The following is a 487,587-nucleotide window of genomic DNA, read 5'->3' as shown; positions in this document are numbered from 1 at the left end:
TAAATGCTATAGTTAAAAAAGATAATGAATGCTCTTGGGATGAAACTAAAGCGATACATAGTGCAGGAGGATAAATTAGTGCATGTTTTCTGCAGAGGAATATAATAGTTTGTTGGCAAAGATGTTACACACAGGTACACATGCATACATATATTATACATATACACATGCCATATATATATATATATATATATATACACACACACACACACACACACACACATTCACACAAGAAATAAAATATCTGAAGGGCTTATTTCAAAGTTGGCAGTGCCCGTGTGGTCTGGTTCTGCCTACCTCTGCAGTCCCATATCTCACCCTCTCCTTTCTGTTCGGTGAGGCTGCTCACAATGGCTTCTCTCAGTTCTTCAACACACTCAGTGCTTCCGCCTTGCCAAGCAGCTTTGTGTAGGGTACTGTTATTCATTCTGCCTAGCTGGCTCGCCATTCCTCTTTTGACTAGTTAATTGCTCAGATCTCAGTTTAAGAATTATCTTCCCAGGAGGACTTCTCAGGCCACTGTGCCTCCTGACGCCCCTCCCCGCCGCCTGGCCAGCTTCCTGCTCTTACAGACCGTACTGTTTCCCTGTGGTACTTAACCTAGGGCGTGATGATCTGCTCCCAAAGGATCACAATACTCACCTGGGTCTTTTTCCTTAAAGTGCAAGTTCAAAGCCAGCAGGTAGGTGCTGACTTTTCCATCTCCTGTGCCCAGTACAGGGACTGGTATTTAGAAGACAGCCAAAAAATACTGATTAAATAAATAGAAGGTGGAATTATCATATACTTTTTCTTTGTGCTTTCTTATATTTTTCAAGTTATAATGGTCATGTGATACTTTCCTAATAAAATTCATTCAAAAATACGTTTCCTTTCTGTTGGAAAGCTGTCCTCTGCAGCGCCTGCTGCTTTGGCTCTGACTGCTCTGACTGCTGCTGTTCTGGGTTCATTTGTGCCCTGGACCACGATGCTGCCGCACTGTCTGGAATTCTGACCCAGGTGGAGATGTTCCTCCCAGGCCATCGCAAAGCAGGTAACTTGGAAACCTGCCGCAGTCTGTCTCTTCTAGGAGGGGTGAAGCCTGGTGGCTTTTGTGACTCACAGCTGCCCTTTGACAAAGGGACACGACAAGCCTTTTGCCAACTAAGGACAAGCCAGTAGGATTTTACTGAATGCAAATTCTGCTGTCCTGTCCGAGGCTGTAACTTTTGGCATGAATCTCTTATACTTCATTCCACTCCACTCCCCTGCATTGGAAAGAACCATAACCACTATCACTGGGGCATCAAACTAAGTTTTTTCAGGAAATTAATATGTTTGATTCCCTGGTTCCAGCTTGAGATTCAGGTTCTTACTTTTTTTTTCTTTTTATACATAATGAAAGCATAAATGCAATTATGTTAGAGTTAAGTGAGAGTAATTTCTCCATATGGTACTTCAGGTGGCATTTAAGATATTTTTAAGATTTCGGTGGGCAAGTTAAAAAAAATCTTGTCAGTCTGCAAACATTTTGCCAGCCTCCACAATATTCACCTACACACTACAGTGTTATAAGGATAATTTGCCATTTTAAATGCTCTTCAGAATAAGTTGAGAATAAATAAACATGAATGATGTATCAAAAGAAAGAGTTCCTTCAGTGCAGAGAGGTATTATTCGGATGAGTCAAGGAATTATTTTCAATTTTTACTTAAATTCTGATTTTCCCATGGCCCATTTACCTTTTGTTATGCAGTGAACCCATATAAAGTGATTCCTGCAGCACAAAGCACAGTTTTTTTGTGTCTAAGATCTTTAGATGTGTTTCAGAGATCAGCATTTTGATTCAATTTTCAGAGAATTTGGGAAATGATGAGTAGCTATTGATCCATAAAAAGCATCTACATTGGGATGAAGCAGCAGTAAACAAGTTGCATTTATCTGGTGTTGAGAAGAAAAGCTGATTATCCAGCTGAGGGCAAATGAGGCGGGCATATCTTGGAGATTAGGTTTGTTCCCAGTGTCCTACATTTCGCAGAGATGTGATCATTGGTTTCATGTTTAATGTTTCCTATAGATAGTGTTTCCCTCCCTTCAACAGCTTGTGTTTGGATTAACATAAATGTAAAATCTATTCTGGAGAATGTTGCATGTGTAAATTTAACTTGGAACAACAATAACAAAAATGTGACTGAAATGTGACTGTTAGAGGTGCCCTGTGTGGCAGGTACTTTGGGATGATCTCGTCATTCTTAATCATTGAGAAATGAGGAAACAAGTCTACATTGGTCAAGGTAATTTGTCCATATAACTAGTTAGTGGAATGGAATGTCGGGCCTTTTCTAAAAGGTTTTGTTATAAGAAGTCATCTTCTCAGGGCTGGAGACTTAGCTCAGCGGCATAAGCGCTTGCCTTGCAAGCCTGCTGTCATGAGTTCGATCCCTGGTACCAATTAAAAAAGAAGTGTCATCTTCTCTAAGAAAGATCAAGTCCACTGTATTAGACAAGGAAGGAAAGGTTTATTTAGTTCACAGTTTGTAGAGGTTTTGGCCCCTAATTAGCTGGTTCCACGGCAGGATGGCATGGCAGAGGGCCAACAGTTCATGACTTTGGAAAACAGCAAAAGTAACAAAAGCCAAAAGGGGGAGGAGCAAGCCTCTTATCCTCCCTTATACTGCATGCAGGCTATCTGCCCTAGGGCAGATGTAGCAGTCACATCCCTATTCTAGCACTGGACAATGAACCAATCACAAAATCTAGACTTATCTACCTCTGACAGCCTCACCTCACATGACCATATGAGGCTTGGGGGAGATATCTAGAAACAAAACATCTTTATAGTGTCCCTCCCTTCATACCTCCCAATAGTCAGCATCAGTGCTTAGTCACCCTGACTGGTCTCTGACATTCATGCACCAATTCCAGAGTCCCCTTCTCTGACGTGAGTTATTGGTAGAATAAAACCTTGCTCCTAACTTGTTACATAATGGAAAGATGGGACTCTGAGGCCACAGAGTACATCCCTGTCACTTTTTTCCCTTTCTTCCCCTCCTGAATTTGCAGTCCTTTCAAATAGAGCCACCAGAATGTTTGTATTCTGTTCTTTTGCTTCCATGCTTCTCTTCTGATTTTCTAGGTTGCACCTTCATACGACCCATCTTTATTAGAGAAGGACAGTGATTTCACTATGTCTAATATCCGAGGTATCATGAGAGATGAAGTTAAACCTTTGGGGAGAAGATAAATGGCAGATAATCCCTTTTCTGGAGTTGCGTTGAATGTGCAGGAGGAAGCAAATACGCCTGCAGTCCTCAGAGAAGGACGGTGATGTAAGAGACAGATGAGCACAGATTGGAAATCAATTTAGACAGGAAAGGTTTCATGGAAGACGTGGCATTTGAGCTGGAACTTAATGGTGGGAGGACTTACTTGTTCTTTAGAAGAAAGTATTTTGTGGTTGAACTGTAACATCCGTGGCTTTCATTTAGTGTAGAAGGTCACTAGTAGGACTTGGAAGCTTCAGCTAAATTATAAGCTACATCTGAGTCCAAAGTCTGGCCTTAAGTACCTTTTTCTCTTTGTAGGAATGGGGCGGTTTAATCTTTTGGGGGAAGTTAAAGCATTAGTGATCTGTAGGTAGCAGTGTTGCTTACAGATGGAAGTAATGATATAGTATAAATGTATTTGTGCATCACAGATGTTCTCCTGCTTTCCATTCCTTTCCTCTTTCTTCTTAAATGTGCAATCTCAAGTGGGTTTTTGTCCTATATAATATCAGTTTCTTCATCTGTGAGTTGGGATAATACTCTGCTGGTTGGTTGTGAAAACTAGTAATTATGTTGGTAAAGCAACCTCTTCAAGGGTAGCCTAGACTGACTGTCTTCCATAGCTTCATTGAAGCCAGGAAATGAGTTTTATTGAAGTGGGTACATTAGGCACTTAAAAATTTTTTATTGAATGGGGAGCACATAAGACTTGTTATTTAGTACATACCTTTATATCAATGTACAGCCTTTGAACTTGTTTATATTTTGTCTTTATTGATCAGCTCTTAGAAAAAATATTTTCTTCCATTTAAACTCCTTTCTCCTTTTCCTTTTATGGATATCAAACACCCTTCAATGGCCCATAAGTGGGTTTGGTCACTAGTTTGTGGCACCTGTAGGAGGTGGAGCCTAGTGAAAGGAAGTTAGGTCGTGGAGATGTGCTTTCCAAGGAGTATAATGGGAATCTGGTCCCTTCCTGTCTCTTCACCCCAGCCACCATGAGATGAGCAGCTGTCTTCACCACACATTCCCACTATCATGAGCAGATTTACCACAGGCCCAGAGCAATGGGACTAAGGAATCATAGATGGGAAGATCTAAAATCATGAGCCAAAATAGGCCTTTACTCCCTTTAAGGTGATTTTCTCAGGCATTTTGTTACAGTACCAGAAATCTGAGCAAAGTAGCACCTATCACCCCCTCTCTCCACCAATTTAGGATGAGTTCAGTATTTCTGAGTTTGACTAAAAGAATGAGTTTTAGAAATTTCTTAAGAAAGCTGTTGGAACAATGCTGAAATAAGGTTTTTAGTTATGATGACTCTTTTCCTTTCTAGGGCTAAACTTTCATGATCATGATATACTGCATTTTGTGGGCATACTTCAAGAGATTTCTACATGAATTAAAATGTAGTTATGTTCAAACCCTGGAAAAATTTTCTTCCTCTCAATTAATATTAAATCATGTAGGAATGGGGCGGTTTAATCTTTTGGGGGAAGTTAAAGCATTAGTGCTTTAACTTCAAAACAGCTTTGTGATTGCTCCTAACACTTTTCTGAGGTGACGCTTCAGTCTTGAAAGTGCTTCTGAAGCTATAGTTTTAAAGTCAGTAATGTGGGAACTCGGTCTCTCTAGGACAGTTTTTTTTTTTTTTCCTGTGAAAAGAGAAAGCACCAATGAAAATGTTAAGACTATTTTTTTCTTCAAAAAAATCTTTTTTCATTACCAGTAGGAATAATTTATTGAGAGGAAGAAAGCTTTTGTCTGACAAAGGGAGCCTGGAAAGTGAGCTGCTCCCTTTTCTTCTAATTTATGATGGTGAGCTTTGAGCAGAAGTATAGATCTAAGAAGAGTTATATGATCCAGGGAGACCTCTGGGAACCTTGTGTACAACTGGAGTTTTCATAAATGGCGATGAGGATTGAAGGAGATAATGTATATAAAGTCCTATCAACATTCAGTGGCAGGTAAGACTAGAGCAGGTCAGAATCATCACAGTCATTTCTAGAAAATGTTGTAAGGAAAAAAATTACTTTAAAATAACTCCATTTAAAGTATCATTTGAAACAGAATCTATGCAGAACAAACTTCCGATTCTAAGCACCAGATAGGTCATAGATTTTGTATTTATGAGGGAGAAGATTAAAGGCAATGCCCTTTCTTGCCTACCTCGCTGGAAAAAATTCCCAAATCACATACCAAATCTCGATGTCATTAAGCCCTCAAATCCTCTTCTGAAAAAGGTTAATGATTACAACTGTAATCATTAGTGGTTAGACCCTTATTTGGGGCAAAACTGTGTATCTGTGTATCAAATCAAGGCCATTCTGATTCACCAGTGCAGAAACTGTGGAAACAAGATCCTGAATTCTGTGGTTTTCAGACAAGCTGGTGAGCTCCCTTGTGAGGCACCTTAACATCCGGGATCAGTCCTGCTTTCCCACATCACCAAAGTCTTTGCTCATTTTTCTCTGTAAACCGATTTAGCTTTTAACTAAAAACAGCCAAACTAGTTTACTCGTCAACCCGCGGTCCTGATTTAAGAATTGTTCGGTAGGGGCCTGAAAAGTGAGCGGGAAATTGGGGGTGAAGGCGTCACAGAGGGCTTCACGCGTGGATCGCATTTCTTGAGCTTTCCTCCTCTGTAGCCTGTTTCCTGCACCGAGGGGAACAGCCGGGGGAGGAGGCCCTGGGAATCAGGGAGTCTCGGCTCCGCATCCTTCCTCCTCGCTTCGAACCCGTGCAGCGCGTGCGCCCGAGAGGCGCTCACAGGCGGGTGCAGGTTGCAGCCCTGGGCGTCCAGTTTAGACCTAGCCCGGGCCCCACCACCTGCACCTCCGCAGACAGACACACGCCGCGCCCAGTGACCACTCAGCGTCCGGGAGCCCCCGCTCCCGCCCCGCCTTCCCCGGGAGCCGCTGCAGCTACCCATTGGTCCGGATCTCTGCCAATCCGCTCCCTGCTCTCCTCCCCCAAACAGCCCGCCCGGGCGGCGCGTGCTGGGGGGGCGGGGCCTCGGCGGAGCACTGCGCAGCGGCAGTTTTGGGCTTGGGCTAAGGCTCCTGCTGGAGCGCAGCATCCTCGCCACAGCCGCCTGGGTGTTTCACCTGGTCAGGTAAAGAGAGCCTCGTATTCCTCCTGGCTGTCTGCCCCACCTCTTCCACACCCAAGGCCGCCTGCTCCGTCTCCCCCGCTTCAGAGTTCTGGTCAAATCTCTTAATCCCTGCCTCTGCCTTATCTTCCCCCCTCCTACCCTGGGGGCTCCAGCTCCACCACTAAGGTGCTCCCAAGTAAGCTGCTCCGAACTGGCCCCCTGGGACACCCCAGCGCTCCCCACTGTGGACCTCCTGTGGTTAACCCTCAGGCCCTATCCCTCATGACCTGCCAGTGCAGTCTCATCCCAGCCTGGCACAGGGAAGGTGGAAGGGACGGGGGAGGGAGGGAAGGATGCCGCGCTCTGTTGTGAAGCTGGAAGCCTTAGCCAGGACGGGAGCACTGCAGTGGGGTTGAACAGGGATGAAAGCAACCTCAAGAGGAGGACAGTCAGAGACTAGAAGGGTATCGGTTGCTGCTTTGCACTTGTGTTATAGGTGACATTCACCAACACCTGCTTTTCTATCACCATTATCTTCATCACCACGACTGCCACCATCAACAGCATCTCTCTTCTTCCATCTGAGCTCTTCAAGTTTTGTAAAGGCAGACTGTGTTCAGGCATGTAAGTGTCACCTCTCCCATCAAATAGCAAGTAATGCCATTGCTTCCTGAGACCACAGCCTAGCCAGAGGGGGAGGGAAGTCGTAAGGTGGTGATGGTAGCGGGATGGCCCAGAATCCTCTTTTGTAGATGAGCTTGCCAAAGAAATTCTTTGTTTTAATTATCCATATTCCCTGACTTCTGGAGAGTTTGACATTGGCACTCATTCTCGCAATGGGCTGAATGTCTCAGTAACAGAGAGGTAAAATGTCTAGACCCAATTCTTTATGAGAACCCTAATGACTGCAGTTATACCTAAGCCTGTTCACTCTCCTTTTTTGCATATATGATGTGTGTCATCGTGAGTGGTGCCACCTTGGGGGATCCTAGCTCTTGCAAGAGGGAATTCTATTCTTATCTACCTCAGGTAGCATCATATAGGTACGCCACTGAGATTCAACATCATTGCTTGGCTGTTTCCAGGGAGTACTGCAAGAACTCCTGGTTCTCAGACTTATTACCCCTCCTTCAGGGGAAAAAATAAAGCTGAAAATTATGTGCCAGATTAACTGTCATTGTGAAAGTGCTGCTTTATACGTAATTCTGTAAGTCACAGGTCTCTTTGATCAGAGACTAAACATCAATTTCCTCTCTTAATGGTGTTATAGATCTGCAGCAGTATCAACAAATACAACATTTGTAGAACTAGGAAGCAGTGGCTTCAATGGAGGGAAACAATGAGTAATAGTTGAGAGGCAATATATCATAGTGGTTAAACTCAGACACAAGTTCAAGTCCTGCACTAGCCACTTACTTCCTGAGTGATTTTGGCAAATCACTTCATCTTTAGTATTTGGCCTATAAAACAAGCATATTACCTGCCTCCTAAGAAAAGATGAAGATTAAAGGGAATAATACATGTAAAATGCTTAGTAATTCCTGGCAAATAATAGAGAATTAATGTCAACTGCCATTTATAATACTAGTCGGTAAATATAATAAAGTCTTTAAAAAGTGTGCATTATTTCCTACTGATATTCTCTGTCCTTTTTATATCTCAGAACTGATGCTAATCGGGGCTGGTAATTCTCAGGTTCCTCGTGGGATTACATATTAGAAGGCTGTCACCGATGGTAGCCTTCTGTATTTGGGCTGACATTTCTCTCAGCAGCCTGTGGAAATCCCTAACAAGCTGTTGGTTAAGATGCAGTGAAGACAGGAGAGGGTTCTGGGCCTCTGGGTCTGGTTTAGGCTGTCCCTTCCTCACTGACTATTCTCTGCACTGACTTGATGAACTGTACTTCTTTTTTTTTTTTTTTTTTTGTCTTTTTCATTTTTATCGGTACCGGGGATTGAACTCATGACCACCTGCTTGCAAGGCAGTTGCTTATGCCGCTGAGCTAAACCCCCAGCCCCGATGAACTGTACTTCTTACAGAATCATTAGTAAATGCATTGGCTTCTGCTCAAGAGAAGCTAAAGTGCTTCTCTTCAGTTGTGCATGGGAACTGAAGGAACTCTAACTTGCCAGCATGGAATAACTTGTGTTTTACAGTGTTTTTCTTCTCTAAGAATATTTCCTCATATTGAAAACAGAAAGCAACACAGAATCACTATGTGGTTCAATTCTCTTTTAGCAGTTCTGCCTGATTTGGAGTGCATACTTTGTAATTTAGACTGTCTTCTCATTGTATTAGTTGGAATCCCTTCCATTATACAGAAATCCAGCAGAAAAAAAATCTTAAACAAAATGGATATTATTAACAAATCTGAGTATGTCTTGCTGAAGATGATGGTCTACTCCCAGGTGGATCCTAATGTTGTAATGTTCAGAAACTTTCAAGGCTATAGCTGTTCTCTGATTATTTGTCTCTGATTATTTTGTGGGCATCTTTCAGTTCCGCTCGATTTTCTCAGGTTTTTTCCCATACTGAGGATTGAACCCAAGGCTTTCATACTGAGCTACATCTCCACTCCTTTCTTTATTTTTTATTCTGAGACAAGGTCTCACTAACTTGCTAAATTGCGTAGATTGGACTCAAAATTGTGGTCCTTCTGCCTCAGCCTCCCCAAGTGCTGTGATTACAATTGCTCACCACCTCACTCTGCTGGTCCTTTCTTTTCTGTTACAAACTGTCCTCTCAGTGCCTATATAACCTCTAAATTCACATCTTTCTAGCTCTGTAACCCAAAGGGAGCTCTATTCTTCCACTCAGAAATGAAAATTCCCAGAGAAGATTGTGATTGGTGAGGCCTTGGTCATGGGTGTAATCTGTGTAGACTGAATGCTGTGGGCACGGAATGGCCTTCTGCAGGTCCTATGATTATCTAAGAAGAGGTTTCCTTCAATAGCAAAGAATATCTTGCTATTCCTTTCTGTGCAGGTACAAAGTTGGTGGAGCCATCCCCCAGTAGGGAAATGGAAGCAGGCTGTAATTTGATGTGATGATGATAAACAACCTTGACAGCAGATTGAAAAACACTTATACCTCATATTGCATGCCTCAGTGTGGCTTTTATATTAAATCTCTGGATATCATCTCCGACTATGGTGGTTTAGATGATCTTACCTTTAATTTTTTTAATTAAAACTTTATATGAGTGTGAAAATTTATGAGGGATCTTTAATAACATGACCTGATTCCATTGTTGGTAATTTGATCATCTTTGAGGGTTACTTATAATCTCTTGTTGGTTTTTACAGCATCTATTATTTTTAGATGTGAATAGTCACTATCTTAAGAATCAGCTTAATTCTCAGCAGGTCCTGGCCTGTGTGTTGACTGTGTTGCTGCCATTAATCTGACTTGCTTGATCTCCCAGAAATGTTAAACTATGGGAATTGTATTCCTGTGCAGCAATGTGAGCTTACACCAAGAAGCTACGTTTGTAAAGGAATTAGAACATCACTGTGTTTAGTGTCTGTGCTGATGTCCTCACAGAGCAGTCATCTGTGTGCCCTGCAAAATAGTAATTATTGTAGCGGGAGACGTAATGAAGGCTACAAACATCCTTACCTTGTCAACGTGTAAAACAAAAGCTGGGCGCTGGATCATTCCCTACTACTCAGGCTTCTCAGGTTCTCTGGCTATAAAGAAAAAGTGTATCACAGTAATCTGGATTTCACTTCTCTAGGCATTGAACATATATTGCCTTAGTAATGCGTAGAGGTAGGAGGAAAAAGAGAGTTGTTTCTTCTTTGGGTCTCTTTGCCCTAACACTTTCTTGAAATGATCAAGACCTTTGAAATTCTGTTTTGCAAGAAACTAGCTTCTGATTTTTGATTATTTTTTCAGCCAGTGCATCTTGTATTTCCCTATGTTAATCAAAACTGACTTACTTTGTTTTCTGATCATTAGGACATGATTATTTTCTGTTTTTGAAAGTATCACAAATTAACGACTTTCAAATTTAACAGTTTTTTGCTTTCACCTTCCAACTGATAAGGTGTTAAGGAAATGCTTTGCGGTAGACAGGACTTTCTAGCATTCATATTGGCCATCAGTATCTAGACATTAATTGAGAAATAGCAGACACAAGCCGATGGCTGATTGGAGAAAAGAGAGAAAAGCAGGACAGGAAACACAATTACATTGCTACTTTGAGGGTCCTGATACTCATATTCCTGCTTTAGGATTTATATCTAAATGAGTGCTTTCCTCTGTGTTTTTGTGAAAGAAACTTAGAGAGCATGAATGGCTGATGTTTTAGTGCTCACTTTGGCCACAGATATTCTAAAATTGAAACCAAAGGTTGGTATTTTAGAACTCCATCAAACAGAGCAGCACTGTTGTTAAACACTGTTTGCCATGTTTGTGTAACTTTTACCCACGTAAGTATATATCCCTGCTCATTCAATTTTGGATGCTTTCTGTAGTGATGTCCTTTGTGAGAAATAGAAAGAAAAATACAGATGTTCCAGAGAGGAGAACCTTATTTTTTATTAGGAGAAGTCTTCTCGGGTGCTCATTCACTATAGCAATTTGGAAAAACTCTTAAGATTTCCCAAATCTCAATGTTTGCATGGATGAAGTTCACATGAATTTCTCTGAATGAGTGCCATTATCTGTGGGTGAGCGGGACCCTCCTGTGCAGTGCACAGGCAATCCTGATACTGTCTCGTACCCCAAGAACAACTTTTTGAGTTCTCAGAACTCCTACAAGGGTCTCAGTTCCTCTAAGTCCTCAAGAGCAGAGTTTCTGTTCTTTGATGCTATAAAGATTGCTGAGTTAGGATGGGGAAAATATTTTGATAAGTGATGTTGTAGTGTTTAACGATATTCTCTGTGAGAATTACAGTTTGGCAAATATCAGGTTAAAATGTATTGGGTACTCAAGAGGCAGTAAACAGAATTCTTGTCACTGTCAAAGGGTGCATTGCTACTTAGATCTGAAAGTCCATGTGTGTGGTTTTAGCCCAGTGAATACTAATAAGCTGATTTTTTACCACTGCTCCAGAGAATCCACTTAATTTATTGATATTCTGTTGTGAGAAAAATGTCTTTAAAGTCTTATTCTAAAGGCAGCCAGTGAGAAGGAATTGTATGTTCTCTTTGCATCCATCTTGAGCTTATTACAGCAGTTGGCAAATGGCACTATACTTTTTTGCTAGATGAGGAAATCAGGATTCAGAGAGGTTGATGTGTTTGCTTAAGGGTATATCTCTAAGTAAAAATTGAATAGTATTTATTTTGAATAGTATTTATTGCTTGCTAGGTTTACAATTTACTTTCTGTGTCCTAGTAAGCCAAAGAGAACATTCCTGGCTTAAAAAGTTTTAAACAGTTAAAGCAGGATAAACCATAAATGTAGTACAGTACTCTGGGTATGTATCTAGTGAGAAATGAGAGGTGCTTTTTTAGGCATTAAAATGGTCACCATGTCTCTTTTCAGAGGAAGACAGGCACTTTAGAAAATTCTCTGGGCCTAGCTCATATTTGGAAAGCTTTGCAAATAATTTTCTAAGCCTGAAAATCTGCAGAAAACAGATTTCATTTACAAAATTGGCATCATTTTTTCCCTCATTTGCCAATGTCCTTGTCTCCTTTTATTTCTGTTTCTTTTGTAGCATCCTCCACCTCCCACCTACAGGAACTTTTGAATCCTCTCTTTCCCACCCATTCAACTCTCCAATATGTTCAAAACATATGACACAAAATATTACAAAGGGAACTGTCCTTGTGTTAAGGACACTTGCTGATGTGCTTTAAGCTGGTCCTAATTTTAAACCCTGAAAACATACATTAATTCTTCCCTTTATGATTATTTGAAGAACTGACTCTTCATAAAGCCAGAGCATGTTAAAGAAAGCCATGGCACTTTGATAAATAAATAAATGGTGTTATCTTAAGCAGTTCTGTTTTACCTCTTAGCCTGTAATTCTTACCCAAATTATTCTCTAGGTTGGAAACAAGGTATTTTTCTCATGGTGTAGTAGAGAAAATTGAAATGAGGAAGCTTGCCCAAGGTCACTCATGGTCAGTGGCACAGCCAGGAATAAATCCAGGTCACTCAACTCCCTGGGTTTTGTTCCTTACATCAATCAACTTCTCTTCAGGAAATAATAATCTGCTGACTACAAAAGTGAAGAGGGCAGTCAACTCTCAGATTCAACTTTGGAAGCTTGGCTTCTCTTTTTCTTTTTTGATTGCAAGGTATCTGTGGCCACCAAATTAAAGCATTATTTGACAAATTTAAGAGCTCAACCACCACAGAAGTGATCAAGAAAAACAAAATTTCGAAACTTAGATTCATGAATCAAGCAAATGACAAAGCAAAATGGAGACCCCTGAGGGCTCCAGTGTGGCTGCGTGGGTGGTTTCTGCCCAGATCATGTGCAAGAGTGAGGGAACATTCGTATAGGGGAAAGAGTCACACAGTCTGCAATTGTGTTATATTGGGGGATACGGAGCCCTGAAGAATAGCATCAGCAATAAAGGTCATAAATAAAAAGCAGGTTTAAAAATGCTACTCCAATTTTTAAAAAGAGGGCCTTTACTATAACAGCTATGGCACGATGCATGTATACTATTGCTGGAAAAAATGAGGTCAGATTCACAGTGAGAAGAATCAAAACTACTCAATTCTCATTTTGCTGTCTTTTCTATTCAAGAATAATAGGTGAGAATCTCCATCCACAATGATAGGTATGAAGAAGAATCACACCTCAATTTTTTTTGGCCAGTTATATTCATTTCTGTGGCCATTTCTCTCTGCAAAGGTAAAAAACTTTACCTTCATCCTTTTTAGGGTCACATCACTCCCCAGTTAGACCCAGGATTCAAGGGACTAATAACATACTGCAGCGCTGTGGGAGGAACCCGCTGGTCTCTGAAGCATCAGGCTACAAAGGTTAACACAGTATCCAGTGTTTCCATTGACATGACTGCCTGAGTGGCTGTGTTTGGGTCTAGGTTGTGCTTTGTCCACAGGGACTTTTTGATGACACTTCCTATGGTTTCTGCTTCCTGGATTCACCACACATAGTTATGTGGTCTGTGTCCTCCTTGGGGTCACCGACCTCCATTTTTCCAAGCAAGCAGGACTAGGTGCTCCCTCCTGCATCCCCAAGTGTTTCTGTCTCCTTTCCTGATAGCCCGGAGAGATAATCCTCTTCTCCTACTTCTTCCTATCTGTAAATCCCTTCATATCCACAAACTTCACTCCTATTTATATCTGTTAAGAAATTCCCCATGTCCTTATAAGAGTTTATGATTTTAGAAAGCCAAATCTAAAAATGTTCACTGGCACTTTCTGTTTTTCTTATCACAGCTCTCCTGATGCAATGGCTACCAATTCTGATGCCTGCCTTAATGGGGGTCAAGTAAAAAAAAGAAAAGTATAAAGGAAATAAAATAACAAATTAACACTTCAGAACATTACTTTCTGAGCAAAGCACAGTGCTTTTGGATATCTGTCTTGTTCACATCCCTTTTCTTTCTCTGTGAATGACCACAATCTGTAGGGATACGGTCGGTCCCCATACACACAACCCTGTCCCTGGCTTGGACTAATTAAACCACAGATAGAATTAGGATCCAAATTGGACCATGTCACTTCTCTTCCCCAAATCAGAGTTCTGAATGCAAAAGAGCGCAGTAACTAGGAGTTACTGGAGTTAAAGCAGAGAAGCTGAAGTGCTCTGTGGTGTTCCTGCGAAGCCACCGCAGAGGCCCTCCTGCCCGTTGATGCTCTTTGCTTTTCTTCTGTTTCTTCAATTTTATGAAAGTCATAGACAATTTTATGAAACCAAATATACTTCTCTTTTTGCTTAAGGTACCCCAAATCACTTTCGGATTCTTGCAAACAAAAGTATGTTAAGAGTGATCTACAAAATTGCAAAGGCAGAAAAATAGAGTGAAGAGAAAATTGAAACTCAAGGTAGGTGAAGATATAATACAGTAGAATCTAGCTGTTTAACATATGTTCATGTAATCGTCTAATGTGACAGTTCCTTGAGTTGTATTTGTAATCCTGGAAGAAATTTTGGCTTTCTTTTAAGGACTTGTTTTTAGCTGTGCACACTGTCTTATAGTAAGACCACTGATGATTAGAGAACAGGCAAATGATATGCAGTCTTCAAGATTGAAACCTCTTCATGCAGGTGGAAAGAAATTAATAGAGATAGATTTTGGTTCAAAATAAGAGAAAAAGTTTTACATATAGAATGTCTGGAATGCCATTCCTTTTGAGGTTGAGAAGTCTTTGCAGTAAAAGAGTTCAAGGAAGGATTGGATGGCTCTTTAGGAGTTGCGGTGAAGGAGAGAGTCCAGTATTGGGAGGGACATGCATAGGATAGATAATGTCCAAGTTTTCCGTAAAACAAAGATTCCATTCCCCTATGAATATAATTAACTCTTAGAGTTATAATGGCTCACATTTTGACAATGCAGGAGGAGTTAAAGCATTTCACAAATAGAGTTTTATGAAAAATTTCTCCCTTTATTTAAAAAAATGCATAAGCCACAAACCTTCATTGAGAGTGATGTTTCCCTAAAGTAGAAGAAGCAAAGATTTATTTTCTGTTCTCTTAATTGAAATAAGCAATGATTTAATATTTATATCGCTAGTGGTTTACTGTAATTGGAAAAAACACTTTCTGTAGTATTGATATAATGCAAAATTGTGGGACACTGGATTTTCATATAAAACTGAGTACTTGAACTATTCCTTGAAATAAATCAGCATGCCAATGTCTCTCCCACACTTTTCTCAAATACATGAAACAAAAATTGCTCTGATAACCAAATCTCTGGTAGCTCAGTATTTATTTACCACTCCAAAACATCCAGCAGAAGCTAGTCCCTTTAATACTTGTGTCACCATTGTGCATTTCAGATGATTATTCTTAACTAGAGAGCATAAGTTGCATCATTACAGTTTGTCACTTAGCAAGCAAACGTTGACATTCAGTAGTCATGAAGGACAGGCACTTAGTTTCAAAATCCTAGTCTTAAAGACATAGTCTGACATTATGAAACTTTTTATTATATCTCAGTCTTTATATATACAAACCTTAAAAAATAAGCATACATATAGCCGTTTTAATTGTTTAAGTAGGTTGTATTAGTATAGAACATTCAAAGTAAACTAGTCAGCTGGATTCTCAAAGTAATTTAAAAGACCATATTCACAATGTAAGTGAAAAACATACTTTACCTTTTCTAATATCTAAGCTAAAATGAGAGAAATATAATCATGAATGCAGGGGCTGGAGATTTAGCTCAGCAGCATAAGCACCTGCCTTGCAAGAGGCAGTCGTGAGGTGGATCCCCGGTACTGATAAAAAGGAAAAAGACAAAAAAAAAAAAAATCATGAATGCAGAAAAGAGCTGAAAAGTTTTCCTGAAAAATCTTTTAGAATTAAAAAAGAAAAAGTATATGAAGAATAAAATAGGGGCTGGGGATTTAGCTCAGCGGCATAAGCACCTGCCTTGCAAGGAGGCAGTTGTGAGTTCGATCCCTGGTACCGAAAAAGACCAAAAAAAAAAAAAAAAAAAAAAAAAAAAAGAATAACAGTGGTCTGTATTTATACTAGGAAGAATTAACTACATCTTGGAAGAATTAACTACATGTTTGTTTTTTCTCATTGTAAGGAAATACATTTTAAAAATGAATTATCAAGAATTCAAATAATTAGAAAATTGCAAAAGTGATTTTTTGGGGGGTCTTTTTCGTTTTTTTTATTGGTACCAGGGATCGAACTCACGACTGCCTGTTTGCAAGGCAGGCGCTTATGCCTCTGAGCTCAATCCCCAGCCCCTCAAAAGTGATTTTTAAAAAATTTCATATACTGCAATTCAAATTGTTATCCTCAAGTTAGCATCTTTTCAGACATTCATCTATCTGTCTGCAAGTTTAGACAGAAATGTTTTCATAAAAGTGAACAGAGAGGTTAAGCATTAACAAAAATAATACATAAACATTTTTCTTGAATTTCAAGCAGTTAAACAAAATGAATTGAAACTAAAAGAATGGTTAAATCTCAAATGTGTTTACCTTGTTTCCAGATACATTGTTTCTTCAAGAAAATTTCGGCTGAAAATAAATTTTCATGAAGTTGTTTAGAAGTAAATTATCTTTGTCATTATAATAGTATTTTTATAAATGACTTTCTTCTTCAGATAGTATCATTTGACTACCTGTTTTAAAAAGATTAATATTTTTGAAACTTCTCACCTCTTCCCACCTCCTAGTGTTTTATTTATTTTTACTTCTATATCATTCGGGTTATACCATAGTATTCTGTTCTGTAAATATAATGTTGGGTTAGTGGTAGCTCTGTGTTTCAATGGCTTGCATGCATATAACCTCTGGGCATTGCATCTTTGTGCTTCATTTGATAAATGTTAACCTGCTACGTTAATCCAATTATTCATAATCCCCAGAAATTTCAGTTTCTGAAATTATGTGAACCATTCTTACTCTCTAAAATCTTAATTGGTTCTAAGTATTTCTGAACTATAAAAATTAAATACCCAAAGCTGGGCATGGTGGCTCATGCCTATCATCCTAGCACTCAGGAGGCTGAGGCAAGCGGATCATTGTGAATTCACGACCAGCCTGGGCTACAAAGTGAGCTCAAAGCCAGCCTGAACTGCATAGTGAGACTCTTGTCTCAAAAAGACAAAAAAAAAATTAAATACTCAGTAACAAAAGCTTCTATACTTAAGAAGACAGAGCAACCAACATACGCTGAACTCCTAATGTGTTAACTCCCTGAGAGCTATTTTATTATTTCTTTTCTTTTCATAGGATGTTGCATTCTGTAGGCCCACATGAGTAATCAAACAAGTCTTCCTTTATGTGTCACTTGCTGTAGTGAGTGGATTAAGTTATATCTAATTCTGTCTTGACAACAAATCTATTAGGTAGGCATTGACAATTTCCATTTTATAGATGAGGAAGCTGAGTTTCAGGAAGTAACATTCTGTCTTAGTTACTTTCTTGTTGCTCAGACAAAATACCTGACACCTGCAACTTAAAAGATGAAAGGATTATTTAGCTCACTGTTTATAGAGGTTTCAGTCCACGATCAGCTGGCTCCAAGTCAGGCTAGCTTAGCAGAGAGGCGTGGCAGAGGAGAAACAGTTTATGGCATGGCAGGAAGCAAAGTAGAGGTCAAAGGAGGAAGGGGAACATTTGTCCATCCAGGCCGTGTACACAGTGACCCACCTCCTCCCACCAGCATTTACTCCCAGCATCACATGCAGCTGCAAATCCATCAGTGGACTAATCCAGTGATGAGGGTCACACACTGATGTCCAGTCACCTCCCTAAAGCTCTACCTATGACTGCATGAGGCTTTCAGGGCATCTAGGTATATACCATAACATATCCTGATAGTACACAAAAGGATTTGGTTGTGAGGCCCATTTTCATTTCAAGAAACACGTGATGTAAAATCCAGCAATACTATTATTCTTTGTTCAGAGCGATTTTAGCCTGCTTTGGTTTGTTTAATCTTATCATACATGAAGATAACTGCATATATTTTTAAGTGTATAGGATTGTTAACCATATTACTAAGTTTTTGTGGGATAGTTGAACAGAACTGTTTGCAGTCTTGCTGTTTGAGTGTCCACTTTGTATGCTTCACTTTTGTAACTTGAACAACTATTTGTAAGAGGACAGTATGTAATTATCAACTAGTGATTTCTTACTGTTTATTTTTTCTTTGAAATTATATATTATTTCTACCCTTTGTTTTGTTTATTCTTTCTTTAAATAAAAGTCATTTCATAACACAGAATGTGGATCATTCATGTTGGATTTAATGTAGGAAAGGGACACATGAGCTGCTGGCTATCATCTGTAGACTGATAGCACAGCTGTGTGTAGGCAGTCTAGAGACTCTAAGGCTGCTTGGTAGTGATTCTCCATCTCACCCTTTGTTGGCTCTCTGACATTGAGTAATCTCTTTCACTTGTCTAAGCCACAGTTTTTAATCTATGAAATGGGCTTCACAGTGAGAGGATTACATGAAACATTTTATATTAAACACCACAGTACTTTTCACAACTGCTCCAGAAATAATAGCTACTCATATTACTAAGTGTTCAGAATGCACAAAAGAACCAATAGTATGTGCAGAGCCCTGGATTCCAGGGAAGGAGACAGTTTAGTTTGGCCTCTGCTGAAAGCACAGGCATTTATTAGGTGAGAGGTAGATGGGGTCTGATCAGAAGAGGAGAAACGTGGGAGGAGAGATCCTGCTGAGATGCACTATGTGTGCATTACCCTGTGTAATTCCTACGACTTCCTTCCTTCACTTGTATTCTAGAGAGCCCACAAACTGGAGCATCTGTGTTCAGAGAGGCTGACTTGCAAATAGACTGTCATATCTTACTGGACCATCTACCCATTGAGAAGGTGAATGAGTTTGTCTGTACAGCTCCAAGGAAACGTGAGGTGACAGGGAAGTTTTAGGGCTATTGGTCTAAGAGGTCAGGGGCCATCCCAGGCCAGTCTAGAAGCTGTCGATGGCCCTAAGAAGGAACCTGCAGCCCATCAAAATATTCTAGTGCAGTGTTTCTGAACATTTTCCTGTTGTTCCCTTCTTTTAAGCATTATTTCTTTAATTTCCTCTTCCTCACGAAATTTGATGCCACATATAAACTGCATATCAGTTTATGTACCATTCACTTATCCCTGCATCATAACTAAGAAAAGTAAGGTTTTAACACCCTTCTGATAACCGTCTGAGTGCACAAGACTTCAGTTAAGCAACATTTTGCAGCTGACTCCAAATGTGAAGGCTCTTGCTGTTGTGCTACTAAAAGCCGTTTTTTAAATTATGATTTCAGCTGCACTGCCAATGATTCCTTCTAGGAAAATCATCTTGACACTAACCTAACTGATTTCTGTGTGCCTTCAAACCTGTCTTTTTATAGCCTGTTTTCCATGTAGCAGGAGTTTGAGTGACCTTTAAAAAATGTAATCAGATTGTTACCAAGTTTTAAACTCCCCAGTACCTTCCCACTGGACTTAGACAAAATTTAGAAGCTGTGTGTTCAGGACCTAACGTTTGCCGATCACTCCAGTCTCATTCACCTCTAGCCCATGTGCAGATGAAGTGATCATATAGAAGAAAAAGCCACTGGACATAGAACCAGAAGTGTTTACAGCAAGTGATTTATTTTAGCATGAGAGGATTGTAGGTGGCACCAACAGCAATAGTGTACTTTGAAAGGGCACAGAGTAGGGGAGTTGTCTGCTCTGGCATGTCAGTAGAGACATTGCTGAGACAGTAGCCGTGGTAGAGATAGTCATAAAATGTGCTAAAATATATGGAAAATGTTTAGAAGTAAAATAGTGTGAAGGATGGATAGGAATTATATTCTGCACAGAAGAAATAGTATGTTCAGAGCTCCCATGGCAGGAGGGAGTGGTCTACACCTGAGCCACCAAAAAGTAATTATACCTGGTACAAAATGGAACTGAAACAATAGGTAAAGGTTCAACCACACTGGGTCTTTCAGGGCAAGTTAAGGACCAAAAAGAGTTTTAAGAGCAGTGGGGCAAGCAAAAGGAGCTGAATACATGTAACTAACTTGTGCTGGTTGCAGTATAAACAACAAATAGGGGTACGTAGACAGACTTGAAAGTCCTGCAGTGGTAGTGTGGTCACTGGTAATGGTTTAACTGGGAGTTTGCTGGTTTTATCACTTGGTACCTACACTGTGTAATGTGCAGGTGAGAGAAAGTGATTATCTCATGGAAAATGCACGATCCTTTGTTCCCTAGACAGCATAGCAATTGCTTTCTTCTGAAAGCCCCTTTAAATTGGTCTCCCAATATATAGAAGCAGCACAGCAATCCAGCAACCTCATGCCCAAGCCTACAATGTGAAGTTACTTCAGGTAAGCCTTGATTGTTACTTGCGTTCAGGCCTGGTGGCATTATGGTTTTGATATGTCAGTGCCTGGAGTCTGCCCAAATGGGGGCTGAGCTACGTAAGAAGGTAGACTGAGTCCTTGCAGGTACCTTCTGCTTATGTTGAGCTATACTCTGGACCTATGGTTCCAAGCATCGTCTTTGTCTTCAATTTCCTTGTTCCTGTTTTGTTCTCCTTCCCATATTTTTATGTCCTCTAGTCCAAAAAACAAGTTTGTTTTTTGACCAATGTGTCCTATAAGGCACATTCACAGTTCCTAATTGCCCCCTAACTATAATGTTCCCACTCCTAGATGTCAAAGCTGCATCTACACACAGCCTACTCTTTCTGCTTTTTTTCTAGTCAACTCAGGCCCTTCAGAAAGAATTAAGGGAGGAAAGTTTCTGCTCTAATTCTTAATACCATTGGGCTCATGTGCTAGGCATGATTTTAAACCTGCTGTCTATATATTTATTAACATTTGTGTTAGTAAATGAGGCCTTTATTGGATAAAACTTTATCAAGCACCCTTGATTTTCTAGCTAACCTCTAACACAGACACAGTAGGGAACATAGTTCCTCTTTCCATGATGGTTAAATTCTTCAGTGTAGAAAGAGAGAATAGCTTATAGTGACAAGTTCTGAGGCACAGATGCTACAGGGTAAAGGTCTTACAAGTGCTGGTGGCTGTAAATGCTATTTCATATCAGGTGACCAAGGAAGTCTTTCTGTTGAGGTTTTGTTTAAGCAGATACTTGAAAGCAGCCAGATTCTGAGTCTGGGGCCATTCAGGTAAAAGGGACTAAAAAAATGTGTTTCCAGTTTATTTTGGAATTTTGAAATCATGACTTTCATTTTTCTCTCAAGAAAAGTCTGTTTTCCCTTCTTGTTTAGTAGCTGTAAACAAACAAACAAAAAAAATGTCTTTTGTCTTCACTTTTCATACTCCCTACAGGCATTTAATTTGATTTTTAGTGGAAATCTGGATATCAATCAAGTGTTTAATTCTCTAACCTGAATGTTTGTGTTTTTAATATTTTTTCTTTTTAATCTGTGTTCTAATGGTAGAAAGCCAAGTTTATTTCTTATAATGATTTTGCCTATTCTAATTGTTGTGTTTTTGGAAATTGAAGCTCAAGCCTTCATTATCATGACTATTAATCATTAATGTTGGCCGTAAATAATGATATGTTTGAATTTTTAGGTAGAGACATAAGTAGGTTTCATATCTTTGCATAATATTTTACTGCATATCTGCTATTTATAAAGTGTAGGAATATAAAGATGGTGATGATGACCATTCCTGTTTTTAGATACCCTTTGACCCAGTAGGAAAAGTTCCTTGTGAGAGGTTCATTGACAGTAGCAGGATGAGTTTATTGAGAATGCATATATGGATTGGGGCTCGTTGTAGTAACCATTAGTTACAGATGCCCTAGATGCCCATAGAACCACTAGTTATCTTTAATGGTATTACAGGAATGAGAATTGAGTATGTAGCTAAACAGAAGTGTTGAGCTTTGAATCTAGCAGTTCAGGACCTAAGCCTGTGGTAGGGGGTAAGAGAAAGGATACTGTTCAGTCTTACAACTGTCTTCACATGAGATAGTTTCCACTGAGCGCAGACAGAAGAAAAAGCAGTGCATTCCAAGTCAGAAGCCTTGGACTCAAGTCCAGCTCTGTTAATTACTAAGAGTACTCCTTCAAGCCACAGTCTTAAGACTATGTGGCATGGATCTCAAGGATATCTGAATGTCTGAGTTCATGATACAATTATAATTAAGTCACACATTGGAGCAGAGGTGCTTATACAGGTTGGAGTCCCAGAACAAGATGTGAACAAAGCAAAGACTGGTTTAGACTTGTAGGTTAAAGCCCTGGAAGACCACCAATTGAAGATTTTGCCTTTATACACAGAACAGAAAGGAGTGATTACAAGTGCCTCTTTAGATGGTGCATGTTAAGTGCCAAATAAGGTATTTGGACCAAAGCAAGGAAGAGATCATATGTAACAATTATTATCTTAACTACTTAAAATGTAGAGTGTTTTATCTTTCACTTAAGAACCAAAGCTTAAACTGGACATGTCTGTAACCTCGGAACGCTTAGAGATTGAGATAAAAGGACTCCAAATTGAAGCCCAGCTTGGGCAGCTTAGTGACTTAGCAAGATCCTGTCTCAAAAAACAAAATAAAATGAAATAAAACCCCAAATCATAAAAACTCTTGGAATCCCTCAGTAGCATCTCAGCTTCTGGCAGCAGTGCTCGAACTTTGTTGGCACTGAGATGACCCGGGCCTCTTCGATTTCAGAGAAGCTGCAGTTCCTTTCAATAACTGGCTTTGTAGCCCATCATTCCCCGTTGACAGAGTGACTGTGAAAATGAAAATCCTGTGTTGACAGCAAATACTGATAATTACAAGTTAAATGAACTATATTTTGAGGGTGAATTCTTTTCTAGAGAGGACAGAGAAAGCATTGCAGCTAAGGGGAAAAGGCTTATAGAGAGGCTGCTTAGAGATGCTTAAAGACAAATAAATGATCAGTCTGCACAGTGAGAAGAAAATAGCTGACTTGATACTTTGCATTGCTGGGACAAAAGACAAAATGCCTAATACCTGGAACTTGAAGGAGGAGGTTTCTATTTGGCTCAGTTTCCAGTGTGCTCAGTGCAAGCTGGCTGGATCCAGAACAGACATGCATGGTAGAAAGCTGCTTATCTCAAGGCAGCTAGAAAGAGAGAGAGAAGGAGTCAAGGACGAGGATGCACCCTCCCAGATCAGGTGCCCACTGACCCACCTCCTGCCAGGTCTCCAGCTCCTAAAAGCACAGTCAGCTACTTGTCAGTGGACCAGTACACTGACTAGCACAGGACCCCTGTGATCCAGTGACCTTTCATACACATGAGAGTATTGGGAGACATTTTAGTTCCAAACCATAATAAGTGATTTCAGTTTTTTTTTAAGTCTTATTACACTTCATTAGTTCATGGTAATATTATATGATGCTAGGGTTTATTTTGGGAAGTTGATGACCATGAATTATTTTATAAAAGGAAATATACAGTTTATATCAGGGACCCTCTAAACACCTACTTGTGCAAGCCTCCCCTAGGACAGTTTTGAGTGCCATGCAGTTTTACGTGTTGATCTTGTTAACAATTTTGAGACAGATTGCTTATATGTAAATAAGGAAATGTGTGCGAGATTCCTTCAAAAAGTATAAGACATTTTGAGGCATGGTAGCCAACAGTCAATGTTTAGTTGGACTCTTGGCAAAATAAATATTTCAGCTTGTTTGAGGGAATATTATGGGTGAAAATTTGTTGCATTACTTTGACATCCATGTAAAAAATTCTGCTGTGTGTATATGGAGGGAGAGTAGGGAATTTTTAGGTCTTCTCTGCTTAGATTGTATACTAAATATTTGCCTCAATGAGGCCGTACATGGTGATTGCCAGTCCAGAAGATAGACATCCAGCATTGAGTAGCATGTTCTGTGCTTGTTTTTAAAAGACATGCTTGTTTATTTAAATACAAAGTTGTGGGAGACAATTTGAGTGACTCCCCTGGATTGTGGAACAATTGCTGCAATTTTGATTATATTGAGACTTATTTTTTATACTGATATATATTGAACTGACTGTGGTACTTGTTTCTCTTTAGTTGGCTCTAAGCATTGCAAATAAGGCAAGCAGAGGTACTGATATATAATCTCTAAAGCCATCAGACAGTCTGCTGTTTCCTCTCATAGTGCTGTCTATAAAATATATGAGCACAGCAGGGTGGAAGAGCCAGTCAGTTCCAAGAATGTCACTGAGGGTGAGCCCTGAGATAAAGAGGCTATTAGTTCCCAGGGTACAAAGGTTTACATATCAAAAACTAAAGCAACATCCTCCAAAAACAGTTTAGTGCTACCTTAATTAAATTATGCAGGTTGATCCTTCTACATGTGGTTAGCCCTGCATTTTACAAGATGCTTTTTTTTTTTTTTAACTATCCCCCTAACTAGCTCTAGTTACTCATGTAGTTCCTGCCATCCTCACTGTCACCCCTCCTCCAGCCATCCCCTTCTTCACAGGATGATAAATTCTGGGAGAGACCTAGGATCTGGGCCTCTGCCCTCACATCCTTACAAAAATTAGACTTAAGACCCGTTGGCTGCCCTTGACTTTGAACATGTCTTGGTATCTTTATTCTCTCCATGAGTTACATTGGTGGTAGTAGATTGGAATTAACTTGCTGAGATTCCAATAATGTCTCAATTGGATTACAAGTTTTTAGATTATAAAAACAACTAAAAAGAAATTGTAATACTTAGATTACAATACTGCTTAGAATACTCAATATTTGGGATTATAGTAAAAAGTAAAGGGGAGAAATGTAAAGCACGAAATTTCTTGTAAAGTAAAAGTAGTGAAAGAGGCAAGTAGATAGTAAAATAGAAAATTGAAGAAATTTTCTAGAATGTTAATTCCTTTCCTGTCATTGAGATCCTAACTTTTAAAGAATAGTTCCTTCTTCTGGAAGGAATCTAGTTTTATGAATTAAAACAGACATAGTAAACAGAAATTCTGAGATAACTGAACGATAGCCCTTTGTTTTTGGAAACGTAGAGTACAGAATTTGGAAAGATTCCTAATTCCCCAGCTATTGTGTACATCAAAATATCAGTCAGTCATTCACACAGAGTGATCTTGTCATTAGTAACATTCATAGAATATGGGAGTGAGAACATGAAAGTGACATTATATTTGAATTTGGTCCTGTGCTCTTAAGAATCTAGTGGCTAATATTTGACTTTATTGATCTTTTAAGTATTAATGGGTCACATTTTATGTATTAAGGAATTAAATGGGCTAATTGACTGAATCAAGAAAATGTAATGATTATTGGGACTTGTTTTTGGTTTGAAATGTAAACTCTATGATTTGAAACATTTTGGACTATGACTTAAGAAAGCAAAGATGATTTGCCTTTCCAAGTCAGCTGTGTACCAAAACATATACAGAAAATACTAGACCAGCTTGGCGGTGGTCCTACAAGCTAACTCATCTCGCAATTCAGATCTTCATGAAGATTACTTGGAAAGGATCAGGTGCCAAATTGAGATCTGAGAACAGGGAATTATCAAGGAAGCTGTAGAGGCCTATGGAACTGGACAGGCAATAATTCAATTTCCTTAGGATTTCTATCAAATAGAATCAATGGGCATTTAAGGTGTCCCAAAATAGCAAGCCTTCCCAAAAGTCCCATTCTGTTTATACGTACTTGATTTCCTTTCTTTGAGATGGGAGCCATATTTATCACTGAGTTTCTTCTGTTTCGTTTGCTTTTCTGTGTCACTTGCTATGTCTTCCTCTTATGTAAAGTTAAACCAGCTGTCTCTCATGACTTCCAGCCAGACCATATTAATAGTAATAATAGTATGCTATCATGTTGAACTTTCATTAGTTCCTGTTTGTGTAGGACTTCTCTCACCTGTTAAATCCTCCCTCAGTTCCTAGAGTCTTACAATGCTTAGCAGTGAGATCATCCTGTACTCCCACAGGCTGCTCCTCACCACACAGCTCCCAGTTTCTCGCATCCTCCATTAAAACCATGCCCTGTGCTGGGGATGTGGCTCAGTGGTAGAGCGATTGGCCAGCATGTGAGAAGCCTGATGCCATTCCAAGCACCACTGAAGAAGAATATACAAAAAAAAATCAAGTAAACACAACACAACAACAACAATAATAACAAAATCTCCAGTGCTCTGCTGGGTACAGTAAGCTCCTGTAATGGCCTCTTTGAGTGCTTAGGGTACTGAGAGATGGAGCCTGGGGAAGAATAGCCCCTTTTCCACTGCTGAGCAGACCTTCTCACCAGGCCCGGGAGCAGTGCTGTTTGATTTTATAGTCTCATAAAGTCATTTGTGAACGGAGAGACCTCTGTGTGAGTCAGATGCTATACCTTTCTCTCCGTGGTCTTCATGTTTCTCTCTTCCTCATTCTTTTTACCCACAACCTTCCCTCTTCTTCCAGACTTCTATTACAAAATATGTCCTCTTTTTTCATGGAGGAATTTTGTCTATCAGTTTCTCAAAGAGCCTTGGTCCCTGCCGTACACGGTAGCCTCATGCTCCCTTATGGTCTTGTGGATGCGATGGTTTTTGTTTTGTAATCTGCAAACCTCTGGGAGGACCATCTTCATACCGACTGTTTATTTCTGTGATATGGCTGCCTGCCCTTCCCTGTGCTGTTCTCTTCCTCCTTCAAATTATACCCTAAATTCCCCAGGCTTTTATTTTCTTCACCTTTACTGAGATAATCTTCCTCTTTTCCCTTTTTTCCATTCTAAAATTCTTTCTGATAAGCTACAGTATAGGCAGACAGCAGCACACAAGCCTGACCCAGTCCAAGCTGCGGGACTGAGAGGGCTGTGGACTTTGGTGCTGGACTGAGCTTCTGTTGAAGTCTGTCCTTGCTACTTCCTGCTTGCGAATCTCATGTATTATAACATGTAAATTAAAAGTAACAACCTTATGGAGCAGAAGATAACTTCTGGTGTTTAATGAAGTAACTGTGTAGAATTCTGACTCATTCTGTCAAACATAGGCAGTGTGTCAAAGCCATGAAACTGCTCTCAGTGTCCTCCTCTTCTGTTTTCCATCCCATTCGTCAGAGACTAACTTGTCTGAGCACCTTCTGAGGCGCATCACTGAGTGAGGAGGTACGTAACACTCCCGCAGCATGTTATGCCTTTCTGCATCTTGATATTTTTTCTTCCAAATAGCTGAGTAGTCCACTGGCCACAGTTTTCAACTCCATCACTGAATCTTAAGGGAGAGTAAGAGTTGATCATTTACTCATAAATCTTCATATTTACCTCTATGCACCAAATGTTCATTAATCCCATAAAATTTATGAGTAAATTAGATGTAAACTACATTTCTATTAAATTTATTGGTACAATTTAAATACACATAATATTCTCAGTTGTCATAGGATCTCGTTATCTCTACGTGATTTATCTTAGTTCTTCCATTTTTTCCATTCCTGTTAACCCCCTTCCCCTCCTTATTTACAAAGCTTTGTTTCCATTTTATCTTTTTTTTTCAGTTTTTTCTTTTCTCTTCCTTCCTCACTCCTTCGCCCAGGTCTCTTCCCTTGTGAAGAGTTTTTTCCTGTTTCACATCATCTATTATGTATCTTGGTTGTTAGTTACACTTTCAGTTTCTCACACCAGAGAGACAATATGCTATTTACCTGTGTGTCCAACTTACTTCACTTAAGAGTATGGTCTCTTCTCAGCTGAAGAAATACAAATGGGAAATACATATATGAAAAAAAGTTAAACATCATTGGTCATTCAAGAGATGTAAATTAAAACAACACTGAGATCCCATCTTACTCCAGAAAGAATGGCCAGGATCAAGAAATCAACAAATAACAAATGCTGGAGGGGCTGCAGGGAGAAAGGAACCCTTCTCCACTGTTGGTGGGAGTGTAGACTGGTGTAACCACTGTGGAAATCAGTGTGGAGTTTCCTCAAAAAGCTAGGATTAGAGGTCCTATTTGACCCAGTTCTCCTGCTTCTGGACATATTCCCAGAAGAACTGAAAACATCATACCACAGTGATATATGTGCACAAATGTTTATAGCAGCACAATTGGTAATAGCCAGATCTTGGAAACAACCCAAATGCTCATCAACTGAGGAATGGATAAATGGATGTGACTTGAAACCACGCTCATAAGTGAAATAAATCAGACTCACATTGTGAATACCGGATTATCTCTCTAGTGTAAGAAAGTGAAAGAGTGAATAAGATCCAAAATCTTCAATAAATATTGTGAGGGGGTAAGGAACTGCTCAAACGGGAAAATAACTCAGCACAAAGGAGAAAAGAAGGAAGGGAAAATAAAAAAAGATATGAATTTGTATATATATACATAAAATAGCTAAGGTGACTGTACTACTAATTCTATTAAGGTAATACTCATGATTCAATGAATTTTACATGTCTACATCTGGGAATCTGAGTCACTCTTTTGAAGATAACTGCAAAATAACAACCATTATTAAGATTCTATTATCTTGTTTTGAAAGCCTGCATTGTTATTATTTTGGGTTGTTGTTTGTTTGTCTCTTTTGTTTCTTGTCTGTTTTTATTTTGTTTTTCCCCCTCTCTTTAAAATAAAATAAAATGGACCTCAAAGTCCATTCAGTTAGCTATAAATGTCTCAGGTTCATCATTCTTTATGGCTGAGTAGTTCTCCATTGTATTAAAAACCTATTTTTAAAAATCTATTTATCGGATATAAGCATTTGGTATTTTCCCTTGCTATTTTTAAGATATATTTCTTTTTGTGGTCACTAACTGCAGTCCTGTCTTCTAGAACTGATACTTTATCATCACTTTCTTTCATTTGTTTTTCAATGTAATTTTTAATTTCCTGGATATCTTTTTGTTATCTATTTCATGTAGTGCACTTCTTTCCTGTGTTGGGCTCTCATGCTTTCCATTATTTTTCTGTGCTCCTCTATTTTTTAATCAATGTCTACTCTAGATTTGCTGAATAAATTCTTCATTAAGGTTGTCATATCTTTTATGATCTGTGAAATTATTTCTCTTCTTATTTTCTCTATAGCCTCATATATATACTTTTCCCCCTGCTGCTGTCATTCCAGAAAATTCAGGTGGATAGCTACTGATTTCCTCTATCTCATTGTCCCCTCAGTTTGTCCAGGGTGGGCTGGATTTTGCTCCTGCAAGGTGGGATTGCATTTTGCTTCTGCATCTTGTCATTTTACATGTTTTTAAATTTTAATTTGTTTTCTGTGTGTTTCTTATGTTAGATAGCTTCATCATGGTATCAAGGCTTACCTAGGAAATATCTGTTTCTTGAAGGTGTTTTTTAAGTGTAACAAGCTGTTGGTCTTTGATTCTGTCCCAAGATCCTATCTTGTCACTTTATTAGGGACTAGCAGTGTCACTTTGCTTCAGCACCTACTCCTTTGACACTAGATTAAGGGGATGGTCATGACCCTTGTTGTCATAGGAGGGTGAACAACTAATTACAACAAGAATGGCATCCTGGCTAAAGTCATGTAACTAGCAATAACAGTATTGTCAAGCATAGGACCCAAGCATAGGGGTGTTCTGCTGCCTGAGTTTGAGCACTGAGCCCTTTGAAATAAAATAGTTATCCTGCCTTCCTGCTGCTGCAGTACAGAATTATGTGCTGGGCCGCTCTAGTTCGCTCACCAACTGCTGACCAGGTCGGGGGCTGGTTGGGCAACCATGTCGCACGTGTTCACTCCTGTCTCTGACCATATAAGACTCTGTTGGTCCAGTTGTTCTAGCTGCAACATATGGTCTCAGGTCTGTGGCAGTGAGCTATTTCTTCTGTAGCAATGAATCCTATTTTATTCTCCACTGTCAGGTCCCTTAGGTTCCTGTGTGCCTTACACTCCCTTGGGATTCTTTGCCCGCTGTTATATTCCAGACTCTTGGCACTTTGTTCCAGAGAAGCTGAGTAGCTGACACTTAGCACTCTACCATTTTCTGAAAGCTAGATGTAAAATACATTTTCCCGTTTGAATCATGTTATCTAAGCACTGTGCATTATAATAGCAGTTGATAGTATTAACATTAGTACTGTCACACAAACCATCACATTTCTAACTGCATTCCTGAATTTTGTTTTATATATATATATATTTTGAAATATCTTAGAATGAAGAAGCATTAAAACTAGTTATAGTTATCTTAGTGATGTTTGGGTCTGGGAAGGGAATTAAAATAAAAAGAAAAGAATAGGAAAACATTATATCATATCTTTCAAAATCAAGGTTTAAGAAAACTCCATAGTTCATTTATTTTACCTTCATCAATTAAATTCTATGAACCATTAGTGGAATTTAATTTGCACACACACAGTTTACTTATAAATGGAATTTCACTGAAACTTTTAATGTTTTAAAACATGGCTACAAAAAGAAATCTTGAATGCTCTAAATTCATTTGGTTCAGATAAATCCACAAAGCAGCCAAGTGGCTGTTACTTTATGCAGTCAAGCCCTTTGAGAAGAATTTTGTTGATAAATCCTCATCTCCTAACTTTAAAACTGGAGAACCGATTTGTCATGGAGATCTGTGTCCGCTTTAGAGAACATTATTTACTTAATCTATTGTCAAAATAGGATTTAGTAGATGTTTACTGTTAGGTTTTCCAGCACAATAGAGAGGCAAAAATAAAAAAGAGAGGCCTTTATTGAAGCCTTGGAGAAGAGTGCATGACTCGCGGGGTTGGGGCTCCTCTTTTGACTGGAGAGGAACGGGAGGAAGGATATAGGACCTGTGTCCGGAGGTGGAGTAAGAGGTGGAGGTTGATGACTCATGAAGAACTGATTGGAATTTTCTTTGTGCACAAGAAAGGAAAGAAGAAACCATAATCAAGACTGAGGGGAGAAGAAGGAGGCGGCAGTGGTCATCAGGGAAATAAGCTGTTGTTTTAGTTTGGCCTTCTGCCTGCAGTGTTAGACCACCACCATAATATTTAGTAGGTTATGGTGGGCAGAGACCTTTCACTTACTCGTGGTCTCATCAGGTTTGCGGATTTATTTTGCAATTTGGGAAACAAAAAGTTGTACCAATTACATTTATGTTAAAGACTGTGACAGCAGCAACAACAACCCCCCCCAATGCTTTTTAAAAAGCATTTTTAAATGCTTTAGCTTTTAAATGCTTTTAAATGCTTTAGCATTTAATGCTCCCTGTGTCATTAGTGCTAGTTTCCTTCTTGTTCTACATTTTTGCTACGACAGACCTATTTTTTATGCGTACATATTTGCTTGCATTTTGAATTGACTTTGAAACTTGCCATAAACAAAGTAGATCTTTCTGTGCTCAGAGTCCCTCAGTTCCCAGGGTTTTCTCAGCACACTGGAGAGAGAGAGAGACCCACCACCTTGCCCTGGGAATCAAAACAACAGCCATGTGTCTCTTCAGTTTATTACATATATTTATTTCTTCAATTAAATTAGAAATTGTAGGACAGCATGGAGCATGGCTCTGCCTTCTGCCTGACTCACACATGGTTTTTGGGAAGTACAAGTGTGGGGTAACAGTGCCTTGTGACCTTTCTTCAAAGCCTGCACCTCCCTAGATCTATTTGCATTGCTTAAAGCCAATTGAAGAGATAAAGAAAAGTCCCATCCAGCTCTGTACATACCAATACATGGAAATAGGGTCAGGTTTAGCCACAATGTGGGTAAGTGCTCTTCTTTCCAGGAGAGTCATCCAGGTGGTCCTCCACAAGCAATAATACATTAATAATGCTTCCTGAGTGGAGCAAAATAATCTTTATAAAGCGATGTTAGATGTCCCCTAAGGCCTCCTGTAACAGTTTAGTTATCCCTAAAGTTTCAAGAAATGCAATATCTTATAACTTCTACATGTAGAAACTTTTAAGGTAGCAGGATTCACATTTCCAGTTCTGTGATTTAAATGTTTGTGAGTTTGACCCAGTTACTTAGCTTCCCAAAGTTTATATAGTCTCATTGGTAAAATGAGAGGATTACTAATACTCGCCTCTTAGGGCTGTGAGAGCTAAATGACTGAGGGATGGGGCACCCTTCCTCTTGACCCTGGACCTCGTAGTCACCCTTCTTGTATCTTTTTCCTTCCCCTTAACCAGGTGTGAATCTAGCTATTTTATTTAATTTATGTCTGTCTTAGTTATTTTTCTATCATTGCTGAGACAAAATACCTGACACTCAAAATGAAGGAAGAAAAGGTTTTTTAGCTCACAGTGTGTGAAGGTTTCTGTCCATAATCATCTGGCTCCGAGGCAGGGTGAGATGGCACAGGGGCAACAGGGGCAACAGTTCAAGGTGGCGGAAGACAGCAAAAGCAATAGAAGTAAAATGGGGGGAACAAACCTCTTCTCCCGCTTCTGCCTTCTCTAGGGCAGGTGTAGCATGCTACCTCTGTGCCCTCCTCTTGCTCAGGTCAAGGATGTTTACACAGTGTGCATCTTTAATTTTTACTGCTTGCCCCCAAATGGTATCTGAGTAAAATGAGGTTGGCAGACAGCAATAGGGATTGCTTGCTATCCATGCTGGACCAGCCTGCAGGGCCTTGAAGTAAGAACCAGTGCTTTTCCTGCTGGGTTTTCCTGTCCCTCTCTATCCAGAGCAATCCTGCTATGTAAGCAGTCTATGTGGACAGACAGGATGTTTTGCAAAGTGTATCTCTTGCAGTGGATTTGATAAAATGATACTAGGTGGGGATTGAATAAGGGCCTTCTTTGGTACTGATACTAAGTATACAATTTTGTGCAACTCCAATGCCTTTTGGTCTCCCTGTGTGTTAGTCAGCTTTCTCATGTCTGAGGCACCATCTCTGAAACCCACAGGTAAAAGAAGAAAGGTTGAATTTAGCTCATGGTTTCTGAAAATTCAGTATGTGACAGAATGGCTCCAAAGTAGAAACCTCATGCTAGAGCAGAACTGCTTACTTCATGGTGGTTGAGAAATGGTGTCAAGGAGGAAGGGACCAGGGACCAGGTACAGCACCCAAGGACGCGTCTCCATGACCCACCTTGCATACCCTAGAGTGTGCTTTGCTAATCTATTAAAAGATGACATATCAGATTATCAGTAACACCCTGAATACCAACAGACAAAAGAGAAGCCGTCACACCTATGAAACTGTTGCCTGTGAGTTACAGTCTTTTGTACAACACTCGGTATATAATCAGATAGACAATGCTAAAAAAATCTACTCCAAGGTTTGATAAAAGGCTATTTAAATGGGAAACTTTTATCAGGGAATGCCTTTGACCCCACTCGCTTCTTTCTATGTAATATTTCATTATATTTGAAGTCATATCCAACAATAAATGTTAATTTTTTTAAAAAATTGTGTTTTGTGAGACGGGCATGATGACACGTGCCTATAATCCTAGGAGGCCGAGGCAGGAAGATTGCAAATTTGAGGGCATCCTGAGCAACATAGACCTTGTCTTAAAATAAAAAGAAAGATTAGGCTGAGGATTCAACTCAGCAGGCATACGTGCCTGTGTGCCAAGTGCAACGTTGTGAGTTTGATCCCCAACACAAAAAAAAAAAAGAAAAAGTAAAATTTAGAGGCTATTTTGTTTCTTTGATCTTCATTTATTAAAAAAAAAGAAGTGATTGCAGTAGTGGGGTAAACTAAGTGCACCATAGCAGGAAACCTGGATTTGAGTTGCACTTCTGTTGTTCACAATTGGTGTTACCAGGGCCAGGTCACTTTAAGTTTCTGGTGTCATTGACCTTCTTGTGTGCAGTGACAAAGATGCCATCTGCTGTGTTTGCCTCGTGGATTGTGTGGGTTCAATTGAAGTCCAAGATGAACACTTTCTTCTATGAATTCTACACAGATACCGTATTACTAGGTCTATAAAAATATTTGTAGCATTTAGAAAAACAAAACCACACATGATAAATCTGTTTTTTTTTCCCAACCAGGGCAGTTAGGTCCCCATTTTTCTTTTCTCTGAGGTCTGTGCTCTACAAGCAAATCTTCAGCTTTGAGAATCTCCTCCAAAGCTCACTGCTTGCATCCTTGATGCTCTATAAAATGGGGCTGAAAATGTCTGCTGAGCAAAAATGCCTATTTTAAACTTTCCCATTCTAATTTGAGAGTCATTACTCAAGAGCAAGTTCCTTAATCTGGAAAAAAGCAACTTTCACTTGACATATGCAGTGACTGTTTCTGATTTAAAGTTCCCATCAAAAACAAACTCCACAGAATGGATCCACATCTTAAAAGCTGCTTCTGGTTGTTGAAAAGGAAGCTAGCTCCATCTTAGCCTCTTACCAACTATAAAGTAGTAGGTACTCAGTCCATCTTGGGACTCACAGTGTAGTCAACTACCCTTAGTAAAACCTTAGTAAAGGAGAATCGCAGGTGTGTATCTTTTTTAAATAATGAGAAGCAGGTTTGTTCCTTGAGCTTGTGTAATTTTTCTTGCACAGATGATAATATAAATTAGACAGTGACATGAATCCAGAATTGTGTTGAGGATTTCCAATTCTGATACTCATTTTTCTTTACACTGTGCAGCTTTGAAGAGGTAAGGGAAATGTGAAGATAGAATTCCTTGAAGTCTTTGGGAGGATCATCAGGTTTATACTTTGTAACATACCTGGATAACTGAGCTGATTAATTCCTGGATCAAAAAAAATGAAGAATAATACAAAAAAATATACATTGAGACTCTTTTCTTCCCTTTGGATAATTCACTATGACTTTGGCTAAATATTTATTGGGTAAAATAATTCTATTGGCCAAAATTGGGGCTCTATTATATTATATTTTATTTTTCTGCAAAGATCTGCTGCTATTGTAAAACCTTGCTCAGAGTGTTGGTTATTTCATAGTGAAATCTGAGTTTCAGAAGCATAAACTTCACTTCTGCAGTATAGATAGGTTTAGGGCATTCCTTCTTATAACATTGTAACAATGCCAAGGAAATCATAAAATTGCAGTCTTTGTGAAGAAAACAAAAAACATTGGGAGAATATATAAGCTCTCTCAATTTCAGCGCTTCCTATCCTGTGCTCATCTGTCCTTGCTTATTTCTAGCCTTTAAGCATGAAACGGACCTCTGTGTTGTGAGGGCTGGTCACTTCCCAGGGTTTTCAACCCAGTGCCTGGTCCTTCCCCTGGTGCCTACTGTGTCTCATGGTTTTTCCCACCTTTCATCAATATTTCCCTTTTTACTACTTTCGTTTCAACTTAAAAACATTCTTCATTCTCCCACATCTTAAAAGAATAAACAAAATAACAGCAAAGACAAAGTCTTCATGCCTGTACAAGTTATTATTCATATTTCCTTCTCTTAACCATTAGTATTCTCTCTAGTTCTTTGCAATGTCATTTGGTATTATGCTGCTCTACTACAATAATCACCTAAAACTCTGTAAACTACTTTTTTTTGTACTGGGTACTCATGATCTTGTGTTTTCCAGGCAGGAGGTGCTAACACCACTGAGCTAAATCCCTGACCTTCTTTTACTTTCTTTCTCAATCTTGTTGTAGAATTTAATGTCCCTACTTTTTATTCTTGATTCCTTGTCCAATCTTTCTATTCCATCTGTTCTGACATTACTGCCAAGTTAATCTTCCTTAACTGTAGTCCTGAACATGCCGCTGTTTCTCTGACCAGAAACTCAGTGACTTTACAGATGTCTATGAAGTTGAAATTAAACTCCAACCAACCTAGATTAAAACCTTTCGACAATGTGGTATGACTTTTGCAATTATTTGACTACGTCCCCTAACGTTCAGGGGCAGAAACTCAGCCCTCAGTGCAACCACGTTTGGCAGTGGGTGGACTGTGAGTATTCTGCCCTCAGGAACAGATTAGTGTTGCTGTCACAGAAGGAGGTCTGTCATGGTCTGTCTGTCAGAAAAGCAAGTTACATGCCCTCTTACCTCTACACTCTCTTGCTTTTCCAACTTCTGCCTTGCAGTGACTCTACTGAGGTCCTCGCTAGATATTAATGCCATCCCAACCACTGATTTGAAATTATCATACAGACTTATTGGACTTCTCAACCTCTAGAGCCGTGCATCAGTACACTTCTGTTTTTTATAAATTTCTCAGTCTCAGTTATTCTGTTGTGATTGTACAGATGGACTAAGACAAGGCTGTCTCTTGACTAATTCCTCTTGACACATATCTATAAAGCAAAGAGAGAGATTTTTCCCTTTGTACATATTAACTGACATTCCCATCTTATATAATGCTCTTGGGATTCCATATTATTAATCTCTGTTAAGTAATACCTTTTAGTGAGGAGCTATTTAAAATATTTCCTGAATAATTATTTTGGTTAATCTTTCTGTTTTTTGAACTCTTCTGGTTTTTCCATAATTAGGTCTCTTTCTGTCTTCTATTGTAGTGATTTTGTTGATTTTCATATTCCCAGACATACAATGTTCAAGTTATTTTTTGTTATATCTTTTACTTTTATTATTAATTTTATTGGTACTATTTAGATATACGTAATGATCGTATTCATCATAGGAACCTTTTATCTGTGCATGATATATCTTAGTTCCTCTTTTTTATTTTTGCATTTCCCTCCCTCCCTTCAACTTTTTTTCCCTTCTTTATTTACAAAGATTCATTTTAATTTTGTACCCTTTTCTCTTATTTTTCTTTTTCTTTCTCCCCCTACTCCTTTTTATCACATCTTTTTTATCCATTCACCAGTACTATGAAAAGGAGATTAAAAAGGATATCAGAAAATGGAAAGATATCCCTTGCTCTTGGGTAGGAAAAACCAAAATAGCTCCCTTTTCCTTAAGAACAGTTTTTTCCTATTTCACAATATATGCCATATATTTTGGTTTCTAGTTACACTTTCAGTTTCTCATATCAGAGAGACAATATGATATCCACACATGTGGGTCAAATTTATTTCACTTAAGAGTATGGTCTCAATGTCTATCTATTTAGCTATAAATGTCTCAGATTATCCTTTTTCAAGGCAGAGTAGTAATCTCATGAACTAAAAAACTCGCATCTTTTTTAAATCAAAGAAGAAGGAGATTGAAGAGGATATCAGAAAATGGAAAGATATCCCTTGCTCTTGAGTAGGAAGAATACTAAAAATGGCCATACTCCCAAAATTTTTATATATATTTAATGCAATCTCAATCAAAATACCTTTAGCATACCTCATAGCTAGAGAAAACCATCTGAACACTTTGGAACTGGAAGAGACCTAGAAGAGCCAAAACAGTTCTAAGCAACAAAGGCAAAGCAGAGGCATCCCAATCCCTGATTTGAAATTATGATACAAAGCTACAGTGATAGACATGGGGTGGGGGAAAGATCTGAGGCTCAAGGGAACAGATTAGAAGATGCAGAAACAACTTTAAAGACACTCAGTCACCTTATCTTTGACAAAGTGACCAAACAAGTTCACTGGAAGAAAGCCTCTTTAACAAATGGAAAAACTGACTTTCCACATGCCAAAAACTAAAACTAGACCCATGTTCAAATTCTTTGAAGACAAAAATTCTTCAAGGAGGAAAAGATTCAGAAAGCTATTATACACCTTCCTTTGTTTTTAATGTCTCTTATTTGGAAAACATCATCACTGTACTTCATCCCAGGGGATAGATGGAAAGGAGATAGGCAAGCACTAACTTGTCCTAATCACAAGAGACAAAATTCAAAGCTATCCAGGTTTGTGTACGTGAGGGGAATGACTAGTATCAAGTACCCAGAGAAAGTAGCTGCAGCTAGAAGGGATACCCAAGAAAATCTGAGATGGTCATTAGAGGCCACACCTTCAGCAAACCAGAGTCCATGAGGGAGGGAGCCAGGAAATAGAGATCCTGACCCCTCTGCTATTCTGCTCTGCAATCTGCTACTATTGTCTCACAACGTTAAAACCCAATAGATGCCAGATTGCAGAGAACACGTTGACTGAGTCTATAAAAGTCAGTCTCTTGCTGCTTAGAATATGTCAGAGGATAAAGCATGAATATGAATGGACAGATAGAAAACTTGCAGTTCAATAACATGAGTCACAGATAATCTGTCTCAGCACCATGGAGCATGATGAAGTCATAGGGCATGACTGTGCCAAGCAGAGAGAGCTTTGCATTGGCCATTCAGGACCAGAGTCAATTAGGAAATCTACAGCCGGCAGATAAAACAACTGTACCTAATTATGAGACCTTATTTTAGGCATTTATGAAATATGTCATGAACATTAGATAACAGCTACTAAAAGGCAATCATTTTCCATTAACATGAGGCACAACAGAGATTTCCATTTTGGTCATTTCCATTTTGGTTAATCTTCTTGCTTTGTGGAAAAGGAATCGGGGGGTAGGTCACCCCAGCAGTGTCCCTGTGGAGAGAATGTCAGCCTGGAGTTTGTGAGAGGAAATTGAAGACATGAAGACTCCCAGGAAACAAAGTGCTTTTACATTGAGCATAAGCAGAGAGGAACATTTCACAGATGAAGCTAAGACATATAATTTGATGTGTGGGTCCTGCAGAGCTGATGCACTGGAGCCAAAGCAGATTGAGGAAATACTGCTTGGAATAGCCCCGTGAACTCAGCGTGGAATGCTAGTGCCGCTGGGTCTAATCCCACTGTACGTTGCTTTCCTGGTTTCTTTGCTTTTTTTCTTCCAAGACTTTCACATCCTTTCCCTCTGGTTTTTAAATGGAAATGTGTGGTGACTCAGCACTGCAGCAGAGAACTCATCCTGCCCTAAAGCTTTCTTCTCACAGGGCTCTTTACATGCTTGAGGTTGAGATTCATTTGCTTTTGAAATTCATTTGTTTTTCTTCTCCCAAGAGGAGAATTTAAAAAAAAAAATTAATCAATTTAGTGCATAACATTAAATAATATTTGCAGCTAATAAGTTGGAAACAGATTACCATTTCTCATTCCACAAAGATCAGGAATTTAGAAGAGGGAGTGTCTGAGGTACATATGTCCTGATGTAGACTTGGGCAGAGAGGTCAGGAGTTTTAGGATGATAGCTGAATCCTGACCGTCTTTCCTTTGGAGGAGAGAGAGGAATTTAGTTATTCCATGCTCCAGAGGCAGCTCTGTAAATATGCACTGATGATGATGAAGCCTGTGTGTTACCATTTTGATAAAAATAATTTCTATTATAGAAAAGAATGGCAATATAAAAGAACTTGAAAGTATTTATTTATATGTATGTCACTCCTATTATTATCAGGAACAGGAGAAAGAAGGCCTTGCTTATGTCATGTTAATGTTCAACTGACTCCCAAGATGTTGGTTCTGATCTCAGCTGGCTAAAGACTGAAACATTTTGGAGCTCGAGTTAAGAGACATAATAAAGAACATAATAAGTTGGACTAGTGAACTGAGTTTCCCCCGTGGCTTCAGGCATAGGCACTACGAGTATGGTAAGAGAATTCTAAATTGCAGTTTCTGGGTGTCCAAGCCAATACTCTGAAGTGTTTTTTTTTTTTTTTTTTTTTTTTTTTTTTTTTTTTTTAATAATAGTAGCTTTATATCTGCATTATGGATTTGCTGCTATAAAATACAATCTCAGAATTTCTTAAACCTTGGCTCGAGTTTCCCAACTGTGACTGATATACAGAGTATGATGCCTTTTTCTCCATTAATAAAACTGAGACAATTAAAAAAAATAGTTTAACTCTATGTAAAGGGCCACATGTCTGCAACCTCACAAAGACTCTGAACTTTATGGGAGGCCTCTTTCCTTTAATTTCTAACTCAGAATCTTTATTGGCCTCTACTTGACAGTTATTGTATTTATAACCAGACCCAGGGAATTTTAGTACCATTTCCTAAGCCTTATTGTTTAAGGGGTAAACTTAGGGAGCAATACTAATCTAATCAGACATTCAGACACTATCCAATGAATATTATAAGTAGCAAGATGCAAGACACTGGGATAAATTATGTAATACCAGATTAACAAAATAAAGGAACTCTTCTGTTTAAATTGCCCGGAAAATCAGTGCATCAATAGAAAGCAAGAGATGAGATAAGGAGTGACATCACCTTTGGAGCAAAGGAGTAAGACAGATCCAACTTTCAGACTTGTGTTTTCTGAGCTCTATCATTTTAGACACGTTCCTAGATACCTCTTAATTTCAGTTTTCTCATCTTTAAAATAGCACTGTGTGGACTAAATGAGATAATAAAGTTAACATGTATATGCATATATACTTCATATATGAGAATATCCTCTTAGAGAACAGGCTTTTAGAACAGTTGTTTCCTGTTTGAAATCATAGCGTATGCTTTATTATTGCTGCTTCAAACAGATGCTGAAAATTTTTTATTCTGCTTTTCTTCCCCACACCATACACTTCCCTGAGCCAGGGAAATTAGAAGGTTAAAGGAGCTGGAGGAAAATGATGCTCAAGAATAGAGGAGGGCATTCTGTCTTGCCACAATTCAGAATAGCACATCTGTTGCTTCCATTCAGCTTTTCTGAGAATTCATAAGCTGAACTCTTGATCCTGTATGCTCAGGATCACACACGGTAGATGTTGACAGCTCTGCTAATACCTTTATACCTGATTTCTGTAAATCACATAATGAAAGACCACCTTTCAAGTGAGTTCTTGGATATATCCAAAGAGTTTGTACCAATGATTATCAAGAATCTACACAAGGATACCTACACGAGCTTGTGTCAGTAATAAGCATCTTGGAGAGGATTTAAAATCATGACAAGCAGATTGAGAATAGTTTCTTACACATATGTAGGAAAATGAATGCCTGTGCTTTTCTGTGTGTCTCCTCTTCATGTTCTATTTCTCTAAATAAATGTGATAACAAGCTGAGTGTGATGGTGCCATCCTATAATCCCATCCAAATGGGAGGCCAAAGCAGCATTGTTGCCTGTCTTGGGCAACATACTAAGATATTATCTCAAAACAATTAAACAAATAAGCAAAATTTAAAAATGAAGTGAGAAAACAAAATGGAAGTGTATGTGAATATAAATTCAGTATTTAAGAATTTTCTCTCTTAGCAAGGAGGCTTTTAGAAAAAAGACAATATTATTTCTATTTGAAACTATATAAACTCTGAACCCTCCTGGCATCTCTGGTTAACCAAATGTTGACTTGTTTTTTTAACTGTCACTTTGTCATTATTAGTTTTATCTGTATCCCTTAAGGAATTCTTAATTCAAAAATTTTCTCCATTCAAAATGTACTTTTATTTAACTTTCCTTACAACTAGTTAGAAAAAAAATCTGAGAATAATTCACTAAAGATAACAGTGGTTAATATACGATTATTCTGTTATCATTTCCAGAGAGATTTAAGTGAGAAAGACTTGAAGATGGGGAAATATGTTAATTAAATAAAGTATTGTAATGCAGAATCTTAAGTCTCATGTTTATGTGTATCGACTTAAGCCATTTCTGAGACCTCTTTGAATCACATGGCCAAGCAGCTTCCTTCACTATGTATGGAGTCTTTCAACTACCTCTGTGAGGAACTCAAAAAATCCACGCAGTGCTTGGAGCATTTTTTCTCTGTCATTCCACTTGGCTGAAAATAGGCAATCAAGTAGAAAAAAGAAAACAATACAGAAATCAAACAAAAACCAAGCCTAACAGCTTGGTTAAACATCCTCCTGAGTTACCTATTTAAATTTCAAACTTGAAAATTTAAATTTTTACTTTTTTTTTGGTGCTGGAGGCATAAAAATACAGACATGATATCTTGTGTAAACAGTATTAGCACAAGAAAAAGATTTATTTATACACAAAGTAAATAGTTATGCAGCTAGTTTCTCTTAGTTCATTAAATTTTCACTTTAACTTTATGGTTGTGGTGTAAAACCTTCTTTCACTCTGTGCTTTAAGTTGAAAGGCTATTGAATCTCAAATCTTAGAAGGTACTTTGTGGAGGGCAGGAAGGTGTGGCTCATCTTTGCAAAGTAATATTCCAAGCATGAGTTTTTGAACAGTTATACTTTCTGAGAGTCTCCCAGTCTACTTCCTCAGGATTTCTGAGAAGTTTGATAGCTGTTTTAGAGAAGATTGTACAGAGACCTGACCCAGGCTGCAGGGCAGTCCCCATATGTGGCGAGGGTCACACCTCCACCTCTCAGTTGCAGGAAGACTCCACCTAGCCAAGGTGAGGTTGGGGTAGGGAGGAGGGTGGATCTGGCTGTTGGCTGATGCCTGAAGTTGGTTGTAGTCAGCTACAGAGGAAGGACAAGCTGTGGTTTATTGGATTTATATTGGTGTATGGTTTATGCACTCTGTTAGAACAGCTGATTTCTTCCCCTGTTCCTCTAACAGGCAGGCTCATTGCTGGAGATGACTGTCAGCTGCCTCCTCAGCGTAGTCACCGTCACATGCCTCGCCACTGGAGCCTGGGAAGTCTGACCACAGACCGGCGTCTCAGGACATGAATAATTAGGTAGGCATAATGGAAGGCTCTCACTGCACCCTTCAATTGCGTAAGCCCATTACTGAACTCTGCTACATCAGCTTCTATCTTCCAAGGGGGGAAGTCAGAGGATTTTCATACAAGGGCACTGTAATTTTAGACAGATCCAATAAAGGTTTTCATAATTGCTACCAAGTGAGGGAGGGATCGAACACCTTCAGCCTCAGCCAGCAGCTGAACGAGCTTCCAGGTGACATATTTTTCAAGCCATCTCCCACGAAAGACATTCTAACTGAGCTGTACAAACTCACAGCGGAGAGGGAGAGACTGCTGGCCAATCTGCGGAGCTCAGACCACATCCTAGGCATTTCCATGGGGAACCAGGAGGGGAAGCTGCTGGAGTTGTCTGTGAGTGTGGCCCCTGAGGACGGCTGTTCCCAGAGTGCTGTTGATTGGTGGAGGGAGCCCGCTGTGAGCCCGCTCAATAAGAGGAGCACGCAGGGGAATAAAAAGCCCCGGAGGTTTGGTGGAAGGAGAGAGAGCTTTGAAGTGCAGAAGAGAATAAGAAGGAAAGGGCGCGGAGGCCAGGAATCTACTCCTCAGATGGGGAAGGACCAGATCCCTTCCAGCAGTTGCATTCCTCCTTTTGGCGCTCAGCTTAATCTTCGGCTGCTAGAGGAAAAAGGAAACTTGGTTCCCAATGGGGTGCTCACATCTTCCCTGCAGAGGAGAGAAAGCTGCCCTGCAGATATCCCCAGCGTACCCCATGCAGACCTTGGCTTTGCGAACTCTGGGACGGCCTCTGAGGATGCTGGGCTTGGAAGAGGAGCACTGCCCACTCGCAGCAGCTCCACAGAGGCCGGAGATAAAGGTGTTCGAGATCTGCCCAAGAGGCCTCACAGACTGGAGCAGCAGCAGACAGACTTGCCTGAAAGTCAGGAGGGTGCTAAGAAGCATCCAGAAGCACAGAGAGGTGGCCTGGGGAAGTTGACCGAGCGAACCTGCAGGAAGAAACCTATTTCCAAAGTGGTGGCCAAGGTCCAGGATCTGTCCACTCAAGTGCAAAGAGTAGTGAATGTGCCTCCTGAAGGTGAGGAAAAGATTGTTGTTCACCCAGCGGTCAAAACTGAGTTTATCTCCACAGTGGACTTACTTACCCTCCCAGGACCTGAGGCTGGGGCTTCTGGTTCCAGGTGGCAGAGGAAAGAGCAGCAAGGGACCAGGTCACTGCAGTTGCCAGCCAGAGAAAGCGCCTCTGTTTCTAGCTTACCAGCCAGCGCTGAAGGGGCAGTGAACAAGGTCCTTCTGAAGGTGATTGAGAGTGAGAAGTTAGATGAAGCCACCAAGGGGAAGAGGCTGGATGTCCCCATCAATGCAAGGGCTACCCATGGCCCCCCAGAAACCAGAAGCAAGAGGAGGGCTGGGGTGCCCCAGAGGGGCCACAAATCCTTGTTCCTGGACCTGCCCTACACTACAGGTCCTGGCTCCTCACAATGCAGAGGTGATGAGAGGAGGCCATCGCCCCCAGTGCCAGCAGCTCCCTGCTCGGGATTTAATAATTCATCCCAGCAGCCGCCACACCAGCAGCCACCACCTGCTCCTTCGCCCATCTGTCCAAGGTGTCCCAGTCCTCAAGAGCACCACAGGATCCTCCTGCTCCCTCCACTGCCCGGTGAGAGGGAAGCCGCTCTTAATGCCGCTCCTGGTAGACAGAGCAGTATCCTCTCTGAGTCCTCATCTCCTGACACATTGGAGCCACCATCTTCTGCAAAGGTCACGGAGACCAAAGGGGCTAGCCCGGCCTCCCTCAGAGCAGGCCAACCTCAGCTGGTACCTGGGGGAACTGTGGAAAGGAGCTTGGGGCCAAAGAAGACCACAGCTCCGTCTCAGCCGCTGTCATCTCCAGGTCAGTCCTTGTTTAAGATGTTTTGTTCTATCCTTGAGTGACTCAAGAACTATCAGGCTGCCTGTGCTGTTCAGAGACCGGGTGATTGACAGTGGGATGAAATTCCTAGACCTGTTAGTTAACCTGGTAGCAAGAAAAATAGGAGTTGTGCAGGGCATTATGGAGATGGTAAAGACGGTGTTGACTTAAGAGCGAACTAAGAGAGTTATTTCCAAAAGCATACGTTATTACTATTTTCTAGTTTGTTTGTTTACTTTGTATCATTCTACAGTTGCCACTATGGTTGCTTAACACAGGGACTGGAAGAAACAGGAACTGGCAGGAAGAAGTCACAACCTGTCCCTGCCTTTGATCCTTTCTCTGACGCCTTTACCTCAACTGTACCGTTCATGCTGCTGGAATCACTGTAGAGATTCTCCAGGCAGAAATGCAAGAGTTGATTGTGTTTTTACTCTTCTGTCTGCAGTCATGGGTTCTTGTTTGTTTTAATCCCCTGTCTAAGGGCCATTATTTTATAACAAAAAATATTTTTACCAGAAGGAAGAATTCAGTCTAATTTGAGGAAACTTGGGTCAGATTTTCTTTTTTCACTGTTTTCTATTTAGTCTCCCCAAACAAGCGTGAAGTAACTATCTGTTCTAAAGTTAGATTTTGCTTACAGGTTTAGTACTGTGACTGGGGTGACATTATTTCTTGTGGAGAAAGTGTTAAATAGCCCATCTGACTCATATGCTTAATGGAGTTTAAAATTTTACATGCAAGTAATTTTGCAAGTTCAACAAGAAGTGCCATTCCTAAACTCACTGTATTTTCCAAGCCAATTTGGCCAGGTGCATAGGGTTTTGTATGCCACTGTGTAGATACTGTTCTTCGTCAGTAATCTTTAACAGCAGATGGTCAATGTCTGTCTAGGGAATACCTCGTAATATGATATGTGTTCTGTCTGTCTGTCTGTCTATCTTTGTTATCAGGAATCAATTTGGGCTTGTTAGGGAGGTACTCTACCCCCTGAGTTATATATGATACATGGTCTTTTACAAGTTAGAGAAGATTCATATGCAATTTTTGAGATAAAAATTATCTATATAGGCAACAATGGTTTTAAAAGCTTTTTATTCATTCAGAGTAAGTTTCTCTAAATCTCTGGTCCAAAGAGTAGTTCTTTTAAAACGTGGTAAATAGTTTTCATCTTATTTTTTATAATCCATCAGTCTTAGTTTAGTAAGACACTGTTTTCATAATATAACCTACTTACCTCCCTAGGAAACTCCTAAAGTTATAGATTTTATGGCATGAATCACACATCAGTAGTGATGAAATTACTTCCTCACTATGGGTTCTGGAAGATTGGAAAAACTTAGTGAAAGAGTTCTGCAGAGTTAAGCCCCAACCCTTTTTACTTATTTTAGTTTGAGACAGGCTCTATGTGGATCACTAAGTTGCCCAGGCTGAACTCAGACTTGGGCTTCTCCTGCCACAGCCACTCAGACTGCCAGGATTGTAGGCATACAATATCATACAGTTCCAAGAGTTCTTTTTAGAAATCATACCAAATTCAAGGATTGTGTATACCCCTCATCCTGAAACTGTGCATTAAATGCATTAATGTAAAATATTTTTCTCCCTTGACTTACAGTTGTTTCATTGTTCTTTGCTATATAATATAAAAGCTCCATCTTATGCTCAGTTATTTTGGGCATATAGAACATACTCAGTTTCTGTTGGTGAATAGCCATGAACCCTGTGAAGTACAGGTGGAGGAAAGTGTAAGCTTTCCTTTCGTCCCTCTATACAGTTTATTCATTGTTATTCCCTTTACTTTTGGGCCCCAGCCTTCATTGGAATCTTTGGGAGCATTTTCAGGAGCCAGTCTTAAAAAAAATCATAGGGATTCCCTGCTAGACAGGCTTCCTGTGCTCCTGTGTTTACAAAAAGAAGGGATTGGGAAAGGAGAGGAGGTGGCAGTGGGGGAGGCCTTTCGGGCTCTGGTCTTACGCTGGGTCCTTTCTCCAGGATCATACACTATCTCTTTTTAGCCTTTTTCTAAAAGACACTGAGGAAAGAGGAAGCTTCCCAGATGGGATCTCTGATCTGTGGCATATGTTCTCGTTTCCTTTTCTCTCTTTACTCTTGTAGCCACGAGTGCTTTTCATGTTAGATCCTTCAGTCCCTTTGTACATCTGGGGAGATCAGACAGAGAGAATCACCTGCTTCTAGCCGCCCTTGTGCGTCCTTCAGTGCTCTTCCCACTCAGTGCCGGCAGACCCGTGGACCAGTGATGGCAAGCCTGAGTTCCAAAAATGCAACCCCAAACCCACTTATTTATCAGAGTCCTAGCACTGCAACTAAACCTGAATACTGAGGGCTTAATTTAGGAAAAAAAAAAACTCATACATTAACATCTTTTATTTTAAAAGAAAACCACAATAACAGAGCTTTCAGTGATACAAACAGATTTTTGTGGAAAGGTAAAAGTTTGCATTTGATGTGCTCGGGCAGTTTGACTCTGGTGCTGACCGGGAGGGTCCTGTGTGCCTGCTGTGGCACGTGTGCCGTAGCTTCACCACCATTGCTTTCGACAGCCACCAGCATCCCCCAGGAGAGTGTAGCTCTTTTACAATCCCTGCAAAGTGGCCTTTTATCTGAATCCACCTCCCACCTTTCTCCCATGTTAGCTATTAAACAGATTGAGTTTATGGTCTGTGACACTTATTTCCTGTGGAAATAACACCTAGGTATTTTATTGAAGTGATACGAGTAGGATTGTTGAAAGCCTCATTAATTGTTCAAGTAAGAGATTAACTCTGGCAAAAGTAAGCATTCATTTCCAGTTAGAACTTCTAGTGTTACAGACAAGTAGTAATTCCAGGAAAAGAGTGAAGTCTACCTTTCCTTCTCAGAAGATTAGACAGTTAACACAGACATCATTACCATCCATGTGAGAAATAGCAGAAAGGTATCATAAAAGCTATTAATCTGTATTTTATTTGCTTTGTAAATTTTTTACCTCCTTATTCCATGAAACACATGGAGAAATTTTTGTCTGGTGGTAGAATGATCAAACAGAGATTCTACTATCAGATGATGACCAAATTTTTGTTCCCATGATTCTTCCCACTGCCAACCACAAAACTGGTTATATAATATTTTGGTCACAAGAATGGCTGTAGAATGTTCCCAAGCCCTTGTGAAATATGACATGCCACTCGAAATTTAAGTTAGTCTAATTATGCTAACCTATTCAGTAGTGTCCTTGGGGTGGGGTGCGAGGATTGCTTTTGGGTTTGCTTGTTTTTGTTTACCTTTGATCTAAAATAAACTCCTTTCATGCCATAAGATTCACATGAAAGTTGGCTCACCATACTCAGGAAATGCCCAGCGATCTTATGATCTTTTTCCTTTGAAGGAAGTCATTGAAGTGATGACTAAAGCATATGCTTCAGACATTGTTCTTAAATCAAGGATCATTTGACTGATTCTTGTGCCCATCAAAAAATTTAATTAATGCCAGCTGATTAAGTGCTGAGACACATGCATGTGATGGATTTTATGGTATCTTGGGCTTCTGTCAAAGCTTTGATTTCTACCTGTGCACATAGATATAAATTCTTCCCTTGTAAATATTGACAGACTCGATACTCATGAAATGTAATATTATTGGTGGTGAATTTTGCAATATTAATGGATATATGCAACCATTTGTGTTACTTCATAAAGTATATACTACATTGAAGAATGTCTAATTGTTAAGTGGGGAAAAAGGATTCAAAAATTGCATGTATAATATATGCAGTATATAAAATGAAATATAGAAATTATATTGACAGGAACTATCAGTGGGTCATAATTGAAACTATATAAAATTACGACTTAGTGATCCCACTTTTAGGAATTTGGCTTACGTGAATCTGTGTAGCAGTAAGACTACTTGCATATGGACATTTCCTGCAGTATTCTTTGGGAATGCTGAGAAAAAGTTGAAAAATGGTTAAATAACTTATAGTGCATTTATGCCCTGCAGTACTGTCAGGCTGAGTTATTGATCAAGACTTAAGTGCATCTTTGTAAAGCAATGTATAGATTTCTTTCCGTTTTGATGAAGCAAGTGCCACTTCCCCCAAATATAAATGTGTATGTTTGATGTGGGTTTGCATATCAGGGAGACAGATGTGGAAAAAGACTGGCTTGGCTGTTAGCCATCTTTACTGAAGGGAAAAGTGGGAAATGAAGTGGAAGGAAAGAATGCAGAAGCGTGGGCGAGAGCATTCCCTTTCTTCTGTCACCTGGTTTGACCTTGTTTCTCTCGATGTGAGAAATATGTCACTTCTATGATTTTAGAGTGGTTACACATAGATATGTTCAGGGTAGGGGTAGAATTGTAACTAAACCGCACTTTTCTGTATGTTCTCTGTGATTTTTAATGAGGCAGGGAACTGGCCATTGTGAATGTGGATGTGAATTGGCACAAAGGGAAAAATGTAGGCTGCTAGATAGCTATAAAAGCAGCTCCCAAAAAGGAATTCTTCGGTAATAGGCCTAGATAAAGAATAGGCCAAGAGAAGAAGGCAATTCAGAATGGCTCCTGGATTCAACGGAGTCCTGACAAATACCCCAAGGCCTGGAGGAGCAGGGAAGAAGTGTAATGGCACCCAGAGAGGGCACAAGAATGCAGAAGCCTCTTAGGCAGGAGTAGAAGATCAGTGCAGTACCACGGCAACTGGGGGTACAGATGTCCGGGCCAGCCTCTCCCGTGATGTTCTTCCTGTCTGCTCTAACTGACCCAAGTGAAAGGCTGAGGGTTAGGGAGTCAGCCAGCTGGCTATGGTCTGTGAGATCAGCCTTCCAGGACCAGCAGCAGGTGGAAGAGAGTAGAGAGCAGATCTGGGGGGCAGCTGGAGGACAAGGTAATGTAGATGATCTGGGCCTTCCTCTCATTTTCTTTGAGGGAGCTCTTGCAATAGAATGGTCTGTGTGAGTGAATCTTGAGAGACTGAACACAATTAAGTGATGAAGCAGTGGAACTAGTGGGTATGCACCCCAGCTCCCAAATTTATGGGTAGTTAAATATGGAAAGACACGATGGTACTTTTGATGAGCAACGGAATAAAAAAGAATGTGTTTGTATAGCATATGTTTTGTTACAGAACATATGTTTGTCTTGATACTAAATGAATACTGTAGTACTTCACTTGTTTTTCATGTGAGTTTCTTCCCCCAGATCTAATTAGATTGACTGTCACTTGTATTTTTAAAAGTTCACACTTAGAGAAAGTAAAGGAATTAGAAGACCTTGTGATTCACTTTTCAGTCCATGGATTCAGAAAAAAATTATGTGCTTTAAAAAAAACCAAAAAGATCTAATGTTTAATAATTATTTGTGTAACACTGAGTCTGCTTATTTTTTTTAATGCAGTGTTAAACATATCTACGCAAGTTATCTGAAATTAAGAATAATTAGCATATGGAACATGAAATAAACTTCACCAATGAGTAATGTGTATTTAAGGCCAGTTTCCATAAAAAAAAATGATTATTTCTCTTATTTTTTTCAAAGGAAAATGCCTTTCAAAGGCCAGGGCTGTGGCTAACATCTGTTATTTCCAATTCGGGCCTATGTGGGCAAATTTTTTTTCCCCAGCTTTGAGGATATCACTTTCCACAGAACTGTTTTTAATTTGTTTCTTTCCATTCTTGCTTCATAGGACAAGATTTTAAATGAAAGTGGCAGATTGTCGGGCCGTGCACAGCCATCTAAAGTAATTCCAAACATGGAAGGAAGTGGCAGGATTAACACCATGATAAAAAGAGAAAATTTTACTATTTTGTAAAAATACTAAAATATGAAGAAAGTTTTGTTGGATATATTTATTTACATAACTCAATCATTCTGGCTCACAGCATTCTGACCCATAGCAATTTCTGAGACTATAATTGGATTACAAACATTTCACTCAATACACAAAGCAAAAGTACTGAATATTGAAATTGTATGTTTCCTCTTATTCTTCCCGGCTCCTCTGACAGTGCTTTTGAGATCAGTAGCCTCCACTCTGGGCTTTCCCTTGTACTCTTGGGCTCACCCTCTTCCTTGTGGTAACAGTTATCAGGGAATGACTTTTCCCATCATCTTACATTATTTACTTTCTGCTCACTTCCATGAATAGTAACTTGCATTAGATAATTCTTAAATGGAAATCAGCCCATATGTAATCCATATTTGTGGCTCCTCGGCTGTGAGGTGAGGCCACACTATCTGCTTAGAGTTATTTTACATATCCTGGTAGCTCAGTCTTTTGTTATGGCAGATTCCAGAGTTTCTTCACTCTCATTGAAAGTTCTAGAAGTTTTTCTCGTAGTCATGAATTTTTCCAGTGTGTTGAACCTGATGCTCCATATGGGGGCTAGAGCAGTGGTGGTGAACATATGTTGATACTTATGTGACATTACAACATATGTGATATTTATGTTTATTTTAAGACAATGTTACTGTATGAGTTGTTTTTTTCTTAAACTTTAGTATTCAGATTTAATTGCAGTATTGGCATTTTGTGATAAAGAAGTAGATTTTGGGGTTGCAGTTGGGCACTCAGCTCTAAAAAGTTCACCAGCACTGGTTTAGAGGATTTTAGGGAAGAACTCAAAACTATATAAAAATTAGAGGACAGTTAGGTATCCAATGCAGATGAATTTGTAGAATCCCAAAAGAGTATTGGACAATAGGGAAAACAATGAATACCTGAAGGATAAGTGCCATGAGAGAATAAGCATGAGCCAAAATATGTGTGCAAATGTACCCTTATTCTCTTAGGGGTAATTCTTACTGTAGAGAACAGGGGGTTACCCTAAAGGAAAGTAAGAAACTTATTATCAGAAGCTCAGCAGTCTGCAGTGTGGAAAAGCAGTTTAGGGACAGCAGAACCTTCCCTTATGGACAGAAGGAAAGAAAAGTCTCAGGCTCTGTCTGTAAGAGGTTGTTCCCAACCCAAGGACTGCAGAGTGAACATCAGAGTATAGGGTTACCAAGAGATGCAAGCCCCTAAACAGAGGGATCTTGTGGAACCCCTAGAAGGCATCACTAGGGAAAAGGAGACTAAGAAAGACACACCTTTATACTAGCATGTGGATGAGGATTTCAAACATTGCAGTTTTCATTTTTGTAATTTATGTGAGTTTTATTCACTATAAGGTGGCAAAGTTGGATCATACAGGCTTGGTTACCAGCTGGGTTCTGAGCAGTCCCCCAAAGAGATGGTAACTTTACCTCAGACTGTTGAGTAGTATCTTAGTTACTTTTCTCATTGCTGAGACCAAATACCCAAAACCTGCAAGTTAAGAGAGGAAAGGTTTATTTAACTCACAGTTTGTAGAGGTTTCATTTCCTAACTGGCTAACTCCAAGGCAGGGTGGCTTGGCAGAGGGGCATTGCAGAGGAGAACCAGTACACAGTGAGCAGAAGACAAGAAAAGCAACCAAGCAAGCAAGCAATCAACAGAAAAGACAAGCCTATTTCTGTCCCTTATATTGTATCCAGACTAACCAGGATTAGGGCACTGCCAAACCAATCACTGTACTGATTTAGTAATCACTCACCTTTAATCTCAGCATTACACACTTCTGAAAGAGCCCCACTTTATGACCGCATGAGGGTTTGGAGGACATCTAGACCCAAACGATAAACAAGTATGTTCTTGATTCATGTTACAGAAAAAGAATTTTAGGATGTTTCGGTATGAGACATAGGCAGATATTTAAAGAAGAATCAAAGCATTTCACAGTGAGGGTGGGTGCTTATGGGTGAGACTGGGTTTGGGGTATTTGTGGGTTTTGGGTTATCAAGACAAATGGCCTGGAATGCTAATTTCTTTGAATTATTAATTGCTTACCTAATATTTGTTTTCTTAAATCAGTTTCATCACTGGTAAGCTAACCCAAAACTTGCTTTATCATTAGATTAAAATGTAAACTGCTTGCATGTGTTTGAAGTTTGTAGAGATGATACCCAGTTAGCAGTACTGTTTCTTTGAGGAAGTCTTTTTAACTTATGGATCTATCGTGATGGAGAAAAGGATGGACCAAACTTACATTTATGTGTCTTTGAGACTCTTAAGAATTTAGAGATGAGGAATCTGGAAGAAAAATAGACTCAGTGGAAAGGGCATAGTAACCTTGTATAACTTTGATTGGATCCTCAAGTTGGAGTTTTCTTAAAAGTACAGTTTTTAAATTATAATATTCCATGTCTCTTTTCTATCTAGCTTTATTTTTTATATTCTGTCTCACTTCCACGTGTTTTTCCTAAAATATGATTTTTTTTTTGTTTTACATCTAAGTTAAAGTTTTGAGTTTGAGTTTTATATTTAGAGAAAGAGCTCAAAAATCACCCTGTGACTGATTGACACTGTTGATTTCCAGGTTAGCCTAGAGGAATTGTGCAGAGTAAATAATATGTGTAGCCTGAACCTCAGCTGTGTTCTCCCAGGATTCAGAGCTGTCTGGGCATGTCTGGATAATTAGATGGCTGGACCTGTCAAGAGTCTTTCACTTGAGTGGTCAGGGGATCATGACAGGGTAAAGCCCTCCTAAAGAAGGCTGGGAATTGAGGTGCATCAGAGGGTACCAGCTTTAATGTGGAGGGACTACTCTAAAAATAGCATCATGCATGTCCCTCAGATCTTCCCCTGACTCAGCTCTGTAGGCTTATGCCTGCACTCTAGGGAGAGAGAACTGGAAAACAAGAAAACAAACCAAACAGAACAACAAGCACAGAAACTAGTGTCAAAATTTAAAAAGTAACATTGACTAAAATTTCTCTAAGACTTTAAAGGCAAAGTGTGCATAATACAATGTACAAACTAGGGATCCTATTCTAGGTGCTCTTAGAACAGTCTGACCGGTGTGTCACACGGTAGGATGAACTAGATCCTTCCTCTTCCTGAGGAGAAGTCAGAGGCAGGCACGTGGGCCTTTAGCAGTGGACCTGGCACCTTTGACAGGAACAGCTCTGGTGCCAGTTTTGGCAGCATAGAGAAGCAGCCGGACAAGAGAGTGGTGATGAGAGGATAAAATTGTATTCATGTGCACACATGGTTCTAAGACGATTCAGGAAAAATTGATATGGGGAAAACAGCAACAAATTTGGTAGAGCCAACAAAATAATGATTTTGCACTTATCACCTTCCTGACCATCATTGCTAGAAAGAATAATACAGGACTCATAGGGTTCTTTTGAGAATTAAATGAAATAATGTCAGTGAAAATACTTCATAAAGCACTAGAAAATATTAGCTTTATTATAATTATAGATCAGTGTTGGCCCATAGAGGCAAAGAGATTTTTAATAACTCACTTTTTTGGACTGTTTTCCAATGATGAGATGTTGGCATGAATAATAGTTTACACTGAGTTAGTCTATGTAGTTTTCTCTGTATAAAAGCTGCTACATTTGCTTCTGTTTTTTTTTTAAAGACACTTGTTTATATAGCAACTTATTTGTCTCATTATTTTGTATAGCTAAGTTTTGGATTCTCAAAACGTTCATGGAAAACTTGAAAGAAAGAGATCATTAATGGAAGCTCTAAAACTCTCCAGAATTTACTTTAATGTGTTTCACTTAGTAGTCTTTGAATGTAATTAGGATTTTAAAATTTTAAATTGAATTAAATTACAAAAAACAAATTCCGTATGTAATTACTAATGTCATTTCAATATGAAATCACGATCAACTCAAAAACAAAATTTTCTTTCATTTTTTTTTCTGGTACAGAAGATTAAACCTAGGCATTCTTGCTGAGCTATATTCCTTGTGTTTTAAAAAATTTTTATATTGAAATAGGGTCCATTAGTCCCTAATTTGCCAAGGTTGACAACTTGTGACCCTCCTGCTTAAGATTCCCAGAATACTGAGGTTATAGCCTTTCCGCCCTATGTCCTGCTAAATTTTTCTTCCTTTGCTATCAGTTACATTTTTGAAACACATTTTGCTCTACAAAGGCTTCTCAAATCAGGAGCAAGATTAATATTAGTTACTACTATTATTAATCTTGCTCCTGATTTCATATCTCTTTTTTCTTTCCCTTATTTTTTTCTTGGTCAAGAGGATTAGTTTTGGACCTCAGTTATATGCATCTTATATTAGCATATAATTTTTTTAACATTCTTTTTGCTTTGTTAATCTTGTCTTCCCATTCCCATCAAGCTTGTCTTTTTAAATTATTTTTATTTTTATTAGTACATGTGTGCAGTACATAATGATTACATTCACTGTGGGGAGATGGTGTGTGTATGTAACCCATCTTATTTCTTGTTTCATTCCCTTCTTCTGTCTCTCTCCTTTTCTTCCCCTCCCTCTTTCTCTTGATCATTTTCCTTTTTGCAAAGGAAAGGGGAATCTGTCTCCCATTTTCTTGTATCTTTTACTGTGTTCTTTAATTCTTTGTATTTTGGGTTTTTTATATATGAGAAACCATGTGATACTTAAGCTTGTTTGTCTGATTTATTTCACTTAACATTATGGTCACAAGATGCATCCGGTTTTCCTACAACTGATACAGTTTACCTTTCTTAAAGCAGAGTACCACTCCATTGCTTATCAGTACCACATTTTCTTCATCCATTCGTTTGTTGGTGAACATTTGCTACTTCCAAGATTTAGCTATCATGTGCTGCTATAAACAGAAGTATGCATGTATCACTGTAATATGAAGACTTTAACTCTTTTGAGATCATGTCTAGAAAGAGGATAGCTGGATCAAATGGAATTTCTAGTTTTAATCTTTTAAGGGATCTCCATATTGATTTCCACGGTAGTTTTAATGGTTTATATTCTCACCAAGAATGTAGAAGAGTTTTTTTTCCCCCACTGCCTCACAAACATTTATTGTTGTTTGATTTCTTGGACATCCTTTCTGTTGTATGATAGAATCCGAGTGTTTTAATTTGCATTCCTTCCATGACCAGGAATGCTGAGCGTTTTTTTCATGTACTTGTTGGTGACTTGCACTTCCTTTGAGGGAGTTATCTGTTCATTTCAACTGCACATTTTTTGCTCAGAACTTTTACTTTGAAGTGTTCTCATTTTTTGAGTTCTTTATGTATTTTAGGTATTAGTCTTCTGGTCAAGGAATAGCTACAAACATTTTTCTCATTCTGTATTTTGTCTTTTCAGTCTATTGGTGGTTTTCTTTGCTGTACAGAAGCTTTTAATTTGGTGTGATTATACTGGTTGCTTCTTGGTATTATTCTAGTGCAATTGGGGTTCTGTTCAGAAAATCCTTGCCTGTGTCTATATTTTCAAGTTTTACCTCTCTTGCCTTCTAGCAAGTTGAGTTTCTTTTTTCTTATTTAGGTCTTTGTTCTTTTTCTTTTGATATTTTTGACCCAGTTTGATTTTAGTTTAGTATATGGCCAAACATATGGGCTTATCTTCATTCTTCTGCATTTGAATACCCTCTTTTTCCAGGGCCATTTGTTTAAGAGGCTGTTTTTTCCTCCAACATAAATTTTTAGTACCTGATCAAAGATCAGATAGCTGAATGCACCTGTAGTTGGTTCTGTACCTGTATTTTATTTTATTAATACACGTCTTTGGTTGTTTTTATCACTGTAGCTTTGCAATGTAACTTGAAACCCAGGGTTATGGTACCTCCTGCTTTGCTTTTGTTGCCCGGGATTGATTTTGCTGTTCTGGGTCTTTTTCTGGTTGCATATGAATTTTAGGATTATTTTCTTTACCTTTGTGAAGAATACTATTGATATTTTGATTGGCATTGCATTAAATTTGTATAACCTTTCTGATAGTATGGCTATTTTGACAGTATTGGTTCTGTCTATTCAGGAACAGGGAATGTCTTCCCTATTTCTGATGTGTTCTTCAATCACTTTTTCAGACTACTATAGTATTTGCTGTAGAGTCTTTCACTTCTTTGGTTAGGTTAACTCTAAGTATTTAGCTGTTCCGGATGCTTTGTGAATGGTTTTCCTTTTCCAATTCCTTTCTCAGTGAGTTCATTGTTGGTGTATAGGAACGCTATCAATTTTTGTCTGTTGATTTTGTATCCTGCTGCATTATTGAATTTGGTTGTTAATTGTTGAAGTCTTTGGTGGAATTTCCTGGTGCCTGTATGTAGAGGATCATGTCATTTGAGAATAATGATACTTGGGCTTTTTCATGTCCTGTACATAGCTCTTTTATTTCTCTTTCTTGTCTAACTACTGTAGCTGATATTTCAAGTATGATACTGAACAGGAGTCATGACACTCCTGTTATGCTTGTCTCTTTCCTGATTTTAGAGGGAAAGTTTTCAGATATTCACCATTTAATATGATGTTAAAGTTCAGTTTCTCATAAATGGCTTTTATTAGATTAAGATAAGGTTGTTCTACTTATTTCTTTAGGATTTTAAAAAATCATAAATGGATTTTGGCTTTTGTCAAAGGCTTTTTCAGTATCTAGTGAGACGATCATGTCATTTTTGTCCTAGTTTCTGTTTATATATTGTGTTAAATTTAATGATTTGCATATTTTGAACCACTCTTGCATCCCTGAGATGAAACCTACTTGTTTTTGATGATTCATTGCATTCTGTTTGCCAGTAGTTTGTTGAGGATTTTTGTGACTATATTCATTACACAGATGGGTCTATTGTTTTTTAGTTGAGTCCTTTTGGGATCAGGGTAATTTCGCCACCTTTCACGAATGAGTTCAGGAATAAATACTCTTTTCCTTTAGCTTTTATTAAAGAATTTAATGAGTATTGACATTAGGTCATCACTGAAGTTCTTGTAGAATTTAGCAGTGAATTCATTGGATCCTGAACTTTTTCTGGTTTGTAGATTTTTATGACTGCTTAATTTTCACTGGTTTTCATTGGATTATTCAGGATTTTTATATTTTCTTGGTTCGGTTTGGTCATTGATATATTTATCTAGGAATCTATTTCTTTTGGATTCTCAATTCTGTAATTTTTTTATTAAAAATTTTCAAAGTAGTTACTAATATTCTGAATTTTGTTGTTGAACATTGTGATTCACCTTTTTCACTTTGAATTGCATTGATTTGGGTCTTTTCTTTTTGGGAGGGGGAAGATTGGCTAAAGTTTTGTTTGTTTTATTTTTTTAAAGAACCAACTCTTATTTACTGATTCTTTGTATTGTTTTTAACTCTCGATTTCAATGATTTCTGTTCTGATCTTTATAATTTACTTCCTTGTCGTGCTGGAATTGGATTGTTCTTGTTTTTCCAGGAACTTTAGGCGAATCATTAAGCTATTTAAATAGCCTCATTCTGTTTTTCTAATGTGGATGTTCACAGCTATAAGCTTTTCTCTTGGAATGGCTTTCTCGGTGCATAGGGTTTGAGATGTTACACTGGCAATATCATTTGATTTTTTCCTGTGACTCCCTGATTACTTGAGTGTATTGTTTAACTTCCATGTGTTTGTATACTTTCTGTAGTTTCTTTTGCCTTGATTTCTAGTTTCATTACACTATCACCTGATTACTATACATTGGATAACTTGGGCTCTTTTGTGTTTACTTAAGCATATTTCATGGCCTACTGTACAGTCTACTTTGGAGAGAGTTCTATATGCTTCTGAGAAATATATGTGTTCTGTTGTTATGTAGAACAGTCTGTAAATATCTATTGAGCACATTTGGTCAAAGATTTGGTTCAACTCTGATACTTCTTTGTTAATTTTTTTTTGTCTGACTGATCTACCTGTTTGTAATAGTGGGGTATAATTGTTTTGATGTTTGTCTGATAATTCATATCCAGTAGTATTTGTTTTATGAAGATGGGGTATGCCAGTGTTCAGTGCATATATGTTTATAATTGTTATTTCTTCCTACTGAATTGTTCCCTTAAGCAATGTATTGTGGCCTTCTTTGCTTCTTTTGATCAGTTATGAACTGAAATTCACTTTTTTCTGTTTGCTTTTGAGTTCCTGTTTTGTGGAATATTACTGTTTTTCATCCTTTAACTTTTTAATCTATGAATTTCTGTTTGTAAGTAATATGTTTCTTGTATACAACATATCATTGAGCTTTGTTTTTTGATCCAACCTGCCAACCTGTGTCTTTTGATTGAAGAATTAAGATCATTCACATTGAGAGTTATTACTAAAACTGTGAAGTATTCCCATTGTTGGATTTCCTCCCATTGATCTTTTTTTGTCACCTCTTCTAGTTAACTGCTTTCTCTGCCTGGTGTATTTATCCTATTAGACTTTTTGGCATTGCTGGCTTCATTGTCTCTTTCTAGGATATCCTTGAGGATTTTTTGGAGTGCTGGATTGACTGTGAATTTCTTATGCTGCACTTTGACATGGAAAAAAGTTATTTCTCCATTAGTTTTGAAACATAATTTTGCAGGTTATATCAGTCTTAGTTGGAAGTTATTTTCTTTCAGAGCTCAAAACTTCAGTCCTAGCTCTCCTGGTCTTTAATGTTTGTGTTGAGAAGTCTGTTTTAATTCTAATTTATTTACCTTTATAATGATTAGTTGATTCCCTCTAACAACTTTTAAGAGTCTGTCCTTGTGCTAGACTTTTGGAATTTTGACTATAATGTGAAATGAAGAAATTCTTTTTTGATTGTGACTAGTGGTCTATCTGCCTCACTTGTATATATATGTTAAATTCACTCACAACATTTTAATTTTTGTTATTTCAGTAAAAAAGATTATTTAAGACATTTGTGCTCTTTCCTTATAGATCACTAATTCCCCTTACTTTCAGATTAGTCTTCTTTTATCTAGCAACTGAGCATTTTTCATGTTCTCTTGCTGTTATTAGGGTGTCACTGAGTGTATGGTCCCCTGTATGAGCTCTGTCTTTTAATTCTGACACTGTCCTCATACTGGTTACTTCTACTGCCCATACTTCCAGTAGAATTGTTAATCTCCTGGAGTTCTGTTTTTTACCTTTTCATGAACTTTTGTTGTTTTTGTACAGAACATTCTTGTTTTACATTGCTTTGTTTCTCTCAGCTAGCTTTTTATTAGTGTCTTCTGTAAACTCATTATTTTGTTTATTAAGTTTGTTATCTGTTTAGTTATGTTTTCTGTGAGCTCTCTGAGCACCTTCTTGAACTGTTTTTTGATCTCCTTTTTTGTAATTTCAAATAATTCTGCTCTGTGGCATTTGAATTGCTCCCATTGATGTTCCATGGGTCAGTTTTGAGGATTAGAAGATCGGGGTGGTGCTTTGTTTTCTCTTCTCATGCTTTTATCTTTTGTTTGTGTGTGTATGTGTGTGTGTGCATGCACGCATGCCCACTGAGATTGTGGGTCGATTACATTGGAAAGGCTTTTTTTGCTAGTAGCGAGAGCTCTTTCAATAGTGTTTTTTTTCTGGGATGTACTTGGACTTGACTACCTGCAGCCCTTTGCCTCTGTCCAGGATCCAACCACCTTTGTTAATTAGGAGAAAAGGTACAGTATAATGGGCCCAGCATTCAGTTCTCTAGGAATGGGCTGCAGTATTTTTAATGACAGTGCAGATATTGGCATACAGAAAAAATCAATTAATAGCAACAACTCTGCCATCCAGGCAGTAATGACAGTGGTTGGTTTCTTTCCAGTCTTGGAATTGAGGAGATACAGAGGTGGTAGTGAATCGCTACTAAGACCTATTTTGCTTCTCCACCGAAATTAATGTGTGTGAATGCTGAATCTACCCCATCTTTTCCACTGGGCTTAGTCAATCAGTGTTGTCCACCTTGTAGCTGTAGTCATTTCTGTAAGTCATTTCTCAACTCCTAGTTTCTATGTCCCTTGGTGTGCCCAGTCACAGTTTTCTCTGCCTGGCTTTACAGTATGTGCAGTTTTGAGGTGTCCCCCTGTTCTAGAAGCCCCTCTGTCTGTGTATACCAGGCTATGGCAATTGTTGTGCCAAGCCACATGGTAGATGAGGAAAGCAAACAGACCTTTGTTGGAGGAGTGGGAATCAAACAGTCTGCTGCCCTAGGGCCAGTAGTTTCAAATCCAGCCCACTCTGGAGAAATTCACATCTGTTTGGTTTCTCACTGCGGAGAATGGGGTCTTCATGTCCTTCTCGGCCTGAGCTTAACTTCTCAGTGGGTCTACGTCTAGTATATGCCCTCTCCAAAACTGTCTGTTGTAGCCATCTTTTACCCAGTCATTGTGGGAGGGTGACACCAGAATCTCTGGAGTGTTCTTCTGTCGCTCAGTCTCAATCCCTTCCCAAAATGGCCCGTGATTAAACTGTCAGATATGGTTGATAATACACTGGATTTCTCTGATTACCCTCCTTGTGGCAGAAGTCACTTTCAGAGTAAAATGCCATGCTGTTTTTGAAGTTTGACATAGCTGGGGGCTTTTCTTGGGCTTAGTGCCACTGGCTGGTGGTTGTGTGTCATGGTGCTGCTATGCTGCCCTGGGCTTACCTTCTGTTAGTGGAGACTCATCCTGTTCCCTTGAAGCTGGAATGGACTTGCCAGACTGCTTCATACTTTTCTTCGTGTTGTACTCCATTTTTCTACCTTCTCTTTTTTCTAGGTTTTCTGTTATCTCTCTCCTAATTCCTGGAAATCTACTTCTTTTTTCTCTTCACGAAGTTGTTTTTTAGACATCTTTATTCCAGGTCCCAGAGAGGATATATTGTACTGCTCTACCATTTTGGCCTAAGTTTGTACTTTGAATGAATGACCTGCAGCTTCTTGAATAGTAGTTTGAATGCACTGATTTGGAAAAAAAATTGTGGTTTTTTAATTTAATTAAAAACACACTTCTGTTTTGTAGTGACGTGATGGGGCAGTGACTATAAGTGGCATAATGTCTTCAGAATATTCAGATGGAGTGATTAGGAATGCCTTTGACCAAAGGTCTTGCCCTGTCATCCCTGGATGTCTGTTCTGCTGGTGACAGAACACATCAGAATTAAAACACCACTTTATTTTTTAAAAAAGTGCTGCTCAAAGACTGAATTGGTATTGCATATACCTGGATCAGTTTTAGTAACTGACATTTAACATGTACTCAGTAAACATCTCACCTGGTGAGTAATTCAATGGCAGGATGAGTCGATGGGCAAAAGATGACAGAATTTATCTGTAAACTGTAGCAGAGGCAAAGTTTTCTCATTAATCCTATGTTAAACATAATGGAACCAATTTATGCCATATTATGTGGTTGCTGTCAGTGTTAGATACTGCTATAAATCTTGATCTGTTATACAATGATCTTTATTTTTGTAACTAGTCTTAAAACTTGTCATCCATGCAGGGGTTAGGAGTCTGAATGTGCCAAGTAGGTGATAGTGAAATAAAATGAAATGTGGGTACTCAAAGCTACATCTTTTTGTGAACAGTGAAACTATTATTTGTTTTCAATACAATTAGCTTAACCAGAAGGATCTTCTTAAATTTTAAAATGAGACCACCTCATTGTTAGAGGTAGTCACTGAGGGGTAGCCAAATCAGCAAACTTTTAATGAAAACCATTTCTTGTATTTCACTGCTTACAAATTAATTATGTTGCATTATGCATGATTAAAGACCAACACATTCACATTGATATACACTTTCTGTTGGTGGACTGGAAGGTGGGACAGGTACCTGATCTGTTCCAGACTGTGATTCAGTGTAGGAGGCTTGTGAGTCTCAATTGCTGGATACCTAACTCCTACTTTTGAAATTTATCTTCAAAAGTATTGTACAAGAAAACAGTTCATGATATAGCATTTTATACATGATCTTTAACAAAATAACATCATAATTATTTGATAACATATATCTTTAGAATTTGAACTCTGTGGAAGCAGAGACTATACTATGTATTTGTAATGTGTATAGTATTAATTAACAACTATAATGTAGCTACTGCTTTAATAATTATTGAATGAATATTTTTGTTTATTGTATACAAGATAAAGGGGAGGCAATTGTAGAATATTCTAACTTGTGAGAGTGTCAGCCTGGTGGAGGATGGCAGCTTTCAAAATGGGGTCCCTAGACAATGGTTCCATTACCTATGACTTGGAACTTGTTAAAATACTGTTTTGGGGGGCTCAACCAACTGAAGCAGAAATTTAGAGGGTGAAGGTGGAGTAGTCCATGTTTAACCACTTTATTGGAGACAAGATTAAGGCATAAATGATTATACTTACACATAGTAATGTTAAATGAATTCAAGATCTTTTAAGCTGAAATATTTTTATTAAAAGTAAATTATGAGAAACCAAAAGCATAAATAACTTAAAAAACATAATAAAAGGTAGCTAATAGGAGACTGGGAGATAGATATTTTGCAAATGGGAAGAGGCCCAAGAGATGGAGAGAGTGGAAGAGGGGAAGGGGGCACAAAAAGAATTAAGATGTGTCATGTACATGTACAGACTCCCCACAATGAACATGATGGTGTCCTGCAAACATGCACTCATAAAAAAAGGTAAGTCATACTGAGTTGTCCTTGGCAAGAACATGAACTCTCCCCTATCCTTTTTGGTAATCATTTTGAATAATTTTTATAGAATTTAGAAGATTTAAAGACCCATAATCTTGAAAATATAAATAACTTTTTTGCTTTTTAAAATTAGCTTACTGACAGTCAAATTTTATGTATGATTTTTATACAGAAAAATGATATTCTTGAACATCTTCCTAGCATTTGTTGCTGCAATTATAGTGTTTTTTTAAACAGTTGATCATAATAATACCTGTTCTGGCCTCAATGTAGATGTCTTTGAATAAAATGTGGATGCCAGCGGTTGTGTGCAGGGTAAGAAGCTGCTTCTCCATGTTGACCTTAGAACGTGCATTTCTGTCTTCTACTGTACAGTTTTCTTACCCAGCTAGATATTATAACCACTTATCTACAACTTTACTCTAAACAACATTGCTACTATGTCACTGCCATTTTCCTAGTTCCTTGAAGAGCAAATACCTTGAAAAATTGTACAGTAATATATGACTAATCTCACAAAAAGTCAAGAAAGTATGTTCTTCAGCATCTTTGCTGAAGAGCCTGTTAAATCTTAGCCTCTGTATTGCTGGAGAAAAAAATCACTTCCTTAAACTCTTTGCTCAGTTTTTCCTTTGAGAGGTGGGTACAGGGATGTCCTTTGTGAACTCCTCTGCCTTTTGATAGCTATTTCCTTGGCATGCTAAACAGACCACAGTTTGCAGAACTGTTTAGTTTATCTGGTTGAGGGTAAGCCCTATTTTGAAATTAGAAAAATCCATGTTAAAAATCCTACCTCCATCACTTACTGGTATAGCTCATTGAGCTACATATGACCTCTCTAATGCTCATGCTTAACAAAGGGTTAATAGCATCACTCTTTTCAGAGTTGTGAGAATCTAGTGAAATAGTGTGAAGAATTATTATGATCACAAATTATAGCTCCAAAATGAGTGATCCCGTTTCAGTTGTTCTTAGGGAGCCCAATAGATAGTCTCTATGTCAAAGGTAGATGAACTTACAGTCTGCAAGTGACAGTTTTGAAAGCTAACTAGTTTTTTTTTTTTTTTTTTTTTTTTTACTGCCAGTGTCATCCTTTCCTGGTAGGGAGCCAATAAAGGTTAATAGTTTTATTGTTTTGTATATCAAGGCAAATCATTCTGCCAATAATGAAAATGAGAAAAAATGAAAATGAGTAAGAATTAAGAGTCTGTGTTTCGGTGTTACTGTTCTTGAAGAATTGATTCTGAAATTCTGTAAACTCAAGTGGATAAATTTAATTGAATCTGCTCCTAAGGGAGAAAACCAAGTCAAGGACTGTTCCCTGAGTGACTGAAAAAAAATTACTGTATTAAACTGCTGGATCTGCAGCCAAATGAACACTAGACTCTGATTAATGGATCTGTGTCAAAATGTCCTCAGGCGTCATTAGCACGCTACAAGACTCCTCACCCTTCCCTATCATGCTCAGATCTATTCCTTTCAGCATCTTGTTGGCATCTTTGATCAAATTTAGATAAAAGCTAAGATAATGACAGGATCATAGCTTGTTAAATTCTGCCTCAGCTAACTGGAACAAGATGAAAATCAAGAGGATAGTGGAGATTAAAGTATTTCCTTACAAGTGGAGGAAGGATATAGGAGATCTTGGTTTTGGTTTTAGTTGACAACATACTGATTTTGAGCCAGTTAGGTAATGTCACCATTAGAAAAAAATTACATTAATAATAGATATGTATATCAAGAGAGAAAATGTGGCACTGTACCTGAAAATGTCTGGTGAGTCTGGAGTATTTGATGTAGTTATAGGTATGTATTTTAAGGGCACTATTAATGAGTTAGATTATATGAAGGGGACCAAGATGACCATATACTTGGGAATTATTTCTTGGAAAAAATAATCCAGGGCTGGAACTTTAGCTCAGCAGCAGAAGTGCCTGCCTGGCAAGTGCAAGGTCATAAGTTTTATCCCAAGTTAAAAAAAAATGTACAATAGTGAACCTAAAACTCAGAAAGGGAATAGACACATGACAGAAGCTGTGTACTGGGTGTTCTATGTGGCACTGAGATCCTCCTTTCAAGGCCAAGGCCCTTTTCCCTCAGCTGCTGACAGTGGTCCTGGTTGATGGCTTATTCCTGAAATCAATCCTAGGTGCTACCCTCTGAAAAAGAAAGCTACTTCTTCTTTGTTAATTTATATGAATTCCTTAACTATCTTGGATGCTAATTCAAAGGGTGCCTTGGTTACACCCCTTTCTAGTGAATGTCTCTGTCCAAGGACTGATCTGTATGTGAGGCTACAGAAGCCCAGCATCACTGCTTCATGTTAGACAACTCTGAAGGGTTATCCCAGCTTCAGAGTTCTCTGCTCCATCAGCTGAGGCCTCTGCTGCAGCTCCTCCTCTGTCTGACCAGCCTCACTCTGTACCCAGCAGTGCTTCCTACCCTGCCTTCTGCATGGGCATCTCAGAGTCTTCCTCTCTAAGAATCTCGCCTGCTGCAGCAGACATCACATTATACCACTTGCAATTATTTGTAGTGGGAAAATATAAATAATTCAATGAATAGTAGTGAAACAATTGGTTATCTATTTGGAAAACATGATAAATTTACTTTAGACTTTGAACTAAAGTCTGAAAACTTCACAGCAGTTAGAGAAGGATTAGGAAAAGGTTTCTTAAAGACACAAACCATAAAGAAGATTGTAGGTGAATTTGTCTGTTTTAAAGTAGTATTAAAATTATGTGACTACAACGAATTATATTTTCAGAATTACTAAGAAAATGAGAGATGTTTGTGGTACTATGACTAACCAGGACTTAGCATCTGAAGTATTTAAGGGATTCATGTAAATTAACAAAGAAAAAGTAAAGTAACTAGGAGGAAAAAATGAGCAAAGAAGATAGTCAACTTACTTATGAGAAAGTCTGTGAAAATATGCTTAGCCCCACAAGCAATTAGAGAAAGGACAATATAAGCCCCTATTTTATGCCCATCAGTTTTAGGATATGTGCTGACGAAGTGAGCACTTTATGCCCACCAAATCGGTAAACACTTTTAAATGAATTTTATTCTACCTTTGCAATTCCGCCCCTCCTTGCTCTGCTTCCGTGTCTTTGCATATGCTGTTTCCACGAGGAACTTCTATTCATGCATGAAGACCTGCTATATATGTCACTGGTTCTGCGAAATTCTTCAGCCTCTCTGGGTAGAAGGAAGTGTGTCTTTTTCTGTATTCCAGATGGTGCTTTGTGATTCTTCTTTTTAAAATACTGTGTTGAAATTATTTGTTTCCCTGTCTGTGAGTCTGTGGCAGTCTCACCAGTCTGTGGGTAGCAGGAGTCATGTAGTGCTTTATCAGTTTGCCTCTGAGTTTTATCACAGAACCTGGTGTTCGATCAGCAGATCAGTATTAGATGGGTGTCCCAGTTCCTTGCCTTGGTGACTTCTCTGTAGATCAGACCCTTCAAAATTTAATACTTTTATAATGTTACTTGGTTGGTTTGCTTGTTGATGTACCCACGAATACTATGGCAAGATCAGTGTTATTTTTGCAGAGTACTTAATCGTAACCCACAGTGAACCATGTGGTGAAATGGGATCCCCACCCTCAATGTAAAGTAGACAAACAGATACCTTTTGTTTTAAAAAAAATCATAGGCTGAAATTTCCATAGGGACAAAGTAAGTTCTGATTATCTTTGGTGTTCACTGGTTTTCTTTCACATGTGTTGCTGCATAGTAGTGCCATTAGAATTTATTTTAATCCTGAAAAAAAAAAAAGAAATAAGTATACTTTGCCTATAGAGATAAAATACATTGACATATTTAAAAAAAATATGTCCCAGAAAATATAAGTTTTTGGAAACTTACACTCTTAGGACATTTGAACAAGTTCCAATTTCTGTTTCACAAGGCAGTGACAGTTTTACAGACTACACATAGGACTGTATCACTTAGTTGATATTTGTCATGTTGTAACTAGCACAGTAACATGAAATTTTAAAGGTTAGAAATTTTTTATATCTGCATTTAATTGTTTTTTAAAATGTTATTTAAAGACAAAAAAGCAAATCAGAAAAAAAGGGTAGAAATAATATAGAATTTCACTACTTAATAAATTACATATTGTCATCTTAGAAATAGTTGTTCAAGTTATAAAATTACAACATAAAAAGTGGACCCTCAGACAATGAGAGTGCAAATAGTACTGTTCAATGATCCAATAAAAATTAGTAATATGGTTATCTGTCTTATCTACGGCCATAACCACCCTGAACACATGTGATCTCCTCTGATCTCGGAAGGTTAGAAATTTTTAGTTTTTCTCGCCTCTAGACATAAGTGACTTCTCCAAACTTCCTCAGGGCTAGGGCATAAACGGCTACTCTTACCTCTCCAGCCAAGATGAATGGATAGAATAGACTGATATTGGCATCAGGAGGTGAAAGTCCAGTTTCATTTCCATAGACGAGGGTGGGCGAGATCCAGTCCAGCCTGGACTGTCTATTCTCCCATTGCATTCCCTCTCTGCACTGCTCCTTACCCTAAAGGAGCCTAACCTATGTGATGACATGGTAATTTGGGCGGTGAGGCCCTTCTTTTCCATGGAGCTAACTTTTCATCAAAATAATTGGTTCCTTTTGGGTCAGCAATGAGCAAATGAACCTAAGTGCTGGTAACAGTGACTTACAGTGATTAGGAAATTAAAAATTGGGATGCCTATTTAGAATATCAATCCTTGCTGATCATCCCCGGGGGAAGTATATGGATGTAGCTGTCCCTGCTCATTCTGAGGCCTGACCTTCAACAAATGTATCTCCACCCACAGCTCACAGCTGTCTTTTGCACCAACCTCTGGAGGACCCAGCCCTGTGTGATTGTCTATAATACATCTAAGTAACTTAGCTTTCTATGGTAAAGTAATGGATGATTTCTTATTTTTTAAAAAATGATACATGATTAATGCGGGACATGCTAATTTTGTCATAAAGCTGCATTAATGAACGTGTGTAATACTAATGTTTATTCTTTAGAACATTCCTGTTGATCTTATGAGTTTATTATATTAAACAATGACTACTTAACAGGAAAAAATTTTAAAAACACAGTATTAGATTTTTGTTATTTTCTAATGTTTATTAAAAAAAACTATCAAAATTTTCAACTACAACTATTTTTGTGTACGAAGTCTAAAATATAACAACAAAAATTAATTCCTACATGAACTACAATGAAAATACCAATAGAACCTTACAAAAAAATAATCTTTGCTTCAGTTATCACACCTAAGACACATGATAGCAAGCATGATCCATATACACACCTTGCTTGCACTGACAGCATATGTTTTGTCTTCCTGGCCTTTTTGTAGGACATACTTGATATCTCAGTGGTCTTGCTGTTTTGTCAGGATGTTCTTATTATATTATACAATATGTAGTTAACAGAAACATAAAATATCAATAAAATAATGTATTAAATTCTTAATTTGTATTGTGTGCTTAGGAATAAACATCAGCATTTTCACATCAGCTGTGTACTTGCTTACAAAACCTAAAAGATCACATCAGAAATATATTCCTCTGAATTACAATGAAAGTACCAATGAAAGTACAATGAAAGTACCTACAACAAAAATAGTCCTTCCCTCCGACCCAAGGCACTCTGCATATATGACAAGTTAACTGCATGTTTCATGCACATGTCTTACACTGACAGGACAGATACCTAGCTTTCCTTTCTTGTGTGGCAGCCACTCTTGTCACCTCTTTTCTCTTTCTCTTTTGTCAGGAGCTTCCAACTATGTTGTGCAATGTGTGCTTAGCAGGAAAATAAGATATCATTAATATAAAATATCAAATATATAATGAGTCCTTAGAATAAACATTATTTTCCCATCAGCTGTTTACTTGCTTATAAAACCTAAAAGATAACATCAGAAATAAAAACTTATGTGAGCTACAATGTCTACCACAGAAATACTTTAATTCAACTGCCACGCCCAAGGCAGTCTTCACACATGACAACTGCATGTTCCAAGCACGGATGTTTTCCTTTCATGTCCTATTCTGTAGGGCACGCTTGACATCTTTTTGGTTTTCCTGTTGTGATAGGTCTTAGTGATGTTGCACCTGTTTACCTGTGCACACCGCTCACCGCCGTGCTCCACAATATTTTTTGCATAGTTCTCTGGGTAGAAATAGTTGGTTTTCCCTCTAATGTAAGTGATCTTTTATGAACTTCAGTCCCAATCTTCTAAGAAAATTTCTCTGTGGTATTTTGCACTTGTTATTTTCTTTGTAAACTACCACACTGCTTATGCCACATGTGTTTAGGATCGAGTAAAACACAACCATTGGCCAATGTCTTGTGTTTCAAGTGACATCATAATACCTGTATAACTCATGGTTTTGTTGTGAAAAGTTACCATCTCAGGCTTCAGTTTTGTTGAGGTTTCAGTACAGTTAGAAACAAAGGTGCTGAATCCTCCTTTCCTTTTCATTTTGTGCCATTTTGACTTGTCAGATATATACTCACATTGCTGTTTTCTTCATCGTCTCAATCAGGAAGGTCTTCATCTCCTGTGTCTGTATCAGTGAATTCTTGTTCCACTTCAGTGCCACAGGAACTTCGGCTCACACAGTCAACATCATCATTCATGTGAAAGTCACCTGATGGATGATTCACTCTCACCCTCCCTCAAAACTTACTAATCAGGTTCTTCATGTGCCGTGGTGCTGAATTGGCTACTTCTTCCAGAAAAATCAAAAGAAACCTTTTTTGAAAACAAATCCTAGGTGCATTTATCTGTGGCTGCCTTGGAGCTCCTGTATATACCTTGCCATTCATCTGCTAAATAGGTAAAGGCATAGGTGGGTTCCTGCTGGCCTCACACCCAGCTACTGTGAGCCACACCCACGTTCCATTATGGTAAAATACCTGTTTACTTAACAGAAGAATGGTGTAGGTGTATTTTACTTCCCATAATGCTTAGGTAAACATATGCAAAATCTGTAAGAGGAGCGGGTGAAAATCTCAGTTTGACACTTTTGCACAGATGTGCATACCTTGCCCTCCTATGAACATCAAGATTTCTTCCTGTGTCCCCCAGGTGCAGCCACTGAGACACACAGAAGCTACTATTATGGAAAAGTGCAAATTAATGGTAGAAAAGGATGTCCTTTGGGTAATAATACTATATTGACTGAGAGGTTGTCAGGAATCTCATTTACTAACCCCATATGTATATGTATGTATTTTCTGCATTTAATATACTTTGATAAAACTGTGATTTATTAAAATTAGATAAACTATAGTTTCTCCAACTATGTGATTTTTCTATACTGAGTGTTAGGAAAAGAAGCAGTGGTATGAGCTCAACAGGACAAATTTAATTCAGAACCAACCTAAGAGGGACTGCTCTGGCACTAGAGATCAGACCAGCTAACTGTCACACAGAGTGTGAGGTCTTTATAGGGTCGTGAGAATAAAAAGGGAGAAGGAAGGACTACAGAAGGGAAAAATCACAATGAGACTTTTTGGGAGAAAATTCAGTACAAAAGAGTTGTCGCTGTTCACCTGGTAACAGGTTTGAGAATGTACAATGTTTTGCATGTTGTTTGTCAAAAGCAGGGTTGAACAATGATTGGGAATTAGCTGTGCTTACAGGACCTTAGCAGCCAGCCCATCATGATACATGTGCAGCAGGTTTAAAAGCATAGCAGCAGGAAGGGATTTAAAGTGGTCTTCGATTAGACCAGGATGACACTGATTTGATGGGTGTAAAGTTTGATGGAGGCATCATAGAATAAAATGAATTTGAATTCTCTTGCTGTAAGCTAACACAAGTTATATAATCTCTCTTAGTTTCAGTTTTCTGTACAATAGGATTAACAAAATGCATTTCACAAAATTCATAAAAGAGTAAATAATACACCAAGAATGTGTCAGGCACAATTTGCAGTCATGCCATTAGGCTGTTCCAAATAAAACAACTACTGGCAAAATTTCTATTTTTAGTGCTGATTCTGTATTTTTCCTATTGATTTTATTGAAGCATTAAGTACTTTACCATTACTTTCCTAGGATGTGAATTGTCAAAGAGCTTATTCTTTAATCTTGTATGCAAAACAATTGGTCAAAATTGGAAGTGCCAGTAAAGACAAGAGTTACGTTTCTGATTACTGTAGCAATTCCTTTGATTTCCTTATTGCACACTCCTCTAAAGGGATAGTACAGAAAAAGCTTTTTGTTTGTGATCAGAATAAACAGTGGGTGAGCTCTGTGAAAACTAGAGTCAATGTAATTGTGAATTTCTTCAGTTACGGGGTTTTGTCTTCATGTCCGCATTTCCAACACCTTGCCATTCTGAACAAGGAAGAGTTTGCAGAGCATGAAAGAAAGCAGGCTTCCTTCCAAGTTATAATAGTAAAAGTCTAGTACTTAAATGACAAAGTTAATCAATTTCATATGCAGAAACTGATAATTTATCCCGTATTACTACTATTTCTGATATAAAGGAACAACTGAGACCAGAAAAGTTTTGGCATATAACCATAAACAAACATGATCACAATACCTGCGCAGCAAATGAAGGAAATTTCGTATTAGACTTGACCTCACCTGAGGCTGTTCTGGCAGACACAGCAAGGGTTTTTCACAAAGAGACTATGGAGAAGCTTCAGTCAAAATCCTCTGCATCATGTATCATTTATAGTTTGTTGCATATATTGTTAAGTTAATGTGCACTAAATCATGTGTAGTTCTTTGTTGTCATTTTGAAGATATAAATTAAAGAATAACGTCTACCCCAGATATTGTTATACCAGATTAAGAGCCCTTATCTACTTATTGTAAACATGATTTTGATGCTCCACACCGGCATCAAATTAGATTAAGCAGTAGCATAGTCTTACATAGTAGCTGCCAAACGAAAGAACAGTGACAGCAGGTAAAGCATGGATAGGCTGGTTGGAGCTGGCATTTTTGATCTCTAGTTTTCAAAGCTGAGTCTTTTCTGACTAGGTCTTATTTTTTCTGAAAGGGGATAGTGTTAATTAAAAAAAACTAGTGTAAGAATATTAAAATATACTCATGAAATAATTTTTCTCTAGAAGCCCTGCTTGATGCAGTATAGGTGTGGGACTATACTGGGTTTCTCCAACAAGTTAAAGACATTTAAACTAGAGATAGGCTGGGGAAGCAAAGGAAACTAATACATCTGGAAAATATATGAAAGAAACTCAAAAGGTGTAGGAACTTAATGTAGCGTGCAGCCTTTGTCTGAAGTATGACTCACTTGTAAAAAGACATTTTTGAACCACAGGAGGAGTTGAGTAAAGACTACATGTTAGTATAGATGACACCAATGACTTACTGTAGTATTTGTTTCTGCCATTTGCTAATGGCTTTGTAATTACAGCAGATAACGGTTTTCCAAGCGTGTACTGTTCCACAACTTTGACAGCATCACTTGGGAACATATTAGCAATAAAATTCTTAAAGCCACCCAACTCTTTTGAATAAGACTTTATGATCATGGTCCAGAAAAATTGTGAAAATCAATGATGTAAGAAACTATGCATATTTTTAAATTCAGACATTCTATGGTTAAGTAAAGGTAAAATAACATAATACCTTATACAGGGGAATAGCTTAAAACATGGAATGGTTTAAAAGTATTTAAGTTCAAATGAAGGAAAGTATTTGTTGAAGAAATTATGCCAAAATCTTGATAATTGTTGAACTGGGATATTTGTTGTGTGTGGCTATATTATATGGTTCTCTATTTCTGTTTATATTTGAAAATAGGCATTAGAAAAATATTGCATATGATGCTTTATGGCCCCATATACTCAAGTTAGGAGGGACATTAGTGCAATGGGGTGAACTCTGATTTTAAGCAGCCCTCATTTACAGCTCTTAAACTTAGAGAACCCTGTAGCTTAGAATAATCAAAGCTTGATTTCAAAGCTGCATGCTTTGTTTAATGAAGAAAATGATCATTCCTGACTTCAAACTAAGGTTATGTAATAAACTGTGAAAATGTGCAGTGGCTAGGCTGATTGAACCTCTGTGTCCACGTTAAGGACTGAGACGAGAGAAAGATGTGTCTTGCTAGAAAAGGCCCTGGGGACAGGCAGGCCATGCTGGGGAGGGACGACAGGGCAGAAAAGAATCACACTGTGAGGACACCTGCCCTGGCCACGTTACCCTGGCAGGAGGGAAGAGAATGAAGCAGTAAGAAGCTGTCCTCCTGTAGGACAAGCACAGCAGCTTCAGAGTCCAGAGACCATGGCACAGATGCATTTCAGCTTCCTCCTTACAGGAGTGTAATTCCGATAAGCGGACCATCAATGTCAGAGCACCCACTCACCAAACCTTTCCTGGAGGCCTTTCTCAGTGCTAGCACTTGCGTATATCTCTTCTTATCTTCCTTCATTCCTTTCATTTTTCTACATGGACTTTGGCGATGCCTACCACAGGAAACAGGCTCTGCCCATGGGCATCGGCTCAGAAACAGTGGTGAGAGCAGCAAGAGTCATTTATTAACCAGCACTTCTCAGGGACAGATACTGAACTGGGTGCTTGATAAATATAACGTGTAATTCAAAACACGATCTTTACAGCAGTTGTTATCTCCATTTTACAGAGGAAGAAGGAAGTGAAGTAAGTTGCACAGGTCACCCAGATAGCAAGTGGGAGGACTCAGGGCCCCACATACGACTCACCAACTGCAGCTGCAGTCCCTTGTCCCTTTGTCTCGCGATTGTTCCTGTGTTCAGGGGTGAGAGAGACACAGTGAAAGCCTGAGGCTGATATGCTGAACGTTCCACATTGTGGAGAGCTCTCTAAAGAACCTGTGGTTCCCTCAGTTTCCCTCAGGTCTGTAATCATGTGCAAAAACCATTCCCTTGTAAAAAGGCATGTGCACATGTGTGAGCATTCCACACAGTCTGTTAGAGGACATACAGTATTGTCTGCTTTTTTGCAGGAAAAATAATTTTTTTTTTCTGATGGTGGTAAGGATTGAACTCAGGGTGCTGTGTCACTAAGACATATCCCAAGATACTTTTTATTTTTTATTCTGAGACAAGGTCTTACTAAGATGTCTAGTCTTAGTTTAAACTTGGTGGCCCCCCCGTGTAAGTCTCCCTAGCAGTTAAGATTACAAGCGTGGGCTGCGGCCCCTCCAAGGGGAGAATCACCAGTGACTCCTGAGATCCACACCATGTTGGAGCTTAGGGTGCTGGGAAACCAAGCACCAGCCTGCCTCCCAGCTAAGCAATAGTGAGCCTACTGGTGCACAGGCTGAGTCAAACATCCCACTTCCCCTGTCCCACTTTAGCAAATGGGAACCAGAGATCTGAGCATCTCTTGGGAGGTTGTCCATATGCAATATAGCAAATAAGGGAGATTTCCTTTTACCACCTCTTTGAAGGCAAATATTTTTACTATTGTTTTGCTTTATTCTGAATAATGGTACTGCTCTATTCAATATTCTGTTTTGATAAGTTCTATAATGTTCTGTATTTCATTTTATTTTGCTATACATGATTGAAAGAACAACTATTGTGAAGATAATGAGATATACTGTGATATCTATTATTGTTATCTAGGTAACCTGCTGTGAAGTTCTGTACCAATTTCACTACACTGTCTCATCTGGCTTTGTTCTGTCTTGTTCTGTTGTATTTTACTACCTTAAAAAAAAAAAAAAAGATTGGGGCTGGGGATTTAGCTCAGCGGCATAAGCACCTGCCTTGTAGGCAGGCAGTCGTGAGTTCGATCGCCGTTACTGATAAAAAGAAAAAAGAAAAAAAAAGTGTAAAAAAAAAAAAAAGATTACAAGTGTATGTCACCATCACCAGGGAAAAGTAATTTCTTGATGAATTTAACAAAAATTAATGAATCAAAAACCTGTCCTTGGAAGAAATTCAGTGACCAGGACACTGCCTTGGTGAAATCATTAAACGTCTTTTGTACCCACAAAATGTACAGTTTAGATATAAATTTCCCCTCCAGATCTCATGTATTTGGAGATTGACCTCATCAGAAGAGGTGGCTCACTTGGGAGCATGACCTGGCAGGACACAGTCTTTTCCTTGCCTACTGCCTTCTCTCTGTGCTTCTTGGGTGTCATGGAGTGAGCAGCTTTGTTCTGCCATGCCCTGCTACCATGCTGTGTCTGCCTTGGAGCCAACTAACTATGGACGCCTCTGCAACTGTGAGCTAAATAAATCTCTCCTCTTTTTAGTTATAAGAGTCAGGTATTTCATCCTAACAATTAAAAAGTTAACTAATATAGCCCTGTAATACTTGTTATGGACCATATTAATTTGGAGATACAACAGAGTTGTTCAGTTTTCTTCTTTTCCTTAGAAATGTACAGCAATTCTTTTTACTTAAGGCTGGCAGAGGGAACTCAAAATGTGGGTAAAACTCTAACTCCTGCAACTGTAAGTAGAATAGGCAAGTATGGAAGAGATACTCAGTTGCAGGGTGATGACAGTGGTGGAGGTCCCACTGCAACGGGGCATGGAGAAGTCAAGGGTGACACTAGCTAGGATGGCTGTGGACAGAGGTCACCAGCTTCAGGGCATCTGTAGGTGCTCATTTTATTGCTTACCTCATCATACAGCTCTCTGTAAGGTGGGTAGGCATATTTCTGTCTGCTTTTTAGGATTATTTGCTTTATTCCCTTCTTTGTTCCAGAAAGGAGTTAAAGGATTTACATTCAATATAGCAGATAAAATACACTTAAACTATTGTAAAAATTAGAGATGAAAGTGTTGTTTTACAGAGTAATATTGGCCAGGACAAGTTTATCTTGAACAATGATGTATTTCACAGTCAAATTCCTTGGAACCCTCACTGTGTTCATTACTTGTGCTTTTAGGAACAAATATTTATAACACTACGCACTAACAAAAGCCTTTGTAAGATATATTTATCCAGAGATGTTAAAAAATTGAGAAGCAGAAGTTTCAGATATTTCTTAGATCTGGGAGGTAAATAGAGAGCCGATAAAAATGTATTGTATATTTAAATTTTAGAAACATTCATTACACTAAAAGACAAGTTGCAGTTAATACCTTTCAGAATATTTCCTGTCACTGTGAACACATTTATCCTATCCTTCTTGCAACTTTCTGAAGCAGCTCGGGAAGTCCTCTTTAGTGAGTGTCTTTATTAGGGGTGATTAAAACGATGGTGAATGTCACTGCCAAATGTCATCCAACAGAAAGGTTTATAAAAGCATTGTGATGTTTATTCATCCAAGTTAATCACTAGATCTAGGACCATGTGACTTCTGCCCCTTCCCGAAAATCAGTATAACTGTGAAAGGAAAACATTTTATATCAATTCAGGACATTAAGGCAGCCACGACAGTGCAATTGAAGATACTAAAGAAGAGGTCTTGAACTATTTCAAGTGGCAAGCATGGTTGGATAAGTGTGTTCAAAGAGAAGGGAAAGGGGCTGGGGATGTAGCTCAGCGGCATAAGCGCCTGCCTTGTGAGCAGGCAGTTGTGAGTTTGATCCCTGGTACCGATAAAAACAAAAAAGACAAAGAGAAGGGAAATATTTTGAGGGGTTACTAATGGCAGTGTGTCTTTTACAGTAATCACATTTAAAATTTTCAAAATCCGTTGTGTGATTTGATCACACCTTATACTTTTGTTTCTATTCTATTTGGAATGGAAATGCTCCTGTCTCTGTTTTTTCTTTTGTGTCTGTCTTTATCTTTGTTGGTAGGTTGTATGTATGCACAAAAGTGTCTATTTTTCTTATTCTCTGAAGATATTTAAGCCTCTTCATGTATCTTTTGTAAGATTCTTATCAACTCTAATTTTGGGACAAATAAACTCTCCTCTGTTTGAATGAGGTTGGAACTAAAACAGAGTGGGGCTTGCCAAGCAAACAGCAGACTGCGGTATTAATCCCCTCTCCTCCCTTGGTACCACCTTTTGATGTCCTCTGTGGCATGAAACTATCTGCCTTGAGCTTGAGCAGCAAATAATCTCTTATCATTGTGGTCGTTTGTGTTTGTACCTGTGAAGTATTCCAGCACCATTCATTCATCTTTTCATCATTCATTATTGAATACCATTCAAGGATTTTATGATATTATAGGCATAGTGGATACAGTTGTATATACAGCAGATGGAAACAAAGTTAATCCAAGTCCCACAGAGCTCCTGTTTGTTTTAGAGGATTAAAGACCAAAATATATAAACTGATCAGCAAGTTATATACTATGCCACCTACTAGGGTATAAATGTGATAGAAAATTCCACGGCCTTCTGGTTTATAGAATTGAGTAGCTGAATATTGGCATACAAACAAGATAATAACTCTGTCCAGTTTTAGACCATCTATTTAAGAACATCACATGACCTTGGAGAAGTAATGTGGCTGATCCAGGTACTTCTCAGTGGCAAGTGTCACAGCTTGCCATGGGCCTGGCCAGCGGAGCAGATGGTTCCCCCTGCTCCCCTCATCCTTGATAAGAGGACTCCTTCTTCCAGAGGGAACACTTTTCTCGTGTTTCATAAGGACAGTGCAGCTGTGTCAAGCGTGAGGTCTTTCCTACATGATGCCAGTGAGAAGCAGCACCTGGCAGGCAGCTCCAGTGACATTCTTCTCTCTAACTGGGCTCTTCGTGCTGGAAAGTGTCAGCTTTCGAGACTTTCCTGCTGTTGCTCAGTTCGCAGCAACATTTAAAATCGCTAGTTTCCATGTTTTCAGTGATTCACTTCTACAAAGGAGGACTTGAGGGAAGGACGAGGCTCTAAAGTTTTCCAAAATTTTCTCCGGGTGTTTTGAAAAGATTGTTTGCAGTAAACCTGTGGGACACGTTTTTGAAATATTTGTCTATTCGACATCCAGACGGCTTATTTGTTTCAGTGTTTGCAAATCAAACAGTACTTCATTAGAATTTTAGCATTTAGAAAGCATTCCTTGGGGGAACCAATGATAAAAGAACATTGGGTGCGTGTGAGCTGCAAAGCATCATGACTCAGCCGCATTTCTAAGTTTTTCAAAGGAGGAGAGACGGGTGAATATGAGAGAGAAGTCAAGTCAATCTTTTAGGGTTATGGCTTTCTCATTTCTTCTCCTTTCTGTGTCCTTTCTCTTGACCTTGTGTCCCAGTGAATAGCTTTTTCTCCTTGTCACAGGTCCAGAGCGTTTGTATAGCTGTGGCCGCCAATGTGGAGGCTTGATGCAGCTAGGTGGAAACATACTTCGAAACTGCACTTATTTGGCAAAGCACAATCTTATTTAGAGCATTGTTCATTGTTAATTTGGGATGGAGTGGTGTACCCTTGTCCACTGCCTCCCTTTCTTTTTCTTTTTTCTTTTCTTTTCTTTCTTTCTTTTTCTAGATAGGATCTCATTATGTAGTTCAGGCTGGCCCTGAACTATGTAGACCATCCTGGCTTCAATTTATGGTGACCCTCCTGCTTCAGCCTCCTGAGTACTGGGATTATAGGTATGAAGCACCATGCCTGGGACCCACTGCCTCTTGAACTACCTTTGGGCCATTCAGTGGCCCCTTGCTATATTTTGTGTCTTTTAAATTTCATATTAGTGGGGCTGGGGATTTAGCTCAGTGGCATAAGTGCCTGCCTTGCAAGCAGACAGTCGTGAGTTCGATCCCCGGTACCGATAAAAATGAAAAAGACAAAAAAAAAAAATTTCATATTAGTTCTTACAGTCCCATTTAATATTAGTGAAATTAATGATCTAATTTGATAACTTAGTAGGTGGATTTCTCATTCTCTAGAAAAAAATGAGCTGTTTCTGGCTATTTTATGGCACAAAAAAAAACCAAAACTGTGGTTTGACGATAATGCTCTGAACTACTGTCTGATGCACTGCATGGGTTGGAAGTAAGCACAATTGTGCTTTTCTGAACTCGGAAAATACTTTGTTGTATGTATTGTTAATTAATTTGTTGATAGACAAGTGGAGTCATGCTCCCTATGTTATCTCCAAGGTGCACCAACGTGCCCTTGGCTCTTTGGCCCAAGCACTTGCAGAGAGTCATAGCCCTCACAGATTACTGTTCCAAAGTCAGTCAATAACGTGGTCTACTTCCATTGCCTCTTAGAGAGAAAAAGGACCTAGCCTTGCCTGGACTCTCTGGGACTGTGGGTACAGGGCCTGGGACTAAGACCAGCCCGACTGCACCCCACAGTTGCGTCACGCAACACTGCATGTAGTCCCATGGATGACGCACTTGGTGTGAGATGTTGAGAGACACAATGCTGTGCCTCCACCTCCCTTGGTGACTCAGTGACTCTGACTTGTGGTACAACAGCAGGACTCAGCTTTTTTGAGTGCTGAACCAGAGAAGTGAGTTAGATAGATGTCTCTTCTGTTCTCAGATGCCATGGTCTTCTCCCACATGTGCATGTGTCTTTGTGCTTTGTCCAGTAGAGGGGAGTGTGTGTCCACAGACCTACAGCCCCTCTGGGCTCCTCCCATTGCTGCTTCTGCAAATGACTTAAAGGTGTGGTTTGGAGACATGTAAGGACAGCCAGCAGGATACAAAAAGGGGGATCTGGAGACAGTGATGGAAGAGTTTCAGTGGCTGTGCTCTGGGATTTAGCACAGGAAATTGGAGCCATACTAAGGAATAAGTCACAAGGGCCCTCAACATTATTCTTAGGTTAATGCCCCCCAAGAAGCAGGACAGCTGAGAGTCCAGGTGTTCCTGTTGCAGTGTTGTCACTGTGTTGTAGATGTGGTGAGTGTACTGGGTGTAATATGTGCATTTAATAGGAATGTGGAAAATGGCTGGGCTGATTTGTGGTTCACAGAGTTCCACCTCACATCACTCCAGTACCCGGATGAGGTCCTTTTTCCAAATAACAAACAGGGACACATTAAGATGAAGTATAAAGTCTCTTTCTGGTACATAATTACATGCAAGTGGCGTCTTCCTGCCAGAAGCCTACATGTTGAGTGTGGGAACCACAAGCTGATTCTTTCTTCTTTTAGTTGAGGAACAGGCCGCAGAGGATCAAGACAGATCTGTTTAGGAAAAGATTCTGTTGGAGAGAATCTGTTGCTTTAGAGTAGTTTAGGAAAGCGCTATTTTATTGCAAGCATTCCACTGCTACTTTTTTGTGCTATCTGAATTGAGACAAGCACTTACAGTCAGAAAAGTAGGACAGGGAGAAGGATAAAGGAAAGGTTTAGAAGATAGGAAGTTAATGGTACAAGTAAAGAAGGGAAGAGAAAGAAAATTCTTGCCCTTGTTCTGATCCAGTTATGGGGAATATTTATTTCAAGCCTTTTGTCTGATTGGTCTGAAAGATTGTGCTGGGTGGGAAGGAAGGCACTTCCTAGGCCCTGGCTGTCCAGATCTGTGTCCAGATTTGTGTCCTTCCTTTCTTGCAAAGGGGGGCACAGTGAACGTGGAAAAGTGACAACATATGCTTTTTCTATAGGACTCTTAAAGTGCATCAGCAGCATCTATTTAAAGTATGTAATATGTAGTAGAAGTGTTTCTGCCCCTTGAGTTGGGGTATCCCAGAAGGCATTACATGCCAGGTGTTGACCACAGTTTTCCAGCCCTTTCCCAGCACTCTGACCCACCATCCACATTAGTTTCCCAACAGCTTGTCCTCATAGCCGCTTAGGCTGATGGCTTTAAGGATGTGACCTACAGCGATGGAATCATCTGTCTGTATGAAACTCCTGAGTGGGTGATTGTGCTTGTGGAAGCTGTTTCTTGAAGGAGGTGGTTGGCATTGCATACTGTGTTCACAGTTTATGACAAACATGGGGCACACATGGGAATGTTATCCCTGCCCCATAACAGCACACCCCAAAGCAGCCTGAGCCACAGTGACACAATACACAAATGCATAGATGGACGTTATAATCAGAAAGCTTTTTCAACATTTGCTTGTTCGGAGAGTGTACCACTGAAGTCAATGCAGAAAAATAGTAATCATTCTCATCTCCATTTAAATACAGCTCACAGGATAAGTTCCCAGACAGTTGTTTTATTTGATTTTTCATTATGCTGGCCAGCACAAGTATTACTGTTTGCTTTACATCTGAAGAAACTGAAGCCCAGATTTGAAGTAACCCCCACTTAAAAACAAAACAAAACAAAACAAAACAAGACAAAAAAACATCTAGAAGCTGGGCATGGTGGTGCACACTTGTAATCCCACTACCCTGCAAGGCATAAAACCAAATAAAATAAAACAGATTAAAGTCAATCAAAACAAAACTGTGAAAGTAATTCAGGACTTCAAAACAGGATAATAGGATATCAACAATGGCTACTATAATGCCTCTTATATCTTCAAAATTGCTGTCTATACTATCTGACGTAATAAAATCAAACAAAGCAGAATCAAGTAAAACAAAACAATAAAATGTAACAAAACAATGAGAATGATAATGTTTTAAAATAGGATAGGATAGAATGGATATTTGGTTCTGAAAGTTGAAGAGCTGTAGTATGATTTTATATACATATCAGAGTCTCAGAAATTATTTTTAAAGACTACTATATAAAACTACTCCAAACTCTACAATCTGACTTTATCACCTAATAATTTGAGCTTTAAAAATACCTATATTAAAGCAGGACATGGTGGTGCATGCCTGCACTCCCACCACTCAGGAGGCTGAGGCAGGAAGACAGTGCAAGTTCAAGGCCAGCCTAGATTGTGTAGTGATTCAAGGCCAGCCTGAACTATGTAGTGAAAATCTGTCTCAAAAACTAACAGCTAACTAAACTAACGGATGCCTATATTATCAGAATTGCTTTTCATCATAGGCATAGCATTTTCTTATCATCAAAATTGTACATATTCCACTGTTTGAATTCATCATTTTTAGGCCTTTTTGCTGCACTCTTAAGCTGTGTTGACCTTTGTTGTCATAGATAGTTACTCAGCTCACAGCACTTCATATGCGTCTTTGTTGACATTTCCAAGTAATTTCACAAAAGCGATTCCTACGCATTTGAAACAAGTTGGTCTGTTAGGTATTTGATGTGTGTTCACACACGTATCCACGTGTAGAGCCGTATTTTGGATTGCAGACAGGTTTCTGAGCATCATGAGTTTCTCTTTAATGACATAAATAGAATAAATAACATGCAGAAACAAAATGATAGCAAAGCAGTCTTAGGTGACTAACACAGAAGAAGGTTTTCTGAATTTGGGGGATCTTTCATCAAGAAGAGAGGGATAATTGGTCAGTGGAAACTGGAGGCTCTTCCTGGGTATAGGGGACAAGTGTCTTTCGATTATGGCTTAGGTATCATTTCTCTTAAAGTTCTTCCAGATGCGCCTTGTCATACACATACCAAATATCAGATTACACGGTCCTGGCCCTCCGTGGGGCCCAGAGCATCCTACACTTCACCTTTGTAGAGCTTAACGTGCTGCAGTCCAATTACCTGTTTGCTTTTGAGTGTCTCCTATGAGACTGCAATCTTAAAAGCAGGGACTCAGTCTCACTTACCTTGACACCCAAAGCACTGAGCACCACGCCTGATACACTGCAGGTGCTTGTGTTGTTTTACTAGAGCTGCTGTGACAACATTCCAGACAGGGAAGCTTAAACAATAGAAATGGACTTTCTCACAGTTCTACAGACTAGAAGGCCAAGATCAAGGTACCAGTGAGTTGGTTTTCTGAGACCCCTTTCCTGGGCTCGGGCACAGCTTCGCTCCTCCTGCATTTTTACTTGTTTTCACCTTTGTGTGTCAGGTGACTCGAGACTGTGTCCCAGTCTCCTTTCTTGTGAGGAGAGACTGGATTCAGGCCAACCCTGACAATCTCATTATAACTTAATTACCTCTTAAAAGCTCTGTCTCCAAATACAGTCACACTCTGAGGTTCTGGGGATTAGAGCTTCCATAGAAAAATTGGGGAAATATAATTTAGCTCATAACAGTGTTCCACGTGTATTTTTGCTGTGAAGCTTTTGACATGATCGTACATGAATAAGAGATCTTATATAGATTCTAATCTTCTGCCTTCCGGATAATAATCAAATGAGATCAGTGGAAGAAGTCTGATACTCTAACAAATTGTGCCAGACTTGGGCTCAGAGGCCGGGGTCCATATCCTGGCTCTTCCAGTTACCACCTGTGTGAACCAGTTCCAATTTGTGTCTCCTCACCTTTTGGAATAGGGATAATAACACCTACCTACCAGACAGTGTGAGGCTAACTGAGGTCATACATATGGGGGTGTCTGGCTTAGTGCTTGCCATGGAATTAGCCGTCAGAAAATGCCAGGTTAACCTGTCAGGTGAAGGGCATGTTGGAAATAGGAGTTTCAGTTTCCCAGCGTGGGAAGGTGCAGGTGCTGACCAAGCTCTAAAAGATACCCCAGCAAGGTGCAAGTAATTTCGCTATGGCTATTCATGTACATTGGTATTTCATTCATGTACATTGGCATTTATTTCAGCTCAGCTAAGTTTGACAGTTCACTTCCCTTGGAAAAAATGACATGTTGAATTATTCACATTTAAAACACTAGTTCAGAGCCTACTGTTTGTAGGTTTCACTCAGTGATTTTAATTCTTATCCCCAAAGTCTAGTAGGTGATCACATGCTAGTGTTGTCTAGTTCCTGTTTTCAACAAGAGTTCTGTTAACTGGGCTTTAAAATATGTCTTTACAGAAAACATCATGATGTGTCATCCTCATTGATGACTATTACAACTTCCATGAAGGATTTTACAAGTAGACTTTGAAGTGTAGTATAAATATAAATTCTCCTTTTAGGAAGTAGGAAGTGTCAAGGGCTCGGGGTTTAGCTCAGCGGCATAAGCGCCTGCCTTGCAGGGGTGTGGTCGTGAGTTCGATCCCCAGTACCAATAAAAAAGAAAAAAAAACAACAAAAAAAAAGGAAGTAGGAAGTGTTTTTGGTGATGAACAAATGGCAGATGACTGGAAGCTGGTGAATCACTGGGACTCTTTAAGAATCAGCAGGTTGGAATCAGAGTCTTGATTGCTAGTCTTGCCTCACTTTATAGCCATGGCCAAAATTTTAACTGATCAGCTCTTCACTGCTTCTCTCTGAGGGTTTTATTTCCAGAGTAAGCTGTTTACTTGCTTCTTTCACACTTTGCTCTTCTTTTTCCTGCCTTATTCTTGGCTTTCCCTTAACACTGTTGCTCTTTCTGTCTATTGCTGCTGCTATGATATTCTTTCATCTCTGTCTCTGTCTTTCATATCTCTGTGTCTCCTTCTCCCTTCATCTCCTCTCTGTGTCTTTATTTCTTCTTTCTCTCTTCCTTTCATTCCCTTCCTTTCTCTTTCCCTTCCTCTCTCCTGTCCCCTTGTTACACCTTCTTTTCTTTCCATATCCTCCTGTAAAGTAAGCAGAGGTATGAGATTCCCCAGAAACACAGCCACTGTCTCATCCTGTTACCTTGCCTTCTACTGATGGGGTTCTTCAGGGTAATATGTCACATCTAATTCTCCACAGACTGCAAGTGAATGTGGCTTTGGTGTCTTCAGAACAATCATGGCAATAAAATCTGCCTGGAACCTGAGTCTCCAAAATTCAGTGCAGCCTACCCCCAGAGAGGGAATTTTATTGTTCCAAATAGGAACTTCAGCTGCAGTGAAGCTATGTTTGATTTTAAAATATTTGTATTTTAATTTTATCCTGATTGGTAGCTTTAGGACACTTGGTGATTTGGTTAATATTTCAAAATATTTAGCAGGATGTAAAAATCTTTATTCAGTTTTGAAGGCAGAATGCTTGGGCTTCATGGAGTAATAAGTGATCTATTTTTATTGATTCATTTTCAGTTAAATCTGGATTCTTTAACTAAGTCAACTTCTTACTTGTTCTGGGCTATTTCTTGAGACTGTTGTCAAGTGGGCATCTCTGTAGACTTACACAGAATCCAGTTTGTTAGAGGATATTAAGGTCCCATTTGAACCTGGAAAGATATGGCATGACTTATTTGAGTGGTTCTTCTTCTAAAAATTAATGAAGAAGAATATTTGTGGTTGGATAATGGTGATCTAGCCAACTATTGGATTCTGTCTGAGACTATTTCCATGAAGAGAATAGGGCTGGCTTGACCTTCTCTCTCTCAGATGGCGCATACCATGTGAAATCTTCTCTTTGCCTCTTATCAACAGGCCCCTGTATCATTCAATGCTCCCCCACCCAGCTACTAATACTTTATTTGGAAAACAGCAGAAGCTCATCGGTATCTTTTAGCTACATGCATCTTACAATTTCTCGAACTCCCACTGTATCCATCACAGCATGTTGCAATGCTTCACAGATCCAGCCAGCCACAGCTCTTTCTGTGTCAGGAGCCACTTTGTCTTTAATCAACACAGCGTTTGTCCCACCTCGCAGTTACACAGCCATGGTTATTTATGGGGCTCAGTTTTCCTGACCAAAGTTTCAGAGCCAGAGGATTCAACAAGAACGCAAATCCAGCAGCGGTCAGGTTTCATGGCCCTGCAAACTGGCTGCGACAGCAATTTGTCTTTCTCCCTTCCGCTAGTTTCCGCTCCTGCCTGCAGACTGTATTGCTCTTTCACTGGCTCCTGCATGCTGAGCTGGTTCCATCCTGGGTGCCTGGTCACAATTTGCAACACTACTTTTAGTCCATTTTCCCCTTTCTTTCTATGCTCTATTCTAGAATAAGCACAAGTTTTGAGAACCTTTAGCTAAATCTATAGAACTTCTTCAGTGAGTTTGGAAAGTATTCACGTAATAATGGGAGCAGATGTAAAGGTGATCTGTCTTAAAATTTTTTGGATATGATATTACAGGTTCTGTACCATCTATTTGTTCACACCTTCCTTTCTAGCTCTCTCATGCTGCTTCGCTGCACAAACTCTGCACCTCAGGCTCCTCACTCTTCCTCCACACTGCGTGCTGCTCTGCTGAACTCCATCTGTGGTGTCCTTCTTCTTCCTTCCTGTTCAGATGTTGCCCATCCACAAGGGCTCTCACACTCTGCCCTGTTCTTCCTCCTCTGAAGTCTAAGAGAACTCTGCATCTCTTTCCATGGTGCTTAATAATACACTATGTCCTTAGTGAGATGTGTGATCCTTACAACCAACGAGGACTTCTGTAGCCAGCTAGGTCACCTGCAGGGGCAGTCACAACTGAGCCTAACGTTCACTTTGTGTGATATTTTATCATTTACAAAGCGCTTTCATCTCTGTTATCGCATCTGGGCCTCACAATTGCACTCTGAGTTTGGTAGTATTATTATGATGTTATATGCAGATTATTATTATAGATCACAACTTAGTGACTTATTGCAAAGAAACACTTTTAACCAAGAAAATAGGTTATTAATATTTTGAAAATTAATATTAATAACCCCCTTTTTCTCATCTTCTATTAAATTGATTCTATGCAAACTATATAAAGAATGCTGTTGCATCTAGTGCCTGATTTATGGATTCTATCTTTCCTCCATTCACATTTTGTTCATTGGTTTCTGAATGTAAACAACCTCCTCGGATTCCTTTTCCAGAAGAACAAATATTAGTGGATCATTAGGTTGACAAAATAGATACTATAATACTAAAGCAATACTTTACGTATAAAGATATTTTTTACTGGAGTGATGCTGAATAGTTTAGTAGCCTGATGGTTACATAGGTTAGTATCACCAAGCATTCACTCAAGGAGACTCTGAAGCTACCTTTTCCTGCTGAGCAAAGGGATGTGGGAAGCATTATTGATGATCAGAAAGCGGGGATAAAATACACACAGGTGCCTCTCCAGTGGTCAGCAGCTCTGAGAACCACAGAGAGGTCATACAGTTTCCCAGGAAGCTGAGCGCTGCCATCTCATTTTTATTTATCAAAAACATTCAAAAGAAGAAGCAAGAGATGTCATGTACAGGTACACATTCCCTATGATGAATGTCATCACTATGTGTATATAAAATGTTCCCATGAAATTAAAAAATGCCCTCTCAACAGCTGTTCTTATTACTGGATAAAAATATTCTACAGTGAAGAGCTACTCTTTCTGATACTGCTTTGTCTCATAAATTACCCTCCTTTCCTCAAGGAACTGCATCTCACCATTTTCTCTCTGTGTGGTTAGAATGAAACTAGCTGGTTTCCTAAAGCTAGAGGTGATCATGTGGCCCAGGACGGATCAATGAAATTCATATCACTTGATCACTATAACAGATTAGAGAAGGGCATATTTTCTATGTAGTACTATGGAGAGTGACTTCCTAGTTTTTTGCTGGAATTGTTGGAATACTCTTTTAGTAACTACACTGACTGAACAAAAGGCTAGCTAGCTAGGTAGATAGATACAGATATCTCCAGTTCCTTTTCCTTTCATATTATGATTCAAGATAATAGCAACAATATGAACAAAAACCCCAATTCTTAGCTCTGTGGAGATGCAAAGTAGGAGTAAAATAGCCCAGAACGACTTTGACAAAGACACTGAGATTTCTTGTCTCTGGAGGCCGCTGAATGTGAACGTTGCAGCTTTATCCAGTGCAACTGTTTAGAAGATGATGTCAGTGTATTGGCCTGGCTGTTTATTCTGGTAGAGTTTATAGACTTGAGATATCTAAATGTGTGCATGAAACTTATTCTGTGCTAAGCACTTAAATGGTGAGCCTTTGTATTTGACCACAACCTATACTAATACTATAAAAATTATCCTGAACTTCCGTCCTTTCCCACTATGGCATGTCCTTTTAGGAAAAAATTATTAATAAATAGCTGGATTTTACAAAGTTCTTTATTCTTGTAAAGCACAATTGCATGATTACTTGTGGTTAGAGAACGCAGTATTAGTTTAAGAAGGAAGGAAGTGGAATTGGAATATGACAGGGGTAAGGCTTATTATAGGTCAATTTTCAACTCTTAGGCTTTGGCTGACTGAGAAGCTGGCCCTCATTCTGCTGGCAGGATAGATTTTGCTCCAGTGTTTGGCTGACTGTTGAGAATTCCCTGGAGCCCTCTGCTGTGCTTGGCACTGCTATTCTTTATTTGCCTGTTTCTTGTTGTGTTGTCCTGCCTGTACTGCCAGCTCCTTGAAAGCAGGAATGTGTCTTATTCACACTGTTTTCTCTAAGTATATATTTAGTAACCAAATAAATGAATTAATTAATAGGAAAAACAATAATGGTGATTTAGTTAAATTCCACATTTTTTTCCTGTGGCTTTAAGTTTATTGCTTCCTTTTGCTTCTTAAATTATTAAAGTTAGAAAAGTACTACTTGCCACGTAAGTAACTACTGGGAAGTAAGGTGATGAGCCCTGAATTTCTACATTTATATTCCGTGAAAAATAAATGTACCACTATAGCAAAGCCACTAGAAATGAGAGAATAAGGTATACCCTTGGGACTTCAACTTATATACATCCTTGATGCAAAGAATTGGGGTGAATAACACCTTTAAGTCATCAAGTGGACTGTGGAAAGAGAGGCACAAAGTCATCAGTCATCATGATATTCAAATTCCGGATGGACATATATCTAGGTTTTATTTGCAAAACACTTTGTGTTCTAAATCATGAGTCCCGCCATTCTATTTGCAAAAGACAAACACTTAACTTTTTAGTGTTGATCTAAGCCCTTGGAGAAAGTGGACTATAAATCATGGATGCATGGTTATGTATAATGTTCCTATAACACCATCTAGTCATCCTCCCCCATGTCCCCTGTGGAATGCTCTGCAGTTCACACTTTTGGATGGAATAGGGTGGTGTAGTATTTTATGAAGCAAGCTAAACTTCTGTGAAATGGAGAAAAAAGAGGTGATATGATATTCCATCTCAAGCTATTGGCCTGCACTGTTACAAGCAGCGCTGTATGTACAGCAACGGAGATATTTTCAGAATCAAGAGTTCTAGGCGATCATGTAAAAACTGAGAAATAGCTTTAAAATAAATACTTTTAAAAACTCAAGTTTAACTAGGCAAGGATATTCATTGCAGTTCATGGAAGAGAAAAATACCCAAATGCCTGCTAAAATGGGGGTAGGTAAAATATTAATACATTTTTGTACATATACCTATGAAATGTAAAAATAGTCTCTTAGAAGTGTAGCTATGCATGAACTAACAAAGAACAATGACCAAGAAATATTAGAAAATGTAAAGATAGCCAGTGGAACTGCAGAACAGTATATCATGACATATTTTCACTTTTGCTTCATCTGATTATACATTTGTGGAATGTTCCCCAGTGAGCACGCACAGGATGACCAACCTTGCAATCCTCTTTCTTTCTGCGGTGGGGGGAAGCACACTCTGTGTACAATGGGACAGTCTGTGGCCTGATTCATCACAAGGAAGGTCCTGGTAGCCCTTGAAAAGGGTAAGAAGAAAAGTAAAGCTTAGCACATGTGTGCCTTAATTTGCAAACAACATATTCTTATTTGCCTCTCTTTTATGTTCTTTAAAGCCTTAGATGAAAAGACAAAATACTTTTTGAGAACTGAAAAACACTTCCCATTTCAACATCAATCTCTCTTGCTGGTCAGTTGCATATGTCCTTAAAATTAGAGATCACAGTGCTGAACCAAACTATGCCTTGAGTTAGCGCTGTGACCTTAAATTGAGTCATTTAATTGCTAATCTCTCAGTTTCCCCACCTGTTAAAATTGCTAATAATAATCCTTGCTATTGCATTCCTGAGAGGGGTGTTCTGTAGCTTAATAAGGTCATGTTAGCAAAATGCTTTGAGCACTTTAGATAAAAGACACAATATAAATACAAGTCTTATTATGGTAATTACAGTATACAGTGATTTTTCATAGTTTAGGTTTACATCTGAGGCTAAATGTAGTGATCAAGATCATTCCATGGGAACAGGGAAGGAGAGTGGCTTTCAAAATCTGAAAATAAAAAGAGTTTCTAACACATTCAGAAGACAGATATAGTAGAAACATTCATTTTAGGATAGAATAATTTAGTTTTGAGCAATGAGTCCAAAAAACGAAAGTTAAAAAAAATTGTAACTTCTGTATTTAAGTGAAAACACTTTTTGTCAAGCAAAGTGATCTCTTCCTTCTCTCAAAAGAGGAAGAAAACGAAAGGGGAGCTTTTGAAGGGCATTGTTATTTATTTATTTTTTTTCTTTTATAAAGAGTTGTAACTTTCGTAGGACCACGAAGTGGTGAAACCTGTCTGACCTACCGTGCACACAGAGAGTTGACTCATTACCACTTGGCAGCGTCTCCTCACAGGAGCTTTGTACCAGTAGCTCCTGTGATGGAGCAGGGAAGACTCATCTTCCGCACTTTGCTTCTTCTCTGGCTGCCCTGAGAAGCCAGCATGTTCACAGCGGGCTCCCCACCCTTTGGCACCATGGCTGCATGCTACCACTATAATCCAAGATATGGACAGTCGATTTCAGCTCCCAAGATTTGGAAGTGCCGACACAGGAGGTCAGTAGTCCCAGAGGAAGGTAAGCGTGAAAACAGAACCCCTATTCTTGACTATAAGTGGGCAAAGAAGGATTCCCTATCTTAAATAAAAGTAAGTCTTTTTAGTTTATCAGCATGGAAATCCTCTTGGCTAGTTTTCATGGACAGAACCATGAAAGAATTGGCGAAAGGTCACTGGTGTATAAGAACTTGATTCAGTGTCCTTGACTTGTAATTTTCAGGGCTGCTGATCTCAAAATATAAGAATTATATCATCTGAATAGTTTCCTTTGATGATGTTTAACAAAACTAATGATTAGAGTGTTTGTAAATAAAGTGTAAATGATTTTTCTCTGGAGAGATTATTTTTATCACGAGGCCTTCGGAGTATGTATGTAACTATTTTTGTTTTAGAATTATGAGGTACCATTCTTTAAAGACAGGTTTATGCTATAAAATGCTATATCAACATCAAATGTTTAATCTAATTTATTATGTCAAACTAGGTAAAAACATTTTGTATGTAGTATGAACATTGACTACTGTTCTCTGTATTTTATAGTTAATATGGACATTATTAGAATATGAGAAATTTTCTGATTACTTTTTTCCTATAGAAACAATATTCCATTACTGTCAGTTTTTATTTTATTAAAAGTTTAACTTTATATTTAAATTAGAGAAACTACCTAGGAAGAATAAATTATGTAAAATGTATTAATTTTGTACTTAAGAAATTGACATTTGCCCATGCTTATTTGAAACCATAATCTCTGTTTTTTTAGTTATAATATCTTAGCTGGACTTCTTAATATGCCCTTGAGAGTTTCTGTGTTTGGAAAATGTAGATATTAAACTATGAGGAATTTATTAAGAAGAGAAATGAGAAAATTCCTTAAGCTGTAGTTGGTTAATGGGGCTAGTAATTAAAACAGAAAAAGCAAAACTTTTCCATGGAGGATATTAAGCAATTAGTCAAACAATCTTAAGAATGCATGTTACATTTTGTGGTCTTTTAGCATTCCTTAGAGGTACATGCACAGATATTTATATTTGTTCAGACTTCATATGATTTCATCTGATGAAAAAAATCAAATAAAAACAAAGAAAAAGTCTGTGCAAATTCACAACATATTATGTCATTAATTTCGATTTGAGGAAACAAAAATTTTGTTTCTAGATGCAAACTATGTTCACCTTCCCTACTATAATTCCATCACTAATAACCTACAATAGATGAAGAATAGACATTTGAATTTGGGGTAAATGTGAATTTTTTCCTGATTTTCTTTTTGGCCCTGAGTATGTTTTATAACCATTGTTTGCTTTGGTGGTTGTGCCTTAAAGGAGATGCTTACCATTGTGTCCTTTCTCTGTCCTGGAGATAACACAACTGTGCTGTTTGCTAAATGATGATTACTATTCTTAATAGATGTGGGTGAATCACAACCAGAAATTAGTATTTACATTTTGGAATCACTGGAAAATACTTCTCATTTCAAATATCTATAAGTTTTTATCTCTGGAGCAGATGCTATAAGTTTATTGAGGCACAAGGAGCAAACATTTAGTTGAATCCATACTTGAGATGTTCAGTAGCAATTATTAAGGTTAAATCATCTGGCAGAAAAAGGGTTGAAGACCATAATCTAACAAACATGAGTATTCCATGAAATGAGTGGAATCTTGTAAATCTCATAGCCCCTAAATTTTTCATAATGCTACTAATAAAGATGAAACGTGTGGTTTCCATCCTCTCCAGATTTTAAATGTCTTCTAAGTAGATGCAGGATTTCTATAGCAGGCAATTACAAATGCTTTTGTTGTTACTGCTAGTATCTGAGGGTGTATAGCTTCCAGCAGTGGCAACTCCCTTTGTTTTCTTTCTGTCTCTTTCTCAGAATGGGGGCTTATGAATGATGATAGAGAGGTGTGATTTCTTCATTAATACCGAATAGCTAAGACATTTTTTCCAACATTAATCACCAAGAAACTCTTTTATGGATGGAACTGACCCAAGACTAGGACTTCTGTTTTTTCCTCCACTGTTCTTAAACTCTCAATACAGTATATGAGTGATATACTTGAATCTGAGACTAACTTTAATTTCAGTTCATCCATACCTCAAATTAAACTTGGGTCATTGACTTCAGAGCTGTGCTTAATTAGCGGTGGTAGTAAAAAGCAGTGTAGGGTAATATAATAACAGACATTTATTGAGTGCTGTATAAAGTGCTTTAAGTATTTTATGTCTTTTAATCCTTACGAAATTTTTGGAATAGCTCTTTTCTTTCCATTTGATATGTGAGCAGTCTGCCCAGTGTCAAATGGACATTAAATCTAAGACCAATACTTTTTCACTATTCTGTATTTTTCTGAAGAAAAAAAATTATGTATTATTTGTCTTTGCAGCTTATAGTTATGTTTGAACTCAGTTGAGTATCCTATTTGCACTTGCTTTATCCTAGAAGATTTGCTGGGAGAGGTTTGAATAGGGAACCTAATAATGAGCAGAAGTAATTCAGTCCTTCAAGACAGAACGTACATGGAAATTTTTCTAGCCTTTGTTCTTGGTTGAAGGAAAAACTAAGCAAAGTCAACAGTACTTTAAAAGAGTTTTTTTACATAGATGTTAAGGAATATAAAGTATTAGGCTTCTTGGTCTATAGGTTAGTTCCAGTGTAAAAGTTAATCTGAATCTCTATATTTTTCTTTTGTAAAATCAAAATTCAAGTAACTACTGTTAAAGCAAAGAAACTCATATTACTTAGCAAATACCAAGTACAAAGATAAAATTTGAGACTTTTCCCTTCTTTTTTCCAATAATGGGGATTGAACCCCACCAGTGAGCTACATCTTCAGCTCTCTTTATTGTAATCTGAGACAAGATCCTTCTAAACTGCCCAGACTGACCTTAAATTTGTGATCCCCCTGACTCAGCCTTCACTGTGGCTGGGATTACTGGTATGTGCCACAGCACCCATCTCAGCCCTTTTTGTTCTAGTTAGATCTCTAGTTTTCTTGTGTATCCTTTAAGATGAGAGACTTCAGTCTCCATGAACCTCCAGAGAACCTTTTTTTTTTTCCTCAGAGCTATCTGAGAATCTTTATTGTTGTTGTTACTGCAATCAGGTATGTGACAGAGTCTATTCAAATGAGTAAAGATGCAAATAGTTTGCTGCCAGAAGTTAAGATGCTGGGGAACGTTGTCACCTGAAAGTTTAAGTTCAATAAAATCACTTGACTGTAAATAGTTAAGGAGTTCAGCAGTAACACAGAAGGAGAACCAGTAAGTGGCCTAGAGGAGCAATGTGGGAACTGAGAGCAGACTTAAGGAATATGAAAAGCAGGAAGAACAAGGAAGAGCAGCAGATCCAGAAGAAATAGATAAGCAGTTCTAGAGAATTAATTGATGCAGGTGCTGTTCACAGCTAGGTTTCAGGTGCTGTGTGCCTTGTGGCAGTGGCCTGTGGGAGTACCACCTGCTTTCCGGAGGCGGAGATGAGAGAGGTGCGGGGTGGCTGTGAGAGAGGCTGGCAAGCCATCAAGTTTCTCTCCAGTCAGGCCCTTTTTGACTCGAGGATAGAATCTAGTCTCCTCATCAAGGCTGCAGACGAGGCCCGTAAGGACCCGAGCCATGCCTACCTCTTATGCAAGCAGTTCATGTGTCAGTCTTGGAAACCGACCTTGTGAACTCACATACTTTTTGTTCTGTACCTGTCTGGCCCAGTTAAATTTTTTTAAATTATTCATATGTTGAGATTTAGTTTCCACGAGATGCATCCCATCCCCTGCCCCGAGCTTCCCACTCTCCCCTTAAATGGCTCTGAGCTCTGTTTCCTTAGGACCCTTCATTAACATGGAATTTAAGAATTTGTTTAGTTATGTGCTTTCCCCATGTGAGGCTGGACTTCGTGAAGTCAGAGACTTGATCCTATCTTTGGGTCATATAAATCAATATCTGGCATAGTAAGCACTTTATCAGCACTTTGATGGAATAGGCAAATTAATTTTGGTGAGCATGCAGACATGACTTATAAAATTGATAGGTGATTATCTATTGTGTTGAAGATGAGCAGTAACTGGTTGAATAGGAACTATGGAGATGTTTGCAACTTTTCAAACTTAGGAGCCATAAGGAAGAAATCCACTTCCAAAAGCCAAAGATCTTATGAGCTAAAGTAGGATCATTTTCATTGTCTTACAGTTTTTATGGGCATTTTAGTTATGCCTTGAGTCAGGTGATGAGAAGTAAAGACTCTGAGGTTTACTGAGACAGTACAACCACCGTGACTCTGCGTTTACTTTCTGGTGCTCTCGTGTAAAGGCACATTGTTGATCATACAGCAGGGGAAGCAAATCTTAAGTGCTTTCGTCACGAGGCAGAGAAAGACTCGTTTGCCTGGTGTTCTTGTGGTATACACAGACAAGCAACTTGGATGATTCAAATGGTTGAACCAACAATGACATGATCCAGAAGATGAGCAGATGTGACAGAGACACGTTTTCTGGGAATTCACCAGCCACACAGTCCACATTCAACTCTTTCTTGAGAATATTTCATGGAATTTTTGGGAGGGAGGACATTTCATGATTTCTGAATATTTACGTTTCGGTTTAAATATTCAGAAAGCATTATGTCGGTTATTTCTTCTTATGTCATGTTCTGAATTTAGGCTCTGAAGGTACTTGGCCTGAGTCCTGGGCTGCTTGATGGCCCCTCCATGGATGAACAGGAGGAGCACCCTGTGGGCCTGGGTTGGGCGGTTTGGAGTGCCTGCTTTCTGTGCATGCAGAGCACAGAGATGAAGGAAAGCTACCTGCAGGAGTTCCCTATGGGACCTTCCTTCCTGAGCAGGCACCGAGGGAAACTAGGCTGATGCTCTGCACAGAAAAGAGCCTAGGTATGAATGCAGCTTGGGAGATCAGGGGGAGTTCAAGTGGGGAGGCTAGAGTCAACCAACCCTCGGGAAATTCCGGGGCTGGGAAGCTGGCAGATGGCTATTTATCAGGTCTCCCACACTTGGGAGTAAAAACACCATAATAATTAAAGGGAGTAGAAATAGTTTTTGGCCAAGATTTTATTGTTAAAGAAGACTCTCGTTTGGAGTATGGTGATACGTCATGGGACTTAAAGCTACAGGGAGATGGTCTAGGAAAAATCAGGGTTTAGGGAATTGATCTGACATACAGCTAATTCTGAAGGGGGCCCTAAAAGTCTAATACATAGTGTTTAAAGTAATGAGGTAAATCTGTGCTCTGTATGGCTAGTCTTATTTCCCTGAGGAGCTCCCACCTAGAAGGAAAACAGTAATACGAGGAGAACAGGTGACAGTACTGTTTAACTTAGGGTCTGGAGTGGGCTGTGGAGGAAGGGACCCTGAGCACCTGGTGCTGTTTGCATTTCTGTGAGTCCAGGTGTTGACTGAAGGTGAGGGAGCAAGGTCAGACTTCATGGAGAAGCAAACTGTCATTGGAAAAAGGCAGCTTCATAATTGTGGATCCAGTACCATATGTTCACAGCTATGTTTCATGAAGAAATAACACATCTGTATTTTCATTTAAGCAACAAATATCTTAGTAATAAGCAAATAACTGACGGATTTAAAAAGCATGTTAGGAGGGCTCTTTGAGCAAATTTCACCAGCTTCACAGTTTTACTTAATTTTGATTGACTGCTAATTGAAAGGATAATAGGTTTAGCTCAAAACAATAGATAATTCAAAGGTCAAGCTTTGAGAAAGAGGCATCCAAATTATGCCAATAAAGGCAGACATTTGGAGCAGTGTTTTTGGGAGTGGCTGTGCCTTGGGAGGTGTTACAGTTTGATTGTGGCTTACTTGTATTTATCCCCTTGCGTCACACTGGGATCTTGTGAACAAGAGAGAGAGGAATACTCTGTTAATGTCTGTAACAACAAAGGCTCTCTTAGACTCTCCCTGCCTTCTCCTCAGTGCACACCAGCACTGCAGGGGGTGGTGTAACCTTGGGGCTCTTCCTTTTAAGCAATGGAAACCCAGTATCTCTAGGACCCAGATTTGCATAAATCTTCTCTGAATGCCCTTCCTTTTTCCTGTGTGCAGTAATTACTTTCTAGGAAGTCTATGCCCAGTCTGCATGACTTACAGTGCTATTCCTTAGCATTGAAGTACATGCTCTTGGAGGATGGAAACCTTATCTTAAACTTCTATGTGTAAACTTTTGTGTCTTGACTGTGTAGAAATGACTGCTACTGTATGCTTAATGAAAAATGTTAGATATATAAGTAGAAAAGATTCTACTCACTTAATGAGCTGTGAGCTAGAGTTTTGTAACCGTCTTGCCTCTAATATCAGTGGAATGTTTTGCAGTAGTTTAAGTTAAGCACTGAAGTCTGAAGTTCTTTCCTATGTGTATCCAATGCCCTATCATTAGGATCTTTAGGGAAGAGTTTACTTTTACTGGATTATTGTGCTTATTATTGGTATAATGGTACAATAATACTTTCATATTTTTTCGTATTTATCATGTAGATGAACCACAGCACTAAATCCATTACTAGACATTTAAATTATTTCCAGTGTGAAACTAATAGAAAATACCATGGTCATATGACTTTCCTTTTCATTGAATTATTATTTCTTTAAGGTAAATTTATAGACATATAAGTAGTAAGGTAGTATATTTCGTTAGTGCTGTTTTCCCTGAAGGACTATCCCCATGTGTAATGTTACCAATTCACTGAAAATGGAAACTCATGGTGTTTATTTTAAATAACTTTAAGAAAGATGAAATACACATGCCATACAATCAACGCTTTTAAAGTGTATGCACTGCTGATTTCTAGTGTATTCACTGATGTGGGCAAGCATCCTCATGATCGCTTTTAGAACATTTTCATACTCTTCCACATGAGCCCCCAGGAACATAGTACTTACTCTGTTGCTACCATTTCCTCTGGGCCTAGAAAATCACTGTTTATCTAGATTTGCCTATTCAAGATGCTTCACATAACAGAGTAATTCAATATATGGCCTTTTACAACTGGCCTCTTGTGCTAAGAATAATGTTTTCAAGATCTATTATGTTCATTGACAGGTAATATCCCATTGTGTGAAGGTAGAACATTTTGTTTATATATTCATACTTAGATGAACATTTGGATTGTTTTCACCTTTCAGCTGTCATGAAAATGTTGTTATGAACATTTGTGTACAAGTTTTTGTGTGGCTATATATTTTCCTTTCCTTTGGCTATAGGCAGTAGAATTGCCAGGTCATATTATAATTCTATTTTTAACCTTTTGAGGAAATGCCAGATTGTTTTCAAGAGCTGGTGTACCACTTTATCTTCCCACCAACAATGTAGAAATGTTTCACTTTCTTCACAGCCATTCTAACACTGCTATCTTTCATTACTTGTTAATTGCCTTTTTTATGATCGCCATCCTAATAATTATATAGTGGTATCATCTACAGGTTTTGCTATGCATTTCATAGGATCTTTTCAGTTTGTTTTTCATATTTTAAATTATATATGAGGGCCAAAAGCATTATATAGCATATACTTTAAAATCCATATAATTTGCAGAAGGCATGTATCTAGCATAAGGAAAACAACAGAAATGAATCAGCTGATAGAATGTAAGGGAAATATGCCATCCAAAATAAAGTTAGAAATAGCATATCACTAAAATTTAAAATAAACACTTGGATACCAATTTATAATTATATAGCACCTAGATATAGTAAATTATCTTAAGTGCTATCCAAAGACAAATTTAAGAAATCTAAGGGAATCATGTTTAGATCCTCATTAAGGTTAATCATACTGCTTGCTGAGACATTAAAAATGACTTTCATGTGGGAAAATTTTAGTGGACTAAAGCTACTGACAAGTCTCTATTACCATTTTAACAGCAAGGAGAAGATGGCTAGCAGGATAGCACATAAATTTGAATTGAGATTTAACACATGAGCAAAATACCTTTTTGATTTTCACATGTAGACATTCATTTTATATTCATACATTAAAAAATAAAAGAGAAGACAAAACCAGCCCCAATGCAAGTAGCTGTCCTATTGATGTCACTCGAGGTGTGTGGTGGGACAGCTTTCCTTAGAGAGGAGTTTATTTCATTAGTACAGAATGTAACCTTTTGTTGCTGTTGTTTTCATATTGATAAGAACACTAATGGCCACTATGGAAACATTTGAAAAGAGTCATAAGAGTAGAAAAAAGAAAATCTTTGGTCATTATTACCCATAGAAAATGACTATTAAAATTTTTGAACAATCTTTTCATAATGCTTAAAAATATTTCTTACTTGATATATCAGTTTTAGCTCAGTGTGTTTTGAATATTATCTCATATTTTTAGAACTTTTATACATCCAATTTCAATTTTTTGTAATTTTTTTGTACAGAAGATGAGTCACCAATTTCCTTTATTTTGGACATTTAGCTTATATGTAATTTTTCAGTGCTTTAATTGTTACGAACATTTTTGCAGTAGATATTTGGTTTTAGAAAATGTGTATGGTAGATTCCTGGGAGAAGTGTTACATTATCAAAAGTGTGATACTTACCTGCCTTTCTAACATTTATCGAACTGTCATACTGTCCCTCTAGATTTTATTTGGTATACTGCCACATGGAGTATTTATGCACGTACTCATTTATTTATCCAACAAAAGCATAACTGGAATTTACTGTGTCCACGTAGGTAAAGTCTAGGGCTGGCTGAAACATGATGAGTCCTTCTGTCCCACTTCTTAGAAGAGTGCTTGTGCCACTGCTCTATAACCAAACTGCGTGTCCTTGGAGCTTTAGCCTTTGTGATATGATAAGGGAATATTGCATTTTTATTGTTCTTTTAACATTTCTTTTGTTGCTTGTGATACTGAACATTTCCCATACACATAGACCATTTACCCTTACTGTCTTTGCTCATTTACTTATTGTATGTTAACAAAAATATGGAAACTGATGGATTTGTATGTTGTCCTTGCCAGGAACCTCGCAAATCTTATTTGCCTGTTAGAAGCTAGACCTTCGTTGATTTAATCAAATATTTTCATTTGTCACTAAACAAAGTACCTATTTTCATGTTGGTTAGTCTTGAGCCATTCTCCAGATCAAATATCAGATCATTGTTCCTGGCTTTTGGGAAGGAAGAAATGAAATGTAAATGGTAAAGTTATGGCAACTTTGTTATTCTTCTTGGGCTAATTGTGGACACTGAGCCATTTCCACTATTAGAGAACTCCCTGATCTGAAAACTGATTAATCATCTGAAGGACTCACATAGGGAGGCCAAATAGTAATCAGTATTGTAGACTGAGGTCATTGACAGGGGCCAAAGGCAATAACGTGTGAAATTTAGGATGAATTGCTTTCTGGGTTTCTCCAGGATTTACTAAGACAGGGGAGTTGTTTGGGCAAATGCTGCCTTTTTTAGAGTCTCTTTGAAGTGGCAGTCTAATGAATCAGGGAAAAGGCAGTTAAACCCCTCTGGGTGAGAACATCAAAAGAGGAATAGGGTATAGTTACATGTCAGGAGCCAAAGGCTATCAGTTGACCTTTCTTAAGGGTGGGGAGAAGAATTTGGATGATTGGGGAGTTTTTAAGATATAGTGACCTTCTTTTTAAATCCTTTCACTTCTTTCTTTTTTCTCCCTATCTTTAATTTCCCCAGAGTCGTCTTTGCTTAAGTATTCCATCACAGAATTAGAGGATTAAAAAATAAAAGTAATGTCTCATTAAAGCCCAACACTCTTCAAATGTCTCCTCCACATTATGCTGTCAGAATTTCATAATATAGTCTATTTTTCTTAAGTGTATAGGAAGCAAGATAATCCCATTTTAAAATTAAATTTTTCTCACATTCCATTACCTTCTGTCTGTACTACCAGAGTGAGAAATGAAGAGTCACACACCCATCAAATATTTCAATGTGTATTTTACCTTTATGTAGCCCCCCCATCTTTTTTTTTACCAAAGTAGCTATTTAGTTACTGATTTTCATAACTCAATTGACTTTTTATTACACTCACAAGGACATCTATGAAAAAGAACTGCCAAAAAGCAAGCAGCCAAAAAAAGAGATGTAAGGCTTAGTCAAAGGATGGCCAAAGTATGGCCACATACTTCTCTCCTGTGTGAAGAAAGGCATTTCAGGACTCTTGCACTGCACCTAAATATGACCTCAGAATTCTCAACACTGTATTCTAAACTCTGATTCCCAGTTACATGGTATTTAACCTGGAACATATATTCTTTTTAAAAATTTTTTTGTTTGCATTTTAAAGAGAATAAAACCAAGCAAAATAAAATAGAATAGAGCCAATCAAAATAAACTAGTGTAAATGATACAGAACTTCAAAACAGTAGGAAATCAACAATGGTTTTCACAATGCCTTTGTTGTCTTCAAAATAGCTTCTGATAATTTCAGACACTGTAAAAATCAAACAAAACAGAACAGAATAGAACCAATAAAAACAAAACAATAAATGCAATATAAGACTTCAAAACAAGATAATAGTAAATGCAAAATGGCCACCATAATACATCTTATTGTTGAAATAACTGCCCATGCCATCAGATATTATAAAATTAAACAAAACAAAGGTGAATAAAACCCAATCGAACAAAACAATGAAAATGTTACAGGACTTCAAAACAAGATAATAGGGACTTAACAGTGACCACCACCTTCAGAAGAAGATCCCCCCATAGATGCTACATTGCAAATTATTGTCCTCTGAATAGATGATCAGACCTCTGGCTTTAGACCTGCAAAGTCAGTGAAGCACTAAACACTACAAGCATTAAGTTGTATTTTATCTCAATAGCTATCGTTGCTGCCTGTGTTTCTCTAGATTGGCCAGTCACTTACAGCAGGGATGGGGGTGGTGGTGGTGGGGGTTCTTCTTGTTTCCCAGCCCTGGCACCAGAAGGAGCTGGATCTGGCTGTCCCTGCAGTGGTCCGAGCATGGCACCAATTCACAGGGAGAGCTAGCTTCTTGGTGACTTCTTGTTCTCTTCCCCTGCAGTCCATGAGTAGCACTGACTCATGGGAAAAGCCTGGCATCTGGATGTTCCCCCAGTGGGCCGCTCATGGTGCTGATTCGCATGGAGGGCTTGCTTCTTGGTGATTTCTTGTTCTCTTTCCCCTGAAATGTATATTCTTTTCTTGATAGATCTACAACACATTTAATGGGGCTTTAATAGTTATATTGATGGGATGTCTCCATGGAATATTTGAAATCTGCTAGCATTTCTCTTTTCTTTCTCCTAAAAGAAGGACTACCATAAGACCATGTTTAACAGAAGGAAATAGCTCTAATATCATGTGTTACTACAGATAATTTTGTTTCATGTAATCAATGACACAAATCAAATATGAATCAAATCAAAATCATGTAATCAATGATACGAATCAAGAAAATGTTGACAGACAGGAATTTATGAGAAAAACATTCTGCTGGAAGGATATTTGAACAAAGAAATCAGCTATTTGGTGGTGTGGGGAATGGGATTTCAGCAGAGGAAACACTAAGTGTAAATGCTAGAGATGAGAGAGAGGTTGGTGTGCTCACAGAATATCAAGGAGGCAAGGAAGAATGGGTCAGAGAAGCGGGAAGGAAGAGGAGGCAGGAGTTGATCTGACCTGGGAGTTCCTCCAGGCCGGAGATTTGGATTGAAATAACTTTGATGAGAAGGCATTGGAGGACTTTGATGGGATGATGATATGAAATTTTAAAAAGATCCTTTGTGTGCTTGGTGGAGATTATTAGGGGGTGGGGGACCAGAATATAAATGTTCATCATTCATCCTTCTGATTCTGCTTCCCCGTACCCAGGCGTGATTGAGAGAGAGAGAGAGAGAGAGAGAGAGAGAGAGAGAGAGAGAGAGAGAGAGAGCGCCATTTATTTGTTGGTCACCGTGGCAGAGTATGTACTTCATGTTAGCAGACACTTTGCAGCCCCGAAAGTACTGCAGCCCAGGATTTCCCTGTCATCCCTGAGATCCTTTGAAGAGGGTTATTTTGTCTTGTGTGTACCGCAGAAACCACAAATGAGATTTCAACATTTTCATCTGATGGTACAAATATTAAGGCTCAATTACTATTGTTTTAAAAATAGAGACAACTTTTAAAAAGTTTCCATAAAGTGTCAAGTCCCTTTATCAGAGTAACATCTTGACTGATTTTCATCCAGTTATCCAATTTTACCTTTCCCGTTTTCTCTTTCAATTAATTAACATTGTCCTTGATTATGTGAGACAAATTAAGTAACTATTTTAGAACGAAATTACCTTAAAGATACTGCTGCAGGAATGGGTGTATGTTGCTAGTTCCCCTTATAAAGGTGGTTTTATTTCCTTAGCTAATTTAATTTTCAGTGGCTCAAGCCTTCTTGAGTATGCTGAATCCTCTGATAGCTCCTTTCCCCTAAATTGATATGAGGGTAGATGTGGCTTTTCAAGGAATTTTCTGATTTCCATCATTATGTATGCTATTGTCATTCAAACAATGGAAAAGAAAACAAATTATTTGGTTCTCTTCATCCAGTAGCAACAGGTAAGTAGTGTGACCTGTACTCTTATTTTAAATGGTAAAATGAGAAGGAAATCCACTTTCATATACACAAAATGTAAGCCCACAGGGAAAAAACCCGACTTCTGAAATCGGATGGGCACAGTACAATTCAGTTTAATCCTCTTTGCTGTTCTGAAGTCATTATTGACAATCTTGTGCTTATATATAATTTCTCAATAACAATAGGCTCAAAAGCTCTTAGTCTGCTATTTGGTTGAGTTTTTCCAGCTTGACATGAACTTGAGTATATTGATAAGTCCTTCTCGGTGGAAGGATATGTGATGAATTTGGTTCTGCCTTTAATACAGATTTATCTCACTTTATGGATTAGTTTTTTCCTTAAAAATTTCTTTACAATGTTAATTTTCGGTTATTAAATTGATTTTTCTACTGACATGCATTTTAAAATTGGAGCTGTGTTGTCTGCTAAGATAATAGTCCTAAGACATAGAAAAATCATTGGTGATTCTATCAATCCCTCGAGGGAAGAAATTGTAAGATAGTGATATAAGACTTTAAAAAGTACTAAATTGAACATGATTAGGGTTAATTTTCAGTTTAATCAAATTGATTCAAGGTGTAAGGGAGAAAGAAACTATGATAACTCATCTGAATAAAACATCTCAATAAAACTGATTACTATGATTTTTTTCTATGAAAGTATGAAACTTATTTTCTGCCTTAGTAGAGTGTTTTTCCTTTGGCATAGTATACTTTGATACCTGAGTGAGAAACAACAAAAAGTATTTCAAAGAGAGTAAAATAAAGTTTGAGAATACGCTTGTTGAGCCATGTATTTGAATTTGAATATGAACTTTTTGGAGAAATGCAGTTCCATCCCATTTTACCTTTCAACTTCCAAAATGCCTTAATTCTTCAGCACTGAGCCACAAGTGATGATTCTAAAAGCAAGAATCTGTGTAGGGTACTCTAAGCACATTGTATAGAGTAACTCTTTTATCTTTTATTAGTAACTGCAGAAGATAGGAACAATTATTTCCTCTTTTTACCCAGGAAACATGTATACAGAGGTTAAGTAAATTGCCCAAAGTCCCTCAGCTATTATGAATTTGGAACTGAGGTTTAAACCTGTATTGTTGTACTCAAAGATCAACACTAAATTAAAGAGTAGGTGCTAATTGGAACTGCTGAAAAGAGTAGAGCTTGTGTTCTGTGCATACACTGTTCATGTAATGTATAGATATTTCATTCAAAAAACGGTGTTATATACCTCCTAAAAGCAGGCACTGTGTTAGATGCTGGAGAGTGTGATAAATAAGGTTTTGCCATAAAACTTGTCTCCGGATCTCAGAAAAAAATAGTATATAAATAAACACATACTGGGAAGGAAAAATAGATGGCTGTGAAAGTAAAAAGTGAGATCAGAAAAGATCTAAATAAGCTCCTGTTTTAAAAATGGGTAAAAATAGATTTCCTCATAGTGAATATCCATGTGAGGAAGTATGAATTTAATCTATTTGAAATGAAATAAAACTAAACTTAGACAATATTTCAATCCTCTTTTTAAATTTTATTTTAAAAAGAATAAAACCAAACAAAACAGAATGAAGCCAATCAAAACTGTGAAAGTGATGTAGGACTTCAAAACAGTACAAATAGGAAATCAACAGTGGCTGTCTAATGCCTCCTGTTATCTTCAGAATTGCTGCCCATACCATTAGACATCATAAAATCAAACAAAACAGAAAAGAATAAAGCCAATAAAAATAGAACATTAAATAAAGCAAAGCAATAAAATGGAACAAAACAGTGAGAATAATATTGAATTTCAAAAACAAGACAGAAGGAAATGCCCCATAGTTGTGATATTGCATATTCTTATCCTCTTAATAGATGGTCAGACTACTAGCTTTAGGCCTGCAAAATCAATCAAATTATATGAGCATTAGTGTGTTTTTGTGCCTCAGTTACTATGAACTCAGCTTGTGTTCTTCCAAACCAGCTGGTTCCGTACAGGGGGTGGGAGGTGTAACTGGGGGCATGGGTTCTTGTCTCCCAGCCTGTGCAACCAGGTGGCTCACAGAAAGTATGGATTGGCTTCTTGTTTCTCCTCCTGGGCCCCACATGGTTTCTCCCAGCTCATCAGAAGGTCTTCAACTTTAGGAGGCAGTCAAGGGATAGAAAGCAGACCGACATTGTTTTGTTTGGTTTTGCTCACGTGACATGTCTGCCAAGGCCAACTTCCTTGGCTTGTCCTACACCAGTGACCTCAGTAATAGCCACTCACATATAAATTTCATCCCAGAATCTTCCTTTTGTTAAAAAAGAGAGAAGAAAAAAAGGAAAAGGAAAGAAAAAAGAAAGAAGGAAGGGTCAAAAAAAAAGAAATTCTGTAATTTAGAACTGAGCTCATTTTCCTTTTTATGATGCCAGGATCCAATTACTTATATTGGAGTTTTATGACAATAATTCATCTATGAAGTCTGAAAGGTAATTTTTTTCTTCCTGACTTTTAAAATTTTATTCCTTTAGTTAACCTATTTTAGCACATCCCTGCTTCTACAGGTAGCCTTCCCTGGAAATTAAGGAGGGAACCGTGTGTCTGATGGTGTGTATTAATGCTTCTGAAACTTGTTTTTGTACCTTATGAAGACACATGGCCTGATACATAGGAGCAGTGGGAAAGGCTCTGAAATCTCACAGCCTTTGGGAAAGGGCTACACATGAAATAAATTAACACGAGACAGTGCAGCATGATAGAGTTATAATACATGTACAGAGTACCCCAAAATTATAGGAAAGTGGAGACTGGTGTGGTCTGGAAAGAGAAGTAAACTTGGTAGAAAAGTTGAGATTTAAGGAGGACCCTGCAGGGCAGACAGCACTTTGGCCCTCACATCAGGTAGGTGATGGATCCCTTTCATAGAGGGATGAGAAACTGTGATACATCTTTTCTCAGCTTTTTTCTTTTCCCTTCCTTTCTTTCTCCTTCCCCCTTCCTAGTTTCCCTTTCCTTTTGAATAATTTCTTCCTACTTTATAATTATCTGTTATAAATGTGCCTTGGCTCTTATTTACACTTCCAGTTTCTCACACCAGAGAGACAATGCGACAAAGCTTTGTAAATGAAGTAAAAAGGAGTTGAATGGGAGAAGATGAGGAAACAAAGGGGGAATTATTAAGATGTATCATGTGCAGATACATATTCCCTAGGATGGAAGCGATCATTGTATAACTAAACTGTATCAATAAAATTAATAAAATAAATAAATAAAATTAAGAAGTTAAAAAAATTACACAAAGAATATATGGCAACTTGGTGCAGTTGGACCTGACGTGTGTGGTATTAGGGAAATTTTAAAAGACCTGGCATAAGGTATCTTCCTATCCACTCAGGAAATTTGAATTCTATTCTACATGCAGTAGAAGTCATTGAAGGTCTATAAAGAAGGGGAATGTTATAATCATAAGACCAAGAGGATGGGACTTAAAAAGTAACAGCAAAAATCTCTCAATTGTTCTCCTGTCCCCGCAAGAATGTCAGATAAAGTTATGTTTAATATATAATTTTTTTGTGCTTTAGATGTGGATATGAAGTATAGGGCAGAAGCTGCTGTGAAGTAGTAAGGATTATGTAGATGAGTCCTCTTATAGTTTTAGAATATACTTACTAACAAACTGGTAGTCTTTGGCACTATGATAATTTGAAGATCTTGAAAAAATTACATCACCAATAGGTAGTCAGGGTTTGGACTGACCTACCAGAATTGGCTCATGATACAATATTCATTTCCTAAGTATTTTTTGATGAGCTGTCACCCTTTGATGATTCAAGTTTATTCAAATCTGTTTCTTAGATTTTTATTTAATTTTTACTGATTTCAAAAGTAATACTGGATAAAATTTAGAAATTCCATTGAAAAATGTAGAAATGACAGAAAAATGTAAAGGAAGTGGACCTTGCTAACATTTGAAATATTTCATATGTTAAAATGAAGGTAAAAATTGTATGTTGTATCACATTGTAAATATTTTAATGTATTAAATATTCTTTGAAAATGTCATTTCAACTAGTTTGTAAATAGCACATAAAATTGGCTGCCTCATAATATATGAGATTTAACCTCTTCCCATTTTTTTTCCTATCATGACCCCTATCCTTATCAGAGATGATGATTCTTGCAGTACAGAGTCACACTAATGGGTCTTTACTGCATAAAGCATAAGAATATGCTGTAAATATTTTAGGATGGAGTTGAAAAACTTTTTCTGTAGAATCAAGTAGTGTTTTTGACATTGTGATCTCTAAGGTCTCTCTTGGTGTCACTGTTTTTTCTCTCTCTCCTTCCTCCTCTCCCTCATTTAAAAATGTAAACAAGCCAAGGAGTGTGGGCTGTACTTGTCCTTTACACCATAGCTGTCAGCCTGTTTTAGATGCATATGGTCAAATAGCTTCCCAGGGTTTTATACTTATTTATATTGTACTAGGAATTTTTTAGACCATCCAGTTCACAAGCTTCCTTGTGTTATCTTACTATGAGTATGAAGGTATCCATTCATTTACAACTCTACCATTGTTCAAAATGTGGAGTTTTACTAATCTTTCTTTCTTTCTTTTTTTTACCCTTCAAGTATAATACTGTAGGTTGAATTAAAAATATTCTACTGTGACACTGTTAGGTACTGAAACACCTAAGTACACTCTAATATATAAAATGGCTAGGTAGTGGAACCGTGGATATGCTCCTTCCTGGAAGCACTCTTTCTCTTGGCAGGAAGTCTTTAAAACCCATGAAGCCCAAGTCTGTAAGTACTGTAAAGTTTCTGCAAGTGATTTATTAGGTTTGAAGTGAGAAGGGCTGCTCTCACTTCTATTTTTTGGTTCTCAGATCTGTGTATTCTGGGGAAAATGGCTCCATATTTTCTTGCTACTTGAAGGTATGTACTAATCCCTAGAGAAATGGCACAGATTTGTGCCAATGTCAGAGATTAGAAAGCTGCAGAGGGGGTTATTCATACCATATTCATGCTAAATTCCTTTGAATTTTAGAAGGAAAGCCATTTTAGAGAATGGCTGGATGACTGTCACCTTCATTACATGCAGATGCCAATTGTAGGGACCATTTCAATTGTAGTACCCCAACACATATATCAACACACCTCCTGGGATCTAGTGGTCCTTCATGTATTTAAAAGTGCTTCATTTTCTTACCAATCAATTTATCTTCATATAGAAGGAACAGCAGCACACCATCACTGGCTTGCTTTAGCTTCTGGCAAATTTTCTGTTCTCTGTCATGATATAATTGAAGAGTTTGATCTTTTTGATAGCTCAGCATGGACTGGTGACATGGTTGGTGTTACTCTAATTGAGCGCTGTGAGCATCGAGTAGCAGTCCCCTAATGCTTTAGTAAATACAGACATGCTGGAGGCAGGAAATCAGCACCATTCCTGAGGCCAATTAATGTTTTGTCAGAGTCTTGACAGAAAATAAATGGCACATTCAAAGGCTTTAAACTGAAAATAAGTAACTGCGTCCGGAACAAATGACAGCATTAAGAGAACAAGCAAGAGTTTATGAATTTCATAAAGGTTCCCCAGAACTAGTAGTCACAAGAAGCCCTGACTTGAAGGGAAAAGCAAGAAAACCCGGTTCTTGAACCAGAAACATGGAAGACGCCAGGCGGTAAGAGCTTAGATTGTAAAAGAAAGTAGCAACCTCCGGGATGTTGGCCCAGCAGGTGCAGGGGCTGTGATGTCTTTCTCCTTTTGCTCTCAAGCTTCGTCTTTTATCTTCGTGCTAAAAGTTATCTTCAGCTGTTTTGTAATCATTGGGTAAGGGAACTGTGGAATGCCCAAGTGAGATATTGGATTTGACCTTCACTTGTAAGGTGATCTGGGCTGATTGTTTTGAGGAACCTCCCATAACAATTTCTCCAAGTTTCTTTCTCTCTCTCTCTCTCTCTCTCTCTCTCTCTCTCTCTCTCTCTCTCTCTCTCTCTGTCTGTTTGCAGTATGTAATGATTATATTTAATGCAAGGATTTGTGCATGTACATATCATCTCTTAATTCAGTTTTGTTCCCTCCCTCCCTGCTCCCTTTAAGTGTTCTTTCTCTTCCCCATTTGCAAAAGCTCTATTTCCATTTTTTCTTGTCTTTGTTTAAAATCCTTTTTCTCTTCCTTCCCTTCTCTTTCCCTCCATCTCTTATTCCCCTTTCAATTTGAAAAAGATCTTCCTACTTCTTAATATCTTCCTTTTATTTTGCGCCTTATTTACACTTTGGGTTTTTCATTCAAGAGAAAAAAATGGAACACTTAAACTTGGGTTTCTGATTTATGTCACTTAACATTATGATCTCAAGGTGCATCCATTTACCTAAACATACCTCATATTATGCTTTATGGCAGAGTAGTACTTCACTGTATATACATACCACAATTTCATTCTGTTGCCAAGATTTAGGTATTACAAATTCTGCTGCTATAAACATGAGTAGGCACATAGCACTGTCGTACGATAATTTTAATTCTTTCAAGAAGATACCCTACAAGAGAAATAGCTGAATCAAGTGGAATTTCTAGTTTTAGTTTTTTGGGGATTCTCTATATTAATTTTCATATTTGCTGTACCAGTTTACATTCCTACCACTATGAAGAAGGATTTCTTTCTCCCCAACCCCTCACCAGCAGTTGTTATTGGTTGGTTTCTTGATTATTACCATTTTTTCTGGAGTGAGACAGAATCTCAGTGTTATTTTAATTTACGTTTGTTGAATGACTAGTGATGCTGAATCTTTTTTCAAACATTGAGTAAGTGCTGGTAGTTCTTGATCTGAGAAATATCTGTTTATCTTAGATGCCCATTTTTGAATTGAGAACTTAAATTTGGGGAGTGTCTACTATTTTTGAGCTCTTTATATATTCTAGATATTAATCTTCTGTCTGAGGAACAGCTGTAAAAAACGTTTTTACATTCTCTAGGTAGTCTCTTTGCTCTATTGTGGTTTCCTTTGCCCTACAGATGCTTTCTAATTTGATGTGATCCCATTAGTTGATTCTTTGTGTTATTTCTTATGCAACTAGGGTTTTGTTTCTAAGTCTTTTTCTACCCCTTCGTCTTCAAAAGTTGTATATATTTTCTGGAAGATTAAATTTTTCTGTTTTAATATTTAGATATTTGATTCATTTTGATTTTAGTTTAGTGCATGGTGAGAGATACGGGTTTACCTGCGGTGTCTGGCTTGCAGATAGCCAATTTTCCAGCATCATTTGATAAGAGGTTGTTTATCCTCCGGACAAAGTATTTGGCCCTTTCATCAAAGATAGGTAGTTGACTGTGTCTGGAGTTGTTTCTGTATCCTCCGTTTGGTTCCATTGATCTATAGGTCTTTTATTATTATTATTATTCTTTTGCCAATACCATCCTGTTTTTATCATGGTAACTTTGTAGTATAACTTGAAATCTGGGATTGTGAAGTTCTTGTTGACCAGTTATTGCTTTGCTATTCTAGCTCTCTTCTGGTTCCATATGAATTTTAGGATTGTTTTCTCTAATTCTGTGGGGGAATGTTATTGATATTTTGATTAATATTGCAGTAAATCTATGTAACAGCTTTAGAGATATTGCCATTTCCTCTATAGTACTACAGTGCTATGTGCCTACTCATGTTTAGAGCAGCAGAATTTGTTTTTTTTTTTTTTTTTTTTTTGGTCTTTTTCATTTTTATCGATACCAGGGATCGAACTCACGACTGCCTGCTTGCAAGGCAGGCGCTTATGCCACTGAGCTAAATCCCCAGCCCCTGCAGCAGAATTTGTAATAGCTAAATCTTGGCAACAGAAAGAGTCTACCTATCCAGCAATAGGGGATATCTTTTCATTTCTGATAGCTTCTTTGGGCTCCTTCATCAGAGTACTATATTTTTTATTGTAGAGATCTTTTACTTCCTTAATTAGGTTAATTCCTAAATATTTCATTTTTCTTGATACTATTATAAAAGGTACATTTCCCTAATTTTCTTGTTATCATGTTTAGGAACACTATTGATTTTGAGAGTTGACTTTGTATCTTGCTGTGCTACTGAATTTGGTTATTCTAAGAGTCTTTTGGTGAGGTTTTTTTTTGGGTCTTCTATATAGAGGTTCATGTCATCAGCAAATAATGATAATTTCATTTCTTCCTTTCCTACTCTTTTTCCTTTCTTTTTCTTGTGTAATTGCTCTGGCCGATGTTTACAGAACTACACTGAACAGGAATGGTGATATTGAACATCCTTGTCTTTCTGATTTTAGAGGGAATGCTTTCAACTTCTCTCCATTTAGTATGAGGGTGGGCATTGGTTTATTATAGGAACTTTTATCAGATCAGGACTTCCATTCCTATTTTCTTCAGGGTTTTTGTCATAATGTATTTTGGGTTTTATGAGATGCTTTTTCTACATCTAGTAAGATGACATGCTTTTTTGTTCTTGCTTCTGTTTATGTGGTGTATTACATTTATTGATTTGAGTGTGTGGGACCTATCCCTGCATGCATGGGGTGAATCCTACTTGGTCATGGTGTATGATCTTTTTGATGATTTGCTGCATCCTGTTTGCCAGTACCTTGTTACAGATTTTTTTAAAAAAATCTATGTTCCTTAAAGAGATTGGCCTGTAGTTCTCATTTTTGATTGGGTCCTTTTCTAGTTTTGGAATCAGAGTAATGTTTGCTTCCAGGAATGGCTGTGGAAGTACTTCTGCCCTTTTAATATCATTGAAGAGTTTAAGGCTTATTGGCATTAGATCTTCACTGAAGTTCTTACTGAATTTGACAGTGAATGTGTTGGGATGTTCCCCAGGTTTTTTTTTTTTTTTCTCTTGAGCTGCTCATATTTTTCTTTCAGAATAATGTTTCAGGACCTGCCCAACCCCAGAGACTAAAAGTGATCTGGGGGCCTAGGAAAGATAAAAAGCTAAGGACTTAATTGCATTCAAGAAGCATATTAAGATTTCTGATTCCTCTGTTTTCTGTAGTTTAATCATTAATCGATTATGCCTGATACCCCCTTACCCAGAGAATAAATTTCTCAAGCAGAGTGGGCTAGGAACAATGACTAGATGTTAAGTAGGGTTATAAATCCCCCCTTATGTATTATCTGTGTTGTAAGTGCTTTATTGTTTCCCTTGTGATTCTTCTTTGAATAATAAGTTATTTTTAAGCATGTGGTGTAATTTCTAAATATTTAGAAATAAATTCCATGTGCCCTGGAATGGAATGTATCTTGCTATTGTTAAATTGACTATCTTATAAAAGTTAATTAGATAAAATTTATAGTTAGGGACTGGTGATACAGCTCAGCAGCCCAATTACCTGCCTGGAAAGTATAAGGTTCTGAGTTTAAATCCCAGTAACCCCCCAAAATTTATAGTTAATATTGTTTAATTTTGCTACATCTCTTTTGATTTTGTTACCTTTGTATTAATTACTAAGAGAAAAATATTTGAGTCTCCAAATGTAATATATATTTTGAATTTATATATTTTGTTCTTCAGCTTTGATAGTTTTACTTCAAGTGTTTTGAAGTTCTGTGTTAGGTACTGTTGTTAATAATATAAATTTAGGCCCACACCTGCATGGTGACACACACCTATAATCCCAGTACTCTGGAAGCTGAGGCAGGAGAATCATAGTGAGTTTGAGCCCAGCCTGGGCTACATGGTGAGTTCAAGGCCAGCCTGAGCTACATAGACCCTGTCTCAAAAAAAAAAAAAAAAAAAAATATATATATATATATATATATGTATGTATGTATATATGACTATTTTATGTTTTTGTTGATTGACTCTTTTATCAATATGGGGTTTCTCAATTTATGACACCTTTCTTTTTCTAGAATGATGTCAGTGTCTTCTGGGATTTAGGAAGTTTATAATAATAATTTCTTTCTGACTTTCTTTCTTTTTTTTATTTAAAGAAAAGGAAACCAAAAAAATACATGGAGATAAAAAGGGGTAGAAATAATACAAAATTACAGAAAAACCATAAGAAATCGCTGGTTGATAAGTTACATATTGTCATCTTAGAAATAGCTGTTCAGGTTACAAAATTAAAGTATTTAGAATGACATTCAAAAAGTGACACTACAAACAGCTCTGCTCAATGATTGAACAGAAACTCAGTAATATGGTTTCAGTCCTACACACTTGTTTTACATCTCAAAAGGGTAAGATTAAACATATCAAAACAGTTAAAAAAAACAATTTAAAGAAATACAGATTTCAAAGCAAGTCCACTGGAGATCTTCACTGTCTATCTAACTGTCTCTAGTTTCTTACAAATAGTTGTCCCCATCTTCACCCACTTTATATAGTTACTGCATATTATAGAACTAATCAAATCATTACAGGATGATGAAGGCTTTTTAGGTCTTCAAGATCCAACATTAGGGAAGACAATAGTAACTACCATCGCATCTCTCGTTCTCTTTGTGATAGCTGTCCCCATCTCTACATATGCTGAAATTGAACTCAAGAGACTAGACCAATGTCATTCTAATCAGTGAACAATAGTACTGCTAGAATTTATATCATAATGCTACAAAATTAGCATTGGGTTTCTTAGCGTCTCTTCTTCAGAGTATCTGTTCATTACATCTTGCATTATATAATCTGTTCCCATAAATAATTAAAAAAAAAACTCATGTGTGAATTTCTACATATATATCTATCCTCTCTGTATTATAGGGAAAACCAAGTCGTAACAAGACAGCAAACAAATTCCTAGAAAAACATGCAATGGATAAGACATATAAGACTACAATATAGGTGATCTTCTGTAGTTACTATGTTTTCTCTTGTTATTTTCAATAGATTTGTCCACAACACTGGCTTAATATAGTTAAACATAGTATTACCTATTTTTATAAAAACACAACTTTGAAAGCATTGTAGGATTTGAGAGCTGTTAATAGTTAATACCAGTATGGATATCCTTTACATCTTATCATCTTCAGAGTAGTTGCCTCTACTTTTAGGGTTGATACTAACAAGCATACCAAATTCACATAAAGTCAGCCAAGGCCATCCAATGGTCTTATGATTCAGATTCAATTACTATCAGTCATAGTAAGACAATGTAAGTAATACAGGATTTCAGTTTAAGTTAATAGGAAAATAAGGATAGTTACCATAGTATAACCTGCTATTTTTGGGTCAAATGTTTGTGCACTCAAATCTGACATGAGTGGACAGACCAGAACAAATTAAATTCAAACTAAATACAGCAATAAGACTACTGTGTCTTTTAAATCCTGATACACTATTAACAATGACCGCTGCCTTTTTTTATAGTGTTTCAGAGCTGTCTATACTAAAGACTATAGCTTACCGTCTCTGCCTCATGTCTGCTACTCCACTTTTCTGCTATAATTTGTCCACCTTATTCCCTCATTCCACTGTCTGCCCCATTCATTGAGGCCTCTCTGCCACTGTTGCTGGAATCATGGTATCCCTTCCTCTCTTTCTCTGGAATGTCCGTCAGCACTCTCTGTAGGGTTGGATTGGTGGCCATGAACTCCCACAGTTCCTCCTTGTCTTGGAAGCATCTTATTTCTCCATTAATTTTGAGAGAGAGTTTTGACGAGTATATGAGCCTTGGTTGCATATTATTTTCTTTCAGGACTTGGAATATTTCTCCCCATTCCCTTCTTGACTTAAGAGTTTGTGTTGATAAGTCTGTTGTTATTTTGATAATTTTCCCGTTGTAGGTAATCTGCTTCTTTTCTCTGGCTGCTTTTAATATTCTGTTCTTTTGATTTCTGGAATCTTGATTATTATATGTCTAGGCGTAGATGTGTTTTGGTTGTAGGTAGCTGGTGTTCTGTATGCCTCTTTTATCTGGATATCATTTCTTTTTGCTATACATGGGAAATTTTGCTTTAATACATCTGTGAATATTCTTTGTATTTCATTTTTGGTTGCTCCTGCTTCCTCACTCACATTCTTTATTCTTACGTTATGTATCTTTTTGTCATCTTCTAGCCTTTGAATTGTTTCTTTCTGGTTCCTTGTTATTTTTAAGAGGCTTTTTCTTTCACAATCATATACCATAAATCTCTCTTCAAGTTTCAGAAGGCTGTCTTTAGTTTCTGACAGGGCATTTTGCCAGTGTTCAATGGAGTTTTTAGTTTCCTGGTAATCTCTTTGGATCTGTTTCATGTATTCTAAGTTATGTTTAAATTCTTCTTCAGAAGTTTCTCTCTCTTTTCTGATTTCCTCAGTTCTTCCATCTGTGTTCTCTTGGCAGGGCTTGTCATTTCTTTAATTAATCTCTTTATTTCTTGCCTCACTTGGATCAGGAGTACAGCTTTGAATTCATCTATGAGGTCATGGAGGTATTTTTTAATTTCAGCTGATGCTGTGTCCAGTATTGGATGGTTACTGTGCTTGTTCTCTTCAGTGTTTACTTCTCCTGGACTTATTTTCTCATGTTGGGCAGCTGGAGATTTTTTTTTATTTTTATCTCTTGTCATGTTTCTGGTTTCTTTCAGACTGGAGTGTCCTGGGGTCTCTGGCCCTCTCCCATATTGCTTAGGGCCTTTCAGAAGCATGCTGACTTGAGTTGTTGCTGTCCTCCCCAATTTGCTGTTATCTGGGGTAGGCTGGGATGCAGGGCCAGTACAGGCTAGCCTCCAGCCTCTGTGCCAGTCAATCTGTAAATTAGGCTGTACTTTCAGGATGTCACAGAGTTGTGATTATTTTGTATCTGCTTATTGGGCCCCAAGCAGAGGCTTGGTTCAGCCCCAGCAGATTCTGCCAGTTCTCTCTGTGCCGAAGCAGCTGACTAATGTCACCTTGGCACAGGGTTCTGCCCAAATCCCAGCTGTTCTCTTCCAGACCTCTCTGTGACAGGAGCACCAGGACAGCAGGTCTGCCCAATTCCAAGATGTCTTCCACTAGTTCTCTGTATGACGCTGAAGCCAACATGGCGTCAGGCTCTGCCCAATTTCAAGATGTCCTCCACCAGACCTCCCTACAGGGCGACTCGGTGATGTCACTGAGCCATAGGTTCTGCCCAACTCTAAGATGTCTTCCACCAGACTCTCTGTGTTATTGATGTCCCTGTGGTGGCGGGCTCTGCCCAGTTCCAAGATGTTCTCTGGCCAACCCCAGTACTCACCAGGGTTTGGTGCAGGTCCTCCTCTTGGGTCTACTGCACACCACACCGCTCGCCCTCACTGCGCTCTTGGCACAGCATGGAATGGTCAGAAAACTGCACAGCGTTTGGGTTCGGAGCTCCAGAGCCTTTCACAGTCTCCTCTGGTGCAGCAGGGCAGTCCTGGCTGCTTCTTGGGGTCCCGGGTCTCAATTTCCAGCAGTCACCAAAAGCCAACACAGCTTTTCCTGTTGGGTCCATGGGTCAGTTTGGTGCATTAAAGGCACGGGATTTGCAGCCTTCCATTATCAGCCTTCACAGTCTCAGCACGACTTTAAATCCTCCAGCTGCACTGTCTTGGTTAATAAGAATCGTTATCCATTCATCTGGCCCTCTCCATGTTGTCATATTCTAGCATCTAATATGATTTCTCCAGAGAGACTGTCTGCTCAATCCCCTAGCAAGCCGCCATTTTAGGGTCCTCTCTCTCTTTCTTTCTTTCTTTCTTTCTTTCTTTCTTTCTTTCTTTCTTTCTTTCTTCCTTCCTTCCTTTCTGTCTGTCTGTCTGTCTGTCTGTCTGTCTTTCTTTCTTTCTGTAACAGGAATCAAACTCAGGACCTCATGCTTGCCAGACAGATGCTGTGCTTCTGAGCTACACCCCTGGCAATAACTCTTTTCTTTAGTTAGGCAATCCTCTTTTCTTTTATTGCTTTTGTTGTATTTCTTTTATTACTGGTTGCCAGAAATTATATTTGTATGGGTTTTTGTGCTTATCATGCATGAAGTTAATTGAGTTACACTACTTTTAATTTGTGGGTTTATAATTGTCATCAAATCCAATCCAGAAATCATCTCTCTTCAGAAAATCCAGGCACTTAAATGGTTCACCTCATTTGTTTTTCTTTTTTAGGGATTACATTATTGCACTACTACATGTTTACTATTGGATATCTAAATATAGTTGTCTCCTACATTTTGTTTAGTTTTAGTTGTTTATGATAGTGGTTCATTCTGAGTTTGGAACTAGTTAGTTCTACCACTTCCTGTTTTTTTTAAGAGAAAAATAAGAAAAACTGATACAAAATTTCAAAACAGTAGGTTAATGATTGTGTATTATTATTTTCACGGTAGTTACTCAAATGACAAGCTGTATCAATATAAACACAAACCTTTCTTTTTAGTGAACTAATAGACATTAGTAGTATAACTATTGAACTATTTCCTTTTTCCTTCTTTCTTTTTGCATTTCCAGCATCCCACATTCTCTTTTCTTTTGAACAGTTTCTTCCCATTTCACAATATCTATTGTACATTTTGAATCTTATTTACTCCTTCAACTTCTTACCCTAGGGAGACAATATGATGTTCACACTTGTGAGTCTGATGAGCGTGGTCTCAAGTTGCATCCATTTACCTATAAAAGCCTTGAGTTTATTCTTCTTTATAGCTGAGTAGTACTCCATCATATAAAAAATACCACACCCTTTTTATTTTTATTTATTTATTTTTTACCACATCTTTTTTATTCATTCCTCAGTTGGTGAGCATTCAGGTTGTTTCCAAGATTTACCTATTTCAAATTGTGCTGTTGTAAGCAGGAATGCTCATATATTGCTATGATAATGATTTTTTAAATTATTCTGAGAAAACACCAAAAAGGGAAGAGTTGGATCAAATGGGACCTCTAGTGCTAGGCTTTTCAGGAATCTCCACACTGATTTCCCTAGTGGTAGTACCATTCTACACTCCTACCAACAGTGGAAAAGGGTTCCTTTTCCCTCACAGCTCTGCCAGCATTTGTTATTGGTTGACTTCTTGATGATAGCCATACTTTCTGGGTTTAGATAGAATCTCAGTGTTACTTTAATTTGTATCTCTCGAATGACTGATGATGTTGAACATTTTTTCATATATTTATTTGCTGTTTGTATTTCTTCATCTGAGGAGTGTGTATTCATCTCAGATGCATATTTTCAATTAGGTCTTTGAATTTTATGGGCCTGATTTTTTTCAGTTCTTTATATGTTCTAGATAGAAATCCTTTGTCTGAGGGAAAGTTGGATAAAATTTTTTCCCAGTGAGGTTTTGTTTTACTCTGTTGGTGATTTCTTTTAAAGTGCAAAATCTTTTTAATAAAATGTGACCCCAGCTGTTGATTTTTTTTTGAAGTACTTGCCATGCAGTTTGGTTTTTGTTCATGAACTCTCTATACACTTATGTTTTCAACATTTCTAGCTACTTTCTTTTCCAGTAGATTTAGTGTTTCTATATATTTAGGTCTTTGAGCCATTTTGACTTCAATTTAGAGCATGATGATAGACATGGGTCTTGTTTTAGTCTTTGGCATGTGAAAAGCCAGTTTTTCTTGAACTGTTTATTAAAAAGGCTTTCCTCCTTCCAGTAAACATATTTGACACCTTTGTCACAGATTTTGTTTGTAGTTGTGTTTTCATCTTTTAATCTGCTCCACTGATCCTTAGGTCCTTTTTTTTTTTTTTTTTTTTTTTTTGCTAGTACCTTGCTGATTTTATTGTAGTACTACAAAACTAGTAGTATTATTTCAGGTAAGAAATTGTGATGCCTCCTTCCTTGTCTTTGTTGCCCAGGATTGCTTTTGTTATTCTAGTCTCTTTTGGTTCCAAAAAAAATTTCAATTCTTTTTCTCTAGTTCTGTAAGGAATGCTAATGGTCTTTTGCTCAAAATTGTGTTCTATCTGTGTAAGAATTTTGGGAGTGTGGCCATTTTCACAGTGTTGGTTCTTCCTATCTATTAGCAAGGGATGTCTTTCCATTTTCTGATATCCTCTTCTAGCTCCTTTTACAGAGTACTGTAATTTTTGATGTATAGATCTTTTACTTCTTTTGTTAGATTGATTCTTGAGTGTTTTTTTTTTTTTGGATGCCATTGTGAAGATTGTGGTTTCCCTAATGTGTCTCTCAGTGAGTTTGTTGTTTGAAAGTAGAAAGTTAACTTTCTACTTCATTGTTTTTCCATTTAATACCAGGATACTGTATCATTTATTAAGCAGAATTATTGGGAAGATTCTCAGTAATGGGTAACACATGTAAATTGTGAGATATTTAGTACCTGTCCCATGTGTCAGACATTATTCACCCTTAAAAATGGATTTGTTAGGAGGTGAAGTGGTAAGTAAGACCTCAGATAAAAGCATCGGGCGAGAGTATAGGAAGCACCTTCATTACTAAGGCCTTGTGGACGGAAGGAGATAGAAAAACACAGGTGCCTGAGACACATTAGTAAAAGCAGCAATTTGGATGTTCTGTAGAGCCCTCCACTTGGTAGATCTCCTGAAGAATTCATCACATGATCTCCTAATCTGTAAGTGGTACATGTAATAGTCACACTTTTTTTGTTAGAAGGGCAAATGTTGATAGACAGCCATCTCTAATGTTGGTCACAAGAGTGTAGTTGATCAAAACACTGGAATAGAGCTATGGTTAAGATAGCAATCAGGTTATACAGCTCTTCTCTCAGGATTTCCAGTTAGAAAAGTCTACTAGATTCAAACAGCCAGTTTTTCTTCTTCCTGAATGACAGAAGTGAAGTGACAGCGTGTACTTATCGGGTCCTGACCTAGATCCCCGATCTACCAAACAAGTGTATGCCAGAGGTTAAATAAAAAGAGACAAATTGTGTGACTTTTAGGGCTCAAGAGGGTCAAAACCCTTTAGTTGAGCTCATGACTAGGAGGGCTATGACAAAGCGTTCTCTGGATTAGCCCACTTTTATTAGAACTAAGACAAAAAGTGGGGAAACTGAGGAAAGCACAGGAAAGCACAGGACCTTGGGTGGGCAGGGTCACTTCAAAGACTTCCCCCGAAAGTAGTAGGTTAAGCCAATTTAGGAGAACCATCTTATCTCCAAGATAACATTTATGGTAGGATTGAGACTGCAGGAGTGAGATGCCTGCAGCTGCAGTCTCTACTTAATTCCTGTTGGAGCCAAGGTGTCTTCAGCTGTGACCTTATCTTGCCCTTTGAAGTATCTCTGGCCTCACAGGCTACTTACTATAGGCTTCAGCTAGGACCAGTGATTCACAGAGGTTCACTTACTATGAATCGCTTCCATCACCAGGCATGGGGACAAGGCCTAGGACAGACTCACAGATAAACAGAGAAAGCCATAGTAAAATTTAAACCCTGCTCAGAACTACTGGGTAGTGGTCCCCAAAATGTACTTTGATCCATAATTTTTTTGCAAAAATGCTCAAAAACCATATTGTATTTTTATATATTAAATGTTTACCACCAATATTAGTAAGTATGTGTTATTTTCCCTATTCATTTTGATATGTAGATATTTGTTATTTTGTGATTCTCTTCATATATTTCATTTTGGAAAGGAGTATTTTTAAAACCATGAGATATTTTATAATCAAAGGCTTGGTGTTTTGAAGTTTTATCTGTACTATACCTCTTTAACTTTAAAGCTGGTCTTCCCACTGGTACAGCTGTCCACATAATAACTGAAATTGCCTTATTTCATTTTTGCATTTGCTTTAGTAATATTTTAATGAGTATAATATATTCCTTATAACTAGACATAGAAATTTTTTGATAAATTTTAAGTGTCACCATCCTCTTTGATAGAACTGTGGGGGACCGGTAGTGGCTGAAAAGATGAAATATAAATGACCTTTATTTTGAGAATGCCAGGAGAGACACCTCCAATCCCCTGGGGCATGGCATCTCCTCCCGGGGTCGGCGATCTCTCTGTGGAACACATGAAGTGGAGGCATATAAGTAGCCTTGGTCTGGGTGGAACCTAAGGGGGCATTAGGGATGCACAAGTAGCCCATTGGTCTTTGTTTGGTGCCATAGGTAAATTCCCAGGGGTGGGGAAGATGGAGTCACAGGTAAATTCTTAGGGGTGGGGGAGATAGGAGCTCCTTGGTTCTGCCTCTAAGGCTTCACCAGCTACAGTGTCCTATCTGGGCCAAAATTCTTTCATATCTCATCTTATGATTATTATTATGAAAAGGGGCGAAGATTTCTTTCTTTAACTGCTTCCTGCTGTAAACAGGCACTGTACTGGGGTCTAGGGAAGTCGATGGGATGATGGTTGGTGCCCAGGTAGAAGCTAGTGCCAGGTGTTTTAGCCAGGACAACATCACTGGTTGAATGCATGTATGTTAGACTGAAAAACAAAGAGACAAGATGTTATGAGGAGGCATGGTACTGTCATATTTAAGGACCCAGGTGAGGTAAAAGAAGATGTGCTTTTTGATTTAGATATTTCATTATATCAGGACCACATTGAGGTAGAAACATTTCCATGGTAAGGCAGAATTCTGAAAATTAAACATGGGGTTAGGAGGAGTGAAGTTTTGAGAGGTGATTACTCCCCCATCTGAAAGGGTAAAAGTTAAGACGGTAGGTAGGTAAGGCTTGTCTCTTGTCCAGGAGTTGAAGTGGCAAAAATAGGGGGAGCAGGGAAGGTGGTGGCTGTACCAGTATAGGGAAGGTAAGGGCCTAGGCTTTCAGGGATGTCACGTGTAACCAAACAGCTGAGGGTAGAAAGAACTGCAGTTGTCACTTAGAACATTATGAAGATGATCTTACGCATGATGTGGGAGTCTTTAGGAAAGACTGTCAAGAGTCCTGCTATAAAAATGATCATTAATAGAATGTAAGAAATTAGGAACCAAAGTGAATCTGGCAGTGCTGGCATTTCCTGTGAGGGCTAGAAGTTAGGATGGCTTACCCACTCTCTGGTGGGTAGGACAGTCCAGTAGCCCTGGGGTAAGGTCCCAAAGGAACACCAGGATAGGGCACTCTCTTGCCCATGGTCTTCTGCTGCATTTGAGGCATGGTCCATAGGGAGGGGGGCCCAGGCAGCTCCACCTTGGGTTGGTTTACCTGTCTCAGAACTCCAAGTGTTAGCTCTGTTGTTGAAAATATGAAAAGCCATATTAAGGTCTCTATGAGGTTTGAAGGTCAAGTTTTACCTTTTTGTTTGGGATCTAGATTACAGTAGAAGGTATCTGTAGAATTAAGTAAGTATGCAGGAGTCAAATATAATCAACAGGGTATTTATAATTTTAGTAATGACTTCCCAAAAGGAGGACAGGTCCAGAGAATTTTAGGAACTGACATGTTATTTATGTCACATATATAAGTATGTCTTTATGTTGTTAAAATGTCTAATGCCATCTGATTTTTAGAGGATGGCCTTTTTATTAATTTTTATCTTTTTATTTAGGAGAGAAATCAGCTACGGTGTTATTTAATATCAGTTGAATATAGTTAATTATGGAGGGCTGAGCCATGGCAGGCAGATAGGCTGGGAAAAGGTTTAGTTTGGCTTCTGCTGCAGTGCCGGCCCTGCTGCCCTGCACATATCACACAGCCCCTGTCCCGGAAAAGAGCCAGTGGTTCCCAACAAAAGGAATCCATAATCATCCCTAACCTTAGTTGTTAAACAGGAGATCGGCGATAACACAGTATAACATAGGCAGTAGGCCCAACATAGAACACCACCAGCAGTCCACAGCAAAAGGAATTGACAAACACCTCCCAATTTTAGTTCTTAGACAGAAGATTACTGAAGGCTTTGATTGATAAACAAGGCTGGTAAAATTACCAGGTGGCCACGGTCCCATTCATCAGCCAAAGTCTTATCTATTGCCAGCTTATTTAACCTTGATTAAATGGTTTGAGAATTGTAAAAAAAAAATAGCATCTCTGAGCCGAGTGGCCAAGCTACTGTCTGTCTGTGCCTGTGTTTAAAGTGGTGCTTGTGTTTGGGAGACGCTCAGCGCCTAAGGCAGGATGGAACTCTGAGGCTGGGCGGGGCAAGGTAGGGGCATTTGTCATGGCTGGAACACAAAAAAGGCAGCAGAAATGATCTGAACTTTATATCTGAAAACGCAAATACAGCATCAGATCAGTAAGATGAACTGTCTGTTGTGACTTGCTGTGTTTGTCTCTGTGCTGGCAGCCAGAGCCATGCTTGAGCTTGGAGGCGGGGACTGGTTCGGAGCACGGTTAGAGCACGCCCAGCGTGGGGGCAGGGCATGCAGAGTGAAGGTGGGGTGAGCGCCAGGATGTAGCAAGCTGGGTGGGGCTGGGACTGCTCCTGGAAACATACTCAGGGCAGTGAGGGCTGTGGGCTCGCAGTGCATGGGGGGTGGAGCTGGGAGGCGGAGTTGGGACACAGTGAAGCTGGGACCTTACACGCTGGCAGACCCACTGACCGACGGAGCTGAAATTGCTCGTGGGGTGCGCGGATTAGGGCACCGCGTTAGAGCTGAACCCCATGTGGGTCCACTGCATGAGAGCTGAGATACCGCGCAGAGTGGGGGATGGCATGAAAGCCCAAAGCAGCTGTATCTCCCAACACTGTTTTGGCTGGAGCACGCTTGAGAGGTTAAAGCAGCTTCGCATCTCTCAACACTGTTTGGGCTCATTTTCCATCTAGGTGGGAATGGGTCTTCACCCATGGCAGGGGGCAGGGGAAGGAAGCAGGGAGGAAAGGAGAGGCTGAGAAAGCTCTGAAAGGCTGCAAGGAAGGACGCTATTATCTCTTTAAGTGTGGGGAGGGGGAGGGATCATGGAAGAGCGGGAAAGGCCACACATTCCCAAAACAAAGGCTTAAAGATAGAGTTTTGTAAATTTGTCATCAGTGTGGTAAGCCATAGATAGGTATGGTTTTGGGGGGGGGGACAGGAAGTGGTCCCCAAGAAAAAATCTGGTGTGGGGTCTAGCCCACGGAGTTATAGCCAGATGAGGCAACGGACCATGGTCTGCTAAGTTTAAAGTCGTCTTTTTACTCTAGACCGATCGGTCATTATATGGTTCCAAAACTCATAATAATTGGCCGTCACCAATATATGAGTGGATTTCTCATGGGTTTAGTAACAACTCTGCCTGTGAGAACTTAAAAAGCTCTGAAGGACATGAGAATCGTTCAGTGTGGACATAGGCTGGCCCAGGAAGATTCTGCTTTGGGCTATCCGAACCCAAAGGACATGAGAGTCTCCTAGTGTGGACACAGATTGGCCCAGAAAGACCCTGCATTGGGCTACCTGAGGACGTGAGAGCATCATGGGAACCCACGGAAAGGGGGAGAAAACCCTCCTGGGGCCTGGCCCAGCGACAATCTCTGGGGGGTTGCTTACCTGTGGTAAATTGGGGGGGTGTTGTTTTCGAACTGGCAGCAACAAGTTTACAGCTCTTGAGTGTAAAAGTGAGGAATTAATGCAGGACGCAGTCCAGTCCTGGTCCTGAACGGCAGGGGACTCAAACTGAGAAAGCTCCAGGAGTCTCTTGCCTGCCGTTCCCAGTCAGGGAACCATATGATAGAACTGTGGGGGACCAGCGGCAGCTGAAAGGATAAGAAGTATGAAATATAAATGACCTTTATTTTGAGAATTCAGGGAGAGATACCCCCCGATCCCCTGGGGCGCGGCATCTCCCCCCGGGGTCGGCGATCTCTCCATGGAACACATGGAGTGGAGGCATATAAGGAGCCTCAGTTTGAGGTGGAACCTAAGGGGGCATTAGGGATGCACAGGTAGCCCATTGGTCTTTGTTTGGCACCATAGGTAAATTCCTAGGGGTGGGGGAGATGGAGTTTCTTGGTTCCGCCTGAGGCTTTACCAGTTACAGTGTCCACCCTGGGCCAAAACTCTTTCACTCTTTATCACTTATCTTTTTATTAATTTTTGTTTATTAGTTCATACACAATGGAGTACTATGCTAATCTATACTGGAAAGAAAAATAAACTAGAATTATTGTAAGAAAATGGATGTACCTTGTAACCATGTTAAGTGAAATAAATCAGAGATACAAGCTTAAATACTGTATGATTTCTTCTACATGAGAAATCCCAAATATAAATAAAGAACAATATAAAAGGTAGATAATAGGAGATATGGAGAAAAATCATTTTCAAATGGGAAGGGGATCAAGAGATGGAGGAAGGATGAGGAAAGGAAGAGAAAGGAATGAAAATATGAAGACCTGTCGTGTACCTGTGCCAACTCCCCATAGGGAATTTAAACATTATGTCCTGGAGCATTTACTATCTGAAAATAGATAGAGGCTCTTAGTTTCTCTGTGAAATTTACAGCTTCCTAAATTTGATCTTTCTTGATCTTTTCAACACCAGCTGCTACCTGGATGTATCTGCCTCTATTTTCTGTCCATTCTCAGCATCATTTGTGCCACTCTTGGTAAATACATGCCTTTGTTTTTCAGGTGTTAAAACATTCAGCATAAGTCAAGCCACAGATGAGTTTCCTGCCTTGATTCCTATCTGTCCCTCATTTTATGTCTGTCTGTTTTTTACAGGGAAAGACCATGGAAGAAGTTTACCGTAGCAATCATAATAATATACATTGATACACCACTTTAAACTGCTGTTTTATTTAAAGCTCTGCCTATAAATAATTTCATTCATGACCCGAGGCTCATGTGTTTGACCTTTAGGGAAGAAATGTCTCAGGTATCTATAAAGAAGCTTGAGGAGCTGTTGTTTTTGGAGAGGATCAGCTACTTACTTGGAGCCGTTGCATTTGATGACGTGAATTGTATATTTAGAGCCTGAACAGATTTGGGGTCTGCTGCACTGCCGTGCTTTATGAATTCTTATGAGCTTACTTATTTTCTTTATCTTCTTTGACGAAAAATACTTCTTCACCAAGCATATGTGCTGTTCAATATGCTCTTATTGTGTATAGCTTTCTTCATTTAAAGCAGAGCCTTTGCATTTGCTATCTAAGAATCTGTTCAATCTCATCCCAGAAAAAGTATCCTTAAGGAAAACAGTTTTGAGCCTGGCTCAGTATCAGGCATATTCTCATTATCATCATTTTATTGTTGAGGAAATAAAGGCTCAGGATGACTGGCAGCTTCATCAAGGTCAAACAGTTCGCAGCTAGGAATTGCAAGCACCTGGCAAAACCGTGCCCTTAATTAACCCTTCACTTCCCATCTCCTTCATAATTCCAGTCTGTGGAGTGGCAATAATGTCCTTCTCCAAGTAGCATAAAAATTCCCCTAGAACCTTGATATTCATCCTATCTTTGGCACTAACTGGGTATATTGGAAATACTGCAACTTTGCTGGCTTTTAATTCTCTCAACTGTAAAATGAACAGGTAGGGTGGGGAAACAAGCAAGATCCTTTCCAACACTGAATTGTTTTGTTTCCTTTGAATGTAAATGTGATTTCAGACATTCAAACAGCACTCAGGCTGTTTCATGCCTGTGGTTTTCCTCATCTAGTCTCAGACTGCTATAGCCTGTGCTTCAGTGCTCAGCTCTTTACCCTGGCCACACCCTCCCCCAACATTTCTCTCCCCTATTACTTCAAGTGAGGAGATTTAGAGGATGTGATGGGCAGATAAAAAACTTGTCAGAATTCAACCTACCTAGCTACTTTCATTGCATGGTATCATTTTAACACTGCTGGGAATGAAAATTGGGGAGGTGGCAGTGGGAAGTAGTGATTTCTATTTGACAGAAACTAGCCATGCGACTACACCTTGGCCAGACCTCTGAACATGCACATGAATAATTATGCACACAGGCACACACCCTTGCTTCAAACACTTAACGGTGCCATTCTCCATTAGTTGCACATCTAGGTTTCTCTCTGGCTTGTACGAACATGTTTGAATAACGTGATGGAAGACAACCTGTCTACCTTTACATGTCAGTTAAGGTAATCATAGCCCAGAAAACTTTACCTTTTTGGATTTATTTTAAGTCAAGTATGATGGATGGCCTCAGGAACTACAGCACAGGAGCTAAAGCACACGAGAGTTTCAGGCTGAGGGTTTTCTTTTTTTCTTTTTCCCCCCCACTTCTTTTTTTTTGAAGACATAAGCACTTTATCATTACTGTCAAGTGTTGGTCTGGCATGAAGAAAAAATTAAAGGAAAAATATCTGAAAAGCACTGTAATTTTGTTCCTTAGAGATTTGTGTCCAGAACTGCTGATTTTATACTATATTTACAAACCTCTTTGGAAACAAGTATCTGTCCATCTGTTTGTCTAATGACTGAAGGCAATTTGTGGTAAACAAGATTAATTTGTAAATGAAGCACAGGTTGTGCCTGGATCTTGGTATGCATGGAAACGAAGTGCTGCAAAGTTTTCAAAATTTATTAATTGACTGTTTTCAGTATAAAATTATGAAATAAAAATACTGTAGTCATCCAGTCTTCATTTTAAAAAGTCAAAATTTTTATTAGTTACAGTTCTTTGCCCCAAATCTCAGTGGCTTATAGCAAGTGTGTGCTGTTGTCACTCACAGCTTGACAGTTGACTGAGGCTCGCTTGGTCTTCTGTGTGTACAGCCTACAGCTCGGCTCTAGACTGCAGGGCTGTGTTTGCAGGGCTCTTCTGTGTGTCTAATTCCAGGCTCTCACAGCGTCCCTAGCTTATGTTAATAGCAGAAGTAAAGAGCCTGGGGTAAAAACACACAATGCCTCTTGAGGACTAGGTTCAGAATTGGTGCACTGTCCATTGCCCACATTCATTTGGCCAAAACAAGTCACACAGTCAGATTCAACATCTGTGGAGCAGGGAAAATATATAATGTTGAATCCAGTGGTGGGGCTCCAGAGGTAACTAGGAAAGGTATTGCGTCCATGGTATTGTTTGGAATGTTCCCAGAAGACCTCTGTGTTCAGAGGTGGGCTTTTGGAAAATGGTTGGATCATGGTGGTGCTGTGTTCGTCACTGGATTGATGTGTGTGGGAGTTTGTGGACGAGTGTGTTGTCAGAAGTGAAGGCCTGGTCAAAGGAGGGGGTCACTGAGAGCTTGATCTGGAAGGATGTATCTCCCTCTCTAACTCCTCGCTGCTGTCTCTGCTTCCTGGCTGCTGTGAAGTGAGCATCTTCCCTTGGGGTCAGGCTCTTCCACCACGCCATTTGAACCTGCCGACCGTGGAATGAAGTCCCTGAAACAGCTCAAGGAAACTTCTAAGTTGTGTGTGTGTGTGTGTGTGTGTGTGTGTGTGTGTGTTTTGTCACCACAACAAGAAAGTGACTGAGACAGTCTGTAATGGTAATGGGGGGAAAAATAGTCAAGTGGAGCAGTAACTCAATATCCATAAGTGGAGAGACTAATTTAGGCGTGGAATGATGGGTTGGAGATGCTTCCTCCATTTTAAATGGCCTATCACCATTTCTCTCTGTCTGCTTCCATTGTTTGAATAATTGACAGCCAAACCTCAGACTGATGTTTTAGGTTAGCATCAAGAAGTCCAGCTCATCATTTGAATGGTTGGGAAAAACAGACTTTTGAAATGGTCCCAAGGTAAGTCATCCTGCCTGTGTGTATCCGTGCTGTATGTTGTATTAACTGTGATCAGCAACAGAATTAACCCACGTATGTGTGTATGTGTGTGATGGATTAAGCTGCTGACATGCCTTGGAGAAACAAAGCAACTAATACATATTGAGTAAAAAAAAAAAATTATAATGTGCACATTAAAAACAAAGACATGATTAAATTGATAGGATTCAACTTTCATAAAATATTGTATGACATTCGTTTGTATCATGAATTAAGAGGCAGCTGACTTTTTAAATGTATTTACCTAATTTCAGGTAATTGTCTCTTTTTATTATGTTTGCTTATCTGAAGAAAGTAGGATGAGAACTAACAATTTTACTAAATACAGATGAATACATTAGCTTTTACTAAAGCACTTATGTTTGTTTTCTTAAAACACTCCATTCAAAAAATAGCTTTATAAATTTATGGTGGTTTGGGGGCTGGGGATTTAGCTCAGCGGCATAAGCACCTGCCTTGCAAGCAGGCGGTCGTGAGTTCGATCCCTAATACCGATAAAAAGTTTAAAAAAAAAAAAAAGAAAAAAAAATTTATGGTGGTTTGTAGAAAGGCAAGTTTGTGCTATAGCCTAACTTACTTTGTCACACTTCTGAAAATAACAATTTTATGTTACTTATTTCTGCCTTTGTTCCGTCCTTGTCTTAATGATAGTTATCAAAATTATGCATCGTGATTTTACCTTGCATGTTTCCTTCATGGAGGTATTGTCTGGTTAAATACTATGCATTAGAAGTTGGGTCTTTAAACAAAAACCGTTTCCAGCAGGATGTTAATTTTCACTGTTTCTCCATTGTCTTTTTCTGCAGTTAATTGGGTGGCATGCCTTACCTCAGTACTTTCCCTGAGTGTGGTGTAGGGTAGCCCTAATATGTGTGAATTTTTTTGCACGTATGTGCACATTTATATGCATGCATATGTATTATGCATGTGTGTTTTATCTAAGGACCCCTGTGATTATGGGAAGTTACCAGTCCTTCATACATGAATATTGCATACCTTGAATTCACCAGACAAAGTGCCTCTGATGCTATGTCTTAGTCTTACATTCAGTGTTGTATATTGTATTCTGAGGTGTGTATATTATGTTTTGTTTTATTTTATTAATTCTGTTTAAACTTAACTCAAAGCCAGTAGTTACTCTAAAATGAAAGTGAAAAGGAGAAAGATTTAAAATGAGGACTCAGATTAGTAATTATACATTTCGGAAGTGAGATAGTATGGCAAAAGTTTTAAAATTTACTTGCCCCTTTCTTGTCAAACATGAACAGAATGGTCCTAGCAGAGGAGTGAACCATATCCGTGGAAAGCACAGGAATCTGAGTTTTAGTTTCTTCATCCATTAAAACATATCCAGGACTAGCTTCCCATCAGGGTTACCATGAGGAAAAAATGAAGGTGCTTAGCAAGGTGCCTCCTTCCTGAAGATTGTTTAGGCATTAATCTTTTCCTGCAACATTGGAGCAGAATCGGGACACTCCACGCACATAATTCCTTAAATGAAAGACCCAGAGACAGTCCTTTTGAAGGCCATGGGTAGCAAGAGGCATGAAAGGTATTCATTCTGAGGCATCAGGCCCACGTGAAGGAAGGCCTGGGTTCTTACCTTCCAGGCACCCTGTGGCTTCAGAGGTGAAAGCAGACTGAGGAGGTCACAGACTCTCATACTTCTCAATGACTAAAAGACAGAGTTTTGTAGATATCTTTCCAGCAACAGCTGTAAAATATTGTGTCCTAAATCTCCTTCAGCTGAGAACCAGTGATTCAAAGAATCAAACAAACAGAATAAAAAGAAAAACCTTAGTTTTCCTCAAATTTTCTATTTTCGAAAATGCTCCTCTAACCTAAAGGACAAACCTGTTATCTCATAGGCCCTTTGTGCATGGATTTATTCTTAACTCATGTTACTTTAAGTCAGGTATTCAGCCTGGAGCAAGCTGCTGGCTGGGCTTGGGTCACTGCCAAAGTGGCTTACAGAGATTATGTGTAATAAACACTCTATCATATAACTGACAGTGATCCCTCTTGCACAAGCCTAAACCTTTAACTTCCTCCTAGTTCCTTAATACGTTGCCAAGGTAGCTTACCAGGAATTTAAAAAGGTCTAGGAATTGGAGTGCTATGTGAGATTTTAGAGGCAAACTAATCTAGTATTTTCTGAACTCTCTTCCAATGGAACACTAATAACCTGCAACATGTGTAACAGATGTCTCTTTAAATGGACCTTGTGGTCAGGGACATCTAGAAAACCATGCCATGCAGTTAGTAAGCTTTCTTTACTGAAGGACCTTCAAGGTCTTTAGTTTGCTAACAAGAATGGGGCATGGCCTGCAGCTTTCCTGACCTCAGAGTCCTTTTGTTGTCATCTCAAGAATGTCAGGCAGAAGCCCTATAGAGTAGAGCAAGGCCTCCAGTGATTAATCGCCTAGGTGCAAATCCTATCTTTACCACTTACTGGTTTTATGTTCTTGAGCAAATTGTTTAACCTCTTTTTGCTTCAGTTTCCCCATATAAAATGAGAACACTAATGATACCTAATTATAAGTCATTTTAGAAATTGAAGACAAGAGTAAAAAGAGTGTCTAGCACTATTATTAGCCAAACGTAATGTAGGCAAAGATGAGCTAGCCTAATACGCAATTCTAGAGATGACAAAAGTGAATTACTCATGCAGCACTCCCTCCTTCAACAGACTGACTTGAGTTCCAACATGCACTGTGTGTAAAGTTCTGGCCCTAGAAATGAAGATGAACAAGACACAGTTCCTGCCTTGGGTGAACAGACACACTAATGACTTGGCTGGCACCACACCATTTAGTGTTAAAGCTAATGGCCTGAGCCTCCTGGCTGCTATCTGCTGCTCCTCCCCTGAGGTCCTCATGAATGATCACAAACCGTGCATCATGGATTGGGAAGCAGGAATGTGAGGCACAGAGTACAGCTAATAGGTTTACCTTGTCAAGATAAGGATATTAGTATGATCCAGCAAAAAATATTGGGATAACAACAAACTCTAAAAATATAATTTAGTGATGTAAGAAATGTTAAGGTGAATCCCTCATAGACATTCCCCAAATGTGACTGGCTCGGTTGTGTTTCAACTGCTGTGTTACTGATGGTCTTCTCTGTGCTTGTTTAGGTGTCTCCTCTGAGGGCTTTCCTGGGGACCGCTTCAGTGAACAGACAGCTAAAGATTTCCCCAGGGATACAGGTGCTTGGGTCCTGGGCTACAGATCAGGCCCACCCTGCCCCTTTCTGCTCCCTGAGGACAGAGAGAAGTCAAACAGAAGTAAATTGTACTTGGATCTCAATGTAAGTGAAAACCTTCATGTCTCTGCTGTGGTTCTTTTTGATGAACAGAGGTTCATTTAATATGCCGTTAATGTAAATTGTGTACATAAAGCTGTTCAAACTGTATCTTGTGCATGGATTGTTGCTTTAAAAAAATTAATGGGCTGCAAAAACCGAGATGCATCTTGGTAATCTGAAGTTTGTACAATAGAAACTGACCATTTATATTTTATCCAAGTGTTTTCAGAGCACTGTGTTCATATTAGCTTTTCTGTCTATTCTCATTGTGGCAAAAACCATTCGGTGCTAGTCCCTTAATATCATTTTCCTAAAAATTTATAAATAACATATGTCAGTCAACTGATAGGCTCTGTGTTCCCCAGTGAAATCCAAGTAGCCTGTCTTATTTGCACATCTATAAACCATTCTTTCTTTCCAGCTGCTCAAATAACAGGTGAACAGGTTGGCAGGAAATCTGCCAAATACAGGATGACCTATTTAAAAACCATAGCCTTTTTCTTAGTCATTCATCCATGCATTCATTGACACAGAAGCACTGACTCCTTGATACAGAGCCTGGGGCTGGGGTTAGGCTACATCCACTTTTAGATGGTCCAGTCAAATTAAGTAGACTATCACAGGTCTCATTACCTGTTTACCCAGGTTCCTGTTGCAGATAGATTATATGTGGGAATCCAGTAAACGTTTTGCTTTTTTCTTTTTTCACATTAACTTTAATGCGCATTGACAATCTTATGTTCTCCAGTTCAATAATCCCAGCTAGATATATCTATGCAATGAGCATGGGTTAATCATCTAGGTGACAATGCAAGTTTCATAAGGGCAGGTTAGGTCTGCCATGTTCTCATAGGTGGGAACCAAATGAGTAGAAAAACCTTGTACTTTTCATAGCCATAAAATAGCCACTGTATGTCACTCTAGAAAAGCATTTGGCATTTATTCTTACAAAAGGTTTGGAGTGAAGCTGAAGAAGGACAAATTAACAGTCATTCCAGAGGTGATATGAGGATTTGTACAAGTTTTGATTTTTTTTCCTACCTAAAAAGTCAAGTTTGAGAAATGTGCTAAAAGTATGAACTGAAACAGTGAAATCTATTGGTGAGTTACTGGGTTGATCTGGGCAGCAAATAGCAGGCAGTCCTGGAGGATAAAAGGACTCAAATGGATTTTGAAGGGCTACCTCTTCTCCTGGCACCCCTCCTCCTCCTTGAAATAGACTAAATTTTTCTGGGGATTTCCTTTATCCTCATAAATTAAATTATTTCTTAACTTTATTATAATTATAAATATCATGGATGATCCTTCGAGAAAAGTTGATACATATAGGTACATTGGAAAAACAAGAAATAACTGATAGCTTCAGCAGCAAAGATCACAACTGAAAATTTGATTACATTTTTTGTAGTATTCACTGTGTATCATTTATTTTCAGTGAAGGATTTTAAGAATATACAGGTAAGCATGTAGATTTTATAATCTTTCTTCTACTTGTTAAAATCAATTATTCCTATACTGCTTATCTGTTTTGTTATAGAATCTTTATAAATAGATGTTTTCAGTGATTGAATAATATTCTACTAAGTGATATGGCAAAATGCATTTCTTATCACATGAAGTCATTTCTAATAGTGAAATAGCACTAGTATTTCAAAATCGATGGCATGAACACATATATATTTTTCATGTAACCTTATAGCATTTAGAAATATTCTATATAAAATTTTGAAGGAAAATGATTTTATATAAACATCTAGGCCTTTGTTATATACTACAATATAAATATATAGGCCTTTGATATATACTACAGTATATATAGGCCTTTGATATATACTACAATATAAAAGGTCTATTTCCTGAATCAGAGTTGTATGACTATGTCTGAAAATATAACATATATCCATATGAAATATATGTAATATATTCATATATTATCTGTATACATACACAATTAAAGCAAGTACATGAATTTATATATTTCTTAGTTTTCTATTGGGTATAACTTTTAAAAACTAGAGTAATTTCCTGAAATTAGCATCTAGATCAGTGGTTTTTATACTTTGGGCTCTGGTTCCCTTCTCACCTCTAAGCTGAACACTGCCCCCTTCAGACAATATAAAGTTTGACTCATATGTTTAAATATTGCCATTTTAACTAAGGTTTCTACCTGAAAGGATTTCGATGATTTAGAAAGCATACGCATTCTGGTAATGACTGTCATACCAGCCCAGGGGCAGAGAGGCTATGAACACTGTTTGCAGGAGTATATTGCTGTGGAGTAGTTTGATCATCCTTGGCCATTATACTGACACTACTTTACTTTCAATTTTAAATATAATTTTCAGTGTCATCATCAGGATGTTATTTTCCTAAGTCTTTCTCTGTAGTTATACTGATTCCCCATAGGATTCAGGGATAGCAATCACACATGTAATGATGGTGAGCAAATCAGAATGGACACTGGCATCAGGGCTGAGGCTCTACTGAGAGCCCTCTTTCAGCTGGGCATTCATGTTTTAATTACTAAAATTATGAGACTCAAGGTAGCATCTATTTGGCAACTTAAATAAACAACAACAAAAAAAAACCCTCCCAAACTCCTTTTCTCTTTTCATACAACACTTCCAACATCAAATTTGTGAGTTTTCCAAGCTAAGCAATTCTACAGTTCTCTGTGAACACCATTTGGGAGTCCTACAATTCCATTCTACACTATCTACCTGGAATTTCCATTTGATCCCACAGATTATCCAGAGTTGGCCCACTCAGAAGCCACTGACAAGTGCATAGTAACTTCTGTCTGACTTAGATACAGACCATAAGTTCCTCCTCTGTTTAGTTGCTTTCTGGAACAGCTCACATGATCCAGGGAAACAGTTCACTTGTAGTATTACTGATTTATTATGTTGATATTTTCAAAGTATACAAATGATTAGCCAGATGCATAGAGTTAGGTCCTGAAGGGTCCTGAGCACGGGAGCTTCTGTGGCTGTGAAGACAAGCTCCTTTTGTTGGGTTTTAAAGAGGCTTTTGTTATATAGACAGGACTAATCAAATCATTAGCCATGGGTGATTTACCCAGCTCCATCCCCTTTAGAAGTCAGGGAGTGGGATGATCATTTTCAGTCCTCTAGTCACATGGTTGGTCTCCATGGCATCCACGGGAGCTTTCCAAAAGTCACCAGATTAACACAAGCCCAAGTACAGTTGAAAGTAGCCTGTTGTGAATAACACCTCTATTGCCCTTGAGCTGTTTCAGGAACTGGAAACAAACCCAAATATGACAAAAGATGTCCTTATAATTTTTGTTATTTATAAGAATTCTGGGAGTTCTGGTCATACACTTAAATGAAGAACAATTATATCCTTCTTTTCATATGACAGCAGATAAGATACCAATGTGTGCATCAGTGTGTAAGCAGCCAGCAGGGCATTCTTGCAGCCACACAGCTGTACACAGAAGGTCTGTGTTGATAACTGTACTCTAGTCCTGCTTGAACAAATTGGGAAAGTCTATCCTGAGCAAACAACAAAGCTCTTGAAGACTGAACCTCACATCCTAGCATTTCCATTTTTGAGTCGTTGGGTGGCCAGGTATTATGTGGAATATACCTTAAAAGTTATTTTTTGTCTGAAATTGAAATTTAACTGAGTGTCCTGTATTTCTTGATTAAACCTGGCAATAGGAGGTATCACTTTCCATGTAACATCCATGTATGAGTTGCCCTAAGGTAGCATATACATGTATATGATAAAACCTCAGCCACTACAAAGTGCCTACTTAAAGCATAAATATTAAAAAGTTAACCTGTAAAGGAAAGATGTTATGTGCCACCAAATAGGAATTACCATTAATTCTGTACCCTAGTTTGTGACAGATTTGGTAAAGACACCACATAAGAGACCAGAGAGTTTCTAGGATCTAACTCCTTATGACAAGTGTAGTGTCATGAGGATCCCATTTGCAGGGAATACTCACCATGTGGAGGTGGTTTGTTAAATGTCTGTAAACAAGGGACATAGTTTGGTAAAAGTGTTTACTACTAGAGGTACGGTTTGGGATTGAAAATTAAGACATGAAAAGCAGGAAAGATAATCAATCATTTGGATTACACGCTGGTCTGAAAGTAAGACTACATTCCAGTTTGTAAAATGCACACTTTAACTTTTCTTGGTGATTTGAGTTTTGAGGGATAATCCATCTCCTTACTGTGAGACTCTACATATTGTTTACTGAATCGGCTGGGGTAAACATAGAGTCAGGTTCCAAGTAATTGCATTTTATGAACTAAAGGTTATAATCAGCAAGTCCACACCCAACTTGAGTGTCTAAATTAATGAGGAGAAGTTCCACATATAGGTCACTTCCTGAATGCCAGTGTCATCCTTTGAGATATGGTATTATTATGTCTACTGTACAAACAGGAGAGAGGTTCAGCTAGAGCAGGGGTGGGGATTGAACCCAGGGTTGGAACCTAGACCCAAGTGCTTAAATGTGAAGCCTCTCGACCTTTCAACCTCTTTACTGCTTTGGTTTGTTTTGGGGGGTTTTGTCTTGTAAACAAATTTAAAAACAAAGATATTCACTTAATGGTATGATCTAACTGCCATATTCAGTGAGAAGAATTAAGAACTAGGCTTTAAAGGTAGTTAGAATTGCAACCTAGATTCATCCAGGGAGGCTGCTGCAGCTGCAGGCCCAAGCATGAGACATTTCCTTGGCCAGGCCCTGGTCCTCTGGGTCTTCAGCAAGTGAAATGTGCTGGGATCATGAGTTCAGACCTGCATCGTTCTTCTTTCCTCAGTGGCAAGCCAAACAGCATAAGCTAGATTAGACCTCAGTGAAAACACAGATCTCTCTGCATTATGTGGAAACAGCGTGTCTTTGTATTGTTTTTGTGGAAGTCAGTGACAGCTATCTTCAAGCCAGAGCCCCAGGATTGCTGAAGTCATTAGGATATTCATGGCAATGGGGTTTATGCTGCTTGTGAACTCACAATTACCAAGGGCTTATTTTCAGAAGGTGTGCTTTACATCCCGTGTATGTATGAGTACGTATGAGAGTGTGTGTGTGCACGAGTGCACATGGGTGAAAGAAAGTGAAAAAGAGACACAGAGACCATGTGTCTTTTGACAGATGGTAAATGAAATCAAGAAATTACCAAGGTGAAAAGAACAACTAGAATTAATGAATTATTGATGGATTTGGAAAAAGGTCACTTTTTAAAATTAACTCATCCTTTTAAATCATGACAAAATAGTTGAAAAATGATCAATGTTATCTGACTTCTAATCCACATGAAGTTTCATGCACTCTCTCTTGTGAGGTTGGTGTCATGAATTGTTATCACATTTAAATAAAAATCATTTCTACCAACCACAAAGTTCAGTTTTCTTGCCATTTTTCACTCTTCTTTGGCATCTGCCTGTTTTCCCTGCAAACTATAAGGTAATGACAAATCTGGTAACATCTCAGATTTCTTTATAATACAAAAATAAAAATAAACTTGTTGAATCACTGAACCACCTTACTGGTTAATGGAATTATGGAATTCACTTTTCTTTGCTCTCAATAACACTTACTGTACTTACTTCATTGTCTGTTCTATAATGAGACAAATGGATAGTCATATAAAATTTGAATTCTTTTTTTTTTTTTCTTTTTCCTTTTTACCGGTACCAGGGATTGAACTCACGACTGCCTGCTTGCAAGGCAGGCACTTATTCCACTGAGCTAAATCCCCAGCCCCTAAAATTTGAATTCATAAGTGTATTCTTTCAAAGCATGACTGAACATAGAATACAACTGAGTTTCATTTTTTAAAAAGGGAGAAATTTGTCTGGGAACTATACTTCAGTGAGTTTGACTATTGCTACTGAAATAGTAAATCGTTTCTCTAAAGTTCACATGGTTGCTTTTTGATCTTTTTGAAGGAGTTCCATTTCTCCTTGAGCATCCCATTTGTATCTCATGAATAGTAGCTCTATTTGCATTCATTGGAATTAAAGTGCTATGCCTCCCACATAGCTTCTTTTCAACCTTGATCTTTTTCTGTATGTATCATTTAGGTTGCATGTCTGTCTTTCAGAAAGGAATTCTCCTTTCTCTCCTACAGAATGAAGATGGGAACTTGTGATAAAAATTAAGTCTGATATTACCCATTTAGAATATGAAATGCAGTCGCCTTTGCATAGAGGCTGTTGGAGAATACGCCTGAATTTACATGAAATTTCATTTTTTATGGCAGAGTTATTTTTCAGTTGCCTTTTGGTTATTACAGATTTTAATTAAGTCATTCTGGTTTATTAGTATCATTATTTATAAATTTTATTAAGGACCGCAGCTACTATATAAATGTCTTTTTTCTGAACATCATAAACTCCCCTCTGCAGCTATAGAAAGTATGTGACCTTGTAGGAAATGTTACAGTATTCATTGAGAATATTTTATGATACTTTTAAAGTGTTGAAGTGACAGTAGTGATATAAATATATATTCTTATTTCATTAAACTTCTGTTTAAAGTGATGTGCCAAGTGGAGGCAAGAGTGAATGCATCTCTAAACTGAAATTGTGATTCCTACCCACCACCCATCTATTCCTGTAACCATCATGCTGCATAATAAGAGGGCCACACTGAGCCCAACTAAGGCTGCATTAAAGATAGTACCATATTTAATTTTTGAACAGTTTTTGTGGTAGCTGTATTTCCAGTTTATACATGTAGACATTAGCTCAAAGAAGTTAAGGTCCTTGGGTAAAGCAACGCAGCTAATGTAACATTAGTAATACCTCACATTGCCCCCAAATGCAACCCACTTCAAAGTCATACCTCTTTCCTACTTTTCTGCTTGTTCAATGCTGTCTTTAACTCTAAAAATATCATCACTGGCATTTCTTTCTACATTTTTTTCCTCTTAATATGGCCAAGAGTGTAGGCATTAAATTCAAGGAATTGTACTGATTCAGGAGTCATAATCTTTGTGACCATTCTAGTTTTTGGAGATTTGTTCTAACTTGAATAAGCATTTGTTTCTGGTAACCAGGCCACTTATTTTGCCTCCCTTCCTATGTTCCAATAGAAAAGAATTGTTACAAAATACTGTAATTTCTGTTGTTTTATTGTGATGTTAATAACAAATATTTAGAAACAGATGGATCCAGTATAAATCCTGGTTTTGGCACTCCTTGGTTATATAATCTTAGGATTTACTTTAATTTCTTTAAACCTCAGTATTAACATTTTTAATAGTGCCCACTACAGCGGCTACTATCCACAGTTGGCTATATAAATTAATCAAAATAAGCCAAATTAGAAACACAGTTCCTTAGTCACACTGGCCACAATTGTTAGCACTTGGAGGCCACTTGTGGCTAGACTTGCACCGAAATAGAATATTTCCACTATTGCAGAAACTTGCCCTGGGCAGAACTGATCTGTAAAATGTAGTTAATCATACTTTTCTTGAAGAGTTAATAGGGGATCATTAAGTTACAAAAAAACTTGCATGAATAACATGTTGGTGCACAATTATAATGCAGGAACACATTTATGAGCTGACATACTTATATATATTTCATAATCAATTAGAAGTCTCTGACCAAGTTACTATTCTGCTGTTTCTGCTAAGTTCAGTTGACATTAAATCTAGTACCAGCTGCATACCTCTGATGAGCCCTGAGTCAGAGTAATTGCCTATATCTTAAGGCAACCTGGGCTAATTCAAAGGCCCCTCCCCAGAATATTCCTATATGATGTCCTATATAATGTGTTCCTATATAATTCCTTAACTGTGCTCATTCTGAAAGGGCCCTCTCCCCTTGTTCTTGGTGTATTCATATGTTATGCTAAACAATTTCTCTATTTCAAGACCAGCCTGCCTGTCAATATATGACTCAACCAATTATGTAATATTTAGTCTCTTGCTTTGTGCCTCCTACTTCTAAATTCTGTGTAAACTAAACTCTTCCTAAATTCAGCGCTGTTGCTTTTGAGGAATTATCCCCGCAATAGTCGTGGTGTAAAGATTAAATGTTGCCTTCTTACCTCCTCAGTGTGACAGGGGCTTCCTTTCGGTTTGCCTTGTTTGGGTTTGGCATGGGAATTTTCCAGCAACAAGCATAGCGCAGTGCCTGTTTGGGACAACAGTGATATCCTTAAAAACTTCTGGTTCTTTTTCCTTTACCCTCATGCACACTCCCCTTCCACCTTCCTTTTATTTTAGGTGAGTCTCCACCTTTGCTGAATTCTTCAGTGGATCCCTTTAAAAATAATACTTTAAAATGATACCTGGATCTTTGGAGGTTGAATTAATTGTCAAAATAACTTTTATTTAAAAATAAAATTAAGGAAGGGAAAGCAAATGACAGCTAGTTACATCAGTAGCCAAGACCTGTCTGGTTTTGCTATTTAGGAAGAAGGGGATTATTGGCAGGGGATTATTTAGGAAGAAGAGGATTATTGGCAGATATTGTGAAACAAGAAGAAATGGTTCAAAAAAAGTGGAACTAGGGAAGGGAAGAGGGAAGATGAAAGGAAGGAAGAGAAAAGAAAAAAATGATAAAAGAAGGATAATATAGGAACAAAGCTTTGTAATAAGGAAAAGGGGTTGAAAGGAGTGGAGGGAATTGGGAAAGAGAAGAGGATTCAGGATATATTGTGTACAGGTACAGATTTCTTGTGATGAATATGGTCATTGTGTACATCTAAATTTTACCAGAAAACTTAATAAGAAAAAAATATTTAGTAGATTCTTCACCTGTAACTGCAATCAGGAGCTACTCAGCCACAGTGGAAGGCTTTTCCCACAGACTCCATACTTACTGTTGTCATTATCCGCATGAGACAGCAATATATTCTTTTCACTTCAAAAAGCTCACACGTCCCAGGAAAATTCTGTATCGTAGCATCTGCTCCTCACCTAGCCCTGTGACCAGCTTCACAGGTGTCATGGCCTTTCTTTTGCACCTTTTGCATTAATATTTTATTTTGTTCTCAACATTGGACCCATGTCCAGGAAACCTTTGGCACGAGTTGGTGGCAGGCAGATTTAGAGATATTTGACAGTGAAACCCTGACCAATAATACAAATCTATCTTAAGTATGATTTTCATATTTAAGAGTAAGGGCATGTTAAATGAAGTTGCACCTTTGAGGTCTACTGAGATGACCTAAAAACCTGCCAGACACACACACAAAACAAAAAGCAAAAAACAAACAAACAACAAACAAACAAAAAAAAGGAAAGGAAATGATATGTGTTCTGCTTTGGAGGGTCTGTGCTGTGTCTCAGGAGAGGCTTTGTCTGGGAGCAGTCCTTCCCCAAAGTGGGGAAAGTGGGTGGGAAAATCACAGTTGAAAGGGATTACGCTTAAATTATTATCAACGTAGTTCAGTAAATAGTGGAGAAAAAATGGAAATAAATTTCAAATGTATGAATTACTTTTATCCTTGAAATGAATGAGTTTATTTAAAACACTGTTTTGGAGCTCAGTGCACATAATAAAAATAGGACGAACTTTATAACCATTTGCAGTGACAACCTGAGAAAACTTTAAACTAATTTCTTTCTTCAGTTGAAATACATGGAAAACAAAACAAAAACCAAAAAACAAAACAAACAAACAAAAATCAATGCAGAAAGCACTGGCCCTGAAAAAGTAAAGGGATCCCTGGAAAGAGTTTTCTTTCATGGCACACATGGCACTATGGTGTGGGTAAGCATTATACTTGGACCATTTGTCTGCATGTGCAGCGATGGAGAGAGTCGAGAGGAAGACTTTCTGTGTGGGCTGTCAGGTCATCAATAAAAGCTTGTTTCATACTGACAAGGTTAAAAAATTATGTTAGATAACATAAGAGAGTTTCCTATGAAGTCATATTATACTCATATAGTCGTATGTGCTAGATATTGATGAGTGTCAAACACTCTGTTCATCTAGGTAACCCTCATGACAACCATGAAGTAGGTACTGTTCTTATTTGGTTCCCATTTGATGAAGTCTAGGGACCCCACATCACTTGCACAGCATTAAGCCTCTTGTAGAACTGAGGATCATGTGAGCCTAAGACCCAGAGCCGTACCTCTAACTCTGAGCATTGCCCTTATTCCTTGAATGTCAAAAGATCATATACAGTTTCCTTTCTTCCAGCTTTACAACATGACCAGCTTTCTCTTCTTTTTTTTGTTATTGTCTTTCAACCTATTTCCATGAAATTTTTAGAAGCTAGTCTTAGAAGTATTTTCCATTGACTGCTCAACAGAAAAAGACCCCACTCTCTGGAGCTGCTCCTCACAGTAGGCAGGAGTGGCCTGTTTTCTTTTTAATCAGTTACTACAAGGAGTTGCTGACTTTTGATAGGCTGCCCAAAGGGGCTGTGGATTGATTGGCAGAGGAGTCACCACACTGATAGGGGAAGTATTGCAGAACTAGAAGATCAAGGAGGTCTCTGGCTTGCTGTAAGGTTTGACCTCATGATATTCCTGTGTATTGAATAAAAACATTTCAAAATGTCAAACAAAGAGCACAATTCAAGTAAGGTGGATGACCTCTCAGTATAGCACTGTGATGTGGGGTGCGCAGAAGGAAGGGCACCGCACTGCATGTCTGGGTACTGCACTGGAGCAGTATGGCCTTGTACTGGTTAGCTTCTCTGGACCTCATTGTCTTTGTCTTTGAAATAACATGGGGCTAGGTGATTCCTAGTGCTTACAAGGTCCTGTCCAGGCTCCCCAAACCTCAATTCTATGCAACTTCTTCCATGATTTTACACTCCTTTAATAAAAAGCCATAGTCAATCAAGAGGTTTTCTGAAGACTTTTTATTTCTCCAGCTCTCTCCTTTTGTACCATATTTCATTTGGTGAGTTAAAATACCTTTTTCTGAACAGCAACAACAGAAAGCTCCTCTTCTCCCCAGGCCTTATCCATATTTTTGAGCATATTTTCTGACTTTTCTATTCTAAGTCTTATTCTCCCATGGAAATAGTTTCTACATTCTTTCTTACTTGTACTCTTTAATTCCAATTCCACTTTCAACTCGTGTCAAGCAATCATCAGAAGAAGCTATATGAAAGATTGGGAAATTGAAATGTATCATTAAAATTAGCTCAGGAACTTAAAATATATGAGAGAAGGGGAAGCCTAATATAGGGAAATACAATTTCGTTCGCTGTATTTTAGCTTGCCTTTCTGTCATTTTATGAGGATGTTAGAGAGAAGTATCTAATGTAAATGGTATGTGATAGGACCACAAAAGTCCATGTAAGGTCATGTCCAACTTTGACAAAATTATTTCTAAAATAACTTTTAATGCTGATTTCTTTAATATAATGAAAGTTGTGGACTTAAGCTGTCTGCCTCTAGGTGGTGATGTGCCTTTGGCTGTAAGTTGTTCTTTTACACTGATCTGACAGATATATGCTTGTGGGACTGATGTCATTATTACCCTGACAGGTACAGCTGAGAGGGTGGTTAAATGGAAGAAATATGGAGAATTCATTGGTAGTAAATTCTCCACATAAATAGTGCCAATATGTTCAGACTAAGTGGGTACTAATTATTTTAACAAATAGTTAATGAAGAACACAATGTGAATCAAAAGCTGTGGAATGTTTTTATCATGGGTTTTACATATTTGCCTAAGGTGGACCATTTTTATTTGACCTTTTACACACATCTGGCTGTTAGAGAGTTTACAGATCTTGAGATTAGAATGAAAGAGAATCAGCTGGATTGTAGTAGGCAGTAAAGAACCAATATTTTAGAGCCAGATGTGGTGGTGCCTGCCTGTAATCTCAACACTTGGGAGGCTGATGCAGGTGGGTCATTGTAAGTTTGAGCCCCCACTGGGGCTATAAAAGCAAGTTCAAGGCCAACCTGGGCTACATGGCGAGACCCGACCCGGTGTCAAAAAACAAAAACAAAACAAACAAACAAACCCAGATATCTTGGCTTCCACTGGTTTTATATAGCATGATCACTGGATAAGACACTGAAATAAATACTATTCAAGAGAAGTGATTATCACCACTACACAAAATGTTAAAGCTTTAAATAGGATGGTTTTTTCAAGGCCAATCAACTTAGATTAAAACTGCGGGTTGCTTATATGAACATTTATAATTAGAAACACTTTTTGATACCTGGCTTGATCAGAAGTTTTTGCTGTGGTTGTGAGAACCACTGACCCAAGTCAGTGCCCCAAATGGTCTCTGATTATCAGGCTACTCTTCCTTACTCCCTTTCACTTAGTCACTGTTTGCTTTCATTTAACAGCTACTTATATTCAGGCTGTCTGGGGTTTAAAGTACTTGGCTCCAGTCTATGAACAAAGAGTGACTTCTTTCTTGGTGGATTTCTTCTACATACTTCATGAAGGTGAAGGATTGGAGTGTTGTGATGTTTTTCTCCTCTAAACTTCAAACATAATTACTGTGCATTTATCTTACTGGAGAAATGAGTTTTTGTAATAGAAGTTGCTCTTCATAAATGAAGGTACATAGCAAAAGTAAGCTGGAAAACTTCTTAATGTACTGGAGTTCGGAGGATTGTGTCATACTTCTATGACCAGTAGATAAGCCAGTTGTTATTAAGAGTTTTGCTGGATCTCCCCCCAACTCCACTAAACACCTTTTCATGAAGTTAGTTATAGCAGGGGAAAAGACTGGGCTCTCTCAGTATAGTTTTTTTCTGAAAAATCTGTGTTGAACTGAAGGAGAAAGTGCATCTCACATCTCAGTGTTGATCAACAAGGGATTGAAACCCACTGTACTTTGAGTCAGCTGTGTGGGTTATGTCCTATGACAGCAGGCAGACTAGTCTTTCAGAGGAGTGGTTAAGAGTATGGATTATGGAGCCTGATGGCCTGGTTCTAATCAAGTTTGGGTATTCATTGGCTCTGCAAACACAAGGAAATGGTTTAATCTTCTTGGGGCCCAGGTTCCTAACAAGAAAGAGAAAAAATATTCTCAGCCAGGTGCTATTGGGATCATATAAATTAATTTATGTAGATACCTAAAACAAAGCTTGACACATAGTCAACACTCCAATGTTAGGTATTGCTAAATATTGTTCCTCACTGACTATCTTTTTTAACTTTGGTCAGTTACTTTCTTTTCGTGTCTTAGCTTTTTAAAATGAGCCTGATAAACATCATAGCCACCTAGAACTGAGGTGATAAAATTATATAATTTTCTGGGAACAAAGACTGTCGCACTTTCATGAAATTGTGTTGGCACTTGTGGATATTGAGAGGATGTTTGTAATTCTGCTCCAGGCATGGTATAAAAAGGCCAACAACCCCTTCTAGCTTATGTCTTAATTTTGCCCAAGTCTGTTGTGGGTCCTGGAAATTTGTTTGGGGAATCAGTCAATAGATATATTGGAAAAAATGAAGAGTTCTTACTTGAAAAAGAAAAACATTGAGTATGTACTGTATCTACCCCCACAGTCCTGTACTATTAGATGGTTTGGGTGCTTTTAGGAAGACTGATTTTATGATGTGATGTGATGAGTCCTTCTTTCCACAGCCTTGAAGAAACGGAAGTCTGTTTTTTATCAGTGGACATTTCCTGTAAAAGACACCACTGAATTTTTCTGTGTTAGTGGTTCTTTTTCTCCCATTCAGGCTTTCACACTGAATCCACAGCCCTTTTTATTTTTTTATTTTGAGACAGTGTCTCAGTAAGTCATTAAGTTGCCCAGGCTGGATTCTTGCCATCTGCCCAACAATTAATCCTCCTACTTTAGACTCTTAGAGTGCTGGGATTACCGGCGTGTGCCTCCATGCCTGGCTTCTAATGGCTTTTTGATTTAGTTTACCTCAGTTCATAATCCTCAAATATACTAGTATCACGGTGAAACAGGATAGTATTTGTTTAAGTAGAAGATCAATTCAGAGTTTAGAAGGTGCTCTCTTACTTTTCCCACAGAGGATATAATGATATGTACCTTTTGTGTAAGAGAGAGTTCCATTGGAATACATTGCTAAAAAATGTATTATTTCAATCAGAATTGCTACATATTAATATTTGTGAGCACTGAATACTGGAATACATGGCTTGTCAGTGTATGACCTATAGCCATTCCCAACTGCAAATACAGCAGGACTGTCATTGTGCTGGTAGCTGTGACTTTTATTTTGCAGAAGAAATTGCTATTTGTGTTTAACACTTCATTACAGTCTTACTGGAACTCTGCTCAAAGATAGTCATAACTATTAAGCCAGTTTGACTTCTCAGTTCAGCATAGTACCCTTTTTATCAAAAGATGCCTGCTCAATGGACTGGATTTTAAAAACACTGAGATCTTTGGGTGTGACAAGAAGCCATCCCCAAAGGTAGCTTGGCAGCCAGGAAGCGGGGGTGTAATTTTTCCCCTATCCTTAATTTTCCAGGCTCCCAGCATATAATCAGAGTGGTAGAAATTATATACTGATCTAATGTTTGGAGTTCTTTTAATAGTTCCATTTTTATTTTAGGCAAAATGGGTCTGTGATAGAGACCTGGCTGATAGACATCTTTCAGGTACTTTGTGCTTTAGGGGAATACGGATCCTTTAGGATCTTTGATGAATTACTTTACCTGGTCCTGTGTTGCATCTTGTCATGCCAGGGTTCACTTGGTTGGGAAACAAGAGAGGAACAGTGCCCTCCTGTCACTAGGATTCCTAAGGAATTCAGGAAGTCATAACTGTTGAACAGGGAGAAGCCTGACATTGGCACAGGAATGCAGAGGGTAATCACTTCCGCAGGCAGGGCCTGTTTATTCTACCACCTTATGGCTGGTGGACACTGGGCGTGGTGGGCACGCTTGCCTAAGTACCTGTTGCTGAATACTGCAACTGCCAGAGCCAAGCTAAAAAGGCAGTAACCTGAAACCAGTCCTGTTGGTTTTCCTTCTGTTGCCTGAAGCTAAAATCTGCATTCTAAATGAAACCTGCAGGGAAACAGAAGAAAGCATTAAAAAAAAAAAAAAGTTTAAGAGCAGTAAATTAACGGCTTTGAAAGTTGTGGGCATTTTGAGATGATCTCTTTTCTTTTCATTTTAATTTTGTTTCTTAGCGTAGAGCTTTGTAAGTGGCTATTGAAGTGGGCCACTGCCAGTTCTTTGGCTTGTCTGATCACAGTCCAGGAGAACTCACAGAAGGCAGTATTCAGTCATTTTTTGCTGATTCACTTCTGAATCCCTTGGGCTGGACTGAGGGTGGTTGAGGGCTGTCAGTGCCGGCTCAGCACTTCCAGTAACCTTAACTTGCTCACCAATGAGGAAGTTGAATGCAACCAGGAGAAGCGCAAGCTCTGGGGCGGAGCTCCTCCTGAAGTCCCGGGCTGGGATTACTTACTGGCCAACGACAAAAAGCCTTTTGTCCTGGGAAATAAATACGGAAGTCCCAGAAGAGCAGCCTCCCCTGCTGTGTGTAGTAAGGTGCGCAGCTTGTGCTGCCTCTGGGCACAGAGCTCCACAGGCGGTTCATAGTTGCCCTAGACACCCTGCCTGTCGTCGGGCAAACCGGAAGGGAGGGCACAGTGACCTGAAAGAGACCAAGTGTGTTCAGAGCTGCTGAGAGACTGGCTCCCTCCCTCCTCCTGTTGTTCCCTGTCCTGTAAGTTAAGAGCAGATGGAGTGGATAAACTGAGAGCGTGGGGAAAGTAACTCAAGTCAGAACTTCCACCAAGGGCACTGCAGAGGCATGGAGGAGGCTGGTAGCTCTCTAAATGGCAGTGATGTGTTGGAGCCAGAAAAACCAGAAGCTGGACTTGAAGTGGCTCAGTCGATCCTGAGTAAGTTCTCTATGAAATCCCTGTTTGGATTTACAAGTAAATTGGAATCTGTGAAGCCTGAAGAGGATGATGCTGTGCTGAAAGCTTTCCACAGTTTAGATGTCACACAGCAAGATGAACTCAGCAATGGTTTGGATCTTCAGGAGGAGGAGAGTCCAGTTCCACCTGAGTTTAAAAATGATGGGGATACTGCCAGGAGGGAGACAGAATTGGGGGAAAATCACCAGGAAGCAGAAGCCGGGACTTCCCTCCATGGTCAAGAGCATCTTGCACTTACTGCTTTGAGCATGGGCAAAGAGGATGTCTTTTGGGTCCGTGGGACCCTTGTGCACACGACCAGCGACACTGACTCTGATGATGGTGACCAGGAGCTGGAAGAAGGAGGCCACACCAGTGACCCTAAGTCTTCCAATGTTGTTTTGACTGAGTCATCTCAACAGCCCAAAGAAAAATTAGGAGACTCTAGGGAAATCATTGCTACTGGGGAAATGGATGGTTCAGAGCTGTGTGCAGAAGGTCCTGAAAGGACTCCAACTGGGATTAGTGCCCTAGAACCTGGAGATGGTAGCCTTCAGATGGAGCACAGCTTCATCCCAGGCCATGCAGGCGAAGGGTCCCAAGACCCACCTACAGCAACACACCAGAATTTGAGTACTGGTGCCACTGAGCCCATGTCTTCTAGAAGAGAAGTTCTTGGAGAGAAGTCATTCCAGCTTCCAGCTTTTTTCAGTGGGCTTCGTGTGCTGAAGAAGGGGGCAGTGGAGGTGAAGGAAACCACCATCACTGAAATTAAACCAAAGGATGGAGACCTGGCTTTGCTCAAGTTGACCCAGCCTGTTCAGAAGTCTCTGGTGCAGGCAGAGCCACGGGCAGTGAAAAGCAGTGAGAGAACAACTGACCCGAAGGCCACTCCCACTCTCCTGGAGCAGCTCTCTCAGCTGCTCAGCATTGACATGCCCAAAGCTGAATCCAAGGCAGCAGACCCCGAGTCACCCAGGGGCGGAGAGATAGGCTGCAGTGCTGACCAGGAGGGCCAGTATGGCTCTGGAGATGCTCAAAGCCAGAGTGGTGAGGTCAAACCCAAGCCCCCAGAGACTGCGCTGGAGGCCTTTAAAGCCTTATTCATCCGTCCCCCCAAAAAGGGGACCACAGCTGACACTTCTGAACTGGAAGCTCTCAAGCGCAAGATGAGACATGAGAAGGAGTCACTAAGAGCTGTGTTTGAACGGTCCAAGTCAAGGCCAGCAGATGGTCCCTCCGACTCCAAAACCGTATGTAGTACTGGGTTTTGCATTTTGTCGTACAATGAGATGCTAAGATTTTCCAGATTTCCAGTTAAAATGAATCTCAGTGGCCTGGAATTAGTATTCTCTTTCAGGTGAAAAATGAGTAAAATAAAATTAAATGTCCTTAGAAGGAATACTGCCTCGGACAGAAATGCTTTTCTTCCTCATACTTTTCTAGCATATAATGAAGGACGTACGTAAAGCTATGTGGGTAGGAAGAGGAAATGTTCACTGAGGCTCAACATCAGTAATAACTGTACTTATAAAATCTTAGCACGGTAATGCAATGTGGAATTTGGAAGTGATGTAATGTGGAAGTTTAGTCCAGATTTACAGGAATTCTGCACTGTCTGATTATACCTCTTTGAAAACTATGATTTCTTTGAAAGTTTGCCACTTTGCAAAATACATGTTTGTGATGTGATTGAAATGTTCGATGTTGGTTGTAAGACTTCCTGACGGAGTACAGAGAGGTAGGTTTTAATTCTGACTCTGTCATTTACTGGCTGGGTGACCTTGATAATCTGAAATCCTCAGTCTTCTCATGTGCAAAATGAAGAAAATGCCCTTTACTTTTATGGTTATTATGAGGATGAAATTAAGTTAGTGTATGAGAAGCATCTAATTAAAAAAAGTTATTAAAGAATATTGAAGTAGGAAATTTGTGAAGCACCTGTCCAATAGATATTAAAAGTTTATAAAAACAATGAATATAATTTCTTGCTTAATACAGTTCACTGTATGTTTATCATTCCCTTTAACTGAAGGGAATGATAATGTTTTAACATTATCATGTTAAAACATTAAAAAATAAAGTCTTAAGAAAAGTTATCTCAGGTTATAGTTAGAAACTAAGCACAATATAGGATTCTCCTTCGGAAAATCATCTCCTATAAAAATTTTGCATATGAAAGTAATTGAATAATTTTTTAATAAGAAAGAAAACATTGAAATTAACAGCATGGGATGCTTAGAGAAATATGTCTTGGCTTATCATTAATGTCCATAGAAAATTCAAAATAAGTTCTTATTACTATAAATAATCCTGGAGCTCTTTGGAATATATTAGTAAGCATTCTGGTAAGTGTATGTGAGTATAGTAAATTTGTGTCTATATCTGCAGCTTAAAGTTTAGTTTTGCTGTAAAAAATATTTTATAATAAAAGTAACCTAATATATTGTATAGCATTTATCCTTGAATTTTTTGGTTTTAACTTTTTTTATGTTCTGGTAAAGGATGACAGCATAGTCAGATGTGTCAGTTGCACTGAATGTTAACAATGTGCAACTGGCCATTAAAATTAAAATTAATATTAAATTAATGTAGGTATGTTTGTTTTTATTTATTAATGGGTACTGGCCATTTTGTTTTAACTTACTCTCTGCCCACTTTTCAACAGCCTGACCAGAGCCCCACAGAGCCAGACGACAGGACTCCTGGCAGACTCCAAGCTGTCTGGCCACCCCCAAAGACAAAAGATGCAGAAGAGAAAGTGGGACTGAAGTACACTGAAGCAGGTAATGGGAAAGGAAGCTGAGAACCCAAGAATGAATTTCTTCTTGCAATAGCTTTTAGTCTTAGTTTAGAAGACTCTCAGAATTTGGTGTTTTGTTTCCTTTTAAAATGTAATGGTGAAGGCGTCTTCTCTTGCTTGATTTTGCTTTAAGTGAACCTCTTTGCACATTTACTGCTAATGCATCTTTTAGAGATGAAAGGTGAATGCAGTGGAATGAATGCAAGGGGGCATAGGAGTCAAGTTGGGCAGCCTTTTGGGAATGAACTGAGCAGGTAAATTACAAATTCCTCAGGAAGCAGGTGGTTGGTACTCATATAATGTTTTTGTGAGCTGGCAGAATTACTAAAACAGGGAGAGTATGATTCTCTGGAGCTGTAAACTGATTTGTTGTTTGTCTCTGGGTAATGCTTTTGAGATAAAGGAACCTTTTGCAGAGTGAATGTACAGATACCATATCAGTTACTTGTTCACTTTTGCTAGACAAAGCTTTATTTAATGCATGGCCAATTTTAAAGCAATCTAACTCTCTGGAAAACTTCCCAGGAACTTTACTTGAATCTATTTAAAAGGAATAGGAATCTAGGTATTTTAGAAAGGATCATGTGAAATTAAAGTGTAGAATTAGAGATGGATATAATTTAATTCTCTGTCTCTGTGTGTATGTGTGTGCATGGGTGTATGTGTGTGTAACATACACCTTTTTACTATACCTTTTATACACCTTTTTCTATACCTTTTTACTTTCAAAAGATACAGATATTTTGATATTTGGTGGTTGGTTACCTATTGAAAAAGTCCAGACACCTTTGGTATGGTATGCTTTCATTTTGTTATAAATTAAAGGAACTCAAAATCAGTAAGAGTTATTACAGGCTATACTATATGCCTTCTTGTCTGTGTGGCTGATGCCTTCTGGCTTTACATTGAGTTTTAATTTTCTTGAATATATTTGGTTTAAGACCGTATAAGGACAATATACACGGTAAAAGACATAGAATGATTAAGAAGTCAGCAAAAATAAAGGTATTTTGTTTTTTGGTCTCTAAAAAAAATTGAAAACTCAGTGTAAAGCCAGAAGGCATCAGCCATACAGACAAGAAGGTACAGGTACAGCCTGTAATACCAAACTGTCTAGACACTGGACCTGCCTGGGACCTAGTCCGCTGAGCCTAGAGAACAAAGGAGTGTAAATGATTCTTTTTTTAACAGGAGAATTTTTTAAACTGATTGGGACCAGAATAGTGGGCAATGGTATTTAATAAAGTGTCTAGGTGTGATGACAAAGTTCAGCCTATCTTCACGCATATTAAGGATGTTTTCTAGTTGTGCATGGATGCTGGCAACTTAGTAAAGTTTGACAATTGTTTTAATGTGTAAAGTTAAGCTTAGGTTTATAAAAGCTGGTAAACTGGATCTTTGTCATTTGCTTTTAAAAGAAAAAGAAAATAAATGTGAACATGTTTGGTGCATTCTTTCCCGAGTGGGATCTGCAGTCTTCCTGTCTGTGCATTTTGTGCCTGAGCTTCTTGTGTCCCTTCATCGGTGCTTCATTTTATCACTAAGGCGGGTGCTGAATGTAAGCTATATCCAGACTATATAAAGCCCGCTTATTTATAAATGATTTAGCAATTGTTTTGAACATTTCTGTTGGGGAGGGAAGAAGTTTGGGTGGTGCAGGAGATTTCTTTGCAGTATCACTGAATTACTTCAGTGGTTTAGAACATATTGCCAGGTGAATCTCAAGACTGTTTCTAGCCTCCATGTATGCATAAGCTACAAACTTGTGACTTCCCCAAGAGATTAACTCCTTTATACAATTTTATTTTCTCCAGTATTTGATTTACAGGATATAATTATTATATACTTAATTAAAATATATACAGGTATCTTAGTCTTCTTAGCCACCTTTGATTTTCCAAAACTGAAGCATGCTAAACCTTTCCAAGTTATTTTTCTCATCATCTGACAAAGCGTGAGTGATCTAATTATACTCAAGTTTGCTTTAAAAAAATAATCTACAAGTTCTTACTGCTAGTCTACTTTGGTGATCTTAGTCTGTGTCAACCAGTGTGTTAAGGAAATCTCCCTGAACAATAGGCATTTGCTGACTAGAGAAGGAATAAATGTCACAGTTGCCTTTTAAATCCACCAGAATATTTTAGGGCTATTGTCTTTCTAGAGATATTCCTTAGTCTTTGCTATCCATCTTATTCCATTTCCAGAAGTTCAGAGGAAAATTTCCCAGTAGTGGGTTTCCCAGTCTTCGTTGACTGATATATTCTCAGAGCTGTTTATGGTCTTAGATGAGACAGGAAAAAGAGAGGAAAGAAGGCACTAATAATTAGTCTGACTCTGCGAGGCCATTGCACAGTGAGACAGAGAAGACCAGCCTTGGTCTGGAGAAGGTGTCTGGCTCCCCGGCCAGCCGCTGGGGATGGCGGATCTATGACAGACTCACTGGGCCTCCTGGTTTGGTGCTCAGTAATCTGCTGATATACTTAGGGTAGGAGGATTTCCAGAGAAGGAGAATACATTCCACACTTACAGGAAACTTGATTTTCACCCATTACTGGGTATCCGCATGTGGTTGCCATGTCATTTATTGCTAATTTAAGAAGGTTAACATTTTTCCTGTAATTTTCTGAAAATCTGTTGCTTAATAAACTATAGTATATTGGGACTTTGGTTTACAATTGAACACATTTTGTGATATGTTCACTGGCTTCCTTTACCTTGGGAAAACATAAAATTCTCTAAGGAGCACAGAGACAGAAATTAGTTCCAAAATAAGATGTTAAAGTATTTTTACCAATTCAGTATTCTTTTTTACTTTTAATTTTTATTAGCACATGTTTAGAGTCCATAATGGCTACATCATCGTGGGGAGTTGGTACAGTATGTAACACGTCTTAGTTCTTTTTCATCCCTCCCCTTCTCCTCCTTCCCACTTTCTGCACTTCTTGCTTTCCTTCCCAGCATTCTTTGTTTTTTCCTCGACTGTATCATTCATTAATTTAGTGAAATGAGAGATTAAGACTGTAGCATTCCTGTTGCACATGCTCTGCTGCCATTCTCTGCTGTTGGCATCCGTGCTCAGTCTTGGCAGAGGTGTGAAAGAGAGGGTGTTTCTTATCACATGCTTGCTCCTGTCTTTGTGCTGCCCTTGGCCACCCTGGACTGGGTATTACTTTGATTTCCCTCATTTCAAAACTTTTCACTCAGTGCTTTTTTTCAAGAGTCTTATGAGATCACCTATTACTGTAAATCCACTTTTCAGGAGAAGAAGGAAGAGAACCAATGATAAGAGATGGTGTCTCTTTAAACTGTGGCTTCTAGAATCGTCTTAACTATGTGAGGGTGGCTGACCACTGCCCAGGTTGGTGTCCTCTGCTGAGGTTGCTCTCCCCTGCTGCTCCCTACATCAGCAGCATTCTCTGAAGCTGCAGGCAGTGTGACCACCTCTCTCGGCAGCTAGAGCCTTTGTTTCTTGCTAGAGGTTCCCATGACATTCTTATGATACTATGCTCACCATCAAGGCTACTGCTCCCACCTGCGTGGGAGTTCTTGAAGCCTTGGTGATGTGTCAGTTGAGAGAAGCCCCAGCACCCTCTAGATGCTAGTCACTTAAAGGACTATGACGGATATTGGAGTTAACCTTCACTTGTGAGAGTAGCTCAGAGACTCTGTGCTCATACTGTGTCTGACGTGCGCTATTCAAATGGAACAGAATTGTTTTTTCTACCCACCCCAACTGATCTCTTGAGCTGTTTTTTTCCATTATTACCCATGTCTTTTAACTAGTGTTTAGAGTGCTGCACAGCTGTTTTGAATGAAAGAAGCCCAATTTTTTCTTAGATTGGAGCTGGAATAGTGCAAATGGCAAACCCATATTCTTCTGAGGCTTTACTTTCCTTTTCTCAGTATGACACATTGTTATTGAAATAAGCTTGTGGAATGGGATGATCTTACTTATTTAGGTGGACTCTTTGCTTTTGTGTGTGTGTTCTCAAATCCTTAAATAGTTAATTACCTCATGGTTAGTTCTGCTACCTTTTCTATTCTCTATACCAGACAAATCTGGATCCAGTAAGCAATGAGGTTTGGAATAACGTAAAAACCCAACTTGACCAAAGTGAAAAGATGTTTTGAGATATGATGCAAGGAGAAAAGGGTCTGCCTTTAAATCTAACACAAAAAAAAGCAATTGCATACGACCAGTTTGTTCCATTCTACAATGAAGTACACAGTCCTATTATATATGGTAAGATTCCATAACAGTTGGTAACTTGCCCAAAATCTTTTTAAAACATTGACTAGAAAACATAAAAATATTCTCAGCCACTAAAGTGTAAAGTTAGTATAAGGCCAAGCTTCTGTTCTTCCTAACTTGAATGAAAAAATTTCCAAACTGTTATTTTCTCTTACTAATGTTTATTACTATGTTAATCAGGGTACTGTCAAGAAGTAGGTGACACTCACATTCGATGATTTGAGAGTTTGCTAGAGGCAGTGTGCAAAAGTATCTGCATTGCTTAGGAAAAGTGCTAAGAGATGAGCAGTCCCCTGGGACTAGTAACATTTAGACACTAATGTCACTGCTCCATTCTAAGGGCAACAGTATGAGTGGTTATTATGAAACTAATATCTTCAAGGAGGGCTGAATGGTCCAGGGCAGGCTGCCAGACAAGGTCTGTGCCCTTCAGTAGAGCAAGGTAGCAATCTATGGTGATGTACTAGGGGGAAGAAATAGCCTGACCCTCTTCTATTCCTTGGTTTCCTGTCATAATCCCCATTGGCCAAACCAAAAGAGAAGCCAGGGCCCTGGGAACCACTTGAAGGCACCCTGTAGGAAAGCCAACAGGGGCCAGAATATGATGCAGAAGTCTGGATAGTGGAGCTAGAGACACAAATCAGTCTGCACAGTTACACTGCCAGCCATCAGTGGCCAGCTGGCCCCAAGAGACAGAAGTGTCTGAATTTTGCATATAGAGTCTGCACGCGTTTACCCACCTCACTGTACCTCACAGCGCTGGTTTCTAGCATAAGGGCACAGAAGTCCATTCTGGTTTTTCTCAGGGAGCAGAAGGTTTATGTTTATAGAAAATATAACCACTATTGTTATTGGTCTTACTCTATAGACACCTACTTCCTCTTAGTATAAAAGATTTCTTTACTGATCTCCCAGTTTTGCATAAGTTTTAAAAACTGTATATTAAAAAATAAAAATTAGAAATATCCAGAAAAATTAGAAGGCAAAAGAAACTTTCTGTGATTCTGTTCACAGAAACCATGATCAAAATTCTGAAATATGATTGGCATTTATGAATTTCACACTAAGAAATTTAAAAATTTGGGTAATATGAACTTCTTTTCTTTTTTGAACACTTTAAATAACTTTTATTAGTATTATCAATGTTATTTATAGAACTATTTTAAATTACTAGTAATATGAATAGTAATATAAATGTCTTTGTTCATTAACATTTTTATCTTTAATACTTTAGGTAAACTCTATACAATTATGTGACACAAAAATGTACACTTTTTAAAGAGTTTTGCTTCACATTAAAAAACTGCCACAATTGATTTTCTTTACTAAAATCTTTAAATGAAACTTAGTACTTCTTAATTGTTACATAGTATTCCATTATAATTTATTTTTAACCTCACTTACTGTGTTTTCTGGTGTGTAAAAATATTAAATATTTCTACAGTCCTATAGAGTCCAGTGTTGTAAGCATGATGGCTTCTTACAGAGTTTTCTTTCAAGGCCAAGTCTTTTCTGAGTGAGGGACACACTGACACGTTTAGACTGACTGGTTGTAATTTTACTGTGCTTAGTGATCCTTAATGTTTTAAGATGCATTTAAAAATCAAGTGATGATAGTAAGCGAGAGAAGAAATCACTGAAGTTAATGTAGCGTGAGTTTTAGACTGTCTCATTCACCTCATGGCCATCTATGGATACTCTGGATTCAGCCAAGGGACAGGAGTTCCAGAAGTGCAGTCCAAATTAGGCTTCCTCTTCCATCCATCTCCTGTTTTATACTATGAAGAATTTCATGTCTTGGGGTGCGTGTGTGTGTGTGTGTGTGTGTGTGTGTGTGTATGTGTGTGTATGTGTGTGCGCATGTGTGTGTATGTGTGTGTGTTACATGTCTCAGAATCTTGAGAAAATGAGATTAGTGCTTGAGGAATTAAAATACGCTATTTGGGGAACTGTCAGTGACTTAATTATTCATAGAAGAAGGAAGGAAGAAGAAGGATGCTCATGTTTCCTGACACGAAGCAAGCACTTTGGTTTTTCTTCCAGTGTAAACTTGGAAATGGTTTCTGCTTACTGGTGGCAACTCAGGGCTGGGCTGGGCTGGGCGTTGGCAGACATACTACGCTGCCGAATGAGAGGGCCTTGGCTTCTGAGGGATGTAGCATTGGGCATTGTTTTCTATTGTGAGGAAGCTGTCAGCGCCAGTGGCATCTTCTTGAACTTCCATTACTTGGAATCTTGGAGCAGCTCAAAAAAAATGTTCCAATTTAGAGTATTTTAGAACAGACCATCTTGAAACTAAGTAATACTATGCCCACTTGCTGGTGTGTGCCCAATTTGAATTTGCTTTGCTGTAAAGTGGTGGAGCTGTTTGTCACCATTCCTGATGAGTCATGCATCCTTGCTTCATCAGCCAGGAAGAACTATAAATATCTGGGAATATTTTATTAGACTTCTGTGGTTTGAATTTTAATTCTTTCCATTCATAGCTAATAGACTATGCTAGACATGAATGATACTCCTTTAAAGTCATGTATCCAAACAAATTATCTTAAGTGTTTTTTTTACCATCTGGGTATATTTTATTTTTCTTTTTGTACTACATTCCGTAGACTTTTGTGCTCCATTGCATCTTAGAGATTATTTAATTCATCCCTATTCATTTTACTGATAATAGCCAGTGATGTGATACACATAACTAATAAATGAGCTAAAATTATAATTTGGAGAGAATGACATTCCCAAGTTGGTGAGACAGTGATTTTTTTTTCCTGCCAATATATTGGTATTTAAAGGTCCAGTGAAGAAGACACACAGAGACAAAAGAATTTAGGGATTTTACTTGTTAGAAAAAAATTTATAGGACTTGAAGCAAGTCAAGTAATAAAGAAGAGCATGAGAATCCATGCTAGACACATCTGCAGAAATTGATGTGAAATTCTTATGTTGCTCTTAGCCTCAAAGAAAGGAGGCTCATTATTACTTTTTAAACAATTTGAAGCAAGTATAAATTCTTCCAATCTATAGATTCTTTTAAAGTTCAGCTGAGCCTTATTCATTGAATATTTGTTGAGCCATAGTTTATGTGATAAAATATATAGTGTACATGTACTTCATTTTAGAAGATACATTAATTGCTATTTTTTATTTTGTTTTTGAGAGAGGGTCTCACTATGTAGTGCAGGATGGTATTGAACTAGTTTATGAAGTCTGGGTTGGCCTCAAACTCGGCCTCCCGAGTGCTGGGATTGCAGATGTGCACCACCCACTTGAATCACTGTTTTGATTTTAATAGTTTTATTATGTCTCAAAGAAAAAAATATCAGCGCCTTGAATCTACTTCGAAGGCTCTTTTGGAAAGATGAGAATGAGGCTGATATGCCATGTCCTGCACCACATCTTGATAAACATCTTTCAAAGGTCATCTTTTTCCTATAACATTTTTTCCAGGGGTCCTATTTTTATTCTTTCCTGCCAATTGCATCTGTTGCTGTTCACCAAGGGTTGATTCCCTGGATCCTCCACCAAGCAGCCTCTCCATGTTCAGTTTTCAGCTTCTCCCACCACCACCAGCCCCTACCATACCTTTTCATTCGTAATTTAATTATTTCCTCTAGACCTCCTTTCATCTGCACCTAGATATCAACTAGCCCAGCAAAGGACAAATTGACAACTGGGAAACTGTAAATAGTATTTTTTCTTCTTCTTCTTTTGAAGGAGCCAATTAGTCTATTTTTCAGAAGTATCCAAACTGAAGTTTTCAATTGTTAACTTCCAAGCATTTTCTCCCAATGGATGAAAGGATGAGAACATGAGATGAAAGAGGTAGTGTCGTGGTTTATGTCGGTGGCCCCCAGGCCTCATGCATTTACATTATGTGTCTGTGATTGGCTCATTGTATAGTGCTTGGATTGATGGTGTCAGTGCTACACCCACATAAGGGTGGAGCCAAGATGTGATGTAATGGCAGGAAAAATGCTGTCTTGCTCTCTCTGGCTGGTTTCTGCCTTGCTATTTGCAGCTGCCATGAACTGAGGCCCCGCCATGCCACCCTGCCTTGGAGCCAAGTGAGTAAGGACTGAAACCTCCAAAAACTGTAAGAAATAAACCTCTCCTTTCCCAACTTGGTGCATCAGGTATTTTGTCTCAGCGATGAGTAAAAAGTAACTAAGACAGGTAGAAACCTATTTTATCTCAGAGAACAAAGGACATTCTGTGGACATCATTTGGCATTACCTTTACTGCAGGCTTTGTGGATTTGAGCATCAGCTGGACTTGAGTTTGAAGCTCAGCTCTATCCCTGTACTAGTATGACCTGGAAAACATGTAACTCTTCTACATCTGTGTCTTCATTTATAAAAAGAGTTCTTCTGGTGAAGTATTGGGAACCCCACATTGTAGCTAATTTGGACACAATGTGGTGGGTAACCTGAAGATGTGGTACTCTACTTCCAGCCTCTGAAGCGGGGACATCTTGTGGGATGGAGCTCTGAAGCCTATGGAGTCTGAGGCTAACTGTAACCTAATGGTAATTTTGAGACACCAAACTGACATCAGAGAATCAGTGCTAATATTAGAGAATTTCTTGGTGTCAGAAAATGTCAGGTGGGTGAAGGAGCTGTTATCTTTTTTATGTATTTGTTGTAGTTCTTGGTTCCAGCCCTGTGTATTCAAGGGTGTTCATGGCCATACAAGGTTGACATTTCTGGCTCGTTCCTTGTGTTCACTTTTCTTGTCCTTTCTATAGTCTTTCTTCACAATAACCATTTTATGGTTAAATGCTGAGGATAAAGCTTATAAACTGTTTTAAACCAAGTATTTGAAGGAAATTTTTACTGGGAAACTTGAGTCTTCAGGCAGGTGCTCAGCCTAATTGTCCCTAGTATCTGTGTTGTCTTTGAAGTGGGAGGAAGTTAGAGAACTCTGATTTAACTCTCTCCTTGTTCAAATGAAGAAATGGACTAGAAAGACCATTGTCTCACCTACTGATTAGTGGCAGAACTGGGACTGGATATTAGGTCTTCTGAGTTGCAATCTAGGGTTTGGTTTTTCATTTTCAATGTAGCTCCATTTTCTATTATTAGCTCAGTTCTAAATCATCTTTGCCTTAGATTGTTTTATTCATCCTGCTTTAATAAGATATAGCTGATTTTCATAATTTGAGGAAAAAGCTGTCTAAAGTGAAATGACCATAATCCAGATAATATTTGTCTGTCAAGGAGAAGGCAAAATTCATTTTTTCTCCATGTCTCCTGGCCCTCCTTCCTAGAAGGGTTCCTGTGAAATTATATATATAAATATAGTATGTATATGTCTATATATATATTTATATATAGTGTATATACATATAAATATATATAAATATATATAAATATATATAAATATATATACACTATATAGTATATATGTTTAGAAACTGTTATATGCTTTGTACATTCATGCAAAGTGAATGACATCAAATTATTTCCACATAAATGGGTCCTGTTGTACCAACTTCTGAGATTATCTCTTTTCTATCACATATTAGAGATTTTTCATGTTTGTTCTCACAGACTATTCTCATTTTTGGTTTCTTAAAGGTTCATAGAATTCAATGAAGTAGTAAATAAATTACAGAGCCACTCATTACTGTACTTTTTAATTGCTAGAATATTTACTGTTGCCCACAATGCTGTAATAAAATTCTTGCTCATCTGTTTTGGGTGTACCTGTAAGCCCTTTGATAGGGTAGAAGCAGAATTACTATGTTAAAGCTGTAAGTCGTGGCTCACTAACCACTAACAGATGCTGTACACTTTTATCTCTCTTAATATGAAACCTGTTAATACTAAACCAAAACAAACATGTCCCTCACTCATCTTCACCAGTGTTTAACTTGTTATACTAATATGTGAGATGTATGGATTTTGACTCAGTTTTCTTCAGCTTGTGAATGTCTAAATTCTCCAGCACCACTTATTAGAGTGGCTCTTTTTCCTCTAGTATGTGTTTTTGGTTCCTTTGTCAAAATGAAATAGCTGTATGTACCTGTGGTGGTTGCTACTTCTTCTATTCTGTTTCATTAACCCACATGCCTGTTTTGGTGCTAATATCGTGCAGTTTTAATCACTATAGCTTTGTAATGTAACTTCAGAAATGGAATTGTGACACCACCTGTTTTATTTTTATCACCCAGGATTGCTTTTGCTATTCTGGGTCTCTTCTGATCCCATATAAATTTTAGGATGATTTTCTGTAGTGCTGTGCGAAATGATGTTGGTACTTTGATTAGGATTGCATTAAACATCAGTATATTGGTTTTGGAAGTATAAGTTATATTGGGTTTTGGTCTTTTTGAGACAGGATTTCACTATGCAGTTCAGGCTGCATAGTGAATTAAGGCTGGACTTGAACTCACTTTGTAGCCCAAGCTGGCCTGAATTTGCAATGGTCCTCCTGCCCCAGCTTCCCAAATGTGCCACCATGCCCAGCTTCTGGAAGTATATCTATTTTGTTTATATTGATTCTGCCTAACCACAAACAGAGGATATTTTTCCATTTTCTGAGGTCCTCCTTGATTTCCTTCTTTCAATCTGGTATAGTTTTCATTGTGGAGGTTTTTACTTCCTTAGTTAGGTTAATACCTCAATACTTAATTTTTTTGATGCTATTATGAATGGTATTGTTTTAATAATTTTTCTTTCAGAGAGCTGATTTTTAGTGTATAGTGTATAGTAATGCTATACTGCTGAATTTGGTCAGTCATGATTTTAGAAATCTTTTGATGGGGTGTTTCTGGGTCTTGTATCTAAAGGCTCATGTCACCTGCAAATAATGATATTTTGACTTCATCCTTTCCTATGCATATCTTTTTTATTTCTTTCTTTTGCCTGATTGTTCTGGCTAATGTTTTAAGGATTATGTTGAACAGGAGTAGTGATAATGGACTCTGTCTTATTGCTGATTTTAGAGAGGAAAGCTTTCAGCTTTTTTCTATATAATGGAATATTGGTAGTATGTTGGTCATAAATGGCTTTTAGCATGTTGAAAGACCTTATATATCTATTTTCTTCAGGGTTTTTTGTGTCATGAATGAATATTGGATTTTGTCAAAGTCTTTCTCTGCATCTATTGAAATGATCATGTGGCTTTTGCTTTGCTTCTGTTTATATGATGAGTTACATTTATGGATTCAAACCATCCTTGTACCCCTGGGATGAAGCTAACCTGGTAATGGTGGATGACATTTTGATACTCTTTTGCATTTTGTTTGCAAGTGTCTTGTTAAGGATTTTGACGTCTATCTTCATTAGAGGAATTGGCATGTATTCCCTTTTTTGGTTGGATCCTTGTCTGGTTTGGGAATCAAAGATTAGATTTTGAGAATAACTTTGGAAGTATGCCTTCTCTCTCAATGTCATTTGTTTGATGAATATTGGTATTAGATCTTCCCTGAAGTTCTGACAGAATTCAGCTGTCTGGGCTTTCTTTTTAGTTATGGTTTTGATTTCATTGCCTGTTACTGCATTGTTCAAGATTTTTAAGTCTTGGTTCAGTTTTAGCAGTTCATGTGTACCTAGGAACCTCTCCATTTCCTCTGAGTTCTCTAATTGTTTGATATATAGGTTTGTGAAATAGTCGCTAATAATTTTCTGGACTTCAGCATGTCCACCATGATTTCACCTTTTTTATTTCTAATTACATTAATCTGTGTCTTTTTATTCTTTTGAAAGGAAGTAGAATTGACTAAGCATTTGTCTATTTATTCTTTTAAAGATTGGGTTTTTTCTCCATTTCATTAATTTTTATTCTGAACTTTATAATTTCTTTCTTTGTATAAGCTCTGGGTTTGAAATTTTTTTAAGACCTTGAGATGTATCATTAGGTTATTTACTTAGTCTTACTTTGTTTTTCCGATGTGTGCATTGTCCATTATAAACTTCTGTCACAGGGCTGCTCCTATTGTGTCCCATAAGTTCTAGTATGTTGTGCTGGAATAATCATTTACATAATTTAAGAGCTGTCATTTCTTCCTTAATTTCTAGTGTGACCTATTGATTATTCAACAATGTGTTGTTTAATTTCCATATGTTTACATAGTGTCTGTGGCTTTGCTATTGATTTCTAGTTTCATTGCCCTGTGACCTGATAATATGTGTGGTAAAATTTCAGTTCTTTTGCACTTACTTAGGCATGCTTTATTAACTATTATATGGTCTATTTTAGAGAAAGTACTATGTGCAAGCCAAAAAGAATGTGTATCTTGTTATCTTGGGGTTATTAAGTCCATTTTTAAAAAGGTTTGGCTCAACTGATATTTCATTGTTGACTTTTTTGTCTAGTTGATCTGTCTATTTGAGATAGTGGCTGTCAAGACTCCCCACTATAGTTGTATTGATGTTTATCTGATCTTTTATGTCCTTCTAAGTTTGTTTTATGAAGCTGGGTGAACCATAGTTTGGCACATATATATTTCTAATTGTTGTATCTTGCTGTGAAATAGCTCTTCTAACCAATAAACAGTGTTCTTTTACTTCTTTTGACCAGCTTTGGCTTGAAATCCAAAAATAGAAATATAGAAAATAGCTATGCCTCCTTGATTTATGTTTTGAGGCATGGAGTGTTTTCTTCCTGATTATGGGCTTTTGAGATTTTACGTGCTTCACTTATCTGAATGTTAAGCTCTTGTCTGTGTCTGGAAAATTTTCTGCTATCACTTGTATAAGTGGTTTTTCATTTTATTTTTTTATGCTCTTTGTGCTGTCTTCTGATTTTTTGCTAATTCTGGTTATTCTTATGTGAAATATTCTTGAGTTATAAAGGCTCTGTTGAACCTCCTGTTGTTTTTAAGATGTCTGTCATCAACTGACCATTGACCACAGCTGTGTCCTCTAAGTCTGAGATTAGGTCTTTGCATTGGTCGTCTCTGGCACCCATATATTCCATCATGTTTTCCGTGTCTTGGATTCTATTTGGGACTTTCTTTTGCACTCTTGTTCTTTTTTATGCTGAGAATTTATGTTTTGCATCTCTCTTTTTCTTAGCTGTACTGTTTATTAGTGTCTTCTTTAGACTCTGATCATTTCTTTATGTTATTGGTTATATGTTCTTTAAATTTGCCAAACACCTTATTAAACTGTTTTACTTCTATTGATACCCTTTCAGATCTATTTGCTGTGTAGCTTATGATATCCTCCCTGTCGTAGCCCTCTACTGATTTGGGGGTGGTTGTGAGTTTTTGGAGGCATTTTATTACCTTGCCTTTTCATGTTTCTGTTTTTCTTTGTTTGTTTGTGCTGGAATTTGCAAATTCTTTGGCCCAGGGGTCCATTTTAGGGGAGCAAGCCACAGTGTTATTTATGATTGTCTAGGCAATACAGATCTTGGTACAGGGAGAAAACCAATTGCCAGACATTACTATGTTACCTCTATAGAGAAGTAAATTCAGCAATAGCAGTGACACCAAGTACCACCTGGACATTGGCAAACTCTAGGAGCCACTCATGAACAGCCCTTCACCAAAAAGAACTCTGGGTTTCAATGAAGACAATTAGGGCCTCCTTATACTGACCTGTGGTAATTTAGGGCACTGCTTTCTGCTGGATGTTGGCAGTAATATCAGAACTCAAACATACCAGTAGGTTAAAAGTCTTCCGGACCAACCCCACTGATCATTATTCCAACCAAACCCAGCCTCCCACAACAGAATATAGCCCCATGATCTTCCTGTTCTGAGGCTGGCCTCCCGGGGGATCCCAGGAGATTCCCTTTTTGGCTTTCACCCTCTTTAAGCCTATCTCCTATGGTTACATCTCATCCAGTCTCTGTGCAGAAGTATCACTTCTGTCCCGGAGCAGAGTAGTCTCCTGAGTGTTGGTCTCTTCCTCTGTCAGGTTGCTTTACTAATTGTCAGTTCTGTTGCCTATTCTGGGGAAAGCAGGGTTCTCAGTTCCTGAGTCCTCTGGGCTCTGGTGTGGTTCCCTGGAGGACCACAGCATTTACAGGGGGCTGGGTGAGTGCTTCCCTGGTCTTCCAGGCTCCAAAGAGGATCCTTGTGGGCTATAGTGTCAGCTGGGGGTGGGCAGGCACCTATTGTTTTTAAAATTGTTTTTGTTTGCTCATTTTAAAATTGGCTTGTTAAACACATACTAATCTATTTCCCCCAACTTCTTTTGCTGGCTAAGACATCCAAAGCAATGCTGAAAATATTTCAAATTTTTACTGATTTTAAAGGTTTCCTTTTAATAGTTCCCACTTAAGGATTATATTAGTTTGAGATTTTTGGCCAACAATCTTTATTTTAGAACTGTGTGTCTCAGTGCATTAGACTATGCACTATGTGTCTTAATGCATTAGAGAGAGAACCATGCAATTCATGTGATTTTTAAAAATCTAGTGATTTACAGGTTAGATTTGTTAATGCAGAACTGTCTCTACCTTGATGTGTTGAAATATTGGGTTTACTTTGCCAACTTGAGGGTCATTTTAAATAAGGAAACCTCTTTACTCAAAGTAATCAACCTGTGACTTCAAAGTAAAGAAAACCGAGGGAAACTATGAAGCTGTTTTGTTTTTTTAAGTAGCAAAGTATAGGATGTCTGCAGTAGGGCACTAGCTTTGTAAAAATAGAAACAGCTAAATGGTTTTCAGATTGATCTGTGCTATTCTCTGATGTTATTTTTTTCTAACTATTAGGACTTCTTCAATGGAGCCCTATTCAAGATAAGTGGAAGAGAATTTTGATAAAAAGCTGCTATTGTGTGTTGAGTGCTAGGATGACTCCTAGGGGATTTCCCTTGACTTTGCTAGAACACATTTTCTAACTCATGGTGTAATCTTAGACACTGCAGGTAAGTGCTGTGACATCAGTGTCACTGATGCTTCTAGATCATATCTCTTACTTAGTAACACCTAGCATATTATTATTGCCTTATTCATTGGTGCTGCTATTAAACTATTACAGATAATAATGCGTTAGTTCATTTGGCAAATATTTACTGAGCATCTGCTATTTCCTAGTAAATATAATAGATGTTTGGAATACAAAGATGCGTAGGATAAGATCTTTGCCTCCACCCTGATCTCCTACCTTTGTTGTATGAAACCAATAGACCTAAAACTTAATGTTCTCAATAAACTATTTGATTTTTAACAAAAAATAATCATATTTACAACACAGACAAAATAACTTTCTAGAGGCTCTTTGATTATCTACATCCTTTCTAAGGGCATAAACTGCCCCATCCTAGCCAACAACATTATTATCTCATACCTTTTGGACTAGGTAACTTGTTTGTCTGTATCATTATCTGCCCTTTATCTTTCATATGCTACCTACCTTCCCCTCACTTCCAGTGTTGCTTCCTTTGACTGTCTTACCCTTCCACTGCTCTTTCTGAATCCCTTGGCCATGAGATAATGCTTATGATAGCTCTTGTGTTGTTTAGTTTTTTTATTTAAATTTTTTATTCGTTGGCATTCTCTCTCTTGTGTGTGTGTGTGTGTGTGTGTACGCATGCAATTGTGTGAGTGAGAAGTAATCTGGAGAACCTATTATTATTCAGCTATCTAAAATGGGTTCTACAAATCTGTCCTTTTAGCAAAATGTCCAGAGCATTTTGGAAGTAATGGGAAGTCTTCATTCAGTCTGAGGGAACACAGACCAACATTCCAAGAGGTACCATGCAGCCAATGATAATGCTGAGCCAATTGTCTCCAGATGCTCAGCTCGCATTAGTAGTAATCTTAATGTAATGAACCTTTTAGCAGGACATGAGTCATGGCTCATTATCTCCGGTATCATCAGGTTGTGCATCCTGATAATCTCATTGCTCCCAGAGGCTGAGACAAGAGGATCTCAAGTTTGAGCCTACCAGAGCAATTTAATAATACAGTGTTCCAAAATAAAAAAAAAAAAAATGTGGAGAAAGCTCGGTGGGAGAGCGCCCCTGCCTTCAATTCCCCAATAATGTAATCTTCATTTGATTTTCAAGAAAAGAGATAAAAGTCAGCCATTTCAAATCTTCCTAAAATGACTGGCTAAATGACTGGTGTAAAAACAACCTCAGCTCATGGTGTCAAAATAGGGAAAGTTCTAGATAGTGCTATATATGATGCCTTATGTATTTTAATATCTAAAAATCCATCCTGTCCATTCCAGGAAAAGATGTATTTTTAATAAAATTCTAATTTTATACTTAATAATTATTCAATTTTAGTGTGTTTTTGTAATTAGGTACTAATAAGTATAAAACTCAATCTAGAAGTTAATATTTAAAATTTTTATGATAACAGGAAATTTTAAATTCAAATTATCTTTACGTTTGTGTCCCCACGCATATAATGAAAAGGAGGCTAATACAGGACATTCGAGCATAAAACTTACTTTTTGGTTAAATTCCATGAGAAAATAAAATGAAAATATTCTAAGGGACAAAAAGGAAATGTAAACTTTCTGAATGTTAAGGCAGAATTTGTTTCCACCCTTTTAAAACAGATGCTGGGTGGTAAGTCGTGGTGTTCATTAGATTCCATTGGCTGAACTGAAGAGTGATGTAGAAGTTGTAACATATCAGTATTCTACAATGGAATCAAAACTGGTTATGTGTAAAGAGAAGAATGACTCTGCATCCCTATTTCTCAAATTAAAATGGATCAAAGACTTCAATATAGAAACAGAAACATTGACTCTGCTGGAAGACAAAATAGGTAAAACTCCGTAAAACATAGACATAGGAAAGAACTTTCCAAACTAACAAAAAATGACAGTGACAGTCAATGATGAGGCTGTATCAGATTAAAGAACTTCTGTATGGCAGAGGAAATAATCCACAGAGTGATGAAACAACCTATAGAATAAGAAAAGTGTTTACCACCTATTCTCTGGAAAGAGGACTAGTAGCTAGACTTTATGAAGAACTCCAAAAAAAATCCCCTTTCAAAATAAAAGGCCCAATAAAAAAATGAGCAATTAAAATGAATGGACACCTCCCAAATGGCCAATAAGTAAATAAAAAAATGTCCAACATCAGAGGTGCAGCACTAGGTTATCTGTGTTCTGTTTTCCTGGTATGAGACTTCATTGCTATGTATTTCCCTTTTAGGAGTTGCTTTCATTGTGTCCCACCGGTTCCAGTGTCTGCATTTTCATTTAATTGTAGACATTGTTTGACTTCTTCTTTAATTTCGTCTGTGATCCATTGACTGTTCAGGAGGTTGTTATTTAATTTCAATATGTTTATGTAGATTTTGTAGTTTTTTGCCATTAATTTTCAATTTCAGTGTGCTATGGTTGGATAACGTGCATGGGATTATTTCAGTTCCTTTGCATTTACTCAAGCATGTTCTATGGGCTAGGGTCTGGTCTACTTTAGAGAACATCCCATATTCGGCTGAGAAGAATGTGCATTCTGATGTTGTTGGATGGAACAACAGCATCTGTAAACATCTATTAATTCCATTTGTTCACAGATTTGATTCAGTTCTTTCTTTGCTGATGTTTTGTCTAGTTGATCTGTCTCTTTATGACAATGGGGCATTAAGTTCCCCTGTTACAATTGTGTTATAGCTTATTTGATTTTTGATGTCTATTAATATTTGTCTTATATAGTTGGGTGTTCTTGTATTTTTTCTTGAATTTTTCCCCTAACAAATATGCAGTGACTTTCTTTATCTCTTTTGATCATTTTTGGTTTGAAGTTCACGTTGTCTGCAAACAGAGTAATTACCCCTGCTTTGTGTTACATGGAATATTCTTTTTCAGACTCTGACTTTTAGTTTGTGAGTTTCTTCTTGAGTTAAATGTGTTTCTTGTATGCAACATAATGTTGAATCTTGTTTCTGGGTATTTTCCCAGAAGAATTGAAAACATCATACCACACTGATACATACACACTCATGTTTATAGCAGCACAATTTGTAACAGCTAAATCTTGGAGACAACCCAAATGCCCATCAACCAAGGAATAGACAGGAAAAAAGTGTGGTATTTTTATACAATGGAGTATTCTTCAGGTATAAAGAAGGACAAACTTGAGGCTTTTATAGGTAGATGCATGCAATTTGAGACCATACTTGTAAGTGAAATAACTCAGACTTACATGTATAAATATTGTATTGCCTCCCTAGTGTAAAAAACTGAAAGAGTAAATAAGATCCAAAACATGAAAGTGAAATGGAAAGAAACTGCTTAAAAGAGAAGAACAACTAGGATAGAGCAAAGGAGAAAATAAAGAAAGGAAAAGATTATATATATACATATGTAAAAATTACATATATATATACATATATATATATTTCATCAAAAAGAACACTTTGTGCTTTCATTGTTCGATTGTTTGATCATTTTTCATGCCTATATCTTTTAATCTGAACAACTCATTTGAAGATAACAGTACACACTATATTAACCAGTATTTATCTCCTATTATTTTATTTTGAAATTCTGTATCGTTTTTATTATTTTTTGTTTTAAATTTAAAACAATAGAGAAATGCAAATCAAAACAATGCTAAAACTCCATCTTAATCCAGAAAGAATGGCTGTCATCAAGAACTTGTAAAACAAATGTTGATGAGACTGTAGGTGGAAAAGAACCCTTCTCTTTTATTGTTGGAAATGTGAACTAGTGCAACCATCATGGAAATTAGTATGAACTTCCTCAGAAAACTAAAAATAGAGATTCCATTTCAACCATCTAGACTTCTACTGGGCATCTCCCGAGTTAAAGACATCACAGTACAGTGGTACGTGCAGACTCATTTTCATAGCAGTACAACTCATAAGTGGATCTTGGAAGCAGCCTATATGCCAATCAGCAGATAAGTGGATAAAGAAAATGTGGTGTATATATACACATGATGGTGTACTACTGTGCAATAAAGAAGAATAAAGTGGAGTCATTTGTAGGACAATGGATGCAACTTGAGAACATAATGCTAAGTGAAAACAATCAGAAGAGGTTAAATAGCACAGTTTCTCTTACATGAGAAACTCAAAGGGTAAATCATTTAAAGAGCAAAATAAAAGATAAATGATAGGAAACAAGGATATAAGCTATGGGGATGGGAGAAATGAGAGGGAGTGGAAGGGAAAGTTAAAAGGATCAGGGTGTTTTTATGTATATCATATATTGCATCTCACATATTATATAACTGCAATGTATTACGTATATATAATACATATTATATAAAAAGAGAATGAAAAAGTTTTGGTCATCAATTTACATGTGTGAGGAATGTTATTTTAGAACAACTATATTAGATATATGAATCAACTGAAGGGTGTGAAGAGACTTATTCTAAATTGCATTTGGAAAAATATTGCGCCGAGATCACCTGTGATCATGTTAAAAATATAGATTACTGTGTCTCATCCAGGAATGGGACTATGCACGATGACAGCTGACCTTTACTGAATTAGTTCTATATGCCTAAGCAGGTGAAAATAGAAGTTCATTTCCATGAATGTGTCAATACTGTTAATCTTTCCTGAGGGCTTGGCAGGTTTCCTTTCACCATGGCCTGCTGCCTGGTTTTTAATGATTATAACTTGTGCAGTGCCAAAGGTTGCCAAGGACCTAGTCAGAGGACTTCTGTTGCTTACCATGCCAGCCGTACACCTGTGAAGTCAGCTTCAGGCTCTTAGATAAGATTCTGTGTTATCTTACCTCTTCCTCAGAATTCTCCCAACCCTTGGGCCAGCAAACTCAGACCAGTTGTGTGTTATTTGAAAGGACAAGGCTAGGAAGACCAGTGGAAACGAAAGTACAGTATCACTATGAGGTACAAAGAGGTGCTGTCCTGCTGTGATGTGCAAAGAACCACCCAGCTTCCAGAGCTCAGACTGGCCTTGGGGAAGCAGTATTTTTTTTCATCTTGTTTGTCTTATTTGTCAAGTATTAATAAGCACCATAAATTATGAAAGTTAGTGACTGAAGAATGTAAGACTATTTAAAAAAAATCAGATGTGAATCCCTGAGATATATAGGACAAAAGAATAGAAGAAAACAGCGAAATGATTATCCTACAGGAGTGGATTTTCTTTTGTTTTCTATTTTTGATACAGAATGGTTGTATTGCTTTCTTAATTTAAAAAATAATTTCTAAATTAAGTTGAATGAAAACATATTAACTACTTATAAATCGTGCAAATGGGTGCCCTATCTCTTGTTCTACAGAAGACCAGGTCCGTGTCTCATGAAGTAAGAGTAATAAAGATGGTGAATATTGTGGTTTACATCTGCCAAGCCCTTGGAAATGAGCTAAAACACTTACATGGATTAAACAATTACATTTTAATCCTTATTATAATGCTCTGTGTTAGGTAATTATATTTCCCTGATGAAGGAGAAGTTTTATATTTCCCTGGGGCTACAAAGCTAGTACAGAGAAAAATTAATATTGGAAAAATAGTAGTTAGCTCCATTAAACTGACAAGACCTGGGAGCTCACATGGGAGGCCGTGCTAAATCCTTTGGGAATAAATATGGGACTGTTCCTAAGAACTTAAATGTAGATTCACTTGAAATGGGTGGAAACAAATAAGTCTTGGATACACAGTGATAAATAGATAAAGTTTTCTATGAAATTATAAATGGGGCACATACTAGGCACTTAGCAAGTGATTTTCTTTGAGATGCATACATTGATTTAAGACATCTTTTCTGAGCACGTCCTACATGCCAGGTTCTAGTCTAGGCATTTGCATTAACTCAGTAGATCAAAGCAGAAAAATGCTCCTTCCCTCAAGGAGGCAATAAAGAAATGTAAACATATTGCTTAGTGTGTTCGATGAAGACAAGCAGTGTGGGAAAGCAAAGGGGATCGTGACCGTGGCAACAGTGCTGGGTACTGTTTTAAGGGGGCGTATTTAGGTAGGACTCATGGAGAAGCTGGTCAGTGACAAAGAAATTTAGAAAAAGAAGGAAAAAAAAAAAAACAGAACAGGCACCAGTGTGGGAGCCGTGTGTCTGCATCTCTGGAGCAGTGAAGCAAGCAGGCGGTAATGGAACTTCTGGAAGAAAAATGAAGCCAGAGGGGTTTTATGTGGTGTCTAAGAAACTCTAAGGGGTCTAAGGATAGAACTAAAGGATTTGTCCATTTAAAAAAAATAATTTTTACTTTTAATAACATCTAAGTGAAATTTAGCATTTCCTTTCATCGTGAATGTTGTCTGTATTCATGATGGCAATGTAATAGAACCATCCTGACAGTGATGCTAATTTGGCACCTATGACCTTAGTAATGGAAGTCATAGATGCTATCCTGTGTTATGATTATTGTAATTATTGTAAAATATATATTCATTATCACTTAAAATTTAAATTGGTTATACAACCTGGCATTAGATCTTTCTAATAAAAGACTACATGTTAATAAAAGTATGTGCTAATAAAATCATACATATATTATATCAGTTAAAATAATTTGCAAATGAAATCATTTTATTACTGTGCTTTATTTTATAAACTTAAAAACATTCTAAGAGAGGATTCATGGCCCCAAAACTTAAGGAACTCTTGATGTAGAGCATTGTAGAATAATATAGGGTACCTTGGTCACTATTCTCATTGGGACAAAACACTCAACACCTGCAGTGTAAGGGAGGAACAGTTTATCATGGCTCACAGTTGCAGTCCATAGTTGGCTCACCCCAAGGCAGGGTTGCATGGCAGAAGAAAAATTGCTTACCTCATGGTAGACACAGGAAGCAGAAAGAGTGAAGGGAGGGTGCAGGACAGGAGATAGATCCTTTTAGGTCGTTTCCCCAGTGACCCACTTCTTGTGATCAGACCCAGTCTCCTAAGACCAAGTCAACTATAGCAACTTTTCAATCACCTTTCAAAAGCTCCACTATGAGAACGGAAGGCTCTTGGGTAATATTAGGCATAAACTATAATGCAGGGTTTGTTGGCTGCTGTGCCACTGAAAGGGAGAACTTTTAAAGATATTTGAGCAGAGATGTAGCATGATCTTTCTTGTGTTTGGAAGGGCTCTCTGTGTGACTACTGTGTTCAGGTAGAGATTATGGTGAGGGGTTTTGGTAGACAGGTGGACCCAGGGTGACAAGGAAACTATTTGGGGGACTGTTATGCGAATTAAAGCGTGATATTGTATTTGCACATGATATTGTATTTGCACAGGAAATGGTGGCTTGGACTATTGTTGTAGTAATAGAGGCTGTAAAAAGTAATTGGATTCTAGAGTTGTTTGGGAAGTAGAATCATCAGAATTTCCTGATAGATTGAATGTGAAAGGGAAGCCTCAGCACCAACGTCAGCGTTTTTGATGTGAGCAATGAAACTAGAAATACTTCAGACTGTAGAAGACGGTTGTGGGTACAGGCACTGTCAGGGGGAGATTGGCTATTTGTTTCTGATGTGTTAAACTTGAGATGTTGATTTGACATGCATGAAGAAATGTGGAGCAGGGTTTCCAATGAAAGGGTTGGGGAAGAAGGCTTCTGAGCTGAAGATGCAGGTTGGGGAGTCATCTACACATGTGAAAATTGGTATTTAAAACAACAGGGTGGGTGAGATGGTGTGTGTAAGGCGAAGAGAACCAGGACTGACCCAGGACCTCCAACAGGAAGAGACTTAGATGAAGACAAGAAAGAGCCTCCAGTGAGGCATGAGGAAAACCAAGGGACTTGACTCCTGAATGCTAGGTGAAGAAGCACAACAAGGAAGAAGGCAGTGTGCCAGGTGATAAAGCAGGCCAGTAAGGACTGGAAATTAATCATGGAATTTCCAAGCATGGAGGATGTGGTGGTCTTCATATTGAAGGATACTGGTGAAGGTGTCAGGCTGAAGGTCTAATTTAGAGAGGTTTAAGAGAATGGTGGCTGGAGAGTATGAAGACAAACTTTTTAGAGGTTTCCCTGCAGAAGGAATAACAGCAACAACAACAAAAAAACAAAAGCTGGTGTGGAAATTGGGGTAGAAAAATTTCATTTCATGCTAGTTAATATGGGGAGAACACAGCATTTATGTATGCCTGGGAGAAGATTCCAGTAGAGACAGACAGTTTGATGTAGTATGAGTGAAGACTTCCTGCACTTATGTTCTTCAGATGGTAGGAGGGTTCGTGATGTTATGTATTAGGAACAGTGAAAACCACCCTAGTGAGAGGGCCAGGCATAGTGAGTGGGTGTCCATCCTGATAGGTGAGGGACGTGAAAGTTCTGTGGGCTGCTGCAGGTTTGTCAGTGAAGTGTGAAGCAAAATTATCAGTTTAGAGCATCAGACTCCAACCTTTTTGGCACCAGGGACTGGTTTCATGGAAGGCAGTTTTTCCATGACTAGGAGTGGGATGAGGTGGGGTTGGTATAATTTCAGGATGCTCCAGAGAAGCTGGAACCTAGATTCCTTGCATGTACAGTCCACAGTAGGGTTCCTGCTTTGGGGCAGAATCTAACAGTGCCATTGATCTGACAGTAGGTAGAGCCAGGTGGTAATGGCAGGAATTGGAAGGAGGCTGTAAATATAGATGAAGCACTGCTGACTTGCTACTCTCATCTGTCGTGTGGCTCAGTTCCCAACAGGGTAAAGACTGGTGAGGGCTGGTATCTCGGGACCCCTGGATTAGAATGAAGATGTAACAGCAGTATCAGTAATAATAGCAGCTAGTGATACAGAATATGTGTCGAGGTGCTGGGCATTGCTCTGAGATTGTAAAAAATATTAAGTCTAAGCTCAGCTGCCTGTAGGTGGAGAGCTGAGATTTGAACCAGGCCTTCTTGGTCCAGTTCTCATGGTAGAACCATAGAAGCAGTGATTTGCCTGTTGACTGTGACTCTTCAACCCTAGATTAAAGCTTTAGCTGCAAAAACTTTGAGTCAGTTCTTTTAAATGTACAAGTGACACAGTTTGTTGTAGAAAAATAGAAAACACGCATACACAGAAGAAAACGAAAATCCTTTATCAACTAGTTTAATAGCTACGGGATATTACAGCGTTGAAGGAAAAGAGTTCATAGCATTGAATTAATTTTTTATTTTTTCCATTACAATAACATTGTGATGAAAAGTGACACCTAAATCTTTGATTGTAATCTAGATTTTCTTTTGAGGGAGGAGAGTTTTCAAAGAGGGAATTGTTGCAACCATGGTGTGCCTATTTAGCCAAATCGGCCTCTCAAAAGTCACCTACTTCTTTTTTCAACCTGTGACCCTGAGTGTCCTACAAAATGAAGTTTATGGTACAGTATCTTCCTCTATGGATTAGAGAAAGTCACAAAATGCTCCATATAATGCCAGGTTCATACAGCACAGTCAACAAATGTTAATATTAACCATGGTTCTAGCAGCAGAAATTGTTATTTTTGTTGTTGACAATGAGAACAACACTTAATGATTATATTCATTGATTTTTTTGACATTGAGTTTTGTGATGTTTTTCTAAAGAGAGAGATAGTAATGGTGCCCTTTAATTAATGTTTCTTTGATTACTGGCAAGGTCAAATATTCTTTCAAATGTCAGTAGGAAATGTAAATGGTGACTGCAACTTGCAGTTCCTATAACATCTGTTCCCCCAGTAACTAAGGCAGTGACTCATAAAGGAAATAGTAGATTGGCCGGGCCTGGCTGCCAGCTCGCTGGGTATGAAAGCCAGGGGAGGGAGCTGCCTGAGGCTGTGTCATCTGATGGCTGTGTGCATCTGGGTGCTCACTCAGCTGTGGCTTCTGCGTTAGGGGCAGCTGTGAATGTGGCTCCAGGAGTCACCCTCATGAAGTGAAACAGATGTTGAAGGGAAGATTACAGATTGCTAAATGGATAGAGTCATGGCCAAGGGGAAAAAGTGCGGGGATTGGTAGGGATGACTTAGTGCTCACGAGGGGTGGCAGGAGGGCTGTCTTTCAGGGAAGCACTAATCATGGTGGGTCCTTTGGAGAGAACCAGAGCTGAGCTGGGAATGCAAGGCCTCTCTGAGGCTGCCCACATGCTTGGGTGCATCAGCAGTGGACTCTGCTGTGCTGTGTCTTCCTTCTGGTACACTTTATAGGCTTGTGCATTGCAGTGTTTCTTTATTGGTCTGGAATAGTACCCTGTGGCTGTTAAGAGGTTAAGTTTTGGAAATAGGTTGGTTTCCTGGCTTCAGATCCTTGCTGTGTTGCGTATTACCTGTGTGAACTTGGGCAACTATTTAAGCTCTCTGTATCTTGGTTTCTTTACCTAAGTAGGGAGATAGTCATCATAATATCTCCCACATAAAGCTTTTATGAAGATTAAATGAGCTAATATATTTTAATATGGTATATGTGTACATTTTCCACATCTGAAATTAGAATGTGCTTTACAATTGGCATTTTACAGATGGACATGGTGGTGCATGCCTGTAATCCCCACACTTGGGAGGCTGAGGAAAGAGGGTGACTGTGAGTTTGAGACCAGTGTGGATTACATAGTGAGTTTATGGCCACCTCAAACTACAATGAACCTGCCTCAAAACACAAACAAAAATTTGGCATTTTGTACTTTTATGATAAATAAGCATTGACACATCTGGTGTCTTGTATTTGAGGAAATACAGTGTTCGTAAAGCATTAAAGCAATATAAAATACTACAGAAGTGCTAGTTATCATTCATTGGCTTTATAATGACAAGGACCCCACCAAACCATTAAGGCTATATTTACTGCTGGCCCCTTACCCTTGAACTGTGAGAGTTCTTAAAAGCAAATAAAACTCAACAACGAATCAGAGCATCCCTCCATATTCAATGATCTTTGGGTTCTCCAAGCTTTCAGGGATGTATGTGTAACTCTCAAGGCCACCTTTTCTCTTGACCGCCCAGGTCACTGGTTTGTACTTTGCTTTCATGGCCACAGGGATCACTCATTTCTAGTCGTGCCTCTCTTTGTTTCTGATGACATTTTATGCCACTTCAGGTGCCTACTACTCTTTCTCTACCTTTTGGACCTTATGCTTACTTGAGATGGCTTTATTTCTGTACTGATAAATTCTGTCTTTCCCGTTTCTGCTGCCGTCTTGTACCATTACAGCGTTTCCCTCAGGTCTCTAAAAATAAAGATCTCTTCTCTTTCTCAAGAACTTGACTCTACCTCTTCTCCATGCCTAGCAGCTCTTCCTGTCCTCACTTCCTTCTCTGGGTATCTTTGATGTCACATTCTCAGGGACATTCTTGATTTCTTTTCCCGAGTACCCTCTCTAGCAGACCTCTGGAAAACCTCAACCCTCGAGGGATCCAGGCCCTTATCTTGTTCTGTTTTTTTCCTGACTGGCAGAACTTAGAAGAAATCATGTGACTGTCAAGCTTTGGCCACTGTGAGTAAATAGTTGCACTACAAATGGGCTCCCCATGCTGCCCACCTACTGTTATATAGATTTCCAGTCTGTGTTTCTTTCTCAGCACCTGCCATTTCAAATGTTTCCCATCTCTCTCAAAATATTTAGTTCTCTCCTACTCCATTTACTCTGAGCATTTGACTTCATTTAAAAGAAATAGAGTGTATTAAACAGGTAGTTAGGAAATCTGCACTCTGAGGAAAGCCACGGAATTTTTAATTTGTGCAGTTATAAAATGTGACCCCACCTGCATGTGGAACTCAGGTTCTCTGTACTGTACATCACATGAGTCAGTGTTTCTGAATATTAAGTTTTTTTCATTTATATTTTAAGGAAAGTGGGACCCTTGACATTCTGTATGTAACAGTCTATGATTATACGATTTTATTTAAGTTTTATCTGTTTCTTCAAACTAGTGTTTTTGTTGCAGTTGTTTTTACTGTTACCAGGAATTTGATCAAGAACTTTAGTTTTCAAATAAAGATTATTCTAACAGCGTCATTTCTTAAATAGGACAAGAAATTTTTCACGTGCTACAGAAACCAAGAAATCATGTTATCCTTTTATGATGCCAAATATTTCCTTTCTCTAACGTATTATTTTCAGATTAATGAAAATGACATATTTGACTTTTCCTTTTTTACATTTTTTATTTTTGTTAATACATATTTGCAATACATAATGATTACATTCTTGTGAGGGATTGGAGTATGAAAATGACTTCTGATGGCTTGGTTTGTCATGTTAACAGGAATCAGGAGGTATTGGGAGGAAATTAAGAAGTGCCTGGTTCTGTATCTGTGTTAGTCAAGACTTTGCCTTGAATCTACAGCTAGTGCTGCTGAGGAGAAGATGTTCCTTGACTAGCATCTGCACTGAAGTATGAGTAGGATATGCTGGCCTGCCACACCTTGACCTTTGATGGGGGTCTAAACTGAATGCTGCTATGAAATAAGCTGGTGTCTTCTGCATTATGCCTACTGCGTGCATTTTAAAGATGAAAAATTGGCAGGTTTAGTTGGATTTGCCAGTAAACTAGAATTGCCTGAAAGGTCTTACCTAAACCTTTTCCCTTTCTAACCCTGCTCTTTTCCAAACCTTCATAATATTTGAGCACTATTTATAGGAGATAGAATTTCAGGGGAACTTGGAATTGGGCAAGGAAGAACCCAGTTCTTTTTCGTTTGGCAGAAAATAGGGGGAAGGTAAACCTTTAACAATTATTAATATGTTTGTTTTTACTTAACTATTGCCTTTATTTGGGGGATTGGTACATATATATTTTGTGTTGATATTTTAACCCCTTCCCTCCACATACCCTTCTACCTATTTCTCCAGATTCTCTTGCCCATTTCCCAAAAATCTACTTTCTGGCTTCCTTCTATCTCTCCTTTATTTTGATCTTTAAATGATTTCTATCTTGTTTTTCATATCTTTTATAATTTAGCTCTTAATTGTACCTCCCCAGATATCATTGTTTGGGGATGATTGAAAAATACAGTTCTTCTCTACTTAAGAAATTCAAGTTCATCTCTGTGGCCGAGATCCAAGCTTAAGTGATTTTTTAAATCTACTCTTGTGATTCTAATATGTACAGAACCTGGAAAACCACTGGTGTAACTACTGGTTTGATGAAAGTATTGAACACGTTGACTGATGGATAAATTTTGGCTTTCACAAGAGAGCTGGTTGAATCTCTAATTTATTTTAATTCTGAGGTTAGGAACACTATAGCAGAGTTGCAAGTGGTGAGCTATGCATGACTGATAACATATAATAAGTCTTATTAAACCATTGAACAACATTATTTTTCACTGTAGTCTCAGTAGAACCAGGGCATTCTTCTTCTCTTCATGAGCTTTTACCTTGGGTGTTTCTATCTTTGTACTAGGAGGGAATGTAGGTGCTGTATTGTCTGCATTTCTTGTAGGGTCTTATTATTCAGTTTGTTTATTTAGAAAACTAGAAATTTCTCACCAAATCAATTTAAAGAAATTGATTATCTGAAAACATCAAGTTAAGGAAAAATAAAACTAACACAGATATCATAAGCAACAACAAAATCTAAAAGATTTTTTTAAAGGCATGGTGAATTGCAGTGTCTAGAACCCACTGCTATTGAAAAGATTCTGGTTGGCTTTTTCTACCTGTGTACAAATGTAGTGCACCATTTCTATAAATTTTTGGCCTGCCTATTGTATTCAGTCCCCATTAAGAATCCTTAGCAAACCTAGAATATTGGATAAATGGAGAATATGTAGTTCAACTTAAACTTTATAGATAAGCAATGAATATAAATACAACTTAAATGATGCATGGGCTGTGTTTATAACTAAAAAAATTACTGGTTGTTTATCTAAAGTTCACTTTTTACATACAACTGAGCAGCTTATATTTTTAATTTATAAATGTGGCAACCCTGTGGCTGCAATAACTGGACAAGAGAACCAGAGCTCTGTCCATTTGGAGTTTAAGTCCTTATAGTGGGTCCTTATAGCCTGCCTGTCCCTGTATTCCTGCAGAGAAGCTGCTATCTGGCTCTGTACCCTAAACTGTCACTTGTGCTGGATTTTTCCCCTGTATGTATGTCTTAAGGGTTTCTGATTTTTGTTAGGAATAAGAGGTGCAGATTTGAAAATAGTGCAAGTGCACACTGATGTACCTGCATATGTACACACACACACAAGTTAAATTCTGAATGGTAGAAGTAGCTCCAGCTGAATCTTCTTCTAGGTGGGAAGACCAGCGGCAGACACAATGCATTATTTTGGAGTACTTTTCCACCTTGTGGGAGATACAAGTGTTTTGTCTCCCTTAGAAACCAGTCAGGTGGCCAGGCCTCCTGAGTACTTGTATGGCCTGGTTTAAGAGAAAATTCCACTCTCATGCCAGTTAAATCTGGCTGACTTTCACGTGCTCCTCCAGAGACTGACCTTAAGCTCCCTCCTTCAGTTCATTTTGTCAACGTTACACACAGGGTTCTGTCAGTGGTTGGGTCAAAGCACAGAGAAAAGGGCAAGGAGATCGTCCTAAAGTATTCGGTCTGCTCGACTAGTACTACTTACATGTGGCATATGCCACATGAAGGATGTTATTTTATTCTTCTTTTCGTATCTGTATATTGATTCTAATTGAGGTAGTGGGGTTCTTTTTGTCCTCACTGACTTAATCTAGTCTTAATGTATAAAGAAGTATATATATGAAACACTGGACATCTCCCTGATTGTTTAAGAAGAAAATACTGAATAATTACAAAATGATGAAAAAAGAGATAATGAGTAGTTTTAATAATTACACAAAAACAACTCACCATGGTTTCTTTAACTTGTTAAAGCCAGTGTTGAAACCTCTGTTGTTAGGGACACATTTCTCTGCTTCTTTCCCCAGAGGTAGTTGGCTCTCCCACCATTCCCATGTGACACCTCCTTGGTGCCACTCACAGTCTCCCTACCCGCGTGTCCCTGGACAGTGGAGAGCAGGGTCTTCTAAACTCTACCCTAATGCTCCCTGAGTATGTGTTTTAACAATGATTGAAACCATCAGCTTGGTCTCTTCCTGTCCAATCCTTGCATCTCCTTACTTTGCGTATGTATTACCTCAGCATGTTTGTGCGGCTTAGGAAATGTGGGTGGTGATGGGCTTTCTTAATTTCACTTCTTTAAGTTTCAGTATTATGTTTGAAATTTTCTCAAAGTTGTTGATAAACACCCCAAGTCAGGTTCCCTTCTATTCTAACTTAGCTAAGAGGATTCTTCTTTTTTTTTTTTTTATGCTTAAAATCAAGAATGTTAAGCTTCTTCAGTACATTTTTCTGTATCATCCCATGTCAGATTTTAAAATGCACTGTTATGTCCCATTAGTATATTAATGTGGTAGGCATCTCTGTAACTGTTCAAAGGGCATTTATTTTTCACATTCTTAGAATAAATTGGGGCCAGGTGTGGTACCACATGCCTGTGATCCCAGGACGTGGAAGGCTGAGGCAGGAGGATCATTGTGAGTCCAAGGCCAGCTAGGGCTACATAAGCAAGTACTAGCCTGCGTACACAGACCATGTTTCAAAAATGAAAAAATTTGGAATAGTTGTGTAGTATGTTTTAACAAATTAATGAATTAGATTTGCTGGTTTTAGGGTTTAAAAATTGATTTAATTTAGTCTCCTGTTGATTTTAGTTCAATTGCATTTTACAAAGAGATCATGATCAGTGTGATTGAATTTTTTCAAGAGGCTTATGCAGATATATGACTTGTGCCTAAAAAGCATATTTTGTTAACCTGTTGATTGCAAAATACATATAATTAAGGTTGTTAATTATGATCATTGTTTTTATTTGCTTGGCTTATTAATTTCTGATTTAAGTTTGTTAATTAGCTGTTAGAATTTTAATTACTTATGTTGTTATAGTTCCATCAGCTTTTTTGTTTTAAGTCTGTGATATTAGTTGTGTCCAACTTCTTGATTATACCCAGTGCTTCAGAAATAAATGATTACAAATATGTTGAAGTCCTCCATATCCCCTCCATTGCCCCTTAGGTGAAATTGTTATATTGCATGAATTTCTGTGTGCCTACTGTGTAAAAATCCCCAGTATGCTTTTTATGTGTTTTGGAGGTCTGTTGTTTTAATCTGCATTTTCCTCTAGAGAGTGAAATCTTCTTCCTATATGTTTATTAACCAGTTAAAGATTCTTTCCCATGCTTTTACTGTCATTTTGCTCCTTTTTTTCTATTGGTTGCTTTTCTTATTTATTTTTCGGATGTGTTTATTCTGAATGCTGATTTCTTGTTGGTCAGGTGCTTCAGATACTTTCCATGTCTTCTCTATGTGTGGGGTTTACTACTTTTTAGCGATATCTTTAAGCATACGTACTTTTGATTATTTTAATGTAACTGAATTTTTAAAATGATTTGTCTTTTTAAAAAAGTTTTGGTTAAGAAACCTTTCTGTATGCCAGTATTATAAAAGTACTCTGAATATTGTTCCAAGAGTTTTTCTGTTGTTTGTCACTAAATGATTTTTAATCTTCTGGAAATGATTCTTATATTTACATGGTTTGAAAGCTAAATATTTTCTTAAATTCAAATTTTTTAAATCATTTTATCCTTTCCCTACAAATTTCAGTGAAACCTCAGATCACATGTTTGTTTTCATATGCCCATTCTATTTGTATACTATTTTTCCCGCTCTTATGGTCTGTTCTGCTATCTGCATATCAATGCCAGAATTTAAGTGTGACTCTTTCCTCATCTTTTTCTTGTACCATGCGGTAGTTTTAGTTCATTATTCAATATTTTTTACCTAAAAATTCCTTCCTTGACTGTGCCTGTTTAGGGAATTCTTGAGTTTTTCATCTCAATCATTTTTCTAACATTTCAAAAATTTATGATCACCTACTATTGTGTTTTTTCTTGTTTTTTCCATTTTTGGTATAATGTTGTTGCCATTAGGTTTATAATGGTTGTTATTCTTTCATTTATCTTGGGAAAGACTCTGAACATTACTAAAGTATTTCCAGTGTATGTTAACTATGTAAAATTTGTATTGGATAATTTCATATTTTGATTTTTTTTTTTTGCCTGTCTTGACAGGAAGATTTCTTCATGTCTTTAAAGTTTGTTTTGAAGGTTCGTAGGATGACTTAAGAGAAGGCTTCTCTCTTCTTGCCTGTGTTGATTTTATGGTTATCTCACCTGTTCCTTCTATGACCTCCAGAATAGAAATTGGTCTTAGCATGGTGCTTTGGGGTCCCTGGTCCATGATGATGTGGAAATACAGCCATGGGATTTTGAGCTTGAAGTTTGTTCCGTACTCTCCTACAGAGGCTTCTGGGGCTGAGGCGTGCGGCTTTAGCACGCCTGCCTCTTTTTCTAAGCAGTAAGCAGGCCCTGGTGTCCTGCCCTCCAGGAGCATTTGCAGAGCCTGCTGCCCTGTCTGTAACCTAACTCCTGCTGTCCTGCCTGCCCTGCCTTCCCCTGGAACTGGGGCATGGCGGCCAGAGGCCAGAGCACCGCTTTGGGGTTTTGTCCCATTTCTTTCTCCAAAATGTCAGTATGTTTTGCTACTCACCTGTGACTTTTAATTTTCTTGCTTTGTATGTTAGATTCCTTGCTAGGTAGGCTTGCAGGGGAGCTGAAAAATGTGAACCTGTACAACCAGAAGCCTACTGAGGCACTTTGAACTTTGTTGTAATTGGAAATACTGTTCCAATACTGAACAATACGGTACTTGTTCGAATTTTTCTCAGCTAGTTATCGTGTCCGTACTACTCCACCTTTCAAACTGAAGAAAAATGCTTGTCTCACAGCTTTGACCCCCTTCCCCTGCCCCACATCTTTCAGGTGTTGTGGTGGTGCTTGTAGCAGTTTAAATATGAAGCATTGTGATTGCCACCTAGCGACCAGGATTGGGTACTTCATTTATTGCCCTGTGTTCCTCCCAGTAAGCATGTGCCTTTGTAGAAGCATTGTTTCTTGGTCATTGTTCTAAGCCGTATTCTTAAAACTGCACAGGTAGAAAAATCATTATGTGTGTGTGTGTGTGTGTGTGTGTGTGTGTTACTAAGAATTGAACCCAGGAAGCAGCAAGCTAACTCCCCTTGTTTAATTTTTTTTTTTTTTTTTTTTTTTTTTTTTTTGAGACAGTCTTGCTAACTGGTCTTAAATTTGCAATCCTCCTTCTTCAACCTCTTAAATATCTGGGATTACACATATGTGCTACCCTTGGCTGAGACTATGTTTTTTGGGCCTTATATGCCTGAAATTCTAGAAATCTTGGCATCTTTAAGCTAACAACAGAAAATAAGGGTATGAGGACAAAGTAAAAAGGCAAATTCTCCGGAGAGTATCAGCCAGAATTTGATTTGGTGACTACGTGCCCTGTGGCATCCTGTCTATCAGATGGTCCCAGGCCCTCGACGCTTGCCTTTGATATTTAGGTAGAAGTCAAGGACATGGCCAGCCGTGAATTACTGACATTTATACCTATTTTGTCTCCTCATCCCAGAGCATGTAGATCTGATTGCTGTTCTGAATTCATGGTTTTAGTATTAAACACATAATTATGTACATTTACGCACTTTAGCCTCTTCCCTTCAGCCCATTTGTGTCTAGGTGGTTTGATGAGACTCTGGCCCTCTTATTTAATGTCTTTAAAATTCTGAGTCTCTCAACAGTAAACTGGGCTGGAAAGTTACCATATATACCGTTAGCCATTACTGCAGAAATCTGCATCACACTTTATTCTAAAATTCAGCAGCCTTCAATAACAAGCATGTATTTTGCATGGGTGTAAAGATCACCTGTGGTTCAGGTGAACTGATCTGGGTTCTCTCAAGGGAACCTGAGTGCCCACTCTGATCATGGTTGAGATCTGCACGGCTCTTTCCTAGGAACCCAGGCTGAGTACCTAGCAGCTGCCTAGGATGTGCGCTTCCTTTGTGACATGGCAGGAGTTCAGGTGGCAGGCCAAACGCTAGGGTCAACCTCTACTTCTTCATGCCAGCAGATACTCCACTAGCCAAAGCAAGCTGTGTGTCCAGGCCAAAGGCATGGGCAGCATTTACATCCTAAAGGAAAGAAGAGGTAGAATTTGATCTATATTTGTTCAACAGTTCTCATCTTTCATGTCTATCAGTGAGACAATTGGATGAGATCAAATGAAGTAAAGATTGTATGATATGGGCGCACATATATATGTGTGCGTGTGTGCATGTGTGTGTGTGTGTATATATATATATATATATATATATATATATATATTACACATACAGGGTAGATAACTGTACTACTAACCTCTGTAAGTTCATCAAGAACAGCTGGTGTTCTCATTGTTTGATTGTTTGATCATTTTTCATGCCTAAATCGTGTGTCCTGAACCACTACTTCTAAGATAACCATATGCAATATATTTGCTAGTGTTAATTTCCTACTATTTTAAAAATTCCGTATCATTTCTATCTTTTGTTTTTTAAAATTAAAAAAAGAACAACAAATATCTAATGAGTTAATACTTTTGTATGAACTAGAGGATTAATGAGTAATACTCTAGTGTAAATGCTAAAAGCATCTTAGATATTTCAAAGATGAATGCCCCAAGAAATCATACTTAATCCCTTAGTTCCATGCTTGACTATATGAAAGGGGCTACCAAATAGAGTGATATCTTTGTCTGTTCAGGCTGTGACAGTGAAATACTACAAACTCAGGAACTTATGAACAACAGCAATGTATTGCTCACAGTTATGGAGGTTAGCAAGCCCAGGGTGCCTGCAGACCCTATCTGGGGAGGGCTCTTGCATCCTCATGTGGAGGAATGAATGAGCCAGCTTTTTAGAGTCTCTGTTTTAAGCACACTAATCCATTCATTGCAGCTTTGCCCTTAGGACCTAATCATCTCCTAAAGACCCTACCTCCTAATACCATCATCTTGGGGGTTCAACATATGAATTGGGTGAGAGGCTATAAACATCATATAGCACAAAACCAGTGAACTTGGAGAGTTCTTTTCAATAATGGAAAGTTTATATTTCTGCTGAAAGAAATCCTAAACATACTTGAACAAGGACACATGTTAAGAGTTATAGCTCCTTAATTTATGGAATTTCTCTGAGTTCTTGTCCGATATTATATTTTTCCGATATGGAAATGGAATAGAATTATGTAATAGATTAATTCATTAATTATTTACTTAATCTCTACATGACCTACATGGCTTTTTCCTTTTCTGAGAGACAGGATGGACCTTCTACCCAAAATCTGACTCAGATGTCAAGACTGATGTCCAGGAACACACATACAAATGCACACATACAGTAGGGTGTGGAGAGATTTATTGCTCACGCGATGAGACTTCTGGGGAGAGCAGGGCAGGCACCCAAAGCTACTCTGAAAATGACTTGAGAGAGCACGAGTGGGAGATTGGCCTGGGGTCAGTCAAGGCTGAGGGCTCCCACCTGTGGGCAGTGGCTTGCGTGGTCTCGCTCCACTGCATTTTTAATGGCTTTATCAGGTTGCTTATCTGTGGGGATCAGGGGTAGAGGGGAGTGTAAAAGCTGTCAGTAGCCAAATATTAAAAAATGAACTTAGACCCCATACCGTATGATTGTTGAAAGGCCACTGATAAAAAGGTGGTGTGTCCACAGTTCAGGTGATCGCCTGTCACCGGCACCTGCTGCTAGCTGGAGGCACTGGATTCAAATGTCCTCTGGTGTCTTGTCTTGTCTTTTTTCTTTCTGACTTCACTGTCTTTGAGTCTTTCTCCACTGTTTTTGACAGTACAAGGTAGCTACCTTTTCCCAACTACTAGTTACTGTGGACTGCATGGTACCCCAAGATATAGCCCTACACTTCTCCTAAGCTTATTAAATACACAAGTTCAGTTTTTATTTTATTGTTAGGTTTTGCAGCAAATGGCTTGGGAGTTTGCCTTTCATGACTCTCATCATTTTTATCAATGTTAGAGACAATTGGAAAAAGTTCCTGCATTTGCTCATGGATGAGTTTGTTTGAATTTTTAATCTATTAGTAAGTAGTATATTTTCCTTTTTCATGTGCCAGTTTACTTTTGGGCATGTATTTGCTAGAGTTTTAGTGTTTCTTAATTTTTTCTTCAGAATTGTTTTCTGTTTGTATAAAAGAGCCTTATATAAAGCAATAGGTCTCAATTTTATTGTGTATTATTATTATTTAGGGGTGTCTGTTAACATCCTTAATAAATGCAGCATGCAGCAAAGACTTGCATTTTTCTAAGTCACTCCAGGTGACGGTGATGTTGGTGATTCACCGATGAGACCAATCAACACTGCCCATGAGATCATGAATTTTATGTGCTAACTTTAAGTTTTTCCTTATTGCACATTTTCAAGTGACAAAATAAGGTCCATAGATCTCACAAAAAATGATTTTTCTGGCATTAGCTTTGAAAGCTCTGATTAAGTGTTCCTCAAGTAGAATTTAGAGGAATTCTTTCCCATTAAGACTAAGTATGAGGAGCCAGGATTTAGCTCAGCAGAGTAAACACCTGCCTGGAGAGCGCGAGGTCATGAGTTCGATCGTCGGTACAAACAAAAAAAGACTGAAGTATGAACTTGAACATAACGACATGGGGCAGTATAACGGCAGTGAGAAAACAGGCAGTAGAAATTGGAACCCATGGGCAAGAATACAACTGTGGCTCTCATTTAGTTGGGAATTTTTTCTAATTTTCCTATCATGTGTACAATCCAGTTTGCCAATGTAATAAGCATATATGTGTGTAACGGGGGAGTGGATAGGATTCATGTGTAAGAGAAAATGAGTAAAACCCAATAACCATAATCTGGTAGCTATGGGCTTGGAAGTGTCTACAGAGAAGATGAAGAAATCGTGAACACGTCACTTGATGGCACTCTATATCATAACTCGTGCTGCTCACTTTGGTCCAAGGCCCTCAAAAACCTTTCTAGGATTAAAAATATGTAGCACCTTCTTTAAAGACTTACGTAAAAATTTCTTGAATGTAAACGTTATTCTAGCATTTGGATGCAGCTGGCAACTGCTGAGGTCCTAGGGATTTTGAGTTTTGTGTCTTTCTGATTGTTACCCAGTCCCAAAGAGAAAATAAACAAAGATAAGGAAACAAAAGTCTGCAGAGTAAATGCAGAGGTTCTTCAGGCATGAGTGTCGTCTCTGGGACTTACTGCATGTTATACGGGGAAAGTTATTCAATATGAGTGTCTCAGTTTCTTCATCTCTCAAATGGACTTTGACATGTTTTTTAAATTTGTAAGACACCATGAGGTAGTGTGCATTTGGTGCTTAAAACTATTCCTGAGAAACAGCATGCAATATTATCTGTAGTCATATTTAACCAAAATAAACTCAGGTAATCATTGATGAATTTTACCAATGGTTAATCTATGCTTTCTCTGTTCCCGAAATTATTTTTAATTCTGCTCTTGGCAAACTAGAGGACATAAACCAGACACCTGGCAGAAAAGTTGTTTTGCTATTGTGAACTGATCAAAAAGAATTTCTATCATGAAGAAGAGAGAAGGAATCAATTCATGTAAACATTTGGATAGAAAGAGCTTTATTTTTATGGAGGGAAGTTCTTTCCTATTTTCCCCAAAGTGTTGAATTCTGCCAGTGAGAGCCTTTTTTGTTTTATTTGATATATTCTTTTCTAAAAGACATACATCAGGCTTTTTGTGGACTGCATTACCTTAGTGCATTTCTTAACTTCCACTCGAGCCAAAGAATCTTCTTCCCTTTTCAGTCAGTCTCTTGGGTTCAAAATTTCTGTGCCTTTTTTCACCCATTTAGACAATTCCTGAGCCACTGAATGCCAGTTAAAGTTCTATTTTTAACAAACACAAACATTCTTTGTTTTGAATTAAACCTCTGCTCACCATCTTCACAACCAAAATTTGTCATGCTTTATTTTAAGGCATTTGTGAACCTAGAAAAATAAAGAGTACAGCCACTAACAGTATGCATTTGGAAGTCCATTAGTTTACCCTTTTTATGATGTGGCATTACTCTGTGACCTTCCTGTCCTGTTACATTGTCTTGGGAGCCCAAAATGAATGTTCCAGTAGCAAAGCCATTAAGTCTTTCCTCCTGTGAGGCCCTGGAGGTTCTGTTTTATCGCTCTTGGGATGAGGGTGTATAGGCCACCTATAACAGTGATACTGTTGGCAACAATATTTGTTAAGAGGGAGCCAAATCATGCTTTGCTGAGTGTTGACTTTACAGTGATCTCCGTCAATGTGTTAATGAATTAGTCATAACTATGTAAGTCACACCCTTGTAGGTACACTTTATACAGATGAATAATTTTCCAGCATAAAGTCTGCATGATTTCTGTTCAGGAGGCAGTGTTATTCCCAAGGAGCATTGGTTTTGTAAGAAGGTTGGTTTAACTGCCTTTCTTTTGGCTACTTTGTAGAAATGTGAAATTGATTTGGGTTTATATATTTATCATCACAAGCGTTAGGATGCATCATTATTGGGCTTACATTTTTTTGAGGTTTTCTCTATGCTTGACTGGCCCTATTGTTATGGGCTGTGGCAGCACAGCACACAGTATGGGAAGAGTGTGGCAGGGAGGACCCACTCAACCATGGCTGAGACATGAAAATAGACAGAGGCTGGTTCCCAGATACCCACAATCCTCTCTGGGGACCCACCACTGCACAGTGACCTAAGATTTCCCATCAACAACGGTGACCAAAGCCTCCCTACCACCCAGTACTACCAGCTTGGGTATGAAGCCTTTACACACAGGCCTTTGGGGGAACCCAAGATCCAAGCTGCACCCATGAAAACTGCTGGTTAGCGACATACACGTACGTGTCTTCAACCTTATTAGAAATGCCAAGCGTTTTCCACAGTGACTGTATCAGTTTCCATTCCTGCCATTCACATATAACAGTTCTCATTATTCAGCATCTTCTGCAGCACTCAGTTTTGTCAGACTTCATACTTAGTTGACTTCCATGTCCACAGGTTTCGTTTCCTCAAATCAAACTTAAATTGCAAATCCTTAAACACTTAGATCTCTACTGGACTTATGCGTACATTTTTCTTGATATCATACCTTAAACAATATAATGTCACATCTATTTACATAGCATTTGCATTGTATTTTTAAGTGTGAGTTTCATGGGTTCTGTTTTCAGTAGTTTTGCAGGATTTATTTAAATGCTTAAACTAGATATCATTTGATTATATTTGTTTGCAGTATGTTCTACTCCATGTGTTGTTTTTTCTCTGTATTTTCTGAGAAAAAAGTTATTTTTATATAGTCAAACTTAACAAGTCTCTTCTTTTCATATAGGGTTTTTGTGTCTTTGGAAATCCTATCCTGTTCCAAAATTATAAAAATATTATGCTATATTGTCATGTAAAATATTCAGTTTTTCTTTTATAGTGTTGCTCCTAATGTACTTGGAATAGATTGTTATATGGTATAGAGTTGGGATCCAACTTTTTTGATAGGGTATTAGATATTGAAAAGACCCTTCATTATGTAAGCAAGATCTTTAATGCTACTTCTTTCTCACATTAAATGATCATAAATCATGGTATGTTTTTAGTCTTATTTCATATCTCCATGTCATTATCATTCTACCTTAGTTACATTGTAATAGTTAAAAATAATTCTTGCTAGGTTGTAAATTAATCTTAATTTATATTTTTAGAAGTTTCTTGGCTCCTTTTTGGCATGTTGTGCCTCTGTACATTTTAGAATCAGTTTCTTGGATTAAAGCCTTCAGCAACTTTTAAAGGATTGTTATTGAATTAATATATCAATTTGAGATTATCAGCACCTTACACTGATGAGTCTTATAAATCATAGCTTGCTTACTGTCTTTGTGTATCTTTCTTGATGAAACATTTGAATAAAGTGTTATTATATCCTCATATATGGCCTTTAAATATTTTTCTTAGATACTGTATTTTGTATTTTCAGAGATACTTTAAATATTTTTTAAGTTGTCTTTTTAAAATTATTGCTAGTTCAATTTTTTTAATATTTCTGTACATATCTAGCAATTTTGCTGAACATACATATCCTGATATTTTTATCTGTCAAATCTTTTAGGTTTTCTTAAGTACATGTACTGAATAGTACCTTGATTTTTTCCCCTAATAATCTGCAAATATTTTACTCTTTTGTGCTACGCTGTATCAGCTGTAGCTTCCAGACAACAAATATATAAAGTAGTAGCAGATATCTTTTTGGTTTGTTGACTCTTCTAGGAAAACATTTAGAAGTATGAATTTGATGCATATCTTTAAAAATAAACTTATTATATAATTTTTTCTTTAAATTTTACATACACTCAGTGCTTTGAGTTTTAACACGCACACAGACTCATGTAGCTACTACCATAATCAAAATAGAATATATCATTCCTCAAAATTTGTCTGTATGCTGCAGTTCTGTGGTCAAATCCTCCTCTCATTTCTAATCTCCGGCAGCTACCACTGTGATCTGTTCTTCATCCCTCTATTTTCGTCTTTCCCAGTTGTCAGATAAGCATGATTAAACTCTAATTGGTTTTCTGAGACTGATTTCTTCTGGTGTAGACAGAGACTTTGAGATTCACCCATGATGGTGCTTGCATTCCTTTTTATGCTGAGTTGTATTCCATTCCACGGGTACACTATGGTTTGTTTGTGTATTCATCCACTGAACTGAGCATATTTTTTTGCTCTGCATATTATTCTACTTCCTTGGATTAGCTTTTTAACCTATTGTGCTTCAATTTCTTTATTAATGGTAATAATAATGCTACCTCAATCATAGAGTTATTTTAGGGCTGAAGTGAATTAACATATGAAGTACATTTGGGCTTTCGTATCTGAGGATTCCTTATCCACTGATTTAATCAGCCACAGATCAAAATGGTTGATAAGAAAAACATTGTGGGGCTGGGGGTTTAGCTCAGGGGCATAGCAGTCGTGAGTTCGATGCCCGGTACCAATAAAAAGGAAAAAGACAAAAAAAAAAAAAAAAGAAGAAAGAAAGAAAGAAAAACATTGCATCTGTAGTGAGTATACATTTTTTCCTTGCCAACAAATTTAGTACAATGCCTATTTTCATAGCTTTTACATTTTATTAGTTATTGCAAGCAATCTGAGATGATTAAAATACATGGTAGGATGTGCATATGATTTGTGCATGTAATGTAATACATGTACTTGAGCATCTGTATGTCCTATAATCAGTGCATACTGTGGGATAACTGTACTTAGAATAATACTTTGTTATATAGTATCTGGTTAGTTTTGCACCAATGTTAACAAAGACTTTGAAGTGAAACAGAATTTGGTAGGTTCAGGAAACAGCTGGAGGCGACATGCCTGGGCAGCAATGTCTAGAAAGAGGGTTAGTATGAGATGACAGAGAAGTACGTAGAGAGCCGTATGGATTTCATCAGGAGATTTTGTTTTTGTTCCAAGTACAGTGGGAAGCCAGGGGTGAGACAGGATCTGGTTCATGTCTTCAGAAGATTACTCAGGGTGATGGGAGATGTACGTATTGGTAAGAGTGACAGCCAGGCACTCTTCCAGAAGGTACCGTAGCCATCTAAGAGAGAGATATGGTGGCTTGGGTCACAGTGATAGTGTTGGGGAGACAGTCACAAGTGGCTTGGATGTAGAACCCACAGAACTTGCTGATGGGTTAACAAACAGCTCAGTGAAACGTGTTCCCACCTTAGCACATAATGGCCAACTCTCCCCTCCCTGCAGAAGTTTACCCTCCTCCACTATTGAGCTGAAACTTTGTCTTTCATACCTGATTTGTGAAATCTACTGGGTGAAATAGCTTGTCTTTTACTATTTTAAATGAGGTCTGATTTCTTCCCTATGCATGGTCACAACCCTGAACACATTTATAAAACTAGCTTATCCCAGGAAAGATGTGCAATTGTAGCATTTTACCTTGTAGTCTGAGCAGCAGGTGTGGTTCTGGGACACCATGTGGGTAGCTTTTCTGTAGTCATCTTGGCTGCTCCATGCTTATGCAGCCAGCTGTGAGTTTCAGGGGTTGGCGGGAGTCCTTTTGTACACTGAGGACTTACTGTTGAAGTAAATGTCATTGTTCTCAGGTGAAAATTGGGCCAGAAATTTATTTTTGTCATTTCAGCCTCAAGTCACTGTACAGTGTCTCATTCAAATGAGAAATAGTCTTAACTTTCTAAGGTTATCTGAACACTAAATTGGCCAAGGGTGGTTATTCAATCTTGCTTTCAAATGGAAATTTTTTTAAAACAGGATTAAAAATAGACTTTTCTGATCTTAGATAATGTTCTTTCCTGCTCTTAACACATCTATGTTTGTTCTCTGTGGGGCCTGCACTTCAACTCCTCCTTAAAAACAAATGCTGACCCCTGTCTTCATCTGAAACACCCTAATCATGTTTTGCTTTTAACCCTGTGGAATCTCTCCTCAAGTCAGTGTGCATTTATGGCATCTATTTACTCAGCCTATTTGTAGAAGACCTCTGAGATCTAGGAGATGCTCATTTGAATTTTATACCTCATTTTGTGCTTCTTTGTAACTAGCTGCTTTTGTGATCTTACAGAACACCAAGCTGCTATTTTACACTTGAAGAGAGAACACAAAGAAGAAATTGAAACCCTTCAGGTATGCCTTACCTCTTTGATTCCACTGAGCTAGCTATTTGATACTGAGTTTCTCAGACGTTGAAGTCAGTATTCTTCTTGTGCCGAACTGTTTCACTAGATGCCGGCAGCATCTTGGGCCTGCTGGGGGCACTGACTGTATTGTGGGATTAAGGTCTCTGACGCTGTGTTTATAGATTTCAGTTTCTCAGTCTGAAAAAATGTCATCAATGTCTTGGGGTAGAAGACTGGGAGTTTTGCTTTTTAAACAGGGAAGAAGATAGAGTATTTAGACTTGGACTGTTTCTATGAAATAATTTAAAGGGCATCTTTCCTTTGCTCAACTCAGTAAGTTATTTTTCTTCTTCCTGCTCACATTCCCGGGTTCATATATCTGTGTGTCTCTGAGCAAATCTTCCTGCAATATGATGTCCTGCAGATTAAGGCGCTTAAAGGAGAAACGTCATGGCAGGAAGTTGTGCTGAGCCATTCTGTGTCCACAGGGAGGACTGGAAGGTTGCCAACTTGCTCCTCCTTTGTGGGTTTTGTGGGCAGTAACTGAAGTGCCTTTTTCCTTGTCCTGCCACCGAATGGTCCTTTCTTTCTAGCATTTGTTTGCAGTGCTTAGGGCAGGAAGCTCAGAATCTTAACTTCCAATAACTAGATACACACTCAGTCTGGGTCTAGTTTAGGGTGAACCATGCATTGGGCAAGAATAGTACCAAAGTTTAAATAAAACTTCTTGCTCATCTAATGCTAACTCATTATTTACTAATTTAATGAATTTGTGGATGAAATAGTCTTTTTTAAAATTTATTTTTACTGGTAACTGGAAAATTTAATAATAAATAAATTTATGGTTTATAACTTGTTTTGAAATGTGTATTTATTGTATAATGAGGAAATGAGGTTCATGAACATTTGAATTACTAAAGGGATTTATTTATTTGTGGTGAGGAAACTTAGACGTTACTCTCAGCAATTTCCAAGTAGATAATACATTGTTATTAACTATTGTCACCGTAATAGATCTCTTGAACTCATGCCTTATGTCAAACTGAAGTTTTGTATCTTCTGACCAACCTCCCTAATTCTTTCCCTTTCTGTGTATCCCCAGGGCCAGGTAGTCACTATTCTGCTCTGTTTCTGAGTTCAACTTTCTCAGATTCTACATGTGAGGTTGTAAAGTGTTTGTCTTATTATGCCTGGATTATTGCACTTCACCTTAATATTCCCAGGTTCATTCATGTTGCAAATCACAGTGTTTACCTCTGTTAGAATGAATAGCATTCCGTGGTGTATATATACCACATTTGCTTTATCCAGTCATCCACTGATGGACACATAGCTTAATTCTATATGTTGGGTTTTGTGAATGCTACACTGAGCACAAATATGTAGAGATCTCTTCAATATACTGATTTTGTTTCCTTTGGGTATGTACCCAGAAGTGGGATGGCTGGATACGATGGCAACAATTCTCTTTTTAATAATGATTATAGGAATTTATATTTTCATCAACAGTGTGAAGGGTATCCTTGCTTCCACATCCTTGCCAGAACGTACTGTCTTTTTGTTTTATTTTGTTTTGTTTTTAGTAATAGGTGTGAAGTGATATCTCCCTGGGGATTTAATTTGTGGTTTCTGATCATTAGTGGTGACAAACATATTTTCATATGCCTGCTGGCCATTTTTATGTATTCTTTTGAGAAATGGCTATTTCATTGCTCATTTTTAAATCAGCTTATTTGGTTTTTGTTATCAACCCATCTGAACTCCTGATACATTTTGTATATTAATTATCTTTTTTTAAAAAAAGTAGGAAAACTTACTAGGGAATAGGTATAGTTCTTGAGAGATAGGAGGGGTCCCAAGTGTGTGGCCAGTGAGCTCACTTCTCTGAGAAAGTTTTATAGAGTGAAATCATTAGAAGTCGATACAATATGGGTCAATTTACAATCAACCAGTAGTATTGCAAATAGAGCCCCTGAGCTAGCATTGATCCAGTAGTAGCAAAGGCATCTGTATATCATTAACCTTGATTGATAATCTGTAGTCTTAATTTTATCTTTAGTCTTAGTCTTGTTAGTCTTGGTCGTAGTAGTGTTAGTTTTAATCTTAGTGGGTGGGAGAGGATGGCCTGCCTCTAATGAGATAATGGTTTATTTATATGAAAAATCTAAAATGTTAGCATCTATAATGTCAGACTTCCTTAGGGAAATGTGTAGGTCTGGCTATTGTGACTTTAATCTTCTCCAGATGTGCCTCCAGCCCAGTGCATTCTTGTCTTCTGCCCTAACTCTCTTGTGGACCCAGCCTTGTCCAACTGTGAATAGTATCTCTACCTAACCCAGACGTCCACGATATTCACCTCTCTGATGAGATATCCCTAACTATGTTAGCAGAGAATTTCTATCTAGCTGTTTTGAGTTGAGAAGGACCAGAGTTGGGGAGACTGCAATCAGGAGCCTTTTTCAGAGAGCTAATCCAATGGGCCTTGAATAGAAGTCATATTGTAGTTTAGCAGTTATAAACTCTTTTTGCAAGGTTGATCTAGTGGTTCAGCTAAGAAGTTTGGCATATTTGTTATTGGTTCTATTGGCATGATCAATGAGCAAGATTAACAAATTTTCTAAGAAATTAAAGCATGTGTAATCAAAGCATGAACATTAAGATGGAAAAGGCAGGTTGGGGAAAGAGCCACATCCAGGTGCTGGTCCTAAAGGAGTGGAACAGTAGTTATATCAGTTGACTGTGTGCCCCTCTACTGGTGGAAGTTATCTGTAAGCTTGATATTTCTTGTTATAAATTCCATTCATTTTAGCTGTCAGAGAGTTTGATGGTTTTAAAGGACAATTTAAGGAATTTAAAGACTCTTATTGAACTTTTATAGCTTTCACCATAGTTTTTTTGTTTTATTTATTTATTTATTTATTTATTTTTGCCTCATTGAACTATAATGGTGGGCATGTATTGGTGTAACTAGGAACTGCTAAAAAGGGCCAGTGATTGGAACCCCTTTTTATAATTATCTTTTATTGCTGTAGTGTTATTTTCATATATTTTTGATTATATTTTTTTGTTGGATGTTTAAGAACAAGTTAAAGTGAGACCTGTGTAAATGGAAATTAACCCTTGCTGTCTATCAAGATCACTTAAGCCTTCCTAGACACTAATTTTGGACCCAAGTGCAGAGCCTCTCAGCTCCTTGTCAGCCACCAGGATGGGTCACAGTCTTGCTTGACCAGGTTGTTTTCTGTGAAAGCATGGGAGGCTTTCCCCTCGTTGATGCCCCTCTCTTTTGGTGCACTGTACATTCCCTGATTCCTGTCCTTTGGAATCCAGCAGTCTCCCTCCTCAGGAGGTTGGGTGACTCACCTAAATTTTAGGTACCTGTAGGAAAGGTTCCTTCGTGTCCTGGGTCCTCACTGAGCTTGGAGTCAGGGCCAAACTGCTGGTGTCCTCTTAGCCCATTTATCTTTCTAGTTCTTTCTCCAAACTTCAGTTATTGAACACTCAGAAGAAAAAAATCAATCATATTAGTATTGTAATGTGAGCAGTGAACTTATGTACTAAATCTCATCTGGATATCAAGCACTTTGAAATATAAAGTTTAGCTAGAGAACTGTCATTTCTTAACAATCATGGTTGTTTTGGAAGTTGGATCCCTGTAGACAGCAGTTATAAAGTTTTACTGAAAAAATTTGAGATCAAGAGCTACACATAGTATTTTGGCATGACAATCATTATCTTTGAAACACATTTTAATGTCTCCCTTGGTATAAAATAACTTTTTAGTCAGTTATTTAATTACAAGATATTAAATGACATAAAGAAACTTTACCTGAATTTGTTATCTTTTAACCATTTTTAGTGATATCTAAAGTAGATATCTTTATATCTACTTTAGAGTGATATCTAAAGTAGCATTTACTTCTTTATAGATTTTCCTTAAAGATAATGTCTAAATTTTAATCATTACAGCCACATTATGTAGACTGTACACTTTAGGTACCTTTGCCTGTTACAACACGATTCCGTAACAGTGACACACGCACAAGCTGGTGAAAGTGTCTGCATCATTTGGGTGTCTCTCCAGTGCTGAATTGGCACATACATTCATCACAAATAGCTGGACACAAGTAAGGGAGTGCCAGATGTTTGAGCCTAAAAAGTTTACAATTATAAACAAGTAGAATGTTTTTACCAGTAGAGTGTTTTTAGTTTTTTTAAGTTTAACCAAGAGCATGTTAAGAAAACTTTATTATTCTAGACATAGAAAGCTTACCATTTTAATTATGTTAAATATATCTTAACAGTAGTTTTAGATGACTCATAGGAACCAAACCATAATATCTAAACACTTAAGCTTATGCATACTGTCTTTATCCTAGGAAAAGTTTTTAAATTATTATAGAAAACAGCAATAAGACACTGGATTTATAAAATCAATCTTTGATGTTACCTCAGCTAGCTAACAATGGATGGAAATGTGGTGCAAACTTTAAAGGAATCTTTATTTTTATCATGCTAACTCACTGTTAACCCTGTGAACAAAAATAGTTTGGCTATTTCCTGATTGTCTGCTTATCTGTATACTAACAAAAATAGAACATACACCTGAAAAAATGACACACAGAAGCATATGTAGCAGCTCAACTATATATACCCTTTATGCTATCTAACTTTTATTTTTAAGTCTTACCTTGAGGCTCTCAGTCTTCATTTGTTAATGTTTAAATAAGTTTGAGCGCCCTAAAAACAAATATAAATCTCAAAAAAGAGCCAAAAACAGAGAAAAAAATGTGCAAAAAAAAAAAACAAAAAAATCCACTGTTTTTTAAAATGAAGCAGCTGCAGGTGTTTTAACTGGTTTAATGTTTAACAGACAGACAGACAGAAGATGATTACATTTAAATTACAGTGCACTCTCAGATGTTTATGGCCAAGTTAAATTACAATAAACCTCTGGCAGTTTTTAGGCTTGTAACTGTAAATAGACTAGGCAGAACTTTTTATAGGTCAATTAACATAGATCTCATGTAATAAGAATCAAAATGAATAAAAATATTTTACATCTGTGAAAGCAAAGACAGCTTTTAAGATGTGACCTGTGCTGATGATTTATAGGTTTCTTTTCAGTAATTGATAATATGCTTTAATAGAACCAAAATAGTATATTGGATTACATATGAAGTCATTGAAAGTAAAAAAAAATATTTCATAAGTGTCATAATATGACATAATATGAAAAATATTTCATAAGGGTCTATGAATTCATGCCATACATTATCAGGATGGATTTAAGGAGTTCAGAAGAGGAAACGAGTCCATTTGACATAGAAACAAAAATGGAAAAGTACCTCTGCCTCCTAGGGGAGGCTCTTATCACCTCTGCTGAAAAATGCCCACAGTCACTTCTCTTTCTTTATCTTTTTTCTGGTGTCCAAAAATTCTCAGCTGTCTCAGAGGAGTTGAAACTGATGATGGATAATTGAAGGAACAGATTTGCATAGAGGGTAGATACAGCAGTGATTCTGTATGCAAAAGGTTTAACAGCCAAGTTGTAATGGCTAACACTTGCATTTTGCCAAGTTGAAGAGCAGCCCTGCGGAGGTTGGGGCAGGTAAATTATTACAGTAACAGCAGTTGCTTGTAGTTTCTGAGCTCTTGCTCTGTGGTAGGCCTTGTTTTAAGCACATTGCATATATTATTTCTGTCATCTGTGTAAAATCTTGTGATCTTAAATTTAAAATGAAGAAAAGTGTGCTGTGCTAATTAACTATTACCTTAACAAATATCTGAGATAATAAATAAAAGGGAAGGAGCCGAATATGGTGACGCATATCTGTAATCCTGGTGTTCTGGGAGGCTGAGGGAGAAGAGTTGCATGTTTAAGTTGCCCAGTATGGGCAACTTAGTGACTCGGTGACCCTCTGGACTAGAGACTTAGCTCAGTGTAAAGTCCCCTACTACCGGCACCAGCACCACACAAATTACACATATGGACACACACACACGCACATACATGGGAAAAATTCATTTTGGCCTGTGGTTTCAGAAATTTCAGTCCATGATTGCCCTGCTGCTTTGAGCTTCTGGCAGCACAGGATACCATAGTGGAGCATGGGGTGGAGGAGGCCTGATTATCTCATGGAGCCTGTGAAGTAGCGAGAGAAAAGGAAAGAAAGTGCCACCACCCCTTCCAGGGCACCCCACAGGGACTTAACTTCCTTCCATTACACCCTGCTTCCCAATAGTAGGGGCCAAACCCTCAACACATGGGCCTTTGGGTGATACTCAAGATCGAAACTTACAGCAGTTAAAGATAAAAAAGGGAAAATAGAAAAAAAAAAAATATATATATAGTGATCATGATCTCTATTTAAAATGTTAGACTAAAATATGATTAGCAGCAGTAAGAGCATTATTAATGTTTCTGATGATACTTTAGATTTTTTGGTGAATTTCTGAAAGCATTATCTGTTCTTTTTATCGTATTTGTAAATTAAAAACATTTTCCAATTCACAATTATATTATTTTAATTAATTAATCAGTTAATTTTGGTTTTCTGAGACAGGTTCTTGCTATATAGTTAGTTCAGGCTGGCATTGAACTCACTGTGTAGGCCAGTCTGGCCTTGAACTGCTTCTGCCTCAGCCTTCTGCGTTCTCGGATTATAGGCATGAGCCACCATTGTAATTTACACTTTATTACCGAAACCCTGGGGCCACGGCACACGACTGCATGTAGAGCAGTAAACTCAATTTATACCCTCAACTCTAGTTCGAAACTATTCTAGCAGTCATAGGCAACTCTCAGTAGGAAACAGGCCACCCTTATCTTGGATTTGACCTGGAGAAGCATTTTGTTTGGCAAACAATGTATTTTAAAAATTGAACTTGTAATAACCACTTTTCAATGGTAGAGGTAAAAACCTGAAATTCTAGCAGTTTCCTTTTTTTGAATTGGAGAATCTGGCAGCGGTGTTCTTCTGTATGACATCAACCTGCTGGTGGCGTAGCAGTGTGCACTTCAACTAGGACTCATGCTCTCCAGTTGGCCACCGTGCGCTCTGGGCCGTTCACCTCTCTGTCTGCTCTGTGCTTTAACTCACGTCCCTGTCCTCTGTTGTTACTGCAAATAAAACAACTGGTGTGGCAGCCACACCAACCAGTCAGAACAGATGCCAAGCATAAAACACACAGACAAAACCTAGTGTCGCTGTACCTGTGTTTACTCATTGAATACCACCCCAATATCTGTTTCATTCTACAAAGAAGCAAAGTCCCTTCTCTTGTCACAGGATTAGTGGAAAACAAAAGGTAGGTGAATTGCTGTTTTGATGTTTATTTCTTTATTTGTGATGTCTCTTAGAGCTTTAATGATTGTTAGAATTCTCTCCATTTGCAGGTTGTGGAGTTTCTATGTGCATTTCAGAATGTGAGCAGGCCTCTCTAGAATAGGAAGAATTTTATGCTTAAAATGCACAGGCAAAGCAACTTGCTTGTCACCCAATATAACAACTGATGTGTATTAGATTTAGTTGTTTTGGGAATGTCTTCATAGAATTTAAAGAAAAAATCTCATTCAATAAACAGGGCATCTAAATTCAGCTATTTTGTTTTTAACCATAGTCACTTAATGGCTAATTTCTGCCACCAGCAAAAACCTGACCACCTAAAATGTTTTGATTGGATGGCTGACTTTTTAGCTCATAGTCCAAAGCCTAGAAAGTACGAGAGCCTGGAGTTTTCATTCTCATGCAGTCTCTGCAGCAACCATTTGTTGAGTGCTAAACTATACAAAGCACCCAAATCCTGGTTCTGAAACTGACTTTTCAAAATGTGTAGCAGTTTATGTGCTTATTTACTATACAGTCCAAAAGCAAAGATTTATTAATAACTTGAATGAATCACTTCCTACAGTGATGGCTTGGTTGTCAAAATGAATTTATTCCAAATTCATGTTTCAACACCAAAAGATCAAGAACTAAGCATATTTTTCTCAAAATAAATAATGGAAAACCCAATAATTGGTTCTGAAGCCCCAAACTATACTTATGAATTCTTTTTCTAGGACTTTAACAAATTTGGCAACGTTTCTTTCTTTGTCATGGTTCTCACAGTTTACCTTTTTGCTTTATTTCTCACTTTGCTAAGTTTCTTTGGAGCCCTAGTTGTGATATTTTACACAAATCACCAAAAAACCAAAAATGAAACAAAACCAAACCCCACAGAGGTGCATGTTTTAGCACAGTGACATGAGCACTAGATGTTGTCTGAGCAAGAGCTGTGCTCAGACTACAGTGTCGCCCATTCGTGTCCAGAGGGAGCTGCAGCTCATGACGCACTATGGGCATGCAGGGTTTTCAAATCAAATCAGTTTGATTATTGACCAAAGTTATAAACGCTGAGAAGATTTTTTTTCAAACTTGGCTGTTCAAGTAATGGAAAGTTTGAGGTTCCAACCATTCGACAACCACGATATCACTATATATGTGGCCAACTTCAAAGCTCCAGTGAGCAAGTGTGTGCAAGTCAAGACTTTTGTGTTCTGACAGTATTTGATGTCATTATGATGTAGCCACAGTAAAGTTTTTTCTTTGTTTCCAAGTATGTCCTTCATTCAGCCAACCCTGCCCTGATAGTCTGTGGTCACTTCATGATATATTCAGCACCTTTGGTTTCATGTTTCAGCTTTGGATAATTCTGTTTCTAATTGCATTTTGGAAAGAATACTTTGTTTTTAACAATCCTTTACAGTTTCTTATTGGTGAAATTTTTTCACAGAGTAGCAAATTCACTATTATTGGGTGGAAACTAGTTTAGGCCTGCCTTGTTAAGGCATCTGATAAAACATTTTCCCACAGTATAGTTCTTTAAGGCTGTCTACAATCTAGAATTTGAAAATAACTGTCATAGGTCTTTTATAGCTGAGCTGTTCCCCATCTTGTAATTTATGGGTTGGGTCAGATGCCATTTTATACTTGATGACAGTATACTTGCACTGTGACTTCAGGAAATTAGTCACCTTTTCTGGGACTTAGTTTTAGCAGCTGTACAATAGGAGGGGTTAAATGGGATCTCTAATGCTAGCTTTTTGAGGACTCTCCATACTGATTTCTATAGTGGTTGTACCAGCCTACACTTCTTCCCACAAGCTTTTGGTTGATTTCTTGATTATAACCATTACTTCTGGAGTGAGGTGGAATCTCAGAGATTTTTAATTTTCATCTTTCTAATAACCAGTGATGTTGACCATTTTTTTCATATGTTTATTTGGCATTGGTATTTCTTCATCTGAGAAGTGTGTGTTTCTCTCAGATGCCCTTTTCTCGATTGGGTCTTTGAATTTGGGAGGTCTGATTTTTTTCAGTTCTTTATATATTCTAGGTATAAGTTCATTGTCTAAAGGAACACTGACTAAAACTTTTTCCCACTCTGTATGTTGTCATTTTATACTTCTGGTGATCTCTTTTGTTGTATAAAAGTTTTTATCCAACTATTCCTTTTCTGAATATCTTCCAGAAAGAATTACAAACATCATGCCACAGTGATACGTGTCTATAGCAATACAGTTTATAATAATTAAACCATGGAATCAACTTAAAAGCCCATCAATCAAAGAATGGATAAAGCAGATGTGTTTTAGTATATGACGGAACACTACTTAGCCATAAAGCAGGATAAATTTGAGGCATTTTTAGGTAAATGGATGCAACTTGAGACCATACTCTTAAGTGAAATAAATAGGACTCATATGTGTAAATATGATATTGTCAACTGGTGTGAGAAACTGAAAGAGTAAATAAGGACCAAAATGTACAATAGTCATTGTGAAATGGGAAGAAACTGTTCAAAAGGAGATAAGAACTAGGGTGGGGAAGAGGGAAAGTAAGAAAGAGAAATGGGGGGAAATTATTAAAGCCGAAATGATAAAATGAAAATAAAGTTTTGTAAATAGGGAGGGGAAGATGGGTTGAAGGGAGGAGAAGAGGGGATTATGAAAAACAGAAGAATCAAAATACATCATGTACAGGTACAAATTCCTTCTGATGAATATCATCTTTGTATATCTAAAATGTACCAATAAACTTAATTATGAAACAAAAATAAGTAAAAATGAAAATAATCCTGCTGCTGCTGCTGCAGCCACCACTCTCCGAGGAAGGTGCAGTCTGATGTGCCCTCACGGTCCCACTTCTGCTGCACGTACTGGGTTACTTCTCATTCCATCCTCCCTGTGCCTCTGTATTATTAGGCAGCACCAGTTTAGAACGCTTCTCAAGCTTTTTTGATTGAGCAATCTTTGGGACATTTAACTTGTCCTTTGAGGGTGGCTTTACCATGGTCTCGCAGGCATTCTGCCTGTGTGCTCCTTATCAGTGTGGTCTAAGCCAAGCTTTCTCAAAGCTCTTCTCAAAGCCATGGTACTTTGATATGGTCCTTGACAAATGGTTTCATGCTCAGATAGGTTGGAGAATGCCTGGTATTCTTTTGTGAGACTCTTACCATATTAGAGAAGAACTGTAATAGAGAAAAAAAAAACTTATACCTCTTTTATTACCCAAGAAACCCATTTTTGGAAGTTACTCTATGTTGATTCATATGATCTTATCATCTCATGCATAATCCACACTATAAGTGTGACTTAAACTCTTTGAGTGGCTCCATTACCCTTTGTGTACTATCAAAGTCCTGCTATTGCTGCTCAGTATAAGCACCTTGGAAGGAACAACAATTGTGTCGTTTTTTGTGTCCTTTTATAGTATAGCAGAGTTTTTGACCCATAAAGTGACAAACAATATTTTTTATAATTTATATTGAAAAATGATAGTGCTTAACACCTATCCGATCCCTACCCTATACTCTTCTTATGTATTTAGCATTAATATTATAAACAGTGACTGCAGAACTGTAGTAAAGTGATAGATTTGTCTCCATCTTCCAGATAATAGAGATGGGGACTTGTCAGAAATTCTAGACTAGTAAGTGGGGAACCTGACCTCGAATCTACCGAGGTCTGTCAGATTTGTAGCCAGTACTCTCTTCACTAAGCTGTAATGCATTAATAGAAAGAAAATTGGATTTAGAATCAGAGGATCTGGATTCTGGTCTCATGTTTGGGGCTATGAGCACAGTGAGCTTGATGCAATACTTTGGGCTCAGTTTTACTAATTTTTAAATTCAGGGATAAAAGCAATGTAGTTTCTAGTAGCTTCTTTAGATTTTATCACTGACCACTTTACATTTTAAAAGAAACACACCTGATTTATCTACCATACTGCGCTTTTAATTTAGGGTTATCTATCTCAGAATTTTAAAATTCTTGTTATTTACACTTTCCTTCCCTTCTTCAAAATCTTCTAGAGTCTTCTGGAGTCTTATGTACTCTCATTGAAGGAATGAAGGGATGTAGCTCTTACAATAGTTGGGGATGCTTTTAAAGAAGACCCCGTATTCTTTGTGTCGGGAAAAAAGTGTGTGTTGGGTGGGTAGGACTTCTTTGGATCTCTACTTCCTCAGTTTTTGAAGGAGAAGAAAGGATATGTGCCTTTTGTCTTTCTTTTGAGAAGCTAGATAATGCAAGAATAGTGGTTTTGGCCAGCACTTAAGCAATGGGGAAGCCAGTGCCATAGAAATGACAAATTGTTTTATCTGTTTTTAACTGATAATCTTTGGATTGTGGAACAGAAGAAGCAGAATCGGCCAACTCTGACGTTTCCTTTACGGGAAGCATTTTCGTTTACTCCATTCATCACATGTGCAGTTCTTAGCGGAGAGGAAACGTCAGCAGGCAGTGGCCTCTGGCAGGCGCTTGCTCATTGTGCAATGCAGTCGTGTTTATGGTAACCCCACTGAAAAGCCATCCAGGGACAGCTACAAGTGGAAAATTAGTTTAGCTTTTACCTTGTCCCCAAGAGAACCAAATGGTATGTTGGTGTCCATTAAGAGTAACTTGTAGATGTCCTTACACAGTGCACTGGACCCCTTCTAACAGCTGACACATTGCTGTTGAGTCAAAAATCAGTACAGGCTACATTTGAACCGATAAAGTTTAAATTGTATAAAAGCATGAATTCTGAGCCCCTTTATTTATGTTCATCGTTCTCAATCCAACCCATTTAAATTTCTTAATTCCTGGAGAATACTGTCAGGAAAAGAGAACAAACAAGACTTCTACAAATAGGAAATATATGACAATTTTTATAAAACTTTGTTGATATTCCCCTAAATGCTAATATCATTACTGGAATTCTAGAGTTCTTTTAAATGTTGAGAAATATTTTAATTTATTTCACTGTGGATGCATAATAAAATGTTACGAGTTTTTTTGTAATGAGTTTTATAGTTAAATATTGTGAATCCACTGACTCACTAGCTTTATGATTTCTCTGAGGCCATCTAGAAACCTAGAGTTACATTTGGAGTTTAGTGTTGATGGGAACCTATGGAATAGTTCATTGCTAGTTGACTTTGCAGTCCAGGAGTCTCAACCTTACAGCTGCCATCTTGCCCTGCATAATCCAGATATGAGGTTGGGCTGTGCTCACCAACTGGAGGGGCTGGAGATCGGGTGCACAATGAGTTTATGACTTACTCGTTTCATGAAGGCTGATACTGGCTTCATACTTCCCCCTCATGCATCATAGCTCCAGGCTTCCCTGAATGCCAAAACTATTTTTGCAAAAAAGACAAAATTCCCAAAATATGCTTTCATATACATAACTTTTTATAGTTCATTTTTTATATTCAATAAACACTAATTATACACCAATTACTACATTGTCATTAGTACACTTTGTACACTGTCAAAGTATGGAATGTGTTAGGTGTAAGACATCATATAATAGTACTGGAAATGATTACAATAATAGCAGTAACATTTATTGCCTATCACTAATGCCAGACACCACACTTATTATTTAGTCTGCACATAGATTTTTTTCTCAGGGGATTTACTGTTTAAATGGACAAACAGAATTTTTTGTTCTGTTTTTAGGCTAATGAGCAACAGACTGATTAAGCTAAGTGCCTAGTATTACTAAGAGATGAACTAAGTGAAAGACTACGTAATGTTAGCATTTTAAAATTCTGTACTTTTTGTGGAATTTTCTGATTACCATAAATGGGTGACAGTTTCTTATGTAGTCTGTGGGAGAGGCTGTAGGAGTTTGTGTAATACAGTTCTATTTGTTTTGTCTTAATACAAAATATGAAGTTATCTTTATGTGCTACATATGTACATAGTAAAGTGTTGAGAAATGTCTGTGGGATAGCTGTGTGGTTCTCTAGATAATCTAGGGATTTTGTTTATTTTAGAAGTAATACCCAGTCTCACCACTGGGGGTCAGTTTGACTCTTTTTTCTTAAATAGAAGCAGCTTCTCTTTTAAGACTTCAAACAGCCTTTCAATTTTACACTGCTTTTTGCCTTAAATATGTAAGGAAAAAAAAACTCCTTCATCTTAGTTTATTTCACAGAAAAACAGAAATGCTGGTGATAAAGTACAAGTTGGTGTGCTTTTACTGTCGTGTTTTCCAATTTACAGCCCATTGATTGTGGGCTGTAATTTGGAAAACACTACAGTGGAGAAAGGCGAGACACTTTGCAGATCTTTTTAAAGTTCCCCACTTTCGTCCTCTGGACAGTGAGAATCTACTGACACATTCTGATCCAGGAATGTGTGATAGGAACAGATCTGCATTTCCCAAAGCCTTCCCTGGCTGCTGCTGTAGAGGTTAGAGGGCAGAGCCCAGCAGGGACCTGGAGGGGACAGCTGGAAGTGCCTCAGTCATCCAGGTGGAGGTGGCAGTGCGTGTGACAGAGGTAGGGGCCTGAGGGAGAGAACACAGTCTCTAACCACGAGCACTGAGTACTAATTAGTGCCGACCGGTGGTGCTTCTGCTCAAACTGAAGCTGTGGACACTGGCACCATTGGCTTTCTGTGAGCTTTCACAGCATGAGTCTGCCTCCGGTGCCTGGAATCTAGTAAGTAAGTAAGTGTCTAAATACAGAAGGAAGGAAGAGCTGCCTGGTTATGAAACGAGAATTCTTTTTCCAGATCCCTTTCTTTTATTTGAACTCAGTATCCTTTATCAACTAAAAGAAAACATAATGAAGTATTGAGAAAGCACCAAAAAGCTTTTTTCCCCAAATTTGATAGACTTTATGAGTTGAACTATATGAAATTGCTGATACTTGACTTTTTGATTTATAAAAAATAGCAGTTTTGCATGGCTTTAATCTAATACATTCCTGTCCCAAGGCAAGGAGGTGGAGCTGTGTGGGAATGGCAGTCCTCTGGAGGGTCGTGCTCTGAAGTGTCCCTGAGTCCTGAACACAGAGTTGAGGTACTGCTGTGGAAGTACCCTTAGACCTTGCTCTCAGGGGGAAGCCTATACGCCGTGGAAACTCTGCTTCCAAATTAGAGTTGTTGAGGCATTGCACAACTCTTTTGTATCCAGGACCACTTAAAAACCAGTCTTGGTGTGCATATTCACAGCCTTCAGAAAATTCATGAAAAACAGTGAATGATGTTTACTCACGTTAGTGTTCCTTGGTCTAGGCTAAATCCATCATTAATCTTTCTGAGGCCAAAGTATCCTTTACTCCATTCAGAAGATAAGTAATTATTACCTACTGTTGATTGGTTTGATCTTTGTGCTACAGTCTTTATGAAAATATTTGTATTCTTGCTCCTTCATGCATCTTTTATTATAAAATTTTCATTCTTAGGACTGGAGGAATGTGATGATGTGACATAGATTAACACACTGGAAAATAGGAAATTAGGAAAAGAAATGAATTAAATATCTAAATTTATTTAAATATCTAAATCTATTGCATCTTTTTCATTAAAAAATATGTGGTTGAATATTTTATTTCTCCCACAGATACCAGGTTTTTGTTTGATTCTAAAATCTGACTGCCAAGATGTGATCTACTGTGCATTAATAAATAACCTAGGAGTTTTTTCATTTTGTAATTTATTTTCAATTAGTTCTGCTGGAAATTTATGAACTCTGCCCCTACTTTTTCTTCTTTAAACCATGTTTTGGGGCCCTCAGATAACATTATCTCCTAACCATCGTCAGTGGTGAAAATCTGTGCTTTTTGTGATAAATAAAAGGATTTTTCTTTTTGCTGTTTTATTTTCAGTACATAAAATAACATTGATTCCAGTCTTGAAAGTAATAACTAACAGTATCATGACTTTTCTGTGAAATTCCAGCATTGTGGAGAAGTGGCCCAGTCTTAAAGCCTGGCTGCCAAAAGCAAACTGAATATCCTTCCCTTTTTCCTTTTGCTATGAAACAATGGTGGATGGGCTAAAAATATGAGGAGGGGAGAAAACCAGATTGTATTACAAATCTGGCAACATCAGCCACACTAGTAAAATCAAATCCAATGTTGTTTTATGAGTCTGAATTTATGTGAGTGCCCTGGATCAAAGGGCTCGAATCCCACTGGACTACAAGGTCCATAGTTCATGGCAAAAACTCATCAAAAAGAACATTTTAGTCATTTAAGCTTTTCATTTTAATCAGCCACAGTAATAAAAGAGCCTTTAGGTGTCCAAAAACATTTTGCAAGATCAAGAGGTTGTTCTGTTGCTCGTATAAGCAGCTTTCTTATTGGATCCATATAATGCCTGTGGCCTTAGAGTGTCAAAGGGCTACTGCCTCCACATTGTTTGCCCTCGTGGGATGATTTCTTTTGGTTCTTCTAACTGTGCATTATGTGACAATAAATTATGGTGTCTGACGGAAGGACCATAAAATTTTCACACCGTTTATCAAGCTATTGCAGCCATTTAAAGTTAGATCTCTGACAGCAAGCCAGGTACTTTGTAATGTTTCGCCAGAAACAGTCTCCTGCCTGGATTGTGGTCAGTATCAGGAGACAGATCTGCACAGGAGAAAGAACATGAGGCTTCAGTCAGAAGACCAAGCCTTGGGTCAGAACCCTGACATTTTCTAGGATTGTGGTTTTGGACAATCCATGGTACTATTCAGAATATGTGTGGTAATATTTGTGACATTTCTAACCAACAGTGAGAAGGGAAATATACCAGCTGTAGATTACGCAGGAAACCAGCCTGGTAGAATAAAGCAAGATGTTCACAGGAGACCTTTGAGGTTAAAGTGGGAAGCTAGCTAAAAAGGAATAAACTGACAAGAACATGTTCCTAAAATACGGAAGATGGTGAAACTGGGCACTCAAGAGGTGGAATTAGATCTGAGAAGGAAGGGTGCGTTTCTTTTGAGACTAGAAGAATGAGAGCCTATTAATACCTTTTTTCATTCTTTGCTTGGTTTTTAGCTTTGCTCCTCCTCCAACTCTTCAGAAAAGAAACTAAGATGCCTGATACCTTGTTTATCATTAATAAATGCAACTATTCTTTACCTTAATGTTTCTGCCTTCAGCCACGCTGCTTCCTTGAGCATCTATCTCTCCTCTTGTTGACAAAGTTCTTGAATATTAATTACATGTACCAAATTCTTCTACCACTGAATTCCATTACAGTTTCTCTGAAACAGCTCCCAAAACCACACATGAAGGACTCACATGTTATTGGCCATCCCCTCTTAGTCTTTGTTAGGCTCGGTTTTGGAATCCATCTCCTCCATCGTCACCTGGGAGAATGAGCCTCCTCTTTCTTTTCCTCTTCCTCTGAGTGTCATTGTTTGTCACATTCCCTTCCCTCTCAGTTCTGCCTTTGCAGTATCGCACATGTGGCCCTCAGAAGTGACCTTTCATCCCCTGACTTTTTAATCTTCATCACTTAGTAATTCCATTTATTGCCACAGTTTATTTAACAGTTTTGTAGATTTGGATTCGAACTTTTCCTGGAGTTCCAACTCCACATTTGTATCTTTTTGTGGGAAACTATGCTAGAAAATGTTTTCAGTGTCTCAATCTTAAAATTTCCAAAGCCAGGCCACCAGAAGAATCATATCATGCTAAGGACAAGAAGGATCATCCTACCCATATCTACGTGTCTCCTGATTCTCCCCACCCCTGAGACAATATAACATAAATTAGTCTCTTTTCTTCACTGCCCCACATAGGTAAGTTTTCACTGTTCTCCTAAACCTAGACCAAAAGTCTTAAAATGCATTATTGACAACTCTTGTACCCTCAACTTCTGTATCTATTTGATTGCCAAATTATGTGAACTTCAGCTCTACGTAGATTTGCTCTTGGCACCCTGGTGCCATCATCCTTCTTTAAGACCTTAGCATAGCTACATTCAGACCATCATAAGTTACCTAGATTGTTACTCTCTTTTAAACATCTCTAACGACTTACTATTACCTACTGAGTTAAGTTTAGGTCCCTGGAATGGTACCTTAGACCTTCTAAAATCAACTTCTGATACGTTTATTTTCTCTTCGTCTGTTTCTCTATGCTACCCCCTTACCCACTATTTCTCTATACTGTTCCTGTTGCTAAACCACTTTCTTTCAGATTGTACTCAATCTGACATTCTACATTTGCCAGTCATTTGAGCCTCATAAGAGACTTATTATCTGTAAAATCATTTCTCATCTCCTACGTCTCCTCTGAAATCTTGGATTTTTCACACTGGGGTTGGACACAACACAGGCTCTTTGTTATATTGTAGTCCTAAAATCAGAGGTCCCTTCCATGACCTTCTACTCCCAGGGTTGTGCTCAGTAGGGATGTAAGCCTTCAATTAGGAGAAAACTATTGAATTTGCCATTGCAGTAACTCAGGCTCTTGTGCATAAAAATTAACAATAGTTTGGTTTTTCTTTTTTTTCTCCCAGGAGTGGAAACTAGATTTAAGCCAGAATTATTTTATAGGTAGTATTTTTCAAATTCATAGACAAAGGAGTACTATAGTGGGAAAAGTTGTGTTTCCAGATGGCTTTTAAAAGGCATTTTTGTCAGTTTGTGATTTCTACTAGAGAATTATATTTAGGGTTTCTGGTCATCTGAGATGAGTGATTATCAAATGCATTTGACAGTTTATAATGAGTGATCGTTTGTATTAGTTCAGGTAAGTTCAACATGGACTTAGTTGAACTTGTGATCATATGTAAATGCTTTCCTTTTTAAATGAGGATCCGAAAGCCAAAAGACCTAATAGAGGGTCAGGGATACAGCTCAGTGGCACAGCACCTGCCTGGCAAACGCAAGGTCCTGAGTTTGATTCCTGGTACAAATAAATAAAAACAAACTAATAGAATCTAGCTTAATGGTTTTCAAACTTTTGTTTTCATCTAAGATAGGTGACATTTTCCCAGTGGGAACAGGGTTTGTTCCAGCCCAAAACATCAACCTCTCCTCCTATTAGAGCCCAAGACCATGTAGACAGCTGATGTAAACATCCAGACTAGAAGTCCATGTTCCGTCATTCTGCCATATGAAAATTGGAGAAAAGGCTAACTATAATATAATATAATATAATATAATATAATATATGTACAGGAAGCCCACCGTGTTGCCTGCAATGGAGAGTGGTGCTGAGAATTTGCTGCCTGAGTTTTAAAGCTCCATATTTAAAACCAAAATCTTCAGATACATGAAAAAACTTGAATATATTCCTACTATGAACGTAGAAGTCAATTGGAAGATAACAAAGCCACCTCTTTCAAATAATTTGGTTTCAAATTATTGCTTTTTAAGGTCAAAAGATTGTCTAATGCTTTCATTTGTTTTCTCTCTATCTCTGTGAGGATAAATTTTCACATTTCTAAAGAACTTGATTGATTATTTTTCTAATTCTCAGATGAAAATTTTCTAGATCTGTGAGATACGAGTAAGTGTCCAGCTTGACTCTGTTGCATTGTCACTCACTCCTTACTCAGCAGAAACCTAATTAAATAAGAACAGCAGAAAGACAGAGGCTGCTGGCTGTCAGGAGGACCTCTTAAGGCGATTTTACATGTTTTCTCCCAAACCTGCACCAAGCACCACCCATAGCAAAGGATTTTTATGAACATCATTTCAGAGAATGTAGAGAATTTTGCTGCATGTTGCTAGAGAATTTTGCCTTGAAAGCTCGTCACATAATCTTTAAAACCAATCATACTCAGAGACAGAAGCTTTCCCCTTTATGTCTTCCACATCTTAATATTAAATTATGAAGTATTTTCCACAAAGACAGGTAATACTTGAATTTAATTCTACACTTTTATTCTTACGACTGCTACATTTATTTGAAAATTTGAAAAATATACAAAGGACTAATAGAAGGAAATAATTTCAAAGAAAGGAGGAATTTGTTTTTTGTTTCCGTGTGTGTGTGTGTTTTGTGACAACTAGAGTTGATATGGGGGTATATTTCAAGAAAACAAATTTGGACAAAAAAATCTTTCTGCCAATCTTTATAAAAATCAAAATTCCTTTCTTTCAAACACCTCAGCCATCCTAATTAGTTTCATATGTTGCACTAATACTGTGTTCAAGGACATGCAACCAGAAGGCCTTTTGCTGCTCTGATGTGCAAGGGAGGAGAGGTGATGGTCCCATGTTGAAATTCCTAGCAACCTAAATATTTAGAGTATAAGTAGTTTGTAATTATTTAGAGTAGACAACTGGCATGGATCTTTGAGTCAGTTCATTTTTTCATTAAGGGTACAGGGCACAAAACTGGCAAATGTTATCTTTTGTAGCTGACAAATATATTCCTTGAAGCAGCAGTATGTCAATGGCTTGAAACACTACAACAGTTATATGATTTGACAAAACTTTATACAGCTGACACTCTATCATCATTAACCTATACAATTATTAACCTTTGAATAACTCATGGAGGAATTATATATGAGTTTTCAGATAATACTGCTCATCTTTTCATATTATTAATATGTGCAGCTATCACATTTAAAGTAGATTGCCGAGAAGAAAAATTACAGCCATTCATAACCGTCTGTCAAAGTAAAATTGAAGTGACACTTAAACTTTGCATAGAATAGTTAAAGATTTATTTTGAAAATATTTTATAAATTCCATGTTTGATCAGTTAGGAAATGAGACTGCTTTAAATTCATATCTTCCATTTACTGGGAAAAAACTGGTCTTGTAACAATTATCCTTTCAAAAAGCACAAATTATGAAGAATGAGTATCAATCAAAAGTAATACAGTTTAATGGAATGGGGAGGGGAGGTCAAGAAGAATGTGGTTTGTTTCTATTCCAGAAGAAAAGAGTCAAGTCAAAATAAGATCTGATCCTTTCCAAGTTATTTTGTCTGCATCTTAGTAGAGTGTAATTTCTTATGCATTTTGATATTCCAAGTATCATTAAACATCTAGTAATCAGAACAAATGTTCTGCCAAATCCCACTTATTGTCTTAAGTATTTAAAGCATTGAACACCCTAGATTTATAAATATATAATTAAAGTCCCTATTAAAAAATAAACCTAGAGTGGAGATTTACATTTTTCCTAATCCATGTTTACACAGAGAAAAATCTGTTTTTAAATGTTGCATTAGATCTTTGTGAGTTCAAGTAAATCGGTGTGACACTTTGCCAAAGCTGTTTCTAAAAGTGATTGGTATTTATGCTATGTGGTCAGAGAACTTTCTCTGTGGAATTTTAGAATTTTCTTGTTAGTCAAAAATGTCACTATGTGGGGCCTCCTTATTGTTTCGAGCTCACGAGTTTAAGTGGTATGGATACACTTTGTAAATTGGACGCCATGGCCCAAATACATCTTTGGTTGCAAGAACTCTACATGAAACAAACATCGCTCTAGTTTCCGCCTCTTCCTAGATCAGTGACTGTGAAACAGCTGTTTGGAGAGGTGGTAGTCTCTGTAACTGAGAAAAAAAAATATGCTGCTTAAAAGAGTTTTAAAAAAGTGAGATAATCGCTTCACCTAATACTGTATTGATCCTTGTATAGAAGGCTGCTTTAAAAAAAACACTGATAAAGAAAACTCTTCAAGTTGGCCTGGAAAGAGATGTTGATTTTTTTTGTTTTTTTTCCTGCTGGGAATCAAACTCACAACCTTGTACCTTCCAGGCGAGTGCTGTGCCTCACCCACATCCCCAGACCAGATCTTTTTTCTTAAGTCAACAGAGTAGAAGTCTTTTATTTGAATGCATTGATTATTCAACTACTGTAAGAAAACCTGACCCATCATAAGTAGTATGTGTTACACTGAGAAAGAGGAAGAAACGAGACATTGCGGTATTACGAGGCTTTAGCAGGTCGTGCCCTTTGGTTATCGCCACCCACCTCCGTGGCTGTGAAGCTGGGGGTAGCAGAACTGTCTGGATGACCACTCCTCACTCCATGCTAGTCTTGATCTAGTGAGAGAAAGCTCTGGAAAGTGGGCCATAGACGTGAGAAAGCCGCAGGATTGATGGAAAGGTGTTCCTTGAGGAACTGGGCTACTAAAGAAGACATAGGTACTTATTTAAATGTTTTAGGGACTTGTTTTACTCTACTGTGTGTAGTAACATGTTTTCAACAGAAAGGTTTTGCTTCAAACATGATTTTGTTAGGTATCATAACTGATAGTGCAATTTATTTTACATTTTAAGTTTATAGAAATTCACATATTAAACTAGACTATTCTACTGTCTTTAAGGTATTTTTTTGTTGAGGTACACTTATATGTACAGTAGAAATCACTTATTTTTTAGTGAGCTGCTCTGAATTTTGACAAATACACGCATACTACAATCAAGACAGAACATCCCCGTCACTACAAAAATTTTTTCCTTATGCCATGGAAGATACCTACCCCCTCCCCCCTCCAGACTTCAGGTTGCTGGCAATCACTGTTGTGTTTTCTGTCTCTGAATTTTTTATTTTATCAGAATATCATACAAATAGAGGTTGTAGGCTTGAGTTCAGCTCTTTTCATGTAGGAAAATGCATTTGAGAATCATTACTTCTCATCTACCAAGCATGTTTTCCATGTACCAGCCAAGTTTTACTTCTGAGTAGAGTTTTATTTTGTACATGTACCACAGTTTATTTATTTTTTCACCAGTTGAAGAAAGTTTGGGTGACTTCCAATTTTGGACAGGGGATTTCTCATTCTTTTTCACAGAAAAAGACCTAATAGGATTGTGTGTGTGTGTGTGTGTGTGTGTGTGCACATATATGTGCATATATATTTATATTCACATACATATACATAGAAACACAAAAGTACTTAAAACATATGCAAGGAGATTTGTTAGGGAGAGTTGATTCATTATAAAGGTGGTTAAGTTCTAAGGTCTTCAGAGTGAATCAGCAAGCTGGAGACCAGGCAGGACCAATATTGTAACTGTAGTATGAATCCAAAGGGTCAGGACCACGAGAGTTGATGAACTGCTTCTAGTCCAAAGGCTGGCAGCCTCAAGACCCAGAAGACTTGGTGTTTCTGAAGACAAGCAAAAACCTGTGTCCCAACTTGAAGGCTATCCAGCAGGAGCAATTTTTGCTTGTTTGTGGGAAAGTTAGTCTTTTTTTTTTTTTTCCTGTTTTTTTGCCATGCTGGCCTTCAACTGATTGAAGGTTGTGATTCACCCACACTAGTAGGTAGGGCAATCTGTCTTACTCTGATTACATATTAGTCTCATCTAAAAATACTCTCACAGGCAGTCACATTCAATTAACATTCCACCAACTCCTTGGACATCCCTTTGCCTGGTCAAGTGGACGTATAGAATTAACCATCATTAACCATTGTTAGTAAAGCTTCTAGTAGCATTGTTATATGAATTTTCCATTTTCTCAGCACAGACACCAGAGTCGGCAGGATGAGAAACAGTTGCACGGACACTGCAGGTGTGTAGCCCCTTGCATGTGTCGTAGGCTGCTCTGCCTCTGAACATCTACCACAAACCTGCGCAGTACTTCAGCAGTATTTGAGGAGATGCTTACGAGTGGGCTTGCTAGGTCATGTGGAAAGTGTACGCTGCGTGGTGTACTGAACTTTGTAAGCAGTCGCCAAGCTGCTTTCCAAGCCGTGGTGCCGTTTCCAATCCTGTCAGCCATCTGAGAGTCCCGGCTGCTTCACACCCTCACCAGCACTTGGAATTGTCAGGTCATTTAGTCTCCATTTCTCTCTCCCACTGTCTGTCTCTCTCTCTCTTTATCACCTTTCTTTCTGTTAGATGTGTAATGGTTTTTAGTGTAGTTTTAATTTGCATTTCCCTGGCAGTTAATGATACTGAACATCTTTATTATGTATTTAGTATCTGTCTTCTTCAGTGAATGATCTGTTTGGATATATTTACCCATTTCAGGGCTAAGGACAGTTTATTTTCTTATTTTTTTTTAATAGCATTCTTACTATGCTCTGGATAAAAGCCCTTTGTGAGATACGTGTTTTCTTTTAGTTTGAGGCTTATTTTTTTATTTTAGTGTATCTTACCATGAAAAGAAGATTTTGGTATTGAAAAAGTACAATTTATCACTTTTTAAACAAATTATGCTTTTAAAAAAACTTACACATTTTAATTGACAAATTAAAATTACATATACAGTATTTATGTTTATGGTTAGAATATTATATGTAGAGGGAGACATAGCTAAACCAAGCAGATTAACATTCAGGATACATTGTGCTTTTGATGGCTTAATTAAGAGCTTTTTGCTAATCCAAGGTCATAAATATATTTTCATTAGGATGCTTTTCTGATGATGCAACTGGAATTTAAGGACTTTTTGAAGTTGAATCTTTAAGAAGTCACGACACACAATTAATTTCTGTCATATTTTACTGACAGGAAATCTCTTAAATCAGATTTTACAAAATATATACCTATAAAAAGAAACTGTTTTATAAAAAATGTATTTCTTTTACCATCCGAGAGTTGAGTTCAAGATAATTCTTAGTATTGGAACCTCAATTATAGGAAATTATATTTTACACTTGAATCACTAAGACATTCAAGAGGAAACACCACTGTCAAAAAGCACTCGGCAGAAACTTGAGTGACAGCATGGTGTTACACTGCTGATCCACGTCCTCACTCCCCTGAATGCCATAGCTGGGGTGTGCGCAGAACATGCCATAGATGTATAAATCTTAATTTAGAAAGAAAAAGAATGAAGGAAAGAAAAGAAACCAGTGAAGAGTTGTGGCCTTCCTAAATAATGCAGTGTGTTTCAGAATATGTGAATAGACTGGTAAGACATGAGATTCCCAAATACTAATACTTAAAAACCATCAAAAAAAAACACCCTACAAAGACCAAAGTATCTGAATTGAAGACAGGATGTAAAATATACAGGTTTTAATATCACAGTTGTTTTTAAGGTTTCATATTTTTAAAAAATCACATAAAAGCTGTTTGCAGGAATATCTTCAAGGAGCCCTAGAAACCTAATTTGTAAACCTTATGGTCTTCTGATGTGTTCATTTTACAGATGAAGACAGTAAGAGCCAGAAACATGGAGTAAATTTAAACTCATACAACTGTCTTATGATGAACTAAAGCCAGTTTCCCTGACCACTGTATTCATGTTTTTCCACAACCTGACCCAGACTCTCAAATTACAGGAGGAAAGTTTCTCCTCGGGTCTATAACTTAAGGAGTGAAGAATGTGCTTGATTTTGTGAGCCCTTTTTTGGCACCTCAACTTCTGTCTTATACAATGAAGGTGCCCTTTGGCTGGTATGAACAGTTTTTAGACATTTCTTTTTTTTAGCTTCCCCTAGGAGAGGCATCCTAGGCCAAAACCCAGGTCCTAATGAAAAACATGTAAACCTCCTTGTTTGTTTTCCTTGTCAACTGCCTATAACTTAAAAGCATTCAGTGGCAGATTTGTCAAGTAGCTGATCTCTGGGAAGACTAGAAGTGGCAAGGAAAAGGTGGCTGTGGCCTAGGCACCCATCACTGGCCATTTACATAAATAAGAAAGTTGGGAACCTGAATACCTTCTGACTTACTCATGAAAATAAATTCAGGTTAAGGAGATAAGCATTTGAGGCTCAGAATGGCCTGTTGCTAGTACCATGAAGGTTACATGGATGACCTGGGACAATTTTGCTGGATACATCAACTCCTGTGGTTTTTATATTTCCTGTAGTTATCAAGGGAAAAGTTATATCTGAATATCAATAATAATGCCAGAAAATCCAGACCAGCTTAGCTTTCCTGAATGCTAGACAAGCTTATGAATACATAACTATTTTCATCTAGAACATGAGCTTCTCAAGGTGGAAACCATTTTTTTGTTTAACAAGATTTGATACACTGCAGGTGTTTATTCAATCTTTTTGGGTATTTGAGATGACAGAAAGGCCATCTCGAGTGTAATAAAAATTTGTTTACAGTAGAGCTGCTTATGAAACACCACTGTGAATAATAAGCCCATATATAGGAAGTTTACTATACCGCTTTCCTGAGCCTGTGTTGCTATCCAAGAGCTATATGATTTGTAAAGATGTGGAACTTATTTCTAGCCAGTAATCTTATTTTGTATGTTTATGCCAGAAAATACTCACCATCTGGCTTCTTTTGGTATCTAGCCCCCATTTGATAATTCTGTATACTTGACTTAATTCTTTTTTTTTTTCCTGCTCAGTTCTAATAAAATGAGGAAGAATATGCTAACAAATTGGGAATATGTGAGGGAAACATAACCTGAAGTCCAAGTGATACCACATGATAGCTTCTAATTCATACCATTAGCAGAAGTGCTATTGGCCTTGGCATGCATACCTTCATCATAGGTGTGTAAGTCATCCAGAGAGGAATATGCAAATGAGTGTGTAATTGTGCAGAGAACCCTAGTTTGTCACAGTTTTAAGGATCAGAGTTGAGTATTTGCTGCTTTTAAGCTTACATGTGCTCTAGACTGGGTGACAGTAGACTGGAGCACTGTAACTTTATCAGTGATAATATGATGTAAAATTCCAAGTCCTCTGTTACACTGGAGAAAAAATTATGTTGGGTCATTGCCTTAAAGTGTGCAGCCTTGGTTTATTAATTGGGTTTAAGTTACATTCTGGAAACTGAAGTCTGAAAATCATTCCCAGTATGTATATCCATTTTATGACTTATACTATATTTAATAATATTAGTAACTTATAAATAAAAGGTTAACACAATTCTCCATGAATAACGATGTCTTTCTTTTATTTCACAAAATGCACTGTGTCTATAATTTTGTTTTGTTTTGTGTCCTAAATAAGAACCTTAGTGCACATTTCCAATGTTTTGTTTTCTGTTTCAACTTCATGCTACTTCCTTGGGTGACTATGCATAGTTATATTTTCTTATTTTGAAAATATATCCCTGTATACTTGTAACTGTCATCTTTCAAAAATAATTATAATTTTATTTGTGTTGCATACTCAACAACCCGTGTGTTTTCAGAGTACTTGAATAAGAATGTCTGATCTCATGTGAGCATTTGCATTGTTAATGAGGGTTGGAATTTTTTCATATGGATTAGAGATGAATTGTTTTAAGATTGTCTGAGATGTTTATGAATAGAGTTGTATTTAAAGGAAAGAGATTTTTTAAAGTCATGGGTGTTAAAATCATTAGTGCTTTGGAAGTAATGGAAACTTAATGATTAAGTGTTTTAAACCTCTAATTTCAGACAATAAAATGAAGCTTAGAGAAAATTTTAAAATTGTGTAAGTATAAGTAGCTAATGACTGAGGTACTTAGCTGTAAAATCTGGATCTTTTGGCCAATACATTTTGAGCCAATGAATCATGTCCCGGGGAACTCAAGAACTTGAGATCTATTATTTTCTTAACAATTCCGATTATTTTCAGGAGGATGGAGGGCACATATTTTAAAGAAAATGTCTCTATTTTTCTTTTGGCATTCTGACTTTCTAAAAATTATTGAATAGGAAATACTACTAGTATCTGAGGGCGGGTGATAAGGTGGACACTAGATTCAAGCTCTTATTCATAATTTACTTAATTTTTTGTGCTTCTCTTTCTTCTTTAGGAAAAAACCAAAGTACCAGCATTCTCAGATAATTACTAGAATTATATGCATTAGCATAATACAAATTAATTACAAGTAGAAGGTGTTATATAATAAATGCTTAACATTTATGAGTTGCTATGATTAATTTATGCATTATGAAGTTAAGGAACCATTTGAATAACAAATTTAACAAATAACAAATTTTAACACCCCTAGGTTTTATTTCCTTTGAGATGATTTTCCAATTGTGGGATTTTATACACATCAACATGTCCCCTCAGTAAGAGTGTGGGCCTTACTGAATTTCAAGGAGGAAATGAAGGCACCTAGCACTGTTTTCAGCACACTTACTCTGTGTTGATTTCATTTCTCTCTTTATTGCTTCCACTTAGCAGACGATCACTGAAGATCACCATTTTTATACCTATGTAACTTTGTACTCTGCAGCATTTTATGCATTGAGTTTTGTTCTCAAAATAACTTGAATGGTGTCGTATTTTATCAGTTGCTTAGTTTTCCTTTTCCTGCCTTATTTCTTCATTGCTTTATCCCTGCTGGTAAGTTGTAATTACAGGGCTGTGTCAGATATGCATCATGTTTCTGAGTGTCCCTGAGATGCCCTTTTGGTTGTAACATGATGTGCTTTTATTTCTGATAAGGAAAAAATTATTATAATAGTTAATTAAATCCAGCTATTGCTAATTTACAGGATTCTCATCAAAAAACCAATGCCATACTTTCTATTAATAGAGATTTTTATTTTGTTTTTACAATGAAAAATATGAGCCAATTACATAAGGGGTTATTGAAGTCTTTGGCAGCCTTCAAAAACAAACAAAACAGAAAAACCCAACTACTTACACTGAAAGCCATAAAACCACCATGTGCATGCCTTACCTAAGTACTTTGTAAGAATTGAACCCCATCCCTTCTAGCTGTTTGTATGCTTTAATTCCATTTTTCTTGCCTTCCCTCTGTTCCCACTGCACTTTTTTGAAATGCAGAGGCCTTACTGTGCTTCTGTACAGCCCCAAGGAGCTGTCTGGCTTTCTCAGTTTGGAAGAGTCCCTGGAAAAGCCTTACTTGCTCAAGTTGTGCAGCAGATAACCTGTTTTTTTACTGGCCCTGGCAGCACTGGGGGGAGAGAATGTTCCTAACAACAGAAAGCTAGTGGATGGTTTTTCCATCGTGCTTGGCACCAACCCAGTATCTTTCATCAGAAGACTCTTTTCCACCTTCTTTTTGACAGACATGCTATGCTGGTGAAGACCAGACAGGCAAAAGTCTCTTTCTAATGCTTGGGTTTCTGTACAATGTGTTCCTTCGATGGTATCTCTGAGAAGTGGTAATGTGAAGGATATTAAAAAATAATGAGGATTTGGTAGCGGAAGGGAGAACTAGCCCCAGGGGAGACTGGAGAAGTTGCCTAGAGCTCAGTTCTTAATCACATTACTGTCACAAATGTTGTTCAGTTCTACTGGATATCTTATATGCATTGAGGTTACTGTGGTGAAGAGAACATTTACTACAATATTTTGAATTAAAACTAAACATGATCAACATCAACTTTTAGAATGTTTTATCTGTATTTTTGTGGCCAAAAATGAAAAAGGTGGGCAGGCAGCAGATGAGAAGCACGTCCAGGATGTCTGCTCTAAATAGTTTGCATGAGCCTATAGGCAACAGCTAATTGACAACTGTGTGGTCTTGCAGTCTGTGCTGTGTATGAGGGTATCAAAGATGAAGGAAAATTCACCACTGTCTGTATTTTGGGGATTTCAGTTGTAATTGGATAGGTGGTTCATTGGCGCAAGAACGTCTTCAGTTTTAAAGCTGAAGAATCAATCAGTTCTACTCAATAAACCTTTTTGGATCAGTAGCTGAGCAGTGTGTAATGTTCTGGAAGTTTAAACATGAATAAGGTGTGGTCCCCAAATGCCTGGAGCTTTTAGATTTGCAAAGAGGATAAACATAAATGACTATCATGCTGTATGAACTAGAAAGTTTTTGGCATCCAAGGAAACTTTTGTCAAGAATAATCAAGAAAATCTTCAGTTGAGTATGAGAAGTTTCCTTTATGTCTTTTGCTAAGTGAAAATGAAGAGAATAAGTATTGTAATTGGAAGAAACAGCATGTGAAAAAGCATGAAGATGTGGGAGTTGATCGTATACTGAGTCTACAGTGGTACAGCATGGGGAACCTATAGGAAAATACCTGTAGGGGCTGGGGATTTAGCTCAGCGGCATAAGCGCCTGCCTTGCAAGCAGGCAGTCATGAGTTCGATCCCTGGTACCGATAAAAATGAAAAAGACAAAAAAAAAAAAAAAAAAAAAAAAAAAAAAAAAAAAAAGAAAATACCTGTAAAGTAGGCAGAGCTCAGGTTTTGGAGTCATGAGTGTTAGGAGAATTTAGCCTCATTTGATGTGTAAAACAACTGTTCTCAGTTTGGGTAGTGAAGGAATAGCTTCCTTGTTGGGACAGATTATAATCAGGAAGGGCTTTTTAAAATAGCACGTGTTCCTTTGGAGATTCTAAAACGAGACAAATAGAAGCCATGACCATGAGAACCTACCGATGCTGTGATGTACTATCTGAGCTATTGGAGTAGATAATAAAGATGAACAACAGTTATTGTTAGTTTCAACTTTGACTCCCACTGGAATCCCTTTGGGGAGATTTAAGGGTACCGGTAGAAGGACACCAGTGTCAGACTACTTCAGCCAGGATCTCTTGAGAATGCGCATAAACACCAGTTTCTTCTCCAAAAGATTCTACTGGGGAATCAAGCTGTGAACTACCAATAGAAATTGACCCAAAGGGGGAAAATAAACCCAGAATGATCTCATTGGGGTTGCCTGTCAAAGATCATGAGCTTGAATCTTGCTTAGAAGGAGATGAATATAGATTAACATCTATTGCAGGGACATGAAATGAAAGCAATAGAAGCGAAGAAGTTATGAGTAAAGGAAGGTAGATAAAACTTGAGGAATACAGTACCAGAAGAATGTCAAAACTCAGCACCTGTCTCTTCTCAAATGATGCAGAAAATCAGTGGATTTTTAGCAGAGAAAATCAGCGAGAAATCTTATGAGGCTCCACCTATCCAAAAGAGTATTTATCTAAAAATGAATAGAAGGTTTGCAATTGCTTTGTCAGTGGTCTCTATGTTCATTATCCAGCTAAAGGAGAGTTCACAAAATACAAAAACATTGTGCTTTCTTGTCCTAGCTTTGCTATAGTTTTGGCTGTGAAGGATTGGGTTTGACAGTTTTTTAAAAGATTGTTAGGATCCTGGGTGAAAGGTTGTCTGGGAGTATATGATCATCAAACAACATTCTTCACTGTTATTTGAATCACTACCATTCTTTCTAGAAACGAATCTAGACAAGTGAGAGAAAACAGTACACAGTTTCTCTGTGCAAAACAGTGTCAGTTAGCAGAAAATACAGTGAAAGACAGGGTTAAAAACTAGCTTCCCAAAAAGCTTATGTCATGCAATGCATACAACTGAGATGAGATGCTTCATTTATAATATATCCAGATACAATTTGAAATAATTGATAGGCTGTGGACACAAATGGAATGAATCAGAAGCTTATGACTTTAAATTACTTTGCAGTACTGTGTCATACTGATCTCATAAATACCACCAAGACAAACTTTGAATAATTGAAGATGATCATGAAACAAGTAAAGGCAGAGGGGGCCATTATATCTTAGTAATCAGTAAGGTTGCTTACTGTAATCTCAGCGTATCTGTGTGGAGTTCATGGAATTCATTGTTTTCCTCCCTATTTGGTCATCTATAAGGAACCCATTCATAGACTCTGTGCTTGGTAATCTGCCCCTTTTCATGCCTGTTTGCAGCAGAGTAGTGAGAGAAGATACTATTTTCATAGGTCCAGAGACATGAAAGAGCATAGTCATGGGAAAGTAAGGATTTACTTTGGGATTAGAATCCCAAAGTAATCCCAAAGGGATTTACATGTGGGATTGGAATCCAGGTGTATCTATCTGGAGAAGAGGTAAGAGCCAAAAGAGGAAAAAGTAGGTAGAAACAGGTTAATGTATATTAAAATCATTTTAATGTCATTCTTTAAGTAATGGTTAATTATTGAAGGGACTCAAGATATGCATTTATTTTTGGAAAAAACTTCCTGAGCCCATAGCTGACTAAACCTGGGTCAGTTTTAACAAAATGGATTTTGTTAAAGCAAACCCTACTGAAAGGTTGACATGGTTGGGATGGAAACAGAGGAATGAGTCAAAGAAATACATGAAACTCATTGAAAAGTAGTACATTGAGACTGAGAGGGGAAAGGAACTCAGCTTGATACAGGGTCTCTAGCTATTGGCTGGGAGGTGGTGGTGTGTCATTAACTGCTGGTGGAATCTCAGGAGGGGAAAACATGGGATTCAACAACATTGAACTCACTTTTAGGCTTGTTGAGGGATTAAATGCTCAGGCAGATTAATCTGAAGGGTAGTGAGAATTATAGTTTTAATGTACCATTTTAAAGTCAACTAGCACATAGTGAAGGAGTTTTGTTTATTGTATAAATATGTGAAAAATACATAAAGAGACTATCGAGTGAGGGGGGAAATGGCGTGAAAAGTGCCCAGGAAACATATTTAAGGGCCAGATGATTCTTTAGGTGGATTTTGTTTCTTTTGTATTTTTGAGACAGGGTCTTGCTATGCAATTCAGACTGGCCTTGAGCTCACTTTATAGCCTAGGCTAATCTTGAATTTTCAAGGATCCTTCTGCCTGAGCCTCCTGAGTACTGGGATTATAGGCTTGTGCCACCATGTTTGGCTTGCATATGTTGACTGAAGAGAGAAAAAAAGGGATAGAGGAAAGGAGTGAGGGTTGGAATCAGAAGACCAGGGCAACAGATAGAATACCAAGCATGGACAACAAATGCATGCGACTGAGGGGGTAAAACCACTGAAAACTGCTGATTGAACATAACTGTCAAATCATGGTGTTCCAACAGGTTAAGAGGATAGAAGCCAATTGTAATTGGCCAAAAAGTGAATGGGTTAGAGAACAAGTAAAGCGAAGAGTCAGTGTGCTTTTAAAGGAAGATTTGTGAAAGAAGAGAGGCGGTGTAAGAAGGAACATGGTGTCTGTAAGAAGTTAGAGGAGGATTTGGTGATTTTATTTTAGCTTTAGAGGCACAAAGCAGGGTAGACTGAGCATTATCCTGGCAAATATGCTAATTCCAAAGAAAGCTGATATGGCTGCTGGCCTTGGGTCTGTCAGGTATTCAAAAAGAGCAGTGATAACAGCAGACCTACACTGTGCTGTGTTACAGATACTCCTGTATTTTACCTTTCCTAGAGGCTGGTGACGTTGTTCCTAATATTATCCCCATTTTACTTGGAAGAAAGCCATAGTACAGAGAAGTTAAATAACCTACCCAATTTGCTTTCTACTGGTTACATTAAACACATGCATTAAATCAGCCACCAAAATGATATGTAGGCATGCATGACAGATTTAGAATATTTTTGGTTGAAAAGTGGAAGCCAGAGCCTTGGTGTACACATGGGGTCACTTTTTTTATAAAGGCAAACTCTCCATGGGGTTTGTCTTTTCATATCCTTTAGAAGATGGAGACAATAAAATGATTGTCCCATCAGTGTTACCTGACTCTTAGCCTTGGAAGAAGTGTTAGTAGAAATACCAACCAAGAGCTAGTTTGTGGAGAAAGAACAAAACTAGTCATGAGAATGAAGTTAAAATGTTGGTTAGTAATTCAGGGTGGAAACAGGGTAGAAGGTAGGAGAGTTGATGAGGGAGAGGAAGATGGCATGTATTTCACTGAAATTTATGGATCATGACCACATATGAATGAAACTTGCAATTGCTTTCCTGCAGTTAGTAATAAATCTCATGAAAATGTGGGAGAAACTTTCATATTTGTACTGTATTGCTTATCTTCATGGATATAACTTTCCTTTTTATGCATATCACTCAATGAAGGTAGAGTTATTTTAGAATTGGCATCAGAAATTTGTTGGTCTCTTACCTTGAAATTATTAATGCATCTACCACGGTCCAGGCATAATACCTATTGTTTCAGAGGAAATATCTCATTTTGCTTTCATAAAAGCCCTGAGGAGGTTATTCCCCTTCAGAAAGCTTCAGGAAGCTCAGGCTTGTAGTGTTTTATGCTTAAGGTTACAGAGCTAGCAAGTGACTAAGCCAAGATATGAACAGGGTAGTATTAATTCAAGCTCATGCCCTTAAATCCTCTGCATTACACAAGAAATAAAGGGACCTTAGTCTTGGCATTTCCTTCATAGCTGGCTCAGGGCTACCATGTCCATATATAACTGTAGAAAATCCTATCTTTATGTTCTACTGACCTTAAATAGCTCCTGGGCATGAATATTAGGGGAAAGTTGAACCTAGTAAAAAAAAAAGTAAAATATTATGTCAATGAAGATAGAAAAGCTTCCTATTCTTTATCAGCCCTTTAAATTTTTTTTTAATTTTCTCAGTGTAAAAGAGTTCCAGACTAGTATATGGTTTGGTGTTGTAGATAGATTCGGGGTCAAATTAAAGTGAAGAAAGGATTGCCATGAGGAAGGCTTTTAAGACAGTGACGGTGAATATAACTCTGGGTGATTTTCCTCCACTTTTCAATGTTATGTCTTCCTGATTTCAGTGCTGGAATATAGAAATAAAGATAATCCTGTGACTGATCTCATCTTGTGGAGTTAATAATTTGATGGAGGAGGCAGAAATTATGTAAAGTCACCAAAAAGATTTAATTACTAATGTATTGGATTTTGGCAACTAACAATGATTGGCACATTAGCTCTATGCTCCTAAGTATAAAACTATATGCCCAGTGCATTAAAATAACTCAAGAAGCAAGTCCTAAAAAGTTACTGACTAATAAAATATAATTTGGAATCTAGTAGACAAAAATGGCATATTTTAATATCCTCATTGTCTAAGCATTTATATTGGTCAATCATTACTACATTATGAAATAGACATGAATACTGGTCTGTGTTAGTTTTGATATGGAAACTTTTCCAAATATCCATCGTTGCTCTTTTACGTCTTACGTTTCTGCTTCACTGCCCTGGCCATCTAACAAAGATGTTCTTATGGAAGATCATGAGAGCAGCAACTCTGAACCAGAAGGATCTCCAGATTGGATTTTTTGCCTTATAGTTTTCTTTTTTCAAACCCAAATGAAAACTTATAAAAGATATATTCACGCATCCCATAATAAGGGATTGCCCTTATTAAAACTTTGTTTTGCATTTGCTATTAAAAATTCTTAGGCAAGATTCACTGTAAACCTTAAGCCATGGTAATAAGCTTCCATGAGCTTCGATGAAATTACCCTTTAGCTCCCAACTGTTTACATTTTTGGAGAACTTCATACCCTTATGGATGGTGGAAAAAAAACTGTATTTCTCAGTATTTACACGTGCTGTTCTCTGGCTTACTGATGATACTACTGAATTTTTTATTTCTGATACCGGTATTTTATAAATTCCTGGTCTCCCGCTTGCTTTTCTGCAGGCTCAGTTTGAACTGCAGGCCTTTCACATCCGGGGTGAACATGCAGCCACTACAGCGCGGTTGGAGGAAACCATCGAAAACCTCAAGCTCGAGTTAGAACAGCGGCTGCGAGGAGGGCGCGAGGAGCTACGCGACGCCTGTGTCTGCACCGACGACTGCCCTCCGAAGGCCTACAGAAATGTGTGCATCCAGACGGACAGAGAGTCCTTCCTCAAACCCTGCGAGGGCGAGAGCAAGGCCACCAGAAGCAACCAGATAGTGCCCAAAAAGCTGAACATCTGCTCTCTGAGCCAGCTCTCCCCCACAAATGACAGCAAGGACATCCCCGCGCCGCTTCCCAGTGGGGAAGGCGCCTCACCCGCTCACCCCAAGACTGCGCCCCCTCCTGCCCCGCCCCCGCCGCCCCCACCCCTGCCCATCCCTCCGCCTCCACCCCTGCCGCCTGGACCCCCCGCACCGGCTCCGAGTGCTGGCTCTCCACCGCCCCCTCCGCCGCCTCCACCGCCCCTGCCTCCAAGCGCTGGGCCTCTGCCGCCGCCCCCTCCTCCGCCGCTTCCTAACGCCCAGGCCCTGCTCGGCGGCGGGGGGCCGCCTCCTGCCCCAGCACCCCCGGGACTTGCACCTCCACCTCCGCCTGGACTCTTCTTTGGACTCAGCTCTTCTTCCAGCCAGTACCCTCGAAAACCAGCCATTGAGCCCAGTCTCCCCATGAAGCCTTTGTATTGGACTAGAATACAAATAAGTGATAGGTAAGCTTGTGCTAGCCTGTTCTCATTGGTGAATCCCCAAGTGACATTTCGCTTTTGTCATCATAGCATCTACACAGGCTAGGGCCCATTCTCACCTGGGAGAGGAAATGGATAAAAGGGTCGGCCAGTAGGATTAGGGAGTTGTGTCTCTGCCAGGTCCTCGCTGTATGTGGAAGAAACATTGGGTTGCATTCCACAGGCTCAAGTTGTCTAGGTCTAACCTAAGACCTTCTCCAGTATCAGCCACTGCAACCAATGATTAATTATAAAGAAACTGAGTCCAAACCTATACTCCTGGTTCAACAAGAAGTTGCAGAGTGTATTTCATGATGTGCTTTCTTGTTTTTAGATGGTATTGTTGAGTATTTAGATGGTATTCTTGTTTTTAGATGGTATTCAGCAATGAGCTGAATATTTTACATGTTTTTTTTATTTAAAGGCAGAAACTGCTGAGTTATTAGTTCCTCAGATCTTAAGTCTTAAAATATAAATTTTCTCTGCTTGAACTCTATTTCCTTTAAGCGCTCACACCTTTGCATTTTTATTCCTTGTTGCCCTTCAGAGAAAGGCCTAGTGTTGGACAGCAACAGTGGAAAGCACCTCTCATGTGTCTAAGGGCTGCAGGGTCAGGTCGACAAGGCAGGAGGACATGATGGCTGGAAACTTGCCCTTAGACTGGAGTCTGACTTCTCTGCCGACCCTGTCAGGAGGACAATGAGAACAGTGCTATTGCTTGACCACTTTCTCGTTTTGAACTTTCTTTGTTCACAAAGATCATGTAATAGAAAACATTTCTAAACTCATTCTGCAAGTCAAGATGTGGTGGTGGAGTTTTAAATTGATGTGGTATTTTGCTTAGGGAAGGTGGGCTACTAACGAAACAGTGTGTAATGGGAAATCACTCTAGGAGGAATGGGGAATAACTTAAAACAGAACAGACGGAGCACTAAGTTGTTAATATACTTCACTCTGTCCCTTTTCCTCCCATCAGGAAGTAAAGGCTGGGAGTTTACTTGTAGAGTATCCCAGTATATATGTCTGGATGCTGATGCTGTGTAATTTCCCTAGTGAAATCGCCCCTACCATTAACAGAAGTGCTGATACTCTCCCTTCCTATTCACAATTCAGGTGTTTAATAAGAAACAGTTTCCTAAGATATCTCCTTTGAGTTGTGTTCCTTTATTACTGCTTTCACATTACTGAGCAGTCCTTCAGGGGGATGAGTCCCCCTCTCGGCCCTGGCGCACTGTGTTCTGGCACAGCATGAGCTGCTTCACACCTGTGTCTCATCCCACTTCATCCCCCAAGAGACTTTATGGGCAACCATTGTCATAGTCTCTAGTGGCCTAACAGTCCCGTGGGAGATACAGCCCGGGGCTTCCTCTTCCAGGTGGGATATAGGCAGACAAGGGACATTCACTCCCTGCAGTGTTTCTCTTTCTTGTGCAGTTAGCCATTTTGAGAAGAAAAATAGTTGACTGCTTCAGGCCTCCTTAGTCTCTGTAAATCTAGGACTTCCCTTGGAGTGAAATGAAGTCACTGAGTGGGATGCCAGCCGAACCTTGCTCAGTGAGTGTATCCGCTCGGAACCTGAGCTCTTTGGTGTGTGTGTGGGGAGTGCCCTCAATGAGTTAAGACCCCAGCATGGCCGCTTCTTGCCAGGACCACACAGTCTCTTTCAGCTTGCTTGGGTTCCTCAAAATATTTTATATTCTTGAGTACAATTACTGCACTTATTTTCAGTAAAATCACAGTGGAACTTTGCTTCAGGAATCCTTTTGTTTGTGAACAGTTTGGTCCATAAAAAAGTGTTTTGTTTTTGTATGTGAACTCTGTATTCTGCATCAGGTGTGCGATTGAGACCATCTTCTAGAACTGTGGAATGAATTACGTTTGTGAACCGAGGTACCGCTGTAATTTAAAGAACCTGTGTAGTAGTTATTGATGATCAGAATTACACAGAATGTGATTCTATAACAGAGGTAAATTGCTATTTTAATAACCTAACAGGTAAACACTTTATATAAGGCATACATGATAAATTTTGGTGCATCTGAGGAACCAAGAGCAAAATGTGATTGGCTCTTGTGCTCTGACCTTGAAAGATTGCTTTTCACTGCTAGCTTCTTCTGTTGCAGTTTGGTCACCTTTGGTATCCGTTTCATGATTTCTAGAAAAGGGACATCTCATTAAAGCAAAGGAAGTCATCATCTAATTCCCTTCTCAGCTTCCTAGTAAGTTTCTTCTTCTCACCTTCGTTTCCTGTTTTCATCCCTTCAGCTAGAGCTGTGTGTTCAAACCACAACACAGCTGAGCATTCCAGCAGGTCATTCACTGTGAGCAAATTCTTATTACTCCTCTATCAAATGCCACCTGTCTCCAACTCTCTGGGAGTAGATCTTCTAAAATTCATTTATCCAGAATTGGGAATGCCATTCCCACAGAAATGATGTGAAAATGGTTTTCACCTTGACTCCCGAATGAAATTGACACCAGTGTTCATTATCCTGGCCAGGCCTCTGGGTTCCTGGTGCTGGAACAGGAGAGCAGGTGCTGGAATGAGTTTGAGCTGTTTGCTGGACCACGGTATTATTTCCTTCTGGAAACCTCCTTCTGAGTTGCCTGGATTCCTCCTGAGGCCTAGAAAGTGGCCCTTAACAAGCTGTGTGCTCCAAAATGCCTGGTGGTCTTTGCCAAGCTCTGTCATCCTTTTTCAATGCAGCTGAGAGGAGCACATAACAAAATAGTGTCTGTGTTTCAAGCTGAACTTAGTTGAATGACAGAAGACTATGCCTGAGGAAGGTTCATGTCACAGATGGACACACTTCGTCAGGGCTGTTCTAGCCTTGGGTTGGTCAGGGGCTTCCCACGTGTTCTTCATACTGTTTTACTTTGTATCTTACATACATCATGCATGTACGACTGAGTGGTTCAAACATTATAGTAGAAAAATTATATGTAAAAAAAGCAACAAAAGGTGGAGAGAACTAAATATGGCCAGAACCAAAAGAATGGAAAAAACAGACCTAGCAAAATATAAATAGGCAGCCCTGAAAAGCCAATTTTGCCACCTCTTTTGAATATGAAAATTGCCTTGTATGAAAACATTTAATAGTATCATAAATATACTTATTACTTATGATATTACATGTTATACTTAATAGTAGTTTTAATTTTCAGGTACAGAAAATATGTATGAAACATAAGTAAATACTTCATAGGTGTTACAGATCATAACACACACATATGTGAAAAACAGAAGTGTAAATGAGACTTGTGTTTCTGTCTGTGGGCGTTAGAAGGGCACAGAGTTAGGAGAAGCTGAGAAAGGAAGCTTAGGAGGCAGGCACTGGGGGGATGTGCTCTAACTGGGAGAGCCTGGAGAGCAGACCGTGGTTCAGTGGACGCTCAGAGACTGTGCTGATGGACCTGATTGTCAGCAGCTTCTCCTTCTCTGCTTTAGAACAAGGGGGCACCCATTTCTAGAAAGTAAAACACGATGTCCCCATGGCTGCTTTTGTTGAAATCTCAATGGGCTGGTGCCTTGGAGGAGTTTATGTTTGTTGTTGTTTGGGGGTGGGCTGTCATAACTCAGACAGTGGATACTATTCATACATCAAGGGCCAGGAAGAAACATCCAAGCGGACGCAGCCCTTTATCTTCCTACTCCAGTTTCAGTCCCTTGAAGAGTTAGCTCATCCCTGTTTCAGAGTTGGTTGTCTCTTCATTCTTTAGAAGATGTGCGTTTTTGCTCACCAAGGCAATGCCACAGATGGAAAAAGGAGCAGCTGGTGCATCCCAGCAGTGGAAGTCTCAGGATGCCTAAGTACCAGTGGTTTTCTTTACCTTTCTCCGATTATTTCTAATGACCATGGGGATGTACATGTGTGTGCTTATATATTCTATAGTATATTTTGACTTAAACATGTGTACAGTGAAAAGCTTTTCTTCATGTTTATTAGTGTTTTATATATTTTCTTTAAAAATGAAATAGAATGAATTAGAGAAATACTTCACTGTTACAATGTCTTCTGCCTTGGTCCATAAGGTAAACTTGTTTTTTTCTTTTAAGCCAAAATGCTGCACCAACATTATGGGATTCCTTAGAAGAGCCTGACATTCAAGACACTAGTGAATTTGAATATTTATTCTCCAAAGTCACAACTCCACAGAAGAAAAAGCCTCTCTCAGAGACCTATGCAGAAAAAAACAAGGTCAAAAAGGTAAGCAGTGATTATAATAAAAGTTTTAAGTCTATATAAATTTGTGTTATCCATGAGAATTCACTGTATTCTGATAGTTTTTTTCTCTGTGGTCAGAAAGATTTTTGGAGATTTTTGAATCATAGATGGCAAAAAGGAGCCAATAGTTCAATAAAATCTTTATAAGTTATTTTGGTCTCATCTTGTGAATTTTTAAAAATCTAATCTGTACTCTTCTAGTCATTTGTTCTGTTGAAAAAGTAATACTCATTTTCCTATTACTAAAAATAGTTTGTAGATAATATGGGAAAGAAACTTTTAAAAAAAGAAAAATAAATTCCTTCTATCAGTGCATTGATTTAACAAATATTTTTAGGGGAGTAACTATGATGTAGGCCTTGTTTTGGCCTCGTGCTTTACAGTACAGCAACATGTGCCCATTTAAATAATAAAATTAAATAAAATAGGAAATTCAAAACATTAACTGTATTAGTAGTCAGTCAGTGTTCACCAGAGAAACAGATTAATATTAGATGTACATGTGTGGTTTACATGGTTGGCTTAAAATGGCTGCCCGCAAGTCAGATATAAAGAGTACAAAATGGCTGCCCATGTGCTGGGGATCTGAAGCTCCCAGGAGTGTCCCATGTGAGTCTGTATAGAAGGCTGAAGCATCAGCACTGGAAGCCAGGAAACGTTGTCCTAGATGAAGGTGAAGACTCCTCTGAAGAAACAGAATCAAGCTTCCCTTGTTTCCCTTTTATTCCGTTCAGGTTCCAAGCCTACTGGCTGGTGCCACTCATACCCAGGGTGGATCTTTTATCTTCAGTAGGACACAGAAGTATGTTGATCTGATTTATTGGGCATTTCTGACTCACGTGGACACAATCAGTTAACCATCCCAGCTGATCACTTTCAAGTTTTGTGCTCGTGCCTAGTGACGGCTACCATATTGAATAGCACAACAACTAAACATTTCCATCATTATAAAATGCTCTGTTGGGCAGCACTGTCTTTAGTATTTGGAATATGTTAATGAGAAACACACACCCACACACACATACACACAAATATACTCAAAATCACACACTCCTAGGAAGCCTTGGCCTTGCCCCATGGAGTTCATATGAACGATCAACATTGGAACAAGCTATGCGGATCTCATAGAGTGGCCAAGTAAGGAGGCTCTGCTTTGCCAAAATGGGCATGGAGATGATTCTAAATGAAGTTTTCAAAGTAGGCCTCTTAGAAAATCAGCTTCTGAGCAAAGACTCAAGGACTTGGAGGCCGATAGCCACCATCTTCTGTAAGAGGAGTTTAAGATCACGAAGTGGCCAGGTGGATGTGATTTGATTCAAAGACCCCAGGCCCTTGCACTCTCCACACCTTATGCCCTAGACATAGCACAGCATGATGTCCATTGTGGTTTGGATAAGCATCCTCCAAAGGCCCATGGATTAAAAACTTGGCTCCAGGATAGTGCTCCTGGGAATCAGTGGACCCTTTAAGAGGTAGAGACTAGTGGAATGTCCGTAGTTCATGTGGGGATGGCTTTGAAGTGAAGTGGGAGACAAGTCTTCCTCTCTCTCGCTTCCTGGCCAGGAAGTAAGAGCTTTGTTTTGCCCTGTGCACTCGCTATAATGTGCTGCCCTGACAGATGCCAAAAGCAGTGGAGTTATCTTGTCTTAAAATGGAACCTCCAGAACAAAGAGCCAAAATAAGTCTTTTCTCTTTATAACTTAAATGATTCAGATATTTTAATAAACTATCAGGACGCTAACATAATGTCCACTCATAATAACATTCTGAGTGATTATTAGAACATGTATCGGGGCCAGTGTAGTTTCCAGCACTTTCAGGTCAGCCCCGACCTGTGTTGGCCGCCCTCTTTTTGGCACTGTTCCTGCTGTTGCTAGTGTGGTTGATATTATCTGCAGCCTGCGTTGATAATAGCAGAGAGGGTATTAAGGAGATGGTCAAGCTCTTGTTTCTGTGGTGGATTTGCTGTATGTTGTCATCCTTCTGACATTTTTTCTCTTTCTGTAAAACACCAATGACAAATATCCAAATCTACCTAATATTGTGAAATTCAAATCAATGAGGATTTGAGAAAGTATTTTTGAAAACTGTGTAATATTGAGTAATAATACTATCATCAGCTTCCTTTGTCAATTCTGTGGTAGGATTTACCCATCAGTTCAGACCTTAACAAATGTTATGATGATGAAATGAACTACAATTTAAAGAGGAAAACTGGGAAATGTCTGAATTTAGTTTTCTGTTAGTCAAATTAGATTTTTCCACTGACAGTAAATTATGGATGAAAATCATGATCCAAATTTTTCATCTCTTCTAAGTTCACTAGAAATTATCTCAAGAAAAATGATCCCAATATACCAGTGCATATCTTCTAACAGAACAAACCATGTGAAACATTTAGAATTTTTCTAATAAAAGAGCTCCAGGCAAGTCAACTGACATGTTGTGAAATGTCCTCCTGTGGGATTTTATCTGCACGAGATAGCGTATGGTGCCCTCTGAAGCCAGGCTGGCTTTTAAAAAGCCACTGATAGGAGCAGGAGACTGACCTTGCCAAGTAAAAGGTAAAAGGACACTCTGTATCCCAAAGCCAGCTTCAGTTGACCACTTCAGGAAAGCTACTCTGACTGACTGGAAACTGAGAGGTTTTTTTTTTTTTTTAAAAATGCAATTTCATATTAAACTAACTTATGTTTTCTGTTTCTTCATGGATGACTTTTACTCTTCGTATTTCTTTCTGGATGATGACAACATGTTCTTTATCCACATAAAATGGTTTCCATGCCAGTGAGTGAGTTTTTGTTTTTAAAACATCAGATCATTTAGTCATTTATTCTTGTTTCTTATTTCATAATTGTCTGCTGACTCAGCAGTGAGTGCTTGCTGTTACTCACTTTTTCTGTCTGATGGGAAACATTTTTAATTTGAACTCCGTATGCTCCCCGACTGGTGAGGTGCTGTTATTCTTCGGAGTCTACATATGGATGTGTGCATCCCTCGCTGTTTCCTGTAAGTGGAGGCTGAAAGGGGTCCACAGGGCCTCCTTGTCAGGGTGCTGCCTAGGGACTCTGCCAGCAATGAGCGGTAAATTTCATCCCACAAATGTGCATGTCTCTTAAGCAGAGCTGGCCGTAGTGTCTCTGTGCACGTCACATTCATTGTTCAGGACAGGAATGTTCCGTCCGTGACACTATTTAAGTTTTCCATCAGTAACACTGTAAAGTAGGAAGACACATAAGCAGATGTAGGTAGATAGCTTGATAGATTTGTGCATTTTTAACTGAAAAGATATTAATAATAATAAATCCTTGAGAGGATTTATAAAAACTTCAGCGTGTATCTGCATATCTCCTTTATTTAAATGGTAATTTGCCTCACTGTTGATAGTGCCAAGTTTTATTGAGATGACAGATTTGAAGTTTATGAATGAAAGGAGCCATTATGAAAAGGCACAGCTACATTTGTGCAAACCCAGGTATTTCCTGCATTGTGTGATCTCCCAAAGTGTCCCCCGCAGTCTTCCAATAGGAAGCCAAACAGTCAAAAAGATTTAGAGCTTTGTGTTTTACTTTGAGTTACCCATTCTGTTTTAAATGTTAGCTATAATAAACAATTTAAAACTAATTATGCCAAACGTGTTCTGCATCCTCAGGTAGGTACATCCTTGTCTGTGACAGCACACCACTCTGCTGGCCTACAAATGGAGAACCAGAGCTTGGTGGTAAAACCAACAGTTTTTTCTGTTTTGCTCTTACAGACTTTAGCCAGAGCAAGTAATTTAGCCTTTCCACACTGATTTTTTTTTCTTCTTAAGTACTGGAAATATCATGTCCTTATTAAGGCTGTTAGGAGAATAAAAAGGAAATTATCGTGTGAAAATGCATGAAGTATTCTGTCTTAGTTTATGCACTAATGTGTCAGCCCTGAAAGAAGAGCTTGAATCTCATTGGTTCTTGAAGTTGTCGTGCTTTTAAATAATCAGTGTCTTCATTCCTGAAACTCTTTGCCAGCGTAATTTCCAGATCATTCCTGGTTGTCAGTGTTTATAGAAGCACTCCACAACTTGCTTTGATGGCACATTTTAAGACTGGTAGTTTATTCAGGTTGGTTTATATACCATCATTGCACTTCAGTAAGTTTCCACTGTCAGTGTGCCCATATTTACTCTCTAGGTTACATTTGTTCCTGAGCAAGGAAGTCAGCACCTAGACAAGGATCCAAAAATCTGCCTATATTGTCTGAGATTCTCCCTGTTCCTGTCAAGGAAATAGCTATTTTGATAAGTTTCCCAATCACATTCTTAACTTTCCCAACAACTTTCTGAAAATCAATGTGACTTACCAATATTCTGCTTCTCCTGAGATGCCACCGTCTGACTTTGAATTACAAATCATCTGTTTGTTTCCTTTTCTGTAAGATACGTTAAGAAAGATTCTTAACCCATCTGCCTGGTTAGTAGATGTTTCCTAAGAATTAATGAGATGCTGGTGTTTTCTCCTGGTACTCTGCAGGCTGGGTGTTTTGATGGTTCAGCAGACATCAGTCTGTTGAAACTTGTCGGTGCCAAAACTCTTAGGCATTGACTGGAATATGGTCACTTTGGCGAGAATCCTAGCTATAAGTGTCAAATCCAAGATTTTGTGTCTCTGTTTATCACAGAAGGGAAATGCGGGGGATGAAGAACATTGTTTGGAAGCCTGAACATAAATTTATAGAGTTTTAATAATATGTGCCTTCTTTTTTTTAATTTTTAAAAAGCAAAACAGAAATAATACAGAATTTCAAAAAAATAACAGTGAGAAATCAACACTGGTTAATATATTACATATTATTATCCCAGAAGTAGTTGTTCAAGTTATAAGATCAAAGCATTAAAAATGAGCAGACAAACAATGACAGCACAAACCATTCTTTCTGATGAACTAAGAGAGTTAGTGGTGTAGTTATGTTTTGCACACGTAAACACATACAGTTATATGTGTATACCTATAAGTTGTTCTTTCCTTTGAGCACTTTCTTCCCCTCTGAGTTTATATTATTCCAGCTTTTGTGAGAAAGATAGTTTCTCCCGGTTGCCCTAGAAGGTACAGTCCTTATTTTTTCCCTAGGGTTGGAGATAAGTTTGTCTTTCATCCCACGTGGTTCATGTTTGGTAAGTGAGAGGCAGCATTAGGGCGGCCACCTGTAAAATGTGTGTGTTGCTGTGAGTGCAAACCTGAAATGATTGTGCTGTGTTCGAGTTCTTTGAGAACGGGCTGGAATGACAGGGTTTTCTGTTTTATAGCTCAGAAGACTGTGAGGACCATATTTACCCAAAAGAAATGGTAGCTTCTACTCCATGACAGGCACTAGTTTACAAAAATTCCAGCCGGTAGATTTTGTTTGGAAAAGAGAAGATCCCAAATGTTAGGCTGTATGTTTACTTTATTTGCTTATTTTCTTTAAAAAATGTGGTTAACAGTTGTCAAGTATGAATATCAATGATTCTTTCAGAATGGCAAATCTGAATGTTATTCTTGGAGTTCAACTATGTTTCTCTTGTTGACGATTAAACGGAACTTAATCTGTGGTTTTTTTACCTCAAGCCAACTACAGTCGTTGGGATGCTCATTACCTGACCTGACCACAAGAGGGCGCCTTAGAATGCTGAGATCTAGACCCAAAGGCTCTCTTGTTTTAAATCACCCAGAAAGAGAACCTTGAAGAGAGGAACTGCCCCTCAGCACCCTCTTTAGTCCTGTTAAGCTCTTTATTATGTACCATGAGACCAAGTTTCACACACATTACCCACACAGTATTGGGAGCCAAATGCATGTTAGAAAGGTTTGTAGGTTTTGGTAGAATAAAATTCACTTGTGGGCATGCAGTTCCGGTGCTCAGAATGAATGACTGCAGTGTTAAACCTATAAAGTAGTAGACTTACTTCTTTTGAGACTTTCCATATAAAGAGAGTGAAGAGTTATTTGAATGTAGATTTAGGGCCCTCTAACTAGAAAATGAAAAAAAGTATGATGTGATATTACAAGGTATGCTGTGAGAGAATCGTTCTGTATGTTTTTCATTGTTGCTGTTGGTGGTGGTGGTGGTGGTTTCTTGAGACAGAGTCTTGCTATGTAGTTCAGGTTGGCCTTGAACTCACTGTGTAGCCCAGGCTGGTCTCAAACTCGTGGTGATCCTCTGGCCTCCGCCTCCCAAGTGCACACTGTACATGGCTCCACGTATTTTTAAGCAGTATTTACCCTTTCCTCCTAGTTGACCGAAGTTTTGAAATCTCACCGAGGTTTTCCAGGACCCCGTTCATTTATCCTCAGCATGCTCTATTTTCTGAGTTTATTAGTGGCTTGGGGCTGAGCAACTGTGACAGGTCCTTGCCCCGGGCAGTGATTCTTCTGGCCTCCAGGTTTAAGTTAGAAATATGTGGAAGATATAACAAGAAAAGGGGAAGATTCTATGTGTATTCTGAAGTTACAGCTCAGGTTACATGGATGTGTCACAGCTAACCTTGTAAACGCTTTGCAGCTCTCCCAAGCACATGAAGGTCGTTACAGCCTCTTCGCATGCACCTGTCCTCTCAGATACATGCTTAATGGAGAGAAGTCTTAGCAACCTTAGATTTATTTGTAATTTTTAAGTAAGATAATTGCAGACTTTTCTAGGAGTAATAATGTTAAGTAGTTTTGGTTAAGTTGCTTTTTGTATGTGTTAACTTATTTAATCTTCATAAGATCCCAAAGAGATGGTTACTATTATTAACCCTATTTGTATGAGAAAATTGGGCCCGGGATCACTTGCCCAGCACCACACGGCTCGGAGGTGGCGAAACAAAGCAGTAGCTCAGGCAGCAACGCCAGAACTTGCGTTTTTAATTACTTAAAAAACAGCGTATTATTCCAAAGTTAAAACTACAGATTGACTTTCCATTCACTTGGCAAAGCTGGAGTGTATTTCCCAGTCACTGTATAGTGAAAGACACCCTGAATTAGTATCAGTAGACACGTTTTATGGTTCTGACTCTAACCCTAGCCAACTATTACCTACTGAACAAGTGCTTTAAATTCCCTGGGCCTCCAGTTTTTAATCTTTCATTTTCTTTTATTTTTTAGACACAAGTAAAATCACACATGAACCAGTATTTTGGCACCATCACCCAGCACATTTTGATAGATCAAGCTGCCTTAAACATCAGTGGCATGTTGTTCAAATGATAGGTACACAAGCTCAGGGAATAATTCTGACTTCAATACTCTTCCAGTGTTAGGAGAATTAGTTTTAGATTCTTTGTATACTAGGGTGTGAAAGGTCAGGAAATATGGGGACGCTACAGTGGAAATTAGAAACCAGAAGTTTTGTATTGAAAGTAACGAGTTAGCAGTTCTGACTTTAGTTTCTATAGCTAACATAGAATCTGGAGTAGAAAGTTTAAAAGTCTTTCCAGGTGCAAAATATCAGAAATTATTTGCACGTGGGCAGCTTCACATATGCATTTTAAAACTAAATGTGTGAATAGAATGGAACAGTGAATTTGATCTTGCCTAGTGACTCAACCGCAGTTTCTTCCTTAGAGGAAACAGTATTTCCTCAGCAGAACTGTCTTTATTCAGCAAAGGCTGGGGCAGCAGTCTCTGGTAGAGCTGACAGCCCTGCTGGCCTGTTAATCAGGAGCAGCCTGCATCATCTGCCTCCATCACTTAGCAGCGTGTCCAGGTCCTGAAGCCAAGAGTTCAGGTCACACCAGACAAAGCCGTCCACTTCCTTCCTAGGAAAGTCTGGATTCACCCCAGTACCATGGCCGCACTTTCAATTTTTCATAAAATACCTTTGACCCTTGATTTCCTTGAGGCCTGACCTGGTTTCTTTCCAGCTGAGGCTAATTTGCATGGCTGTAAACACGGGCCTTACAAAGCTCACCAACTGTGATAAAAGCAAAGGAAACCTGAGACTGCTTGAGACTCAGAAATCCACCTTGGGTATCCAAGACAGACTGAGTCAGCTCCAGCCCCGGAAGCTGCCAGTGTGTGGCAGCTAAAGAAATGTTATTCTGATTGATCTGATTAGGCCAGTAAGGTTATCCATGGTCAATTTACAAAGACAGTGTGAGAAGAAATCGTGTGTGTAGCCGTGTTATGGGTCAGTGAGGCACCTGCCAGAAGTTATGAAAAGTCACTGCTCTGCCAGGACTACTGTCAGATCTCCTCTGTGTGATACAAATGGATTGGAGGCTTGGGGCCGCTCCAGTGGGATGATTGAAAACCAGTGGAGATCGGTTATGGCGGGCTAGACCCAGCTGCATCCCCTAGCCACCAAACCCCTTCCATGTGAAAGGAGGAACCTGGCTGTTCCTCAGTACCTGTGAGGAAGGCTGCATTCAGCCCCTTACTGCAACAGAAGAGGGGCAAGGACTAATTTGACTTGGACAGGAGGCTCTATTTTAACCCACAGAAGTAGCCAGATGGAACCTATTGGGCAGTTTGATCTCTTCCTTTGCCTCAAGTATGGTTTAATTGGGATCTAGCTTCAGGCCCTGGTTACTAAATAACATCAGTCTTAGCGTTTTCATTTTCATTAATTAACTTCTTTGCTAGGTACCTTATTAGTCACACTGAGGCCTTTTGCATGTCCGAAGTATCCCAGAACAGTGATAGGGAACCTTTTAGAGCTTGTAGTGATAACAGACATCAGACTGTGACACATCTGCCATAGGTTTACCACCAGTGTCCTAGGAGGTAACAAGAGGGTATTTAAAAGCAGTAGAGAGCGGCAAGTACCAGGGGGTTAATTCATTACCTAGTTAGCATGTCACTTTTTACTATCCTGTGGACTCCCCTAACCGATTTCCTTGGTTTAAGAGAAGCACACACACAAAAAATCTAAAGTTTGCTTTCAGGCGTTCCTTGCATTCTTATTCTGAAGATTTTTTAATCTCCCAACTTGGATGTGGTTCTCTTCTTCCCTGTCCAACTCAGAATATAAATGGTATTTGCGATACTGGAATAAAGCACATTAACAAAGATTTATTTAAAATGAGGCCAATGGAAAGCACATTGCTAGAGCTGGGGCTCATTATAAATAGATCATGCTGTGCTATAGTCATCTTCCTAATGGAAAAAATGAGAGATTGATGATTGCTTAGAGAAGAATGTGATTCAGAACACAGTGGTAAAATTCCCTAAAGCATACTATGTTTAGAATGCTTTAGTAAAATGTAGGAAGCTGGGCCATGTGACATTTCAGAAAAATCCCAAAAAACTCCGCCCAATGGGGTGCAGCATTCAGTTACCATTAGTGGAAGCGATGTTTCGCTGAGGCCAGAGCACATGGAAAGATGGTGGAGAGTCACCACCTAACCAAGAGCCTAACAGCTGGGCTCTTGGTGTGCACTCAGGAAAGGGAGCCAGTGACAAGGCTGTGGTGGAGGCCTGACCCTCAGGTCTCTAGCCACCCACTTCCCCCAGCAATACCAGGTTAGCTTGGGTCACAATGAGGCAAAGAATGGGAGGTGGGAGTCCAAGTCCAGGAGGACAGCAGGGCTTTAGGAAAGAACTTGCCTTTCCAGAGTCACCCTTTTGTCTGTGGAGCAATTCCCTTCCTCTTCCTAAGGCCCAGTGCTACCGTTTCCTCAGGTGTACAATGAGGATATAATAGTGCCTACTTGAATGTATGGCTGTGAGGATTAAAATAAAATATCCTATATGAAGTGTTTAGTCCAGTAAGGATGCGAATGATGGAAAATTCTCTGGGAGAGCAGAAGATTACATTATACCCAGAAGACTCATCTCTCTTACAGTGGGAGCTCCACGCCCCGAGAGCTAATAAAAACCCATTGTGCCCTATTGTTTTTTGTTGGGCGGGCACAACTACGCAGTAAAGTAAATGAATTTTAACCAAATACTTGGAGGTGAATGCCAAAAGTGCGTGCCAAAAGAAAATCACACAAAAGAACAAAAAGAATTCAACGTGCCTTCATTTCTAGTACTATTTTTATTTAGTTGTCATGGTAATCTGTATTGCTCTTGCAATAGTAGTAGTAGAAGCTGCTATCCTCCTTAAGTTTTTATAGAACATGATAGGCTTTAAATAAGTATAATTGGTGTAGAATGCATGACTCCGGGGGAGTGGCCAGGTTATTTAAGTGTGGTATTCTCTCAGGTTGGTTTTGCTGATGGTGATTAAATAGAATGAGGTAGCTATCACACTGTATTAAATTTTATTGCTGTAACATTTACATAATTTAAAAAATCAGGCAGTATTAAAAGACTTAAAAAGTTCCGCATATCTTAAGAAATGTCGAAGAATGTTTTCTTACAGAACACATCCCATAATCAAAATAAAATCAAATTAGAAATCATGTTAACCATAAGATAATATCATATCAAAGACATATCAAAAACAATGCTCTTTACCTTTTAAAATTTATAATTATACCTGCAAAAATGTTCTGGATTAAGAAATTCATTATAATGGAATTCAGAAGATATTTATTACAACAAATAATACAACATGTAAAGACTCATAAGATTTAGCTAAATTATATGATCGTAAGTATTTAGATTAGAAAAGAAAGAGATTAAAAATAAATTAAGCTTCAAAAATTAATAAAAAAGTAAGACATTAGAAGAAAATTTTAGGTTGAACAAGAAAAAGTCATTTTTCAAGTTAAGATAGCTAAATATTTACAATTTCATGCTTCAACTCAATGCATTAAAATGAGATGAGTATGAAATTTTTTTTAAAAAAATTAAATGTAAAGCAGAATATCAAACAGACAAATTTCTTGAAACCAATAGTATTCAAAAACTTACCAGGATTGGTAACAGACAAAAGTATCAAGAAGATAAAAGTAAATGAAATAGAACTATGTATGTTAATACTATGAGCAAGCTTTGCCACTAAATAAAAATGACATGAAATAACTTTCTGGAAAAATATAAATTAGTAAGAGTCAACAAAAAGCAGAACACATGCATGGTTTACAAATATATGTGCATGTGCCAAAATAAAATCAGACACAAAAAAACAAAAAGATAATTCAATGTGCCTTCATATTCTAGTACTATTTTTATTTAGTTGTCATGGTAATTTGTATTGTTCTTGCAACAGTAGATGAACAGTAGAATGCCTGCATGGTATACAAATAGAAATCAAATCAACACTGGTAGAATAAAACTGTCACACAGAGACAATACCTGGTCCAGGTTTTATTATAACAAACTTAGCTTGCGCATAACACTGTGTGGAATAGCGAATTGTGTTAGACTCATGGCCAACACGTGTAACAACCAGACAAAGACAAGGAATAAAGAGAAATTATGGGCTAGTTCTTCTAATAGCCAGGAAATCATAGCTAGAATATTACCAACCATCCATCAAGTTTTAAAAATGTTTGATGATTAAATGGAATTTATTCCAGACAGGAACATTTGATTCAAAATTAGAAAATGCTTTTGTAAGTTAATGGATTTTTAATAGACTAAGGGAAAAGATTTAATATTCCCAAAAGATGATGGAAATCATTTGATTAAATTTGGTTATAATTTATAATCAAATCTTAGAAAGGAATTGAATACACATTTTATTTTTATCATTTTTTATACTTTGGTACATTTTATATTTGGCCCAACCCTCTACTGTGCCTGCCTGTTGTCCTTGAGTTGAATCTCTCTGGTTTATTTTTCCTAGAAACTATACTTCCTGATCATAGTAGATGAATTATGCATCATTACCTAAATAAATGTTCAGTAGATCAACTCTGAGGTAATCCCCTTATTTTGGGATTCTTGCATACGTGTGGCTTCCCGAGCATGGAACACCTTTCATTGGTGGCAATCTATTGTCCACCTCCCACCACTATGCCAGTGCATTTAGATTTTGTTTCAGATCCTCAGCCTCATCATTTTGGGCCAATTTTGTAGAAAAAAAAATGGAAAGGCTTTTACTCTGCTACACTGAAACTCAAAATGATTTTGATTTTCACATTTTAAGGACTGTGACCTTATGGCAGCATGCATAGCTAAGAGATGTGTTTCTTTGCTGGAATGAGATATGTTTCAAGGGCTGGAACACAGACTAATAATCAGCCACAGGACTGAATCTGGGAAAATCACCTAGTGAGTGTTTTTGATACAGGTCTCACTTTATAGTTTCAACTGGCTTTAACTTCACCATGTAGCCCAGGCTCAAGCCTATGACAGCACTTCTACCTCAGCCTCCCAAGTGCCGAGAATATAGGCAAGTGCCACTTTGCCCAGACAAGTGTTAATACTCTTGTCCATGTGCAAGATCCTCAGGGAATGTCCTGTTTATTGTTGAGGCTACTCAGGATAAAGTAGGAGCTCACTCTTCAGGGATGTGGTGAGCAGATATTCTGAATCACTGTACCACTCCATTCCTACGGAGAAGGAAACATTCCTGAAGGAAATGTAAAATGTGCTCACTATCCTTAACAGCTGTGCTGTGAGAAGAAAGAAGGTGATAAAATTAATCATAGGGAAGTGTGCTAGGATATATAAAGTCCTACCAGACTCTTACAGCTATCCTAAAATATATATATGCGGTACCAAGAATGTGGTTTTTATACCAGTAGTTGTTCCTCAAAAATTTTGTAGATGAGAATGACTTGTGTTATAAACAGTGTACATTGCAGCAATCATGGCAAATTAAGAATACAGGAGAGGCTGCTGGAGGTGGCGCATGTCTGCTAGTTTGCAAAAGGAGAATAAAGTTACCTGGGTATCTTCAAAGGAGAAACTGTGCTCTTTGAATTCTGTCTCAGCTGTTGCCATCTAGTGGCTCAAGAGCCCGAAGCTGGAAGTGCTCACTGTCACTAGCTCTTCACTGTCCAAGCAAGAGTGGGAATGAGCCATTTAATTTGCATCGTGGATGCACTCTAACTCAAAGGCCATCCATCATTTCTGATATCTTGAATGCAATGATTATCATATCAAAGACATACGATGACACTGAAGATAATAACTTTTCTGTTGCCCATTATCTCTAACCAGCTTGGAGTAATTATTAGCATGTGTTCTTTTCCAAAGCCTACCCCTCCAAATGCTGAAAATGAGAGCACTGTTGGAGCCACCATGGGAATACATGAGACTGGCTTCAAGATATTATTATTAGATAAACAGTTACATAGACAAGACAGGAAGTCCAGAGGTCATGCTAACTTTGTTCTTTAGAGGCTTTTAGGAGAGCAGTGTGGCTGCTTGTGTGCTTGGAATTGACTTTGTGGCTAAGTTATTTGTGATCCTTATTTTTGACTAAGTACATGTCAGTAGAAGAAAATTCTATGGAGACTGAAAGGGAAATAAGCACATTTCTAGCTAGCCAGCAGAAAAGAGTACTTTGACCATCAGGGATTATATAAGTACATATCAAACGCTATGCTAAGTACTGGTTGAAGGGAACAAGATGGTACATTGTTTTGTAGTTATCTTGCTAGTCAAAGTATAGTCCATTGGTCAGTAATATGTGTCACTTGGGGGATTTATTAGAAATATAAGAACAGCAGGTTTTCATTAGTTAGCTACGAATAAATTAACAAACTATCACATTGGTGACTAAAATATAAAAAATTGTTTTTTTCTGATTTTTGAGTCTAGAAGTTCAAAATCTAGCTATCAGCAGGGCCATACTTCAGTACCTTTGATTCCATATGAGACCAGGGCAATGAATGCATTGAGCTTTCTGGGTCATTTTTTTTTTTTTTTCTGATTCATTATCGGTGGGAAAATGCATGCAACTTAGTTTTGCATCTTAACTGTACACAAAATCTTCAAAATTGTCAGAAGCGTCTCCCGCCCCACTCTGACCGCACCTCCGTGCCCAGCCACAGCCTTCACCTGCTGTGGCCTCTACATTTGCTTTCTGAATAGAATTCATCAGCCTGAAAAGCCAATAAAAGGTTTTTCTGTCTCATCAGTATGAGGCTGGGATGCCAAATATGTTCTCAGACTCAGGACAGAACGACAATTTGCCTTTTCACATTTCTTGATGCAGAGCCGAAATCCTTAAGTAAACTTCATCAGAACAGTTTTATGTGTCCCCAAAAATAAGACCATGGAAGAGATTCAGACTTAACAGTTTGACAGAACAGGGAGGCTTAGTTTCTCATGAAATATTTAATGAGACAGATTATCAGGCTGTGTGGAAAGCTTATTTTAATGGCATTATCAGGCCAGTTGAGAGAGGGCTCTACCCAAAAGCATACCAGCCACGCTGGCCGTCAGCAGCTAAGGCTTGTTTGCACCAAGTCAGATGACATTTCATAAGATGGCACCACAGAGCCAGCCAACCATCATCTCTGGGTATAAAGCCAAAGAATGGCAGGGGGTAGAACACGGGAGGAGCAAGGAATCTGAGTCAGCGTTTATTTTCCTGGGCACGTGCCAAGGAACAATTTCGTGTATTCAAGGAAGCACTCACCCCTCCTTGCTGGGAAGAGAAAACAAGACGGTTGCCAGCTCCATCTGCCCCTCCCTCTGGCTGGCACCCATTCCCGCATTGGCTGGGAAGAACAGTAGCTTATCTGTCCATTCTTTAGTGATGATCACATTATAGATGGCAGGACACAAGAGTAGCCACAGCTGTCCAGTGGATTGAGTTCCCTCCCACGATTAAGTGTGTGCATGTGGATAAATTCTGCATCCAAAGGCTACCATGCCTTATCATGCATCTTTTTTCATTTCTTGGAGTTTATTTTATTGAGAAATTCTTACTCTGTTTATTTGGGTTATATGAATAGATGACATGAGAATAAAAAATTAACCTAAGTGCTCCCTGATTTTCCATCTCTCCTCCCGAAAAAGTGTTTTGAATTCAACCCTAGTTGAGACAATGCTGATTTATATTTTTGGTTTGGAGTAACTGGAGTGAATCATATCAGTCATCACCATCAGCTCAGTCATCAGAGCTTGTTGCCCTTTGCATAGGTGAGCAGATTTCTACTTCTCTAACACAGGAATCTGCTCACCTTCCAATATAGTCAGTAAGAATATCTTAAAGATAAATGCAGCAGTCATTTTGAAAGTATGTCAATCCATTTGGAAGTCTACGACTTAGAAATGCAAAAGATTACTTAATTTTGTTGATAAGAAGGCTGGTTTGTCATCAGTGTTATACATGCTTCATGTCAGCTTCTTAATGTCTATACTTTGGAAAAATAGTGAGAATTGAAGTGTTGATGTGAAGCACAGAAAGAAAAAGATATCAGCAATCTGAAAGATGAAAATAAAAAGAGTTTTCTGGAGTTTTACCTGGGGAGAATCAAGTGGCAAATGTCTATTTTCTGTGTATTCTGTACCATGTTAATCTTTCTATGAGAGGCAAACCCTGTACCCATTTGTTCTATTGAGGTAAGAGTGGGCAACATATGGGTATTTGATATATGGTATTGCCATGAAAGTAAATGTCCACCAACATATAAAGGTCCCTAATGTATTTGTTTCTGTGTGATTATGCATTTGTGCATGCATGTGTATGCATGTGTGTATGTAAAGCCTGCAACCATAGACCACCACACCTTAACCATTTGAACAGATAAGGTTGAACTTATGTATTTGCCTACAATAAATAACCAAAAAATGTTCATTGGTGGTAACACATATGACTCCATTTAAAGAAGCATGATGCCTGTTCTTCAAGCTCTATGATAAAACAGATATCACTGGAGATGAAGAAGTTCACTAAGATAAAGAATAAAATAGTGGCTTCATCTGGTGTAGGTTTGAGTGCGTCTGGTGTCCAGCAAAGGTACAGATGTAGCAGTTAATCTTTTTTAGTTTCAGGCAAATACAAAAGTGAATTTTTTTAACTTCAGAAGAAGTCATCTATGTTGATCTTAATTTTGTAGCTGTGCCAAATTCATTCACGGTCTATTCAGAGCCATTTATTTTTATTTTACTTTTGACCCTGTTTGCCAAGCTCAGGCAAAAATCTGAAAAAATATATAGACTTTCTGTACATGTAAAAATTCCATTGGACATGGCAAGAATTCTTTCTCAGGCCATCAAACAAGATTGGATATGGTTTTTCCAGTGTAACAAATCTGTTTTCCCATTTCTGCTTAATTCTTATTTTAAAAGACAGTGTTATTTAAATCTTCAGATCTGGGAAATACAGTTTGTGTATACTGGTAGACTTTGGGCAGTGGGATGTAGGCCTGCCTTTCCCCCCAGAACGCATTCTGAGAACTCCTTCAGCAGTGTAATAGTACGCGTGTGTGACAGGCCCTAATCCTGGCATGTGGCAAGAGTCTGGAAAGGCTTTGCCTCAAACTAGGCATGGCTAATAGGGTTTAATGCAACCTGTGAATTCGCCGCACAAGGTCAGCATGTAGGTCAGGGGAATGCTGCCCAGATTGTATTCTCCCCCAGACGGTAATTATACCTTGGCGAGGGCCTTGTGCTGCCAAGTTCAGCTGGCTCCAGATAGGACTGAGATAAACTGAGGTTTGCTAACTAACATTCCTCAAAAACTGATCTTTAAGGATTTGATAGAAAGCATCTCTCATTAAGAGTGAGTTGAGATTTATGATGCAACTTAGTGTGAGGGATGGTGAGCAGCTGTTGTCTGCCTTTGCTGCGAGGAAGAAAAGGTGGCGCAGGATGGGGGCACAAGGAATCTGAGTCAGACATTAAGTAAAACATTTCAGTGCTAAAAGTCACTTAATGCTAGAAGTGACTTTGAGGATCATTGCACATCAGATAAGGTCCATGAGGACAAAGAAGGGTGAAAAGAGGTTATCAAGAGGAGTCGTAGATTAGGCACGGAATAGGTTTAATTTGTGTTTACTGTTAGCTGAGGTAGGACTATGTTTTGTTTGGAATAAAACAAGCATACATACCTTATATAAATGTACCCTTAATAATCCTTTAGAGTGCACATTCTCCTCTAAAATAAGATCCGTACTTAAGTGTGCAGGTTCTAGGCCAGCTAAAGGCAAAGAGATAAATTAGACAACATTTACATTTTCAGGTCATTTTGATTGCTAAGGATTAAATAATTCCAAAATCCTATTTGCTCATCAAAGTTTTATACCTACTCATACTGTTGAGTAAATATTTTCTGAAATACCTTCCCTGAAAAGCCTGGAGAAGGCCTTTTTTCTCCCAAGAACCTGTGTACAGTAAAGTCACATAGGGATTTTGAGGCCTGAGTTCTGCCTATTGGCTCTGCATACACATGGATAATCATTCATTTGGCATTTGTATGATGAAGCCGTCATAGTTAGGAATCCTATTGGTGTCCAACAGTCAGATGTGATGGACCCACTGGTGATCTTTCTCACTGTGAAATCCCTTGGTCCTCCTGCCTGGAAGAACCTTCAGCACTGTAGCCATGAGGACTAGAAAGAGCCCTTTCAATATGCTAGAACAGAAAGAGCGTAGGTCACAGTGTCCTCAGGTTCATCATTTGAAAGCCTGTTTCTCAACTTTCTTCCAGGAAAAGGTTTTCTGAAGGTGAGACTTTGGATTTTCGTTTCAGGAAAAGGAAACTGAATATAAGTGTTTGGGAAATGATTTTGGGTAGAAACATCAGAAACACTCATCTCATTCCAAACTTCCCCTTTAAGTGAGTTGACATTTCCAGGGGTCATATACTTAATAACAGTTAGAAGATCTTTATGCTACTGATCATGATAAACGATTTCCCTGTGTCAGTTATGTAGGGAAGTTTCACCTTTAAACTTGAACTTCCACTGAACAGACTTGTATGCATACATAGTATCCCTATGACAGTCTCAGGCAACTTAGTATTCTAAAAGATTTCCAGGTAATCATCTCCGCCAGGACCCAATTCCCCATCAATAACTATGTAAATAAAGAGAGTATAATCAAGTGAGTTTGATATCTTTCAAGTTTAGCATGTGTTAGATAAATTAGTAGATTTAGGACAATAAGTATATTAATTTATCTTGTTATATGGGTTTTCTTTTCCAAGAGGAAGTTTTGAAACTCACTCTGTCTAGAAGTTAGCTTACTAATAATGCACTTAATATAACAAAAGAAAAGCCAGTGGAGTTTTCAATGAGTAGAAGGGTTTGCCTAAATTTGAGTTCTGGTTGTTTGAAACTTTATAATAATTCTAAACAATTACTTTAAAAAGAAAATTAAGTAACTAAAGAAGTGTTTTACAAAAAAATTTTTTTCTCTTTTCCATTTGTTCTCTTCTTCTTCTTTTGTTGTCTTTAATGCTTTCTTCCTAGCTGCTCAGCTACAGAATACAAAGGCGTACTCCCTGGAGAGTGGGTGTATATGTAGGGTAAGGAGGTTATGAGGTTTGATCACAAAGGCAGAACGTGGGAACTGGGTTAACAGAAGAAAGTGTTCTTCTAGTTCCTGTGCGTCGGCAGGAAGATGGATATTTTGACAGGATGCTTGAACAAGGAAACTCTAGAAGCTGACACTCTAGAAGTTCCCAGGGGACCACTAAAGGAATAAAAGCTTACAGTACTGCAGGGCTCACTCCCCCATTCACAACTATAAGTTTGGACTGGCTGATGTGCGGAAGTGCGCATGCCTGGTACTACCTGCGGTGCAGTATAATTGCAGTCTCTGACCATCTTTGATCCACCATGTCCTTATTTAAAGTTCTTTATTTTGTACCAGCTTAAAAGAGTGATTAATTAGAAAACATAGCAAGAACTATATCAAGACAGTTTACCAGAACAAGTGACCAACAAGCTAAGTCTTTAAGCTTTAAGCTTATTGTTAAATCAGTAGAATATAGAATAAAATACTGAAAGACATTTTACTTGTCTTTTATCTAACATTTTAAAAACGGCTAATACCAAGAATGGGTGCAATAGCAGGAACACAGTCACAGACACTATTTATTTTACTTTGGTAATATTTACCAGATTTTAAAATGGGCATATGTTTGGATGGTTTTCATAGCAATCCTGTAGAAATACAACTTGACAAAAATTTTAGGAATTACTAAATGTTTTTCAGGAGAAATATCTAAATGAATTATGTAAAAATTCATTTAATTATTTAAAAGTGGTTTTGCTTATAGTGGCGTAAAAACTGGCAAAATATTGTATCAAATGACAGAAATACTGCATAATGAAAAATGAACTTGGAGTACAGAATGTATAGTTTATGATTTTTGTGAACACAAAAGTCTACATGCATTTGGATAAACACACGTTTTTAGGTCTGGATGGAGAAAAGCCTTGGGTACTACTGAGAGTACTGGGGAATAGAATTGAAAGATGAGAGTAAAGAACAATTTGACTTTTTTTTTTTTTTTACATTTCAGATAGTTTGCGTTTTAAATAAACAGCAATCACTTATTTTTATAATTAAAAATAAGAAATTTGCAAAGAAAGAAAAGAGAAGATGTAGGAAAAAACTAGAAAATTCTCCACCGGCAGAATTATACTCATTTTTAATTTTTTGCTGAATATTTGATAAATGGTAATCATTTGACAAAACTGTGCCCAGTGGAAGAACCTGTGATTATTCCTGTGATGCCATGGTCGTTAGCAGGAACTTGGGGGAACTTCCTAAATTATGGTGAAGGGATCCATGAAGCATTCTTTTTCTCTCATTCAGTCCCCAAGTTTCACTTTTCCTTCTCAACACTAGCACTTTCTCCTCATACTTGGCCCAATTTTTGACCAAATAGAGAAAAATCAGAATACATACAAAGTGTGTACTTGGTCTCTTTATAAGCTTGGTATGTGCAGTTGTGTGTGAGTGTGTATGTGGGGGTGTTATTTCATTTGTCTACCCCTCATTATTCTTAATCCTTATCCTTGTAGTTTGTTTGATATTGTTCTCCAGCTAAGAGAGGGAAACCTGCTCATCCCAGCTCAGCCTGCTAGTAATCTCACTAGCACCGTATCTGAATCTGGGTGCCAAGCAGGAAAGAGAGCCTCCTGTTTCCTCCCCAGTCTCACACTGAGGGAGTAAGCCTGCAATGCCGACTTATCCTTCAGGAGCGAAACTGGAGGTGTGAGCTTGGTGTTCTGGCTTTTGGGAGGGCTCCCAAGGGACTGGTGTCTGTCATACCTGACTTAGAGAGCTGGCAGGACCCCACATACTGCTGATGTGTGGAAACACTGAGAACAGGCAGGAGCCGCCACTGGGTGGCTTGCTGATGCTGCAACCCCTGTGGTACAACTGAGGCCACGGTGTCTCAATGGCTTCCCCCTCAGGAGTCATAGGGAAGAGGAGTGGAGTTTTCAGACGCAGCTCTAACTGTCCACTGTGTTTTCCGGTGGTTTAGTTTCTTTCTTACTTGACTCATGTTCATGGGACCTGTCATCCTCCAGATTCTTGATATGAACAGAAATGAGCTGGGTGTATTTGCATTCCTTCAGTTAACTGATGGCATTACTGACAGACAATAGGAGATTATGAGCTCCTGAAAAACAGGAGCTAGCAAAAGCTTTCTAATTGGGAATGTGTACTCAAAAAGTCCAGAGAATACTATCCCACCAAAAGGACATGAGAAATCAGTGGCTGGTTAGCAAACCTCTTTCTCTACATGAAAACAGGCTTTGAGGACTAGAAAATGTGCTGTCTTTTTTAAATGTGCAGATCTAAGTAATAATAATAATAATGCACGAGAAGAGACAAAGAAGCATGAATCAAAAAAAGAAAAAAATCAGAAATCAACATTACGGGCACAGGCATATGTGAACTATTTGATAAGTTCATATTATTTATTCAAAATAAATGACATAAAGATGCTCACTAAACTCAGAAGAATGATGCATGAACTGTATCAGTGAGTTTTTCCATTGCTAGGACACAACTCAATGAAGAAATGTTTATTTTGGCCATGGTTTCAGAAGTTTCAGTCCATGGTCAGCTGGATCCAAAACACAGATATTATGGCAAAAGGCTGTGGCAGAGAAAATCTACTTGGCTCATGGCGACCTGGAAACTGCAAGTTGGAAAGAGCCGAGGAAGAGAACTAGGCCTAGATATAGGCCCCTCTGTGTTCCCCTTCCACCAGCTGTCACCTACCTCCAAAAAGCCCATCCAGCTATGAATTCATCTGTGTGAGGTACTTAGGTACCTTAACAGTCTCATCCTCTCTCCAGGCATCTGGTAATACAGTCAAATTGACAATCAAGATGAAGCTGAACAATGAACAAAATGAAAATACCGAGAAAGTATTAGAAAGAATAAAATGGAAATTTTGGAGCTATGAAATACAAACCCTGCATTGAAAAATTTACTAAAAAGATTCAGCAGTCATTTTGATCAAGTAGAAGAAGGATGGGAGAACCGAAAGACAGGATAGTTTTTAAAAAGGGTATATAAAATTATCCAGTAAGAGGAGCAAAGGGAAAAAAAATAGCAAAAAGTGAAAAAGTCTGAGACAGTTAATTGGGTATCATTAAAGAGACCAACAAATATACTATGGGAAGAGAAGATAGAAAAGAGACAGAAAGCATGTTTAAAGAGAATGGCTCAAATCTGGGTAATAAATAAGCTTCCAGATTCAGGAAGCCCTGTGAACCTCAACAAGAAGAACACAAAAGACCCCACCAAAGCACATTACCTCAAAGTGTCAAAAACTACAAAGAAAGAATTTTGAATGAAGTAACAGAAAAGCAAATTGTCACATAAAAGGGCACCTTACTAAGATTATTAGTAGATTTCTCAGCAGGAACAGATGAGCCAGAAGAATAATATCTCCAAAGTGGTGAAAGAGTGATAAAAAGCTTTTCCTAAACTGAAACAAAAGAATAGTACACAGTCACACAAAAGCTTAGGAAAAAGCAAATTTCGCTGATAAAAGTAAATGTATAGATACACACAGGATGTTGTCTTGATGGTAAGTAAATCACTTTTAACTTAAGTATAAAATTCCAGAGACAGTTACAGGGGGCTAGAGATGCAGCTCAGTGGTAGAGTGGCACTTAGCATGTATGGGGCCCTGGATTCGATCTCTAGCACTGCAAAACTAAAAATAGATTGAAGGCAAATATGAAAAGTAAGTGTATCTATAAGACATGTTAATGGATATGCATTTTGAAAAGATATAATTTGTGACATCAGTAACATAAAGTCCAGGCAGTAGAGAGGAAAAAAAAAATTGTATGTGATTGAAATTAATCAGCTTAAAATAGATTGTTATAAGCGTAAGATATTTGGTGTAAATCCCATGGTATCTACAGAGAAAATACTTAGAGAAGGCACACAAAAGAAAATAAAAAAGGATCAAGTCGTGCTATTAGAAGAAATGAGCAAGACAGAAAAGAACAACCTAAGAAAAGAGTATCAAAGAAACTTTAGGACAGATCAAAAGGTTAACAGAATGGCAGCAGGTCCTTCTCTATAAGTGATTAAATATAAATGGATGAAATTCCTAAAGACATTAGAGTAACTGAAAGGATTTTTAAAAAAATCAAACAGTATGCTGTATTCAAAGAGAATCATCTTATTAAAAAACACGTGAAGACTAAAAGTGAAAAAGGATAGAATAAGACACTCCCAGAACTTGGCTTTTTGCAAAGATTAACAGAATTGACTTAAGTCTTGGGTAGACTAAGAATGAAACCAAAGGGAATAAGGTGATCAAAATTATATCATACTAAATAGACTTTAAACAAAAAGCCATCAGTAAAGTTAAGAAGGATATTATATACTGATAAAATGATCAGTACACCAGGAAATGTAACTACTGTAAAAGGACAAAAGCCATAGGACTGCTTTAATGGATGCAGAAAATCACTTGACAAAATCCAACACCACTTTATAATAAACACACTGATTGAACTAGATATAGGAGGATATAGTCTCATCACAGTAAGGTCATATATTAAAAGTTGAAGGTAACATTGTGTTAAGTGATTTTTTTTTTAAAAAACTGGAAGCTTTTTCACCGAGATCAGGAACAAGAGAACCTGACATCATCACCTCTATTCAACTTAGTACTGCCAATTCTAACTCGAGCAGTTAGTTAAAAACAATAAAATCTATCCAAATTGGAAAAGAAAGAAAATCATCTGTGGTCACAGATAATATGATAGTAAATATGGAATCCACTAAGGGTTCTACAGAAAATAGCTTTTAGAACTAATAAATAAATTCAGAGTTGCAAGCTTCAAGATCAACACACAAAAATTAGTTGTGTGTGTATATATGTGTTTGGTTTTTTCATTCTTGGTCCAGGCTGTCCTTGAACTCACTTTGTAATCCAGCGATCTTCCTGCCTGAGCCTCCCGAGTGCTGGAATTATAGGTGTGCACCACAGTGGCTAGTCTTTAGTTGTGTTTTATAGTCTGAACAGCCAAAACAACCTTTATAAAGATGAACAAAACTGAAGGTCTTGTATTTTCTGACTTGAAAAATTTTCTGACTTACAAAGCACTATCAGTATAATACTAGTTTAAAGACAGCCATTATAGACCAGTGGAATAGAGTGGAGAACAGAATAAACACATGGATATCTAATCAGGATTTCTCACAAAGTTGCCAAGACAGTATAGGAAAGGATTACACCATCTCTTCAGCAGATGGGATTGGGGAGACTGGTTATCCCATGCAAAAGAATGAAATCAGGCATTTTTCTTACAAGTCAGCTCAAAATACTTACACTATAAAAATCCTGGAATAAAATATAAGGAGAAAGTTTCATAAAATTGATTTTGACAATGACTCCCTAGATACAACACTAAAAGCACATACAACATAAACAAAAATGAGTAAGTGGGACTAAAATTGAATTAAAAGGCTGGTCAGCAAAGGAAATAATCAACAAAGCAGAAACACAACCTATACAATAGGAGAAAATACTTGCAAATCATATATCAGATAAAGAATCAATACTTGGACTATATAAGGAACTTTTATAGTTCTATTAAAAACAATTAAAAAGGTCTAAAGACTTGTAGGAATTTCTACCACAAGTCATACTACAGACCATCTATATTAAAGATGCCCAATATCACTAATCATGAAGGAAATGCAATTTAAAACTGCATGAGATAAAACTTCACTTGTTAGGATGGTCTTTGTTAAAGAAAAAAAAAAAAAACAGAAAAGCAAGTGTTGGTGAGGATCAGGAGCAAGTGGAGCCCTTATACACAACCAAGAAGAATGTAAAATAGTATAGCTGTTATGGAAAAAAAATGTGGAATTTCCTTTAAAATTTTAAAACAGAACTACTGCATGATCTACAGTTTGTCTTTCCTTTGATAAAGAATTCTTCTGCATCTATTGAGATGTTCATGTGTGGTTAAATCATTGTTTTTGTTTTTGTGATGTATTATGTTTATTTATTTGTATATGCTGAACCATTCTTCTATTCCTGAGCTGAAGCCTACTTTATTCATGATGTGTGATCATTTTATTGATTTTTTGCTTTCTGTTTCTCAGTATCTTGTTAAGAAAATTTTGCATCTATATTCATTAAAAAGATTGGGCTGTAGTTGTTGTTGTTGTTGTTTTCAATTGAGTCCTTTTCTGACTTTGAAACCAAGATGATGCGAGCTTTCAGGAACAGTTTGGCAGTACTTCTTCCCATCTAGTTTTATGAAAAAGTTTGAGGCATTTTGGCATTACACCCCCGAAGTCCTTATAGAACTCAATGGTGAATCCATCAATTCCAGGGATTTTCTTAGTTTATAGGTCCCCCCCAGCCTCAATTTCATTGCATGTTATTGAATTGGTCAGGGTTTTTATAACTTCTTGATTCACTTTTAATAACTTATATGTATCTAGGAATCCATTTATTTTGTCTGGTTTCTCCCATTTATTGGAGTACAGATTTTCAAAGTAGTTACTAATAATCTTATAGATTTTGGTGATTTCTGTCATTATTTCATCTATTTTTAATTGTATTAATATAGGTCTGTTTTTCCTTCTTACTAAATACCTAAGAGGTTTTGTTGTTGTTGTTTTGAAAAAGTAACTCTTTGATTTATTAAGTCTTTTTAATTTTTTATTCCCAATTTCTGCTTTGATCTTTATAATGTCCTTCTATTTCCTGGCTTGGATTTGAATTATCTTGTGTTTTTAGGACCTTGAGATACATAATTAGGTTGTTTTGGGGGCTTCCTGTTTTTCTGATGTGGATTTTCATAGCTATTAACTTTCTTTGTAGGATCACTTTCACTGTGTCCCACAGGTTCTGGTATGTAGTGCTGGAATTATTGTTTGAGTATAGGGACTAATTTCTCCCTAGATTTTTTTCTGTAATTTACCGATTGTTCAAGAGTATATTTTATTTTATAGTAGCAAGAATTGAACTCAGGACCTCGTGCTTGCCAGGCAGGCATGATGCCACTGTGCTCCCTGGCCCAAGAGTATATTGATTAATCTCCATATGTTTACATACTTTCTGTGATTTCTTTTGGCCATCAATTTCTAATTTCATTGTGCAGCGATCAATGAACTTGAAGAAGACACTAATAAAAAGCTAGTTGAACTAAACAAATGATAAAAGAAAAACATAAATGAACAGTTGAGCAAAGAAGTAAAGGTCATGTAAAGGTGCCATAAAGCAATCCAGCAGATAAAAAGTTACAGTAAAAATATGGGCATCAGAAGTGACCACTGTGAGGAGATAGTGCAGAATTAGAACCTGGAACTGATGTACATGACTGTTTATTCAGAAATATCCTAAAAAACAACACATTATGGCAAATGAATCCAGCCATTACTAGATGGTACAAAAAAGACTAATTTAAGATTAACTGCAGCCCTTTCAGGGGGAGAACTAGCAGTGTCTCCTGAGATCCACACCATGTTGGAACTGAGGATGCTGTGAAAACAAATGACCATTCTGCTTCCCTGCTTAGCAATAGTGAACCTACTGCTACATGGCCAAAGTCAAATATCCCACTTCCCCTATCCTCCTTCCCCCCACCCACTGCCCATTAGCAAATGGGAACCAGAAATTTGAGCATCTCCTGGGAGGTTGACCAAAGCAAATAAGGAGGACTTCTTTCTACCATTTCTTTGAAGGCAAATATTTTTATTACTGTTTTGCTCTTTTCTGATTAATGGTACTGCTCTATTCAATATTCTGTTTTGATAAGTTCTATAGTGTTACATATTTCCTCTCATTTTGATATACGGGATTGAAAGAACAACTATTATAAAGATAACAAAATATACTGTGATACCTATTACTGTTATCCCGATAACCTGCTGTGAAGTTCTGTACCAATTTCAGTGTACGATCTTAGTTGGCTTTATTCTGACTTGTTCTGTTGTATACTTTCAAAATAAAAATTTAAAAAAAAGATTAATTGACGTTAGTGAAAATTTTATGGCATAAATGTCATAAAAATCTTGCTTATAGAAATAATAGCAGAAACTATCAACATATGAGGAAAAAATTAACATACAAGTAAGCAAAGCATGTAGACACTCAAATGACCTCAAGTAGAAAAGAACTTCTTATGGACACAGAAGTCCACTGCAGGGACAGAATCTTAAAAGCTGTTATAGAAGAGCAACAAATTAGTTACAAAGATAATTCCATTAAAATTACAGCAGAGGTCTCAGCAGAAACCTGAAAGATCAGAAGAACTTGGAGTGAAGTATTTCAGGCCCTAGAAGAAAACAACTTCCAACCCAGACTAATACATCCTACAAAACTGTCTTTCAAAATTGATGGAGAAATAAGGTCTTTCCATGACAAAAATATCCAAAGGAAATTCATGGCAACAAAACTGGCTCTCCAAAAAATTCTCAAAAAAATATCCTAGAGAGAAATAATGTAGCCAAGCAATGTCAGAAAGTCTAGTGGAATGAATACATCAGTTAAACAAAAAGGAATCAACAACAGGAATTAATACAATGATGGGAACAAGTCAGTATCTTTTAATTATACCTCTCAATGTGAGTGATTCTTGCTCCTCCATCAAAAGACAGATTGGGTCGAAAAACAAAACCCAACATCACAAATTCATAGAAATTCATAGAGTAAAAAAATTCAGGATGAAAAACATATCATGCAGCAAGAGCCCAAAGACAAGTAGGAATAGCTTTCCTGTTTACAAACAAAGTAGACTTCAACCCAAAACTAATGAGAAGAGGCAAGGACAGTCACTACATAATTGGCTAAGGGAACAACTCCACAGGCAGTAACAATTACAAATGCACATGCACCGAACCCAGGCATACACACCTTCCTACAACAAATACTGCTGGACCTGAAAAGTCAGCACGATTATAGTGTGGGACCTCCATGTCAGCAGTCACAAAAAGATCGGGTAACAAAAAAATCAACAACTATCAGAGTTAAACCACACCTTTGAAAAAATGGACTATAAAAGGTACATTGTTCCGCTCAACAAGACAATATACATTCTTCTCAGTGGCAGAGGAAGCATTTTCCAAAATAGACCACATATTAGCCCATAAATTGTGCTTAAATAAATACAAAAGAATTAAAATTATCCCATGCATGTTATCAGATCACAATTATACTTTTTAAAAACAGAATTAAGCCTTCAAGGGCTGGGGATTTAGCTCAGCGTCATAAGCGCCTGCCTTGCAAGCAGGCAGTCGTGGGTTCGATCCCTGGTACCAATGAAAAGGAAAAAGACAAAAGAAAAAAAGCCTTCAAGTCTATGAGAAAAATTAAAATAAGGAGGGTTTTCAACCTTGAGAGCATATTCATTGTGTTCTTGCCATTTTACTTTGTTTTAAATAAATCTGATAAAAAGAGCAGGTAAATAGAAAATTAGGAGGATATTTGCAACGGTCTTACCGTTGTAGAATTTGATACATATGGGAAAAAAATACAAGTGCTGTAACTTTGCTTTATAGGAGTCAGGGTCAAATTTAGGACAAAAACAAACAAACAGAATTGTGACATTCGTTCAGTTATAAGTGACACCTGCCATACAAAGTCAGTGGATAAAATTTGAAAGACTAAAATTCTTTTCACAGTTAATCTTGGTTGAAAACGAAAGGGAAGTATTTGCTTGAGTTTCCTCCGTGACAGATTTTTTCAGCACTCTCACTATGTAGGATTCTTGTGGTCTCTCTCTTGCCTTCTTTTAATTAGCTAACAGAAAAACTAGCATTTGACATTGCCTTGCTTGGAGGCAGGATGTGATGTTAGAGGTTTACTGCCTGGATAGACTTACGCATATTCATTGGAGCAGGGTTTTGTGGCCCGGTTGTGATCTAATTCCTGCACCTATTTCCTAGATATTGTTGTTTTGTGCCATGACTGTGGGTTTATCAGACACTGTACTGGATAAGAATGTCTTGATTAAGGGTCAATCCAGACAATTCCCAAAGCACTTTTAGATTCACTCTCCAACTAGTTATGGTGCTTATTTGATTTGCCTTTTCACTGACTACAGTAATATATCTCAGTGATTTTTAAAAATTCTAAGCTGCCCTGGTACCGATAAAAACGAAAAAGACCAAAAAAAAAAAAAAAAAAAAAAAAAAAAAAGTTTAAGCTGCATATTTCTTGAGGACAGAGACATACTATTCTGTTTCCATCCCCTTTGTGTCCTGGAGTCTAAAGCAGTCTGGACCCAAAACAGATGCAGAATAAATGTTTTCTAGGGAATGAATGTATGGCCAAGTATTTATTTTAAAAAAACTTGCTTGATTTTTAAATTTTGTATTGGAATTTTAAGAACCACTTGGTATAAAGTTTGGGTTCTGTAGGGAAAAAAATTCATTTTTAAAGAAGATACTTGATTATCCCAACTGCTTTTTTATTTGCTTTTCTTTCATATGAAAAAATAACAAAAATATTGATTACTTTCCTTATTTTTACAAATTCCTGAAATTGTGCACCCCTAGAAGTGTTTCTCTAATATTGAAATTATTAAGCTTATTAGACTGAAAAATCAGATTTTCTTTATATCTTAATTAAATTCATGTTAAATTCATAGTTATATAAAAGTAGCCATTTTGAATAGAGAAAAGAAAGATAAAGAGCTTACAGTAAGTGGCTAGAAGATAACCTGATAGATGCTTAGACATTAGATGGTTAAATAACCTTGATTGGAACAAAGTTTTGTTGCTTTTATTATTCCAAGCTGCAAACAGCTTAGGTAGAGTAGTAAAAACATGATCAAAGTTTCTATTATTCTTTAGTCCCGACTTCACTATACTCAGTAAGTTTGTGAGTACCACGCTGTAAGGGAAGGTGTAACTGTTTAGTTTAATTTGTGTTTCACTCGGGAAAGTGCTAAAAACATTTCGGAGATGCTGCAGTGCTATTTCATGTGTATGCCCTGCTGATTTCTGTAGCCCTCCCATGTAAGAGAAAAAATTATTTTTTCCCTTATTCATGACTGTATGACTTATTATTAGGAGCTGATTTGGTTTATGAGGTATACAGAGACACAAAACTGTATGAATTTCTCCAGTGAATATTCATAAAGATTGAAATAAGTCACACGTATTTAAAAACTTCAGGCTGGAAATGATATCCCACTCAGCAGCATAACGCTTGTCTGGTTGTGAGTTTGATTCTCTGTACAAAAAATGTAAAAAATAAAAGGAAAAAGAAGGTATTTGAAGTTTGGAAAAAGATTGTAAAAGTTTTAATATATATCAATATAAAAGAACAATTTTAGGTTATTTAAAATGAGGGTTTTGTTTGTAAAATATAATCATTTATAATAATAATAGCATAAGTAGGAAGCATCGAAACTTTGAGACAGTGAAGTTTAAGAATAATTATAGATTAAGAACTATTAGATGCTTGCATATATTATATCAGTTCATTTCTAAAATAAATGTATTAAGTACAGTAAGCACTATTTCAGGATGAAGTCCTAAAAGTTGTGGCTTTACCAGTACCATCTCACTGATAAATGACTTTCTGAAGGTCAGAAAGTTCTTTCTCTTAAAAACCATTCAGTAGGTGGCATTGCTTATAAAGATTGGAGATAATGAAGTGACTAAGGAAATACAAAAATATCCCAATGATACGTGAAATTCTTGCATGTAACATTGCATATTATGTTGCTTTTACAACTTAGTTACACTGTATTGGAATCAAAAAACCACAGGAAAATATTCTGCGTATTGTTAGTATATATATGCTTTAGGCTAGTAGAATTCTGTGTGTTTTTCCTTTGCTGTGTTTAATAAAATGTCTGTAACGGTGGACAAGCTCCTCTCCAGAGTACCTGTCGCATCATCTAAGAGTGTGTCTACAGTTCTTATGCTTTTGCGATGTTTTAGAAAAATTGTTTGGTAGTTTGAGCTTGTATTTTTCTAAATTCCAGATCATCAAGCTATTAGATGGAAAACGATCTCAAGCTGTGGGAATTTTGATATCTAGTTTACATTTAGAAATGAAGGATATTCAGCAGGGTAAGTCTTTTTCATCATTTTTTCGTAACTTCTAAATTTTTTAAACATTTTGCTGTGAAAATTTCAAACATACAGAAAATTACAGCATTGTGATGAATGCCATACACCTAATCCACAGCTACAAGCCCATCCCCTCACTTTTGTTCCCTTTGATGCACCCTCTCCTCCTATGACTAGATGATTATGAAGCAGCTCTCAGACATGTTTGCAACTCATCTGTTAAAATATTAATATTACCAGCAAAAGGTACTTTTTTCAAACATAACTGTACCATTGTCATGTCTTTAAAAAAGATTAATAATTTCTCGGTGTCATCACATACACAGTTCTGCTTTCCCTAGTTGTCCATATACTCACTGTAACATTAATAATCTTTGCCTAAATTCATTATTTTATTAGAAAAATGTGAAATAATGATGTACTAATTCATTGTCTTCTTCATTACCAGCAATACAACTATAGAGAAATAACTTAGCAACCATTTTTATTATATCATTTTCCTTTTTTCCCCCATGTTCCAGTGGTCAAAATATTTATACAAACATGCTTTCATGTTATAGGCATAAGGTGGTAGCACACAAATAGATACACAAATCTACCTGCTCTTAAGACAGATCAGGAACGTGTGAGAAACATTTCTTATCAGGTAATCGTAGTTCCAGCTTCAAGTCTATCTGTAATTACTTACCTTTTTACTTTTAGAAATTAAAAAAATTACAGAAAAGAGTGAATAAGAAATTATTATAGTATCTGTTTCCATTAGTTACAATGAACCATGTTAATATTTTGGTATATTTGCATCTAATGTTTAAAGAGGATAAAACAGAATAAAACCAATCAAAAAAAAAATATAAGAGGGACAGGTCTAAAAACATTGCAAAACCAACAATAGTTACCATAATGCCTTTTGATGTCTTCATAATAGCTGCAGCTAACTTTGGACATATTGAAAATCAAACAGAATAGAATAGAAGCAATGAAAACAAAACAAAGAGTGCAATAAAGGACTTTAAAACAAGCCTATAGCAAATCCAAAATTGATACCATAATATATCTTGTTATCTTCAAAATAAATATGCTCCTGCCACTGGATTTAACATAATCAAACAAGACAAAAGAGTATAAAATCCAACCCAATAAAACAATGGAAGTGATATAGGACTTCAAAACAAGACCATAGGGAATCAACAATGGCTGCAACCCTCAGGAGATCCCCCTAGATGTCACACTGGGTACCGCTATCATCTGAACCTATGATCAGACCACTGGCCCTAGGCCTGCAATGGTAGTGGAGCAGCAAAGCATTTCTCCCAGGTAGCTATCATCACAGCCTGTGTTTCTCCGGATAAGCCAGTCGCCTATGGGGGTGGGGGGATAGTACTTCCTATTTGCCAGCCCGCACGCCAGAAGGGGCAGGGGTCTGTCCAGTCTGGTGGCAGCCCACATGTGGTGCTGCTCAGACTAGGTTCACTGGCTTGGTGATGTGTCCTTTGTTCTCTCGGCTTCCGGTCTGCAAGTATATCATTGTTTCTTAATTTTTTCTTTTTTGAATAGCATTATTTCTACTTGGTTATCTTTGCCTCAATTTTAAATGAAAGGCATTTAAAGAAAAAAATTGTATTGTAGTTTCTTAGTTTCTTGAAAAGTGAAACAAAAGCCGTCATACGTTTATAAAATTTGTCTTGCATTCTGGGGGGCTGGGGATTTAACTCAGCGGCATAAGCGCCTGTCTTGCAAGCAGGAGGTTGTGAGTTTGATTGCTGGTACCGATAAAAAGGAAAAAGCCAAAAAAAAAAAAAAAAACAAAAAAAACAAAGACAGTATTCCTTTTTCTCAGTAATCAATTAAGTGTAAATATATTAGCATGTTACATACATTTTCTGAGATGTTTTCAGCAGAACCTAGTATCATGCAACAGTGGAAACACACGGAAACCAGCAGACCTTCAGTTGCATTCATGTTCCTCAGTTCTGCTCTGCTTCTTAGCATAACCGCAGATCTTGACCAGAGAAAGAGTCTGATGCTTTTGCAAACTGTTTTCCTTTCCAAAGTAGTGTTGTCATAGGCTTAAATTTTTAAATTCCACAGAAACTAAAAGTAGCCTAGAATAAATAACACGCATGGGGGTATTGAGATAAGTCATCTCTTTTTACTATTAATCTTAATAGTAGAACTGAGTATGTAAATGTGAATATTAAGCCTTGGAAAATGTCATACTAGTTTGAGTTAGGGTAGTTGCAAAAGGTAGTTAGAATAGTTTCTCTGATGACTTTAAAAGAATCTCAAGATTGATGTTCTGGAAGTTCCTTGACAAGAAGAATCCAAGTCAAGAGAATTATGATACTAGGACAAAGAAAAAAGTGGAAAAAAGAACAGATCTCTCTGGGAGAGTTGATAGTTTTTTGGTCGGAAACTATTTTTTTCGAGGCATTCACTGAAATGAGAAAGGGATTCTTCATGTACGGTGAAAGCGCCTCGTCCTAAATGACAATGCACCTCCTGAGCCTGGTGGAATACCAGGATGCTTGGTTTTATTGCCGTGATGTGTAACACCACACATACCAGTTTCCCCAGGTCCATATCACCTTAGATTTTATTCAAGATTTTCGTCTTAGATGCATCCAGTAGACATATCCTACTGCGCTGTGACATAGTGCCACATGAAGACGGGTTATCCTAGCCATGTGATATTGTAGTTACCAATTCCAGACCACAGACTTTCTTCCCTTGGCATTTCAGGCTCTTTGGATTGAATAATCACTCTGAGTTGAATAAGAAATCACTTCCCCCAAGCGGATCTTCGCAGTATTCTATTCTAGGAAAGATCATGTTTTCAGGAAGCAAATGTGAATTCTTTGCAGCATTGGCAGTGCCAACTGCAGCGTCACAGTTTCTAAGTCTCATGGTCATGACTATAGTTCTTCTGCCTCCAGCACTGTTGTCACCCACCACCAAGTTGACTCCTAAGTCATAAAAAGTACCATCCATTCCATTTCTTTCTTTAGTGATATGCTCCAGACAAATATGGCACTATAGCCCAGAGGTTAGCATTGAGCTATGTCAATTATGTTTCATTCTGAGTCCGGATCTGGTCATGAATGGAAAGCACTTGGCCTGTGTTGCTGTCCTGTTGGAAGTGCTCTTATTGTCCCAACACATTTATTTTAACATGAGGGGGGCTGCAGTGAGATGAGACTGAGAGAAGCCAGCTGACAGCCAGGCAGATCTCACAGACTCAGCACCAGTGAGGTGACCGTAGCTCAGTGGCTGTCCGTCAGCTTTCTGATCATATATTCATGTTTGACAAGATCTGAGGAATTAACTTGCACTTCCGTAGTGCAAGAAGCTGATGTGTATAATGTTTTCATTTAGAATGCACTGATGTATTTCTTTGTTAAGACTAAAATATTTATCGTATATATTAATCATCTTTCTACTTTTTATTATCTCTATTTATATCTTTTTTGTATTATATATTTATGTATACTTTTCCCCAGCAGAATTAATACGTATGACTTTATCATAGAACATATATAGCAAACATACAATAAGTGTGTTTTGAATGATTTAACAAAGATTACATAAGAAGAGATAGATAAAAGCATGAATACAAAGAAACAGGTATAAGTGGGCTTAAAAACAGGATACCTGATTCTTGAAATACGTTACTTACATTGTAGGAATGGAATAAGACTACTTACAGGCGTGATGGGGAACTTCAAGCAGTTCAGTTTTCTGAATGACAGTGCTCTTTGAATTTTGTCTTGCTGAAAATATAGCATTGTCAACTGGAGAGCAATCTTAACTATTTGAATACACAGTTGCCTCTTACAGATAGATTTTTAGAGGCCCAATTCTTAAAGAATAATGTTTAAGAAATGACTAAGCTTGTTTGCGAGGTCAGTGTTTCTCTGTGGTTTGTTAGGGCTGGCTACGGTGTACACTCAGGAGGCAAAATTTTTGGCACTTTATACCTCAAGGTCACAAATCACAGAGCCACATAACAAAGAATACCTTTATATCATGTTGCATACCTTTCCGAGGAAGTTCTGTGATAATTAAGTATTGCTTACAACTCTCGCCTAATGTATAATAATGGGCCTAATGTATAATATTTAAAGTTTTCAAGTATCCATTGAATTTAATTTGATTTTAAAATAAATAAACCTTACACTTCTTAGAATCAGAACTACATGTGTTCTATTCCTTTGGGCAAAACTAACCAACTCCCTGCCTGCCTGCCTTCAGGTATTGAGTGTTAGCACTTAAGATCAAACCTTTAATATTTTCAAGTGGTCTCAGGATGGTGGGAGAGATATATGAGCATCCCAGTATTACAACAGAGATGACTGTGACCCAACAGAGCAACATGTTGACTCTCTGTAGAACTTAAAATGAGTCTTAGAGGCTGGATTGAGAATCACACACAGAGAAGGAGGCTCTTCAGTTGAGGAAAAAGTACAAGCGAGACATGTGAAAAGGAGCTGTTGCTGGATTGGATTATACAGATTCTCAAGTAAACTTCACATTAATGCATCAGTAACAGAAAGAAGAAACTCAGGAGGAATAGTGCTGTGATCAGTTTTGAAAGCAGCAGAATCTCTGAGTGTATCTGTGAAGACTGACCTCTACGGTCCTCTATGCACTGGCCAGAGTCAGCGCCCACAAGTTCACTTTGCGCTGTGCATTCCCCTCTCAGTTCTCTCCAGCAGCCACAGTAGTCTTCAATGATTCCTTTGAAAGGCCAGATTTCTTCCTTGCTCTGTGTCTTTGAATGAATAGCACAGCACATTTCCTCAATCTGAAATCCTATTTTATCTCACTCTGCATGCCTAGCTCCTTTTATTTGTTTAAACTGTGTGGTTCATGTTAAATCTCACTTCAGAGGCCATCTTCTATTCTCTCTCCCTGGGTCCTACCTTGGATTTTGATGTTAGCAAGAATGTGTGTTTGGTCACAATAAATAGAAACTAGAAATACCGAGGGAAAAAAAAGCAACTTGAAGCAGAAAAGTGAATTCTGTTTTGGAAGATTTGAGTGTGAGGTGACCAGAGACATATAACTCATTCAGTGAACACCTGAAAACTCTAGTCTGCTGGTAAGTGAATGGTTAGAGATGTAACATACCTCAAACAGAAAGCTTATCTGTTTTTGCCTACCCATGTTGGAATGTGGCGTCTTTTAGGAAAAAGCCAAATCCATGTACTGAGTCACAAAAGGAAAGGGCTTGCTTGTGTAGGAAGCATGGTTTTGGGAGCCTGACCACAGTGCCCACAGAGCTTGTATTTGGCTCAAGACAGCCTTAGAATAAGTGATTGCTTACTGGTGGTTTTCCATCGGCTGGATGGGATGACTTACATGTAAAAACATTTGGCATCTGTGGATACAGTGGCTGCCTACATGATTACAAATTGGTGTTTTCATTCCATGTTCATGATTTCCTCTTATTCATGTCCCAGGGGAGATGGAAAATTACTGTTGACTATTTTAGATATAAACCTCCATATGCATTGCAACAGACGAGGTGCCAGAAACCTCCTGGCATTCATTTGGAATTTCCCGTATGCTCAGAATTGATATTTATAATATTTAATCTAGCATCAACATAATACATTTTTCATCCTAGTTCTACTAGTCCAGAGCTTGTGTTTGAGAGTCCAGCTGCATCATCCTGGCTTATCTTCATGCTTGATATTCAGCCTGAGAGAAGGGTACCAGTTCAGTGTGAAGCCTAACTCCGAAAATGCCCGCTGGACCTTGGCTTCTTTTGTCTTAACAACTTCTAGAAATCTATGTCAGAGTTTATGTCTAAAATGTAATGAATTTGGTCAGGTATCTAAAATTATCCATAAATTCTTTAGGACTTTCCAGAGGAAAATCTCACTGTAGACTAGAAGAGTCTCTGCTCAAAAGGCATTGGTCTCGACGGAGGTAGGAGGCATGCTTTTCTGAAGGTGTATTTCCTACATCTTCAGGTGTAGAAGGTGTATACTCCATGAGTATACCTAGCATGCACATTATAAAATGGAAAATCTGAATTAAAATGAGATTAATAATATTTTAAATGTGTTGCTAATTTAGATGATTTAAGGTTCCCACTAGTTTAAATACAGTTAGGACACGACTGATTGCACACAGAAGTGAATCTGAACCTACATTTCAGGTAGTGTTCTTGATAAATTCTTTCTCTGTGGCTCAACTTCTTGGCAAACTTTCTTTGGGTGTCCCTGTTATTTTCTTTCTCTGTCACTGAGACAGAGTTCATGATAGCAATCAAAGTGTCTACATTTTCTTATTTTTGCTGATCTTCGTTCTGGGCTTTCTCTAAGGGACTCTTGAAGCTCACTTATTTACTTTGTGAAATTTATTTTCAACCAGATTTTAGAATTAAAAAAAAAAACCTTTTATTCAATAAAACCCCTCCAAATCATAATGTGTTGAGAGCAGAGGACGTGAGGGTGGCTGGCATACATGAAGGGGCTAAACCACCAAAAGGGACATGCGACCGTCATCTGCTGATATGCCAGCTCCACAAAGGGTGTGGAGTCAGTCAGCTTATTAAGTATTGGTAGAGCTTAGTGTTTAAAACACTGTGAACAAAATTTATAATTAGGAGCTCTCCTGCTTCCTTTCCCAGTGCTCCTTCCTCTCACCGAGTCTAAAACACCTGAGCAGCCGGCCCGCCTACCTCTCTCTAAGCCACTGTGCATTCCTTCAGGAGCAGAGCTGAATCCAGAAAGCAGAGGGTGGCATTTCTTTGTACTTTACCTTCAGGCCACTGACCGAGACCATCCAATCTGCCTGGAATGTAATTTTGGCTTAAAAGAACCAGAACTAATGGAAGAACAGAAGCAGCTTAACCTAAACTGCCTCTCATTCCATTGCCCTCCGGAGGATGAGGGCAAGTTTTGTGAATTCTGAGTTCTGGGCCCTTCTTTGAGGTTTGAACCATGGACAATTTTAATTGTATCTATCAAATGGCACTTTAGGCACCTTTAGGCATAGTACATGTCTGTGCGTAGATAAGAATTAGGAATTTTTGCTTTATAAGATTGAGTGATTGTGAAGTTTCAGAACAGGGTAGTTAAGTGTCCCTTTTGTAATTGTCATTTCATCTGGCTCCTATTTACTATCTTTTACAAGTACCTCTCATTCCATTGAAGCCTAAATTAAGAGCTATACTAGCAAGCAAGACACATTGGTAAACATTTGCAATGTAAATAAGAATGAAAACTATATTTCCTTGATATTTCTTACTCTTTATGTGTCTTGGAAGCAACTTTCATTTGTGTTTCGTGTGTGTGTGTGTGCCATTCTTGTCTTTTTAGTGAGTTTTGACATGCTGTATCTAATTTAAATTATTACAATCTTTTAAAGAGAATTAGACTTTCTGCATGGTTTTTTGCTTGATTCATTTGTTTTTTTTATTTAAGATAAAGCATTTTTAAGAAACAGGTTTCGCAGATTCAATAGTAATTACTTTGGATAACTGCACATAATTAACAAAAGATTGAAATTTGTTTACTTTATTACATAAATTAAAATAGCATTTTGGAACTAGTACTAATAACAATAAAAGTGAAACTATCAGTGTGTATAATTTGTGACTAGATTTTTCATAGCACCAGCCATATATGGTTCCCATTCTGAGATTGTTGCTTACTGTAAAAAGCTTGTGATCCCATTTTAAAACCAATGTTTCTTCCTAGATTTCTATGTTTATTTGGCCCTTTGGTTAATTCGTTGATTTATTTTTTTTAAGTGGTAAGAATTTTAGGTGGAATGATTATCTACTGTGACAGCTATACAGACTGAAAAGTGCACACTCTTGGTTCAGTAAATTCCGTTGCCTGACAGGACAGTTTGTGATTGTAAAACTGAGCTTGGGGAATCAAGCTTGCAGCTTCATGCCCCCAGTTAGTTAGCTGTGAAGCAGTGGACAGCAGCAGCCCCTCTCCTAGAATCAGATGTAACACACTCAGAGCAATGCTTAGCACAGAAGAATTACTAGTTGCTCATTATTAATCCCAGCAAATTCTGCCCACTGCCTGGACCCTCTGATACAGTGGACAGAAATTCCACTTTCTTAGTTAGTGCCTTCAGGCATTTCGTTTGGGTCCTTATCCTGAGAAGAAACTTGTGCATATCTTTGTCTACTCAGACGTGCCAGGTACCAGCTGGAGATGGAACACAGTGGCCAGAGGAGGAAAATCAAGATATACTGAGGACAGATTCTAGGGAAGTTATGACCACTGCTGTGAGCTGTGGCTATTGAATTTCTCAGCTGAAACAGGTCCTGTGTGATCTCCTTGCAGTCTTCTGAATACTTCTCCCCCGTGTTCCTTGTCCTTCTCTTCCTTCTCTTTGTGAAGTTTTGTCATAGACTCCCTCCCCGCACCCCCCCCCCCCGTAGTACCTTCGTTGTTGGGAAGCAAAACCATAGAAAGATGCTCTTGACCCCTTTTCGATGTAGCTCTCAGATGCCACGGCTGCCTCCTTCCATGGCTCCCCGTGTCCCCTTTCCTTTTCCTTGGCAGAGATCTGGGGAATAGGTTTGTTGGAGTTTAGTGCGGTAGGTTATATGGGAGCTTTAAAAGATCAAGTTCTCCCATGTTGTTTTCCTCTTTCTATCTTTGTTTCTTTATCAGTTACCCTAAGTATCAGTAATTTTGGCAAAGCGATATTGGCTAATCGGAAGTTAATGCGTTCACAAAATAATTGCCATTAATAGAGTCAAATAATCCTATCAGTCTGTGTTTTTCTGGGCTGATATAGGTTTAATCTATTTGTAAACGATTATTACCCCTGCCTTGCAAGGCAGTCATGTTAACTTAAATGCCATGAAGAGTAATATGAACTGCATTAGAGTTATTCTTAAACTGACCTCATCCAAAGGCTGGTGAGCCAATCTGCCCCTGTGTGTGACATCTTCCACATGTGAGTGACTAGATTTCCCTGACTAGTCTTAATATTCTAAGACCCACACCCTGATCTCCCATGTTCCTTGTCCAGAGGTGCTCCTTCAGTCGGAAAGAAAGGCTCTTAAGTGACTGCTTGTTTTCTTTGTTTGTTTTCTAATTAGAAGTCCTTCAAAGGGCATAGGCTTTGTTTATTCAGACCTGGGACACTTGGAGAAAGAAAAGTGCTCAAGGATAAAAAGTGGCTGGAGGGCTGAGAGAAAGCCTGCATGTTCTTCCTATTGGGCTCATGAAAAGCTACCTCTGAGCTGGCGAGAAAATGTACCTGTTGTGTGAGACCTGTGCCTGCAGCAAGCACCTACATTTTATGTGTGCCTGTTAGTTTGATTTGGGATACTGATCTGCTTTTTGTCCCTGCTGACGGTTATTATATCTTAATGGGCAAAACACCACCCTAATGATCCTTATGTATACAATTCTTGTAGTACAGAGCAGGCACCAGAGGACCACATAAAAATGTTTGCCTCAATTTCCCTGCAAGAAAGAAACCCAGAAACCAGACTTGACCAAGTAACAGATTTTTAAAGGTAAAGGAACCTAATAAAATTACCAGCTTTTCACAGCGTGTGTCTACTTCCTTTTGACATATTGGGAGGTGTAGGTGAAATATTCTAACTGAACTGACAGTGTGAGTGGGGACCAATAAGGCGGGGGAAGATAAAAGTTGAAAACTCCCAGCAATGATTGATACCTCAGGAGCTCTGAGTTGCTGGGGTCTCCGCTTTGTGGGCTGACACTTCACCTCTCTGACACCATCTGCAGGAAAGCAGGGATAATGAGGCCTATGCAAATGGAAGAAAAGTGGCATTGCTAGGAATTATTGTATCAGGACTTTGAGACTCACTGGAAAATCGTATTGCCTGGTTTTTGTTTGTTCTATTTAAAAGATGAAAGGTGTGTATCTGTGGGTGCTTGTGTGTGAGACTGCGTGAGAGAGCTATGTACTTTACAGTATATTACAATGTACTGTGATTGTAGATGACTTAAGACATATTCTAGAGATTCAGTTAACTAATGAAATGGGTTTGTGTAATGGCATAATTTTAATGATAATTCTTTCAAGAAGGTTAGTAACAGTATATTAATTGACATTAATACATTGTTCCAGTATTTTAAGATCCAGTTATTAGGTAGGAATTATAGCCTTCCAGGAACCCGAAGTCTATCTGATGAATAGGAGATAAAATTATGTACATGTAAGACAGCTCCCTAACGAGTCCTAAGACCTTCACCTTTTTATTTTCTGACCTATGACTAATCTTCTCATCTCCCTTGGACATTCTATAAGGTTGAAATAACAAGTACTTTATGCTGTATTTTCCTGAAGCTTCTAGGCTCAACCAGGCGATCTCTTGGTATTGTTACTTCTAGCTTGGGATAGTTTGTTTTTTCAAATTTTATGCTTGAATCTGTGCATGGAAGAGGAGAGAGGGTGAAGGTGGCATTGATCCTAAATGAGATCCTTTTGCTGTAAGGTTCCTCTTCCTCTGTTCCTTAGGTACTGGGAGAAGCATCAGCAGTCATGTCTGTCTACTGCTCTTCTGCCTACAGCTGGGGGAAAGAAGGGCACAGAACCTCCCCCCAAATATGGGCTTAAAGCCTGCCATTCCCTCATTCTTCAGAGCTTATCAGTGGTGTCACCCCGGAGTGATCTGTAGTGTTTCTCTGGTACCTTCTTTCTGTCTGTCTACATGATTCAGATTTTTGCTGCCTATTTTCTACTGCAGTCTAATTTGACCTGAACTGTATAATTAACTTTGTTCAATGTATTTGCTATTCATAGTTCCTCTGGGACTCCTCAATGTACATTAAGTACATAAAAATTCTTCAATGGTCTTTCCTCAAACCTGAAACCTATTCTTGTAATATGTTTAATTAATTCTCTTCAAGCCAACATACATTGTCATTACCAAAACCTGTTTGCATCTCCTTCTTTGATATGGAATGTCTCATAGTCTTTTATTTGATATTTATAGGTTCCTATTCTAAATTTACAAATTTTCATTGCTTAGAATGACTTTCGGTTAATTAATAACGATTGACAAGTACATTCTTCAACTCTCTGTCAGAAGCAGTATACCAAGCTGGGCGTGGTGGTTCATACCTATGCTCCCAGCATTTGGGAGACTAAGGCAGGAGGACCACTGTGAGTTCCAGGGTAACCTGGGCTACACAGTGAATTCAAGGCCAGTCTGAACTACATAGTGAGATCCAATCACACACACAAAAAAACAGAGGGAACGAAAGAGAGCTGGGGGTGGTGGTAGAGAGAGAGAGAGACATGAAAGAAGAAAAGGAAAGGAAAGCAAAGCAGAGCAAAGGAAAGGAAAGCAAAAGATAAGACAGCAAAAGACAGACCAAGCCAGGCCAAGCCAAGCTAAGGCAGGCAGAGCAGGGAGGCAGGCAATACACCAACTGAACTCTCTTAACATTTTTCCCAAAGTCGTACAGCTTTTTAAAAGTTTTTGAAGGTAATAATGATGGGACACGTATTTTTTCTTATGCATTCTTTAATCACGAGAAAATTTGTGGATTTAACATGATGATTTTTGTTATGGAATATTCAGGCAAACATTATACCCACCTGAGTGGATGATCGGAGGATAATTATGTAACTATTGACTAAACATTGATTTTTGGACAGGAGCAAATTGGGAAGTAGCAAACAACTTGAGTTCAAACATAGTCCCCTCCCTAGAAGACAGTGTTTTCACTTGTCAAAATCCCATTACGCTTCACAGTTTTTACATTCTCTTTTGCATGTCCTCTTTGTCAAGAAACTTTTCCTCATAGCTAGCTGGACTCTCTCCCTGACTCAAGGCTCTCACAATCTAATAGGCGAGAGAAACTATTACACAACTTAGCATGGTAGAGATTTGTAAAATACACTGTCTTTACTCTTTGTAAAATATGAGACACAGAGGTGGAGGAAAAGATGGAGGATTTAATGATCTGAGTGAAGGTCAAAGGCTGTCCTTCCAGGGCAGAAAACCTTTGTCCTGAGGGCCTGGAAGGGTAAGGTGTGCAAAGCGAGGAAGCCAGGGCGTGTTCAGGAGAGGACCACTGCACGCTGTGACCAGAGCCTGAAGCGTATGAAGAAAATAAAGTGGTCACGGATGACATTAGAAGTGCAGTGTGGGCCAGGCGAGTCATGGGACTCAAAACCAAGCCAAGAGGTTGGACTTTGTCCTGTATTGAGAGGCTACATCATAGGTATTTTAAATAACATAGTAAAAATTTGAGACTCAAGTCTTGAAAAAATAGATTGGTGGTATCATGATGGATGAATTGGTAAGGAAGACTAGAACTGGAGATTAAAATATTACTTCAATTTTTATTTTTATCAACAGATCCAGGTTTATCTTGTATTACCTCGTAGTTGATGCATTTGTTTTTGTAATGTAGAGATATTTCTGTTTATACCTGTCATAGTAATGATGCTTCTTGAGGTTGAGCCTCAAGTAGTCTTAGGACCAAGAGGTTTTCTTTCTTTCTTTTTCTTTTTTTGGTGTCAAGAATTGAACTCACAGCTCGTGCTTGCCAGGAAGGTGCTGTGCCACTGAGCTGTATCCCCAGCCTCTCAAGAGGGTTTTATACTATCCACCATCTGAAAAATCTAAGAATTCTGGAAATCTGCATTTTTATCATAAGTTACTAGTGTAGTTTTTTTTCTCTAGTTCTCTCCAGATGTTAGAAGAGATAAAGCATTAGAAAACATTAAAACACATTAATAATGTGTATATATATATTTGTAGTCATAATATGCATAGATCCAAGGTGCAATTTGAGTTTATATCTTTCTCTGTCAGGATGTTTTTATTTCCTAGCTTAGTATTTTCAGTAAGTAGTGTTAGATCCATTTCACAGATATGAAGGCCCAGCCACTTTAACTTGTCAGCATCACATAGTGAGAGCATTTTGCTGTTTATGAGAGTCATTGTGTCTTACTCTGCACTTCGTATATATTCCTTCAAAAAAAAAAAGAAAGAAAGAAAGAAAAGAAATTAAAGTTTTGTAGTTACCTCTCCCTGTAAAGTCCTTTTCCTAGATATTCACAAAGTAAGTTCTTCAGATCTTAACATAAATCTCAGCTTCTCCACAAAGCCTTCCTTGATCACCCTACCTAATGCTGTACATTTCTCTATTTCACATATTTTCAAGTATATTGATATCTGAACCCATGAATTATTGACTTCCTGCCCCCTATTCCTAGATATCATTTTCGTGAGATCAAATGCTTTGAATGTCTTACGTAGTTCTGACATCATACTCTACCATTTGACCCAATACACTCAGCAGATATTTCTTGAAAGGCTGGCTGGGTAACTAGATGAATGAATGTCTCTCAAGCCCAGACTTGTTTCTTGTCCTTGTATTTCTAGGCACTTTCTTTCTGCTCTCAGCAAACTGGAATAAGCCCGTTGTACCATGTATCTGGGGTCCAGGCTGATCAGCTTTTAGAACCCAGTGTTTACTCCCTAGGAAAGAAGCAGCTCATTCTCTTTCTCAGTAGTGAAGAGTGAGTTAAGCTTATGGTTCATTTTACTTATCCAGACTGTGTGATTAATTTTAAAGCAAATATTTCTGAAAATTTATTTTTTAAAATTTTATCTTTTCTCCATTCATGTTGGCAATCTTTTTTAGGAGAATTTTTTTTTGTAGGAGAATTTTAAGATTTAAGTAATGTAAATACACATCACTCCTGGGTGCTTTTGTTTGTCTTTATAAAGTATAAGATACTTAAAAATGTATGATCTATGTGATAAATTAGTGAATGTATATTATCTCCATATACAAAACTAGTCCTCAGGAAGTAAATTCTTTAATTTTTGTCAGACTACATTTTTATTTTGTGGCATTTGTGATTTTCTTTTGTCTTGGAGGTTTGAAGTGCCTACTTTGTCACTAACATATAAACCTCTCTTCTCACTATCCCTCTGTCTAGGAGTAGCTCACTGTTTAACTCCTGAGTTAGAGAAAGTGGTCTGCAAATAAATTTTAATTTTAGTATTTCTCAGTGTTCTATGAAGTGACATGATTTTGGCTCAGTTAATTAACTTGTTAAACTTGTAAAAGTTTTCATATGATTTTAAGCTACAATAGAAGCAAAACAATACCAAAGCAACTTGCCCTTTGCCTTGATACCTACCTTGTCCAAAACTATGGCCTAACAGTAATGAAAAGAATAATAGCTGGGGAACAGCATTTTAAGGCATGCTAAGTTTCACCAGTTGGTTTAATAAAATTAATTAGCTTGCCACAGAGAAAATTTACTAGCATGCTGGTTAATTTCACAATGTAAAGTCAGGGAAGGGAGGTAGAATTGAGGGAACAAACCTTATTAGTTTTGAATAATTATTTAAAGATGTGGACCTGCCAATTTCAAACACTTTGATAGCCAAATCCATTAAGGCTTTAAAATTTCAATGTCTTTATTTCAGCCTAAATGTATTTATTTCAGATAAAATCATAAGCATATTAGTTAACAGCTAAATGATTCACTTAAGGTAGAGAACAAGAAACTGAATCATAATAAAACCATGGAAATAAGAACTTGCTTTAAGACTGACTCATGGGAGGTTTCTGTAATCTTAATTTGCCATTGATGCAATTATTGGTCTTTCTTGTCTTTTTAATCCAAACAAGATGTTTGCAGTGGCTGTGGAAAGGTGCCTAAAATGACATGCCTGAATTCATTTAATTTGCCGACATTGTCTTTTTTCTCTTTCCCTTCCTGGTAATGGGTAAGAGTCAGTTCTGGTACATTAGGTGCTAAATCTCTTCAATTACCAGCCGGGAAGAAAGATTTAAAATTGTGCTCCAAACCTACAAACTGATTTAGTTTTAAAATACAAACACTTCCCCTGTGGAGCCTAAATTAAACCATAGAAAAAACCAGAGGCTGAGGAATTAAACAAGGCAGAGCCCAGGTTCAGGCCAGCCATAGAAACCAGTTTTAATTTCTTTCCTTTGCGCCCCCTGGTGAGAAAAGATGGGGAGCCAGAACAAACCAAAAGGCGCAGCCTGTGTAAGAAAGTACAACATTGCATGGCTAGAGATGGAGTGAATGTTGGTGCAGGGAGCCAATCAAATCTCTTACCGTGTTTTTCTTCTTCTTTTTGGCAGCCATTTTTAATGTGGATGACTCTGTGGTTGATCTGGAGACCCTAGAGGCCTTATATGAAAACGTGAGTGTCCAAGACAGACGGAGCTGGAGTTTCCATATTTTCCTTTTACTCTAAAGATCACTGAGTCTTTTGTGTGCTTTGGTAGTAAAGATTTTGGCATAGCATGAGGATAACGAAGGCACCGAGATGCAAGCTTGAATGGGATTAGACAGGAGAGGAGCATAGGTTCTTAACCCTCCCATGATATCCAGTGGGTAGGTCTGACTACATATCTCCCAAGTAGAGTGATTCGAGGTGGAGAACCCATGTGTGCCCTGAACCCCAGCTTTCTTGTTTGCTGGCAGAGTAAATGAAGGTAAGCTGCCTGTTGAATGGTGGCACACACCAGTGTCTTCCTCTGAGGAATAAAAATGTTAATACCAGCTTGGATGATTATTCTTAGTCCAAATGAGCTGGTGGCACTGAATGTGGAAAGCAGTATAGGACAGATAAATGCGTTTTGAATTTAGAGACAGAGAGACTGAGGCCTGAGCTCTCACTCTGCCTTTGCTTGCTGAATGACCTTGGGCCCATTCCCTAAACTGGTTAAACCTACTTGCTCATCAGTACAATATGGGTTATCGTGAGATTCTGTTTGTCTTTTTGGTGCCACATAAGAATTTAATACATACAGCAGTAGCTATATATTTTGAAAGAAGACAACACTGTGCATGTATAGGATATTTTGGTTTGAGTTATGGAAATAAGCATAAGACTCTACAGAGCATCTGGAGAGTCAGAATTCCAGTGACTTTTAACTGCTCACCGACTGTGAGGATGCAGAAACATAGATTGAACTAGATTCCCTAGAGGAATGGTATTTCCTAGAAAGTTGCCTGGGGCTATATGGTATGCTGGGTTACTCAGCTAAGAGATGTTTCATTTTAATTTCCATAGTCTGATATTGTATGCCTTGTGTAATTTCCAAATTCATTATTCATCTTCGTGTTATATATCAGAAACTATTTAGTACAGCCAGGTAGGAACTTCTCATAAGTTTCCATCTATAAGACTTTAATAAACCCAAAGGTACACAAATAGCAGATCATCTGGAATTAATCATGTATCTGTTGAGTACCTGGAGGGCAGAATGGTACAGAGGAAGAAAGGGAGTTCTGAGTCAGAAGCTTGTTACCAGTAAATTAGTGTAAGCTTCACTGGGCTTATCTATAAAATGAGGGTACAATAATTGACATTAGAGGATTGTGACAAAAGCAAAGGATCTTCCAGATGCTTTCTGTTATTTCCATGGACTCAGGCGTGTGCACATGACTGGGACTTGTTGGCACCCAGTAAAAGGAAGCTGTACATAAATTAAATAGTTGGTTAAATTGAGAGAATATGTGATCAAATGCCAAAATAAGTGCTACAGATAAGAACTTACGAGATTCAGAAAAAGGGAAAATGTGACTCTGTGTAATAGAGTGGGCAGCCTATAAAATTAGGAGAGCTAGTCGGAGGTGAAGGAAGCAAACATTAAAGACAACTGGCTCAGATCTGGTCATAAGAGACTCAAAAGTAGCTATCAAATGTCCCAGCTTCTGGATCTAGCTAGCCATTTCCTTAGTCAGTGATTCCCAAAGGGCAGCATGTATTAGAATTACCTAGAGCGTTTGCTGGGCCACCCCTTGCAGGGTCTTTTATTTGGATGGGGCCAATAATTTGCACTTCTAACAAGTGATAAATGATGCTGACAGTGCTGGTCTAGGCACCACACTTTGAAACCCACTGCCTTAGGTAGATTCTTGCCATTCACTTTTTGGTGTTTTATCTTGTTTTTTATTTCAATACAGAGAGCCCAAGAGAATGAATTGGTTAAAATAAGAAAGTATTATGAGACATCTAAAGAAGAAGAATTGAAGCTGCTGGATAAACCTGAACAGTAAGAACACCTGAATATTTTTCTATTAGGCCAAAAGGAGAACCATAATTTTGTTTCCCTAGTTTGACTATCCAAGACTAAATTGTGCAGTGAGCTAAAGTACACTACGACCATCATTCTTGTGACCTATTGCATATAGCAGAATGACCTGGCTGCCGGGAAGGCAGCAACTGAGATTTGTTTGCTGGCTAACAGTGTGTTTCACCTCCCCGGTTCCCTACCCCACACTTTTCTTCTTTCTTGTTCTAGCAGTTTGTTAATTCCTCCTAGACTAAACATTTTAGCTAGAAGGGTAACTGAGGAAAGAAAAAGACATTACTCTGTTTAGGTTTTGCTGATGCCGTGAAAAAGATGATATCAGAGTCACAGAATTCAAATTGAATTTCTTAAATGTCGTATTATATACATGTGCACTCAGTGTGCCCAGATTGCTGCAGATTTCTCCACTTCCCAGTTCAAGTAAGATGTGACTGGTTCCTTTTCAGTCTGCATAGCCTTGCTCTTCTCTCCACCCACTATCTGGAGTTGTTTGCTCTCTGATTTAGGATGCTGTTGCACATGCATTGAAAAAATCTGAAGCTCTGTTATAGGACTGAGCAACTCTTATCCTTGATGTGGCTTTGGTCTCTGCAGCTGTGGGGCTGCAAACAGCTTCTCAGATCCGTAAGCCTTTCAAATGTATAATGAGTCCAGAGAGGACAGCTACTGTTCGACCCGTTGCTATCTTGAATGTTTCATGTCCTGTTTAGCTGGCCTCTCAACTTCGTGACAAGGCAATTGTAGAAAGCAAAAAGGAAATGATCAGATTTAGTGTAACAAGTCAAGCCCTACAGATCTCGAAATATCTACAGCTTGGATTGTAGCCTCCATGCCTTGTGATTGGGTCTTCTGGGATGCCGGGACATTCAGTCCCAGAAACACATCACTAAGTGAGTGGAATGTGGATGGGGTGAGATGTCTAGGTTTGCTCAGTAACTGGAAAATCTTCTTGGTGGTTTGAGAAACTTACACAAGTTTGTCTCGTGGGGCACTTGAGCTAGGATGCTGTACCTCCGGAGGTCGTTCACAGAGCCCAAGACCACTGTGAACCCATTCCAGTGGGATCCACTGCCCTTCTCCGTCTTATGCACTCTTCCTCACTCACCAGCTCCCACTCCAGCTGACCCTGCAGCTTGTTCCCAAGCCCTGGTCCCCAATATCAGCAGTTAACTCCTGCCAAAGTGCTAATGATTAAAGTTAAATGACTACTGATACAATATTTAGACAGTGACAAGACCACAGGAGACATCTAGATAGGCCATGTCAAGCAGTTAGATAGAGCTAGTTATGCCACAAGGTACAGTGAAATGCAATTCTGAGCTTGAAGTCGGCAAACTTTTCCTCTAATGAACCAGATAATAAGCATTTTAGGCTTTGTGAGTCAAAGGAGCCAACTGCTCAACTCAGCTACTGTAGTGCAAAGGTAACATATAGATAGTGCATAAGCAGATAGACATGGCTGTGCTCAAATCAGATGCTATTTGAACTTCACATCATGTTCACATATCACAAATTGTTATCCTTCTATCGATACTTTTTTCAATCATTTAAAAGCATAAAAACCATTCTTAATTCACGGTGCATATAAGAACAAATAGCAGGGTCTGTTTTGCGGAACCCTCCCCTACACCACAAAACCTGCTGAGCTTTGGGCGTGGCTGACTGGGTAGAACTAACAGATCAGAGAGGTTTGTGTATTTCTTCAGTGGGAAGCTGTCCCCTTTTCCTTTTGTGTCACTGCCTCCCAGCATTATTGCTAGGACATAGAATAATATTAGCAGGTAATTAACAGATAACTTATTGTTCCTTTTTTCCCCTACTGATGCTCTAACTAGAAAAGTCTGTAAGTGGTGTTTGTGATGGTTTCTTGAGCACTCACAGCTGTCACTGACTGCAGAGAGGACTGTCACATTGTCCTGGTGAGTTGATGTGCTTGGGCTCAAGCACTGGAGGGTGGAGCATGGAGAGATGAAGGCCTTTGGGCCTGAGCGAATTTCACCATTACTCTCGACCTCCTACACAATTCAGCATTTGTGTGATTTGTGCCAGAGTCTCTGGAAACTTATTTGCCATTTACTCTGAGTGAGTGGACTATAAGCATGTTTTACATACTGGAAAATATGAATCATTTATAGTTTAGAATTGCAGTTTTTCCTAAGACTCTTGTGGTGCCCAGTCCTATAAATCAGGTTGGCTTCATCACTCACCTCATCAACACTCTACACCCTGGTGCCAGATTTAGAAAGCCATTTGACTCAGAGGTGTCATCTGCTTGGGACCTGGCTTTCTGAGAGCCACGCCCTCTAGGAATGCCCTTTATCCCTTGCTGTCCTGTCTTATGATGGTAGTGAGGCGGAAAGGCACTACTGGGCTGACTAGGCTTGATGTGTGTCTGCCATGGCCTACGATAAGGATGCTTCTTGGGATTTCCACTGGGATCTGCACCTACCTTGGACTCCTGCAAACTAAGATCCATTAGTGTTTGCCTGCACAGGCGAATTCATTAGTGAATGATGATAAAGTATGTGTTGGCCTCTCTAAAACAATGGCCACATAGCATCTTTCCAGCTGAGGATGTATAACTCACAATATAACATCCACTGTGGATGTATAACTCACACAGTGTGAGGCACAGAACTTCTCTTATACATGCAAACTGAAGTTTTAATCCTTCCTTGAAAATAAGCCTCCATTGGAGAAAGAAGGAAAGACCTCTTATTTATGGATTCTTTAGTCTTCTCTTACGGAAAAAAGAAATGTAAAGGTATAAAAGTCAAAAACAAATTGTTCTTTGGACATTTGTAAATATCAATGCTCAGTGTTCAAGACTATGCCTGAGGGTATATGAAAGGTTTACTCCTCATGCCCAGATATGTAGAGCATAAAACACAGTTGTGGAGCAGGGAAAGATATTTATCAGACACTTGCTTTTCATCGCCTTCAAAGTATCCTGTTTAAGAGCTGCCTTGCTTTTCCTCAAGCCTTTGAATGGTTGTTTTTAAACAGAAAATGGCATAAAAACATTTTTTTTTCAAATTTGCTTCCCCAATATTTTGTATTTTCAATTCCACCAAATGTGTCCAAGCCACAAACTCACAAGTCATCCTGACTCTTCCAGCATCCATGGGAATTTTAGTATATGGGCTACTGGAGGGAGCGCATCCCTGGGGATTCGTCAGTTATCTAACCACGCTGCCTTAGTGGCTGTCTCATCTTTGCCCCTGTCTGTTTACGAAGGTCACCTTATCTGCCCTCTTGGAGGATCATAGCGATGCCCCAATAGATTTCCCAGTCTTCAATCCACTACCATCTCTACTCAGGCAACCCACTGTCATGGCAATTGTCTCAAATGAAAAGCTTATTTATTTAAAATTTTTTTATTCATTCGGGTAAAGTTTAAAGTCTTTCTTTTAGGACATGGAACTGCATAGTAGCACCTGCCTTTGGCTCAGGTCTCTGTAGATGTCATTCAGCCTGTCTCAGCTTCCCGGGCAGCTTCTTACACCCATGTACAAGCACGGCGGGCCTCCACGAAGGCCAGCTCTACAGTGCATTCTCATCATTGACAGCACTTGTCACACTTCACAGTGATGGTTGGTTTATTTCCCATGGGATACAGGAGGAATTGCTTGCAATTTTAAATCTGTTTCCAAGTTTTAGTGTGATTCCTGACACTGTAAATGCTTCATACATACCTAAAGGACCAAGTGACACTTTGAGTGGCAGTTGCACTTGTATTAATCATTGGTAGAATGGTTCTACCCAAAAGGATTATAAAAGTCCTCAACTTCCCTCTCCCCTCTAACTCTGTATTTTGTTTCAAAGTCCTCACCATGTGGAGGGTCCTGGAGCTTTCACCTTTTTTGTGAGCCTTCCCAGTCCTAGTCTAAATGCCAGTAAATTTTTAATCCTAAAGAGGCTTGAAATTTTATCTTCTCTTTCCTGAGTAGCATAAATTAGTGAGCCTATGAGCTTGTTTCCTAATTTTTTGTCTAATGCTTCTCTAAGATACTGCTGTTCACCTGGCATTGACTGCTTTACGGTGGGTGGATGAGTTAAAAGGTTGATCTGTTTATTCCTTCGTGTGTCTCTTAAATGGCTTCATGACAGTGTTCATTAAAACAGGACAAGTGCATATTCTAGGGACTGGAATCTACTTGAAAAATGATGGCCCATGTCATATTATGAAGTTAACTCTCGGCATTTGAGTAAATAAATATTCCCAAAGCCATGGGACCAAAGGCTACTACTTCTTGATTTTTTGTCTTTTAAAGGGAATAAAATAATAAAATCAAAGCACTTCAAAACATTATGAAGCCAATAATGGTTACCATAATGCCTTTTGATGTCTTCATAATAGCTGTAGATAACTTCAGACATAGAAAAAAAAATCAAACAGAGCAGAATAAAATAGAAACAATGAAATCAAAACAATGAATGCGATAAATGACTTCAAAACAAGCCTATAGCAAATCCAAAATTGCTACCACAATATATCTTGCTATCTTCAAAATAGTTGCTCCTACCATCAGATTTGACATAATCAAACAAAATAAAACCTATCCCAACACAAAATGGAAATATAGGACTTCCAAAACAAGACCATAGGGACTCAACAATGGTTGCAACCCTCAGAAGGAGATCCCTCCCAGATATCATACTACAGTGTTAGCGAAACACCAAAGCACCATAGGCATCCAAATGCATTTTACCTCAATAGCTATAGTCACAGCTTGTGTTTCCCTGGATAAGCTGGTCACTTATGGCCACAGAGCAGGCAGGGGGTATGTTGGTACTTCTTGTTTGCCAGCCTGCACGCCACAAGGGGTTGGGGTCTGTTTGCTACAGTCCAGTGACAGCCTGCACATGGTGCTGGTTCCCAGACAAGGTCTGCTTGCTAATGTAGCTTTGTTCTCTCTACTCCTAGTCTGTGAATGGCGCCGACTCATGGGGAGAGGATGGGGTCTGTTTGTTCCTGGTCCAAGAGTGGCCTGTGTGTGGCACTGGTTCCCAGACATGGTTTAAGGCTGCTGTTTCTGTGACTTACAATTCTCATATATTTGTGCACACTAGTGATAGTCTTGATGTTAATCATGATAAATATATCAATTATTTAATAATGTTATAGTGTATTTAAGAAGAAACGATTTACAGAGTGTAATTTTTTCAAATTCAGAATTTCTATGATTTTATATTTCATCATAGGATTTTTCATAAGAATCAGAGGTATAGAACCTTAAAACAAGAGTATATTTTTGATTATGAGTCTTCCTTGCTTCACCTCAGTACCATTTTTAACAGGTGAGAGAGAGGATTATTACCTAGTTATAGGATAATTTAGAAAAACAACTGAAAAAAATTAGAAAGAAATTAAAATACAAATTTTCCAAAAGATACAGAAGGAACACAGTAATAGGCAAAAAAGTTTTAAGGAAAAAGAGATGCTCCAGTTTTCTGTTCTTTAGAAGCATTCTTGGTGAAAGACTGCAAAATTTCATGGTAATGATGGTATGAGCTCAGCGAGACTTTTAGAAATACCAGTTAATCATCATTTCTGCTTCAAAATGAAATTAAAGGCTGTTAGTGGATTCTCTCCTTTTCTGAATTATCCAACTGTTTCCACCCATTTTAGTTTATACCTTTTCCTCTGGTGGTTGGCCTGAAGAGAATGTAGCTTTTCCAACTTAATTTTGCAAAGAACATCAGTGCCCAACTGCTCAGACAGTGAGCTACTATGTGTAGGACAGTACTCACCTTTAGCTTTTAATATCTGCCTTGTCATATTTTAAAAGAAGCTTCAGGTTGTCTACTTAAGGAATGCATACTTATTTCCAAGTACCAAGCTGTGAAATGTGTCTGTGTGTAAGTTGATATGAAATATAAACAAATACATGGAGAATTTGGTCATTACAGATGATTATGTAATTGAGCAAAAATGGTAGCAAAGTCAATTCAGTATGAGAATTTTTGTCATTTAATTGCACATATTTTGCTGAAATATTTATCTTGCTTAGCTTATGTTAATGCATCTTTAGCAAACGTTACATTATAGGGAATATGCTGAAGATTAGATCTTTCCATGTGGATGTAATCTCTTTATTTGGGAAGCAGGAAATAGATAACTTTAACATTCTTGCACAAACTTTCCTAGAAGGCATCCTAGAAACCCAGAAAACAATGACTCCCTTGTCAACAATAGAACATATATACTCTTGGGATTTTTGAGTTAGCCTTCCTGATATATTTAATAATTGTTAAATTAGGAATGCTGTCATAGTAGATCTTTATCAGCTCTCTTTATTATTTGTGGGACTGAATATAAAGTAAAATAGTGTATTTTTATTTTCACTTTTACAGATTTTTGCATGAGTTAGCCCAGATCCCTAATTTTGCTGAGCGTGCCCAATGCATCATCTTTAGATCTGTCTTTGCTGAAGGTGTCACCTCTTTGCACCGGAAGGTAGAGATCGTCACACAAGCCTCTAAAGTATGTTTGCTGTATCTAAAGTTTAAAAGAGTACTTATACTTCCTGGGGTAAAGGAGGAAGTTGGAAGTGCGAGAAACCACCAAATGTCTCATAGAAAACCTCTTGGACTTCAGACTGTACCTTTTTCCCAAGGGAAAATGTGATAGCTGTCCTGCCTCTGTGTGTGTGAGTGTGTAAGCAGGAGCAAGAGGGCGACAAGAAGAGCCACAGACTGTGGAAGGAAGGGAAGATTTTCCTCCTGATACTTCTTCAGATTTCTTCTAAAAATTTCGTGAATATCTTGCACTGTACAAGCTTGCTACTACAAAGCCAACCTAAACAATGTACTGTTTTATGTTTATCTTTATAAATTTTAAGGCTGTTTTGGTTAAGAATCATGTGCTTGATCATCAGAAATGTGTTTCCATAGTTAAATCAAAGGATTCTAGAGATATAAGCAAAATAATTGTGATAATTAGAGATTGGCACATAAATTTCTATGACTTCAGAACACAGTAGCAATATGCAGTTAAAGGCTACTATTTCATCTTCACAAAATGAAGAATATGGCATTCATCTCCACATATGTTACAGCATGTGATTGCCTACCTGGAGGCATGTTTTTCACCTCTTAATATGTGTTTTCAACAAAGAAAGTAAAAGTATTACCAAAGAATAGCATAATCCCACAAATAATACCTAAATTAAAGAGCAAAAGTCTGACTAAAGAGGAATATTTTTCTTTCTTTTTCATAAAATAAAAGAAACTCAGCTAATTTTAAACAGAATATTTTCTATTTGAAAACCTGTACTTGAAGGAAAAAATGGAGATAAGGTACTTAAGAAACTCCCTAGCCACTTGATATTGTACTGTCAGTAGATATACAGCAAATCCTTAACAAACATTATCTATGGGCTTAAAATGCATTAGTGCAACTTGCTTCTGAAAATTATATTTGCTGTTAGGTCTATTCTACTTTTAACTGTATTCTATATAGACATGTAGTTCCAAAATAGATCCTGAAAAGATACTGAATATCTTTCTACTTAAGTCATTGAAGGTTCTGCCTAAATATACCAGCTTCCTTTTACTAGAAATGAAAGTGGCACAAAAGAAAATGTAAACACAGAAATTTAATCCTCACTACTAGATCATGTTTTAGTTATACTTTTGTTGCACAGGTAGAAAATTATGGCTATTAGTTTTTTAATACATATATGCCAAATGAAATATATTTTTTGATTCACTACCTGATAGTCCTATTGATTAAAAGCCACCCAATAGTCTATTTGGGTGCTCAGTAAATACTTCTTATTGAATGAATGTGGATGTATTAGAAGACTATAATAATCTGTGTTTGCCATCACAGGGCTTGCTGCACATGAAGAGTGTGAAAGATATCTTAGCTCTCATTCTGGCTTTTGGAAATTATATGAATGGAGGAAACAGGACTCGGGGTCAAGCAGATGGATACAGCTTAGAAATCCTGCCGAAACTCAAGGACGTCAAAAGTCGGGTATTTATTTTTCGTAATGAGTTTCTTTGTGTGACCTGCAGTTATTTTAATTAAAAAAAAAAAAAAAAAAAAAAACAGCATACCAGATCTTTCCTCTTTCACTACCTTTCCCCTAGCAATAACGATTTATTTGACAGCATGCCTTTTTTCTTTGGGTTCTTTTGACTTTTGCATACAGATAGGTTTTTCATATTTAGACTTGCTTTTCAGTGACATAATCCCCAATATTTCTTTTGTTCTATTATATATGATTAAAATGCTGAGAGAGAAGACAGTATAGTGCAGGAGTCTGTTTGAGTTTAGTGTTGGCTACTAACAACTCACTCTCTGGAGTGGGAGGACTGCTGAGTCACCACTTGAGTTTAGCAGTTGAATTATTCTCTTGCCACAATTGGGTTGAGGTGCACTGTCAAGCTTTCTGAGCCTGATTATCATTTGGCTCCACCCCCCGCAGTGCTACCTCTTTAGAAACAAGCAGCCCATATCTGGGGGTCCCACAGGGAATGGGTGGAGAGGGGGGGACGGGGACTGAGACGGAAGGGAAACACTGGAGAATTAGAATTAGACCCCTGTGAACAGGACACAAAGGCTGCATTGTGGGAGGGCCTGCTCGCCCCTGGCCTCCCAGGGTCATAAAGTGGCATGGCTTTGCTTTTATGCTGACTCTGATTGCCATGAAGAATACACATTTTTTTGAAAGGTATAGGAAAGTAAGGATAGTTTTCTGTTCTCTTTCCTAGTTTGCTTTTGCACTCCCCACCCCTTTCTGTCTTGCTTCTATGCCAGAAAATATTAGGCGGCATTTTTTTGTTCATTTGTTTTAGCGTTTATCTCAGAGATCTTATGAATTATCTGGCTTTCCCCCTACAAAGGACAATGAAGTGTCATTTCTTGGTAAAGATTTCATTTTAAAAAAATGGGTGGGACCAGGAGGAGAGAGAAAAATCTTGCCAATCCTAAACAGAGTTAGGACCAGGTCTTATGAATTTAAGGTATCGTGAGCCGAGATTTCAGCTCTCAACTGTTTTAATGTGTCAGAGTCTCATGTGAACAATTGTCATTTGAGTTTCTCTTTTAAACCTAGGATAATGGAATTAATCTGGTGGACTATGTTGTGAAATATTACCTGCGTTACTATGATCAGGTAGGAAATGGCATGATGTGGGAAACTGCGTTAATGGGTTTCAGCCCTTACACATTTTTGGCATTTAGAAATTAGATGATAGATAGATGGATGGAAGACTTTCAAGTCCAACATAGAATATGAGAGCTCTCCAAAGTGTATGGTTTACAGATGAGAACTCTGATACCAAGAGTGTACTTGACTGTTACAAAGGAAAGCATTATTCAGTGTTACAAATCAGTTGATTCTCCAGCTATTATATAGCTTCAGAGAGCAGTTTAGTTGCCTTGGTACGACTATCTGGCCAGATAGTGAGGGACTCTAGATCTATTCAGCAAACTGGTTACAACTAAAAATGGATTCTGATATACAGAATGAAATTCAGGAACTAAGATACAGTAACAGAATTGTGCCAGAAATGCATCTATGGACAAGTTGGAGACAGACCAATTTTGGGGGGAAAAAAACAGCTTAGATTATATTTGCAATAGAAATAAACATTTTTGTGAGAATCCACCTGAGCATAATTTTTTATTGCATTCCATCTCATTAAAGTGGGAACTTTAACAAGAGCCCAAACTTTGAGAAGAAAAGAAGGTTTGTTGTTAAATTGTTGAGAAATATAGCAATCGGTATGAACAGAGAAAGTCTCAAAGGAAGACATCACCAGTGTTCCCCCTAACCAGCCTTGTAGCAGTGCTTACAGCATACTGAAGAAAGAACATTAACGATTTCAGGCCTTGTTTTCAGAAGGCCTGCAGTTACCCCCAGCACCCAAGATAAACACTCATAAATCCTTTAATAATTTGTCCTGCCCTCCTCCCCAAACTTCACCATGGACTTACCTGTTCTGAGTGAATCTACAATCAGGCTCATCTGCCACGCCCACTCCACCAAGTTTCTCCTGTACTTCTATCAAGGAAATCATAAATTGTGGTCATTCAGGTGTGAAGCCGTGTGCTTTTTTTTGGTTCTTCACTATCCTCCAATTAATTCATTCCCGCTAGCTTTTTCCCACTGACTCAGGCTGACTGACGCGCTAAGGCTGCTAACATGGAGAATGTAGCACTTCCCAGCTCATCTCTGCACCTCTAGCTAACACCACTCCACACCATCTCACTCCCTCTTGCCATGTGGTTTTGATATCACTTTTTTTAAACTCAAAACAGAAATGACTCCCCATTTTCAAGTGAATTAAGGTGCTACGCAACTCAATTTCCATGTCTTATAACCATACTTTTTAAACTTTCCCTCTACACATATTCTGTGATCCAACCCAAGATGATGTTTTCCAGGCATACCCTGTGCTTGCTTCCTAATGTGTTTTTACTTTTGATATTCTCCCTACCTGCAACTATCTTAGTCCCCAGCTGTTTTGCAAAACTTCCATTTCACTTTATACTCCTGTCCAGAATAAAAAACTTAAAGATCTTTTCAGAGAAAATTCCCAAAAACATTATATATCGACCATATTATATAATATGTATTACAGATTTATCTAGAAAATTACAGACCCTTTTGAAGAGAGTTACATAATTTTACTGAAAGTCATAAAGTTTCATAAAAAATGACAAGAGAGCCTACAGCTAATTTATAAGAGAAATAAAAGATATAAATTGCTAACTAGATATAGAATTGCTAGTATGTATTGATCACATCTTTCTCTAGACATGTAGTTCACCATCTTATTCTGTTTATATTTGCTGTGTCAAACGGATGCATATCTAGCCTGCCCTCAACTCACCAAACTGTATCTCCTATAAAGGGGTCTTTTTAAAATATCCAAGGGAGCTGTGCCTTTTTCTAGTTTTGAGCTTGTTGTATCAAAAACCATAGAAGTGTACATAACTTTTCTAGGGATTTTCATCTGTAGGAAATAAGTAAATACTTATATCACAATTCTACTTAAAAAAATTGGTACCCAGCAAAATATTCAAACATTTTTAATAGTTATCCAGTGATAGGGACTAAGGTCGAATAAATTATGTCAGTCAAACTACTATGAAAAGTGTTTTTGGGAAAATTTATGGCACTAGAAAGTATGAGTGATCTTGCTTTAAGTTATTTCAAAGTTATATATATATATATATTATAATTTCAAATGTATATAAACACAAAAAAACTTTAAAGTATGTGTATTTAAATATTTCTGGATGTTAGGATTAAGAGAATGAACTTTTAAAATTTTGTTTGGATAGCTAAACATAATGAACATGTATCATTTTTGTAAAATGGAAAAAAGATGATAATCAAAAATAATGTAGTCCAATTTTACATAATTCTTCTTCCACAAAGATTTGCTCCTATCCTGACCTTTGTAGGATGTCTTTGAAGTTCTCAGTTCTGAAGCGAGAACGTCTTTCATTTGAATCTCTCATGATGCATTTTCTGTTGCTTTGTCTGTTCATAATAACAGTAGTCACCAATCATCTTGGCATTTCCCCATGAGCTGTCAAATTCATCACTGTCTCTTTTTTAGTGTCTGTAGTGCATTTTCCAGTGAGCCCTTGCTGAGTTAGATATCATACAAATATCCACAAGAGTATAATGAATGATTCTTGTAAAGAACTGAGTGTAAGAGCTGATACTTATTTTTGGAGGAAGTCATACTGAGCTCCAGGAAATTTAGTAGCAGCTATTGAGGTGATGCTTAGTTCTCTCCTTTCTTCTGGTCACACATCAAGCTAGATGAGCACTGAATGAAATTTCCCTATAAGATCAACACTGAACCTAACTATTGAATTTGACTCAGTTCTTGTCCGGTTCAGTTTGTGACCAGCATCATGGAAAGAATTGAGTGCATAAACCGAGATATATATATTTTTTCCTGAGTTCTGATAGTAGGCACAATGTAGCAGAAGAATTATTTGAAGAATCTTAAAAAGGTAACATTTCTACCTCTTGGTTGGCATGGCATGGGTAGTTTCTGTCTCAATTTACCAAGTCAAATACATTGTTTAGAAAGGTTGACGTTTTGCTTGTGATATATGACTGTCACTGAAGAGAGCAGAATCCAGTGGAACTTATTTTATGGGGGGAAAACTTATAAGGATAGTTGTAAATATGGGATAGGCCCAGTTTAGGAAAAATAAAACACTCACATTTGTGTAGTTCTTTCCTGGCTTTCACTGTGCAAAATGCATTTCACTCAGCAAGAGTCTGAAATTATGTGATTTATGAAGCTATCTTTTTCCCCAAGGAACATAAGTGATGATTTTCGTGGTTAGTGGTGATGAGCAATTAGCTGAAGAAAGGTGACTTCTGCTCCAAGCCTCCTGCTCTTTATGCCTGGCATTCTGTCTAAGTCTGGCCTGTGGAGGTTAAGAAAATCCATTCAAAGTTATGTCTTTGAACTCCAGCTGAATAGCTTTCACAAGATCTGCTACCAAGCTAATTTTCTCAGAAGCATTTTCTCTTTTTCTAGGGGCTTAGTCTGATCAACAGTTTGCTGGTAAGAAGCAGACACAGTACTGTGCCTGAGTTCTTCCAGTGTAGGTGACCGTGGGGTTTGCAGTGGAGCCTCGGATGTTCTATCTTGCCTCAGCCTCGGGTGGCTGCTCCCATTGGTTTCTTAACTAGCAGAATAAGTATAGGAAGATTAAAAAACAAAACAAAACTCAAAAACATTGTGTCTTGATAAAATGAGGAAAACTCCTTCTCCTAGCATCCCAGGTAAAGCTAAACGGCTTAAAGGAAGAGGAAAAGTCTAGGGAATTCTGAAACCACAAGAAAAATATGGCAAAAAGTTACATGTCTCCTGCTAAAGGTACAAACTTTCCAAAGCAGTGTTTTATAGGTTGCCTGTAATGTTGCCCACCACCCAAAAACAAAGTTTATCGATATTCCAGCCATTTACATCATACCTCAGACAAGACTTAGTTCCTGCTGTTGAGGTGTTTATTGTCAGATGGGGAAGACCTACAAACTAACACAGCAGTTTTGAAATTAGCAGAATGCATGCTGCAGTAATGTCCATATCAGGAGCTCCTATAGGAGAGTTCTGGGAGTTAGGGGAATCTGGTTCTGGGAGGTTCTGGTTCCGGGAGTTAGGGGAATCTGTGAGGAAGCCACATTTGTTTTGAGATTGAGGAATGACTGTGAACAAGGAGAGGCTCCAGGGACAGGTTGGTAGTAGAGTAATTTCGTAGACAAAGGCCTAGAGGCAAGAGACTGCAGGCTGTTCTGTTGTTTAGTAAAGGTTTAGGAAAAGGAGTGGGAGATAGGGGGAAGGTAGAAATAAGACTGTAGATGTAGACAGAAGCCAAATCATGAAGTGCCTTGTAAAGCAATTTTAGAGCTTGGAATTAGTCCTAATGGCAGTAGGAAAGATGGAATGTGAGAGAAAGCTGGCAAACTAGTGTGTGTGGAGAGAGGAATAACTGAAGACTCTCAGATATGCAAGACACAAAGCTTACATTAAACAACTCAGGGAGAAGGCTGCTAGGCTGCAAAAGATATTTGAAGATCAGCTTATGTTTCAGTGTGCTGGAAGATTTTGTCCCTTGAAACATTCCTCAGATGAGGTCCTTTGTCAGGTTTGGCTGTGGAGTTTGTTAAAGCCATACCCAAACATACCCTCAGCACATATTTTCTAAGGTAAGCCACACAACATTTGGAAAACCTTTGCAAGGTTGATCATACACACTCATCTCCAAAGCTTTAAGCTACAGAGAAAGGCTGGCATAGGCCCAGGGAATGTAATGGTATCTTTCACTAGAGCACCATCTTTTACCAGGGCATACCCATTTGCATACATCATGGATGAGTTATCTAAACCCTAGCATGGGGTGACTTGGGCAGGGACTTTAAATTTAAGTACTTTAATCTGTTCTACCTGTGCCTTTTTCCATAAAGGTAATATTCAAGATCAGTAGATCTCAGACAGTTTTCTTTTTGACTCATAAGGGCAAGACAGAATGTAGCCCATGCCACAGCCACATAGCTACCACACTGCCAGTAAAACAAAAAAGATACTATGAAAGACAAAAGTACTTCCAAGTAGCAAGTTCCAATTTAGGAGTAACAGACAAATGTTGTGATGATTCTTATTCAAAATGGAATTTAAAGCTTTTTTTCTCCTACACTAATAATTTGGAATTTTCACTGAACGTAACAATTAGGAAGTAGAATGTGCTGTTGTTTACCCTATCTTTTAGGAAGCTGGAACAGACAAGAGTATTTTCCCTCTGCCTGAACCCCAAGATTTCTTTCTGGCCTCCCAAGTCAAGTTTGAAGATCTCATAGAAGACTTGAGAAAACTGAAGAAGCAACTAGAAGGTAATAGGAACCGTTCTGTTACTAGACAATAGCAGAGACTACTTTTTAAAAAAAAGTATGCTTGTAGTGGATTATCTGTGTCTGGCTCACAGAGCAGAATTAGTACAGATTTCATGGAACTTTCCTCCTCTGAGCATTGTTTGCAGGCATTGTATTTATGCATGCCTCTCCTTTACTAAGGTTGATCATTTGTTTATTATGTCTATGACCTGTTGTATTGACATTCAGTGTTACACCTTTATTATAATAGGAATCCTTTATTAAAAACATAGTATTTTTTCTTTCCTTTTATAAGAACACTGTTAAGCAAGAACCACATAACTCCATTTTACAGATGAGAAAAATAATAGGCAGGCTTACCTACCTCTAACCAGGTGTACTCAATTAGAACTCATGCGTTTTCTTAGCCAGTTTACTTTGCTTCTTGATATAGATATGTATGATGACAAAACATACAGTAAACATTGTATTTCAGTTTAATTTCATTTTTGATTATAGAAGCAAAATGGTGAAAGCCCTCCTTGGCTCTGTGAAAAGCTAAGTCTTGCTTGAACAGGAATTTTCCTTTGGCACTTTTGGAGTCTTGCACTTTCGCTGTGGAGACATCTCTTTGTCCAGGACTATAAATACGCTTGCCTAGGAGCCCCTGTCTCTCCAGCTCAAGAGCTCTGTGGCGGGCTGAGGAGCACATTAATGTGGAAATGGAGACCCGAGTGCCAGAAAGACAGCTTGAGGAAATTGAAGGCTTTCCACCAGGAATATTTTTATACTAAGACATAAAATAAACATTTTAAAAATGTTTATTGTGAAAGAGTGCTCAGAAAATGAAGGCTCAGGCGAAAAACAGCTTGGAAATGAAAGCAAAATGCAAAAGAGCTGCTCCTGGTGGCAGGAGAGTCGTTTGTTTCTACTTTAGGCATAAAATTTGTACAATGGTAGTTACAAGTGAATGTTTTTACCTTGTAAATTATTTTTAAAGGTGCATGCGGGCTTTTCCCTCTGCTGATGTGTTTGAAAGAGTGAACTCAACCAAATGGATACTCTGTTCAACAATACCATATGTGACCTTGTAGTCACTTTTCTATCCTTATCTAAGATGAGGAGTTTGAGGACTATCATAGTAAAGCAGAGTAAGTCCTCACGTTCAAGGACTTTTCTGTCCCTCTCCATTGGCTGAAATGGGCCCAGGCCTGGCCTGGGACAGCAGCAAATGTTAATAATGAAAGATCCCGGTCCTTCACCCTGTGGGCCTTCCCTGAGCACACAGCTATTCTGTCTCTTTGCTCTCGTAAAACCCTCAGCCTGACCCCTCGTGTGGATTTTTGAGAAGGAACCTGATCTCTGTTTGATCTTTCCCTTTCTCCTTTCAGGGGCCGCCTCCCTGTGACATCCTTGTGAGTCTGATAATAAATAGCAAGGGGATAAAAAGAGTGACTTAGGAGGACAGAGGAAAGCACGGCTTCCCACAGGCCTTCACTTTTGTCTAGGGAGGCTCTGAGTGTCACCCTCCTGGATGTCTTCCTGTTCCTGCTGACACTTTCCTCAGCCAAGCCTAAGGAAATACAGTTTCTGAAGCAGATAGAGCTCTTGTGGGAAGCAAAAGTGAGCAAGCATCGCCTCAGTTATCTCTCTCCTTGTGACTGGGCTTCTCCAGAAGACACAAAGTACCACAAAACAAATGAAGAAATTCCTCTCACCCCCCACACTAAATATTTAAACAAAATTGCCCTGCTAATCTTTAGAGATGCCCATATTTTTAACACATGAAAGGTACCCAGTAAATATTTAAAGAAAATATAGACCCTGGATTCTCTAATGAATTTCTTTTTCTTCTAAATAGCATCTGGCAAAATGGCCAGAATTGTGGCGGTCCGTTTCATCTCACATTCCCATTCAGGTTTCACCTCCTTTTCCATAAGGCCTTGGTGTGAACCGAGATTGAATGTTTAATTGAAGAGGACATAATTTTCACACATACAGCAAAGATTTGATGAGGCTTTGAGGTTTATTGTAGCCATTAAAGTGTCGTAGCTGCTGGCAAAATCCCAGAAAATGTCTAAAGCTAAACCAGATGTGATTAGCAAATTTCAAGAAGTGTCGGGCTCCAGTTCCTTAAGCAGCCAGGACCCTTTAGAAGAAAGTGTTTTGAGAAGCGTTAGCCACACGGTAACAATAGAATGTGAATTAACCTATGGTGGATGGTCATACAAACGGCACTGATGCAAGCAGGAGTTTTGAAGCATCTTTCAGAAAGGCAACGCCTTTGAAGAGCATTTTTATGCAAGTACACTGGCTAGGAATTGATTATAGTATCAATGACAATTTATAATGTGATTATTATTTATCAGGTACTTTTACGTATATCATCTCTTTTAATCCTTACAATGATTCTATGAAAGTGTTATTATTTCTGGCCTCTCACGAGATAAAGTGGCTAAATGAGGTTCATGATACTCAAGTATCTGGCCAGTGTTTCAGGGGTGGTTATCTTGATGTGACGCCAAAGGATGTATTTAGTGTTGCATAGCCTGCCTCTGGCCTAGATGTATTCATGTCATTGAGATCAAAACAGAAAGATATATTCAAAGGGTAAAGCTTCATGAAGAGACAAATGGCAGAGAAAAAGAGTTACTAAGCCTGTTCTATCACCTGTGTGTGTACATACACTCCCAGGACTACCCGCACACATTCTCAGATTAGATAAAGACACAGGTGGTGCAAACTTACTCTGGGCTAAGGCTAGGGCTGGAGAAGTGCAGGGTGGGTGGATTTTTAACAAAACACAGCAGTACATAGGACTAAGAATTCAGACTTTGGAATCAGAGGCATGGCTTTTACTGGCTTGGTGGAAAGAAGATCTTGTTAAGTAACAGCTATTAAACATAGTCATTTTCTGGGGCTTAGGTATAGCTCAGTGGTAGAGTATGTGCTTAAGATATTCAAGGCCCTGGGTTCAATCTCTAGCACCAAGAACAACAAATATATTCATTTTATCACTTATAAATAGCACAGTACAGTACCTACATCACAGGGAACATGAGTGCCCAGTAGTTCCTTAGAGTGAGGAAAATTTCCATAAAGCTTATTAGAAGATGTGCCTTTTTGAAACGTGTAACATCAGCTCCTCTTGAGGAGGGGCCAACTTGTTCTGTTTGTGAAATACCTGATTCCTGGAGCACTTATTTGTCCATATTGTGAGGACAACCAAGTTTTTTGTTGTTGTTGTTACTGTTGTTTTTGTTTTTGTTTTGTGGTACTGAGCTGTGTATCCACAGCTCAGCCCAATTTTTATCTTGAGATACTGTCTCACCAAGTTTCCCAGGCTGTGTTTGAACTTGCAAGCTTCTTAACTCAACCTCTAAAGTGCCGGGATTACAGGTATGTTCTCCCTCGTCTGGCAGAACCGTGTTCTTTTTACACTTTTCTTTTTTCCATTTTTACCGGTACCGGGGATCAAACTCATGACCGCCTGCTTGCAAGGCAGGTGCTTATGCCGCTGAGCTAAATCTCCAGCCCCTAGAACCGTGTTCTTAATGCTGAGGAACATGTTCCATATTTTTCTTTTACTCTGTATCCCTGAATTAGACAATGATTTTTATTTCCCTGCTACTACTGTGATGTTACGAGGAATAGTTGCGATACCACAAGCAATAGTTTCTTCCTCTTCAAACTTGTTTCCTGGCAAGAACTCTGAAAGTAGACTTACCAACCCAGATGTGGTAGACAGAATAGTGGCCCCCAAAGATGTCCAAAATCTAATTGGTAGAATCTGTGATTATGTCATCTTACATGGCAAAAAGAGACGTTGACGATGTTGAGATAAAGAGATTATTCTGGCCTGGCCAAGTGGATCTAATCTAATCACATGAGTCTTTAAAATGAATCTTTAAAAGCTGATGGCTTTCTTTGGCTGTGATCAGAGAAAGATATAACTACAGAAGAATGGTCAGAGGGATATAGTATTGCTGGCTTTGAAGACAGGAAGTGGGCACTGAGCCAAGGAATGTGGGGAGCTTGTAGAACTGGAAAAGGCAAGGAACAGATTCTGCCTAGAGACTGCAGAAGGGGATACAGCCTGTCAGCACCTGAACTTCAGCCCAGTGAGATATGTCAGACTTCCAACCTGTACAACTGTAAGATAGATTTGTGTTGGTTTAAGCCACATAAAGTTTGTGCTAATTTGTTATAAAGGCATTAGGAGACTAATACACCATGAAATGGATCCTTCTTCCTGATTGTACCAGTCAGTACCAAGCCACTAACCCCTGACCACCACATGCAGTGTTGCTGAGACTGTAGATGTAGGATTTTCCAGGAGCGTCACTCACCAGTTTTGCAAGAAATGTGAATTGGTGCTTTCTAGAAGGGAGTTTATGGGCAAATAAATTCAGAAATATTGTATATTAAAACAATATAGGAAACTCACAGTGCACATTGAGCCTATTAAAGGCATTGGGAATTTCTGTAGCTTAAAAAATAAATGATTAACCCTGTTTAAAACAGCATTTGCCAATTTAAAGTACAATTACTTTCTTTTATTTCCTCTGAATAGTTAACAAAATGTTATAGAACATACATTCTACAAAGTACAGTTTGATATTGTTATTGTTATCAAATTTTGAGATATGATAGTTATCAAATTTTTAAGATAAAGGACACTTGTTTGATCATTGTTGGGTCCCTCAGAGGGACTGCATGAGTCACTGTGGCCTTCATTCTTTAATGTGGCTCGTGTACTCTCCAGGCTGTAACACCCTTGCTATCCGTGCAAAAAAAACAAGTGGGTAAATCCTCTGCCTCATCTTGACACCTCAGAGTCAGAATCAATGACGCTAATATATTTTAAATTACTCTTGCATTGTCTCCACCAAATGTATATTTTTGACACAACCCTGTGATCATCTTTTATTGTGAAAGTTTCATTCTGTTGAAAATAGGAATGCTGAATTAAATTTTAACTGGAACAAGAGACAGGACCTCTTCAGGTAGCTATTGAAAAGTCAGTATATTCTGGAAAATTTACATTAGGATGAAAATAAATTGCCCTTTTGGCTAAGAGTAGTGTGCATTCACTCTCATTAAGGTTGAGCTAGCTATTTAACTAAAAGTTGTTTTGAAAACTGCATTATTGGCCCTCTTGTCATATATATATGAAATGTGGTTAGTAGTTAACCTTCAATATGAAGCACAAATCTGACTGATAATGTTGACTAGGATGTAAGCTCATATGTGTATTTTTTAAGATACTTCTGATGTCTTTTTCTCTAAATATTTAAAACTATATATTTAAACATGTTCTTTCTTATGTGCTATTTAGATATATTTGGCACTGTACTTAAACGGCAGTGTACTTAAAGGGAGGATTGTTGAATTTTTGATATCTGTTATCACCCTATAAGTGTTTATTCTAGATATATGTATCCCAAAGTATTAATTCTTTTATGCTTTTTCAAATGAGACACTATGTATAAAATACAGTCTAGACAGTCTGTACATATTAAAATCTTTTTAAGTTTGAAAACTGTTAATATTTCTAGACCAATTCATATCAAAATACATACGTTACATCTATAGGTATTTTAAATCTCCATGTCCTGATTTTTATGGAGCAACCAAATTAGCCCAGAACCATACCTCTGTTTTGTATAAGACTAGTACGTGAATCTTCCACCTCACAATCTAAATTACAAGAAGATATAAATTCATGCATACAATTAACTTTAAGAAAGAGAAATTTGGGGCTGAGGATTTAGCTCAGTGGCATAAGTGCCTTGCCTTAAAGTGGGTGGTCGTGAGTTCGATCCCCGGTACCGATAAAAAAGAAAAAGACAAAAAAAAAAAAAAAAAATTAAAAAGAAAGAGAAATTTGTCTTTTAAATCTCTTAAACTAGAGTCGCTATGAAGTCCACAGGAAGATGGCAGATTGAATTGGCTCATATAGTGCCACTCTTTTCCAAAGCTTGCTAAATAATTAAATAGCACTGATGTAATTGGACTTAAGTGTACCATGTCCCTGAACAGAGGCTGCCATAGTGGAAACAGTTTAATTATTTGAGTGTATCTATGAATTTTACAATTAACACTTAGTGTAAAGTACAAATTATATTCAGTTCTCAATTATAGCATGAAACAGGGAGACAGGTTATAGGAAATTAAAAAAAAAATCAAAGAACAGAAGCAAAGGAATCTTCAGGATAAGAAAGAGCACAAATCCAGGCATGCATGGAGCAAAACACATTCCAAATGAGATTCATCAAAGAAATCGTGAAGAAGATTCGTATAGCATATTTAGCTAATGCATGTGTTGTACTTGAATGTCAAGAGAGTAACAGAAGATATGTACAGTTGGCAGTGAGTCTGTGTTTTCCTGTGAACATAATAAGTTCACAGGAAAGAAAACAAATCAGAAAAAAAATGGTTAGAGTGAAAAGGGGGAATCATGCAGGTAAAACATAAGCAGACTTTACTCAGACTCATAATTGAGAGTCATGTTTACAAAATCAGTAAAAATTGAGTACTCATGTAACCAAGTTATATTAGTGCTTTATGGGATGAAGGAGACAGAGAGGTAAGAGCAAAGAGAAGAGAGTGACATCATGTATTGTCAAAGAGAAAAACACAGTACTGGGCCAGGAGACACTTATTAGAGATGTGGTAAAATACTAATGTAGTCACATTAAATAGGTTTACAGTAAATTCCTCTGGGGAAGAATTAGTGGGATGGAGACCATCCTTAGACTGTATATAATACATTTATTCTTTGTGTGTATAACTTTGATAAGTATACCAAAAACAAGACCCCACCAAGCCAACCATAATTTAAGTCATTTGAAGTGATAATTAACTGGCAGTGGCAGAGGCTGGTATGGTATGTTGAAAAGTAGTACGGGAATGAGTTTTAGGAGACTGAAGCTTACAGTTTAGTTCTGCCATGTACTGACTACATAACTAACCATGCAGTTTAGACAAGTCACCTAATCTCTGCAAACCCCAGCTGAAACCACAAAACAGATCATCCTTCTCTCCTCTACCTGACTCAGGAATATTGGAAGAGCCAGGTGAAAAGATGTGTGAGGAGCACTTCAGGTCTGGCAGGTAGTACATAAACCCACTCCTAAGTCATGCAGTTTTCTCAGTGCACACTGGTGTATCCTGGAAGACAGAGGGAGGATTGCCCCATTTGGACAAGTTTGGCTCACTTATGTAGGAAGTTCCGAAGATATGGCTGGAATGATTATTGACCATGCCTGATTTATTAGTTCTTTCCTCCTGTGCAGCGTGGTTCACTAAGTCTGAACTCTGGTACAAGACTGGATACATTAGCCAGAGTCCTGACCATGTTGCCATGGTGTTAAAAATATTTAGTCTCGCAAGCAAAGTTTTAGAAATAATTTTTAAAACTTTGATATGATTTATTTTTCTAAAATGATTTCAGCAAAACAGGCCTTAAAGAACTGGGATAAGAACTTCAGAAAGGCAATGGGTATAAAATGGTGACTTTTAATGCAAAGCATTTACTTAAATGTGGCATGGTGGGTAAAGGTCACGTATTTCCCAAATGGAGTCCTTTCAAAGCCAAATTGTACAGAAAGGGGAGAAGATACACAGACTGAAACTTGATTCATCCCCTTAATTAATGGAAGAAGTTTGTGTTTTCCTTTGAAGCCATGACTGTGACTTCTTTAGGTAGGAAGAATGAGTTGTGCGGTCCTGGCTTCCTCCACTTGGGCTGTACTCTATTTACAAATCAGCATAGTTAATAGAATTCATTTTGTTTGTTTTTTCGTTTGAAAGAAACATCAAATACTGAAAGAGGAGCTACTGTTTTGGAAAAGTCTGAGTCAAATGTACCGAATTCAAATCTTTGCTTTACAAGCTGTGTAACCACTGGCGTGTCATTTTGTCCCCTCACATCCGGTGTCCTTATATAAAAATGAGGGAATTACTACCTGCTCCTCTGGGTATTTTAGAGGACTTAGCAGGACCATCAAAAGGAAATTCCTTCACAGATATAAGTCAAGTGGATGATGCTTACCCTTGACTGCCTTTGTGTCCCTGATCCAACTTCAGTCCATCAGCAGGTCCTGTCTGCTGTACCTTCAGAATTTGTTGTGAGACTCAGTTTACTGCTTTTCATCTCACACTGTTTCTCATCTAACCCCTCAACCTCTTCACTTGGCCATAACTTTGGGCAGATTTCTCTGATTCCATCCTTGGCCTTCTGTAAGCCAGCATCTGCCCACAGACGGATCATGGAATGCTGTTGAATTCATTGCTCTTGGAATCCAATACAACCTCAGATCCATGTCCTCAACCTTCTGCCTTGAGCACGTCTACCTTTCCAGTCTTAGCTCATGCTCTTGTTCCCTCCCCATTATGCTCTAGCCCTAGAAGCTGTCTTTGTTTTCACTTAAGACCTTTGCAGTGGCCATTCCTTTTGCCTCTAATGCCCTTCTTCCAGGTATTCTCATGCTGTAAGCCTTCCCTGCCCACCTAGCTCAGCAGCCACTTTGAATAAACACTTAATATTGCAGCCCCTTTTTGATATGACATCAATTTCTACTTATTTACTTGTATATTCATTTTCTGTCTGTGTATCTCTCTCTCTCTCTCTCTCTCTCTCTCTCTCTCTCTCTCTCTCTCTCTCTCTTTCTCTCTCTCTTCCAAATGACTTTTTATCATTTTCCTGGATGGTACCAGTAAGGACCTGCCATATGCTGCAGTTGTGCAATCAGTATGTGCTGAGAGGATGAATGAATGAATTGTAGAAATGACTCAATTTCAGATAATTTCTGTCTTCACTATGAGAGATTAGATTACTTCCTATGGCAAAGATGTCAAATAAGCATTGATTTAGAAGATTTCAAGAGATAGATTTTAAAGCTGTCTAAAGGGAAAACAATGACTGAGAAATAGTGAGTTCTTCGCCTACACATGGTTAAAAGACTATTATGATAGATGAGTAGGCTAGATCCTGTTAAAATGATAGTTGCTGGATGATTCTAAACATATGCTACAACTTTGAATTGCTAAGACTGTTATTCCTGTGCCGTTTTAGTGCCTTCTGGGCTTCTCCTTACTCAGTAAAGATTATTGGGTTCCTTCCTAGACTTAGTAAATCAACAACTAAGAAATCTAATTCTGAACACTTACAGACACAAGAATCAACTATAAAATTAGAATAGGCTTGTATCACAGGTATTCTCTTTGTAAAGTTGGCCTTGGAAGAGTATTCCTTTCTAAAAGTTGCTCTTGAGTTAAACCATGCTTCAAATATTCTTGTACTCATTCCCTCTGTAAATAATCTTTATTAGCAGAGTTATCCAATGTAGTAGTTAATGGAAAAATTCTGGCTAAAATAGGAAATCATTAAAGTGATGCCCGAATCACTTAGCCTTTTCATTTAAAACCAGTTAAATATAGCATCATTGTCTGTCTGCTGAAGCAGAGATAAGGTCTTGAATTCTGGATCAGTTGGAATCTTTCAAGTCTTACTTATAAATCCGTACACTAGTAGATCTTCTATGATCTTCTTTTGTGTTTTTAAAGTGGAATGATGACTTTCATGAATGTTACCACAAAACCTTCCCAGATATGTTTTCTCAATCTTTTAAAACTACCTTGTATAGATCTTTCAGTTTTTTATTTTAGCATAATTTAAAAATGTATGGACAAAGTGCAAAGGTAGTATAAAGAGTTCTTGTATCACTCTTATCCCATTTCCCCATTGTCAGTGCTATGATATATATGTCAAAACTAAGATACTGGCATTGATACATTTCTTTCTTTCTTTTTTATACATTTCTGTTAACTAAACACTAATCTCCATTTGAATTTTATGAGTGGCTTTTTTTCTCACTCATACCTTCTCTATATCCCAAGGCTCAGTTCTGGCGACCACACTAGGCATAGTTACTACATCTCCTCTGGCTCCTGATCTCCTCTACTTACATTTAACAGCAATATTTTCAACTTTCCATTTAACGTTTTAGAAATAGTACTTTTTCATAGTCATCTATCTGCAGTTTGCTACCAAGTAATTAAAAAATTGAAAATGCAATAAAATGAGTAACTGTGGTAAACAGATTTGAAAGCAACACAACTACTCTTGATAAGAGTATTACAAGAATTGCCCAAAGAAACCAAAGTGAGTAGTTTCCAGGCTTCAAGCTTTAGCATGCTGTAGGAATTAGGAGGACTTCAAGAGTGTCATTCATCTGGCAAGTGCATTACCAGAGTGTCTTCTATATTTCACATTCAGGAAAAGGATGTTCCTGTGTTATAATGGCAATCCTTTAGCTCTGTGTGCAGCTCCATCCTTTGGTGTGAGTGGGGTAGGCATACATACCTGAAAAATCTGTGACTCCAAAACAGGACGCAGCACTGTCAGAATCCCCTAGCTGGGCATAGAACACAGGTCTCCTTGGCCAAGCCAGAGCTCAAAGTATAGTACTATACATTTATATCAGGTCAAAGCATTTTCTTCACAGAAATGGATTTCTGGGTGCTTTTGTGACTATCCAAATAGGTTTCTGCCCAAGTAAACTGTATATCTTGGCTCTGTAGAAAATTCATAGTCCACAAATGGATTCTTTTTACATCTGATGACCAAATGGATGAAGTTACAGGGGAGCCCTTTTAGTCTTGGGAGGAGATGGAGTTTTGACCAATGTCCTTATCTCTCCCAGGTTTCTTCACCTCACTGAAGCTCATAGGGACAGGAGCCATGGGCTATAATTCTATTTTTTAGGTACCTTCGGAGAGGTCCGTGATCTAGCTGGCAACTGGCAACCCTGGAACAGATCTCTGAATGCCATTTAGTAACTGGACCTCTTCCTAAACCTTCTGCTTCGCTAATTAAAGTGAAGGAGTTCCAGCAGTGGAAATTGGTGTCCTGTAGTTAATGTTGGCCTCATTCCTTACAATTCCTTAAGCACTTTCTTAAGTATTCCACATTTTTTTCTCCAGCATCACTGTAGATGATAAAGGTAAGAGGATAGCATAAAACCAGGGGATCTGACAACACAGAGTGTAGATTCTGACTCAGCTATGTATGATCTCTGTGACTTTGCTCGTCTTCACCTAAAAATAGGAACAGTAGCAGAACTGAGCTCATAGGGTTCTTGTGAGAAGTAGAAATGAGATGGTACACACCAGGCCAGCTGACGTCTTGGCCATTTAAGGTTAACAACTTGGAGTAGTTTTCAAGGAGCTATTGGACATACAGATAAATGGCAGCGTGTCCAAATCAGAGTGAGTAAGCACTCTTGACACCATTAGGTCAAGATTTTTCCAGTACTGTAACACACAGGAAGGGGAAACACCCAAACCAAATCTATAATGGCCAACTTGGGGAATCAACTCTTTAGCGTGTTTGTTTGTTTGTTTTAGAGAAAAAAAGCAAAATTAAAAAAGGGTAGAAATATTGCTTTTTGGGCCATTTTGATGATCTTTACAAACCTCAATAAATCCCTGAACATAAAGAAAATCTACAGATTAGGAGGAGGACCTTGTTTGACCTCTTCAATCAGTTCATTTTTTTTTCAGCAAATATTTATTCTAAGCACTGAGCTAACTGCTAATTTTAAATAAACTTACTGAAATATCAAGTCATTTATAAACACAGTTTAAGAGCAAGAATTTACTCTTACTTTCTAGAGGACAGATATATTGCTACTTGGTTTTCTGATTTTTCTTCTGCTAGGAATAGGAATCAGACCTATCTCTAACAACAGTGATTAAACTGGCCGATCTGATGGTGGTGGAAAGGCACATGGTTTTCCCTCAAGTGTGCTGTAGACTCATTTACAGAAACATCTACAAAGCCCTTCTTCCTTGTGACCCATTGGAGAGATCAACAAATATTCACTGCCTCCAGTTTCAAGGCACTGTATACCTAGGAATGACAAATATCTCACTGTGCTTTTTAATATAGGATCTCTTCCCTTTCACACTTCCCCATACCCTAAAATTAAAAGTTTTAAATTGGGGCTGTTCTGACACTGATGTGTACACTATATGTATTTTTTATGCCTTAAATCATATTTACTGTAAAATGAATTATGAATCATCAGAGCCATGTGCATCGATGAGATGGAGCAAAAATGAAAAGGGAACTAATCTAATAATAAGTAAGTGACTGAGCAATATAATAAGCACCTGATTCATTTTTTAAGACAGAGGAACTCCAGGAGCTGCCCAGGCCAGCAGGAGATGGTTTGGATGGGTCTCGTGCCTTTAATTTTAATCATGTTAGGTTCATTAACTTCAGGGCTGAAGGTGTTAGAAAATTTAATAAGCATTTCAGCCTCAGAGTATCTAGTGTTCCTCTGAGGATACCATTTTTTTTCATTTCAGCTCTTCTGTTTTTCCTAACATCAGAAATTCTTTCTTCTAACAGTTCTCATCCTTCTTAACAGACACCAGCCACATTACATAAAGCCCTGTGATAGCTTCCTGGTAAAGACTTCACCAACTCCTCTACCTAACCTGCTAGGCCCTGACTACATACTACCAGGGAATACTGGACCAGTAATTCCTGGAGTCATAACTCAACTGCAGGGTACAATCATTGACAGGTTTACAGGATAACATGGCTTTAAATAGCCAAGGTCAGTGTCTGGAGGTTTCGCATTAAGACTGCTGACTGCATCCAACAAGTAAAACTATTGGCCACTTTGTTACCCATTTGAAACTATTTCTGATCCCTAACTTTATTTGCAAGCACATCCTAAGAAATCCTGACTCCCGGCAAATTGACAATGCAACTCTCTTTATGTGAAGTCTTGTTTATAGGCCACAATTCTCCCGACAGATTTACAAGTGTCTGCGGAGTTTTAAAAGGCGATTGCTTAACAGGCATTAAGTGAGACACATAGGACTGTGTAAATATTTTAGCTGGAATAGAGAACTTTTTTTAAATGTCTGAGCCAAATATTGCATTAAATCTGAAGACAGTGGCAAGCTGATGGACAGTAGTTGCCAGCTTCGTGCTTTGCCAGCGATTCTCATCGCCAAGAGTGGATATCCGAATCCGCCCACTCGCCAAGACTGTATGTTTTCAAAACAACTTTCTGTCCTTTTCTTTTCTCTTTTCTCCCTCTTACATTTTTCTCCTTTATTTCTTAATGGTCTATTGAGATGTAAACACTTTCCGTAGTAGGAACTTGTAGTCAATATGACTAACCAGGAAGAGCCGAAATGGGGACGTGGGCTCAGAGGTCAGAGGCAGTGTAGACGGCTTGCAGCTGTCCTGACTGACAATGCAGACAGGTTGCTCTTTGCTCATAAGCTTGTGTATCTCAATTAAGAGTGTCCCTGTAGCCTGCTGTTTAACTGCCAGAGACAGAAGTCTTCAGTCAGAATTGTGATGTCTTCCTTACGCTGATTTCTTAAGAGTTTGCCTTCAACAATTGATGAAAGATCCTGTCATTGATTTCTAGTGAGAATTCCTGCAAAATAAGCTTTTTAATTTCAGAAGTTGACTTCACAAGAGTACTATTGAAGAGTTCTATAGGAAAACCATTTTCCTGAGTTGAGTAATAAGTATAATGGGTTTGTTACTCTATCTCAAATATAATTTCTGTAGGAATGAGCCATTTTGCTTAATCGATCTTCACCATGCTTTTGCTGATTCCATCAATAACCTTACAGTCTTTGGCCACTGACTTTTACTAATGATACATGCATACTTCTTGAAGTAGATGTTACTGGACTGTCCCAAAATGGAGGTTCTATCTAGTCTTTAAAAACGGCTTGAATTATAATCATACATTCAGATGGTTACTTGATATAATTAATCAAGTCCAAGCATCCTAAAATTATGTGAGCTTATAATTTATATAAATGTATATGTCAAAAATCTGAGTGTGTGATGTAAATTTGCCTTTAGATAGCTCTCATACTCAGATGCCTCTGCCTGTTTTACCATACTGTAATTTACATTTAAATTAATGTGACATATTATGGTCTTTCAAAAAAACAGAGCTGGTTTTATGACCTCCAGCCTAGGCTTATGCTGTGTTACTTCTGTTGTCTTTTCTTTCTTTCTTTCCTTTTCTTTTTTTTTAATACAGGAATCAAACACAGGACCTTGTGCTTGCCAGGGAGGTGCTGTGCTGCTGAGCTGTATTCCGGGGCTTACTCTCCTTTCTTCTTTTTTTTTTTTTTTTTTTTTTTTTTTTTGTCTTTTTCTTTTTTATTGGTACCAGGATCAAACTCACGACTGCCTGCGTGCAAGGCAGGCGCTTATGCCACTGAGCTAAATCCCCCAGCCCCTTTACTCTCCTTTCTGAAGAGTAACCTGTTCCAGTGCAGCGCCACGTCTTCAGTGGCAGGCATAACAGGCAGGTTTAGCTTGTAAGTCCAACCACCTCCACAGAATGGGATGGAAAACACAGCTTTGTTTCCCACATCTCTCCCTTTCCCTCTCCCACTGTAGTATAACCTTTAGTTGTATGGAAAGAAGTTTGACCTGTATGTGTTAAAAACTGTGACAAGTTTTTTTTCCCTGTTTTACCCATCATTCTACTTCTTGTATCTTAAAGAAATAATCATGAACTCATAATGAATTTATATGGACACAAAGCCTGACTCACTGTGGGAATAATATAGCACTTCACTGTTCAACTAACGTGGAACTATTATGTGAACTATGATATATATTCCCTTGTTGAAATTATGTGTGGCTATGGGAAAAAATGTTTGTAGATTTTGTGAAATAACATGAGAAAATGTTGTATGAGTAAATATGAAAAATGTTGCTAGAATCAAAATATAAATATTTCATTGTCAAATATAAGTATATAACATCACATTTGAAGACAACTCCTATAAAATTATAGAGAATCAAGAACGGTGATATAAAGACCTCAACAGAGAAAGGAAAAAAAGAAAAAGATGCATGATAACTATATTCGGGTCATAGTACCATGACTAACTTTACTCCCTAACTTTTTTTTTTTGTCTTTTTGAGACAGGGTCTCGCTGTGCAGTTTGGGCTGGTTTTGAAATCACTTTGTAACTCAGGCTGGTCTCAAACTTGCTCCAGTCCTCCTGCCTCAGCCTCCAGAGTTCTGGGATTACTGACATGAACCACCATGCCCAGGAGACCTCCCTACTATTTTAAATATGTTTTTCAAGTTTCTGTGTGTGTGTGTGTGTGTGTGTGTGTGTGTGTATTACTCTTATAATACCCTTCATTTTTTCCCCCCAAAATGAGTTTCCTTTGCTTTAGATGCCCAAGAACTTTATCCTTGGACTGCTTGCCTGAGGCATCCAGTGACATAATCAGCCTAGAGATCAGAATCTTGGAAGTTGTGTCTTTTTCTTCCATTAAAACTCACTTTTCCTATACATTATTTGAAATACCTTGACTTTCTAAATCAGTCTTAGAAACAAACTTATGCTAAAGCCTTAATGTATTCTTCATGATCACATTTCTTTTCAAATTTGTTTTCAGTTCAAAGGGTAACTTCTAATGGTTGTGATTTTCATGGGGACTATTGGAAGGAATATTTTTTAATAAATGACTGGATCACTTAACACCCTATAAATCAAATCATGCTGAATCCATCTCTCCTTAGGCCCGGTCATGGGTATGTGATTAATGAATATTTTTCATGCTAATGTCTCACAGACAAAGGCTGCACCCATAACCACATAATCATCGCAGTGGAAATTCTGACTCAGCTGTGATGTTTGATAGGAAGGCCCTTTGCACAGTGCTTTAGACAATACCGTGCAAAGGCTACAGTCAATGGCCCAGTTTTACAAGTCTTTCCAAAAGTGCTACAGCCTGCTCGCATGTCCTCACTTAGCCCTGTCAGGTCTACTTAAATTTTTTCATGGACAGTACTCACAATCATGGGACATTAAGGTGCATTTGACCTGGGGCAGCCCCTTCCTGGGAGTGAATCAGTGTCATGGAATTCCCCTGGGCTCTAGCTTCCAGTGGGTGTTGTTTCTGTTCAAAACATTCCTCTGAGGTAAAGGCACCAGCTCTCTAGTGGCCTCCACCTCTTCTGCACATGTTCAGAGTAGCCCAGGGCATGTCTTCTTACACTGAATGACTGCGGTGTGAGATGAAGATTCTGTGAATTTTTCTTAAAGAATGGATGAGAACTCTCTAAGGAGTCCTACGTCTACCAAAGAAAACTTTATTTAAAACATCTCAGGCACATTAAGAAATAATTCAGTGTTGAAGTACCCATGTTTTGATCTTTAGTACTTGACACGGAGGAGCAGAGCTATGTTGTAGGCCTGACTCCAAACGTTTCCCCATTTTGCTGTTCCTTCTCTAGTTTAACTTCTTAAAACATGTGGCTGTAGGGTCATTTCTCTCACATCACTCTGCTCCAGCTTGGCTTCCTCCCTGCATTCCCAGCTTCCCTGGAACTGCCTTTGAAATTACAGTGACCGCAGTGTTGCTAGGATCCCTTCTTTGTCACCATCTTCCTTGCCTTTCACCAACATTACAGAGAGGTGATTGCTTTTTATTTTCCTCGCCACACTATTTTCCTCTTAGATCAGGTGATTCTGCATTCCGTCTTTTCTTCTTACTAGCTCATCCCCCCCCCACCATTGCTGACCTCTTCTCTGTGTTTGCACACTCCAGAGTTCATCTTGTAGCCTTGTCTTGCATGACTATAATTTCTCCCTGAAAATTCACCTTTTGCTGTGTCTTTGAATACCACTTTTATGTAAGTAGCTCCTTGGTGTGTGTTTCTATCCTAGCCATGTGTCATGAGTTGCAGGCTTTTTACACACAACGTGAATATCTACTTAATATTTCAGACCTAACTTGTGCTAGATAATACTCTTTGATTTTCAGCCTCAAGCTTGCTTAGGGCTTTTTTTCACTCTGATTAAACATCTTCACAAAGAGATTTTATCAGAGCACTCTGAAGAATACTGCAAACTTCCCATGTCTTTGGTAGCTTTTGGACTCCTTTCCCTAATCAGGGTGGTTCTGATGCTCTTCATTGCTCACCTGTAACTTGGGGGGGACTGCTGAGATGAAGCAGCTTTTCTGTCCTACAGATATTCTCTCCCTTGGAGCTATGCATACTGTGGATACAGGGCACCAGTGACCCAAAATAGAAAGAGGAGCTCCTTGGGGTCCAGATATACTTATCTTATCCCAAATGGCACATTCAGGCCCATCTTATTTCCTTTTTCTTGAAAAATATTTTCTCCTCTTAAACTATCCTTGACCTTTTTAATTCAACCTGTGAGTTATCTTTCTTGGATGTTAGTTATTCAAGGAATTGTGGGACTGTTATCCTCTAATCTTTCTTGAAACTAAAAGACTAGAACCATGGACAATATGTTGTACAACCAGGCTTCTTGCCACCTGAGCGTTTTAAATGGCTTGTCTTACTTGCTTTCTCTCTGCTGACTCACAATACCCAACATTTACTGCTTGAAGGAGGAGAGGTTTATTTTGGCTTATGGATTTTAGCGGTCTCAGGGAACAGTAGACTGACACCAAGTTAGGAGGGGCATGGAGGGAAGCTGCTCATATCACGGCAGCCAGGAAAGCAGAGAACAAAGGGAAGAGCTGGGGAGGGATGAACCCCTCCAGGCCATGCCCCCGTGACCCACCCTTTCGTCTAGGCCCCACATATTTGACTATAGCATCCCGGGATCCAGTCACATCCCCAAACCATCTCTTTCTGTGAACAAACGAGGCCTTTGTTTAACATTCTGCATTTAAACCATGACACAGAAGATGTAAAATATAGATAGATAGATAGATAGATAGATAGATAGATAGATAGAGATCAGCCTGTTTTGTTCAATACAGAAAATGCTTTTTTTCTGTATGTTTGTTTAGGTTCTCAAAAGATTTTATGTATCAAAAACTTGGAGTCTGAGCGTTGTTAAATAACTTTCTGAGCAAGTACATGCAAAGTAAGAATAAATAAATGTATCTTTAAGAGTAATTCATAAGTAATTAAATATTTATTAGATTTTTCTTAATTATATTTAGGTCCTGCCTCTATATCTTGTCACCCATACTTTTAAAGTGGTTCAATAAATTTTATTACTTTGCTGTTAGGAATCAAAATGAAAAAGTAGATAATCACCTATGCTTTTTAACCTGATGTCTAAAATGGCAAAACATTCTGGGCCATAGCTTTACTTTGGCTAAAATGATTCATGAGTACTTAACTTTTAAATGGTGAGACTCTCAATTTACTCTCCAGTATTTCATTGTGACCTGGTTTTTTAAATTTGTTTTCTCATCATGATTACCTATTAATGGCTAACTTTAGAAATGAGTAACTTTTTAATAGTCAAAAGTGTTACAAAGAAGAAAATAAAAGCAAGAGAAACTAGAGAGGCTTCAACTTTTGACAGTGGAACCGCTGGCTGCACCAGTGTCTGAGGCAACTTTGGTGGTCTTGCAGTATTGCAGAAGAGTCTTCTGGTTGGACAATGGGCGGCATTTGTGTATTTGCCCGTGACCTCTCTCCTTTCTGCACCGCCAGTCTCCAGTGTCATCATTAATTAGTCTTTAGGTCTCCCATTCGTCTGCTTAAAAAACAACGCAGATAAGCCAAGTTAATAAATTGAGGTGGCTGAGCTGCCTGGCCCCTGGAACCTGTGACTGTGTGGACAGTCAGAGGGCAGCCCTCTCCTTGATTGTGTAGAGAAGTTTAATTCCCAGGGCCACATAGGAGTCCCAGGTTGTAGAGCTGCAGAAAGGACCTGTGAGCACAGCAGTGGAGCTGCTGTCACTTGTCCTGGCTTCAGTTTCTAATTTCAAAACCAGGAGGCTCAGAGGCCTGGGGAATAATGCCATACTTTGCTCCATCTTTCTCTAGGGGTTGACCTGCAAATTCTCACAACAGATGATGGAACTTCAGCAGAGGAATAAAAATCATTATTCTTGTGTTGTGCACAGGAGATTTGCGTTATGACAGATTCCCATAAATGTAGCCCATAGCATCAGTAGCACATGATCCCCAGCCATGAGTCTCTCGCTGTTCCTGCGCTGACATTTCTCCCAACCAATTTCACTAAATCATAAAAATAATAGGTAATATTTATGAGCCTCCCCACTATGCCAAGCACTCTGCAAACCATTTTACATGCATTACCTCATTTAATTGCCATATCATACCTGGGGTGGAGGGTGGTCCCATTTTGCAGATGAGAGCAAAAAGCCTCACCCGACATAAATCCAGATAGATATTGATGCAAGCATAAAACCTTTACCACCACATGACATGGCCCCATAAAACTTGAACTGTTTGATGAGCGTGGAGTCCATCACCACATCCAGAACAATGAAGATCTGTAGTGATCAACCCCTTTAAAGCAGGGAAGAGTGGGAGATATACTTTGGAACTCATGGAAACAAATTTTGCCTTCAGCTTTGCTTTGGGCACAGAGAAATAACTTTGAAGAAATTATTGTCATGTCTTCATTTACCCTATTACTAAATTGTAAGCATGCCTCATATTATCTGTGTTTGTGAAAAATTATTCTATAAAAATAGAACTATTAGAATTTGGATGTTTTCAAACTTTGAAGAATCCAAACCTCTAGCAACTTATGAGAAATTCTCTTTTTCCTTCTGATATGTTCTTAGTTCTCATGCTGTGGTGTGTATGTTAGCCTCAGGAATCTCTAATTTGATAGTTCTGGGTAACTTGCATATCTGTGAATTTTTGAAAAATCTTTTTAAATTTCTAGTATTGGAGAATGACTAGAGAAAGGACCAGGGCCCTTAATGCTTTGAGACTAGTCCTTTAATAGTTTTTGCTTCTCTTTATTTTGAGAGAACTACAAAGCAAAATATTTTACCTGTCCCAGATAGTTGTTTCGCCATCTCTAAGAGGAAAATTAAAAATGATAGATTTATATTTAGAATGAACTAATTATTTTTCCCTTGAGTTCAGATAAACAAGGAGTGACAAGGAGCCTGCATCATTGACACCCAAATGTAGAACACAGCTTGTCCCACAGCACAAGCTCAGCAAATACATGTTCTCGAGTGAGTCTAATTCTGAACTTCTCTTCACAGCAAGTGAGAAACAGATGATGGTGGTGTGCAGGGAGTCCCCGAAGGAGTATCTCCAGCCTTTCAAGAACAAGCTAGAGGAGTTCTTCCAGAAAGGTAGGAGAATTTTTTATGGCGGTTATCATATAGGTAAGTGTAGTATTGCATTTAATGTCTCGTTCATTATAAGAAACACCGTTAATAGCCAACACTATTAAGGAAAGAGATTGCTGTCAATTAAACTATGATGTGCATTATATGATGCATCCCAACATCAGAAATGTAAATGTAAATGTTCCATCAATTTGGAGCTGCATAATATAAAACTACAGTTAGGTATGTAGGGTCAGAGCAGAAGAATGCCTGACACTTATGGGTTAAGTCAGGAAAGATTCAACCAAGGAAATATTTTTGTGCAGACATCAAAAAGAACACAGGTGATAGTGACAGCAGTGGCAACAGTAAATCCATGCCCTCAGTGATTCTATCTGCTACATCTTATGCTAGTGAATCACATGCATTTGCTCCTCTGGCTCTGCTCTGAGTAAGCGTTACTCTCAGTCTAGGGTGTAGATGCGGAAATGAGACTGAGCAGTTTCATCAGACATGTGACATTCCAGGCAGAAGAAGGCACTGCAACCTCAGAATGGCAAGACTTGGTGCAGCCAACAAAAAACTCAAGACCAAGGGGGGAAGGCATTGCACAATGGTACTTGCCAAAGAAGCTGAACTTTACATTATAGACAACAGGTGATACTGAAAAATAGTATGTACCGGAATAGCATGTTCATGTTGGGTGTTTGGTGTATGGATTTTCCCTTTTGGTTTTTTTTCCCTCTTTGCTTTTCACTGTTAAGAAATGCATTACAATTAACAGCAATTTAAAAATGTTGGAAGAGTGAGAGATTGATAAGGAGCTTGAGCAAAAGCAATGGTAAGGAAAAATAAAAAAGGAAGGGACATAGTTAAAAGTCTGTTAGGAGGATCATAACTTATTAGGTGAAACTGGAGAAAAGTCTCTCTCTCTCTCTCTCTCTCTCTCTCTCTCTCTCTCTTTCTGTCTCTCTTTCTCGGATAACTGTATTTATATGGATGAGGAAGACTAGAAAATCAGCTGAACTTTAGGTATGTTATCTTTGACATCCATGTGAGAGACTTGGTCAATATGGTGTGCTCATGGGACAGAGCTGGGCGAAACACTGGAAGTTGCTGCTTAAGTCATAGAAGCAATGACATGGCCCACTGAAAGGATGCAGAATAGTCCCTGAAGTGTCACCAGATCTGAGCACAGGGAATCAAAGTGTTGAGCAAAGATGCTTCTATACTTCTACAGTAGAGCTTATATAGATTATTTAGCAAGAAAACCAGTATTTTTATTAGGGATTGTCTCTCTCATGAAGTATTAAGCAATTGCATTCTTTATGCCTGAGAAGTCATATGCTTTGTGTCAGTTGATTCATAATTAAGATTATTTTTATTTATGCTGTAATTCAGTTCTGCTAACAATCATGTTGATTTAATTTTTCATTTGTAAGTCATATCCTGTTGTCACATGCAAAAGGAGATGATGTGTTTGTCCTTATTGTCTTTTATTATACTTTCCTTCTCAAAATATCCTTAGTGTTGACAAGTCAATTGTATTTGTACTTAACTAATTTCATTTCCTGAGCATAACTGAAAGTCATAATGGTATGACTTTTCAGGGCTGCAATCCCCATGGAATCTAAACCTTTACTTTTTTCCCTTCTTCTTTTCTACAGAGGGCTCTTGTTGCTTCCAATTTACCACTGAGTTCAGAGTAATCTTGTACAGGCACCTTTTTTTTTAAAAGCTCATACTTTCCCACCCTCAGATCAAACATGGTCATAATGATATAGCCCTCAAAAATGTGATGCTCACATTAAAAGTTCCCATAAACGTGGCAGGGATCCTATAATTGAAAGAAGGCGCATGGCAGCTGATTAGATCCCAGGTATAGATCTTGTAGGTGGTCTTTTCATGCTGTTAAATTGGTCATTTGTATTTATAGCTTTGGCAGGGAGGGCTGGAACCTAAACTGGCTCTAAGACCAGTGCTCTCCCATGGCCTTACAAGTGGGTTTATCTCATTTTCCATTAATTTCCATTAATTTATCTGATATCTATGAGTTGTGCCAAGTTCAAAATGAATCTGCCTGAACCATTTGGTCCCTACTTTCTCAAAGTATTTCCTAAGATTCTGTGACCAGCTGTTTATAGGTGTCCTTCATGTCAAAAAATTTTTCTGGTAGAAAATAAATAAATTTACCAAGCTAAAAGCTAGCACCTTTGATTTCCCACACTGAATGCAACTGAAATCATGTTTTAAAGTGCTCAGTAACCATAGCATCTGTGACTGTTCTGCCTGGCCCTGCTTATGTGGCTTTTCCCTCATCTTACACACACAGCCTGGCTCATGCTAGAGAGGAACAATGATTTGTTCAGTTAATAAACGAAGAGCCTGAATAACATGAAGTACCTGGAGACTATTTCTTTTTCTTACATAAATTTTTTGTTTGTTTGTTTGTTTAAATCACTTCAAAATTGGTAAATCATGCTAGAATCTGTTGAGGTGCATTTTTGGTCTATAATACATGTCTGTAATCCGTCCTCCCAGATATGAGAACAGCTTTCTGTGTTGGGTACATGCACGTATCCCGTTCTTAACCCATAGTTCCTACTATGTAATTTGGTATGTAATCTAGCACCTAGATCATATTAGATTGGCGAGCGCTATAGCTGCACCTCTAAACTGCAGAAAAACAGTGCATTATTAAAAACTCTCTTTACTTTAATCTCAAAAAAGGTCGTAATAACTCATCTGATTCACTATGTTCAACCACTAAGGAAGCGAGTGGGTGATCTAGACAGTGAGACCTGGGAGACAGGATAATTCTTGTGTGATCACAAGGAAGAAACAGGGCAGGGGACACGCACTCCAGAAGGCACCAGCGGAGATGATGTCAGCTGTCATCAAATGATCAAAATTAAGATAATCTGATGTTCTTGGTCACTAAAATAACAGAGCAGAAGGTAGAGAAAGCTGTTTTATCAGAGGCCTGTTAAGTAGCCCTTACCAGAAAGGATTTGTTTGAATCTTTTTTCTCAGAAATTTCCACAAAGAATTCATATTTTCCCTCCAAAGTAAATTTTTCTCTCCCTCTGTCCCTACTCTTTCCTCAAGCTTTTTCTCCCAGCTCCCTCCTCTCTGTACATCTCCTGTCTTCCCCATCCCAAACTAAAATCTTGACTCCTTTATTTTGAGCTGGTAGCTATGAGACTTTCTTTTTAATAGCTCTAATTCTCTTTTTCTTTCTCTTCAGTGAAAAGTTGTGCAAAGAGAAGTGTCTAAATTCTTTGTAATGTGTATATAATACTAATACAGCTGGAAAGAAATTGCCCTCCCGAAAAGAAAAGAAATAAAAACTGTGGACCAATCTAAAGTTCTAAATAAATCTAATAGTCACTTGCATGACCTAATGGAACTTATTCCTGGAATAGGAAGATGATGTGATACTGGGAAGTCTATTAATATAATTCATCCCTATTAATAGATCTTAGGAGAAAATTCATATAGTCATTGCTTAGCATTAAATGCTTAAAAAGGCATTTGACAAAATTCAACATCCATTTATTTTAAAAGCTTAGCAAAACATTAAATTTTTTTTTTTGTCGGTACTGGGGATCGAACTCACGACTTGCTTGCAAAGCAGGTGCTTATGCTGCTAAGCTAAATCCCCAGCCCAATATTTTATACTTTGTTAGTGCAATAATAAAAACTGTCACAGTCCCAAATTGTTAGCTTGGATCACAAAGAAAAGACCAATCTACCTAATATAAAACAGTTCTAAGAGAATTGTTATGAACGGTGTCAGAAATTGCTCTTAAAACATGAAATGATGCCACTCACAAGACATGTAGATTACACTGTGAAATATCTTTTTCTTCCTGGAAGATTGACACAACGTAAGTTTGGTAATGAAGTATATTGGCGATACATTAAACAGACTAAGATAAATGTCATACTCTTATATTGTTTTTATATGCTGATACATGCAAATACTTATTTCTTAAAGCCTTATTTTTATTGTAAAATATGATAGACAATATAGGTGACCATACTGAAAATGTTAAATTATGATACAGTCAACCTTTCATATATGTGAGGTCTGTATTTCTGAATGTAATGATGCATGAATCAAAAATGACTAGACTAAAATTGCAATTCAGATTTTTTTCAAGACTCTGCTTTCTGTTCATACTTCCTCTATTACTGTATCAATAGGAGTCCCTTATCTTCCTGAACCAGGGCCTTCTTATTAAATTTCTATGCAATTAAAACCTGAATACTCTCACTCACAGCTTTTTTCCTATGGTTGGACATTGAATTGAACAGCTTGGAAGTCTGAAGGTCCCTCCTATTTGCCTTCGCTTTTGTATCTTGCTTTCTTTTCCTATGACCCTTCTTCTCCTCCACAGCTCTGGCTGATAAAATCTTACCGACCAATGAAAGTATGTGAATTGTTTCAAAGGTATCAGACAAAACAGTCCAAAATACACACACACACACACACACACACACACACACACACACACACACACAGTTCCTTCTCTTTTACCTGGACTGACTCTCATCATTTTGCTTATGATTGATCACTTCTCTTTCTTGTGAAGTTTGCAACTGGAGTGGTTAGAAGGAGTCTCTGAAATATGGGATATTTTGCTTCTAACCTTTTCTTTCATGTTACCATAATCTTTTTTTCTGTTTCATGCTGGACCTCTTAGCTTTCTGTTACATAGATGCTTTAGTGTGCCCTTACATGAACATACAGCAAGAAAGTAAGGATTTATATCTTAAAATGCCTTGACACACACTAGCTTAACGACAGGGCAAAACCAAATATCAGAGATTTATGTTTCATGATCTTTGTTAGATCTGACTTTTCAAGGAATATTTGAATTTTAAGCCTTATCTCCTAATTCTTGAAAGAAAGGCTTTTATCTGCTGTTTTTAAACAATGTCTCAGAATTACATGGAAGTGGAAGACAGTAGAAGTTGGGTTTGGAGAGAAGTAAAGTAAATTCGGTTGTTTTTCCCAGTCTCTCTCTAGAAAACCAGCAGATGTTTACGTATACACACATGTACATATCCACATATTCCCATCCAAGCTGAAACCAGACTTCTTCGTTTCTTTAGTGGAACAAGAACTGTCCCTTGAATTGACCTTACAACTCTGAGTACGCCCTTTACCCATGTTAAGTACGGAAGGCTGTGAGGGCCCACCTCAGAGTGGTAGTGTGGGGTGACCTCCTCCAGTCCCATTCCTCACACCACTATTCAGGATCTTTTGATGAGATTCTGGAGCCAGGTAAATTCTTTCTGGTAAGTACAAAGCAGGCAATAAGCGAGTCGGGCTCTTTATGTAGATACTTTGTGTGCACTGAAAATTTACCTTTCCTTATATCATTGGTTTATTTCAGAAAAACTAGAAATACACTGTAATGTTCCCCCAGAAGTTGAGATTTAGTAATTTCTGAAGTTTTATTCATGATACTCAACAATAATTTCACTATGTACTTTTCCTATCATGGCTTTCTGTATTTTTGACTTAAAAGATTTTTCAAATATAAAAGTTTCTATTTTATTAATTCTTTCCTTAAACAAAACTTCTTTCTTTACACGTATAACAGTTTTTCATTATTGTGCTAAAAACACTTAACATGAAATCTATACCTTTAACAAATTCTTTAGTGTACAACACAGTATTAGTAATTGTAGGCACAGCAAAATGATGTGTGTGTATTTTAAGTATCCTGAGTGAAGTGGAGAGACACTATCCTTAAAGTAAAAAGAGCTTAATTTTAATACTAACCTCACTGCTTCTCTAGGTAACTTTGGGAAGGTTTATAAATTTCTCTGAGCCTTTTTCTCATCTACAGAATGATAATATTATATTACTGTGTCATATCATTATGAAGATCAAACTGACCTAATATGCACATGAACCCACCATGCAAGTTATAAAGCGTTCCATGTATACCATCGATATGCTTAGAACATTATTACTATCCCACCACCAAAGACTGTGGGAAACATCAGTCCGGTGACAGTTTCACTCCTAAGTTTTCAGGGCGGGTGGTGACTAGAGGAGCTGCTACTTGACTTAATGGTTGAAGCTCAGTGTTTCATTTAAGCTTTGCAGTAATCTTTCAAGGCTGATTCTGTCATTCCTAACTTTCCAGATAAGGAAACCAAATGTGAAAGCTTCAATGACTTCCTCAGTATGATCTCAATGCTGGAGTTGTCTTTTGCCATCCAATAACTTGGAAAAATCACTTATTTTCTTTATGTGCCAAGATCCTGTGGATAAATAGAAAGAAGCATTTTCCTCTCACCATCTAATAAAGAAAAACTTAGAACAGTAGACTCGTTTGTTATGGCTTAGGAGAACAGTTTAACCTCAAGGGTCCGTTCCTGGAGTCCTAGTGGAAACCCCACATACTTTCCCTGAAAATACCAACAAAATTTCTATCATAATTTTTAAATATTTGAGTGCTTTACAGAATTAGTATTAAGCCATGCATCTTGCATAATAGTTTTTCATGATAAATTGCTTCAAGTAATTGTTGGCCCAGCCACCACTTCCTCTTTGGCATGCAGTGGGGCAAGGCTTTAATCCATAGTTGCTTACAGTTTCTATCACATGACTGCTCTTTGACTTAGTGTTTGCCTTCTTTGAAATAGAAGAATGCTTCAATTGCTTTCTGTGAGTGTTTTGCAGAATGTATATTAGATAATATGTAGTTTTGTAGATAATGCCTGTCTCTTGGAAGACCACTCTATTCTTTCAAATAGTATAGGTCTTCTTCTTCTTCTGCAGAGCTCACTTTGCCTTAAAAGAATTGGGTCAGTACTAGTAGAAGCTCAGATTATTATAAAATCTTGATGCACATGGAACCACTCTAGAGAACTCCTGATCTAGTGATTATACCTTCAAATAGTAAATATTTAATTACACAGAGGACAGTCTTAAGTTCTACAAAGTCATGTTTCTCATGTTAATATTTCCTAAAAGTAAGCCCAGAAGCACTGGGTAAAGGCTGATTTTATCTAGGATCTGAAGCGCCCATGTTGTCATAATGTGTGGATCATCATGAATTGAATTAAAAGTCAACCATACAGAGTTAGCATTCAGTTTTAAAAGGCACCAAATATGCAACGAGCTTTTCTACAGGACTGTATCTTTCCACAATGAGATGTTTTAAAGAATGGTTGTAATTTCTGTTGTTACGTCTTAGTAGTAGAAGAATTGTGCATAATTCCACTAAGGAATCGCATCATGGCTACCAAACCCCACAATATCACCACCTAGTGGTCACTTGATTGTACTGTAAACACATGGTCCTTGGGATCCATAGTCTGACTACATTTTTTCTATAGGTAATAGTTATAAATGACCACGAGTGCTCCTGAGTTAACTTTGATTAACCTTGATAGTTGTTCATTACTGCAACACTGCAACTGCTGTCTAGCAGTTTGGGAGAATGATGAGAATTTGCTTTTCCATTGTTTGCAAAACATATTTGAAAAGGTTGTAGGATGAGACTGTACACAGTGATTCTTTAACATTTTAATTCTTTTATTAGTCTTTCCAGCTGAGGACACACATATCTATCTTCTCCGCCAAGTTTTGTATATAAATTTTGATTAAGGCATTTTTCTTATGAAAATTAAAAATGTATATTTGGTTAGATCAGAAACTTCAAACAGGGATGAACAGTGGTTTTCTTGCTACAGAAATGAAGTGTTTTCTCATGTTCTTTCATAAATTTAGCCAAACCTACGCTTTTAACCTTTTAATTTATTTTGTATTATACATGTTTGTAGTTCATAATGTTTACATTCTTTGTGGAGAATAGGCACATGTACATAATACACCAAATCATTTCTTCATCCTCTTTCCCTCCCCTCCATCTCCCTTCCCTCAAAAAATGTAAATCTTGGAAGTAGCTTGTATGGCCCTTGACAAATGAATAAAGAAAATGCATTTATACACAATGGAGTACTACTCTGCCATAATGGAGGATAACCAGGGTAAGACTGAGTCATTTGTAAGAAAATGGATAGACTTTGAGAGCATAATGTTAAGTGAAATAAATCAGACACACGAACGTAAATGTCACATGGTTTCTTTTAAATGAGAAACCTAAAGTACTATATAAAAAGCTCCTCCTGAATTGCCAGTCCTTGATGGTTCACCCCTATTCCACCTCAAAGATACGCCCAGACTTTACCTATGTACCGCATCCCTTCTCCCTCTGACATCCAAATTATTCAATGAAATAACCAAGCTGTCTGCTTGCTGAGCTCCTTGTGCCATTCTGTTTCCTTGATGGAACAATAAAATGTGGAGTAATTATAATAATTCTAGAGCATAATATAGTCAAGTAGGTAATGTACAGAGTCACTAAAATCTATGTGAGATTACTCTTCCTCCTGGGGGTGTGCTACTTTCACCTCAATATCTTCCTTCGGTTTGACAATTCCAGAACCGAGCCTAAGTGCTGACCTAGTACATGTGCATGGACTTGTATTTTCTGAAGCATCAGCTTCCTTTGGCACTGGTCGATGGTTTGCAGCCGGAGCTGTGGTATTAATTGTAGTTGCTCTGGGCTTCACACTGTAAAATAGTCTTGTGTAGGATTCAGGCAGGGGCTTTGTATCTCTTTTAAATTATTTTGTTATTGTTGTTGTTGTTTCTATGGTGGTTTCCTGGGAGACCATAGTGAAAAGACAGATGGCTTTAGAATTGCACAAATAGGAACTCAAATCGTTTGTTAGCTTTCTAACTTTAGAAAAGTTACTTCATCCAAACAAGGGGGAATTCACCCACCTCAGAAATGGAAGTAATAACATCAATACCGTGAAGTCATCGCAACTATCACAGCAGCTATCTTATGTCAGACACCTGATTCAGTATTATAACCAGATGTATGCAGAGTCTCTCCTTCTCCTTCCCCTCTGTGTATGTGTGTGTGTGTGTGTGTGTGTGCGTGCGTGCATGCGTGCGTGCGTGCGTGCGTGTGTGTGTGTATGTGTTGTTTGACCGATGTTTCTCAGACAAGGTTAGGGTCTAATTTCATGTAACATAGTTTATTGATTATGAGACCTTCTTTTGCCCCACTAGCACAGGTAAATTGTTTAAACCACTCAGTGATAACATTAGTTAAGCCCTTAGTGTTTTTGAGGCACTGTGCTCCTTACTCTTGTGCAAGGTGAACACAGTTTTTGCCTCTGGAACTTACATTTACCAGTGGACATTCTAAATACATCCCATTATGTTAGGAACCCACAGTGTATGCTCTGGTTATTTGCTGCTGCCCCATGAAGTACCTCAAAATTTAATAGTTTAGAACAATTTATTAACTACCTATCAAAGTTCTGCTGGTTGTCTATATTCAGTTGGTCACTTTTTGCTCTTGGTCATCAGTGAATTTGGAGTCAGATGGTAACCGGAAATGGAATCATCTGAAAATGGCTTTTTCACATGCACATTTGGATTCTGGCCCATGATTAATGTGGTAGTGAGGACTGGCTGGGTATCTCTAAAAGTCTATGCAACCACTCCAATGTGGCTTGGACTTTCTTCCACAGCATGGTCATCTCAGGCTATCAGCCTTCTTATGTCAGAGCTAAGTTTTTCTAAAGCAAATGTCACAAGGAAAAGGTAACAGAAGCTGCCAATCCTCTTAAATACTAGGAATATGACACTGTGTCATTCTGAACAAATACATCTTTATAAGCCAGCTCACTTTCAAGAGAGTGAAGCTATGGCTGTCACCTTTCAGTGAAAGAGCCACAGACATTAAAGAGAAGACTCAATGGTGGCTGTATTGGAGGCAAGCTGCCACAGTGTCTCCTGACCCCTCGATTTGTCTGTTGATTCTGGTCAATAGATTCTGACTTTTACTTAGTCCATCCAGACTTACAAAGATGAGTGTTTGTGCTTGCTCTAGGAAAAAGCATCGATGTTATCTTTAGGGGATGGATAAATAGCAAAATATAAGGGTGTTGTTCTGGTCCTTATAACCTCTTAGATCATTACATGCCCAAAATGGGCAGATGAAAGTAATCACCATCATATAGGATATGTTCCCTAGGACTTAGAGTCTCATTTGCTGAAGTTTCTGTTCTCAGAGATCCTGCCCTTGGAGTTGGAGCCTCAGCTTGCTGGTCACCTCAGCATCCCCCACTTTATGCACTTCATGGAGTGAAGATTCCTTTCCTCCTTTTCCCAGGTGTTTTGAACTGTATTCAGGTGGCCCTTTCATCCAGCCATGTGTTGCTCTCATTTTAAATATGGTTCCATACAGAAAAGAGAAAAGCAGGGAGAGAGGACAGGCAGGCCTGGAAGTTAATTTTCCAGCATAGGCAAGAGAGACAAAGTTTGAGCTTTGCATTTTTATTAAGTGCTGCTACATTTAAAATCTGGATAAAACTATTTTCAGACCTTTCAATAGAACAGAGTATCAAAAACTTGACAAAATATTGGGAACAGAATGGGGAACTCGGGTGTTTTCCATATTCTTGCCTTCAACAAAACGTTCCACTTAACAGTGGAAGCTTATGTCTTTCTGGTAAATTATGATTTCCCTCAGTGGCCGGATTAGTGATGTCACCCTACAGACTTGATCACCAAGCTGAGCTCTGTGCCCTAAGGGCAGAAATCACCAGTTTCTAGCAGAACGTAACTAACGTGTAAATTCATGGAGCTGAGGTTTTCTCCCAAGGAGTAAAAAATATTTGAAGACAGATACGTAAAGGCTCTTTAGATGCAGCAGGAAATTATGATCATGTGAGATTAGAATGTGTTCTCATATAAAGAGCATACATAGTTGACGTTAGCTATGAGCTACAGGATAACAGAAAGAGATTCTGACCAATTGCACTATTCACACATCTAAAAATGCTTCCTGATTGGAATAGGCTGATGGAATGTGTCAGACTCATTAAAGACCACTTCCAAATCCACACTGAAAATAAAAAATTTTCCCATTACTTATGTACTAATTTACTGTTCTTGAAAATATAGATAAGAAACCTTAATCTGGAATTCATATTAAAGACTGTGAGTTTTGATTGCATATTCCAGGTGTATCAATTTAAAACACCACCTGCCTTATTTTAAAATAATGAAATTATTCTCTTGTATCTTTGGGACCTTTTCTTCAGGGACACAGTACATATACTCTGAGATTAAAATACCACATATGTCTGTTTTTATGTATTCCTTAAAATTATTAAATGGACAACATCCAAGAATCACTTAAGCAGCAATAAGCCTGAGAAGTAGCCTTTATTGTTTCCCACAGACTGTGATGACCCACATGAAAAATCAATGAGCTGTCAGGAAAAGGGGAGGGGGAAATTCCAAGCTAAAGTATCTAATGTAAAAGCCAAAGGAGTGAAGAAAGACCTGGCCAAATAAACTCTGATGAATAGTGATGGTTCGTTTGTTTTAAAATTTTGTTCCTGCGTAAATATCTGCTGTTGAGCAACAGTTTTATGTAAAACAAAGATTTTGTGTCATGTGGCATTCTTGTCTGTGTACACCTTCCAAAAATCAGGGCGGGTGGAACTTTTCTTCTTTGAACAACAGCTCACACTGTTTGGGGCTTAACAGGTTGTGCGCACAACCTCTTCCCACTCTTCCACTTGTCCAGAATTACAGCCCTCTGATGTCTCAGTGTGACTGGAACATGGCAAGCCATTGGCACAACTGTCTTCTGTGTTTATGTGGTCCTCCTCCCTCTGGGATGTCTGCACTAATCATCTTGAGAGTCTCTCTCCGGCTGAGGTCACCTGTCCCCCAAAGCAGCACTGTGCCTAGGTACTTAATGAAATAACCACGCTCCTGGGAGCTCTGTACCTTGCCTGTGTGTGGAATGCTGCGTGGTATCTAAAATTTCTCTTATACAGCTACTGTGCTTGGAGAGGGAAGAGGTTTCCATCATTTGAATGTGGCTGATACAGACAGTAGAGGTTTCAGCCATGCTATGAAGTCCTTGGCAGTATCTGTAAGTGCCAACATTTATCTCACTTTTTTTGTTGTGATCTGGGAAAATCAGAGCTTCCTCCTCTAAGTTTTTGAAGAATGTCATGGCTCCTCTTGGGAACATGCTTGTCCTGGACATGAGGTAAGCTGGATTTCAGCCTTTTCCAGAAAAGTGTTTCTCTTCTGGCTTTCCTCTGCCCTCTCTCACTGCCAGCTGCCCCCACAGAGTCTGAGCCACACGAGTAGACGTTCAGCAAGCACTGGTCACAAGGCGATGGGAAGGATTTGCTCCAGCCTGGCACTGCTGAGCTTTGCCCAGAGACTTCACCTCCATTCATCCCATTCTGCTTTGGAAAACCAGCACTGTGACCTGCGCCTTGAGGGAGGTCTCTCCTCAAGGTCTCCCACACTAGCTGATCGCATTTGTATTGTGTAGCTGTGAATGCACAGAGGGAAAATCCAAAACTGGCTCTATTGCCTTACGAATGCAGGTCTTCTCCCTCCCCTTTTACAGTCTATAGTGAACCTGTAATGTGAATTAATTATGGGTGATCACAGGCAAATTATTCACGGCCTTCTTGTTGTTGTTGCTTCCTACTTTACAGTTGTATTTCTGGACATTTGATAATATGTTGGAAGCCAAAACCTCTTTCAAGGAGATAAAGGTCCTCAAAAGAATCCTTTGACTCCCATTCTAAGCACTCTGATGAATGCCAGCCACCACTTTTATCCATAGTCTGCCACTAGCATCAATGATTATTCTTCTGATCCAACTTTCTGATCTAAGCAAAGAAAAAAGAGAAAGTCCAGAAATTCCATTAAGAGTTGCTGGGCATCAGTAACCATAAGCTAGTTCTCAATAACCATGAGTGTACTAGCTTTTTACTTGGAAAGTACCTTTCTGTGTAATACAGAGAACATCAAGTCCTCATCCTTAGATAATTTACTGTCTAGTCTAGGAGACAAACAGAAACTAAACTGGTAAAGAATTGCGCAGTATAATAATAAATGCTGAGTTTCAACTGAGGTTTCAAAGAATCAAGGAGTTCTCTTGGGCAGCATAGTCTTAGCTGTCCAGATTTGGGGGTTGGCTTGATGTTGACCCTCCCTGGTTGCTTCTTTCATCTGAATATCTCTAAATGTCCTGACCTCAGCACATGGGGGTCCATCTCTGTTCCAGGGGATGGGGGACAGGATGTGGGATGTGGCAAGCCTGAAGCTTCTGTGGAAAACTTGACCACTCAGCCAATCTGTGCTCAGCTTGCTGGTCCCTGACTTTGATCTGGAGGCCCTTTTCCCCATGAGAGTTGTTTCTATTTCTCCTCTGTCACATATGACAGGCTTCCTCCAGTTTGGTCCAGTTTCAAGGGAAATGAGTTGTTTGTCCAGTCACCATCTCTGAGCTGTGTAAACAAGCAGATGGGCAATTAGTGGCTCCATCAGGGCCTTGGATTGCTCTTCTGCGTGCACAAATGGAGAATCATCCATCACTCATCTTTTGGACTATAGTGGCACAAGCACCAGATAATGGTGACTGTTCAGCTTTTGAGATTTCTTCACGTTGTTTAAATTTCAGTCTTTGTGTCAGAATGCTATCATTCAAGCTTTTTTCTTTTCTTTTCTTTCTTTCTTTCTTTCTTTCTTTCTTTCTTTCTTTCTTTCTTTCCTCAGCCACCACTGGCCCTCAACTAATTTGAAAAGAACACTTATAAAAATAGTTCAGATTCTATTACCTTGATGTTTTTCTTATCAAAGTATTTCTTAATCATCAAGGACTCTACACATAGAGGTGTATAGATAATATATTTCTTCAGTTAGCTAAGTACAGAGAAAGGAGGTCACCTGGTTGAAAGCAGCTGTGTATGTTGTGTAAGCCAGCTGAAGACTAGGGGAAAACTGAACCTGATGTCAGACACTTGTGACCCTGGAGCCACTGTGCTTTGGTTTTCCTTGAGCATTTACCCTAGTCTGTGTGTGTGTGTGTGTGTGTGTGTGTGTGTGTGTGTGTGCGTGTGTAAGGCTCAGAGGCTTTGTGGTAGAGGATTCTCCTCTTCCCAGCCTGTCATGAGTCCCTTCTGCAATCACAGAGAAATCAGAAAGGGTCCCCTCAACACCCAGGCTTTCCAACATCAGCCAATCACATCGTATTTCCTTTGCTCTTTTCTCACCTGGTTTTAATTCTCTCTTCTCTCTAACTCGATTTTCTCTGTCTTCTTTTATAACTTTCTGTTTTCTCTTGGTTATTCCCCTCCCCTCATCCCCATTTTGTTTTTTATTTTTTGTGACTTACGCTTCAGATTCTTTCCTCCTCAAGAATCCCCATCTTTGCTCAGAATCATCTGGAACATTATTTTGTTTTGTTTTCTCTTTCCATACTACTTTTCCTGTTGCCTTCATTTCCTCCCCAGCCCTGTGTCTCAGTGCCCTAGAACCTTTGAAGATCTTCCAGCTGGAAGTGTCTCTGGATGGTGCCACTTTGATGAGGCAAGATCACTTGGCTTTGTCATACTTTCACTGGAAGGAAGTGGTCATATTTTCTCCACTTTACCTCTGGATGCACATCCATAAAAGGACAAGGAAGCCAGAGAGAGTGGCTCCTGCTCTCTGTGATGGATCACAACTTTTCTTTTCCAGTCAGTCACTCAACATTTATAGATTATTTGCTATATATCAGACCCTGGGGGGGGAGAGGATAAATTGATACAAATTCTGCCTCCAGGACCATGTATCTGTGACACAAAATCTTACTGTACCTCTCAGCAGCATTTTATATCACTGACCAACCCATTCTCTAGAAAACTGCTTACCTTATCGTGAGGCCATCGCCTTCTGTGTCACTATTGTCCTCAGTATCCCACAGTGGTCTTTCATCTTCTTGATCTCTGAACTTGTCTAGAGTCCTTCTCTTTCTGCCTCTGCTTAGTTACCAGATGCTCCCTTCATGGTTTTAAATACTATCTTTATTCTGATGTCTCCCAAATCTCTCTCTCTTGCCTTACCGCACCTCTGAGGTATGGCATATATCCAATAACCTGTTCAACATCTTAATACCAAATGAAGCATCCCCAACTTGATGTTCCAAACCAAAATGGCTTCCTTACACCACCTCATGACCCTCACATACATGTTTTCCTGTAGGAAATGGAACTGCCATTCTTCAAGATGTTAAAGATGAAAGTCTTTGAAACTTCTTCTCTCATACTCCACAACCATATCATCAAGTCCTATCAACTTCTTCCTTCAAAATACATCCAGAATCTGACAATTCCATCTATACTTTTTCTGTTACCACATTACTTCAAACCACCATCATTTCTCAACTGGACTGGTGATAGTTCCTAACTGACCTTCCTGATTTTCAGATTGTTTAAATGTTGCCCCCTCAAATTCTTTTGAAATTCACATCAAATTGGTAGATCTTTCTCAAAATCTAGTGGCTGCCCATTTGGCCAGAAACTTGAGAGTACTTGTTAACCTACAAGGCTCTGTGCTCTCTGATTCTCCTCTTTCTTTTATCTTCACCTGTTGCTTGTCCTTACTTCATTCTCTCTAACATCACGAGTTTGTCTTTTTCTTGGAGCCCGGTCAGCATTCTTCTGCTGCAAGACTCCACACTGCTGCCTCCCTCTGACCAGAGTGCACTTTCCCATGTGTCCATGTGGCTTGCTCCTCACTGCATTCTGGTCTTTACTTAAATATCCCCCTTGTCAAAGGTCTGCCAGTCTGAATCCATTTGAACCACTACAACAAGACATCTTGTATGAAATGTGTTTCTCACAGTTCTAGAAGCTAAGAAGTCCAAGAGCAAGGTGCTAGCGATGTGGAAACAGTGTTGAAGGCCTGCTTCCTCAGACACGCTGCTTTCACACTGTGCTTTCATGTGGTGAAAGGAAGCAGGCTCCTTCCTTCTCCCCTCCCACTCCTTCACAGGGTCAGTAATCCGTTTCAGGAGGGTGGCGCCCTTATGAACTAATCCCAAAAGCCCTAATCATCATCATCATCCTCCTCCTCATCATCATCATCATCATCATATTGGAAATTGGGTTTCAGCATGTGAATTTTGAGGGAACACAAGCACTTCAGCCCCCTGTAAAAAATAACACCTATTTTGACCCATTTATTTTCTTCTTTTTTCTCTGGTTTTATACACCTTAACACTTACATCTATCTGAAATATCATATATTTGTTCTATTGTTTTCTTTATGCCCTCATAAAAATATATGTTTCTTGAGGACAGACATTCTGTCTCACACATAGTTTATATTAAAGTAGACTAGCTATTCCCTAAGTATTTTTAGATTAATCTGTGGACCAGGAACATACTTAAGAGGAAGTACATATAAGGTGCCATATAACTCAGAGGAGAGGGAAATCAGGAAAGAAGCTAAGCACTAATGATTAAGTAGATGAGGAGTATTGCATTTTGAGAAATAGTAAGACAGGAAAAATTTATCTAGGCTTTGAGGAATTTACCATGAAAAGTTTTATACATCTTTGTGCTACAGAGAGCCACTAAGGATTCAAGCAGGACAGCCATGTGGTGAACCCTGTGGAATAAAAAGATAATGTACAGTGAATTGGAGATAGGGGCACACAGTGATCAGATGTGGCATGATCATTTAAGAAGACATATACAGAAGAAAAGTGATTTAGATCTGAAGTAAGGTGTACTTCAGGGAGAAAAAATATGAGACGTTGAACATGGTGACATTGCAGAGACTCGGCTTCTGGGTCGTAGGTAGAAGGTTGAATGTAAGCTCCAAGAAGGAAGCATCTACCTCTCATTGTGTTCACTGCTACCCTTGATGCCTTGTACATAGTGGGCACCTGGTAAATATTCACTGAGATGGTGACTAAGAGTAATTAAATGTGGTTGAGTGGGCGCTTAAATGAGATCCAGAATAGCATAAGGGCAAAAAGGAGTTGCTGAAATAAAGTCAATTAAGAGAAAATGTACCCATAAAGGAAAGTTAAATTCAAGAGCGATATAAAGGATAACGCATGAAAAGCTCTTCCTTTTTCCATTAGTTGACAAGCTGCATTTTCTTTTTTCTGCTTTGCACCAGATAGACACTCACCACTGGGAATCCTCCTTATCTATGTCCCAAGGTCATTTTATTTAAGGTTAAACTTAAATAAGAAAGGGTTATCGATTCAGGGGGATAGATATAAGATTCCCAAGACTTGCCCATGAGATCTGTTTGGAAATGTATCCTTGTAGGTCATCACATCATGGAAATCACAGTCTGTGGTATAGAAACTGCCAGGTTTTCAAGGTTGCCTCTCAGACCACACAAATACATACACAAATGATTCTGCATCTCCAAGTGACTTTGGTTTGGAAATTGGAATAACAGGATATCCGATGAGACTTTCTCATAAGACTTCCTATATTTTCTGTACTTCTAGTGGCAGAAACCTGGTTGGTGGTCCAAGCCAGGAAGGGACATGATATTTGAAGAGAATAATTGTGAGTGTATTTTTTTAAAGCCATGATTTATTTTAAAAATAAAATAAAAGCTGCCTCTTAATCAGTTTTCAGTGGCTTGGTTTGTTTGGATTGGTTCTGGTTTGGTTTGGTTTTGCGACAGGGTCTTGCTCAGCTGCTAAATTACCTGTGCCAGACTCGTGAACTTGCCATCCTCCTGCCTCAGCCTGCCAGAGTGCTGGGATTACAGTCATGTGCCGCCACACACAGCTTGTGTTCCTTTTACCTAAATGGCTGACTGTTCCTCATATGTGAGTGTCTGTGATACACATTTCAAATGTGAATATCTGAATGCCAGGCCCTGACATTCATTTGAGGGAAGTGAGGTGACATGCATGTACCCAGATCTCTCCTCCAGTGGGAAAAAAAAAGCTGGATTCCCTAATGCTGCTTTGCTTCTAAACACTGATTAAATTCAAGTTTGCAAAACCTAAAATGGTGATGCCTTCTCTCAGAGTGTACAAAAGCTGTAATGCTACTGGATGGCAATTTTATTTATGGCCAGGCTTTGAAAGTTTTTGGTTTCATAATGTTAGCAGTTTGGAAGATTTAGATAAGTAAAAGCCTCAGCCTTCTCTATGCAGTGATTACTTAACACCCATTCTAAAATCAGTAGCAATTAAGCTCCCATTCCTCTCTTTGAAAGGTAATTATGTTTTCAGGATCAGTAAAAATAAGAAACAGATGAAAGAATACTTGTTCAAAAAAAGCACACATAGGTCACTTAGTTGCTTACTTTTTGATGTTGCTGCTGTTGCTAAAAAAACAAATGGCTGAAAACTAATAGTGGAATGAGGATAAGAGAAGCCAGGAGGGGTCTGAGTCGCAGCCTCATTTATGGGGAGGGAAGAACAGAGACACAGAGTTTGGTTGGTGAAGTTGGCTTCTTGGTTTGGGGAGGCTATGAGGAGGCTGATTTGGGTTTTGGTTTCTCTTTCGTATCTTTTCTTTTCCTTCTTGAGGAAGCTTGAAAAGTAAGGGAAAAGAAAGAACTAATGTAGGATGAGAAACATGTCTCTTTGTAATTAAGCTCCTAATTCCTCCAGTAATTCCTCCAGTTGCTGATTTTAAAACACAAGAGAAACCAAGTTCTCTCCCAGAAGCCATAAGACAGTGGGAGGTAGGGGAGAGAAATGCACTAAGCAGCCTCTCAGCTTGTGGGGCTAAGGTGAACCAGCCTGGGTTGGATTTCAGATCATAGTTGGTAGGATATAAATATAATTGTTCTCATTTTCCTGAAGGAGAGAAACACCTAGAAGTTTAAGATGTGAGAGTCCATCATCTGAGGGATTCATTTTTTTCATCAGAATGGAACAAAGCAGGCATGCTGGGGCCCTGAGCTAACAAAAAGGGCTGGTGATTTGAAGGAATCAGAGAAAATGAGACTGGAGTAGGAAAATTCATATTTAATAAAAATGCCAACTTTCTTTTCCCCCCATATATGCCAGAGATTGAATTTGAGGCCTTTAATATATTTGACACATTCAACTATTTGCTGAAAGTTAAAAATGTGGTTGCTTTATCATAGTACACATAGAAATAGGAAAATATTGTTTACTGCTAACTTCTCTGAGACCTCCAGAGAAAAGATGTTCAGATATCTTGCCAAGTTTCAGAGGCACATTCAGACCTGTTAGCCCTTTTAGCTAAGCTATACAGTTGTAAAATTAAGTCCATTGAACTTTTGGATCAGAGCTCTGTCTCCTCTGTGAGCTGGTTCCAGGACATGTTATATGACCTGGTCGGAAGGCTCACCTGCTCTGTGCTTTGTTTGTGGCATTGCTATGGTGCTAGCTGACCAGTGTGACTTCCTTCTCAGAAGATTCAGGTACATCCCACTTTTGCAGGCAAGCTCCTTATGAAGCAGCCGCTGTTTCAGGAGGCTTTTCCCCTAGCCCAGCTCTGCCTCCGCATCGGTTACTCTATCTGAAAACAAAATTCATTTTTTTTCTCACTGTGTCTATCCTATTTAGCCTCTTAGAAAAGAGTTACAAACTCTTGTTGCCCTAGAAGTGGTAGCAGACATTGGAGAATGCCAGGATCCTAAGCGTAGTACCTGCAGCAAGAAGCATTGAGGAAGCTAGCAACCAATGGATAGTCAAGAAATGGTTGGGGTGGGGCTGGGGATTTAGCTCAGTGGCATAAGCGCCTGCCTTGCAAGTGCATGGTCGTGAGTTTGATCCCCAGTAACGATAAAAAAAAATAAATAATTAATTAATTAAAAAAAGAAATGGTTGGGGTGAATCAAGGCGCTTAGAAAAGAGGGGAGCAGAGGGGAAAGAAGTTGGGAGGGACTGTAGAGTGGAAAAAGGAAGATAATGATTTAGAAAAAGGATAAATTGGACCAAAAAATGTCTCTCTATTGCTTTTCTCCCACTGACAAATCTCAGTATCCCCCCTGCTGCCCACATACGTATTCAGGTATTCTCAATACACACAGAGAGTCAGGTATTCTGGGTCAGAATGGGAGTTACAGAAATAGAAGCTTCAACAAATGACTTGCAATATATCTCAAAAAGCTCTGCCCTTTGCTTCCCAGTGTCCTCACACCATTATCCCAGCAGCCACCTTGTTAAAACCCTCCTCACCCTGAAGCACTGTCAGCTGTGAAGGACACTTAGAAAACCGTAGAGGAACAAGAGTTCCCTTTTAAACTGTTGTTGCACCAGAAGAAAAGCTGAGGCAGGCATATAGTACTTTATTTTATACACCACAAACAGACAAACAAGTCTCAGATTTGGAATCCAGAGTTAAGAAAAGCATTGGTCTCACTGGGCTTTGAAAACAAGCAATGCTTTTTCATATTTCTTCTCTGCTACCATTATTTACATAACAAATCGCTGTGAAATGCAATCATGTCAGATGTTGGAAATAAATTCTTTGGGGTACAGCTATTTTTAAACAATCCATAGTTATAGGACTGCTTCAAAAACATGCAAAGTCTAAGTTTGTGTTTCAAATCATAAGTGGTTGCAGGAACTCTGTATTGTTAGGCTGGCACTGACCCATGGAAGAGAAAAGCTTTTTCAACAGAGCCTGAAATCCCTCAGGAACGATGATATTTAAAAGACTTGCAAAAATTCAAATTGGCTGTGGATTGGATCCCTGCATTTCTAGGTAGGTACATGGACATCCTTGATTTCATTTTCTTCCTACCTCCATTTTTCAGAGCATTAAATTGCTCTTGCAAATATTTACAATGCTTTCCCCACCAGAAGATTTTATTTATGACACTGAGAACAAGCATTCCTTCCCCACCGTCATTCTTCACCCCCAGGGAATCAGAAGTTAATCAAAAGAACGCTGCATTCTTGGAGATTATTTGCATGAGTGGATCATATGCGTCACTCTGAGAGAGATTATGTTCTGTTGGTCCAAGCTTATTGCTCCCACAAAAAGACTTTTCCTCCACCTTAGTGAGTTTCGTTATTGTGCTCCTGACCATGCCACCAGCACACACACACCACACACAAACACACACAACTCTCACCCTCCACCCTTCCCCTCCCGCCTTCTCTTTCGGCTGTTGCTCCTTGAGCCTAGTTTACCAGCTCTTCCCTGTTTCTGGACATGAAATACATACTTTCCAAACTGTCCTCAAGTCCGACCTTCCCTATGTAAACTTTCCAAGTAACTATAATATTTGTGATGTATAATTAAGACTAATAAAAACCATAATAACTAGCATTTATTTAACATTCTGAGCTGGACTTGAGAGAAGCACTGTCAGCCTCTTTGGAGAGTTTTTATACATCATAAAATTGAACTCAGGCTGGAGCTGTTTGATGTACAAAGTCCACATTGAGGATAAGTGAAGAATTTGATGTGCAATTCTGGGTAGCTTGGGTGAGCATAGTTTACTGAGTGGAGGGAGGTGATAGGGGTGAGGTATAGTCAGATGGTGCATCCTAGTAGACTTGGTGGTGAGTCAGATTTGGCCTGATCTGGAAAGCCTCACCTTAGGTCTTCTCTGCATGCTGTGTACAGCACTTGGAACACTTCCTGGCCCCTGCTGCTGCTGCCCCTGAATTACTGCCCACCTTCCTTCATATTTGTTTATGCTATTCCTCTTCAGAGAGCGAGGACTTTCCTTAGACATACTCTTATGAAAATTAGCTTCCCTCTGTTATTACTAATGTGAATATTACTCTCTTTCTCTCGCCTTTATGGCATTTCTTTCAGTTTTTAAATATTTGAGAAAAATGTAACTAATAATGGAAGCTATCTGTTTCACTCACTTTAGTATCCTCTAAATATAGGGAGACCTTATCCAGAAAAAAAGAAAGGAAAATTTAAAAAATTCATTTAGATCACAAATAAAATGAAATTCCAACATAAATGGAAATATATATGGAGCTGAAGACAAAAGAAAAGCGAACTCTTCCTGCCACTATCTAATCAAAAGAACAAGGCCAACATGATCTGTGGGAAAAATCAATGAAGTAATGAAAAATGGAACACTGTGCTTACAAGTGACCACCTACTACAATAAATGCTCAGTTGTTGGGCCTTAAAAATAAAATCTGTAAGAGTCAATTTCTAGTCAGAAACAAAGGTTACAGGATTTTAATGTATTGTCATTTGTTAGATCATCAATTTTAATAACTTTATCTAAAAATATTTCTCAGCGTTTTGCCTTACAATTTCCTAAAATTTCAGAAAGCCTCAATGTAGGGTGCTTCATCAAATCCAGAGTAGTGAATCTCTCTTCACTTAACCATATGCTTTTCAAAATAAAGAAAGCAATAAAAAGGGTTGTAGAAAAAGCAATCCTTCTTTATTTCTCCTTTATTTATTTCTCCTTTTAGTCAGCATAAGATCTCTAAGACCAGGATTTCTGTTCAGTACTTTCTAACTGCCACATGGAAAATTGAGGCTAATTGTTCCCTTATTTCTTTGTGGATATTTATCTAAACCCCTTTTTCCTTCCCACCATAAAGTTCTGAGACCTTGGGGAGTTGCATCTAGATGTAGAACATTGTTTTATATGTCAGATGCAGGTAGTAGGAACTGTTTTCATCATTTACATATCTCGGCCTTCAAACATGAAAGAGCATATTGGCAGGGGTCCGAGAGTCGGTGTTATGTTAGCAAGCTGAGTCAATAGGTCCAGTCCATAATGACTTCAAATAAGATGTGTTGGAATTTGATTGCATATATGCATAGTATATGCACATGTATATGTATATTGCTTCAATATGCTGATGTAATGTAGGTGCTGAGGATCATCCTAGGAAATTGCCTTCGGAGAGAGGGATGAGCTGTTCATTTAGTTCCCTCTAGTCTGTCCTACCATCTATAACTGCAATGCTTCATATAATTAAAGAATAAACTGAAGAAAATGTTTAATCTTAGGAAACGAACCCTCATCCCTATATCCTAGGTCCTTGCTACTCACCAGCTACAGACATTAGCACCAGACAAGAAGAAGCTACCTTCTTCTTAGGTACCACTAAGAGTGCTCCAGGTACATACTTCTGAAGAACTGTAAGGCTGATATAACTTTCGTCTGAGTATCTGTCTTCAACTTTGTGGGAGAATAAGATTAACCTGATGAATTTTTGCATAGGCTTAGACTAGATATTGCATAACAGATTTTGTTATTGGACAGTTGGCTAATTGTACCAGTGTTCGAGTAAAATCGACAGTGAAGAGACAGTGTTTCTTTATCTGGTAATATCCTGCTTGCTTGAGCTTATCTTAAAATAAAACTTGAGAACTTCAATTGGAATGAATAAATGCTCTTCAGATTAATTTTGACTTTGCAAATTAAGGGCAATTCTTTTTTTAATAATTTAAATTAAATGACCAATGATCATGAAATAATGGTTAGCAACCAATTCATTTTACCGATTTTAAAATGTTTTCCTTTATCTTAATAAATATGCCTCTCCTAATCAAATGTAAACTTTACCCCAATATTTCCTAAATTAATTAAAAGTAAAGCTTTATCTTTTTTAGCAAAAGGAGAAAATTAGAATTTAGTGTTTATTGGAAATAAATGAAGAATAAAAAATATTTTGCACAAGTTCATTGTCTTATACCTTAAAAACTAAAATAGCCTTATATAAAACTATTTCTGCTATACTTATACATCAACAAATCATATTTTTATTTTAATTATTTCTTAAAAGGAGTAGCAGTTTTCTTGAAATAGATATAAACTATGAAATTCTTTCTAACTCCAAAGAGAATGAAACACCCCATCGTGCAAATTAAAATATAAAATATACTTGCAAGTCTATAATCACTTAAATACTTACAAATGTATATATAAAGGTATTTTATCATCTTTCCATTTTGCATTTCAAACGTGCATCTTCCATTGTTGTATATGAAATACAATTGCATGAAAGTCAGATGTTTACCTAAAGCCCAACTAAATAGTAATGAGTCTGCAATGGAAATCAGGAGGTTTTTTATAGGAAGAAAAAGCCCCCAAAATCTCTTAAGGAGCAAAAGGTGCCCCTCCCCCGGTTAGTTTTGAATGGGCACCGTCATCTGCCATCCTGGTGTGTCAGGACCCGGTGATCTGGTGTAGGAGTCCTCTCCTGCTGCTTGTTCAGAGCCTGCTGGTTTATGGGCCGGAGCACAAGACTGCCTAGCAGTTGGCTGTTGGACATGTCCTATATTAGCAGGCTGAAAAACCATGGCATTGTTTGGATAGAGTGTGAGGCCAATCTAGATCTAATTCCTTGCTTTTCACTAAGAGTTTTGATAGTAGTTTAATCACACATATTCCTTTCATTCTCTGAAGATATGGGTAAAGTAGGTTTTGAATCATCCCCTGCAAAGTATAATAGAACTATGCAGAACTACTATCCAAATTGTTAGATCTTATAGCCAGACTGAACTTCGTTCACTGTTAGAAAAAGATAGGGAAGAAAAATACTAAAGGATAAAGAATTTTAAATCACTCATTTATTATTTTGTTCATTTTTAAATATTTGTTTTTTCTTGAATATGTATATATAGATACATATATGTATGTGTAACTTGAAATTATTTCTTATAGCCACCCCTACACTCATTAGCCATCCTCCTTCCTCTCTCCTCCCCCTCACACTCTTCCAAGGCTCTTATAACCATTATTCTCTTCTCTATTTCTTTGGAGAACATGCAGTATTTTTGTGCCTGCTTAAAGAAATTTCTTCTTAAATTGGATCCATTATCTTATAAAACAGAATCTCCCTTTATGTAAGTTTCGATGATCAGAGTTTGTCAAAATAAGAAGAAATCTTGATTCTCTTAAAGACAGCAGTAAAAATATAATAAAAGGATACTGGCTTTATTATACTGCCTTTATAATTCCTTATTTTTAATATCTATCTATAGTAATACCTATGAATTTAATTACTTTTAACTGAAATGTATGATTCCACTACACATAAAAGTCATGTGTGTCTTTTAAAAATTTATTTTAATGAGAATAAAACCAAGAAAAATAAAGCAGAACAAAGCCAATCAAAACAAACCAGTGTAAATGACACAGGACTTCAAAACAATACAAAATCAACAACGGTTACCATAATGCCTCTTGTTGTCTTCAAAATAGTGCCCATGCCTTCAGACATAGTATAAATCAAACAAAACAAAATAGAAATAAAACCAATAAAAACAAAACAATGAGTTCAATAAATGACTTCAAAACAAGATAATAGTAAATCCTAAATGGCTACCATAATATGTCTTGCTATCTTTGAAATAGCTGCCCATGCCATTAGATATAACAAAGTCAAATGAAACAAAACAGAATAAAACCCGGGGCTGGGGATTTAGCTCAGCGGCATAAGCGCCTGCCTTGCAAGCAGGCAGTCGTGAGTTCAATCCCTGGTACCGGTAAAAACGAAAAAGACAAAAAAAAAAAAAAAAAAGAATAAAACCCAAACCAACAAAACAATAAAAATGATGCAGGACTTCAAAACAAAATAATAGGGAATTAACAGTGGCTACCACCTTTGGAAGGAGATTCCCCATAGATGCCACACTGTCCCGTGATCCTCTGAACAGATGAACAGAGTTCTGGCCCTAGATCTGCAAGATCAGTGAAACACCAAACACCACAGGCATCAAACTGCATTTCACCTCAGTCACTATCATCACAGCCTGTGTTCCTCCAGATTGGCCAGTTGCTTATATGAAGTGAGGTGGGTGGGGCTGGGGGAGTTAGCTCTTCTTGTTTCCCAGCCTGCATGACAGAAGGAGCAGGGGTCAGGCTGTTCCCCAGCCCACGCGTGGCGCTGGTTCTCAGGGAATCCTTGTTCTTGGTGACTTGTTCTCTTACCTCACAGTCTGTGATTGGCACTGACTGATGGGGAAAGGCTAAGGTCTGGCCTGCGCATGGCCCTGGTTTGCAGGGAGCGCTTGCTTCTGGGTGATTTCTTGTTCTCTTCCTGTTTCTTTAACCATATAACTCTTTTCATTTCTGTTTCTGATCAGTCCTATGTTCTGGAACTCTACTATAAATGAGCACCAGTAATCTGTGTATCTTTCCTTTTTCATTGAGATGTTGGAAGTTTAACAAGATAATGTGAAATGAATAAAAACTCTCTTATTAGGAAGTAGTATTAACATTAAAACTAATGCTACTTTTTTATGTTTTCTATCTAGAAGTAAAAAATCCCTCAAATGTTCTTTTAATTTAAATATGCTATAGTGATAATCCATATGTGAAAGCAATAGGATTGTAAAACAAGATAAATGTGGTTATCTGAACCTTAATGTCCAAATTCAACCCAAAATAATTTTGCTGAGACCCAAAGACAGAAATTTTGCTGCTCATAAATGATAGTTGGAGTTGACAAGTAGTTTAGATCCAGAGTTCTCCTGACTCCCTACATGGTCAGTAATGCTATTTGGACCATAGTTTTCCATCTTTCTTCTTGGAAAGACTGACTAGAGGCCACTCAGTAAAATCAGCTTGGAAATAAGACTTCTGTCTCACACCATCTATTCATGGAAGAGAGCTTTATAAATAAACATATACCCAGATCTAATGGGGACGTGGCAACAGGCCTAAGGACATGCCATCCCTTAGGTTCCCTTTTAGTTCCTTCTTAGTTTTATTTTGTTTCCGGACAGAACTAATGCATCAGTTTTAGGCATGTGTTTTTATGTTCTGAGCTTGTTTGTCAAGAGATTAGTTGGAGATAAGAATGAGTAACTTTGGAAAGAGTTAGCACTGGAAAAACTATACCAGCTAAAAGTAATTAGATCTAGCCTGTTGCAGGCACATTTTTACCTCACTGTTCTGGGTTGTACCATGCAGTATTATAATTGAAGGTGATTCTTACATAAAACTTCTAAAATAAATGCATAGATGAGTATGAATTAAACATAGAGCAAAACATCAGAGTTAAATGGCAAGTCTGAACTCGACAGTGGGTTCAAAAGAACATCAGGAGGAACTACTCTGGTTTCTTTCATTGGTTCTCTGGTTTCTCCTTAATCTGGCCCGTGTTTACCTGGGATTCGGTGGTATTGCTTTCCTTTTATTTTGTAAGTGTACTTCATAGATCTGTTTCTTTTCTTGATTTTTTTCCTTAAAACTCAGGGAAATACCAGGAAACTCAATTTAATGTTTTTCAGGGCCTTCACCATTGATGTATGCAATGGTTGCTACAATGTGTCTACTTGAGAAGTTTAGAGGTTTAACTGACTCAGCAGGGAGCCAACCTCCTCACTTTGTAAACATCCTCATCCTGTGTAAGAGGAGGGCACAGAGATGGTGTGAGTGCTGCACCCACCCTAGGGAGTGACAGTCTGCATAAAATATAAGGGAAGAAAAGAGGCTTGTTCTCCCCACACTTTGCTCTTGCTGCTTTTGATGTCTTCTGCTGCCTTGAAATGTTGCTTCTGTGCCATGCCACTTGCTTTGGAACCAACTGGTTCCAAACCTCCACAAACTGCAAGCTAAATACACCTTTCCTTCCTTAATTTTCGGCATTGAATATTTTGTCCCAGCAATCAGAGAAAAGTAACTAACTGTATAACATCTCCAACTACAGAAAGCAGAATCCCTAGGGAGGCTTCATTCTCCATAGAAAGCTGCTTGTCTGGTGACCTCAGAGCACTTTCCTTGGGTGGTAAGTGTATTTGTCCTTGGAAGAGAAGCATCCATTAGGTTTCTTGTTGCGTGAGAGAAGTGATCCTCTGACACACTTTCTCTAGGGACCACACAGTGAAGTCAGTGATCAGTGTAGACACTTCTGGAGTGGGTCAGCTCCCTTGACACTCTCTTTAAATTGTTTTTGACTTCTGATTCAAACTTGTTCCCATTCAGGTTTTTCTATCCAGACAGGCCTTATCTATGCTTTGCTTGATCTTGATTGTTAGCAATGTTGACATTTTAATTTTGTTTCATTTTCACCCCTTATCACTGCTTAACATCTTCAAAACTGACTTTATATTTTATGTCAAATGCAATTTGAAATAAAAGATAACTGAGAACCTAACCCTAACATCTTTTCTTAATGGATAGACCACAGTAAGTCAGATTATTTTCCCCAAAAAAGACATGAGCCACATCCCTGGCTTACAAATCTCAGAACTTCATTAAGAGAGTGCAATCCTTGACAAATGACTGAACAGCACAGCAACTGCAGTGCATAAAATACTGGAGAAACTTAGCATCTCTCTTTTGAGAGGCTGTGGTGTATGTCAAATTAGTGTTGGACACTGCTTGTATGGTCAGGAACAAAATAGATAACTTTGTTATCAGCACCGGAAAGAAACTAAAATGAAGTAACTAACCTATTGTATAATTGCAATTTGCACTGTTGTTTTTTAGACATTCAGTTTTGGGAGTAGGCAGTAATAGAAAGCATTAAAGAGAAATGCCCAAACGGAAGGAACATCTTCAGGTTGGTAAGAGGTTGGTGTTCTGAGAGACTAAATGAGCTAATGCAACTAGAATCACAGCAAGCCACACATGCAGGAGCCCGACTGTCTTGAGAACCAATTGAGATTTTATTCAGCATTCAGTGAGAAACCTCAAAAGAATTGATAGAAGGAATATAATTCAATGCATTTATATTTTAAAAGACCATTGTGGTTTCAGTATTAAAATAAGTAGGAGAAGGCAAAAGTGGATAGAAGGAAATTATTGAAGTAACTTGGGTGAAACACGAATGCTTTTAACTTAGGTAATGGGAAGTATGATGGAGAAGTAACAATGAATTCAAGGTATGTTTTTGAAGTAGAAGTGTCAGGATAATGGATTTAAACATAAAGAGTTAAAGTGAAAGGAGGAACCAAAACTAAAGAGGAACTATGGTTTTTGTTTTGTTTTGGCTTTTTTGGTTTTGTGTACTGGAGATTGAACTCACGACCATACATGTACCAGCTGCTGAGCTAAATCCCTCTCCCCTCAGCCTTCCCTGGTCTTACCATGTTAGTGAATGCCAGTGTTATCCACTGAGGTGAGGGTGACCACGAAATGAGCAGGTTTCCCTGATGGTGGGGGATGCGGAGAATGAAGTGAATTCCTAGAACTCATGTCAACGGGTCAAGGGGTGCAACAGACATGGGAATCTGGTGCAAAACATGTCGTTTGGAGTTAGAGAGATAGATCTGAGATTTATGAAAAATGGTAGTTGTATGTATTGCTTGTTATATAAAGATAAAAGAGATAAAGAGCTAAGAAGCAATGTTGGGGGCTGCATATATTTACAGTACAAGAGAAAGAAAAGCCAGTGAAGGTTGCTAGAGAAAGCGAGCAGAATAGTTGAGATAATCAAATTATTGGATATGAACCTATCCAACTTGCTGTTGCTAAGTATTTTTTCATGATAATAAAGATATTTTTGGAAAATGGTTGATAAATTATAAAGCAGTACCATGAATGAGGCTTGACCTTATATGAGCTAATGTTTTAAAATCTGTGCTATTTTAAGGCTTGTATGAGGGGAATTTTGTTTTTTAACTACTTTAAAAATATTTTTTGATATAATCCCTCAAATTTGTTTAAGGATTTGTGCTCTTGGCGCCCATTATGTTAGCTTGAAGGGAACGAGGTAAGAACTCGAGCTTCTCCAAACCATGGCTGAACTACAGGTCCTGTTCGGGGATATCTGTGTGTGAGGGAGCTGGGATGTGTCTCTTCAATCGGTGTTCACGTTTATGTAATAACATAATTGATAATAAAATGGCCAAGGACTGCTTTCAGTGTGCCCTCCTTGTCCATTCGTGCTCCTACTCTTACCCAAGTCCTCCCAGTGCTGCCATCTCCAAGTCCTTGTGCAAACTGTGTGTGGCTTCCAGCACTTAAATGAAATCGTATTTATTCACAGATGCCATTTTATAGAACTGTAATAAAGGAAGCACATGGCTTTTGACAGGGGCACACGACTCCAACATGGCCTTCCGCTGTTTTGGGAATAAGTTGTTACAACTCCAGGTTCTGGGCCTTCTCCCTTATAAATTAAGAGATGTGTATTCTCTGAGAGCACTGTTTGAATCAGAAAATTACCTTTAAAGCATTCTATAGCATCTATGTAACTAAACCACCAGTGTAAGGTGGAATAGTGTGCTTTAGGGACTTTGTTTCCAAACTGCACCTTTAAAATAGGTTTTTTAAAATAGGTAATAATAGTTATACCAGGGCATATTACTTATGATAATAGTAGAATTACTATTTTGGCATTTTATTCGGTTTTAGGAGCTAAAAATGTTCAAAGCACACATGAATTGTCTTATTGTCATAGAATCTATGAATGAGGAACTGTAAAACTTGGAGGTCTGAAGTGTAAACAGTTGCTTGGCATCACATGTTTGGGGGAATTTTCTTATTCTGCACTAATCGCCTCTTTGGAGGAGACAACAGAACCATTAAAGGAGCTTTGGGTGGAAGAAACAGCCGTGCAAACTTCAGCCACAACACTGAATACAAAAAAAAAAGAAGGAATAAATTTTAAATTCTGAGAGGAAAGTCTTTGAGCCAAAAATTCTATATTTAGCCAAAGTATCATGAAAATGAATGCGAAAAGTAAATTCTCTTGAGAGAAACAGAGCTCCGAGAATTAGTGTCTGTATGTCTCCTCTGGAGGTTGCACTTCTTTAAAAGGAAAATGAACCTAGGAAGTAGAGTGACAAAAGGTATAATGAACAAGAAAATCCTAAAGTAATGGTTTAGTATTAATAGTAAAACATTTAGTTTTGGTGATCCATTAATAAAAATTACAGGTGATATCAATTGCAGGAGGACTCAGATGTTCTGACAGATACATCACGAACTACTGACAGTGCCATGGGATGTGACATACAGTGCTGCAGGTGAAAAATAAAGGAAAATCAGGCCACCCATCTATTGTCCCAGGTTGGAGGACAGATGTGTAATTACTCTAGGTGTCTCTGGAATCACAGCTGCTAGGGGTGTTGAAGTATAGAAGTAGTCCAAAGCAGTGAAGGAAAATGAAGCAAAATAGATGTGCTGGGGATAACCCCACATACAGCCAAGCAAAATAAACATGAGTGGGTGAACTTAACCCAGACAGCTGGAAGCCAGGCCATGTGCAGGAGAAGGAAATGACATGTTTCAATGTAAGACAGGTCAAGACAAAACAGGGAGATAGATTTTTTTGCAAAAGGGAAGGGGAGCAAGAGATAGAGGAAGAGGAGAAGACAAGGGGAGGAAAGGGATGTAAGACAAATCAAGATGTGTTACGAACTTGTACCAAAACCCACAGTGAAAGTAGTCATTAAGGGTCGCAAACCTGTTCTAATGAGAAAATACCCATTAATCTGCATCCTTTTGGCCATCATTTTAGTAAAGCAATCATGTTTCAACATTCATAGTTCATAATTTGATATAAAACTACACGGGAGTGGGCCTCACAAGTTCCAAATGATTAATGACCACAATGTGAAAAAAGATGAAAAATAAAAGCAGTATTATGTTTATGGTCTTGAGAGTAAGAAAGACTTTCTTTAAACTGATAAAAAGCAAAAGACTTCAAGAAAGTATTTGTTGACTATTTAAAAATTAAATATATACAGATTTGGTAAACAAAGTCAAAGGAGACAAATTATAAGAAAAGATACATGTAACACATATAAGCAAGAATGTGTATCAAAATCTGTATAATTTGCACAAGTTCAGAAGTTTGATAGCAGTGGTTGACCCTTAGGGCCATAAAATGATGCCACTCCTATAAAGGGCTATTCTACAGCTCCAAATAAATAAAGATTGATTACAAACAAGACTTCTTCTCTGTAAGTGAGAAATCTTGCAGGTTTGGACAGGGATTCTCATGTTCTTGACAGATACACATCTCAAACTGCGAACAGAGAAATCTTGGGAAATTACTAAATGTGTTGAGGGAGACACAAGACATGGAAAAATATCAAATTGCACTTAGTTTTTACAAGAAAAATCATATTACCTAAAGTCATTAAAAATTAACTTTTTGCCTGGCAAGTGAGAGGTGGTGAGTTCAATCCCCAGTACCAAAAAAAAAAAAAAAAAAAAAGAAAGAAAAGAAAAGAAAACAACTTTTCAAGCTTTGTAACACTTAACCTTTTATTTTCACCTTTACAGTATTCACAATTGAAGGCTCTCTTAGCAGTTAAAACAATAATTCCTGTTGTTCATACATGGCTCCAGGTTCAGTGCAGGGTTTGTGTAACCCTGAATTTCTGTCACTATGCTCAGTTGATACAATAGGAAAAGTTCTTCAGTGATAATGAAGTTTACTCCAGCTCTCATGCTGCATTGGTGGATTTGTGTTAAAAGTTATCTGCCTTTATCTTTGCACATATTGATTTTATGTTCCTATTCAGTTTCGTTTAATACGAATGTGGTTGAATTTATTTAATCCAGCATTTGGAATGGAAAGTTTTTTAAAAAGTACATGAAAGGGAGATTATTTTTTCTAGTTCTGTTTCAAGTATTTAGAAAATAGTAGTCAATGCACTTAAAATTTTAACTTTGTTATGTAAATGGCATTAAACCAATCATAAAATAATTGACAATAATAGGAAATTGTTTCACTGACCTTTTATACATAACTATGAGTCATTATTTCTCCTTAAAATGAATCCCCCTCCCCTTTTTTTTTAAAGTTAGGTCCTAAATACTCAACTTTTAACTGTATTTTTCTTCTGCTCAGGATTTTTTTTTCTATCCGTCATTGTATTTCTTTAGGAAACTTCTTTAAATTTTTTTAGGGAAAGGAACAAAGCTAGCTAAGAAACAGATGTGTCCCATATAAAATCTGCAATAAATCTTGTCCCACAAATTCTTTGCTCTGAACTTTCTGACAGAAACTGTCAAATATCCACTTTAATTCAGGTATAAAATGTTCGCTCCATGTCATGGCGCCAACCACCATATGCCAGAATAAAGTTAGTGACCAGCCATAAAAACAGCAGCATAAGCACCTTTGAAACCCTACGAATCATCGTGGGTGAGAACGCCCCATATAAATCCGTGGGGAATTAATCTGGGCTTTGCTACTATCCTGCTGTGCATTTACAATGGGCTTCCACTGCCACACAGCGCTAGTAGTAATACTTTTTAAAAGCAGAGAGAAAATAAGAGAGCCGTGTGTCCACCTAATGAGACTGGGGGTGAGGGGCCCCTGGATCCGAAGGCTGCAGCTCTCCTCCCCTGCTCTGGGCTCGGGAATCCCCTGGAAGAGGCCGCCCAAGCCTCGGCTGAACATGTGGGGCTCTTCCTCAGCTCACCCTGCCAGGCTTTATGGATCATGTGAAACCAATCTCCCTGAAGCGCAATCTCCAGAAATGACTTCAGCTTCATAAATCATGATTATCATCCCACAGGAGGAGGTATGCTGTGCTTTTTCACCAGTGAAACACTTCAAGCCTCTGGTTTCGTGAGGTTTTCATGGGGTTTTGTTTTTGTTTTTGTTTTTAATTTTTGCTTCCTTTCTGAAATCCATACCACTTGCACAGTTAGCGTCAGGCTTCTACCCAAAGGAGACGGTGGCAACTTGAGTTTACCTAATTGCAGTATTGGAACATTTTCATTTCTCTCACGTTTCAAGAGAGACCTGTTATATTATTAAAGGGTGGTGTCGGTGTACGTGGCTTGTCATATACTTAGAGGCCTCACACTTGCTACCAAGAATAGAGGGAAGCTCAGTATCTGATAATACTTTGATAATCCTTTGTAATTACACATTTTTCTCTTTTAGGGTCTCATTTAAAGATACCATTGGAAAATTATTTTGGAATGCACTTTCATGGGTTTGTAGATTTTTGCTTTGAGTAGGTTCCATCCCCACTTTGAAGCAAAGGTAAAGTTTTCAATAATTATAAACTTAAATATACACTAATTGTAGAAGTCCCTTAAAAGTTGATCTCTTCCTTGACATGTTAAAAGAAAAAGAAAGAAAAACTAAAAGGTACAAATGAAGAGCTAAAGGATAATAGGATGCAGGGCGATCCTATTTAAATAGGAAGGGAAACGAGACAGGAGAGAGGGAAAAAAGGGAAAAGGGATTTTAAAAAATTGAAGAGAGGTGGAAATGAGCTTTTACAGGAACAAGACATGAAGGAACAAGATGGGAGAGAAAAAGGATTTAAAGAAGTATTATGTACATGTACAAACTCCTTGTGATAGATGTAATCATTACATACTGCAAACATGTACTAATATAAAAATTTTAAAACACAAAAAGCAAGAAACTCCCTTATATATCAGTATGATTGTTGCCTATAGAGAAAGCACAGGTAACTACGTGATTACAAATAGACATCTACATTTATGAAAATGAATGGACGTTAGTGGAAGCCATCATTTAGAGAAAGATTTATATATCATTTCATTTTGTATTTTTTCTCAAATTTCCAAATATTCTACAATGAAGATTTATTACACATTAAAATCTGGAGAAAATATAAAAATTTACTAAAATGGAGAAAAAAAAGGAGACCCACTTGAACTTTTATTCTTATTGAATCCATGTTTAAGTTGCTACTGTAGTGAAGTATTTATTTAATATTTTTACCAATAAAAGCTTTCTACAAAAGGATGCCATGTATTATGGAAAGGTTGCTCTGGAAGTATCTGTCTGGAATTGTGTTAAACTATCAGCACTTTCACTGTAGCAGACCTAGAAATACTGTAGTCACTTTTAAAGCCAAGCCTTGTCATTGTGTTTCCTTTACTGACTCTGATAATGATCAGTTATGCTAATGGTCCTTCTGCTTACATTCTATTGACAAAACAAATTAAATGTGTTTTCATGTGAAAAGTATCTTCTGCATCTTCTTTGAGAACTCCAGTTTTCCCAGTAGTTTCTTTTATTAAAACTATTACCCAGCTGGGCATGATGGTACATGCCTATAATTCCCACACTCAGGAGGCTGAGGCAGGAGGGTTGCCATGAGTTTGTGGCCAACCTGGGCTATACAGGAAGTTGAAGGCCAGCCTGAACTACATGGTAAGACCCTATTAGAGAGAGAGAGAGAGAGAGAGAGAGAGAGAGAGAGAGAGAGAGGAGGGGAGGAGAGAGGAGAAGAGAGGAGAGAAGAGAAGACCAATACTACCCAAGGGAAGCAAACTACTGCTGATCTTCATAGACCTAGTTACTTGGAGATATCACAACTATTGAAGTTATGTAATTCACATAACTTCATGTAATTCATATCAGTTCCCTACTACATCAAATCCTTTGGCTAAAAAAAGTAAATTAAAATGTATTTTGATAGTCAAAGCAATAGCAAGTATGGGGGGAAATCAGATATATTTCAGTTTCAGTGAATTAGTATACTGGGCCTTTATCAAGATCCCATAAGAAAACTGACTTGCAGCCATCAGTGGTTGCTCCATGATTACTTATGAGACCTTCTGTTGGTCCACTCACTTCTGTGGCTGAACATGTGAACATTCACTTCTCTAGAGAGAGTGCTACATTTAGCAGATGCCTTAAACTACGAAATAGTCCAATGCTTAGTGTGAATAAACTGAGATAAAGAAGTCTCCTCTGGGAAGGTAGGAATGACATAGTATATTTTATCTCATGTGTAAAAGTGACATTTTATTTTCTCTTAGTTTTCCATTAAGGTCAGTTTTAAGTTGAAGTTAATGTCTCCATATCTGAAAACAAACTTTTAGCTGAAGTGTACTCTTCACGATGTGATTAAAAGCATTCTTTATGCTGGATCTATTTCTGGACAATTCATAAAAAATATGTGGAATGGTTGCTTTATAAAGATTATAGAATGTCATATTTATGTTCATGTATAAGATATAAAGGACTTCAATGTGGGTAACACCCATGTAAATTTAACTTGTGCAAATGCTTATTTTTCAAGTCTTACTTTTCTCTTTCTCATTTATAATGACATAACAGTTTTATAGTTTTAAGCCAGAAGCTATGACGAGCACCAGTGTGATGTAGTGAAATCTACACTGGACTGAAGGACACCTTTGTTCTTTTTTTTTTTTACCCCAAACTGGCTGTGTGACCTTAGGAAAGTCATTCTCAATGTGTACTGCAGCTGCATCCAGACAGCATCTGATTATACTAAGTCAAGCTTTTTCATCAAAAAGCAATTAAAAACAGTGAAGGACAGAAACTATCTCAACTGGACAGGCAGAAGTAGCAACTGTGATATTTGATATATTACCTTCTGATATTTTAGTAGAATATTTTATGGTTATATAGTACCTCTGTGACTTATATTCTAACATAAATTTTTTTTTTTTTGCAATTTGAGCTTTATTTGATGTGCTTATAAAGAAAAATTTCAAGATACAGAGTATAATATATCAAATGAAATAATGCATAAACAATAGTATGAAGAACTATGATACATAATTTATAATATATAGGATATATGTAATTTACAACACATATTATATATAATTTATTTTGAGGTTTAAAAGTGTTCTTGATTTTAAAGTTCTAACACCAGTATCTAGTAAATCATTCAGGTAGCATATATTTCCAAAAATTAGATTTTTAAAAGTAATAATTCAGTTAACGTGTAACTCTAAGACAACTTCCCTTTACCAGTTTTCAAAATAGGGATGTTTAACTCTTCTGCAGAAAGTTAAGAGCTTGCTGTAGCTTTTCACCTTCTCAGAAGATTATCTTTGGTCAATTGCGTGGTAGAATGGTGTACAGATGGCCAAATACCAATGCACCAAAATCATTAGGCCACTTTTGAAGAAATATGGTTGTTTCCAGTCTTTGAGAAAGAGCTTGACATCCCTGGTCAACATCTAGAACCTGGTCTAAAGTCTTGTTTCCCCATCCCAGAGCTTTCATCTTTTGCTGACTTCCTACTGTTTCTGATAGGCCAAAATATGATTCAGAGGCCAAGAGTCAGGAGATCCATGCCTAGCATGAGCAATCTGCCTGCCCTGTAACTTCATCATACCACTGAAGATAAACTTTGCAGTCAGCAGCATATTGACTAATTCCACATAAGCCTTCATTTCTGCTTTGTGGTCTGGTCCAACCCACCACTACAACAATGGCCCTTGATTTTAAAGAACTGAATATAGGACCAAGTTGTGAAACTGTTTGATTTCCCACATGAATAAAAGATACTTTACCAGATGAAGACACACATTCTGCATTTTGACAGGCGGATTAGACATTAGACATTTGCAAAAACACCTGAACAACAAAAGAAGCTGCACTGTCAGCAAAATTTACAAAAAAAAGAAAAAAAAAAAAAAAGACTTGGCAACTTTCTTCTAGGGATATACATATTATTAAGGAAAAATAAAATACTCGGTCACTCGAACAAGTCTCACAGGAATCCAAGAAAACTTGGACAAAAAAATGTTACTGTATGACAAAGAACTGTAGAGGTACTGGTAATAGTGATTATAACTATTGACATTTATTGAGTGATTGCACTAGATGCAATGACTGAGCACCTGACAAACATACCTGTTCGTTATTACAACTGTCTACAGTAGGGCTTATTATTACTTCATTCAAAAGTTAGGCATCTGAGTCTGAGCCAAGTTAAACAGCTTATGCAAAGCCCATAGTTAGAAAGTAATGGAGCATTTAGAAGCTTTGGCTACACTGTTATTCACAATATGTTGCCTACCTTATATGTGACTTGAAAGGTTTAAGTGAAAGGTGGGAAAGCTCAGCACACACTGAGCCTTCAGTCAGTGTTGGCCGGAGTCAGTCCCCTCAGCCCCAATATAAGCACCCTGCTCAGTTTCATTCCGTTACTGCAGAGCAGCTGATCAGTCGGCAGGCTGACTACACTGCACGTCCTTAGCTGTGGCCGTGTGGTGCAAGAGGATGTAGTGTAGTATATCATTCTCTTATTAGAAAATCCAGTGTTTATCCAATTGTCTATTTAATTTACTTGTACATTGTAGCGTAAAAGATTTGTACCAGCTTAACTCCTTCATTATTGGATAGCTTCAGAGTTAGGTTGCATTTTAGCTAGTGTGCAAGTGGACAAGGTAAGGTGTGAAGAATCAAATGATACCCCTAAATAACATCACAGTTATCAGAACTGGTGATGGGAAATTTTTTAAAAAGTCATTAGGAAAGGTTTTTTTCAATTTGATGAAGGAGACCCTTTCTTTAGATCTATTGAATACCAAGTACTAAAATGCTAAGCTATAAAAGCAAATAAATTAAATTGTTACTTTTGAGAATACCACTTTAGAGAGAAAAATGAACTTGTGGCATGTTACCACTTAGCTTATGAACCTGCTGCAAATTCAAATTAGCAGCTTCATCTGTAGTCATTCTTAATGAATGAAACAAGTTGCTGACTTACAAATACTAGGTTCATAGTCTTAAGTGCTAAGTGTTTGAATACAAATTTAAAACAGCAACAATAACAACTAAACACATTCCATGCCTTCCAGGATTGTACACCTTCAGATGAGTTCTAATACAAACATAGGACAGAATGGTTTGAAAAGGAGACTTTTTTCCAATACTAGTATATCTATAATTTATCACCAATGGTTGTTAGAACTTTGTGACTCTAAATCCCTAGGCTTCTGAAACTTCACAAAAGTTTTGATGAAACAATATGAGAGTATCCTTCTTTGAAAAATCTGGCTTCTTTGCAATATCTTGTATTTTCTAAATGGTCACCATTCCCTGAAGCTACAGAATTCATTATTCCATGTAACGTCCAACAATTTTATAAAGCACTATAGGAGATCTGACCCCTCTCTTTGGGAATGAGGTGGCTAGGAGCAAGGTAGGTGTTATAAGGAAACAGGAGTTGCATATAATTATTCTCTAAATGAAAAGTCATACTTTACAAATACACTTATTTAGATGTGTACTTATTTAGGTGTAAGTAACTAAGAAGCAACATCTTTAAAGAAGATAGATGTCACTTGTTAATACTTATCAATGAAAGGTATGCTTAGGTATGGTCTTAAGATGGTATTTCAGACTTTGAGAACATAACCACTGGCCTCCCATTAATGTCAAATTCGCTTCTCACCAGGTCATTCTAGAGCATTTACCCTGATGATCTGCTTTAACCCATCAAGAGTCAGGAAACTTAGAGTGACAGCTGAAATTCCATCTTGGAACTTTCTTTCTAGGGCATGTACTTCTATGCCAAATGTGCAGTACAGTACAACCCCAAGGTATCACCTTAGCATTTGAGAATTCTGGAGAAAAAGCTGCCCCCTGGGAAGTGGCAGGGACATGGGAAAGCATATTACATTATGAGTCAAAAACCTGGACCCTGCCACTATTAGCGTGACCCAGGAAAGTCACTTCATCAAGCTGGACTTCCATTTTCTCTGCTATAAAGTTAGATGGTTAGACTAGATTAGAGCTAGGTGAAGGTTATACTGCCCTGCTAGTTTTCTCAAGTAATTGTATCTGTATCGACCTAAAGACAAGAAATTGCCATGTACAGTTGGTTACTTGACAAAGGGAAATATTACGAGAACATTAGCAACTAATAAAATGGTTTCTTTTGAGAAAAATGAGTAGTATTCTTCACAAAAGTTAAAGGATAATGGTTTTGCCAGTACTGTGAATGGCAGGAAAACTTAACTAGTGGGGAAAGACTTATTCTGATATGAAGGTATACAAGGGGAAAAAAGTTATAATGTCTTACAGTGAGTTGACTTACGAAGTGTGGATAAAATCTGCTTCACTTAGATTCCAGTTGTACCAAGGTAGGGTTTCCTCCTAAAATTGTGACTTGATAAAACATTCAGTTTTGCAATTTTACTGTAGAGCACAGGCTAGATGCAAAATCTGATGAACATTTAATAGAAAAGAATATAGTTCTTTTCATTGTACATAACCAGGAACATTTTATAGTGCTTTCTAATTCAAAGTATTATACCAATAAGATAGTCTATGAGGTTTTTAAACATTATCATACATAGCTTTAAAAGTATAAAATATAAATGTCTAAAGATCATAAATCTATTCTAAGTATGGTTTGCATCAAGAATGACCATTTTCAAACTTTTGTGAGGGAAGGAAACTCGGTGTCCTAGGTCTGGCATTGTATATATTGAATGTTTTGTTCTAAGAATCTAGAAAGGTCTAGAAGGAGGAGGAGAAAATAGCAGTGTAAAGCATTGTTTTTATTGTGTGATCAGAGGAAGCAACCTGGTTGAGAAAATTCCCAGGAGCCAAATTTATGTTTACTTGTCTTTGATGCCTATAAAAGTATCCAAATTCAGTCATGAAGTACAACAGAAAAAGACGGATAAAAATAATGAAAAAGATGAGCTCGGGAAAGTCAGGGTGAACTCAAAGAAGATCTAGGCAGAAACATCAGCCTGGACGTTTAGACTAGATAGTGTTTCTTTAAGACTTCCTTTAGCTGCAGGGACATTGGAAAGCATATTACATTATGAGTCAAAAACCTGGACCCTGCCTCTATTAGCGTGACCCAGGAAAGTCACTTAATCAAGCTGGACTTCCATTTTCTCTGCTATAAAATCTCTTTGATTTCATGACTCTAAAGACCTCTTAAAACTTTTAGTACATTGTCTCTTACTTGTTACTTTCATTAAAAGTCTGAGTTTTCTAGTGTACTGGCCTTAGGCCAGTGATATGCAAATTAAAGTATGCGAATATACTAGGAACTTTGATTTCATGTCATTACACAGTCTCTTCCATTGTAAACTGAAAATTCACACATGGTCTCTTGTGCCCTTTACTGTTGCCTTTACCATCCAGCTGGATGTTTGCAAATGAAAACTCTGTGACAGACCAGAAGTGATCATTTGTCCAATTTAACCATGACTAGAAAAACTAATAAGCCAGAAGAGTAGATATTATATATCTTCCATGGACAGACATGCCAAGAGAAAAAAATAAGACCTCCATAACTTAATGTTGCCATATAAGCCATATCTTTTCTTTCTCAGATATGTTTTTTTTTTTTTTAAATCCCTCTTTCCAGAGTGCTGTTGCCCTTGCTGGTGAAAAGTGTTCTAGTCTTTAAAGGCACACGATTGGGCAATTTTCTGAGAAATGAAAGTGACCTCTATGTCCACCATGTGATATAAAGAATGGTTCCTTTGTTTCCTCTTTAGCATCACTCAGCTCCTCTATTTGTAAACCATAGTAAAAACAGCTTCTTTATTGTGAGTCCTGTTGGTTTATACCAACCACATCAGGTCCATAAACCATGGTGTGTTAAAGCATAATAGCCTGTACAAAGAATACTAGAAAGTTTTCCAAACTGTATCCTTTGCCCTCAATTTACAATTTGTTACCTCTTAGAGGGCTGTCCATAAATATGAGTTAATTATAAAACTCTCACTTTCTCGGAACAGTGACCTTGTTCAGCCACTTTTGCTGTGTGAATGATCTCCTCTTAAAAAGTTCAGAGTGTGGATATATTTAAATTATGAATGATCCTGATCTTAAAATTTTCTGCCAATACAATCTTATTTATAAAGAAAACTTTTCTTTTTCCAAATTTAACCCAGGAAATACTTAGTATGTTTTTAAAATTCACTGTATGACAAATGAAACTCCAGAGTGAATGTCATCTGTGTCTCTGAAAACATTTCAATCTGAAATAGCACATGTCAAGATGCACCTGGTACTCTCTCATCCTTCAATATTACTTAGGTCTCTCTACTACCTAAGCAGTGTTAATTACTGCTATTCCTAAATATTGCTAGTCCCTAAAAATATTGCTAATTAACAACCGTACAGTGGCCTCTAAGTGTTCTAGTGAAAATAAGTGACTCTCACCTCAAATGATTAATGTAGTGAGGAAAGCATGTCAAAGCCAAAATAGGTGGAATTCTAGAATTCTCCCATTGGATAATTAGCCATGTTTTGACTGAAAAGGAAAAATATTTGAATGAAATTGAAAATGGTACTCCACCAATCACCCAAGTGATAAGACAGAGAAGCAGTCTTATTGCCGATATGGAGAAAGTTTTAGAGGTCAAGAATGAAGATCCAAACAACCACAGCATTCTCTTCTGCCTAATCCAGAGCAAAGCCCTGGTTAAAAGATTTAGGACTCACTAAAGGCTAAATGATTGTTAGCATTTTTATCAATAAAGTATCTTTAAATTAAGATATATATATATATATATATATAGTGCACATTTTTTACACTGCTCTTATACACTTAATAGACTACAATGTAGTGTAGCTGTAACTTTTATATGTGGGGAAATGAAAAAGTTCATATGGCTCATTTTATTGCAATATTTGCTTTATTGCATGGTCTGGAACCCAACCATGTTGTCTCCGAGGTATGCTGTATTAGCATTTGCTCTAGCTAATCAATAGTAAGTGCTGCCATTTGCAGAGCACTCATGATGTGCTAAAAATAGGTCAATCTTAGGTGTGCATCATGACTCATAGTCACAGCCTTCTTAAAAGTAAGTGTATTCCCATTTTCATGGGTAAGGTACCTTGGGGGTAGGTAACTTCCATAGTGTCATCCAATGAATAAGTTACAGAACAGAAACTCAATGTAGGTCTGTCTGACATGAAATTAATAAGTAATAGAACAAAAATTCAAGCCAGGTCTCCCTGAGGTGAAGCCCAAGCTCTCTCCACTCTACTGCACTCCACTCCATTACGTTTAACTTTGCCATACCTGCTAATTCCAAGCAGTTGGAAATTTGAACCCCCAGGGATCCAACATGACATTGAGCATCAGAGATCTAACTGCAGAGATTTAGAGTCCACCAAACACTTTGGATGCTCATTTCATATAACATGTGTGGCTCTGTAAAAGATAAGTAACAGTATCTCCATTTTACAATGGAGAGTGCATGTGAGTTGTGCACAACATTAAGTAACAGACATGGCCTTCAGACATGGTACATAGCTATCTTGAGTCCTAATGTGCATTCTCTGAGCCTAGAATTACTGAGCAGAAAGAGTCATTTTTGCTTCACTTGTAGTACTTAGAAACTTTTCAAACATTTTCCAGTGGGGCAACTTCCTGATAATATAAAGACCATCAAATGAAAAAATAAACAAAATTCCAAGGCATTAAAGATTTACACTAGAACAGAGATGTCTTTTACTCTGTAAAGACAACATGAAATAAAATCCATACAAATGTCTTTGAAATAAATAAGCAAACAAACAAACAGAAATGTTATGAGATGCCTGTCTTAGTTACTTTTTACTCGTTGCTGAGATAAAATACCTGAAGCCCAAGTTGGGAAAGAAAAGGTTTATTTCTTACAGTTTTTGGAGGTTTCAGTCCACACTCAGTTGGCTCCAAGGCAGGCGGGCATGGCTGGGCCGCAGTTCATGGTGGCTGCAAACAGCAAGCAGGAACCAGCCAAAGAGCAAGACACACCTTCTTCCTGTCATTGCATCACATCCTGGCTCCACCTCCATGTGGGTGTAGCACTGACACCATCAACAAGCACTAGACAATGAACCATCACAAATGCACAATGCAAACTCATGAGGTCTGGGGGCCACAGACATAAACCATGACAATGCCATATTGCTTTCTCTTAGTGACATAGATTTATGAAAAATGAATATTGGTCTTTAATAGAGAAAATGAAAGTTTAAGTAATATACATTTCTAACAATGATAGAAAAATTATAGCTCGGGAAGCAAACATTCCTCAGGCTCTCCACAGACATCCAGAAGTCACAGTGTACATATATCCTTGATAAAGAAGTTCGCAAGATAGAATTATGTTAAGTGAAGTTTCTCATTATAAGTATTCTGATGTGTTTTTATTACTTTCATTGTCTTGAAAGCTGAGGGATTATTTTAAGCAGCTACTCTAATCCTTTGATTTGGAAGTGTTGCATATATATAACGTATTGCAGGCAAGGTGACAACCTCTTAGGAGAGAGAAGAGCAAGGTATAGGTACCTGTTATCTCCTCACCCGCCCTAATGCTGCCTGACAGTACCTCCTCCCACCCTAACTGGTAGTAGTACCATGATTTATTCTGAAAAACAAAGCACCTAAATACTAGTACCCATGTGGTTTTGTAGAAGATTAAGTGAATTCTGTAGATTACTTCACGACCACTGCTACTCAAAGTTGAAGGATAAGGACAGTTTTTGTTCAGCATAGACTGTCTTTAAGTATTATCTCTCCTCTTTTGAGCCTCATACCAGTGGTTCTGGCTGTTTCAATATACCTAATCCAGTACCAGCGGCTCCTTTTGTAGGTGTCCATTTATGCTGTAGGTTTTTCCTTCTGTCCCTTATCAGAAGTTCCTTCCAAGGGACCTTGCTTTCTTGGGTTTAGCTGTCAGCTTTAACTGGAATGAAAATTATACAAAGACCTTTTTCTGCTTTCTTCACTGGCGGCCCCAAGCATCTAGAGTAGAGCCTGACACAGGGACTACAAGAACAAACTTCGGCATTTCATGATGTCAGTTACCAAGCTAAACTCAGATATGACCACCCGGAATGCCTTCCTTGTCTTTCAGAGTACCACAGAGCATGTTTTAAAAATTGGGACTACCCATTGATCTTTTTCTAACTTTCCACTACAAAGTTAGAAGACATGGTAATAAGGCCAACTACTTGTTCTTTTAAATGGAGCGCTTCCTCTTCCCCTACCAGTCCCCACTGAGAACAGTGAGGTGTTTACACTTGGCTCTCAATTACCTTATTTATTGATGATATTAGAATTTGTGGCTCTTCTAATATATTTGAATTTGGTTTTTAAAATATTTACAACACACAGTGATATGGATGGAAATTTCACACATTGATGAAGGAGAAATATTTTAGGGTGGTGAAGTGTCTTAAGTCACACCAGGGGAAGTAAGGCTTTCTATAGGTCTTTTACCTAGGAAAAATTGAGATCCTAGTCTAAGTTCTTCTCATTTTCCTTAAGGCTCTCTTTCCTAAACCCTCAGAGGTTCAGCAGTATTAATTGCCTCTTAGTAATACCCTTTTTGGCATTTGGACATTGTTGTATCCAAATCACCATATTCATAGAGCCCTTGAAGCCTTATCTGCTGTCTAACTCAGTCTGAATATGGTATTTCATGTCACTAACTCATATGCAGTGACGGTGTGGCCACAGTCTACTTAGCAGAGCATGAAAGCAGCCAGTTAGAAACCATCTGATGACGGAGAAAAGCAGAGGTCCTCCAGGAAGGCCACGCAAGCCTCGCAGGAATTTCTTCCCCTGTTTAGCCATGCACATCGTTTAAAACCACTGGATAAGAACAAATCACTAGGTTCACATTTTGGGGGACTTGGTAGCTTATAAGAGAGAGAGTTACATCTCAGTATCTGATTGGCTAAGTGAACCAGATTTAGTCACAGAGAGTTCTGCTAGGAGCATGGAGGGAGGGGTTTGGGATGGTGACATAGGGCAAGAGATGGACCTACATATGTATGACCTAACCTTATCTCAAATTATGTATTCATCAGAGCCAAATCATTTGAACATTAATTATTGAAATTTGCTGCATTTAGAGATGATACAGTAGTGTGCAATCTTTAGCTTATGTTCATATTCCAAACATAAAGTCTTAGGTTTGAGAAAACTCTTGTCTTTTAAGTAAATCTTAAATATGCACTTCTAAAATTGCTGAAATTACTTATATACATAAGTTTTACACTTAGGATACAAATGCTGAAATTACTTATATACATAAGTTTTACACTTAGGATTATAGCAGAAAGCAAGACAAATTGAGTTACTGCTCTCAGAGCTTACATTAAATTGCTATATAATAGTTCATTGTATAATGTAAGTTGTTGCTGTGTGAAGGAATAGTGTGTCAGGTAGGTAAAGGTGATAGGGGAGAAAACGTAAAGCAAGAGAGTTGAGAGTGTGAGCGTGTTGTGGGGAAGAGGAGGGATGGCAAGGGATGATGAGGAACAAGTAGGGAGCACTTGAGTAATGGTCTGTGCTCCATGGGGAGGAGCAGGAACTGCAGAGATCCACAGATGCAAATGGTCAATGTAATGGAGCCACTGCTACCAGGTAGCTCAGGGCTGGATAGAAATGAACATCCGAAAGAAGTGGTGCCTCCAGGAAGCCAGGGAGCAGACGTGCAGGGCCTTCTGCAGCACTGTGAAGGCTCCAGATGTTACATGAAAGTACTGAAAATCCATCGAAAGTTTGGAGTAGGGGAGCACCCTCATAAAACTTACATCCATGATGGAGATGATGATCGGGAGCCACCTCTAGCGCCTGCCATGTTGTGTATTGATCACATTAGACACTAAGCTCTCTACATGGATTAGCTCATTCAGTCTTTATCACCACTATTTGCTAATAGTCACTGTGACTGTTCTTACGGGACAGAGGTCATAGCTAAGCGTTTGGTCATGAGTAACTTGCCTTTTGCCACAAAAGTAGTAAATGGCAGAACCAGGGTTTTTCAATTGCTATTCTAAATTGCTTTAATATCTTTCATAGAGTATCACAATAGAATTTCAAGATATGATTGATTATCTTTGTTCATTTACTTTATATACATATAATTGTAAACTAAAGGATATTAAATTTTAGTTAATATTACTATTTGCTGATTTTTCCAGACATTTAAAAAATGTTATTTTCTTTTTTTTTTTTTTTTTTTTTTCATTTTTATCGGTACCAGGGATCGAACTAACGACCGCCTGCTTGCAAGGCAGGCGCTTATGCCGCTGAGCTAAATCCCCAGCCCCCCAAAAATGTTATTTTCATATACTATCATATGATCTTCCAATTGAGAAAATGTATTTACAAGAGCCACCCTAAAAAGAAACTTCCTTATTAAATAACCCTTACAGAAAATGAATTCTTAATGTGTAGATTCACAATTATATCTCAGCATCATTGATTTTTCTTACTAAACTTATGGAGTCTTTTCAACATGTTTAAAAACATTGTTCTCAGAGAGGAGAACAGAGACTTCCCTAGACTGCTAAAGGATTTGGAGTGTGAGACTAAGTTTGCAAACATTCTCATGAATTCTCCAGAAGAGCTACCATAAGCACTGCTGGATTTATTACATTTTAGAGCAAGGGAGAATGTGATGTTTACATGATGAGGCTTATAAGGTGGCTGTAGCTCACTGACCACATCTGCCAGTCTGCCCAGCATTGTTTCAGTTTATATGTTTGTCCAGGTATAATTACAAACATTGTCCCCTTTTACACTCAGAACTGTCCCAAAGGAAACATCACAGCTGGAGCTGTTTTCAAGAAAGCCGTTTGCTGGTTGTAATCGATTGAGTGCTATCTCTAAGACCTGTAATAGAAACTTGCAAACCCCTGTGTTCAGACTTATTATAATAATTAATGAGTGTAATTAAGTGATAACATTACGTAGAGTGGATATAGTGGAAGAAAATAGTTTTAATCAGAGTTATTTTTCTTTTGCAGCCAAAAAGGAGCATAAAATGGAAGAAAGTCACTTAGAGAATGCACAGAAGAGGTAAATAGTTCTGATTTGAATTCAGTTCTTTGACTGTATATTCTATTTATTGTCACTGTTTAGTATTCTTCTGTTGCCATTGCTTGCAACCAGCCACCCAGCTCCAGAACTTTTTCATCTCCTTCAGCTGAAACTCTCTACCCATTAAGCACAAACTGTTTGTCCCTCCTCTCCCCAGCTTGGCAGTCACCGCTTCCCCTTCTATTTCTGTGATTTTGATTACTCTAGGTACCTCATGTAAGTGGTAAAGCCATGTAGAATTTGTTTATTTAATTTTCATGACATTTGAATAGACATTTTTTTTGGCCTCATGTGTTGAAAGAGGATCTCAGAAAATAGAAAGATATCCCTTGCTCATGGATAGGAAGAACCAGTATAGTAAAAATAGCCTTACACCCAGAACTGTTATACAGATTTAATACAGTCTCAATCAAATGACTTCATGAACAAACCCCAGACCGCAAGGGGATACTACAAAGAATCAACAAATGGGATTTCAGCTTATTAAAAAGCTTTTGCAAAACAAAAGAAATTACTAACAGAGTGAAAAACCCACAAAATAGGAGAAAATTATAACCAGTTACCCTTCAGACAAAGAACTTCTATCTAGAACATATAAAGGATTGAAAAAAATCAGGCACCGAAAGTTCAAAGATCCAACCTAAAAATGGGCATCTGAGATGCATATACACTTACTCATATGAAGAGACACAAGTAGCAAATACATATATGAAAAAATGTTCAACATCATTAGTCATTTGGGAAAGGCAAATTAAAACAATACTGAGGTTCCGTATCACCCCAGAAAGAATGACTGTCATCAAGAAATTAACCAATAACTACTGCTGGCAAACATGTGGGAGAAAGAACTCTTCCTCAGTGTTGGTGGAAGTGTAGACTGGTGCAACCACTGTGGAAATCAGTATAGAGATTCCTCAAAAGTCTAGAATTCGAGGTCCCGATGGACCCAGTATTCCCCATCTGCTTATTTTCCCAGAAGCCCTAAACACTTCATATCACAGTGATATATATGCACCCATGTTTATAGCAGCACAATTTGTAATAGCTAAATCTTGGAAACAACCCGAATGCCCATCATCTGAGGAATAGATATTTATAATGTGGGTTTTTTTAAAAATATAATGAAGTAGGTGTCCTCTGGTCCGTCCAGTTTAGAGAGGCTTGTTTTCTTGGGTGCCTTTAGTTGGGATTCTGTTTGCCTGTTATTTACGGCAGGGCTTTGTGGAGGAACAGTGTCACAAGTACAGAATCTCCATCGTTTGGTACCTTTGTATCAACCTTGTCCACCCTGCCGGGAGATTGGCTGGCGTGATCTCTGAAGCCCTTCCCTCTGGTCGTTTACTAGTACAGAAACTTGAATCGGTGACAGTGCCTAAAAGCCTATTATGACAGAATCACAGTGACTATTATGGAACAGGGTGATAGTTATTATGGCATTTAGTGTGTGCACCTTGTCCAGTACAGTGCTGAATTTTACATGAATCATCTCATTAAAGCCTAAAAGCTCTAAGAGGTGGACATCAGGCAGGACCCCTTGTTTTCCACAGAGGGAAACAAAACTCCAAGAAGAAGAGTGACTTGTCTTCGTGATAATTTGAACTAACGCAACATACTAACGCAGTATGACTGAAGTCCGGGCTCTTGGATGAATGTCTGTTTAATATTTTGTAAACCTGATGTCTGTTCAAACAGTCAAAGGATAATAGCTAATAGTGACTGAACATAACCTAGCCCTAGCAACTGTGAAGTGGATCCTGTTCTGCTCCTGTCTTTGCTTGCCTATTTGAGGGCTTGGCAGTAGCTCCTTTCCTGCTCATCAGTTTTTCTTTATTGGATCTTCCTTAACAACAGGTAAAGGGAAAGTGTGCTGGTGGGCTCAGGAATAGTGTGTTGCACTCGCTGTGAGCCATCAGTAGCGATGGAGCCAAATGGAATTGAAGGGTCCTCAGAAAGTGGTATCTCCTGTTATTACCGAGTCTGCCATCACACAGAATAAGCCATAAAAGCATTTCACACCCTCGAATATTCTCCAGAGCCAAGTGTGGCACATGCCTGTATTCCCAGCACTCTGAGAGGCTGAAACAGGAAGACCGCGATTTTGATCTCAGCTGGACAATTTAACAGCCTATCAGTCGCCCTTTTGAAGAAAAGGATCAGGTCCCACTCCCTGTGGGATGTGATTCCATGGAAGGGAGCCACTACGCATCTCTTGCCATGTACTGACATCATGAGCAATACTAATCATGTCCACCACTCACTAAATGTATTTAAGAGATGGGGAGAACATGGCGGACAGACAACAGCAACTACTGAACGCTCTCTAAAGGCTCGGCTCAGAGGCCAGGAATGATGCGGACTAAGGAGATACGAACCAGTAGAGATATGCTCTGCTGACTCAGGAACGAACTGGGCTGAGAGAATCCAACTTGGAATACAGTCCTGGCGCTAAAATAGGAACAGAAAAATCTCGGTGTGGAGGCTCGACCCCACGCCATTGGAAACCGCGGTTTGGATTTCCCGCCGCCCGGCGGCCGGCTGCCTCCACAGCGGCTCGGCAAGGAGAGACACGCAGAGGCTTGGAAACGGGAGTCTGCGAACGGAGTCGGAAACGCGACGGACAGGGAGGAAGGCTGACTGGTGGCGAGGTGAGCGAGGAACTGACTCCCTACCGCAGGTTGACTCCAGCGGAGGTTTTTCTGGGCGCGGGCAGTCCTGTAAGAGCAGGGCGCGGTGGCAACTGCAGCCGCACGTTTCCCTCTCGGACGGGATTGGTGAAAGGTGCCTGGCCGGAGGGACGCTGCTGGCGGACTCCCTAGGCTGGCCTAACCCAGATCCCAGAGCCTGACGGTGGCCCGGAGGAGCGACCGACTCCCGGGTAGGCTGCCTCCTCTGCAACTCCCTGGGGCGCAGCGGTGAGCGGGAACAACTAGCCAGCGCAATTTGATCAAGCTGTGGCTGACAGGCAGGGAAGCCGGGCCTCCTGTGTAAGATTACATTTTATAAGGAACAGAAAATATGGGGAAGGGAAGCAACAAAAAAGGCTCCTCGACCCCCAATCCTGAGAATCAGGCAGTGGACACTGCACCAATATACATTAAGCGCCATTTAGAGAGCCTCATAGACCAATTCAGGAATGAAGTTATCAATGACCTGAAGCTAGAAGTATGCAGAATAGTTAGAGAAATGCTAAGCACCACCCAGGAAAAAGCAGATGGTGGAATGGAAGAACAGAAAAAGAGGGGAGAATTGCTTGATGGAGAAAACAGAGAAAGCATTGAGTATGTGAAGCAGGTTCAAAGGGACTATCAAGAAATTAAGAAGTCTACCCAAGACTGGCATAACAGCTTGAAAGAAACTAAGGACAGACTATCTGAATTGGAGGGCAGACTTGAAACATGGGAGAATGAAATGAAAAACTTCTTAAAAATAACAAAGAAACACACAGCAATAATACAAAGACAAGAAGATGATAAGAGGAGCCATAACTTAAGGATTAAGAACATAAAAGAAGAAGTAGGGACACAAACAAGTGAACTACAAAAGCTACTCACAGAAATAATCCAGGAGAATTTTCCTAATTTAGCAAAAGGTAAAGATACTCAAATGTATGAGGCATACAGGACCCCAGCTACCTACAACCCTAACAGAGAAACACCCAGGCATATAATAATAAAAATTCCAGAAATTCAATACAAGAACAGAATATTAAAAGCTGTAAGAGACAAGAAACAGATCACTTACAAGGGAAGACCCATCAGAATTACAGCAGATTTCTCTTCACAAACCATCAAATCATGAAGAGCATGGGGAGAAATAATTCAAGCTTTGAAAGATAATAATCTACAGCCAAGATTGAGATATCCTGCACAACTGTCCCTGGAAATTGATGGAAAAACGAGGTGCTTCCAGGATAAAGAGGAACTGGGGGAATTTGCAACCACCAATTCAACCCTACAGAAAGTATTGCAGGATATTCTAAAAAAAGAAAAATACAAAGAACCCAGAAATAGGGGCGGGGAGGCCACAACGAATGGAGCAGAGAACAAAATGAAGAAGACAAACTGACAGCTACTGACAGAAAAAGAGCTCAACAGAAATGAGACAGAGAAGATTGGATGATAGGAACAGCTTTTTTTGGAGAAAATGACATCTTAATAGGTAATGCTGATTTAGTACCATCTTGTTTTGAAGTCTCATCTAGCTTTTGTTCTTCTGTCTCCAATGGTCTAAACAGGTTGTATCTTATTGGATTTTGTTAAGTACGATAGTATAAGAAAAAACCTTTTAAAGACAAGGAGATTATACAGAGACCATTGTTCATTTTCTGTTAGTCGATTCTAAATACTCTATAATGCTGTCATTCTCTTAAATGGATTTACATTGTTTTGATATACTTAATGCTACAGTATATGAAGTTGTACTCAAGGACTTCAGGGAGGGAGTCAATATGGTAACTATTTTTGGGTCAGGATTATCTGGTGGTGAAACACTATTCTGCTTAAATGGTTATGTTTTGATCTGCCCTGTTTCGCTGTTATGCCCTCTTTTTTCTCAATCTCCACTCCATTATTTACTTTTTTATTTTTATCCATTTAATTAAAGGGAAAAATATAGCAGGATATAATATAGTAACCCACTTTGACTTTCTATTATCTCGATTTGAAGCCCTGTGTTACTCTCACCATCTTGTTTTTGACTGAGGTTCCTCTATTCTGTTTTGCTGGATAGTATCAGGTTCGAAAGTTTAGGCATCAGCTGAGAAGATAATGAGATTCATTATAACGCCCATTCTCGTTGACTTTTATCTACTTTTGAAGACCTACAATATCTCCAATGTTTTGGTTTTGTCGGTTTTATTCTTTACGGTTTTGTTCAATTGTATTACAACTAATGATATAGGCAATTCTATTAGAAATAGCGGGAGGCATTATGGTAACCATTGTTGATCACCTTGTATTATGATTTTATATTATCTATTATGTCCACCCTTTTGACTTGACCGATTCTGTTCTGTTATGTCACATTTGGTTTTACTCTCTTCCAAAAAAGCAACAAGAACCGTGGGAGCAATGAAACCCAAAATGTGTAATAGTCACTGTACAAAAGAGAGGAAAAGAAAGTGCTCTAAACTATATAACTGCATGTATATTTAAATGTATAAGATAGAAAATGATATCACAGAGTTTTATTGGATCATTGAACAGAACTGTCTGCAGTATCATTGTTGGAATGTCCACTCTACAAGCTTTAATTTTGTGACTTGAACAATTATTTCTAAGATGGCAATATGTAATCCATTAACTAGTGATTTCCTACTGCGCATTTTTTTATTCTGTAAATCTGCATAACTTGTACCCCTTCACTGTTTTTTTTTCTTTCTTTTCTTTTCTCCTTAAATAAAAATTAAAAAAATATATATATAATGAAGTACTACTTGACCATAATCTTGAGACTTTTATAGGTAAATGGATGCAGCTCGGAAGCACACTCATCAGTGAAATGAACCAGATGCACATGTGTAAATATTGTACTGTCTTACTAGTGTAAGAAGCTGAACAAGTAAGATCCAAAATGCACAATAGATATTGTGAATTGGGAAGAAACTACCAAAAGAAAAGAGAAACTGGGAAGTGGGAAGAGGAAAGGAAGGAAGAGAAAAGAAAAGAAAAAAAAATATATATATATATACAAAATATAGTTAAAGTAGTTACACAGCTGGTTTTTCTTGGTTCATTGAAAAGTTCGAGCTAATATTGTTTGGGCAGTATTTCTTGCCTGTATCTTGTACTCTGAGTAATTACTGCAAAGATAACAGTATGCAATGTGTGAATTATTGTTACTGTCCTACCAGCTTGTTTTGAAACTTTTATTTTTATTTCTTTATATCTTTAAAATAATAAAAATATTATGCCTCCATGAGCAGTATTCTAGAACTTGGGTAAAAGCACTGTGACAGGAATGTTTGGGAATACCTTTCCCAGGAAGCAGAGCACCACCCAGGGCATGACTCACCTGCCTCTCCAGGTGTCACAGCAGAACCCACCTGGCTGCCCCTCCTCCATTCTGCTCTTGAGCCATTTTGTGGAAGTTATAAACAACCTGATCCTTCTTAGCATTACACTAGATCAAATCATCATTGCAAATTCTGGGATGCTTACAATGTCTTTCCTCCGATGCTAGAGGATATTTTGGTCATGGCATAGGTGGGGAGAAGGAACTGGTCTCTATTTACAGAAAATCTTCCCAGCAGTTAAGAGTGGCTTCATAGTTCTTCTGGTCAGTTTTTGCCTACTCCAAGTCTTTTCCTGCTCCAGCCTCTCTAAGTTCAGACCAAAGTGGAACCAGTGGCACATAATAACCTTCAGTTCTAATCCCTTAGGGGTTTTTCTTTTCTGTTCATTAAGCAGGTCAGTCAGCTTGCTTATCTTTTGCTCATAGAAGTGTGAATTGGAATATTCTGAGGCATTCATAGTGAGGACAGGGATACATTTGCTGACACCAATTCTACGAGTACTAGAAAATTAGCTAAGAAGGTAGGGAAAGGAAACAGTATAAGGAAAGATGGAGCTTTGCAAGTGAGAGAAGTTTCCTAGTTGTGAATCTGAAAGTGAATGAACAAACTAGAAGCCTCTTCTAGCCACAATGTTCGAAAACCCACACACAGTGTCGTCTGCCCTGCTTTGACAGGTACCAGCGTCTACCCTGGCTTCCCACTGTAATTGCCAACAAAATTAAGATGCTGATGAAAGCAAGATTAAGGCAAATTGTGTAGTTTTCTAAGTGCAGACATGGTCTTGAATTATGAATATCATCCTATCATGATGATCGTTGAAAACTGAGACAGTTTTTAGATTTGTGTACCCCTCTGTTGCCTTATCTCTGTACCAAGCTTTCCTGTTTCAGAATGAGTGTGCCCTGGTGTTATGGAAACATTCAGCATGTAGAGAAGAGACCATTGAGCAGGGCATGCTGGTGTCAGGCCAAACAGAAATTCAGCTTGCAGGGTAGACGTCAAATCTCTAATCCTTTTTTAAGACTTTTGCTGAGGGGAAAGGGGGCCCACCTTAGAGGGGCTGGGGCTGCTGCTGCACATTAGCTATGCTGAGAAGAGTCGTAAATTTTGGTTGTCAGCATTTTCCGTGGCTTTGTGGTGAAGGTAGTCGAGCTTTCATGTCATCAATGAAATATGTTAGATCCCATCTTTAATGTAGAAACCGCAGTTGTTTGGTTACACTCTTTAAGGAGCTTGTGGTCAGTGTTGCAATATTCGTGTGAGATTTGGTAAATTCTTATGTTTTATTTTCAAGAGAAACAGTTTATTCTGAGGCTAGGGAGTATTTGCTTTTCCTAAGCAGTTTTCGAAGACACGCATGTAAAACAGGGACTGCATGTGTCCTTCTTTTGCATCTTAACACTGTAAAAGGCATCTCACTTTGCTGTGGGCACTTTATGTAAGCATTATCTGTACTATCAGAATGTTTGGCTGAATTAAAAATTATAAAATAGACAAGGAACTGAGAGAGAAAGAGATTGAAGAACCAAGAATGATTTTTTTAAAAAGTTGTATAAAATATTCAATCAAAAATTAGTCTTTTACAAGTTGAACTGAGAATGATTCACTGACAGAAATTTCAGAAAACACAATTGACCCTTTGATTCTTGTCTGTTGGAAAAATTCTCCTGGTACCTACATACTAATAATTTTCTTATCCAGATTTCAAAAGGTTTGCAGTTTAATCTTCTGTGAGCCATTACTGTATTTGAGACAGAAAGAGTTTTATTGGGGAGGATAATAGTTAACCTTACTAGATAGTTGTATAGCTGTGAGTCCATACCTGGCTTTGAGCTTAAACAACAGAAGTAATACTGCAATCATGAGGCCCATCCTTGAGGGACCTCACCTTTACCAGAGGTGCTCAGTGCCAAACTTAACCTGTGCTCTTGAGTTCATTTGCTTCTGAAAAGGATCATTTGCTTTTGGAGATTCCAAAATACCTGGTGGGTGGAGTGCTGAAATGTGTTATTTCTTTTAATTTCTACCCCTTTAAGAGAACAGGGCCTCCCACCAGCTGGGCCTCACAAATGAGCAAGGAAAGACCTTCAAGGGCAGAAGTTAGCCTCAGTGTAGAGCTGGGAGAGGGGAGCCCACAAGTGTGACGTGCTTCTCTCAGGCTCTGTGACAATTGCCGAACGCCATTGTTATTTTCTGGAAGATGCACTGGTATCTACCGTGTCTCCATCTTGCAGTTAGGACTTCAGTAATGCCAGATGTGTTGGGATGATCAGTGAATCATGGTAATAAGATTTATAGTCTCAGCACTATATCCTGCCATAGGACAGGAGACAATTTGATCCTCTGAATGTAAAAAAATGAAAGTCTTTCTTTTCTTACACGAGAAAATCTTTATCTGTGTAGAAGGTGAACGGAAAGAAGAAAGATAACAACATCCCCTCCCGGGAGCACTACATGCTCTGGGTGACACAACGGGTGACCTACTAAAAGCAGAAATGGGAAATGACTACATGACTTAAGTTTCTGTGTCAGTGAGCATAGGTATCAGAAGAAAAAGCAGAAATAGTGGTTAGCAAGGAACCGGAAGACCCAAATGCTACGCCCAGCTCTGCCAGTGCATGAGGTGTTCAATCTTTCCAGGCCTTTGTTTCTCATCTGTAAAATGAGAATATTGGAAAAGTCAACCTGCCATGCCTTTCAATGCTGAAGTCCTGTGATTTTGTAGGAACTAGAGGCCTGTTCCTGTGGGTTGCACAGCTCTCACCCTATAGGCTCCCATCCTCCAATCAATGCAATTTCCTTCTTGAATGAAGTAACAGAATGTGCTGCGGAGCATGCATTGGTTTTCTCAGTATTTTGACTGTCATAGAATTAGGAGTTATGTCTAGACCTGCTGCTTTCCTCAATTACTTTGCTCCAGAATGTGTCCTGTTTGGAATTATCAGGGAGCCGCCTGAGAGATTACTAGAATTACTGCTTTTCTCCACTTACGCATTTCCAGTCTTTTAATAACTGGGATTCAAAATTCCCTGACCAGTAGTTTTAATTTGCATTAAAAACAGATTTGTTATTTACAGAAGCACAAAGAATTTATGGGACTCAACTCCTGCTTGGATCTCACCTAATCGTAGCCATGGAATCAATTAACAGTTCATCTGTAAAATGTGATAAAATCTTATGAGATACATATTGCCCAATAACTGAGAATGAGATGAAAGTATGCCTCATAATAGTAACGGGGCTTCAAGGTTTTACAATCACCATTGAATAGAGTTCCATTAGAAACTCAGTATTTAGGATGGCCACAAAAAACCACACTGTGTCTGAACAGATGATAGAGCATTGAGTAATAAACCTGGCCAGCCATTCCTGCTTTGATTAGTTTCCAACACCCTTGAAAAGAAGGCTGTTTGAATGTTCTTGCTCGTGGCAAATGAGCCTGTAAGACTTGGGGTAGGTAGGGGTGAGGGAAAAGATTGAGTGCAGAGCTATAAATTGCTGCAAAGCTGGTGCCTCCAAGAAGGGCTGCTTGGGAGGCCCAGCATTCTGGTATGCAGTGTGCTTTCATGGGGTAGGGCTCGGTGATATCTGGGAATCTGCTTTGGAAAACCTGAGTTCTTTTCTAACCAGATTGGAGATCATTTTGCAATTTTGTCTGTTTTTGTACAGTTGGTGCTTTATATTTTTGTATTAAATTCAGCTTTAAAATGTAGCATTTTAAAAGATCATGTAGTCTATCTTATTTTATCCTTGAGAAAATTGAAAGTCACAGATGCTGAATGATCTACCCATGATTACAAAGCCATATCATGGCAGAATGCAGATAGAACTGATGTTCCTGGTTTTCTGTGAAACATTCAGTAGATTTATGATTTCCAGTGTGCCATTTGACTGACCACTACAAACTCAATATGTCATCAGCGTTACATGGAATCATTAAACATAAAATGAAGAGCATGGATTTGTTTGTAATAAAGAACCAGCCCAAGAAGTTTAACTTACATACGCCCTAATTTTTTTCATGCTATGCTTTTAGACAAATGAGAGATGCCCAGAAGTTTTCCCCCACCAAACTGTGGTCCTTGTGAATCAGTTTGGGCCGTAGACTCTCCAAGGGTTGGGATATACCATAGTAACTATGAGCCTGGGCTCCCATGTCAGAGAACAAAGTGGGGAGCTGCCCCTCATGTTGTTCACGTAGGTGGGTTTTGGTGCTGAAAGTTCTCAGCCTTGACTCTCTCCATTTTTTTTCTCCTCCTTGTTGCAGTTTTCAAACAACTGTGGGGTATTTCGGAATGAAGCCCAAGGCTGGCGAGAAGGAGATCACACCCAGCTATGTGTTTATGGTGTGGTACGAGTTCTGCAGTGACTTCAAGACAATATGGAAGCGAGAGAGTAAAAACATATCAAAAGAAAGGTAAGGCTCTAATAAAGGAGTCACGGTAGGAAACTGCCTTTTCAAACCTCCCAGAGTACATGTATTTCACACAATTCAGTGTTTTCCTTAGGATCCAGTGGACAACTGGGAGAGATTATTGTCTCAAGGTTCCAGGGGCGTTTTGAAGGCACACAAGCAGATACGCTCATACAATCTGATAAATTACACTTTCTTAACCCCTTCCAATTACTAGCTAGTAAATGAAAGCGGACTTGTGCTAATTTGCAACAGATTGCTTCTCTGTGTATTTTCATGTTGGTCTAAGCTAAATGAGGCAGTCTCGCTGTCGCAGACAGTACAGACAAATAAAAGTGAATGCTTTTCCCATTAATATACTGCACTTGCATCAAAGGGAAATCTCCAAGGCTCAGGCCACACTTCACACAGTGTCGAAGCCCCACGCTGGATTTACAGCGTCACTTGTGACTCCCTGTATCCTGCTGAGGACATCAAACTGCATGCCGCTCGGCCTCCTTGCAGTCTCCTGATTTTATTAGTTGGGGGTTGAAGAAAAAAATCAGTTCTGAATATAGGCTGCGTGCGTGTGTGTGTGCGTACATGCATGCGTGCATATGTGTGATCATAGTACTGATCAAGTTGCGTTGTTCTGTAGAATGTGTCATGGATTTAAACTTTGAGTAGGTCTTGTCACTAACTCTGGAGGAGTAGATGTATGAGCGTGTCATTCACAGTGGTGCACAAGGAAACAAAGTTGTACCAGTAGGTAAAAGAACTTAATTATAGCATCTATAGCTCATTAACTGTGTGTCAATTGAAAAGTAAATGTCAAGTGACATTAGTAAGAATATAGATTGTTGACCATATCATGAAAAAAGATCTATAAATCTTGGCATGCAAATCATTATTACCCTTTTACTGTTTACTGAGCCCTTTTAAAGTTCAGTTGAACTTTAAATTATCTTTAGTTGCTGGGGATTTAGCTCAGCGACATAAGCGCCTGCCTCACAAGTGCTACATCGTGAGTTCGATCCAAAAAAAGAAAGGAATTATCTCCAGTTAGCATACATTCTTCTAGGAGAGTGATGGAGTGAAGCTTCTCTTCCTGTTACAGCAGGGTAGCAGCTTTGGCTCTCCAAATCCACACTGGAAATCTCGGAATCCAGCAGTGAGTTCAGCACAGGCACCTTGGATATTGTGCGTAGTCTTTAGTGAATTTGTCCTTGAAACTAAGAAACAGTCCAAAAACAAACAAACAGCAGCATCAGCAACAGCTATAAAACCCCAGCAGTTTGTTGATTTTCATTTTAATAATCTTCTTTTGAAATACTGAACTGCAGTCACAGGAATTGTGGTTTTGCCGTGTTGGTGGGGTCCAGCTGCCCTTCAGAATGTCATTTTCTCTGATCCCCAGCCACAGCCTCTGCTGCCTGGCTTCCTGGGTGCAGCTGGTGAATTGCCTGCTTCACACTCTGTAAACCAACACCTTGAAAGGTCACGACTTCACCAGGCTCCTTCCAGTTCCCCTTTAGCAATCTCAGGGGACTCTTCCTTTCAGCTGTGTTTTGTGAGATAGATCGCCAAGGTTCTCTCAAAGTTAATGATGGCCCGTAGCATATTTTTAGAAATAACTTCTTTAAATAAATCTACTGTTAAGAAATGTTAGCATGTTATGTATATTACTGTTCAACCAGCTTAACTGATTGTCATTCAGAGATTTGGTGAAGTGAGGATTTTTATGCTTGTAATTTATTTGTTAAAAATTTTAACTTTTTAGTTATTAGAATTGCAGGTTTATAAGGATGAAATAAGCAAATTAAATTCTTCTGTTATACTTAGATAAGAAACTATGATTACTATTTTAATATTTAATGATATTTGATAGTATAGTTTTTATCATACTTTTCCCAGAAGCCCATTAAATCCCAACAGCACTGTCAAGTGATAACAAAACATCATTAGCAGGAATGCTACAAAGGCATTCTAAAAACCAAACGAAAGCCTGATGTAACTGTTAGAGGAAAAAACTGATCAATCGCATCAAAAGAAACTTAACCCACTTGATTTTTAGATGTATTTGAAGGCAAATTAAAGCCTAAGGCATTATTGAGAAAAAACTACAAAGAGACAGATTCCACTCCAAATAATGTTTTGTTTAAATTCTACTTCTAAATAAATTGAAAGTATTCACATCTATTTTAGGCCACTGGTGGTTAATTTTAGCCTGCATTTCGTAAGTATGTCTTGGCTTTGTGCAAAAGGGAAATGGATGCACTTTTGTAAGAAGGTAGCCACTACCCTCATCAAACCAGGATCAACCACAATGCACAAATGACAGTAAAAATTCTCAATGTTCTTGTGCCTTGTGAGTGGAAAATAAACAGTATCATTAAATTAGTGTTAGCTGTGCTCTGTGGTTCAGTAAGGAGAGAGAGTATTCACTGGAGATTAACTGTGTTGTTAGAAGAACAATATACTGTATGATAGCATACTAGTAGTGTTAAAATTAATTGTTCCTTGGCATTTAAACCAGTCTTAAGAAGAGCAGACTTCTGCATCTAGGCACAAACCCCAAACCCTCTTCCTGGACCTCAGTGTGCACTCATAGAGGAGTTGTGCTGTCCTAGTAGCAGTATTCTTCCCCGAGGTAAAATGCACCCAGTCCCTGCTAAGCAGTGCTCAGCAGTGTAAAAAGAGAACTCTAGACAGTCAAAGATCAGCATTTTTACTTTTCACTGGGCAACATTCGCTATGTGTTGTTGGGCCAGTAGTTTAGAATTATAGACCCAATTGTCACTTCTATAAAATATATGCATTAGAATGAAACAGAAACTAAATGTTAACTCTGATCTCTTCTAGCTTGAAATCTCTCTAAATCTATAAAACTACAATTTGCTTTTCTAATATTCTGAGAACCTGTATGCTTCATTTTTAGGTAAAACCCTTTACATTTTGCTCTTGAGTTTCTTGGGGTCTACATTACCAGAAATTTTAGGGCAAAATCTGACAGAGCTATGGGCAGAAACTGGAAGCAAGGGTTGTTGTTGCCCTCTTGAAATTGGTAATTACACACAGTTACCTTGCTTCACTCCCCCAGTTCTTCTCGTAAAATACTAACATTGGCCTTGAAAAATCACATTTTTTGAATTGAGAGTATGCTACAAAAAATAATTTCCTCCTCTCTTACATATCCAACATTGCATTTAATGGAATGTTGTAAGTTCACCAAGCGTATATCTTCTCCCCAGTGGCAGCTCAGATTCAACTTTACATTTTCATGTATTTTTGTGCTTGTATGTTTTGATATTCAAACAACCTACAGATTTGGAGTACAGGCTTTTCTAGTATTTATTAAATCTATGGGTTAACCGTGTGTACATAATTGCAAGGAGGTCACCTGATTTTTGCTGCTTCGTTTCTAGGCTATTCTTATTCCTTTTCTGTTTTTTTGTTTGTTTGTTTGTTTGTTGTTTGTTTGTTTTTTAGCAATTGCTCTGGACTGTAGGACCCTTACTCATATTTCGGAACTTTTCCCACATATGCCCACATGTGTCCACAAACCATTACCACCCACAAAATGAGCTGTGAATTTGGTGAAGAAGGCCCAAGCGAGTCATGGCTCCAGAAATAAAGTCTGGGCAAATAATTCACCTTGAGCCAAAGCTAACTTGAAAAGTACTATTTAAAAACCCATAATGTGTAACTAATGAGTGAATAAGGAGTTTAGTAAATTTTATGTGAAATGCAAATAAGAAATTTCATTATCCATATAGCTATAATTTACACCATGGGCAATGGATAGTTCTTTTGTTTTTTTTTTTTAATCTGTCTGTGCATATTCCTTGCACCTATTATGATTAATTACGCAATTGCCATACCCTTGACAGCAGATAGTTCCAAGCTGCTCTGAGCTTATCCCAGAGGCTGTTCTCAGCACTTCCTCCTGCTCAGGTTGCTTTTGGACCAAGAGCTGAGGACTAAGTGAGGCCATCCTTCAGCCCACAGAGGAGTCCTGATTACAGTGAACACATTGCAAGAATTCATCCTTTTGCATGATAAACTTATTCTTAGATAAAGCTCCATCAACTCAAATTTTATTTATTGAATTCTCCTTTTCTAATGACATATACATGAGTCATTCCAATAATTTCTAACAAGTTTTCTTTTCCCTAGTCATCAGCTATCTAGTTAAATGATTTATATACCTAGCTGCTAAGAAACTTTGTGTTTTAAAGGAATCACTTAATAATACAAATATTCATCCTCTAATAACTTAGCAAAACTTTGAATTTTCCTGTCACATTTTGAAAGCAGTTCTAAGCAAGTATACAAACAAGTGCCCTGAAGACCTAACTTATAAACAGAATTACCATGTCTCCAAAAGTAAAACATGTTTATTTCCCAAGCAATAAATTTAAAATTATATTTGCAAAATTAAAAATATGAATGAGAGGAAACAGACTTTTCAAAATGGTAAGAATTATAAGATCACTGATTTTTAAAAAAGAAACATGCTTCAGCCATCTTTCCTGTGGATACTGTCTTCCACTTTTCCTTTTTAGCTTTTAAAAGATGAGTTTATATTTGTTTTTTCATTGCACCCTGGCTGCAATACTGAAATGCACTTAAAGGAAAAATAAGTTTTCCTCTTGCATTACAATCTGGGTGTGGGGAGTTTCAACACTGGGACCCCGTTTCCTTCTCTTTCATGGCTTCTATCCATTGGTGTGGTTCTTATTCACAAAGGTAAAGATGGTTCCTGTTTTGTTCACCACTATTGCTACCCAATTCCTGCCAGTGCTAGGATACACCCTATCTTTTGAGTAGCATGAGCTGAAAGATGCACACATCTCTTTTCCTTTTATTCCAGAGCATAACTTTCATAAACATACACAGGGGTGACTCAGAATGCAGGCTTAGCTTGGATCCAGGTGCCTGGCTAAAATCTCAAAGGTTTTGCTACCAAAAGAAGCAGAAGAATGTCATGCTGAGACCATTGACAGGCTTGTTACATTTCGATGATATCAAATAGTTAATTCTTTGGCACTGCTAGTTTCTATTGCTGCTGACAGTTTCTTCTATCTTCAAAGGGCTCATTTCACTGGTAGTTTACAGCATGTCTTTCTTTGAAGGTAAGACTACTTCTCCATCTCTTCTGCTATTCCCTCTTTTCCTTTAATTTCATAAATAAAGGACTTGTTTCCAAGATCTCCATCAGAATGTTCCTCGTTTCTCCTTCACTGGTCATAGCTATATTCGCAGCTTTACCTGTCAAGCCAAAGTCTTGCAAAATCCAAGCCATAACTGACCTGTTTTGTAAATTTCAGCCCTATATCTCCTATCCCACATTAGGATGTACAGTTTTCATTTGAAATTCATTGTGTTCTAAGTGGAAATCACTCTATCTCAACCGAGGCCCACATCCTCTTCAGGTTCCCAGACTCAGCTGCAATACTGTCTCCTTTTATGCAAAAGGCAGGCTGGAAACCAAATTTATCTTCAGGGCTACAACTGAATTTCCACCTGTTGCTGGGTCTTCTCAGATTTGCCCCTTTAGTGTTTATTCTTACCTTCACTGTCGCTCTGGCCTACTTCAGGGCCTTCCCATCTCACACCTTGGTTACAGAAGCATCCTTCTAGCTGTTCTCTCTACAGATTTTCTATTTCCTCTTTGATTTCTTTTAGCACTGCCTCTAGCACATTGTAAAACAGAAATTCGATCACATCTTTCTCTTTACATATTTCCTTTTGCTTCACATTGCTCATAAAATAAGAGATGAGATCTAACCATCACTGGTACTTTCATTTATTAACCTGAAATGGTTTGTTGTTTATTTTTTTCACAGGTAAGCATGAGGGGTAAAATTAATTGCCAGTGTCACAGTTCACTGATAGTCGTTGTCTTTCTAAAGTCCTCCCCTAAATTTGCTTGACAACTGCTTCTCTTCCATTGTTTCACAAACGATGGCAAACAATAGAATACATTTGAAGAAATACATGCAATCTGACTTTTGTGCTGAAAAGTAACAGATGCAATGTTAAAGCATATTTCAGTAATCCAGGCTTATTTCTATGTCCTCGTCCCCCTACACTTCTGTATCGGTGGCTGTCTTTCTTGTAATTTTTTCTTACCTCACATTCTGATTCATTTCTTCACTGCCTTGTGCCTGGATGTTTCCTGCTGATTGATATATAGTCATTCTTTTGAGAACTACCTCCAAAATCAGCTCCCTAGAAATCTTCTGAAATTTCTCTAAAAAGAATAATTACTTTTCCCTCTGGTGTCTGACAGCATATAATTTTGTTTTGTTTTGTTTTTGTTTTTGCCATCCTTTAGCATTTAATTTATTCCAACCTGTTTTTCTAGCAGTTTGTCTTCTTCCACCTCCAGGGCATAAACCCATTATCTATTGTACCTTCTATCATGCTTTCTCCAGCACAGGAGAACACAGAATGTGTTTATTGACATAGAAAGGGCTTCACAGCATTGCCAAGTACTATTAAGTAGTTTAAGATCCTGGGTGGTGTAAGCGTTTGGAGAAGGAAATGACTTCAAGGAAATGTGGATGCTAGAGAGAGTTTTATGAAGATGCTTAGCAATAAAAAACACCACACTCAGCAGGGTTGTTGGAGAGACACAGAAGCTGAAGGAAGAATATATATAGCTCCTATAGCAGCTCTTTGGAATTAACCTGGAGAGAGTTGCAAAAGTGTATATAAATTTATTGAAACAATTCCCAGGGATTAGAGCCTGAAAATCAGTGGTTTTGGAAGACCCCACAAAGATGGAAGAGAAAACAAAATCTTTTGTTTTTGGTTGACTTAGTAAATGATTCAAATTCACAATTGCATGAGAAATAACATAAGGAATAAGCAAATGAAATCATATCAAATTAAAAAGCTTCTCCACAACAAAGGAAACAACCAAGAGAATAAAGAGACAACTTACAGAATGGGAAGAAATTTTTCTAGTCACACCTCAGACAGAGAACTAATATTTAGAATATACAAAAAATTTTAAAAATGGAGTCTCCAAAAATAACACTCAGTAAAAAATGGGCAACTGAAATGAATAGACAATTCTCAAAAGGCCTGCTACAAATGACCAAGAAGTAAATGAAAAAATGTTCAACATCTTTGGCCATTAGAGAAATGCAAATTAAAACAACTCTGAGATTCTATTTTAGTCTTTAAAAATGACCATCATCAAGAAATCAACTAATGACAAATGATGGAGTGATAGAGAGACTTCAGGGCAAAAGGAAGCCTTCTTTCTTCATTGTCTGTGGAAGTGTACGGTGGTACAACTACCATGGAAATCAATATATAACTGCCTCAAACAGTTAAAAATAGAAATTGCATTCAACTCAGCTATTCCTTTACTGGTATCTTCTCAAAAGAGTTGAAGACATCATATTACGCCAGTGTGTTCATTCCTGTTTCTAATAACATGATTCATAATAACTAAATCTTGGGAGCAGGCTATATATTCATCAACACATGGATGAATAAAAACTGCACTGTTTAGACCATGGAATACTACTCTGCAGTAAAGGATAGATTTCAGTCATTTATAGGAAAATGAATGTACCTTGAAACTGTAAAGTTAAGTGAAATAAATGATATACACAAGCATATCAAGTGGTTTCTCTTATATTGTAAACCCAAAGTGTAAATAAATTAAAGAGTAAAATAAATTATAGGTAAAAGAGATCAGGAATGTAGATGTTTTACAAATAGAAAGGGGATCAAAATATGGAGAGAGGAGAAATGGGTAACAAAGGAACATAAAAAAGAATTAATACATGTCATGCACATGTACCAAATAGCCACAATGAAAGTCATTGTGTATTACAAACATATACTAATAAAAAACAAATTCATAACATATGGATTTCAAAAGTACATATAATCTAAACTTTAGAGATAGGAGTGAGGAGGACACCTTCCTGGTGAGTCTTTTGTCCAGGCAAGTTTAGGAACTGCGGGACATAGGTGATCTTGAAGGTCTCTTCCAACTCTAATTTCCTATAATTTTAGGTAGGAAATAAGCTGCTCAGTGACAGAACACATGACTTTAGCCATTTAGAAAAGGAAGGGGCCAGAACATTTAGAAGACCAGAGTGTTAGAATTTGGGCAGCTCAGCACCCAGTTTGGAGGAATCACATAGTGCGGTTACTGTAATCAGCCCGTGTCTCTCTCTTGTGTGGACTTCCCTGAATGCTTGTTCCAAGTGTCTCACGTATTTGCATATTGCGATAATATGAAATTGTGTCACTAACTGAAACACATCTTTTAAAGTACCTATTATGTCTCAAGTGATGTGCAAATTATGCAGTTCTGTTCTGGAAGAATTTAACCTAGTGATTACAGACTGCCTCCTTCAAGAAGTTTTCTCTAGTCTCCGTGTTTTCTTTCTACCAGGATGCTTACTATGTGTCTCCAGTAACAAACATCTTCTTCCTTAAGTAAATGGTAGAAAATAAGTGCAGTGTCTTGTTCTGCTTTTTGTTTCTCACTAGTACCTATTTCTTTATATGTAGTAGTTCCCGGTTAATATTTGCTGAAAAAATACATGATTACTGGGTGTTTCCTTTTCATGTTGAAGCTGATTACAAGATTTGCTACCTGCTGCTGATAGATGAGACATCCTATTTATTTGGATTTTGGTGGTTGAATTCCTCAAACATTTCCCATCTGGGTCCCTTTTGCCCAAGGATCTACAGGCTTAATAGCTTGATTAAAGAGGATAATAGACATGTTCAGAACAAGAAAGATTAGTTGATGGGGCAAAACAATCACCATCTCTGTTCTTGACTATATTACTTTTAATTTGTTTGGGGGGGAAAAAAAGAAGCGAAAATCCTTAGGCGTCATTGCTCTGCCAAGCCTCAAACCACTTTGGAGCTCACATTAAGACCTTAGAGAGCATCTGTCCACACTCTATTTCTCCAGCTTGGCAGAGAGCAATGGAAACCCAAGGCAAGTCTCTTTCATTCAGCCAGAATATTTTTAAATTACTTATCTGTGGGACTCCTGACAGCTCCCGCCTTGGGCAGGGATGCAGCAGGGGGCTGTCCCAGTAGTGCGATTTGAGGGGCGCCAGGAAGACTACCTGCTCCAGACAATCTTCCCTGTTTCCTCACCCTTTTGCTTTGGTCAGTGTACAAACAGGCTCTGCTTAGTTCGTGGTGAACCTAGTTCTTAGTTTTCCGTGAGACTTAGTAAGTGGTACAGGTTTCCAAACCAGAAAGAGGGGATTGGTATCTGCAAGCACATATGTGTCTTCATTATCAGAATTGGAACTGTCTTCCCGAGACTAGCTGAGCATTTCAGTTTAATTTGTAGATTTATGACACAGAGCTGCCTTTGGTTTCCATGCTGTCTCCCAGACGCCTCTCCTTGCATGGGGAAACATAGTGCTGTTACCTTTCACTCTGCACCTATAGCTCTGGGTCAGCCTGGGGTGTTGTGTCTACCAAGTGCAGAGTGATTGGCTTTAACTGATCATGCATTCCAGGGCAAGTCGAGCCCCCCTCCCCTTCTAGTCCCCTGTGGCCTGGAAGAGAAGCACTGCAAACGGAAGCAGTCTTTGTTCTGCAATTAATCACTCGAGGTCAAAGCATGTTTGAGTCTGAAATAAGTGATAACCCACAAAAACTACCAAGTGGCTGATTTGTGGAGTTGCTGAAATCCAGTCTCTAAGAGGGCTCCCTTCATTGTGAATAGAAAAATGTCTTACTTAGGAATGGCGTAAGGAAAGTTATCAAATTTAGGAAATAGAAAGGAAAGGCTAATTTATCATGGAGTAACTTCTAAAGGATAGGTCCGGATGTGGAAGCTAAGTCTTCAAAGCCTGAGGAAGCCTGAGACCCATATTATATTCCCGCCATACATACCTGCTGAGAGGCTTGAGGATTGAGGGTAGAGGATTGGTCAGGGGCTGCAGTCCTCCCTCCTCGGAGAGTAGAATTCTCCTGGTAGAAAGTGTCTGTCTGAATATGTGGCCCTATTGGCCTGTCTGAGGTAAATGTATTTTGAGTTACCTGTTATTTCACATTGTCTATGGGTCTTTTTTCTATGAGTTTAACTTTCTTACCATTTGGAACCATTCCACATAAACTAGCCAGTGATGTTTTCATCAGCTGCTGAAGTGAGAGAAAAATTTCCCTTTACACTGAAGAGGTAATGAGTTTGTTTTTCTTCTGACAGTGGAGAGTGGTTTTACTTATTTCATTGGCTTCTGTAACTGGTAACCATGTGCTGGAGTTACAGTACGAACTCAGAAACACCAAGAGAGTGAATGTTGTTCAGAAAGATAGAAACAGCATCATCCCTGCAGCCCCTGCAGGTCTCTGTGACTGTACTTTGCTTATGTAGAACTGAAGTTGGATGTTAACTCTCTCCCCTGACTACAGAGAAACAACTGGACTCAAAAACTAGGGACAGTATTTGTTCGTAGCTTAAGGGGGATCAGAAGACCTAAACAAACTCCACAGCACTGACAGAGCCTTCTGATATTCAGTAGCCTGCTAGGCCGTGGCTGAGGATTGCAGGATGGAGCTGTGTCGCCCTGAGAGCACCCTGAAAGCAGCCTCCACCTTGTTAATACCACCTATGCTTCAGGCAGTCCTGATGAGGAAAATATTTAACAATGCTGCTGCCAATCTTCTCTATGTAAAGTGCCATAAATCATTTATAGAGGATTTTCTGAGACAGGAAAATTACCTCCACACTGTCCCTAAATCTGTATGGCACTCCTTGTGCCTTGGCCTGGTTGGTTCAAGACAGGTTGTTATTTTTGTCTTTGCAGTTTATTATACCACTCTCCTGACTTTTTCTCCTAATGGGCAACATTAAACATATCATCATTTGCCTGTAGAAACCGTTCCTAGTCATACTGGTACAGCCAGCCCTCATTGGGAAGTCAGACTGACAAGTCATGTACTCTAGTCATCCACAGTTCCTTTTCTTTTTTTTTTTGTCTTTTTCCTTTTTATCGGTACCGGGGATTGAACTCACGACTGCCTGCTTGCAAGGCAGGCATTTATGCCACTGAGCTAAATCCCCAGCCCCTCCCCCCCCCGTGCCTTTTCTCTCCCTCTCTGCCACCCACCCCACAAAAATCCTGTCTTCTATTCAGAAGACCCTAGGCCAGAACTGACTGACGCAGAGATAAATGCATGTTTTTCTCATGTTTTACTGTCTATCATATCCTCTATGTATTTCAGAACATCAGAACAGAATTATTGTTTCTGTTAAAGAGGTTTAGTCATGTAATTTTCCATTTTTAGATAAATACAGTGGCATAGTGGCTTAGACCTTCTACTTTTCAAGGAATTTGAGTATTATTAACCAAGAAGCGCATTACTATCTATGTTGGCATGCAGGGCATGCTTTTTCAATTTTATAAACCATTTTGACCTCCTTTCTTTGGTGATGAATGTTAATACATTTTTAAAAGAGATTCCTATTACAGACGATCAAATGTTATGCTTTTCTTGACATGCATTTCATAAACCATATTTCTTTAATGCCTCACTTTTCTTGGGCTTAATCCACCAATGTGTCCAAAGCCATTGGGTCTGAATGTCATGGATAAAGAAATGTACCTGGCTGAGTCATGCCATAATTAAAACGTTTAGGTCATGTTATACTGGATGACCGATAGGGCTTCTTCTTATCAGCATTGTAACAACACTCCAGTTGCTTCACACATTTGGTTCATGTCCCTCTCTCCCTACCATGCCTGTCTATGATTGTATGCCAGAGACTGGTGACCTCACCAGGTTAGCACATATTTGGAGGGTAGCAGGCAGAGGAGAGAGGTAAAGCTGGCCGTGTTTCGATTTTTGTCAATTTGATATTTTAGGAAAGTCTCAAACCTGCAATCTGGTAGCTATGACTGTCAGAGGAATCATCCTCTAAGAAACCTTTTCTTCTTAAGTCCATTGTCCATCTCTATGATATCCCTGGACAATTCATTATAACAAAGGCTTCTGCTGGCTATCATTCAACTAAAGAGGAGATCGGTTTCTCTTTTTCCCTAGGAGCTTCAATAGGCCCTGCTAAATTGTATACATAGAAATTATCTAACTTAAAAAAGAAAGCAAGCAGAGGTCTTCTTGTACAAAGGGAAACATACATGAAATGTCATTATATAAAACAATAAAGCTTTTCTTACTGAAGCAGGGCTTACAGATGTTGGAGTCTAATGGATCCCTTTAGATCTCTCTCTGAAGCATCTTTGCTGAACTTGAGAACTCTTTGGAAGACACTGAAAGTACTTCTCTAACTTACTAGGTTTTCCAAGAATGATAAGATGTGTGAACATTCTGAACACACTATCTGTCCCATTTCCTCCCTGTCTCATTTACCTCCTTTCGTGCTGGCATACTCAGTCCCTGTGATCAAATAATGAAGGTTCTTCTGTTGTTATTGATGATGGTTTCAGGATCTGCTTCCTTGTCCACCATGAGCCAATAAAATATTGAGTGTCAGAAGACAAAAGGCTTTGTCCCTCCTCAGTCTTATGAATGGGTGGACTCTGAATTGTTTTCATTTATCTGAAGCCATAAAAATATAGCCTTCAGAGAGCACAGAACATGTCCACCTTTGGATTCTACCAGAAAATGAGGCTATAATAGGGAGAGCCTAAGCCTGTCATGGAAAAGACACGTGGCTTGTAATGCGGCTCCCCTGGCTATCATGACCATGCTGTCTGAGGGATGGAAGGGAAAGGAGGGTTCTATACAGTATCCAGAGTGTTTCCTTGTTAGAATAGAATGGATGTGCTCTGGCATCTTTATATTGTAAGTGGAAACAGGACTCTCTCCCCAGGGGGTTCTAATATGAAACCAGGGTTTCAGACACCCCCAAAGGCAGGAGCATCAAGAACAAGCTTCACTGTCCTGCCTCACGCATGTGCCTTTCCTCAGTAGACACTTGCAGCAGCTCTAGTCTACTGGTGTCCCCAGGAACTCTGCAGGGAGCACATGTGTTGTGAGAAAGAAAAAAGACAGAATTTTCTAAAACATCGACTGGCGCTTTTATGAATGTAGCTCAGCTATTTTCTTCTCAAACATGTTTCAGATTTCCCTGTATTTCAGATTTGTTTGGGAGGGGTTGCCATATAACCTTTAAAATCAAATGTAGATACCTGTTCATGAGTGATCATGAGCAGCTCTGTGTGATATTCTAAGGTAAATATTTAGATCAGGAGGAGAAACAAGACTAACATCCAAGCCAGAAACAAACACAGTTCTTTGAACTGAATGTAGCTGGAAACTGTGTAGCCAACAGATACATTTTTATTAAATGCAAAAGTGATCTTATCTCCTGAAAGCATGAACAAATTCCAAACCAGTGACAAAAGTATATAATTCCTCTGAGTCTCAGTCCCTTTGTGGATAACGAATGTGAATACTTTTAGGAATCCTAAAATGTAACCATGAGTTGACAGGTATAAATATTTAGCGTATTTCGGGTGGCTTTCAGCACCCTTTGTCTTGCTTTATTTAGGGCTCAGCCAGCTAATAAGCAACTGGAACTTGTTTCTTAAATGTTTTATGTTTTTCCCCCAATGATAAATAACAAAAATAATTGTTTGATAACTATTTACTAAACATTTAAACCATTTAAGGTAAAAAAAATTATAATGCGAGTTATTCATTCCTCAGGATTTGCTGAGAACTGACTTTTGCAGAGCACAGTGGTCCAGGAACAAGGGGGGGTCCCCACTATGCCTGGTCATTGTCCGCAAGTGGTTCCAGTGGTTTAAGGGAAACAAGATACCCAGGTCTAAGATGAAAAGCCCTAAGTGCCTTAGGAGAGTCACAAAGTGCTTTTCCACTTGAGAAAAGAGCAATTACTTCTGGCTAAGAGAGATGAAGGAAGCTTTCATGACTTTGGCACTTAAGCTGGGCCTACAAGTATGGAAAGAATTTGAACACATGGAAATAAGTGAGGCAGTTGTTGACCGAACAGTGAAAACAAGATGCGGAAGTAAGAAAAGCCGCGCACACAGAATAGCGAATGGTTGGGCTGGGGCATGGACCGAGGCAAAGCAGAAGACACACGATAACCAAGCGCGTAGAATACGGTCTTTAATGTTTTCAGCTGTGTTGGTTAGGGGTCCTCTTCCCATTTTTGACAAATAAGGAAATTGAGGACAGAGGTTCAGTGACTTATCTAAGGACACTCAATTAAACTGGCAAATTATTTACATGAAGAGTTCTGGCTCTGAAGAGGTAGGATAGACAAGCAAACTAAGGTTTGAACAGGGAGATTTTATAGCAGGCTAAAGAATTTGAATCATATACTGTGATCCAAGGAATGGCAAACTACAGACCTGGGACGGAATCTAGCTACCACCTGAGTTTGTAAATAAAGTTTATTAGAATATAGCATTGCACGGTCATTCGTGTTTGGTTAGTTTCTGTGACTGCTTTCATGTTACAATAGAGTAGTTGCAACAAAGTGGCCCAAAAAACTTAAAGTATTTCTCACTGGCCCTTTGTAGAAAACATTTGCTGATGCCTGGTGTAGCTGATTGGCACTGAAAGTGTTGGGAAAAGGAAGTGATGGTCCTAGAGTCCTGCTTTCCTCGTGGAGACTGTCTCATTTTGTAAGATGGATTAGCGGGAACTAGATCATTTAAAAGACTATTTTAGTTATTTGGGCTCTCAGTTCTTTTACTCTTGGACCATCACTGTAGCCTTCCTTAGAGGATTCATGCAGGTAATAAAAATGAGCAAATAAATGAATTCCTTCACCCATAATCCCATCACCTTCTACACATGGGAATTAGGGGGAACATTTTAGATTTAAACCATAATGCTTACTAAGTTACCAGGTGCTTTCCATGTGTCATACAGGATTCTAAGAAAGGAAAGACAGTGAAGTCGTATCCCATGCTTTAGAGAGCTCCAGTCTAATATGAATGGCGGGCCCCGAAGAGCAGGCCCCCACAGTAAGAGACGGTAACCTTGTAATAGGTGTGTGGCAAGAGGGAAGGAAGTAACCTATGCAGTGAAACTTATCTTTGCTCAAATAATAAAGGTGACCTGGTGGAGGGGTGGAAATGTTCCACTTTTTAAACAAAGTGAATATAAATATTCTGGAAAATCTCAAATAGAAGCCGTATAACTGTCTCATGTTCAAAAACTGCAAGTTTTAAGACAGTGATAATAAAACAGTAAGCCAAGTGTCTCCATCTCACTTGTGCAGGTTGGTTGCCTGCCTCTGCTGCCTCCTCGACTCCATGTATTCAAAAAATGCAAAGAGTACTTTAGGAAAGTAAAGGCATTTTTAAGCAATTTTGTTCTATATGTCTCCTTTTAGTCAGCACTATAGCACACATACGTATGTTATCTACTATATGAAGAGCTAATGTGATTCAGTGCTAAAAATGGGAGTGACCATCTCTTTCCTCGTGGGTCTGAAGGTCTGCTGAGAGCTTTATGTATGAGAGTTGTCATTATTTGTCCAGTTGTGTCTTGATCATATTCTGAAAAAAAGATTGAAATAATCTAGTGTCTTTTCTTCATATTTTTAAATGTATGGTATAAATGCAAAATATTTTCAATTCATGTATATATCAATTTAATAAAGAATAATTGTTATTATTAGAAAAACAAGGTAATTATTTAAAACATTATTTCCTTAGAAGTTTAACAGATTTCAAGTTTAAATTTTATTATTGATAATACCAAGAAAAATTAGAAAAATATGAAGTCCCATAGATATAATCTTTGTTTTGCAGTTTAAACTGTCTTGTTTTTTGTTGTTGTTGTTGTTTGTTTGTTAGGGGTTTTTGGTACCAGTAATTGAACTCAGGACCTTGCACTTTTCAGGCAGGCACTGTGCCACTGAGCTACATTCCCAGCACTGTTTGTCTTATTGAGTTGGAAATTTGTGCAATAAGTCAGCTTCTGCATGTGACTTTTAGAAACTGTGTGGACCAGAAAAGTGAGAGAGGTCTTGGATTGGTAACCTCAGGATAGTAGCATTGGTTGAATGGGTTTGCTTTAGAGCACATCTGAGTAATAGTACTGCAGGGTACTACTTAGCTGATGGGTCCACATGTTTAGTTTGTAGTCAGGAGCTATTCCTATGGTTTCTTAAAGTTTCTTTATCTCTTTGGTGACAGATGATGTATTATTGAACACTTGCTAGATGACAGGCATACTTGGATGTTACACATATGTTAATTAACTTGATTCTCACAATGATATTTTGTGGTTGACATTTAGCTCTGTTTTATAGATAATGAAACTAACATATGGAAAAGTTGGCTAATTTGCCCCAAGTCTTCTAAGAACTGGCAGAGGTGGAGTTAGAATCAAGCGTCACTGATACTGAAGCTACTTGCTCCTTAGTTGTGCCTTCTTGGTGTCCTTTTTCAAAAGTACCCCGTGAAAGGGAGACATAATAATAAATGAAAACACTTGACAGAGAGCAGGATGGAATCCCTGAGGTCAGAATTGTCTGTGACTCCTGCGGTCTGCAGAAGAACCACCAACCAGTAAGAAAAGGTTTGCAGTGGTAACTGGGCTGGGGGTTAACTCCCAACCCTGTGTCTCCATCCTAACAACAGCCATGGCCTTCGGAGGACAGGAAGAGGGGCTACAGCGCCTGCAGGTCACTCAGGCATTGAATTGGGAAGGTGATGCACAAAACCCTGGGAGAACACAAGTTCTGAAGAAGGGAGATTTGAAGGTGAAAGGGACTGCTAATATGAGAGATGACCCCCCAAAAAGTTCCATTAAAATTAGGGAAGCCTCAGAGTGTAATTTTTCTCCATTCCATTGAAATAGGCATTAAAGGGCTCCTAGTAGAGAGCTCTGTTTATAAAGAAGCCTGGCAGGAGTAAAGCCAGGAAGAGTACAAGCTGAGACTTCATTGACAGTATCATCACCTTGGTTAGCAAATACTTTAATGGTCAGAATCCCCATTGTAGTCTGACCTGGGCTTGATCTGTTCAGGGCCTGCCTTTCTTGTTTGGGTGTAGTTACAGTGGTTGCTTCAAGCAGAAAAGTTTAGTAGGCAGTGTGGTATAAATACTCAGATGGCAATATTAAGAAACAACCATGCTCAGGGCAGCTTTACAAATGAATTTCTTCTTGGGTTACATAAAACATTACTCATCTTTGTCTCATTTTTACTTATTTTCTGGTGCACCAGACAGCATGTTGAATTCATTGGAGCTAAGTTCTGCATGTGGGCAGGAGATTGTATTACTAAGTATGTGTTTTAAGCAAATTGTACAAAATCAGCTAAGAGCCAAACCACACAGCCATTTGTACATGCTAACAAGTATGCGACTGATATCGAGTGAAAAATTGTTATTGGCCTCCTAAAGAAAAGGCTTTCTAGTTTTTTTTAAACATCTTTAAACTGGCAGATCTTTAAATAGTTGAGATTTTTTAAATATTTTGAAGGAATTTTGAGAATAAAGACAAGTACATAGTGTGACATGATACACTATGTTCTCATCACCTAGAATTATGTCTATTAACATTGTCACATATTCTTTAAAATTTTTAATTAAAAATTAAACATTATAAGTACTCTAGATTAGAAATGAAATTGTTTGGCATGTTACCCCAGTCTTACTCTCTTTCTCCACCTTTTTAGCAGTAATCTCTTTCATGAAAATAGTCACTGTTTTATCTCTCAGTTGCTATAAGAAAATTGATTTAAAGGAGGAAAGATTTACTTTGGCTCAAAATTTCAGAGTTTTGTCCATAGTCATTTGGAAAGAGAGACAGACAGATATGCAGACAGATGAGGCACTACCTCCTAATAACCTATTCAGCTATGAATCTATTGGTGGATTAACCCCTTGACAGTATGGCACCACCTTTGAACATGGAAGTATTGAAGACTAAATCTCAACACATGCTCCTTTAGGAGGCATTCCATGTCCAAACAATTACAGGTCTGTTTTGAATGTGTGTACATATACTTGTATATGTACATAAATATAGGTAGAAGTTTGTCTGTGTACATACACATGCAGACATCTGTGACCATATGTTTCGTGGTTACTATTTTATAACCTGCATACAGTGTGTCATATTGCATGCATGATAACAATAGTAGCTAACATGTATTGACTGGCTACCTTGTGCCTGGAGCTTTATTACCTAGATCCTTTCAAAGAGCTTATTATGTAGCAAGCATTATTATTAGCAAGGCGCTGCATAGAGATCACTTGTACAGGGTTACACAATTAGTAAATGATGGGGCTGAAAATTAACTCCATTGGCTGTGATACTGCACGGACTCTTCACTGAGTTGCTCTGAATGATTTCTTACCCTCTCAAAAACACATTTCTCATGGCTGTGATTGTAAAATGTGTAGATCTAACTCATTCCTTTTCAGAGTTATGCCATATTCCACTAATCAAATATAATATACAAACAAGACTACATGGTAGTTGTGACCCATGGAATTAAACAATGAAATTTCTGTATTGCAGGATTGTTACAGGACTTTAAAGTGGTTTATAAGGGGAAGGGGAAGGAGGAGGGGGACATAAAAAGAATTCAGATGTGTTATGTACATGCACTAACTCTCCATGCTGAGTGTTAATCATTCTCTGTATTGTGAACATGCACTAATAAAAATAAAAAGGGCACCCTGACCATCATTTGAATTATAGGTGGCCAACACTGGAATGGATGGATGGATGGTTGAATGGATAGGGAGATAGGTAGGTAGGTAGGTAGATTAAATGATTTAATTCAAATAAAGGAGATACAACAGTATCTGGCACAGATTAAGTTCCCAGCAAATGTTCATTATTATTGCTATTAACATGTATTCACCACCTCCCCTGACCCCAATCATTCCATTGTTTCTACCTCTTTATTGTCCCATGAAATGCCAGAGTAGAGGTCCTGGGTCTGTGTAGAGAAGTTTCTGTTGGACCTGTCTCCACAGAGGAGGGACTGATAGCTCTCAGAGAATGCATGTTGTCAGGTTTACTTGTCCAGAGCCAACTGTACCAGTGTGTAGTCCCTAGGTTGTTGTGTAGCAGTTCATTTCTCCATAGCCTAACAGTTGGTACTGAATAAGATCTGCCAATCTGAAGGATGTATCATGTTGGAGTGATAAATTTTTATAACAACTTAATCAATATATAATCATCATATTACAAAATTTACCCTTTTTGTAAAGTGTACAGTTTCATGTTGATTACTATATTCTCAAGATTATATGCACAATCATCACCACTGTCTAATTTTAAAAGAAATCCCTTACCTATTAGCAGTCACTCCACATTTTCTCCAAACCCTAAGATATGGCACTACTAATTTACTTTTCATTATGGATTTAACCTATTCTAGACATTTGAAATAAATAGAATGATACAACATATCTTTGTGTGACTAGCTTCTTTCACTTAGCGTTATGTTTTTAAGGTCATCCATGTTGTAGCATGTATCAACATTTAACTTCTGTTTATGCTTTAGAAATGTTCCATTGTATGGGTATATAAGTTTTCTTTATCTGTTCATCAGTTGATGAAAATTTGAGTTGTTTCTGGATTTGATATATTTTTGTCTTTTTAGTTTTTATCGGTACCGGGGATCGAACTCACAACTGCCTGCTTGCAAGGCAGGCGCTTATGCCGCTGAGCTAAATCCCCAGCCCCTGGATTTGATATTTATGAATAATGCCAATTTGAGTATTTGCATGCAAATTTCATATGAATATACATTTTTTTAATTTAAGGAGAAAAAGGAAAAAAACAGAAAAAGGGTACAAGTAATACAAAATTTAAAAAATAAACAGAAATCGCTAGTTAATACATTACATATTCTCATCTTACAGTTGTTCAAGTTACAAAATTGAAGCATATAAAGTGGACCTTCAAACAGTGAGAGTGCGAACAGTTTTGTTCCATGATCCAAAAAACACTCAGTAATATGGTTATCTGTCTTATACACTTAAACATATATGCAGTTATAACCTTTAGAGCACTTCCTTTTCTTTTCTTTTCTTTTGTACAATGACAATTACACATTTTGGGTTTTATTACTCCCACAGTTCTTATTACTTTTTTTGAAGAGAGTAAAACCAAATGCGACCTATCAGAACAGAGTCACTCAAATCAAAGGGATGGACATAATGGATAATGTAAAAACAAAATATAAGGTGATCAACAATGGTTACCATACTGCCTCTTGCTATTTTAAGAAGAATTGGCAGTTATAATAAAATTGAACTAAACAGTAAAGAATAAAACCAAAGCATTGGAGACATTACAGGATTTTAAAAGAAAATAATAGTCAACTGGAATGGGCATCATAATGATTCTTATTGTCTTCACAGTTATGCCTGTACTTTCGAACTTGGTACTATCAAGCAAAGCAGAATAGAGGAAAATCAGTCAAAACAATATGGTGAGGGCAATACAGGATTTCAAATCAAGTTAATAGGAAATCAAAGTAGGTTACTATAATATATCCTGCTATTTTTTATTTATTTTTCCCTTAATTAGAAAAATAAAAAGAAAAAAGTAAATAATTCAAAAGAAGGGGATTGAGATAAAAGAGGGCATAACAACAGAATAGCACAGTTCAAAAAATAACCATTTAAGCAAAATAGTGTTTCACCACAAGATATCCTGACATAAAAATAGTTACCATAGTGTCTCTTTCCTTGAAATCTTTGAGTATAACTTCTTATACTGTAGTACCAAACATATCAAGACACTATAAAACCATTCAAGAGAATGACATTATTACAGGGTATTTAGAACCAATTAACAGAAAATGAACAATGATTTCTATATAAACTCCTTGTCTATAAAAGTTTTTGCTTATATTATCATATATAATAAAATCCATAAGATACAACCTTTTAAGACCAATGGAGACAGAAGAATACAAGTTTGATGGGACTTCAAAACAAGATGATACTAAATCAGCACTAGCTATTATGATGTCTTGTTTTCTCCAAAATAGCTGTTCCTACCTTCCGATCTTCTCTGCCTCATTTCTGTTGAGCTCTTTTTCTGTTGTTTGTTGTCAGTTTGTCTTCATTTCATTTTCTGCTCCATTCATTGTGGCCTCTCTGCCACTATTTCTGGAATCTTGGTATTTTCCTTTTTTAGACTATCCTGCAGTATTCTCTGTAGAGTTGAATTAATGGTTGCAAATTCCCCTAGTTCCTCTTTATCCTGGAAGCACCTTGTTGTTTCATCAGTTTCGAGGGACAGTTGTGCAGGATATATCAATCTTGGCTGGAGGTTATTATCTTTCAAAGCTTGAATTATTTCCCCCCACGCTCTTTGTGATTTGATGGTTTGTGCCAAGAAGTCTGCTGTAATTCTGATGGGTGTTGCCTTGTAAGTGATCTGTTTCTTGTCTCTGACGGCTTTTAATATTCTGTTCTTATATTGGCTTTCTAGGATTTTGATTATTATATGCCTGGGTGTAGCTCTGTTTGGGTTATAGGTGGCTGGAGTCCTGTATGCCTCATATATCTGAGTATCTTTACCATTTGCTAAATTAGGGAAATTCTTTTGGATTATTTCTGTGAATAGCTTTTGTAGTCCATTTGTTTGTGTCCCTACTTCTTCTCTTATGTTCTTAATTCTTAAGTTATAGATCCTCTTATCATCTAGTTTTTGCATTGTTGCTGTTTGGTTTTTTTGTTATTTTTAAGAAGTTTTTCATTTCATGCTCCCATATTACAAATCTTCCCTCCAGTTCAGATAATCTGTCCTTAGTTTCTTTCAAGCTGTTATGCCAGTTTTCAATAGAGTTTTTAGTTTCCGTAATCTCTTTGAACCAGCTTTATGTATTCTATGTTTTCTCTATCTTCTCCATTAAACAATTCTCCCCTTTTTTTCTGTTCTTCCATTCCACCATCTGTTTTTTCTTGAGTGGTGCTTAGCATTTCTCTAACTATTCTGCTTATGTCTTGTTTCAGGTCATTAATAACTTCATTCCTGAACTCGTCTATGAGGCTCTGGAGATAGTGCTTTATGTCTATTGGTGCCGTGTCTGCTATTGTATGTTTCTCAGGATTGGGGGCCGAGGACCCTTTCTTCTTGCTCCCTCTTCCATATTCTTTGTTCCTTATATTTAAGCATTTATAGGAGGCCCAGCTTCCTTCCCTGTCAGCCACAGTCTGTTTGAATTGCGCCAGCTAGGTGTTACCACCCATCGCAGTGCACCAGGGAGACACAGACCTGGGCAGTCTATGCCGGGCCTGCCCCTCCAGGTCAACCTACTGAAAGGCCTCACTGCTAGGGTGCACCTCCAGGCACTGGGACCTGAGTTGGGCTAGCCTATTGGGTCTCAGCTAGTGGCGTCTTGCAGGCCAGGCACTCCCCACCAATCCCACTTGAGAGGGCGATATGTGACTGAAGTCACTGTGGCATCTCGTTCTGGGAAATCTGCCCAGTCCAAGTATGTCCTCCACTGAAGCCTCCTCCTCTATGGAAGGGTCCCGATTCGCTCACTCACCGCAGGTTGATGCAGGGCACCAGGCCAGTCCCGCTCCCAACTCCTTCCAATGCTTCCCACTCTCCGAGCTTTCACGCCTCTTTCCCCACTATGCCGACCAGGACACAACAGCGACTGCAGGTAATTCAAGTCACAATTTCCCATAGCGTGGGGTCCAGCTTCCGTGCTGAGACCTTATCTTTTCCTGCTGTATCACCGGGATTGTGTTTCCAGTTGGTTTCTCTTAATTTAGTTCGTTCCTGGGTCAGCAAAGAATATCCCGCCTTGCCTAGGACTTCCTGCCTGGCACCATTCCTGGATTTCAAGTGCGGTTTCTCAGAGAGCCTCCGAGGCTGCTGCTATCTATCCGCCATGTTCTTCCCGAATATACATTTTTAATCATACTTGTATGTATATACTTGGGAGTAGAACTTTACTGGGTCACATGGAGTATTTGTTAGCTTTTCCATTGCTGGGACAGAGGACCTGATATGCATAACTTGAAGGAAGAAGGAGTTATTTTGGTTCACAGCACTGAGATGGCAGAAGAAAGCTGCTCAACCCCTGCCAGCCAAGAATCAGAAAAAGACAGGGAGGAACCTGCAAAGGCATGTCCACAGAGACCCGCTTCCTCCCGTGGGGCTCACCTCCCAGCAGTACATTCAGCTGTGAGCTCTTCTGTGGATTAATGCAGTAAGAAGTATAGTGCCCTCACGACCCAGTCACCTTTCAAAAATCTTTTGGGAAACATTTTAGGTTTAAACTATTAACATTCTATCCCTGGTACCCAGAAGGTCCATGCTCATCTCATTATGCAAAATGCATAATGTCCATCTCCAAGAACCACCAAAATCTTAACAGGCTTGGCATTGCTCAGAAGTCCAAGTCTTAGGTCTCCTGAAACTTAAAACATACTCTTAGCTATGAGAACCTGTAATAATCAAAAAGACAGTTAAATACTTCCCCCATGCCATGCATGGGTTAAATATTCACATTCTAAAAGGAGGAATGGAGAAACAGAAAGGAATCAAACCAAAGTAAGTCCAAAACTCTACAATGTAAACATCAAATTCTGTAACCTGTTATGGCTTGTGTCTAGATGTTCCCCCAACCGTTGTGCCATCACCAGTGGAGCTTTTCAGAGGTGATTGGATCTGGAGTATGTGATGTTGAGATCAAGAATGTGTGATTCCCAAATTAGTCCACTTATTGGTTTGGTATCACTCTGGGTAGGATGAAGAGTACTCCACCCTGGGTGTGAGTGCTGCCTGCCTTAGGGGCCTGTAGCCTGGATAAGATTTAAGGGACAGAGAGTGGCTCCCTATCCCTGCTTGTGTTCATTACTTGTTAGTCACTGCTGCTGCTGCTGCTGCTGCTTGTCTTCTGCTCTGTGATACTCCTCTTCCATGCCACCCTGCCATGCAGCCAGCCAATTGTGACTGGAACCTCTACAAACTGTGAGTTAAATAAACCTTTTCTCACCTAACTTTGGGTGTCAGGTATTTTGTCTAAGCAACAAGAAAAGTAAGACAAGCTCTGTGTCGAATATCAGGGCACATGGTGGTATGATATGAGTTCCAAAGAGCTTAGGTATCTCATCCCCTATGACCTTGCTGGTTTATGCCCTACATATCCTCTTTTGAACTAACTCTGTTCACTGCCTCCAGATTTCCTCACCTGATTTCACAAGTTCCTGTCATTTCCAACTTCCTAGGATATCCTTTGCAGCTTCAGCTTCACTCTTACAGCTTCATGCTTCATCCTCTCAGGGACTCCTGGCAAGAACTTCAACCGTGCTATACATTTCCTTTTAAATCTAGATGGAAGTTTTCATAACCTCATAATTCTTGTATTCCGTATACCTGTAAAACCAGCACCATGTTTATAATGCCAGAGTCTGCCACCAGCTTAAGCAATAGCTAGGCTCCCTTGGATGGTGACTGCTTTGGTTTCTTGAGTACTTATTTGACTAACCTCAAAGAAACATTTCCCTAGACTTCCCTGAGTGAGCAGGGCACTCTTTTTCAAGCAAAGTGTTTCGAGGAAGATTATACTTTTATACCACTGAGTCTGTAATGGTTGGATTCAGGCCTTTCATGGGTATTTTCATGACATCTTTCCCAATGTCCCAGGGCAAAGTATTTAGTTTCTTTTTAATGACACTAATCTCTTCAGCAACCAAGCCTCTCTTAGCTTCTACTTTATACATGTTTCTTTTCTAGCCAATCTGAAAATTTTTCAGATGTTTTGGCTCTACTTTTTGTTTCCAGTGATTAATATAAATCTGGTTAAAAGCAGTCAGAAGTGTCCATGCCACAGAATAAACATTGAGCTGCCTTGAAATTTCCTCTGCCAGATTACTTAATCTAGTATCTTTAAACTCAGCCTCATTCAAAGTCTTAATATGTACCAAATATGCAAGTTCTTTTCCAGAATGTAAAACACATGTCCTCTACTTCCCAATAAAGTCCTCATGCACACCTGAAACCTCAGGAGCCTGGCCTTTACTGTCCTCATTCCATGTCAGCATTCTGGTCTTCTGAACTCTGACCGGAACTGTCCATAAACCTTTTACAGCATTCTAGGGTTTCTCTCGTTGACATCTCCAAACCTTTATAAAGCACTTCTGCACACCAGTTCTGAATCACGTGGTTAGGTATAGTCATAATAATGGCCCCATATTCTAATACAGATTTCCTGTATTAGTTGGTTTTCCTGTTGTTAGAACAAAGTTCCTGACATGCATAAAGGAGGAAGGATTCATCACTGTTTCAGAGGGTTCAGTCCATGTTTGGCTTGCTCCAAGGCACGAACTGTGGTGGAGAAAAGCTGCTCAATGTTCATCATCCTGGAAGGAGGAAGACAGGAAGGAGCCAAAGCAGGAGATACAGCCTCCAAGGGCTCACCCCGAGTGACTTGTCTTCAGCTGGTACCCCCCCCCAACAGCATATTCAGCTATAAATTTATTATGCTGAGTACAGCATTTCCATGATCCAGGCACTTTCCAGAAGCCCCACTGATGAAAACATCAGACTTTTAGGGGACATTTTATACCATAACCATAACAGTTGTATATTCCGTGTTTAGTATTTTGAGAAACTGCAGCCCCCTCAGGAGTTCAAAGGTTTTAATTTCTCCACTTCTTCACTTCTAATACCTTGTGTACCTCATTTCCCTGATGACTAATGATGTTTAGTTTCTTTTCAGATACTGGTTAACCATTTGCATTTTTTCATTTTTGAAGAAGTATCTGTTAAAATCTTTTGCCTACTGTGATAAAAGAGTAATTTGTTTTTATTTGAGTCATAAAGATTCTTTATAATGTTCAGGAAATGAATCCCTTATCAGGTAGAATCCCCATTCTATCGGTTGTGTTTTCATTTAATTGATGTGAATGGGTAAATTTTAATGTTTGGAGTTTCACATGTTTTCTACAAACTTCAGTTTTAAAAATTGTCTCTCTGCTAAGCAGGAAACAAGCCTGACGGCATTGATATAAATAATGCTCTGAGTACATAATATTCTACTTATCGGAAACATTGTTCACAAGACCATAGACTCCTACTGGTCATCTTGGTGAGCATTTTACCCAGTGGAAAACAAATTTAGTTTTGGTAAAGCAGAAGAGAAGACTTAACACCTGATTAGAGTAGAATTTAATAATGGACAGCTTTGAAAAGTTATTCACATAGTTATGTATGGTATAACAACATTTTGGTCAACAGCAGATATTATGTACAGCAGTGGTTTTGAAAGATTATAATGGACCTAAAACAATTCCTTCTGTCTAGTATTTTTACAGTGCCTTTTGTGTGCTTTGACATAGCTATATAACAATTACTTAACCATTGTGTAGCATTTGCCTACTGTGTTTAATACAGTAACTTGTAGAGACTTATGTCCTAGCCTCTGGTAGGCTTTACCATTTAGGTTTAGTGTAAGTGTATACCATGACGCTTGCAGTGACCAAGTCAGCTAACAGTGAATTTCTCAGATACATCATGATTGTGAAGTGATGCGCAACTGCTATTTCAAAATACTGGTTGTTGAGAAGCATGTGAGCTTTATTTAATCTGACTTCTTCCTTTTTGTTCTTTTTGCCTCTTTCTTCCTTTTCCTCCTCCCATCTTCTTTCTCCCTGTTCCTGTTTCAGATTGAAAATGGCGCAAGCTTCAGTCAGCAAATTGACATCAGAGAAGAAAGTGGAAACAAAAAAAATCAATCCCACAGCTAGTCTGGTAAGATGCATTTTTCAAGAGTCTCCCGATTTTTTATTATAACTGAGGTGCTCCCAGAATGTCTAAATTTAAAGAATAAAACTCAGGGATGAAACGTAGTGTTTAAGACCCTCAGTTCTCGTGCAGAGTAGCGTATGGTAAAACAGAATGTGAGGATAAAGGAGCAAAACATGGCTTTATATGTTTCCCTGCAAACTCAGCCAAGGTTATTTCTAATAGGCCAAATTTCATCATTTGGCATTTTATGCCCTCTCATACTCCACCCACATCACAATTGTCCTTATTCATTTCTCCCTTGAAATGTGGTTTATTTACCTTCATCAGTTCCTTTTTGCACTTTTAGGGAAGGGGCAGGATAGGCTATTTTGATGGTTGAGAAAGTTCAGTTGCAGAAAAACATGTCTGTCTAGTGTTTTTGGCAAATAGATACCAAAAACCAGGACCAGAATTTCAGTCACCTGAATCTCTTCCTGGGAAATAAACCAGCAAATCTGTTCAGTCATTCTAAGTTTGAGGTGTCCTTGAAAGTGTAGTTTTCAATGAGGATCCTGGTGAATTCCCTCCTAAATGTTATGGACAATAGAATAGCTAAATGTAGGAACTAAGGATATTGGGAAAGGGACTACCTACATTCAAATTCCAGCATTGCCACAATAGTCATAAAACCTTAGTAAAGTTACTTCACCTCTTTGTCAAGAGAGTAGAAAAAGAAAGGAAATAATACTACCTTGATTTAGGACTGTTTTGAGGAAAGTGGGGAAGTGCCTAGAAAGTACCTTACACATAATGGGAGCTCGGTAAATGTTAACTATTTTCCTTGTTATGTGGACTCCACCAGCTTTGGGTGACCCTGACAATGAATGTATTATCACTGTCTTCACTTTGGTTTTTGAGCCCAGCCTTCTGTAATTGTTCTCATAACATGTGATCCTTTCATATTACATTGACTCTGGGGGGGGCTGCCTAAAATTGTTTGAAGATCCAAGTGAAGTCTAAATAATAAAATGAGATCATTGTCCCCAGTGTCACTACTAGCAACCCCATTTGTTGCTAAATGAGAGTTGCATGAAGTTGAACAAGAAGTAGAGGTGTTAGTCCCACAGAGGTGAACAGAATCAGTGTCCACTGCCCCAGTCTGGATGCATATAAGCTCTGTGCCCATGTGGTGGTGCATTCATTACACTCATCTGTGTGATTTTCAACTATGGACTTAATTCTGCTTTTTATCTCCCTCCTTCCTCAGCCTCTAGCCCTTTCCCTATGTCATGTATGCTGGGTTTGACCCTGACTTTTACAGCCAAACCAGTTCATTAAGGACAGAGAGAATGGGGTCAACTCTGCCAGATAAAACAGAAGCTATGAACTTAGTACTCCTCTGTGATCAAGCCCCTGTTTGTGATCTGAGACTATGTTAGGATTGTTACATTGTCTGTTTGTGATGGTCTTGGCAAATTAGGGAAAAGATTGTAAACTGATTTTTGAGTCAATTTTCCAGTCTGGGATGAGTCCAAAGTCATGATAAGTGTGTAAAAACTCATCAACTTGAGTTTATGTCCAATCCAATTTCGATACTTACTGCAACACCACAGCTACTAGCTCATAACCAGCCAAAGATCTGTTCTCAAAAGGTTTCTCTCTGCACCTGCTCTTTTTAAAGGAGCCCATCTCCCTTTCCCTTCTAGCCTCTGTTTGCCCGCCCCCAGAAGCAGACATCCCCATCCTTACCAGGCTTAATTGATTTCCATAGAGTTATGGAGACAGTGAGAGAGTGAGAGTCCTTGGCTCCTTCTGCGTCTCTCCAGCAGACCTCAGGCATCCCCGAGCTGGTGGGGCAGAGAGAACAGAGCAGAGCACCTATGTCAGAATGGGCACTTCTGCCCATCTGCAGAGATAGAATCTGGCCCTCTTCGTTCCACGTGGCCATTGTTCATTTCTGCCAAGTTGCTCCTGGCAGATACATTCAACTAGGAAATGAGGTTTTGCTTTTGCTGTTTCCTATCTAGACTTCCTAAAAACTATCTCTTGAGAGTTCCTTAGTGCCAACAGCTGGCCAGAGATGGGGTGCGAGGAGTCATTGAGTAACATTGCAAAGTTATAGTCTTTCATCACATATAAAGGAGAGAAAGCAGACAGCCTGGTCTAGTGAAGATCGGCGTTCTAGATGGGGATAGTAGGTTGACTGGCTGGATGCTCACTATTTTCCTTGTTTACAGAGGAGTAAAAGTAATGGGCTAATAGGAGGAAGAGGCAACAGGTTTTGTAGAAAGAAGGATAGATGATTATTTCTAGGGCACTTGTATAATTCTACTCAGAATTCTAGACCAGAATTTTAGAAATGTATTAAAAGTTGAGAAAGACAAAACCAAAAAATGACAATAAGAATAATTTCCTTTTCCCCCTTAACAGAAAGAAAGACTGCGTCAGAAAGAAGCCAGTGTGACCACAAACTAAGATGGAGATACAGGAAAATGATGGGGTGCAGATAGAGGACCCTGCATCCTTATCCACGACCTCAGTGCTGCAGGAAACACTTGAAAGATTTCTCATTAAATGTTTGCTTTGTTCATTTCTTTTTGAGGGCATCTACGGTAAAGGCACTATGTCTTCTTGTAAGAAGTCCCTTATTAAGCCCCAGGAACAGTGAGAAGCTATTTAAGGGAACACTGAGGAATATTTGTTAATTGTTTCTTGTACCTAGTCCAAACTCCACTAGAAGATGGGAAGAAATACCAGGATTAAAAAAAAACACTAAGGGTTAGATTTCAGGCTTTGTAAGCCACACTCTGGTATGTATAACCCTGCTATGGAAAGGAAAAGTTCTTCCGTGACAGTTGCCTTGGGAGACTCTGAGCCTTGGTTTTTACATGTTACTATTTCAGTTATTGTTCTTAATTTTTATCCTATTGCACCAAACTCTAATAGCTTCTCTCTGGTCAAAAACATTGGAACCTACCACAACTATTTTTGGAGAGGCTTAAGACTGTATTTTGTAGAGGAGGGCAATGATTTGCTTGTTATTGTTTGTGTAATGAAAAAGAAATAAAATACACTTCTATGTAGGTGAACAGTTTATAAGTAACTATCAACTTCATTGTGGAAGATATTAAGAGTTAACAGCCACTGAGAGACACCTATTCTTTTGTTTTTCTGTCAGTTCCTGTGGCTTCCTGGGGCTGTAGAAACTCTGCCTTCCCCCAGAACAAAAGCAGTAATAATTGAGAAGGGACAACCTTGGGGTCAGACCACCCACTTGGACAGGTAACTCGTAGGCAGAGCCCCTTTCATGGTTCAGAAATCTTGTGACTGGGAAGTGCCGTCTTGACATGCAGCTCAATTCTACATCGCCTTCTGGACTTGAGGCTGGACCTCTCCCACTACCTCTGGAAGCAGTTTCCAGTCCCATTACTGGCTGCCTTTTGTCATGGCCATGATGAACAGGCATGTAGAGCAGGTGAGCCAGAGGTATTTGCTGTCAGAACATGTAATGGCAGGGGAAAGACGTTCTTCACAGAAAAGTAAACAGCAGTGATTCTATTACTATTAAACTTGGAATGGAGTAGCAGGCACAAGTAGCTTTTTCTGATCCTGGCTCTTGAGTCACAGAGGAAAATCACCTTCAACTTCTTCCTGACATTTTTTCCCTCAAACCAGCAATCTGTCTTTACATGTTTCTATTTGTAACATGTCAAACATTAAAATTTGAGGAAAACAAAAACAAAAAATGACACTAAGAAATTCTTATTGTCACGCCACTCCTGCTGGTGTGGTACAAAAGAAAAGTTCCAGTTTGGCCCATTCAGTGAAAATCTGTGTGGTCAGCACAGTGAGCTCCGGTCAGCTCCTCTAGGTCCCTACAAGACTGACAAAAGTAGCAGGGGTGAGAGTGCTCAGTGGAATCGTGCTGTCTGCAGCAGGCCTCTTAAGTGGGACGCTCCTGAAATGCCATGGAGGTGTCCCATGCCCTTAAGGACACCACCTCAGTGACCCAGGGATGAATCATAACTGATGGAAGCATTAATTTGAGAGTTAGAGAAATACAGTCCACTTGGTATTTCATTCTAGAGAACAGACTAAAAATGTTCTGTAAAATATCCTTTTCTGAAGGACAGATTTATATACTCTGCAGGGGAGGCAGAGTGGCCTTGTCTCATTAATTGAATGTCTTATATAAGTGTGTTAAGAAACCTTGGCAGAATCTCCCTCACTCTCTCCCAGTTTGAACCCCATCCTGTATCTAGGATGCCCCTCTACAAAGCCACCGCTGTGAACACAGCCTTCATTTCTGACTTAAATTCATGCTAAATAAAGATTAACTGTTAAAGTTAAAAATTAACTTTAAAGCTTGTTCCAGGCAGGCCATCTAAAACAACCTGCAGACCTTTAAAATGGTCTGAAATGCAGTTGAGATTATGTTAAATGCAGCAGAGATGTCTGCGTTTTTCTCAGAGAACGGGTCATTGCCGTGGCGCTTGGTATTTAGGTACTTTAGGTAGGCAGGACTTTGCAGACTGCCCCAGTACCAGCATTCCCAAACTAGAGAGAAAAATGATAAGGATTACCACCTCATATTTAGCCAGACACTCATGCATGACTTTCTAGGCAGATGCTAAGAAACCTCACCTTATAATCACCTTTTCTCTTCGTAGCAAAGATAATTCTTAAGTCTGAGGGCACAGACTGATAGCAGTTCAGATTCTTGCATGAGCTACTGGGAATAATCATCAAATAGACAGCTATAGCAGCTATAGCACAAAAACATACAGACCCATTAGATAAAAAGCATCAGACCTCTGAAGTTCAAGTATCAGGAAGTATGCTGTATGTCTCTTATCCAAGAGAGAGACAGCTCACCTGGAAAATGAAAACAAAAACAGAAAATATGGCCAAGCAGCCTGGATGGGGTGGCACACACCTATAATCCCAACGCTCAAATGGCTGAGGCAGGAGGATCATTGTGAGTTAGAGGCCAGCCTGGGCTACAGAGTGAGTTCAAGGCCAGCCTGAGCTGCATAGTGAAACCACATCTCAAAAAGACAAAAAAGAAAAAGAACGTATGACCAAGTAGAAGGGGTCACCAGTTACGGACAGCCCAGAATACCATAATTACATTTTACAGATTAGTTATTTCACCTATAGGGACCTGACCACTGAATGAGTAGACTGAATAGAGAAGTGAGTTTTCATTTGTGTCAACTGCTTTGTCCTCTTATATAAGGAAAGCTGCAACATCATTAAAAGAAATCCATGTGGCCACGCTCATGGAATTTGAAAAGAATGGATATGCTTTACCAAAATGCAGATAATTGGTGGATGCATTTCTAACTAGAGAGAAAAAATTCAGCTGTTTAGAAAACATAATGGTAAGAAAAGCACCTTAAGAAACGTGGCTCAGCACATCTTTGTCCGTTAGACTCAGGTAACAGTACCCGGAACTCCAGAAGCCGTTGAACTGGCCCATACTCAAGCTGGGTACACAGCTATATGGACGTGACAGGCCCATTTTGTGTCATTTTTTAAAATATGCATCAGCTGTTAAAGGCACTGAATTTTAGCCTCCTAGTTCTTCATTCATCTTCCCAAGGAGCCAGGCATCTACCAAACTCTCCCAGATGAGTGCTTTGCTTAACAGTAACGTGTTTAAGAGAGTTTTAATGTCTTACACTGGAAGCCAACTCACAAACTCCCCAAGACTCTCATTTATTACAAGACTCGTAACCAATAACATGATGTAAACTTTATATTTGGGGAATCCTGTGTGGTTTACAACTTAGAAATATGATATTAAAAGGCTGGCTAGCTTTTAAGACACTATGAGTTTTTTGTCAACAGAGACCTCAAGAAAGCAAATCAAGTCTCATGCAGTAGGTCTGCCTTCCACAGATGGGACTGACTGGATGGCATATTTTATCAATTACTGGTCTGTGGAAGACTGATTTAATCTTAGTTTTTACATGAAAGTGATAGATGAAGCCACCAATCTATTCTACAGTCTACCTATGCGCTAATAATGTCCTAATTTTTAAATCTTCTCTTCAATATAGAGAAAATCCAAAGGCTAATAATCCAACTAATTCTCTGAGGTTTTCTTTTTAATGAAACTAAATAGCATTGGGGTAGCAAAATGCAATAATCTCATAAAATTAGGCTGAAATTGATAACCAAAGAAGTTGACATCAATTAGATAACCTCTGTCCCATAGACCTCTGAGTTCACAGGTATGTGACTGTCTACCCCAAGGCATGGATAAGAGATGTTCTGGAAAGAATTACCCTCTGGAAATTCTTGGGGTAGATTTTGAATTCTAGTTTATTTCCATGAGATCTATAAAAAGGAGGATATGGCATACAAAATTGTACTCCTTAATAAGGAATGAAAAAGATATTTAAAATCTTTGTATGTTCAATATAGTTCTGTGAACTATAAATAGCTCTTTTTCATCTTTGTTATCAACTTGTCCCTGGATATGATTGTATTTTTTCCATCTATCTGGCTACCAATGCATAAAGAAGATAAGTTCAATTGAAATATACCCCTATAAAGGTAGAATCTTTAAAATTAGAAATTGGATTCTTTTTAAAGAATCTTTAGAGAAAGAATGTCACTGAGTCATCTGAGTTTCTGTCCTTACATTGTAATTTAGACTAGTGTGGGGAGCACAGTTTCTTGAACACTGATTTAGAGGATCATTCCTTGGCCTGGAAAATAAGCATTGTCCTGCTTGCCTAGACCCTAAGTGAAATCAGTCAGCATCCTAATGTGCATCAGATGTGCCAGAAATGTAAATTTTTGAGTCCTTAGGAGTCTGATTTTCTTAGTGACAACTTGGACCTTGGACGCTGCTTTGTAAAATGCATTTGCTCTGTATGATTGTCTTCATCAGTCTCGTGAGATTTCAAGCGAAGGAAGAAGGGAGTAAGCAGAAAGCAGAAGGGAAGAAACTTTGAACAAAACTAGTTTGAACAAAACAGCATTTTATTAGTGTCGTGCATTCTGTTAGAAAGCTGTTGCTTTTTGTCTTCGTTGTATCATGGACAGGTTTCTAATGGGAATTCAAGTAACCTTGTGTTAGGCAAAGGGAAGTGCCCGATATATTATATTGTCCAGTGCCAGATATTAAATTAGTGAAGCAGGTACCCCAGTAGTACTGGTCCGCACTTGGTTTGATAACTGCGTGGATGTCACATTCTTCCATGTGGCTGCGTGTCCACAGACCTCCATGTTGTTTCTATGCAAGTCAGTGCTTAACTTCATACCTTTCCTCCTTTTAGTACTTACGTTTCAGCCTCCCCTCGGCTCACGTGCTACAGATCTTCTCTCCTGACCGTGTCTTTACAGTTTCTGCCGGATCCAGGCTCTTTTCTCCTCCCTGCATCATAGACACGGAATGTCTCCTTCTACCCTTACTCCGCCCTCTCACACCGCTGTTCCCCTGCTCAGTCTTTAGGACGGGGAGCTACCCTGTCACCAAGGAGCCCTAGTGAGACACACACCTGCGACTGCCTCTTGTTAATGTCAGCACCACCTCATCACTTAGCAAAGGGAAAATCCATAAAAGAGGAGGAAAAATGCATTTTTTTCCATTTTATTCTGCTTTTAAAAAGTTGGGGTGAGTGAGAGTGGTGCTAGTCCTCAGTTCTCATAGGTTTTGCTTTAAAACTCTAATTAGAAGACTTTTTGATTCATGTATACATCAGTTCAGGTTACCAGCTACAATATGTAAGACTAAATTTTTGACTCAACTCAGTATGCTGCTGAACAAACTGACTTCTTCTCAAACATTTTTAATCATAATGCTTTTTACCGCCACTGTGTTCTCATTACTACTCATCATTACAGCATCTACCCCTCATCTGAATCAGGATGCTGACCCTGTGTGTTATTTTCAGATTAACAATCACATTCTTTAAAGCACTTGAGGAAAATGTAAGCGCGTCCCTAAGTAGTCCCCTATTTGACTTGATAAAACCTTGGCCTTTCTGTTTAATTATTAGGTCAGTTTGTAAAGTAACTCTAAGGGATTTTAAGCAATAATGAAGACAATCTGGGAAAGAAGGCACTTTAAAGACATGAAACCTTACATTACATGCTCTTGGATATTATGAAACATAAGCTAATTGGATTCAGGTATTTTTCCCTTAAAATTTTTAAAAATATGTATTTCTAATTTGTTTGCATATTTAATTTTGTCAGAGCTGAGAAATGCTCGTGAGTTGAACTTGTAAATGTTATTTGCAACCAAATGAAGTATTTATTTTTAAAAAGAAAGGGTGATGGAACCAATATTGATTTGTACATAGTAAAAGTGTGTGTGTGTGTGTATTTTTTTTTCTCCCTTGACCTTACTTGGTCAGCATATGAAGTGTATTTTTGTACATAATACATATTGGTTAGAGAAATGTTGATTGTTTATGCAAAGCATTTTATCTCTGTGATAGGTTATATTTATCCTAATCTATTGATACCTCTGTTAATTTGTTTTAAGAGATAGAACTATATTTTTTGGAATTCACAGAGAATTGCATTCATGGCTTCCAACTGTAAATATGCTAAAATACTTTAATAAATCTTGGTTTCATGTCCCTCTGGTGTTCAGTGCAGATTTGATTTGAAAAAGCATTTAAAGCAGTAACATCGTAGTAACTTTAATATGGAGAGTGCTAGTCATTTCTAACTGGTTTTGCCCTTCATTTACAGTATTACTACTGAGCTGTAAGAGCTGGGTTTCAAGTAGTCCACCGTTTATACTTCCTCCTTTCACCCCTGCCCACCCTGCCAACCCTGGGCATTCTAGCTAAGCATTAAAGTCTAACAATAAGCAGGCACCCCCAGCCAGGTACTGCCTTGGCTAGACTGACCCAAAAGCAATATAGACTGAACATAAACTGCCCAAGAAAAGGGGCACTCAGGAATTGGTGGCTTCAGTTCATGGGTTAATAATTAAATACTGGGAAACAAAACAGAAATGTAATTGCACATATTCTGGAACCAAGCACAAAGTACAAATCCTTTTCAAGGAGTGACACAAAACAAGCAAATATTTTAGGAACAAAAAACCTAAAGCACTCAAGCAAATACACTTTTATTTAAGTACAAGTATAGTTATGCTTTTTGTAGATTCTACTACTCAATGTTTTTGAGTTCTAGATGTCTGATGAAATATGTACCCATTATCTATATAAACACTGAACAGAGATGGTTATTATCCAGAAAGATATTTCATCTCTAGGAAATCTTCTAAATGACAGAGACCCTGGAGACAATTTTTTTATCTCTGTGGACTTGCTGAAGGGTGTATCCAGTGAAGGCATTACACCAAGGCCAAAGCCCCTCTAACTGCTCAGCTTGTCCATCAAATTAAACTGTCCTCTTTGTTATGCTACTGCTTCATAGAGAATCCTTCTAGAACTGTTACTGGTAAAGAAAGGTCTGAAAACTCCTACATTCTACAAAAACCTTATGAGACTGTGTTCTGAATTGGAACAGCTGGGAAAGGTATTTGCATCATAAGGACCACCCTAAGGATAGTCTCTGTTTTAACCAAGATCTACTCCCATGCTGAATTAGACAGACATTTTTGCTTGTGTAGTTCATGGTCCTGCTAATAGATTTGGTCTGTTTTGTGCCACTGTGACCGAATGCACTCAACTGAGCAGACAGTGTAGGAACTAAAATTCAAGCTCGAGGCACCTGTGAGGGCCTTTTGGCTGTTGTTACTTGACAGAAGAGCAAAAAGGAAAAGAGGGACCCCTGTAGCCCTTTTATAGTGAGAGTCACATGACCCATGAGCCCTCTGATCAGCTCACCTCTTAAAAGTCTCACCTTTATATCCTATGACAGTAGCTTGTAAGCTTCAGCATGGCTTCAGGCAAGGAAGAATCTCAAATCATGTTAGGGAAATAAAAGGCTTTCAAGTTGACGTGCATGAACCTGCCTGTTTCGTCTTGCTTTGGGCATCTCTGAGTCTAAATCTTGTCAAGGTAGGTAACATTTGCTTACCAAATTACTCCAAAGCAGTGGATTGAAACAATCAGTTCTAGTTTCTCATGATATTTGTTGGTGAAGAATTTGGGAAGGATCAACCTAACTGGACAGTTTTTGTTTGGCATCTCATAAAGTTGCTGCAATATGAAATTGTATCTATCAACATCTGGAAACAGAAAGGCTTGAATGGGGCTGAAGAAGTAGTTCCAAGGGCTGGCTTGGCTGGCAGCGGGTGCTGGCTCACGGCTGGAGGCCTCAGTTCTCCACATGAGCCTCCCGGGCTGTGCAGGGTGAGGTTTAATGCTTGTGGGGTTTTTGTGTTGTTCTGTATTGTGTTTTAGTTTTTTTGCTTTGTTGGGAATTGAACCCTGAACCTCACCCATGCGGGACAAGCTTTCTGCCACTGAGCTACATCCTCAGCCCATAGTGCTTTTTTATGAGCAGGGTTCAGGAGTCACATGCAAGCTGTCAGCACATTGCATTGTTAAAGCACTTACACGGTCTCTCCAGGTGGGGAGAGTGGAGCAGAGACCCACCCTGAAGGAAGCTCACCGGCGCTGCCCTGTAGCGGCATGTGAGATGGATGCAGCCGTCTCTGGGAAGTGCCATCTGTCACAGAGCTTGTCCTGTTGTCTCTCTGGCCTTCCTTCTGCTTTTGTTCTCACTTTTATCCTAAAACCAAATTTCAAATTTCCTTTTCAAAAATTCCTTATTTATTTTCTGTATGTCTTCCCTCCTTTTGCTCCCATATTAGACTACAGACTTCCTTCTCTGAATAGAAGCATTCTTTTCTTTTTCATTTTTCATTTTTATTATTATATGCTTGCAGTAGATACTGATTACATTCATTGTGGAGAATTGGTTCATGTACATAACACATCTCAAATACCTTCCCCCTTCTCCTCCACCACCTTTTTACAAAATTACAAAAATTTTCTTGCCAACATCAGTTTCATGTATTTATCATGTAAGTTCTCACAATGTTAATTATCACACATATACATTAACAGTCAGACTTAACAAACCAAAAACATTTATAAAAAACATGAAACAGTTATACTTAATCATGATACACTTCTTGATACATCGTCTGTGCTGGATTATAATACCATCACTCTCCATCTATCTTTTCCTTTGCAGTTTATTTATGTAAGAGATTCTTCTACAAGAGAAATCAGGCGCTACTTTAAACGTAGGTGTATGATTTTACTTAACATTATGGTCTCAAAGTTCCTTCGTGTTCGTACATGTGACTTAAGTTTATCCTTCATGACAGGGTAATACTCCACTGTGTGTAACTACCACACTTTTCTTTATTCATTCATATGTTGATGGCATACATAAGCTGCTTCTACGATTTAGCTATTGTGAATTGTGTTGCTACAAACATGAGTATCACAATAATATGATGCCTGTCACTCTTTGGGGAAGATACCTAGAAAGAGGATAGCATGATCAAATGAAATTTCTATTTTTCATCTTTTGAGGAAACTCCTTCCTGATTTCTATAGTGGTAGTACCAGTTTATACATACAACAATAATGAAAGAGGGCTACTCTTCCCCTGCAGACTCTTCAGCACTTGTTACTGGATGGTTTCTTGATGTAGCCATTCTTTCCAGAGTGAAATAACATCTCAGTGTTGTTTTAACTTACATTTCTCCAATGGCGAGTTATGTTGAACATTTTAGCTATTTTTTTTGGCCATTTGTACTTCATCTGAGAGGTGTCTATTCACTTCAGATGCCAACCTTTGAATTGGATCTTTAAATTCAGAGATCTAACTTCTTCAAGTTCTTTATGTATTCTAAATTTTAGTCCTCTGTCTGAAGAGTAACAAAATTTTTCCCATTCTGCAGATGGTTATCTCTCTTTTCTATTTGAAATCATTGCAGTTGTTGATTCTTGGTATTATTCCATGTGCAACTGAGTTGTGTTAAGAAAATCTTTTCCTATACCTGTCTCTTCAAGAGTTTTACCTTTTTGTCTTCCAGTATATTAAGGATTTATGTTTCAATATTTAGATATTTGATCCATTTTGTTTTTAGTTTAGTGTATGATGAGAGATACAAGTCTGGGTTCAATCTTTGGCATGTAGAAAGCCAGTTTGTTAAAGAGGCTATTATTTCTCTGACAAAAGCATTTCCCCCTTTGTCATAGATAAGGTAGCTAATTTTTCTTGGAGTTGTTTCTGCATCCTCTGTTCTGTTCCATGAATCCACAACTGCGTTTTTCCTCCACTACCATGCTGATTTTATCACTGTAGGTTTGTAGTATAATTTCAAGTGTAATATTATAAGGCTCTTGCTTTAGTCTTGTTGCCCCAAATTGCTTTCATATTCTAGGTGCCTGCAGGTTTCATACAAATTTTAAGATTGCTTCCTCTAGTTCTGTGAGGAATGCTATTATTGTTTTGATTGGTATTGCATTAAATTTGTATAACAATTTTGGAAGTATAGCTATTTTGACTACATTGTTTTTAGCTCTAAGAACAGAAAATACCTTCTCATTTTCTGGTATCCTATTCAATATCCTTTTTTGGAGTACTATATTCTTTATTGTAGAGATCTTTCACTTCCTAGGTTAGGTTAATTTCTAAGTAATTCCTTTTCCTTGATACCACTGTGAAAGTACTGTTTCACTAAATGCTCCCTCAGTGAATTTGTTGTGGATGTATAGGAATGCTATTGATTTTAGTTTGACTTTGTGTCCTGCTATACTACTGAATTTGGTTATTCATTCTAAGATTTTTTTGGTGGAATTTTTGGGGTCTTCTATGTAGAGGATCATATCATCTACTAATAATGATAATTTAGCTTCTTTTCATCTGTATCTTTTTATTTTTTTCCTCTCATCTAACTACTGTAGCTAATGTTTTGACAACTATATTGAACAGGAATAGTGATAGTGGATGTCCTTTTCTTGTTTCTGATTTTAGAGGGAAAGTTTTCAGCTTCTCTCCATTTGCAATGATATTGGCCATTGGTTTGTCATAGATGGTTTGTATCATCTTGAGATAAAGACATTCTGAACATATTTTCCTCAGGATTTTTATCATGAGTCGGTATTAGATCTTTTCAAACACTTCCTCTGTATCTTTTGAGATGAACCTATGATTTTTGCTCTGGTTTCTGTTTGTATGGTATATTACAAGTATTGATTTGAGTATGTTGAGCCACCTCTCAACACCTGGAATACATCCTACTTGGTGATGATGTAATGGTCTTTTGAATGCTTTTGTGCTTTCTGTATGCCAATATCTTATTGAAGTTTTTGTATCTACAGCATGAAAGAGATTGGCCTGTAGTTCTCTTTGTTGGTTGGGTCCTATTCTTGTTTTGGAATCAGGATAATGTTTGCTTCAAGGAATGACTTTAAGAGTATTGCTTCCTTTTGATTTCATTAATGAGGTTGAGCAGTATTGGTATCAGATAGTCTTTAAAGTCCTTGCAGAATTAAGCAGTGAACTCACCAGAACCCAGGATTTTATTTTTTGGTAGTTTTTTTTATATACATAATTTTATTGCTTCTTTAATTTCATTGACTGATTTCTGATTATTGAAAATTTGTGTATCTCCTTGGTTCAGCTTTGGTAGTTCATATATATCTAAAGAGTTTATTCATTTCCTCTGGATTTTCCATTTTATTAGAGATTAGGTCTCAAAGTACTTACCAAAGACATTCTGGATTTCGGGAGAATCCACTCTGATTTCACCTTTTTTGTTTTTAGTTGGATTGTTTTGGGTATTTTCTTCTCCTTATTTTGGTTAAGGTTGGCTAAGGGTTCATCTATTTTGTTTAATATCCCAAAGAAGTAACTCTTCTATTCATTGATTCTTTGCATTGTTTTAGTCTCAGTTTCATTAATTTCTGCTCTAATATTTATAACTTCCTTGGTCATACTAGCTTTGGGTTTGGATTAACTCATTTATTTGACCTTTTCCTGATGTGGAATTTCAGAACTACACATTTCCCTCTTAAAACTGTTTTCATCGTGTCCTGGAGGATCCTGTGTGTCATATTGGCATTTTTGTTTCTTTGCATAAAATGTCTGACTTCTACTTTGATTTCATCTGCTACCCATTAATTATTCAAGAAGATATTATTCAATTTCCATGTGTTTCCATAGTTTTGTAATGTCCTTGTCACTGACTTCTAGTTTCCTTGCATATGATAAGATAATATGTGTGGAATAATTTTAGTTCTTTTGCATTTACTTACGCACACATTATGGGCTCTTATGTGGTCTGCTTTGGAGGAAATCTCATGCTTTACTTAGAAGAATGTGTATTCTGCTGCTTTTGGATGGACCACTCTAAATATTTATGAAAGTCATTGTTCAATGATTTGGTTCAACTCTGATATTTCTTTCTTGATATTTGTCTAGTTGAAATGTTCATTCGTGATAGTGGGGTATTGTGGTCTCCCATTACAGTTGTATTGATATTTATTTGACTTTTCATGTCTACTATTGTCTGTTTTATGAAATTGGGTGTGCCAATTTTTGATGCATAGATGTTGATAATTGTTATCTCTTACTGATGAATTGTTCCATTAACTGATACGTAGTGACCTTCTTTGTCTCTTCTGATCAGTCTTGCCTTGAAATCTACTTTGTCTGAAACTAGCTATTTCTACATTAAATATTGTTTGTCCTCCTTTTGTGAGCTTCTTTTTTAATTAAATGCATTTCTTGCATACTGTATATCATTGGGTTTTGTTTATTGATCCATTCTGCCAATCTGTCTTATTTGGGAAGTTGAAATTATTTATTCACATTGCAATTTATTACTAAGAGGCCCTGACTTACCTATCCTTTCATTGTTTTCTTGTTGCTGGTGTCTTAATTTTTCTCGCCAATGTTTAGCTACTCATCCTACCAAGTTATACATTCTTTTAGACTTCTTGTCATTTGGGGGTCCAATGTTTCTTTCTAGGATATCCTTAAGACATTTTTGTAATGCAGATTTGGTGGTGGTAAATTTCTTGGGGTGCTCCTTGCAGTGGAGATACTTTATTTCTCCATCAAATTGGATAGAATATTTTACACAACACATAACTCAGAGATGGAGCTGTTACTTTTTAGACCTGAAATCCTTTGCTTCAAGCCCCCAACTCTTTAAAGTTTGTATAGAAAAGTCTCCATAATTCTAGTGGCTTTACAGTCACATGTGATTCATAACCTTTATCTAATAGCTTTTAAGATTTTATCACTATAAAAGACTTCTGTAAAAGACACTGTAAAATACTTTTGAGTATAATATAATACGGAAAAATTCTATTTTGATCATGGTTGTCTGGGTTTATATATACCTCACCTGATTGTATTATTTCTTTTGCTACATTTAGGAAGTTTTCTGTCAGTATCTCTGTAAATGAGTCTTTTATTTTAAAGAAAAAAATGATAAAAATATTTCAAAATAAGATTGTCGGAGAGTAACAATGGTTGGTACATTGTATATTGTTATCTTTAAAGTTTTTGCTCATTTTATACAATATATGCAAGAAAAACTGATCAAACAATATAGGTACAAACTTTTAGTTTGATTCCCAGCACACACACACACACACACACACACACACAGCATAGTTTCACTGTAAGTGAGTTTGTTATTCCATCTGTGCTGTCTTCTGATTTTTCCCTTCTTCCAGTTAGTCTTAGATTAGTCTTTTATGCACCATCCAGCAGCTGTTGGTTCTATTTTTCATGTTCTGTTATTTTAAGAACAGCTTTGAGCCATTGGTCTTTATAGGCATCCTTGTCTCCTAGCTCAGAAACTTTGTGCTTATATTGCCCGTACTTTCAATATACTGTTTAATTTCTGGGTTTCTGATTGAAACTTTTTCACCAACTTTAATTTTTAGTAAATTTGTCATTAATGTTTTGTATCATTTTGTTTACCTCGTCTAACTCTATCTTATTGTCTACTGATAGCTCCTTCTCCATTTTAGTTTTCACCTCCATTTTCTGTCTAGTTGTATCTTCTGTGATCCTGCTGAGCATCTCTTTCATCTGTTTTCTAACATCTTCTGTTATCCTTTTGAGTGAAGTGGGTTCTATTCTACCCCTCCTCATTGGCTTCAAGGAAGGTGGGAGTAAGGGGAGCCATTTTACTACCTTTTCATCTCATATTTCTATTGTTTGTTTTGTGGCAAAGTTTGTGGGCACTTAGAGTGTAAAGACTTCATTGCTAGTATTGAAATATCTTTGCTTTTGAGTGATGTACTTTTGGGCATGTCAACAATCTTTTACCACAGCCCCAAGTTCCAACCTTCTTGGTTAATTTGGAAGAAAAGAATGCAATGTAGTTAGGCCAACAATCAAATTCTCTGGAAATCTACTCTAATATTGTGAATGTCAGAAGATAGCCTGCATGGGGCTTACAGAGAAATAAGGCCAATGATGTGACCCTGTTAATATTAATCCAAGTAGCTACAGTAGTAGAATCTAATACAAATTGGATATTAACATACCATAAGAATGAATTACATACCACCCTTAATCCTAGAGATAATATCCACAATTATGGTATAAATACAAATAAAACAAATTTATTGATCTAAAGTTCATGTGTATTAAATGTGGCTGCTATATCTCAACTAATGATTTTTTTAAAAAGAATTCAACGGTAATTTACAGATTAACTACCAAAACATTACTAAAATTTTATGGTTATTATATTAAAGATGTAGGCTTTGTGACCAGGGGAATATCATATGAAAACTTTGAAACCTTAAAATCTGTGATATGAGGAGGAAAGAGAAGTGGTACAAAGAATCTAATTAGGGGTAAAAGGATGTTTACAGAATTAGATAAAGATTAGAGAAAAAATCGACAAGAAAAAAAAAATAAAAGAAAAAAGGGAGAAAAATTATACAGGGAACAAAAACAAGAGAAAAAAATTAAAGGGAGGAAAATTAAAGCAGAGAAGAGGGAAACATGAAGAGCAAAAGAAGGACGAAAAAGAGATAAAAAGCAACTGAGCAGGCCAAAGGAAAATTCTGCAAGCTTCAGTAAATTAAAAAGAGGAACAAAAAGAGAAAAACACCTGAATGAAAACAAAAACTACACTCATGAAAGGAAAGAACAAAGAAACCAACAACAACAAAAGAAATGTCTGTGATTTCAAAAGGGCGGGGTGGCTTTCCTGCAGGATGTCCAGTGTTGGAGCAGCGTCCTGGTGCGCATGCGTCCCTCCTCGCGCTGGTAGATACAGAAGGCAGTCAGACTCCAGCCTGTGCCGGACACAGGCATTAGCAGACACTAGGATAAGGGCAAGAAAACCAGTGATGGAATTTTCAGATGCAGAACAAGTCAGGCTGAGCCTGGCGCTGGCTGTGGAGGTGGAGCCGTGTCTCTAAACACCTCTGGGGGTGTCTTTCCAGCCTGATGGTAGCTCCCTGGCCACATCCACCTCCCCAAGGCTGTTCCTCACCCAGGCACTGTGGGAACATAGCCTACACTCCTGAACCTGAAGCCATCTCTTGGCTACTCTGAGTCCCAGGTTCAGATAATCATTTTCATGCAACTTTCCAGAAGAGGCATTCTTTAAAGAAATCAGATACATCCTAACTCAGACTTTACAAACACTGTGGAGGAAATAAGGACTCAAAACTGATTCTTGGATTCTATTCCAAAGTCATACATACAATTGCATTTCTTGTCATATAAGGAAGGATGCTGTTCCCTGATGATGCTGAATTTTAGTCAGTTAAGTACATGAAATTATACCCTTTCGGCGACTTAGTATGGAACTTTCTTTGACTAACATAATATGCGGTAAATATTCGTACAGTAGAATACTAGTAAGTCGTAAAAAGAAAGGAAATTCTAACATACTACAGCGTAGGTAAACCTTGAAGACATGATGCTTAGTGAAACAAGCCAGTCATAAAATATAAATTTCATACAAGTATGATTCCATTTATGTGACATACCTGGACTAGTGGAATTCACAGAGACAGAAAGCAAAATGGTGGTGGCCAAGGGTTGGGGGAGGAGGAAATATAGTATTATTGTTCAGTGGACATAGTTACAGTTTGGGAAGGTGAGAACATTCTGGAAAATGGCTGGTAATGGCTGACACTATGAATGTACTTGATGCTTAAGAATGGTATACGTAAAAATGGCTAAGTGATAAATTTTATGTACATGTTACCAAATAAATAGCACTACGTATATATAGTATGAGGGTTTCCTACATGTCAAGTACTATATTAAGCATTTTATATGCAGTACTTTTTAAATTTTTATAATATTTGAGGTGCGTATTACTACTGCCTCCATTTTACAGATAATAAAACTGAGGCTTGGAGAAGCTGATAACTTTCTCCGACAATTAGTATGTGGAGAAGCAGAATTCATGTACTCCAAGGAAACACTGTTAGTAACTAAACTATCTTTGAATAGTATTGTAGAAATGGAATTTCTCATTCAGGAACAAAAAATAATTTACCATCTGATGAGATACCACTTTTTCACACATTACTGCTCTTTGAAATCCTAAAATCCTACTTTGTGTTAAGTAATGAATCCAAGCCAGAGTTAAGAATCCTGGGGGAAGGTTCAGTTTGTCCCTTCCCTTTTCTGCATCGTGTTCTGCCTCTTCAGTTTCTCTGTAGGTTTTAACTTTCCTGTCAGACCCTTTCTGGCTCCGTTTTCCAGTATCTGGATTCCCAATCTTCTTCCTGTCCTGGAGAGACAAAGTAGAGCGTGTATAATACAAGGAAAAAAGACAGCAAAATTGAGAGCCACAGAGGAACAGTGAGAGACTAAAGAGCACACATCTAAGCTACCTGCGAGCCGTTATGCGGAAGTCACCTTATGATGAATCTATCTTGAAACATCTAACAGGACAGAACAACCGCCTATCTGCAAAAAAGAATGCTTAAATAAAACAAGCATATACCACTCAGAATTTCTCAGAGCCGTTTACCAGCACTGTGATTATGTCCATTGCTTGAGCTGAAACCAGAAGGAGACCCAGTTCAACCTTGTTCAGAGTCATTTTTAAAATATTTCCTGCTGAGATCAAACCCTCTGTCATGAGAATGTTTTATTGTTGGGAGACAACACAACACATAATTGTGTCCAATTTTCATATGCTGCCTAGAACCAAAAAGAAGGAGAAAAATGCTTAAAGAAACAAAAATGCCCTCTTGTAGCAGCCATCAACAGTAAACACACCCTCCAGTTGCTTTGTCTGATCCTCCAAGACTTTCAGCATAGGTAGTTCCAAAGACCAGAAAGGTTTAGCTACCTTGGAGAAACTATGTCACTAAGGGGCGCTTCCTACAAACAAAAACTGTGGTCAAATAGTGGGGAGACACTGCTCATCTGGAAAGTCACCTGCTTCTCAATTTATCTTCTTTCTCTGGTTTCATGCAATAAGGGAGAGAATGCAAAATTCCTCACCCGGCTCCTGGCAGCTGTCAGAGCTTCAGCAGAGTGGCCCTTTCTAAGACAAGGGCACGCTCTTCTCACTGGATCCCTACCGAGGCCTCAGTAATAACTTAGATGTCTCCTAAAATACCTGTTTATGCACAACCTCAAATGAGAAGTCATGACCCACAGAAAGCTGTAGGGGCAGCAAAGCACAAGAAAAAATCATGTCCCTGGCGTGTGATCCGGTTTTGTATATCACCTCTGCCACCTACCTGGCGACAGTAATCCCATTTTAAAATACAACAATTTAAGATTGGTGACCTGGAAAGAAGATCAGAATGAAATATGCAAAGTAAAGCTCAGAAGAGGAAAAATTGAAAAGATAAGAAATATGGAAGACACAGAACAGAAGGGGCAGGCAAATATCAGTCAAACTAATGACAGAATCTTCAAAAACTAAAGACAGATACCAACTGATAGACTCAAGAAGTAGCTGACCCCCAAACAACATAAATAAGGAGAAAGTCATTCCTAGTCACATCCTCATTAAACTTTGGAAAGACATAAAAAATAAAATGTAAAAAGCATCAGAAAAAGACATTAAAATCAAAGCATTGTTATAGTAATTATGGCAGATTTAAATTCATGTTAGTATTTACATATAAAGAAGATGGATTATAAGTCCTATTAGATAGATTTCTTAATTCTGAAACTTTATAGCCATAGACAAAACATACAAAGGTTCAAAAATGATAAAAGTGAAAAATATACAGATATACCATATAATGTTACAGATTTTCAGCTGATTCCACAGGTGAAATAATGAATTCCAGAAGATAATGGCATGATTTAATCAGCATTCAGATACCATACAGAGAAGCCCTGCCTTAAAATTCTTATAGATATAGTAATACCAAAAGATATTTTAAGTTGCCTCCATTTACCTATAAAAGCCTCAGGCTTATCCTCCTTCAGAGCTGAGTAATATTCTATTACATAAGAAAACCACATCTTTTTTATCCATTCCATGGTTGATGGGCATCTGGCTTGTTTCCAAGATTTAGCTACCACAAATTGTGCTGCTGTAAATATGGATGCACATATATCACTGTGGCATGATGTTTTCATTTTTTCTGGGGAAATATCCAGAAGGGAAATAATCGGATTGAGTCAGACCTCTAATCCTAGTTTTTCTGAGGAATCTCCATAATGATTTCCACAGTAATCGACAACTGGAGACCATATTTATAAGCGAAATAAATCAAGGTCACATTTGTAAATATCATATTGTCTCCCCAGTGTAAAAAAAAAAAAAAAGCTTAAAGAGTAGTAAGATCCAAAATGTACAACAGATATTGTGATAATGACAGGGAAAGTTCTCAAAAGGAAAGAACAACTGTGACCGGCGCAGCTCTCCAATGAGACAAGAGACACTCTTGTGGGCGACAGTTAACTGCTGCTTTATTTACGCGGGCTCTGGTTTACATATTTGGCCGTGACCAATCACAGGCTGCCACGAGGCTTGGGCGGGAATGGGACGCAGGCTCTGGCTACTATATCCAGCTGTGGCCAATCAGGAGTTGCCACAGAGTATGGAGTGAGCACGAAGTGCGCACGGGTTGACTAATTTAAAGAGGGACGTAGCGCATTACGGAAGCTGGCATGGTCCTTAGTCCCGGGTGGGGTATGGTATGTTGAGCGCCTGCACCCAACACAACTGGAAGGGGGGGGGGGGAGAAAAGGGAGAAGGGAAAATATTATATGTATATAGGTACACACATATGTGTGTGTGTATACAAGATAGATGACTGTACTACTAATTTGTGTGTGTTCATCAAAAAGAACAGTTTGTGCTTACATTGGTTGATTGTTTGATCATTTTTTTCATGCCTAAATCTTATAACCTGAACAACTACTTCTAAGATAACAATATGCAATATATTAACTAGTGTTAATTTCCTTTAAAAAGTAGATACTTTAAAACCAAAAACATGGGTATAGCTTAAAAAAGACACTTAACATTGAGAAAAAACTTAATGTACCAAGTAGATAAAAACCTCAAGTTTTAGGTCATGAATGACATAGACTTGGTCTATTTAAAGGAACAATAAAACTATAAAGAAAAAGAGAAAAATCCATAAACATTGTGGATATGGGAATGTCTTAGTCATTTTCTAGTTCCTGGAACAATTTCCTAACCTTTAACAAATTCCACAACCTTTAAAGGAAGACAAGTCATTAATCTATGATTGGCTGGGTACAAGACAGGATGAGCATGGCACAAGGGTCTGACAGAGGAAAGCTACTCATGTCATGGCAGCCAGGAAGCAGAGGAGACTTGTCTCAAAAGTAATTTTTCCAACTTTTAAATTTTTTAAAGATGATGAAACAGAGTAAAACCAATCAAAACAAACAGTGTATAAGAGATACAAGACTCCAAAGCATTACAAAATCAACAATAGTTATCATAATGCCTTTTGGTGTCTTCAAAATAGCTGCAGACAACTTCGGACGTAGTAAAAATTAAATATAACAGAATAGAAAAGAAATAATATAAACAGAATAATAAATGCAATAGAAGACTTCAAAACAAGCAATAGTAAATCCAAAATTGTTACCATAATATATCTTGCTATCTTTGAAACAGCTGCTCCTGCCATCGGATTTAACATAATCAAATATAACAAACAGGAATGAAACCCAACCCAACAAAATAATGGAAATGGTATAGGACTCCAAAACAAATAGGGAATCAACAATGGCTGCAACCTTCAGAAGGAGATCCCCTCCAGGTGCCACAATGTGATTAGACCACTGGCCCTAGACCTGCAGTGTTAGTTTAACACCAAAGCACCCAGGCATCCAATTGCATTTCACCTCAATAGCGACCATCACAGCCTGTGTTTCTCTGGAGAAGCCAGTTAATTATGCTGAGTGGGGGAGGGGATGACTGATAGTTCTTATTGGCCAGCCCTTGCACTGGAAAGGGCTGGAGTCTGACTGTTCCCAATCTGGTGGTGGTCCATGCATGGCGCTGGCTCCCAGACTGGGCTTGCTTACTGCTGTGGCCTTTTTTCTTTCTCCCCTCAGTCTGCAAAAGGTGCTGACTCACAGGGAGAGGCTTGGGTCTGGCTCCTCCCAGTCCAGCAGCATCCCATGCATTAGGACTGCCTTTTCTATTCTAGGTCTCTTCTGTTTCCAATGAATTTTAGGAATATTTCCTCTAGATCTGTGAGGTGTGTTAATGGTGTTTTCTTCAGGAGTGCATTAAATCACAGATTTAATGACAATTTTGGTAGTATGGCCATTTTCACAACATTGGTTCGTTTTATCTATGAGAAAGAGATATCTTTCCATTTCTTTTTTTTTTTTTAATTTAAAAAAGGGGAAAAACAGAAAAATCAAGAAATAAATATTAAAAAATAACAACAAAAGCAAAAGGACAGCGATGACAACAACAAAAATAATAATAGTGATAATAGGATTTCAAAACAAGATGGTAGGAATTTAACAATGGTGGCTATATTGCATATTTTTATCCTCAAAGTAATTGCTCTGGCTACCAGATATAGGAATGCAAGATTGATCAAACAATGTAATTTCCCTTTGAGCAGCTTCTTTCCCTTTTTCTATATTTATTGTAACTTTTGGATCTTATTTACTCTTTCAGTTTGTTTTACTAATGAGACAATATAATTGTTTATACATGCAAGTCTGATTTATTTCACTTATGAGTATGGTTTCTAGCTGCATCTATTTAACTATAAAAGCATCAAGTTTATCATTTCCATATGCTTATGGAGTTTTTGTGGTTTCTTTTGTCATTAATTTCCAATTTTATTGAACTATGGTTAGATAATATACATGGGATAATTTCAGTTCCTTTGCATTTATTTAAGCATGTTCTACAGGCTAGTACATGTTCTGCTTTAGAGAAGGTACCATGTGCAGCTGAGAAGAATGTGTACTCTGATGTTGTTGTGTGGAATACTCTGTAAACATCTGCTAGGTCCATTTGTTCATAGGCTTGGTTCTGTTATTTTTTTGCTGATTTTATGTCTAGTTGATCCATTTCTTCATGGGGTATTAAGGTCCTGTGTTATAATGGTGTTATTGTTTATTTGATTTTTCATATCCATTATTATTTGTCTTATATAGTGGTGTGCTCCCACATTTGGTGCATATGTATTAATGACATTTTTCTCTTCCTCTTGAATTTTTCCTCTAACAAGTACATAGTGGCCGTATTTATTTCTTGTGGTCATTTTTAGTCTGACATTCGCATTTTCTTCAAACAAAATAATTACCCTTGCTTTCTTCTGGATTCCTGTATCACGGAGTATTGTTTTCTATCCTTTGACTTTTAGTCTATGAATTTCTTTCTGAGTTAAATGTGTTTCTTACAGAATATTGTTAGATCTTGTTTCTTGATCCATTCTGCCAGTATGTTCCTTTTGATTGAATCAGGACCACTTACTTTGAAGGTGATAGCTGGTACGCATTGGTTTATATTTATCATATTTATATTTTCCTGCTATTGGTACCCTACTTTCCCCCTCTATTTTAATTGTTTAATGTGTTTGTTGGTTTCTTTCTGTTGTTGTTTTTGAATTATGGTCATTATTTTTCTTTGTCTAGAATATCTTTCAGCACCCTTTATAGTGTTGGTTTGGTGGTCATGAACTTCTTCAGTTGTTCTTTGTCATGGAAGTATTTTATTTGTCCATTAACTTTGAAAGATAATTTCTCAATTATCAATCTATATCAGTCTTGGTTGGAAGTTGTTTTTGTTCAGAACTTGAAATACTTCATTCCCAGCTTCTCTTGACTTGAGGGTTTGTATTGAGAAGTCTGGCATGATTTTAAGATTTCCTTTATAGGTTATGATTCTTTTTCTCTAACAGCTTTTAATATTTTATTCTTGTGCTGAATTTCTCAGATCCTGATTATCATATCTCTGGGTATAGATTTATTTTGGTTATAGCTAACTTGATTTGTATATGCCTCTCTTTATCTGTATGTCAGATTCTATTCACATGATTGGGAAATTTTCTTCTATTACTTCTGCAAATAGTTTTTTTATAAATGTCATTTGTTTGATTCCTACTTTTTTCATTGACACCAATTATTCTTATATTATTTTTCTTTGCATTGTCTTGTCTGTTGAATTGTTATTTCCTGATCTTTATTTATTTTAAAGAGATCATTCCTTTCATGATCACTAGCCATGATCCTGTCTTCCAGGTCTGAAAGTCTGTCTGCAGTATTTTTCAAACAGTTTTTCAGCTTTCAGTGGAATTTTTAATTTTCTGAATCCATTTCATGCATTTATTTCTTTCCCATATTGATCATTCATGGTTTCCTCTCTCTTCCTAAAATAATCTATATACTTTATGTATCTCTACTCTAGATTTGCTAAACAATTCCTTTACAAATGTTGATTTTTTTTACCTGAGAGATTATTTCTAATTGGATTTCCTCTATAGCCTCATGGATTTGTTTCTTTACTTCATTTGCTGTCATTTCAGAAATGTTAGGTGTGTATCTTCCAAATTTTTCTATGTTTATGTCTCCTGGATTGGTTTTGTATGGTTTGGATGTCTGAGATTTCATTTTGTTTCTTCATCTTATCATTTTCTATTTCAAATTTTTTTTTTTAAAAAAAGTTGTGTTCTGTGATGATCCTTGAGTTTTTGTATTAGGTAGGCATATCATTGGTATCAAAGCCTTACTAGGAAAAATATGTTCTTCAGGTATGTCTTCCATGTGCAGGAGATTCTTGGTTCATGTCTGTCCCAAGATCCTACCTTCCTGTTAATTAACAGTGGAATGTTGCTTTCTGTTTGGCTCAGTCCTGAGTCCTTTGGTGTTGACCTGTGGTGAGGTTATTACCCGTTATTCCCACTACCGTTACACAAGTGAGAACAACTGATTATAACAGATATGACATCCTAGCTAAAGCAGTAAAATTGGCAATAATAATAGCAACAAGTACAATTTAGAAACTGACAAGTTGTGGTAACTATTGATTTTGTACTTTAGATCATAGGAGCAAAGTATATATAACAGAACCAATCATAAATTAGGAGTTTGTATGCAAAGTGTTTCCCCTTGGTAGAGTGGTTTTACCCTGTGGTAGGGAAATTTAGCAAGGATAGTGTATAAAACAAAGATAATTGGAAACGAAGTAGAAGCAGGGCTGGAGGACAAAAGATGGTAATGCAAGGTTTTGGAAACTAGAGGAGGGGGTAGAAAAGAAAGAATGAAGGAATATTTGATGTATTATCTGAACTTGGTCTCTGGGTTTGGGGTGTGGGATTAGTTTTCGGTGGCAAGATTACTCAGCCATTTAGAAAAGAGATTAAGAAAGAATAAAAGGAATAAAAATTTAAAAAGAGAAGAAAAAGAAGCGAGAAAGAAAGAAGAAAAAAATTGAGAGAAAAGACTGGTTACTGAGTTCTGGACTCCTCCTGGGCTGATTGCCAGTTCCACAATGTAAGTGAGAGAGAGATTCCTCCAGCAACGCCAATTGCCAAGTCCCAAATTTTTCCCCAGCTGGTTGCAGGTCCAAGGTGTAGTGGAAGAGGCTAGCTATCTGGATTAGTTCTGGATTCCTCAGGAAGGGCTGGTTGCCAAGTCCTGGCCTCAGTGTTGCATGGAATACTTCTCTTCCTCTAGTCCTGCCTGTCTGTCAATGTGCACCTCATCCAGGATCCTATTGTGTTGCTGGCGTTTCCACAGCTACTCCTCTCACCAGCTGTGCAGTGATGGGGCAATGGAGGAAAAGAGGGGCATGAACTCACGTCTCACTAGCCACTCTAGCCTTGGGCGATCAATATATGTCTTTAGAGGACACCTCATTTTAAAACCACAATATAGCCCAAATTGGAAAGATGTCAAATTTTCATCAAAAACAGGATAAAAAGGAAATTATGATGTATTCATAGACTGGATTATTATATAAGAATGAGACAAGAAAACAATGTAGTTGAATTTCACAAACAAGGTTAACAGAAAGAAGTCAGCCAAATACACAAAGTGATATACTATAAGATTTTATATAAAATTCAAAATCTCAAAAAATAAATTATAATGTTTACATATACAAACAAAAGTGATAAAACATCAAAGAAGAAAAGAACCACCATAAAGGTTAAGACAATGTTTATTTGGGAAGAAGTGGAGGTGTGACTGAGCAGGAGCATGACTAGATATACAACCTGACAAACACAGTGCTGAAAGAAAATGTAGGGTCCCTAGTTCATAAATTTCTAAGAATTTCAAAACAGCAACAGAATATTAACCAAATAGCCGGGCTCTTCTAGACACAGAACTCTGATTCACATCTATGAAGCTGGCCCTGGGACAGTTCATTAAAGGGCCTCCATGGTGTTGAAAATGTCTTAATTTTAGAATTCCACAAATCCTGCTTTGTTTTCTGTGTTGAGTATATATATAAAACAAAGCATGATTTAAAAGTTGGGAGGACAGCTTTTAAAGAATCCCAACAAAACACAAGGGCCATGTTTTTATTCCAATCCACGGAGGGCAATGCAGCTCAGACTATGTGGCTTTAAAAACAGAAAAATAGGCTACCTGGGGTTTGGGAGCCTGAGTTTTGTCACAGCACTGCTCTGTGTCTTTAGGTAAGCCCCTGAACCACTGAGCATTTCGATTTCCCCACTTATCATACATTCATTTACTTTCCCACTTCCAAAGTCATATGAATTAAAAGCTACCACAAAGTAACACTTTAGAAAGAGTAAGTTGCTGTGTTGTACCCCAGGAATACTGGAGTATTCATTATCCTTTGCATTTGATGATAAACAGCTCTATATTACTTTGACCAGATGATTTTAATTTGTAAATATTGTGTACATTGACACTGGTATCTCCTGACTAACTTTTTTCTTTTTGACCAGGCCAAGATGGCCATGGACTATCCACTCACTGTCTTCTGTGGATTTGCATCCTGAGATAGGAAAGGCCACTCCTATACACCAATGGTCCCCAAACTTTTGGTGCCAGAGACTGATTTTGTGGAAGATAATTTGTCCTTGATTGGGGGCTGGGTACAATGGTTTCAGCATTAGATTCTCATAAGGAGCCCACAACCTGGATCCCTCACTTGTGTAGTTCACAGTAGGGTTCACATTTTTTGTGAGAAGCTAATGCACCACTGTGACAGAAGGAAAGTTCAGTCGGTGATGTCAGCAGTGGAGTGGCTGTAAATACAGATGGAGCTTTCCTCTCTGGCCTGATGCTCACCTTGGGTCAGTACCTGTCTGTGGCCTGGGAAGTGGGATCTCTGCTATAAACCAATCTCAGGTACTGACAGAAGTCTGTTTTGTGTATGGATTCCAAAAGGATTCTTTCAGTTCCTGATCATGCAGGGAGTCAGAGAAAGAGCCTGTGTACTGAAACTAAGAACAGTGTCTATTTTTAGGAATTGAATATAAAGAGGTATTTTGGTCCACTGGGAGAAAAATTCCAGAGTCCCTGTGTGGCTCTTTCTCATGCTCACTAAAGTGATCTGATCATCTAGTAGGAATCCTTTGCTACTCATTCCACCTGCTGGAAGTCTTAATTCAGGTAGGATGAGTCTTCAGAAAAGCTTGAAATTATACAGAAGAAGCATGTAGGTCCCAAGTCTGAGGGACACCTCAAAACTGACTTCCAGTGACTTAAGAAATGTACACAAAACCTGAGCTGAATCAGCTACATGAGCAGTTGCCTGGTCACTTGGGAGTTCTTTTACCTGTATGCCAGTTCAGATACTTTCCTGGAGTTCTTGACTTTACAAATTCTTTTTAAGTGCTTTTGCTACTATTTGATGTCATGCTTTTGGCTATGCAGGTTGAGTCCTTTATTTTCTTCACAATATCTAGTCAGTGCTTTGTGGTCACTGAGAAAATGTATAAGGGGGACTTGACAATTCAGTGTAAACAGGGCTTGCATTTTCTCCCCAGCTCATCAGCCCCCCGCCCTTGACTACCTTTCAGGTTTCTGAAGAGCTTCTCTTGGGAGCCATCACCATCAGATATAAAAGCTACAGCTATGGCCATAGTTCATATTTCAGAATCATAAAGTAGAAAGCAATAGTTTATGGCCAAGTACTTCATATCTAAGGAAATGAATGAGAACTGACTGGAAAATCTGATAGGTGTGTTGACTCAAGGAGTAGTCTGAACCCCGCTCCACACTGCCGAGATGAGCCGCATCGTGGCACTCAAGGAGAGAAGCAGCCCTCAGATTTCTCATTCTTCAACTGGATCCATGCTTTTGTAGCTTATCTTTCTTCTGGGAAAAATGCATAGGGGACCCTGGGGAGAAGGATCAGAATTGTGCTACCCTAACTGCATCTATTTTGCAAAGGCTTCTTAAAGGCATGCCCTGTGATATGTCCAGGACACAGGCACAGGTTATTAAGTGGCCAAGCACTGGAAAAAGGCTAAAGAGCCCTATGTCTTGGTCCTGCCGTAACTGCAGACAAGTAAGGAGGCTTAAGCAGACCTCTGAACTCCTACCATTTAGATTCATCCTAGAGCAGGAAAGATTCTCCTACCTCAGTTACCTACCGGGAAAGTTATTGGGCTCAAATAAAATTCTTTCTGTTGAAAAGTTATTTAATTTAATCAAATGTTACATCAATGTGAGTTTACCTACTATGACTGTGAAGGAAACAGAGATAAAGAGAAGCCAAGACTAACCAAAGGTTTCAGAGCTGTAATGGAGGCGTTTGAACCCTTTTTGCTGCCGGGAACTGGGGCTCTTTCCAGGGCAGCCTGATTTCTTGGGGCAATTGTGCCTGGTTAGATCCATGTGGGAGCAGACATTGGGTTGAATGCGCTACCCATTTGATTGAGCACCTCACCAATATTTTTCACTTAAAAGTCAGTGAAGGAAGTTCCCAAATGCCACTTTCCTCCTCCTACCAGGGTGAGGCTGAGTTCAGATATTTGTAGCTCCACATCAAAGAAACTAATGAAATCAAGCTCTTGGCCCCAGGTGATTGGCTGCCTAATTCAGACTATGCCATCGGGAAGGACAGGGATAAAACTTTCACTGAGGTTAGAGGGCTTACAAAAAAAGATTTAGGCTCCTCCACTTGATCTAATTCTTCTTTGGCGCCTTAAAGAGAGATGTTTTACAGCACTTTTCTCATGGATCCAGTGAGGAGTTGAAGGGAGAGAATTCATTTTGGAGTGAAAGCAAAAGTTCTTGCCCCTAAAGAAAGTAGGCTTCTTTTTTTCTCACAGAGAATGCACACAAGGGTCTGCTAGCACTGCTCATAAGCTACTGGCTTTTTTTTTTTTTTGGCCCCCAGTGAACCACTCCAGTTGCCTATATATAGCCCTGTCTTGTGTAAAGAATTTAAAAAGCATTAGAATGCAGAAATCAAAGAGACAATAAATTTAAAACCAATCTTATTGTCTGCAGCCTAAAGTGTTATTCAGATCAAAGGGGAGGGGACATCTGGCTTCTGGCTTGCTACAAAAGGCAGATCATATTACCTACCAATAGTGGATTCCTCCAGTCTCCCATATTCCGGATCTAGAGAACATGGCTTTTTCTGTTCTCAGTGAAACAGACTGGGCAAAGCAGTCAAACCTCCTGATACTTTCACAAAGAAACAGGCTCTACAGGACCACATAAAAATACACTGGTAAGTTTGGCCCTGTGCCTCTGTTCATCTGTGAGGCCGACTGTCATCACCTGGCTTAGTCCACAGCTCATTCCTCGCAGTGCCATGCTCTAAAGCTAGAATTTCTGGCTGTCATAGGTAATTTCACAGGTGAGGATATACATTGTGCTACATTATTTGGATCAGTTAGTGTACAAATCACAGCTGGAGATTCAGTCATTAAATAGATGAAAGCCCACATACTTTCCCCTCCTCCTCCATTTGTGTTACAAAAACAGATTTGTCTTACCACAAGTATCCCATAACAACAGCTTTGAAATGTAGGTCAACTGTGTTCTTTGCCTAGAAATGAACTTTGCAGCCATATAAATTCTATGCATGATCTCCTTTTAAATTACATTTATGAGATCTCCCTGGTGGCATACGTGGGAGGATTGTAGCAATTTAAAAGCCTTTCTTAATATCCCAAACTAAAGTCTCTTCTGTTAGCACATGATTCTGACTTTATAATGGGAAAATACCAGGCATTAGTCCCTTTCCTATTACTGAGGCAAAATGCCTCTCTCAACACCCATAACTGAAAGAAAGAGTAAATTCAGTTCACGCTTTCAGTGAGTTCAGTCCATTGCTGTTGGGTGCTAAGGCAGAAATGGTGTCGTGGAAGAGCATGGTGAGGAATGCTGCTCACACATGTCATGGCAGCCAGAAAGCAAAGAGAGAGAGAGAGAGAAGGGAGAGACAGGGCAAAGAATATACACTTGCAGTCGCACGCCAGTGACCCATCTCTGACTATGAGCATTTGGGGGACATTCAGATGTAAACCATGACACACCATGAACACAGCTTATAAATTTTCTTTACATTGTTTCAGAGAGGAATAATAAATGAAACAAACACTTTCCAATTACTCAGTGCCTCAATACAGTCCTTTCCTTCACTAATTCCTTACTCCCAAGTCTGGAGGGTAACACAGATGATAGCGACACGGGTTCTGTAGTTTGGATATCACATGAAGGTCCCGGCAGCATTCTTTAGATACTAACATGGTTCACTCATTCTCTTCTCCTGTAGGGTCCTGAATTGGGCTGTTTTTCTTGGTCTCACTCACACATTTCCACTTCACTGTGCTTCCCTCCAACTAATTTTGGGTCTCTCCCTGTGGAAGGGGCTTCTGGACACTTACAAAACAAACCAAAATTTTCTGTCTTCACCTATTCCCTCAGTCTTGCATGTCCCCATTTATTCTCTCCTACCCCAATACTCCCAGGTAAAAAGTTCTTTGGCAATGAAAAGATAAAAAAAGAAAGAAAGAAAGAAATCACCAAGACGGTAGCCAAGTAATCTCCAAGAGTAAGGTTTTTTCCATAGCCTGAATTCGTTTTTGCTAAGCACGCCATGATGAAAGACTATCATCCACAGATACAAAGAACTTTGGATGGAAAGTGAGATTAAGTAAGGAGATTTTCATGTCATTGAATGGCAGTTTTCAGAGTGTAAGACAACTGGGCTCTTCAGTTCCTGGAGGGAGTCAGAGTTGAGATTTTATCTAGTATGTCATTAACATTAACAGTGCTTTAGTTTGCTTTTCATGGTGGAGCCAAGTTCCTCACAAATCATGAGTAAGCAACAGAAGTGAGAATTTGGAATGAATCTGACAGCCATTTATGGAGGCTGAGAAGGAGATAAAGAGTTAAAATATAAAAAGAAAGATTAGAAAGGAAGAAATAACTCTTTTAGTCTTGCTTGCAACAATTAGAATAGCAAATTTTCACTGCTGAGATGACACTTAAACACTTAAACAAGACACTTAAACAGCTGATTTGTAAAACTTTCTTTTCTTTTTGTTGACACACTTTGCTTCTCTCCAGGGCTCGGGGATATCGCCTATAAACTCTTCTGGAGGTTCTCCTGCTTTCACAACTCTAGAGAAGAGGGACTGTACATATTTTAAGCGCTAGATGCTAAAAGAAAAAAAAAATGCTTTCCTTAATTTGAGTATTCATAACAAAAAATAACCTACATTTCTCAACAGATTCAGGATACTCTTTCAAACATTCCTTATGATATGTGTATGCATTTATGACACACAAAATGTTAAATATTTTGTTTTTTCACATTATGGAGTCATTGTTTTGCTTTATAAACATATAAGTCCTTTGAATTTCTAAAACATGGTACTTTTATACCCCTGCCCCATCCCTGCAGAAATGATAATAAAGCCAATTTTTGGCAGAAGACAGAACGTGAAGAGCAGAAATGAATAATTGAAAGCATCGCGGACCCCATTATGGTTTATGGCTTTGTTCTAGGGGTCAGATGCACACACTGTAAAGAATGTGGCACTAAATTTATTATCATGGTTATCATCTTTCAGACAAGACATAAAGCGGAGAGTACCCACTTTTCCCATCACCTGCCATCAGTATAGATCCCACGGCACCTTCCCCAAGAAAAGTCGAGTTATCCTGGCCCAGATCCAGACCCTACTATCTGGTGACTTATATTTCCTTTGTAGTATGTCTGGGAGACATTATGGGTTCTTCCTCTTTGAAATTCTGTTGCTACCATAGGCACAGCCAAACTGAGCTCTTACAAGGGTGAGTGTGTGTGTGTGTGGGGGGGGGATCCTGACATCCCAGCATGGGAATCAGTGGGGAGAAGGAGCCATGCCACCAAAGTCTCCTTAGTTTGCTGCTAAAAAGGTTCCTGAGTCACCTTACTGAGACTGTTCATTTATGTCAACAATTCCCACAGTGAACGTGCCATGCCAGTGGCATACAAATTCTAGTGGTTCTGTGCTTCATACAAAATATGTTCTTCCCAAAACAAATTTTAGGAAGAAAAACAATTTTATTTTCTCTGACTTGCATTTGTCATTTTTACACTTTAAACCTAATCGTTTTCCTAGAGAATATAACATAAAGCTAATCACTCCTGCAGCCCCATTTTGTGTCTCAGATTTGAGCTTGTTTGCCTCTAAATCAGCAACCATTTATGTCCTACTAAAACAGGAACCATTTAAATATCCATCTTGTGTTTTTAGCAAAATGAATGAGTATCATATGAAATGATACATGCAAACATGCATTTTCTTTTTATTTTGTAATACCATAAAATCTCATTGTTAATAAGTTACAATGGGAATAAATTTTTGGTTGGAATCATAAAAACACCACCTGCATTCATCTTTACTTTCCTGTGGAAATCTACCAAAATGAAAGTAAAACATCTTAGTAGTAAAAACATAGAAGGACAAAGAATAAGAAACACAATGGTTTTAGTGAATTTTCAAGGGATGGGAGACAGACAGGACAAGTAGAAATTGACAGTTCAAAGGAAGACGCCACAAACTGAATCAAGACTGAAGGTCGAGATTTAGCAGAAACTGGTGTCATTGTGTCCTGCAGCGCTGAGCATAGGAGACTGAGTCAGAATTTGTATATGGAGCACTCCTCCTCCTGGCCAGCAGAGTCAGGTGTGGCTTATTAAAAGTGGCCACAAATTACTTTATATTTTTCTCATCAAAAGATGGGGATTTCCCCTTGCTTGGATCAGCAACTGCTTCTAAACTGATAAGATGGAAATGACTGTGGACATTTCCAACATTAAGAACCTATAGCATTCACCTCCTTTCTCTTGGAACACTCATGTCTGGAATCTAGCCATGGGGCTCTCAGAAGTCCAAGACAGTTGAAGAATCCACTTGAAGCTAAACTTCTGGTTGTCACTAGCCATGCAAGGCATGGTAGGAACTGTGGATCATTTGTCCTGGGTAAGGCTTCAGATGGCTCAGGTTCAAATGCCACCTGACAGCAGAACATGAGTGACCTCATCCTTGAGTGGGAGTCTCTTGAGTGAATTTAGTCAACCCATAAGACAAAGATAGTAATAATAATAATAATAATAATAATAATAAATTAATAACAGCACTCTGGTAAGCTTAAGCAAAAGGATCCCAAGTTTCAGCCCTGACTGAGTTACTTAGAAACTTAGCAAGACACTGTCTCAAAAGGAAAAGAAAAGAGGGAAGAGGAAGATAGGGATGTAGTTTAATGTAAAAGCTCTGATTTCAATCCACAGTACCAGCAAAAACAAAATAAAACAAAACAAAACAAACTAATAACTTTGAGAGCGCTTTGTCATGCAACATTACACTCCAGGTTACACCCCGAAAGCTATACATTCAAGAACAATCCTGCCAGTTGAAGATAGCACAGGAAGAAACTGAAAAGAGAAAGAATAAACGAGTCTTCCTATTTAAAAATGTAATGGTCTCACTTCCTCAATCAAAAGACAGAGATTGGCAGAATATGCCAATAAAAAAATTGAAAGTTATGCAGCATACAAAAAGAATATTTTTTTAAAAACTCATCTATTAAAAATCAATGAATGGGAAGTCATATCTGTGAATCAGAAAACCATGAAGCAGGAATAGCTATCCTAATTTTAGACAAACTGGATTTCAAACCAAGACTTATCAGAAGAGATGAAGAAAGTTACTACGTATTCATTGAGGGAACAATTAAATAGGAAGAAATAACAATTACAAAGATAATGCAAGAAAGACACCTAACTTCATAAAACAAACACTAACAGACATAAAAAAATAAGATAAAGACTAATGCAATTGTCAGGAGGACTTCAATACCGTATTATCACCACTGGATAGATCAACTAGACAAAAAAATCAACAAAGAAATATCAGAGTTGAACCAAATTTTCAAAACATGCATTTAATAAATATTTACAGTTTTTCATCCAAAATCAATATAACATACATTTTTCTCAGCAGCACATCAGACTTTCTCAAAAATAGATCACATAGGAGCCCATAACCGTGCTTAAATAAATGCAAAATTATTGAAATTATTCCAAATATAATATTAGATCACAGTGCAGTGAAATGAGAAATTAGTGGCAAAAGATACCACATAACTTATGCAAACACATGCAAAATAATACCTTCTTGAATAATTGATATGAATAGGAAAGGAAGAAATTAAAGTATCATTATTTACAGATGATGTGATCATCTACATAGATGATCCCCAGAACTCCACCAAAAGACTCCTAGAGTTAATATTCAAATTCAGTAGCAGAGCAAGATACTAAGTCAACATTCAAAAATGAATAGCATTCGTATATGCCAATAACAAACTCACAAAGAATAATTAAGGAAGCAACACCTTTCACAATAGTATTAAGAAACTTGAAATACAAAGGGATTAATCTAACCAAGAAAGAAAATGTCTCAAATAAATATCAGAAAATGGAACTGGGGGTGGTGGAGCATGAATGTAATCCTAGCACTGGGAGGATAAAGGCAGGAGGATTACTGAGGAGTTCAAGGCCAACCAGGGCTAAAAAGTGAGTTCAAGGCCAGCCTGAACTCCATAGCAAGACCCCGTCCCAAAAACAAAAACAAAAAGAAAATGGGAAGATAATCACTTGTAGATCAGTGGAAACACAGTAAAGGATGTAGAAACAGCTTCAGACACACTCAGCTATCTTAGATTTGATGAAGGAGCCAAAAAATTTTGCTAGAAGAAAGATAGCCTCTAACAAATGGTGCTAGAAAAAAGGGTTGTCACCATGTCAAATATTGAATCCAAATCCATTTTTCTCACTATGCACTAAATTAAAATGAAAATGGATCAAAGATCTCAACATTAAAACAGTAGCAGTCAATCTGCTGCAAGACGTAATAGGTAAAATTCTTGAAGATATAGTTGTAAGTTAAGACTTTCTCAACAGAACTCTTTTTGCATAAGAAATCATACCAAGAGTCAACAAATAGGATGACATCAAATAAAAGAGTTGCACAGCAAAGAAAACTATCAAAAGAGTGACATGACAACCCACAGAAATGGAAAAAATTTTTGCCTATAACACCTCAGACAGAGGACTAATACCTAGTATATAGAGAGAACTCAAAAAAATTAGACTCTGAAATTCAAAGACCCTATAAAAAGGGGCATTTGTCATTAATTAAGAAGTACAAATGGCCAATAAATACATGAAAAAATGTTCAAAATCACTGGGCATAGGAAAAATGCAAACAACACTGTGATTTCATCTCACTGTAGAAAGAATAGCTATCATCAAGAAATCAATCAATCACAAATTCTGGAGAAGTATCAGGGAAAAAGAAACCTTTCTTCATTGCTGGTGGGAATGTAAATTGGTACAACCACTGTGGAAACCAGGATGTAGGTCCCTCAAAAAGTTAAAATTACAAATTCCATTTCATCCGGTGATTCTCCTTCTAAATATTTCACTCCCAAAATTAAAGACATCATCTCACAATGCTGTACCTATAACCATGGGTTAGCAGCATAGTTCAGAATAGCTAAATCCTGGAAGCAGCCTATATATCTATCAACAGATAAATGGGTAAAGAAAATGCAATGTTTATATACAATGGAATACTGTCATAAAGAAGGATAAATGAGTCATTTGTAGTTAAATGGGTGTATCTGGTACCACTGTGTAAAGTGAAGTAAATAAGACACACAAGCTTAAATATTGCATGGTTTCTCTTGTATGAGAAACTCAAAAAATAAAGTTCAAAGAAATACAGATAATAGGAAAAAATGAGAAAGAAAGTTATTGTAATCTAGCATAGGCAATGTGTTTAAAAGTATGCATTCATTTAGTGTAATTGTCTTGTGTGCATGGTTTTTTTTTTGCGTATTAGTCTGGCTGTTAATCTTTATGTATTACAGTTAACTTTATAAGGGCTTATAAGATAAATAGATGAATCTGATGCTGGAAAGAAAATGAATTAATATTTTAAAAAATCAGTAACTCTAGAATAAGTCATAAAAGGTGCTGTATCTTTTTTCTTGCTTTCTCCTGCATTAGTTACCCTGGAGGAAGTTGGTAATCATGATCAGAAAGGGAGACAGGCATAGTGAGGAGCTGAGTCTTCAACCAGCACCATGCTGACTGAGCCATGGAGGAAGTGGATTCCTCAGCCCCGTTAAGCCTTTAAGTAACTACAGCCCCTGAAGACATCTTGACTAACTTCCTGAGAGATCTTGAACTAGAACCACCATATTAGTCACTCCCAGATCCCTATCAGATAATGTGAGATAATAAATGTCTGTTGTTTTAATCTACTCAATTTTGGCATAACTTGTTACACTGTAATACGTAACTAATACAAGATGATTCAAAGATTTGCCTGGCTTCAGGCATAGCTCAATCTGGGAAAAAATAATTTCAGTCTCATGACTGAGGTTTTCTATGCATGGCGGTTTCATTCATCAGACAGTTTCAGCCTTAAATAGGGAAAAATGGCTATTAGCAGATTTTGTGATCCTACAAGAAGAAAAGGTCCACTGACTTCCAGGCTGAAAATGGCTTGAGAGAGCAAAGAAGGGAAACTGGGAGGCTTAGATAAAGATTCTCACATAAGCAAGGGCTTGCATAGTTTGACTCTTCCATCACTGGCACAGGCAGAAGCCTAGGCTTCCTTATTAGTGTGCCCAAATATGGGGCAGAAGAAGGAGAGGGAAGGATGAGACTTCAACTACGTTGTGATGGATTGATGACCGGTGGTTGAGTTGTAATACCAGCTGAACTGATCAGTGTGGTGCTGAGTGTGGATGGCCCACCTGAGGATTGTTGTCAACATAAAAAGGAGAACTGGAGAGGAAGAAGTAGTGGTGTTGGTTCTCCTGGCGTTTCTCCTGGAGGCTCCTTGTCAAGCCTTTTTCTTGATATGAACTTGGTTGTTATTGTCAGAGGAGCTCGGGACCTTGTTGTCACTGAGAATGGCTTGGTTCCCTTTGGGGGAGCTCTGGTCAGTACTTTACCATTTCCTGGTACTGGAGGGGAAGATAGTGTGCTGTTCAATCTCCAGGAGAAGTTTGTCACACTGGTTTACTGATACGAACTCGGTTGCTCTCATCGTCAGAGGAGCTCAGGACTTTGTTGTTGCTGAGGATGACTGTGGTAACTTTTCAGGGGAGCCATGGTTCTTACTTTGAGCATTGCTTCCTGGCTCCAGTGAAGAACCCTTACCCTACTGGCACAGATCCTTCATCTCGCTGACACAGAGTTACCTTTGAGCCTTCCCAATGCAGATCCATGAAATAGACTTGCATGAGCCATTGTCACGTGCTCTAGGTCTTCAGCTGAACTCATATAGGATGTGGCTGTGAGGTCCAGGCCCCCAGCTAGATTTTTTGGGTTCTTAGTGGACAGATTTCCTGCACTTTTCATATTTGATTCTTAGGGTGACTTTATAAAATAATTCTGTAAATTACATGTCCTGTGTGTAATCATTTCCCTTTGCAAAACTTGTCTATAACATATGTCAATATCAAGCATCAAACAACAAAACCAAAATGCCTAACACTAAGAACTTGTCTATTTCATCTACTGTGTCGCCATATGGTTGTACATAATATTCCTTTATAATTTTTATTTCTTTGAGGGCAGTAGTGTTGTCTGTTCTCATTTCTGATTTTAGTAGATCTTGCTCTTGCTCATGCACACACACATGCACACACATGCTCACATGCTTACACACATACTCATTCCTTCCTTGTCTTTCTCTTTCAGTTGATCAATTTTTTTTTACCTGGTCAAATTCACTGTTTATTAATTTTATCCTACCTGGTCAAACTCATCCATCTGAGCTTTAAATTTTAGATATTATATTTTCAAATGTGGTTAAATACACTTTCTATTTGGTTCTTTTATATAGTATCTAACTCTTTACTGGCATTCACAAGTAGGCATATTCTCCTACTTTTACTTAGTTATTTAGAAATGGCTTCTTTGTCAGGCATAAGTTTAGTGAGACAAATCTGTAGTCCCAGCTGCCTGGGAAACTGAGGCAGGAAGATTATTTGAGCCCAGAAATTTGAGGCCAGAGTGAACAAAAGCTCATATTGAGCAAGTAAATAAAAGTGTTATTGGATGTAGTTCTTGAACATATTTAAACAGCTTGGTTGTAGTCTTTGTCTTATAAGTCTGATGTCTGGATTTCTTTTAGAACATCTTTCTCACTTGCCTTTTGACTCTATAAATGGGCTATACTTTCTTATTTATTCACATCTCATATTTTGTGGGAAACTGGGAACTTTATGTAATATAAAATGACAATTTCTTGAAATAGTCTTTCTTTCCTGCAAATTTTATTGTTGTTGCCCAATAAAGATTTAAGATTTCTCTATGTTAAATGACTTTTCTGATTTAATTCTGCAAAATGTATACTTTTTATTGTGTGTCACTACTGAAGTCTCTGCTTGGTTAGTGTAGTTGTTAGCTAATAGTGATTTTCTTAAGCATCTGAGTCTACCAGTCTTTGTCAAGGTGATCTATGTGAATGTTAAGGATGATCAACACTCAGCCAGGAGCTTAAGAGCTCTGTCTTAGCTTTCACTTCCTGCTTATGCAGGGTGGCAAGCTAAGCATGATCAACAGTCCTATGCATGCACAGACATCTATGCATGCACTGACCTCATTCCTGGTAACATGTTGGAGCTTTGCAAATCCCATATGGAAATCTTACTCCCAGGCGTTTCCCATTATCGTGGTGGTTTAGCCAATTACTGTCTCCAAATGTTATCCACTAACCCAGATACCCACAAAGACAGTTATCTCTAATTGTTTCAAGAAGGTTTTTTCATACTGAGGAACTTCTAACTGGGTCAAATAAAGATTCCTTCTAATGAGTTCCCTAGGCCTGTCACACAGGTTAAATAATCACAATTCTTCGAAAATGTGACTTCGAAAGATCTCCAATCCCATCCCGCATCAGTGACTACAGATTGCTGGCTTTCTCTGCTGTGGAGCAGGAGAGGGGCGAGAAGGACAAGTTACAGTATCACAGTGCTCACTGTTCTCACAAATATTCAGTCTTTTCCTTGACTAATTCCTCCCTAGATTGCTATAAGTCTTTAATTTCCATAATTCAAAAAAGGAAGCTGAATCTTTTTTTTTTATTAAGTTCTCAATAGTTTTACAGAGAGAATTTTTGAAAGTCCTCACCCAGCATTTTTGCTGATGTCTTCCTACATGCCTGTTGCTTGGTTTGATTTGGTTTGGTTTGGTTTGGTATTTGAGGCTAGGTTACCTTCTGTGTCAAGTTCTACTTGCCTTTCAATCCTTAATCATTTGTTATTTGCAGGGTGTGATTTTTCTGTGGCCATTGCCCCTTTGACATTTTCTACCTCATTCCCCTTCCAAATTCAAGGAAGGGGAAATGTTCCTCAAGCCTAGGCTCCTAAAAATGCCAACTGTAACCCCAGCATGGGGTTATGAGTAATCAGTAGTCAAATCTGTCCTTGTAGGTCTGTTTTCTATCATTTTTGAATACACATTTGCCATACACAATGGTTATTTTCATTGCGGGGAGTTAGTACATGTTCATAACACATCTTACTTCTTTTTATTTCCCCTTCTGCTCCTCTCCCCACCTTTCCACCCGTCTCCAGATCTCCATTTCATTTGCAAATGATATATCTCCCAATTTCCTATTATCTGTATTTTAATTTGGTCTTTAAATTATTTAGACTTTGGTTTTATCGTATGTGAGAAACCATGTGATGTTTAAGCTTGTCTGATTTATTTCACTTAATATTATGGACTCCATCATGCATCCATTTGGCTACAAGTGATTAAAGTTTATTCTTCTTTATAGCAGAGTAGTATTCCATTGTGCACAATGTTTTCTGTCAGTAAAAGAACAAACTAATGTGAGTTGAAAATCACAGCATTCAAGGGCCCAGGTGCTGCATAAGACTATATGAATTCATTGCTCCCTAGCAGTGATGATAATGGTATGCACTCCATTGAGTTATCCTGAGAATTATGTGAGAAACAACTCAAATCCAACCTTTAGCACAGTGTGCTACACAAGCACTTTGCACACCATTGCTGGCATTGTTTTTATTGTCAGAACACCCATACTTTACAACACTGTGTGGCCAAGCAAGAGAGAGCTCAGAAATCCACTACTTCAACTGTATGCTCAGGGCAATAATTTACTTTACCTGACTTTCTTCTAAAATGGTATCTAGCCTGTTTAAAAGGTTTCTGAGAACAAGTTTACCATCTCAAAAGCAGCTCATGGTATTGCTCATTCATTCTCCTTACTGGAAAGCTCTTCCTTCTATTAGACCCAAAAGCTTTCTCTTGCTTTTTCTCTAGAAAGCCCTGAAATAAAGCTATACCCATTTCTGTCTACAACACCTTCACTATCTGAATACTGCATCCTAACCCCCTCTAGCTCCTCCTTCCAGTGATGCCCTGGGGAGCAGGCAGGCACTTCCTAGCCAGATTAAGGTTCCCTTGCCTCTCACTGCCACAGCCTGAGCTACCCAGCTAAAATCAAACCAGGTCTCGCTTCTACCTCCCTTCCCACAAGATAAAGCACAAAAACACGCATACAGAAGACACTTAATTTATTGGTTGCTTTTTGGCAAAGGTTATATAAACATTATTGGGGTGAAAATTAAATTGTAGTTACAGATTCATAAAACTTTATGTCAAATTAGCTTTTACGAAACTATTAAATCCCCTTTTACCCTCATTCCCGGGGTACTTAGATCATAGTGTATATAATTGTTCATTCTTTTTAAATGATTAAAGCAAACATAATATATAATGCAGATGATATTACATATCTTGAGGAATGACAAATCAATAGAGCTACTTTCACTCTTAAGTATCAACTGATCATTTAGCAAAGTTCTGTCCATGCACTTTTCATACTTAAAAGGACTTTATTTTTTAACTGTCCACCATTATCTGCTCTTTGTGCACACATCATAAGTCTCCTCAAACAACACTTAAAGTCTTCTTTAATATTACTTTAAAATGTTAACCTTTAAGGAACATTCAATTAAAAGAAATAAATGCTCAGTTCTTGACTAACAGATCTTACAACGCGTCAAGATTGTGATTTCCTCCAACCTGACCGAAGTCCCCAACAACATACAATGTGCCAGCATCTTCTCGGTCCATTTCAGAAGAAGTCATATAGAGGAAGAAAAAAATGCTTGAAATCACAGTGACCAAAGATTCGAATTAATAATTACATTAAATAACCATAACTTTTTGTTAAACTATTCACATTCCACACAGTGGAAATTATCCTTTCCTTCAGATTTTTCATTACAACTTTTAACTTTGAGTCACTACAGTAATAAAAGACAACTTAGAGACTACGGGTTGTGTTCTTCTCTTTTAATGCCAAGCACAAAGTGTATATCATAGAATTTATATTTGGTGTTTGGCATCATTTTCATAGGTAAGGACAAGATGACATCTATCTTGCCATTAAAATTTTTATAATAATGAAAAATCACAAATACTATTACATTATCAGTGACTCGAATAAAGTAAGTAACAGATACGGCATTTTCAGTAAATGTTGGAAGACACACCATACTTGTGCTAGTCTTAAAATAGGCACAGTAAGAAAAGCAGATATTTCCCTCAGGCTGGTGCTGTGCTTTTAGGATTTTTATGCTACTGATTATTCCACTGAAGTTAATTTTAAAGAAATTCTCTACACTTTAGTCAAATCTGACTTAATGCAAGACCACAGTATGAGCTTCTAAAAGAAGATCGTTCCTGCCAATGTACGTCATCTCTCTTTAACAAAGTTACACGCTTGTGGCAGAATTAAAAGAAGATAAACTCAGTGTTTGCCAGTTCTGAATGTCATTTTTCCTCTCTGGTGTAGTTTCACATTTTCAGCTTCTTCTCCTTTCTCTTCCTCTCTCCCACCCTTAAAATTCTGCCTTCACATTTGCGTGCTTAATTAAATCCATCCTGTGCTCTACTGCGGAAGGATGTGAGTGATACAGAGATTCAGGGTGGGGTCATACAGTGTATACGAAATGCACAGACTATGTTTCACAAATTCATCTGGTGTAGAATCATCAGTAGTGATTTTAGATGTTCTAAAAAGAGACCCATTTTGGGTATTCAAGATAACTTCTGTCTTGAAGCATGGTTCATGTTTAGTTGTCAGATGGGAGGGCACTAGACCAAAACAAAAACAAAAACAAAAAAGTCATAATTGCAATGGTTCTTTGAAAGCTGGAGCCTTGATGGACAGTTGAAGTCTAAGTCTGAGATACCAAGTGACTTACGATTTGGCTAGTGAAGCTGAGAAGATAAAGACAAAAAAAAAAGTATTCAAGGCATTTACACATAGAACCTCAGGCTTGAAGAGAACAGCTTAGCCAAATCCAGGGTGCAGTAAGGTTCACCCACCCTGCACTATGGCCATTAGATAAATTCTAAGTAGGGATAGCAAGCAGGCCAAGTTTAATCAGAGGACAGCACCTCCAGTCGCACAGAATAGTTGCAATGTCACTTGGGAGCCCTGCGATGAACATGGACAGCTAACATGGCCAGAGCTCTGCATTCTCTGTGAGATTTCCCTTTAGACCCTCAGAGAGCAAAGGGAAAAAGGGAGATCACATCCCCATACCTTAATCCAGATTATAAGAGAGGCTACTACATAGTGAGATGAAATCCCCACTACCTCCTGATTCTCTCTTTCCAGGGATTGATCTCACAATAGCTAAAATGAAAAGACCCCAGTAGACTTCTAGTTAAACCCTGTCCTATCAGACTGTCCTTTATGGTCAGGTACACTTGGCAGAGGCAAAAAATTTACATGGTTATGCCTCTCAGAAGTGTTACACAGAAATAATGAACTGAGGAAAAGGTGATTATAACCAAGAAAAAGAAAAGATATCAGGTTCTTTCTTAGTTCTGTGTAGAGAAGGAGCTCTTTGGGTTTATTCATTACTTGGTTTTAAAATTAGACATGGTCAATGTTTTAGTTTTAAAATTAGTTTTGGGTGACAGTTTCCAGAGATCACATGAACAGCTAAAGTTAGTGATTTGGGGGCCAATTCTATTGCTGTCTGTTCACTTGGGTTCTCTTAAGCAAGAAAATTGTCTCACTGAAGCCTGGGTCCCCCATGTTTTGCAGTGGGCCTCTCAAGCCTCTGTATAGCTCTCTGCTGCACTTTGTTGACCCTGATTAGGCCTCGAGTGGGCCAAACACTATCTCTGTCAGGTATCTGTCTGGCTTATCTATCCTTCATCGCATCACCACGTCCCATCCCAATCTAGAGGGCAGCATCACAAGAAGGGAAACATTTACAACTGTGGTCAAGTGCAATAATTCAGAACCGTGGAAGAACTGGGATGAGACAAATGGCCACTGAGAACCTAAAGATGGACTGTGGGAGGGGAAAGGGAGGGAGAAAGCCAGTGCAGGTTAAAGTTTCTGAAATGAATGCAGCAGGAACACAGGTCCCCTGCTCTCCAAGTGGCCTGGGCCACTGACATTCATTCTGAAAGAAAATCCTTTCCCCAGAAGGGCACAGGAAAGACAAGAACAGACCTGATCACAGCCTTGCCCCTGTGCATGTGGACAGGGTTGCCGTGGGCATCTCTACCCCCCTGTGTTGAAGCAAAGTATAACAGAGCCCCTCTCCCAGAGACCGTTTCCTCTGATGCCTACAGACACCCACACGCACCCACGCATGCACGCGGGCACACACACATACACACAATATGCACAAGTAGACACCTGCCGGGAGGCAGCTGCTGGTTCTTCTGGCCTCTAGGTTTAAGCAGACAAGAAATCAGGGTGTTTGTGTCTGGTTCTAGGCTGCCCTGGGCTGTGTCCCCAGGACAGGGTGAGTGTGTTCCTTTAATCCAAATCGATAGATATGCAGCGACACTGCTTCACACGCGTGACCCTCTTCTTTTTGGTTGGTGGCTGCAGTTCAGGGCAGTTGAGTGTGACCATCATGGTGGTGAATTTCTTGGGCTTGCAGAAGGAGCAGGACTGGAAGGAGCCCTCCTCTTTCCGGATGTGCCTGGGGATATAGAAGGAGTTGCACTGGCCGTAGCAGAAACGGTTGATGATGGTGCGGCTGTTGCAGCCCTCCTCGTGGATGGTCTGCTTCAGGGGCTGAGTCTTGCACCAGTCTCGCTTCAGGTATTTGCGTTCAGTCACGTGCAGGGCCTCTTGGCTGGACTCCAGCACCTCCTCGCCAGGCATCGCCGTGCCCCGCCCTTGGCCTCGCCCCCGGTTCCTGGAGCCCGGTTGCTGTGGTGACTCAGTCTGCTCCGAGTCGTTGTGCTGGGCCTTGTCTGGAGGGGGGATGGCACCTTGGGACCCTTTCTTTTTCCCTTCAGTAGCAGGCAGCAGGGTCCCCAGGAGGAGAAGCAAAGCTCCCACAGTGTAGGCGGTGCGGCTCATACTGAAGAAGAGAGGCAGAGAAAGAGAGACATGAAAATTGAACAGCGAGTTAGGAAAACCATTCTATGAAGCACTTAGACACTTTATGTGAATACTTCTTTGATATCTCACAATATCTCTACAATCTCGCTTATCCTCTCAGCCTTTAAGATGTGAAGGAACCAGCCCAGGTTCACATCACATCATTTTCCCACTAAGCTACCTCCATAGCTATCTCTCTCTTTCTTTTTTGCTTTATTTCTTTCAACAGGGCTTCACTGACCTGCTAGACTGATCAGCCTGGGTTGGAATTTGAACTTCTGTCTGCCTCAGCTTCCCAGAGCACGGGGGTTACAAGAGTGTGCCACCATGTGCACCCATAGTCAAAAGGAGACCCAGTCAGGACCCATCTCCTCATCACCTGGACCATTGTGAGGGTATTCTGCCTGGCTTCTGGCACCAACCATACCGGACTGTGCATTATGGCCACAGAAGGGTGTTCATTCTTGTACTTGACAATGTGACATTTTCATTGTTCCCATACACAGGAAAGAGAGCCCGAGAGGAGACAGAATGCATGGACAGAGAAAAGGATGCCACAGGGAGAGAAGTGGATGAAAGGTAAGGATGGTGCTTCTGATTGTAGTCCCGGGGCAACACCTTACTACTTGAAAAAGTTGCTTTACTCCTTGATAAATGACTTCATGATACAAACACCCCTCCAGGGAAGGATTGGTGCAGACTGAATTTGACGTAAAAGTAAGAGCAACCTGAGAACTAACCGTGCATATAGATACTGCAGATAGACCACATGACCATACCAGGCAGGTCAAGTGACTCATGTGATTTCTCAACATCTTGCTTATTCTTATCTTGAAACTGAGCAGGTATATTCTGTACATTATTCTTTAAACCATGCTATAGACTTTTCTACTTTTTAAATGATGAAATATCATTCATCTATGTGATCTCTCTTTAAAATTAAAAAAAAATTTAAACTCTCTAAGGTCCCAGCACTAGGGAGACTAAGGCAGAAGGATGGTTTAAGCTCAGGAGTTCATGCAACAGAGATCACACCTCAAAAAGTAAAATAAAATAAAGAAAAAGGAAAGGAAAAAAAGAGTGAGCAAATGAATGGACTCACACAGTACACGTAAACATTTACACTAATAAATACCATAGATGCATTGCATAAATTAACAACCATGAATTGTTGTAAGTCTGAGCTAGACTTGGATCAGGAAGGGAAGATTAGATGAAGAAAGACAGAAGTAAATAATAAATACATTAACAAAGCAGAGGGAATACTGATAAAAGCAAGGATGGAGAGAGAAATGAATGGAGTGAATAAAGCAAATCTTAATCAGGGTGTTTAGGGAAGTAGGGAAGACAGGGAAAAAGCAAAGGATAAAGGATACAGCAAAAGAGCGTTTCCTAAAGGGCACGTGCGGGGAGTCTTCTGAAGTGTGACGGCGCAGAGAGTCATCAGGGATGCTGGACGAATGCAGGTTGCCTGAAGCCAGCTTTGAGCAGCAAAACTGAAGCCAGCTTTGAGCAGCAAAGCTGTGGTGTTTTGACCATGAGGCACACAGGGAAATATTAAAACATGAAAGGATTTTCTTTTCAATGAATGCCGCTTCAAATTTACAACCTCCCACCTAGGCCATCAGGACAACCTGACCTGATTCTTGCGGCTTTCTCTGCCCCGTTCCTATGGTTTTCCGGACCTAAGAATACAGCTGTGAAGTACCCACGTTCTCTACTCCCTTCTGAACACCAGTGTTATGCATGATGATCACTAAGTGCAGTTCAATAGTAACTTTTTAATTCCTCCTCAAGAAACTTGACAAATTGGTGTGATTATCTTGAGCAATTATCTTTCAAATATAAAAGCAGTGTACAAACTACATTCTCTAATAGAAAGCCTCTGGTAAGTAACTACCATTCAGCCTTAAGGCTAATGTCAAACTAAGATAACTAAATCTTACATTTAAAATAATTAGCTGTCACCATCCCTCCAACATTAACCTAATATTTGGAGAAAAGTCCAAGTTGAAGCCAATAATGTGACACTTGGCTCTCGCGCCAACTGTAGGTTCCCTGGCTTTCGTCAGTGTATATTACAATGTACACTGTTCTTTAATCAGAGCCTTTTTGGCCACAACAACAAAAAATTAATTTCTTTGTTTTGTCTTTTAAAAATCACTTATGAGGAAAGCCCAGTTATAAAACAACTGATTTTCTCCAAAGACCAGAATAACTTGGGCCATGACTATCAGTCTCCTGGGCTGCCATGAATTTGAGATGCTTTCACAAGTTTCTACTATTTATTCAATTCAGGTCCAAGATCCAAAATGAAACTTGCTCGCTGACCATTTCAAAGGAGGAGTACATAAGATGGCCCTAGAACTACACCCACAGTGTTTTTCACACCCACAAAATTACCTTCAGGCCAATTCCCTGTTCTCCAAACAAGACTCTCAGCAGTCCACTTGCACTGAGGTTTCCTGAGACTGCCTGGGGACATACATCAACCACATATGACCAGTTCAGTTCACTGTGTAAGGTCATCCCCTTTGACAAACATCTGTCCAGAAAATACAGGGTTTTTTTTCTGGAATACTTAGTAGCCTTTTTATCATCAACTTTTATTTCATAGCATTTCCACATGTTATTTAGTAACTATAGTACCTTGAGAGTTGGCGAGGGCTTATTCATCAGCTTACTGTTAGGGCTTGGCACATAGAAAGTGCTCATTAAAATCTATGAAATGACTACTGTGGATGACATGGCTTTTACACACTTTCTGTTCTTTTTATAATGCCCTCATGGAAGAGTTACTTGCAATTCTTTTGGTTTCTGAGCCTATGTATGGCAAACTTTTTCTAGCCTAGAGAGCTCCCCAATCCTTGTCTTTTTCTAGAAAGACTACAGATTTCCCAACATATTACCTAGTTGAATATAGGACACCACAAGCTTTATTTTCAGTTGAAGCCATTGGATACATCATGGTAGAAACCAACAAAAACAAAGCAGCTAATTCAAAATTTGTGAACTGCGGTTTTCAGCTTTAATTGGACAAACATCCTATTCCTATGAAAGCACGTATATTCTATAAGCAAACGAGATCTAGTGTGACAGGCTGTTCTTTTTAAGTAGTTTTTTTTCCCCAAAATAAGATTTATTAAGTGTGAAATACGAATTTTTAAAAATTTTTAAAAGCCCCATCTTTAAAAATCTTTAGTGCTCATCGTGAGGCTTTTGAGTACTTAAACTTTATAGTTATGCAGAGGAAAGTAAAAACCAGCTTCAAAAACATCGATCAAGAGAAACTGCAGCATCTCAGGGAACAGAAGAGCTCTTTTTCTTACAGAATATCCAACATGCTTCTGGGTGATGTCCTTGAGTAAGAAGAAAGGCCTGAGAAATAGACTTAGTCTTGCAACCAGGTTCTGTTGCATCATTGTGGGGCATCACCCAGCTCTCTCTACCACCAAACAGTCTTCATTACTCAGGAAAAAAAATAGGGATGTTTTGCTCTTAAAATCACAGTTGCATTGGTTATAAAATAATTGGCACTTTCTGAGTATCACAGATGTACAGGAAATCAAAAGATGCAAATTCCTGGAGTACAATTTTTTTCCATTTCAGTACCTAACAAGATGCTACATAATCAAAAATTAACACAAATGCTGATCCAGAGTTTGGTTCCTGTGAATTATTACCCATGTCCAACCATGAACTGCAAAATCTACAATAATTTTCATTTATTAAATGTCATATTCATATGATTAAATTAAGGCTGTATCTCATGAACCCAGAGTGCATCATTAAGCTCGGCGAACATCTCCTTCAGTATTAGGACAGTATTATTTTGTACTCTAAATCCGGCCTTAACAACCTCTCACTGCATTTCTGTTTCTCCACATAACAATCATATTTTCATGGTGACTTTTCTCTGCAGTCATTCTTTATCAGTGAGCCTCATTCTGCCCCTACTTCTCTTCCCGTCCTCCTCTCCAATTCATTGTATCAGAGGTTATGCTCTCAAAGCAGGTCTTCCCTACCTCATGCTTTTCTTTCAATGATCCTTAGTAATCAAAAATAAGCACCTGTAAGCAAGATAAGCCATATCAGCCATCTTCATCCCATACAGGTCAAGATAATTTATCCCTCTCTTGATAAGGGCTCTAAGAACACAATCTTTTTCTTGTTCTGGGTATATGGAAATAAGCATGCTATGTGTGATATATTTCTGATGTTCTTGATGTCTTTGAGAAAGTTTGGCTTGGCTCATTTCAGCATTCTTCACCTTGTATGGTTTTTGGCCAAGCAACCTGCTCATCATTGATTAAGTGAAGTTTTAAATAAGTTCTGCAGTGAAATCGAGATGTCTGTGCCTGAATATCTGGTCAGGTCCTCATACTGAATCAAGTTTAGGAAGGTAGTCAAGTGTAATGTCAAATTATTTCTCCAATATGAAATATAATGGAATTGATTGCAAATGTTTTATGTGCAGGCTAGATTTTAGATCAGCCTATTCCATTTTCTTAGGACTGAATCTTTAGAAAAGCCAAAGGCTATTTTTAATTTAATCTTTAATTTTAAAAAGTAACCAACTTTTAGACATTAAATAGCGAATTTCTTAAGAATAAAAATAAGGATTGATTTTTTCTTTCACAGAAGTCGCACCAAAGATAAAAAGTAGTGGCTGGAAAGCCATAGATGACAAAGTCTCATTCCCTACACATTGCAAGTCTTTTAATCACACTTGTTTTCTCTCTGGATGCTTGGTTTTGAACTCTGGACCTTCACACTGAGTTATATCCCCAGACTATTCTTTATTTTGAGACAGGGTTTTTGCACTTTTGCCCAGGATGGGCTAGAATGTGTGATCCTTCTGCCTCAGCCTCCAGAGTGCTGAGATTACAGGTATGCATCACCCCATGCTTTGCTTTAAACTCCCCAGGATGAAGACCATTTAGCCTAAAGTAGGCTGGGGCTCAATACTAATACGGGAAGAGAGGAGACCACCTAGTGGTTAAATATCTTAGAGCACTAGGAGATTTTTTTTTTTAGTGGAGTTAATGATTGTATGCAATTCTTGAGGTCAACAGGAAATGAGTTAGAAAGTAATAAATACTAAATATTCACTTAGCACTACTGAGAGACAGCTAAATTACAGACTGTGTATGGTGGAGAAAGGTGTGGCAGTCATTGCATAAGTGGGATTCAGGATTAAATTCAGAGCCACTCTGTGACATGTCCTGGTACTACGTAATATTACTGCTTCTTCTGGCATCACCACTAGTAATAAGAATTACCTTTTATGTTTAAACCCTCACTGTACCAGGCAACGTGCTATCTACCCACACCTTACCCTTTATTTTTCACAACAAAATATGAGGTAGATAATATTCTCTATTTTTACCAATCAGGAATCTATCTGAGGTCAACAGCTGATGAGTGGGAGAGCCATGATTTGAGCTCAGTTCTAGGAAGAGCCCAACGCAGCACAGGACTTATGGGATACATAGATTTGTTTTCTAATGCCATAAAATTGGCAGTATATTATAAATCAAATAATTATGTTTTATATTTTCATGCTTATATGTGAAGAAAAAGAGTTCTCTTGTTCTAGGTATTTCTGTTGCACTTTGCATTTCTAAAAGCACATGTTAAACTAAAGGCAGTTCCTTGTAGATGTGAAATAGGCACTTGGTGCCTTTCAGATAGGCATCCCTTCCTTCCTTTAAACCTTGAGGCTTAATTTACTGTATTTTACTCCTCATTCTAGAATATTCTTCTCAGCTTGGCTGTCAACAAGCATTTCTCAGGAGAGAGCTGTCCCTAGGCCTCTTTGCTTTTTGTCACTTTCCATACTTGACCACTAAGACTGAGATGGATGGCTTGAGTTTAGAAGGAAAGGTCAGGAGACATCCCATTCAGAGATGTGGAGACAGGGACTGGGGAGATAGCTCAGTGGCACCAGTGCCTGTCTGGCAAGCATGAGGTCATGAGTTTGATCCTCAGTGGTTCCTAACCACTCACATAGTGACTACATTAGCCAACCAGGATTTCCTACCGATTGTGGGTTACCAAAATATTTCACTCAAAATGAACTTTAAAAATAAAAGGAAACCTGTGAAGTTACAGTTTACAAAAGACTCTAATTCCTACAATGACCTGTGGGTTAAATACACGAAAATGAAGGTGTACACACACACACACACACACACACACCCTAAAGAACCCTAAAATAATTAGTTAATACTAACCATGCAACAGTGCAATTTATCAAGTGATAGTAATCAGATCACTGCATTTGCAGATTTGGCTGTGGGAGCAGGGGGTAAAGGAGAAACTAGTTTTCTTAAGATCTTTCCCAGTTTGTTATTTTAAAAAGTCCATCCCCTCAAGTCCTCAAGTCTCTCCTGTCCCCAGCCTTAAATGAAAAGGAAAGGAAGGGAAAGGAAGGGGGTATGCCCTAGGGGTGAAAGAAGACTCTCACCCTGGGATGGGGTTATCTTAACCTTTTCTATGCTATTTATTTAACTTGTGTGTACAGCCAGAAGGAAGCCACTACTCAGGGATCCCCGGGACAGTTTAAAACCCCCGTGACCCACTGAACACAATAGATTGTTTTAATCAGTTCGTGTCCTGGCACCATCTCAAGGGAACATAAACAGACGGCACACCGCGAGGATTTACTCTTTCCAGCAAGAGATCCGATTACCTACCCGTGGTCGCCTGGCTGCCCTCAGACCATTTTAGAGGAGATTTTTAACCCTTAGCTTTGAGGTTATATTTCTATCTTTAAAAGCTGGGATTTGGAGTCAGCAGTGGCGGGGAAGATGTAGCTCTATCAAACGCCAGAGTTCCCAAGCGCGCTGGAAAGGGCCAGCAGCAAAAGCTGCTCACCTGGAGTGCTCACCAGGCTGACACCCAGAACGACCAAAGAGCAGGGAGCTGCCAAGGCAGAACCAGATCTGAAGGCATGGCCAGAGAGAGCTGTGTGGCTCTTCCGTTCTTCCTAAACCCAAAGTTTAAAGTAAGTAGGACCGGGGAGATGACGGCCAGCCAGTCCGCTTTCAACACGATTTCACTCTGCAAGCTAGAGCGGGGTCACTGGAGCGATGCAGGCGGTGAGCAAGAACCCGGGCCGGGGCGCACAGCGCACTGGAGCAAGGGACCAGCCGCCTGCAGCCAGCACCGCGGTCTTTGGTGGTTAGTGAGGGGCAGCGAGGCAAGGCTGGTGCCTCTAGGACACGGATTAAAGGGCACCGCGGAAGCGGGAACCAGCCGGTCGCTGCCCGGCGCCTGCACGTCTGCAGTTGAGCCGAGGCGTGCGTGGGATCCGAGTTAGGGTGGTGAGCGCTCACGCGTGTGCGAGCGTGTGCTGCGAGCGGCGCTTGGAGAGCACTGCGGCTCGCTGGGCCCTGCGCCCGGGACCCCGCACCGCGCTCATACCTGTCGGTGTCTGTCGTGGTGGAACCTGGCGGCTCTGCTCTTGCCAGCCCACTTTTCCCAGAGTGCCACCCTCCCCTCGCGGGCTGGCAAATGCACGCTCCATTGATTCTCCGGGTGGTCCTGCCCGCGCGCGCGTGGGTCACTCTACGCGGCTGGGACTGGTCGCCCTTTACGTCCCAGCCCCAGCGCCGCGCCTGAGGGTCCTGAGCTCCTCTCGCAGCAGATGACCGCGCTGTCTGCGGCCCCGCCGTGGGTCCCCCCGTCCCACTCGCTGCTAGCGGAGTGCGCAGGGGTCGCGCGCTCTCGCGGTGCAAGCGAGTCGGGTGGGCTCTGCGGCCTCGAGCAGCAGAAGCGTAGAAATGGCAGGGCCCGGGGAAGTGGAAATGGGATGCTGGGTCCTGCCCGCTTTTGAAACTCCCCTTCCCTACTTCCCAGGAGACCCAGCGCTGCGAGGTCACCGCATCCACGACCGCAGGAGAAACTACCTCGCCCTGGTTCTTCAGCTTTAGCCCAGGAAACCGCAGGACCTTTGCACCTCGAGAGGTGCCTCGCGACTGCACCGAGAGGGACTCGGCGATCGCCTGCAGCCCCCTGCACACAGACACACGGACGCGGTGGCCGCGCTCACCTGTCAGCGCGTCGGGTCTTCGGGGCCTGCGCTCTCGCCTCGGGGCGCTGCGTGAGGCGGCGGCCAGAGCCGCTCCGGCTCGGCGCGGGGTCAGCGGGACCGAAAGGGAAGCAGCCGCCTCTGCGCACTGGGTCGCCGGTCCGGGAAGGGCGCACCGAGTGTCGGGCATCGCGCCGGCGCCCGTTTAAATGTAGGCGGCCGAGCGCGGCGCCCGGGCCCGCCTCTCCATTGGCCAGGCGCCGCGGCCGCCGGCGGACCCGTTATCCGCCCCCTTTCCCGGTACTGCCCCCGCCCCCCGCACTCCTCCTGCTTCCCTGCGGGGTCCCCTCTGCACCCGCCTCGCCTCTTTGTCTGCTCCCCCCGCCCGGCCTGCTGGGAGAGGTCACCCCAGGGAACCGCGCCTGGAATGCACAGCAAATCACATTTTCCGCTCCCGTTGGAGAGGGAAGCGCGGGAGGAAACCCCCGGCTCCGGCCCCAGCCCCGCCGCCCGGCTCTGGGCTTGTCCTCTCGCCGGCTTCGCCTTGCCTGCCTCGGTCGGGCTCCAAGCCCTGGAGCGAAGGCTGCACTGGAAAAGAACAGGATGCCCCGAGGATGGGGACAGATAAGGCGACTCTCAGTCCGCGGAGGGAGCAGGACCGCGGGCCGCCCGCTGGAGCCGGCCCCAGACCTGGAGGGCGCTGACCCTGCGCCCGCGGCCGCCGGCGGAGCCTGTCGCCAACCGGACACCCGGCTCCGCGCCGCCGCCGGTCCTTTGCGCACAGATGCCGGCAGCCTGGGCTGTGAGTGCTGGGAGCGGGGAGTCTGGGAGCAAACCAAAAGACTCTCAACCGTCAAGGTTTCATTTCTAAATGACCCTAAGAAGGGACAGAGCAGCTTGGAGGCGAGATGTGTTTTCTGTAAGTCAGGAAAAGGAACGTGTAGAGAAGGAAACTCCCCAGATAAGACAAAAGTGAAAAACCACGCCTGTGCTGCCTTTTGTGGTCCTTCCTAACAACCCAGTGGACAGGAGAGAATCTACCAAAGGTGTAAATATTTTTTAATATTTTTATTTCAAAAGGTGAGCGAGCACACTTAGATGTCGTGTTAGTTTGGAAACTGGTTCTTTTGAGAGGCCAGAAGTGTTGTGTGCCAGTTAGCAGTCCGCGCAAAAAACCCTAGATCTGCTGAGATGTCTGTGGACTCACTAGGGTGCATCCATCAGTCAGGTTAAATGAAGACTTTGCTGTGGAAGGAAACCTGAAGGTGTCTGTGTTGCCTAAAGCAAAAATAAGTCAAACAATGAAGCTCATCAAAAGATGCTTATGAAACATGCGGGACTTAAGTACTTGGCCAGGAAAACCAAGTCAAACCAGAAAACAGTGTATTTTTTTGTCTTCAGTAAGGCGTTAAGGTGAAGGAGCAACAGCCATATGGAGCATTTACCAGATAATGTTTAGGAATTTAAGAGTTTTCAAAGTAAATGAAGCAGCAAGTTAATGTCTACAGAATCTTGATTGTCTGAATGCTTCGTGCATGTGACAGTTTCTGGGATATGAACTCAGTTTTGCACTTCACGGGCTTCTCAAGAAGTTTTCTCGAATTAACCATAAGTTGTAATTTCTAGCTGTCTGAAGGACACGAACATTCAAAGTCTTTAAAGACCTGCTCAAGACAAGTGGGCTCCTGGAGAGCCAGTTAGTCAGCAATACATGAAATGCTCCAACAGTTGAGAGCTCAGCCCAAGCCCATCAAGTTGTGTGACCCCAGCTGAAGTTCCCCTCTTAGAAAAGGGAGCACATTTCACCAGCTCATTAACTCTTTCTACCCTGAAATGAGTGTTCTCACGTCTTTTCAAGACTCTTACTGCCCCAAATAAAATTCAGAATGGTGAATTTACCCCCTGAAATACAAGCACTTGATTTTGAAGCCTGGATACTGTATTTCTACGTAGTAAATGTTGATCACCAATGTGACTCTGTCTCAAGAAGCCCATGAAACCCTGTAACAGGAACACATCCTCCCCAACCCTCTCACCCATTCAGGATACCATTTTGCTTCATTATCATTTATCTCTTTCTGTCAAAAATATTTCCTGCCACCAGAATGTAAATTTCATAAGGGCAAGGACTTTGCCTAGTTTGGTCACTTTGATTAGGTAAAGCACACACAATACAGAGTGTCTAGCACAGAAATGAATCTGTATGGGTTAGGAATGTTCAGGGTATTACCACTTGCTGGGATTATCAACTGAGGTTGATAATCCAAGTGCTGAGGATAGAACAGTTGTGAAAATGGTAAATACAGGCCCTCACATCCCAAAGTTATAGTCAAGTATGTTTGTAAATATTTATATAGGGGCTTGGGATTTAGCTCAGCAGCATAAGCACCTGCCTAGCAAGCGCAAGGTCCTGAGTTCAATCCCTGGTATGGGGCGGGGGGGGGGGGCAACCTTATATACATATTCAAGGTTTTTGTTTGCTTCATACAATTCCAGAGCTTTCAACCAATCCACACAAACTGCTGTCCACTAAAGAAGGCAGTAGAGTCAAATCTCCTTGGAGCTCTTCAAGCATAATTGAAAACTGCTCTTAGTAAGGAGGGAAACAGAACAACCCAGTGTCATCAAAGTTAAACTTTTAGATCTGAGATGCCTAAACAAAGATCACTAAATAATGAAATTACCTTCTGCCTGTTTTGAAGCTACATAAGAATAGATTCTGATAGACTACTGGCTTCTCAGGTTCATTTCTCCCATTTTGCCTACCTATTTACAGAATAGCATTAGTGAAGTAAATTGGCATCTGTAGGACTTGTTTAGTCCCAAGATATTAAGAGGGGGTTACTTTCCAGGTTTGGGGAAGATGTTTAAAGGCATTTGCAGGGAAATTTTTGCTTAGATCTGGAGAAGTTATTGATAACTGTCCATTTAATTGCAGAGTCTGTGTATATCATTTTGCACTGAATTAAGAAGGGTAAAGCCCTTCACACATCTGAAACTAACCTGGTATGTCCTTTCTTTAAAAAAGTGATAAACAATTAAGCAATAGTTCAAGAAAAAGATATTTGCAGCAATTAAATAATAGCTAAATGATTCATATTCACAAGATTACTTTTATAAATTAACAAGAAAAAATACCTCACAAATAATCTATAAGGAAAAATGGTAAATCACATAACTAAACATATACATCCATCAATAAGTATGAAAAGATGCTAGAATATACCAGTAAATCAAGGAAATGCAAGAATAAATGAGAAGATAGTCTTGCTTATGTATGATGCTCGCAAAGACTCAAAAACTTTGCAATATTCAGTATTAAATAGAGTGTGGAGGATCAAGTAATCAAACAGACAGCACAAGGTCATATATTTTGTTACAACCATTTTGGAGAGTAATTCATCAAAATGTAGCATCAGCCATGCACCTAGTAACCACCCAACTATAACCCTTCTGGGGAAATGGGCTAGAATAACTTAGAAAAATGTGTGAATACATCTATTGTGGTATAATTGTAGTCATCTTCACATCGCTATATAGGAAAAAGATGGCATTAGAAATTACATTATTCACATAATACAATGCTGAATAACCACTAAAAGGAATGGGCTAGATTTTTATATTTTAACCTAAATCTCAAAAGCAGCAGTGTTTTTTAGAAATTGCAGAAAGATATAAGCCATATGACACATGTATGTTTTGTAATGAACACATGAAACACTGTAAATTGTTTCTAAAGACCTATGTTCACAAAGTATAAACAGTGGGTTGATATTCAGACCCCTAATGATGCCTCCCAGAACAGTGATGGAAGGAGCTGAGTCAGGGATGAAATATAAATGAGACTTCAAACTTCTGAAACATCTGAATTCTCAATGTTGAAATACATATGATTAAAGTATAAACAGTTTTGACTTCTGAGGAATGGGCACATGGATGTTAGCATATTTTCTTTACATTTTCATAATTTAAAAATACTCAAATTTAAAAAGTTCAGATTGAAAGAGTGATTTTGACCATCACCTGATCACTGAGGGTTTTGCTTCCTGTGTGTTTTCTGTAACTGGCTCCAAAAGAAACATGTTTTGAGAATTTACATGAGCCCTGATTCTTGTTTGTATGTCTACTGATCTCCAAAAGGCCAGCTTTTGGCTAACCACCTTGCTCTCTGCAAACAGCACCAAAATGGTTACCAGTTTCCTCTTACATGAAAAAATATTCATGCCTCTGAACATTCTGAGTGATATTGCCAAACACAAGTATTTGTATTTAAATTATTCAGGACCTTTTTTTTTTTATTTAAGGAGAAAAGAAAAAAAAAGTGAAAGGGTACAAGTTATACAGATTTACAGAAGAAAAAAATGAACAGTAGGAAATCACTAGTTAATGGATTACATATTGCCATCTTAAAAATAATTGTTCAAGTCATGCAATTTGCATCTCCCTGTGTGTGAGTATTTAAGTGAAAAATGTGAATGTGTGAGACTGCAGGCATCATCTGTCTGTGTGCATGCACGGCAGGAAATGGCTCTGAGCTGGAGTCAGAAAAACCCAAATAAACTCCTCACTCCTCCTCACATGCACTGAACACCTCCGAATCAAAAAACTAACCCTTTCAGCCTAGACCCAGTCATCAGTTTTACAGAAATGGTAAGAAATGGTTGGATGATAGAGTTAAGAGACATTCTGTCTGTGGAAGTGCCACATTCTTCATGAACACTAGTGTGCGTGGTTGCTCTAGCTCAGTGGGGAGCTGAAACCAAAACAGTGAAAGTTTAATATCAGCCCACAGGTTGCGTCTTCTGTATCTTATCTTTACAGTGCAGAATGTAGTGGATGGTGCATAGCAGGTACTTGAGTAGCTCTAATAAACAATGCTGAACACAGAGGAGTGGAGAGAGGGAAAGGGACAGAGGCTGGAAGGAAAAAAGAAAAGAAAGGAAGAGAGGGAGGAAAGAAAAAGGAAAGATGGCACAGAGGGAGGAAGGACCAAAGGAAGGAGGAAAGGAAGAGAGAAAAGGAGAAAAGCAAAGGGGAGGTAAGTAAGGAAGAAGAAAGAGAAACAGAAGGAGAGGAGGGTGAAAGGGAGGAAAGAGAGAAAGGAGGAAGGGGAGAGGAAGTTATGGGAAAGGGAAAGAGAAAGGGAGAAGGAGACAAGAAAGAGAAAGTGTGTGATGCCATTCTAGTAAATGGCAGAGCAACTTTGATTTTCGGTAAACCAAGGAAATGGTGTCAGTCTTCAGAGGGCCACTGCAAAGTAGCAAATCCTCCCGCCTCTCTCTTCTCTGCACCGTAAGAATCACTTTATAAGCTGTTGCTTTGGGAATGTTTCTATTGCATGGAGAGCTGAGAAGGAGAAGGAGCTGCCTGGGGCTCCCCCCGCCCCAAAAAGAGACTGAAACCAAGTCTAGGAGAGCAAGCAGAGACAGCAAAAACTCCGTATCCTCCGCATGTAAACACAGCAGACCCTGCCCCAGAGAGAGGCTCCCCTCTTGGCAGACAGAGCGGCTCTGAGAAGTTTCTATTTGTTTTGAGCTCTCTGACATGATCTCATTCTTGGAAACAATTCGAGGGGACTTTGTTCTGCTACTGACTCTCCGCTTTCCCTAGAAGCTGCCTCGCTGAACTGTTGTGGGTCTCCATTTTCTAAACTTCTTCAGGTTCATTTTCTAAGAAAAGCTCCTTCCACTGTGATTTAAACATGTTCCTGGCCTGGAGACCTGGTAAGACTGCCTGCTGCACTGAAGGTCACGGTTTTACCCTGGTGCTTTGGCTTGCCCGGCTCCTTATTCTTTTGCTTTGGGACGATTTTGTTCATTTTCAGTCTTTGCCTCCCAGGAGTCTGCGGTTGACTAGGAGCCCTGTTTAGGATTCACCTTTTCACCTCTTCCTCCTCTTTGCTAGAGCATGGATAACACATGCAATTTTGCTCCTGCTGGAACTGTTCTAGAAGCAGTTGCAACTTTAAAAAGACTTTGTAAGACTAATGTAAAAGATTAAAAACAGCATAGGAAATTTAGGAATAGGAAACATAGTAAAGAAAATTTCAAATCTTCTTTAATCCCACATTCCCTACATCATCATCTTCAGACACACACACTCACCATCGTCATCATTTATACATATGTATATTTCCTTTCAGTTATATAAAGCTTATGGTTGTGACTAAGAGAGAAAAAAGAGGGAGATAAGGAACTGTATATCATAAAATACTTTGTCTTTTTTATGTAACCTAATAATATAATTATTCTTCAAAAATACCATTTTAACAGTCATATAATAGTCCCTTGAATGAATAATGTATTATCACATTTTAATTGATTTCTTGCTGTAGAATAAGAATGTGTATATGTATACATATATATACATATGCATGCATATATTCACATATGTATTTCTTAAAGTTGGCTTTTCCCTACTACCTAATATGTTACTTTTTCTTTTTCTTTTTTGTAATGAGGAGGAGGAAAGTGTTGGCCAGACAGGTTTTGTAACTATCTCAAGGACACACAGCTATATGAAGCAGAGAGAAGGTTAACAGCTGATCGATACCATTGATCTTACACTTGGCTTCTGCACTATGTATCCTGAACTAGTCTGCATCATATACGATGGTAGAAATGGTATTCAAGTACCACAGCTTCTCCACGAAATGCACCCCTACATGCCAAGTGATTTACATAATTCAACCAACAGCTGACAGTGTCAGACATTTGATTTTTATGAGAAATGTAAGTCTGGATACCACCTGACTGTATTTAGAAAGAATCCTGACTGCACAGCCATTGAAAGCCTAGGCATGCCATGTTTCCTTGGTATTTGGTGTAAAAACTCAAGCCTGGCTTATTGCCCTTATAACTGGTACTTGTAACTGCATAAGTCTACTTTGTACATTAGGACTTGGATAGGGGACTGATCAAGACAAAGAAGCACAAGTTGAAGGTGAGCAAGTAAATCAAGACTGGCATTCTCTTCTAAAGAGAGACCTGAACTTAAATGCCAATTTGTACTTGGCTCTCAAAGGATCTAAATATAAATATCTTTTAGATCTTGGTTCCTTTTCTACTCCTCGCCTTCATTGCTTAAAAGTTTAGATCATCTGGAATATGATTTCTCAATCCTTTTTAAAAGAAGACAAAAATGTAAACTGTAGGCTCCTTGCTGCTTATGTGAGAGCAATACATGTGTGCTTTATATAAACCAACCATTTGTCTATTAATGTTTGCAAAGTGTTTTGCAGTCAGGCATTTGAGACACACTCTCTGGAGAAATGTGGTGTCTTTGGAGGGAGGATCAGAGAAGGAAGAAACCAATCATAAGAGAAATTCCTTTATACATTTTACTCACATCCAGAAAGCAAAAGAAATCCCAAAATGTGCACTGAGCTGTGTTTTCCCTTAGAAAGATGGCAAGCAGGAGGGAAACAGTTCCAAGGAGATTAGATGAACTTAACTGCCGTGTTTGTTCCTGCACTCTGTGTTACTTGTCTGGATGACAAAAGAGACACAATAAAGTGGAAATACTTTTAACTGGACCATATAGCTGAATGTACCCAGATAGCAAAATCCAAATGCTCTCCCCTAGTCTCCCAGTTACAGCTGGGGCTTTCTGGTAACCCTGATCACCACCTCAGCCTGAATAGTGAGAGTGTCCCGGACACTGTGTCCACCTGCCCATGTGTTTCTATGGTATAGGCAAACGGCTAGCACAGGATGAGCTCTCAAAGACTGCAAAGTGTGGTTCTTGTTCATGAAAACATAGAATCACAGTTTTCTGAAAATTAATCATAATGATTTGGCGCCCACTACTTGACTAGCCAGAGAAATCCATGGATGCCTGTGGACAGAGAAAGTTGTACTTTCCTGAGAGGAAGAAAGGAAGGCAGGAAGGGAAGAAGGAAGGAATTGAGGGTGGAAAGGGTAAAGAAGATAGGAAATAAATTGAAATTAAAAAACACAAATTGGTTTGGAAATCAATAGCTCACCTGAAGGCACCAGTAAGCCTCAGCTCCACAGTCCTCAGTTTGTGCTTGAACAGGAGTTATTCCCACAAGGGCTCTTTACTGGGAATCTAGGGGAGTGGTTCCTGACCATTTTGGCATTAGGGACCAGATCTGGCTTTATGGTTCATGATGATTCAAAAGAGCTGGAACCTAGATTCCCTGCATACACAGGACATTCATAGTAGGGTTCAAACACCTATGAGAATCCAGCGTAGCTGCCCATCTAAGTGAAGTTAATGAGAGCATAGGCCAGGGTTGTAAATGCAAGGGAAGCCTCCTCTCTGTATGGGCTGGGGATGAGGGGCTGATCTAGGAAAAAGCATCTTCCTACTGGGAAGACGAATTTCAAAGCAAGAGTTAGCTTTTGATATAGATATTAAGTTGTCCAAAAACAGCAGAAGCTGAGTAGTCAGAGCCCACTTTTACCCTGCTGTTCAGAATTTGCCCAATGGCCTCAGTCGCATTGTCTTTCTGCAGGTCTTGCATCTGAGCCAAATAGGACCCGAGAAACCGCACAGTTGCCATGTCCACACCTCAACTCCTGCTGTCCCTCCACTCAAAGTATCCATTGCCTCCTGTCCTCATCTCGAGCCTTCTTCTCAATCCCTTGATCATCCTTTAGGTTCTTGTCACATTTTCACTCTACTGTCATCACACATACACTGGACACGCCTTACAATGGGCTACATATGGTGTGATAAAAATATGGTGAATGTGAGCATTTTTTTTTTTTTTTTTTGTCTTTTTCCTTTTTATCGGTACCGGGGATCGAACTCTCGACTGCCTGCTTTCAAGGCAGGCGCTTATGCCGCTGAGCTAAACCCCTAGCCCCGAATGTGAGCATTTTTAAAAAATGTATTACAGTCCAAGATGCATTGTCGTTAATCCTCCCCAACATACTTCTCCTCACTTTCGACATGTTTATCCCATCTTTCTTACTACTTTCTGAAGCAAGTCTGGAAGTCCTCCTTTGTGTCTTCAGTTGCACTGTCATGGTCCTCTGGATGTCCTGGATCTATTCAAAATGTTTACCTGTCATGATTATTTTGACTTTGGGGAAGAGCCAAAAGTACAGTGCCACCGCTGGTAAGTAAGACAGATGAGGTACACTATAAAGTTTTTACGTGTCTGCCTTTCTGTTCGATGGCACTTGGCCACTGTATTCAACATATTTTTTATCATATTTTGTAAAGACACTCACCAATGAGCATGTCCAGAACTGCTTCCGAAAGAGGAGAGAATGAGAGAGAACTGTGTTCACAGACAGATGATAGGATAACTGTTTCAGGAGTGTTTTGAGGAAGATTAATAATAATGTGCCTTTTACTATACTGCATTTTTTAAAAATTTAAGTATTCATCAATATTTTGACTGCACGTTACAGATTCGTGGAAGCAAGCAGTGTTTATCCTGACCCCTGAGCCCTCTGTGTGTAGCCCAGGCTGAGCTCAGCCATAATCTCACTGCCTCTGGGAACTGTGTCACAGCACTCAGGCTGGAGTTCATCCAGAACTTGGTTGCTAGTGGTAATTCAGGCGTTTGGCTCAGAACCACCCCAGTCCTTGACCCGGTCATTCCTCAGCCACACAGCTGCAATTGTCCCTACACTGACCGCTCCACACACAGCCACGAGAATAAACTTTTAAAATCATGTGATAGACTGTGTGCTGCCCTTGCTTAAAACCATTTCTTCCAACATCTGAGCAAGTTTCTAATTATTTAGTCTGTTAGTTTGTTTTCATGTCCCCTCCAAGTGGCTGTGAGCACTGTGAGAACAAAAATCATGTTTGTGCAGTTTACCGTCTCCCTGACATCTAGCAAGGTGCATGGCACACGGCAGATACTCACAATCATCTGTGAAATGAAGAGCAAATAGTGCAGAGTTGTTCTCGTTCCCCTTTAAAGGGCAGCCCTTTCTCTCCCTCCCATTTTCTTTGCCCCTGCTTCTGGACATCACTGAACCAGGAAGGGTGGCATGCTTTTGTGTCTGGGGCTGCTGTGGAGCCTCAGTGCTTACTTTTGTTGTGGTGAAGACCCCCTCCCCGTGCTCTGTGTGTGCCCAGCCCCTCAGGAGCAGCCAGAGCAAGGATGGCACACACCAAGAATTTCAGTGTAAGTTCTTCTTGTAAAACCAATTATAAGATAATACACCCCAGTCTAAAAAGCTTTATGTCCTATGAGGATAACATTTACTTGCCTAAAAACATCCCAGTAAATGTTCATGAAGAAATAACGAAGAGCTGTTGCATGGGGTTTGGGGAGCACACAAAGATTTGTTTAGGAAAACGTTGCCTTTTTCTTAGCCTGGTGAAATAACTCATAAAGAACGAAAAGAATATTAAACACAAGAGAGAATATTTGAGTATGTCGTTATGAATGATGAAAAGTTTCCCATTGAATTTTTTTCCCTTTGTTTTGAAAGAAGGTCAAAGAACTAGCCAAGTACATTGAAAGGGCATCAATAGCTCCAAATACCTCTTCCTTTGTTATTCACTGATAAAGAATAAGCAGTTCAGCAAAATTCATTGTGAGAAAAGAGGGTGTGGCTTCTGAATGTATAATGGAAACTAAAGGAGGATGGCACAAGCCGAGTGCGAGGAGACAGGCAGGTTAGGAAGATCTGGGGTCTTATATATGAATTCAGGTGAAGCCAAAACATGTTTTTCAGATCTAGTAGAATTTTGCAAGACCAATTATAGCTGGGTGTAGTTCAGCGGGCTGCTCATAAAGCAGAGGAATTCCTGTATTCTACCTCCTTCCTCCTAGGCTCTGATCTACACCCATGCTCACACCATCTCTGGCTGCAGTTGTGTGCAATATTTCCCTAACTGACCATGTGTCAGAGTTGCTGGAGGAGCTTTTAAAAATTTGATTCCGAGAGCTCGCTCTAGACTACTGAATCAGAATTTCCTGGGCTGGGGCCCAAGAATCTGTATTTTCACAAAGCTCTGCAGATGATTCTGATAAGCAGCCAGGTCTGGGGATCACTAGTGTAGTGGAAAGAATTCTATTTGCACCTAAGCTCAACCACCAGGTATCTGAACAGCTTTAGACATGTCAACTACTGGGCTATCATGAAAACAGGAGAAATGAATCCTGTGTCACAGAGTTGATGAAAAATTAATGAAATTATATATTTGATCTATCTTAATGTAACTTTAATAGGCTGATTTTTTTAATACTTGAAAACCTACCAGAGATTGCTTTTTTTTTCTGAAGAAGCATTTAGCTTTCTCTTCTGTGTTTAATTCTTTATGAAACTTGATTTCTCCCTGCATCAGTCACCAAGGTTAAGGCCATATGTAGACGAATTATGAGGCCATTATGCCATGTGTTCCAAGAGCTTTCCAAGTCTACGGCTGCAAAACCATCTCCCAACATTTAATGCATATTGTTTTTTGATATCTCTTTCAAAATTGCCAGTACAATTTCCATTTCTGGGAAATTACATAGACATGTCTGGATTCAGCTCTTTTATCTTTGCGTTTCCAACTGCTCTGTTTTCCTTCTTTCTTCCCATCAAATTCTCATATTTTGACAGTTTTAAGACTAGCTCTTCCTTGATCTTTTCCTTCCTATAATATATTGAATTGAAATGAGTCCGTTCTCCTTGGTGAGCGCTCTCTCCAAACACAAAATACTCTGAAGTTCAGATTGCATTCGTGAGTGGGTTAACATTACAAAACGTTTGTGGTTTCATCCATCATAAACAAGAGTGTTTGAAATGAACTCTGCTTTTTTTCTCCCCCAAAATGTAGAAAGGTTGGGACAAAGTAAAATGAATTTAATAAAAAAGAAAACTTGCATATTAAAAATAATGGTGACAAAAAATGTAAAATGATTCAAGGGAAGGATTTTTAAATTGCTTTAACTTCAAAGGAAATGCTTTTCCAGGCATGCACAGTGAAGCAGGAGGAAAACATTCCGGTCCTTGAAAAAGCTGTTTACTTTGTTCAGTGTTCACAAAGGTATCCACAATAGCCCTTTCTCTCAGGAACTGAGGGAAAGAGGCAAGCTGCAAGAGGACGAATCTTACCACACTGTACTTGGAAATGTTAGAGCTTTAGGTTGTGTGCCCTGTTAATTTAAGCATACTAACAAACATAATATTAGCTGCTAACAGTGCTTTGTATCAAACACGTCCGCTTGCGAAAGCAAAAGCAACACTACATTCACATTTTCAATCTTTCTCTTTACTTAAAAAAAATGCTGCAATGTGGTTTGAGTTGTGAATCTATTGAAGACATCTTTGATGAATCAGCAGTCAAGACATATGTAAAAAGTGATTTGGAAAAATTTTTATGGATTGGTGATGAGAGGAATAGAGTTTGGGGGCATCTTGCCATTTTCTTTCTGGTTCTTCATCAGATCCTAACTTCATTTGCTGTTACAGATAAAAATAACTCTCTGTCTGTCTGTCTCTGTCCCTCTTCCATACCAGCCTCTCTCAGTGTTCTGGTGTACAACCGACTTGTTGTAAAGTAATTTGACCTTCTTGGGTAATTGGTACCATCTCACATGACTCCCTAAAACAGCATCATTCAAGCTGAAATATTCCTAAAACTATGGATGTTAAACACGCTAACAATCCTAAAAATAAATCAACCAAAACAAAGTCAAACCATAGTGGAACACACACACAAAAAAACACTTCTATTTTCACCTTTTTTATTAATGCTGCTGTACATGTGAGACAAGAAAGAATGATTGCTATGTCAAAAGCAACGGCAAAGCTTGAGATTAGTTTTCATCTTTGCTACAATTACTCATTTTTTTAGAACATGTATTTTCATTTTACCAAACAGGAAGACTGCAAAAAAAAAATAGTCTTTAAAATTCTACAATCACACTTTTCTCCTTTAAGATAATTATGGTGTAGTAAATTGATGACTAAACTCAGGTCAGTACAACTGGACTCTAATTTGACTTTTCGTACAGATTCAACTCACCTATGCATTGCCTATCCCTCAATGGGAAATATAACTGATATTTGGCAGTCAGGATTCTAGAAACAAACCACACACCAGTAATATGAACCCCCATGAGATTTTGAAGGAGGAATGGACAAGCCCCTATTTTGCAGCTGACCTTTCTCTTAAGAGAGATGGTAGCTGGCATATGCTCCATACCCAAGTCAAGGCAATGGTAAGTCTCTTTTATACATGCATGCACATAATTCTTCATTTGCCTTTAAAAATTTTTATTAGTACATGTTTGCAGTACATAATGATCATATGCATATGAGGATGCATATAAATAATGCATCATAATGCCTTTCCCCTCCCCCAAGACTCTTACATCTTTTATTCATTTATTTATCTTACAAGTCCTTATAAAATTATCATACCTGCAAATTAATAGCCAGCCTAATATACCAAAAAATATATAAACACATAATACAGTTTCACTCAATGAAGGTACACTTTTAGATGCATTGTCTATGCTGGGAGTTACACTGGGCTGTTTAAGTGCTCTAATTCTACTGTTATTAACAGCTATGGAGCAGACTATTCCAGCTGGTTCAAACTGGAGGTTTAGTTACTACAACAGTGACTCTTGGTTGGTTGTGTAGTTTCAGTAAGGTTGACTCCTCTTGCTCTAGCTGAATTGGTTCCTGGATTCTGTGGTTCATTTTTTTGACAACTTTTTAGCTATTGCCTTGATATTTCATTTACATGCATTGCTTTTTAAGCTGATGTTTTTGTGAACAATAAACTGTAGTCATCTGCATAGGACTGTGTATCCTAGAAACGTGTGTTTGCTAGATCAGCCTTGTTTCCTAATAAAGTTATTACAGTGTTAGGACTTGCTTGCCTCTGATGTTCTTCACCTGAGTTTTTTGCTCTTAGAAAGGATTCCTTATTTGTGATAGCACACACAATTATGGCTGTGTGTACTTTTCTGTAGTACATTGGTGCTAGGCTAGGTATGATTCTTGGTGAGCCATATCTCGTATTTTAGACTTTACTGTGGTGTCATCAAGACACTAGTTTGGGTAGAAAAGTAGCCTCAATGAAACAGATTACCAGGCTTGATTTGCCCACTGTAGGCTCTCTGAGAAGCACTAGTTTGAACTGGTATATTTTATTCCCAGTATTTGGCCTTTTAGGTTATGTTGCTCCTTGATTACCCATGCTCAAATACAAAAGAAATCTTTAATTTCAGACTCCTTAATGAACTTCCAGAATGCAAGGTGTCATTTTTTTCTGTAAAGAAATCTGAATTCACATCACACGAAGCTGTGAGGCTGCTTCAAGGTCCAGGCGTAGTCTGAAGAATGAATAAATCTGTACCTGTGGCAGCATCCTAGGTTTAGTCTTTGACATGTGGACAAACACTTTTCCCAGCACTATTTGTTAAAAAGATTTCTTTCCTCCAGTGGCAGTGTTTGACCTCTTTGTCAAACTTAAAATTGCTAAGGGAGCCTGGAATTGTTTCTGCACCCTCTATTCTGTTTTATTGATCTGTAAGTCTGGTTTGTTGTTTTGTTTGCAGTCTCTCACTGTTTTTATCACTATTGCTTTGTAGTATAACTTGAAGTCCAGCTTCATGATGCTCCTTTCTTCGCTCTTGTTGCCCGGAATCACTTTGGCTCTTCTGCGTCGCTTCTGGTCCATCTGGATTCTAGGGATTGCTTGCTCAAGTTCTGTGAGAAATATTATTTGCACGTTAATTAGGATTATATTAAATGTATATGACAGTCTTGGAAGCATGGTCATTTTTACTATATTAACTTTATGTACCCAGAAATAGACGGTAACCTTTCGTTTTATGATAACCTCTTTGATCTCTAGTCTCAGATACTGTAGCTTACATTGTAGAGCCCTTTCACTTCCTTGGTTGTGTTAATTCCTAAGTATTTTATTTTTCTTGGTGCTTTGAGAAAGGTAGTGTTTCCCTACTCTCTTCCCATGAATTTATTACAGGTGTACAGGAATGTTACTAATATTTGAGTAGTGACTTTGTATCCTGCTGTAGTACTGAATTATTAATTCTAGGAGTCTTGTGGTGGAGTTTTGGGGGGTCTTCTATGTAAGGAATCATGACATCTGCAAAAAACGATCTATTAACCTTGTCCTTTCTTATCCATATCCCTTTCCTTTCTCTTGTTTAATTGCTCTGGGTAATGTTTCAACTTCTGTTCATACTGAACAGAAGTAATGATAGCAGACAACTTTGTCTTGTTCCTGATTTTAGAGGGAAACATTTCAAGTTCTCTCCATTCACAATGATGTTGGCTGTTTGTTTGTCACAGATGGCTTTTATGATAAAAACTTCTTATGCCTATTTACTTGAGGCTTTTTATCATGAATGTATGTTGAATTTTGTCAAATGCTTTTTCTACGTCTACTGAAATGATCATGTAATTTTTTTCTCAGTTTCTGTTTAGGTAACACATTACATTTATTGATTTGCTTATGTTAAACTATTTCTGAATCCATGGAAAGAATCCTGCTTAGTCATGGTGTAAGTTTTTTTTATGATTTGCTACATTCTATTTGCTGTACTTTATTGAAGATTTTTGCATGTGTATTCATCCAAGACCCCGGTCTGTAGTGTTCTGTTTTGGTTAGGTCCTTTTCTGGTTTTGGAATCAGGGTAACATTTGCTTCCCGGAATGATTTGAGAGTATTGCTTCCCTTTTAATATTTTAGATGACTTTGAGGAGTGTTGGCATGAGATCTTCTCTAAAGTTTTTATAGAATTCAGCAGTGAAACCACTGGGAAGTGGGTTCTTCTTAGTTTGGTAGTTTTTAAAATTTCTTCTTCAATTTCATTTACTCATATTGATTTATTCAAGCTTTTCATATCTTCTGGGCTCAGCTTTGATGATTTGTATGTATCTAGGAAGTTATCCATTTCTTCTGGATTTTCCATTTTATTGGAGTACTGATTCTTAAAGTAGTTATCAATGATCAAAATATGTTGTGATTTTTCTTATATATGTAAATTTGGGTATTTTCTTTCTCTGTATTGATAATACTGGGTAAAGGTTTGTTTGTTTCCTTTAATATCTCAAAAAACCTGATTTTCACCTTACAGACTGTGTATATTTTTAGCCCCCATATCATCAATTTCCACTCTGATCTTTATACTTTTCTTCCTCACACTAAATTTGGGTTGGGATTGTTCTTGTTTTTGCAGGACCTTGAGTGCATCGTTAGGTTATTTATTTGAGCTCACTCTGTTTTCCTGATGTGGGAATCCAGCCCTATAAACTTTCTTCTTGGGACAGCTTCAGCTGTATCTTACAGGCTCCAGGATGTTGTGCTGGCATTATCATGATTGTAGGAGCTGTCTAATTACTGTAATTTCATTTGTGAGCCACTGATTATTCAAGAGGCTAATATTCAATTTCTATATGTTTTCCTGGTTTCTGTGGTGTCTTTTGCCATTGATTTCTGATTTCCTTACTCTATGATCTGATAATATGTGTGAACTAATTTCAATTATTTTGTATTTGCTTACGCATGCTTTATGTACTAGTATGTGATTTATTTTGGAGAAAGTCTGTGTCCCTCTGAGAAGAATGTGTATTCTGTTGTTTTTGGATGGAACACTGTAGATAGATATCTATTAAGTCCATTTACTTGAAGGTTTAGCATAACTGTCATATTTCATTGTTTTTTGGTCTAATTAATGTATCATCTGTGACAGTGGGTATTGAGGTATCCCATTACAACTGTATTGGTGTGTGTTTGATTTGTCACATCTATTAGCATTTGTTTTATGAAATTTGGTATATTGGTATTTGACGTGCATATGCTTATAATTGTTATCTTTTTCTGTTTAATTGTTTCTTTGATCACTATTCAGTGACCTTCTTTTTTTTTTTTTTTGTCTTTTTCGTTTTTACCGGTACCAGGGATCGAACTCACAACTGCCTGCTTGCAAGGCAGGTGCTTATGCCACTGAGCTAAATCCCCAGCCCCTTGATCACTATTCAGTGACCTTCTTTGTCTCTTTTGATCAGCTTTGGCTTGAAATGTACTTTATCTAAAATTAGGATAGCTATCCCTGCTTTTTTCTGGACTCTCATTGCATGAAATATTGCTTTCCATCCTGTGATTTTTAATCTAGGAGTTTCCTTTTTAATTAAATCTTCCTTGTATACTGTGTGTTGTTAGATTTTCTTTCTTGATCTTTTTTTTTTTTTTTTTTTTTTTTTTTTTGCCAATCTGTCTTTCAATTGGGAGAATTGAGACCATTCATACTAAGGGCTATTACTGAGACCTGTCATTGAATTATTTTCTTGTTGCCAATTTTCTCTCCTTTTCCTTAGATGCTCATCCCACCAGCCTATTCATTCTTTTCAATGTCTTGCCACTGTTGGCTTCATTGTGTCTTTCTAGAATATTCCTGATAATTTTTTGTAAAGCTGGTCATTTATGGGCATTAGTTTCTTAGTTTCTTAAGGTGATTCTAATGGGCACATGAAAGAACTCAAGGATGTATAACTTGTAAATAACAGAGCCCAGGATCAAATTCAAAATGCATTACAAAGTTTCTTTCTGTCTGAGTATTCCATCTAACTATGGTAATATAGGGTTAAGCATGTAGCATTAACACACAAACAGCTGAAGATATTTTGAGAGTATGCTATGAATCACATTAGGAAGAGCCTCTGTGTAAGCATTTTTGTATAAGACTCCCTGTTTCTAGAGCACAACTCTGTATTTGGCATCTATAATAAATCTTTGATTCTTACTCCTGAATACATACATGAATGCTATTATGATAAAACCTCCCAAGGAAAATGACAACAAAAGATTTGTAAAGAGTCAAACCATTTCCTGCTTGTGAGGAAAGCACTACAGTTACCAAATCAGCTTTTTCTTTTTTTCTCTCTCTCTTTAGGTGTACAAATCTCACTGCTAAGAACTTTTATGGATTTTTTTTGGTTTCCTGTGTATATAATTCCAATTTTATGGATGAGCAGCTAATCAGAAAGTTTTACTGCCACACTAAATGCATCAAACAATAGAGCATTCAGTCCATTCAGATGAACGATTGTGTCTGTCTGTCTCAGTTCTTCTTCATTCTCCTCTTCCCCTTTCCTTTTCTTCTTCCCACCTCCTTCTCCTCTTTCTCTTCTTCTTCCTCTTCCTCTCTTTCTCCTTCTCCTCCTACCCCTCTCTTCTCCTTCTCTTCCCATTTGCCTGCTTCACCTCCTCCTCTTCCGCTTCATGCTGCAGTACATGTCTTATTTATTTTCTTGTCACTGGGACAAATATCTGACATCTGACAATTTAAAGAAAACAGAGTTTGTTTTTGTTCATAATTTCAGTCTGTGACCAGCAGACTCCAAGATAGAAATACGATTTTAGAGAGCTATGGCAGATGAAATGGTGCTCAATGCATGGCAGCGAGAAAGCAGAGGAAAAAAGGAGAAATTGAGGACAAAAACACACGCTTCCAGACTTGCTGCCAGCTAACTGCCTCTTCTAACCAGGAACTAGCTCCTAACAACACCATTTGAAATGGTTACACCAGCAGATTAATCTACTGATGAAACCTCAGGCCTCATGCTTGCTAGATAAGCATTTTACTACCAACCTACATGCCCTATTTCTGTTTATTTTTATTTGAGACAGGGTTTTTCTAAGTTACTCAGACTGGCCTCAAATTTGTAATCCTCCTGCCTCCGCCTTCCAAGTAGCTGGGATGGTAGTTGTGCACCACCACACCCAGCTAACAATTCTTTTCTAAGAAATTTTTCACACAATTTCTAAGTTAATATATTCCCAAACCAATTCAAGTATATGGTTCTGCCAGCAAATCACCTTCCTATGACCTTAGAAGTCAAGGTGTAATATCTAAACATTTCTTGCTTATTTTCTCCATGGATATTTCTCTGCCTAGTAACAACCAGGTTTTGATTATTTACAGTGAGGTTTTCTTATTTCAGGGCTTTCTGTTTACCAAATATGCTATTATCTATATATTTCCTTGTAACTGTCAAAACTATGTGAATTTTAGAAGGCAATCCACATGTTTCTTTTTTTTTATTTATTTAAAGGAAAGGAAACAAAAGAATACATGGAGATAAAAAAGGGTAGAAATAATACAAACTTACAGAAAAACAAACGGTAAGAAATTGCTGGTTGATAAGTTACACATTGTCATCTTAGAAATAGCTGTTCATGTTATAGAATTAAAGTATTTAGAATGACATTCATAAAGTGACACTACAAACCCTTCTGCTCTATGATCGAACAAGAGCTCAGTAATATGGTTATCAGTCCTACACATTTGTTTTACATCTCAAAGAGGGTAAGATTAAACATATCAAAACAGAACAAAGCAGGTAAAAAAACAATTTAAAGAAATACAGATTTCGCAGCAAGCCCACTGGAGCTCTTCATTGTCTATCTAATTGTCTCTAGTTTCTTACAAATAGTTGTCCCTATCTTCACCCACCTTATATACTTATTGTATATTATAGAACTAATCAAATCATTGGAGGCTTTTTAGGTCCTCAAGTTCCAAATTAGGGAAGACAATAGTAACTATCATCGCATCTCTCATTCTCTTTGTGATAGCTGTCCCCATCTCTACATATGCTGAAATTGAACTCAAGAAACCAGTCCAATGTCATTCTAATCAGTGAACAATAGTATTGCTAGAATTTCTATCATAATGCTACAAAATTAGCTTCGGGTTTCTTAGCATCTCTTCCTCAGAGTATCTGTTCATTACATCTTGCATTATATAATCTGTTCCCATAAATAATTAAAAAGAAGAAAAAAAAAAGAAAACCCATGTGTGAATTTCTACATATATATCTATCCTCTCTGTATTATAGGGAATACCAAGTCATAGCAAGACAGCAAAACAATTTCCTAGCAAAACATGCAATGGATAAGACATATAAGACCACAATATAGATGATCTTCCGTAGTTACTATGTTTTCTCTTGTTATTTTCAATAGATTTGGCCACCAAACTGGCTTATTATAGTTAAATATAGTATCACCTATTTTTATAAAAACTTAACTTTGACAGCATTGTAGGATTTGAGAGCTGTTACTAATTAATACCAGTATGGATATCCTTTACATCTTGTCATCTTCAGAGTAGTTGCCTCTACTTTTAGGGTTGATACTAACAAGCATACCAATTTCAAATAAAATCAGCCAAGGCCAACCCATAGTCTTATGATTCAGATTCAATTAAGATCAGTCACAGTAAGACAATGTAAGTATTGTAGGATTTCAGTTTAAGTTAATAGGAAAGTAAGGATAGTTACCATGGTATAACCTGCTATTTTTGGGTCAAGATGTCTGTGCCCTCAAATCTGACATGAGTGGACAGACCAGTATATATTAAATTCAAACTAAATATGTCAATAAGACTACTATGTCTTTTAAATCCTTATACACCATTAACAATGACCTCTGCCTTTTTCTTTTTTTTATAGAGTTTCAGAGCTGTCTATACTAAAGACTATAGCTTACTGTCTCTGCCTCATGTCTGCTACTCCACTTTTCTGCTATAATTTGTCCACCTTATTCCCTCATTCCACTGTCTGCCCCGTTCACTGAGGCTTCTCTGTCACTGTTGCTGGAATCATGGTATCCCTTCCTCTCTTTCTCTGTAATGTCCTTCATCACTCTCTGTAGGGTTGGATTGGTGGCCATGAACTCCCACAGTTCCTCCTTGTTTTGAAAATATCTTATTTCTCCATTAATTTTGAGAGAGAGTTTTGACGGGTGTATGAGCTTCGGTTGCATATCATTTTCTTTCAGGACTGGAATATTTCTCCCCACTCCCTTCTTGACTTAAGAGTTTGTGTTGATAAGTCTGCTGTTATTTTGATAGTTTTCCCATTGTAGGTAATCTGCATCTTTTCTTTGGCTGCTTTTAATATTCTGTTCTTTTGGTGGATTTCTGGAATCTTTATTATTATATTTCTAGGCGTAGATCTGTTTTGGTTGTAGGTAGCTGGTGTTTTGTATGCCTCTTTTATCTGGATATCATTTCTTTTTGCTAAATATGGGAAATTTTGCTTTAATATATCTGTGAATATTCTTTGTATTTCATTATTGGTTGCTCCTGCTTCCTCACTCACATTCTTTATTCTTAAGTTATGTATCTTTTTGTCATCTTCTAGTTTTTGAATTGCTTCTTTCTGGTTCCTTGTTATTTTTAAGAGGCTTTTTCTTTCACGATCATATGCCATAAATCTCTCTTCAAGTTTCAGAAGGCTGTCTTTAGTTTCTGTCAAGGCATTTTGCCAGTGTTCAATGGAGTTTTTAGTTTCCTGGTATTCTCTTTGGATCTGTTTCATGCATTCTAAGTTATGTTTAAATTCTTCTTCAGAAGTTTCTCTTTCTTTTCTGATTTCCTCAGTTCTTCCATCTGTGTTCTCTTGGGCGGGGCTTGTCATTTCTTTAATTAATCTCTTTATGTCTTGTCTCACTTGAATCAGGAGTACAGCTTTAAATTCTTCTATGAGATCATGAAGGTACTTTTTAATATCGGCTGATGCTGTATCGAGCAATGGATGGTTACTGTGCTTGTTCTCTTCGGTATTTACTTCTCCTGGGCTTATTTTCTCATGTTGGGCAGTTGGAGATTTTTTTTATTTTTATCTCTTGTCATGTTTCTGGTTTCTTTCAGATTGTCCTGGGGTTCTATGGCCCTCTCCAAATTGCTTAGGGCCTTTCAGAAGCATGCTGACTTGAGTTTTTGCTGTCCTCCCCAATTTGCTGTTATTTGGGGTAGGCTGGGATGCAGGGGTGGTACAGGCTAGTCTCCAGCCTCTGTGCCAGTCAATCCATAAATTAGGCTGTACTTTCTGGATGTCACTGAGTTGTGACTATTTTGTATCTGCTTGTTGGGCCCCAAGCAGAGGCTTGGTTTAGCCCCAGTAGCTCCTGCCGGTTCTCTTTGTACCAGAAGCAGCTGACTAATGTCACTATGGCACAGGGTCCTGCCCAAATCCCAGCTGTTCTCTTCCAGACCTCTCTGTGACAGGAGCACCAGAATAGCAGATCTGCCCAAATTCAAGATGTCTCCCACTAGATCTCTGTATGACACTGAAGCCAACACGTACTCAGGCTCTGCCCAATTTCAAGATGTCTTCCACCAGCCCTCCCTACAGGGGGACTCAGTGATGCCACCGAGCTGTAGGTTCTGCCCAACTGTAAGATGGCTGCCACCAGACTCTGTGATATTGATGTCCCCGTGGTGGCGGGCACTGCCCAGTTCTAAGACATTCTCTGGCCAACCCCAGCAGCTGCGCAGTCCCCAGTACTCACCAGGGTCCACGCTGCCCACCTTTCCCGCTCTCCCAGCACAGCGCGGAAAGGTCAGGAATCCGTGTTGCGTGCACTCCCGGCACAGCGCAAACAGTCAGAGATCCGTGCGGTGTGCACTCCCGGCACAGCGTGGAACGGTCAGAAATGTGCTCAGTTTTTGGCTTTGGAGCTCGAGAGCCTTTTACGATCTCCTGCAGTCCTGGCTGCTTCTCGGGATCTCAGGTCTCAGTTTCCAGCAGTCACCAAAAGCCAACACAGCTTTTCCTGTTGGGTCCACGGGTCAAATTGTTGATTTAAAGGTGTGGGATTTGCAGCCTCCCGTTTTCAGCCTTCACAGTCTCAGCACGACTTTAAATCCTCCAGCTGCTCTGTCTTGGTTAATAAGAATCATTACCATTTGTCTGGTCCTCTCCATGTTGTCATATTCTAGCTTCTAATATGATTTCTCCGGAGAGACTCTCCGCCCGATCCCCTACCAAGCTGCCATTTTCTGGTCTCCAATCCACATGTTTCTGATCCATCTACAAGTAAGTCATCAACCTGTTTGGGGAGAGAAGCCTAAGAGCCAAAAGTTTTAGGAAAGATTCTATTTTTCTAGAAGCAGGGAGGCAGGTATGTCAAAGGCAAGCACTCCTGATACTTCTATCCCCAAGTCCTTGGTGAGGCCCAGTCTGCAGGGAGTTTTAGGGATGCTAGTTTTTCAAGATCTCTCCTGGGATGGTAGATCTGGCTTTACATGAATCTGATGACTAATGTCCAAGGAGCTGTGTCACAGTGATGACTGGCTTACCTAACCCTTCCTACAAATGTTCTTTCAATGAGAGTTTTCCACCAACTTTTTTTGTTTGTTTGTTTGTTTGGTACCGGGGATGGAACTCACAACTGCACTCTTGCAAGGCAGGCACTTACACTGCTGAGTTAAATCCCCAGCCATTTGACCAACTTTTTGTAAGATCTTTCTGTCTAATGTTCAAGGCTGTTGCCTTAGCACTTGATATGTTGCTATTGACTACTTTGTGGTCAGAGGAGCACCAATTCCTGAAAACCTAATTCATAACACAATGCTGTGGTTGCCCACTCATCTGACTTCATCAGGTGGAGAATTGTTATCCTAAGAAGCATCAGGCACAGCCATCCTTGGAATGCCACAATTTGAGGTATTTGGCTGGACCTCTGTAGCTGGGCACTTCCTAAACTTTTGACATTTGGGCAACTCAAGAAGGAAGGGTGTTATTCTGTTGGACAATTCTCAGAAAGATCTAAGAGTCACGTATCCAATTTGAAGTTAATCTGCAAACTCCAGCAAAGTGAAGGGTAGCACCACCCTTTCCATTTTTATGTCTGGGACTAAGGATTGAGCTATAACCCTAGTCATTATTATTATTATTAAGTATAATTTGAGTCAATGTTTTACTAAATCATTAAGTTGCCCAGGCTCAGCTTGAATTTACAGTCTTTGTAGCCAAGTTCGGAGTGCTAGATTACAGGCATGTGCCAGCATGCCTGGCCACCCTTCCTTCTTTTTCTAACACAGCTAAAATGCTCATCCGCCTTTTATGACTTTTTCAAAATGTTGTAAATATTTACTCCTTCAGCATATAGTTACTGCCTTTGTCAGACCCCATGACAGTTATCAGGTTAAAAAGAAACATGGGACATAGCCCCCAGGTTCAAGGAGCTTAAAACCCTTGAACAAGGCAGATACGTGATAAGTAGGTAAGTACTGGGTAGCAGTGTGATACACAGAAAAGAACTGATGGTGGAGACTAAGACCTGAGTTCCAGTTCCACCTCTGCCACTTAGCAGGTGGAGAGTCTGAGCTACACTGTGTCAGTTGTTTCTTCTTTAAGACAGAGGAGGGATGAATAAACGAGCCACATATGAAATAAGTCCTTGACTTACTGACATTTGTAGATGTGAACAAATCAAGGATGTAGCTCACCTGCCTGCCAGGCATTGCCACAGCTGTGCTGCTGCGTGATTACTGTTAGAGCGATAGTATACATTAGAACCAGAGACTGGGGTGTCCTGAAGCAAGAGAAAAAGTGGTGGTGATGTGGACAGGGCTTCTAGGAAGGACAAAACAATGACCATGGAAACAAACGTGAAAATAACTGAGATTGGACTAAGGTGAAAGAAATGGCAGGGATTACTGCACCATCTCCCACCCACTCTCCCCCCCACTCTTCCCCCCTCCTCTCCCTCCTCCTCCTGCTCCTCCTCCTCCTCCTCCTCCTCCTCCCCCTCCTCCTCCCCCTCCTCCTCCTCCTTCTCCTCCTGTCAGTTCACTCCACGAAATCCTCAAAGCCCCAGTGGTTACACTGTACTGTACTCTTTTCTACTACCGTTTTAGGAGAATCGTAAAACTAAAAATAGTTTATTTATAGCCGTATTGTATAGTCTGATGTATCATCATTTTGAGGTAACTGTAAAGGTTATTTGCAGTATTTTTGTGTGTGTTGGGGCTTTTACGCTTTAGATAGCACAGCTGTGTCAAAGGTGTATAATCCTTACTTTGCTGGACTTATGTATGAATCTGACTTACAAATGTTCTCCCAAAATGGAATTTGTTTCTAAGCCGAGACCTGCTGCACAGAACCCACTCTGTATATACAGCAACTTCCCTGTCATGCCCTTTAAAAGAGACTGTATGGAAGACTATGTGACATCCTGCGGAAACAGAGTGATGCAGGAGCGCTACCTAATTTAGGGAAAAAAGTGAACCCTGACTTGACTATTTATAGATAAAAGTTCTGGGAAGAAGGTATATGCAGTTCTAGGTGTGTTCCAAGAATTTCCTTAAATATTCTGAAATACATTGAATGCACACCAACAATAAGTATATCCAGCTTTATAAATAGCTTCCAGTGCTCCAAAATCTGAAATTTCTATGTGTCCTGAAACTAGTATTAGTTCTCCTGCCCCCAGCCTTTGGGTCTGCCTTGTCTAAATTATAATTATGAGCAACATACAGCCTGGTCTGCATATTCTTAGTAATGACCTTTCTAAAATGCAAACTTTGTAATTTCCCTGCCTCCACCTTTTTCAGGATAAAATCCATACTTGTTAGCATGGCCCATAGGACTGTACCTAGGCTCAGACTCTCCCACAAGGCTCATCTCTTATCTCATCCATACAGGTTCCCCTTAAGCTACAATCAGACTGGATTTACACACCCACTACTCTCTCTTGCTAGAGTTTTAAACACATGTTCCATAGTCTGAAATATTTGGCCTCTGTTTTCATTCCTGGCTTTGGAAGTCTCTTTCAGTATAGTGTTGGTCAAATTTCTGTCACTGTGGCAAAGCCTGAGATAATCAACTTCCAGAGAAAAGGTATTATTTTGGCTTACATTTTAGAAATTTTAGCAGATGATTAGTTGGCCCTGTTGCTTTGGGCTTAGCAGCACATAAGAGTGGTGATGTGTGGCAGAACAATATTGTTCACTTCAAGGCCAGGAAGCAAACGCTAGAAAGAAGAAACATCTGGGGTCCCGCAGTTCCCTCCAAGGGCACATCTCCAATGTCCTAAGGACTAGGACCCACTTTCTACAGACTGTACCACCTCTCAATAGCACCGCATGGGGACCAAGCACTTAACACACGGGTCATTGGGGAACACTTCCTCAAATCATACAGAGGCTCAGCTTAAGAGCAACTTTCTGGGTTTCTTTCCTAATATACACTTCCTTCAGGTAAGCTGCCTACTTCTGGGTTCTCCTCACAACTCACAGATTCTGCCATGACTCTTGTACAATCCACCCTTTACATTGTGAGTTTCTTAGGCTCCTAAATCATTTCTCTCTCTTCACCTGCACAGTCCTGACTCATGAAATCCCTATGAATGAGTCACAGCATCTTTGAGAGAATCTTAGCCACCTCTATGCTCATTGGAAAAATGCCCTTTGTAGAGGAGTAACCTGAAAGGGGACTTCTGGGAAGATGGTGGAATGGTAAGCGACACCAACCAGCCTCTTTAAGATTTGGAATTTGGACACTGGAAAGTAACAACTACAGGGGAGTTTAAAAACAAAAAGTGAGAGAGAAAAAAATAGATTTCTGAGAGCCAGGAAGGATCCAACAGAAAAATTAAAGCCTACAGAAAAACTGAAGAGACAGAACATGATGCAGAGAAGAGAATGGACTTTGCTTCCTCACTGACTCCCAGTTTATGGCTTGCAGAAAAGGGAAGAACAATCTACAGAGATTAAAGAGGACTCCAGAGCACTTCAGAGAGAAATGCAACCATGGAACTGACCGGCAGGTGTCATGATCTGCAGGGAGAGCAGGAGACTCTACTCCAGTGCGACTCCACTGACTGGCAAGAGTTGGTAAGTGAGTCCAGTGCAAGCACCCACTACAGCCCTGGGAAGAGGGCTTGGTGGGATGCTGTGCTAGGCAAGGACTGACTGTTTGAGCCTGGGGCTCAGAGCAGCTGGGGGATGGCTTCCCTTGGAGTTCCCAGTGTGCCATCTCCAGAGACTGAGGGACGGTAACAGGAAAGAGCCATAGTCAGGGAGCACCAGCCTGGCTGGAAAGAAACTCCCTGACAGTGTGAGTTAAAGGACCCAGGCCCTCCCCCAGCATGAGCTGCTCAGTATTTGAAAGTTATAGAAAGGCGCCTGCACCCTAATTCTGCTGTCCACAGGTGCCTGAGTCCAGCATGGATCTGGACTCTAACCGCCTTCTTTATCTCCAGGGTAAGCAGAAACGCGTCATGATGCAAACATTGTCCCAAAAGTTTGGATTCCCAAAGAAAAGCATGTTTGAAATCACAGAGAAATTACTTTATTTTGCTTGTTTTTGTTTTTATTTTTGTTGTCCTTTTTTTTATTAGTTGTTTTGGTTTTATGTGAGTCTGTGTGTGTTGTTTTCAATTTTGTTTTGGCTTGTTTCATTTTTTTCTCTTGTTTGCTCCTTCTTCTTCACCAATTTATTGGAGTTTGAGGAAATTTCCTTTGTCCTTTTCCTGGCTTCTTATTTTTCTTTCTTCCTTTTTCTCTTTCTCTCTTTTTTCTTCCTCTTCTCCTTTTTAATTTTTCTACACTTAAGCTTTTTTCTCTTTTACTCATTTTCTTTTATTTTCTATTTTTAATCAGTTTTTTCTCTTATCAAATTACATAAACATTCCTGTACTCCCCTATAAGATCCTTGGACCCACTTCTCTCTTCTCCATTTTTACTCATAGAATTTAAGATTTCAAAGTTTTCTGTTTTCACACCCCCATGTCCAGACCTTATATTATTAATAATATAATAATAAAGCTTTATTAATCATTGGATTATTAGTTAACTCCATAAAATTACTTTTGAATTCTTTTCTACCATTAGCAAAGATACAGTTGATGCATTTTGTACATATTAGCTGGAAATTAATACCTGAATTGTCTTAATATTTGCATCATAACTGTGGATTTCTCTAGAGTTAAGAGCAGTGAATATTTGGCTCATATGATCTGCTAATATCCAATTTGTCTTGCATGACACTACCTTTGCTCATTTGATTGATATTACCAGAGCCACATAATTGTTTCTATTTCTCTGTAAGCTAACACTCAGGTGACCTTTATGACATTAGCAGTACTAGAATACATTCCCAGAGAACTCAGTGTTGGCCATACACTGCATCCACCCCTCCCCAATTAACCAAGGTGGTCCAGTCATGGAGAAGAACTAAAATGAGTCATCCCAAATTATATCACTGAAAAGTGATTAAAAAATCTCTGTACTAGCAACAGACTTTACAGTATAACCGCCCATAAACCTCAAGGTAAAACTAAACAAACAAGTAAACAAAAACAATAAAAATATGAGAAGATATTGTAATAAAGGCCTCCTGAAGCTCACAAATCCAGAGGGCAATGAGGGGAAGAATAGCAGAAGTCACACACTCAAATTACTCACAAGAATATCTAAAGGATGTTATAAAAAAACCAGATCAATAAAGAATCTGAAAAGATATAAATAAACATAATGGAAGTCATTGTCAACAAGATCCAGCAGCTTTCAGAAGATACTGATAAAAATCTAGATTCACTAAACAAAACATTACAAAAGATAAATGACAAGCTTGGCAAAAAATTAGTCTATGGAGAGATTCCAGTCAAATCTTTTGGTTGAAATCTGGTTTCTTCTGGTTCCACATGAATTTTAGGATTGTTTTCTCTAGTGCTGTGAGGTATGATATTAGTACCGTGGTAGCTCCACTCATGAACACATGTTTGTGAACAATTTGGCTTGGGAACAGAACCATTTGATGAAATTTTACTTTTGTATGCAAATTCTTCATCAAGTAACAACCATGACAATGAGTGTCTTTCCTGAAAGAACATGAATGTGGCCATCTTTTCCAGAATTGTTGAATTAATTAAGTTCATGAACTGAGGTACCATTGTAATTTGATTGGGATTGTGTTAAATCTTTATAATAGTTTTGAAAGTATGACCATTTTCACTATATTGGTTCTGCAAGTCCAAGAATAGGGGATATCTTTCCATTTTCCAACATCCTCTTCAATCTCCTTTTTCAGAGTACTGTAGCTTTCCATGTATAGGTTTTTCATTTTCTCCATTAGATTGGTTCTTAAGTATTACATTTTTCTCAATGCCATTGTGAAAAGTATTGTTTCCCTAATTTCTCTCTCACTGTTTGTTATTCATGTAAGGAAGACTATTGATGTTGTAGTGTGTTGGCCTACATTCTTTCCATACTGCCAAGATTGGTTATTAATTCTAGCAGTCTTTTGTGGAGTTTTTGGGATCTTCTAAGAATATATCATGTCATCAACAAATAATGATAATTTAATTTCTTTCTTTCCTGTCCATGCTTCTTTTATTTCTTTTTCTTGTCTAATTGCTTTGGCTATTTTCAGAACCATGTTGACCATGAGTGGGGAGGGTGGGCAATCTTGTCTTTTTCCTGAATTTAAAGTGGAAGCTTATAGTTTTTAACTACTTAATACAATGTTGGAAGTTATCAGATTGAGATAAAGACCTTCTATTCCAATTTTCTTCAGAGTGTTTAACAAGAATAAGTGTTGGACTTTGTCAATGCTTTTTCTGTATCTATTGAGATAATTGTGTGATTTTTAAATCTTTGGTTTTGTTAATGTGGTGTGTTACATTTATTGATTTGATCCATCCCTGCATCCCTGTAATAAATCCTACTTGGTTATGGTATATGATCTTTTTTGATGATTTGGTATGTTGTGTTTGCCAGTATCTTACTGAGGATCTTTGCAATGTGAATTAAGGAGATTGTCTTGTACTTCTCTTTTTTTGGTTGAATCCTTCCCCGGTTTTGGTGTCAAGATAATACTCCCTTCCAGGAATGAGTTTTGGAGTATTGCCTCTCTTTAAGTTTCATTAAAGTGTTTTAAGAGTGCTGGCATGATATCTTCTCTTGTAAAATATAGCAGTGAATCTGTGAGGACTTAAGCTTTTCTTTTCCTTTTTAATTACTTCTTCAGTTTCATTGACTAATACTGAATCATTTAGAACTTTTATATTTTCTTAATTCAACTTTGGTAAGTCACACATATCTAGGAATCTGTCCATTTCTTCTGTTCTTTCATCTTGTTAAAGCACAGGTTCTCAAAGTAGGTTCTGATTATCTTTAAGATTTCTGCACGATTCATATTGATTTTGCCCTTCTCATTCACAATTGCATGGATTTTGTTCTTTTGTTTCCTTTTTATGTAAAGATTGACTTCCTTGTACATACTTCAAGTTTAACTTATTCTTCTTTTTTTAGAATCTTGAGGTTCAACATTACATTATTTATTTGAGCTTGCTCTGTTTTTCTAATGTGGTAATTCACTGCCATAAATTTCCCTTGTAGGGCTGCTTTCATTGTGTCCTGTAAGTTCCAGTATATTAACTTGACATTGCTACTTAATTGTAGAAACTGTCTAATTTCTTTTTTAATTTCATCTGTGACCCATTGGTTGTTCAGGAGGGGGTTATTTAGTTTCCACACTTTCATGTAGTTTTTGTGATTGCTTTTGTTTTTTGTAATTTTAATTTTATTGTACTATGATCTGATAACATGCATGAAATAATGTTACTTTCTTTGCATTTAGTTAAGCATGTTATATGAGTATATGGTCTATTTTGGAGAAATTGCTGTGTGCTGGCAAGAAGAAAGTGTATTCTGCCATTGTTGGGTAGAACATTCTGTAGATATTGACCAATTCCATGTGTTTTGAGGTTTGGTTCAGCTGAGTTTTATCCTAGCTAACTAGGATAAAACTGTCACTGTCTATTTGTGACAATGGGGTATTGATGTCCCCCATTACAGTATGTTAGTACTTATCTGACTTTTTAAAATCCATTAGTTTTTGATGTATACAGTTCGGTGAGCTGGTGCATGTATATTTATGATTCCCATTTAGTTACCTTAACAAATTTCTGATGACCTCTGAGAAAACCAATTTTGATATCATATTAACCAGATGGCATCCCAGGTGGAAGCATGCATTTTACATCTATAAACCAAATTAAGTTATAAACAAAAGGGTCAAAAAATACAAAAGGAAAAGAGAAAAAAGTTTGAGCTCAAATAAAAAGCAGCTGTTCACAGACAAGACAAACAGACAAACCAATAGATGATTAGACAGATTGGACAAACAGACATGCAGATAATCTGCCTATAAAATCTGCCTATTAAATTTGCACTCAAATATATTTTTGGCCAAATTGAACTACAATATTTCTTCTATAATTATAGATGTTTATAATTACAAGTAGACTAGACAGAATTTTTGTAGGTCAGTGAATTCTTATACAAAGAATTTGGAAGGAACAAAATTGTTTATCTATTAAGAAATAATTCCCTTTTTGCTTCTGTAGTTGAATTTTGAGTGTATAGTAAGCACATTCAACAATTCTTAACTTGGATGGTTACAAGGAATTCTTGTGGTACACAAATGTAGAACATAGCAGTACTTGTATAAGCTGGGCCATTGTCAGCCTTAAGTACCCAGAGGCAGCCAAAAGCCGCCAGAGGTGTGTATTATGGGCTCCAGCAGACTATAGAGTCCCGTTGACATTGTAGGTCACCCAGGGTGGCTGTGGTGGCAAAACCAGGTGAGGAAATTGCTCTTCCACCATTGCTTTCTTGCCTGCCTGATCATTCCCTCATCTGACAGCTTGAGAGTCTCCAGATGCCAAGTGTGGTGTGAATACCCACACCACATAGGCAGGCCAGTAGTTTAAAGGCACTGCAGAGTCCAGTGAGCTCGAACCACAGCACGTGATAGGAGGAGTCTGCCCTCTGCTCACCCATTGAAGCCTGCAGCAGCACACAAACACCAACTCTGCAATGGGGATCCCATGGGCCCCCTAAGGCATTGAGTCCAACCTATGGCATGAAGCCATTCAGGCTGGGCCATGGGGCTGCAGGGAAGCTCTCTGTGCCCCCACTATTTGGCAAGGCTGGGGTAGGCCCCATTGAAAGTTTCCCAGAATAGATCAGCATTCCACATCATGTTTGAACTTACACTCATTTCCCAATGATACAAGTTGTACAGATACTAGAAGTTTTTGTTGAAGGACAGATAATGGCTGTACTGCCTTACAGGTGCAGCACAGCAATTTCGGGCAAAATGTCCCTTGCATCCACAACTGAAACAAACATTTTTGATTTTTTCCTTTTCTCTAGGCTGTGAATGAATAACCTGAGTGACAGTTGCTGCCAAGGTAGCCCCTTGTACATATGAGGGACCAATGTTTGTTTAAATTTGAATCATCTCAGACAATGTAGTCTGTTGTTTGTGGGTTTGTAAAGCCTCTTTATAGCATTTGTTTGTATTTTCAAATACCAATTGTTGAACAATTAAAGAATTACTCTTCTATGAAAGGTGGAAGGTGTAGCTTGTGATACAGCAAAATTTCTCTGAACTGAAGAGGCAGAAGTTGCCACTTGAGGCTCAATTAAAGTTATCAATCTTACCTTGAGTGACAATGAAACTGAAGTCACAGTGAAACAGTCTTCTAACGGGGGAAGATCTTGTCTCCACAACTCTTTCCAATCTGATTGAGCAAGGCTAGAGAGCTTAAGCTCTATAGGGTGGTTGTTGTTCTGCCACCTTTTTCCTGCTTGGGACTTGATTTTAAATAGTGCTCCAAGTCAAATCCTCTATGGTCATCTCAGCAAGTGTATGACCATTAAGGCACTCCCTGATCCAAGTCCACACACAAAAAAAGGTAAGTATGGAAATCAATAACACAATTAGTATATATACATATATATACATATATATACATATACACACACACACACACACACACACACACTTATATGTGTGTGTGTGTTGAGAACTATTTGTCCTATTTTTACACCTGATATGGACTCAGTATTGAGGATATTAATGGGTTCAATACTGAGGATATCAATACATCTCTGGACTCAATATAGATGATATTGATGGGCTTGAGACAACTCTTTCTTTTTGTGTGCACACTAGAGGTGTCCCTCTCACCTGCTAAATGGAGAATTTCCCCATGCCTCAGATCTCTGTTCAGGCACCAAACTTCCCTGATCATTTCTACCCTCAAACTTCCCAAGGTGAGGACCAGGAAGAGCAGTGAGAAGGTGAAGAAATGAAGATACAGAGAGCTGGGATCAGGTAGAGTTCTGTCTCCTGATGGTGGAAAGAACTGCTCAACAACTGCAGGGCATTTATTTATGCACTTGGGAGAGAGATGTCAGGTGATACCACTCTGCCTAACAATTAACTCACCTCTCATGCACCTGGCTCTCCAGGATAGAACACATATTCACCTCAGGCACTCCATGCCCTCATGGTATTTCTCGGGCACTCAGTGGTTGGCTGTGCATGTGTGAACACTTCCAACTCAGCCACTCCTGACACTGTTCTAGAGTCACAATGATTTCCTGCATTATGGCCACATGTCTAGTTATCTGTGTAATTATTTCTGTTTTGATTTTATCAAGAGACTTACTGATCTATTTTGTTATTTCTGCTGCTACCATTTCAAGAAATTCAGCTGAATGGCTTTTGATTTCTTTTATCTCAATGTCCCTGGCTCTGCCTTGGGAAAGTTGGAGATTATGAGTTGCATCTTGCTTCTGTTTTCTCATTTTCTTTTTCTTTCTTCCTTCTCTTTCTTTCTTTTATTCTTTGTATCTTTCTTCCAATAGTTACAAGTATTAAGGCTTGTAAATTTCTTATGATAGGTAGCTTTATTACTAGTATCACTAGTATCCAGATCTCTTTAGGGAATGACTGCTGGATGTCGTCTAGGCCCATCTGGCTTTTGGCTTTTCAGCATGTCCCAGGATCTTGCCTCTTAATTTATTAGAGATGAAGCATTGTAACCTGTTTGACCTAGTGTTTCCCTGGTGATGAACTGTACTATTTATTGTTTATGACCCCTAAATAGTGTAAGTATTAGCATACAAGAAAGAACAAATGATCACAACAACTATGTCACCTTAATAATACTAGCATCAATCAAATGGAAGGAAAAAATTGAAACAAAACTTTTGTAAATAAGAATGGAAAGAGGAGTTGAAGGGAAGGAAGGCAAATGGGAAAAAAGAACTCAGTTATATCATGTACAGGTACAAATTCTCTATAATGAATGTGATCATTTTGTACACCTAAAGTGTACTAATAAACTCAATTAATTAAAAATAGTATCAAGTACATATTAGAATATAAAAAATGTGAAAACTAATAATTTACTCTCTTTAACCACAGGTACAAAATTTAATTATATAGTAAAATCTAACACAGTAGAAAATTATATACAATAAATTTCCACTCAATAGAGAATTTTACTCTAGGGGGAAAAACTTAAAAGCAAAAAGGAAAAAAAATAGAGAAATAGAAGAAAATAAAGAGATTAGAAGCAAAGGAAGATTACCCAAGCCTTGGGAAACTAGTAAAGAAGACAGGAGAGAAAGAAGGAAAAAACAAAAACAAGAATGAAACTAAACAAAAAAATTAAAATCAATGTTTATAATCATGAAAAACAATTAAAAACAGACAAAAGTCAAAGAAAAGAAGAAGGAGAAAGGAAAAAGTGTTTCTGTGATTTCAAACCCGTGGTTACCTTCTAAGGCTATAGTTTAGGGCAGCGTCAGCTCACAGTGTGGCCCTTCTCTCTCTGGCAGACACAGGAAGCAGTCAGACCCCAAGATCCGTGCTGATTATCAGGAGGGAGCTTCCAGTGGGGTTAGGGCAGAGAGCTGGTTCTGGCACCTTAAATCCATGGACGTTCAGGCTGATCCCGGCCTCTGAGATGAGATCAGGGCATTGCTGGCCTGACCATGGTTGTCTGACCTCAGACGTCTCCCATGGTCGCCCCTCACCCTGTCACTATGGGGGCTTAATACTAGGATCGCAGATTCAAAGCCAGCCCTTGGTTGCTCTGAGTCTGGAGGTCAGTCGGCCCCTCCCTAAAATGGTATCTGACCGAGGATTCTCTACAGGGGCGAAGCCAACTGGACTGGACTAAGTCACTGACTAGCTGCTGCAGCACGAGGCACCCCCTGCTCCGCTCCACTGAAGGCTTCTTCACTGCGTCACCGGCTTTCACTGTGTCTGTAGATTTGACCCTCTTTTCTCCTGCTGCCAGCGGGGAGCTGGGCAGAAAATACGGACTGCCTCTTTTTTCTGCATTGTAATCTGTCTCTTCATTTCTTTGTGGGCCCCAATTTTCCCCTCAGATATCTCCTAGATCCATAGGACCCATCTCTTTCGTTCTTTTTTTCCACAAATTATTATTTTCCAGTGTCTGGATTCCAAATTTTGGGGAGGTTTCTTTGTTATTGTTTATGGCTCTGCCATCTTCCTGGAAGCATCTTATGTATTTTGTACGTTTTTTGAACTGTTTGGCAGGATCTGTGTTTATTATAATTAATTTGATAAAGACTTATAAAATAAGTAAATGAGTCTGATGCTAACCAAAAAGAAAAAAATTTAAATGTGGATGGAGGGGAAAGATACGTTATGTACTTCTCCAATTTCCCACAGTGGATATAACCATTATGTGCTGCAAACATACATAATAAAAATTTAAATATTAAAATAAAGAAAGGAAGGAAGAAAGAGAGAGAGAAATTGACCTGAGGGCCCAGTGAAAGGCCAGGTTGAATGGCAGCCTCTTGTGTGTGGAGGATGAGTGTGTAAGCTTGGGGAGCAGAGACTAAAAGAGGAACACACTTGGAGGGAGAGCCACTGGCTCCTTCTGAATGTGTAGAGTAGCATGGTAAGACCCAGCTGGCCTGTGAAAAGTGTATAAATGTGTCTGCTGTTTGCTTTTGCTTGGCTCTTAAAAGCAATCACCGGATCCTAGAAGGAGGGCAGGACTAGCCAGCGGTGAGGCAGCATATGTAGTCGTGAACCTGAATTTTACTCTAGAAACAACTATGACTGCAGATTCAGGGTGCTCTAACTTCACTTCCCACTTCGGATTGATGAACAACTTTGAGATTCTTAGACAAATGTCTGAAAGGGCCCTGAAGAGGGACATTCTGTCCTACTTGCTGTTAAGTCAGGTATGTGCTTGAAAAGTTCTTGGAAACACAAAAACAGCTCTTGCTGTGTTCCACGCTGAGTGCATGCAGTGCTCATCCTGACTGCACAGTAACAGGGACCTCAGGAGCCTTCATAGCTCAGCTGCTCTGATGGATTGTCTTTTTCCCCTCAAATGGTATTTCCACTGACTGTGACATCAGGGTAACAGAGGAGGTTTGGGTAAACCAATAAGCAGTGCTTGCATGTCAGAGAACAGGTAGAATCAATTTTGTTTTTTTACATTTTATTTTTTTATTTTAA

The 487,587-nt window shown here is 38.5% G+C and overlaps 2 protein-coding genes and 2 pseudogenes across 9 annotated transcripts; 1 reads left to right on the top strand and 3 right to left on the bottom strand.

The window, feature by feature from the left end:
* Positions 1–6,231: 6,231 nt before the first annotated feature.
* On the top strand, positions 6,232–406,773 carry Fmn1 (formin 1). Of its 8 annotated transcripts, none has more exons than XM_063250320.1 (22): positions 6,252–6,360; positions 14,216–14,320; positions 39,075–39,267; positions 41,859–41,991; positions 42,159–44,155; positions 131,107–131,279; positions 149,746–149,863; positions 192,490–192,551; positions 226,969–227,717; positions 231,790–231,940; positions 262,146–262,233; positions 277,338–277,399; positions 279,172–279,260; positions 285,657–285,786; positions 287,137–287,283; positions 288,368–288,427; positions 293,563–293,683; positions 313,719–313,811; positions 361,007–361,058; positions 371,360–371,509; positions 398,110–398,194; positions 400,601–406,773. In XM_063250320.1, the coding sequence occupies exons 5-22, from the start codon at positions 42,289–42,291 to the stop codon at positions 400,643–400,645; spliced, it is 4,242 nt and encodes a 1,413-aa protein (XP_063106390.1). In that variant the 5' UTR covers positions 6,252–6,360; positions 14,216–14,320; positions 39,075–39,267; positions 41,859–41,991; positions 42,159–42,288; the 3' UTR covers positions 400,646–406,773. The 8 variants fall into 8 exon arrangements, with proteins under 8 accessions (XP_063106393.1, XP_063106390.1, XP_063106388.1 ...); XM_063250319.1 differs by lacking the exon at positions 41,859–41,991 and adding an exon at positions 6,836–6,963 and having other exon boundaries at positions 6,254–6,360; XM_063250318.1 differs by lacking the exon at positions 41,859–41,991.
* LOC134476218 (metaxin-2-like) lies at positions 349,866–351,016 on the bottom strand (annotated as a pseudogene).
* Positions 406,774–439,607: 32,834 nt separating the features above from the next.
* Grem1 (gremlin 1, DAN family BMP antagonist) lies at positions 439,608–451,673 on the bottom strand. Its single transcript, XM_005006193.4, has 2 exons — positions 451,538–451,673; positions 439,608–443,461 (listed from the first exon to the last, which is right to left on the bottom strand). The coding sequence occupies exon 2, from the start codon at positions 443,458–443,460 to the stop codon at positions 442,906–442,908; it is 555 nt and encodes a 184-aa protein (XP_005006250.1). The 5' UTR covers position 443,461; positions 451,538–451,673; the 3' UTR covers positions 439,608–442,905.
* A 13,130-nt stretch (positions 451,674–464,803) lies between these two features.
* On the bottom strand, positions 464,804–465,652 carry LOC100725675 (ras-related protein Rab-5A-like; annotated as a pseudogene).
* Positions 465,653–487,587: the final 21,935 nt, after the last annotated feature.

This window comes from Cavia porcellus, unplaced genomic scaffold, assembly GCF_034190915.1.
Source record: "Cavia porcellus strain 051 isolate PalLab524CR breed Dunkin Hartley unplaced genomic scaffold, mCavPor4.1 scaffold_6, whole genome shotgun sequence".
NCBI classification, from domain to species: Eukaryota; Metazoa; Chordata; class Mammalia; order Rodentia; family Caviidae; genus Cavia; species Cavia porcellus.
Note: the sequence above shows the minus strand (reverse complement) of the source record. Positions and strands in the feature narration are given on the sequence as shown.

Bases quoted from the DNA above. Each gene is read 5' to 3' on its own strand.
- Fmn1 (XM_063250323.1), top strand. From the start codon at position 42,289: ATGGAAGGCTCTCACTGCACCCTTCAATTGCGTAAGCCCATTACTGAA. The intron at 44,156-131,106 runs GTCAGTCCTTGT...GTGCTTGTTTAG, and splicing joins TCAGCCGCTGTCATCTCCAG to GTGTCTCCTCTGAGGGCTTT. The intron at 293,684-313,718 runs GTAATAGGAACC...TTCTCTTCACAG, and splicing joins ACTGAAGAAGCAACTAGAAG to CAAGTGAGAAACAGATGATG.
- Grem1 (XM_005006193.4), bottom strand. From the start codon at position 443,460: ATGAGCCGCACCGCCTACACTGTGGGAGCTTTGCTTCTCCTCCTGGGG.